Source organism: Schistocerca serialis, chromosome 2 (genome assembly GCF_023864345.2).
Source record: "Schistocerca serialis cubense isolate TAMUIC-IGC-003099 chromosome 2, iqSchSeri2.2, whole genome shotgun sequence".
In the NCBI taxonomy this organism is placed as follows: domain Eukaryota; kingdom Metazoa; phylum Arthropoda; class Insecta; order Orthoptera; family Acrididae; genus Schistocerca; species Schistocerca serialis.
Genome location: NC_064639.1, coordinates 1036297778 through 1036874493, shown reverse-complemented (window position 1 = coordinate 1036874493; position 576716 = coordinate 1036297778). Strand labels below are relative to the sequence as shown.

General features: G+C 42.9%; 1 protein-coding gene across 1 annotated transcript; it reads left to right on the top strand.

The window, feature by feature from the left end:
• The first annotated feature begins 115973 nt into the window (after window positions 1-115973).
• Window positions 115974-515872, top strand: LOC126458457 (mannose-P-dolichol utilization defect 1 protein homolog). Its single transcript, XM_050095527.1, has 5 exons — window positions 115974-116133; window positions 116374-116439; window positions 239629-239761; window positions 373785-373989; window positions 511177-515872. The coding sequence occupies exons 1-5, from the start codon at window positions 116046-116048 to the stop codon at window positions 511465-511467; spliced, it is 783 nt and encodes a 260-aa protein (XP_049951484.1). The 5' UTR covers window positions 115974-116045; the 3' UTR covers window positions 511468-515872.
• Window positions 515873-576716: the final 60844 nt, after the last annotated feature.

Below are 576716 nucleotides of genomic sequence, written 5' to 3'. Positions count from 1 at the left end.
GGAAAGTATGTGAGTGGAGCAGTGAAGACTGGGGAATCATTCTAGCAGTGATACTACACACTGCAAGTGTGGAGTAGCAGTCAGGGTTGTTGACCAATGTGTAATCACTTGAGGATAGCAGGATAATGACATTGCTGTCAGGATATTTAGTATGGGTGACTTCAGGGAATGGATAATGCAGGGTCCATGATGAGGATGAAACGAGGGAATGGCTCCCAGAAGATAAACAGCTTTTATTTGCAGCTCATTCTATACAGCAAAGTCAGCCAGTGGCCATAGTCAAGAACCACTGAGGTGGCAGAAGGCAATGTCTGCAATGATGGCAACAGTTGCCTGGGGTGGCCTTTCTAAGGCAGTATTGGCAAAGTCCCATGAAAGGGAAGCAACCAGAAGCAAGTGTTGTTGGTAGCCCAGGAGGCAGTAAGCCAGACTCAGTGCGACCTGGGTCAAACCCAGGATCTCCAGAGAGGATGGAGTGCTAGTCGCTGATGTGCACTGAATGGCCCCACTGGAGTTTACCCAGTACACTGCCTGAGAGCATCAGGATAGCTGGCACTATCAGGCTCATGACTATGTCTAGTAGTTAATGTGGACTGAAGAGGCACCCAGCTGGTGCTGAGGCTGTGTTGGTGCTGAGCCTGGAGTCATAATCAGAACCAAAGTTGAAGTGCAGCACAGTGCCAGTGATGGTTACATCAGATGCTCAGGCTGACTTGAGGACAGGTCAGCTCTTGTGTCAGGTGACTAGAGATAAGTCACGAGTACAAGTGATCTATGGGTGGGCTGGGAGTCCAGATAGACTCATCCAGCCAATGTTCTTGTGACAGAAAGCTCTACACATTGTGTGCCTCAAAAGCACAGCCCCAGGCACTGGTATGAAACAACGTGGCCCACTGTAGGACAGTTTTCAGGGTGCAGGATGCTGATGTGGCAGTCTTATGGTGCCTGCCGCTGGGATTTTTTAACTGGTGGACCACTTGTCTACCTGTTGTGACCCAGTCAAGCTGATGCCACAATTATTCCTCTCCCCACCCCCTTGTAATGAATTCAGGGTTCTGAATTGTGGTCTGATGTTGAATCAGTGAACTTATTATAATTAATTGATTTTATTGTACTTACGTTTCTGTTCCTCTACTTTCCCCCACCTATCATGTACAGCTGATCCTCTAAATTTCTTATTCACAGTCATCATTTATGTTGTAGTGTCTCTGTCTGCCCATTTGGCAGCAGTGTCAACCATTTTATGAGGATAAGAGTCTGGGGCTCGAGGAAGCACCCTATCCATTACGAAACATTTTATCCCCTCAGGCTGATACCCTATCCTCCTTGACTCTTATACTTAACCTTAAAAAAGTTCCATTTATGTTTTTTAACCTAGTTACCCTGTCCTTCACACTTCACCAAATGATCAACATGCTGCCAGAGTAAATTAATCAAGCTGAATTTCCACTATACACATTACAACGCTACAAATTCTTTGTACATAGACATTTCATCTATAAGTTCCAGATGTAGTACCCCATTATGTTAGCTAATTGCAGCAAAATGTTTCCTTAATACAATTATGTACGTCTTGTAGAAAAGCAACTCCTTCTAAGATTTGAATATCAGCATTCATAAATGCATTCAATCATTGCATAAAAAATGCACACACACATTCAAAAGGAAGAGCTAAACCTGAACCCTGGTATCGGGCCAGGCAGAAGATGACTGCCTGCTAGAACAAATAGATCTCGATGGCTGATAGAGGGCAGTCTCGCCACAGCGCTACACTCACCTAGCGAGGCCAACCATCCCACCACATGAATACACCAGCCAATAGCGTCCTTCATGGCTGACATAAATACTGCCACATCTCGACCACTCAGTCAGTGGTGTACTTCATCTGATAGTGTTCACTTTCTATCTCCCGCACACTACTAACTACTCACTGATGACTTTGCTTTGAGTTTGGTTTTTCTCTCTGAACTCATTTTGGACTGCGGTTGTACTATATCTGTTGACAGTATTGTGTCGAAGGTCCGTCACACTTCGTGGTATCCTAGATTGTCTTGTTCTTGTTGTGTTGGGTCCACCATTCATTTGCCCTGTCACTTGACACTGGCATGGGTTTGAGTCCTGACTGCAGGCAGTCTGCCTGCCCTGCATCATCATGATTACTCCCCTATTCACTGATGGTGCACCAGTATTCGGTGACTCTCAGATATAGCAATTGGCAATGAGGAAAAAGTAAGTTGTTTTCTATCATGGAAGGTAAATTGATTAGCCTGCTCCAGAAACAGCAGCAGATGATGCACCAGCAGTAGATACAGATGGACTTGTTACAAAAATTGCTTCAGCTCTTGGTGGACAAGCTCCGTGTGCAGGAGACAGCTGCGCTCCAGAGACCAACGCCCACTGCACTCAACACCACATTCCATCCTCTGTCGTATCATCCTTTCAGTGATGTTATGGAGGACTGGGACACATATTTGCTTCGACTGAAGCAACATTTCATGTCATTTCAAGCCACACATGAGTGATTGCAGCAGTTGTTCCTTCTGTCTTGGTAGTCGCAGGACATGTTTTTTCTCCTCTGGCTCAACTGTGTGACCCTGTTGCCCTCTCGTTTCAAGAGATCTGCACTCTGCTGGCTAATTATTATTCACAATGGTACAATGTTGTTGCCTCCAGGCTAGAATTTCATTAATACCATAAACAGCCAGGACATTCATACTGCTCATGGGCCACTGACTTGCAAGGACTTAGCCGAATATGTGATTTTACTTGCACTAATCAAGATTGTAAGACTTACTACACTGATTCCTTGATCTGTGATGTGGTGGTTCAACTGGCACCTGACCCAGAGGTTCACACAGCAGCACTGAAACTGGATAATCTGTCGTTAGAGGACATCATGAGCACCACTCATGCATCCAAAATTGCACAGGTAGCTGATGAACAACTCATAGCAAGACCTCAAGCAGCGGCTGGTCATGCTCCATCATGTGTGTCACCCCAGCATTATCATCATAAGATGACTGCCAGGTTGCAGCAACATTGTGATTTACCTTTGCCAGATATCGCTATGACTTCTGAGCCTCCAGTTGCCCTCAATGACAGTTACGAGGGCTACTCCCTTCATACCCATAGTGTTTTTCCTCTCACTCCTGGACAGACTGTCCAGATCACTGGCAAAGGGGGACACCTCTGCTCAGTATTCTGTAGTCACATGACCCAGCCCCACCTGGTGCTATGACCACACCAGGATGCAGTATACACGCTGCAGACAGTAGTCCCCCAGGGTGGCCTCTTCATATAGAAATTGTTGCTCATGCTTTATATGTCTCACCAGGACATCCATTTTCAGGTGGACTATGGGGCCACTGTCTCTTTGATCAATCAGATGACTTATGTACGACTGAGTTTACCTGACTTGTCACCACCTTCACACAAATTGGTGGCAATTCCTCTTCACAGGCAATTCATGACTGCAGCAACTTACAAATATGTTACCCTGCTTTTCATGCTCTTTGCCATCAACCACACATCAGCTACCAACATTTTTGGTCTCAACGCCTTCACTGCATCTAGATTTTCTATCTGGGATGAAGTCAAGGTGGCTTCCACTGCAGCCCCTTTCCAGGAACAGGTCGACCCCTGAACGGAGTTTTCATCTCTTTTTCAACCAGATTTCAGGTGTTCTTGAGACTTTTAGGTGCAGATAACCTTTCAGCCGCATGCCATGCCTCATTTTTACTGCATTAGACCAATTCTAGTGGCCATGAAGGCTGCTGTGAAGCAGGAACTTGATCATCTGCAGACAGCTAGGGTTCTCAAACTTGTCATATCTAGTGCATGGCCACACCCATGCTTATCCTATTCCCTGGCTAGATGATCTCCTCACCAAACTAGCTGGGAGGGAATATTTTTCCAAGACCAACCGTGTTGATGCACACTTCCAGCTGCCCTTAGGTGAGGCATCTCAGAACATTGCCATCCTTAACAAGCCATCTGGGTTGTACAAGTACAAGTGGGAGTATAAGCAACTCCCCTTTTGCGTTTCCTCAGCCTCTGCAATATTCCAGCAATTTCTGGAACAATTGATACAACATATTCTGGCTTGTGTCAATTACTTGTATGCCTTATTGTCACAGGACCCTCCCGCCAACAACACTTGGAAACCCTCCATAGCATTTTCATGACCCTGTGGGATGCAGACCGCCAATGTCACTTGGAGAAGTGCAGATTTTTTCAGCCAGGAGTGGGGTACTTTGGGCACTGGCTCTCCAGAGAGCATCCAGCTTACCAATTGGAACATTGCCACCATCACTTCTTTACCCTGCCTGACAAACTCCATTGAACCACAAGCGTTTTTGAGCAAGCTCAACTATTATGCTAAATATTATGGTATATTGATAATTTTTACTTATGGACCATCTGACAGCAACTGAATAAAACACAGTTTTAGTGCCATATGCGTTTCGCCTTTATTTTCTGCAAGGCATCATCAGTGGCCTGGAATATGTACATATGTTAGCTATTTTATTTACATTTTTTGTCACTGTGCCTATAGGATATAAACAGTTCTGGTGGTTGGTATTTCCTATTAAGTAGTAATGTTTTGAACTGTACTTACAGGTTGCGTGGACAATTTATTACATATTACGCTCCTGTTGCCTTTTTGGTGTTGTTCTTCTTCTTATGAACGCCAATTTGCGGTTTTTTCCACATTCCACAGCACTATGCACTGAACGCTTGTTTTAATGCAATGTTGTGGTTTCTGTTGCCGACTGTCAAATGTTTTTGCCAAAGATCGAATGTTATTGCATTTGTATAAGATGTTTGTCATGGTTGCTTATTCTCATTATTTTCATTTCTTGTTCCATGTTTGTAGGATGATGGTTGTAGTGTTTTAAATGCTCTGCAAATGTGGAATGGTTTGTTTCATACTTCCAACATCTGATATGTTCTTTGTATCTTGTTTCAAAATTCCTGCATGTCATGCCTATGTATACTGCATCACAACTTTGACACTCAAGTTTATATATTCCTGATTGTTGGAATTTGTCCCTCTTGGTAGCTGGCTGGCTTAGGTGTGATTGAAGGGTTTGCCCAGGCTTATACGCTATTTTGAAGTCCTGTCTCTTTAGGATGTTTGCAACTCTGTGTGTTAGTTTATGTGTGTAGGTCGTGGTGTACCATCTGGTTCTTTTCCGTGTGGTGTTGTCATTGTGTGTGTTTGTTGAGTGTGTTTGTAAGTTTTCAGCTTGTGAGCTCTTTTATATTGTGGAAATGCTGTGTTTGTTTTTTAATTGTGTTTTTATTTTTTGATTGAGCCTGTGTACCACATGTGTGTCATACTCGTTGTTCCTAGCTATATGTATGATTGTACTCATTTCTTGTTCATAGTTTCTCTTGCTGAGTGGGATACTGTTTAATCTATGTAACATGTGTCGTAGTGCTGTAAGTTTCTGGCTGTGGGGGTGGTTAGATGTGGAATGTATTATTGTGTCTGTGGCTGTTGGTTTTCTAAAGATGTTAAATGTATGTTTACCATTTTCTTTTTTAATTGTAATGTCAACAAATTAAAACAAGCGTTCAGTGCATAGTGCTGTGGAATGTGGAAAAAACCGCAAATTGGCATTCATAAGAAGAAGAACAACACCAAAAATGTAACAGGAGCATAATATGTAATAAATTGTCCACGCAACCTGCCACTGATGATGCCTTGCAGAAAATAAAGGCGAAACGCATATGGCACTAAAATTGTGTTTTATTCAGTTGCTGTCAGACGGTCCATAAGTAAAAATTATCAGTATACCGTAATATTTAACGCAACTGAGGAAGACAGAACTACAAAAGTTGAAGATGTCAATCCAGCTGTGTCAAGCATTCCCTGTCAACGTATACAACAGGTTCAAGAAAAACTCCATAAGACGATACAGCACATAAAATTCAACAAAACATGCAAAAAGAACAATTTAATTCCAAGTTACATTAATGTAAAGGTTAAAAACAGTTCTACAGTGGCACAAAAGTCGAAATCATTTGCAGAACGATATTGGTTACTACATGAAATCAAGATGCTCTATTCGAAAAAACAGCACCCAAACATGACGCTCTATGAGACTCATCTAGAATTGGCAAGAAATGTAGGAAATGCCGCAGTTTTCATTGCACTAGTAGAAAAAACTGAACACAACACATACACAGCAATGAAACATTTACAAAACAAACATAAACAGAAGATAATGAAACTAATAGTAAAAAAGATGCAAAAATACATTTACATTTTAAATGTGAAACCACATGAACACCAACACACATTCCATCCACGCTTAGTTAACCTAACAGAGACAGAACTACACGAAAATGAAAAAATGCTCTTGGAAAAAGGTTTGAAACACTGCACCAATAGCAAAGTGAACAATCAATACATAGAAAATCTCATAGTAGAAACCAAACACATCCTTACACGTGAAGAACAACAAAATAATTGTGAAATAAACATAGGACTGACAAGAGAACTAGTAAAAGAAGAAATAAAAGGCATAATAAAACAAACACAGCAGACACACAATAAGAACAACCAAACAGAAGCAGCTACTATGAAAAGGTTAAAACAAAAGTTAACAAACAATAACATATTAATAACAAGAGCAGACAAGTGAAATGTAACAGTACTGATGGATAAAGAGCAATACATCACAAAAAAACAAGGAATACATAAACACCAACGCCATACAAAAACTGAAGTCAGATCCAACTACACGATTCCAGGCAAATGTGAAACGAACACTGAAAAACATTGAACACACACACACAAACAGAAATACTACTTAACACAGAAAAACCCACAAGCACCAACACTCCGCAGTCAACCGAAAGCACATAAAGACGGAATGCCAATGAAAGATGTTATCAACTTCAAGAAAGCCCCAACATACCGCATTGCCAAACACCTCCAAAAATTAGTTACAAAACACTATAAAGTAGAAAACAACAGAACAGTGATAAACACAGGAAACCTAATAGAAAACATACAGAACATACAGGTACCACACACAGCATCACTGATTTCATTCAATATAGAAAATATGTATACCTCCATCCCTATCACAGAAACAATAGAAATCATAGAACAAAACCTCTCATCCCACAGCAACCTCACCACAGACGCAATAAAAGAAATAACAGATATGCTCAGACTGACAACTGAACAAAACTACTTTCAATTTGAGAAAGAATATTATCTACAAACTGATGGACTGCCCATGGGATCCCCAATATCAGGAACACTAACAAACATTTTCGTCAGTCACCTAGAAAATCAGATATTTGATAAGACAACCACAAATGAAAGTTTCAAAATCATATATTGGTACAGATACTTGGATGACATTATTTGTCTGGTAGATGAACCAAGTGAAAAAATAGATGAACTCCATTCAGAAATAAACAAAACTCATCAGAACATAAAATTCACACTTGAAAAAGAAAAAGAAAATCAAATAAATTTTCTTGACATTACAATTAAAAAAGGAAATGGTAAACATACATTTAACATCTTTAGAAAACCAACAGCCACAGACACAATAATACATTCCACATCTAACCACCCCCACAGCCAGAAACTTACAGCACTACAACACACGTTACATAGATTAAACAGAATCCCACTCAGCAAGAGAAACTATGAACAAGAAATGAGTACAATCATACAAATAGCTAGGAACAACGGGTATGACACACATGTGGTACACAGGCTCAATCAAAAAATAAAAACACAATTAAAAAACAAACACAACATTTCCACAATATAAAAGAGCTCACAAGCTGAAAACTTACAAACACACTCAACAAACACACACAATGACAACACCACACGGAAAAGAACTAGATGGTACACCATGACCTACACACATAAACTAACACACAGAGTTGCAAACATCCTAAAGAGACAGGGCTTCAAAATAGCGTATAAGCCTGGGCAAACTCTTCAATCACACCTAAGCCAGCCAGCTACCAAGAGGGACAAATTCCAACAATCAGGAATATATAAACTTGAGTGTCAGAGTTGTGATGCAGTATACATAGGCATGACATGCAGGAATTTTGAAACAAGATACAAAGAACATATCAGATGTTGGAAGTATGAAACAAACCATTCCACATTTGCAGAGCATTTAAAACACTACAACCATCATCCTACAAACATGGAACAAGAAATGAAAATAATGAGAATAAGCAACCATGACAAACATCTTATACAAATGCAAGAAAACTTCCACATCCAGAAAGCCATAGCAGAAAACAAACATGTGATAAATGAACAAACACACATCAGCACAGGCTCCCTACTACACTTAATAAAGGAAATGATTACATAAAACAAAAAAAAAAAAGATTCTTCCCCACACCATCTGGACACACACACACACACACACACACACACACACACACACACACACACACACACAAATGCATACACGAACAGACCACAGATACTTCAATAGTTACACTCATAAGTTTGGCAATAGCATTTGATCTTTGGCAAAAACATTTGAAGTCAGCAACAGAAACCAAAACATTGCATTAAAACAAGCGTTCAGTGCATAGTGCTGTGGAATGTGGAGAAAACTGCAAATTGGCGTTCATAAGAAGAAGAACAACACCAAAAATGCAACAGGAGCGTAATATGTAATAAATTGTCCATGCAACCTGTAAGTACAGTTCAAAACATTACTACTTAATAGGAAATACCAACCACCAGAACTGTTTATATCCTATAGGCACAGTGACAAAAAATGTAAATAAAATAGCTAACATATGTACATATTCCAGGCCACTGATGATGCCACGCAGAAAATAAAGGCGAAACGCGTATGGCACTAAAATTGTGTTTTATTCAGTTGCTGTCAGACGGTCCATAAGTAAAAATTATCAATATACCATAATATTAAATGCAACTGAGGAAGACAGGACTACAAAAGTTGAAGATTATGCTAAATTCTTACCCCAGGTGGCCCACATTGTGCAACCTCTAAATCATCTGCATAAAAAGAGGGTCCTTATACATGGACCCCTGCCTGCAATGAGGCTTTTGTCAAATTGAAAGCTATGCTGACACCTGCACCCTGCCTCATTCCCTTTTCTCCTGATTATCCATTGGTTATGGCCACTGATGCATCTGCCTATGGTATTGGAGCAGTCTTGGTATACAGGAACAGGAATGGTTCTGAACAGTCTATTGCATATGCATCCAAGACCCAGACCTCAGCACAGTGCAGCTCTTCACAGTCGAATAGGAGACCTTGGCAATAGTGTTTGCAGTCAAGAAATTTGTTTTGGGACACAGTTCTCTCTAATTACAGAGCACAAGCCATTGGTGGCATTATTCAAGCTGCATTCCAATATCCAATATCAAACAGCATAACACCTCCAGTGCTGACATTTGTTCCTCAGTGCCTACAGTTATATTACATAGTACAAGCCAACAGTCCAACTTCTAATGCTGATGGATTGCCTTTTCTACTGGCTAGCGTGGACCCAGTTTTTGGTCAACAGGAGGTTCTCTGCTTCCATGTTGATGCTGAATGTCAACATACGTTGGTTGGTATGGTCAAGTGTGTTGATGCTGCAACATGCTGAGACCCCACCCTGCGACAGGTCCTTCGCTATGTAGCCCATGGGAGGCCCCATTATGTCACTTGTTGTTTGATGATGGAGCTTTCTCACTGCCTCTCAGTTGTGTATGGCATCATCCTTTTGGATACTGAGGCAGATGCACATTGAGTGGCTATTCCAACAGAATTGCATCATCGGATACTGAGTTTGCTTCACCAGGGTTTTTAGGGCATGACCCACATGAAGATGCTGGCACACGGCCATGTGTACTGGCCTGCAATCAACAGCAACATGGAAAAGATAGTCCATAGTTGCTCAGCATGCACTTGCTACCAGGTGGCACCCCCCAGTCCTTTGCCTCCTGGCCTACTCCTCACCTCCCTTGGGACAGCATCCATCTCGATTATACAAGCCCATTCTCAGGTTCTATGTGGTTGCTCATTGTGGATGCTTATTTGAAGTAACCCTGTGTCATACGCATGGCATCCACAATAACCAAGACCATTCTTACTGCCTTAGCCCAACTTTTGGCCACAGAAGGGTTGCCTCACACATTGGTCTCTGATAATGGCACACAATTCATGCCCTACATCTTCGAGAACTTCTGTGCCACCAATGGCATCAGATACATCTATAGCTCTCCATTCCACCTTCCTCTAATGGTGAAGCTGAAAATCTGGCCTGGACTTTTAAGCAGTAGATGAAGAAGGCTATTGAATCCTCTCCCAGTTAGGCGGCCCTTTCTTTGTTTTTGACCACTTATAGCACCACACCAATTAACAACCATAGCCTTGTGGAGTTCCTCCATGGTCACCTCAGACCTTGCTTCATCTGCTGTCACTGTCACTGTTGGAGCCTCGCTCAATTCCCTCGAGATGTTACACCCTTGGTGCAGTGGTGGGGGCATGCTCCAATTTGAGTGCTGAGGCTTGGACACCAGCAAAAGTAGTGCCACCCATGTCGAGTTACATCAGTCCAAACACAGAAGGGGCTTGAGTGCCGTCACCATAACCAGCTTAGGTCATGGAAACAAACATTCCCTCTACTCTCTCTTCCAGAACCTTTGCTTTCAACAGCAGCATCCGGGGCAAATCCACCCATATGCACAAGTTTAGGGGAGAGGGATCTGCCTCGATGACCAATTGAGGCAGTGTCACTGCAGTGCTGCACTCACCTAGCAAGTGTGCCACTGTCTCCCCACATGAATACACCAGCCAATAGTGTCCATCGTGGTTGGCACAAATACCGCCACATCTCGATCACTCAGTCGTGCACTTCATCTGATAGCATTTACTTTCTATTTCCACCGCACTACTGACTCCTTGCTGATGACTTCACTTTGATTTTGATTTTTCTCTCCAGTCTCATTTTGGATTGTGACTGTACTTGATCTGTTGATGGCACTGTGTCAAAGGACCATTGCACTTTGTGGTACCCATGATTGCCTTGCTCTTGTTGTGCTGAGCCTGCTGTTCATCTGCCCTGTTGCTCAACTCTAGCATGGGGTTGAGTCCAGAGCACAGGCATTCTTCCTGCCTAGCATTGTCAGTGTTTCTCACCTGTTCACTGGCATTTGCACCAATTATCCTACAACTCAAGAATATAGTATGAACTATTCCCAAACAGGAAAGTAATCCACTGTAAAACCAGTACAGTTGTGTTATAATGCCCATAAAAACCAGAGAATTATCAATTAAATCCTAAGCTTTATCTCTCATCCAGAGAGACCTACCCAGTGTTTCATGCTTCTTGAGGCCTGTGATCCCATGAACATATTTACCCCATGTGCTTTCCCAACTACAACTTGTATCCCTTAATACCACTCAACAAAGTCAATAATTCTTTTTTTCGTAGCTCCCTAATATATGCTCTGCATTGATTTGGTAATTTCTGCTATGTGAATTATCTGCTACCATGTCCAATGTACTCAGGCATCTGGAATGGAATAACAGCAACACACTAATAGCCATCTTGCCTCTGTACAATCCAGACACTTTGCTACACTGCTTTGAGTCAGTGTGACAGGATGCAAATACAAAAAATCCACATCATGTGATACTGTTGTGACACTGATCTATATTTTTCATCAGGAGTGCTGTACTGCAGTTTGCAACTACCTACTAGAAAACAGGTAGCAAGAGGGGGGTGCAGAAACAGAAAAAGGAAAGAAAAGCTCCATGCACAACTCTGGTGCTCTGTGTATGTCAAACCACATATCTACTAACATAGACCCTTGAAGAACTCATAAATTCCTAATTAACATATCAACACTATCCACAACAAACAGGACAATGGGACAAGGACAAATCCAAGGAACAACAGATACAAGCATGATGCAAGTGGTTATAAAACACACATGCTCCAAAAGTCACCTACTATGTACACTGACTTGTACCTCCTGGGGCCCACAGCCTACTCTAGCTCATCCATGCACTGCCTGAGAAATCCCCTGTCCTTCAGCATACCCAAAAAACCACACTGTGTGATTCAATGTGTGAGGCTACATGACAGGTTATATTGTGCACACACAACCAGTGTCATTCTCACATCCCTTGGGCTCTTCCATGGAACCAAAACTGGAACTATGCCAGACATAATGAGAAACAGGACAGTGGATCAGAGACAAAGCCAAAATGCACATGCTGCTAATCACTTGCATTGCTGGTGATGTAGCAGCTCTGGCAATCCCACTTCTTACTATAGAAGTAGCAGGTTGCTGGTCATTACATCTGGAGATGGGTAATGTAGCATCTAATGCACAGTTAAGTCAAAGAATACTCTCAGAAGATAAATAGCTTTGATTGTCAGCTCATTCTGCACATCAGTCAACCAGTGCCTGTAGTCAGGAACCTTTGAGTGGCTGAATGCAACATTTGCACTGCAGAGAAGTGGACAGAAGTAGTGCTGTTGGCAGCCTGGGAAGTGGCAAGCCAAACTTTCATAGTCCCTGTTGAACTCAGGTACTACAGAAATTATGGACTGCTAGGTGTTGATGTGCACTGAACAGACCTGCTGGAATGGACACAGTGTGATACCCAAGAGCATCAGACTAGCTGTGCTAGCAGGGCTGTGACTGAATCTGGTTGTCAGTGCAGACTGAGGATGCAGCCAGCTAATGCTGAATCTGCATTGGTGCTGAAACTGGTGTCAAAGTCAGGCCCAAAGTTGAAGTGTAGCACAGTGCTGCTGGTGGTCATATTAGAGGCCCAATCTGATGTCAGGACAGAACAGGTCTAACTTCAGGTGACAGGAGACAAATCCTCAATACAAATGATCTTTAGCTAGTCTGTATTTGTCAATTCAGTGTTGTTGTGACAAAAAAACCTGGTTATTGTCATATATGCTGGAAAAGTGCTGCCCAGGTGTCGGTGTGAAGCAACCCAATCAATTGCAGAACTGCTTCTGGTGCGCAGCTTGCTGAGGTAGCAATATTATGGTGCCTGCTACTGGAATTTTGTCACCAGTTTGAGATGATGTTGCAACAGGGGAAATCACTTTTAAAAAAGGCAGATTATTATGGTTTGGCACCTGTGAAAGATTATCTTGGAATGGCAAATATGGTCAGCTGCTTGCATGTTACTGTCATGAGTATCTATGGAGAGCACTTGGAGGATGGTGAGACTACAAGTAGGTGAGAAGGTGTTGGACTTTCACACCTAGTCCCTGAATGTGGAAGTTGAAGGCTTGCCCACAGGATAGGTAGCAATCTATGGCACATTTGATTTAGGGTACAATGCCAGTGCAGACAGTGGGACTATACCAGGCACGGCCTACATCTCAACAGGAAAGGGAAGGGGAAACTGGCTGGGGTAATAGCAGGAAATTTAAGGGGGGGAGGCACTGCCATGAATGGTAAAATACCAGTGGTTACAGGTGTTGGAGCAGAACCTTTTTTAGGATAGGTAAGACAGAAAGATGTCAAGTTCTACGAGAGGTCAGGATTGAAACAAATCTTCAGTTTAGGAAAGAAATTAAACAGCACAATTCTAGCACATCTGATCACCAATCACAGCTATCAATTATAAATTTTCACCAATCACCAGAAATTTTATCTGCACCAAGTTGTATCTCAGTCCTAGGTAATTGCATTGATGAATTAAAGTCACCCAACCCAGTTGACATAATCTGCCTCTCTGAACACCATGTGACCACTGGTATAGGAACTAGGCCTAAGCACAATGAGAAACTCAGACAGGAGAGTACTGCAAATGTTAGAATAAGGAAAGGTTCTCATAAAAGCATAATTAAAAATAATGTAAGTATATTTCATCAAAATATTGGGAGTTTAAAGAATAAAGTAGATGAGCTTCTGGTTTGTTTAGAAGATTTAGAAGCTGAGAATGAAATAGATATACTATGCCTGTCTGAGCATCACATTGTTACTGATATGGATAAGGTAAATGTAAGTGGATATAAGCTCTCTGCACATGTAATGAGAGAAAATATGGAGAAAGGAGGAGTTGCCATATATGTCAAAAGTTATCATTGTGCAAAAAGTATAGAAACAAAAAAGTTTTGTGTAGAGAAACATATAGAAGCATGTGCCTGTGAGCTTAAATTAAATAAAGGCACATTTACAATTGTAACTGTATATAGGTCCCCATCAGGAAATTTTCATCTATTTCTGAAAAATTTGGACTCCTTGTTGTGCTATCTGTCAGACAGGGGGAAGCAAATTATTATTTGTGGGGACTTCAATGTAGATTCTCTGAAAGAGGGTAATAGGAAAAATGACCTTGAAGTATTACTCGGTTCTTTCAATTTGACACCCATTATTGATTTTCCTACTCGGGTGGTAAAGGATAGCAGCTCACTGATAGATAACTTCTTTATAGACCAAGATAAGTTTAACCAGATAAATGCTCAGCCTGTTGAGAATGGTCTTTCTGATCATGGTGCACAGCTAGTTACAATATATGACATAGCTCCATTCAGCAATTTTAAACAGTCCTCCAAAGCAGTACGTTCAGTCAACGATTTAACAATTGCAAATTTCAGGGAAAGCCTACAGCAGTTAGACTGGGATGAGGTGTACCGTGAACCTGATGCCAATTTAAAATATAATTTATTTCATGACATTTTTGTAAATGCATTTGAAAACTGCTTCCCCAAGAAAATAGTTAAATATACTCGTAAGAAACCTTGTAACAAACCATGGCTTACTAAGGGTATAAAAATATCTTGTGACCGGAAAAGGGAAATGTATCTGACAGCAAGAAAGAGTAGTGACCCAGAAACTATCAAAAATTATAAAAACTACTGTGTTATATTAAGAAAAGTTATTAAAAAATCCAGGAGTATGTGTATCATGTCTGAAATCAGCAACTCTGACAATAAAATTAAAACAATTTGGAATATTATTAAAAGAGAAACAGGTCAACCAAGAGCAGAGGAAGACAGTATTATCATCGAATTGAATGAAAACTTTACGAACAAAAAGTCAGAAGTTGAAAATATTTTTAATAATCATTTTCTAAATGTTGTGGATATAGTAGGATCCAGGTGTTCATTAGAAGATGCTAGGCTGTTAATGGAAGAGGCCATACCTATGCAATTTGATACAATTGAAATCTCACCCACTTCTCCCTCTGAAATTAGGAAAATAATAAACTTGCTTAAAAGCAAAAACTCACATGGAATTGATGGCATTTCCAGCAAAATACTGAAAGCTTGTTCTCAACAGATAAGTAAGATTCTCAGCCACCTGTGTAATAGCTCTCTGGAACAGGGCATTTTCCCTGATAGACTGAAATATGCTATTGTTATACCTTTGCATAAAAAGGGGGATAGATCTGATGTCAACAAATACCGTCCAATCTCCCTTCTAACAGCTTTATCCAAAATTTTTGAGAAAGTAATGTATTCAAGAGTAGTTTCACATATCTGTAAAAATGAAGTACTAACAAAATGTCAGTTTGGTTTTGTAGGGAAGCAGCCTACTCACGCTGTAGTAAATTCACATCAGTTTCCATTGTGTGCCAGCCAGTCTGCTGTAACTAGCTCCGACGTCATAAATGTTGCGCAATACCTTAAAAATCAAGCAAATGACCTAAAACTTTTCTAGCATGTCAGGAATAATACTAAATTAATGTGTGTTAAATATCAGTTTGATAACTTCAGCCATTTTCGAAATTTGGACGTTTTTCTAAAAAAATCATTGGCGCAACAGAAAAGAGCTAGAGACTTCAAAATTTATATTTAGATTCATCTTTCATAATGATTTAATAAAAACAGTACTTTGGATTTCACAAATTAAGACTTTAGTGGAAATTCATGATTTTCTGGTTTTCGTCTCAAAACTGACGGAAGCAAGATAGATTAAATAGGATAATAAATAAGGCTAGGATGTTTAGATTTAAATAGGTTGGAGGTCCGCTATGACTATGAAGATGTGAAAAGTTTCTTTTGAATACCTATAAAATTATAGCGATAGCGGATCTCAAAAGGACCAGTTCAGAGGTCATCTACTGGTGCAGTGTAATTAAATTAATTCTCTCACCCAAAATATTTAACTTAGCCACGTCAAAATTTTATTATCAATACTTACCTACGTGCTGAATGCACGTTTAAATTAAGAGCTTCATCGGCCATCAGCAAAAGAAGCTATAAATTATTATGTAACTTGAAGTGGTGCGTTACTAGCCCAGCGGCTAGTCGGGAGAGCCGATTTGATCAGGCGTTCCCTTAGCCGTCCGCACCGCGGCTTTATATATAAGAACGCTGCGCGAGGAAGCAAGGCCCCAGTTCTCTCCAGACGCTGAATAACACGCCATCTGTGTCGGGAGTCGTGTCGCATCGGTATCACTGCTACAAACAGCCTCGGGTGCCGTATTAAGTTACTAGAGATACGCAGAACCATGAAATCATTTCAAGTGAAGGGTTAATTCTGGGATGATTTTCATTATCTAGCTTCAGTTTGCGTATTGTCGTATTTTCACGTGCCATCGCGGGACAGACATTCTACCAATTATTTAGCGTGGCGTTTGATGAAATACTCTCATCAAATTATGGCGAGCATTCACTTCAACATTTAATTCGGACATTTATAGTTGCATCAGCGCATTAGACTCTGAACTGCTCTGTTAGTTAGGTTGTATGGATACTTGTGTTTTTCATCAGTGACTTTCAGAATATACTCAACTATTTTGGAAAATCGTTTTTGATTAGAAATCCCGGACAATCTCCTAATTCCTCAGAGCTATATGCTGCAGCTATAATGGTATTCTCAGATGAAGTGGGCACTAGGAACTCTAATTACAGGCCTCACGTTTTGTTAAATCACTTTCTGGGTGCTAAAAAGTAAATAGAGAGCCAGTGTTGAGAACGGCGAAAGACAGCATTAACAACATTCTAAAAGCCAGAAACTGATTCAACATGCAAGCATTTATACAGCAATTTATTTTTACAAACTTATTCGCCGCCCCACAGTTTCCAGAAAGGTTTTTCAACAGAAAATGCCATATATGCTTTCACCAGTCAAATTTTGAATGATCTGAATAACCGAACACCACCCATTGGGATTTTTTGTGATCTCTCAAAGGCTTCTGATTGTGTAAATCATGAAATTCTGCTAGACAAGCTCAAGTATTGTGGCATGAGTGGGACAGTGCACAAATGGTTTAATTCGTACCTAACTGGAAGAGTGCAGAAAGTTGAAATAAGTAGTTCTCGTAACATGCAAAGATCAGCACATTCCTCAAACTGGGGAACTATCAAGAATGGGCTTCCACAAGGGTCAGTCTTGGGTCCTTTGTTGTTCTTATTATATATTAATGACTTACCATTCTATATTCATGAAGAGGCAAAGTTAGTTCTCTTTGCTGATGATACAAGTATAGTAATCACACCTGACAAACAAGAATTAACTGATGAAATTGTCAATACTGTCTTTCAGAAAATTACTAAGTGGTTCCTTGTACACGGACTCTCACTGAATTTTGATAAGACACAGTACATACAGTTCCGTACAGGGAACTGTATGATGCCATTAATAAATATAGACCTTAATCAGAAGCATATAGCTAAGGTAGAATATTCCAAATTTTTAGTTGTGTCCATTGATGAGAGATTAAATTGGAAGAAACACATTGATGATCTGCTGAAACGTTTGAGTTCAGCTACTTATGCAATAAGGGTCATTGCAAATTTTGGTGATAAACATCTTAGTAAATTAGCTTACTACGCTTATTTTCACTCATTGCTTTCATATGGCATCATATTTTGGGGGAATTCATCACTGAGGAATAAAGTATTTATTGCACAAAAGCGTGTAATAAGAATAATAGCTGGAGTCCACCCAAGATCATCCTGCAGACATTTATTTAAGGATCTAGGGATATTCACAGTAGCTTCTCAGTATATATACTCTCTTATGAAATTTGTTATTAACAACCAAACCCAATTCAAAAGTAATAGCAGTGTGCATAACTACAATACTAGGAGAAAGGATGATCTTCACTCTTCAAGATTAAATCTAACTTTGGCACAGAAAGGGGTGAATTATACTGGCACTAAAGTCTTTGGTCACTTACCAAATAGTATCAAAAGTCTGACAGATAACCAACAAGTATTTAATAAGAAATTAAAAGAATTTCTGAATGACAACTCCTTCTACTCCATAGAGGAATTTTTAGATATAAATTAAGAAAAAAAAAGAAAAAAAATATTCAAAAAATAAAAATAAAAAATAAAGAAAAACAAAAAACACAAAAAAATAAAGTTGTTATATGAACTTAAGTATGTTGTTAAATTAACCTAATTATGTCATGTATTAGAAAATTCGACTCATTCCACATCATTACGAAATATCGTATTCATGATCCATGGAACTAGTATTAATCTAATCTAATCTAATCTAAGACAACTATTTTGGAGCACACTGTTCAACATGTGTTGTTGAACATGGGGCTCAGCAGCAGACAACCCACACATTCCCCCTTCGATCCAGTGACATTGTCAGTTATGATTGTAGTGGTCACAGGATTATGGAGATTGGACTGTAGATCAAACAAAGGCACATGTTACCTGGTCAGATGAATAATGTTTCTTGTTGCACCAGGTTGGCATTGCATTTTGATATGCCATGATTCAACTGAAGGTTGCTCAAAACAAGCACCATGCCACAGACACAGACCTGTAATATGCTATGGAGGACATACACCTGTGTTTCATTGGGACCTCTCACAGTAATCAAAGGCATGATGACAACTATGGACTATGTAAAAATTAATGCAGACAACATGCATCCTTTTATACTTGATGTCTGTGAAGATGATGGTATCTTCCAGCAGGAAAACTGTCAGTGTCACAAGAACAGAATTGTGCTACAGTGGTTTGAAGAGCATGATAGTGAACTTATGTTGATGTCTTGGGCTCAAAATTCTTCTGATATGAATCCAATGGAATACACAATGATGCTGTCAAGTGCCAAGGTATTTAAACCAGGACATTGTCACAAAGTCTGGTGACCAGGAATTTTACACCAACACCTCTTCTCCCCATGCCATCCAAACACTGACATATGGACCAGTGCTGGGGGCATGCTCTGATAGCCAGAGTGTTAAGACAACCGCTCATCACAAGCGGCACAAATTTTGATTTGTTACAAGTAGAGGGCACTAATATGCATTCACAATATGTGAATCCATTTCATAAAAACAATAGTAAATGATTTATCATATCATGACAAACAAATTTTAAAACTTAATAAGTAATTCAATTTTGATTATAACAGAAAAACACTTTGTTACTCTTAAAAAGAGACTTATACATTGCGTCCAGAGAAAAATTATAGCAATAACATGAGCAGAAAGATATAAAGCAAACAGCATAGCTGTGTCCAGTTATGCTCTTGCTTTGAGCTTCATCAAAGAAAACATTATCAGTTATGGTACTACTGTCTTTATCCAGCCATGTTGGAAAATTAATTACTGAGATCTACATCTACATCTATACTCTGAAACCCACTGTGAGTTGTGTGACAGAGGGTACATTCCATTGTAACAGTTATTAGGGTTTCTTCCTGTTCCATTCACATAGGGAGCACGGGAAGAATGATTGGTTGAGTGCTTCTGTGTGTGCAGTAATTATTCTGATCTTATCCTCACAATCCATTTGTGAATGATATATAGGGGGTTTTTAAAACTTTGTTAATAGACTTTCTCAGGACAGTTTACAATTCCTTCAGGAGTCTTCCAGTTCAGTTTCTTCAGTATCTCTATGACACTCCCCCACAGATGACCATTCATGCTGCCCTTCTGTTATATGTTCAATATCCCCTGCTAGTCCTATCTGGTATGGGTCCACACACTTGAGCAATATTCTAGACCGGTCACACGAGTGATCTGTGAGCAATCTCCTTTGTAGAGTGATTGCATTTCCTTAGTATTCCACCAATGAATGACAGACTGCTGTCTGCTTTACCTACAGATAAGCCTGTGTGATCGTTTCATTTCTCATCTCTACAAATTGTATTGTATTGTATTGTATTGTATTGTATTTTTTATTGGTCCTGTGGTCTACATAGCAGCTTATGCATAAGACATTGGACAAGTCAAGTTATAAGTATACAGGCTGAAAGTCATTTCAAGGCATACATATTTAAGGTTACAATAATACACTTTACACATAAGTATTTATATAACACATTTCATAAATTTAAATATTCTTTAATTGAGTAAAAGCAGTGATGCTGTAAATATGACTTTAGAGAGTTTCCAAATGTATTGACCTCAGTGATAGCTTTTATGTTATCAGGAAGTTTGTTATAAAGCTTAACTCCCATGTGAAAATTACCTTTTTGGCACAGTGCTGTACTGATTTGAGTCATATGTAAATTTCTGTTTTGTCTGGTAAAGTGATCATGTATATCATAGTTTTTTTGCAGTCTCCAGTCCTTGCCTATTACACTTAATTTAAAGAACAAAAGGGTTTCCATAATGTATACACATGGTAATGGAGGAATACCAGATTTCTTAAACAGGGGTTCACAAGAGTCTCTAGGCTTGCACCCAAACAAGAGTCTAATGGCCCTTTTTTGTAGTTTAAAAGTGCTGTTAGCTGTTTTAGAGTTTCCCCAGAAGGTGACCCCATATCTAAGACAAGTATGAAAGTATGCATGATATGCATTCAATACTGTTTTCTCACTACAGCATGATTTTAATGAACAAGGAAGGTTACATGTTTTGCTCAGTTCTGCATTGAAATATTCAATATGCTTATTCCATCTGCTGTTACTCTGCAGACAAAGTCCTAAGAATTTGGTTTCAGTATTGTTACCAACTGGTTCATCATTGATAGAGACTGATGGGATAAACATGTCCTTGTTAGGAACATTGTGGAAGTTTAGAGCAATGGTTTTCTTACTGCTTATTACAAGCTGATTACTCTGTGCCCAGCTGCTAAGTTGTTTCGTGACCATGTTTACTGTCTGCTGTAACTGTTCATTGTCGTCACCTTTTAGTAGAATTGTGGTGTCATCTGCAAATATGATTGTTTTGTGTGCATCAACATTTAAGCTTAGATCATTTATATACAGAAGAAACAGAAGGGGTCCCATTACTGATCCTTGGGGTACACCACATTTAATTTGTTTATAGTCAGATAAGTGATTAGATACAGTTTTTAGTTCAATATTTGTGTGCTTGATGCACACTGTCTGCTTACGATTAGTCAGGAAGGAACTGATCCACTTGTTGAACAGACCTCGAATACCATATCTTTCAAGCTTTGATAGCAGAATTTTATGGTTCACCATGTCAAAAGCTTTTGACAAGTCAATAAATACTCCTATTGTTTCCTGTTTTTTGTCCATCAGGTTTAGGATGGAATTGATGCATTCATAGACAGCAGTTGTCGTTGACCTCTTATTTCTGAATCCATGTTGTTCGTTACATAGGATGCTGTTTTTATTTATAAATTTCATAAGTTTCTCACACATAACTTTTTCCAGTACTTTAGAGATGCAGGAGGAAATTGTGATGGGTCTGTAGTTATTTACATTGTCTTTGTCCCCTTTTTTATATACAGGAATAACTTTTGATGTTTTCAACACATCATGGAAAGTGCCTGTTTGAAGTGAGCAGTCACATAAGTGTGTGAGTACTTCAATTAGGTTTGATGCACTCTTCTTTAACATTGTTGCAGGTATACCATCAATACCTGCTGATTTGGAATTTTTTACTCCTTTTATTGCTTTAGCTACTTCATCTTGTGAAACAGAGCTGATGCACATTGATCCTCTACATGCACTTATTTTATATTCATTTGCCTGGGTGCTCTTAAAGTTTGATTGTAACATATTATCAGCAACACCTGTGAAAAAGTTGTTAAATGTGTTGGCTACTTCTAAGGGGTTTGTTACTTTTTTATTTTTATGTGATAGTGTTATATTTTTGCAAGATTGTCTGTATTCTCCACATTCTTTTTTTATAACACTCCACATAGCCTTTGATTTATTAGCTGAACTATAAATGATTTTATCATTATGCATTATTTTTACTGATTTTATTACTTTTCTTAATATTTTGGAGTATTTTTTATAGTATGCGCGTACTACAGGTGAGGAATTTTTTGAGTTACATATTTCATGAAGTAGTCTTTTCTTTTGGCATGAAACCCTTATTCCCTTTGTGATCCAGCTGTTTGTTCTAGAGTTCCCCTGTATGGTTAATGTTTTCAGTGGGAATGCAAGTTCAAAGAAATGGGTTAATGTATCAATGAAAGTGTTGAATTTTTCGTTTATGTTGTTCATTTTGTACACTCCTGACCATTTTTCTTTCTGTAATATGTTGAAGTAGTTTACATTATGCTGATTATAACTTCGATATGCTGTTCTGAAAGTCATGTTGTTAATAACACTGCCTTGTACTTTTATGCTTAATATTTGAGCAAGATGGTCACTAAAACCTGCATTGAAAATTTTTAGTGAGGTGCTGTGTAAACTCTAAACACCTAAGTACCATTTTTGTATGAGTTGGCTGATTCCAACAGTGACTCACTGATATTATAGTCATAGGATACTACATTTTTTTCATTCAGTGAACATTTAAAGGAAGTGGCTAATCTCTGCACCACTTTGAAATCTTATCAAGATCTGATTGAATATTTATTCATATAATAGAGGGAAACATTCCACATAGGAAAAATATATCTAAAAACAAAGATGATGTGACTTACCAAACGAAAGTGCTGGCAGGTCGATAGACACACAAACAAACACAAACACACACACAAAATTCAAGCTTTCGCAACAAACTGTTGCCTCATCAGGAAAGAGGGAAGGAGAGGCAAAGACAAAAGGATGTGGGTTTTAGGGAGAGGGTAAGGAGTCATTCCAATCCTGGGAGTGGATTGGATATGTGTGTGTGTGTGCGAGTGTATACCCGTCCTTTTTTCCCCCTAAGGTAAGTCTTTCCGCTCCCGGGATTGGAATGACTCCAAAAACCCACATCCTTTCGTCTTTCCCTTTCCTTCCCTCTTTCCTGATGAGGCAACAGTTTGTTGTGAAAGCTTGAATTTTGTGTGTATGTTTGTGTTTGTTTGTGTGTCTATCGACCTGCCAGCGCTTTCGTTTGGTAAGTCACATCATCTTTGAATATTTATTCAGCTTCTTTCAGACATTACTTCATTATAGATAACTGCATCATCTGCAAAAAGTCTGATTTTGTTATTAATATTGTCTGCAAGGTCATTAATATGCAATATGAACAGCAAGGGTCCCAGCAAACTTCCCTGGGGCACTCTCAACATTACGTCTACATCTGACAATGACTCTCAATCCAAGATAACATGCTGCATCCACCCTACCAAAATATCTTCAGTCGAGTCACAAATTTCACTTGATACCCCATATAATCATGGTTTTGACACTAAACATAGGTGTGTTACTGAGTCAAATGCTTTTCACAAATCAAGAAATACAGCATCTAGCTGATTGCCTTATAAAAAACTTTTAGTATATCATGTGAGAAAAGTGTGAGTTGGGTTTCACATGTTTTATGTTATCAAAATCTGTGCTGGTTGTCACTGAGGAGGTCATTCTCTTCAAGATACATCATTATGTTTGAGCCTAGAATATGTTCTAAGATTCTACAACAAATTGATGTCAAAGATACTGGATGGTTCTTTTGTGGATCACTTCTACTAACCTTTTTGCAGACGGGAGTGACCTGTGCTTTGTTTCAACTACTAGGCATGGTTTTTTGTTTGAGGGATCTATGATAGATTACAGTTAGAAGAGGGACTAACTCAGACACAAATTCAGTATAGAATTATAGTTATAGTTATAGTCTTAGGTGGGGATTTCAATTTACCAGATATAGACTGGGACACTCAGATGTTTAGGATGGGTGGTAGGGACAGAGCGTCGAGTGACATTATACTGAGTGCATTATCCGAAAATTACCTCGAGCAATTAAATAGAGAACTGACTCATGGAGATAACATCTTGGACCTATTGATAACAAACAGACGCGAACTTTTCGACTCTGTAAGTGCAGAACAGGGAATCAGTGATCATAAGGCCATTGCAGCATCCCTGAATATGGAAGTTAATAGGAATATAAAAAAAGGGAGGAAGGTTTATCTGTTTAGCAAGAGTAATAGAAGGCAGATTTCAGACTACCTAACAGATCAAAACGAAAATTTCTGTTCCGACACTGACAATGTTGAGTGTTTATGGAAAAAGTTCAAGGCAATCGTAAAATGCGTTTTAGACAGATACGTGCCAAGTAAAACTGTGAGGGATGGGAAAAACCCACCGTGGTTCAACAACAAAATTAGGAAACTACTGCAAAAGCAAAGAGAGCTTCACTCCAAGTTTAAAAGCAGCCAAAACCTCTCAGACAAACAGAAGCTAAACGATGTCAAAGTTAGCGTAAGGAGGGCTATGCATGAAGCGTTCAGTGAATTCAAAAGTAAAATTCTATGTACCGACTTGACAGAAAAACCGAGGAAGTTCTGGTCTTACGTTAAATCAGTAAGTGGATCAAAACAGCATATCCAGACACTCCAGGATGATGATGGCATTGAAACAGAGGATGACACTCGTAAAGCTGAAATACTAAACACCTTTTTCCAAAGCTGTTTCACAGAGGAAGACCGCACTGCAGTTCCTTCTCTAAATCCTCGCACAAACGAAAAAATGGCTGACAACAAAATAAGTGTCCAAGGAATAGAAAAGCAACTGGAATCACTCAACAGAGGAACGTCCACTGGACCTGACGGGATACCAATTCGATTCTACACAGAGTACGCGAAAGAACTTGCCCCCCTTCTAACAGCTGTGTACCGCAAGTCTCTAGAGAAACGGAAGGTTCCAAATGATTGGAAAAGAGCACAGGTAGTCCCAGTCTTCAAGAAGGGTCGTTGAGCAGATGCGCAAAACTATAGACCTATATCTCTTACGTCGATCTGTTGTAGAATTTTAGAACATGTTTTTTGCTCATGTATCATGTCATTTTTGGAAACCCAGAACCTACTCTGTAGGAATCAACGTGGATTCTGGAAACAATGATCATGTGAGACCCAACTCGCCTTATTTGTTCATGAGACCCAGAAAATATTAGATACAGGCACCCAGGTAGATGCTATTTTCCTTGACTTCCGGAGGACGTTCAATACAGTTCCGCACTGTCGCCTGATAAACAAAGTAACAGCCTACAGAACGTCAGACCAGCTGTGTGGCAGGATTGAAGAGTTTTTAGCAAACAGAACACAGCATGTTGTTATCAATGGAGAGACGTCTACAGATGTTAAAGTAACCTCTGGCGTGCCACAGGGGAGTGTTATGGGACCATTGCTTTTCACAATATGTATAAATGACCTAGTAGATAGTGTCGGAAGTTCCATGCGGCTTTTCACGGATGATGCTGTAGTATACAGAGAAGTTGCAGCATTATAAAATTGTAGTGAAATGCAGGAAGATCTACAGCAGATAGGCACTTGGTGCAGGGAGTGGCAACTGACCCTTAACACAGACAAATGTAATGTATTGCGAATACATAGAAAGAAGGATCCTTTATTGTATGATTATATGATAGCGGAACAAACACTGGTAGCAGTTACGTTTGTAAAATATCTGGGAGTATGCATGCGGAACGATTTGAAGTGGAATGATCATCTAAAATTAATTGTTGGTAAGGCGGGTACCAGGTTGAGATTCATTGGGAGAGTCCTTAGAAAATGTAGTCCATCAACAAAGGAGGTGGCTTACAAAACACTCATTCGACCTATACTTGAGTATTGCTCATCAGTGTGGGATCCGTACCAGATTGGGTTGACGGAGGAGTTAGAGAAGATCCAAAGAAGAGTGGCACGTTTCGTCACAGGGTTATTTGGTAACCGTGATAGTGCTACGGAGATGTTTAGAAAAGTAAAGTGGCAGACTCTGCAAGAGAGGCGCTCTGCATCGCGGTGTAGCTTGCTGTCCAGGTTTCGAGAGGGTGCGTTTCTGGGTGAGGTATTGAATATATTGCTTCCCCCTACTTATACCTCCCGAGAGATTCGACCGTGCACGGAGGCTTTCAGACATTCGTTCTTCCCCCGAACCATACGCGACTGGAACAGAAAAGGGAGGTAATGACAGTGGCATGTAAAGTGCCCTCCGCCACACACCGTTGGGTGGCTTGCAGAGTAGAAATGTAGATGTAGATGTAGATAGAATCTGATGGGTAATCCATCAGGCCCTGGAGCTCTGTTTAATTTTAACAATTTCATCTGTTTCACTGACACAAATACTTATTTCAGTCACCTTTGCAGTGATACAAGGATTAAATTGGGGAAATTCTCATGGGTTTTCCTTTGTAAAGCAACATTTGAAAGCAGATTTAAGCATTTCAAGCTTTTGCTTTGGTACCCTCAATTTCAGTTCTTGTTTCATTCACTAGGGACTGCACACTAACTTTGGTGTCACTAATAGCCTTTACATATAACCATAATTTCTTTGGGTTCTGTGAAAGATCACTTGACAATATTCTGCTATGGTAGTCATTGAAGGTATCACACATTGCTCTCCTGACAGCCAAACATGTTTCATTTAGCATCTCTCTATCTATAGCCCTACACTTTGTTTTACACCTATTATGCAGTAATCTCTGTTTCTTTAGATGTTTCTTTACAGTTGCTGTTTACCATGGAGGTTCCCTCCCATTATGAACCATTCTACTGGGTACATTTCTATCCAGTACATGGTCAACCATTCTTTTAAACTTGAGCCAGAGTTCCTCGACATGCTCCTGTCCTGTGCCGAAAGTTTCAAGTTCCTCATTGGGATATGACACTACTGAGTTTTCATGTAGTTTACTGGAGATATATATCTTTCTGCTGGTTGTAGTTGTCCTTTGTACTTTGGTAATTATTGTTACTACAACTATGTCATGGTCACTGATGCCAGTTTCAATGTGGTCATTCTCAAATAGGTCAGATCTGTTTCTTGCCATTACATCCAAATTATTTCCATCATGAGTGGGGTTCCTAACTACCCATTGTAGGTAGTTTTCAGAGAAGGGACCAAATTGCAGGATCCAAATAAGGCTCCCAGATCATTTTCCCTATCACAGTACTTCAGAAAATTTACACTGAATTTGCCACAGACTACTAACTGCTTGCTGCAGTCTGACAGATAGCACAATAAAGAATCCTTATGCCTCACAACCAGTTCAAAATTTCCAAGTGGGGATCCATGTACAGTTAGAATTAAAAATGAACTATTTTTCAGTATTAATTCACAAGTGCACACTTTGTGTGCTGATCAGCACAAAATCTACTTGTTTCAGTGTTTTTGAAGTAGTGTTCTGTGTTAATGTATGTTACAGTTGCTCCCTTTCCCATGTTAGTTGTACTTGGGTAAGGTGCTGAAGCGTAATATTTTACACTTAACTTCTCTAACTTTGTGGTTCTCAGAATGGCATAGGATGTCTGTCTTTTCAGAGAGCCATAAATTTACCAAACAGACAAGAAGCTCATCTGTCTTATCACTCACTTCTCTAATATTCTGATGAAAGAAGCTAACCTCACTTCTCTGTGCATTCTCAGGCATTTTAAGAGGCTCTTCTCCTATTTTAACTTATTTCACAACAGGGTGCATGAATTCTGATTCTAACCTAAAAATGGTCCCTCTCTGACAACAGTAACCATAGGGATCTTGGTTTGTGTGACAGTGGCCCCCCCATACATTTTTTAAAAGGAACTCAGCCAACTTGTCTTTCACTCTCTCATTAAGATGTAGGTCACACATAGTATATACACATCCCCCAATTATAGCAACAGAACTGTAGCAACAGGCAGTGAAATCACATGAGTTTTGATATCTATCAGCAACAGTGTGCTCAGCTACATGTTCACACAACTCACAGCAGTGTTAACCCAGGGCTGCTCATGGCACTGTATGACCTCCACAAAACCCACACTTGTGTGTGGAGTTGCTGCTCCTGTTTCATCCAGGTCACCCCTAATCCTGTAATTTCTGTCTTTAGCCAGGCTGTTACCTGCTCTACTTGACACTCTTCATCAAATTCTTTACATAATTTCCCTATGTCATCTGGCTAAGTCTAGCTTCAAACACTTGTCATCTGTTACCCTGTTCCTAATTTGTGAGGTCATTAAAATTGACAAGGGCCAGGACAGCAGTGTGATGACCCCCCCCCCCCCCCTTCCACCCCCCACCCCATTACCACATCCAATGAGACTACTGGTAGAGAATGATGTGGCATTTCATGTCGTCTTTACCGTATGGACTCATGGTGAGGCTGACTTGCTAAAATTCCTGGAATCTCTGAATACCTTCTCCCAATTAAATTTCACATGGTCCTATTCTGAATCCCATGCCAATCTGTGTGATGTTTATCTTGTCCTCACCGAAGGCCAGCAACACACTTCTGTCCACATTAAACCTACCAACAAACAACAGTACTTACATTTTGACAGTTGCCATCCTCTCCATGTCAAACATTCTCTCCCACACAGCATTGGCATCTGAGGCAAACATATTTGTTTCCATGCAGACTCTTTACAGCTGTATGCCACCATTCTCACTTCAGCCTTCACTGCATGTAATTACCCCACCAGCCTAGTTAAGAAGCAGATTTCCTAGCCCATCTCATCCAATCCTGGTACTGCTGATCCCTCCAAAAAACAACTTCGGAGCACACCATTAGTGACTCAGTATTATCCTTGTCTGGAATGTGTTAGTCAGCTACGTCGACAGGGCCGTGACTTCTTAAAATCATCCACTAAAATGAGATCCATTCTGTCTGAAATTTTGCCCACTACACCTAGAATAGCTTTACGTCAACCTCCCAATCTTCGCAATATTCTTGTCACACCCTATGGTCCTTCTGCACCGATCTCCTTACCCTATGGCTCCTATCCCTTTGACCAACACTGCTGCTAAACTTTGCCCTATGCACCATCCTACCACCATCCTGTAACTGGCAAAACATATACTATCAAAGGGAGAGCCACCTGTGAAATGACACATGTAATATACCAGCTGTTATGTAAACACTGTTCAGCCTTCTACATTGGCATGGCTACCACCAAATTATCAATTAGGATGAATGGGCATAGGCAGAGGGTGTATACTGACAACTCCCAATATCCTGTTGCAGATTGTGCTCTACAACATGACAATCATGACCTCAGCACCTCCTTCACCACATGCCCCATATTGATTCTTCCCCCAGACACCAGTTTCTCAGAACTCTGCAGATGGAAACTAGCACTACAACATGTCCTAGGTCCTCACCATCCACCTGGCCTTAATTTATGTTAATTTCTTCCATCTGAGGATTTCTTCACTGTAACTACTCTTTGTTTCACTCCATTTTAGTTTTCTACATCTCTCATTGTCTTACCCATATATTTTACACCGCCTCCCTCCCAGCTCTGTTATGTTCAACGCACTTAGCTTTTCACTCTTATTAACTCACGTATGATCCCCTTTAAGCAGTAATCTCTGTCTGCATATTATCCTGTCTTCCATGTTTAAACTCTCAGGTTTTCAAACCTTGTCCAATGCTGTCCCCAACAATCAGTCTTTCCTTCTCATCCCATATGGTAAGTCTCCCCAGACCTGCAGTTCTGGGTGACTTATCCCTACCCCTTTTCCTAGACCTTTCCAGTTCTTTTCCTTCACCCTTCTTCCTTCCCCTTCAACCCTTCTGCCATTGGCTTCAAGAGCTTGCTAATTACAACTGTCTTTTTTGTGTGTGTTCTGCCACTACTTGGTGATTAGATTTTTTTATCTATCCAGTTAAATAATTTTGTCAATAATTGATTGTTTTCATTGTTAATATATACATTGGTGTAACTAAACTGTTGCAGAAAAAGTGCATAACTTATGGTCTTGTGAATAGCTCAATGCTTTATGAACTGAGTACACAGTAGTTTCCTGTCCTAACAGATAATTCTTGCATATGAAAAAGGGGCACTGAATAGCAAATAGTTCCTCTTCTGTAACTATGTAATTTTTTTGTGTTTCTGTAAAGTTCTACTGGCAAAAGTGATTGAACAGTGCTCTACTTTCCCACTTACAAATTTTTCTTCAAATAAATGAGCCCCAATACCATTATCACCACTACCACACATTACACAAAAGTGTAGCGATAGATCAGGTCTGTGTAAGATTTAGCTATCACTAAGTTGTTTCTTTATCTGCTAAAGGCTTGTTGACAATTGTAATCCCAATTCCAAATACTGTTTTTTTTTTTTTAGAATATTATTAAAACAAGGTGCATTAAGGGGTAGTAGAAATTATTTAACCCAAAAAATGAATAACTCTTTTTTTATTTAAGTCTAGGAAATTTTGTTATGTCAAAGATTTCTCTTCATCAGGCAAAACTCTCTCGTGTATTATGCTGTGTCCTAGAACCTTCAGTTTAGTCACAGCAAAGTTACACTTTCCTAATTTGAAGGCCCTTCCCTCTTCCCTTAATTTCTGAGCCACTTTTATTAAAATATTCAAATTTTCTTTCCATCTTTTTCAGTTACAAGTGTGTCATCTACATATACAATTAGTTTATTTAACATTTCCTTCCCCAACACATAATCCAAAGCCTTAAAAAATTCGACCACAGGCACATTTAACCCAAAAGGTACCATACAATATTGGAAACATCTCCCACCATACAGGAAAAGCTGTGTATTTCCTAGATTCACGTTTAAGTGAAATTTGATCAAAACCAGAGGTAAGGTCAAGACTTGATATGAAAGAAATGTGTTCAAATTCATCTATATTCTCTGTATGGTTGTTTCTCTCTGCAAATATTTATTTAACTGACTAGAATCAAGTACAATCTTTACTCCCCCATCTCTTTTTTTCCACAGTTATGAATTGGTTATTGTACTCATTACAACCCCTTTCTATGACCCCCAGATCTTCATTTTTCATAGTTCCCTCTCAAAAACTCCTCTTTTTGAAATTAGAGTAGAGTAAGGTTTTATGAAATATTGCTCATGACATTCATCTTTAATTTACATTGATAGATCCTCACTTTTCCAAGTTTGTCACTAAACTTGTCTTGATTTCCAAATAAAAATTCTTTCAGTTTCTTTTTCTGTTCTTCATTAATCCTCATTAACTTTTGAATTTACCAATTCAAAATACCCATTCTCTTCTTGCTCATCATTACTACTGTATTCTTCATTGATTACATAGCCCCTGTCTTCATTACAAACAATCCATTTTATATGATTTGTTCCACCACTGCAATTTAACATTAATAATTTCATTTTCCCTGTAATATCACTCTTCGGCTCTATAAAATTGAGTTCCTCAGTTCCACAACTAAAACATACCGTTGCTTTAACAGTCCAATCAGTTTCCACAATTAAGTCCTCATTAAGCTCAGGAATGATAAGACGACTATTTATAAAGGGAACACCATCAATTTAAAATTCTAGTCTTACTTGAAACTTAATTATTTTACTATGCCCTCCAGTAGCTCCCTTAATCCTGACACCCATAACAAGCAATTCAGTAAAGTTCTCACTGTATTTAATTCTGTCCCCCAGTTTCTAAGAAATTCCATAGACTGGACTGCCAGTGTCTACCAAACAGTTCCCTTCACTCTGTTATTAAAGTTTATCTGTCTTGAGCTGACTGCAATTTAATTAAAAAGAATTCTTTTTAATTAGACTGGAGTCAGCTCAAGACAGATAATCTATAATAACAGATGTTAACAGCTGCTATGAAAGATGGCCATGCAAACAAGCATATTAGTTCCCTTCCCAGTTGGCAGTTTTAACAAAGATGTAAATACTACCCTATATCTCCCCATAATCTCTACCTTCCTCTTCAAATGCTAAATTATTTTCTGATTCTTCATAGCTAATACCACCCTCACATTGTTTATTATCAGAACTTGGTTGCATAGCTCCTATAGGCGTTTTAGGTTTCCATAAATTACCCTCACTTTTCTATTTACACCAGACTGGATGTAATTCATTGCAAATCCCCTTTATTCTACCAGCAACATTAACATTGTTATCCATATTACTGTAATTATCCTAGGCAACTTTTAAAATCTTGTCATCAATGCAAGCTAATCGTTCTTCCTGTTTACTACTGGTACTCCCCACTTTTCTGACACCTGCCCTCAAAATCTTATTCTCTTGTGATGCCCTATCATATGCTTCACCCCACGGTGAATCACTGTCCCCAATTACATCATTATCTCCCTTCAGAACATCATCTTTACTCTCCACACAAATCATCTTATTTAACTTATTCTTACAGATAATTTCATTTCTCAATTCATCATCAAAGCCATCTACAACATAATCACTAACAACCTCTCAAAATCTCTCAGTATTACTTTGACAAATCTTAGAAACATCATCAGACTTCCTAGCTCCACAAGTCATAAAATCATTATCAACCTCCTCAGCCTCAGCATTACAATTAACACTTTCTGTTTCCCCCTCTGGTACAAGATCAACAGACCCACTAGTTTCAACATCAGAACAAACAGCTTCACTACTTCCCATACCTTCACTACTCATCAGATTATTTATATCGTAAAGATCATTATTAACACTATCACCTCCACATTCTTACTATTCCCTTGTCTGTGTGGATTATGCAAAACATCTGTATCCATTCTAAATTCATATCTTTCTCTAGTTTCTAAATCTCTTCTCTTGTATTCATCAAGCTTCATTACTCTCCAAAAACTTGTATCAAAATGTAATCTGCCCTCCTGGTGAGTCCCCTTGTTATTGAATCTGTGGAATGCCACTCTGTCTTCTCTTGTCCTATACTACTTAGCCTGATTCTAATGATTTTCTCTCATCCTAAACTGACAGGAACCTGTTGAAGGGGCTATCACTTTTCCCGATCATTGCTCCTGTTGTCTTGTCTCCAGTTATGGCATTCCTAACTTTCTCTCTCCCATGACCTATTCCTGTTATCTATTTCTCTGTTCCTATTTCTATCTCTGGCATTCTGTTGATTATCCCTTCTTTTTCCACCACATGATAATCATCCCTCCTCTCATAGTTATTCTGATTATTACGTTGATTCCATCCATTTGGTTGATATCTGTTATCCCTATTAAAATTAATGTCTTAATTACCATTTTATTTCAAAGCTCTATTGAATCTGTTCACATATTTTAGGAATTGCTCTACAGGTGCATCTGGCTCATACACAAGTCCCCACTGCACTCCACTCAGAAGTTTCCTTTTCAAGGCATCAATCTCAGTGAATTGATCAAATGGTTTGTTTAAATGTTGTTTAAATTGAATTAGTCTCCCAATTGATTTTTGCAAAATGCTTTCATGGTTTCCAGTCCCTCTCTATAAACTAGCTGATTCAATGATTCAGTCTTTATTCTCACTTGCTCTGTTTCAGACCAAAATTTATTAAAAAAAACACCTCTCAAATTCATCATAAGGCATTTCAGAATTAGTATTTCGATTTTCCCATGAAAGTGCCTCCCCCTCCATAAACTTCTTTACAAATTTGATTTTTAGTTCATGTTTAAATTCTAAATCTGATTTATTATTATCTATTATGTTTTCCAATGCAATACAATTTTCTTCTACATCTTTCTGAACGATTATGAAATTGTGTTCAGTGTGAGCACTTTCCGTATTGAGTTCTATTTCGAGAGTAACAACTTTGATTTTACAGACTGAACTCGAGCATCGACCTGTTTCTGATCTGTTTCTACCTCATTCTGAAGCTTTGTTCTCTCCTCTTCATTTTTAATTATTTTTGGATTACTATTAGCAATTTGGTCACCTAAGATATTAGTTAAAGTATTATCTGTTTCTATAATTTTTCCACTTCAAATTTCAGTTATATACTTGGTTTCAGAAAATATCTTAGACAATAATTCTATTGTTTGATCCTGCAGCTTCAGTTTCACCAAAACCAAGGAATGGTGAACAAGCACACACATTAACATTCCATACTGCTTCATTGTCATGAATCTGGTTCTGTGCTACCTCAGTTTCATTACCATTAATGCTGCTGTTTAAACTCACAACACTGTCTACTACCTGTTCCTGATTTCTACAAGTACACTGTTTTGATTACTATCACTCAACACATTGATAAATGAACATAGTTTTAAATAATCTGAATGCAAATTTCAGCCTTCACACTGAAGTTCTAGTTTTCACACAAAATTTAAACCACACAGAAAAAAGAACAAACAATCAAAGTAAATATCTCAATTATCAATGAGGGCAAATTTCCATGCCAATTTTGTTTATATTGTGTCATATATGTTCCATTTCAGACTTCCATGCCAGGATTTTCTCATAAATTTTCCATTATATAAGTGTCCATTACTGCATAAATCAACCTGCCATGTCCAGTTCTTTGTGAGCCTAGCTTGTGTTTCCGTGAATAAATGAACTACTGCTAAATGGGGGTTGTTTGGTGTAACTAACCCGAACATCTCCCTCACTGGTGACCCTGAGTTGTAATGTCTTCCATTTTCACTGTTTTAATGTGTCCATGAGCTCTGTGTCTGTTATTTTCACGTGTATTACATCGACACAGCATTCGAACAATGCCTTCGGCCCAACGCCGGATTTTGCGATCGACATGCATCATGTTGCGGGCAATGTACACTCATCAGGACTGCAACACAATGCCTCTCACTCGACGATTATGCCGATTTTGCTGGACGTTTTCGAGCCTGCAACAATAAGTGAGGTTAGGAGTGTGCATGACTCCAGCTATCAAACACCTTTGTTCCCACCACATGTGCCCTCCCTCATCGACTGTGCAGTTACTTATTACGGATCTCCGTGCAGTGCGGGACCAATGCCGATTTCTGCAGATGATTCATTGGACAACCTACCACTGCCAGGACAACGATTTGCCATGCCGCATTCCGTGCAGTACCACACGGATACCTGCCACGTGGCCGGAACTGCTTTGTTCACAGGTCAACCTACTCAGCATCCGACCACACCCGCACCTGCCTCGGTTCAGTATCAGCACTTGCCTTCCTACTTCGATACCTCAGCCTGCAACAAGAAGAATAACTTGTTATCTGTGCCCGACCTCCATCTCCATCCCACTGCTACGTCTCAGTGTTTTGTGCCACGACATTCACCTTATCCGCACACCGTTTTGAGGGGAGTGACTATGAACAGTGAACTTTCAGACATTCCATCCCACGTTCGACATCATTTCCCACATTGTGCTTCTGGACAGCCTGCACCTCCACAGCCTTCCTGCAACACAGGTGGCCCCGGCTCTGATCCTACGTCGAGCTTTCCGTGGACTAACATGCGTTCCCAAACTTTGAACTTTTTCTCACCTGTTGCCTATGCGCCGGCTCCAGTCGAGTTTCTGCTACTGTTCTCGGCACATTTCGGTGCCTCATCCACATCAGTCTTCCGTGATGCATCAATTCAAACACACCCTCAACGTTTTGAGCTTCTGCAACCACAATCGACACATTATGGTGTCTCACCCGTGTCGGTCTTCCGCGTCGCGACGGATCGCTCTCAACCACAACGTGTCACCTTCACGCTGCCTCCCAAAATGCCATCATTGCCACATCCCCTGGAGGCACACTCTCCCGGAATACTACAGCAACAACAGCTCATTTCAGGCAGTGACCCGACAAACTCAACTCAACCTGTTCTTCGGAACATTCTACAATGCTTACCGACGCTGCCGTCGTTTAATCCCAACAATGCTACAACCTGGTTCAAAATTGCAGATGAAGTGTTAGACCATTACATACTTGACGAGTCAACCAGGTTTCTGTGTCTCATCACCCACCTCTACGATCAGGAGGACTTGATTGCTGACCTGGTCGACGCCCCGGACTCATCTAACCGGTACACTCTAGCCAAAGAGACAGTTCTACATTGGCTTGCATGCTCAACTGAGGCAGCAATATGGCAAGTGCTCCATGTTGAGCAACCAGGCAGTGACAAAACCTTCCCAGCTCTGGAGACGGCTACGTGCCCTTGTCAGCGCCGATCTATTCTCTGACACAGCTCTCCTTGCCATCTAGTCAGATAAACTATCTCCTCACATCCACTTTTCTCTGGCTCAAAGGCCTCCTGAACCTGTCGAGCAAAGAATGACGATTGCTGGCAAGCTACACGATCCATCACTGCTCCACTTCACCAGCCACTGCCTACCTGACAAGTCTCAGGTTCAGGCTCATCGCCCTGCAGCTGGACGTGTCCGGGGACGTACTGCGCCGACCATTCCACTCGTTCTGGGAAGCAGTAAACAAGCAACTGGGATGTCACTGGCTCTTCCCACGGTCACACCCCCTCCTGCAACCGAGCCTGCTGTGGCCACCGAACCTCGGCCACCACCACTGGCAGCGAACTTTACGCAGGGAATGCAACCGCACTACCCGTACTGTTACTGTCACACACGGTTTGTTGAGGCGGCACGAAACTGCAGACCACCCTGCTACTTCCCAAACGCCAATCGCAGGTAGGTTCTGGTGCCACCTCCTGTGCACATGACAGGCGCCCCCCAGTGCTCCATTCTGTTCGGGAACGACCGGATAATTGTGGATGACTTTACATTAAAGACATTTCATCGGGATACCTTTTCCTAGTGGACACAAGCGCCGATGTTTCATTGCTGCCCACGTCCTTAGCGTCGTCGAACATCTGCCCTCATCACACTTCACTGCAAGCCGTGAATTCAACTAAACTACAATGCTTGGGTTCAACTTCATACATCGTTTCTCTTTCTGCAAACTGCAAACTCAAGTGGACTCTTTTAGTGTGCGAAATTGACGAACCTATACTAGGCATTGACTTCTTGCAACACCACAAACTTTCACCGGACCTACTGCAAAACACTGTGTTTCACCATCCATCCAAGACTCACTTCCCTTGTGCTCCGTCAAGAAACCCCCCCCCCCCCGTGACACATTGGTCCATGCTCATCTCATCCGTACATGCTTGTCTCTGTCGACGACATTACAAGAAACCACACATAAGTGGCTTGTCGAGTTCAAACACGTCGCTTGCCTATGCAAGGAAAACTTTGAGCTCTCCCTCCGGCTCCACCGAACACAGTTCCAGGTCTCCGATGCACCAAGGTCAAAGCCAGGTCAGTAAGTGCGCCAAATCTGCTTGCAATGCCAGCAATCGAGCTTCCATGTGTTTACTTCCCGATACCCCTCGTAACTGTGCTATCAAGACTACCATAATGTGTACTGACAGTTCCGCATGGCCACACCCTAATAACATGGCAGCGTTTGACATCGGCCAGACACAAGTGTGCATACGTGACGAGCGTCATGTGTTCCCGAAGTGACTGCTCCTACCCCACCCCTCGCAAACAGCACCTTAAACAATGCAACTTCGGCTCCTGCACGTCGCCGTGCGACTGCCACTGACAAGCGTTTCGCCCGCGACCGTGCTGCCACAGGCCGCGCCCTCGGACAGTGGACTCACTAATGCTTCACTAGCTCTACCAAGCTCACCCGACCATGGTGCCACTGCTTCGGGCAGGCGGCCATCTTGTCACGTTGACTCCTGGGACACTTCACCGCCTCGGCTCCCGTCAGATCCACCGAGTGGCTCCGAACGCCACGACCACGCCTCGCCTGCCCCGCCCGCCACACATTGTAAACAAACCGCCTCCCGTGCCACCAGCAACATTTCTGTCGTCACTAACGGCATGGTTCACAAGCTTCACCTCACGCCAGGCCCCCTGATCTCCAGTAAACCACGTCGGCTTTGTCCCGAGTGCCTCTCCGACCTTAAAAAACAGATTTCTGAACTACTAAGCTCAGGCGTCATTGAACCCTGTGCCAGTAGCTGGTCTACGCCCATACATATGACACCCAAGAAAGACGGGTCCTGGCGCATGTGCGGAGACTACCGTCGACTAAACGCACGAACAATTATGGACACCTACCCCATACCCAACATTGCCGACTTTACCAGCTCCATTGCAGGTGCGACCATGTTCTCTGTCATCGATTGCAAACGGGCCTACCACCAGATCCCCATGGCACCTGAAGACATCGAGAAGACAGCAATCACCACCCAAATCGGGTTATTTCAATTTCGATTCATGCCCTTTGGTCTGAAAAACACAATCCAGACCTGGCAATGCTTCATCAACGAAATGCTATTCGAACTAAAATTCTGCTTTGCATATCTTGATGACATTCTTGTGTTCAGCTCCGCCATCGAGGACAACATTCGACATGTGCAAACTGTTATGAACACTCTCACGGCAGCAGGCATCGAGACCAACCAGGACAAATTGCAGCTACATCAACCCGCTGTCACTTTTCTCGGTTTTCGGCTCTCTGCCGACAGCATTTCACCGCCCCCTGAAAAAGTACAAACAATACTGAACCTACCCAGACCTGAGTCATTCAAAGAGCTCCGCCGCTTTCTCGGGATGGTTAATTATTATCGCCGTCATCTACCTCGGGCTGCAGAGATTCAGGCTCCATTGACGGACGCCTTGGCAGGCACCCACGCTTCTGGATGTCGGCCCGTTCCATGGACCCCTGCTATGACTGACTCTTCTAGCCGAGGCCTGCACCATCGCGCATCCTCATCCCAATGCGCAGCTTTTCATCACCACAGACACGAGCAATACTGCCATCGGCGCTATCCTTAGCCAGACAATCGGTGGCCAGACTTCGCCTCTGCAGTTCTTCTCGCGCAAGCTCACCAATACACAACGGAAATATTCCGCGTTTGACAGGGAGTTGCTCGCGATCTACGAAGTGATCAAGCATTTTAAGACTGATGTTGAGGGACACCATTTCTATGTTTTAACGGACCACAAACGCCTGGCTGCGGCCATTACAAACCCACCAGCTGACCCGCCTCCTCGCCGCTTCAGATAAATGGACTTCATATCTCAGTTCACCACCAATGTCAGACACATAAAGAGTGCTGACAATATAGTTGCTGATTTCCTTTCATGGGTCGACGCCGTTCATTTGCTGTTAGACCTCTCCAAACTGCCTGACCTCCAACCCGCTGACGAGGACACACAAAACCTGATTTCAGACTCTACCTCTTCACTATACTTCGTCCGCACCACCTTCCCTGGCATTTCTGGTGAGATCTGGTGCGACGACAGTACGGCCAAGTTACGCCCCCTCATCCCAACCACGCTCCATCGAGCTATCTTCAACGCATTGCATAATTTAGCCCACCCCAGTGTTCGTGCATCCGCCCGCCTCGTAGCGGAATGCTTTGTTTGGAGAAATGTCAACAAGGAGTGCCAGCAATGGGCACGCTCCTGCATCGTGTGCCAACGATGCAAAGTACACAAGCACACTTCAACCCCCACCCCCCCCCCCCACCCCCTCGGTGCCTTTTCGATCCGTCCTGGGCGTTTCAAGCATATTCATATTGACATTGTCGGTCCTCTGCCTCCCTCTAACGGCTTTTGTTATGTTCTCTCGTCTATCGACCGAACAACTCACTGGGGTGAGGCTGTCCCCTTCCTCAATATTACAGCAGAAACTGTTGCTTGAGCTTTCGTCGAGTCATGGGTATCACGTTTCGGATGACCAGCTATCATCACGACTGACCAGGCCAGACAATTTGAGTCGGCCCTGTTCAACGAGATTTGTAACATTTGTGGCATCCGGCGCATCCATACCACAGCATATCACCCACAAAGTAATGGGCTAGTTGAGCACTGGCACCACACTTTCAAGGCAGCTCTTCGATGCCACGACTCTCTATGGACGGAGGCCCTTCCCCTTGTGCTACTCGGCATTCGTGCGATCTATAGGGAAGACCTCAAAGGAACAATAGCTGAGTTCATATATGGCCAGAACATTGTTCTCCCCGGCGAACTTGTGAGCCCTTCTGCTTCTCTCCCTGTCTGACTTACCTTCCTTCATGGACTGTGTCAGACGCCACTTCATCAACCTCAACATCCCTTCGTCTGCCAGCTATTCCCGCACTAAGGTTCACGTCCCGATATCTCTGTACAATTGCGAGTACGTCATGCTATGAGATGACACTGTCCTTGCTCCCCTCCAACCTCCATATACTGGCCCGTACTGAGTTATCCAGCGCTCAGCCAACACCTATGACATCCAGGTGAAAGATTCAGCTGTCACAGTCTCTATCAACAGACTTAAGCCTGCTCATGTCGAGCCTTCTTCTACACCCCTTCAGGCCACGACCACACCACTCACTGGTTGGACTTCCACACTCAATCGAGTGACTTCCAACTCCAATGGTCAAGCTCTCCTCCGACCTCGCCCCATACTCCAGTCTCACACACTCCATCGAGTGACCCAATGCTCCCCACGTCGAGCTTACCTACAATCAAGCCCTCACTGCCGGGCACTTCACCAGTCCCTTCGACCTCTCCCCTGTCACCTGCCTCACCCTGTCGAGGTTTCTCACGCCCCCCCATCTTGAACGTGCCCTCGCTCGAGATGTTTGTGCCTGTTCCCCCAGACATAATCCACGACATCTCTATAATACACACTGTTCTTTGTGTGTTTCCCTTCATCTGGTGCTCATGACACAACCTCCGCCATTCCCTGCCACCTAGTGAAATGTGTTCCCCTCTCGCCCAACGTCAACCTGGACATGCTTCATGTGTTCGCCATGCCCACCGAAGACATCGTCGTCGTCGTCACTCCGTGGGGGGGAGGGTATGTGGCACCGATGAGGTCGACACCAGCGCAGTGATCTGAGTATCATCTTTGAACTAAGCTAAACATTATCTTTGCGCAGTTCCGCCATGTCAGTTCTGCGTAAGCCTTTGATGTGTTCAGGTCAGTAAATGAATTACTGCAAAATGGGAGTGTTGTTTGGTGTAACCGATCCTGATTAATCTCCAGTTAATACGCTGTTTTTCTGGCTGTAAAAGTTAGTAGAAAATACTTACCTTTGGTTTGTGTCTGTAAAAGAATTGACCTCCACTAAATTTGTTGCAACTTCCCAAGCTCTTCATAGCATAGCTAATGATTCAGTATGCCAAGGGATATTTTAAGCAATCAGGTTGATATGAAATTTTGCTTTTAGAATTACATATTTATTGCTTCAACTGGTACAGATTTCATGCACAAAAACTGTTACAAAACTCTCATGACTGATTTGCCACTGCTTGTATATCATTTCAGTAATTACAGGTGCAATCGTCTATTATTACAGACAGAAAATCTGAGGATTACATTCAAAATCGTGTTGGCATTCACAAAGCAATAGCAGAGTATTACACAGTAATTTCTTCTTCTTAAGCTGGAGTAAAAAGTATCACTTGGTTCTTAGTTTTTTAGTACCAAGAGTTACAAAGTACGTTCACAAACAATACATTTTACAAAATCACTTATATCATCAAATTTGTTGGCTGGAAAATGTTTGTAACATTTACTCAAATGCAAATGAAAAGTTAGTTTCACTTCTTGTGAAAAGTATTCTACTACTATAAAACAAGAATTGTTTATGATTAATGTTTAAACATCAATTAGTAGCAGTCAAACCGAAACAGTGATGTGTTTGTATTCAATAAAACTGAAACTAAATTACTGACAAAATACGAAGCAGCATAATAAAATGAGTTTTAAGATGACCAGATAAATGAAATAAGAATGTTGCGAAGTTTATGTAAGTGTGTAAATGTGGCAGCTTGACTCCTTAGGTCTATACTTTGTGGGAATGGAGTACCATCTGCTTGATAGCAGAATAGTGATACAGCTTAGAGATATGATTCCCACACTATTTATTAGTAAGCACTTATGCATAAAATGAGTAAGTCAGAGCATACTAACTCCTCCTGCATGATGGGGCAAATGTCCTCATTTACAGAGACAGAGATGTTATGGCACCACAGAGTGTCCCCCCCCCCCACCCCCACCCACCTCAGTAGTGCAGAGCATGTGAGGAGAGGTTGCAGTGTGGTGTCATCTGTCTGAAGCAATGTGGGCAGTTGTGTGATGGTGGATGTGACAGGAGACACATTGTAGTGAGCAATGTGTGCTAAGGGGAGGGGGGGGGGGGGGGGGGGGAAGGCACAGGGCATAGCCAAAGCATGATGTCAGCTATGCAACTAATGGGTTGCCACGAGTAGCATTAGGAGATAAGGAAGTAGTCTCGGCGGTTTCTTTCACTATTGCTGGCTCAGCAGTGGCATTTGAAGAGAGAGGCATGTGAAGGCATTTCCTTGCATTGTTGAACCCACAGGAAGCATTGCTAGGCCAAGGATGGTGTAAGCCAGGGCAGTGATGGTGAGTGGTGAGTGTACCGTCTGTTGCAAAATGGGTGGTGAGTGCTGCCATGTCACATTCTGGTTGGGCAGGGAGTGTCTGCTGTGGTAGGTCTGTTAAATTCCACACCAGTTAAAGCCGTTTCACCAACACTGTTGTTTGCTTTTCAGCAATTATGATATCAAAAGTGTCTGTACCATGTTTCAACACGCATCATGGTCCTGTAAATGGAAATTGTAGGGTAGTAGGGTAGGTTTCACTGTGTCGGTACATAGCATTACTTGAGAATATGTGGGAAGGTATTTATGAATAAAAATTGATTGTGTCATGGGATGGGAGGGGATTGGCACACAAATGTTTTATATATGTGTGTGCACACGTGTGATTAAGTCTTGTGAATCCTGGTCTATGGGGATCATTTCTTGTACTACGAATTCAGTGGGTAGAGTGATGGAGTTACCAATCAGTACCTTGGTGAGAAATGCATAAAGGTCATACTTATGTGCTGTGTGAATGCCCAGGAGAACCCATGGAGGGGCCTCCATGCAGGATTCTGAGTGGCTCATTATCTGATGCCAGCATTCCATGAGACCATTGGATTGGGTGGGGTAGGTGGTTGTATGGAACCAGTGGCATCCACATAAGTGGCACAAGTCATTGAACAGTTGGATTCAAACTCCCAACTGTGGTCCATCTTTAAATCCAAATCCAGCAATCCAACTGTTGACAAACGTTTTTGCTACTGTCTCTGCTGATATGTCAGAAATGGGCATGGCCTCCAACCATCATGTCATGCGATCTATCAGTCCTGCTTCACTGTGGTGTGCAAAGACATTTTGTTAATGAAGAGCAGCCTAGTGTGCCTATGTCAGGTAGCCATAATAGTTTGGGCAGGTGCAGAGTTGTCTGACACAATGTGTGTTCTGCCTAAATCCTGTATGAAAACACCAGTAGCACTGTTGTGTGATGGTGTGGAAGCAGGAAATGCACTTTGTCAGTGTGGAGTTTGTTTATACACAGAGTTGGGGTGCAGCTAGCTGGAAGGGTGACCACCTCAGCTGTTGTGGGACCCAGTTAGGATCAATCTGGCTGTTGTTGGGTGGTCTGTGACCACACGGAATGTTGAGAGAGCTCAACTGGGATCATGCAAAATCATTTTCAGTGCAGGTGGACTGGGTGTCAGTTGCAGTGTAGTGCTGTTGGTTGTTGATTAGAATGCAGCATTGTGATAGTGCCTGCATTCTGTCAGTGAGACGAAGATTAAACTCCATCAGTGCCTCCCCATGTGCTAGCATCACTTTTTGGGAGTTCTTCAGCAGTTTTAGGAGACAAAGTGTCCATAGTGCATGATCAGGCAGGAGCGTTGGGTCAATCATAGCTTGCAGTCAGCACTAGAGTGAAGATGGCATACTGTTGCCCAATGAGTCTCATTCATGACGAGATGCAGCTGCTACTCAAGCATGTGCATTAGTCATTTTAGCAACAGTGTCTTGGCAGTTTTGTATTTGTGAGAAGCTGGCACTTCCAAAAGCAAGTCCCTCATAAGGTCCACACTGTCTCCAAGGTTGTTAAAACAAACACTCACTGAGGGCAAACCACATCACAGGAGAATCCCCACAACAATTGGAAGGTGATAAATGATATGACAGTGATCAGCAAACTGATTACAGGGCAATATTGTGAGGTGGGCATGGAACAGCAATGGAGATATGGGAGGCACGGGAGCATCGGTATTTGAGATGGGTATAAAATGCGTCTCAGCGTAGGGTGGCATGTGATGAGGCGGGTCATGTCACGACATGGGCGGCATTAGCATCATGGGCTGTTTGTAGAATGGCAATGCATGAGAGTGAAGTTCCAGGTCTGGTGCAGTATGTATGACTTTCCCAGTGTCAGTTGTGTGAGATGGCAAAAAATGCATGTGAGAATGTACATGAGGTCCTGGCACTGTAAGGTGGGAAGGTGTAGTCAACTTATTATCCAGCAACACTGTGTGCTTCTCTTAGAGTTTGTGCAGATGTGCAGTAGTTCGTGGCATGGCTGATGAGTGTGTGACATCACTCAAGCAAGGAAGCACTGGTATCTGACCTTCCTGAGGCAATGTCGTGAAAACTGCGTTCTCAGAGTCCATTGTTGGTTTTAGTGCTGGGTGTGGGTGATGCAGATGTGAAGCACGATGCTGGACTGAAAGTGAATCGGTTGTAATGCCCAGCACGGCTGAGATATGAGTGATGTTACAGTCTTATTCATGGAACTTACCATAGTGTTTAGTTACAACTGTCAGAATAGGATTTGGAAAATCAGAATGCACAGATACTGGAAGCTGATGTAAGCCTTGATCCCATGGTCTGTTAGCAGATGGATGATGAAATGGAATGAAAGAGTGGTACCTTTTGATAATTTAACTTGTGTGAAAACTAACATTAAGGAACCATTTAAAAATACAATTGATAAGCTATATTGTTTAAAAATATTTCATCAGAATATAAGAAGTCTTTTGAATAAAAAAGAAGAGCTGATGCTTTCAATGCAAGAAACAGCTGACACAGACGGAATTATTCGTGATGTGCTCTGCCTAACTGAACGTCACTTGGAAGCCACAGAAATTAATCAGCTACATTTAAATAGTTATAAAATTGATTCTTCCTACTGTCGGAGCAATTTAAGACAAGGCGGTGTGGCAATTTACACACACAATACTATTAGGTCACAAGTTATAGATGTATCTAAATATTGTATTGAACAGCACTTTGAATGTTGTGCAGTCAAATTAGAGCTTAAAACACAGTTCCTGATCATAGTAACAGTTTACAGGTCATCTATGGGAGACATTCAAAAATTTCTCTTTAAGTTAGAAACAGTTCTTACTAAACTTTATAGAAACAATAGTAATGTCATTGTATGTGGTAATGGTAACATAAACTTACTCACAAAAAATAATAACTAAAAATAACAACCAGAACATAAACTTACTCACAAAAAATAACAACCAGAAACTATAAGAATCACTACTGTTAACCTTCAATCTGCTTCCCATGATCTCATTCCCAACAAGAGTATATGGGCACTGCGAGACCCTGATTGATAATCTGTTCCTATATCCCACAAATTACAATGAAGTGATGACACGGGCAGTAACAAATGGTCTGTCTGATCACGACGGTCAAATGACAACCCTAAAACTTGCCAGCAGAAAAACAACACATGGCCATTGTAACCAAGTTAAACATGTTAGATCAATAAATGCTGAATCTACTTGCTTGTTCAGAAATAGTTTATGCCATGAACAATGGGAGGAAGTATACCAGGCTGACACAGTGAATGAGAAGTTCAACTCATTCCTGAACTTATTCCTTAAACATTTTGAAGCTTCTTTCCCCCAAAGACAGATTACAATCAAACCAACCTGTAGTAAAAGGAAAGAGTGGCTAACTACAGGCATAACAATATCATGTAACAAAAAGAGAGATCTGTATGTACAATAGAGGACTAGTACAGACCCAGCAGTAAAGTTACATTACAAGAAATACTGTAAAATTCTAACAAGTGTAATCAAGAAGGCCAAACAGTTGCACTATGCACAAAAAATTAGCAATTCAAACAATAAAATAAAAACCATATGGCACATCATAAAAAGTGAGACAAATAGGAACATAAAACCTGACAATAATAAACACAAAGCTGCAGCCTCAGATTTCGACAATTTTTTTCTCTCTGTAGCTGAAAAAACAGTGGACCATAATAAACAGGCTCCCACAGAAACTATTGAACTACTTAACCACACGCAAATAACATTTAAAGTAGCACTTCATTTCAGAAGTACAACCCCTAAAGAAATTGAAAAAACCAAAAAAATTACTCAAAAACTCAGTTTCCTGTGGATACGATGGCATATCAAGTAGGATTCTAAAATCATGCGCAGACTTAATCAGTTATATATTGTGCTATTTGTGTAACCAATCTATGGAAACTGGTGTGTTCCCAGATAGATTAAAACATGCAGTAGTGATGCCAATCCACAAAAGTGGAGCAAGGGATGAAATATCCAACTATCAGCCCATCTCCCTGCTGCCAGTATTCTCAGAGATATTTGAGAGAATAGTGTATGATAGGATTTATAGTCACACTACACAAAATGGCTTACTGGCTCCTACACAGTTCGGCTTTCATAAGGGCTCCTCCAAAGACAGAGCTATGTTTAACCTAACACATGAAATTTTGGGTGAACTAAATTACAAAAGGTATCCAGTGGGGATATTTTGTGACCTTGCCAAGGCATTTGATTGTGTAGATCACAACACACTCTTAAAAAAAGCTTCCACATTATGGCATTAAAGACAAATCTTTGACTTGGTTAGAATCATACTTACAGAACAGGAATTAAAGGGTTGTCTTAAGGGGGACAGGCACAGCATTAACATCAGACTGGGGAAATATAAAGTGCGGAGTCCCACAGGGCTCAATTCTTGGGCCATTAATTTTCCTGATCTCCATTAATGATCTACCAATCACAATTAACAACAGAGCAAAAATAGTAATGTTTGCCGATGATACAAGTATCCTCGTAAAAGGACCCAACTCAACAATGCAGGATACAGCCATGACAGTCTCTACTCAAGTACACAAATGGTTCACTGGCGAATAGCCTAACCTTAAATATTTCAAAAACCAATATGATACAGTTTATGACAAAAAATAAAAAAATTAAAGCTCCTGAAATACATGTTAACAATCACAAAATTAATGAAACCACACATACAAAATTCCTAGGTATCCAGATAGACAGCCACCTAAGATGGAAAGAACAAATTGATCAGCTGGTCAAGAAACTTAGCTCATCGTGCTTTACACTAAGAGCTCTCCATAAGTTAGTAGACAGAGAAATAATGTTGTTGTCACACTTTGCATATTTCCATTCTGTTCTGTCCTATGGCATAATCTTCTGGGGAAATACTGCAGGTGTTGAAAAAGTCTTCAGAATACAAAAATGAGCAGTGAGGCTAATATGTGGAGTCCCTAATGGGACATCTTGCAGAGGTCTCTTCAAATCTCTCAGGATACTTACCATCACAGGTCAGTATATATACTCACTGATGTTATTTGTAGCCAACAACAGGGAACTGTTTCAGAAAAATTGTGACATCCACAACCATGACACAAGACAGGTGAAAAATTTTCATCAAGGCTCTGCATCTCTCACTAAAATACATAGGGGAGTTACTAAGTCAGGTATAAAGGTCTTCAATAAGCTCCCCATCAATATAAAAAAGGAAATAAATAATGTACAGGTTTTCAAAAGGAAACTAAAATTATTTCTCATCGAACAAACTTTTTATAAAATGAATGAATACTTAGAGCTATGATGTACAAGAGTGGGGGAAACTGCTTAAGAAAAGCACTCGCTTAGAGATAAAGTGTGATGCTGTTACTTGTAGTTTAACTGAAATTGTGGTGATAAAATGTAAATTTATCTGTTTCATTTTGAGAAAATGTGAACTCCCATGTATCCCACTCTCTTGAGCATTCACTTAAACCTCTTCTTAAGGAATTCAGTTAAAACTTGTATTCATTCAAACCATGACCATGAAGAAAATTTACTTCCTTATATATGTCAGTAGCATAAAAATATGCACTGTCACTTATTCTACTATTTTAAACAATCACTTAAACTGTTTTTGGCATAATGCAGGCTTTAATACTGCATGCAAGTAATTGTTCTTGTAAAATAAACCAATGTCTGTGCAATGTGATATATAAATGTTAATGTACTACTGTAATTGCATCATTTGACTTGTCCTATATTACTTGTACACTAGCTGTATAATATGTAATCAACAGGACCAAATAAATAAATAAAATGGCATGGGCTATTGTTGTTCAACCATAATGGGGGAGGCATCCATATGATTCAGGTCATTAGTATGAGTGTCATAATGTTCATAATCACTAGCACTGGAACAATTGTTATATTGTACTGTGCAAAAGTTGAAGGCACATGGATTAATGTTTTTATGAAGGTGGGTGGTCATTGTTTATTGTAACTCTCTACAGCACTTCTGTTTGAAATACTAGGAACAGATTCACTCAGTGTCAAATCTGGAATGTTTATTGTGGAGTCACTTTGTAAATTTAACAGTCATTGTGGCACCGTTTGGTGCTTGGCATTGGTGGCAATGTGAGGTTCCTCTGAAGATGTAGCGAACAATGAAGGCATTGTTGGTAAGTTATTCAGCACTTTAGTATTTTTCAAGCCTTGGTTGATGTCTAGCAAATTTGCTCTTGGGATGTTCATGGCATTCACAAGTACTGGTTGAGAGATGTTGTTTGTTGATCATATTAGGACAGCAACCAGCCACAAATTTACTTTGAGTTCCTTTATTCAAAGGAAACCGTTACCGGTTTCGAATCGTTGCGATTCATCATCAGACGGTTTACACGCTTTCTTTCTACATTTGGTGTGTTTTTTACAGATTAATTGTCGTGAAACATTGGTTTCGAGTGATTGTTTCTATAACATTCATCCAATCGATGTAAATGCATTCCCACTGCATCCTCGTTGTTGCACACGTAATAGTTCTCACTGTACACTTTAGATTTGTCACTGAGTTCATTCCAACCACGCACCACATGTTTTGGTACATACAAAGAGCTTACAAACATACGGGTGTCGGTTTCCTTTGAATAAAGGAACTCAAAGTAAATTTGTGGCTGGTTGCTGTCCTAATATGATCAACATTTGTCTTCAAAAACAACCACGGTCTCCAACATGTCATCATATGACAAAGTTGTTAACATTGCCAAAGAAATGGTGAGGTTGTACCATTTATAATGGCAGCATTCTTGATGGCATAACTGGCACAGCAGATTTCTGACTTAACAGCAAAATTGTGGTGTGATGCAGAAATCTGGGGTCACCACTGTGAGATTGGAGTGCTGGTACTGTGACAGCAGAATAGTAACATAGCTTAGACGTACAATTTCCACACTATTTATTAGTAAGCACATATACATAACACATGTAAGCTTTGGATACAGAGTACACTAATTCCTACTGCCTTGTGGGGCAGTGATCCTCACTTACAGAGTCAAAGCTGTAACAATACCACAACTTCATGTCATACTTATCCTAATGATCATACACTGAAGAGTCAAATAAACTGGTACACCTGCCTAATATCATGTAGGGCCCTGCGAGCACACAGAAGTGCTGCAACATGACATGGCCTGAATTCAACTAATTTCTGAAATAGTGCTAGAGAGAACTGACACCATGAATCCTGCAGGGCTATCCATAAATCCATAAGAATACGAGGGGGCGGAGATCTCTTCTGAACATCATGTTGCAAGGCACCCCAGGTATGATCAATAATGTTCATGTCTGGGGGGTTTGGTGGCCAGTGGAAGTGTTTCAACTCAGAATAGTGTTCCTGGAACCACTCTGTAGCAATTCTGGATGTTTGGGGTGTCACATTGTCCTGTTCGAATTTCCCAAGTCTGTCAGAATGCACAATGGTCATGAATGGATGCAGGTGATCAGACAGTATGCTCACATACATGTCACCTTCAGAGCCGTATCTAGACATATCAGGGGTCCGACATCACTCCAAATGCACACACCTCCACCAGCTTGAACAGTCCCCTGCTGATATGAAAAGTCCATGGATTCATGAGGTTGTCTCCCATTCTCAAAAACATCCATCCGCTTGATACAATTTGAAACGAGACTCGTCCGAGCAAGCAACATTATTTCCAGCCATCAACAGGCCAATGTCAGTTTTGATGGGTGCAGGTGAGGCATAAAGCTTTGTGTCTTGCAGTCATCAAGGCTACAGGAGTGGACCTTTGGCTCTGAAAGCTCATATTTATGATGTTTTGTTGAATGGTTTGCAAGCTGACCCTTTCTGATGGCCCAGCACTGAAATCAGCAGCAATCAGCTGAAGGGTTGCACTTCTGTTACATCTTCAGTTGTCATTGGTCCTGTTCTTGCAGGATCCTTTCCTGGCTGCAGCGATGTCAGAGAGTTGATGTTTTATCACATTCCTGATATTCATGGTACACTTGTGAAATGGTCATAAGGGAAAATCCCCACTTCTTCACTACCTCAGAGATGCTGTGTCCCATTGCTCATGCACCGACTATAACAACATGTTCAAACTAACTTAATTCTTGATAACCGGGCATGGTAGCAGCAGTGACTGATCTAACAACTGTGACAGACACTTGTCTTATGTAGGCCTTGCTGAATGCAGTGCCATATTTCGCCTGTTTTCATATCTCTGTATTTGAATACGCATGCCTATACCAGTTTCCTTGGTGCTTCAGTGTACATTGGTACACTTCCAATATAAAAATTTGTTAAAAACATTATTGATATAAAAACTAACAAAGAGATAGAGGGGCTGGCCAGTACTTACCTCAGCTCAGTACAGCCAATAGATACACAAAACAGAACAGAAAATTTTTATCCTAGCTTTTGGAACTTTGTTCCTTTGTCAGGGAGGAGAGAGGGGAAAAAAGGGGAAGAAGGGAAAGTGGATTCTCCCTTCCCCTTTCCCCTCTCTCCTCCCTGATGAAGGAACAAAGTTCCGAAAGCTAGGATAAAAATTTTCTGTTATGTTTTGTGTATCTATCGGCTGTACTGAGCTGAGGTAAGTACTGGCCAGCCCCTCTATCTCTTTGTTAGTATTTGTTCACATCTTTATATGAGATTTTCCATTAATCATACTGATATAAATAATTTATCTAACTTCTCATGTTTCTTTTGTGCAATGTATAAGAGTGTAAGTGGAAGAGATTGCATATGTATTTCTGTAATTCAGCATGAAAAGAATTTCGGTGAATTCGTACAGCCTTATTTATCACACTACTAAAGATGGTTTTGTAATAATGAAATGATACACAAAATTTTGTTGTAAATTTATAAAAATGCTGTGGCAGAAGTCATGTTAGTTCAGCAGCTAGCATGCTTTTGTGACATGAAATATCATTCACATGTAAACATTTCAACTTTTTTTAATATATACGAAAATTTTCTGTCAAAATTACTGTGTTATGATGCATTACTGTAGCTCAAGTGTAAAAAAAAAAAAAAAAATCGAAATTCATGAGAAACCACAGACAGAGTTATTTAAAAATATGAATTTATTCAACAAAGTACAAAAAAATAGATTACTACTTACTGTAAAGATGACATATTACATTGCAGACAGGCACAATTAAAAGACACTTACATATAAGCTTCTGGCCACAGCCTTCATCGGAAAAAGAAACAGAAAAACACACCATCCATTCACAGAAGCAAGCACACCTCACTCACATGACCATCAACTCCAGCAGCTTGGACTAGAATGCAACATCACATGGAATGGGAGCAGAAATTTGGAGGGGGTGGGGAAGGGGAAAGGATAGTAGTGTATGGGTGGGGGAGAGAGGACCACTGTTTGGTGAAGTGTGTAGGGACCAGACTGCCAACAGGTGCAGTGTCAGGAGATTGTGGTGCGGATAGGTGGGGAAAATGGAGCAAAAAAAAAAAAAGAGAGGAGGCAGGGAAAGATGGAGGGTGGGTGTGTTGGCACACAGCAGCAAAAAAGGAGGGTGGGAGACAAGACTGGGGAGGAGGTGATAGGACAGAGTGGGTGGAAGCTGTTTGGTGGAGGATATAGGGACAATATGTTACTGCAAATTGAGGCTAGGATAATTGTGGATATAGAAAATGAGTTGTAAGAATAATGTCCAGCTGTGCAGTTCAGAAAAGCTGCTAGTAGAGGGGAGGATCCAGATGGCTTGGGTAGAGTATCAGCCATTGAAATCAAGAATGTTATGTTCAGCTGCATGTTGTGCCACAGGGTAATCTACTTTGCTCTTGGCCACAATTCACTAGTGGCTGTTTATCCTGGTGGACAGCTGGTTGATAGTCACACCAATATAAAAAGTGTTTTTTGGCATATTAGTGTTTCCATGAGGTGCTTGGACATATTTGTCAAAAATTATTTATTTGAAGTACTTTGACTTCTCGATTATGACTCTCATCAGAGGTCTGATCTAAGAATTCTTCCCTATCACTGGTCCCTATATCCAATACATCACGTGCTGTCACATTGTGGCCTGACACTGGAGAGATCTTTATTTTAATGAGTAATTCTTTCCCTCATCATGTCTTAAAGCTTATTGGGGCTGATTGTATTCTGGCTCTGGTTTGATCCTTCCTTCAAACACTGTATTACTATTTCTGTCCCCATTGAAATTCTGGTTTCCTCATAAAGGTCCCCTTCAGGATAATAATTCCTGTGGTTATAGGAATCCTTTCTGATAAGTCTTGTGCTAGTTGAGGCACAATGAGAACTGAGCCAGGAGAAAGTTAATCACCACAATAGTTTGTGATAGTTCATGATTATCATTGAATTTGCACACGCCTGAACTTAGCCTGAAGCCCTTAATAATGAAACAGGCAATGTCTGATATACATTTGAAAAGTAGAATAAAATAATGTGGTTAAGTTTGATGGCACATTCCAAGTACATGATTGTTTCTGATGCAAAGACAAAGTCCTCGCGATGGTGCAGGTAGGCACTGAGAGTCCCCTTGGTCTGTGGTGGCTGGTGTGATGTTGTGTCATATGTAGCTAAGGTACCAATCAAGAGATTGATTGAAAAACTGAGAGCAGTGAGCACATGGTCCAGAGCTCAACAGAAGAATGCCTCAGAGCAGCTTTGCACTGCACTAAACACATAGGTCAAATAGAAAAACTAGTGGAACTATATGAATTCACATGACCCATGGAGACAAACAGGTCCATGGGGCCAGGGACCTTTGGCAGTGCTCACATTATCACCAGCTGACCTAGGCAGTGTGCATGATTGAAGATCTGTCATCTGATTAGGTGACTCCTTCAAGGATAGGCAACTGGTAAGCCACTGCTGTGAGAAGGGATATATCACTTAGGGCATACAGCCCTTACACAACATCCCTCCCCATTCATAGGATGAAAGTGTGTGCCACATCTCAATAGTCAAAGGACCTAGCATCTCTCCTTCAGTTGCTCAAGGGCTGGGTGGGCTGTCCTTGCCAGGACGTGGAGATTGTGGATCCAGTGGCTGCTGCAAATGAGCTGTGTTCTCCAAGATCTCAGGAGATTGGAACAAAAGATCATGACAGTCCACTGCTGGGAGGCGTCACTGTTTTCCATGGGTGCACATGGCTGACATACACTATGAGATCAAAAGTATCTGAACACCACCAAAAACATATGTTCCTCATATTAGATGCATTGTGCTGGCACCTACTGCCAGGTACTCCATATCAGTGATCTCAGCAGTCATTAGACATCGTGAGAGAACAGAATGGGGCGCTCCGTGGAACTCACAGACTTCAAAAGTGATCAGGTGATTGGGTGTCACTTGTGTCATATGTCTGTACATGAGATTTCCACACTCTTAAACATCCCTAGGTCCACGGTTTCCAATGTGATAGTGATGTGGAAACGTGAAGGGGCATGTACAGCACAAAAGCATACAGGCTGACCTCGTCTGTTGACTGACAGAGTGCCAACAGTTGAAGAGAGTCGTGATGTATAATAGGCAGACATCTATCCAGACCATCACACAGGAATTACAAACTGCATAAGGATCCACTGCAAGTACTATGACAGTTGGGCGGGAGGTGAGAAAACTCTGATTTCATTGTTGAGCGGCTGCTTGTAAGCCACACATCACGCCAATAAATGCTAAACGGTGCCTCGCATGGTGTAAGGAGCGTAAACATTGTATGACTGAACAGTTGAAAAACATTGTGTGGAGTGACAAATCACAGTACACAATGTGGTGATCTGATGGCAGGTGTGGGTACAGTGAATGCCTGGTGAATGTTATCTACCACAGTGTGTGGTGCCAACAGTAAAAGTCAGAGGCGGTGGTGTTATGGTGTGGTCATGTTTTTCATGGAGGGGGCTTGCACCCGTTGTTGTTTTGCATGGCACTATCACTTCATAGGCCTACATTGATGTTTTAAGCACCTTCTTGCTTCCCACTGTTGAAGAAAAATTCGGGGATGCAATTGCATCTTTCAACATGATCGAGCACCTGTTCATAATGCATGGCCTGTGGCAGAGTGGTTACCTGACAATAACATCCCTGTAATGGACTGATCTGCTCTGAGTCCTGACCTGAGTCCTATAGAACACCTTTGGAATGTTTTGGAATGCCGACTTCATGCCAAGCCTCATCAAGTGACATCGATGTCTCCTCAGAGTAGCACTCCGTGAAGAATGGGCTGCCATTCCCCAAGAAACCTTCCAGCACCTGATTGGATGTATGCCTATGAGAGTGGAAGCTGTCATCAAGGCTGAGGGTGGACCAACACCATACTGAATTCCAGCAATACCGATGAAGGGTGCGATGAACTTTTAAGTCATTTTCAGCCAGGTGTCCAGATACTTTTGATCACATAGTATACTTACAACAAATGGTGCCATCACATAGTTGTAGATCCTCCACGGCTTGTCCCAATACATGGGTGACCATTGCCAGAGCCCAATGATGATTTTTGGGCACGAGCAATGCCCAAACATAATCTATGATGGAACAACAGTGGTGTCGAGGCCACTGATGGGGAGATAGAGTCCTTTAGGGTGGAAGATGGTGAATTTTGATCAATGCTGCTGTTCATGGAGCTTTGTGGTGGGGCCGACACCTTCCTGAACAGCGGAAGGAGAAGAGTCCAAAAACAGAGTGAAGGTGTCATCTAAATCATGATGACAGTGTAACTTTGCTATTTGTGACTTGAACATCTGAAAAAAAAAATTCTGCAAATCCGCTGGATGTGGGATGAGAAGGCATGTTGTGTACTTGGCTCACACCACTGAAAAATCAAAAAGTGGTAAATTCAAATAAATTCAGAAGCTGTGAACTGAGGCCCATTATCAGTAACCATGGTTTCCAAATACTATGGAGAAGACGCGTGCCCAAGCCTTGATAGTCTATGTTGAGGATGTTGAAAACCTCAAAGAACCATAGGTGAACCCTGGTAATTCTTTGACCATGATAAAACTTTAGTACCCAAGAAAGAGGCACGCAAAGTCTAAGTGGAGTCACAACCAGGCTGCTGAAGCTTCTGGTCCAGGGAAATATCTGCAAGCAGGTGCTGCCTGCTTACTTTGGCAGATCTTGCATGCTACCACCATGTTGGCAATATCTGCATCTGTCCCTCATCAATACACATGTTGTTGAGCCAGCCTTTTTGTGGCCACAACTCCTCAGTGGCTCTGATGGAGGAGGGACAAAATGTGCAGCAACAAGATGGATGGTATCAAGCTGTAGGGTGACTATTTTCATCTTACAACAAGAGGATGCCATTGAAGGTGGAGAATTTATAGCAACTGTGCCACAATGCTTAGATTTCTGGATGATCTGACTGTTTCCAACCTGTCAGCTACCCTCAGTGAACCAAATGGAATAGTTCCTAGATAAATGGGTCCTCTGAGGAGTGACATATGATGAGCTTTGCATGGCTACAACTTCTTCCACTTCTGTGTCCATGTGGCAGCAGACCCCTGGTGCCAAACAAAATTATGTATCCTGTCCCTTTGGTAACTGGGAGCAGACGTTGGCATTGGCATGTTGAGCAATATCTAACATTGTATGAATAGCTAGATGAAAACAATGCCCACCTCTGAAATTGCACAATGTGGTCACAATATGGAAATCTGCCATGAATAGTCAGAGGCTCTTTTTCTATTTGGCTGTAGTTGCATTGTGCCGGGTCAGCATTTTTGATATGAATGTCACAGGACATTTCACAGCAGCTGCTTCATGGGATAAAACGTCACCCAAGCCATAAGCAGAGGCAGCACCTGCTATAATTAAATGTGTCAACAGATCATAGGACATAAGGTATGTCAGCCAGGGCAGGCCTTGCTTCAGATCTTGGACAGCCTTATCGCAAGTGGAGGTCCAATGCCACTTCTTATTTTTTCATAGCAGCTGATGAAGTGGTTCTGCTATAGCCACGTATGTGGGATGAATTAATGATAATAATTAAGTACAGGCTGGAGGTGTTTCATGTCCTTTGGGACTAGAAGTTGCTGAATCACCTGAATATATTATAGGGTTGGTCATATACCTGAAGCACTAACGGCATGGACAAGATATTACACCTGCAAGACAAAAAACAGCAATTGACTATGTTACCCTTGAGACTCGCTTGCTGCAGAACAGCAAAAAAGAGAATCAACATATTTGTCTGCTTGTGTCTGTATGTGTGGATGGATATGTGCGTGTGTGCGAGTGTATACCTGTCCTTTTTTCCCCCTAAGGTAAGTCTTTCCGCTCCCGGGATTGGAATGACTCCTTACCCTCTCCCATAAAACCCACTTCCTTTCGTCTTCCCCTCTCCTTCCCTCTTTCCTGATGAGGCAACAGTTTGTTGCGAAAGCTTGAATTTTGTGTGTATGTTTGTGTTTGTTTGTGTGTCTATCGACCTGCCAGCGCTTTTGTTCGGTAAGTCACCTCATCTTTGTTTTTTTTATATATATATACAAATCAGTTGGTTCTACTGAGAAATTCATCAATGGAGTAGAAGGAATTGGCCACCAATAAATCCTTTAAGCTTCTCTTAAATTGAATTTCATTGGTTGTAAGCTTTTTATGGCTGCTGGCAAGTTATTGAAAATGTGTGTTTCTGAATAATGCACACCTTTTTGTACAAGATTAAGTGACTTTAATTCCTTGTGAAGATTATTCTTATTTCTAATACTGATTCCATGAATTGAGCTGTTGGTTTGAAAAATTGATATATTTTTAATGACAAATTTCATTAAAGAATAAATATATTGGGAAGCAGTAGTTAGTATCCCTAGTTTCCTAAACAGGCTCCTGCAGGATATTCTTGAGTTCACACCACGTATAACTCTTACTGCACATTTTTGTGCCCGGAAAACTTTAGCTTGGCTTGATGAATTACCCCAAAAAATAATCCCATATGACATTATGGAATGAAAGTAAGCATAGTATGCCAGCTTTTTCATTTTTATATCCCCTATGTCTGACACAATTCGCATTGCAAATAGAGATTTGTTAAGATGCTTCAACAGTTCTGTGGTGTGCTTTTCCCAGCTGAATTTATTATCAAGCTGTAATCCCAAGAATTTAACACTGTCCACTTCTTCTATCTGCTTATCATACGTTAGGCATATACTCATGGGACACCCCTTACAAGTTCTGAATTGCATGTAGCATGTTTTTTCAAAGTTTAGTGACAAGGAATTGGCTAGGAACCAGTGATTAAAGTCCACAAATATTTTATTATCTGATCTTTCTAAGACTACACTTGATTTGCTATTTATTGCAATGTTTGAATCATCGGCAAACAAAACAAACTTGACATCTGGTAATGTTACTGATGAAAGGTCATTATATACACAAGAAAAAGTAAGGGCCCTAAAATGGAACCTTGTGGGACCCCACATGTAATTAGTTCCCAGTTGGATGATGCCTGATAGCTTGATACATACCTCTTTCCTAATAACCCCTTTGTTTCCTGCCAGAGCTATAAGATTTGAACCATTTTGCAGCATTTCCTGTTACACTATAATATTCTAATTTACTTAAAAGGATATTGTGATTTACACAGTCAAATGCCTTCAACAGATCACAAAATGTACCAGTTGCCTACAATTTTTTATCTAATGTATTAAGCATATTTTCACTGTAAGTGTAGATAGCCTTCTCAATATCAGAACCCTTTAGAAATCCAAACTGTGACTTTGACTGTATGTTATTTGAGATAAGATGGTTATAAAGCCTACTGTACATTACTTTTTCTAGAATTTTTGAGAATGCTGGCAAAAGTGAAATTGGACGGAAATTTGATGCTATTTCTTTATCTCCCTTCTTAAACAGTGGCTTAACTTCAGCATATTTTAACCATTCAGAAAATATTCCACTCATAAACAACTGGTTACACAGATAGCTTAATATGTTACTTAACTCAGAATCACATTCTTTAATTAGCTTTGTTGATATTTCGTCATACTCACTAGATGTTTTTGATTTTAAAGATTTTATGATGGACATTATTTCTGCTCGGGTAGTGAGGGTCAAATTCATATTATGGAAGTTACTTGAAATGTCTGGTCTAGGTATCATCTACAGAACCTGACAACTCCATCTTTTCAGTAACAGTTATTTAATGTTTGTTAAAAAGTTCTGCAACAGTATACACATCTGTCACCAATGTATCCTTTACTCTTAATGCTATTTGTCTCTCTTCATGTCTAATTCTGCCGGTCTCCTCCTTCACTATGTCCCATATTGTCTTTATTTCGTTATCTGATACGACTATCTTTTCCTTGTAATATATTTGCTATGATGCCCGTATTACAGTCATTAATATTTTGCAGTATTTCTTGTAATGTGCTATAGGATCAACATCAGAACTGTTTCAGATTGACAGATACAGTTTTCTTTTTGTTTTACAAGATACCCCTATTCCTTGAGTAATCCATGGCTTCTTTGTAGACTTTGCTCTATCCTTGGTAAGTTTTTGGGGAAAACAGTGTTCAAATAAGGTAAGCACTTTATTAGCAAAAGTGTTATATTTTTCATTCATGCCGTGAGCACTGTAAACATCAGTCCAGTGAATGTCTCTGAGGAGTGTCCTAAAATAATCAATTTTTGGTTTATTGATTGACCTCTTGAGCTCAGATTTAACAGATTTTATATCCTGTTCAGTATTAACATTTAACAGGAGGAACTGCATGTCATGATCTGAGAGGCCATTGACTACAGGTTTTGTAATATAATTTTGTTCATTGGACTTTTCTATAAAGATATTATCAATGGCTGTTTGTGAGCAATTGGCTGCCCCAGTGAGGAACTTTACAGTGGGAATTAAGTTGAATTATAGTGTTACTAACTCAAATAAGTTCTTATTGGGAGCGTCTTTAAGGAAATCTACACTGAAATCACCAGTAACCACAATTTTTTTTTTTTTTTTTTTTTTTTTTTGTTGTTAAATGGGCCAGTATAGCTTCAAAGTGGTTTACGGACAGATTAAAATTACCTGTAGGTGCTGGATATACACTTGATATTATGAAGGATTTTTTGTGAAATTCTACTTCTGTTGCACATGCTTCCATGTGCTGTTCCAGGCAAAATTTATGAATGTCAATGTTCTTAAATTTATGACAGTTCCTGATGAATGTGTCAACTCCTCCTTTCTCCATTTCTGATCTACAAAAGTGAGATGCCAACCTAAACCCTGTAACACTTAAAAGTTCTATACCAGTGGAGCTTACCTCAGAGAGTAAAACGAACATTCCAAGCTTCAAAGAAGTGAAGATTGGCCTTTGGAAGGAGGGTGATGTTAGCCTCAAAATCAGGGATGTCGGTGGTAGGACAAGAAAACTCTGATTTGTACTTGGAGTATAGGTCATTCAAGTAGGAGTTATCCCATGATAGCTCAATGCTATTGGTGGGTTCATATACTTCCAAGTGTAAAACATTAAAAAGGTCGAAAACCAGGATGTTTGCAGCTCCTTCAGTGTTAATTAGCAAGATATTTGCCATGAAGACAGTATAATGATACTGAATGTGAGTTGTGAATTGTCCTTTTACTTCAATAGTACCATTGCTTTAACTATGCAGTCATCTCGAGAATTTGCATAGTGGAGGTAAGCCCAGATGGTGGTAAGTTTTCCAAATCATTATAGTTATGGAAAAACCTGTATCAACCTGGAATTCCACCAGGCTGTGTTGGCTTCTACTGTGAGCATTAATAGTTTATCAGAGATGGCAAGCACAGCATGGACACTGAACACATCCAGAGCATAGGCTTCAGGCAATTCATCAGATCCTGGGGAAGGGAGTTCTATGCAGGCATAATCTATGTTCACGTTGAGAGATGATTGGAAAATTTCTAAATTCTGTCCCATCTTGCTGCAGAAAGAACATTTATCCCAGTGATAATGACACTGTTGTAATGGGTGAGTGATAAAACAATTGCTGCATGAGGGTAGCTGTTGCAGGACACACCCACTGGTCAAGGTTTTACCACTGCAGGCAAATCAACAAGATTTGGCTGAGGTTGTGGCTGTCAGCTCTAGTGGATAACAAACACTTGTGAAGGGTGTTGAAATACCACAGAGAACTGTAAAGACTGTTCAGATGCCCTAATGATGGGCAAGCAAGTCTCTAACATGGGATCCTTATGTTTGAGGAAATCATTACGGAGTGCATTATCCAATTAATGCATGAGAATCATGTATCTCATGGGGAAAGTTTCACATGACTGTTTATGTTGAGGCTCTGCACACTGGAATCAACAGTCATGGGAGAAACCTCAGAAATGGCTATCCACACTCTGTAAGACTGTCCACCAAGCTTGTGGAAGCTAAAAAAGTTATTGCAAGCATTACAGTGTGCACTTTACAGTCAAAATATACTAGTAAACAAGCCCTTAAGCAATCATTTGGGAGGGTTTGAGTTGCAACAGTAAATGGTAAATTTCTGAGCCTGCATAGGCCAGGAAGATCACACACTTGAAGGTCTTAATAATGAAACAATCAGTGTCTGATATTCACTTGTGAATTAGAAAAAAATAATGTAGTAAAGTTTGATGGCTATATCAAATTCCTGGTCATCTCTGATGCAGAGATCAAATCTTGGTGACAGTGAAAACAGGCACTGGCAGCTCCTTTTGTCTGTGGTGGTTGAGGTAGCACAGCATCATACATAACAAAGGTTCCAATCGATGCTCTTTTTGAAGAACTGTGAGAGGAGCCAGTGTCTGGAGTAGAGCTTGGTGGAAGAATGCCTCAGAGTGGCTTTGCATTGCCCTAATACCCAAGCTGCATAGAGATACCGGTGGAACTATTTGCATCCACAAGGCCAGCAGAGAAGCAAACAGGTCCATGATCTAATGCTATCCTGCCCTGCTTATAATTTAAATATTGTTGAATGGTTTGCATAATAAAAGAACTATATGTACATCTTTTCAGAGGTGGTTGTGGGACTTGACTGTTCAGTATAGAATGTCAAATCAAACACCTTTCAGCCATTTGGTCAGCAGATGATGTTTGAAGTGATTGCTGTAACAAGCAGAAATCTACAGATACTAGTCTTTTAATGTTTGCCCCTATTTTGACCAAAACTGAGGTTATAATCTTCCTACACACTGGTCAGGGGCCCTGAAGATGGCATAATAAATTGCCAAGATTGGTAGCCCATTAAAATAACGTCAGGAATTAGACGGCTACTACTACTACTACTACTACTACTACTAGTAGTAGTAGTAGTAGTAGTCATTGTTGTTGTTTTTTTTTTTTGCTGCTCATTGTTCTGAAAATAAATGCGGTGTGATTTCACTGAGAGGGTTCATAGATCTTGTTGTTGTTGTTGTGGTCTTCAGTCCTGAGACTGGTTTGATGCAGCTCTCCCTGCTACTCTATCCTGTGCAAGCCTCTTCATCTCCCGGTACCTAATACAGCCCACATCCTTTTGAACCTGCTTAGTGTATTCATCTCTTGGTCTCCCTCTACGATTTTTACCCTCCACGCTCCCCTCCAGTACTAAATTGGTGATCCCTTGATGCCTCAAAACATGTCCTAGCAACCGGTCCCTGCTTCTAGTCAAGTTGTGCCACAAACTCCTCTTCTCCCCAATTCTATTCAATACCTCCTCATTAGTTACGTGATCTACCCATCTAATCTTCAGCATTCTTCTGTAGCATCACATTTCGAAAGCTTCTATTCTCTTCTTGTCTAAACTATTTATCATCCATGTTTCACTTCCATACATGGCTACACTCCATTCAAATACTTTCAGGAACGACTTCCTAACACTTAAATCAATACTGGACGTTAACAAATTTCTCTTCTTCAGAAACACTTTCCTTGCCGTTGCCAGTCTACATTTTATATCCTCTCTACTTCGACCATCATCAGTTATTTTGCTCCCCAAATAGCAAAACTCCTTTACTACTTTAAGTGTCTCATTTCCTAATCTAATTCCCTCAGCATCACCCGACTTAATTCGACTACATTCCATTATCCTCGTTTTGCTTTTGTTGATGTTCATCTTATACCCTCCTTTTAAGACACTGTCCATTCCATTCAACTGCTCTTCCAAGTCCTTTGCTGTCTCTGACAAAATTGCAATGTCATCGGCGAACCTCTAAGTTTTTATTTCTTCCCCATGGATTTTAATACGTAATCCAAACTTTTCTTTCATTTCCTTTACTGCTTGCTCAATGTACAGATTGAATAGCAATGGGGAGAGGTTACAACCCTGTCTCACTCCCTTCTCAACCACTGCTTCCCTTTCATGTCCCTCAACTCTTATAACTGCCATCTGCTTTCTGTACAAATTGTAAATAGCCTTTCGCTCCCTGTATTTTACCCCTGCCACCTTTAGAATTTGAAAGAGAGTATTCTAGTCAACACTGTAAAAAGCTTTCTCTAAGTCTACAAATGCTAGAAATGTAGGTTTGCCTTTCCTTAATCTTTCTTCTAAGATAAGTCGTAGGGTCAGTATTGCCTCACGTGTTCCAACATTTCTATGGAATTCAAACTGATCTTCCCCAAGGTCGGCTTCTACCAGTTTTTTCATTCGTCTGTAAAGAATTTGCGTTAGTATTTTGCATCTGTGGCTTATTAAACTGATAGTTTGGTAATTTTCACATCTGTCAACACCTGCTTTCTTTGGGATTGGAATTATTATATTCTTCTTGAAGTCTGAGGGAATTTTGCCCGTCTCATACATCTTGCTCACCAGATGGTAGAGTTTTGTCAGGACTGGCTCTCCCAAGGCTGTCAGTAGTTCTAATGGAATGTTGTCTACTCCCGGGGCCTTGTTTCGACTTAGGTCTTTCAGTGCTCTGTCAAACTCTTCACGCAGTACCATATCTCCCATTTCATCTTCATCTACCACCTCTTCCATTTCCTAGATCTTGGAAGTGTTTAAAAACAATTTGTTAATCTTCCTCTCAGTATTGTGGTGTAATTCCTTCATCCAACAAAATCATCAATAACACAGGTCAATCATGTTCTCAAAATCATGTAATCAGGTATAAATTTAACAACTTTAAGATGAAACACCAGTTGGATCATTAACATGTTCAGTCCAATTAACATGATTTTTTTTCTACAATAATTTCAGCAAAGCCTGCCTATTTCTCTTATACACCTTTCAGCTGGATTACTTGAGAAGTGATGAACAGAAATGAAAAATGTTCTTTATTTTTGCATCTTCCATAAATATTTCCCATTATTTAGAAGTAGACTGTTATCAGTTGTCAGATAGGATAGCTTATGGTATACCAACATTGGTGAAATAATCCCTAGTAATTTTGAAAATGCAATGTTTACTTGTTGCTTGCTTCAATGTATACAATTTCATAACTTTGGAAAAATTGTTAACCATAACAAAGATGTAACCTGAGCACTTCCTTAGTTTTTGGAAATGACCCATAAATGTTGACAGCAGTGAGGTAAAAATTTCTGTTTGGTAAAATATTCAGCATCAGTCCTCCCAAAATTTGGTTACTTACTTTCATTCTCTGGTTACATCACAAGAAGACAGTTCCTTTTTTGACCTTCTGCCAGTATTACAAAAATAAATGTTTTCCTGTATTTTCTACATAAACTTTGTTAACCCACAGTGTCCAAAGCCTTAGTGTATTTAATTTATTAATGTGTCAAAGAATTGATCAGGCTAGCATAATTTCCAACTATCACAGTCAGATCTTGGACTCTTAAATAAAATTCCTTTGTGTACATTGTAGAACTGATCAACCCTTTCGCCCCATTTCTTCCTAAACAACTCTTGACTAGCTTCCAATTTTCGTCAAGGTTTTGATGCCTACAAATATCATTACAAATTTTCATTTATTTTTCTGTCATCTTTTATACCTTTAAGGACATAATTTTGAATTCTTTCCCCTCTTCCCCAGAAGCATTTCCAGAATCTGTTCCAACTGGTAGTCTATAAACTGTGCTAGCTATCACATTGTTTTTTCACTGAATGTACCAGATTTCACAAACAAGCTGCTGCAGAAACAGTACTGGCATCCATCTAGTTATTCAGTGGTAGTATAATCTGCATTCCTGAATGTCGGTTAGTGCTTTGTGGTCTAAGTACACTATTACTTTATGTCCTAAAAAACAATTTTTAAATTTATTGTATGCCAAGTGGACAGCAAGAAGTTCTTTTTCAGTTACTGTACAAGATTTTTCACACTTCTGTACTATACAACTTACAAAAGCAACTGAATCATGTTTTACTTTGACCCCCAATTTCTTTTTCTTGGAATAAATGTTCACCTAAACCTATGTCACTACAGTCATTATGCTAAAGGGTAAAGACATGTCTCATTGGTACAAATGTTAACTTTGGCTAAGTTGCTTCTTTATTTCATCAAATGCTCTCTGGTACTCCTGTGTCCAATCCCAAACTGAATTCTATTTTAAAAAATCACAAACAAATCAGCATTCAAGGCTTGAGTACAAATATATTTTCTAAGGATTCCTGTGAGGTAACAAAATGAGTTTACTTATTTCTTAGCTTTAGCAGGATGAAAATTTGCTATGGCATCAATTTTGTCTTTGCCAGAAAAAATTCCTTCTTCAGAAATGATGTGCCCCAGAAATTTCGATTCTGTAACCTCAAAATGGCACTTTCCCAATTTTACAGCCATTCCCCCGCCCTTAATTTTGAACAACCTTCCCTTAATAAGCCAAAATGGTCTTCCCACATTCTACCAGTAATCATCCACATAGACTATTAGTTTGGAAGAAACATTTTTACCCAGTACAAAGTCCAGTGCTCTAATGAATTCTGCCACAGAGACATTGAGCCCAAAAGGAACAACACAGTACTAGTAACTTTTACCCCCATATAAAAATGCAGTAGACCTTTTAGACACAAGTTCTAGAGGAATTTTACGAAAGCCAGAAGTTCAGTCCATAAACAACAAAGCTGATCCATATTTTCAGTGTGCTCTTTTTCTTTTAGTAAACATTTTTTACATTTCTGGAATCAAGTACAAGTCTAACGCCTCCTTTTTTTGATACAACAATGTATTAGGCATTCCTTTCTATTAATCTTTCTATTAGTCTTTCTAGTAACCCATTTTCCATACCTCTCTCTCCACTTCTTTTCTTTTAGGAAAAGGAATATCAAACAGTTTTAAAAGTTATGGTTTATGAGCTTAGGAGATAAAATTTATACTGATAGTGCTTAACTTTGCCAGGTTTTTCACTAAACAAATCTTGGAATTCTTGTATCATTTCTCTAAGTTGGTTCTTTTGATTGACATTTTGATATATTGCTTCAATTGCCCTTCAACTTACTAATTTCTCAAAATCTTTTTCATCTGAGGAACTGAAAGACATATCCTCAACTACTTTTGCTATGACTACAATTATTCCCGCAATTCAAATTACACATAGTTTTCAAAGTAATGTTTCTCCTAGGTTCAGTAATTAACTGGCATCAACTTTTACCACCCAGTCTAGGCAAAGAATAAAATTTTCTTCCAATTTTGGTATCAACAGACATCCCTTGCCCAAAGGTTAAGTCTTCAATTTTGAAAGTTAATGGCACTTGATTCTTTACTAATTTGCTTCACTTCCCAAGGGCTCCCCTAGTTTTCACTCCCATTATGTGCATTTCCACAAAGTCTTTCCCATTTTTTATTTTATTCCTAAATTTTTCTGAAATTCCACACTATGACTCCCTGTACCAATTAAGCAATTACCTTCCCCCTGATCTACTTTGATTCTAATGTAATGTCAACCTAATTCATTTTTATCTTCCTTCTCTTCAGAAACTGCATACAACTAATCAATTTGAACATCTTTAAAATTTCCTACAGTTCCATCCCTTTCAGTTTTCAATAAATTTACAGAAGCATCAAAATTTACATTACTAGTATTAAATCTAGACATAGGTTGAACACAAAATAAATCACTATTAGTGTAGTAACTCCCACATTACTTCACCTCCACCACCATTGCTGCAACTCATTCGAGTAAGGCGCAATTCAGCAGCTCCAAGCATTTCCACTGGAGACTGACAACCATAGACGGCGCCACAGTCACCTATGGCAGGAAGCCAGTAGTCCTTGATGGGTGAATATACTTTATATTGTCTTGGACCGGCTCCGGCCAGCCTCCCTTGTACAAGTTACTAAACAGTTATGTTCTGTCTTTGTTATACTGTCATGCTATGACTCAAATACAGGTTAGTGGTTTCTTAAAACCACATTTTTATTGTGTCTGGAGTTAGAACAATTAGTTACACATTCTTAATTCAGTTCCTTTCCTACAGCATTCCAACAGTCTGGGTACAGAGTTCTACTGATTTTTGCTAATTGGTTCCAAAATAGTTCTCTTTCAATATTATTCTCAAATTGATCCTGTCAAATCTTACGATATTGCACTCATTATTTCTATTTTCAGCACAAGATACTTCAATGACTATGGATTGGTCAGTATGGGAATGCAACAACTGGTTTTCAGATGTAATTTCACAATCACTACAATTTTCTTTCTTTCACTGACAAAAATATTATCACTTAATTTTAACATTTCAGCATCATTTTTTTTAGTAAATATTCTGTACTCACCTTTAGTCTCCCTAATACATCTCTCCTACACAACAGTATTTTTAACATCTTTGCCTTCACAAAAGTTATCATCAACATCATTACTTTCACTTTGTTCCCCCCTCCCCTTTGCATCATCATTACAGCTTCTTGTGGCCCATTACTAACAGTCACCAAGTCATTATCATCCCCTGTTCCACAACCCTGTCCCCTCCCCCTCCCCAAATTTAGAAGCAATTCAATTGTCACTCTCTGCATAATCACTTTGAACCAAATTTTCAGCCCATTTTAAAAGTTATTTATGACCTCTACACCTAAATATGGATTCTCTACTTGTTTCTCAGTACTCTTACTTTTTGTCCCAAAACATTTTATGGAAACTAATATGGCTCACCTGATGTTCACTGAGCCTCTGTCTCTGTTTTACATAATTATTCTGCCTAACCGGTTTCTGGTAAAAGTTAGAGGCCAGGTTATGATTTAGTCTGTTTGCCCCAACATTGCAGGTCAGCACTGAGATGTTCTGGAGACTTCTGAATAATTCCCTCTGTTATCTTGTCTTCAGTTAGTTTGCATTCTGTTTTTTCCCCCATCCCACTTTCCATTTCTGATTTCACCATGCCTTTACCTTCTTTCATATCTTCCATTACCATTATATTTTCTTACCCTATTAAGCTGCTTTTGATGCCTGAAGTTTCCATTATCCCTTCATCCAGAATTCTCCCCATGATAGCCAGAATTTCAAGCCCCATTATGGTGATTCTCATCACCAAAGTTACGTGAAATATTTCTTTCCATAGCTCTACCTAATTTGTTCATATGAAGGGTGGCACATGATAAATCATCCAATTGAATTTTGTTACTACAAGTATACTAGTGGGACAATAGCTTTTAAATTGTGCACTCAACTTCATGCAGTTCATGGAAATTATACCAGATGTCGTCGTGAGTTCATCGCTTCCGTTGTGAGTCCGCCATTTCAGTTTGCCGCTATGGCAGACAAAGGATGGCTGACCGTCGCACAAAAAACAAAGATTGTGTTACTGTTCGCATGGACGAGCAGTGTTACATTGACACAGAGAAGGTTTCGTGCTCATTTTGGCACACGGTGTGTTCCCAGCCCACAGACAATATGCAGATTACATCAAAAATTTGAAGATACTGGATTTGTTTTGGAGTGTCAGTGGCCACATGCACATACTGTATGTTTGCCGCAAAACATTGAAGCAGTTTACTTGTAGTCCGAGTAAATCAACAAGAAGAGTCACTGCCAAGTTGGGAATTTCATGCTGATCCGTACAAAGAATTATTCAATCCAACCATCACATCTATCCATACAAGATGACTGTAGCATATAAGCTTATTGCGAGAGATAAGGAGTGGAGACTGCAGTTTGAAAATGGACAATTGAACAAGACCAAGAGACAGTGCTATACAACACATGGATTTCTGATGAAGCTTATTTTTATTTGAATGGTATTGTGAACAAACAGAACATTTGATTCTGGGCATGTGAACCTCTGTGAATAATCCACACAAAAGACACCTACAGAGAGAAAGTGTGCGTGTGGGTCATGATGTCAAGCCATGGAATCATTGGTCCATTCTTCTTCGATGCTACAGTAACTGGTGAATGCTACTTACACATGCTGTGAAACCAGTTCTTTCCTCAACTTATGGCCTCATGTCCTCCATTGCAGACACAATGGTTCATGCAGGGAGGGGCATGCCCCCATACTGCCAACAATCTGCTTCATTTCCTACACAAAAGACTTGGCCTTAGGGTATTGTCAAACAGATCTCGAGAACATTATGCAGGAGGAGGAATTTGCCTGCCTCACAGCCCGGACATTAATCCATGTGACTTCTTCCTTTGGGTATTCCTTACTTTGCAAAGTGGGCAATTGGGCAAGAACAAGAGGCAGTGCTACACAAAACATGGTTTTCTGACAAAGCTTATTTTTATGTGAATGGTATTGTGAACAAACAGAACATTTGATTCTGGGCATGTGAACCTCCATGAATAATCCACACAAAAGACACCTACAGTGAGAAAGCGTGCATGTGGGTCATAATGTCAAGCCATGGAATTATTGGTCCATTCTTCTTCGATGCTACAGTAACTGGTGAATACTATTTACACATGCTGCGAAACCAGTTCTTTCCTCAACTTATGGCCTCATGTCTTCCATTGCAGACACAGTGGTTCATGCAGGATGGAGCATGCCCTCATACTGCCAACATTGTGCTTCATTTCCTACACAAAAGACTTGGCCTTAAGGTATTGTCAAACAGATCTCCAGAATGTTATGCAGGAGGAGGAATGTGGCCACCCCACAGCGCGAACATTAACCCATGTGACTTCTTCCTTTGGGGATTCCTTAAGGAGAAGGTGTACCACAGAAAACCTGAAAATGCAGCGCAACTTAGGGCCATCTTTGTGGAACTAAGCCGTGCAATTCCAGAAGATTTGTGTCAGAGAGTCATCACAAATGCACCTGTGCGACTTGAAGAAGTTGTAAACCAAGACAATAGTTATATTGAACAAGTGATTCATTAGGTTGTATTCCCAAGCTGTATTCTTTACTTCTACATCAATAAATTACAAGTCTTGTCAACAAAAAATTCATGAAAGAAATCAGGTGACTTATTGAGCACCACCCTGTATTTTAGAAACTGATCAATTGCGTCATCTCACCCATGAACTAAATCTCACTGTAATCTTTCTGGCAACCTTCTTTTAAGACCATATATAAGTATCATCTCATCAAAGGGTCCATCCAAGTGTACTAATTTTTTCAATTCATTTCTACAGAAGTCTTGCACTGTTCCATTCCTACCTCTGAAAATAGGCCCATTTAAGAATTCACTCTGATTCTACCCTGTTGAGACTCAGACCAAAACTTATTCATAACCTTTTTTAAAAAAATCATCAAAGGTTTACCACCAATGAAAGTGTTGATTAACCCATGAAAGTGCCTTTCCTTCAAGTAGCTTCTTTACAAATTAATTTTTTAAGTCATCTGACATATTGGGTGCAAAACCATCATTGCAATGTTGCAAGAAATCAACAGGGTGCAAATTTTCACAAGCAAAAATTTTCACAGGTACACCAGAATGGTAGTGCCACTGTTCATGCACATATTTCTAGCTATCAGGCTTTATTGCACTTCATTAACTTTCTTGTCTAAGATGTTTACATTATTTGTTACAGTTTCAGATAATTTATTTATTTTTGAAAATAACTTAATTATTTTTCCTTCTGTATCAGAACTTACAGCACTAATTTTCTCTCCTACTTATTTTTGAACTGCCTTTAATCCTTCAGAGTTCTTCCCTTGATTTGAAACTACTTTAAATAACTCATTTTCTAGAGTTATGTCTCTATTTTGTCTACACTGGATTTCACACCTTTCATACCTTCTACAAGTCAGTCTTTCAAGTCTCGTATTTCAGTTTTCAACTGATTGTTGTTAGATTTTATGGTATAGAGAATAGGTGTTCTATTTTTAATGAATCATTGTTTTTATAGCTGAGTCCATGCTGCCTAACAGTTCTGATTTTAATGCTTCGTAATCTGAATTCATGCTTCATTCTAGCTTTCTGAGTCTTACCTCCATATTTGGAATTAACCTGCTCACCAATGATTTTCATTACACTTAACGATTCACTGTTGGCCTTTATTTCACTTCATGAAATGTCATTGTTGGTTTTCATTAATGATTTCATCTCTCCCATTTTAGCAAAAAGTATTCAAGTATGTTCTGCTGTTCTGGTTTCTTGTCTGTTTGAATCATCTAAGTTTTCACTTACATCAAATTGGGTCAATGTGAATGTAATCATAATCTGAAACAGAAAGAAAAGAGAAATAGTAATATAAATTTAATTTTTGTACTTCCCTTGATTCTCGTTTTGATATGTTGTTTTGCAGTCCATTGTCCATTTTATTTGTCTTTTGTTGGATTGTTAATTTCTTGAAGATACTATTATATTTAAAGTCTAGATCTAGTAATTTCACCTTTCTTTGCTGCAGTATTTAATACACCCACAATGGAAAATCATAAATGAAACTGATATATTGTTCACGACAAAGGATCCTGGACTGAGCCCACAGGTTTAATGCTATAATTATTGAAAAACTGTTGAATAACTGACTTAATAAAAGAACAGACCCAAGATTAGGAAATGAGGCACTTAAAGTAGTAAAGGAGTTTTGCTATTTGGGGAGCAAAATACAGGGAGCGAAAGGCTATTTACAATTTGTACAGAAACCAGATGGCAGTTATAAGAGTCGAGGGACATGAAAGGGAAGCAGTGGTTGGGAAGGGAGTATGACAGGGTTGTAGCCTCTCCCCGATGTTGTTCAATCTGTATATTGAGCAAGCAGTAAAGGAAACAAAAGAAAAATTCGGAGTAGGTATTAAAATTCATGGAGAAGAAATAAAAACTTTGAGGTTCGCAGATGACATTGTAATTCTGTCAGAGACAGCAAAGGACTTGGAAGAGCAGTTGAATGGAATGGACAGTGTCTTGAAAGGAGGATATAAGATGAACATCAACAAAAGCAAAACAAGGATAATGGAATGTAGTCTAATTAAGTCGGGTGATGCTGAGGGAATTAGATTAGGAAATGAGGCACTTAAAGTAGTAAAGGAGTTTTGCTATTTGGGGAGCAAAATAACTGATGATGGTCGAAGTAGAGAGGATATAAAATGTAGGCTGGCAATGGCAAGGAAAGCGTTTCTGAAGAAGAGAAATTTGTTAACATCCAGTATAGATTTAAGTGTCAGGAAGTCATTTCTGAAAGTATTCGTATGGAGTGTAGCCATGTATGGAAGTGAAACATGGACGATAAATAGTTTGGACAAGAAGAGAATAGAAGCTTTTGAAATGTGGTGCTACAGAAGAATGCTGAAGATTAGATGGGTAGATCACATAACTAATGAGGAAGTATTGAATAGGATTGGGGAGAAGAGAAGTTTGTGGCACAACTTGACCAGAAGAAGGGATCGGTTGGTAGGACATGTTCTGAGGCAGCAAGGGATCACCAATTTAGTATTGGAGGGCAGCGTGGAGGGTAAAAATCGTAGAGGGAGACCAAGAGCTGAATACACTAAGCAGATTCAGAAGGATGTAAGTTGCAGTAGGTACTGGGAGATGAAAAAGCTTGCACAGGATAGAGTAGCATGGAGAGCTGCATCAAACCAGTCTCAGGACTGAAGACCACAACAACAACAACCCAATTCTGTCAGTGAGCACCAGACACAGAATTAATTATGATAAATTACAGTGCATGTATGCAAGACCTAATTAGTTAACACTGAATGTTTTGAAAAGTCAGTGGTTGAAAATAGTACTTGTCTTTTGATTTTCACTGTAGCAGTAGCAAAAACATTAATAATGCAGATCAGTCATGTTCTCAAAATTATGTAAACAAGTATAAATGTAACTCCTTGAAAATGAAACAACAGTTGAAGTCAATGTGCTGTAACAAATGTGTATGAAAAGACAACACACAGAATCATAGTTTAAGCTGGGGCATTGGTGCTTGGTTCTTATTTGAGCTAAGAAAATAGGATAAAAACTTTTTGGTTCAACCCAGACAAGTTGTTACTTCTATAGACATTTGAACATCTTACTGTAGCTATATTACATTGCAAAAACAGTCACCCTTAAACAACTCTGGACTAGAGTGAGACTGATGATCCAGATTTAGTCCACAGTGTATTGGATCCTGGTCTAAAATAAGTTTTAACAGTTTGAAAAAATCTTGCTTCATTTGGATTTGAAGTGAAAAACATATGTTTTACTCAGAGGTTTTTGGAGTGCCCCATCACAATACTTTACAAGTGTACAAAGTGGTTTGAACTTTGCCTTAGATGGATAAATGGATGAAGTTAAGTCAAAACTTTTTATCCAATAATCTTTATCCAGTAATCTTTATCCTTTGTTGAGAAACAATGTTTCAAATTCAAACTAAATGTAGCACATAAAATTCGTTCTTATTTCAACTGAATGCACGCAAATGGTTTAAAGTGAATCAAATAAATAGAAATGATAACATGGAAGACTAGTTTTCAAAAATCCATCTCCATTCAGATTTTACATGCAAAATGCATGTTTTGTGATGATTTTTTTATGCTTGCCGCTTCTGTGTTACAGACTTGTGTGAATCAGTTCAAATTTTGTAAGAAGGCAGACAAATACATCTACATCTACATTTATACTACACAAGCCACCCAACGGTGTGTGGCGAAGGGCACTTTACATGCCACTGTCATTACCTCCCTTTTCTGTTCCAGTCGCGTATGGTTCGCGGGAAGAACGACTGTCAGAAAGCCTCCGTGCGTGGTCGAATCTCTCTAACTTTGCATTCGTGATCTCCTCAGGAGGTATAAGTAGGGGGAAGCAATATATTCGGTACCTCATCCAGAAACGCACCCTCTTGAAACCTGGCGAGCAAGCTACACCGCGATGCAGAGCGCCTCTCTTGCAGAGTCTGCCACTTTACTTTTCTAAACATCTCCGTAACGCTATCACGGTTACCAAATAACCTTGTGACAAAATGTGCCACTCTTCTTTGGATCTTCTCTATCTCCTCCGTCAACCCGATCTGGTACGGATCCCACACTGATGAGCAATACTCAAGTATAGGTCGAATGAGTGTTTTGTAAGCCACCTCCTTTGTTGATGGACTACATTTTCTAAGGACTCTCCCAATGAATCTCAACCTGGTACCCGCCTTACCAACAATTAATTTTATATGATCATTCCACTTCAAATCGTTCCGTATGCATACTCCCAGATATTTACAGAAGTAACTGCTACCTATGTTTGTTCTGCTATCATATAATCATACAATAAAGGATCCTTCTTTCTATGTATTCGCAATACATTACATTTGTCTATGTTAAGGGTCAGTTGCCACTCCCTGCACCAAGTGCCTATCTGCTGCAGTTCTTCCTGCATTTCGCTACAATTTTCTAATGCTGCAACTTCTCTGTATACTACAGCATCATCCGTGAAAAGCCGCATGGAACTTCCAACACTATCTACTAGGTCATTTATATATATCGTGAAAAGCAATGGTCCCATAACACTCCCCTGTGGCACGCCAGAGGTTACTTTAACATCTGTAGTTGTCTCTCCATTGATAACAACATGCTGTGTTCTGTTTGCTAGAAACTCTTCAATCCAGCCACACAGCTGGTATGATATTTCGTAGGCTCTTACTTTGTTTATCAGGTGACAGTGCGGAACTGTATCGAACGCCTTCCGGAAGTCAAGGAAAATAGCATCTACCTGGGAGCCTGTATCTAATATTTTCTAGGTCTCATGAACAAATAAAGCGAGTTGGGTCTCACATGATCACTGTTTCCGGAATCCATGTTGACTCATACAGAGTAGATTCTGGGTTTCCAAAAACGACATGATACGTGAGCAAAATCATGTTCTAAAATTCTACAACAGATCGACGTCAGAGATACAGGTCTATAGTTTTGCGCATCTGCTCGATGACCCTTCTTGAAGACTGGGACTACCTGTGCTCTTTTCCAATCATTTGGAACCTTCTGTTCCTCTAGAGACTTGCGGTACACGAATGTTAGAAGGGGGGGGGGGGGGGGCAAGTTCTTTCACGTACTCTGTGTAGAATCGAATTGGTATCCTGTCAGGTCCAGTGGACTTTCCTCTGTTGAGTGATTCCATTTGCTTTTCTATTCCTTGGACACTTATTTCGATGTCAGCCATTTTTTCGTTTGTGCGAGGATTTAGAGAAGGAACTGCAGTGCGGTCTTCCTCTGTGAAATAGCTTTGGAAAAAGGTATTTAGTATTTCAGCTTTACACATGTCATCCTCTGTTTCAATGCCATCATCATCCCGGAGTGTCTGGATATGCTGTTTCGAGCCACTTACTGATTTAACGTAAGACCAGAACTTCCTAGGATTTCCTGTCAAGTCGGTACATAGAATTTTACTTTCGAATTCACTGAATGCTTCACACATAGCCCTCCTTATGCTAACTTTGTCATCGTTTAGCTTCTATTTGTCTGAGAGGTTTTGGCTGCATTTAAACTTGGAGTGAAGCTCTCTTTGCTTTCGCAGTAGTTTCCTAACTTTGTTGTTGAACCACAGTGGGCTTTTCCTGTCCCTCACAGTTTTACTCGGCACGTACCTGTCTAAAACGCATTTTACGATTGCCTTGAACTTTTTCCATAAACACTCAACATTGTCAGTGTCAGAACAGAAATTTTCGTTTTGATCTGTTAGGTAGTCTGAAATCTGCCTTCTATTACTCTCACTAAACAGATACAACTTCCTCCCTTTTTTTATATTCTTATTTACTTCCATATTCAGGGATGCTGCAACGGCCTTATGATCACTGATTCCCTGTTCTGCAGTTACAGAGTCGAAAAGTTTGGGTTTGTTTGTTATCAGTAGGTCCAAGATGTTATCTCCACGAGTCAGTTCTCTGTTTAATTGCTCGAGATAATTTTTGGATAGTGCACTCAGTATAATGTCACTCGATGCTCTGTCCCTACCACCCGTCCTAAACATCTGAGTGTCCCAGTCTATATCTGGTAAATTGAAATCTCCACCTAAGACTGTAACATGCTGAGAAATTTTATGTGAAATGTATTCCAAATTTTCTCTCAGTTGTTCTGCCACTAATGCTGCTGAATTGGGAGGTCGGTAAAAGGAGCCAATTATTAACCTAGCTCAGTTGTTGAGTGTAACCTCCACCCATAATAATTCACAGGAACTATCCACTTCTACTTCACTACACGATAAACTACTACTAACAGTGACAAACACGCCACCACCGGTTGCATGCAATCTATCCTTTCTAAACACCGTCTGTGCCTTTGTAAAAATTTCCGCAGAATTTATCTCTGGCTTCAGCCAGCTTTCTGTACCTATAACGATTTCAGCTTCGGTGCTTTCTATCAGCACTTGAAGTTCTGGTACTTTACCAATGCAGCTTCGACAGTTTACAGTTACAATATCGATTGCTGCTTGGTCCCCGCATGTCCTGACTTTGCCCCGCACCCTTTGAGGCTGTTGCCCTTTCTGTACTTGCCCGAGGCCATCTAACCTAAAAAACCGCCCAGTCCATACCACACAACCCCTGCTACCCGTGTAGCCGCTTGCTGCATGTAGTGGACTCCTGACCTATCCAGCAGAACCCAAAACCCCACCACCCTATGGTGCAAGTCGAGGAATCTGCAGCCCACACGGTCGCAGAACCGTCTCAGCCTCTGATTCAGACCCTCCACTCGGCTCTGTACCAAAGGTCCGCAGTCAGTCCTGTCGACGATGCTGCAGATGGTGAGCTCTGCTTTCATCCTGCTAGTGAGACTGGCAGTCTTCACCAAATCAGATAGCCACCGGACGCCAGAGAGGATTTCCTCCGATCCATAGCGACACACATCATTGGTGCCGACATGAGCGACCACCTGCAGATGGGTGCACCCTGTACCCTTCATGGCATCCGGAAGGACCCTTTCCACATCTGAAATGACTCCCCCCGGTATGCACATGGAGTGCACATTGGTTTCCTTCCTCTCTCTTGCTGCCATATCCCTAAGGGGCCACATTACGCGCCTGATGTTGGAGCTTCCAACTACCAGTAAGCCCACCCTCTGCGACTGCCCGGATCTTGCAGACTGAGGGGCAACCTCTGGAACAGGACAAGCAGCCATGTCCGGCCGAAGATCAGTATCACCCTGAGACAGAGCCTGAAATCGGTTCGTCAGACAAACTGGAGAGGCCTTCCGTTCAGCCCTCCGGAATGTCTTTCGCCCCCTGCCACACCTCGAGACAACCTCCCACTCTACCACAGGAGAGGGGTCAGCCTCACCTCAATGTGGGCAGTATCCCGGGCAGCCACAGTCGTAGTCCGATCAGGGGATGTGTGGGACGAGCTGGCTCTCCCTGACAAACCCCCATCCGGACCCCCACAGTGATGCCCATTGGCAACAGCCTCAAGCTGTGTGACCGAAGCCAACACTGCCTGAAGGTGGGAGCGAAGGGATGCCAACTCAGCCTGCATCCGAACACAGCAGTTGCAGTCCCTATCCATGCTAAAAACTGAGGTGCAAAGAATGTCTGAACTAATCTACAGAGAGCACAAACAATTCGACACAAAAGTTAAACGGTTATTAAAATACAAAATTGCCTAGTAAATGCAGTAATGCTGTTACTTGCGCACTGCTGACACACTGCTCGGTGGCGGAAGGAGACTACGTGATTTTACACTATTCAGATACTAAAACGCGATGCTACAACTCTCAAATACTATAATACTCCCGAAATTTATGAATTAAACAATGCAAGTACCAAAAACATGCAAAGAAATTAAGAATTAAACTATGTAACAAATAAGTGAGCTAAGAGTATACAACTTGCTGCAGCAGCTGCTTATCCAACGGGGCAGGGAGCACACTGGCTGTGACCAACCGACACTGGCCGTTCAAAACAAAAACAGAAGACAGACGACTACGCGAATTTACACTATTCAGGTACTAAAACGCATGCTACAACTCTCAAATACTATAATACGCCTGAAATTTATGAATTAAACAATGCAAGTACCAAAAACACGCAAAGAAATTAAGAATTAAACTATGTAACAAATAAGTGAGCTAAGAGTATACGACTTGCTGCGGCAGCTGCTTATCCAACGGCGTAACTGTTTTGTGAAAACTTAATATAGTGGTCTGAAGTTGTACAAAAAATTCAAGTAAAATCCAGTTTTACACTAATTGCTAGTGCTGAGACTGTTTAAAGTGACACAGATGATAATAAAAAAATACATTCTTATGGTATGATAGGAAGCATTTGCAAAAATTTTTCATCGTTTGGTTTTGACATGAAAAAAACCACATTTGCACATAAAACTGTGCTTCATAGACATTCACTGCATTTTAAGTGCTGCATGTGGATATAATTAACAACAAAAAAACTGGTTAGAATAGAATAGAAACTTTATTGTCACGCAACATGTCATATACAATCAGATGATTGGAACATAGGTGACTCGTCAGTTTAAGGTTACTTTCTAATTATAAGTATACAGAATAATTACAGGTATTTTGTAATTTTAAGCACCACAAAATGATTTAAGATAATCATGTTGAAAATAAAGTAAAATTAAGAATAAATATTAACTTAAAGTACTTTTTAGCATGACAGAATAAAATGTAACATCAGACACAGACAGTCATAAATATTCTACACTGTAATAACATTTACTTTCTAGGTATTTTTTTAAATGATGTCCAAATTCTTCTGGTTTATAGTTTTTAAATTTTTCACAGACTCCAGCCTCATACCCATATAGTAAGGTGTCTTCTTCAGCAGTTTTGACCTATGAGTTGGTAGCTTATACTGAGATTTGTTTCTTGTTTCATAACCATGCTTAAACAGGTTATCCTCAAAAAGTTGTGGGTTTTTTTAGAAAACTTAATTGTCTCATAGATATAGAGGCCAGGAACAGTCATAAGATCAAGGGCCTTGAACAGAGGTTTGCACGATTGTCTTTTTTCTGCACCTGCCATGGCTCTAATGATTTTTTTCTGTAGCCTAAAAACTCTCTGTAAGATTGTTTTCTCTGATCTCCAAAAATTACACCATATTAAATCACAGATACAAAATATGCATGATATAAGACTTTTTGACTGGTGTTTCTATTATACTGCTTATAACATTCATTGCAAATATTAGACTATTTAGACAGTGACACATGGCATCTACATGGTCTGTCCATGATAAATTCTTGTTCAGCATTACACCTAGAAATTTGGTGCAGTTTGTGCTGGCAAGGTGATTGTCCTCATATGGCATTTCTAGTATATCATGTACAGCTTGTTTCATGGTAAAGTGAATGAGTTGTGACTTTATTAGATTTAATTTCAGACCATTATTTCTCACCCAGGCCTCAATTTCAGCCAGATACTGCTGAAGATGACTGATTAAATTTTCACTTTTCTTGCAACAGACTAGTGCTGTGGAGTCATCTGCACTAAGAATTGTGTCTGAATTTATGTTAGTCAGCAGGTCATTTATATAACACAAGAACACTATTTGCCCAAGGATAGATCTACATCTACATCTACATCTACATCCAAACTCCACAAGCCACCTGAAGGTCTGTGGCGGAGGATACCTTGAGTACCTCTATCAGTTCTCCCTTCTATTCCAGTCTCGTATTGTTCATGGAAAGAAAGATTGTCGGTATGCCTCTGTGTGGGCTCTGATCTCTCTGATTTTATCCTCATGGTCTCTTTGCGAGATATATGAGTCAGTAATCAATATACTGCTTGACTCCACAGTGACGGTATGTTCTCGAAACTTCAACAAAAGCCCGTACTGAGCTACTGAGCATCTCTCCTGCAGAGTCTTCCACTGGGGTTTATCTATCATCTCCGTAATGCTTTCACGATTACTAAATGATCCTGTAACAAAGCATGCTGCTCTCCGGTGGATCTTCTCTATCTCTTCTATCAACCCTATCTGGTACGGATCCCACACTGGTGAGCAGTATTCAAGCAGTGGGCGAACAAGTGTACTAAAACCTATTTCCTTTGTTTTCAGCTTGCATTTCCTTAGGATTCTTCCAATGAATCTCAGTCTGGCATCTGCTTTACCAACGATCAACTTTACATGATCATTCCATTTTAAATCACTCCTAATGCCTACTCCCAGATAATTCATGGAATTATCTGCTTCCAGTTACTGACCTGCTATATTGTAGCTAAATGATAAGGGGTCTCTCTTTCTATGTATTTGCAGCACATTACACTTGTCTACATTGAGATTCAATTGCCATTCCCTGCACCATGCGACAATTCGCTGCAGATCCTCCTGCATTTCAGTACAATTTTCCATTGTTACAACATCTCGATATACTACAGCATCATCCAAAAAAAGCCTCAGTGAACTTCCGATGTCATCCACAAGGTCATTTATGTATATTGTGAATAGCAATGGTCCCACTACACTCCCCTGCAGCACACCTGAAATCACTCTTACTTCGGAAGACTTTTCTCCATTCCATTGAGAGATCCTTGTTGCACACATTGTTCTGTCTTTTTCCAACTTGAGAAGAATCTCATACCATTTTCTTCAATTACTATTCTTTGTTTCCTGATTAATAGATAAGATGACACCCATCTCAGCAAATTTTCACTGAAACCATATGCTTGTAGCTTGTGAAGTAGTAGTTTGTGATCTACTGCATCAAAGGCTTTACTTAGGTTACAAATGATGCCCAATACATTCATATTTTTATCTAGACCACTGCTAGTTATTGTAGTAAGTTCATTAATGGCTTGCACAGTGAAGTGTCCTGTTTGGAAACCATGTTGAATATACTGGATAATATTATGCAGATTATTATAGTTAACTATCTGGTTACATGCAGCTCTTTCAAATATTTTCAAAAATATTGATAACAATGAGATTGGTCGATAATTACTCACATCATCGTGTCTGCCTTTTTTGTAAATGGTTCCTATTTCAGTATACTTCAGTCTATTGGGAAAACACCCTTTCTTGAAAGATTGATTCACTATAAAGAACAGAGGATGTGCAATACTATGGGTGACTGCTTTTATTATTTTTGTAGGAATTTCATCCCAGCCTACAGAATTTAAATTCTTCAAGGACTTTATGATATCAGCTACTTCAGATTTGGATATATGGGTGAATGTAAATTTAGTGGGGTTACATAAACTGGAAACAGGGTACATGTTAGGTGGTGAAAGTTCATCAGTTTTACATGGATTTATGAAGTGGCTGTTAAATGCTTCACAGATTTGTGTAGGGTCCCGAATAGTCTCACCTTCAACCGCCAGTTCAAGTTTCCATTGTCTTCCCTTTTTGATAGCTATTTCATTATTTACAATGGTCCATATTGCTTTAGACTTATTTTTAGCATTTGAAATGTAATTATTATTCGCCAATTTTTTGGCTTGTCTGACAACTTCATCAAAGACTTTCTTATATTGCCTTACATAATTTAAGAATTCTGGGTCTCGATTGGCTTTCGCATCCATATGAAGTTCTCTTTTCCTCATGCCTAAAACCTGAATACCCCTTGTTATCCATGAACCCTTCTTAGGTGTGTCAGTTTTTATAGTTATAAAAGGAAAGCATTCACTGAACACCATCAAGAAGACCTCCAGAAAGTTATTGAAATTTTCATTTACTGAGGACTTAGCAGTAAATGGCCATGAGATGCGGCTGATTTTATTGACGAACATTTCTATATTTTATTGTCTAAAATTTCTGATTTTCTTAGTTGTGTGCTTTGGGCTAACACAGGATAATGGCATTAATAGAGCACTGTGGTCCGAGATCCCTAAGCTTACTATACATTTTTCTGTTGCTCTGTAGTTTAAGCTACTAGAAATATTATTTATGCAGGATGCCAATGAAGCAGTTACCCTTGTCATTTCTACAAAATTTAGAATAAAACCATGTGCAGACATCAGCTCCTTTGTCTTAAAGGCAAATTTGACATTTTTTCTCACATCTATATTAAAATCAGCACAAACAACAATTTTTTTACATACCTTTTCAGTTTTGAATTAGTGAAGTAAATTTTCAAGTTTTACCAGAAAACTGCAGGAGACTGAGTAACCAGGGGTACAGTATATGCTGAATATCAGCATGTTATAACCTTAAGTTCTATGCAGCAACTCTCAAATCTGTGTTCTTCATTTAAATGATTGAAATTTTGCTTAATTTGGTATTTTACTGATGAATTAACCAGAATACATGAATCACCATACACATTGTCTCTACAGAATCTAGCTGCTACTTCACAATCTGTAAGTTTGTTCGCCGGCCGAAGTGGCCATGCGGTTAAAGGCGCTGCAGTCTGGAACCGCAAGACCGCTTCGGTCGCAGGTTCGACTCCTGCCTCGGGCATGGATGTTTGTGATGTCCTTAGGTTAGTTAGGTTTAACTAGTTCTAAGTTCTAGGGGACTAATGACCTCAGCAGTTGAGTCCCATAGTGCTCAGAGCCATTTGAACCATTTGTAAGTTTGTTCAATAAATTTATATCTTCTTCTCTAAGCCAATGCTCACTTAAACAAATAACCTTTACAGACCAGTTTGTTCTCTCTAGAAATATTTCTAAGTCTTAAAGCTTACTGGTGAGATTATTTGGCAAACCTCCAATATTCAAATGCATAATAAGATTATTATTTGTTATTCCAGATCAGTTTGAATTCTGTAGAAATGTTGGAACACGTGAGGCAATACTGACCCTACGACTTATCTTAGAAAATAGATTAAGGAAAGGCAAACCTACATATCTAGCATTTGTAGACTTAGAGAAAGCTTTTCACAATGTTGACTGGAATACTCTCTTTCAAATTCTGAAGGTGGCAGGGGTAAAATACAGGGAGCAAAAGGCTATTTACAATTTGTACAGAAACCAGATGGCAGTTATAAGAGTCGAGGGACATGAGAGGGAAGCACTGGTTGGGAAGGGAGTGAGACAGGGTTGTAGCCTCTCCCCGTTGCTATTCAATCTGTATATTGAGCAAGCAGTAAAGGAAACAAAAGAAAAATTTGGAGTAGGAATTAAAATCCATGGAGAAGAAATAAAAACTTTGAGGTTCGCTGATGACATTGTAATTCTGTCAGAGACAGCAAAGGACCTGGAAGAGCAGCTGAACAGAATAGACATGGTCTTGAAAGGAGGATATAAAATGAACATCAACAAAAGCAAAACGAGAATAATGGAATGCAGTTGAATTAAATCGGGCGATGCTGCGGGAATTAGATTAGGAAATGAGATGCTTAAAGTAGTAAATGAGTACTGCTATTTGGGGAGCAAAATAACTGATGATGGTCAAAATAGAGAGGATATAAATGTAGACTGGCAATGGCAAGGAAAGCATTTCTGAAGAAGAGAAATTTGTTAACATCGAGTATAGATTTAAGTGTCAGAAAGTCGTTTCTGAAATTATTTGTATGGAGTCAAACATGGACGATAAATAGTTTAGACAAGAAGAGAATAGAAGCTTTTGAAATGTGGTGCTACAGAAGAATTCTGAAGATTAGATGGGTAGATCACATAACTAATGAGGAGGTATTGAATAAAATTGGAGTGAAGAGAAATTTGTGGCACAACTTGATTAGAAGAAAGGATCGGTTGGTAGGGCATATTCTGAGGCATCAAGGGATCCCCAATTTAGTACTGGAGGGCAGCGTGGAGGGTAAAAATCGCAGAGGGAGCCCAAGAGATGAATAAACTAAACAGATTCAGAAGGATGTAGGTTGCAGTAGGTACTGGGAGATGAAGAACCTTGCACAGGATAGAGTAGCATGGAGAGCTGCATCAAACCAGTCTCAGGACTGAAGACCACCACAACAACAACAATTCCAGATGTGATGTCACCAAAATTATCTACCCTAAACTGGCCAGACACGACTTTTTGTAGATTATTTATCTTAATGTCATTACAGTTGATTATAATTTTGTTGTTTATACATTGTGAATTTTATTCACCAGTCACTTAAACACATCAAAGGATCTTTGGACTTGCAAAACAATGCATGCACAAGTACCAAACCAGAATTATGCCCAGCCCTGTACAAAATCATATACTGTTTGAGTGAATATTTCAAACTTTATCATTGTCCATTCAGAAACTTAAACTAACCTGAAAATTGCTATAAAAATAATTGTCAAAAAAAGAGGTCACCTTATTTCCAGCCAGCAGAAATGTTTTACTGCATTTTCTTCAAAACTATTGTGCTACCTTGTAGAAAATTTATCTTCAGACAAAACAAGCTTATGTTTATCAGTTTTCATACAGGATGTAAGAGCTGATAGTATTTTGTCATGCCTACATTGCTGTGCAGTTCTTCTGCTTATTTCACCCAATCATACTCACCCTTAATTTGAACCAGATGTTGCAACATTTCACGTCAAAGTATTCATGTGATTTTTTCTAGCAGCAGTTTCTTAATTTTCAGTTACTTATTATTATCATTATTATTTCAAGAATTGCTCAATGGAGTCTTCAAGTCCATACATCAAATCTCACTGTATGGTTTCAGGCAGCCTTCTCTTTACTGTGTCAGTCTTTGTCAGCTCATCAAAGGACTGATTCAAGTGAACTTGTCATTTCAACTGAGCCTCCCAAAACTCCAACATGTCACCATTCTGCTCTCTGTTGTATGACCTATTCAGAAACTCACTCTTTCTCCTGGCCTGTTCTGATAATGACTAAAACTTTTCCAAAACTCCTCTTCAGATTCTACAAATGTCAAATGCATAAAGTTGATTTGTTAGGCCCAAGATAACGGTTCCCCCTTAAGAAATATTTTTGCCAATTTAGTTTTAACCTCATTACCCATCTCACGAAGAATGTTACCCTTTCAATGTTGCATGAAACTCACTGGATGTGATTTTCTGACCCCAGGAAAATTTTTCACGTGCATGTTTGAGCATGTATTATACCTAGCACTAAATAAACTTTTTGAGCAAGTCTCCTCTTGTAAGTACTGTACTTTCTTTTGAGCATTTATTACATTCTCTTGCAAGATAAACACACTACCTTTGCACTGGTCATCATTACCAGTTTCAATTTTCTCTACCTTTCAGTATTTTTCTTTTTAGTATTAACATGGATGTTACTCTGACTGTAGACCTGAATTTTAATTTGACCCTTGAACTTAGAATATCTAGTAGAAATCTCATCTCTGAGCCTAGAATCCACCTCAGTCACTTTCAATTCCATTGTTTGCATTCTGGATTCTGTGGAAGTTACCCTATCATCTACCTTATTCATCCTTTCTTCAAACTGTCTACTTTTTCACTTGTAACAACTACTTAGCCAGCCAGCTGACTTCTGACCCCAGCAATCTGAGCACTGTGATGTAATCAAGCCTGATACAAATTTCGAACCTTCTGATACAGATTGGTATTGATATTTTCATTTATAAGTAGAAAAGTTTCTATAAAGCTAGGTTTGAGATGTGGCAGAAGGCAGAGATGTTTGGAATTTGTAGCTCAAAGGAGCAAATGGATGTTAAGTTGTGTTAGCCTGGTACTTGCATAGTTCAAAATTCAGAGAGTTGACAGTATAGACATTTTATTTCATTTCATAGTTAGTGATTCATCAGACACTCCTGAGCCTAGAATCAGCATATTTTCTTCATACAAGCAGGACCAGGGGACATTATCATAACCCGAAAGAGACAGTTGGCTAATTGTCAAGCTGTAACTTAGTTAATGTGCAACATTCTGCTTACCTATTTCTTAGTTTCACTCTGTTTTGAATAATCTTGAGGTCTCATATCTTGTCGAACAGAAATAATACACTGAGAACTGCTGTGAGGTAGCAGAGATTCAAATCATATAAAATGGACAAAAAATGCATTTTAAAAAATGGTTCACCATAATAATATTTTCGTTATATTGTAGTTGATGGTCAGTTACAGTTCCACAACTCACAGACTATACCGGTAAACAAAGGTGCATCTCTTCCTTTTAATCTCATAAAGATGGAACATCACCCTACTACTAAACAGTTTCACAGATTTAGTTACAGTTCACTGAGGCAGAATTGAAGGGCTTATTTCAATAGTGGTACAAGACCATTTTTGTTCATTCTGAGATACAGAGTCCTAAAGTTAAATGAGCACTGAAAAATCTGCAGTTGAGATACCAGAAATATTCAAGTATATATACTTGAGTATTTGAGATACCAGGAATATTCATGTATATATACTCGAATATTTTTGGTATCTCAACTGCAGATTTTTCAGCGCTCATTTAACTTTAGGACTCTGTATCTCAGAATGAACAAAAATGGACTTGTACCGCTATTGAAATAAATCCTTCAATCATGACAACAGATTGTCTGTTCTACCAGTGCTCCTGAAAGTATTTACAGTATTGTTGCCAGCATACAAAATGCAGACCAATAAATGTTTTGCAGACCATTAGCTCTTTTGCGGTTAATATTTATTAGTTCCTCAGTGATTTAAAAACACAAAGATATTTTAAAGTTTCATGTTCTTCACAGAGATTGTTGTTGTTCACATTGTATCAAGGTGCAGAATTTCACCTGACACAGGATGGTGAGCCTTATGCAGGTCTAATGCAATCTGACAGAGAGATATTTGTCATATACTACTTGGATGTGAACTCAAGTAATCCAGCATAAAGTTGTCTGTGTGCTAGCTGATCACAGACTGAGATTTTTGGAGGGGACTGGCTATATAAATATAAGCGTAATAACGTGATGTGAATTCTGAAATTACAAAGTGCTTTCAAATATGGTTATCTTAGATTTCACTACTGTAATGGAACACCAGTTCCATTGGATTGGATCAGTTTGGATTCCGTAGAAACACTGGAACACGTGAGGCAATACTCACCTTACGACTAATCTTAGAACAAAGATTAAGGAAAGGCAAACCTACGTTTCTAGCATTTGTAGACTTAGAGAAAGCTTTTGACAATGTTGACTGGAATACTCTCTTTCAAATTCTAAAGGTGGCAGGGGTAAAATACAGGGAGCGAAAGGCTATTTACAATTTGTACAGAAACCAGATGGCAGTTATAAGAGTCGAGGGACATGAAAAGGAAGCAGTGGTTGGGAAGAGAGTAAGACAGGGTTGTAGCCTCTCCCCGATGTTGTTCAATCTGTATATTGAGCAAGCAGTAAAGGAAACAAAAGAAAAATTTGGAGTAGGTATTAAAATTCATGGAGAAGAAATAAAAACTTTGAGGTTCGCCGATGTCATTGTAATTCTGTCAGAGACAGCAAAGGACTTGGAAGAGCAGTTGAATGGAATGGACAGTGTCTTGAAAGGAGGATATAAGATGAACATCAACAAAAGCAAAACAAGGATAATGGAATGTAATTTAATTAAGTCGGGTGATGCTGAGGGAATTAGATTAGGAAATGAGACACTTAAAGTAGTAAAGGAGTTTTGCTATTTGGGGAGCAAAATAACTGATGATGGTCGAAGTAGAGAGGATATAAAATGTAGACTGGCAATGGCAAGGAAAGCGTTTCTGAAGAAGAGAAATTTGTTAACATTGAGTATAGATTTAAGTGTCAGGAAGTCATTTCTGAAAGTATTTGTATGGAGTGTAGGCATGTATGGAAGTGAAACATGGATGATAAATAGTTTGGACAAGAAGAGAATAGAAGCTTTTGAAATGTGGTGCTACAGAAGAATGCTGAAGATTAGATGGGTAGATCACATAACTAATGAGGAAGTATTGAATAGGATTGGGGAGAAGAGAAGTTTGTGGCGCAACTTGACCAGAAGAAGGGATCGGTTGGTAGGACATGTTCTGAGGCATCAAGGGATCACCAATTTAGTATTGGAGGGCAGCGTGGAGGGTAAAAATCGTAAAGGGAGACCAAGAGATGAATACACTAAGCAGATTCAGAAGGATGTAGGTTGCAGTAGGTACTGGGAGATGAAAAAGCTTGCACAGGATAGAGTAGCATGGAGAGCTGCATCAAACCAGTCTCAGGACTGAAGACCACAACAAAAACAACAATGGAACACCATCCTCTAGCATTACTTTTCTTTTTATAGAAGTAGCCGATACCATGATTAATCTCGAATCTCATATAGGTGAACATTATCTCCGCTGTTTCACTAAAAGAATTTAATATGATTTTGTATATGGTGTATTATACTTCAGGCTAAAATGTATAAAGAGAAATAAATTTGTTACACTCTGTATGTATGGTTAAAAATATTTTTCTTTTGGAAACATTTGAAACTACAAAATTTCTGGCATACTTAAAACTCATATTATTAATTGCAGAATCTAACGTGAATTGTTAAATCTATTTCTGGTTTCACTAACAAAATAATAATATATCTTGGTGATGATATTGCTTTTTTATCAAGAAAGTTTGTTAATGCTTTTGCTTTGTAAACTCTTTGGAACATTGTGGGTACTGCAGAATTTTAGGAGTAGTGAGCATGCCTCTGATGGAATCGGACATGTTTTTGATTGTGTCATCAATAATGTGACTTATGGTGTGGTAGAAATTTGTGTATCAAACATATGAGTAAATCTATTATTTTAAGAACCCAATTAGGAAAGCAAAGAGGTATGCCAAAAGTTACATAAGATTCACGTACTATATAAAATGTATCCTATCATCCAACAAGCTTCATATAAACTTCAGGCATTAGATTTTTTTGGCCAAGTACCCAAAGGAAGAGGAGGCGCGTCTGTCAAATTTTTATTTCTAAACAACTAAAGATGCCTATCAGATTTTGAATGTATCAAGGCAAGTGTAATACAGATAATTAACAAACCATAACACAGTCTAGTGACATTTGTCATACTGATCTTATGAAAAACAAACATATTATATACAGCAAAACATTAAAAATGATTTATTTCACTGCTGTAATCTGTGCACACTAAATGTTTGAAAATGTTGTATTTCATGTTTTGTTAACAACATTGTATCTTCTAATATATGTAACCATTTGAGAATCAATGAAAAGTTCAAAACTAGTCACTAATAAAAATATTATTTACGACTCTGATGGAAACCAAAATTACAGATACAGGATGATTGTGTAAGACATATTTTTCTGATACACACTTATCTTGTGTTCAAATGATTCCGAAGTTCCAGGTGAGCTTAAATGAACTACCACATATGTCTACAGGGTTAGCTCCTGCTGAAGTTATAAATAAAAATTCTATACAGGAACCTCTATTACAATTATTCAAGTTACCATCTTTAGAAAAGGTAGAATCAGAAGAATTATATAAGATATTAGACGAAACTCTGCATAGGCAAGCACAATTACAAGTTCAGAAATATAATTCTGGAACTTTGCCCACAAAATTTTTCTACATTTGCCTTTTACTTATTGCAAATGGTCTCCATTGAAATACTCTCCTCCACAATTGATACACCATCCACAATGCTGTTTCCACTTTTGGAAGAGGTCTTGGTACACCTCTTGCTGGATCGCATGGAATTTTCTGGCACGGGCCAAGTCTCAAGAGTATGGAGGATGCAGCAGCCAGGGATTTCACTTTTTATGGAATAATTATACACCAACAGTAAGGTAGGCACGGGTGCATTATCATGATGCAAGAGCCATGAATTGCCTCACCACATTTCAGGCCATTTCCTTCCCTCATTTTCTCACAGGTGTCACAACACACCCCAATAGTAGCATTGATTAACAGTTTGTCTGTGTGCCACAAATTCATGATGAACTAATCATTCAAAGTCAAAGAAAACTATCAGCATGGCTTTGAAATTTGACCTGACCCAGTGAGCTTATTGTGAAGACTGAACCTTAGTCTCAACATCATAACTGTAAACCCACATGTTATCACCAATTATGATTCCCTTAAGGAACATCTCATTCTCATTTGCATGCCCCAGAAGTTCTTCATAGATAGCGAGGCAAAGGTCTTTCTGGTGTTGACTCATGAGCTGAGGGATGAACTTGGCACCAACACAATGCATTCCAAGATGCTGTGTCAGGATTTCGTGACATGATCCAACTGAAATGTTACATTCTTCTGCAATCTCTCAGGCAGTCCATCTTCCGTTGGCGTGCACAATTTCATTGATGTTCCTGACATGAGCATCGTTGGTAGACGTCAAAGGGCGTCCAGAGCAAGGATCACCTTTAACTACTGTCTGGCAATTTTTGAACTGTGTAAACCATTTATGACATTAAGTACAGCTTAAGTACTCATCACTGTAGGGTTCCTGCATCATTTTGTGTGTCTCTGTAAAGGTTTTCTTGAGCTTCACACAAAATTTAATACAGACATGTTGCTCCTCTAACTCTGTCATCTTGTAATTCACAAACAGTGTGACACAACATTCTAGTCAATACAGCACTGAATAATAACTAACAGACATACGACAATGAAAATTCTGGCACTTACACATTAAACACAGGTGTGTGCAGGGATGTCAACCACATTTCAGTCCAATACACCATTGGCACAAAATTACTAATGTTCCAGAACTTTTTGAACAGACCTTGATACTTTTGTTTAATAGAGATGAATTAGTACTAGTGAAAGAATTTCATCAGAGTTCTGACATAAAGAAAAAGATGAGCAACTTTTTTCAAGATATTGTGGACCTTTTAAAACAGTGAATATAGCACATCCCAAAGAAGTGTTTCTGGTAGAACCCTAAGCAGTGCGAGAAAGAGAACTCTATAACATTCATACAATAAAGAAATTCAGGTTCTCAGGAGTATATGCCCTCTTTGCAGACTAGGTGGCGTGATAACCACCATGTTCTGAGTTAATTGCTTTGTTACTTCCACTTGAGTTTTCCATGAGGCAGTTTCTTCTCTTCGACTATTCTGTTTTCTTCAGCTAAAAACAGCTCTTACTACCCAATGTTAGACTAAGTTTAAAAAAAAATTATAAATTACATTTTCATACAGAGATTTCAATTATTCTCTCACAATAATAACAGCAGAATTATATAGTCTTCTGAGAAATAAAACTATTTATTCATTATTTATTTATTATTTTATAACATGCTATAGCAACATAAGACTTTCCTCAAGAGTAAAGATTTATGGTGTGGATCAAAGTGACGTACTCAAGGATGCAAAAACATGACACATAGACTAATGTATATAACTTTTATTTATTTATAAATAAGAGATTTTGTATGTTTCATACGTGGGACTTTTTTATTCTTTTTCCTCTCAAATAACAAAAGGTTGGGTACATATTTTATATGTGAGGTTAGGTAATAAAGTGAGTACTATACATCATTAAGTCCAGAAGTACTTATGATATGTATGGAATATGTTGCGTAATCATGTACATACATATTTTTTACATGATATCATGTGGTTGACATGGACATTTAGAATTACAACTATAATTGAATGAAGTATGACATGTGGTAGCTAAATCTCTATTGGCTATCCCCTAGTGGTGTGTTAGGATCAGTTTTTGAGGCCAGTATGAGTGAAGCCATGGCAATTCCATTCTGTAGGGTACATTAACACACTTCATCCTCTGGTTTCACATTTAAGTGCTCATCAGGGAAGGTATAGTCAAGTGGGAGATGGAATTCTATCTTTGGGGTCTGTCATCTTTATTTCTTTGGTCCTGACATGCTTGTTCTTTTATTTCCTTTCATTCTTGCCCAATAGGAGTACTGGTTCTATCTTTCCTCTTTCCAAACTCAGATATTTCTATTGTTGAAACCCGGATTTTATCCATGCAACATTGTGGTAATTACAACTTGTTTTTACTGGTAATGACAAGATATGATCAGAGTACCACACAAAAGATATACTAACATAGACATTTTTTTTGGTGTGTGCATAAGAATGAATCAAAACTGTTATGTTGAGACACCCATGTTAGTAACATCAAGTGAACAGGGCGTAGAGGAAGGAGAATAGTATTAGTTCCCAAAGCATAATGTGATGTTCTAACTTACATAAAAAATAAAATAATTGTGATGTAAACACAGAAACATCAAAATGTTACACTCTAGTAGCAGAAAACAGGTTTTAATGAACAGTTCTTAAACACAATTACGTACAAGAGAAGGTCAGTATGGAATATTTCATAATGTATAAGGAATGACATAGTGAGAAATAAAAAAAGGGGAATGATATAAAAGAAAGAAGTGGAAACTGGTGTTTTGTATAGCTTGGTAAAGTCACTATGCTATAGAGAAAACTTCAAAGTTAGCAGTTGCAAAGGTGAAAGGTCAGAAAATGGGCATATGATTATAAGTTTTAAGATGGAGTGTGTCCAGATTTACATAGAGTTATGAGATAAAGGATGGGCAAACCCATATAAGGGATAGTCTTGGCTAGGTGAATCCAAAGACGGAATGACCTGAACTATTTTCATAGAGAAATAAAAATGAAGGAATATTTACATCATGAATATAATATGTTCACAGTATTTGTCCAGAGTATTAGTTGAAAGCGCAGCTAGTACAGATATATGAAACTGTGAAGTGAAGATACGTTAAATTAAGGTAGTGTTCTCCAAAATAGTTTAAAGCAAATGGACTTGCTGTTTATTATTTTGTATTTCTGTTTTACATGCAAGCTGAATGAATGTAAATCTAAGATTAGAAAAAGGGAAACTGAGAAAACTATATTGTTACAAAATAATCACATGTTCAAGAGTAATATAATCAGGACAGAGTCTAATGGAAATATAGACATTAACACTTATCCTTGATGATCTAAGTGGTTATTAATTCAGAATGACTGATTTAAGGTAGTGAACATACATACATTGTTGTGGAGGGAAATGAAGTAAACTTCGGCCCCATGCGACCAAGATGAGAAATAATAATAATTTATCAGGTCAAAGCTATCAGATATGGTAATTTGTTATGTAAGTTATTTTGCACTACATCTTTTATCTTAGTGGAAGGATCTGTAGTGGTGCATGTTGTTACTCAATTCAGCAATATATCTGACTTCTTCCTGCTGTACCAATGAAAGATGTTTGTGAAGAAAAACAATTTTAACTAGTAATGTATGAAGAGTGACCTACTGTCCACACATTTTTTGGACTTATGTGAAGTGTGAAATGTGAGCACAGTGTATTTACAAAATGTGATGACAGAGTGTGTATCTTTACTTGTGATGGAGAAGTTATTTACACATTGCAGTCATACTTTGGCAAGCAGGGTGCACTCAGCCCTTGTGAGGCAAACTGAGGAGCTATGGCTGGGAGAGAAGTGTGCTGACCACATGCCCCTCCATATCCGCATCCAGTGATGCCTGTGGGCTGAGGATGACATGGTGACTGGTCGATACCATTTGGCCTTCCGAGGCCTCTTCAGACGGAGTTTAGTTTTTAGTCACACTTTGGGTATGCAGTGGACTCCAAAGAAGAAGGGGCCTAACGACTATGATCCAACTCCAGAACAAATGGAGCTGTATTCTGTAATCTCTTACTTACTTACTGTCTGTCATTCAATGACTTATCATGTCTAGACTGGCTAGGAGCATATTGTAAGTGAGAGATCCATTCACTCAATATTGTTACTGTTTATGAGGAATGTTAGTTAGTTAGTTACATGTTTCATAGGTCATTTGAATGATTCTTTTATCAGGATGACATGGAATGAATCAGTTTACAGGATACGAGGTGTAACAATAAAGTAATGAAACTGATTTTCTCTGCAAGATGTGGCAACCCTGCACACTTGCATACGCACAATATCTTTGACCTTGTTCTATAAGCTGCTTCTAGTCCAAGCAGCACATTGATGCAACTGCTCAAGTTAACATGTGTTTGTATCTCTCGTCACGGAAATGGAACTGCATAATATTGCACAACGGTATGCCATTTCTTTTTGGGTTAAATTGGGTGAAAACATGGAGACAACTTATGGTAAGCTTCAGAAGGCTTTTGGAGAGGAGGTTATGTCAAGAGCTAAAGTGTTTAGTTGGCATAAAATGTTTAGTGAAGCAGAACAAATATTGAAGATAAAGGCCACAGTGGATGACCATCAAGCTCACAGATGGATATCAACTTGGCCAGGGTGCATGAACTCGTACGACCTGATCAAAGATTATCCATGAAAATGATTGCAGAAGAACTGAACATCAATCAAGAAATGGTTCATCTAATAATAACTGAAGATCTTGGTATTCAAAAGATTTGTGCAAAAATCCCCAAAAATCTCACACCACAACAGTGAGAAACACAAAAAAATGTGACAGCCTATCTGTTAGAGCAAACAGAAATCAATCAGAATTGTTGAGCCGTGTTATCACTGGTGATGAAAGTTGATTTTTTCAGTACGATTCAGAGACAAAATGCCAAAGTTTGCAATGGTGCTCAAAGGGATCACCCAGACCAGAAAAAGCTCACATGTCAAAGTCAAACATGAAATGCATGCTTGTGTGCTTCTATGATTCCAAGGGAATTTACAATTTTAGAAAGACTTCATAAAAGAGTTCTTCATGTCTGTGCCAACATTGCTGATAATTGGATTCTGCATCATGATAATGCACCATCCCATACTGCTCTGTCAGTACAGCAATTTTTATTCTCATAAGAAATCTCAGTACTACCACAGCCACCTTATTCATCAGATATCGCTCCATGTGACTTTTTTCTGTTTCCAAGGGTCAAAACGGTGGTCAAGGGACTCCATTTTCAAACAATACAAGATGTTCAAAAAGCTGTGATGAGGGTCTTGGAGGATATTACAGAAGCTGAGTTCCAGAAATGTTACCATCAATGGCAGAAATGCTGGAAAAAGTGTGTGCAATCAGAAGGGAACTACTTTGAAGGAGACAACACTAAACTTGACTAAAACGGTAAGTAATTTTTTTTTTTTTTTCACATCAGTCTCATTACTTTACTGTCGCACCTCGTATGTATACATGATTAGTGTTAACATTAATGAATATATCATCATTTTTTTCTACTCACGCAAGTACACTAAAAAGAAGGGTTTTCTCTCTCTCTCTCTTTTTTTTTTTTTTTTTTTTTTTTTAAATTTAGAAGACTTCTTTAAAAAGTGGTTACATGATTTTGTAAGCTAGTCGCTAGAGAATACAGGTTCTCTCTTGCAGTCCTTGACCTACTGCAGTTGAATATGGAATCCCACAGAGCAATTAGCAAAAAGGTGGTGAATTGGCAAAAAGGCAACCATAAAAAGATATTCAAGGTAAACAATATTACAGACAGCATCAGGGTGCCAGATCACTTCACGAAGTGGGTACCCTCAGTAAGGCAAACATAAACCTGAGTGAATCATACCAGTGCACACCACAACTCAAACACTTTGATTTTGTCTGTTTCAGGTTTCCCACTATCCAAGACGTATTACCAAACAGTGCTGTGCTACAAACGTATATTCTCAGAAATTTCTTCCTCACATTAAGGTCGATGCTCGATACCAGTTAACTTCTCTCGTCTATGAATGCCAGCTTTGCGCTTGCTATTTGCCCTTTGTGACCTCATTGCTTTTTCCATCATTGGTTAGTTTGCCTCCAAGGTAACAGTATCCCTTAACTTTGTGATCATCAATTTTGATGTTAAGCTTTTCAATATTCTCATTTCTACTACTTCTCACTAGCTTTGTCTTTTTCCAGTTTATTCTCACTCTTTATACTATACTCATTAGAGATATACATCTATGTCTACATCTACACTCTGCAAACCACCATGAGTTTGTACCAGTTATTGGGGTTTCTTCCTGTTCCATTCACATATGGAGCGCAGGATGAATGATTGCTTGAAAGCACCTGTGCATGCAGTAATTATTCTAATCTTATCCTCGCGATCCCTATGTGAGCGATACATAGGGAGCTGTAGTCTATTACTAGAGTAATCATTTAAAGATGGTTCTTGGAACTTTGTTAATAGACTTTTTCAGTATAGTTTACATCCATCTCCAAGAGTTTGCCACTCCAGTATTTCTGTGACACTCTCCCATGGATTAAACAAACCTGTGACCATTTGTGCTGCCATTCTCTGCATACATTCAATATTCCCTGTTAATAATATCTCATATGAGTCCCACACACTTGATCAATGTTCCATAACCAGTCTCGCAAGTGATTTGTAAGCAATCTCCTTTGTAGATTGATTGCACTTCCACAGTACTGTACCAATAAACCAAAGTCTAACACCTACTTTACCCATGACTGAAGCTATCTGATTATTCCATTTCATATCTCTACAAAGTGTTACACCCAGATATTTGTTTGAGTTAGCCAATTTCAATTGTGACTCATTGAAACTACCTTTTTTAGTTTTTTGAAGTGCAAAATTTTACATTTCTGGAAAAGAAAGTTGCCAATCTCTGGACCACTTTGAAATCTTACCAAGATTGACTGAATATTTATACAACTTCTCACAGATAGTACTACATTACAGACAACTGCATCACCTGCAAAAAGCCTGATTTTAATATTAATGTTGTCTGTGAAGTCATCAATATACAACATGAACAGCAAGGGTCCCAACACACTTCCCTGGGGCTCACCTGAAGTTACTCCTACATCTGATGAAGACTCTCCATCTAAGGTAACATGCTGTGTACTCCCTACTGAAAAGTCCTCAATACAGTCACAAATTTCACATGATAACCCATATGATCATACTTTTGACAATAATTTTAGGTATGGTACTGAGTGTAATGCTTTTCAGAAATCATGAAACACTGCATCTACCTGTTCATTCCATTCAACAGATCCTGCAATTCTTCTTCATGTTCACTGAGGAAAGGAATGTCATGATCTACCTTATCACTGATATCCTTGCATCCTGCATTTTAATCCCACTCTTTAACCTTTCTTTTATTTCTGTCATTGCTTCTTCAGTGCATAGACTGAACAGCAGGTTGAAAGACTGCATCCCTGTCTGACGCCATTTTTAATCTGAGCACTTTGTTCTTGGTCTTCCAATCTTATCATTCCCGTTTGGCCTGTGATCATACTGTATATTACTGATATTTTCCTGTAACTTACTCCTTCTTTTCTCAGAATTTCAAATATCCTGCACCATTTTACATTGTTGAACATTTTTGCTAGGTCAACATATCCAATGAACGTGTCTTTAGTTTTCTTCAGTCCTGCTTCCATTATCAAATGCAATGTCAGAACTGCCTCTCTGGTGCCTTTACCTTTCCCAAAGCCAAACTGACAATCATATAACAGATCTAGAGTTTCCTTTCCATTTCTTCCATATAATATCCTTGTCAGTAGCTTGTACGCATGACCTGTTAAGCTGATTGTACAACAGTCCTTGCACTTATCTCCCTTTGCTATCTTTGGAATTGTGTGGATAATATTTTTCCAAAAGTCTGACAGTATGTTACAGTCTCATAGATTCTACACACCAACTTGAATAGGTGTTTGGTTGCCACTTCCCCAGTGGTTTTGGAAATTGTGATGGAATGTTGTCTACCTCTTTTGCTTTATTTGATCTCAAGTTTCCCAACATCCTTTTAAATTCTGACTCTAATACTGGATCTCCTCTCTCTCCCATATCGACTACAATTTCTTCTTCTCTCACACCACCAGAAAAATATTCCTCATAGATACCTTCAATGTACTCTTTCCACATATCTGCTTCTTCTTCTACATTTAACAGTAGAATTGCCACTGCATTCTCAATGCTACCAGCATTGTTTTTAATTTCACTGAAGACTGTTTTTACTTTTCTATATTCTGAGTCTGTCCTTCCGACAATTATTTCTGTTTCAATTTCTTCCCGTTTTTCCTACAACCATTTCACCCTGCACTTCCTATTTATTTCATTCTTAACTGATTTATATTGCTGCATTCCTGTCTTTCCCTGAACATTTTTGTACTTCCTCTTTTCATTAATCAACTGAGGTACTACTTCTGTTACCCATGGTTTCTTTGCACTTACCTTCCTTGTACTAATGTTTGTCCCTTCAACATCTGTGATTGTCCTTTTTAGAGTTTTACACTCCTATTCAACTGAAGTGCCTAATCTGGTATTCCTTACTGCAGCATCTACATGCTTAGTGAACTTCAGTTGTGTCTCGTCATTCCTCCTTCCTCACTGATTCTTCCAGATAATTATCGTAAACTTCAGTCTACTCTTCACCATTAATGAATTGTGATCTGTCTGTAATTGCTCCTGTATGTCTTACAATCCAACATCTAATTTCAGAATCTACACCAGCCCAAGATGTAATCCAGCTGCAATCCTCCTGTGTCTCCAGATCTTTTCCTAGTTTACCTCCTCTAGTAATTCTTGAACAGAGTATTCACTATTACCATCCAAAAGTTACTAGTTAGTCCTTCTCTTCTCTTTCCTAGTGCCAAGCCCACATCCTTCCATAACCTTTTCTTCTAATCCTTTCCCTACAGCCACATTCCAATCACCCATCACTATTAGATTTTCATCTTCCTTTACACACTGAATCATTCATTCAGTATCCTAATATACTCTCTATCTTCTGCTTGTGATGTTGGCATGTATATCAGAAATACAATTAATCAAAATATCCACGGGTGTACTGCCGGTCTACAGTGTCCAACGGGCACAATATGTAACAGGCACAATTTCGTATTTCGGCAATCATACATGTCGCTATCATCAGGTGAACTGACGGACTGAGCTCCTGTGAACATGCCGGTACGGAGATCCGTACGCTGTGGCTGTTCAGGGGGAACTGGCTTCGGTTGCGGCGGTGGCCGACTTAAATACCCTCCACCTGCGGCGCACTCCCTCCGCCGTCCATGCCACGGTCGCTTGGTGGAACAGATTGCGACGGCAGCTGAGATGACGTCGGTGTGATGGCCCTGTCCGCCTAGGTCGTCACAACTATACGTTTGCTCGATTTACTCTTGATTAACCCAATCGCTGGTTCCCAAGCCTTGCTAAGATTACAGCCACAGTCACAGTTTATGAGGTCGTCATTGGTGTGAATTTCGATGGCCTCTCTAACAACGCTGTCCCAGTATCTCGACGTCTGTACCAGAATCTTCATGCGTTCATACTCCATAGCGTGATTTTCCGACAAACAATGTTCAGCGACCGCCGACTTACTTGGATACATCAGTCGAGTGTGCCTCTGGTGTTCATGGCATCGAGCTTGGAAAAATACTGGCCTACAGATAATTTTGACGCTAGTTCTGCTGGCTGGAAAATGAGATGGACATTGATGTATGAGTGTGTATTTACAGTTACTCTGAAATAACTACAAATGCAAAGCATTTGGCTTATTTTAAACTACCAAGGCCATTGATTAGACGTGATAGGAGTGGTGATACCTTGTTTAATTACCAGAATTAGGTAACTGGGACTGATCAGGCTCAGAAAAAATGAGATACTGCAGAAGATTTTGTCTGAATGTGACACACATAATATTGGCAACCCATAAATACAGAGAAAAGTGATCAGAAAAATCAGTGGATAATGATTCTAGATAACTGCATAGTACCATCGGAAATATGATGTTAATGTTGCTTGTTATATGAAACCAAAAAACTGTGGAAGTTTCCATTCCAAATGTTTTGTGCCTTCAGTGATGATATAATTAAAACCTTAAGTGAATGGCTGATTCTTCTGTATGCTGTTAAACGTACACCTACTGTGCAATAAGATGGGATGTTGGCAACAGAATTTTTGTTTCTCTGATGTAAGCAGGAGTTGCAGAGATCCAATCTGGACATAGGCTTCCTCACTTCTACATCTGCACTCTGCAAACCATTGTGAGGTGCATGGCAGAGGATATGTCCCATTGTACCAGTTGTTAGGGCTTCTTCCTGTTCCATTCTCTTGTTGAGTGCAGGAAGAATGATTGCTTGAATGCATCTGAGCATGCAGTAATTATTCTAATCTTACCCTCATGATCCCTATGCGAGCAATATGTAGGGAGCTGTTATATATTTCTAGAGCAATAATTTAAAGCCATTCCTTGGAACTTTGTTTATAGACTTTATCGGGATAGTTTGCATCTGTCTTAGAGAATCATCCAGTTCAGTTCCTTGAGTATCTCTGTGATACTCTCCCACAGAATAAACAAACCTGTGACCATTCGTGCTGCCCTTCTCTGTATATATTCAATATCCCCCATCAGTCCTATTTGGTAAGGGTCCCACACACTTGATCACTATTCTAGAACCAGTTGCATGAGTGATTTGTAAGCAATCTCCTTTGCAGATTGATTGCACTTCCCCAGTATTCTACCAGTAAACCAAAGTCTACCACCTGCTTTACCCATGACTGAACATATGTGATCATTCAATTTTGTATCCCTACAAAGTGTTACACCCAGATATTTGTATGAGCTGGCTGATTCCTACAGTGACATTATAGTCATAGGATACTAAATTTTTTCATTTTGTAAAGTGCAAAAGTATACATTTCTGAACCTTTAAAGCATGTTGCCAATCTCTGAACCACTTTGAAATCTTATCAAGAACTGACTGAATATTTATGAAACTCCTCTCAGATAGTACTTCATTATAGACAACTGCATCATCTGCAAAAGCCTGATTTTACTATTAATATTGTCTGCAAGGTCATTAATATCCAACATGAACACCATTGATCCCAACACACTTTCCTGGGACACACATGAAGTTACTTCTACTTTTTGGTAGGGAGGACGAGCTTATTATCTTGAATAGAGAGTCATCTGATGATGACTCTCCATTCAAGATAATAAGCTGTATCCCCCCTACCAAAAAGTCCTCAATCCAGTCACAAATTTCACTTGATTGTACTTTTGACAATTAGGATAGGTGTGATACTGAGTCAAATGTTTTTCAGAAACCAAGAAATACAGCATCTACCTGACTGCCTTGATCCAGTACTTTCAGTATGTCATGTGAGAAAAGTGTGAGTTGGGTTTCACATGATCGATGTTTTCAGAATCCTTGCTCGTTGGTATTTAGGAGGTCATTCTGGTCAAGGTGCCTCATTACGTTTGAGCTCAGAATAAGTTCTAAGATTCTACAACAAATTGCTGTGAAGGATATTGGATGGCAGTTTTGTGGAGTACTTCTACTACCCTTCTTGTAGATGGGTGTGACCTGTGCCTTTTCCAAGAACTGGACATGATGCTTTATTTGAGAGACCTATGACAGGTTATAGTTAGAAGAGGGGTTAACTCAGTCACCAATTCAGTGAAGAATTTGACAGGTATTCCATCAGACCCTGGAGCTTTTAATTTTAATTATTTCAGCTGTTTCTCAACATCACTGACGCTAATACTTATTTCATTCATCTTTTCAGTGGTACAAGGATTAAATTGGGGCAATTCTCCTGGTTTTTTTCTTCGTAAAAGAACATTTGAAAACAGAGTTATGCATTTCAGCTTTTGCTTTGCTAGCCTCAATTTCACTTCCTGTGTCATTCAGTAGGGATTGGATATTACATTTGTGCCACTAACAGCCTTTTATGTATGACCAGAATTTCTTTTGGTTCTGTAAAAGATCACTTGACAATTTTCTGCTATGGAAGTCACCGAAGGCCTCACACATTGCTCTCTTGACAGCTAAATGTGTTTCGTTTCAGCATCTCTCTATCTATAGCCCTACACTTTGTTTTACACCTATTACACTTAATTTCTGTATCTTTAGAAGTTTCTTTACAGTGGGTGTATACCATGGAGGCTCCCACCCATTATGAACTGTTCTACTACTACTACTACTACTACTACTACTACTGGGCACATATGTATCCAGTGATGCGTGTCTGGCAAGAAAATTTATTAACTAACTGTAAATTACCACACACCTGTTGTGGACTATTTATTATTTGGATAGTTAGGACCTGACTATGGAATCCAAGAAAAAGATGAATTCTGTGTGTGATATGAGTACTGTGGAGTGAGTAGGAATGCACTTTATGGAAAGTATGTCAGATTGATCAAAAAATTATTGTACAACAGCTAACATTTTGAATATTTTTGCAATTGCTGATACTTTCTCTACAGCGGGATTTGCTATGTTAAGTGTTTTTGCACAAACTTGCTTATTGGGTGTCTACCTGACTGTTACACCTCATAGTACATAATCAGCACAGGAATGATTACAAGCCATTCTTCACACCTGAACTGATACTTGTGCAGCAGACCTTGGAATCAGCTGCTCGTGCAGTGTAGGACTGATTCAATTTCTCATAGCAACAAAACAAAGTGTACTTGGTTAGTACAGCATGAGTCTATTGTTCATAGCACAAAGAGGGCTTACTGTGTTTTCTGATAACTTTATACACTCAGGATTAGTGTGAGGATGCAATTTCTTCTGAAGTCACACTAATTGAAAAATATTAACTGACAAAAAAGTGTGCTACTGAGCAACCCAGAAATGTTGTTGTGGGCATCTGTAATACAAGTCCCAGTCTTCATGACTTAGCTGAAGGTTTAAGTCTGGAAAACTCCTGGACTGTTACTCTATTTAGGGAGATTTTATAGTTCAGTCTGTGGATAAAGCCCCAGCATTATTGCTGCAAATTTTAGCTTACAGCTGGCTAATTCTTCCTGTGAAACTGCCACATCAGCTCTAAAGATCAAGATTAAATACCCTTTTTCTAATATTTTGTAGCAGTAGTGTGATCACAAAATTTCCAACAATGACAAGCATCACACTTTATGTCTCTCATGAAAATGTGAATGTTTCTCAGTTAGAAACGTTATCTGTTTTAACAGTAAAACTGCATGAATGATTCAATTAAAGATAATTGTATTTCTGAATATGATGAGTACACCGTAAGAATAAGTTATGATTTACAATTTTTATTATTTATTACTTTGTTTTTATAGATCCCTAATTTGCTGCTTAAGACCTACGTGCCAAAATCTCAACTCCACCCTCATATTGTGGTTGTGTAAATCACAGTTCAGCTGAAACTGAGTTTTGTTACAAACAAGAAACATCATTAAGGAGAAAATGTAATTGGAAGCAACTATAAGTGTTTCTAGATTTTTAAAAGGTTTCTGCAAGGAGTACATTAATCTATTTTCTATTCAGTTTCCCAGAATAAATCCTTCACTTCCTTTGGCTGCACTGCAACATCAGCAAATGTGCACACCATTTCCTGATGTTTACTTTTGTTTTACTAAGCAATGCTTCTACTTCATTTATTTATCATCTGAATTTGAGCCTCATCTTTTTCCTTCCCTACTATGCTTTTGCTTCTCTACACAAAAAACTGGAGCTGCAAATTTGTACATAAATTTTATTTACAGTCCCCTTAAGTATCCCATTTGAAAAATTTCTGCAAACGATTCCCCATGTATCTCTAAACTGATACAGCTTTCCACCATTATCATACAAAATGCCAAATCCCAAATAGATAATTTGAGGAGTTTATAAGGTTACTAACCTGGCAGTTTCACTGTAAGTCCTTGGTGGAGCATGAAGAATTGGTCTCATATGGTGAAATTGTTTCAGTTGGTGGTCTCTCAGTTCAATGACAGATGGAACAGCATTTTGATATTCTTCCACATTTATTGATATTAAATTAAATTTGAGTGAAGATCAGTTATTACCACACTTTTTCATATAAGCAGCAGTTTGTTAACAAGAATTTCATTAATAATCATCAGATCAGTCAATTTTCCATCCAGATAATAACAACAATTTGCCAAGTTGGTGACTGAATATAATGGATATTAGACAGTCGCAGAAAGACTCATCAATAACAAGTTAAACACTTGTGACTTTGTCTTCCTCCTATTTACACAGATCACTGGCTGACTCCAAGGAAGCCCATACAAAAGCATTTACACAGGTTTACACTGAAGTGTGAATCAGCTGACTGCCAGTAGAAGACCTTGTTACTGATACACTGATGAAATGACTGCTGCTTGGTGATAAGCTAAGTTGCATAGAGATATTAGCCAGGTATTAGCTGAGTGTAGACTGTGATCCAAGGTGTGATGGAAATGAATGTTACTTGCTGACTCTGTGTTACCGATAGTAATCACATGGATCGATATTGAATGGTTAACTGCGTGATAGCTCGAATCTGACTGTTTGCACATAAGAGAGAACACTATGTTAACCAACTGAATTCTGGCTGCTGACTCGTTGTCTAATGGGAGTATATAAAGACAGGCGTATGAATAACCCTGGCCAACAATGCTTTTCGAACTCTCAGTTCCATGAGAGTTTTCTACTGATTCTTAATATTTTTTATCTGCTGCCTTCAGATATGAAATTGGTTTTGCTCTCCATGCAATTTGAGCTTTCCACTCCAGCCATTTGTTGTTGTTAAATTATTTACTTAGATGTTTTTATGTTATTTACAGGGTTGTAATGTTGTACCTTTTTTCTTTCAGATCTGATGTCATTTCATCAAGGCTATGAAGAGACATCAATGTAATAATCATCCAGACAGTTTGCGTGGGTACTATACCCTTATTCATCAAAGAAGCAATGCAACATCCTCTGTGAGGCAAGCTCATAAAACATACTTTGGACTTACTCTTGGCAACCACGACAGAACCAGCACACACACATATTGTATGTAACAACTTTGGGGAAATGCTGCACGATAAGATGAAAGAAAAGCATTAGGGTTTACCTTCCAGAATCCCCATGTGCTGGTGAGAACATGTGGATCACAAAAGTGACTACTATTTTTATATAGTTAATACAAAGGGAACTGGTACAAAAGCAGACAAAACATATCATGTCCTAATATCTTCTCAGCAATCAGACCCACTATGCATGTTGATGAGTAACCACAGCCAGTTTTTACATGACTTACTCCATATGCAGATGGCAAACACGACTCAGAGACAGATGACGAAAGTGACTTTGATGTGTATTCCTTAATTCCTCACAATCCTAAACTTGACATCAGTTTAGCCAGCATGAACTGAATGACCTTGTGCCTGATTTGGGTCTCTCCACACTTGCAGCTGAAGTGTTAGTCCCTAGATTGTAAGAAAAATGTGTACTGAGTGGTACTGTAAAAGTGTCATATTACAAAAAGCAGGCAGAGGCCTTTATTTCATATTTTATAGAGCAAAATAACTTTCTTTATCGTCATAATGTTTCACATGTTCCCCAGGAATCAGGGACTGCATTGTATAATCCAGATGAGTGGTGTTCATTTGTAGACTACTCAAAACCCTGTCTGAAGTGTGTTATATCACATAATGGAAATGTCTTCACACCTTTTCCAGTTGGTCATACTGTGTATTTTGAAAGTAGCATAATGACATGAAGACTGTGATTAACCAACTCAAATACTAAGAGCACAACTGGACAATATGCACAGAACTCAAAATGGTTAATTTGCTACTAGGCCAGCAAAGGGGATTTACAAAATAGCCCAGCTTTCTTTGTGTGTGGGACACACAAGCACAAAGGCACTGGAATCAGAAGGACTGATCCATACTTGAGACTCTGCAAGTCAGTAGGCCAAATGTCAATGATCCAATTTTCAGTTGAGAAAAAGTAATTTTTGCTCCACTCCATATCACTGTTTTTGATTCAACAGTTTGTTAAAGCTTTAGATAGAAATAGTGTATTCCTGTGCTCTTCCTGCTTTACCCCTTGAGATGACCAAGGCAAGAGTGTTTAATGGACCCAAGATTTGGACACTTGCACGTGACAAAGAATTAGTCACAAAGATGAACATCAAGGAAAGGGTTGCGCGGGTGTCATTCAAAGTGGTAATCAACTGTGAAACAGTCATCTTAATTAATTCCTTGACAACTTAGGAGATGTCGGCTATGAGTGAGGCAACAGGTTCCATCAAACGAAAATTTCTGCCTCATTAGACTGTGTTAGCTATCAGTAAGTTTTATCTAGCTGGGACTTTTTTCAATGGTGGCATGTCTCTCAGTTTGTACCACTGAAAACATTTAGACTGAGTTTCTATTTAATTTAATTTGCATTACCCACTTAAGTTCAAGCAACTTAAATATTCATCCTACATTACGATTTAATGATTAATATGTGAAACACCGACATTTGACAATCGCAAAAATCTGACTTCAATGTGTCTTTTGTTGCAACACGCACTGAGCCTAGTTCTAATCTGGCTCTGCCATACATAGCATGAGCTGACAACAGCTGCAAGCCATGGTGTAGCAGGGCATATGATGCCCAGACATTTATATTGCAAATTCATGTGCTCTGAAGGCTTGTGTCAAGTGTTGTGTCATGCATGATTGCGGACACTGCTTCTTCCACCAAGCAGAATGCCGATACTGTCACAAGTCAGGATACATAAGGCAAGTGCATCTGCAAAAGAAGTGAAAAGCAAACTCCTTTCCACCTCAATCTAGAGTTGACCAAATGGAAATCAATACGGCCTCACATTCTGAATCTTTACCCTCTCCTCCTGGCAATACTCACAGGAACCGTAGACACAAGTGCACGATTTGTGAAGCAACACACAAATTGTCAAACTTGGCTGAATCAAATCAGCTCCCCTCACATGGGCAAACACGAAAAGGTTATTTCTCTCAAAAAACATATAAAAGCATTCTTCTGAAAGTCAGAACTGACACTCATGTTTAGAGAACAAACTACAAACTGTTATATACATAACACCTGCACGTCACATCCTACAATGGCAAAAGTATCTCTTTCTTGGAATGCGTACTTTTCAAGCAAAGTATCCAAATGCAGTTGATTCAGTGCCATTCATAATACTTGTCATGCTCGAGTCTCAATTTTTTTGCATGTTTGGAACAGATAATCATCAACTGTGTGAAAAATATGGACATTTGTTTGAAGGAACATTGGGACATGCAAAGAGTTTTCAAGCACATGTAACACTGAAAAACAATGCTCAACCAGTGTTCTACCATGCACATCCGGAGCCTCAAGTTGCTTCTGAACTCAGCAGATTAGAACAAATTTGCATCCTGGAACCAAGTTCTGCTAATCAATGGGCAGCTTCTTTAGTTACCACAACAAAATTGAAGGGAAAATCAGGCCCTGTGCTGACTGTTAATACTCAGAAGGTTTTTAATCCTTTCCCACTTCCACCTAGCAGGTGGACAATTCTTTTCTGAAATTTATTACCTGATGCTCACCATCACCTTGTGCTTGGTGAGGAAACGAAGAAAACTGACGGTGGTCAATATACACATCAGCTTGTATTAATACCAGCACCTTCCCTTCGGAAGCACATCTGATTCTGTCTTATTTCAGTGCTTTCTTTAAGTGCCATCAAACAGTTTACCATGTTCAAATTATGTGGATGGCATCACTGTGTCCAGACAACATAGGAATAGTATCTCAAAAATTAGGAATCTCTTAATTTCAGGTTTTGACCAATACAGGGCTTCTGTGTAATTTAGAGAAGTCTTTGTTTTTCAATTCTGAAACTGAATATTTGGGGCATCTCATTGATGTCCACAGTGCTATTCCATTGACTAAGGGTCATTTGGTGATTGCCTTCTCCTAAAAACGTACAAAAACTATAGGCAGTTCTAGGCAAACTAACCTACTATATCACATCTATTCTGAACGTAGCACAAATCACTGTTCGTTTGCATTACCTCCAGTGTAAAAATGTTCCTTTCCAATGGACTGGAGAATGCTAACAATCATTTCAAAAGCTGAAAAATGCATTGCTTAGCTGCCCATGCCTAATTCATTTTTATCCACAAAAACCAATAGTGCTTGCAGATGATGCCTCAACACACAGAATGTGGGAAGTCTTATCTCACAAGGTCAGAGATACTGAATATCCCACAGCTTTGGCATCTGAGTTGCTGAACAAGGCTCATGTCAACTACAGTCAGCTGGGAAAGGAAGTCGTAGCCATCATGAAATTTCATCAATGTCTGGATGTTAGAAATTTTTTATATGATGAATCGTAAGCCACTGACTGCTTGTTTTCTTCTAATGGAAAGATGTTCTTGATTGTACATCAAAGAAGCTCCAACATTGGTCACTACTACATTCGCTAGGTCCCTATGGTACAGCATGCAAACGCAGGCACACTTTCTCCCTTACCTATGGGAAAAGATCTGGAATTCAATGCATCAGAAGCTTCTTGTTTTCGAACTGATCAATCTGATGCACAAGTACTGAAAGCTTTTCCCATTGATTGTTGGCAGATTGTGCAGGCTATTGAGCAGGACAACCACTGTGATTGCATTAACATTACTTTCAGACCTCATAATCTGAAATCAATTTCACACAATAGCCTCTCTCTTCAGAGTGCTGTAATTTTATGGCACACTCCTAATGAAAAAACACAGGTCATGATTCCCACATCACTGCAGCAATAGGATTGAAAGTATTACATAGATGATATTAGGAAATCATTAGAATTAACCAGACAGTGCACCAGCATTATACTTGGCTCAGTCTCGACAAGCACACAGGCAGAAAACAGCCCACCGTCATGCATGTGTGGATAACCAGGCAGCACCATGGCAGGAATTTTTACATTGGCCTCAACCTGACTGTCCTTGACAATACATCCACATTGATTTAGCTGGTCCTTTCTGAACACAGTGTGGCTGATTATTGTTGATGCATACAGTAGATAACCATTTGTCATTCCAATGAATTCAACACCTAGCATTACCACTATAAAAAACATTTGCTTTTGTCTTTTGTTTTGCTGGTCTGCTACAAATAATTGTTTGAGACAATGATCTGCAGTTTTCTTTGTTGAAATTTCAGCAATTCTGCCAACAAAAAGGGATTCGTCATATACAAACAGCACTGTTCTTTCCTCAATCGAACAATGGAGCTGAACATTACATTAGCGGTATTGAGGCTCAGCTGTCTAGGGATTGTGCTTTGCACTTGAGGAAAAATGCCTTGTTACTGTTTCTCACCACCTGTCACATTCTGTATTTCACCAACACAATTATTATGTGGTCATTATCACAGCATTCTGCTTTATCTAGAGTACCTTCAATAGCCTGCTTCAGACGCCAACTTTGCAATGATGAACAAAGTTTTCTATCATGCCTTTAACAAGCCTCATAACCGGGAATCAGCCAATGCCACCCAGATGACTGGCTGAGCTCATTTTGTCATTTGCGGCAAAACAGGCACACACCAATAGCACCAAAACCAAGTACTTTTTGAGATTACTGTGATCCTGCCACAGATTTACATCTTTCGGAAACATTGTCTGTATCCCAGACTGCTGCCCCTGAGCAGCCCTTGCAGGTATCTGATATACGGGCACTTGGGTTATCAGACGAATCTGCCATAGATGTCAACCTCTGGTCACCTATTCCACCATCTCCACAGCATCCGTCACAGTTCACAGCAGCATCACCCATGGTCATCAAGCCTGCACGAGACCATACAGCCTTCGGTGTTCATGCTACACCAACCTTTACCATTGGATGGACCTTCTACCCTCAAGTTTTTGGCAAATGTTGCCAGTGGTTTGCAAGACAAATGTCAGGACCCAGTCTGGTTGACACCATCTGCCATCGCGCCACAGCCAACTCCATAATCAAAGCCACAGCACAGAACTCCTCCACACTGTCGCACGCACTCACATAAGCAATGACTGTGCCCTATTTCTGGGGGGAGGAATGTGGTACCAATGGTGCCTTCAACAACAATAGGTGGCACATCGCGTGTTACTCTCATATTCACAGAAGAAACTGTGAAAATGGCTGTTATGAGCTGCTAAATATAGAGGGCGTCACCATACACCTCCAGGTGGCATTACACACACCACCACAGAATACTGAATTCACATCACCTCACTGCCTGCAATTGTGTTTGGTACATGTGTCTTTTTTAAGCTGCTGCATTCAGAACCTTGTCAGACTACTAACAGATCACAATGAGTTGCAGACAAAAGTGCAGTGATATCTTATGAACCCACTATGACACCAGTGAGGCTTCACAAACCTAGCTTGAAATTACTGATACTCCAACTGCTTGTGAATATTGATAACCAGTACTAATGGAACAGAGAGAGACACAAGGATACAAAGTTATGTGTGCTTAATTACGTATTATTGTTAAAAACTACATAAAAATCATTCTAAAGTGTTAATTGTGTTCTAGAGTGTTCATTTACCTCATTACACCAACAGACACAACAGCTGTTTTATTAATTCATGGATTATTTTTACATTGATATTGGGGATGTCATTGTATGGTTGAAAAGAAGAAAAAGTAAATTCAAATATATGTGCATTTACAGACTTACTTTTCTAGTCAGATAAGAAAGAGCACGCTGTGGCTTTACAGTAGAAACCATCATTGGCATTTACCTGAAGTAATTTAGGGAAAGTATGGAAAACCTAAACCAAGCTGACCACACAGGGATTTCACTGAGGTGACAAAAATCATGAGATAGCAATATGCACACATACACAGATGGCAGTAGTATCGCATACCCACAGCATAAAAGGTCAGTGCAATGACAGCTGTCATTCGTGACTTGGTGATTCCTGTGAACAGGTTACCGATGTCATTACGGCTGCAAGAAGGGAACTGACAGACTTTGAACACCAAATGGTTGTTGGAACTAGATGCAGTACATTTTATTTCAGAAATAAATAGAGAATGAAATAGTTTGAAATCCACAGAGTCAAGAGTGCGCCGAGAATACCACATTTCGCACATCACGTCTCACCACAGATAATGCAGTGACCGATGGCCTTCACTTAACAAATGAGAGCAGTGGCGTTTGTGTCTAGTTGTCAGCTGTAACAGATAAGCAATACTGCTTGAAATAACTGTACAAATCAATGTGGGACATATGACGAACATATCTGTTAGAACAGTGTGATGAAATATGGTGTTAATGGGCTATGGCAACAAAAGACCGATGCAAGGGCCCTTGCTAACAGCATATCACTTGCAGAGCCTCTCCTGGGCTCATGATCATATTGGCCGGACCACAGACTGGAAAACTATGGCCTGATCAGACAAATCCCGATTTCAGTTGGTAAAAGCTGATAGTAGGTTTCAAGTGTGGCAGAGAGCCCATGAAGCCATGGACCCAACTTGTCAACAAGGCACTATGCAAGCTGGTGGTGGGTTCATAACAGTGTGGGCTGTTTTTACATGGAATGGGCTGCATCCTTTGGTCCATCTGAACTGATCACTGACTAGAAATAGTTACGTTTGGTTACTTGGAGACCATTTACAGCCCTCCATGTTCCCAAACAATGATGGAATTTTTTGGGTGACAATGCACCATCTCAACAGGCCACAATTGTTCACGATTAGTTTGAAGAACATCGTGGACAATTCAAGTGAATGATTTGGCCAACCAGATTGCCCAAAATGAAACCCATCACATATTTTTGGGACATAATCGAGAGATCAGTTCATGCACAAAATTCGGCAAAACACTTCTGCAATTGCGGATAGCTATAGAGGCAGCCTGGCTTAATATTTCTGTAGGGCATTTCCAGTGACTTTTCATGTCCATGCCATGTTGAGCTGCTGCACTACTTCAGGTATAAGGTGTTCCAACATGGTAATTAGGAGGTATCCCATGATTTTTCTCACTTCAATGTATGTTGCATTACATTAAAAATGTGGAGTACTATTTATGTAAAGATGACAAGTTCAACAAACCTGGAGGTTCCATTGTCTGATTTTACATTATGTTAAGTCATGTTTCATGGATCCCTGGAGAGGGGCCTCCACGATGTAGAAATAAGTCACAGGTGGACATTTAATCCCAAGTGCAGAACAGTGAAAAGACTTTAAAATACAAAAGGCTATTATAAAGGCTATTGATTATAAAATAAGGCTAAACATTAAACTTAAGAGTTTCTGTGAACATATTCTTCAATTGAATAGTAGTAGTTTCTCAATATAACGTTGTTTAATCCAGTCTAAAATTCTGCCATTGTATCGACAAGACATTAATATAGACTGCCAGGTTGTTGAGTACTTATATATCCACATTTCTGATATATTTCTGTACTAATGTTAACCCCATTAATCCCTGTAGAGATTACTTCTGCTCCTACAGTTGTATACTTGCCTTCCATAATTTTTTGAGAAAACAGAAATATACCAGGTGATAATACTAAAATATGTGTGTGTATTGTGAAAATACTGTCACTGGTTACGTTGAATTTACCCCAAAAATGATCCCATACCTCATTATCAGATGGAAACATTTAACGTTAACTAGTTTATTCAGTTTTAAACTTTTCATAACAGTAACCACCCATACGGCAAATGTAGCTGATCTAAGGTGCTCCATCAATTCTAGGCAGTGGATTTTCCAATCAAGGTTGTGTTCTATCTGTACTCCTGATAACTCAACTCTTCATACTTCTTGTATTTCATGTTTTGAGAAAACTATTTTTGTAGCTTGTGTAGTTCTATATGAAGTACTAAAATGTATGTTGCAAGTCCTGTCAAAATTCGGTGATGATCTAATCAATTTGTTTTGAACAATCTCTCGATGTTTTTGAACATGTCATTAGCTGCCTTTTCACTAAGAGAACTGGTACTACTTTTTACTCCTATACTTGCAGTCTCTGAAAAACAAGCATGGTTGCCATGCTACTACTAAACAGACAAACCATTTTAGTATTGATAATACAATCAGTAGTGGAAGCTCACTTTACAGTTCTTACTGGACTAATGTTTAGTGTGTAACTGTGCATTCTTCTCCCACCAGTTACTGAATCAACTATTTCCAAGAGGGATGCCACTGAAGAACAACCTCAGCTGGAGAGCGATATGTTATGTCCAACATACAGTCATGGACGAGACACCTGATTGGCCACATTCTTATTGGATTACTGTGTACTGTACAACTGAGAAAAACCAAATAGTGTAAGAACACCTGATCCAGAAGAAAGAATACATCGCATTGAGAACTATACTGGCAGCAGTACCAGAGAAATAGCAAAAACTAAGAATATGAGTTTACCATTTTCAGAGAGTGTAAGGTCCTAAAGAAATAAATTTTCAATCCAGAAAAGCTTTTTGCACTTGGCTACTGGTTAGGAGGGCTCATGACTGATACTTTCTGTCTACCATACTATTCACTGATGAAGAAAGGTTTACAAGTATTGGCGTGCACAATTTTCATGACACTTATATGAATGGATGAGAATTCTGTTGCAGTTTTGGAAACAGAACATCAACAACAGTTTAGCATTAATGTAAAGGCTAGCATGACTGGAGACAAATTAATCAGACTTTCTGGGCACAAACTGGAGCGCTATACAATGAATTTTTAATGCAACATTTAAATGTTCTGCTGGTGGATGTTCCCCTACACTTATGTCAGAACATGTGGTTCACGCACGATGGACACCACTTAATTTTGCTCTGCAACCAATACCAATTTTAAGGCAGCGTTTCTCAATTATTGTATAGGTTGTGGGGCAACAACATCTTGGCCTGCTCGATCTTCTGATCTCAATCCACCGGATTTTTATTTTTGGGGGCATTTAAAGTACACAGTGTATATAAGACCTATGGCAAACATTGACTTTCTTCAGCAACATGTTCAAAAATGGTTTCAGCAGACAAAGCAGACACCTAGAATATGTAAGCGAGTACAAAAATCCATTAGATAGCATTTAGAATCTCATATTGGAGCTAATGGTAGACATTTTGAGGATTTAATTTAGCCACCAGAAGACCAACATTTGAAGAGAAAAAGTAATTGTAGAACCAAGCTCAAAGAGAGCGAGAGAGAGAGAGAGAGAGAGAGAGAGAGAGAGAGAGAGAGAGAGAGAGAGAAGAAGTGGGCATATAACAAAAATGTGTCTGCAGCGAAGAAGAAAATAATAATAATAATAATAAAATCAACCATATGTATATATGATTTTTTTTTACTTCTTTTTGAATCCTCTATCCATTCTCCTCAGGTTGCCCACATATTAGTTAACATATGTAAGGAAAAACAGTTGACCTAAAATACAACCTTACGACACACCATCTATAATGCTTCAAATTCTGAGTATCTGTTGTTATGTGATTATAGTTTCCATCCTTGTGACACATGCTCTCGAGGTGTGTCATGATGATTGGTTTTATCAGTTAAATCCTAACTGGGAACATTGTAATTCATTTAGACATTAGACCATATCCATATGCATCTAGAAGAAAAACAACATCCAAAATGAGAACTTGCAATTACATGAGATGAAGAGAATATCTACTTATGTTTTGAACTCAGTGATGCTTTCATCCAGCAAAAGAAAGAGGATTTAAGATGTGACTTATTCAGGAATTGATCAAGATGGTATTCAGACATACTACCTGGGCTGCCCAGACAAACACTAGTAGACTCTGAAACAATACATGATAAGCAATCTGTGATCTCTGATAATCTTGACCACTGAGTTTTGATAACACAAACGGAATGAGAGCATTGCTGAAGTACTTAATATTGCAACTCGTCAGCAATGACTACCCAAAAAAACTGCACACAATACAAATTCTAAATAACAAATGTTGCAATGTTGACAGAAAAACTACAAGAATTTTGTCTTCAGGTCTTATTTACTTCTAGCTTTTTTCCCTAAAAAAAAATAGGTTTCCATATCATCAGTATTTGCCATTTCTACAGCTGTGTAACAAGTAACACACAAACAAGTGTATTTTTATTACAACTTGTCCTCCATATTGGTTTTGTTGTTTCAATCAATAACAAGTGACAAAAAGATAATGTGCACATCAATAATGTCTCTTTACAGTAATAAGAATAAGCACTTCATCCAGTATCTAGTACTTTGGAAAAATATCACAGAATATTACTACAGTCTATGTAATTCTATGCTTAGGATCTGATAGGTTCATAACTCTCACCTATAACAATCTTTTGGTTTTTAAACTTTAAGTTACTTATCAGACTTTTTTATCATTGTGTAGCATTTACTGCTGAGTAATTTTTTTTCAGCGCCCTATAATTCCTATTATTGTCATTTTAGCCTTAGTACTGGAGTTTACTAAGGCAATGAAGGTTACTGTCCCCATTAACATTTGGCAAAAAGAGAATTGGGCCAACGTAATCACATATCAAACCTCAAAACAAATAGCAGAATTCCGAACAGAATAATTCATGTCCGATTTCAGTATGTGATCCAAGTTCTGATGCTACGCCACCGTGAAATAAAATCAGGTGTTAGTTATATATTCTGAGGCAACAGTACATAAGCTGTACGCAAACTTAATTAATTGTAACAAATGTGCATATTTTTTACTTTATACTTTGTCTGTGTGTGTATGTAGATATTTAAAACATAAAATTCTTAGTTACAGATCAGTTATTCTCGAAACTGTCATTCAAAAGAATGTAACAGATGAACACACCCTTGCTACTCTTATGTCAACTTTTATTACTGCTGTACAGAAGGGATGCAGTCCACAACGTAAATATACTATACACTGGCAGACAAGTGAAAACAAGAAAGCTACCATGCCCTTAACTGTGAATTGCAGAGTAGTCACATAGATGTCCCTATTTCTTGTGTTCCTTGCATGTGGAACAAGAAGCAGTTGTGCATGTCACTGTTGCTTTTCATATGTGGCTGTAACTGTGGTATGATAAACTGTAGTTACAGGCGTTTTGCAATTATCTCTAGTTCTTTTACATTAATATCATCAAAACAGTAACATAACTTTATTGTGGCTGTAGGGTAACTTATATGGTCCCACTTTGGAACCCTTTTGTAAACTGCTTATCCCTACGTCTATGTGTAAAGTTCCATTTTAGGCATAGAAATTCACTTGTGTGTCTGGTTTACTTTTCAAATAAACTTGACGTTGGAAAATCTGCCTTGAACTATTTTTCCACACACACACACACACACACACACACACACACACACACACACACACTTTTCACTGACATTTCAAAATCAGCAGTGAGTTTCTTTATTTTTTTAGTAGTACGTTATTGTTATCGTAGCTGTCTTTCGTCTGCTGGACAGTTAATATTTTGTTATAGTTGTTATTTGTATATAATATGTTATAGAATGGAGCAGTCGAGTGTTACGAAAGCCTTTTACGTGATGTCAGGGTAGAAACCACAGAATTTGCAATATAAACATGTGCTATTAACAAAATTAAAGGAACCCACTGACGATGGCGAAACTTCACTTAAAAGGCAGAATGCTTTTACAATAACATATCCACATGCAATGTGACCACTATGAGCAACCAAATTATTGAGGTTCTTAAGCGTTTCTGAAACACTGCGGAGCACATAACTACATGCACGTTTTTATGTTATTACAATCTGTATGCAAAATAGGGTCGTTGGCTTTTCATCTTTTCTTCATCGCATTCTGTAACTACTTCCAGTGTGCCGCTGTCACAGAATAAGCAAAGAATTCTGCAGCTCAAAATATTAGAATGAAATGACAGGATATATTTCCAGTATCTGGGATCACAAACTGTGGTTCATGAATGATGACGAACTAATGTTTACGACACAAGTGATGGTTTGTCAACAAATATCCCCCCGCTACATGACACACGTGTTCTATTCTTAAACAGAAGTCATATAAAGGTTGCCATCTCTAACAGGTTTCTAAAGAGATAACGACCAGTTGCATGATAATAATTGTACTCGCACTTTTGTGTTACACGTGCGCTATTCCTCCGTTTACGACCACGTCATTCTCAATACGCAAAGTTAACAAGCGCGTGTCAGTACGTAGTTCAGGTTTGTGACAAGTCAGCGCTGGAGATCTAATCAAAGTATATATGAACTGCTTGCCGCGCAGATAGTCCAGTTGAATTTTGTTTCTGCTTGCAGCTGAGCGTCAGCATGGAAGGCTTAATTAAGAAAATTATTTTCCTTTTCCTGACGCCAGAATGTTTCGACGAGTATTTTGTAAATTTCAATTTTTTTCATGGTAGGTATCATTTTGTTAACATGAAAAGTCCTACAAGACATTTGCATTAATTGTTACTGGACATTGTATAAACTTAAAGGTTTCTGTACGATTGTATGAAGTGTACGTTGAGATGTGAACCTTAAGTTGTCGTTGCTTACAGATGGTCATATTAGAATCACTTTTTTCGGTATTATGGTTTTGTCAATTTTGTTGTTGTTTTATGATGTGTTATACTGAGTGCATTATTATTGTTTTCAGTACCATGCTTGAAGGCAACAATAAGCAAAGCCCTCGGGTTGGTCATAATCGCCGGATCAGTTATGGGTATGATTATTTTTCTTCATACTTATCGTGTTGTGCTGTTGTTGAATAGTCAGCCGCTTGCCTGGAAGAAGTTGTGATACCGGTATCTGGAAACCGTACACTTTACCGTTTGAGCACTGTGGGATTAGGCCTACATATTCTTACCGTGTTTTATGTATTACACTGTAATTAACGTGTTTTGTTGGAGCTCCTTACGGCTTTGCCACGTATGTGGGACGTGCGAAATACAGATTTCTTGTCATGAAAGTGCCCGTGAAGACCCTCAGTATTACTTGACTGAGAAGTTCATTTTAATATCTACAATCCCATGTATTCTGTGTTTTCTCACATTACAGATGCTTTGTGCATGCAAAGCTGTGCTTATGTTGTTACACTCTGTCATGGTTTGACACTGTTCATACAGTGATGACACCCCATTAGTTCTTTACTGCCAAGCACATAAAATTTTGAAGAAAAGATTTAAACTAGATGTAATCCTGTCAGTGACTGCTTTGAAAGTTTCACAAGATTCACTGCCTTATACAGTTGCCAGTCGATTGCCGAGTTCAAATTAAATATGAAACTTTGTACAGTGGTCATGTTCACTGCAAGTGGTATCATTTTCATAACACGTGTGCTGTGTTAATTTTGGGTGAGGTATGTGCCAAGACATTGACTGTATTCGCTTACAAACGGAAAGTTTTATTTTCCAGCAATGGAGATCAGATTGATAGCCTACATGAAATTATTGAGAGTTTTGGAGTCGAAAATACTCTAAACAGTTCATGGCGAAACAGGATATGCGACCAGGGCAATGTATCATGCACTAAATGTATAGAATTTAGTCGACAGATTTTTCTCATCAGGTTACCTTCCATTACGAATGTAGGTGCACTCGGTGACTATAATCTAATTTATAAATGATAGAGCACAGCAATCAGTGTCCTTTTTTTTTTTTTTTTTTTTTTTTTTTTTTTTTTTTTTTTTTTTTTTTTTCAGATTTTATTTGGCAAATCCAGATTTCAGCTAGTGCCTAGCTATTAACAGTGCACTATTTTCTAGTCTCCATGCATATCAGTTCCCTGTTGTTCGGGTGTCGTCACAGTTCTTTGAATACTAATGTGACTGTCTGACAGTAGTATTCGAAGAATTGTGACTGACACCCAAACAACAGGGAACTGACATGCATTGAGAATAGACAATAGTGCATTGATAATAGCTAGGCACTAGCTGAAATCTGGATTTGCCAAATGAAACCAGCAAAAAAGGACACTGGTTGCTGTGCTCTTATCATTTATGGAAGAATTTTTCTCTTTTATTATTTAATTAGGGCCTACTTGAAGCAGCAAGGTTCTACAATATGGTCTGTACTTTTACCACAAATCTCTTCTCTAATGGTCACTTATATTCTGTGTGAAAGGTAATTTGCTCTTCAGTTAATCCTCATAAAGAAAATGTATTTTTTATGGTCGTAAAATTGTTGATGCATTAGACCCCATCAAAATCTTGGTTGTGGTTAGGCTTGAGCTATAATGCAGCCTGAGGTCTAGTTTAGATTGGAAGGTGACAATTTGGTTGTGAGCTGGCAAAGCCAGCAAATGTAAAAGCAGAAAATCTGGGTTGTGGTAACCTACTGACTGCTAGCGAAGCCTAATGTTAACATCTGTGCCAAATTGAAAAATGCAAGGGGGATCCAATATGTAACTTTTACCGTCCTTATAGTGAGGTATCAGGTGGCGATGTGTAAATGTATGAATGGCAGAGAACCTTGGTCATTCACTTTTTTTTCTGGTTTAAACTGACTTGCATATTGCATAGAACACACATCCACTGCAATGAGTGCTTTTCTGTTGTAATAACTTAGTAAGTGTTCTCATTCCAACCGTGGCTAGTACTGAGGATAACAGCTTACATACACATCAGTATATATAGGCTACTCTGCAAGCAACTATAAAGTGTGTAGTAGAGGATAGGCCTGTTTTACTTTGTACCAATATTAGCTACTTCCTTTCAGCTTCCAATGACACGTGGAGAATGACAGTAGTAAAGTAATCCAAGAAAGACTGCAAATGTGCTCCTGTCAATGCCATTATTTCTCTGCCTCATTATCTGCGTTGCCTTTCTCTTCTGAATCCCACCATCACATTATTGAGTGAGGTCCATGTGATATATTTCCAGAATGCTGAAGTAGTGATTTACAATTGGTTCCAGTGTATTAGTAGATGGTATTTAGTTCCCTTAACTAGTGTCATGCATTTTCTCCGAATCCCTGCAACTAATCTAACTGTTCCCTTTACCTTACCGTCTTGTTACACATTTGTTTAATTTTATATCACTCTGGAATATTATTAGTAGGTATTTAGGAAATACGGAAGCTTCCGATCCCGCCCGTCTGTTTTGACCCATGACGTTACAAATATGGCGGAAACGACCATAAACCACGATTCCAATATGGCGCATATAAAGTTGTTACGTACACATTATGAGGATGGGAATACATCGAAAAACAAACACACACACACACACACACACACACACACACACACGTTCCACAAAAAGCCTAATGACACTAACGGGACAAGCGCAGGGAATAGGGGGTTTTTGGGTGGGGACAAACTATTTAGTTTATATTTATAAACAAATTTAGACACCCACCCCCATACAAAACCACGCAAAATGACAAAAGAAATCAACATCACAAAACTCCCCAAATACCACTAAACACATCATCTGGAATCGGGCACTTCCCTTGACCTATATAGCTCAACAGCAGCTCCCGATCCCATAAATTAGGACTTACTTCCCTTGACCTATATAGCTCAAAAACATTTCCCGATACCAACATTCACAGCCGCGCATTGGGATCGAACACTTCCCTTGACCTGTTATCCTTACGACATCTCCACATATACCCATCCCTGGTCCGAGACGCCGGAACTTTAAGTAAGCCTCATTTCTTCATGACATACTGAACACTACACGACTTCATCCAAAAATCCGAATAGTTGACGAAATTTTTTAGAGACAACGTACTGTCCCCCATCATAGCCGACAACCGAAAACTGTTGACCCTGTCAGTCATATCCATACCTACCAAAGACATAAAAAAAGCAATTTACCAAAATTCACACACGATGCCACACTCGCAAACGAAACCAAAAACATCACCTAACACACCACCAGAGAGCACCACCGATCGCATCAAAACGACACCTACAAACACGCCACTCTCACAAACTAAATTCCGCGCCGTCGTGACGTCACACACCACAACAGCCTTACGTCAAGAGTCAAAGCCGACGGGTGGGATCGGACGCTTCGGTCGACCCAGTATTTAAAATGATACTTTGGTCTCTACATATGAGCAGGCTTTATATATTTTTATCAAGCCGAAAATTCAGTTGATGACAATGTTAAAGATGCGAAGAGGCAAATGTGTTTGAATAAGCCTATTTCTCACAGAAAATGAGGTCTTAAAATGTTGTGGATACATTTTTGTGAAACATCAGGAATTTCTTATAGAGGATTTGCGAATTGTTGAGCACCTCTGTAAAACTCTGCTCTACATTGAACAAACCTGTAGCCTCTCCTTACCGTACTGTTTCACTGAGGAGCTCTGGTTTTATGTAATTCAACAAATGAAGTTATTGTATCACAGGTTTTAAAAATGGTTGAAATTATTTGATAATTATTTTCGCATATCTGTAAGTGACTCCTCCAAGATGTATGTAGTGATTGAATGATTAAAGATGTCTTACTAAACAAAGAAAGCTCTATTTTTATGTTTAATGTAGTGTAGAACATCACCTTACCCTGCCTCATAGAGAGGACAGTCTGTCAGATCAGATACTCCTGCAATTTTCCTCTGGTCCTTCCAGATAGGTCATGCTTCATGTGCCCTTTTTTTAAAAGGGGGGGTGGGGGATCACATTGTAGTTCAGCAATAAATATATGACTTGCCATATCACAAACTTCAGTGGATGGTACCAATTAAGGACATCTCCCTGCATAATGCTGACATACATAGAATGCGTCTTGTAAAAATGTCAAGTATAAACATCTGTTTATTCTGCGTACTTTGTGATCCAATGATTGGGGTCAGTGCCACGTATGGGCTCTTTAAAAATGACTGAATGGCACAGAAACCCAAAAAACTCTTAACTTACATACCACAGTATGTTTGCATATAGTTACTGTTCAAAGTAAATTACTTCACATAATATTTTACCAGGTTTTGCAATCTTTTGCCAGACAACTCACTAGTTTATTGGTACTAGAGTGTTAGGTATTAAACCAGTCATTTATATTTGCAAGGGAAACATATCCACTGGTGTCAAGTGAAGTAGGCTAATTTAGTTTGTTGAAAAGTGGTGACGGTGTTGCTCTTTAGAATTCATTACACCACATTAAGATTATCTTGAGCACAAAAAGGGGTGCACAATGCTGTAACCAAAATTTTTGAACACTTAGACTGTGGTATAAAATGTGTGCCAGAAAGCAAAGTGAAATCTGAGAACACTTGCAAATCATCAAGAATTATTTACAAAATAATTTGTGATGTAAATATAAAATGACTAATTGCACATCATTAAGATTTATTGTGTAAATGATCCATGGAACATGAAACTAACGAAGGAAGAAAAAACACATGCCATATACTTGTCAAGATAAATGTTGGCACTGTGTTTTTTTTATTCAGACACTGCTAGTACTCAATCTCTTTGAACTCAGTTTAAAAAATATGTAATGAGTTTGTTGCCGAACAGTCTATTTAGATTGTAGTTCTTAATGAAGTGAAGTGGTAAAAGTACAGTTACTGTATGTACTGCTGTCTACCACATCATCCAGGATCTGAAATATCTTCCCTTCCACACACTCCACCAGGCTATTTTTTTTTTTATAAACCCTTCCTTCTTTCTTAATATATGTTCAGTCTAGTTTCTTTTCCTTCTTTTTATTACATTCATTATGTATCTTTACCCTCTCACTTTTCTCAGTACTCCCCATTTTGCATTTTATTCATCCAACCTGTTTTTTCCTTCCTCAATGTTCTTGTTTCAGCACCACGCAGGAAGACATACTATAAAACATTTTATTAGTCTTTTCTTCAAATCCTTGACTGTATTGCTGCAGATAATTCTTCTGTTCTTAAAATTTGCCATTTTTGTTGTTGCCTTCCTGAATTTAATTTCTGTGCTGCTCTTCCAGTCAGTTTCTGTCCTGTTTCCTAAGTACCTAAAGCTTTGCACATGTTCTAATATTTTTCCATTCAGCATCATTTCTACCATTTTGCCCCTCTCCTAGAGCCATTACGGTACTTTTGTTTTCATTGTATTGATTTTCATTCCATATATCTTTCCTTTAGCATCAGTCGTATCCCCTACACTGTGTAACTGTGTTTTTCATCTGTTGCTAGAAGGAGCCTCTCATCTGCTAACATCAACCACCATATTCTTCATCCTCCCCTCTTATCACCTAGTGGCAGTAGTCAATCATATTTTCTAAGTGTAGCAGCCTTCTGCAACCACATGACTAGTTTGTAGCTTACAATTGAGTTCCTGCCAGAGAGTTCATCTACCACTTTCAAGCTCGTTCTGTAACACTCCACTCACGAACAATATGTGAGAAAAACTAACATTTAAATCTTTCTGTGTGGTCTCTGATTTATTTTATTACAGTGATCATTTCTCTCAATGTAGGTGGCCACCAGCAAAATGTTTTTGAATTTGGAGGAGAAAGTTGGTGATTGAAATTTCATGAAAAGATCCTGCCACAATAAAAAATGCCTTTGTTTTAATGATTGCTACCCCAGTTTGTATATCATATGTCTGACACTCTCTCCCCTATTTCGCGCTAATACAAAACGAGGTGCTCTTCTTGAACATTTTTCAGTGTCATTCATTAATCCTATCTGATGCGGATCCCATACTGCACAGCTGTACTGTAGATGAGAACAGAGAAGTGTAGTGTAAGCAGTCTGTTTAGTAGACTGTTTACATCTTGTAAGTGTTTTGCCAATAAAACACTTTGCTTTCCTCACATTATCCATGTGATTGTTCCAGTCCTCCCCTTATTTCTTTTCCAAATTCTATCCTGGTTGTATTTTTCTCCTTGCACTTTCATGCACACTTTTTGATTTAAATTTAATGAGTTTAGAAGTTGTCAGATTTTTCAGCCACTCTTCATTTCCTAAGGTATGATTGCAATCCACATGTTTTCTGGGCCTGTAAAACAAATATATAGGTATCTTATCTTTTCAATGCACTTCAGAAATTTTGCAGAAGTCTTACTGCATCTCTTGTGCCTGTATTCCATCTAAAACCAAATTGATTTTCAGCCAGATTCTCCTCCATTACCTTTGCCAGTCGTTTGTTAATGATTCTTTACATAACTTGGGCTGCATGTGAAGTGAAGCCGATTGTCCTGAGCCCACTGCATTTCTTGGTTCCTTGTGTCTTTGGTATTGGATTAATTATTGTTGTCAGGAAGTCCTCTGACCATTGACTATTGTCGTATATTTTGTTACATAACCTGAATATTTCTCATGCTCTGTCTTTGTTCAAACATTTAAATAATTCATCTTGTATTGTATCTGTACATACTGCTTTCCTATTTTTCATTGCAGCTATTGCACTCTTTACTTCTTTAATTATGATTATCAGTTCTTTCTCATCATCATCATCATCCACTTTGCTCAAGAATACAAATTCCAGGGTTGTTAGCTTTGGTCTGTGTCATACAGATCTTTTAAATAATGTTACCATTCAAGGGGAGCACCCTCATGATATTTGTACACTGCATTTTCATCTTCAATGAAAGTTTCCACAATAGCATTTTCTGCTCAGTTTTGAGCCCATGTTGTAATCTTTACTCTTTTGTACAGTAAATCATATCTTCCCTTCCCCTCCAGTTCATCAGTTATGTGACACTCCTCTTTTTGTCTTTTTTTTCCTAGCCTCCCGAGTTTGTTATTCAGCCTTCAGTAAATCTTTCTTGTCCTGTGTCTTCATTGTTCTTGTTGATGAATTTCCTTCTCTTCTCCATCTTTGAAATCATTTTCTTTGTAACCTGTGATTTTTTTTTACCATATACATATTGTACTACCTTTGTACCCCGTTTTTATGATTCCTTCTTTCAGAATATTCCAATACTGATTGCATTGTCAGCTGGAAGTGACTTGCATTAAATATTATACCAGAGAGGTACAAGTAATCAAATAGTGGGCAAGTAATGTTATAAATTAAATGCTTAGTTGCCACCGCATTACGCCAATGGCCTAACTTCCTTGGTAACACCAGTTCCCGTCAATTCACCAGAGTTAAGCGCCATCAAGCTTGGCTAGCACTAGGATGCGTGACCGTCCGGTGTGTCAAATCTTGTTGGCAGATGGGGTGCACTCAGCCTTTGTGAGGCAAATTGAGGAGCTACTTGATTGAGAATTAGCAGCTCTGGTCATGGAAACTGATAACGGCCAGCAGAGTGGTGTGCTGACCTCTTGCCCCTCCAAATCCACTTCCAGTGATACCTTATAGGCTGAGAATGACACCGTGGTCGGTTGGTATCATTGGGTCTTTCGAGACCTGTTCAGACGAAGTTTAGTTCAAGTAGGCACCACATTACAAGAACTTCAGGAAAAAAAGTGCTCTTTTTAGCGAGTGTTACTTAAACGCTATTACAGGTGGCCCTTTTGAGAAGTGAGAGTTCAGAATTGCCAGAATATTGAGGAATAATTTTTTAGTGAAAATTCATCAATGGTTATGCCAAGAACCATATACTCATGAAAGCTAAATTTGCAGATCCCCCAAAGAAATTAATAGTTTTCCAAATGCAAAAATGTCTGTGACAGTTACTTAGGCAATAATTAGACTTGAATTTTGAACATTTCTTCTTATAATTAAATTTCTTTATGATGTAAGTGTCCCTGTGGTATTACCTGTATCAACTTTCTTAAAACTGGCATACTTTACACAGTTAAATTTATTGGGTATATAGCTTAACAATGCAACGAAAGACATCACCACAACAATACATCCTCATTGCAGATTTGATAACCTTGACTGAAGGGGATCCTGAACGATTGCATATTGAGGGCAAAGAGTTTGTGGAATTATCTGTAACTTGTGTAGGCACATACATATGGAGTCTGAAGTGACAAGGTGAGGACAACCAGACCACTTGGTGTGGAGTAACCCACTAAGTGACTTGGGCTACTATGCAAAACTTAAAATCAATGTGGCAGCACTGGGTATGGAATACAGTTCTAGTGTGTGTATTCATGGGAACATTATTTCTGTTTTGTGATGATTGCGTAGCTGCTACATCATTACCATAGGAAAGAAGATTGTAGTACGTATTACTGTAAAAGGAGGTTGTAGCAGTTGATCTCGTGCAAGAGAACTCATTGTGCAACCATATATTATCAGAATTGTGTAAACATTTTGCTTAAAATGTGTGTGCAAATTATTTTAGATTAATCCAACAGATTTTAATGAAAATGGGCCAGTTATGAAATATGAAGTATTTTTGTCCAGAGACTTAAAGAATGCTTGAGATTCCTCCAAGAATATGTTATAAGAGTACTGTCACTGTTATAGTTATTACTGTATTTTCAGTTGTGTTGAGTTACAAACCAGCAAATTGCATCAGACAGATGCTAGAGGGATTAATTACTTGTCATTAGGTGATAAAATTACTAAATAAGTTAACAAGTCTACCTCCTGTTCTGCAAAAGCTGTCTGTGTCCAATAGAAGAGATTTGTGTAATTTTCCCTTCTCTATGACTACAATCATATAATGCATTTTCTTTGATTGAACCTAAGCTTCAGTTTTTCATTGTTTCCTTGTAATACCTTTCGGTAAAGCAGAGAGTTACTAATGGTATTCTATCAATGAAAAGTAGATGTATGATAGGATACATTTACATAACCACTCCACAAACAGATGTACAGTGTGTGGTGGAGAGTACATTGTACCATTGTTATTGATCTTCTTTCCTGTTCCATTCATATATTGAGTGAGAGGAAAATGACTGTGTGTCATAATTTCTCTTATATTACATGATGGCATTGGTGTAATGCTAGCACAGGTTTGTTCAAATAAAGTTTTTTTTTGCTCATACCTCTGATTAGTTGGATGTGGCCCACCATGAATTCCTATCCTGCGCCAGCCCCAGCTCACAGCAGCACCTGCACCCATTGTGCTCAATTATGTGTTGTATGTGTTCAGCTGCCCACCTTCCTACAGTTTTTACCCTCTACAGCTCCCCTAGCATCACAGGCATAGTTCCCAGATGTCTTATACGTCCTAGCTTCCTGACTCTTTTTTGTGTCAATACGTTCTGTTCTTTCCTTCCTTTTTCAGTTATGTGGAGAACCTTCTCATTCCTTATCTTATAAGTGCACATAATTTTCAACATCTTTGTATAGCACCAAATCTCAGATGCTTGGATTCTCTTATTTTCTTGTTTTTCCACAGCCCATGATTCACAATCATACAATGCTGTGGTTGAAATGGACATTCTTAGTGATTCTTGAGTTTCTCCCGGCGTATTTGATAATCAAAATATCCACGGGTATGCTGCCGGTCTATAGTGTCCAACGGGCATTCTTAGTAATTACTTCCTCAAATTGAGGCTGGTGTTTGATGCCAGTAGGCTTCTTTTGGTCTGGAATGTCCTCTTTACCTGTGCTGGCCTGCTTATGATGTCCTCCTTGCTTCGTCTATCATGTTTTTTTTTTTTTTTTTTTTTTTTCCTTCTTCCAAGATAGCAGAATTCCTTCACTTTGTCTACTTTCTGGTCCCTAATTTTGGTATTAAGTTTACTGCAAGTAACTTTTTTGCTGCTTCTGCTTGTCTTTTTCTTTCTTTGGTGTACACTCAATTCATGTTCTGTATGCAGCAAACTATTCATTTCGTTCAACGGGTCCTGTAATTCTTCTTCACTTTGATTAAGGATTGCAGTGTCATGGGCAGATCTTATCATTGACATCCTTTCAACCCAGATTTTAACTCCACTTCTAGGATTTTTTTTTTCTGTCATTGCTTCATTGTTGTATACATTGAACAACAGTGGTGAAAGACTTCACCCCATCTTATACCTATGTTAATCCGATCACTTTGTTCTTGGTGTTACAATCTTATTTGCTACATTCTACATTTGCTCAACAGGATTTCGCAAGAACTACATAGTCTTTCTTCCAAGGATTCCCATAAAAGTTCCCCAAGCATTTCTGGTGCTCTTCTGTATAAGTGCTAAACCAACCTTTCATGAGCCTAGTGGTGCCCTCTGAATTCGTTTAGTGTCAGTTGTCATGTCTACTTGTAACTAAAATGATCATTGTATTAATAAGGTACATGACAATAGAAAGATGATTAGAATTGCTGTACTGCAAGTACTTTTTTGTCTTTGAGAAATTATTGTGTTGTGATAATCCTGCATGTTGCAATCAGTACCTCTAAATGTTGTGACAGGGAACCAAAAACCTCCCTGATGTATTGGTTGATCTTCAGATTGCTATGAGTAGAGCTTACCCACGTATTCCAGTGTGGCACTGCAGACTGTCACACTTTGTACTTTTTTGCAGCGATGGTCAACAAAACTGATTGCCAGATAGAAATTTTCAACCTGCTCCCTCATATGTATGCAAAAACCATTGTAGGTAATTTTTTTAATGGGACTCACCCAGAAAAGTTGAACGTACAACTTGGCTGGTCAGTAAAGGTGTACCTGCCCATTGTGGTGTTTGTGAGCAAAGGAAATACAGTGCCAGATGTGCTGGTAGGCCAATTTGCAGTAAATGGCACTGAACAATTGACACATGTCAATTGACTATGTCCCTTGCACGTCCCAAGCATTGAGCTAACATTGTAGATACAGCTGTGTGGTATGATACAGCCATGTGGAAAACATTGCTGTCATCCATTGCTGTGATTGAAATGCGTGGTCCAGTACCCTCTAATTGTTGAATACGGCCCTCTTCTATCCATTGGTTCTGCACAGACATCACTCATATCAGATTTCACTCTGTGAGCTGAAATAATATTGTATGATAAACCTACTTACCAGAAAGTGATCATTTTGTCTGAAAAGGAAAGTTTATAATCAGTGTGTTATGCAAAAACCATTCAAAAAATGAAGATTGATAAGTGAGCAACAGATATATGCATTTCAAGAATTACTAGGAGTGGCAGGAAAATAAACAAATGGGCCAGGAAACACATTAGAGTGGAAGACTTTACATATCTGTAATAGAAATGAAATGGAAGGTCATTGAATGGAGGGGGTGGGGCATGCATCTAGACAAGTGAATGGTTGCTGGACCAGAATAGTTCTTCATCGGTGTTGTGACATTGTGCAGGTTCCACAAGCGAAGCTCCCAGGTAGACATAAAACAAGAGCCACTTACTTTTAACAAACATAAAAGCTTTGATTCACATAACATCCACTGAACCAGTTAATTGCCTGATAACTTAGCAAAAAGAATCTGAATTCTGAGGAATTCTCTTGCATTTACGATAAAATGACAAGTTTGAAAGTAATGTGTCAGGTTCGAACCACAACTATTGTTGAGTGTGAATAGAACAGTTCTAAGTACAGATGGACCGTAAGAGGCTGGATGTCCGTAATCAAAATCACCAAAATCAGTAATCTGGTGGGTACCAAATTCTTGCACCATAGTCCACAGAGGCCACTGTTGTTCATACTGAGGCTTGTTGCTGACGGTTGGCTGCCCATTTTGGCTGTGAAGGCATTTGATGTCCACACTGGTGAGGCTGCTGGAACTGGCTTTGTGAGGTAGTGTGGTGGCATTAAATATTGCTTGGGTGGATGGATAGGGCGTGGCCTACTTACTGACATGTGGCGCAACAGAAGCAAGTAGTACCATGTTTATCACAATTCCTAGTGGTGATATGGGCACCACGTGTAGATGAATTTTATGTCTTTATGTGTACCTCCCCAGAAAACGTGTTTGTGGGCCATACTTTGTGTCAGTATTGCACCCCAAAGGACCTGATGAAGCATGTCCAAAACATAGTACTGAAGAACTTTTAGAATGATTGCTCTGGCCTTCCCATTGTTGTGTTTGAGGAGGTGGATCTCTTTAAACATTGAAAGTTCATAGAAACGGTGCCAGTAAGCAACCACATTATTGGCCACACTTGGTGAACATATTGCATCACATTTTGTTGGAGGATATCCTCTTGTAGCAGCTGGGTTACTGAGTTGGCATGGATTGGCAACTGTGTGACAACTGCTGCAGATTCACTGTCCATATGGAAGCGAACTTCAGGCTCATTGTCAAAGCCCATGTCTTGTCCAACTGGTGTTCAGGAGAATGCATTTGAATTGGCATGCTGTGATTTGGAGTGATACTGAATGTCATAAATATAAAGATAAAATCATAGACCAACGTTGGAGGTACATTGGTATTTTTGGATGTATGCCTGTGTTAGTGTTGAACAGGAACAACAGTGGCTTGTGATCGTTTAATAGGACAAATCACTGACCATAATGAAACATTTTAAGGTGAAAAATAATGGCTATGACCTCTTTTTCAATATACTATAATTTCGCTGTGTTGGTGACAGGACTTGATGCAACAATGATTGAGCATTTCATTCCATGTACTTTATGAAAGGTAGCCAAGCGATGCATCCCTTGCCACAATAAGCAGTTTGTTAGGGTCATAAGCTATCAGGTATGTCGGTTGGGGAAGAGCCCACGTAAGATGTAAGAATGCCTTTTTTTACAAATGTTGGACCAATTCCATTTGATGTTCTTCTGCAATAAGTTGTGCGGAGATCCACATGGGGGACGAACTTTGGTAGTAATTAAGTTCCCCAAGAACTGGTGTTAACTGTTCAGCAGCCTATGGCGCCAGAAACTTTTGGATAGTTTTCAGATGTGGTGTGGGACAGATCCCGGAAGTGCAAAAAAATATGGCCGAAGTATTCGACTTAGTGAATAAGTCCTTGTTGCATGTTAGACTGGTTGTTTTCAAGTCTCGTAAAAGGGCTTCCAGATATTAGGAAAGATCCCTGGCGTTTTTTCTCTTGACGTTGTCATCCAAGCAATTTCGGAATCTGGGGAACTCCCGAGTCAGTCAAATACTATTAGAATACAGCAGGATGTCCTGAACGGCAGATAATTTTACTGAAACCGTTCAAATGGCATCTAGACTCCTCGTCCAACGGGAGTTGTAGTTATGCCTCCTGGAGGTCAATCTTTACAAAGATTGTAATGCCCAACAGTATGGACATAATCTCCTCCACCTTTGCAGGAAGGTATGTGTCATCTACGGTGTATGCTTTCACGGTAGACTTGAAATCCTGCCTGATTTTTCCGCCAAACAGTTGTGGTAGCCCACAAACTGCTTGCAACTGGTGTGAGAACTCCCTCATTCTGTGACCATTGCAGCTACATTCTCGGCCTAGCTCGTAAAGCAAATGTACATTCCGTGCTTGGCAGAATTTGAAAACTGCCAAAGACCTCCGTGTGAGGTGAACCTCACGGGTTACCTAAAAACTTATAGCCTCCTTTATAAATATCAATTTGGCTTCTGAAGATGAATGCGACTGACGACATCAAACATGCCAAGGACAGATGTGAAGCGACCATTGTAACTCTGCGTGGTTTCAAGGAGGTATTTGACGGGTTGATTTTGACATGTATTGAAATGAAGCAGCTGAATTTCTCAAGCAGTGCAGTACTGTAATTCTGACAGCTACCTCAAAAATAGATGTCAGCGAGTCATCTATGGGTCGGAGAAGTGATCATGGAAAAATGAGCTCTCTGACGTCCCTCAGGCTCCGCGCGGGATTAGCCGAGAGGTCTGAGGCGCTGCAGTCATGGACTATGCGGCTGGTGCGGCGGAGGTTCGAGTCCTCCCTCGGGCATGGGTGTGTGTGTTTGTCCTTAGGATAATTTAGGTTCAGTAGTGTGTAATCTTAGGGACTGATGACCTTAGCAGTTAAGTCCCATAAAAATAAAAAATAAAATGTCCCTTAGGGCTCTACCTGAGGTCCAATGCTTTCTCATATATCAGTGATGTTTCATCTGCACTTCACTCATGCAACTGTCACTTACATACTGACGGCATCTAGACATATAAGTGCCAACCCTAAGAGCATTGCTGCTGCCATATCAGGTATGAATGATGATCTTCGTTCAGTATCACAATTGGCACAAAACCTGAGTCTTAAACTAAACCCTAAGAAGGCACAAGTCATCCTTATATTTCATCAAAAGTCGATCAGTGGACACTTTTGTGAAGCAATCTTTCAAGTGCTTCTCAGTGGCATCCAATTTTCATTAAAAAATAAATAAAAATAAAAAATAAAAAAACATTAAAAGACCAACACGGCGCAAGTAGTGAAAAACTCCAGACCACTAGAGCTAGCGTTGAATGCTTGGATAAGATTTGGCTGTTTGATCTTATCAGTTGTTCCTGTGCTCAGTTAGGTTGGATTCAGCCGGATAGGTTGCATGGTTTTCACATGCTCTGCGTACTTGGACGGTTGTTTAGTCACTGGTGTCCTCAGTACTTTTCCCCACATATGAACTACTTATAATCATTCCACAGCCATGTCCAACTCCGTAGCTGAGTGGCCAGTGCGGCTGACTGCCATGCAGGAGGCTTGGGTTTGATAACTGGTATTGCCAAGAATTTACACTGGTACGAGAGCAGTCAGCCACGTCAAGCTAACTGAAGAGCATTCGACCGATTAGTAGCGGTTCCAAGGTTAAGCAACACGACAACGAGCTGGAGAGCGGTGTGCTGACCACGTATCCCTCCATACCGCATCCGATGGTGCCGTTAAGAGGGATGACACCAATGTTGCCAACTCATATTCGACCATGTCCTTACACGAAATGTGAAAAGTCCCTACGTTCGCCTTGAGAGTCCCTACAAGCGCAAAAAATTGTAGACTGTTGACAAGAAGCTAGTGACGTATTCGGTAGTAACATTACCCCTTTATTAACAATTTTGTACACTGAACGGTCACTGTTTTCAAACAAAATATTCACAAAGCTATTTGGGGAGCTTGCTGCTGTTAGTGCTTACGGAAGTTCTAGAACCGGCGAAAATTCTGTCGCCAATTTGGTGTCCTCTTCCCAGTTGTGGTGCTTGTAGTATGTTGATGCACCCACGATGAAAGCGCAGATGGTTAATTAAACTGCGACTTTCGACTTTTGTGCGAATCGCGTTTTGTGTGTTTCAAAAATTCGCTTCTTCCAGCATACAAACTAATTCTTTTTCGGTGCTGAAGTTATAATAAAAAAAATATTAATACGACAGCCTTACGCCCTAAAAACGAAATTGGCTAAACAAGTGAGCTGATGTAAGCGAGCTGTTTATCCTTTATTTTCAAAGTGTGAACACACAACAAAAAGAAAAACACGGTCGCCGCCTCGGGAGCTATGGATGTAACTTTGGAAATAAAAAAAGATACAGAGATACCAGTAGGTGCGGTGAAAGTTGCCTGATGGGGCCCCTGGTTTCGGTCGTCGCATGTCGGCCCCAGTCGGAGCAGATTAGATTAGATTAGATTAGATTTACTTTCATTCCAATTGATCCGTAGTGAGGAGGTCCTCCAGGATGTGGAACATGTCAGAAAAACAACAATACATGACAAATATTTAAACTAAAACAAATAAGCTAATGTACCATTCCACAGGTCCCAAGTGGAATGATCGTCATTTTTTAATGAACAGTAAGAGTCACTTTACAAATACTATTGCACTGAATTTAAAATAAAAAAGTTTTTTATTTATTTATAAGGTAAGAAACATGTAATACAACTACTGTAATACTTATTTACAATGAACACATTACTGCACTGAAATGGTGCAGAAGTTAGATTATACTTACACACACACACACACACACACACACACACACACACACACACACACACACACACACAAATTTTCAGTGAACACATTACTGCACTGAAATTGTGCAGAAGATATGTTGTACTTATATACAAATCAGTTGGTTTTCCTCAGAAATTCATCAATGGAGTAGAAGGAGTTGGCCACCAATAAATCCTTTAGGCTTCTCTTAAACTGAATTTCATTGGTTGTTAAGCTTTTTATGGCTGCTGGCAAATTATTGAAAATGTGTGTTCCTGAATAATGCACACCTTTTTGTACAAGACTAAGTGACTTTAAATCCTTGTGAAGATTATTCTTATTTCTAGTATTGATTCCATGAATTGAGCTATTGGTTTGAAAAAGTGATATATTTTTAATGACAAATTTCATTAAGGAATAAATATATTGGGAAGCTGTAGTTAGTATCCCTAGTTCCCTAAACAGGCTTCTGCAGGATGTTCTTGAGTTCACACCACATATAATTCTTACTGCACGTTTTTGTGCCCGGAAAACTTTAGCTTGGCTTGATGAATTACCCCAGAAAATAATCCCATATGACATTATGGAATGAAAGTAAGCATAGTATGCCAGCTTTTTCATTTTTATATCCCCTATGTCTGACAAAATTCGCATTGCAAACAGAGATTTGTTAAGACGCTTCAGCAGTTCTGTGGTGTGCTCCTCCCAGTTGAATTTATTATCAAGCTGTAATCCCAAGAATTTAACACCGTCCACTTCTTCTATCTTCTTGTCATCATATGTTAGACATATACTCTTGGGACACCCCTTACAAGTTCTGAACTGCATGTAGTGTGTTTTTTCAAAGTTTAGTGACAAAGAATTGGCTAGGAACCAGTGATTAATGTCTACAAATATTTTATTGGCTGATCTTTCTAAGACTACACTTGATTTGCTATTTATTGCAATGTTTGTATCATCAGCAAACAAAACAAACTTGGCATCTAGTAATGTTACTGATGAAAGGTCATTGATATACACAAGAAAAAGTAAGGGCCCCAAAATGGAACCTTGTGGGACCCCACATGTAATTAGTTCCCAGTTGGATGATGCCTGATAGCTTGATACATGTCTCTTTTCTAATAACACCCTTTGTTTCCTGCCAGAGATATAAGATTTGAACCATTTTGCAGCATTTCCTGTTACACTATAATATTCTAGTTTACTTAAAAGGATATTGTGATTTACACAGTCAAATGCCTTTGACAGATCACAAAATATACCAGTTGCCTGCAATTTTTTGTCTAATGAATTAAGTACATTTTCACTGTAAGTGTAGATAGCCTTCTCAATATCAGAACCTTTTAGAAATCCAAACTGTGACTTTGACAGTATGTTATTTGAGATAAGATGGTTATAAAGACGACTGTACATTACTTTTTCGAAAATTTTTGAGAATGCTGGCAACAGTGAAATTGGACGGAAATTTGATGCTATTTCTTTATCTCCCTTCTTAAACAGTGGCTTAACTTCAGCATATTTCAGCCATTCGGGAAATATTCCACTGATAAACGACTGGTTACACAGATAGCTTAATATGTTACTTAGCTCAGAATCACATTCTTTAATTAACTTTGTTGATATTTCATCATACCCACTAGATGTTTTTGATTTTAAAGATTTTATGATGGACATTATTTCTGTTGGGGTAGTGAGGGTCAAATTCATATTATGGAAGTTACTTGAAATGTCTGGTCTAAGGTAATCCATAGCAGCATCTACCGAACCTGACAACCCCATCTTTTCAGTAACAGTTATAAAATGTTTGTTAAAAAGTTCTGCAACACTATACACATCTGTCACCAATGCATCATTTACTCTTAATGCTATTTGTTCCTCTTCATGTCTGGTTCTACCGGTCTCCTCCTTCACTATATCCCATATTGTCTTTATTTTGTTATCTGATATGACTATCTTTTCCTTGTAATATATTTGCTTTGACATCCGTATTACAGTCTTTAATATTTTGCAGTATTTCTTATAATGTGCTATAGCATCAACATTGGAAATGTTTCGGATCGACAGATACAGTTTTCTTTTTGTTTTACAAGATACCCCTATTCCTCGAGTAATCCATGGCTTCTTTGTAGACTTTGCTCTAACCTTGGTAAGTTTTGGGGGAAAGCAGTGTTCAAATAAGGTAAGCACTTTATTAGCAAAAATGTTATATTTTTCATTCATGCCATGAGCACTGTAAACATCAGTCCAGTGAATGTCTCTGAGGAGTGTCCTAAAATAATCAATTTTTGGCTTACTGATTACCCTCTTGAGCTCAGATTTAACAGATTTTATATCTTGTTCAGTATTAACATTTAACAGAAGGAACTGCATGTCATGGTCTGAGAGGCCATTGACTATTGGTTTTGTAATATAATTTTGTTCATTTGACTTTTCTATAAAGATATTATCAATGGCTGTTTGTGAGCAAGTGGTTATCCTAGTGGGGAACTTTACTGTGGGAATTAAGTTGAATGATAGTGTTACTAACTCAAATAGGTTCTTATTGGGAGAGTCTTTAAGGAAATCTACATTGAAATCACCAGCAACCACTATTTCTTTGTTTTTGGTTGTTAAATGGGCCAGTACAGCTTCAAGGTGGTTTACAAACAGATTAAAGTTACCTGCAGGTGCTCGATATACACTTAATATTATGAAAGATTTTTTGTGAAATTCTAATTCTGTTGCACATGCTTCCATATGCTGTTCTAGGCAAAATTTATGAATGTCTATGTTCTTAAATTTATGACAGTTCCTGATGAATGTGGCAACTCCTCCTTTCTCCATTTCTGATCTACAATAGTGAGATGCTAACCTAAACCCTGTAACACTTAAAAGTTCTATACCAGTGGTCACATGATGTTCAGAGAGGCAGATTATGTCAGCTGGGTTTGAAGACTCTAATTCATCTATGCAGATAGTTAATTCATTAATTTTATTTCTCAGTTCTCGAATATTTTGATGCAATAAAGATAGCTGACACTTCACATTGACTGACTTAAAATTGGATGGAGTTAAAATATCTGCTGACTGTTGAAAATTCTTAACCAATGGCTGTTTATGTTGATGTAATAAGCTGGAATTATGTTTTTTGATTTCTTTCTCAAATTGAAGGTTTGTCTCAGTTCTAACCTCTCTTAAAATTTGTTTTCTTTCTGTCCTCCCTACCCTAAAAAAGGGTCTTTTCTGAATCCTATAACCACTGGTATTTTACCACTCATGACAGTGCCTCCCCCCTTTAACTTTCCTGCTATTTCCCCAGCCAATTTACCCTTCCCCTTCCTGTTGAGGTGAAGGCCATGCCTAGTATAATCCCACCTACTGACAGAATCAACATGAACCACACCAATGTGTGACCCCGCACCCGACATGAGCAGCCGTTCCAGCTCCAAATTAACTCTCTTGACAGAAGAGTTCAAATGAGGTCGGTCATGGCGCCCAAGAACAGATACAAACTCAACACTGGTATGCCTCGATGCTGATGCAATCTTCGCCAGGTCACACTCTATGCTGTACCCAGGATCTCTGTCAATACTGTTACCTGCCCCACCCACTATAACCACGGTGTCTTCCTTAGTGAAATCTTTGCAAAGTGATCCTAAATCCTCTGTCACCTGCTCCAGACCAGCACTAGGTTTAAAAAAATTGGTGACCTGGTATTCTGATCCTAGTTCATCCTGCAAGAGTTGGCCAACACCTCTTCCATGGGAACTACCTAACAACAACACTTTCTTTCTCTTTACTGATTTCCCTACATTCTTACTTTTCAATTTGCTGCTGAAAGTTTGTTGTGCCCTGTCTACACCTGTAACTGCTTGAGGCTCACCAGCTTCTAACTGAAGCAACAGGTCAAATCTATTTTCCACATTCACCATAAAGCTGTCAGACAAAGTTCTAGGCCTGTTCCTCCTGTTGCACTTCATTGTTGTCTTCTATTAACGTTTGTTGCTAGTGTCAGGATTTTCTTTTTCCTCTGATCACTGCGTTGTATTGCAATAGCTTTAGTGTAATTTGCGTTCCTTGCTACAAATAAGTGCCACATTTGAAAGTGGTTGTCTCGTAATACCCATTCCATAATCTACTTTACATCCGTGCGGAGTTTGTACCTAAGGAGGCCGCAGCTTATCAGCGTGAGGAGCGCTTAGCAACAAACACGTCAGTATTTCCCCCCTCTTAGGTAACCTCTTCAGGCAGTAACTAAAATACTTTCCTTCTGTACCTCGTTTCGTCCCTGACCTTATTGGCCAACTTTACGTACGCAGAGGCGACAGACGTGTACAATGCTTAAAATTTATTCAATTTGGCAACTTTCTCTTTTTTAAATTCTTATTTTGCAATTTTTCTAAAATCTCTAGTTCTACAGAGGAATCAGAAACCCGTCCCTACGTCCCTGGATCTTGGAAAAGGAGCCAGAAGTCCCTATTCATAAGGACCTATCCCTGTGATTGCTAACTATGGATGATGCGGCGCTCCGTTGTCGGGCTCCATTGCCCTGTCTAGGGCCACAAAGTAGAACTTTACTTCATTCGGCAAATACCTTTGCGCAACACTAAATCTCTCTCCTCTCCTTCTCCATTTGAATCATACGATCATGGAGGCAGTGATAGACAATAAACAATTTTTTCAGCCTTCAGTTGCAAGGTAATTTTTACTCGTTTACCTAGGTTTCGACTCCAGTAATGGAATCTTCTTCAGAACAAAAAAAAATTAAATTATTTTGAGAGCCAAACACTGGCCATGTCACAGATTAAAACCATTAAAGCGAACGTAGACGGAGCTACGCCGGTCAGAAATAATTTAATTTTTTTTGTTCTGAATAAGATTCAATTACTGGAGTCGAAACCTAGGTAAACGAGTAAAAATTACCTTGCAACTGAAGGCTGAAAAAATTGTTTATTGTCTATACATATACGGTTGCTGACGTGCTGCATGATGTTAAAGATTTGTAAAAAAATGGAGGCAGTGACCCTGAAACCACTCCGCATTGAAGGCTAGAGTAAACCTTTATCTTTTTTCATCGGCTTAGCTCCTCTTTTTGATTTTTCTTATCCCTATCTATTTCTGTTTTCGTCTTGGCACCTCATCTGCTAATCACACAACATTATTTCTCACTCTTTCTCTGACCAGTCAACTTCTCCACATTCATTCCTTCTGTACGCTTGTCGTGCATTTCTCTTGATGTGGCTGCTCACATTCGACAAGGACATAGTGAGGAAATTGGTTGAATTTTTAATAAGACTGACATTTCTTAAATTACACATGGTCATTATTATTATTGTTATTATTATTGTTTGCGAGTGAACTAGTCACATAGTCACAAAGGAAACAAATAACCATCTGTAAGTACTTTGTTTTTTTATGCTCTTCCTGTGGACTCCATTTCTCCCTTCAGTCTATGCCGTTCTGCTCTTCTTTTTTGGTTTTGCCTCTTGCTCATCTTGCCATTTGTGTATTGTGGGCCTGAAGATTTTGCGGTTTTGGACATCATCTGGTGTAATTCCTGCCAACTTCAGATCAGTTTTGATGTCACCAGTCCATTTAATCATGTACGTTTTGGTTTTACTCCAGTTGTCAAAGAATTCGACTCTTTGTTTTATTATTATTGTTGTTATATTGTTATATATCCCGCAAATTGTAATGTTTACTCACTGAGAATGTCTAGATGCAAGAGACGACCTCGGGTGATCAGAAGAAAAAGGAAATCCTGGCGCTAGCAACAATCGTTAATCTTCATGGGCAAATTAACACGTAAATAAATGAATAAATATAATTACTCCAGTGTGTGGGACTCATAGGACTAATGGCGGATGTTGAATATATACAAAGAAAGATAGCAATAATTTTCATAAGTTTGACTCACGAAAATGTTGAAAAAACCTGCATTAGTCGATTCTTGATGATAGACGCAAGTTCTCCCGCGAAAGCCTGCTAAAAAAGACTAGAGATTTTGCATCTGTTGCTCCCACAGGAAGGGTGAAAAGAGAATTAGGCTAATTACAGCGCGTGCAGAGGCATTTAAACATACTCCATGGAATTTTCGGAGTACCCCAGGGAAGTATGATAGGGCCGTTACTGTTTACATTATATGTAAATGATCTAGTAGAAACCGTCGGAAGTTCCTTAAGACTGTTCGCAGATGATGCACTTGCCTATAAGAACGTAGCAAAGCCAGAAGATAGAATCTATTTGCAGATTAACCAGCCTCTGAATGGTGCATGTTCTGGTAGTCGACCGAGAATGTAAACAAATGTAACATATTGCTCACACAAAGGAAAAGAAATCCACTGCTGTACAAGGACACTATTGATGACAAATTGCTGCAGACATTATCTACTTTAACGTATCTAGGAGTAATTATCCAGTGCGACCTTTAGTGGAACGACCATATACAACAAGTATTAGGAAAAGCAGATGCCAGACTGGCATTCGTTGGATGGAAATGTAACTGATCCACGAAGGAAGTCGGTTGCAAGGCGCTTGTTCGACCGACTTCGAGTTTTGTTCATCCATCTGGGAGCCTTACAAGGTACGATTGATAGAAGAGTTAGAGAAGACCCAACGAAAAACGGAGCGTTTCGTCACTAGATCGTTTAGTCTGCACGGGAGCGTTACATAGATGTTCAACAAACTCCAATTACAGACGCTACAAGAGAAGCACTGTGTATCACGGAGACTGAAATTTCGAGAGACCACTTTCCGGGAAGAGTCGAACGACATATTACTTTCTCTGACATACATCTCGCGAAATGACCACGCAAGAAAATTCGAGAAATTAGAGCTAATACAGAGGCTTACTGACAATCATTCTTCCCCCGCGCCATTGTCGAGTGGAACAAGGAAGGGGGGATCAGTTAGTGGTACCAGAAGTACCCTACGCCACACACCGTTAGGTGGCTTGAGTACGATGTAGATGTAGATACCTGACTGGAACGGGAAGAAACCTAATGTGCGGTACAACTTTAAATACCCTCTCACATGCACTTCACAGTGGTTTGTAGGTATGTAGTTGCAGAACTTCGTACATATTGCATCTTCGCAGTGATATTTCAGTCACGATGTTATGACTGTTGAAATTGGCTAGAGTGCTCGGCGTTCAGTATTGACCTCGATACGCTGCAGCGACTGTCACGGTGCTATAGTTGCGCATGACCTTGGTCCCAGAAATCGGTCTTCTACCCACTGGTGCCCGCCGTTCAGGAACGGTGCCACGAATCAGCTGTGTGTGGGGGAGGGGAAGAAAGGGGGGGGGGGGGTAGGAGCATATGTGAAATTTCGAATAAGTAAATTGGCAAGACAATTGACACTATATAAGTTACAGTGGTTCAAAAGAAAACTCCTTCTGCATGCTGCACAGTGAGTTTTTTCATTTATCTTATGCACCTAGAAGCGTTTTCCCTTTAATAACAAGGTATCTTCAGCGGGTGTCATATAAGCGTCTAATTCATTATTTCTAAGCCAAACGTCTTTCTTTCTGGTGGCAGACTGGTTGGAAGTTAGCACTTTTCCTTTTTGTCACTGTTTCCAACGTATAACAATTTAACTACGATTTTTGTGTGGCAGAATGCTGCAAATACCCTGGTGTAAGCATCTCATTTCCGGAGCTTCCAGTCTTATTTTTGACGCACTAACGTAGCTTTTTTCCACTGAACTGTAACATATTTATTCTAACTACCAATTTGTTTGTGATAATTACAGGATTCAGTCGCTCAGTTATCATATTAGAACTATCAGACTTACAACTGCAGCAAATTGTTGGTTGCCGCTTATTTGATGTACCCATGACAGCCCCAAGCCTACGGGCGCTATATAGCGCTAAAATTACTATTCGTAGAATCATGACAGAACAGAGTGCACTTCGCACCTTCGTCTATCAACTAATTAGCAAAATTGCAACGAAAGTGGCTGCTGCAGTGTATAATGTTAAAAAAAAACATTTTTGTGCTGTACAAATGTATTTACCTGTTTTGGCACTAGATGTCACCTTCACAGCAGATAATAATGCATATAAGTTAGTCAAAAATACATCCCTTATAGTTACGGTAACATCAAATACAACGTGTGACGAATTGTCAGTATAATTGTTTAACTGAATTTCCAGTTGAGTAGGTTTATATAATCGAAATGTGGTAGCATGTCCAAACTTGATCTTAACATCAAATAACCATCATAAGCCGAGTCGTATGTTCTATAAGAGAACACTTTTTCGTTAACATACAGTACACGGGCCATAATACAGTCCAAAAATAAAATTACGATATTAACGTAACTTCGATGTGGCCGTATTTGACAGAGATGTATTTTTGACCAGTTGAGGTACATTATTATCTGCTGTGCAGATGGTAACCAATACCTAAACTGGTAGAGAATATACAAAATTGTACAGCTGTTGGCACAAAAAATTATTTTTTTCAGACAGAGTGTTATTACATGCAAAAGAAGGCCACAGTCACAGGATTAGTAGATGAGCTTTGCATGCGTCTAAAGAACACAATGCCGAAGAAAACAGTTCGACGGGAAGTGCGCGACAGAACATTCGTCATATTGGTAAACTTCTTGTAGACCAAAGAAGAGGCTTCAGTGGTTTTTGGTCCGGCAGCATCGCTTTTATAGTGTTCTCCACCACAAGGCGCCCTTCAGCGTCCAGAACGCGTGGTAAATTCTTAGTACTGCAGTGACCGAGGTGGCTGCCTGTTATGATGGGTGATGGAGCTAGGTGGAGCAAGGTCAAAATGTCGGCAGTCCACCTTTCCTGGGCAGTGTAGCAGTAGAGCGCCCGGTAGATCTCCGACGCGACGTTATAGAAGCAGTATTGCAAAACTATTGATTTATTACCCAATATTACAATAGTCGTGTCGTCACTCTGTGGGCGTCAGCAATAAACTCCCAACGACGAAGGCGTCGCGGTCAGCAGTCGGTCCGCAGCCTCGGGCAGGCGGCGGTGTCGTGCCGACACAAACGATACTGCTAGGCCGCTGATCCAACTAGAAGAGCACACAGCGTGAGCCGAGCTGGCTGCAAGCAGTGAAACAGCCCCAGGTCGACTCATACTCTGGCGTGAAGGATTCCGTCATGGACTCCGTGTAGAAAGACAGCTTACAACAGCATATCTGCCCAGAGCGGAGGCGTGTAGCAAGGAATTTTTCTGGCGGTTGAACGGCTGCATGTCCCCGGGTGAGAGCCACAGACCTCTAGGGTGGAAAGCCGGAAGCAGCTGAAGTAGGCTCCCCAAGTGGCCCGCTAGTTAAGAGGGCGGTTAGTACACACCATCAGACTTGACACCAGTGGCAGGGCTGCAGCTAGCAGCGTGAGTCTATAGAGGATGGGATGACTGCAGACTCGTGGACCGAAGTAGGTCCCTCCTCGGGACTAGTGGCCTACAGATTTCCGTACATATGACTTAAATGATGAGTACTTATACGGTCTTGGACGTCCTTGCCACAAGACATCCGTGGCTCGGATGTGAAGTAACCAGGCCATCTAGACCATAGTGTCTTTATCATTCTAATGCGTTGATGGTATTTACGCTTCTGGTCCATCAGTTTGCGGACAACATGAGGTAACCAGCTCGAAGCGTCGGCCGCAGTATTCTCTGCATCAGCAGGCAGCCCTGGCGTAACTCTGCCCATCCGTCTGACGTGACATGCTTCCCTTGTTTCTTATGTTAACCGAGGAAGGCGTGTTAAAATACTTAGTTGTGCCAAATAATTTATTTTCTGCGCCACAGTTCTGTCCGTCCTTCCAACTATGGAACATCTTAACTTCTCCAAACTGTAATGCTGTCGGATATCATATCGTTATTTTCTGTCCTGTGATCACGCAGAAAGAAAAAGTTACTCTTAACGGTTTATGACAAGTGGCCATATTCATTGACAGGTCGTCTCCAGCAGGGCATTTCTTCTTTCAAGATGCTAATGACCGAGCTAGGTGGCGCAATGGGTACCACACTGGCCTCGCATTCGGGAGGACGCCGGTTCAAACCCGCGTCCGACCATCCTGATTTAGGTTTTCCGTGATTTCCCTAAATCGCTTCGGGCAAATGCCGGGATGGTTCCTTTGACAGGGCACGGCCGACTTCCTTCCCCATCCTTCACTAATCCGATGGGACCGATGACCTTGCTGCTTGGTGCCCTCCCCCGAATTAAGGGGCTCCGGAACGCCCTATACTTGCAATGTTAAAATAACGCTTGGAATATGGGCTACAACTTAACACAGGGATTTTACAAAATTTTAGTTCAGTTATTAAAGATGATTTTTTTTCAATTGTAATGAAAATTCACAACATTTTTTTGCAATTTTGTATTTATATATTCAAAAATATACAGTTTTTTGGAAAAAGGCTGTGTTAAATTATGCAGAAGGTACTGTGTAACATTTACTGAAAGTTTGAAACAAATATGTTTGGAAGATCCTTAGAAAACATGTAATTAGTATGAGAAAATAAAAGTTTTGGGAATCGAGCGACAAAGATTGGATTAACTTTTTAGTGCATTCCAGGTCCATAGGATGGATTATCTTCATCCTCTGCAAACTCCTCCTCCAGCTTCCTCTTGTTCCTCCTCCTGTTTACTCTTGCTTGTATTTCTAGACTCTTTACAGCCCTGTCTGCAGCCCGAAGGCGTTCCTTGTCTAAAGCAAGCATCGCTCGTTGTTGTGTTCGTAGATTTTGCTACCATTTTCTTCAGTTGCAGTTACTGCAACACTGTTCCAAAAGATGGTCATGTATGAACACTTATCACATTTCAGTTGTATTTCACTAGCAAGTCCTACGTGCTTTATTATGGAGAGTTCCAGACCAACTTCACTACAATGAATACATCTTACACAGTTTGAAAAAATTCCTTTGAGAACAACATATCAAATATTTCATTCACATCCGATTCGCCCATAAAACATTCATAGTTTTCACTCATTGAACCAAGCTTCTTCTGTGAAGTATTTTCTTTCCCACTTTGACTGCTAAGGGCAGGTGTACTTGAGAGGTTAGGTTCACTCACTTGGTTATCGTCTTTATTGTTTACAGTAATAACACATACCTTTGGCTTTCCAACATTTCTCCTTTTCTTAAAAGCCTTCAGAGGATTTCTAATAACTTTACTTTTGCTCATTATTATACTTCAACAAAACAGAGACTCAAGAAACAGAATTAATTACGAATATTTTCGAGATAACGACAGAGTAAATAAACATGAAACAATCGACAATCACACCAGCGATATATATTGAACCATCACAGGTTAGCCACAACACATACTTTATCTCACATCACTAAAATGTACCTGATGAACACGGACGTTAATAATAACACCATTTGACAGCAGTTTAACAGCGCCACAGTGGGTCACGCCCATGTAGAACACATTTCAAAAAAAATTTAAAAATAATTGTAGTCTTCGGAATTGAATAAATTATATATCTATTAAAAGGTAATAGTCTGCAGATTCAGAAAACGCAAAAAAGTAAAAATTGAACTTTCATGATTTTGAGCCTTTCCGGAGCCCCTTAACAAACCAACCAAGATGCTAATGACCTCACCTAAAAAGTTGGAAACGTCAGATATTGGTTTGAAAATTATGTATTAGCGCCCCCCATGGTCTCAACAATAGCTCGATTCTTGCTATGAAGCCGCTGTGGTCTGTATTTGATGAACTGTCAAAATACTGGTAACCAACTCCAGCATATCTTAAGCAATCAAAACAGGAATTATATACTTTGATCTCGAGGAAGGTTCAAACTGTTTTAGATGACGTCGGTAGCTCTACACAATATTAAGTGGATGTTCAGATTATTTTGTGAGGCCGTAAGTTAAATAAGATCATTAGCAACAACTGCTTACAGCGGTATTCGGCGCTCATTACCAGCACAACACTTCTAACTTATTTTGCACAAAATTCTGCGCTACAAAGAGCCGGTGGCCATCTCTTTACACCCATCTCTGTTATAGTCGTGCCAATAGACGTTTCGCTCTTATATCTTGGTTGTAGATACACTATAACGGGTAACTAGTCTCAACTGGCTGTTTCTCATTCGCACACGTTCGAATGCTTTTTGTGTCGCGTATTATGGCACCTTACATTTACGCAACATATCACAGGTCATTAAATTACTTGGGTTTTGTATTTGTGAAATTACCTTGTATCACATTAACAGATTATGCGTACGAAAATTTTCCGAGAAACTTTTTGTAATCGCGGGTATTTGAACTAGGGAGTGAAAGCTTTGTCAACCTGTTAAATAGTATCATAGGGTTTATAAGAAAATAGTGGTAAATGTCATAGACTGCTAGAAAACTTTCCAGTCGCTAAATGATTTCTTTCTTTTACTTACGCGCTTCTGTTCGGGTACTTTGGTAAAGTGATATTTTTGGGTAAGCTATGCGTGTTATTACGAATCCTAGAATATTCCACGGTGCAAGCATTAGCAGTTTGTACACGTACACAGTCATTTCTTTCGTCTTCCTGTGATGTAGCCGAATATCCATGCTACAGTTATATTAAAGAACAGGTATCTCTGAAGGTATAAACGAAGTCTCGTTTGGTACAGTATAGTTACACCCTTTTGTATTCATAAGATGTTCTGCAGAGGCTTCCAGTTCGGATTATACTATATTTTAATTTGCGTTTTAATCTGTGTTGCGTATTCTTAGTCAGATCATTAATCTTATCTCCCTACTTAACAATTTTCCAAATAGTGATGTAATATCGAGAAAATAGCGTTCTGTCTGTTTGAGATAACGAAATGAAATCTCACTGCAAATCTGGGTAATCCCTAGTAATTATGTTGTAGATCAAATTGTAGCTAAAAGAGGATCGTGACAAACACATATCAGCTTCTGTGTGAGTGGCTCGCCGGCCGCGGTGGTCTAGCGGTTCTAGGCGCTCAGTCCGGAACCGCGCGACCGCTACGGTCGCAGGTTCGAATCCTGCCTCGGGCATGGATGTGTGTGATGTCCTTAGGTTAGTTAGGTTTAAGTAGTTCTAAGTTCTAGGGGACTTATGACCACAGATGTTGAGTCCCATAGTGCTCAGAGCCATTTGAACCATTTTTTTGTGAGTGGCTCAATCAGCTTCGCGATGAAATGAAATAAACCATTCATATGGAAATACCGTGCTGTGGCACTCTGAGATAAGAGAATAAAATATCACTGTTGAACTGGATGAAATGCTTTAGTCACGAAATGATAATTTTTTTACGTTGATGACAAGCAGCGTGTGATACGCGTTCCATATCAGCTTTAATATGACTGATTTTTCATATAGTGACTTGACATGGGTAATTGTACGGAAGGAACATAGCTCAGGTTCCCAGCAAGAGGTGACGCATCATTGTGGAACGATATTTTTAGTAATTAAATAAATATGCTCTTTGAATTCCGTATTTTTCCAAACAATAGTCGCAAATTTTAATTGCTGGCTTTTTCTCAATAAAATTGTTCCGGTGTGTGACCGTGACATGATGTGATGAAGTGCCGACGTTTCGGCTACCATTGTAGGAAACCATCAGAATGACAGTCATCGTGATGAAGACTGCATGCAGTAGCAATCTAAACGCGGTAGCTTATCAAATCATGAGACAATCACATACCAGAAGAATTCCACTGAATCAGCTTGGTCCGCGAAAACATACATTCTTATACACATACGGGAGTGTGAGCAAAAAAATGCGCAAATTTGTGTGAAATCTTATGGGACTTCACTGCTAAGGTCATCAGTCCCTAAGCTTACACACTACTTAACCTAAATTATCATAACGACAAACACACACACCCATGCCCGAGGGAGGACTCGAACCTCCGCCGGGACCAGCCGCGGAGTGTAAGTGCCCCACCACGAAACATCAGTCCGATATTTATGAAACTTCTTAGAGATGTTCTTCACATAACGGTTGATTATGATATCATACCATTCTGAGCTGATGTCCATTATCGACATCAATATAACCGCCCTTGTATGCGATGTGACATGAAAGCAGTCTCCGAATGTCGTTTTTATAAATTTCTTGCCATATCTGAAACACAAGATGTGTCACTTCATATAGATTACCGGCTGTAGGCTGGTATGAAAGTCTTCCCATCGCATTCCAGACGTGTTCCATGCGTGACTAATCAGGTAACTAGGTAGGCCAGTCAAGGATCCATACATCCCTCAAGGAGTCTGTGGGGATTTTCCATTATCCTGCTGGAATATGTCAACTGCTATCCTTGTCATTAGGGTATGACAAATGGTTTCTACTCTTGCCTCATAATAGCGAGCATTAGCAATTCTACGGCCAAATCCAATAGTAACCCCACATCGTAATTCCAGAGGCTCCACAACGTGCAAGTGGCGTGGTATGAAATGAAGTAAACGACGACGGGAACTCGATATCTGAATCCAACTTTCAGTAATCCGTCCACAGCGGATTGTCGTTTCTGCCTGTAACCTCTGTCCACATTTCAGCTGTTGTCATCCGTTTGTTCGTCACAGCCAGTCGAACTGTCCTACGATATCCTCGTGGTACAACCGTTCTGGAAAAGTCCCTACCTACTCTTCTCACCACACTGTTCTCGTGAGTCCACATCGTCATCCCTCGTTCTTCAGACATTGAACTTCGGCCAACTGTGTGTGCGATGTGTGGGTATGATGCTTCCATGTCCTTCATGCCAATGATTCGATCTTTCTCAAAGTCCGAAAGATGCCGATAAGCTGCAAGTACACGTCCTTTGAACCCGCTGTGTTGCGATCACCGTCAGAAAGTTTGAGGGGGTTATGGGTCGCTACATAGTAAAATAAGACTTGAAACATCATCATCATCAGTTATCTGCTATATTAGCAGGTCCTTTGCCTCTCCATTTTCTGCGATCCATTGCTTCCTTCTTAAGGCTGCTGTATGTTGTACCGTCCATCATGTCATCCAGTATCTGGAATCTCTTCCTTCCTCGCTTCCTTTTCCCTTCTACATAACCTTCTAAAACTGTTTTTATCAGTCCGTCATTCTTTCTTAATATATGCCCAATCCAATTTCTTTTTCTTCTCTTTATTACATCACTTGAAACATACCTAGTTACATATCGATCGACAGTTACACTTTTTTGTAGTTGCAATAACTTGCAACCGTTTTAAACAGCTATGTTGATTTACTAGATTAACGTGTACAATATGTTGTCAGTGTGTTGATATGAATAACACTAAAACAAACTACCAACTTCTCATTTGATCTATACATTTTTGAATACACGTTCATCCTAGGTGATTCTCGACGTTACTTAATCCGAGGAACACTTTCCGCGCTCCGTGCGTTGGAAGCTCCATAGTTAAATGACGTAAAGAAGTTTAATGCCGAACTCCAACCGCCGCACCCCGCCCGTGGAGTACCTCAAACAAATAAAAGTTCAACATAAATATTCGTACTAACAAGTATAATGCCATATGCTACGACGGCCGTGGTGGTCTAGCGGTTCTAGGCGCGCAGTCCGGAACCGCGTGACTGCTACGGTCGCAGGTTCGAATCCTGCCTCGGGCGTGGATGTTTGTGATGTCCTTAGGTTGGTTAGGTTTAAGTAGTTCTAAGTTCTAGGGGACTGATGACCACAGATGTTAAGTCCCAAAGTGCTCAGAGCCATTTTGAACCATATGCTAAAGTGCGAATCTTTGACCATTTGAAACATAACATTAATAATCAACACGATTACCCATTTATATATGACGACGAAGGTACAAAAACCTTCGCACCTCTTACTCTTAAGGCGAAAATCCAGAAATTAACTACGCAAAAATTGTTTACCGTCAGTATTTCCCGTAACGTTAAGGCACGTTCAGTAGCCATCGTGTAATTATTCGCACTAATCATAAGTAGAAATAGCTCTTTTCTGCACTGAAAATAAGCTCACTTACGGATGAAATTTCAGTCAACATATCCCAAGGATGGAAATCCTGGAGTAGCAATTTTCTAGTGTTGGGTCAAGGTGTTCATGATGTAGAACTTTCCATTTCCGTCAGTGTTTCGTTTTGATTTTCTGGGGCGGCAAAAAAAAAAAAGTTACCCGTAAATCACATTTTACACAGTACGGTTGCCTATGAAATAAGAGAAAGAAATATATAGTACAGAAGTGGATTCTGAGAGTGACTTTAGTTCCTCGTCTGCGTTTCCACTCGGGCTGAATTATCGTTGCGCTCTGTGAGGAAAAACTGCCGTCTCCTGCACGGAGTTCTCACTCGCTTGCAGCTTGACAGCACTACCAGAGATCTCAGAAAATGCAGTACATTGCTGTATAGGCAGCGTCCAAAAAAAAAAAAAAAAAAAAAAAAAAAAAAAAAAAAAAAAACTTTTACAAACTGGCATGGCACATCGGGCGTACAACAAGGATCAGTAATCACATAGGAACAAGTGAGGGCCATATCTGCAGGCAACCTTTACCGGCCGGTAGTTTCGTCGCGGTGGGCCAGTCGCACGGCCACGATTACCCGATCTGTCACCAAACGATTTTTTCCTGTGGGTACCTGAACGGCATTGGTATGGAACACCTGTGACATCGCCGAAGGACCTAGTGCGCATGATTGTTGCGGCAGCCGGATGTCTTCGAGATACACGAGCTTTCTCTGAGAGGGCGTGCCTTTCAATACAGCGTCGATGTAGACGTTTCTCGATGCATCTAGATAAAACTTTGAGCATCTCGTATAGTTTGTCCATTTGTAGCATGTGACTAAATAACTGTAAAGCCATTTAGTTCCCCAGGAAGGCCTTTGCGAGCACCGATTCCAGTGTGATTGCTGATCCTTGTTGTATGTCCATGTCAGTTTGTAAACTTTTTTTGAATCATCCTGTAGATGTACGTTTCCCGTGGACTATATAAATCGCTACAGGAGAATATTCCTTTGTATGGTCCACGACTGATTTTCCTACTTATCTCTTTAGACTCGACTGGTGTACGTAATGAAATGCATAGAAAGATACATGCCAAGAATGATATTGTTTTTTGCGATGACTACACGACAGTAATTCAAGCACTGCTACCACAGTAGTAACAATTTAGCGTCATGTATCTCTCTCTGTCGTCTGCATTATAAATAATCAGTATTTCAGAATCATCTGAAGAATACATCGTGACTCGTAACCGGATATCAGTTTAGATTATCCAGTAGGTCTCAAAAATGTCCCAAGGTTATCTAGTAGGTCTCAGAAATGTCCCGCTTGTAATGGTGTACAAAATGGGTCAAATGGCTCTGAGCACTATGGGACTTAACTTCTGAGGTCATCAGTCCCCTAGAACTTAGAACTACTTAAACCTAACTAACCTAAGGACATCACACACATCCATGCCCGAGGCAGGATTCGAACCTGCGACCGGTGTACAAAAGCAACAGTCTTTGAGCAGTAGGGCGAGCCACTGTCCAGTAACACTAATATACACTGAAAAATGATTCGGTACAGCATAGTTGCGCCTGAAGTGTAGAGTGAGGTTTGCGTTCTTTTAAGGCAGTCCTTATGCCATTGGATCAATCCTAGTGATTCTTCTGTTGCTGCAGATGCCCCACGGAGCACCACATGCGGCTTCTGTTCATGTTGGGTCATATTAATTCCTATCTTCTTCCCCCCTGTGTATGTTATGACAACGTGCCGATTTAGTTCCCAATCCTTCATTGATCCGATCTTGTGCTACATATCTAATCTGTACACGCGCAGCAGCATACGCGATACTGTGTTCCAAAACGCCACGTATAAAATTGAGATTCTTCTGAGGCTCATACATAAGGTCCTATCGGTGATAGAAAGGTAAGGTCAGTTTCCTTTGGATAACCTTTGACCTAGGGAACATTGGTATATCCAACAGAAGGATCGCCTTAGTGGAGCTGTCCAATAGTACAGGGTCATAGTGTGAATCTTACACACCTCCTCTTGCGTAGGCAAATAGACAATAGGTTGATTTCTTTTGCATTTGATGTGGTGTGCGCTGGGCCTTCAGGAGCGTATGGAGGCACCATTAGTTTATGGACGGTTCCTTGGAACCCCTCCCCCGCCCCCCCCCTCCAAAAAAAGAAAGGTTTCTCGTACCAAAACCGAGCTGCGGGTTCCAAGGCGACTGTGCACAGCAAACTGCTAAAATTTTTACGCTATATTCCTAAGACCCGATCTCGAACAACCTTGAAAGTTTTCGTGATATCTTCTCCGTTTCCGAGGTACAGAGGTTCAGAGGTTTTGGCGTTATTTTAGTTTCACTTAAGTAAAATATCAAAATTTAACTAACCGATAGAGTTCTTTTCGAATGAGTGACATGCCATGTTGTACCAAGGAAAAGAAGAACCAGCGGAAAAAATGCTACTATCAGACCTCAAAAAGGACGAATATGCTCCTGTTGAAGTGACTGACTGAAGATTCGCCTCATTCTACATTCCTCAGCACCTATAAAATTTTTTGGCATGCGAATATATTCGTACTTTTTTGCTGAAAAACAAGCAGACAGTGGCAGTGGGAAAGAGACGAGAAAGTAATGAATACCGGAAGATGGTAGACAGTGGTTGTGGCAGAGAAAGAGCGAAGGGGACAATGACAGTGCGAGAGAAAGAGAGGGACGCAGTGGCAGTGGAACACAGTAGGCAGTGAGAGAACTGTGCTTGGAAGTGGGAGAGGAATAAAGAGAAGGAGAAAATGGAGATGGTTGAGGACCAGTGATAATGATCGACAGAGTCGATGACAATGACTATAGGAAAACAGATGGAGTGATGATGATAAGAGACTGCAGCAGTTGGAAGGAATGAATGAGATAATAACAGAGAGAGCAAGAGGGAGACAACGACAGTGAAAGGAGACAGTAGTAGTAGTAGTAGGGCAGAACGAGGAAGGCTGTGGCTGGCTGAGAGACCGGAGACTGACAGAGTGACACAATAAGTTATTGACGATGAGTTGGGCTGAATGAGTGAGTGAGAATGGGCAAGTGGGATTGGATGGGTGTGAGCGCAAGGGGCTAGTGAGTGTGAGTGAGTTACAGTTAGAGGAGCTTGTGGGAGCGAGAAGTGAGTCGCATGTTAAAAAGAGCGCCAATATGTTGGCATGCCAAAATTTTTGGAAAACTTTTAAAGGTGCTGAGGAAGGTAGAACGAGATAGCTGGCACCCCTCTTTTAAACAGTAGCTAATCGCCATTTGTTTTCTAGTAGGAGCATTTTTCCCGCTAGTGGCCTCTTAGTCGACAGAAAGTTAAATTCTAATTTGTTTCCTTTATCCCTCACCGCCATGCCAACGCCCGTCAAGTGCTATCTCGAAACTTAAACAGCCGTTGTCTCTTTTAAGTCTTGTATCCACATTCGTTCTGACAGCCGAAAGCATTTTTCTAAAATGAAATTTCATATTCGAGATGTATAGGCTCCTCACTAGGCAGTGTCATTCAAAAACTGACACTGAAATCTGGATTCGAACTCGATACCAAATCTTTCGCTGGCGGTGGATTTTTTTTCGTTCGTCCACGCGTCATGGAATGACTTGAAAGTACACAAGCTTCGGTCGTTCTCAAGTGGCAGAAATTGAAGAGCAGTCACCACTCACGAAAGGCAAACAAAAAGGCTCCGAATCTTCGGCAAGACATGCATCTGCTACCTGTCTTGAACGTTCGGTCCAGATAATACACCGCTGTTGTGTAAGATATTTTCTTCCGCGTCCGCACTTATCAGTCGTTTACTTTCAGGGTCGTATCATAGAAGCCCAGTCGTGAATGATGTCTATCAAGATAAAACTGTCTGGCGCTCTGTGTATGTATAGGTTCCACGTGTACGAGAATTTTATATATGAATCTGGTAGAAACGTGACAGCTCTCTCAAATAACTTCGTGGCTATTGAGGATCTGCTACTGATCCTCCAGAAAATTTGCCAGTTTGTGTATTTCTGAAGATTGAGAGAGGTTAATGTATAGGAAGAACCAGGTCAGACCCCTAGCCCCAGCTTCGTCGTGATTTCTGTTAGACCTCACTGCATAGATACCAAGACGATTCCTTCTGAGATATAATAACTCATGATTTTAGGTTTCCTTGTCTAGGTGAACTAGTAGTCCATTTGTTGCGGAGCCCTGCTGGCAAGGATGAAGTTTTTAAGAAAATAAATTGCCAACGTGATAGGTATCTGACGAGAGCCGACTGTTTTCGACCTGTCCTTAGTCAGTGCACCACTGAGATAACTGTAGAATTGCTGACCGAACTCAGAACATTGTTAGTTATCTATTAAATTCTTATCAGATTGCACAGTGTCTCAATGACACATTGTAGTACTATATATTAAACACACTACTTACTGAAATAAAAAAATACAAGATGATAGTAAATGGGACAAAGAAACAAGAGGAAAACAACATCGAGAACACCGATGATGATTATAATAAAACCACAAAATAAGGATTTTGTTAGGAATCTTAATAGAAGGCGAGAAAAGTAGAGGCTGTCGGACGTGTCCTGTTAACGGAAGTCATCTCAAAATTCGCCAGAATTTATTTTGGAAAACCATAGGAAACAGATCAGCATGGATACATCAGCTAAAGTACTTTGTATTTTTACAAGAGTGGCATTTGTATTTCCCTATATACACTCCTGGAAATGGAAAAAAGAACACATTGACACCGGTGTGTCAGACCCACCATACTTGCTCCGGACACTGCGAGAGGGCTGTACAAGCAATGATCACACGCACGGCACAGCGGACACACCAGGAACCGCGGTGTTGGCCGTCAAATGACGCTAGCTGCGCAGCATTTGTGCACCGCCGCCGTCAGTGTCAGCCAGTTTGCCGTGGCATACGGAGCTCCATCGCAGTCTTTAACACTGGTAGCAAGCCGCGACAGCGTGGACGTGAACCGTATGTGCAGTTGACGGACTTTGAGCGAGGGCGTATAGTGGGCATGCGGGAGGCCGGGTGGACGTACCGCCGAATTGCTCAACACGTGGGGCGTGAGGTCTCCTCAGTACATCGATGTTGTCGCCAGTGGTCGGCGGAAGGTGCACGTGCCCGTCGACCTGGGACCGGACCGCAGCGACGCACGGATGCATGCTAAGACCGTAGGATCCTACGCAGTGCCGTAGGGGACCGCACCGCCACTTCCCAGCAAATTAGGGACACTGTTGCTCCTGGGGTATCGGCGAGGACCATTCGCAACCGTCTCCATGAAGCTGGGCTACGGTCCCGCACACACCCCCCCCAGGGGATCCACAACTCTTTTGTGGATACGTGCGTAGCGAGCACGGGGCCCCGAGCTAATGTGGCCTTCCTTCCTTTCCGGGCTGCATACCTTCCCTTTCCGCATCCTTCCCCATCCCCTGTCTTCACCCCCCCCCCCCTCACCTCTGGCTGTTTCCTTCACTTTCTCCCCCTCTGGGAGTATGGTTTGCGCCTACGTCCGGAGACGGACGCTTGTAAATGTACCGCATTCTTCTTCTTCCTTGCTTGTATGTCTTCTTCCTTCCTTTGTCCTTCTCCTTTCCTTACCTCTTCTCTTTACCCTTTTCTCCGCTGCGGCGTTTGAGACCCCCCTCTTCTTTCCTTTCCCTTTCTCTTTCTTCCTCCCTGTGCGTGTCTGAAGGCCGACCCACGCACTTCCATGCGTAGCCGGTGACGGGGTAACGCGTAATTCCCCGCCCCGGGTAGACAGGTAGGACACGTACGTACCCCCTGGTAAAGGCCAGGCCCAGGGAGGGGTGATTACCCGAGCTGATACCTTCCGAAAGTGCCGATTGGTCCCTCCGTCCGTTTGTCGGGAGGTGTGACCTGAGGTGTGAACAATCACCTAAGGCGGGTGTGCCCTCGGTGAGGGCCCCCACAAGGGAGGAGCGCGCCATCGGAGACGCCGGTAATCATGGGGGATTCTTCCGCAATGGTTTCCTCACCTTCCACTATGTCTGCTCACAAACGTAAGTTCACTGAGTCTCAGCCACAGACGGTTCTTCCATCGTTGCCACAGTTCCTTGTTGTTTCTCGGTCTGACGAAGGTCACGACTTTTCCACGGTCAACCCTTTCATTATTCAGAAAGGTGTCGACGCAATTGCGGGTCCTGTAAAGTCTTGTTCCAGACTACGGAATGGCACCCTGTTGTTGGAAACACACAGTGCCCTCCAGGCTCAAAAATTGCTGCGTACTTCTCTGCTCCACACCTTCCCTGTCCGGGTGGAACCGCACCGTACCTTAAATTCCTCGCGTGGAGTCGTTTATACACGCTCCCTCGATGGATTGTCTGACGAAGAAATTCAGCACTACCTGTCTGACCAGGGCGTCACCGCTGTTCATCGGGTTATGAAAAGGGTTGACTCGAACATCATTCCAACCCGCACTGTCTTCTTGACATTTGACAAAGTTCAACTCCCATCAAAAATCAAAGCAGGCTATGAGATAATTTCCGTTCGCCCTTATGTCCCGAACCCTACGCGTTGCTATCGATGTCAGCGGTTCAATCACACCAGCCAGTCCTGTTCCAATCCGGCCAAATGTGTTACGTGTGGCAGGGATGCCCATGAGGGTGCTTGTCCACCTCCATCCCCTCGCTGCATCAACTGTATGGGTGACCACGCTGCTTCCTCTCGAGATTGCCCTGTTTTTAAGGACGAAAAGCTGATCCAGGAAATAAGAGTGAAGGAAAAGGTGTCGACCTTTGCTGCTCGAAAGTTACTCGCCAGTCGACAGCCCACCGTGCCTCAGAAAGGAAAATACAGCGCTGTCCTTGCTTCTCCTCGGCCAACAAAGGAGGCGGCCACGCAGACTTGCGATCTCACATTTAGTACCACGGTCGTCAGATCGGCCAGCGCAAAGATCGCCCGTTCAACCTCACCTCTTTCGCCTGCCCACTCTATGGCTCACCCTTCGTCGGGTTCTGCTAAATCTCGAGCCCAAAAGTCAGACGCCAAGTCTTCCAAAAAAGAGCATTCTCGTGAAGAGTTTTTACGTACTGCAACTTCACAACCATCGGTTCCTCCTTCATCTAAACATACCTCCAAGAAGGCTACGAAGAAACACAGTTCCTCTCCTTCTCCGCCAAGGCGTGTCCCATCTACAGCACCACCTGGCGGAAATCGCCCTCGGCCATCTTCTGTGTCGCCGAGGCGCACTGTTGGTGGCCGGTCAACTGGCCGATCGTTGGTGGCAGGAGCTGCTCCTGACCAACCTATGGATCAGGATCTTCTGCCTTCGACTGAATGCCATTCCATGCTGTCGGTCGCAAGCTCTGAGCAGTCGTTGAGTTGACAGCACCCTTGGTCACGTTCCTCCATTTTCTGTTCACCCTATGTCCATTATCCACTGGAATATCCGCGGCATTCGCGCCAATCGGGAGGAATTGTCGATCCTCTTACGATCCTACTCGCCGGTCATCTTCTGTCTTCAGGAAACAAAGCTGCGTCCCCATGACCGCTTTGTTCTCCCTCATTTTCAGTCCGTCCGATATGACCTCCCCTCTGTTGAAGGCACTCCAGCCCATGGAGGACTCATGATTCTGCTCCATGATACTCTCCATTATCACCCAATCCCCTTAAACACTTCCTTCCAAGCTGTCGCCGTCCGTCTTTCCCTTTCTGGATACACGTTCTCTCTTTGTACGGTATACATTCCATCGTCTACACCAATGGCACGAGCTGATCTCCTTCATCTTCTTAATCAGCTTCCACCCCCCTATTTGCTGGTTGGGGACTTCAATGCCCACCACCCGCTTTGGGGATCTCCACATCCTTGTCCACGTGGCTCACTATTGCTAGACGTCTTCCACCAAGCGGATCTAGTCTGCCTCAACACTGGGGTCCCCACATTTTTGTCTGCCTCCACGGCAAATTTATCCCATTTGGACCTTGCGGTCGGTACTGTTCCGCTAGCTCGGCGCTTCGAATGGTTCGCCCTTGATGATACACACTCGAGTGACCACTTTCCATGTGTTCTTCGACTGCAGCCTCAACTGCCATATATGCGCTCGCGACGCTGGAAGTTTGCCCAAGCCGATTGGACACTTTTTTCGTCTCTAGCGACATTCGATGACCGTCGCTTTCCCAGCGTCGACGATGAGGTCACACATTTTACCGACGTTATTCTCACAGCTGCGGAACGTTCAATACCACGCACCTCCGAATTGCCCCGGCGCCCTCCAGTCCCTTGGTGGAACGAGGCATGCCGTGACGCAATACGTGAGCGGCGACGTGCTCTTCGCATTTTCCGTCACCATCCAACTTTGTCCAACTGTATCCGATATAAGCAGCTCCGTGCGCGATGCCGTCGCGTCATCCGCGATAGCAAGAAGGCAAGCTGGAAATTCTTTACTAGCTCATTTAACAACTTCACTCCCTCCTCGGAAGTTTGGAGTCGGCTTCGACGGTTCTCAGGCGCGCCTAGTTTCTCCCCGGTCTCTGGGCTCACTGTCGCGCATGATACCTTAGTGGACCCCGTCGCAATTTCTAACTCATTGGGTCAGCACTTTGCTGAGATTTCGAGCTCTTCAAATTACCCGCCGGCGTTTCTCCCGAAGAAACGTGCAGTGGAAGTGCGACATCTTGCTTTCTCCTCTCAAAATCGCGAAAGCTACAATACTGTTTTCTCCATGCGCGAACTCCAACATGCACTCTCTTCTTCTCGCTCCTCCGCCCCAGGACCGGATGGTATCCATGTCCAAATGTTGCTGCATTTATCAACCCATAGCCTGCGTTACCTCCTTCGCCTTTATAATCGAATTTGGACCGACAGTACCTTTCCCAGGCGATGGCGGGAAGCTATTGTCGTTCCCGTTCCGAAACCTGGAAAGGACAAACATCTCCCCTCTAGCTATCGCCCCATTTCTCTCACGAGTAGTGTCTGTAAGGTTTTGGAGCGTATGGTGAATTACCGTTTAGCTTGGTGGCTGGAGTCCCGCAGTCTTTTAACACCAGCCCAATGCGGATTCCGAAAGCATCGTTCTGCTGTTGACCATCTTGTTGCTCTCTCCACCTATATCATGAACAATTTTCTCCGGAAACGCCAAACGGTAGCAATATTTTTTGATCTGGAGAGAGCGTACGATACCTGTTGGAGGACAGGCATCCTCCGCACACTGTTCTCTTGGGGCTTTCGAGGCCGGCTGCCCATTTTTCTTCGCGAATTTATGGCAGAGCGCACATTTAGGGTGCGGGTGAACACTACTCTCTCCCGTACTTTCTCCCAAGAAAACGGGGTACCCCAGGGCTCCGTGCTGAGTGTTGTACTGTTTGCCATCGCCATTAATCCAATTATGGATTGTCTCCTTCCTGATGTCTCGGGCTCCCTCTTTGTGGACGATTTTGCGATGTACTACAGCTCTCAACGGACCAGCCTTCTTGAAAGACGTCTTCAAGGATGTCTCGATCGCCTCCACTCGTGGAGCATCGAAACCGGCTTCCGTTTCTCACCCAGTAAGACCGTCTGTGTTAATTTTTGGCGACGTAAGGAGTTTCTTCCGCCCTCCTTACATCTAGGCCCTGTCAACCTTCCGTTTTCCGACGTCGCAAAATTCTTGGGTCTTATGTTTGACAGAAAACTGTGCTGGTCCTCCCACGTTTCCTATCTTTCGGCTCGCTGTCTGCGTTCCCTTAACACCCTCCGTGTCCTGAATGGTACCTCTTGGGGAGCGGACCGAGTGGTCCTTCTCCGCCTCTATCGCGCCTTAGTGCGCTCGAAATTGGATTATGGAAGCATAGTCTACTCCTCTGCTCGGCCGTCTATTCTTCGGCGACTCGACTCTATCCACCACCGTGGATTACGTTTAGTGTCTGGAGCTTTTTACACCAGCCCTGTGGAAAGCCTTTATGCTGAGACTGCTGAACCTCCGCTGTCCAATCGGCGGGCAATCCTTCTGAGTCGTTATGCTAGCCATCTGTCTTCCATGCCTGCTAATCCGGCCCATAACCTTTTTTTCGACGCCTCCTTTGATGTCTGGTATTCAGGCCGCTCCTCCTCCCTACTACCCCCGGGAGTCCGCTTCCGTCAACTGCTCCATTCTCTTTCCTTCCGCTTTCCTAAAACCTTCTTGACAACTTGGGGTACAGCACCGCCTTGGCTCCGTCCCCGGATCGACTTGCTCAGAGACCTATGTCAATTTCCCAAGGATGGTACCCCTACACTTGTTTACCGTCGGGCATTTGCTGCTCTATGTGCACAAATGACGGAAGCCACATTTATTTACACCGATGGCTCGAAAACATCGTTAGGTGTAGGGAGTGCCTATATTGTTGGCGACACCCCAAATCACTTTCGGCTTCCCGACCAGTGTTCGGTCTATACTGCGGAGCTTTACGCTGTTCTCCAGGCTGTCCACTACATCCGCCGCCATCAGCGGATACAGTACGTAATCTGCTCCGATTCTCTCAGCTCTCTCCTAAGTCTCCAAGCTCTTTACCCTGTGCACCCTCTGGTCCACCGGATTCAGGACTGTCTGCGCTTGCTCCACCTGGGGGGCGTCTCAGTGGCGTTCCTCTGGCTCCCGGGACACGCTGGTATCTGTGGAAATGAGGCGGCCGATATAGCGGCCAAGGCTGCAGTCTCTCTTCCTCGGCCAGCTCTTCAGTCTGTTCCGTTTACCGATCTACGGAGCGGTTTATGTCGCCAAGTCACTCATTTATGGCATGCGCATTGGTCAACACTTCCCCACAATAAATTGCGGGAAGTGAAAGCCCTTCCTTGCGCTTGGACCTCTTCCTCCCGAACGCGTCGTCGGGAGGAGGTAATTTTAGCTCGACTCCGGATAGGGCACTGTCTTTTTAGTCATCGACATCTTTTAAGCGGTGATCCTCCCCCACTCTGTCCCCACTGCTCTCAGCTGTGGACGGTCAGACACCTTTTAATTGAATGCCCCTATTTTAATCCGTTACGCTCCCGTCTACAGCTATCGCCTGATCTATCGTCGATTTTAGCAGATGACACGCGCTCAGCTGACCGCGTTCTACAGTTTATTAGTGACAGTGAAATGACGTCAGTCATTTGAAGCTTTTTTTTGGGGACAACCAACCCCTTTCTATAGTGGACTTTTAAGCATTCCTTCTGCCTTTAGTTTCTCAAATTTTCTGACTTCGTTTCCATTGCTGCTGCTTTTAAATTTCGTTTTTTTCCTGTTTTCTACGTCACGGGCTGGGCGCTAATGACCATAGAAGTTTTGCGCCCTAAAACCACAAACAAAAAAAAAAAAAAAAAAAAAAAAAAAAGGTCCCGCACACCGTTAGGCCGTCTTCCGCTCACGCCCCAACATCGTGCAGCCCGCCTCCAGTGGTGTCGCGACAGGCGTGAATGGAGGGACGAATGGAGACGTGTCGTCTTCAGCGATGAGAGTCGCTTCTGCCTTGGTGGCAATGATGGTCGTATGCGTGTTTGGCGCCGTGCAGGTGAGCGCCACAATCAGGACTGCATACGACCGAGGCACACAGGGCCAACACCCGGCATCATGGTGTGGGGAGCGATCTCCTACACTGGCCGTACACCACTGGTGATCGTCGAGGGGACACTGAATAGTGCACGGTACATCCAAACCGTCATCGAACCCATCGTTCTACCATTCCTAGACCGGCAAGGGAACTTGCTGTTCCAACAGGACAATGCGCGTCCGCATGTATCCCGTGCCACCCAACGTGCTCTAGAAGGTGTAAGTCAACTACCCTGGCCAGCAAGATCTCCGGATCTGTCCCCCATTGAGCATGTTTGGGACTGGATGAAGCGTCGTCTCACGCGGTCTGCACGTCCAGCACGAACGCTGGTCCAACTGAGGCGCCAGGTGGAAATGGCATGGAAAGCCGTTCCACAGGACTACATCCAGCATCTCTACGATCGTCTCCATTGGAGAATAGCAGCCTGCATTGCTGCGAAAGGTGGATATACACTGTACTAGTGCCGACATTGTGCATGCTCTGTTGCCTGTGTCTATGTACCTGTGGTTCTGTCAGTGTGATCATGTGATGTATCTGACCCCAGGAATGTGTCAATAAAGTTTCCCCTTCCTGGGGGCAATGAATTCACGGTGTTCTTATTTCAATTTCCAGGAGTGTATTTCAACGATTGTAATTATAAAAACAGAGTCAGGTAGACGTAAGGATCAATATATATATATATATATATATATATATATATATATATATGCAAACTAATTATCTATTCCATTCATTTTAGTGAGCTACAACCCCGTAAAAAGCTGAGTGTTCCTGCAAGAAGTGTAAGGAGTTTGTCAAGAGAAGGTCTTCAGTTTGGCTTGGAAATCCCGTCGTTTGTAAAAACTGCCATGGAGGCTGGAAGGTTGTTCAGATAACTAATGAAGAGGTACTGCATCGATTTCAGGAGATAAATTCAGAGCACAGCTTGACTAAAATAAGAGCTTTGTTGACAGGTCACATCCTGAGGCATCAAGAAGTCTTCAGTGTGATAATGGGGAGAAGTGAGGGGAATAAAAATTGTGGAGGGAGACCAAGGCTTGAATACAGTAAGCAGATTCAAATGGATGGAGTTGTGTGAGACATGAAGAGGCGTGGACAAGATAAACGAGCGTGGAGAGCTGCATCAAATCAGTCTTCAAGCTGAAAACAACAACAACAAACTCCTGTGATAACTTCTTAAAATGTTTAGTGCCAGGTGTTGCCCACATTCTTGAACAGTATTCAAGGTTATCCTCTTGTGTTCATCAATTAGATACTACTGTTCCCTTATACAAGTTTCAGTTTACAAGTCTCTCAAGCCGGGACAGTTTTGTCTCATGACAGTGTTAAGAGTAGAAGGTGTATCAGAAAACCAGCTATGGGCAGCGGGTGGCTCTTTGTTTTTGTGCAGTTTTCCTCTGCCAGTGGCATACATATTACGTTAGTAGTGTGTAATAATCTCATATGCTAATTCAGGATGCGCAAAGGCTTCCCACTCTTCCATTGCTTAACAGAAGCTCTCTTGAAGACGATGATGGTCCACCCTAGATTTGTGTCTGTATGTACCCTTCCACCAGTGTGTATTGTCTAGCATCATCATTTGTTAGATGGAACCTAGGTCTAGACGCATCGCAGAAACATGCGCACTTACCATTACAGAATTTCACTATAGATTACAGGTGAGATGGCCCTGGGAAACATACGTAGTTGCCTTTGTGCTTCTAATGTGATGCAGTCCCTGACGAGATGGCTGGTTCGTTACCTCACTGTTGACGGAACGTTACACTCAAATCTTTCTTTCTTTTGCATGTGTGCTTCTGATTCGGACTTTGACATGCGCTCAAAATTCGATCGTAAATTCCTTGCTTAGAATTATGTGAGCAGTGTTTATTTATAATATGCGTATGGTTCTACATTTCGGCAAAGTTACTTCACATGCGACACACAGTCTAGTGAATTGTTGGTATCTGTGCAGTTTTTCCTTGATTTATAAGAACTATTGTAGTTTTCCAAAATCCCAAATAAGCCTGTCAAAAAAAGGCTAAACTCGAAAAATGAATTAAGTGTAAAGTTATAACCCTGGGTTCGGTGTGGGGCGGCGGAGGGGTGAAGCGGACTGCGGTAGTCTTCGTGGGGTTGTGGACCACTGCGGCTCCGACGGGGACGGAGCCTCTCCGTCGTTTCTAGGTCCCCGGTTAACATACAATACAATACAAATGTAAAGTTTCTTTCACAATTTGCCCTACGAAAATGAGATATATTGGAAGTGCCGTGTCTATGTTGTACCTACCGATCTTTCCTCTTTTTGTAAACATTCTGAATTCTTACGAATTTTGTGGCGCTCTAGTTTTCCATGCGTGCTGTACGTACAGCTGTTGCCGCTACTGATGCGGACACACATCGTCAGCGAGTCTGGGTAACACGTACGCCGTAACCAGTGCGCGTCTGGTGAGTCACTGCCCTGTATAAGCAATTATAAAAGGAGCGTGCTTAACCATTGTGTGCAGGCTTCCGTGCTTCCTGAATGCCGCTGCCTCTTCGCAGCTTATGTTGTCTGTGATGTTGTCATGGCATGGATTAAAGTACTGTTAGTCTCATTACCTCTCCATCAAAAACCAATATCGTTCCCTGATCACGTTGAATGCCATTGACGAGGATTTGAGGATTGTTACCCTATTACTGTCTTCAGGATACTGAAAACTTAGCTATTTTGTACGTTGCTCTAAATACAAATCTTAAGGCAGTTAATTTGTTGTCTTCGTCGGTAAGGTGGCCCTTGAATTGACTACATGAATTGAATCTCTGAACCTAATGATGTTGTTGTCGGTGGAAACGTAATCGTTAATGGGAACGCCTGTGCGTTTTTTAGTGTGGTGGCGAGCGCTTACTGTATAACTAAAGTGATTTCAATCACGCAGTTTTATTATTCACGAGGTCAGGTAAAATAGGAGATTATTAAATACTAGAAAAAATATCTTACCTCATATCTCAGTTATAATTCTTCACAAAGCGTTTGAAGGATAACATCATCATCTTCTTCAGATGATCCCGTGTACTACCGATGACAAGATCATGTAGAAATTGGTAGCATGTTACTAAAAGGTTATTGTTGTCATATTCTTTCTGAACTTACGAGAACAAAACAATGCTTTTCTGTGCGTCTGGTGGAGAAATTGAAAACTGTATTAGCTGCCAGCTTACATTTGGTATCCAAAACACGCCTTTTCATTTAGTGCAGCGCTAAATGCTCAGAAAGCTTGGGTCATTCACACTACGCTAACTTGAAACGGTACCGAAAACGTAAGCACCTATTGGGTGAACTCAAATTGCACCGACAAAATTTCAGAGGTTGTTATGTGATATTTCCTGAGTATTTCGGTGGTCGCCAGTGATTCGTTACTGCATTTCGTTTGATTTCCTACCTTCTCCCCTCCTACCCCCTCCCATTTATTTTTATTCCTGTGTTACTCTGAAAATGTAGTATCCTCGTCGCCACTGTAGAGTCTTGTAACGAAGCAAGAAAGGGAGGGAGAGGATGTTGTTAAGGGTGGCCGGTATATTTTTATTTTTTCTACAACACCAATGCACACGTGGATTATACGGTTCTTTATTTACATGCTTGCGGTTCTAGGCGCTGCAGTCCGGAACCGCGGGACTACTACGGTCGCAGGTTCGAATCCTGCCTCGGGCATGGATGTTTGTGATGTCCTTAAGTTAGTTAGGTTTAACTAGTTCTAAGTTCTAGGGGACTAATGACCTCAGCAGTTGAGTCCCATAGTGCTCAGAGCCATTTTCATTTATTTACATGAAGCTGCTACTTAACTTGAATAGAGTCCATATTCATGGTACAAGCTCGTCAGTAATAGTCCTCTTGCAGACAATATCGGTAATCAGGCTATTACGAACTTTAGTCCCGCTGCTGATCCTGCTATGGGCACTAATCTGGTCGCTATGTACTGTCATAATCTGTTTGAGTCAGTGAGGCCCTCCGGTCGGTGGCAGCGGTCTAAACGCTTGCTGTCGAGAGGGCGTTGGCTGCATGTTGCTTGTCGGTGTGTCTCTGACCTCTCTCGTGATATGCGCGCTTGATCCAGTGCCTACTTGTCTGTCTTCGCACAACATCTTTGCCGACAGGTGTGCTGGCGACGGCTTATGGCAGCACAGAAAATATGTTCACTACAGTTCATGTGTCAAAGGTACTCTGTGTATCTTGTTTGGAAACAAACCTGGTCTTTGCTGTTTTCAACACCTTACTATTCGCCCATGATTCATTCAGCATTGCTCGTCTCTGCCAGAGATTTGTTTCTCTAACAGTGTTAGTTGTACATTAACAGTGATAAACAGCTGTGTCGGCAGGTTAACTGGTGAAGATTTGACCAGTATTCCCCTGATGTATTAGTTCACTGAATGCAGTGGTGGAGCGATACGATGACGCTTTGCTGAGCTGTTTCAGCAACGGCGTGAACACATCAAAGTACTTCTGCACCCTTGCGCCTACGAGTAACCGAAACATTATGTTTACAATCGTTGCATGTTACAAGCTATTTCACTGCTGTGAAGTTACTTCCGGAGGATTAAAGGTGGTTGTGGATAACAAAACTAATAAATCACCATTACATAGTTAGTCTGTAACGAACTACCGGGGACCACGTGTATCTTACACCAAAATACTCAGAAAGTGTTACTAAACAACGTCAGAAGTTTTTTCAGTATTGTTAAAAGTCTACCCTATAGATTGCCACAACTCAAGGTTAGTCGTATACTGAAAAGGTATTGTCATTGTAGGATATGTGAGAGGCATCATTGCCGCACTGGACAACTCTACACTGGAGATAGTTCGCTGTCGCCCTCCTCCGTGAATCACTTGGAAATACAAGGGACTTGGAAATACAAGGGACTTAACACCGAAGTACGGTGACATGGTCTTCAGCATTCGAAGTAAGCTGCGTTTTTATCACGACCGCAACACTTCAACTATGCAAAAGACGTCGCCAGATAAGCCGTGGAGTGCTGTCGTAAGACTGGAGCTAGATAAACCTGAAGTGGTGACGCAAGGTCTTCAAATGAGAGAGGATTATCTTGAGTGATGATTCCCGTGCTTATCACAGACAAATCGGGTGAAACCAGATGCAATAACTGTCTGCAGTCTGCCGGCCGTTGTGGCCGTGCGGTTCTAGGCACTTCAGTCTGGAACCGCGTGACCGCTACGGTTGCAGGTTCGAATCCTGCCTCGGGAATGGATGTGTGTGATGTCCTTAGGTTAGTTAGGTTTAAGTAGTTCTAGATTCTAGGGGACTGATGACCACAGATGTTAAGTCCCATAGTGCTCAGAGCCATTTGAACCTTTTTTTTTTTTGTCTGCAGTCTGCTGTATATCGGCAGATAAAAGATAAGGAATACAGGCTGAAGTGATGTAGAGAACGCCTCCTGCACCAAACCACTGAAACGATCCTCCTCGAACGTCGTCTCGGAGCTTCCGTAGCGTCTGGTGAAATCCTGTCGCAAGACATGGTTAAAACAGTCCCTTCCTTTATAACACTATACACTGCCATGAAACCATTGGGCTACCTTTAGAAGTTCCCAAGTCCGATTACTAACGCAATCAATCACTACCCATCGTCACCAACAGGTTTCTCCCATCTCTTCTTCCTTCAGGAAAGGCAGTAGAAGTAATCCACTAAATTACAGGCCCATATCATTAACGTCGATATACAGCAGGGGTTTGGAGCATATGTTGTGTTCGAACATCATGAAATACTTCGAAGAAAACAGCCTATTGACACACAGTCGACATGGATTTAGAAAACAGCGATCTTGTGAAACACAAGTAGCTCTGCTCACATGAAGTGTTGAGTGCTATGGACTGGGATTTCAAGTTGATTCCGTGCTTCTAGGTTTCCAGAAGGCTTTTGACACCGTACCTCACAAACGGCATGTAGTCAAATTGCCTGTTTATGGAACATTGTCTCAGTTATGTGTCTTGATTCGTGAATTTCTGTCAGAGGTCACAGTTTTTAGTAATTTACGGTAAGTTACCGAGTAAAACAGTAGTGATTTCTGGCGTTCTCCAAGGTAGTTTTATAGGTCCTCCGTTGTTCCGTATCTATATAAACGATTCTGGAGACAATCTGATTAGCCGTCTTACGATGTTTGCAGATGATGCTATCGATTATCGTCCAGTAAAGTCATTATAAGATCAAAATAAATTGCAAAACGATTTAGAAAAGGTATCTCTATGGTGCGAAAATCGGCAATTGAACCTAAATAATGAAACGTGTGAGGTCATCCTCGTGAGTGCTAGAAGGAATCCGTTAAACTTCGGTTACACGATAAATCAGTCAAACCTAAAGGACGTAAATTCAGCTATAGTCCGATCCACGAACGATAGCGGTTCGCGCATAACGAGGCACGTACGAGGATAGCATTGTTGCTGATTCCAAGCCACAGTTGCGGTACGCGCATGCGCCTGCTTTCTGCTTGAGGAAAGCATATACACTGCAGAATATGTATGTCGCTTGCTTATGCAGAATTTATCATTTACCACTACAATCAGTGATGACAACTCTCAACAAATGGAGTCGAAATTCACTAAACAACTCGCTACAATCACGTTTAATGCTCGTAGTAGCAACGGCATTCACAGCAGAGCGGGCAGAACACTACTGAACGCTCATTGGCTGTCGGAGAATATGTGACGTAGATGCGCAGAACAATCTTAAACTCGACCGCCATCGTTCGTGACTCCCAACTAAAATACCTAAGAATTACAATTACGAATAACTTAAATGGAAAAGAACACATGGAAAATGTTGTGGGGAAGCCGAACCAAGGACTGTGTTTTATTGGCAGAACAATTACAAGATGCAACAAATCTACTAAAGAGAATACTACCCTACACTACGCTTGCCCGTTCTCTTTTGGAGTACTGCTGCGCGGTGTGGAATCCTTACCAGATGGGATTAACGGAGTACATCGAGAAAGTTTAAAGAATGGCAGCAAGTTTTGTATCATCAAGAAAAAGGGGAGAGAGTGAATTGACGTGATACAGGATTTGAGGTGGGCATCATTAAAACAAAGGCGTTTTTCGTTGCGGCAGAATCTTGTCAGGAAATTTCAATCACCAACTTTCTCTTCTAAATGCGAAACTATTTTGTTGACGGCGACCAACATAAGAGGAAGCGATCATCATAATAAAATAAGGGAAATCAGAGCTCGCACGGAAGGATTCGTTTTTTTCCGCTCGCTGTTACGAGATTGGAATTATAGGGTATTATTGTGAAGGTGGTTCGATGAAACCTTTGCCAGACACATAAGTGTGATTTGCTTAGTATCGATGGTGATGTAAAAAAATTAATTAAAAATTAAAAAAAAAACGCGGGAACACAGTCTAAAATGAAAGAGAGTAAGTACACACACGAGAACTCTCCACTTCAAATTTCTATCGCAGAAAAACTCAATTTATACATCATCTAATAACCCTCGCGAAGTCGGCTTCGTTTGTTACACAACGCCTCCAATTAGCTAGTTGCTCAAAAATCTTTTAGGCAGCCTGTTCCTTAACACTCCGTGTATGCTTAACACCTAGAAAACAGGCAATAGACGAAGACATTTGACACGCGCACACAAAGGAACGCACTTACTAATACTTTCTGAACCTTCCATGCACGAAAACAACCTCGCTGGCCCCCCGATTACCAACTTCCAAAATACTCGTCCATATCACCTCCTCCTCAGAGGGCTCAGCTCTCCGCTTGTACCCTATCACTGCCGCCGACCGACTCCTAGAATTCGCAGGCTCCAGGGTATTATTTTCACATGTCGACATTTCGGTCAATCTGCCTCCAGATCAAAGAGCAGGCAATGTCCTGCCAACGTTCATCGCACTATCGTTAAGTGCTGCTGCCTTCCGGCTCTTTCAGAAGTTTATTCTCCAGAGGGTACTAGAAAACGCCAGCCATTCTGTGGATAACATACTCTCCTTCGGAGACTACCCACTCGGGCGAGGCCACCACACACTAGTTGGATTAGTATAACCCAACCCTTTTATGGAGAGTATCCACAGTTCCGCAGTCACTCGGAAACCGGCGCTGTCTCTCACAATAGCGCCGAGCACTCGCCGACGGTCACAGCCCGTAAATGATACGTTACACGGAGAAAGAGTTATGATTTAATGTCAAGTCGACAAGAAGGCCATTACTGAAAGCGTATTGTTGACATCTACTTGTCACCTCGGTTGTATTCTAAAATCACAATGTGTTGCTAGTTCCGTTCGTTGTGCAGTTGTTGCTTGTCTGCAGTGCGTGTCTCGCCTGAAATAAACCTTACAGAAAAAATTTTCATCATAACGTGTAGACTTGAAAAATACTATTGCTGTCCAACGACAAAATAACAATACACGTGTACGAAGGACGAACTGCACTCAGTATGACATTTAATAAGGAACTGACAAGTAGAGGACTCTTTGAGGAGTGTATAATTGCAGAGTTTGCAGTGCCAACCCTTTATATTTTTCATAGCATCCACGGTATGATCCATCCACGAACTTGACTGCCATACTTTGTAATGTTCAGCAGTTATCTCATCTGAAGACAGTCCTTTCACGGTTGTTTGACGAATATTTACAGGTTTTATCCTCTCACCAAATCGAAATACCGGGTGATCAAAAAGTCAGTATAAATTTGAAAACTGAATAATTCACAGAATAACGTAGATAGAGAGGTACAAATTGACACACATGCTTGGAATGACATGGGGTTTTATTAGAAAAAAAAATACAAAAGTTCAAAAAATGCCCGACAGATGGCTCTTCATCTGATCAGAATGTCAATAATTAGCATAACAAAGTAAGACAAAGCAAAGATGATGTTCTTTACAGGAAATGCTCAATATGTCCACCATCATTCCTCAACAATAGCTGTAGTCGAGGAATAATGTTGTGAACAGCACTGTAAAGCATGTCCGGAGTTATGGTGAGGCATTAGTGTCGGATGTTGTCTTTCAGCATCCCTAGAGATGTCGGTCGATCACGATACACTTGCGACTTCAGGTAACCCCAAAGCGAATAATCGCACGGACTGAGGTCTGGGGACCTGGGAGGCCAAGCATGACAAAAGTGGCGGCTGAGCACACGATCACCACCAAACGACGCGCGCAAGAGATCTTTCACGCGTCTAGCAATATGGGGTGGAGCGCCATCCTGCATAAACATCGTACGTTCCAGCAGGTAATTATCAACCAGGCTAGGGATGATGCGATTCTGTAACATATCGGCGTAACTCTCACCCGTCATGGTAGCAGTTTTGCTGTCCAGCGCCATCTGTCGGACATTTTGTGAACTTTGTTTTTTTTTTTTTTTTTTTTTTTTGTTCTAATAAAACCCCATGTCATTCCAAGCATGTGTGCCAAATTTTACTCTCTCTCTCTCTCTCTCTCTCTCTCTCTCTCTCTCTCTCTCTCTCTCTCTCTCTCTCTCCATTATTCCGTGGTTTATTACGTTTTCAAATTTATACTGACTTTTTCATCACCCGGTAAATCTGGTGTCACTTTCCCAGCCAAACCTGCTCTTGTCCATAGTACGAATGGCCCTCTGTTGCTACACAGTCGCCGGCCGGTGTGGCCGAGCGGTTCTAGGCGCTACAGTCTGGAACCGCGCGGCCGCTCCGGTCGCAGGTTCGAATCCTGCCTCGGGCATGAATGTGTGTGATGTCCTTAGGTTAGTTAGGTTTAAGTAGTTCTAAGTTCTAGGGGACTGATGACCTCAGCAGTAAAGTCCCATAGTGCTCAGAGCCATTTTAACCATTTTTGCTATACAGTCCAGCGTACAAGTTGGAGTGACCACTGCAAGCGCGGATTCCCTGACAATCGGGGTGACGCTCGTCGCCTCGCTGTGTGTGAACTTAGGACACCATGACTGATGCTGATGTAACCCTTCCGGCGACCACTATTGGGGATATGTTAGATGATGATTAATTTGGATTTAGGAAAGGTAAAGGCACCAGAGAGGAAGTTCTTGTGTAGTGATTAGTAATGGATGCAAGATCTAAGAAGAATCAAGACACATAGGATTTGTCGATTTATAGAAAGAGTTCGACAACATGTTCGAAATTCTCAGCAAAATCATTGTCAGCTATGGAACAACAGGAATGGAAGACCAAGGGGTACACGGGCGGGCAAAAATACGTAAACACCAAATCACAACACATTATTATGCCTAGAACGGTGTAGGAAAACTGTTGACATTCAAAACATCTTCCAGTTGTTTCGAAATGGATAAATGCAGATCCTGTATGGTTCTCAAGGTCAATAATATTGAGATGATGTGACTGGTGGCCAGGAGAGTTGCGACAATTCATCCTCGTGTTCGCAAAACTAGTCCTGTCGTGTCGGAAAACACATCACCATTGTTCCATGGGATGGAAAATGGTCACATAATCCTCGGCAGTAATGTTACCTTGCAGAGTAAAAAAATGGCTCTGAGCACTATGGGACTTAAGATCTGAGGTCATCAGTCCCCTAGAACTTAGTACTACTTAAACCTAACTAACCTAAGGACATCACACACATCCATGCCCGAGGCAGGATTCGAACCTGCGACCGTAGCAGCCGCGCGGTTCCGGAATCGCCTAGAATCGCTTGGCCACCGCGGCCGGCCACCTTGCAGAGTAACCGTGGGGCCCATTGAATACTACGATGTGACTGCCCAAATCAGTTGGAAACGGTGTGAAAGTAGGCTCATCCAACCAAATGATTTTCTTACAATGCTCCATACTCCAGGTTTTGTGGCTTCGGCACCATGTTTTCCGGTTACGGGCATTTGAATCAGTGTTGTGTGATTTTTGAATTCCAGCTCTCCCGACAAATTCCAGGTAATGGGGCTCTTTCGTGTTGTTTTTGAGCTGACACGGCTCGTCCGACATCCAGTTTTCATTACAAAACTGGATTTTGCAGCTGTCGCCTCTTGTTTTTCGTAAGAATCCTCGTCATTGACCGTCCATCACGATCACTCAACACGCAATTTTGCCGGCGTTGTGACTTTGCGGATGATGTTTTTCCACTTTCCCTGTGTGCCACCAAATACTTCTGTGCCTTGGTCACAGAAGCGCCCACTATAAACACCAGCAATTTGCCTACGTTCAGATCCTCTTAGCTCCAACATAATGCGCCCACAACTAAACAGAACACAGCCCCGTCCATGACTGACATTGCAACATATTGGGGGCACTGCAAAGGTGCCGTTCTGGTCAAATACGAGGCAACAAGGATGTAAGAAGCAGACACAAAGGCAAAAAGATCTTTCCTCGCTAAAGGAAGTCTACTACGCTGAAACACAGGCCACAATTAGAGGGAGATATTTCTGATAATGTACATCTGGAGCATAGAATTGTATGGGAGTGAATCATGGACTATTGGAGAAACGGGAAGGAGCAAGGCTGAAGCTTCAAGTATGCTGTTGCGGAGGTCTGCTGAAAATTAAGTAGACTGATAAAATACGAAGTGAGGTGGTGCTCTGCAGAATCGGCGAGGGAAGAAATAAATGAAAACATGGGCACCGGAAAACACAATATTGTGTGTGTTCTACGGGGTTAATTTATTGAGTTAACCAGTGTTCGGTTTACAGGGCATCATCAGGCAAACAATCTTCGTCAAAGAAGTTACAATGTCTGTAGACAATGTTGGAAAAGATGTTCCTCATCTAGAGTGATGCACGAACGCAGAGCAAATGTAATCATCGACAGTGGCGGGTAATGCTGTTAAAAAGTTGAAAGTTGAACGGTACATAAATACATAGAGACCAAACCAGGAAAAAATATTAACACTGAACACGAAATTGTTAATTTAACTCATATTATTATAAAGAGTCTACTACAGTGAATGGCATAAATGCAAACAGTTGAAAGTACATGACACTAGAAGCAAAACAGCCCTCTGAACATGGGATCTGAATAGCTATGGGTACTTCATCTTCGCTACTGTGAAACACATCTCTTCTACTGAACAAGTGCGTATAGCTCTTAACGCATGCATTTTAGGTCTCATGTTTACTAGACAATTTTTCTTGTTTTGATCCATACTGCCTAAAATACGGAAAACAAAGAGCTTGCAGTAGAAGAGATTTGTTTCAAAGAGGAAGAAGTGACCATATATCTTCGGGTATGCATTTTGGAGCTCCAGTTTATGAAACTTCCTTGTTTGTAGTATCTTGTAATTACAACTTATGTACAGGGTGATCAAAAAGTCACTATAAACTTGAAAACTTAATAAACCACGGAATAATGTTGATAGAGAGGTAAAAATTGACACACATGCGTGGAATGACAGGGGGGATTATTAGAACGAAAAAACAAAACAAAGTATTGAAAAGACTGAAATATCTCTTGCGCGCGTCGTTTGGTGATGATCGTGTGCTCAGCCGCCACTTTCGTCATGCTTGGGCTCCCAGATCCCCAGACCTCAGTCCGTGCGATTATTGGCTTTCGGATTACCTGAAGTCGCAAGTGTATCGTGATCGACCGACATCTCTAGGGATGCTGAAAGACAACATGCGACGCCAATGCCTCACCATAACTCCGGACATGCTTTACAGTGCTGTTCACGACGTTATTCCTCGACTACAGCTATTGTTGAGGAATGATGGTGGACATATTGAGCATTTCCTGTAAAGAACATCATCTTTGCTTTGTCTTATTTTGTTATGCTAATTATAGCTATTCTGATCAGATGAAGCGCCATCTGTCGAACTTTTTTGAACTTTTGTATTTTTTTTCTAATAAAACCCCATGTCATTCCAAGCATGTGTGTCAATTTGTACCTCTCTATCTACATTATTCCGTGGTTTATTCAGTTTTCAAATTTATACTGACCTTTTGATCATCCGGTATGTGCGCCATTAATTGTGATACACGTGTAAAGGCACCATTTTTCGTGTTTGGCATTAATATTTTCCCTGGTTTGCTCCCTTTATATTTATTCACTGTTCAATTATTAACTTTACAATTGCATTACTACTCCATTGTCAAAGATGAAATTTGCTCTGTGTTTGTGCTCACTCTAGATAAGTAACATATTTTCCAATATTATTTACAAATACTGTAATTTCTTTGATGACGATAGTCAGTTAAAATCTGATGATGGCCTTGTAAGCCGAAAACTGCTTAACTCAATAAATTAATCCTTTGGAAGATACGCAATACTGTATTCGTCATTTATAACTTGCAAAACCTTGACTGAACCTTCCGTATGCCGAAATAGCGGTTAAAACTTGTTGAAGAAGATAGTCAATGTGTAAGTTAATGTACACGGTTGTGTAAGGTTGACTTAAACTTAGTGTGCCGATGACCCTCCTTCGCAGTGGATTCCTGACCTCCGAAAGTATTTCGGCCGAGCTGGCTGACCCAATCAAGTATCTTTCTGATAGCACTAACTCTTGTCCTATCCTCTAAACCATGCAGTTGTTTTCTACATCGGATGCAAGTGAGTTGCAGTCTCGTCGAATGGCATGTGATAGTTTATTCCAGCAATTCTGCGCTGTCAACATAACTTTTTAGTGCGTTTTTCCCCCTTGCTGTAGTCTCATTTCTTGACGGACAAGCTCTGCCTTGAAATTGCTGACAGCTGACTCTAGAGGGAAGTAACCCAGCAGACAGGCCGCCAGTCTTGGCGACCAGGGCAAGCAGTCAGCAAGTGGAACGGTGAGCGGCGGCTGTTCCATGTGCCGGAACTTGAGCGGTGGCCTTGTCCGCAAACTGCCTGGGCACATGCGGCAGCTACACAGACACTGGGAAGGCCGTCTTTCTCACTGGACTCGATGAACCAAGCATCATTGGTGTGGTACCCTAGTTTTCTCACAGCCACCCCCATCCCCACTCCAGTTTCTCACGTCACACAAACAAGGCATACGCGCTGTATAGGAATGTCCACTGCAGGGTGGTCCGAAAAGAACTGGGATTTCTGAGATGCGTGGTAGCAGCCGTACGTAGTTTTTTATGGCTGTGTAACAGGGCTGTCGGTTACAAACAAGCAGGAACAGTGGAATAGGCGACACAGGTCTTCTCCCTTAAAATGCATACAAAAACAGTGATTGGTGGGAAGTCGCTCAGAGCGTGCGGCATTTTCCTTGTTGAGGCGTCGTGATCGCGTTCCCCCTAGAACCACCAGATTAAAACTGTGGTTTATGAACTGTAGCGAACCTGTTTTCTTCGAAAAGTAAACTTACAGGACGACCGAGAAGTACGCGTACTCCAGTTTCATTCTTATGAAGCGCATAACCAGACAGCTATTGCCAGATTTTCCGGGAGAGATTGTTCGTTACTGTATTCTACATACTACAGACATGTAAAATTTGAAGAACAATCACCAGAGCAGTTAGCATTCAGATAACAAATGAAGACAGACAAAACGAGGATAGTGAATTCTTGGAAGACCCGCCCATTGACGAGTTGTATTTTAATCCCACGGGCAACATAAATAAGCAGAACTATTGTTTCTACTTGAACAGAGCCGCAATGCTGTCCACGAAAGACCTCTGCATAGCTGCAAGGTGACGGTTTGGTGTACGTATCGCCTTAGAATGTCCTTTTTCTAAAACGAAGTTCCACCAACGATAACTGTGACCTCGGATCGATATAATGCAAAGCTGCAGTCTTTTCTTTCATGTGCAGTTTCCTATAACTCGAGGACACCTGGTTTCTACAGGTAATGTGCCGTTGCAGACTGCGAAGTTAATGTTAGTGCCATCTCCAGATCTGATGTCGTTCCTAGGCCTTCAAAAAAATGGCTCTGTGCACTATGGGACTTAACATCTATGGTCATCAGTCCCCTAGAACTTAGAACTACTTAAACCTAACTAACCTAAGGACATCACACAACACCCAGTCATCACGAGGCAGAGAAAATCCCTGACCCCGCCGGGAATCGAACCCGGGAACCCGGGCTTGGGAAGCGAGAGGCCTTCAAGATCACCAGATTTAGCCGGCCGGTGCGGCAGAGTCGCAGGTTCGAATCCTGCCTCGGGCATGAATGTGTGTGATGTCCTTAGGTTAGTTAAGTTTAAGTAGTTCTAAGGTCTAGGGGACTGATGACCTCAGATGTTAAGTCCCATAGTGCTCAGAGCCATTTCAACCATTTGAACCATCACCAGATTTGTTCACTTCTCTCTATTTTTAACACGGAGCTATCTTAGGAGTCGGATCCATACGCGCGCACCCCTCCCCCCCCCCAGTTCGAAGAATTTTGACCGTAACTTTACGAAGATATTCTTGTTATATCAACTGAGATGTGGGAGCGAATAATAGTTAACATCAACGGCAGGGTGGTGACATTCGTCGGGGAGCTTCGGTGACAGCTTTCTGTAAATGCACAAAAATGTAAGTTGATGCAGATGAGTAGGAAAAAAATCGTGTAATGCTCCATTACAGCAGTATTGGTGTGCTGCTTGATATAGCCGGTGATACGCCGGTTCACACTCTAAGCGTAACGTTGCAAATCGATATGAAATGGAACGAGCATGTAAGGACGGTAGTAGGGAAGGCGAATGGTTGACTCAAATTTATTGGGAAAGTGTGATTCATCTGTGAATGAGTTCGCGTAAAGAACAGTAGTACTACCCATTCTTGAATACTGACGTAGTGTTTGCGGTCTCCTCCTGGTCGGATTGAAGGAAGACACCGAAGCAATTCAAAGGCTGTACTGCTAGATTTGTTAGCAGTAAGTTCGACCATCACGTGAGTGGTACAGAGAGGCTTTGTCAATTCAAGTGGGAATACCGGGATGGAAGACGACGTTCTTTTGCAGAACGAGTCGACTGCCGCTGTCGTAAATTTCACTGAAGGACCACGAAGGTCTTCTTTACATAATTTTAACATCTCAGTTTTATTTTAAGAGTAGGTCCTTCTTGTTCACTTTCAGAAGCATAGGATAAAGAACGAGGGCACAGAGTTGTTACTTCAGTTGTAGTCAGTTATCTAGCCGTAAACGAGTCCGCCTCAGTAGGATAAAGAAGTGGCGGCCGCTTGTGTATATTTTGCATGTCACACTTCAACAAATACCAACTGCAGGTTTGTTGATCATAGATACCATGCTCATTTAAATACGAGTAAATGTCTTTTCACATTACGAAAAAAATACATAACCTGCATTATTAACGAAGTAGCTAAAGATATATCTAGAAGCAATAAACATTTAAGCGGATATAGCCAAATCACTTAAGCCTCTTTATTCCTGGATAAAAATTAACAAAAGTCACCATCGTTCTTTGCAACTACTAAATTATTTATTCTACTATGTCTCGTTGTATTCACTTAAAACACCATCAGCAATCTAGAATCAAACATGTTTACAATTTCAGTTTTCGTTCTAGTTCTAAAAACAGTTCGCTTTTTAAACTGTTGATTTCTTCACTTACCGCATTTTCTTCTAATTTACCTATAACCGTTTGCACGCGCATTTAAACAAAGCAGAGAAAAAAGGGAGTGACTAAACACTTCAATAGCGTAAAAAAAAGTTGTAGATTTAGAACCAAAACCAAAGTTGTAAATATGTTTGATTCCAATCCGCTGGTGATGTTTTAAATGAGTATAAACGAAATGCGTGTAATAGAATAAATACGTATTTTTAGTAGTGGCAGAGGCGCATTTTTAAATAACTTAGAGTAACTGTACGGCCACTAGGGACCATGACCACACAAATGAGGAACCAGTTAACTGCTTTAGCCAAATCCTAACATTTAATTTAGATAGAGGAAAGTGCCCAAAACCAGACTCCGATTTTTTTGTTTAAAAAAAATAGAAAATATTAATAGATTAGTTATAAAATCATTCAATATTTACTTTGTGATGTGATGCGCTATTTACATTATACTCTTAGAAAATATAATTAAAAGTGACAATGAAAAAATATGTTCATAAACATTGCACTCAGAAGTTTCAAAAATAGTTGTCAAAATGGGATTCCTTCTAAACAAAATTGGAAGAAGATATTACGTCGGAGGAAACATGACCTAGTTTCAGAGTAGTTATAATATCCCCCAGGAGGAATATAATTTGTGTTTTAATTTGTGTTTTCTTTCTTGAACGAAAGAGCCCTGCTGCAGGCTCTTTCTGACAATTTGGTTTTGCGACGTTTAAGAAAAATTCTAGACCACTTCTGCCCAGCAGTTTCGCCCTTGAATCATTGTTCAGCTTTATTTGTGTTTTCCAACTGTGCGACCAGTCTTCACAAGTCATTACGAGTAAGACCAAAGAAACAAGCTTCCAAGCAGTACAGCACTAAACCAGCTCTTCTTCAAGCTCTTTAACCAAAGTTGTAGGTATGCATTTTGTTTTTGCTGCTTCGTCCTAAGTACCGTACTTAATGTTGTGTAACCTCATAAGTGTTGTTTTAGGAACATTAAACTGTTCACAGGCCTCCTTCCTGTTCATCTTCTTTTCCTGAACTGTGTTAGTCATTTTGCACAGACTGCAAGCTTCCCTGTTTCCTTCCTTGAATCTGCTATAGAATTCCAAACGATAAGTGTGTGTACTAGAACAGGCAGATTTTAAACATCAAAAAGTAAGGGATACTTTTAACCAGCTGCAGGAGGCCCAGTTTACGAAACTATAGCTTATATTTTGTTAGTCAAAACATTTTTAACCAAACATCTAAATGAAACGGTTTGATCACCTTCAACTGTGCTAATCAAGAACAGATTGAAACTATTACCTGCCAATATCTAGGAGAGATGACGACAAATGTAGCAAATTGTAACACATTTTTCATTGTCAAAACACGTGGTGGCGAACTGATAAGTAACAAGTGAAGCGAGCGAGTTGTTCGTCCCGCTAAATAGTAGTGGAAGCCTAATCTACTGTGTGCTCGAGTTCATGAGAATGCAGAGCCAAGAGACCAAAAGTCCGCTTTAGAGTGGCTGGTGGTGGTGGGAGAGTCCAGTTTAGAGCACTTTCTTCTAATATATCTGCAGAAAGAGGAGATATTTAGAAAGCCAAGTGGGGATCGGAGAGTAGTATTGGAGGGTATATGATCGGACAGTACGTAGCCTCGAGAAGATGGTACGCAATCTTAGACACGATGTATTACAGAGCCGTGGATGAACATGTCGGTTCGAAACCGTTAACGGCGCCATTTAAATAAATAAGTAGCATTGTAAAAAATGGGTGGTTGCTGTTACCTTAGATGTAAGATTCAACATATATAAACACGCAGGATTCTAGTGTGACTGTGATGTACTGCTGCCGTTTTGTTTGCGATCTTCGCCACGTCAAGATAGTTGTCGTGCACGGAATTGAGAAGTGTGCTGTTGAATTATATGGAACTACTATTGGTATCGCCGGGGAACTTGCGGACAGACGGAAAAAGACGATATTGTTCTCACTGGAGGCTTTTGATTAAGTTTAGAGAATGTGCATTTGGGACAGACTGTAAAACTGTTCTATTATACACATTTTAATTTTCTTTAAGGGGCGATACAGACAAGAGAGGATTGAGAAGGTCGCCATTCAAGTCGCACAGATAGCCTTTTCCCTCGCTATTTTCGCGAGTGGAATGGAAGAAGCGTGCTTAATGGCAAATTAGTTTTAGCCATGTATTGCCTCTGTCCTCGTGGAATATGCTACGGAGATATAGATCTTGACGTTGTTTTCAATATGGCTATAACTTATTGTCGTTGCTAGATTTGATAAGGTATTTACTCCGTTCCTTATCTGTTAAAGAGCGGCTTGTATTTGATAACGATGCAGTTGAATAGGGAAGGAAGAGATTGTTAAGACAATAAGTTCCCAGAAGTCTGAATACTGCACACAAGTGGCCATTGCATTAGAGAACAGTAGTGGGAAAGATGATACCGTTCTAGTCAACGTTTTCTTGTTAGGTGTTAGGAGATTCAAGATTTCAGAGAGAAGATTGATACACATGCAAACCTTCAGACTCAAAATCACACTGACGGTACAGGATTCCAAACCAATTATTTTGAGATGATGAACCAGGAACCAGTGGACGCAAATGGAATATTTCAGGCGGGTCGATGTCTTGATTGAGCGATGCATGAGAGACTAGTGTCAGTTAACTGTTTATATTTCTGCTTCGAGCGCGGTTGTTACCTTAATAAACGATGTTCAATTATCTATGGTGTGTTCAGGGTGGATTTTTATCTTAGGTTGCTTCACTATGTCGTTGGCGTATGAAGCCCCAGTAGAAATTGAACTGCTTATTAGGATTGTAGGTGAATGTCTCATTGCACGGCTGGGTGTTTTGGGAGTGTACCCACACACCCCTTTGTAAGTGATCAGGAAAAGCTCGATACATAAGTATGTATCTGTGAAAATTAAAGTGTGTGTGTGGGTGGGGTGGGGGGTGCTGCGTGCGTGCGTTCGTTCGTTCGTCACCACCAATGACTGGTTTTAATATCTGATGCTAACCTTGGTTCCCCCGTTTGACATCTTTTGTCCTTTTCGCGTCAATGTTTTTTTCAAGGGAAAAAATTCAAGATTGTCCTTTAATATTCTCGAGCTTTATGAATATTCTCGAATGTTGAAGACTATTTTCGAATGTTCTAGAACACAATTTGAAAATGGCACATTCTACATTGATCCGCAATCGTCCTAACAAATGAGTTGTGCAACATAGTAAAGACGCTTGAAAAAGTGTATGGGGAGAAACCACATAAACAAAGAATAGTTTTGTGAGCGCACAATTTTAGCAACAAAGGTGACGTAGTTCAACAAACAAATCAGCGAATACAGTGTTTGATGCCAGGTGAAGAAAAAATATTTAATTCCATTGTAAATATGGTGAACGAAGACGGAAGGGGGAAACTTCCCAACAGTACCTAAATTCACTGAATTTCCCAGTATGCCCTCTCAAAAAATCTTCTAAACATCATTTTGCAGTCTCCACTACCCTCTAAGGTCGTGAATGCTTCGCTGAGAGAACGATTATTGATTCACATCTGCATAAGCACAAATTCCTCATAATTTTAGTCATGGTCATCAAGTGAAATGTATTTGGAGGAGGAATAAAATGTTTTACTCGTACTGGTAATTAGCAGCTTGGAAATTTGAGAATAAGACTCTGCATTACCCACAACTGCCCATTGGGTGTCACTTAATTGACCTTGTTGAGCATTTTTTTTTGTACAGGTCTTCTTTAAAAATACCATACGAAGGTTTTACAATCAGTGATCTTTGTGAGTAAATTACACTTACTAGGAAGGAAGACAAGGTCACGATATACTAACACACTTTTTTGAGATTCTTCAGTTAGCCTCACAGGCACGTCTATTTTCGTCTTAGTTGCTGAACAAGTGAATGAAACCAAGCAGATGTTTCGACCTTGTAAGGAGGGAAGAAATCACTGTGGTGATGTCACCGCCTAAGCTAGAGCGACTTGCATGCTTGGCGGCCCTATCAGGCAGCTTGTATCGTGTGATTTCCACCCACTGTGAAGTCCTCGCTGCCTGACCTTGCTTTCATTGTTATCCTTGTGCAGGTCTGAGACATTTACTGTACTGCCGTTCAAGGACTTGGTGACGTAAGTGTTTACTTCTTGAGGGAATGAATGAAGAAAAATGTCTTATTGTACAGCAGGGAGCGCTCTCTTACTTAACAGCAGGGAATTGTATGGCGAAAGTAGCGTGTGATTGAAACTCAGTTGTAACCTTTTAATTTCTATACGCTATGTTGATAACATAAGAACATTGTTTCCATCAAGGTGTGCAGGAGAATATCTATTTGTAGAGAGCGGAAGCGAAAATGCAAGGGCGGGCGTGAGTCGTGCCTGGACAGCAGTATTACTTGTTCACTTTCATGGAATACAAAAGACATTCTACTTTTAGGATAACATATATCCTGCGACAGTTGTTGCAGTTCTGCTGTTTAATTTCTCTAACTTAAATTTGAAACCATTTCAAACAAGATATGAACGTAGCGTAACGAAAATGTTCCGAAAGAAGTAATTTGTTTTGTGTTGTTTGTTAAAAAAATGCATTCTTGCGGATACGGACTGGTATTACCACCTTTCTTTAAAATTCGTCACTTAATATAAATAATTTGAAGAATGAGTTGATAATGGTTATGGGAGCCTTTATATTTTATGAAGTAACAGCTTTTTCATGAGACGAGAAAACATTTTATTTTCCAAGCACAGATCAAAAACTAACAAGAATAAACAACTCGTAACCAAGCCGACTACGGCAAAGATAAATATCTATCAGCTGCAGCTTTCACCCGCTGTTTTTGGCGCAGTGGATAAATGACGTCGCCACATCAGCCCCCCTCCTTTTGAAACCGGGTGCACCAGGTATGTGGGGAAACTTGCACTTGATTTTTCTACCAGCTCTCGTGAAAACATCTGGTGCAGGCACTGGCTGCTCCTGTTCTGCACTTGCTGCTTCGTTATCCTCTTCTGAAACCGAGGGCTCGGCGAGACTATCGGCTGTTTCTTTGGCTTCCACGTTTGAGGGTGATTTTGCAGACCGAGGAAGGAGTGTACCCTCTTCGGTGTAAGCAGGTTTAAGCCGCTCAATTGAGACTGTCTCTTCTAAATTTAGATGTGAAACCACTATATTAAATTTGTCAATGTTGTTAGACACCCCACGCTGCCGAAATATGCATTCAGCCTGCGTAAACCAAAGCTGGGGGCGCGTCGGCCAGAACGCGGAAAGCTTAACTTTTCCGTGTCGCGCGTAGGTACTCCCATCTTTTGCGTTAACATCAGTCGTTCCGTTTTGTGGCGAATCAAAGGGCGTGGACCGCGATCCTTGGTCGAACAGACTGTAGTCTTCAATCTTGATTCCACTGCCCCATGCTTTTGTCTCTGAATTCATTATTATCGTCGGTATATATATTTTCTTTATGCTTCTGCTACGATTTTTCGGGGTCACCACTATGGGAGCCTTTATATTTTATGAAGTAACAGCTTTTTCATGAGATGAGAAAACATTTTATTTTCCAAGCACAGATCAAAAACTAACAAGAATAAACAACTCGTAACCAAGCCGACTACGGCAAAGATAAATATCTATCAGCTGCAGCTTTCACCCGCTTTTTTTTGGCGCAGTGGATAAATGACGTCGCCACATGGTTAACCTTTGCAATATCGTTGTATTGTTTTTAAAAAAATGGCGGAGAGGCCTTCTTTGATAGATATTTATATACACGCACACACCCTCAGACCGTAAGAGAATAGACCGAAACAGGCAAAGTTCCAGGTTCGAATCCATGTTACACAGTTTTAATCTACAAGGTAATTTCGTAAGAAAGTTTTGTTGACAATACCTATTACCATAGAGTTTAATAACCCATCCTACATGTATTTCGTTGACTTGTCGAAAGCCTTTCGTAGAATAGAAAAAGGGATGTAATTCAGACCTAAATCGACAAAAGAGTGCCACTGGGTTAAGTAAAAACATCATAGAAGATCTATAGGTATACAGATAATAAAACGAAAATTAAAACGCAAGTAGAACAACAGATAAAGGAATAAGACAAGGAGACTCATTAAGCCCACTCCTTTCCAACTTTGTAATGGACCATATCACTGATGTAAGGAAAAAATCAGGATATAAAATGGAAAGTATTAAAAATTATGCTGAAGATAGAATAGTGACAGCAGATAAAGAGGGTAATTTACAAAGCTTACTTCTCAGATTCAGCAAAACAGCTAAGCAGTATAACATGGAAATCACATCAAAAAAATTTAAGGGTTTGGTTAGATCAAAACCATCTGTAAGATGTAATTTAGAAATAGATGGTGCGTGAGTTGAACAAGTGATGAGCTTTAATTATGTATGGACTTAACCATGGAAGTGAAAAAACCAAGTAACAAAGGCAGTAAGGATAGCCGTATGCCTGCGAAACACTGTATGGAGAAACAAATTTATGACAACCTCCAATAAAATTCTTCAGGGTATCAGACCGCATCGTCATAATTTTAAATTGCGCCAACGTTTCGGCCAGCGTTGCAGCTAGCCTTCATCAGGGCCTTACGTTAACTGCTAAATGAACACACTTGGATTCCTTAAATAGCTGCACGAGAAAACCGTGTCGTTACTTGATTGGCTGTACTAGGAGGAGGAGGAGGAGGGGTGAAAGGTATGCTTTATTGGTGTTTCCTTTATTATCTGTTATTGGCTGAAATAGCTGTTTTCTATTGGTCTTTATATTAATCCACCCCATTGGAGGAGACGGACGAATAGCGAACAGGTGATGGCTGTGACGTCACACTGTTTCCATGCTGTCCAGAAGCCGGCTGCGGCGTGCCATTGCTTTGTGTGCTCGCGACCACTACTGTGGCTCTCCGCGTGTCCGCATGGGCCGCCACGGCACTGCCGCCGCTCCGTAGCCCTGCTATTGCAGGCAGCCAAGACCTCGGAAGCTTGTACCCGTCCTCTCTATTCATGTTGGCGGGTCTTTTGGCTATTTCTATCGCCTCTCTAATCTTTCTTTTGAAAGTGAGAGGCTGTTTCGCCAGGACGCGGGCTTCTTGAAAAAATATTGGTTTCCCGCACTCGTCCCGGTGTTCCGCCACTGCTGACTTAGTGTGTTGTTTCAGGCGGATATATCTTTCATGTTCCGAGAGCCTAGTGCTGATCGGACGTCCCGTCTCACCTATGTAAACTAATCCACACGCACAACCAATTTCATACACGCCAGCTGTGTGTAGTTTGTCAACTGCATCCTTGGTAGAACCGAGCATGTCTGATATTTAAGGCCCATAGTAAACAGTATAAATTCGCCGACCTACTACCTAGCGAAAGAACTGGCACCTAGGCTCCGACACCTAGTGCATCAAACTGAGTCCTACGTTAAGGATTCCACTCACTTCGTGTCTCTCCTAAAGGAAATGCGTGTTACGGACCAAGATCTGATGGTTAGCTTCGACGTCAAATCCCTATTCACGAATGTCCCAGTGTCAGATACTGTGAACATCCTAGAAGAACGCGTGGCACCTGATGTATGTGAGCTTGTGCGCCACTGTCTGACGACCACCTATTTCAGGTGGAGAGGTCAATTTTATGAACAAACTGACGGTGTAGCTATGGGCTCACCCCTATCGCCTATCGCAGCAGAAATTTTCATGGAGGCATTTGAGGAAACAGCCCTCCAGTCCGCACCATTACGTCCAAATTGTTGGCTTCGCCATGTCGATGATACTTTCGTCATCTGGCCCCACGGAGAAGAGGAGTTACAGAACTTCCACAAGCACCTTAACCAACAGCATAGAAAAATCCAGTTTACAATGGAAACAGAGAAGAATGGGGTGCTGCCTTTTCTCGACGTGGAAGTTTATCGAAAACCTGATGGTAAACTTGGCCACAAAGTGTACAGGAAACCAACCAATACGGACAGGTACCTTCACGCCTCCTCCCACCATCACCCCACGCAGAAGAAGTCCGCCCTGCACACGCTAACGAAGAGAGCGTACAGGATAAGCGACGAAGAACATCTGAAGACAGAACTTGAACACCTCAGGTCCATCTTCGGAACTAATGGCTATGGGAAGCAGATGATAGACAGCACCATGTCGACAAGGGAGAAGACTAATAGGGAAGAGGAGAAGGAGGCACAGAGCATTGCTGTGTTACCATATGTACAAGGGGTCACCGAACGTATTGGCAAAATTCTACGAAAAGCCGACATCAAACCAATTTTCCGAAGCAGAAACAAAATATCAGACATGCTCGGTTCTACCAAGGATGCAGTTGACAAACTACACACAGCTGGCGTGTATGAAATTGGTTGTGCGTGTGGATTAGTTTACATAGGTGAGACGGGACGTCCGATCAGCACTAGGCTCTCGGAACATGAAAGATATATCCGCCTGAAACAACACACTAAGTCAGCAGTGGCGGAACACCGGGACGAGTGCGGGAAACCAATATTTTTTCAAGAAGCCCGCGTCCTAGCGAAACAGCCTCTCACTTTCAAAAGAAAGATTAGAGAGGCGATAGAAATAGCCAAAAGACCCGCCAACATGAATAGAGAGGACGGGTACAAGCTTCCGAGGTCTTGGCTGCCTGCAATAGCAGGGCTACGGAGCGGCGGCAGTGCCGTGGCGGCCCATGCGGACACGCGGAGAGCCACAGTAGTGGTCGCGAGCACACAAAGCAATGGCACGCCGCAGCCGGCTTCTGGACAGCATGGAAACAGTGTGACGTCACAGCCATCACCTGTTCGCTATTCGTCCGTCTCCTCCAATGGGGTGGATTAATATAAAGACCAATAGAAAACAGCTATTTCAGCCAATAACAGATAATAAAGGAAACACCAATAAAGCATACCTTTCACCCCTCCTCCTCCTCCTAGTACAGCCAATCAAGTAACGACACGGTTTTCTCGTGCAGCTATTTAAGGAATCCAAGTGTGTTCATTTAGCAGTTAACGTAAGGCCCTGATGAAGGCTAGCTGCAACGCTGGCCGAAACGTTGGCGCAATTTAAAATTATGACGATGCGGTCTGATACCCTGAAGAATTTTATTGAAGAAGACAACGGCCGCGGAAGCCTACGCTTACAAATTTATGACAACTAAGAGGAAAGTAAAAATGCGTCATGTTACGACATGCAGCAGAAACTAGAGCGGAAACGAAAAAGGTAAACAAATGTTACAGCCAGTGGAAATAAAAGCACTAACGAGGGGACCTTCCGTTCTCGGAAATTTAGTTCGGGATGAGACTTCGAAGGTTGATAGTATATCTTAGTGGTGTCCACTCATGGAAGTCTTAAACCGCACTATCTAGAAAATTCAGAGAAAAAGGGTTCTTGAAGTTTTAAGCGTAGCTCATATGTGGCTTATATACGGTCAGAAATACCAATCCAATTTACCGGTCAGTCAGTAGCGTGTTAAAATGTCATACAGCTGATCTGGGTTCGATCCTACCTCCAGGCTTGCTTTTATTTTGTTTTCTTAATTGTTTTAAAAATTATAACAACTTTATTTAAAAGTTAATGACCTTAAATATTAACAGTTAAATCGTAAATAATTTATTTTTTATAAAATGGCTGTTACAGGCTACTTAAAATGTGAATTACACTCGTCAGTTCTCTCTTTTTTTTAAAATTGAGTTACTTCAAATGAATCTTTAATGGAGGTAAATTAAAGCATTGATTACTGTCATTACAGTGTTAATACAAAATTGGGCGATATTATAAGCTGTGGAAAGGTTATAAATATTCGATGAACCGGTGTCTTCGTGGAAAAGCAGAGCATAGATGCCTTGTTGTATATACAGACAGCGGACGGTCAGGAAGTGTCAAGGCCCGCACGGAAGTAATCGAGCAATGGGCCTTAACCCGCTACAGTGCCAGGTCTTTCCTGACTTTCGCAGAGACAGGAGCGTTCTGTACTGTGAAATATTATTGGAATTTTTACAATATTGTGAATTAAAATTCTCTGCCGGTGAAGACATTGCGAAAGTATCAGAAGCTGCAGATTCATCATACAGTGAAGCGTCTAAGGTCATGTTAAAAGATGCGGTTGTTTATTACGAAAGCTTGCATCAGAAGAAACGAAGGCAAGAGAAGCAGACCGTCTTTCTTTGGATTACAAAGTTAACATTGTTAATACCTCAAAGGCTCACCCCACACGGAAACTACAAACATTAAAAAAAAAAAAAGATGCAGCCGGTTAAGGAAGAAAGAGTATTTATCCCAATTGGAAGAAGAAATAAAAAAAAGGAAGCAATCAATTTGGTATGTACGCAGCAATCGTTCCGTGATATATAATCGTTTTGTTGAAGTCCGAGAGAATTATCAGTAAGTGACTACACAGAGTTTACAACAGTGGGTTTTAGCAACAGCAGTTTACAGATTTTGAATTTAAAGCTTCTGACGGTTGGGTTCATAGATTCAAAAATAATCTCGGAATTCGTCAGCGAAAAGTGACAAGATTTGTTTCAGAAAAAAAACAGCGACAATCGAAGAAATCTTGGCTGCTACAGTCACTTTTCGAATCCAGACGTTAAAACTAATAACGAATTTCAACTAAGATTTTCTTATCAGCACTAATCAGACGGGTATTTATTGCAGAGTATTTAAAAATTCATTTTGCTCTCTATTTTTACGATTCTGTGACAAAATACTTCAAATTTTGGTTGTTTATTCTTTCCAGGATGTTAGTATCTGTCCGTGCACAAAAGGACTCTGGCCGTCAAAAGAAGCAAAACTAATTTCGTCAAAAGACACATCAGTAAAGCTAAGCATACATAATACCGCTCAGTATGCTCTCTGTCTGAAAACATCCTACCTCAAGTGTTTGTTTACAAGAGGCAACCGGTAATTTTCGTCCCAGAGTTTAAAAAACAGTAAAAGAATGAGCAAAATTATAAAAAAAAGCTTTGTAGTAACGTTTTCCATATTTGGGAAGCCAACGGCAGAACTGTATACTGACCCTCTCAGTCGGTGTTTGAAATCTTATGTGGGTGAAGAACGGCTTCTGTTATTATTGACTCTTGAGATGGACAAACAAAGCCTGAATTATACGACGAAGTCTTTCAGGATGACGAAAAATCACCAACATTTACAATTAAAGTGATTCCCCCGAAATGTAATCCACTTGTCCAACCATGTGACGTCTGTAGTTATAGACAAGTAAAAAATTTGATCAAACCTCTGCAAAATTGTGCTTATCTTATTGAAAATTAAAGAAAAATAAATTCTCGTGAAGACAGTATAAAAAAAACAATCAATAGACCAACATCAGATGTCATCGCCAACTTTTAAGGAAATGATCCGACATGCCTGGTAAGCTTCCAGGCTTTCTGATGAAAGAGACTTTTTCAGGAATGTCAACGAAGTGCGTTTTTCAACAGATCTTTTAAAACAACGGTTTCCCTGTAGACAGTCGTTCTTCATTAATTACGCAAGATGGCAAAATATTTTTTGTTTTCGACTGATGACCATAGATGTTAAGTCCCATAGTGCTCAGAGCCATTTTTTGTTTTCAATGTTTTTATGACATTTATCATTCTGGTGTTTGCATATAAAATACAAAACTGACAAATGAACATGATATTGTAAAAATTGTTATGTAATTGGAACTCAACCCAGAGTTGTGTGACAGTGGTGATTAATTTACGTCAATTAAAATGCATTTGAAATTACTCAACTTTTTAAAAAGAAAATATTGGTGTGTGTAATTCACATTTTAAGTAGCTGCGACATCCATTACATGAACAAAATAAAATTGTTTATGTTTGGATTGATAGTACTTTAGTTCATTAACTTTATTTAACAGTTGTTATAATTTTTAAAACAATTAAAGAACGAAATGAAACCGTACCGGCTGGTAAAATCGGACCCAGATCGGCCACATGACAGTCTAGCATACTACTCACTGAACAACTTCACTTATCTCTGCCCTACTACTTACGGTCCATATATGAGATACGTATGAGCTACATTTAAAACTTTAGAGCCCTTTCTCTCGGAATTTTCTGGATAGTGCTTTTTAAAACTTCTGTGAGTGGACGCCTTCGAGGCGAAGTCTCATCCCGAACTGAATTTCCGAGATCGGAAGGTCCCCTTGTAAGACAGATCCAAGGAGTAACCATGTGGGACAAGAGAACAAATGTATCGATAAGGGAACAGTGTAGAATACAAGATACAAATAAATGGATGAAGACAAGGAAAAGAAATTCGAAGAACCATATGGAAAGGATGGACCCCAAAAGACTCATTAAAATTTGAAACATGGATGACTGCAAGGGAAACGGCTGCTTAGACCATCCAAGACTTGGAACAACAGTTCCAGTTCCACGAAATGTTAGCGGAAGAAGAAGAACTTCTTCATCGGCAGGATCACAATACAACTTGTTGCCGTGTCGAAATGTAATGATACATCTAGCGTTGCCTGCAGTAGGCGGTGAAGGCACTTACTGCTGGCCCCTTTGCATCTCGATCATGACACAGCGGTCTCAGAGTAACTAATGTGGTATGTACGACGGCGTGCTGAAAAGTAATGCCTCCGAATTTATGAGAAAACTCGTAAAGATTTTAAATAAAACCTGGTTTATTAACACTTCACGTATTTATTCTTCATATCTACACATTCAGTTCTCAACATACTCACCCTGGCTTCGAACACACTTCACCCAACTAGAGATCGGTTTGCTGATACCGTCACAGTAGACTTCGACTTTGTTGATGAAGAAAGTCTCACCGCTGCTTGCACTGCTTTCACCAACACAGTAAAGCCCTCAAAGGTGTTGTTTGGAAAAAGATGAAAATCGGATGGCGCAAAGTCAGGGCTGTATGGAAGATGATCCATGACTGTAAACCCAAGGCATCGGATTGCTGCAGATTTGTATATCCAAAAATATGACTAACATTATAATAAAATAAAAAAAAATATGTAACTTTCGCAGCTGGTCAGAAGATGGCAGTCTAGCAGAAATGGATCGTGCACAATAAATCATCATTAAACTACTGTAGCAGCAATCTGGATTTTATTACGTAATGTTTTTAGTTTATGAAGAAAATTTAGGCTTTACTTACACGCGTGGTGGTAAGAAAACATACAACCTAAAGTAACACGAGTCAGAACACAGAATGTAGCGGTAAATAAACGAGTAACAAGTGGCTCATACCTTCGCGATACTTCATCTACATGGATACTCTGCAAATCACATTTAAGTGCCTGGCAGAGGGTTCATCGAACCACCTTCACAGTTCTCTATTATTCCATTCTCGTATAGCGCGCGGAAAGAATGAACACCTATATCTTTCCGTACGAGCTCTGATTTCCCTTATTTTATCGTGGTGGTCGTTCCTCCCTATGTAGGTCGGTGTCAACAAAATATTTTCGCATTCGGAGGAGAAAGTTGGTGATTAGAATTTCGTGAGAAGATTCCGTCGCAACGAAAAACGCCTTTCTTTTAACGATTTCCAGCCCAAATCCTGTATCATTTCTGTGACACTCTCTCCAATATTTCGCGATAATACAAAACGTGCTGCCTTTCTTTGAACTTTTTCGATGTACTCCGTCAGTCCTATCTGGTAAGGATCTCACACCGCGCAGCAGTATTCTGAAAGACGGACAAGTGTAGTGTAGGCAGTCTCCTTAGTAGGTCTGTCACATTTTCTAAGTGTCCTGCCAATATAACGCAGTCTTTGGTTAGCCTTCCCCACATTTTCTCTGTGTCCATTCCAATTTAAGTTATTCGTAATTGTAATACCTAGGTATTTAGTTGAATTTACGGCTTTTAGATTAGACTGATTTATTGTGTAACCGAACCTTTTAGCACTCATATGAATGACCTCACACTTTTCGTTATTCAGGGTCAACTGCCACTTTTCGCACCATTCAGATATTTTTTTTCTAAATCATTTTGCTCTTTGTTTTGATCTTCTGATGACTTTATTAGTCGATAGACGACAGCGTCATCTGCAAACAACCGAAGACGGCTTCTCAGATTATCTCCCAAATCGTTTATATAGATAAGGAACAGCAAAGAGCCTATAACACTACCTTGGGGAACGCCAGAAATCACTTCTGTTTTACTCCGTGACTTTTCGTCAGTTACTTCTCAGAAACATTATTACACAAAGAGAAACCTAGAACAATGCACCATCACTAACTACGTATTGTCGAGAACATCGCCTGCTAACGGACAGGCGCGCGTCTCTCGTCGCGGCTGTTAGATGAAACTCCACTTTCTGTGTCACTGGGAGGATAACGGTCATGAAGCGTCTGGTGGAAACACTAGACCTGTGCGATAAAATGTTAGTCACGAACATAAAATACCATGCTACTTCCTGACAAAAAATGTTGAAAAAAAGGAAAATAGAGAAGATTCGAAGTGGAGCTGACGGTTTGGTAATGAGTTCATTTAGTCAGTACATGAGCTTTATGGACATAACCGATACCGTAGCCCTAGCTACGGGGTAGTGTTGGAAAGTAATGCCTGCGATTTTTTTCTGTGATAACTCTTGAAGCTTTTAAATAAAACAAACGTTATTAACATTCTACATCTTTATTATTCATGCCTGGATATTTGCATCCCCCTGCCGCTAGAGGGCTCCGAATTGTAGCGTGTAACACTGCAGTGTGTAACTTAACTATCGAGTTTCGAATTCGAAGAGTTCGTCCTCACATGGAACACCTTCTCCATCAGTGCCTCAGAGTGCCACATCACACACGAGCGCTGCGACATCTGCAGCAATCCGATACCTTGCGTTCACAGTCATAGATCATACACTATGCAGACCCGACTTGGCCACATCCAATTTTCATCTGTTTCCAGAACTTAAAGAACACTTTCGAGGACTCCGCTTTGATGAAGCGGTGCGAGCAGAAGTGAGGTTGCGGCTTCGTCATCGAAGTCAGACATTTTACAATGAAGGTATCAGCAAATTGATCTCTCGTTGGGAGAAATGTGTTAGTCGCACGAGTACTATGTTGAGAAATAAGTATGTAAACATGAAGAATGAAGATTTAGAATGTTAATAACGTTTGTTTTAATTAAAAAGCTTCAAGAGTTTTCACATACAAAATTGTGAGGATTACTTTTCAACACGTCCTCGTAAAGCAACGCGGTATGCATCACTAAGAGGCTCGTTTCTTAAAAAAAAAATTTTTTTTAATTCTGGCAGCATACGTCCGAAGAATACTCAAATAATAAATTACGCCCTCCTGGAGTATATTTCACGAAGAGACCACGACTGTAAAATCATAGAAAATAGAGGCTGATCGGTAGTCTAGTTTCTCTTCCCATGCACTATAGTAAAAAAGAAAGTGGGATGATGGTGGTACACATTGTATTCTCAATAACGCAACGTAATGCGACCTACGTATAAATGTACTTGTGTCCACCACATTAAGTAAAATAGAAAACATTGAAATCGAAACCGCACCGTTTTGCACAAAATACAATTATCTACCTTAAATCCCATAAGTCAGCCATAGAAGCTGCGTTTTATAAAAGCAGCCCACGAAAATAATGATGTCATTTTTAAGTCAATAGAACCATAAAGCTGTTTCTGTTCCGAACCAACGAAGTGCAATTGAGAGTGGAGGCATAGAAGACAAAATGAGGAAGCAACGCCGAAGTAGCAAGAGACCAACAGACGGGCTACCGTTATCGTACGTTGCACTTCAATGGAAAAATGGCGACGACAAGCATTTTTAAACATTCTAGTCCCTAGAATAATAGAAATAAATTCTTAATTCTCGTTTGTTGGCAGCTGACTTCGCTGTGAAACCATTTTGGAATCAGTGCTGTTTGCTGTCTTATGTATGCGCAGCAGGAGCTTAACGAGGAATTGAGGTCTAACTAGCAGTTCCAGTATTTGGTAAGTGTGTCAGTGCATCGGTTCACGTACGAAAAGACGATGGTTATTAAGTATTTTTCCGATGTGCTAAGTAATGAGTTTCACGTATCAAACACGGGAACTGCACGTGCCGAAAACTTCAAGGACACTCGTTTTCATTCTGTACGTCGGTGTCTGATAACGAATGGCGCATAGAGTTAGTGTAAGCCTTTTTCTTAAACTAAAGTTTTGGTAGAATTATGCCTTGACCACTATGAAGCCTCGTGTAACACATAGTTCTGTACGGAAGATTACCGCTGCTCTTGAAATAGAATACTGCGAAATCAGTTAAGGAATAAATTGTGAAGATTATGTGAACTTTGTCCGTTTCACAATGTCATGGTATTAAACTGTACAGCTAAAACTGATGGACTGCGCTAGTAGATACGGTTTGCTTCGTGATACCGCAATATTGACAGCCAGCGTGGTCCCTGGTGAAAGGACAGCAATTGATTCGAGGCCTTCTGGAATTAGGTTAGGGCGAAAGGAGGCTAGTACCAAAAAATATGAACGATATTTCTTCTACAGAGTGCATGTTGCAGAATCAGTAAGGAATTTATATGTTTCAAAATCTGTTACTAGAGTATGTTAAAATTAAGTAAGATGGTTTGTATTCCTACTTCATCAAATGTAACGTTAATAATGTTTCCCCTTTGTATTCACTAGGTCATTATACGTAAGTGGCGCTGAAGGTTTGTTGAACTTCATATGCTGAAACTCTTCGACGTATTGAAGAATCCATAAATGGTCATACGCATTCACTTACTAATCCACTGTACTGAAAATTTTGTTTCATCTTCTCAGAAAGTACGTCAGTCTTAAGACGTGGCTTTATACAGGTAGGCCAGGCCGAAACGCCTCTAGAAAACCACCAAACATTTCGTAAGTAACTTCCTCTCTTCCGGACGCGAACAGCTTTAAATCAGTACTGACATACTGCTGCGCGGAGATTGCAGTGAAGCTTAGGATGGAGCTACTTTACATACATGCCTGTTCCACCGAGGACTGCGTGGAGTAACGCAACTAGAAAGAATTCTGCACTGCATGTACATGGAACATCATCATCCTCTGTGCGCATATTATTTCTAACACATTGCGTTAGTAGTAGTATTAATAGCAGCAGCAGCAGCTTAGTATGACGAAGAGGAAGTAGAGAAGGAAACGGCTTTTTCGTCCATAGCAGTTCTTATTTTTCGTATCATCATTGGATAATCTTCAATGGGAACATAAAGAATATACCAGATGATCAAAAAGTCAGTATAAATTTGAACACTTAATAAACCACGGAACAATGTAGATAGAGAGGTAAAAATTGACACACGTGTTTGGAATGACATGGGGTTTTATTAGAACCAAAGAAAAAAAAACAAAGTTCACAAAATGTCCGACAGGTGGCGCAGGACAGCAAAACTGCCACCGTGACGGGTGAGAGGTACGCCGATACGTTACAGAATTGCGTCATCCCCAGCCTGGCTGATAAAAACCTGCTGGAATGTACGATGTTTATGCATGACGGCGCTCCACCCCATATTGCTAGACGCGTTAAAGATCTCTTGCAGGCCGAGCGGTTCTAGGCGCTACAATCGCAGGTTCGAATCCTGTCTCGGGCATGGATGTGTGTGATGTCCTTAGGTTAGTTAGGTTTAAGTAGTTCTGAGTTCTAGGGGACTGATGACCTCAGATGTTAAGTCCCATAGTCCTCAGAGCCATTTGAACCATTTTTTTTATCTCTTGCACGCGTCGTTTGTTGATGATCGTGTGCTCAGCCGCCACTTTCGTCATGCTTGGCGTCCCAGGTCCCCAGACCTCAATCCGTGCGATTATTGGCTTTGGGGTTACCTGAAGTCGCATGTGTATCGTGATCGACCGACATCTCAAGTGATGCTGAAAAACAACATCCGACGCCAATGCCTCACCATAACTCCAGACATGCTTTACATTGCTGTTCACAACATTATTCCTCGATTACAGCTATTGTTGAGGAATTATGGTGGACATATTGAGCATTTCCTGTACAGAACATCATCTTTGCTTTGTCTTACTTTGTTATGCCAATTATTGATATTCTGATCAGATGAAGCGCCATCTGTCGGACATTTTTGAACTTTTGTAATTTTTTTTTGTTCTAATAAAACCCCATGTCATTCCAAGCATGTGTGTCAATTTGTACCTTTCTATCTACATTATTCCGTGATTTATTCAGTTTTCAAATTTATACTGACTTTTTGATCACACTGTACTTAAAAAAAAAAACCTAAGTGCATTCAAATCCTAATTCGTCGAGGCCACAGGTCGTGGAGAGCAGACAGAATCCGTATATCCGTATGCAGCAGTTCTCAATTTTTATGAGCGCTCAGACGGCACGCGTAGTGAAAGTTCAGCGAGACCTCAAACCTCCTGAAACGTCGTGCATCACGAGCGTATAAGGTTGGGTACTGGACTTTTAAAAGCAGTCGTGCACTAGGCCTCTGTGCTGAATCTGAACGAATGTAATTTGCTATCATTTAGCTGTACTCTGCCCCACACCACCAATATTCCGTAGTTTTCAGGCTACATACGAAGAAAATTTTCATGACTCTTCTGCGCGCCACTAGACCACATTGGATTTGCACGAAACGATTTAGTGGCACTAGGCATGGATCAGACAAACGGTCCTTACCGATGGGAAAAACATAGCCGGCCATTAAAATTGCAGCACCGTGAAGGCAACATGCAACGAATGTCAAAATAACATGAAGTACATTCTTGGATGTACCCACGTCCGTAGCCGAGATGCCGGGACGGTAGATCCGTGTATTCTGTCAGAGGGCTGGCTGCACATATTCTAGTGCGGTGGCGCTCGCCTCGGAGTTAAACTGGTTCGAATCCTGGTGGTGGTTGAAATTTTCACTGCCAGCATTTGCGCCAATGTCCTGCTCTTTGCATTTTGCACATGGTTGGAATACAAATGATTAGCATTTCAGAGCAAACACACAAAGAATATAACGAATAATGTCATGTACGTTCCGCGTATAAGCAAAGATTAGGCAGTAGGTTTATCATTCAGAAATCGCATTTGAATGATATTTGTTTGTGAAAAGATCGTATTACGCCTCGTGTAAGAGGGAAAGACATTTACCGGTACGTGTCGGGATTCCACAGCAGCGAGATCGTAGTCTGTGTAGACTATGCGGGATAGCCGAGCGCGTTAACGCACCGCTTCCGGGATTTGGGAGGTGAGCCTGTCTCGGATCGAATCCGCCTTGCCGATTAACGCCAAGTGCTGGTGAGCTGGCCAGCCTGGACACGGTTTTGCGAGTCACGTCGCGTTGATTATTGTGGACCGAGACCTGTTCGACATAATCAACAACACGCGTGCGACATGGTGATTTATCATGTCGCAGTAAACAACTCGTCTCAGCAAGGTCCTTGTGCCAAGAGTAAATTGTAGGCCTCCTTGGAGGTTCTTCAGCGTATTCGGTGCGAAATTTTCGCCGAACAGTTGTTGCAGAGTTGGTTTCATGAAACCAAAACTGCAAGCGAGTAGTCGAATAACGGAAAGGGGATACTGATGCACTAAGTGAATCAAACTATTCTGTTTGTTTGCTACAAAATCACTATGTTTACATGGACTCCCAAAATGATTAAAATGGCTCTAAGCACTATGGGACTAAACATCGGAGGTCATCAGTCCCCTAGACATAGAACTACTTAAACCTAACTAACCTAAGGACATCACACACATCCATGCCCGAGGCAGGGCTCGAACCTGCGACCGTAGCAGCAGCACGGTTCCGTACAGAAGCGCCTAGAACCGCTCGGCCACATCGGCCTTCCATGGACTCCTAAAACCGGATTTTGTAAACCGATTTCCCAATACCGCTTTTGGTTAGTCATGTAAGCACTGCAAAATCGATTCTGGAAATCTACTTCAACAATCGATTTTCGCAACTGTGTAAACGCACAACCATTTTTGCAACGTTATTGGGCTGTCAGGTTACGACTTCTTTTAAAAAAATTCGGCTAATAAATACGGAGTGTCTTTATGCACGGCGAAGGAGAAGTAGAATTATTACAGGGTGCTTGAAGCTCTCTGCTTCTAATATTTAACTGAAGAGAAATGCCGATTGGCCCGACCAAATCAGAAACTGGAACAGCTGATTTCCAGACGCCATATTTGACTGGACTAGCAAATTCGATTTAGTCCTTAACAGCGAAGAACGGTTTCCGAAATTTGGTTTTGATCTTTCGGGGATGTGTTGCATGTAAACGTAGTAAATGAAATATCTACCTATTCTGTTAGGTATCTCAAAAAATCTATATATCATTACAAAGCTGTAAAGTCCTTTCTGACCTACTCTGTATAACAATGCCTGTAGACCTCGTCGAGAAGCGGGAAAAAACAAAGAAGAAGAAGAAGAAGAAGAAGAAGAAGAAGAAGAAGAAGAGGGTGGTTCTACGAACTCTGGCATGGAATTCAAGCAGCATGGAATTTAGGTATGGCGATGATAACTGAGACAACTGTGTTTCGGTTGTACCGAATGTTTCGTCTCCAGTTTGACGTGACTGTTAAAAACGCTCAGAATAACCAATTTTGGAATTTTTTATTGCTATTATTTCTAGCAATAGACATAGACATAGACTTCGACAAAGATTGAAAAATTCGAATGAGGGCGAAGGATAGGTACGAGGTTGAGCCCGTGGCAGAAATCGGTCTCCTATCTCCAGTAAAGATGACGACGATGAAGGAGACGGGGGTGGCAGTGGCTGCAGCGAAAGCTGATAAATTGATGACTGCTTCTCATTGTCGCTTTTTGACGGTATCAGTTTTCGACACTGAAGTAACAAAAAAAATCAAGAATTCTGTTATGACTCCCAGTTTTTATAGCAAGTCAGTAAAATTATAGATATCGATCAGATTTACCTTCTCTTGCAATGGATGTTGTGGATGTATCCTTATGAGGTGTCGCAAGTCGGTTTTGCCTCCTCCCGTTTTTAATCTTTTTGAGCAGGGATTCCCAGACGGTGGAAACTGGAACAGCTGGTGGTACACAAAGTGGTACGCAAGGACACACGTACTCTTTCTTTTACATTAATTATTTTTAAAGTAAAATTATAGTGAGAAAATTGATTACAGTGAAATATCGGCTTCTAAGAATATGCTCGAATCTCTTCCTGTAGGGTTGATAGACGCTGTAAACGTTATAAAGTTCATAAAGGTAAGTGCTCTAAACTCACGGCTACTGTGGTAAGTTAAGGAAAGCAAATGTAAAAGTTGGCTTCTTCGTGCTGAAATAAGATAGCTCCCTCGCGGCTAGATTTTAAACCGAACTGCAGTCCGAGGTTTGTTTCTCAGTGGCAAAAACAATTGCATGAAAAAATCTGTTCGCTGGTGGTCAGTGATTATCAAGATTGTCATTTTTACCTGACATCTTTGATAGGGTTCAGATTTTGAATATGGGCCTAAACAGATGAGGCCCAACAGCTTTCTTGTCAGGATAACTAAATATCATCCTTCGAAATAAAGTTGACTGTTTTTAGTTCACAAGTGCTGATGAGAAACATTTTCGCATGTCCTACTCATAACATCTTTTTTCGGAGACAAGAACTAGCTCCCATGGAAGATTTAGTTAGAGACATTCAAAAATGGTTCAAATGGCTCTGAGCACTATGCGACTTAGCTTCTGAGGTCATCAGTCGCCTAGAACTTAGAACTAATTAAACCTAACTAACCTAAGGACATCACACACATCCATGCCCGAGGCAGGATTCGAACTTGCGACCGTAGCGGTCGCTCGATTCCAGTCTGTAGCGCCTAGAACCGCACGGCCACTCCGGCCGGCAGTTAGAGACATTATTACCAATTTAGAGGTCCATCAAAAGTTTTGAAAGTACTTTCCCGAAAATTACACTAATATAACCGGATAAGAAATCACGAAAGGAGCTTTCATCTGCATGACTAACGACAGTGTAGTGGAATGTGCTTTTTTTAAAAAAAACCTTTTTTTGGAGCCGTTTGTTACTACTTACAAGTGTGAAAGTGTTCTTCTAGTTGTTGGGCATTAAGAATAAATACATAAACAGACTGTGTGTTGAGGACTTGAGTCAAGTTGAGCTCAGTCGAGATAGATTTTGAAGTTCTGATTACAGATAAATCGCAAAATGCTTCCAACTAAAATATGTAGAGATTCTTTCATCAAAATCTAAATTTGAAAACTGACTAATTACTGGTTCTGATTTTTTGGGCTCTAAAATTACTATACTGCAGGCTTAGTTTATTACTCTCTTGCACAATTAGTTTACGTTATTTGTGCTGTGAAAGTTTAATAAATATTGTAAATGTCGTTCCCTATTACGAAATATTTGTATCCGAATCGGCTTCATTTAATTTCATATCATTTGCCACAAGTAAACACTACATGAGAACAACTCTGTAGAAAGGGGTTCCACGAAGCCTTACGGAGGTTCGAGTCCTCCCTCGGGCATGGGTGCGTGTGTTGCCCTTAGCGTAAGTTAGTTTAAGTTAGATTAAGTAGTGTGTAAGCTTAGGGCTCGATGACCTCAGCCGTTTGGTCCCATAGAACTTACCACAAATTTCCACGAAACCGTATTACTTGTGTGTGGCACATTTCTAACATACATAGTAGTTGATCGACACGACGCAAAAACCGTATGCTTGTTGTCAGCACTGACCGAATTGGCAAAATCATTTCCCCCGTACCTTTCTGTGTGTGACATCGTCCCTCAAACTGCCACGCCCCGCACCCCTCCCCCCCCCCCCCACCCCCACCCTGTAGTTTGTTAAAAAAAAGTGAACAGGCTGTAGTAATACGTACAAATTTCCGAAACTGTCGCATGGTACTCAGTGGCAAAAAAATCTGGAAACCCCTTTAGCGCAAATAGAGGATTGTACTTCATTGTTACCACACTTAGAAAATACTTCCAACCTAGCGATGGTACGATTCTACAACACAACTGATGTCCTAGGACGATAGTGAGAAACTAGCGCATTGACGATGTGGAGATAAACATTTGCACATAAACGCGTACGTGTGATAGACCACGCCACACGGCAACAGGTACGTTATTGTCTCAGCAATACTATACCGCTTCTTATATGCTTCTGGCGAGTTTCTAACCGTTGGCGTTGTTACCAAAATAGCATTGATTGCTTTTTCTCATTTTCTGTAATAAGCCAATATTTCAAAGCAGTGGAAATTTTACGAATACGAATACACATTACTCGTTCGTAAACAAAAAGTTTGATTTAAAAACAAAACATTTTAGCACTGATGCTATGCCAAATTGATTTGACAATTTTTTTATCTGCTTATCATATCAGTAAAAAATTTAAAAAACCCTCTTATAACCAGGACCAGAAAATACCGGAAAATAATGGTGAATCGGAACTAAAATACCAGTGTCTGGTTTAACCGGTCGGTTTTTACCAGTCCTAAATCGGAATGACGTAACCATGTCTGTAATCCAAACTTCTGGAGTTACTGATCACCGGAGTTTAGGGCCATTCTTGCTGCCGGAGGTGGGAGCACTGTGTATGAAACTTCATATCCTGTATACCCCCGAATCACTTTAAAATTTATTCATGCATTCTAGCAACTATACTCTACGCGAGTAAGTAAAATTCCGGTATTTAATTTCCTTCTCGGCGTCCTCGGCCTTGTTAATAACGAGGTTCAGAAGAATTTTGAATTCACCTCTGTGCAAGTACAACTTTACTACAGGATACGATGGATCCTTCTATAAAGTCATTGGCGATTCCTTCAGTCATCTTACTTCATGTAAGCTAGTGCTCCATCCAGTCACCTTACTGTCGACGCAAAGCTCAGTTACGATATTCCTTATTGTTACATAGGTGATGTTGATTAAGCAGATTTCAGCGTAGCACTTTTATTGAAGCAGCGACAAATAGTTCCAGGTTTGCTGCTTTGTAAGAGCGGCAGTCTTCAGTGACGCTGTTGGAGGTGCATTATGTACAGTATGAGAGATAAAATGTGATTGTAGAGCACGTCGGCGTCCACTGAGTGACGGAAAAAAATAACACATGAAGAACAACCCCTTCCTTTTTGATTGTTTCACTTACTTGGTCTGTGAAGCAGTACCTTTGTTTTACATAAAAGATTTCGTGTAGGCAGTGTCCACGATATTACAGCAATTGCTTATTCTCTGAGCACATTTGATGCTCATCCAGTGGGTGAAAGTACATTTCAGCATATTGTAAGTTCCTGCATTTATGATCTTCTGATAAGTCTCGAAATGCATTTGCGTAAGTGTTTGACACGGCTTCGGTTATTAATCAAACCAGAACCTGCTGCGCATGCTACATCTACATCAACACTCATTTCGCGCTAAATCCGTATTAATACACCAAGAGAGTTGACATTGATCTTTTAGTCTGGATAAACTTCGTTCACGTCTCCTCCCTGTCATCCAACTCTAGGTTTTCTTTAGTTTCCCTAAATCACGTAAGACTTTCTATAAGAATGCCATATCCAATTTCCTGTCCTAAACTTTCCAAATCCGAACTTTTACCCCATCTCCACAGAAATCGTCATTGATGGAACTTCAAACCCCAATCTTTCTAAGATACATCCTTCCATTGTTTTGGAATGCGTAATGGTCATTGGCTTCGCCTGCTCTTCTGCAGCGTCTCTCTTTCTGCTCCACAACTTTAAAAACAGTTGCAAAATTTTAATTTGTTTCCTGTCGTCTTACAGAAGTCTCTTTTTAATAAAAAGGAATTTTAGTATGTAAAATTTGGTGGAATTCTGTTGTGTCTCTTGTTGTCTACATTATTAGTCCGCGTCATAACGGTCAGCGTTAACACATGCAGGCCCCTCGCTACATTATTCAATACCATAATCATTTTTTTTCTTAATGAGCGATCAGGAACGTGGTCCCCTTAGCATCGTGAGGGATGAGGAATTAATTGCAGGAGAAGTAGCATCTGACGTCTCGGAAGATAAGTAGCCTATGGCATGAGAGTGGAGAACTGTCCACTTGTTACCTCCAGTAATAATAACACTTTTATGCTTCGCAGTGGCGTTTATACTGCGATGTGCGTTGTGTGACAACCGAAATTTTATTTTCCGAGCAGCAACTAGAACACGGACCACTGTCTTTCGCCGGCAGTGAACTGCGAGTTCTGCTTTCAGAGCACGCATCACAGACTGAGTTAAGGCTCAAACATTTCACTTGTTTCCTTTCATATCCCAAGCTCCACACAGGCCTCTCTGCTAGGCTGTAGCAATAGCACATATGGGGGAAAGGTTACATCGAATGGTTCGATTTAACAACAGTATCAATCACTTGTTGCACAATGTTCATTGCTGCATGCACGCTGCTAAAGAGTAGACATACGTTAGTAATATTTCTGAGGCAGTGGTCGAACCCTCGGCCGTATCCTTTGTCTCCTGGAAACCTCTTGGGAGGAGTGGAGGATAGCAAGCGTCGAGTTAAAACGTTTGGGTCGGTCCGTTGTTGATGTGCTTGGTAGTGCGATCCGGGTCGGAGTCCAGCAGAGGCACGCGATTTTAAATTTCCGCCGATTGTCGACTTCCAGCTCTGAGTCAGTTACGTGTTCCATAGATCATCTGAAAGAGTGTTTTATTGAAGCGATGTGGAACGTGTCAGTTGACAGGATATGTATACATGATAAGTGTTAATATTCATGAACACAGCGTCATTTTCTTACTACTCATGAAAGTACACTTAAAAACTGTTTTTTTTTTTAATTTGGTGCCAGTTTTTAAGAAGAAATTCGTGAATGAAATAGGAGTTGTCCAGGAGAAATGATTTTACCTCAAATTGATTTATTATTTATGACAAATTTCGTTAGCGAAAATATGTGTTGTGACGGCGGAGTTAAAATGCCTAGCGCTTTGTAGAGGTATCTACATGACGTCCACTGGCGAACACCCCATCTTAACGATCGCTTTTGTGCAATCAGTTCTTTCGAAGTGATGAGTTACTCCAGAAAATTATTCCGTACGACATTATTGAGTGGAAATATGCAAAATATGTCAGGACGTTGACAAGATTAGCAGCTGTGCGAAAGCAAAAGTAGCAGAACTTGTATGTTTGAGAAGCTCTGTAAGCTGGTTCTTCCTGTTCAAAACGCATTAGGATGCCGATGAAAAACTGGTTCAAATGGCTCAGAGCACTGTGGGGCTTAACATCTCAGGTCATCAGTCCCCTAGAACTTAGAACTACGTAAACCTAGCTAACCTAAGGACATCACACACATCCATGCCCGAGGCAGGATTCGAACCTGCGACCGTAGCGGTCGCGCGGTTCCAGACTGAAGCTCCTAGAACCGCTCGGCCACACCGGCCGGCACGGATGCCGATGAAACAGCGGCTAGTCACCTGGCTAGTCTCCTGAAGAAATATTCCGCCATTCGTTTATTTTACGTAATGAGAACGATGAGAATAGCATGTAGTCGTATTATATACTACACTTATTTATTTAGAGGTGACGGAATTATATTTCGTGCTCTTACTTTTGTTGATATATGTGCAACTGTATTGTGCCCAGATTCGTCACATCGTTGAATAAAATTATTTTTGAGTGAATAACCCTGTCTCCCTCCTGCAAACAAACTAACCTAAAAAAGCAAACCACTGTGAACGCTAGCAAACACGTAATCAGTGATCGGTGCGATGCAACTAGGAAAACTGTCTTTCTAGAGAATCGGTATACACGTATGTGATTCAACTTCTCTTAAAAACTCCGAGTATTTAGGGCGGGGAAGGGCCTGCAGTAGCTTCAAGACACTACAACGAGTTCCGGGTATGGCGAAGCACATAACGAGCCATGTGTTATCCGCGAATGGGCATCCCTCCAAAATAACTGACCTTTCATTTTCAAATCACAGAACTTCAGCTTAAAAAATTATCTTACGTGGCACTGTGAGGCAGAGCCGCCATTTTATCTTATCTGCGTTTGACAAGAGAATACCTGGAGTACCATATCGTGAGATAATCCTAATTACCATCAGACACGCGACCATTTTATCTCGTACTTTTTGATTAATATTATCTAATGTAAGTGTACACACACACGATATATATATATATATATATATATATATATATATATATATATATATATATGGCCCCTCCCCCAAAACACACACACACACACACACACACACACACACACACACACACACACACACACACACACTGTCTGTCTGTGTCGTACCTTGATATATCTTTGTATGAAACAGTGAAGGTCGCTTATGTATTACAAACATGTTGGTCTCGTCTTTGTAAACAGGTAGGTGGCGTTGTGGTTAAAACGCTTGATTCGTATTGCGAAGGGTGGCAGTGCAAATACCCACCAGACCATCCTATTTTAGGTTTTCCGTGGGTTCCGCAGAGTACTTTCAGCATTTAAGAACGGTTCCTTAAAAAAGGACATGGCTTATTTCCTTCGTTATCCTTCCTCAGTCCGAGCCTGTGGTCCGTCTGATGAATTCATTGGCGCCGGGACGATAAACTCTGACGTGCCTAACTTTTTTCGTCTTCCTATGTAAACTTCGTTAGAAGGGATGAGACATAGTCCCTCCTTCGTCCTGCAGAACTGAGGGGGGGGGGGGGGGGGGGGAACAATTTTCGTTCCATACTCCTAAATAGGCTGTGGGAACGATGATACGATGATCCTGCACTTTTATCGTAGGCAAAGGCTGTAGGCTGTAGAGGCGATTGTTCGCTCTCCTAGTAACTGCTGTGAAGCGTCAAATACGAAAGAAGACTGATGTGCTTGTGCAGTATATTGTTTTTCTTGTTGTAGTTGATGAGAGAATGAAAGGGACGAAGCGAGAGGGTAAAACCAGATGCTAGCACGCAACACAGGCATGTGTCCACCGAGCTTAACTCATAGCGTCCCAAGTAAGGACTTCGTGTTATGGATTCAGCAGCCAGGTCCTCGTCTACTATTCGCGTTGCAGACCCTCACTTTGAAGGTACTATTTTAAAATGGTCGCAGGACAATTTAGAAAAAGATGTTGGGTCAGTAGGGACAACGAAATTGAAAGTAAATATAATTCAGAGCCGCAACAGTGTGAAAGTGAAGACAACTTTGTTTTGCCCCTGGTGAATTTCTTGAATGAAGCAAGTGATAAAAGTAATGAAGACAGAAGCGTAGAGATTGAATCTTCAGCTAAAGGTTCTGTTCGAAACAAATACTGTTGTCGACGAAGCCTCTTCTCAAGTGATCTTATGTTCTGGAGCATACCATCATTTGTTTTCCGGCAGTGCGACCACTTGCTCGAGTATGTAATAATACAGAACCTCTTACTATTTGGAATTCGCTTCAGACTGAAGATATTTTAGTTATCACATTGAAATGGACAAATGTAAAATGAAAGAATGAAAAGGCAGAAAATGATCCACATGTTTGGTATGAAGCTGGTTTAAGCGAACAAAAAGCATTTCTCGGTTTAAGTTTTATTCGTCTATTTTCAAATCCAGCAGAGAAGATTACAAATTATTTTGTGCCACAGCTGGTACTGGACGTGATATATTTAGATGCGCTATATCCAAAATCCAGTTTGGTTTACTTCTAGCACGCTTGAGGTTCGATGACTCTGCAACCCTTCTTGAATGCAAGTAAAACTATCCTTTGGCTCCAGTATCACTAAGCTTTACAAAATTAGTGACAGCTGTCAACTTTGTACAGTACTGGAGAATATGCATGTAACGATGGAATTCTGGTATCATTTCATGGTAAATGCAGATAAAAAATGTTCATTCGTTACAAACCATGCAAGTATGGGTTAAAGCCATGTTCCTTAGCAATGCTCGCACTCGTTATCTATATAATGCACATATTTACACAGGAAGGGACTCACATGGACAAAATATTAGTTCATTAGGAAAAAGGTTCCAAAAACAACGGAGGCTGTGATTAGACTAGCTAAAGCAGCTAAACAGACCAACCACAGTTTTACTGCAGACAACTGATTTCACTCAATCGTGTTAGCAACAGGTCTCAAATCAAGAGGACTAACGTACTTGAAAACAGGAAGTTGGTTCTGGTTATGCATTCTTGCATGATGTAAGTCTAGTTTCTTTCGTGCCAGAAAGAGCAGGATAGTGATATAATTTCGTCTACGCGCCGTGATTAATATAAAGATGATGATATAAGTTAACCAGAAATAACTGCATGCAGGAATAACACTAAAAGGGGCGTTGATGTCCTAGATGAGAAATGTGCCAAGTATTCAACTCACGATGTGCCCAAAGATAGCCGGTGGCATTCTTTTTCCTCACACTGCACGTAAGTGGGGTGAATGCGTTTGTCCTTCACAGCTCCTACAAAGTCAGTATTCAAGTCAGGCGCTCTAATTTTGTGAAGAAGCTTGCAGACTCTTTGGCGACACCACAGATGGAACAGAGAGTCAACAACTCTCTCGCATGTCCCTTGAATTTCGTGCATCCATTCGCCGTATTTTGGGTGTAGCAGAACCAGAGCAGAAGTCGATGTAAATCGAAGAAGCCAGTCTGCCTTGAATGCTGTATAAAAATTTGCAGCGAGTGCAAAGAACTTCCGAAAAGGAATCTAAAAAGTACTAGTGCTTTTTTTATTTTTTGAATGTTTTATAGGAGTTTGCTTTTATTATTACACTTATAATAAACATATAAATATAGCAAAAAGTAAAATTTAGAGTGCAGAGTATTTGAATTTTTGTAACACTAACATTATCATGTATAGTTACGTTAATTTTGTGCATTTTTCTCTTTAATGCATTTAAAAAAAATAAACTGTGAAATTTATTTTAATATATTTTTTGTGTGGTATTTATGTAACCAATTACATAAAAATTTGAATTGTGTGACTACAATTGCTGAATGCAGTTTTTATGGCTACTTAAATACAGTGTCTGTCAGAGCGCACCGGAAAGAGTGTGGCAAAATACGACCCGGGAGCCTAAGGGTTAAGATGATTGACGGACCACCATCAAGTATCATATACCCCCACTACTTTAATGCACTGGAAAGATCTTTGGTACCGATGTCAAAACATTACGGCACAGTCTGGTGATCAGGTTAGGTCTTATACGTCAGTAACAATTCTGCTCTTTGTGACTCAGTTGTTGTGACGGGAAAGTACATGCTCCACCCCAAGTCGAACAAGCTACTCAGCAAGCAAACCGAAAGATACAATTTGGGCATTGCTAGGAGATACAGGGAAATAAATAAATGAATCAGGGAACAGACTGGAGTGGAGGATGTAATTGTGACTGCAATGAAAATGAAGTGGAGGTAGGCGGTACATCAGGCCAGGTGAATTGATGGCAAATGGACCAAGGAAGTTCTTCGCCGCATTCCAAGACGTAGGAAAAGAACGAAACAGTGGCCGAATGGAAAGGTGAGTACATAACGTTAAAAACGTGCTGGCTCAACATATATGTTTGTAGCTGATGGCCACAATAAATTTATAGCCTGCAACCCATATCCGGCCTTTATCCAGTAGTGGATGATAAATAGATGCATGGAGAGCAAATCCACATTGAGGGTGCAAGCCTTCGAATCGCGTGATAGGTAACAGATGCAGGTTTTCATTACTGGCATGAATTTTCACTCTGCCGCGGAGTGTGCGCCGATTTGAAACTTCCCGGCGGACTAGAACTATGCGCCGGATTGGACTTAAACCTTGTCCTCCGCATATAAGTGCTTTACCGACTGAGCTATCCAAGCATGATTCATGACTCGCGCCCACAACTCTACGTCCGCCAGGCATCTCCTACCTTCCAGACTTCAAAATTGTTCTCCTACAGACCTTACGGCACAAACCCATCAGTACAGCCGGAGCATTGTTAACAGAACGAATTTTCACTCTGAAGCGGAGTGCTCACTTGCCTGCAAAAGGCAGGTTCGAGTCCCGCTCCAGCACACAGTTTTAATCTCCCACGAAGTCTCATCTCCTGTTTCAGTTTACATGTTACGGTTTTCCGTTCTTAAGAATTATTGTAGGATAAATCGAATACGCAAACTCCTTCATATATCAACAGCAGTTTCCGATATACAATATTATACTGAACACATCTTTATCCATGATAGAATCATGATAGAATCTGTATATTTTCTCATTTAATAACACTGTTAAATTTTTGTACGATATGAGTGTTTTGCAGTCCGTGGAGCAGTTAAACTTTTGACCAGTTACTGTTACATTTCTACTTCCAGTATTCGCTTTGACGATTTACAGTTCTGCGTTAGCTTTAGATACTAGGCCACTAGAGAATATGTCCCCCTAATGTTTCGTTTACATTTACATTGCGTTAACGAGTGTTGTGAAGGAGATTGTTTCTTATCAAAATAGTAACTACAAGTTTCAAAGGTAAAGGGTGAGCGATGAGCTTGCTGTTTCTTTTTCTTTCTGCAGTTCCAGATACAATAGCCACAGAGTATAAGTTCTCGTGAAAGTATCAGATTTGCGAACGTTGTAGAAAGGCATTACGCCTCAGCTTCAACATCTTCTGAGCAACCTTTATCAAAAATTATTCTGCACGCATGACTAATATTATTTCGTCGGTTTCAGACCAAAAGAACCTAAGGCCATAATGTATATTCTTCTCATTATAACGTGTGTGATGTTACTTCAAAATCAATGCTCCGCAAAGCAGTAAAGAAGTTTCTTTCCAGCATCTTTTATTATCGAAAATAAATACGCATCTGGTGCTGTTATTTGATTCGTGGTAACTATTTGACAGTTTTGAGGAACGCGCTTCGAGATGACCTCGTTACCTTGTCTGGTGCTGTTGGCTGGAGGTTCACGTAGTTCTGGAAGGACCTGGCGGATGGCGCTGTAGTCCGCGGCGTGCCGTGCTGCCATCTGGGGGCCATCGGCCAAACAAGAAGTGGGAAGCACAGTTGATAAATGCTACAGTGATCTGTTGAGAACGAAATACATATTTCCAAACCTATGGAAAATAATGCCATAGATACGTTACTTTCGATTATTACGAACAAAATTCGCTTTCGTAACAGCTGTTTATGAAAAGCTGTTTTTTGCTCTATACCTTTATAAGAAATGGTGTTTCATGTTGCGGTTTGCATCGCTTCAGACAAAATTTTGAAGTGGTGGTGGCACTCATTACTTAGATTCTGTAGAAGGCTCTCAGCTATTTGTTGACGAGTATTTCGTTATTCTGGATTTATTTGTTTATTGGGTTTGTTGATGGATGTATTGGCGTCATTTTTTCTTTAGTGACGTTGTTTTTACTTAATGAAGACATAGGCTTCGGAATTCTGCAAAATATTGATTTGGCCGATAACGACAGAAATCAGTGTGTATACTTCGTGACTCCAGAAAGATACGCTCAAGTACTGTCGCTGTTTGTCGAATTTGGTCTTCAGGAAATGATTTTTTTGCGGTTTTCGGTGCCCCCGTATAGGGAAGCCTACACTTTTTCATCTATAAAGCCAATTTCTTCTGTACTGACACTACCTTGAATTATTTCTTCGTTAATGAGTATTAGGTTTGTATTTATAGGAAGAATGTCATTTTACACTAAGAATCCTACAGTTACATCCGTGTATTGTGTGCTGACGCCAACATTACTAGTAATGATTTTTCAGCAGTTCGAATTCGACTCCCCATCCCGTCACCTTCTTAAAACTCACTCTTTCTTCCTATATGAGCCCTGCTCCTCTTCAGGTTTACTGGTTGTTTGTATTACTTCCTGCTTTCATATTGCGGCTATTGTATATAGTGTACATCAACATAACTCAGGTTTACATTTTCGAACAGTATGAACGTCATGTCACCTGTTGGGTTTCCTTCTTCCTGTCTTAATATTGACTCGGGGGTGCTTTTTTTCGTCGTTTAATTTTTTTTTGGGGATATCCCGGCCAACAAATGCCATACGATCATTTCATTTCTTCTGACAATGAGTAGAGATATGTCTTATCATGAAAATATCTCACCTGTGTTTCATTATCAAGTGATGCACTAGCACTACCGCACAAAATAGTTTACTTATTAAAATTAATGCGCTTGCTGTAGCAGGGAAGCCCATATAAAACCAACAAAAATATCTGCAAACAGAATGATGGAATTTCGTAATCGCTCTGTGCATTACCGTGCCATCTCTTCCGCAGCGCATTTGTCATAGCATTTACCATTTTAATGTGAGAAAGCTGGCGCAACGATAATTATCGGCTGATTTCTTTCACCATTAATTGTACGGGCTATTACTCTTCGATTTACTATTAAAGTAATCAACGAGCGAAGTAGCCCAATTTGAAGATAAGTGAAGACACATAATGTTGCCCGAAGCCACAAGCTGTCGAAAAAATTGGGGGGGGGGGGGGGGGGAATAACAATTGGCAGCAAAATGTAAAATGTTAAGATTATAATGTTGCGGATGGCCACTATGGCAGTCCGGTAAATGTAAAGGTGGTACAACTTAGAAATGTGGAGATGTGTTTGATACCACAGTTCTTTGTTAAGCATTACGCGTTTCAGAATTACATCATCAGATATAAGCCGCGGGATAAAGTGTACAAAGAAATTAACGATAGCAAATATATACATACTAACGTAAGTATGCATAGTAGTGAATCATACACAGAATTTACAATTTTTACTATTAATATCATACATTTAAATCAAACTTTAGTGAAAGACCAGCTAAAGTGAGTGCGCAGACTGAATATAGTGCAGATCTCATCTCACATAGGAATAGCCGACAGTGCCGTTGTCTATTCCAAGAGATTCAGTGCTTCCACTGTCTATGGTCAATGCTAGCGCCCCCTACAGCCTTTGTTTGCTTCTCAGACAGTTTACGCATTCACCACAGTCAGTTTGACACTGTTAGATATTCCTATATGAGATTAGATCTGTATTGTATTCAGTATTATGTGCTCACTTTCGCAAGCCTTTTACTAAAGTTTGATTTAAATGTAAATGTGATAGTAATTTCAACAATTGTAAATTCTGCATATGGATCACTACTATGCACAGTTGCGTTAGTATGTATGTAATAGCAATCGTTAATTTCTTTGTACACTTTATCCCACAGCTGCTGTCCGATGATGAAATTTTGAAACGCGCAACGCTTAATAAAGAATTGTGCGTTTAAGACTTTTCCATATTTCATGTTGTGCCAAATCTGAATGGTTGCCTGCCTCTAGCGTGGATGTATTCCTCCGCCAAGTAGTGGAAAATGTAGAGTTGTCATTATCACGAAGGTTGGTTTGAACACTACAGTGCATGGCCCTATTAAAAGTGGTATATCCTTGCATTCCACCGACTTTACAAGTGAACCACGGTGCATCCCGGCATTTATCACTTATTCAAACATAAACGTGAAAGAAGTGGTAAGGACATATGCGGTAGGACTGACCAGGGATAGAATGAAAGACGTTTGGGTCTGTACTCTGACAGTTTACTCGTTTTTACAAAATTTTATTCAAAAATGAAACAGTACCAGGAATAAACTGATTTCAGAAATTTTGTTCATTGTAAAGCATTGACATTTCGGTATAAACGTATTATAAAAACTAAGATCTCTTTTGAGTGAACCCTTTGGTGACTGATCTGTAGGCAACGTCTTGAAATGTACTTACACGATTTCGGCGTCTGGTACGTAGACGAAATTATAATTCCAGTTCAGAACAGGAGGTAGTTTATTCTTTAAATTCTTCATTTATGTGGCCATATTGCCCATAGTTGCTTTACAAATCTTGAGGGCAATTTCGATCTACCATTGCAACTACAAAAAATGCGCGTTATTTTTCACCAGACGCGTTTCGCTTTATTGAGGTAAAGCATCATCAGTGGTCTGTAATTAAATTATTTAGAGTAGATCGGGGGAAGATGCCATACTTAAGATTTGGAGGATCACAAGGCGAGTTAAAATTGGAGAATTAGGATCAGCACTGAAATATTGTTAACTGATGAGATTTTTCTATGTAAAGGCCAGTTGGCGTTACGAAACCATTAGTAATAATATGCTTATTTAATTTTTTTATGAACAGTGTCTTTTAGGCATCGGGGTGAGGTGACAGTTATATTGCAAGGAGATTTCAGCACTAGTTTTGTGCATTTATGATACAACATAGCTACATAAGTAATGCAGAAAGCAAATTTATTACGCTTATAAGGAATAGAATACAAAACAAATATATAAATACGTTTAAGAATAAGCAAATGGCAAGAACGCATCCAAATGAAATCAGAATTCATTTGCTCAGTTATTGCACATGTTTTCTTCCTCTGTACAGGTTTCATGCAACCATTTATTGCAAATGACACACTGAATCCAATCCACCTGTAGTCCATTTTTTATCATAGTAATTCTTGGCACACTCAGCACAATAATCACTGTCATTTGCTGAGTTACTTGGTTTGCGAAACTTAGACCGACCTGGAGTTGATTTTTTTCTTTTTTTTGCTTTCAATTCGCTGTGACCTAGCTGTTGCTGCTTCTTTTCAACTACCTTCTGTGAGAACTTCAGCGGTTTTCTTTCTGCCTTCGATGTTAATGGATCCAAGATAGGCATAGGAGTAATTTCTTCGAACGAGGTTCCTGGCAACGGCTCATTATCGACCTGTGCTTCAATTCTTCTATGGCCTTTCTGTGGGAGAACAACCTGAGCACATCCTCTACAGTCGGTGTTATATCCTTCATTCTTGTCTGCCACACCAGTAGCAACCAAATCAGAAATTTGAAATACCTCCTCTGGAATTATTTCCGGGTTGTATGGGTAAAAACCACAAGCTTCAAAACCAAATTGAGCATTGGATGGAACTGCAGCTTTCTTCCAGGCTTCGCTGAGGAAGAGTGGGAACTGTGCTCTTGAGACTTTACGTCCAGGATGACACAATGTCCAGTTTCGCATTGTCCTGCAAAAAGCTTGTTTCAGTTATGTGAACACACATCTGTTAAGAGGCTGAAGGTAGTATGTTGAAAGCGGAGGTAAACAAATAATGATCACATCATTTTCAGTTGCAAGATCAAGCATATCTGGATCAGTAGAATGTGAGGTGTGCCCATCGAGAAGCAGAACTACTTTTCCTTTTCTTCTGGGAATAAAGTGGTCTTTCATCCAACTCATGAACTCATGAGTTGACATACCCAGATCTCTCATTCATAAATACAATCGAACCATTTGGAAGTCCATCCTCCCATTCAGACTTCTTTCTTTTACTTTTTAAAATGCACGCTGGAGGAATGAAGTTGCCTTCAGCATTGCAGAAAGTGATTACCGTTATGGTTTCCCCTTTCTCTTGGAAAGTTACTTGATACATAAGGAGAACCTTTTTCTGTTATCACTTTGTCTGGCCTAGGATTCATCTGAAACCCAGTTTCGTCCATGTTGTACAGGCGGCCAGGCTTAACCAGTAAATAATTCATTGAAGAAACTGCAAAAAGGTGGGAATTTAAGGAGATGGGACCTGGATAAACTGACTAAACCAGAGGGTGTACAGAGTTTCAGGGAGAGCATATGGGAGCAATTGACAGGAATGGGGGAAAGAAATACAGTAGAAGAAGAATGGGTAGCTTTGAGGGATGAAGTAGTGAAGGCAGCAGAGGATCAAGTAGGTAAAAATACGAGGGCTAGTAGAAATCCTTGGATGACAGAAGAAATACTGAATTTAATTGATGAAAGGAGAAAATATAAAAATTCAGTAAATCAAGCAGGCAAAAAGGAATACAAACGTCTCAAAAATGAGATCGACAGGAAGTGCAAAATGGCTAAGCAGGCATGGCTAGAGGACAAATGTAAGGATGTAGAGGCTTATCTCACTAGGGGTAAGATAGATACAGCCTACAGGAAAATTAAAGAGGCCTTTGGAGAAAAGAGAGCCACTTGTATGAATATCAAAAGCTCAGATGGAAACCCAGTTCTAAGCAAAGAAGGGAAAGCAGAAAGGTGGAAGTAATATATAGAGGGTCTATACAAGGGCGATGTACTTGAGGACAATATTCTGGAAATGGAAGAGGATGTAGATGAAGATGAAATGGGAGATATAATACTGTGTGAAGAGTTTGACAGAGCACTGAAAGACCTGAGTCGAAACAAGGCCCCGGGAGTTGACAGCATTCCATTAGAACTACTGATGGCCTTGGGAGAGCCAGTCCTGACAAAACTCTACATCTGGTGAGCAAGATGTATGAAACAGGCGAAATACCCTCAGACTTCAAGAAGAATATAATAATTCCAATCCCAAAGAAAGCATATGTTGACAAATGTGAAAATTACCGAACTATCAGTTTAATAAGTCACGGCTGCAAAATACTAACGCGGAAACGAATGGAAAAACTAGTAGAAGCCGACCTCGGGGAAGATCAGTTTGGATTCCGTAGAAATATTGGAACACGTGAGGCAATACTGCCACTACGACTTAGAAGCTAGATTAAGAAAAGGCAAACCTACGTTTCTAGCATTTGTAGGCTTGGAGAAAGCTTTTGACAATGTTGACTGGAATACGCTCTTTCAAATTCTGAAGGTGGCAGGGTTAAAATACAGGGAGCGAAAGGCTATTTACAATTTGTACAGAAACCAGATGGCAGTTATAAGAGCCGAGGGACATGAAAGGGAAGCAGTGGTTGGGAAGGGAGTGAGACAGGGTTGTAGTCTCTCCCCGATGTTATTCAATCTGTATGTTGAGCGAGCAGTGAAGGAAACAAAAGAAAAATTTGGAGTAGGTATTAAAATCCATGGAGAAGAAATAAAAAACTTTGAGGTTCGCCGATGACATTGTAATTCTGTCAGAGACAGCAAAGGACGTGGAAGAGCAGTTCAATGGAATGAATAGTGTCTTGAAAGGAGGGTATAAGATGAACATCAACAAAAGCAAAACGAGGATAATGGAATGTAGTCGAATTAAGTCGGGTGATGCTGAGGGAATTAGATTAGGAAACGAGACACTTAAAGTAGTAACGGAATTTTCCTATTTGGGGAGCAAAATAACTGATGATGGTCGAAGTAGAGAGGATATAAAATGTAGACTGGCAATGGCAAGGAAAGCGTTTCTGAAGAAGAGAAATTTGTTAACATCGAGTATAGATTTAAGTGTCAGGAAGCCGTTTCTGAAAGTATTTGTATGGAATGTAGCCATGTATGGAAGTGAAGCATGGACGATAACTAGTTTGGACAAGAAGAGAACAGAAGCTTTCGAAATGTGGTGCTACAGAAGAATGCTGAAGATTAGATGGGTAGATCACATAACTAATGGGGAAGTATTGAATAGGATTGGGGAGAAGAGAAGTTTGTGGCACAACTTGACTAGAAGAAGGGATCGGTTGGTAGGACATGTGTTGAGGCATCAAGGGATCACCAATTTAGTATTGGAGGGCAGTGTGGAGGGTAAAAATCGTAGAGGGAGACCAAGAGATGAATACACTAAGCAAATTCAGAAGGATGTAGTTTGCAGTAGGTACTGGGAGATGAAGAAGCTTGCACAGGATGGAGTAGCATGGAGAGCTGCATCAAACCAGTCTCAGGACTGAAGACCACAACAACAGCAACAATTTGCTGTTAAGACTTTCGGAACTAAAGAGAAGGATGCTGCAATAGATTCTTTATTCGTTCCCGTAGCCCTATCAATAGAGAGACCTTGTAGCTTCTTCATAGGTAGCTGTGGGTTACGTTTCAGAAAGGACTGTAACCAGTCCCAACCTGCCATTTGGTTTTCCTCAGAAAATCTATGAGGAATTCCATTTCTTTCCGCAAACTAGAATACCAACCTACGAAGAGTTTCTCCATTTGGTGGAAATCCACACATTTGCAACTGTCTTATGTAAGTGAGCAATTGTTTCTCATTCTCTTCAGCAAGGCTACCTATAAATCTTAACAACAATTATAATGTGATAGTCATTCCTCACTGAGAAAAGTTTGAAGAATTAAAAAAGTGTAATTCAATCATTCATTTTTATGTGAATTAATATTTCAGTTAGAAATTATTCTCATTTTGCTCCATAATCAAAGAAAACAAAATACTGCTTACTTTGTGGGCCCATGCCATGCTTCCTTTCATCTTTCTTTAACAGACGTCGTTTCAGAGTTCTATATGGGATCCCATATTCTTGGGACACTCAAAACAATTCATTCCATCAGTCCTTACATGTTCCATAGCCATTTGTAGGGATTCTTCAGACCACTGACCCATGTTTGATGTTCTAACATATGTTTGAGGCATTTCCTACGAAAAGAAAGTGTGTGTACCCGCGGGATACGATTCGGCACCTTACCCCCAGAAAACAGTGGCGTCTCTCTCGAGGATCGGGGTGAGATGCCACTTACCATGACTGGCACAACATGGCCGTTGTGTGACAACGCCGGATGACAACTTAAACTACAAAGAATCTTCTGCGCTCAACATGTGCAGCATTTGGCTCTACTACATTATTCAGACGGTCGTACGCTCTTAAAAAAAAGCTGTGCACTGTTAAGAAGGCGCCAGTTTTAGCTCTTACCTTGTATTTGTTGCTTCCAAATCAGAGAAACAATTACCACAGCGATACACGGAGCTGCCCTCGCCCCATACTACAGCTAGCAGGTTGGTGTCGCGACCTGTTGAGAGCCGGCGGAAATGCCAGCTTTAGGCATCTCACCCCGATAGGCATCACCCCCCGATCTACTCAACATTTTGATTTGTTTTTAAGATCGAAAAACAGTTCGTTAACAATATGCTGGTTTTTGCTTACTGTGATTTCCACTTAATTTCTCGCCTACATCGGGAAATGCTGTCTGCTAGCTCATCGTTGATGTTTTTCCTTTTTAGATACTGATAGTCGTGGTCAAGTTTTTAGTGTCTCTGCAGCACTATGCATTTTTTATGTTTTACGTTGCACACTTTTTCGGACACCACTGTTTCCTGTTTGTTTTCATACTTCTATGTATTGTGGTTTGTGTTTTGTAGTGTTTCCAGCATAACATTGCCACCATCAGTTGTGCGAGTGCAGTGATGGTATCGATTGTGTTGAGGGCTGCCCATAGTGCAGCTGCTCTTTCCCTAGGCAGGTAGGGTTGAAAGTTCAGCGCTGTTCTGTCGACGAGGTGCGGCTCTGTTGACCATGTAATACCCTCTATGTCTTGGCATTACTCCTCACACACGTGGGTGAAGGACGTGTGTCGTATTTAGGCAGGCGCCACTGAGTAAAATAGCCACCGGTTCTGTAGGTTGTGTGCAAATATTTGATTTTCAATTAAAATTGTGTATCTGAAAGAAAGTTACAATTGACGAAATTTCAATCGAGCGAAATACAGTGCTCGAAACTGGACTCTTATTCGGTACAAGCTTGATTTGAATCACAGTCCTGCCACCGTTATTTATATTTTTAATTTTTCCTGTGGATCACTCGAAATGAATACGGCAACGATTATCTGTAAATGGTTTCGGACGAGTTACTTCCTCGTCATTGTCCAATATCGTTTCTTGATGACATAATTATCATTTGTCCTTGAAAGAAATTGATAGGCTCCCTATCCGCACAAATATTCTTAAGGGGTAACACCACAGTAACGGCCTAAACAAGAGTTTTCTTGACATTTTTGTGGAAGGAAAGGTGATGGAAATATAATGTTTGGGGTACTTATTGAGAATATTTTTAAGTACATTGCAAAAACATTTTGGCGGAAAATATTAAAAAGTGGCAACATGGCAGCAGCCTACCAAGGCATGTCGAATTTGAGGCGATCTGCGGCACGTACTATAACTAATATTTGAATTAGGAAAAAAGAAAGAAGTCAGTGTAATCTACATGAGTGTAGCTAGTGAACCACGTACGGGAATTTTAGAAGTGGTGGTTTTTGCGTAATAGCACGGTGTTTGAATGAAGTCCTCAATTTTCACCAAAAGAAAAGACAGTCATAAATTAATAAATGTTGTTTAAATTAACTAATCGAAAATCCTCTGCGTGGCTAACTTTGAAATGTTGCTTCAAAGTTGGGGCCAAAATTTCAAATAAAAAAAAATAGTTTCACTATCGATAGCTCTGACTTTGGCCATCTTTGGTGGCACTAGTGTTCAGTGTGTGTGTGTGTGTGTGTGTGTGTGTGTGTGTGTGTGTGTGTGTGTTATCTTTCCTGCTTGGGTCCGAGAACCGAGGTATTAAATTTGCATGTACGCCGCATGTCCGTTGCAGTTTGCCTTGAAAATGGCGGAGTGTTCTCCCGCCGAAATATCGGCGGTCGCTGAAAGTGTTACCTGGCTGAATTCCCGGACATTATTTGAAAGTTGTATACGCCAGGAGAAACTCAGGTCTCAAACTGTCAACAGTCAGTGCTGCACACGAAAATCATTATTAGAAGTGAAAGAATTGTCTTTTTCGTACACGTACTGACGCTTGCTGATGCCAAGCAAAAGTATTTCTGTTTTGAAATGCTTCCAACTATACCCAGATACAGGGGTATTGAGTTGGCGCAGGTAGGTCGTTTCGGGTCATCCGAGACGCTAGAGAAGCAGCTCGCAATTCCATAGAACAATTTTTTTTCATGGGTTAGACTTTTTGCCTCCTATTTCAGAAGTTTCATTTGAATCATCTTTTAAGCCAATAAAAAAAGGATTTATTGAAAATTCTGCAGTGGTGTTGCCCCTTAATATGTAAGTAACAGCGAGCAGCCAGTTTGAAATACGAAAGTCAAATTTTTTTTATCCTTAGACAGATGTTTAATTTACGTTATTTGTTAACTTATTCTCGGTACTCAAAATACGTGCTGTTTGGGCAAATAATGTCTTATAAAAAGAAAAACAGATACCTTACAAACAAATTAATGGAGTTGCTTCAGATGTGGCACCTGTTGACATCGATCCGCGATGTGTGTTCTATTAGCTATGCAGTACCTCACCGCCCATTTACATGAGCTGAAGGGGCAGTTTTATTGCCTAGAGAGTACAGTTTAGTATCACACCCGAAAATCTACAAGTTTACACTTAAAGAGATCGTGGCACGCGGTAAAGGGAAAAGAAAGAAAGAAAATATTTGAAGAAAATAAATACCAGCAGCCGTAATTTTATTATCACCATCCTCAGCAACCTGAATGTAAAGCGATCAAATCAAGCTTACGATAGACGACAAATCTGATATGCAACATCAGTTGTCATCATTTAAAATAAATTAACCATACATATGCTTAAGGAAAAAAGTATAAGAAGAGAGCTCAACGATATCAAGATGATATGCATGAAATGCAAGCATTGGTCACAGAATTTTCATGTACCCCTTAACCATACTAATAAAAACCGTTTAAAATACAATGATAACATAGGATCAGGAAATAAAGTAAAAGTTTTCGTATTGTAGTAACTAGAAGAGCCTTCAAAAAATGGTTCAAATGGCTCTGAGCACTATGGGACTCAACATCTTAGGTCATAAGTCCCCTAGAACTTAGAACTACTTAAACCTAACTAACCTAAGGACATCACACACACCCATGCCCGAGGCAGGATTCGAACCTGCGACCGTAGCAGTCCCGCGGTTCCGGACTGCAGCGCCAGAACCGCTAGACCACCGCGGCCGGCGAAGAGCCTTCACTGAAAGAAAACATTAAGTCACGTCGTACAATTAATGGTATCACAAGCTGTGGTCATTCTGTTGTCTGCGGTAAGTTTGATTTTGCCGATTTATAAGGGGCCTGAAGATGGCCCCAATGAGTCACTAAAACTGGTAGTCATAATAATTAATAAAATTACGGTTGTCGTTATTGATTTCTTTCAAGTCTTGGCTAGCCGCAGTCCCATTCCATTTACACAAGATGGAACTAAGAAAATATTAGTGTGCAGACCATCGCAGTATCGTGGTGGTAGCTTAACGGTTCAACATGGCGGTGGTCGGAACCTCCACGTCAGAAATTTTCCGTAGACTGCCCTGAAGCATACAGACACAAAGAAATTACGTTGTTCGTATGCATCTGTCATTCTTGAGTTCGTTCGTATTGCAACAAAGCCTGTACCCTCCACGACTTTTGTAGAAATCATTCTTTCCGGGTAATACCAAAATGCCCCTTCCGAACATACTACTAAACTTTCTGAAAGTTGCCACACAAATGCGAAATAAAAGTAGGATCACTATTGACCTTTCGAAGTGACCATACATCGTATTGGAGAGGGGAGGAACGGGGAGATAGTAATTTAAGTTGCTTCGCTTGCTTCTGAGATATTTTGCTTGTTTGTGCAAACTGCGGTTTCATGTTTCGGTTGATGGATACACACGTAAATAGATAATCCGTTAAGTATCTTATGTTATACCGTATCGCAAAGTGTGTAGTATGTGGTATCGGAGTGAATCTAAAGGTTGTTTGTGAACATTTTCCGACATTTCGTGTGATTCCCAAATAATTTCGAACATTGCTTACAGCATTTACTAGCCATACCTTCCATACTTAGCATTCTTAGTAGCTACTATGTTTTAAACCGTTGGTCCATCAGAGTAATTAAACAGATGCAAAGGGAACTGGTGGGAACCGCGAGAAAAGCGCCTAAGCCAGCAAGTGCAAAGATGAAAGGAAATGCCGTCACGCCACTCAAATAAGCTGCTAACTTTCCAGATTCGGAAGTTACTGCGAGCGTCAGTGCAAAATCGTGTGACGAAAGTCTCCCAGCTTGTTGGAAGTATGCAAACGATACTCTTTTTTTAAAAGACACCTATTATACTGAATTGCCTGCAATGCTGAGGTAAGTATTACGTGGCATATTAATGCGCGAGTGGTGGTCGACTTTCTCATACCCTGTGACAAAATACATCAGAATGCCGTCAGCTCAGTTGCAATGAGCGAGCAAATTAGTAGAGGCGTGTTCTTGAGCTGCGCCGGGACATCAAACTGCCGAATATCGTGGGCAGTCTCACAGGAAACTTGCGTGCATACCGTCCCCATTTTATCTCATAATCTCATAGACGTAGTGTATAACGTATGCTTAAAATGGCGGCCCTTTTCAGTAACTCGTGCACGATCTCGTGCTACCGTGTTCGAAACCACTTTGTGGAGCACGTTGACACTATCTCGATTCTTAAGTTAACCGTCCTGCTGTAGTCTCCATTTGGGGATCACGTAGTTTAATCTAGAGAGGCTATAACAGAGAGAAATTAGCCAGTGCTCCTTACAAAACTAATAATCAGCTCAGGTGGCCACCATTTCTTTGCCGAATTTGCGCGGTAAATTCTGTCGTTTGTTGAGTGTCACAAGTCATGGATTTGACACATTACAGCTGTCATTCCAGCTTGTTATTTTGTATATGAGTAGTATAATTTAATATGGAGTCAATTAAAGTGTGGTGTAATACAGTATATTAAGCCTTTTATACAAAGTATCGAAAGAAATAGGAATCGACCAGGAAAAAAAGTTTCATTTGTATCATTTTTGAAGCGATTTCAGTGTTTCCTTCTAGGATATTCATTGTTTAAGTTAAAAGCCTCCAAGCTTTGCATATTTTTTTTTCCTTCCCAGCTGATATAGGCATTTTAAATGAGATCATTGTGGATTTAGAAACTACGTCTTAGATCGGAAAAATAAAAAAAACTTCAGCAAATATGTTTAGAAACGCTAAAAAAAGGGAAGAATAGTAAGTAAAACAGTTTCGCAGTAGCTGACTTTCGTAAATGGCACTTCTAATATGATCGCTACTCGCGTTTCCATGTGATTAGTAAGTAAGTTCAATTCGATAAATGCAATTCAGATAAAGTTATTTTGTGACAGTGAGAATCGAACAGCCGACAGCACGATTTTTAATACTGGGTGCTATTCACTGAGCTACACGGGACATTACGACAAACAGGCGAAATGTTTTGTACATACATAATAGTGCCCGGAAATTTTCGAGTCAATTTTTTGCTTCAAAAGAGAAGAACTCTGTACACATGGCGTGCCATAGACTGGAACAGTTTTCAGAAGTCTTCAAAACAATAATCTAGCTCCAGATTATGCAAACATACGAATGGAGAGAGACCCATGGCAAAAAAATGAAGTCGCATCTGATCAGCCAATCGCGTGCGATTTCACCCCCACCCCCCACAACCATCATCTCTCTCTCTCTCTCTCTCTCTCTCTCTCTCTCTTTCTCTCTCTCTCTCTCTCTCTGTGTGTGTGTGTGTGTGTGTGTGTGTGTGTGTGTGTGTGTGTGTGTGTGTGTGTAATGGCTCTCCATTTTAAGCTGCCCGTGTGTGAGAAAATTACAACGTTCACTTCTTCCACAGAATGCCAACGTGTAGCAACGAACGTAAAGTGCACGTGCGTGCTTTGCTCTGAGTACACTAGCTCATTTTCCCGCTCCATGCATCTCTTCTTAACACAAATGTGAAACGTGAATTTTGAAGACAGATCTGGCATTGGAGACATTGGCGTATTTTGCTCGTCGTGATTAAGTGTTGATTACGGTATAAAATGTTTTTCACGTCAGGGTAATTTACATTGGTACAGTGGACACACATACATAAAGCCTCTTTGGGAATCACATCTGATGCTAACTAGAATTTCAGCAAATATTTTTTAAATTGCAGTTTACAAGAAATGGCTTGACAAAAGATTCTTTGGAAGATCTTGAAGATACCGTTAATCCCTCGAACTTAAGAATCCCCTGTGGTGGACATGGGTGTACCATAGACAAGTACAAGTAGAGGGGATGCAGCCCTAAAATCTCCCAGAAAGAGAAAAAATGAAAGAAAAAACAAAGTAATCATTCGAAAGTGTATGCTAATTCGGATTCTGTGCAGCCAAGGAGGAATGATCTCCTCAGCGATCTCCAAGGGAAAAGCCCGTTAAGAGTATTATAAGAAACTATTCGATGATACAGCTGTCTCAAATATTGTTCGGCGGCTATGAAACACGTCGCACAGAACGTCTGAACGCTGTCAGATGACTGCATCGAGTTACTGGAGTTCTAGTTTTGCTGGTTGTCATTATCTTCCTCAGGATGATTTCTGTTGGTGTGAAGATGATGAAATGGATATCAATTGCTTGAGGAAGTGTTCGAGTCGACGCAGGTGTCTCTTACAATTTGAGCGTTGATGAACAGGTAGTTCGATATTACGGACATCACTGTTTCAAGCAGTTTATACGTGGTAAACCCTTCAGGTTTGGGTTCAAACGACGGGCGATATACTGCTCAGAAATAGGTTATTGTTACCAGATGCAAGTGTACAAGCCTCTCCGGACTGGTGTCAACTGTTGTTCGGAAATATTTAATTAGTAATTACATGCCATAATTTATTTAATATAATGGTGTTTTGAATTATGTATGCATAAAAAAAGTCATTTCCGTTTTAGATATATCAATGATTCTCAAACTCTGTTTTGACAATTAATTGATTTGATTTTCTCTGATGAAACATTTGTAAGATATTGATGTCAGAAGAACAGGAACTGTTCGATTCAACAGAATGAACCAGTGCTCCATTTCGACAGACAAGTAGATGAAGGTAAAAGAATGTGGAACTCTTGACAACAGACTGATTCGCAAAATCAAATTTTTACTGTCACTTGGAATGACAACAGCTATGTGGGGCTACTGTGCAGCCTTGAAACCATTGATTGAGCCTCTCTCGCTAGTGGAACGATGGAGTAGGTATGAAAAGAAAGAATTAAGCGTCCCTGAACTTAAACTGATGAGAGTGTAAAATAGCATAAGTGAGGAGAGGAAAAGATGTTTTGGAACGTACAATAACACAAAATCAAAATAAGGGCTAAGAAGTGGTACTTCCCTCTGGTCACCAGCGCCATTGACATAGTACTGGTGAAAACTCACGTACTGTTTCGCTTCGTAAACTTTAACATTTCCCTGCTGGACTGCATAATGATGGTTGCCAGGTCATATCTTCTCTGACTTCACCAGTATCTGATCCAAAAAAGGCTTGTCGGAAAAATTTCGCTAAATCCTCAAACATCGTGTTCCCGTTGAGAGGAAACAGAGGCAATGTGCAGTATGTAAGAAAAATGCAAGAAAACAATGCTATAAATGTAATTTGTGATTATGCAGGGAATAATTTGAACATGGGCACCAAACATAGATGGTGTGCATCACGATCCACGTTCTGGATCAGCCAAAAATTTGAACTATTTCAAAAAATGTTGCTGCAGTACTAGAAAATAGATGTTTTTCCTACCATTTGGATGTAAGTGAATAGTAATAAAGGAAAAAAAACTTTAAAAAATCTGGTTGTTAATGGGTTAATCTGCAGTTACTTCAGTGTATGCTGTCTGATTTTATAGACCCTGCTTTTGAGTTAGCCCCACAGAAAGAAATCTGGAGACGTAAAATTGGGAGGATATGGGGCATTGAATTTTTGAATCGCGTAAGAAATGAAATTGTGTCATTAGATACGTGGCAAGTGATATTGTTCTGCTGCAGCCAGCTATAACATTTACCTGCCACAAGATGCGAAATGAACTGCGTAACAATGTCTTGGTACACAACACACTTCACTATAGTTTAATAAAAAATATATCACACTACTCACATATCCATTAAGATGGAACGATGCCTCATCAATGAAGGAAAACGGCCCAGTCGTGCGATTCCATGGATGTCAGCAAATTACCGAAACCATGTACAGAACACTGGACGCTTTTCTTTGTCCGGAACCTTCAATTTTTGCACACTGCGAACATGATAACCACGAAATTTTATCTTCTGACCCGCTTTCTGTGCGCTGCTATACAGAATCTGAGATTGGACAAATAGCCTCCTCAAACTTTGTGAAGGCGAACGCAGCATAACATTTTTCGCCATAGCCATTTTAGCGTCTGTCATAATGACCGGTTTCTTGGTTCATTTCCGTCTGTAGCTCATCCACGTTCCCGTAATATTTTCCACGAAATGCGCCTACAACGCGTGCGTAGAAATGACTGGCAAAATACTGTTAAACAATGAGAAGTCGTTGCTGCTGGGAAAACGAAATGTTAACCAAGCAGTGACTTGATTAGTGCTGCAGACGTCATGTGACTCGTACCTGTTAAATTAGTGTCTTTGATTGTTGGTAATACCTGTGGCGCTTTCCTGCGGTGGCTGATAAAACTAATGCAATGCAGCTCCTGTTTAGAGACATTTTCATTTTCATGCGCGCGGCCGGCCGTTGTGGCCGAGCGGTTCTAGGCACTTCAGTCCGGAACCGCGCTGTTGCTACGGTTGCAAGTTCGAATCCTGTCTCGGGCATGGATGTGTGTGATGTCCTTAGGTTAATTAGGTTTAAATAATTCTGAGTCTAGGGGAGTGATAACCTCAGATGTTAGGTCCCATAGTGCTCAGAGCCATTTGAACCATTTCTCATGCGTGCGGCTTTTCGGTAGCATTGTATTTTGAGCAGAATAAGTAAACGATTGTGGACTCAAGTGGGTCCTACTTTGAAGGCAACACTAACTAATCAAAGGTATCTGGACGTTCCTGTGTAATGCGCAGTTAACCACTAGATGTCACGAGAGGCGGATTCGCCATTATAAAAGGAGGCGAGGAGTGTTGTGTGGTCAATGGGGAAACAGTGACAGCAGAGTGGGTCTGCCAAGAGAGCTCCGTGGATGCCACCTGAGTAATAAACCAATCAGAGACTTTAATGAAATTTTCACTGTGCAGCGGAATGTGCGCTCATATGAAACTTCTGACGAATTAAAACTATGTGCCGGACCGAGTCTGCCCTTCTCGGGCAAGTACTGTACCGACTGAGCTACCCAAAAACGGCTAACAACAGAAACTCTCCTCTTGTGCAGGAGAGTTTCTGTGAAGTTTCGAAGGTACGAGACGAGGTACTGGCGGCAGTAAAGCTGTGGGGACTGGTCGTGGGTCAGAGTCGGGTATCTCAGTCGGTAGGGTACTTGCCCGCGAGAGGCAAAGATCCAGAGTTCCTTGTCGCGGTCTGGCACACACATTTGTAATCCTCTAGGAAGTTTCAGAGTCCTTTCAACTATTATAAAGCTGTAAAAGTCGACTGCAGCTGATGTCACTGTGAAGTGGAAACGATAAGGCAGACGTCATGGCCGGCGCGTGTGGCCGATCGGTTCTAGGCGCTACAGTCTGGAACCGCGCGACCGGTACGGTCGCAGGTTCGAATCCTGCCTCGGGCATGGATGTGTGTGATGTCCTTAAGTTAGTTAGGTTTAAGTAGTTCTAAGTCTAGGGGACTGATGACCTCAGAAGTAAAGTCCCATAGTGCTCAGAGCCATTTGAACCATTTTGAACCAGACGTCGTGTACCGACGGGCAGGGACCGTCGAGCATTGTGGAGGGCGGTTGCAAAACATCTCATGAAATCAGCCGAAGAAATCATTCGTGATTCCCAAAGTTCTACCAGTAATACATCTAGCACAATACCTGTGCGTAGGGAGTTGAGTCGAGCAGTTCCTCATAAGACATACATTTCTGGAGTCATTGCTAACCGACAGTTGAGTGGACAATATAAGACTGGAAACGAGTGATTTGGAGTGATAAATCTCACTACACCCTGTGCCAACCTGAGGAAGGGGTCTGGGTGTAGATTTAGCCAATACTTGGAGAACACTACCTGTCGTCATGTGTAGTGCCGACAGTGAAGTGCGGAGGAGGTGGTGTTATGGTATGAGTGTTTTTCGTGTTTAGTGTGGTTCCATTATTTTTGCTTAAGAAAATGCTTAATGTGGGACGCCATGAGTAAATTTTGCGGCACTGTGCATCACATACAGCAGAGGAGCAGTTTGGAGACTGTTTGCACTAGCGTGACAATGCACCCTGTCAAGAAGCAGCATCTACGAGGCTATGATTTGTGCTGCCATTCCTCTACAGACATTCAGACACCGCATTGAAAATCTCCCCAGCAGAGTTCCAGTCCTCATAAAGGACGAGGATGGACGTACTCCACACTGATGTCCACTAATAGGTGTCTGGATGTGTTTAATCGGATGTGTACACGACTGCAATAAAATGCTTGTCCGCTACCTCTGAGTTGATGGCTTTGGACGAGACTCCCATCAGACTGATTCAAAAAGATTCATCCTGTTTCTCGCGGCTGTATCTTCAACTCGAATGAAAATGAAAATATAGGGCGAATTTTAGCTTACGTTTCTAAACTAAAAGCTAACCTCTGCGCCAGGTATACGTGTCTCGCTGGTGCAGCTTACTCTCTGGTTCTATCGATCATTAACACAGTGTGCGTCGAGTCGAGATGGCGATAACACACCAACAAAAAACTATTTGCGTTCAGTTTCAGCAGGTGCAATTCGGTTACAACCGCGAGGCGTGATTTTCGTCGGCAATACGGCAATGCATTTTCTACATGGTAAGATTTTAGGGAATGGGGTTGCACCATTTGCCTCCAAGGACGCCTGATCAGAGCAAAATCTACGGACTACAAAACCTGGATACGTGTTCCTTAAGGAAAGCATAAGACGTTTAAAGACAGTTTTGTACGATAAATAAAATTTTTATACCAAAATTGTATGAACAAGGACAATAGTCCTTGGAAATTAACTACCTAAAATGTAAATGTCATATTTAGCAAGTTTTTCCAAAATTACCTGTTATCTAATCCTTTTAAAGTAGCAAAACATGACCAGTACTGATCTAAGACAACTCCACCGTTTTAGATACGGACTGTAAACGTCTTACTATAGATTAATAGGCCAATTTTCCTTAAGCGCTATTACGTAAGTAACAACAATAAAGATAATTTCAATTTCAGATGAGCAACCATTTTGAGCAACTCGTCAACTGTTGGTTCTCTTACAATTTAACACTTACATTGGTAATTTTAGTTTTTGTCATTAAAGAGAATCCACTGTTTGTTCCTTTTAAAATTTTACTTCGTAAGTTCGAGCTTTACGTATTTGGCACCCACGAAAATAACCAACAACTTTACTCTTGGTAATGATGAAACAAAAGTACGTGATCACTTACAGTACCTTGAGCCGACAACCATCTTTTCAGCACTTCAACATACGGCATCTCTGCATTGGTCAGTTAGCGACGACACCACGCTTTCATCCTCAACATAGTTGTGAAAATATCCTGTGGTTCAATGTGCTTTCATGCGAAGGATATAGCCTTCTAATATCGGATGTTTCATTTTTAAAATAACTATTATGTAGTCCTATGCAGTCAATTGAAATCAGGCGATGCCGAGAGAATTAGATTAGGAAATGAAACATTAAAATTAGCAGATGAGTTTTACTATGTGGGCATCTAAATAACTGATCACAGCTTAAGTAGAGACTAGCTATAACAAGAAAAGCATTTCTGAAAAAGAGGATTTTTTTTTTTACATCTGATAAATCAATATAAGTATAGGAAGTCCTTTCTGGAGTTGCGAACATTTGTCTGCAGTGTTGTCTTCTCCGGTAGGGAAACGTGAATGACAATAAGGGAATAGAAGTCAGAGAAAAATGCTGAATGCGTGTTTAGTTCGCATAACTAATGAGAAGATACTGAATCGGAGAGGGGAGAAAAGAAATTTATGTCACAACCTGACTTAAAGAAGGACTTGGTTGATAGAATGCGTCCTGAGGCATCAAGGAATCGTAAATCTGGTGATGGAGGGGCCGCGACCTTAGCAGTTAAGTCCCATAGGATTTCACACACATTTGATTTTTTTTTTGTGATGGAGGAGAGTGTGAAGAATAAGAATTGTAGAGGCAGTCCAAGGAATGAATACAGTAAGCATGTTCAAGTGGATGCAGGTTGAGGTAGTTTTTCGGAGACGGAGATGCTTGCACAGCGTACACAAGCGTTGACAGCTGCGTCAAATCAGTCGACAGACGACAACAACAACAACATGCATGAGTTCTTTATTCGTAAGAAAAACGTAGGTTTGTGAAATCGGATGAATTACTGTTATCCACTGTATTGGCAGCACTGTTACTCAAAACACATCCAACAACGTTTTGCTTCATAGTAATTTCGTCGTCTTCTTTTCAAAGCTCCCCTTTCACTTCTGTAAAATTTTCATATGGACTGGCCCCGGGTGGTTACAAGAATGTAACAAAGTCTTTCAATTACTTCCACCTTATTTCACAAGTACCCACAATATACAAGAAGTATGTATGAACAGGATGCAATAGTCTTTGATACTAGTCTCGTTTTTTGTCACACTGTAGTATCCTTACTCGAACAAACCGAATTTCCTATCCTCCTTTCTTATAAAGAGTTTCCGTGTTCTTTCCACTTCATATCGCTTCATGACGTTGCTCATACAACAGCGTAGAGGTTAGTCATTCATACTGTACTCGTATAGTTGCGTATTTTTACTCCTAGTTGATTGCCTTATATTGCACTATTGTCCATGAAGTGAGGAACCATTAATTACACCAAATTGAAAATGTTAAAATGTATGTGAATTCCTAAGGGACCAAACTGCTGAGGTCATCGGTCCCTAGACTTACACACTACTTAAACTAACTTATACTAAACACACACACACACACACACACACACACACACACACTCACTCACTCACTCACTCACTCACTCACTAACCCGTGCCCAAGGGAGGACTCTAACCTCCGACGGGAGAGGCCGCGCAATCTGTGACATGGCGCCTCAGACCGCGCGGCTCCAAATTGAAATCTCACGGAAATCCTTATGGGTTTCTTATAGTCATCTAGTAATGATGCATTTCCATAGACGTCATCATTTTTAGCTAACAATAGACCAATATCGAATATTCTATCTGGATGGATCGCATATGAGGCCCTTAGAATAGCAGAGGCGTATGTATGCCCCAAAGTATGCCTCCGCCCCCTCCCCCTTGCAACATGTTGTATGAAGTATGCTATTTTATGCCTGCTAAGTGTGAATGGACGATACGCCGTGGATATGAACGACCTCGCCGTTTGACTACATCGTGACCGGCGGGTCTCCAGTTGAATCGCGAGAATAGCAAAGGCGTATCTGCCGGGTCTCTTTCGAGTTCATCTGGCCCGTGTCAAGACCGTTGTAACATGCAGTCTGGTGGCGTATCGCACTCGGCTTAAGATTTATTGAGTGCGTGTAATGTTGTGTTTTGAAAGTAGTGTTGTGTAGTGATGATACCATTCGACAAACCTTTAGTGCATTTAGCGTAATGATGTACGTTTATTTAGCACAATGAGTGGTACAAACGGTGATTCTACGTCTCATCGCGTAAGTCATCCTGGAAAACGCTGCGTGCAGCAGCATCAGTGGAAAATGAACGTGGCCAAGAAGAATAGAAATACAGGTAAAGAATACGTAAGTGTGAAAACAAACAACATTGTAAAGGCCAAAGAAATAGGGTCTGCCTGCCGGCGTGATTGTTTTGAGAAACTGGGCCAAGATAAATTGGATGAAATGTTTCAATTATTTTGTGGCATGGGGGATTACAGCCTACAGAATTGTTATTTAAATAAACTAATGACAAATGTGGACGTAAAAAGATAGCGTGCAAAAGACAGGCTGTCTCGTAGATAACGCACAGTAGATTAGAAAGTGATTCAAGGAAATACGAGCTGCAACGTTTGCGCAGTTGCTTTTCGAAACACACATGGTTTGAGTGAAAAGCGACTACGTACTGCTCGTGACAAGGTTAAAAGGGCCCTGAGCACTATGGGACTTAACATCTGAGGTCATCAATTCCCCAGAACTTAGAACTACTTAAACCTAACTAACCTAAGGACATCACACACATCCCTGCCCGAGGCAGGATTCGAACCTGCGACCATAGCGGTCGCACGGTTCCAGACTGAAACGCCTAGAACCGCTCGGCCACACCGGCCGGCGTGGCAAGGTTACAAGAAATGGAACCACTGATATACATCATCGTGGGCATCAGGAAAAGACACCTAATTCAGATAAAGACAAAGTAAAGGCAGTTTCCCTGCGTTATCCAGCCACTACAGCAAAACTAAAAGTCTGCAAAGAAGATAATTAGCCTCTGATTTAAATATATCCTAAAGGGACCAGTCTTATTGTGACTGAATTGTTAAAAACCATGCTGAAGATCGTTCAGTTTCTGAGTCATTTTGCCGTCACATGGTTTACACAGAATTTAATCTTGGGTTTACTCCTCCTGAGTCTGACACCTGCAAATGTTGTAACAAAACAAAGCAACAACTGGAGACAATGAGACAAGACATCGATTCCGACCAAATAACAGAATAAAAAGAGAAAAGAGCTTGCATGAACGCGGAGCTGTGATGGCACAAATACTTTTAAAACAAATGGCAGATAATAAGGATCTAACAGGTGCTGCTGTTGCCACAGATATGTAACACGCGCTTCCCACAACCAAAATAAATTCTGGAATCCAATTTTGCAAGAGGAAATTGTGGACTTATAATTGTGATATCCACAACGTAAAGGACAGATCAACTTCAATGTTTCTTTGGGATTAAAGTACTGGAAAATAAAGTTCTGCTGACATTGCAAGTTGTCTCATGCACTATATTGAAAGTAAAATACCACCAGAAGTGAAGACATTATCTGTTTTCAGCGATAATTGTAATGGGCAGAATAGGAACATGAAAATTCGTCTGACCTGTCTCGGATACATCCATGTAGACCGTTTCTTAATAATGAAACACGTTTTCATGACTCCGGCCACTCTTACCTTCCGTATGATCGTGATTTTGGCAATATAGAATTGTATCTTAGGAGAAAAGAAGTGTTTACTGGGAATCAGTATGGTCAGCAAATAAGAATTGGCAGTAGGAAGAAAACCCTTGTGATCTCGTTATGGTAACGAGAAACCAAATTAGAGATGGAGGAATTTTGCAATAGCACATAACGAAGAGGCAAGATCTGGACGTCAAGTTTTCAGAGGGAAAGGTTTTTGTTTCCTCAAATGGTTCAAATGGCTCTGAGCACCATGGGACTTAACTTCTGAGGTCATCAGTCGCCTAGAACTTAGGACATCACACACATCCATGCCCGAGGCAGGATTCGAACCTGCGACCGTAACGGTCGCTCGGCTCCAGACTGTAGCGCCTAGAACCGCACGGCCACTCCGGCTGGCTTTGTTTTCTCCAGCAACTACAAAATGAAATATGACATTAAAACTACGTGCAGCGGAGAATCTTAACATCATCTGCGTGAGCTACGATCATCATTTCAATCTTTCGACAGACAGTCTACCGAATAAGTTATTTTACCAGAAAAACTTGCAGATTTTCGCTCACTTCTTCCGTGCATTCCCGCGAATCATTATCCATATTTTACAAGTATATTTAATGATCAAGAAAACATGTATCACACGCCAGAGGGAGAGGAAGAGGCAGCAGTTGATGATGACACTTTACATTCGTGACATACCCTTGGTTCCTCACAGTACAATTAGTTGTTTCCGGTGTACTGCAGGTTCTACTTTATTATTAAGTGTTTCTTTATATTCATTAGTTCATTCATTCAATTTTATTGTGTGTACCTTATTATTTGTATTAATGATTAATATTAGATCAATTCTTGAAAAATGTTTACGTTGCAGGAAAACAGTTTCGGCTATCACACTCATAATTTGATATCTTATGTAAATAACATTGTCTATAAAATTAGCGTTCAGAAACTCTGAATATCTGCCAGAGAGCATTTTACATTCATACTTTATATATTCGCATCTGAACACTTCTTAATGTCTTTATCGAAGTCTGTTAATAAAGCGCAGTCAACATTTAACAGCGTGGTTCTCCAAAACTAGACTGAGTGATACATTAATCACATTTCTCTCAAAACTAGATACTATTCCAAGGGCCTTATATGTATACTGACAAGGGAACCTCCCCATCGCACCCCCCTCAGATTTAGTTATAAGTTGACACAGTGGATAGGCCTTGATAAACTGAACACAGATCAATTGAGAAAACAGGAAGAAGTTGTTTGGAACTGTGAAAAAATAAGCAAAATATACAAACTGAGTAGTCCATGGGCCACATAGGCAACATCATGCACAATGTGATCTCAGGAGCGCCGTGGTCCCGTGGTAGCGTGAGCAGCTGCAGAACGAGAGGTCCTTGGTTCAAGTCTTCCCTGGAGTGAAAATTTTACTTTATTTATTTTTGCATAGTTATTATCTGTCCGTTCGTTCATTGACGTCTCTGTTCACTGTAATAAGTTTAGTGTCTGTGTTTTGCGACCGCATCGCAAAACCGTGCGATTAGTAGACGAAAGGACGTGCCTCTCCAATCGGAACCGAAAACATTTGATCGCAAGGTCATAGGTCAACCGATTCCTCCACAGGAAAACACATCTGATATATTCTATACGACACTGGTGACTGCATGTGCACCACATGACAGGAATATGTTGTCGACCCACCTAACTTGTACACTTGGCGATTCTTCTACCTTGCCCGATTTAGGTTTTCTTGTGGATGTGATAATCACTCCCAAAACAGTGATGAAAACATAAGAGTTTGTCACACAAACTGAAAATAAAAAATAAAAATTTTCACTCAATGGAAGATTTGAACCAAGGACCTTTCGTTCCGCAGCTGCTCACGTTACCACGAGACCATGGCGCTCCTGCGATACTATTGTCCTTGATGTTGCATATGTTCCCACGAACTACTCAGTTTGTATATTTCGCTTATTTTTTCACAGTTCCACACAACTTCTTCCTGTTTTCTCAATTGATCGGTGTTCAGTTTTTCAAGGCCTATCCACTGTGCCAACTTGTAACTAAATCTGAGGGGGGTGCGATGGGGAGGTTCCCTTGTGAGAACACGAGCGATTGCAAGCGTCGCCGTCCCTGATCGAACCCCCCCCCCCCCCCCCCCACCCCCCGCCCCGGTCCCCTCCAACCTTCAAACGGCCAGTGGCATCAGGCCATGAGGCCCTGAGCCACACGGCTAAAACACATCCCTGAAAAGTTGGTTCTTGATAGGCTGCACTACTACGGCTGCTATGACCTCTTTCTTAGATTCAAAACGTTTCTCAGCCACAAATTTCCTTAGATATGGGAACGGTTGTAACGGAAACAATTTGGGATTTGGTGATTAGGGTAAATGTTTCTAAACTTAGTAATTAAGTTACAATTACGTGTACATCCATTATGGGCCATGTTGTGAGGACTGAGACTGCTAATTAAAATGAAGAAGAAAATTTATAATTATGCGCTTGTCACGAACTCTTTACTTCATCCATAACGCAATTCGAAGGTTACACCATCATGAAGTTCAAGGGATCTTTTATGTAACTGTTCTTAGTGAGAAGCATCGCCCAGTGGTTTTTTTTTTTTTTTTTTTTTTTTTTTTCAGCGGCATGTCATATGTTCCGGAGGCTAGGTTCGCAACCTAAGTTTTTGTGCATCTCACATGCTGTTACAAGAAATCACTCATGCTTCCAATTTTAAAAAAATTATGTAACAGATGCCTACTATCTGAAAATGATGGTGTAACATTTGAAATACACAATGGATCCGGCCTCCACCAATTACCTAGATTACTGGGATAAAGTGATGATACACCTCTCGCTAAAAATAAAAATAAAACCAGCGCCCAAAATCTGTAAAACTGTCTCAACTTGGAGGAGATAATGGATTCTGCATTTGCCTCTGTTCAGCATTCAGCACACTTCGTTGTGATGTGCCGAAGGCGTGAGCTGTTTCATAGACCAGTTGTCGCCGGACCTTGAATATCATATCGTGCACTACTTCGTTATTATGTTTAAGTTTGTTACGACCTTCAAATGTGTCATCGTCGTGGAAAGTGGGGTAAGTTTGAATTTCAACACGTACCACCAAAATAGAAACAAAATTTAATTGATATCAACAGTATATGTGAGTCAGATGGAGATATCTGCATCTACACTGGTAGAACGCAGGTAAATGAAAGTGTGGCACTATGGACGGTCTGTGAAGTGGGGACGGCGATACAGGCCATCTGCTACAGCGAGGTTCACAGCAGGTGGCGTGACGCAGCCCGTGTTGGCGTTGGTGGCAATGCGAGTGGATGCGACAGTCTGCAGACGACTCACCACGGCTTGCTGGAAAAACGCCTTCAGCACTGCACGCTCGTGACTTACCACTTGGCTGTTTTACATCGCCGTCTGCTTCGGCACTCGAAAACTAATCGATACTGCCACTACCGCCTGCTGATTTTTCGAGGAATTAGCAACTGGCCATTGGTGATGGTTGTTCGTCACAGTGCGCTGTCATTTGTGCAGTTGGATTACATTATAGTTCACGTGATAGATAACCGGGCTAGTCCATGAAAATTTTAGGTAGTTACACGTGCACAACGTAGATCCTGGATATTTGCTTTCGGAACCAAATCTACCAAGCGTATCATCGGTGCACAGCTTATAGTCGAATTCATAGCTCCGCTGTACCTTTCTCCTACTTTTCTGAACTGTACTGTAGATCTGCTGCATACACCGATGGATGCAGTTGTAGTCACAGGAAGCCTTACAGCGATTAAAAACCTGTGCTCGTATTATTACCTAGTGGGATTGAAACCCATTTTCATTCAGCTTGATTTGGACTCCTCATATCTACTTTATACGATTGCGAAGAGCGTACCCAGTGTCAGAGGTAGGATAGCGACGTGGTGAGGGGGATGGACGGACCTCATTTTCAGAGAGACGAAATGCACTCCCGGAAAAAATTGTGCGTCCTCTTAGAGGTTTCCAACTCACTCAGGATTTATTGTTGCAACATTGTATGTGATTACATTTACATATCAATTGCACAAGCAATTTTGAGGAACCAGATATCGAGCCATGCTGAAACACCGATATTAGTATGTGATGTAGCCTCCACTGGTGACAGTGCAAGCGCAAACTCTGGCACACAGTCATCGCAATGTTGGCGAATACGTCCTGGAATACGTTATGCCACGCCTGCTCGAACTTTCACGTAGCTCTGTCAGAGTAGTGGGATAATGAGGCGCACGAGTCACTTCGCGTTAAATCGTATCCCATATGTGCTCAATTGGCGAGGGGAAGTCCAGAGATCGTGCTGGTCAGGGAAGTTGTTGCATGTCTCGGAGAGTACATTGAGTTTCGCGGGCAGTGTGTGGGCGGGCATTGTCCTCTTGGAACAAATCACCTCCTCGCTGCAAAAACGGCAAGAGAGCGGGTGTAACAACATTCTGCACGCGCCGAGCGCTGGTTAGCGTCCCCGCTCCCCCACTCCTAGAAACACCAAAACCGATCGAGAGTTGTAGTTCATCGCACCCCAGACCACAAGGTCTGGGCTGGGTCCGTGTGTCTTGGACGAATACACTCCACGAGACAGCAGCGCTCACCGGGTCTGTGTCGTACGCACAAACTACCAATCTGCTTTCATCGGTGAAGACCACGGCGCGCCATTCCAGCATCCGAGTGATCCTTTGACGACATCAATTGAACTATGCACGTCGACACTGTGGGATGAATGGAAGACGGGCTAGAGCTGTGCATGCCCGTAGTCCCACTGTTGATAATCGGTTTGCAAAAGTTTGTTTGTGTTGACACGTCTGGGCTCATAAGCCCTCTTATCTGTGCTGAGGTAGCTATACGATCTGCCACTGTAGCCTTTTACAATACGACTATCCTGGCGGGCGTCTGTGCTGCGTGGACGTCCAGAACCTTCTTTGGTGGGAGAACATTAAGGTAACCACTGATGCCAGCATCGATGCACAAGTGGCGTAGCACGTCCAAATTATGTGACAGTTGTCCAAAAGACCATCCCGCCACTCGGAAGGCCACAATTTGGCCTCTTCCAAACTCGCTCAGTTGGCTGCATGAAGCCTCCGTGGCATAGTTGCCTGCTTGCTTCACACGTTTGTACCGCACTGATCCTTGTGGCTATAAGCGTTCCCTATTAAAGGGTAGAGACAACTAGCGCTGTGGTAGCTATATCTCTACGCTGTCTGTTGGCGGACTACGCTGAAACCAGTATCAGTACATCTATTACACCCAGGTGGCATATGCCGTCATCGGATCAAAATCGACATAGTCTTTCCAAGTGCACTAATTTTTTCCGGCAGTTGAATTGTGAGATTTTTCGACGAATGGGTCTGGATGCAACCAGTCAGTATCCGTGATAAGTTCTGGCTTTCTTCAAATTGATACTGAAACGATCCGTTTGACTGTGGCGGGGCAGGATTTGAGTTTGCGAAGATTTGTGTTTCAAGGAGAGAAGGAATGAAACGCAGAAGCGCTTCCCTGCCACTAACTCGATTCGGCATTAGGGTATTGCCACGATAATTCCGTTAACAGTGACACGGTCACTTTCTTCCTCAGCGACATGTAATTGAGCTAATTCTTTGTGGCGTTAGCTCGAAAGCTTTCTTTCTTCAGGAAGGCTTTATCGGCGTCTAGGGATTGGTTCCACAATAAAATTTTGCTTCTTAGATCAGTATTGAGTCTATTGTACGAATAAGACAAGCTCATTGAACAATTATTTAGCTTTCTTAACCTTTGTTTACGCTGGTATAACAGGGCAACAGGAGAAGGTTGACTTGATAGGCAGGTGAAGAATATCAATTGAAAACTGGATAGCATTTACCGAACGTCCGCTAGCTGCTTTAAAACAATTTTTGGGAGAATTAATCAGTGCGCGATATTCACAAATTAATGACTATTTCATGGCGATAAAATAACAGAGGTAAAACTTCTGTTCATCAGGAGAGGCATTTCTCGATACGATACCAATGTATTAATGCCACAAAAGTAGAATTTTGGCTTTTTAAATTGAAAATTCGCTGAAGGCCGTTTCTCAGTAATGTTCCAGTACTGGATCTTTTCCCGATCAACAGGTGCTTGCAGTGATTGAAGAGCACTAGTTGACTGGCGATATGACTAGCAAATATAACAGCCTGATGGCTGCAATTATATTTCTTTAATGAACGATTCGATTTAACTTGTATTTGCTGCATAATATCTGTTTTCCTTTGCACTAGTTTTTGCATAAAATCACAAACTTCAGACGCTGTTCCATATTTTCTTCAGGGGAGTCATGTAATGTCTAAAGGCACACTTCATATGCTTTTGCGAATTATTACCGGACTCGCGGAGTAAAGAACGCGTTTATATCCGTTGTATTTTGGTAAGGACTTGAGTGTACTAGTGCTCATTTTGGTCGTCGTTGATGACCCATAATCGAACTTATTTGAAGGTGAACATCTCTCGGTTTCCGCTATCGCACTGTCTCTCACTTCGCTGAAATAGTAACCATCTAATGCGATGATCTTTAAATGTAAATCGTAGTGAGATATCAAATCTGTTTCTGCCTTGTTGTTGTATTTATTTATTTTTTAATTGACAGACCTAGCTGCTTTCTGAAGCCGGCCGTGGTGGCCAAGCGGTTCTAGGCGCTACAGTCTGGAACCGCGCAACTGTTGCTGTCGCAGGTTCGAATCCTGCCTCGGGCATGGATGTGTGTGACGTCGTTAGGTTAGTTAGGTTTAAGTAGTTCTAAGTTCTAGGGGACTGATGACCTCAGATGTTAAGTCCCATAGTGCTCACAGCCATTTGAACCATTTTTTGCTTTCTGAATCGTCCTTGGTTCAAAATTTGCCTCCTGGCACGTAGTTTGATCGTGGAATAACGATGCATAATATGTAACGTGAATACCATCATGGCTTAACTCGATTTGACGATGCTTGAAAAATGCCCTACATACGTAATGCCCTACATACGTATTGGGAGATGAAGATGCTTGCACAGGATAGAGTAGCATGGAGAGCTGCATCAAACCAGTCTCAGGACTGAAGACCACAACAACAACATGAAGTGATGCACCAGTTTTCATCGAAGTTAGCAAATGCTGAATTTACAACACAGTTCCGAACATAAAATATTTGCAAACATAGTCAACATTAAAACCTTCTATGTACATATCCGAACTCTACTATTCATGTCTGACATCAATAGCCAATTTGGGACTGTGTGCATATGCAAGTGGTTTTAATTTACATTTACTATAGTGAAGTTGGCCACACACTGACCGAAATCTAGATATGCAATACACATCATTTGCAACTGATTGCTGTACCCTTTACTACTGCAATGAATGCAGTCACTGGGTACAACTGTTTTCCTGAGGATTCAAACTTGATATATGTACTGGAGTTCAAAAGTGGAGGACTCGTATCGTAACAGTGCACGCATTAGCTCTTTATGGAACAAATGTAAACGAAGGAAACAGTTACAATTTTTCCGCGTATGTATTGCTTGTAACCACACCGTTTTTTTGTCCCAACACATGACAACAATTTGTGGAATGATTGCTTGTCCACTCTAAACTTTGTGGGGCGGGCAGATGAAGGAACGTTTGAAACAGAAGGAGGTCTTAAATGTTTTTAAATGCCTTTACGAGATGTTTGTGCTTTTATGTTTGAGCAATGCCACGTGGTGTCCGAGTTAGACCTCACAAAGGAGAGAGAGAGAGAGAGACATCCATTTGTTTCGACTACCTTCCAACCACATAAAACGTTTTCTGAAATCTTAAGCTGTGATAATGCTGCAATTTTTCTTTGTTCTACTCGTATTTCGGTCGGCGCAACAGCGACTTCTCAACTCGTTCTTCGTTCACAGTAGTAAGGAAAAGGTCAGCTGGTACTGGTTCTGATGAATAGGGAGCTAGCAACTACTTTTTTATGTTTTGGCTGAAACGTGTTGATAACGAAGAGCAGTGTTGGTCGGGGCATTAGCAGACTTTCACCATACACCTAAAAGTTGTACGTAATCTGATGAAAACTCTCAGATAAAAGGCATGCGCTCTGCAATACTCAGAAATATCGTCAGTCGTCTAGCAGGCTCTTCCTAGATAGTATTTATAAACGAAACATCATTGCCAGTTCGTGATGTCAAAGGGTGGCTAGGTCGAGATTGGCCTTACAATACAGTCCCCTCCCCTCTCCCCCCATACTTTTTTTTGAAATGTGAAAATCAGTCGAATAACATAGATGATATTGCTTAGCGCATTTTTTAAAATGGTTCTTCCGGAATTGCTGCGTCCTGAGCTTCAAATTTTCCTGAAAGGCAACAAAAATTGACGCACTATCCTTTAAGAAAGTGTAGGCGTACCACAGCTTGAAACACGAGCTAAGGCAGTGCCGCACATTATAGGCTTTCTATCGCTCACTACCTCGCCGAAGTCATTAACGCAGGCAGACCCACTCCCTGCCCTTAAGTGGGTCTCGGCTCGGAGATAAGCCGGTTCGAAGTCTGGTGGTGTTGGCGTAAAGTCCCTGATCATCAGTCTTTGCGCCAATGTCCTAGACTGAACTCCACACGTTTCCGCAGTGTCTCATGAAGTGAACGCATGTGGTAATGATCTGGCCGTCGGACAGAGGCGTTAACGTTGCGGCACCCGTGGTGCTATGCGAGAGGAGAAGGCTACGTGCCGGCACCGGATATCTCCCTTCTCTCATCATCATCATCATTATCATCATCATCACCATCACCATCATACATCACAAACATGACATCACACTTCACCCTCATCCATTACACTCTACTTCACTCCCCATATACACATAAGACACAACTCCCTCATATCCACAAGGAAATCCAGTGTGCGTGGCGGCTGAACCTATCCCTTGGTGTGTCCCAGGCAACAATGCCATACGATTTTGCTGCACTTTACAGAAAATATTGACAGCTTTGAGTAAAATTCTATAACCAGGAAATGTTTGTGTGCCTTGGCGTTAATACGCACAAATATAAGTAACATTCATGCGGAAGGATAAAAAGTCTCCTGATTTAATTGTGCTGTTACCTTCTGGCCAAAGATGAGCTACATTTCCTTTCAGTATTGCTTCAGCGAAACAATTTGTCAACTCATATTTTTAGTTGCACAGTACACTATAGGAAAGTAAAGTACCTAGATGTACCGCTGATGTGTTTCGTTTCTTTTTGCAGTGAAAGTTCCGCAGATCACGAAGATCCTGAATGCTAAGAGCGCGGAGGGAATCAGCTTTGCGAGTGTTTTGCTGGAACTATCCGCCATCACTTCCAGCGCCTCCTACAGCTTCACCCGGGGATTTCCATTCAGGTGAGTACCAAATCATGACAGACGGCTGGCCAGTCTGGACACACTGACCAGTTCTGATGAGGTTGCACGGTGCAGAACTTCATGATTGATCTACCTAATGGGCAAAAAGAGGCGGAGGTATATGACATATATAAAAGGCAATGTCCTGACTGGCTTTCTCATCATCGCACAGCTCAAACTACTAAGAACAGAAGCTTGAAATTGGAAGAGGGTATTGTTCTTATTCTGTAAGCGTCGTTTAAGAAGGAATTTTTCGAAATTCCACCCCTAAGGATGTGAAACAGGGGATGAGAGGTTTTTTTGAAAATATGTTGCTATTAAGGCAATTTTGAAGCTAGACCTACGAAAAGTAGTGCTTGGTTTCTCAATCAGTAGTAAAAAATATACATGTTTCAACATTTTTGAAAAGTTTAACCCCTAAGGGGTGAAATAGGGGATGGAAACTTTTGAGAAAATATTTCGATACATTAAAAAAATGTTAAAGCTAAATCGATGAAAACTGGTGCATCACTTCATGTTGTTGTTGTGGTCTTCAGTCCTGAGACTGGTTTGATGCAGCTCTCCATGCTACTCTATCCTGTGCAAGCATCTTCATCTCCCAATACGTACTGCAGCCTACATCCTTCTGAATCTGTTTATTGTATTCATCTCTTGGTCTCCCTCTACAATTTTTACCCTCCACGCTGCACTCCAATTCTAAATTGGTGATCCCTTGATGCCTCAGAACATGTCCTACCAACCGATCCCTTCTTCCTGTCAAGTTGTGCCACAAACTCCTCTTCTCCCCAATCCTATTCAATACTTCCTCATTAGTTACGTGATCTACCCATCTAATCTTCAGCATTCTTCTGTAGCACCACATTTCAAAGGCTTCTATTCTCTTCTTGTCCAAACTATTTATCGTCCATGTTTCACTTCCATACATGGCTACACTCCATACAAATACTTTCAGAAACGACTTCCTGACATTTAAATCTATACTCGATGTTAACAAATTTCTCTTCTTCAGAAACGCTTTCCTTGCCATTGCCAGTCTACATTCTATATCCTCTCCACTTCGACCATCATCAGTTACTTTGCTCCCCAAATAGCAAAACTCATTTACTACTTTAAGTGTCTCATTTCTTAATCTAATTCCCTCAGCATCGCCCGACGTAATTCGACCACATTCCATTATCCTTAGTTAGATATAAAGAAATATATATTAATGGATGAAATTTTCTATTGAAATATCAACGCAAAAGGTTTAATTAACAAAAATCATGGACTCTAGGTACCAGAATCGCTTTTTTGACGGATGTAAACGCCACAGAAAAACGAACTACTATCTCTTGTCATACATCATTCTTTGTTCCTCGGCTACTACTGTTCAATAGTAGTAATAGTGTGCGGCGATGGTGCTGAACACATCTGTTGTGAGCAGTGCGAATCATCTGGTCAGGACAAGTTTTCCCACAATGGCAAGGGATTTTGTAAACACTGGAACACCTTAGTTCTAGATAATGTTCAACCGACCAATCGAAAGCTCTGATCTTGGTTGGCGAACGAAACACAATTTTGGTATATCGTTTCTAAATCCTTTCTACCTTTAAAGACACTGGTACGCTCTGAGCATGTCTAGCAGCCGCGTCGGAGGTAGCGTAAGCCTCCCGACAGAGGTACTCCGTAGGACTAATCGTTTCTGTCAGCTGCCACCCTTGTGGCGCTGTACCTTCACGTAATGTTCGAGGGGAACAGCGACAGCTTCTGGAGCAAGCGTATAAAATAGCCACCATTCATGGTAGGGATCAGTTTCCGGCGACATTTAGCAAACAGCATTCTCACCTGAAGATGGAGGTTACGTGGACGCCTGAAGTACTGTGTCAAGATGATTGTATGTACCGGGTGATTAAAAAAGTAAGATCAGGTTTCACTTGTGTTACATACAAACTATAAAAGATACAAATACATTGCGCATGTCACTGCATAGAGGAAGGTTCAAAGTTACGACACAGCTGCGCTGTTGTTTGTTTGTGACAACATGGCGACTACACCACAAAAGAAATAATTTTTTGTGTTGGAATTTGCGCGAAGTCAATTCATTCTTCAAGTGCAACTTGCATTCTGCAGTCGATTCAGCAAGAAGCCACCTGTGTATAAACAGATTTATGACTGGATACGAAATTATTGTAAGTTGGTTGCATATGCAGAGGGAAGAGCACAGGTCGGTCACGCACGTCTGTTGAAAATGTCGAGCGTATACGAGATGCGGTCATACGGAGATCTCGGAACTCCACAAGACGGGCAGGTCATGAACTGAAACTTTCTCGACCAACGGTGTGGCCTGTTCTAAAACGACGCCTGCGTATGAAGCCTTACAAGCAGCAATTACTGCAGCAGTTGCGTCCCGGCAACCACAATAGAAGGTACGAATTTTCCATTTCGATTATCCAGCATACAGCAGAGGACATTGTTTTCCCGAACGACTCACCTTTTCGGACGAATCGACGTTTCATCTATCAAGTGAAGTAAACGGCCATAACGTAAGAATCCGAGAGTCACAAAATGCTGTCTTCGTCGTCGAACATGAAAGACACTCACCGAAACTGAATGTGTTTTGTACCGTTTCTGTTCACAAAGTAATGGATCTTTCTTTTTGACGAGGAAAGTAACTGGAATGTTACATCTCGACATGCTGCAAAATTGGCTGTTTCCTCAACTTCACGAAGATTCCAGTTACTTCTACTTCGACATCTACATCTACATCCATACTCCGCAAGCCACCTGGCGGTGTGTGGCGGAGGGTACGTTGAGTGCCTCTATCGGTTCTCCCTTCTATTCCAGTCTCGTATTGTTCGCGGAAAGGAGGATTGTCGGTATGCCTCTGTGTGGGCTCTAATCTCTCTGATTTTATCCTCATGGTCTCTTCGCGAGATATACGTAGGAGGGAGCAATATACTGCATGACTCTTCGGTGAAGGTATGTTCTTGAAACTTCAACAAAAGCCTGTACCGAGCTACTGAGAGTCTCTCCTGCAGATTCTTCCACTGGAGTTTATCTATCAACTCCGTAACGCTTTCGTGATTACTAAATGATCCTGTAACGAAGCGCGCTGCTCTCCGTTGGATCTTCTCTCTCTCCTCTATCAACCCTATCTGGTACGGATCCCACACTGCTGAGCAGTATTCAAGCAGCGGGCGAACAAGCGTACTGTAACCTACTTCCTTTGTTTTCGGATTGCATTTCCTTGGGATTCTTCCAATGAATCTCAGTCTGGCATCTGCTTTACCGACGATCAACTTTATATCATCATTCCATTTTAAAGCACTCCTAATGCGTACTCGCAAATGATTTATGGCATTAACTGCTCCCAGTTGCTGACCTGCTATATTGTAGCTAAATGATAAGGGATCTTTCTTTCTATGTATTCGCAGAACATTACACTTGTCTACATTGAGATTCAATTGCCATTCCCTGCACCATGCGTCAATTCACTGCAGATCCTCCTGCATTCGTTACAATTTTCCATTGTTACAACCTCTCGATATACCACAGCATCATGCGCAAAAAGCCTCAGTGAACTTCCGATTTCATCCACAAGGTCATTTATGTATATTGTGAATAGCAACGGTCCCACGACACTCCTCTGCGGCACACCTGAAATCACTCTTACTTCAGAAGACTTCTCTCCTTTGAGAATGACATGCTGTTATCTAGGAACTCTTAAATCCAATCACACAATTGTTCTGATAGTCCATATGCTCTTACTTTGTTTATTAAACGACTGTGAGGAACTGTATCGAACGCCTTGCGGAAGTCAAGAAACGCGGTATCTACCTGTCAATCTGTGTCTATGGCCCTCTGAGTCTCGTGGACGAATAGAGCGAGCTGGGTTTCACACGACCCTCTTTTTCGTAACCCATGCTGATTTCCTAGAGAGTAGATCTTTAGTCTCCAGGAAAGTCATTATACTCGAACATAATACGTGTTCCAAAATTCTACAACTGATCGACGTTAGGGTTATAGTTCTGCACATCTCTTCGACGTCCCTTCTTGAAAACGGTAATGACCTGTGCCCCTTTCCAATCCTTTGGAACGCTACGCTCTTCTAGAGACCTACGGCACACCGCTGCAAGAAGGGGGGCAAGTTCCTTCGCGTTCTCTGTGTAAAATCGAACTGGTATCCCATCAGGTCCAGCGGCCTTTCCTCTTTTGAGCGATTTTAATTGTTTCTCTATCCCTCTGTCGTCTATTTCGATATCTACCATTTTTTTATCTGTGCGACAGTCTAGAGAAGGAACTACAGTGCAGTCTTCCTCTGTGAAACAGCTTTGGAAAAAGACATTTAGTATTTCGGCGTGTAGTCTGTCACCCTCTGTTTCAGTACCATTTTGGTCAGAGAGTGTCTGGACATTTTGTTTTGATCCACCTACCGCTTTGACACAAGACCAAAATTTCTTAGGATTTTCTATCAAGTCAGTACATATAACTTTACTTTCGAATTCATTGAACGCCTCTCGCATAGCCCTCCTCACACTACATTTCGCTTCGCGTAATTTTTGTTTGTCTTCAAGGCTTTGGCTATGTTTATGTTTGCTGTGAAGTTCCCTTTGCTTCCGCAGCAGTTTTCTAACTCGGTTGTTGTACCACGGTGGCTCTTTTCCACCTCTTACGATCTTGCTTGGCACATACTCATCTAACGCAAATTGTACGATGGTTTTGAACTTGGTCCACTGATCCTCAACACTATCTGTACTTGAGACAAAACTTTTGTGTTGGGCCGTCAGGTACTCTGTAATCTGCTTTTTGTCACTTTTGCTAAACAGAAAAATCTTCCTACCTTTTTTAATATTTCTATTTACGGCTGAAATCATCGATGCAGTAACCGCTTTGTGATTGCTGATTCCCTGTTCTGCGTAAACTGTTTCAAATAGTTCGGGTCTGTTTGTCACCAGAAGGTCTAATATGTTATCGCCACGAGTCGGTTCTCTGTTTAACTGCTCAAGGTAGTTTTCAGATAAACCACTTAAAAAAATTTCACTGGATTCTTTGTCCCTGCCACCCCTTGTAAACGTTTGAGTCTCCCAGTCTATATCCGGCAAATTAAAATCTCCACCCAGAACTATAACATGGTGGGGAAATCTACTCGAAATATTTTCCAAATTATCCTTCAGGTGCTCAGCCACAACAGCTGCTGAGCCCGGGGGCCTATAGAGACATCCAGTTACCATGGTTGAGCCTGCTTTAACAGTGACCTTCACCCAAATTATTTCACATTTCGGATCTCCGTCAATTTCCTTCGATACTATTGCACTTTTTATCGCTATAAACACGCCTCCCCCTTCACTGTCCAGCCTGTCCCTGCGGTATACATTCCAATCTGAGTTTAGGATTTCATTACTGTTTACGTCTAGTTTCAGCCAATTTTCTGTCCCTAGTACTATGTGGGCATTGTGACCGTTTATTAATGAGAGCAGTTCAGTGACCTTTCTATAGACGCTCCTGCAGTTTACTATTAGCACATTAATATTGTTATTCCCTGTTGCATTTTGCCTACTCCTACTTTGCCGCGTCTCAGGTGGCGTCTTGTCGGGCCTAGGGAGGAAATTATCTAACCTAAAGACCCATGTGCACTCCACACGTACTCCGCTACCCTTGTAGCCGCTTCCTGCGGGTAGTGCATTTTTATGCATGACGGCGCCCCTCCTCACTTAAGATGCGGCGTTATCTTAACAAAACCATCTCATAACGTTGCATTGGAAGAGGTGGACAACCAAGTTTTTGTCCATTGGTTTTGCCCTCCCAGGTCACCAGACCTCGCACCTTGCGAATTTTTCTGTGGGGGTACATGAAAGATATTCTTTTTCACCTATGGCAGCTACTCTTAAAGATTTGACAAATCGAATTATTCAAGTTGTCGATTCAGTAAACAGGAACCATTTGATCAGTGTGTGGTTTGACATGGATACCGTTTAGATTTTCTCGAGCAATGCATAGTGTGTGCTATAGTCTGTGCGAGCGTAAGACTTCGAACTTCCCTCTATCCGGTGACACGCGCAATGTGTTTCTATCTTGCACAGTTTGTTTGTAATAAACAACTAAAATCTATTCTTGCTTGTTGAGTCACCCTTGATTTAATCCCGAGTAAAAATATATGCGGTCAGTACCGCGGTTCGATCGCGTCCACATTGTTACTTTATGCCATGAAGGGCTCTCAACAAGGACAGTGTCCAGGCGTCTCAGAGTGAACCAAAGCGATGTGTTCGGACATGGAGGAGATACAGAGAGAGAGACAGGAACTGTCAATGACATATCTCGCTCAGGCCGCCGAAGGGCAACTACTGCAGTGGATGACCGCTACCTACAGATTAGGGCTCGGAGGAACCCTGACAGCAACGCCACCATGTTGAATAATGCTTTTGGTGCAGCCATAGGACGTCATGTTACAGCTCAAGTGTGCGCAATAGGCTGCATGATGCGTAACTTCACTCCCGACGTCAATGGCGAGGTCCATGTTTGCAATCACGACACCATGCAGCACGGTGCAGACGGGCCCAACAACATGCCGAATGGACCGCTCAGGATTGACATCGCGTTCTCTTCACGGATGAGTGTCGCATATGCCTTCAACCAGACAGTCGTCGGAGACGTGTTTGGAGGCAACCGGGTCAGGCTGAACACCTTAGACACACTTTCCAGCGAGTGCAGCAAGGTGGAGATTCCCTGATGATGTTTTGGAGTGGCATTATGTGGGGCCGACATACGGCGCTGGTGGTCATGGAAGGCGCCGTAACGGCTGTACAATACTTGAAAGCCATCCTCCGACCGATAGTGCAACCATATCGGCAGCATATTGGCGAGACATTCGTCTTCATGGACGACAATTCGCGCCCCCATCGTGCACATCTTGTGAATGACTTCCTTCAGGATAACGACATCGCTCGACATCTTGTGAATGACTTCCTTCAGGATAACGACATCGCTCGACTAGAGTAGCCAGCATGTTCTCCAGACATGAACCTTACCGAACATGCCTGGGATAGATTGAAAAGGGCTGTTTATGGACGACGTGACCCACCAACCACTCTGAGGGATCTACGCCGAATCGCCGTTGGCGAGTAGGACAATCTGGACCAACAGTGCCTTGATGAACTTATGGATAGTATGCCACGACGACTATAGTCATGCATCAATGCAAGAGGACGCACTGCTGGGTGTTACAGGTACCGGTGTGTACAGCAATCTGGAGCACCACCTCTGAAGGTCTCGCTGAATGGTAGTAAAACCTGCAGTGTGTGGTTTTCATGAGCAATAAAAAGGGTGGAAATGATGTTTATGTTGATTTCTATTCCAATTTTCTGTACAGGTTCCGGAACTCTCGGAACCGAGGTGATGCAAAACTTTCTTTGATGTATGTAGTTCAGAGAACATGATGTACGTCGAAGCAAGGGAGTTTGAGGCTAGTTAGCTGGGGAGTTAATTGAAAACTGCATTTTTTACTAACTAGGACAATATTTTAGCCAGAAGTCAGCGACCGACATGCTATACATCCGAAGTATGTTGCAAAGATCTCGTTTGCGGGCCCATGTTTACTGGATCTTCTTGCATCTGTTATCATATAGGTTCAACCCTGTCGGTCTTCATTATTAGTTATGATATACCAGTTATAAGAAAAGATAACGCAGCGAGTTTCTCGTGTAGAAATCGCATTTATTTGTCGGGTCTTCGTGAGAATATAATTTTATGTGTTGTATAAGGAAGAGAAACATCTAGCAGCACATGGTGGAATTCGACAGCAGCAGGGTCGTGGCAGATGGAGACTGCGGTTGTTGCTCTGGGGTATTATTGTTTTCGTTGTCCGCTTCCGTAGCTGTGTGGTCACTGCGGCTGACTGCCGTGCGGGGCGTCCAGGTTCGATTCCCGGCCGGGTCGAAGACTTTATCGGCTCGGGGACTGGGTATTGTGTTTTTCTCATCATTATTTCATTATCATCGACGCCCAAGTCGCTTAAGAGTCGCCAAATAAAAGAGACTTACACTAGACGGCGAACAACTCCAGATGGGGCCCACTGGCCGTACGCATCGCCATGCATGATCGTAACGGCCCCATGCGACTAGTGCCAGCAAGGGCAGACATTATTCTCTCTGCTATTGAATTCGTTATATAGGATCAGCAGCTGAGAATATCAGCACTTGCTTTGTGTGTTTCTGCAGCAGACTATGCAGCGCCAGTATGGGAAGCATCTGCACATGCTAAACAGGTTGATGTAAGTGTAAATGAGACAATGCGAATTGTTACAGGCTGTCTCAGACCCACACCAACGGGTACTTTGTACCTACTTGCTGGAATTGCCCCATCCAAGATCAGAAGGCAGGTGGCAGCAGACGCTGAGAGAACAAAGAAAGAAACAGATTCTCGACACCCACTGAATGGGCACGTCACTCAGGCTCGGAGGCTTAAGTCTAGAAATAGCTTTATTGCAAGAACCAAGATCCTCGACGGTTCACAGGAAGATAATAGAGTCCGTAAATGGGAGAATGAGCAAACCGCACTGCAGATAATACCAAAAGAGCAAATGGCACCTGGAAACAAACTTCCTTATACAGTGTGGAGAACACTAAATAGGCTGAGGGCTGGTGTACCCAGATGCAAAACTAATCTGTGCAAGTGGGGACTGCTGACTAACGATGATGTTTTTTTGCGGATGCGGAGAGGTACAAGACGAGGCACATTTGCTCATGTGCCGACTACTGCCGGAGCCCTGCAGTTTTAGTGACCTGCTACAAGCCAACGACAAAGCCGTAGAGGTGGCTAACTATTGGAAAAAAAAATTTGATCTGGACGCGGAAAAGTAAAAGTAAGCAGCTGGCGTGATGGCATGCAGTGACATTGGGTACACAATACCATCGTCTCTGGTTCTCATTGTCGGTCATTTGGACAACGGACGCTACATTTCTACATATTAAGAACGGCGGCTGTGCCTTATCTCCGAGGTCAGCGTATCGTTATGTGTCAACAAGATTATGCAAGGCCCCATAGTGCCCGTTCTGTCCTTGGTTACCTCCATAAAGAGAGTGTTCGACTGTTTTCCGGGACACCACAATTTCCATAGCTCTCACCATTGAAAACATCTGCTCCGTGTTCCCCCCCAAAGTGACTTACAAATTAAACCACGTAATCTTTCCACTATACTGTTAACGCTCAATATGTACGACGGTCTTATTTGCTAACCTTCCTGGTGTTGCATTTTTAGGGGCCAGTAGTGTAGACTCGCCAGCCTCGTGTGACGAAGTTGGCGAGAGCGGAATTTTTTTTTCGCAGTGGGAGTATTTCGTGTCGAATAGAGTTTTAAGTCTGATCACTAGTTTCTCCAGGAATAATGAATTCTGGAGCACCTTCTGTATGATGTTAATCTTTAAAGGAAACTGTGGGGAAAAAGAAATTGGTACACCTGGAAGGACAACGTCATTCCTGATCCGATCATGGCGTATGCCATCTGGGTGATAGTAGACATACTGATAATGGTTTATACGTCGTCTGCTAACAGATAGCCATCTAACGGAGCGCCATCTTTGTCCACCCTTTAATTGGGAGTGCTCACAGCCAGAAGGCTCAGTCTGGTGCAGACGTGTGAAGCGAGCAGGCAACCATGCCTCGGAGACCCACTCGTGCTTCATACAGCCAACTGAACGGGTTGGAAAAGGGTCAAATTGTGCCCTGCTGAGTGTCGGGATGGCCTTTCCAGAGAATTGCTACACAAGTGGGACATGTTCCGTCAGTTGTGCATCGATGCGGGTATCAGTGGTCAAGTGAACATCCTCATATCCGCAGATGATGTTCTGGACGCCCACGCAGAACAGAAGTCCGCCAGGATCATCTTATTGTAAAGGCAACATTGGCAGACGGTACAGCTACCACAGCTGAGATTAGAGGGCTTTTGTGCCCAGACGTGTAACACGAACTGTTGCGAACTGATTGTTACAGTGAGACTGTGGGCACGCACGCCTCTAGCCCGTCTTCCACTCATACCATAGCATCGACGTTCACGGCTTGATTGGTGCCGCCAGATGAACACTTGGTAGATGGAATGGCGCGCTGCGGTCTTCAGCAGTGACAACAGACTGTACGCAAGCTATGATGATTTGCGTGTACAATGTAGACTCGGTGAACGCTGTCTCGAATAGTGCATTCGTCCAAGACACTCTGGCCCCACCACAGGCCTTATGGTCAGGGGTGAGATAAGTTATAACTCCCGATCACCTTTGGTGTTTCTGGAGGGACGCTTACCAGCGCTCGGTACGTGCAGAATGTTGTTAGACCCGTTCTTTTGCCGTTCTTGCAACAGGAAGGTGATGTGTTGTTCCAGCAGGACAATGCCCGTCCACCCGTGAAACACAACGTGCTCTGCAAGACGTACAGCAACTTCCCTGGCTAGCACACCCTCCGGACTTGTCTTCACTGGAGCATGTGTGGGATGTGATGCTACGAGAAGGGACTCATTCAACTTGTCGACCAACAAGTTTTGGAGAACTACGTGAGCAGATCGAGCAGCCGTGGCGTAACGTATCCCAGGACAGTATTTGCCATCTGTACAATCGACTGGATACTAGAGTCAGTGCCTGCATTGCCGACTGTGGGGGTTACACCACGTACTAATATGGGTCGGTTGATTCGGGGGAGGGGATCAAACGGAGAGGTCATAGGTCCTATCGGATTACGGAAGGATGAGGAAGGAAGTCGGCCGGCGCCGGCCGGGGTGGCCAAGCGGTTAAAGGCGCTACAGTCTGGAACCGCGCGACCGCTACGGTCGCAGGTTCGAATCCTGCCTCGGGCATGGATGTGTGTGATGTCCTTAGGTTAGTTAGGTTTAAGTAGTTCTAAGTTCTAGGGGACTGATGACCTTAGAAGTTAAGTCCCATAGTGCTCAGAGCCATTTTTGAAGTCAGCCGTGCTCTTTAAGGAACCATCCCAGCATTTGCCTGAAGCGGCTTAGGGAAATCACGGAAAACCTAAATCCTGATGGCCGGACGCGGGTTTGAATCGTCGACCACCTGAATGCGAGGCCACTGTGCCAACCACTGCGCCACCTCGCTCGATACTAGCAAGGGTGTTTCAGCATGGATTGATAGCTGGTACCTCAGAACCACTTATGCTGTTGACCTGTAAATGTAATCATTCGGCGGTGTGAAGTTCCATGAATGTAGATATGGACTGTGTATGGAGCATTAACCACATCTCTGCTTGGGTGGATTTAGGCCGAAACTGCACAGCAGAAGCAGAGTTACCGAATGGGGACTCAACAATGCAGACACCAGCCGATCGAGCACAACCTCATCCTTGTGGCAGTGTTTTGGCGTGAAACGCTTGCAGCCTTGCGATCGTTAGCCTAATTTCGCAGCCGTGCGTTTTTCACCGGCCCGCCATTAGGTAGTCGCGGTCGCGGCAGCAGCGCGGCGGCGAGCAGCGGCAGCCGGCACAAAGCTCCTATACGAAATTGTGGGATCCCCGTCAAGCATATCGGATGGTGTGGTAAATTAATTTGAAATTGGTGCGGTGTTGAGATTATCTCGGCGGGGTGGCGGCGATTCATCACAGTTTGGCGGCCGCCCCGCGGGGGGCCCTCCGGCCCTCGCTGGGACTTGCGCGTCTCGCCTGGTCTTCAGAGGCCGCCGGCCGAGGCGCTCTGCACGGTAATTACCACGCCGCCTAGCTGCCCGCTGCCGCCCGCCGCCTGCGTCCACTCCAGCGCTGCCCGCCGTCGCCCGTAATTTTTCGCTTAATTTGCTGATAGAGGCCGCTGCTGAGACGCCCGCTGTTGCGCCGGGCATGCTGCCGCCTCTAGCGACTGTTGTTGTTCTTGTAGTATGTCTACGTCTATTAGTCGAGCCTAGTATTATTGCACCTGGCAGTGAGAGTGCTTCAGTCGGCTTATCGCGAGTAAGCGCGTAATCGGGGTTGATAGTATATGCCTAACTGATCTGAAAGCAGTGACAGTGCGGTGCGCTTTCGCTAGTCTCAAGTCACCACGTTTTTCCGACAATGTCCAAGTGCAGTAATATCATGGTTGTTTAGGCCGGTATTACACTATCAAATTTCTTTGTCAAAGATTTGATCAAAGATGTGATCAAATATTCCGTCAAATATATTTGACAAAGATCTTTGACGTAGCGCTAGAAGGGGTATTACACTGTCATATTTTTCGTCAAAGTTCAAGATGGCTGACAACAACAACTTGTTATAAACCGCAGCAGTTGCACGTACCACAATTGCGCTGTGTGCACCTGCGGAAGAGAAGCGGGGAAAAAAAAAAGTAAACATACCTGGGTGAAGCCGTGGGTTTTACGACGACACGATAAAAGCATTCAACAAAACTTGTTACGTGAGCTTATAGTGGAGGATGTCAAGTCGTACATCAATTACTTAAGAATGGATGAACATACATTTCTGTATGTGCTCAATGAAGTGTATCCTCATATCACAAAGCACAACATTCACTTAAGGACTGCTACATCTGCAGATGACAGGCTCACTGTAACACTCAGATTCCTTGCTGCAGGAGAGTGTTAGGTTAGGTGAGGTCAGGTCAAGTCTCCAATCTTCTTAATCTATTTTTGTATTCAGCGTGCCTCACGTTGTAAAGCGCCTCATCAGCTTCATACATCTCTGTTAATTTTGTAGTTGTCGGCACACACCAATTGTATTTACCGGCAATGTTTATTAAAACACTACAGACGACAGAATGCTGCAGTGATGCTAGCGCTCCGTGTGGTAACATGTCACATTGCAGTGAACAGAAGACAAGCGACTTCATTGATCAAATCTACAACGAGGCCCTAAATTTGATCAAATATTGGACGACATTTGACCAAGTTCCCTATTACACCATCAAATATCTTTGACAAAGATATTGGACAAAGATATTTGACAAAGAAATTTGATAGTGTAATACCGGCCTTAGCTCGTAAATACTCAGTAAGCAACTGTACTGTGCATGGCGGAGGGTACATCTTACCAGTATCATCCATTTTCTTTCGTATTCCATTCGCGTATTGAGTGAGGGAAATGTAACTCTGTATGCCTCTGTAAAGCGCTCTGATCTCTCTTACGTTGTTCTCGTACAATCCTACGCGACGTAAGTTTGGCGGCTATGTCGTACTGTCGTTTTCGAAGACCTCCGGGGTTTCGCGATAACTGCGTCTTCTTTCTTCCAAGAAGTCGCGTTCACATTCACCAGGCATTTCTGTTTCACTTTCATATGTGTGATGAAGACTTCTTACGATCCTTTCTAGCCGTCTGCGGTGGCCGTGCGGTTCTAGGCGCTCCAGTCCGGAGCCGCGCTGTTGCTACGGTCGCAGGTTCGAATCTTGCCTCGGGCATGGGTGTATGTGTTGTCCTTAGGTTAGTTAGGTTTAAGTAGTTCCAAGTTCTGGGGGACTGATGACCACAGCAGTTGAGTCCCATAGTGCTCAGAGCCATTTGAACCATTCGATCCTTTCGATCTCGTCAAATTGCACAGCCCCTAAATGCTTATAATGTATGACGTGCTGAGGATGCTCACTATTCATTTTGTAATTAGGTACCACTCGGTTCTTTGCTTTTATTGTAGCTGTTATCTTACATTTATCCACATTCCAAGAGAGCTGTTATTCTTTACACCATTTCTGCAGTTCCTCACGGTAGTCCAACGACGATACTTTCCTCTACACAACTGCATCGTCAGTGAACTCTCCTATAGTGCTGCTGATCCTATCCGATGCATTGATGTATATGGTATATTAAAAAAATTGGAGGTAAAACAAAGAAGTGCAAGCGAATCATCTCCACCCCAAACTGTACGGTTACGGTGTTCTGGGCCCTAAAAACAGTTTTGTTGGTGGAATTAATGGAACTTGGCGCGACCATCACTGCAGCCTCATGCAGTGCGACTCTTCAACGTCTACGTAGGTCAGTTTAGAACAACCGACAAGGAATGTTGTCATCAGACTCATCCTTCGTGACAGCATACCGTTGCACACTGCAGTTATAATAAAGACGCTCTTGCACCGTTTTCGATGGGAAGTGTTTGACCACCAAAGGACGTGAATCCATTTGATTTTCACCTCTTTGCTCACATTAAAAGCTGGCTGGGAGGACAGTATTGCGGTACAGACAACGAGTTTCAGACCAGTGTAGAGAATAGGCTTTAAGCACAGGCAGTTGCCTTCTATGAAGAGCGCATTGGAAAGTTGATACCTCGTTATGACAAAGGTCTATTAGAGACGTAGCTGGAAGGTATAGCAAAATGATGCGAATACATTTTTAATTTTCTTTGTTGTTTCCGTTTCGCGTCTGATCGGACATTGGGGCGGGGTGGGGGAGGGAAGAAGAGCCCTTGTACTTTTATTTCTGTGGAACATCCGCTGTCCAGCATAATGTACTGGGTTTTAATAGACGTATATTCATCGGGCCAGTCATATATACCTGCGAAAATATTCCGTGTGATCGTAGCTTGGCTCGTAGACGACGATGTGATTGGTGGTCATCATCGTCGTTTCTGTAGTATCGGTATACAGGAAGTTTCGAATAACTCAGATGCGAATTATTCGTGGATAGTTCAGCGATTTTCGAAACAATGTAAACGAAGACTGAAATATTCCGTTATAATCATAGTTCCGTTTAAACCACAAATTTCTGGTTATGGAGACGAAGATGACGAAAATGTACGCGAGTGGTTAAATACCAATAGTAGCAATGTCTACGAACCGGGATTTGGGCAGCTAAGGGACGCGGACATAGCGAACCCCTGCGTGGTTATCATGCACATCGAAGCCCTCAAATGCGTTGATCTGATGTTAAAGCATTCAGGGCGAAACTCGTTTCACTGTACCCATGCTTTGACTCTACGGATAATGAGAACTGTTGTGTGTGAATGAGTGAATGAAAAACAGAAGCAGAAAAAAATGAATGGTGAATGGCCGAAAGTAAGTGGAAGCAAGTGACACGAAGTGTAATTCTGTAAATAAGTTGGCAGTTTCCAGCGAGTAATGCAGTGGGCTTTCGAATGCAACATGCAGCTTGCTTTGTGATTATAGTTAGTAACAATTTCCGGTGAAAAATGTTGATTTTCCATTATTTGTATTATTCGGTTATTCGTGCGCTCTCGGTGGTGGTGGTGGTGGTGGTGGTGGTGGTGGTGATTGGTTTCTGGAGCGCTCAAAGACGCGGTTGTCAGCGCCCGTATAAATTTCCAATCTTTTCACAGCCCACTCTCGCCACTTTCCCGAATGATGATGAAATGACGAGGACAACACAAACGCCCAGTCCCTGGGCGGAAAAAAAAACCTTAGCCGGCCGGGAATCAACCGCGGGACCCGTGATTCAGAGGCTAACGCTAATGACTAGACCATGAGCTGCGGACTGCCCTCTAGGATCTGCATTAATCCTGTTAATCGGGAGATTGCTGTAGTTATTTATAGTGGTGGTGGTGGTGGTGGTGGAGGGAGGGGGGGGGAGGGTTCATAGTGATTATGGAAGTGATTATTTTCGTGGTGTGATGAAAAGGATCATTTTCATTGTGGTATTGGTTAGTGTCGACTTAGTAGTAGTGGCCATTTATGTGCTATTAATATACAGCGGAAAAAGTGTAACGTGAAATAGAGCGTGGCGAAATAGTTTATCATATTGAACGATACGGGGGAAAAACTATTATTTCGATGTCTCGAATTTTTATACAGAACGATAATTATATTTTCTTCTAGAATTTACTGCTGTAGACGTACAATATATTATTGTTTATCAGGAATTAGTTTGTGTAGTCAATTTTTTCAGCATCAGATTTCGGCAAATTGTTTTTACCGAGTATCCTTATATTCAAATGCGCATCTAAATAACTGTACGTACTTTTCATAATATCCCACGTTTCTCGTGTAGTGGGGGCAGAAATTGAAATCTGTATTTCGTTGTCAAATTCGTTGATGTCGTTACTTCGATTCTATCTTTCGAACTGTGAACGATTTCCAAACTGTCATCGACTGTCATAAGCGACGCTGTACGCGCATCATTGTCGACAGCAACAAATTCAGCAAATGATTATACAGGACAATCTGATAACGTGAAAATTTCTAATTCCACCGTCTTTGCACAAACAATTGCAGTGTGTACATTAAAAACGAAACGAAATGATTTCACAAAAAACTGGCTTATTTCGACATACAATTCACGAACGTCGACACACTCGTCAGCGAATTTGAAAACTGACTGAAGTGTTTTGACGATTGCATTTCGGGCAAAATAAACCTAACGTAGGAACAGGGGAAATTATTGTTTACTTCGTTCGCTCTAACAAAAATAAATAAACCAATAAATCTGGACGACTTAGTGAGTTGTAATTCTGAGAGCGAAGCCTTTCCGTGCTAAATTATTTTTGTTTCGCGTTAGGCAAACGGTTTCCCGTTGGCACCTTCGTACAGGTGCAGAAGTACTGTCACGTGGTTGCCGTCGATACAGGAACAACTCAGCATAACGTCTTTGTGGTGCTCTTTCATTGCTTTCAGTTAACCCATAAGCGAAGTGCTTGTGGACTAATTCCTCAGCGGTAAACTTATCCATACTGCCGTGTATCACTGTTAAAGTAAAACTAACGGAAGGTAAAGTGGGCAGTACTGTTCTGAACAACGTGAGCGAATGGAACAGATGCTAAAAGACGTAGGCATAAGAAATCAAAGAAATAAATATCTCTGTAAAGAATCACCGGAGACAACTCCCAGAACAACACCCGAAATTTTGTCAGTGGAGTCCACATTTACACTGTATTTGATCTTTATAATTAGTGTAATTGCTATACCCAAACTTTTAAGGTCAAAATTACACAATACGTAGACAACCATCAAATAAGTGTTAAGGAAAAAATGGTTCGAAATGAATATTTTGGGCTATTCGAAACCATAAGTCAGCAGTGCATTTGGGCGTACACACGATAGAGATAACAACTTACAGTTTTTGACTGGACGTTATTCAGTAGATGAACTTCCAAAATTGTGGTTAATTTGCGGTGCAGTGCCCAGAAAGCCGAATAAATGTACAGAGACGAGTTTCACAACACGCAAATAATTGGAGGGACGTGAACTGGGTCATTCAGGCACGCAGACCTTTCCAGGGTTCCTGACAAAAAATTGCCCTCATAGTAAAATTTGTGGGATAGATGTTAGATTGAGGGAGATAACATCCATCAACCTGTAAACGCTGCCCCGCTCCTTCCACCCTGGTTCTTTAAAGAATCGAACTCCTATGTATAAAACAGCTTTAAACTTCTGATCACTTCACGCTTAATGAATAGATTATGACAGCATTTCAAATTTTAAAATTCGGGCAATAATCGTATGATACGCTGAAATTCAAATTTTTGTTGCCCCTCGAAGCTGTTAGATCGGCAATTTGGAATTGGGCTCGGGTGAACGTTTTTGGCGTTTGTTAATATAGACAAGCACCCGTCAGCTTACCCGAGAAATGCCTACCTCGAAGAACATAAGAGGGCGCTATTGGAGCAGCAGGTCCACACTTCATAATAAAAATGAAATTATTGTATGACGTTATTAGCCGGAGGATCCCATCTGAAGTTGTTCGGCTGCCACATCGGCGATTCGTGCGTCGATGATGATGATGATGATGATGGTGATGATTATGAGGTGAACACAACACTCAGTCCCCAAGCGGATAAAATCTCAGAACCGCTCGGGAATGGAACCCGACCCCCAAGGCGCAGTCAGCCGCGCTGACCACTCAGCTACGGAGGCAAACTCTTTATAACGATATATAGCATTTGCAAGCAGTGCGACCAAACATCTTTGAAGCGATAGTTCAGTTCTGTCAGTAGGTTAACCAGCGCCAGTACTGCCGAAGAATCCTACAATTTGTATTCTTCTCGAATGAGGTCTGTTTCAACATTAATGATGTATTCAGCCGCCGACTGGAATTATGAAAATCCATACGCCACGAGCCTGTTAGATGACCAGCAACGAGTCTCTATCACTGGACTGGAATTTTACGAGATAACTAATGAGACCATTTTTGTTGCAAACCGTTTGAATGGTTCACGTTGCATGTTGTTCATTCGTGACGTGCATTAACAGTTGTTCGAAATCGTGCCTCTTGTTTCCCACGGGAATATGCGATTTCAACATGAGTGTTGTATAACATATCATTTCCTGACCGCTCCTGTGTGATCTTCTTGTGGCTGTCGGCTCTGCCAGGGTCGGTATCTGGCGGAAGGGAGTGTATGCAGCCTGGTTACTGAGTCTGATTGCCCGAGAGGCGCTATACTCAAACAAATTTGTATAACTGTGTGCTGCTCGCTAAATCGAGGAATCGACCAACAGTCCTTGCAGGAGCACAGGAGCAGGTGGTGTAGTGCCCTCGGGGCAGGGTGGGGGGGGGGGGGGGGAGGGTGGGGGGGAATGTTCCAAAGAGTGTTACTGAAGTCGGTAATTGCGGTAATTGGTGATCCTGGGTATTTTTCCAGTAGAGATTATTTCCAAGAATGGAAAGTGCGTTCCTGTGAATCAGCGTGGAATTACGTTTAGACTTTATCCGATTTTCTATTCGAGTGTTGCTTTTAAGTTGGGGGCAGCGTTTCTACGATTGCGGAGCCAGTACCTAGCTGGACGGTGATGATGTTTCACTAACGACTTGTCGTAAGTTTGAGAGTGACGTTTTGTGTGACATTTTTCCCTTATTGAAGTTGCATTGTTATTGTTTTGCTGTTTTGGAAATGGTGAGTGAAAGTTTCTTGGAGCCATTTGGAGTCGGTGTGGGAACTGTAAGCGGTGTGCATATTGTAGTCCTGTGGTCGGATCTTGGAATCTTTTTGAAATAAGTTGGATTGCTACAGGGCTCTGATTATTGACATTGGAGAAGTGGGAAATTTAATCCCCCTCTTGCGGGTCAAAGCGTGGTTAGCGACCCTAATTTAGATTGAGTTGATAGTATAGCACAGCAGAGAACTAATTTTAGTCCGCCAATAAACGCTTCCAATTAAGTCTGCGGGGCAGGACGCTGCGTAATTTGTCTCGCGTTGCAGAGAGCATACGAATCAGTTCTTGTCTCGAATTCGGCTTTGCGCCGTGCCACAGAACCACCGAGAGACGACGGAAGGAACTTTTCGCTATACACTCCACTTCACTATTACTGTCCGTGAGCTATTGTGCCCCTTATCCTTGGATTGGAGAGGATGTCATGTTCCACGGCCAGCGCGATCGCCTGGTTTCACATCCGAACAGTTTTTATCTGGGATCACATAAATTCGTTTACTCGTAGGAAGTACATAACTTCTCCTTACTTGTGTCAGACTTCTGTTTCCTTTCCTATCGGCCTCCCTTGGCCAACTCTTACTTTTTCGATCCCAACGGTATCGACCCCAATGGTATTAGGTTTCGAGGCCCGAAGGTGTCTTTCATTTTTCTTTTCTATCTCCAACGAAGAGAGCAAGGTAGACCCAAGAGACGTTGTGTAGCCCGCTTTCCTAAGGAATAAACTCTGAAAAGAAATCCGCCGGTCGGAGTGGCCGAGCGGTTCTAGGCGCTACAGTCTGGAGCCGCGCGACCGCTGCGGTCGCAGGTTCGAATCCTGCCTCGGGCATGGATGTGTGTGATGTCCTTAGGTTAGTTAGGTTTAATTAGTTCTAAGTTCTAGGGGACTGATGACCTCAGAAGTTAAGTTCTATAGTGCTCAGAGCCATTTTTTTGAAAAGAAATCCTGCCAGCTGAGGGCAGAACAGAGGCAGCCCCACTACTGGGCTAACCGAGCACAGCGCCTGTAACGCTGTCAGGGGGGACATTTTACCCCAAAAATCCTCACAAATTTGCCTTGGAATAGGATGGACCTTTACCAGCTAGTAGTTTGTGACAACTGGATCCAAAGTGCACAAGATTGCCATCAATGGAGAAGCATTGTAAGGTCGGCGCAGCATCTACAGGGTCCTCGGTCGCCGATTTGATGATGATGATGATGATGATGACTCGTAGGAAGTGAAGACGAAAGGGTTGGTAGCATCCTGTCTCACTATAGGAAAAACAACAACGCTGTTTGAGAGAGTTTGGCAAAGCTTAATTCTTCGTTGTAACGCATGTCATAGCGATATTGCCAATGGTCGCTTTGAACAGTTGCTTTGAGCGTAGGACGTTGTTGTTAAGCATAACTTGTTGATGTCGATATTCATTTCTAACCATTTATTCTTTATCTCAAAGGACTCCAGTTGTATAATTTTTGTTCTAAATGATGGTATACCCAGTGTTGTTCGTATGTACGTGTAATCTGACATCTCGATCGCGAAAACTGTGGTAAAATAACACGTATGTATGTATTAGTCAGAAACTTAATTCGAAGTATGCGAACAGTATAACATTATCAGTCATTTGTTTTTATATGGTGTCTGTCATGTGGTACGACTCTTGGTTCAGTATTTTTACGTTGTGTAGGGCGTATCACTCCGTGCACCAGTGCGTTCTTGGAACTGCGACCACCAACACCCGAATGTGGGCGCTCGAAACGGAAAACGATAGACCGTTTGACAGGTCCAGTATCACTGCCTAAATATTGCATCTCGAGGTGGTCCGCGTACGGTGGGCTCACAAGATATGTTTGACTGAAATGTGTGTTTAGCGCGCAGTAACTCGGCGAGCATTATTACGTTACGGGAGCAGCGGCGGAAAATGTTAGTGGCGTGGCGGCCACTTAACGTGGAGTAGGATTACCCGTCGGCTACCGCGGGCCAGCCGGGCCCGGCTGTAAGACGAGCAGGTATCGAATTATGGCTTCGGGCATTTGCATAATAAAAGCGGCGCAGCGGCACCAGGTATCGCCCGGCGTGTGTCGGTGCTAATGGCGACCACGCGCATACGTATTGATCATAAGGAGCCGGCGTGGCGAATGCGGCCAGCTGCTGGTCGTGAGTTAGGGCGCCTGTGGCTGCGAGGCGTGTTCCACTTGCTAGCACACACATATTCTAAGGCAGGGGCGTGTTAAAGATTGTTTCTCCTATTGAGTGATCGTGACTACAGATGCGCAGACTCGTTCATCTTTGAGAACTAGTTCACTGGTGACAGCTCATTTTTAGGACCTGTTTAACTAATTATATACACCGAAGAGCCAACGAACTGGTACATGTGGCTAATATCGTGTAGGGCCTCCGCGAGTGCGCAGGAGTGTCGCAACACGATATGGTATGGAGTCAACTAATGTCTGCCGTAGTGCTGGAGGGAATTGACACCATGAATCCTGCAGGGCTGTCCACAAATCCGTAAGAGTACAAGGGGTTGGAGATCTCTTCTGAACAGCACGTTGCAAGGCATCCGTGATGTGCTTAATAATGTTCGTGTCTGGGGAGTTTGGTGGCCAGCGTAAGCGTTTAAACTCGGAAGGGTGTTCCTGGAGCCAGTCTGTAGCAATTCTGGACGTGTGGGGTGTCGCACTGTCCTGCTGGAATTGCCCCAGTTCCGTCGGAATGCACAGTGGACATGAAGAGATGCAGGTGATCAGAAGGATGCTTACGCACGTGTCACCTGTCAGAGTCGTATCTAGACGTATCAGGGGTTCCCACATAACTCCAACTGCACACGCCCCACACCGTTATAGAGCCTCCACCAGCTTCAACAGTCCCCTGCTGACATGAAGGGTCCATGGATTCATAAGGTTGTCTCCATACCCATACACGTCCATCGTGAGTCGGCCGGTGTGGCCGCGTGGTTCTAGGCGCTTCAGTTTGGAACCGCGCGATGGCTACGGTCGCAGGTTCGAATCTTGCCTCGGGCATGGATGTGTGTGATGTCCTTCGGTTAGTTAGGTTTCAGTAGTTCTAAGTTCTAGGGGACTGATGACCTCAGATGTTGAGTCCCATAGCGCTCAGAGCCATTTGAACCATTTTGAACGTCCATCCGTTCGATACAATTTGAAACGAGACTCGTCCGACCAGGCAACATGTTTCCAGTCATCAACAGTCCAGTGTCGGTGTTGACGGGCCCAGGCGAGGCGTGAAGCTTTCTGTCGTGCAGTCATCAAGGGTACACGAGTGGGCCTTTGATTCCGAAAGCCCAAATCGACGATGTTTCGTTGAATGGTTCACCGCCCTGACACCTGTTTATGGCCCAGCATTGAAATCTGCAGCAATTTCCGGAAGGTTTGCACTCTGTCACGTTGAACGATTCTCTCCAGTCGTCGTTCTTGCAGGATCTTTTTGCGGCCGCAGCGATGTCGGGGATGTAATGTTTTACCGGATTCCTGATATTCATAGAACATTTGTGAAATGTTCGTACGGGAAGATCCCTACTTCATCGCTATCTCGGAGATGCTGTGTCCCATCGCCGACTATAACACCACTTTCAAACTCATTCAAATCTTGATAACCTGCCATTGTAGCAGCAGTAACCGATCTAACAACTACGCCAGGCATTTGTTGTTTTAGATAGGCGTTGCCAACCGCTGCGTCATATTCTGCCTTTTTATATATCTCTGTACCTGAATACGCATGCCTATACCAGTTTCCTTGGCGCTTCAATGTATGTATAATTTTAATTTACACTCGTCTGCAAAACTTAAGGATGAAATAAACTGTCCCTGCCAATTAACATGTTGTTGTTGTTGTGGTCTTCAGTCCTGAGACTGGTTTGATGCAGCTCTCCATGCTACCCTATCCTGTGCAAGCTTTTTCATCTCCCAGTACCTACTGCAACCTACATCCTTCTGAATCTGCTTACTGTATTCATCTCTTGGTCTCCCTCTACGATTTTTACCCTCCACGCTGCCCTCCAACACTAAATTGGTGATCCCTTGATGCCTTAGAACATGTCCTACCAACCGATCCCTTCTTCTGGTCAAGTTGTGCCACAAACTTCTCTTCTCCCCAATCCTATTCAATACTTCCTCATTAGTTACGTGATCTACCCATCTAATCTTCAGCATTCTTCTGTAGCACCACATTTCGAAAGCTTCTATTCTCTTCTTGTCCAAACTATTTATCGTCCATGTTTCACTTCCATACATGGCTACACTCCATACAAATACTTTCAGAAATGACTTCCTGACACTTAAATCTATACTCGATGTTAACAAATTTCTCTTCTTCAGAAACGCTTTCCTTGCCATTGCTAGTCTACATTTTATATCCTCTCTACTTCGACCATCATCAGTTATTTTGCTCCCCAAATAGCAAAACTTCTTTACTACTTTAAGTGTCTCATTTCCTAATGTAATTCCCTCAGCGTCACCCGACTTAATTAGACTACATTCCATTATCCTTGTTTTGCTTTTGTTGATGTTCATCTTATATCCTCCTTTCAAGACACTGTCCATTCCATTCAATTGCTCTTCCAAGTCCTTTGCTGTCTCTGACAGAATTACAATGTCATCGGCGAACCTCAATGTTTTTATTTCTTCTCCATGAATTTTAATACCTACTCCGAATTTTTCTTTTGTTTCCTTTACTGCTTGCTCAATATACAGATTGAACAACATCGGGGAGAGGCTACAACCCTGTCTCACTCCTTTCCCAACCACTGCTTCCCTTTCATGCCCCTCGACTCTTATAACTGCCATCTGGTTTCTGTACAAATTGTAAATAGCCTTTCGCTCCCTGTATTTTACCCCTGCCACCTTTAGAATTTGAAAGAGAGTATTCCAGTCGACATTGTCAAAAGCTTTTTCTAAGTCTACAAATGCTAGAAACGTAGGTTTGCGTTTCCTTAATCTTTCTTCTAAGATAAGTCGTAAGGTCAGTAATGCCTCACGTGTTCCAGTGTTTCTACGGAATCCAAACTGATCTTCCCCGAGGTCGGCTTCTACTAGTTTTTCCATTCGTCTGTAAAGAATTCGTGTTAGTATTTTACAGCTGTGACTTATTAAACTGATAGTTCGGTAATTTTCACATCTGTCAACACTTGCTTTTTTTGGGATTGGAATTATTATATTCTTCTTGAAGTCTGAGGGTATCTCGCCCGTTTCATACATCTTGCTCACCAGATGGTAGAGTTTTGTCAGGACTGGCTCTCCCAGGGCCGTCAGTAGTTCCAATGGAATGTTGTCTACTCCGGGGGCCTTGTTTCGACTCAGGTCTTTCAGTGCTCTGTCAAACTCTTCACGCAGTATCGTATCTCCCATTTCATCTTCATCTACGTCCTCTTCCATTTCCATAATATTGTCCTCAAGTACATGGCCCATGTATAGACCCTCTATATACTCCTTCCACCTTTCTGCTTTCCCTTCTTTGCTTAGAACTGGGTTTCCATCTGAGCTCTTGATATTCATACAAGTGGCTCTCTTTTCTCCAAAGGTCTCTTTAATTTTCCTGTAGGCAGTATCTATCGTACCCCTAGTGAGATAGGCCTCTACATCCTTACATTTGTCCTCTAGCCATCCCTGCTTAGCCATTTTGCACTTCCTGTCGATCTCATTTTTGAGACGTTTGTATTCCTTTTTGCCTGCTTCATTTACTGCATTTTTATATTTTCTCCTTTCATCAATTAAATTCAATATTTCTTCTGTTACCCAAGGATTTCTACTAGCCCTCGTCTTTTTACCTACTTGATCCTCTGCTGCCTTCGCTAGTTCATCCCTCAAAGATACCCATTCTTCTTCTACTGTATTTCTTTCCCCCATTCCTGTCAATTGTTCCCTTATGCTCTCCCTGAAACTCTGTACAACCTCTGGTTCTTTCAGTTTATCCAGGTCCCATCTCCTTAAATTCCCACCTTTTTGCAGTTTCTTCAGTTTTAATCTACAGGTCATAACCAATAGATTGTGTTCAGAGTCCACATCTGCCCCTGGAAATGTCTTACAATTTAAAACCTGGTTCCTAAATCTCTGTCTTACCATTATATAATCTATCTGATACCTTTTAGTATCTCCAGGGTTCTTCCATGTATACAACCTTCTTTCATGATTCTTAAACGAAGTGTTAGCTATGATTATGTTGTGCTCTGTGCAAAATTCTACCAGGCGTCTTCCTCTTTCATTTCTTAGCCCCAATCCATATTCACCTACTATGTTTCCTTCTCTCCCTTTTCCTACACTCGAATTCCAGTCACCCATGACTATTAAATTTTCGTCTCCCATCACAATCTGAATAATTTCTTTTATTTCGTCATACATTTCTTCAATTTCTTCATCATCTGCAGAGCTAGTTGGCATATAAACTTGTAATACTGTAGTAGGTGTGGGCTTCGTATCTATCTTGGCCACAATAATGCGTTCACTATGCTGTTTGTAGTAGCTTACCCGCATTCCTATTTTCCTATTCATTATTAAACCTACTCCTGCATTACCCCTATTTGATTTTGTGTTTATAACCCTGTAGTCACCTGGCCAGAAGTCTTGTTCCTCCTGCCACCGAACTTCACTAATTCCCACTATATCTAACTTCAACCTATCCATTTCCCTTTTTAAATTTTCTAACCTACCTGCCTGATTAAGGGATCTGACATTCCACGCTCCGATCCGTAGAACGCCAGTTTTCATTCTGCTGATAACGACATCCTCTTGAGTAGTCCCCGCCCGGAGATTCGAATGGGGGACTATTTTACCTCCGGAATATTTTACCCAAGAGGACGCCATCATCATTTAATCATACAGTAAAGCTGCATGCCCTCGTGAAAAATTAACGTAGTGCGACAAAACTTGTACCATACACCGAATGAAGTGCTGCAGTATAGTACAGAAGTACGCGATTAGAGAAACAAATGACACTTTTATGCAGAGACAGTAAATACACAAAAGTCACTGCAATTTATTGTGGTTCCCTGGACACTCCAGAAGGCAGGCCTGATTCTTAATAGGGTGTGTGATTACCATAGACAGCAGTGCACTCTCTGCAACGTGCTCCCGTGCTGGCCACAAGGTTGGTAAGTAGTTCTTATGGTAGGGCGTACCATGAAGCGCCCTCTGTTGCCACAATATAGAATAGCTGGCGGCAGCTGCTCAGCCCACTTGTGCTTGGGGCCACTACACTGTGACACCTTCGATTGTGTCTCATCCTTATAGACACTGTGATAGCTGGACTCTATTTCTTGTTGCATCACTTGTAACGAGTCTTCATAAGATTGAAGAAATACAAGTTAAGTGTTCAGTTTGTTGTGTTAAATTGTTCGCTAATCATTTCTGCTCCTTGGCACAATACCTACGGCGACGGTTGCTGCACTGCTCTGTAGCCCACCACTCCTTACCACTGCGTATAAAGTCGTACACAGCACATACACCAAATATACTCTTGTTCCAAGAGCTCTTCCACTTGCGCAGTTTGCTGCAGTCGCGCATCGTCACCCACAAAAATGAAATCAGGGATGGATGCCGTCTTCAACCCCCCCCCCTTCCCCCCTGTCCCCCTAGAAAGTTCGCACATGGGGAAGGAACACAGTGTCACAGTAACGTTGATCGATGAGTACACTGTGTTCAAGGATTTGGAGGTCAGTACGCCCATGTAACATTATTCCTGTCATAACATAACTTCTGGACACCCAAAACGATCATGTTCGACAATGTTCCTGGTTGCATTAGCATCCCCACCCCCTCGCCATATGGGGGTACGTCAACAGTCTACTGGAACGAGTCTTCATTCATACCTCCGGCAACAGGAGGTAGCTGCTCTTCTGGAGCACATTTTATTAATGTAAATGGAGAGTAACACAGGTCTTTATCTTCTTATCTCTCATTAAAATCTGTTTTATGAAATACATACATTTTTGTTACAGCTGGTGGAAAAAACTGAAGACTTGCTCATATATGTTAACTCGCAGCGCGCTAGCTAGCTTGCGAGAGAGGGAAGTTATCCACGCCCGTATTGAATCCTCGCGGCGGATAATGACAAATGGTGTGGTACCCGGCCAGTACGAGTGTGGTTTTGGACGGTTTTCCATGCTCGTTTATGCAATTACTGGGCTGGTCCCAAATTTCCCTGTCATAAAAGGTGATACACAAACACTTAAAATTAGAAAAAACACAGTACAAAGTTGACTTACCACTGTGGCAACAGACAGTGCATCCAGTCAAAAACTGAAAATAGAAACAATGTATCAAATCGTGTAAAACACTGGACTGCGTACGGCAGCATAAATGACAGGAAAGAGAGAGGTGCAACCCTACAAAACTGTATTCAGGATTATGTTCCTGGATGGTTACTTTATCAGCATAGCGTCCGTATTTAACATGTTTCTTTTTCTCACTTTTTCCGTGTCTGTGTGACAGTGTTTTAACTTACTACAGTGACACTTGCTTTCGTCTGTGCCTCGGAGCTTCCATAACGTAGCGCGAAATCGCATTCGTGGCCGCGCTCAGAATCCACACACCATTGGCGATGTGAGCGCGCGAGGCAAATTACGCGACCTACTGCTCCACAGAATAATTGTCTGTACTGCCACTCATGTTGAAGGAGTCTGATAAAGGTCGCCACCATAGCTTTGACTGGCAAGACGGGGATAAAATTATGACTACTCCAGTTAAAAGTCCTGTAGCAATCCAGTCACCTCTAGAAATATTTCGAGATCCGACCACTGGACTGGAGTATGTTCATCACTGACAGTTAAATACACTGTCTCCCGTCGGCTACTAGCAACTTCCGTCGGCCATCTCCGTAACAAATAGCAGTACATTTAAGTCAATAGCGAAAAAGTCACTCAAAAAACGCCATACTCGGCGTCAATAAACTCTAGCCAAGTCCGCCATTATTATCCAACACCACCTCTGGCTGGGTAATGACACCACACTCTGCACTCATGTCTCCTTCTACCGAACAAGTCCACGCGTCTTAATCTGCAACGCTAGCCAAGAAGAGCAGGAAAGTTTATAAGCAGAATTCAATGCCCGCCTACGGGAACGTACTTGTGAATGCTTTGTAAACTTTCCGCACAGGAAAAGTAATCTCGTTGATCTCGAAGGATCACTAGTTCCAGTAGAGGGTGTACGACATGCCACCTCCACCCTACGAGGAGGCTGCCGGCGGACTCCACAATTTTGAAAGCTTCAGCCCGGTGCATAAAATTATTTACCGTTTGGTGTTCCAGCGATTGGGACGCCGGAGGGGAATTTAGGCATTTTCATTGCTGCTTTCTGCCAGGACTTCCGTAAATTTCTCAGGAACGGGTGTCGGAAAAGACCAGACGTCATGGAAAAATTTCTCGCCCTTGGAATGAACCTAGATCCGACCACTACCCACTTCCAGTTTCCGCTGCGTTTGGAAAGTGGTCCTCCGATCACGACAGGGTACAATACAAGCACAGAGGCTTGTATTGGTAAAGATATGTGTCATTGTGAACTGCTTCCGAGGACGTTCTCGAAAGTTGGCTTGCCAGCGTTGCGGAAATTCCTCTCGTCGTGTCTGTGCGTGGGAAGAGGAGCAAACGACGCCTTACCTGGCTTGTGGGAACTCGCCGCGGTGGCAGACACGTAATTCCGAGGGTGGTGCTAGGAAGGTGGACTGGGGGAAAACAGATGAGGGATACCGCGCAGGCAATCCGAGACGCGGTCGCGACCGCTGCCCCGACTGCGGAGCGCGCGGAATGTGCCAGGAATGTGGGCCGGGAAAGTGCCCTAAACGACAGGACCTCCTGCGCTTCTCGGGCTCTGACTGCGCTCCGCACCTACGTCACACTGCTGCGCCGTGGTCTCCGTCGCACGACGGCTGTCTGCAACGCCTCGAGACATCTCATTTGTATTTACATCAGCTGAAAGAAGGCGCGCATCTAAACTTGAGTCTTAAATGTTCCTTTCGTCCGTTCCCGAACCTTTCTACGCGTAGCGTCGCCTCGCGTTTAGTCACACTTGTGATTGCAGCCTGCTCACTCTCACTTGTGTAGGGCACGCGAGACAAGTAGCACGGCGTATTGATCTGCAGATTTAATGGGAGAGGTGTATTGGCGGACCTGGATTAATTCTCTGCCCTGCCACACTGTCCAATCAGTGTAAACATGGGGCGCCAGCCTCAGTCTCATCCACGAGACAGCATTAAATTTCTCACTACTACGATGTCAATAATCAGAACCCTGTGTGAACCCAACTTTAAGAAATGTTTCGAGTACCGATCACTGGACTGGAATATGTTCACCGCTTACAGCTCCTACACAGCTTCCATCCAGCTCATAGGAACTCATATAGATAATCTCAACGACGACAACGAAACAAGAATACACTTGAGTCACTAAGGGAAAGAGTCACACAAAAACACCAGTCTCGAATTTTCAGGGAAACAAACATAATTTATTGGCTTCTATTAATCATCGCCAACTCCGTCTCGTTCACCAAAAGAGCATAATTTCCACCTTCATTTGGGAGGTCAGTTTTTTTCTCGTCATGCTGTTGGTTGTCTTTTCTACTTGTGCACTTGGGAACCGAGTCGGATTCGTGGTTGGCAGTAGGTACGATCAGTCGGTGAATGGGTGTCTTCGCCTGCATGGATTGTTCTCTGCGGCCGACCAGGCTGCAAGCGTGAGCAGGCCCTTATTCAAGCAACTGAAAATTTCCTGTTTGTAATTTCTAGGCGTTACAGTCCGGAGCTGCGCGACCGCTACGGTCGCAAGTTCGAATCCTGCCTCGGGCATGGATGTGTGCGACGTCATTAGTTTAGTTAGGTTTAAGTAGACCTCAGAAGTTAAGTCCCATAGTGCTCAGAGCCATTTGAACCATTTTTGTAATTTCTAGAATTCCTAGCCATTTTCGTAGTATTCATGGTGCTTTATTCTCAGAAAGCAAGCAGAGATATTTGCAAATTTATGTAAGTAAAAGTGGTAAACGCTTTTCTTAAAATGTGTTTTGGAGAGGGGAGTCATAGCCCCTATGAAATTCCTCTTCGCGCGTTGCATCCGCGCCTGGTGTTATTACATTTGAAGACGTGCCGTTTGTGACATCCGAATGTTGGGTCTAGATGCGGCGTATGGTGCGTGTGTAGCCACAATTGCTCAGAAATCTTTTACAGTCAGGTGTACGAAAATGACGGCACTTTGCGAGTACGCTGACCATAACGTAGGATGACAGTCGATGCAATATGCATAGGTCTGAGCATGTCCGAGGTCAACAGTGTCTGGGGTGGAGCTTCAGTATCACAGAGACAATGTTTCCACACGTGTAAACCGCTGCACAGGGCGACCACAAGTGCTTGATGTCCCTTCACCACCGTAGAACCGTATGTGGCGACCCAACGGTCTACAGGGAGCCAGAACGCCGTCGATTTGAATGTGGATTTAAGGAACCCGTTACTACCAGGTCTGTACGCTGACATTCTTTCCATAAGCGCAGCTGCAAACCACCACTATCACAAGCACTACCTTACAGCGACTGTTGACCACTCGCTAGGGAGTGGAAGGGAGGGGTGCCAGGGGTGGAATCGACTGTTTGAAGCTATGATGCTGTAGGTTAGGGTCCCATGTCTCCCACCCTGCAGCCATTTACTCTGGCGGGCCCTAGCTTGCAAGCAGAAGGAATTTTCGTAGTCGTCTAGAGTCTTGCAAATAACATTAATCTTCAAAACGGCACCACAGCGTTGCGGTTAAGTTATTTAGCTGGTACGCTGAAGGTTGTGGGTTCGAGTCATGATGTCGGGTTCCGTTTAGTTTTTACATCTTTATCGAAAAGCGTGTGATAATTATTTTTATTCCGTACATGGTTTAAATGTAATTTTTATTTCCAATCCTTTGCCAGTTTGCCATTTTCAAGCTTCAGTAAGCATAAAGTGTGTCGTAGATGAGCTAAAGTGTGAAGCTGGGGTCAATAATAATAGTGTAAGTCGTACGTACACATATCGAATGTCGTGATGCACATTGACAATATTACTAGTGGACTGAATCGGGCAGATCTCAATTCATGGCGTCCAAGATGACAATTGTAACAATGAGTACAAATATAACTGCTCTTCTACACCGCAAACAAGAGCAAGTGACGTCACTCAGAAATATAAGATGCAGATTCAGGGTGATACAAAAAGAGGGACACAATTGCAGTTAACTATATTTCCTGCACTATACATTTTACTTGAATTGTGTCAAGTCAGTTTGATCTAAAGTTTCGAATACTACCGCTAGAGCGCTCCAGCACCGCACGCTTCTAGCGTATACTGCCGCGTCAATTGTAAATGAGATGTATACTACGCAATACAATATTTTTTGCATTCGTGAGTTCAGTAAAAGCGATAGCGGTGCAGCGTGCATTTCGGTGTAAGTTTAACGTTGAAACTCCAACGACGAAGAGCACTGATCGTTTGAATAAACAATTTGACGGAACTGGCTTTCTGTGTAAAGGTAAAAGCTGAGGTTGGCCGGGCGTGTCGGTGGAGTATTTGGAGTGCGCTCGGGTGAGCTTTAAATGTAATTTGTTACTCAAATGAATGAAAATTCAGGAGGTTAGATTTTCCAGCAGGACGGAGCCCCATCCCATTGGTATATGAATGCTTGACTTTCCTGAATGAATGTCTACCTCACTGACGGATAACGCATGGGGAGTGAATACTTATCACTTCACTTTTGATGTCCAAGTGCTCATAATACCACACCCTACGATTTTTTCGTGCGGGGCTTCGTTCAAATGGTTCAAATGGCTCTGAGCAGTATGGGACTCAACTGCTGTGGTCATAAGTCCCCTAGAACTTAGAACTACTGAAACCTAACTAACCTAAGGACATCACACACATCCATGCCCGAGGCATGATTCGAACCTGCGACCGTAGCGGTCGTGCGGTTCCAGACTGTAGCGCCTTTAACCGCTCGGCCACTCCGGCCGGGCGGGGCTTCGTGAAAGATGCAGTTTACTTATCACCTCTTCCCACAGATATGAATTACCTAATAAAACGTATCAATGCCAGGGTTGGCAGGTATTAGATTTTTTACTCAACTGTTCGGTATTTCAGGTACTGAAGTATAAGTGGTTCGTTAGTTTTTTAGAGTTCCATTCATATTGCTAAATTATCATGAGGATAGTGGCGGTTCCACGTAGAGAAATGCCTATGTGGAAAGAGTATTTAGTCACATGTACCATTTATGTTCTGCTGCTAGAAATACAGTGCCGATTTGGGAAAAGGAGAATTATGCATTCGTTGTAATTTGAAGTTTGCAACATACAACGACTTTAACCAAAAAATTGTAGGTGACAAATATTTGTTGAAAGCTGTAATTACCAATAATAAATATAATTTAAATGTTTACTATGTGTTTTACTGTGTTAAACCACAGCTCAGCAAATCCTTTCGCCAGGCAATGTTCGGAAACTTTGCCAGTTTAATCTGGAAACCATTACAGCTGTGGCGAACTCAGCGACGCAAGACGTATGTCACCGAGTGTGGGATGAATTCAGCTACCAGATATTATCCGTGCAGGGGGGGGGGGGGGGGGGAGAGAAGGGTGTATTGAGGTATTGAGTATCTCTAAACTTCCATGTATGCATGCGTGTATAACCAAGTGTAATTTACTGAATTAAATTCAACATATAGTTCAGGAAATATAACCAACTGAAATTGGTAAGTTTTTTTAATCACCCTGTAATAATAGAAACAACTATTATTGAGGAAAGAAAGAAAATGACCTCTGAAATATCCCACTTCGAGTTGGTTCATTTGGTGGTTAGATTTCGGTAAAGGTGATTTCTCATGGCACTACTAGTACATATACCGTAGTGCATCCGTCATTTTCTTGTAAGTTTTTCACTCACGTGTATTTTAACCTGGTAGTACCACTGAAATTTCGTTACAAGGACAGCGCATTAAGTGCCGTACTATGTTATTAAGTTTTCTGAATTGCAAGGTAGTAGCCCTACGCTCTTTGGATCTACATGTAACACACGGCTTACAACGGTCGCATTGTATGCAAATACCAAACGAAGCAACAAAAGTGACGAATTTCAGAGGTCATAATTTTTTCTCTCGTCCTAAATAGTTCTCTCTGTAATTACCTTTTTGTCATGTTTTTTTACGCCGCTTGTTCTCGTTAGCGGTTAAGAAAAAAACTATACTTTAACTCGCGTTGCTATCTTCTTGGCGCCATGATAGGGGAATATGATCGAATTTGTTCGCTGGTGATACTGCTTAAGTGTGCCACGACGTTCGGTATGTATAAGAATTAATCATTCTTTATTTCTTGTTCACTTTTTTTTTTTCAAATTTATGACGCCTCTTGCTTTAACTTTGTGTGACAATGAGATGCTTTAAAATTACATACCATGGAACAACAGTTGCAGCTAATAAATATATTACTAACAGTAAGTGGTATCTATGTGTGTGTGAATTCCTAAGGGACCAAACTGCTGAGTTCATCGGTCGCTAGACTTACACACTACTTAAACTAACTTGACGCTAAGGACTACACTCACACCTATGCCCGAGTGAGGACTCGAACCTCCGGCGGGAGGGACCGCACGATTAGTGACATGGCGCCTCTAACCCCGCGGCCACTCCGCGCGGCTTGGTATCTATCATGTCCTGACATTGTTAGGAGCCTAGCCCAGTTTTGTCCCGCGCCAGGATAAGTGTGAACAAGGAAAACGGTAGTTCTGTCCGGCGCCCGGATAACTGAACAGGAGAGACGGTCAGCAGTCTGAAAGTTGGTCTGAATTATATGTAAACTGAAGGTGACGGGGGCGGAGAAAGGAAAGGAAAGCAAAGGAAAGGTAAGGTAAGTAACTGTTGATATTAGCTGCATCGGGACTTAACGCGGAATCAGCGGCGACCAGTGAAAATGTGTGCTGGACCGGCATTCGAATTCGGAATCGCCTTCTTACTAGTCAGTTGCGTTATCCATTGCTCTACCCGGGCACAGTGTTTATCGAAACGCCGCAAATTATCTCGGCACGCCTCACAGCGGATCCACACTCCAGCCGAACGCCACCTCTCTGCAGTCTGCCATGCTCGTTACTGAGATTCCCGCTGGAGGTCAGACGTAATGGTGCATCCGCACTGAAGAAGGTGGACACTTTACCCATCGAGGCGAATCATTTATATGAACGCATTCATATAGTCCGTCTGAACGCCACAGTACGTTACATGGTACATTTTGAGTTGCCTACCTATCTCACCTGTGTACCGCGTAGAATTTATAGATTAGCGAAGAGTCCGAACCGCGGTGCACGTTGCTGAGATGTAAATCAAATTTAAAAAATACAGATTTACCCACACAGGCAGCGATTCGGTAGAATAGGACAAATGATGCGTTGCAGTGCTCACAAAAAGCCGTCGGGAGTTCGAAGGCGAACGCTTTCACGCCATTAGCTATTACGTCTTCATTGTTGTAATTATGCTGCCACGCTTTTCTTTACTCTTGTTTCGCAAACTTTAAACTGGTTCATTAAGCGTTGGCTGAAGCACAGAGAGTTTATACGCAGTTGCCAGAAGTACCGGTGTATGACACATTGCTTCATCCTGCGAGTAGATGCCATCGTACTAAGGAAAATCAAACTGCATGTAGGGATGGACAGAGACTCCAACCACAGATGAGTATTTCTGATTGTTGCGGGGTGTTAGCTTTCAGGCGCTTCACTTCGTAAATTCCAATGACCATCTGTCCGACGGAGCATAAAACGTGATTTATGTGAAAAGTCCACCTGTCACCAGTTAGTGGACGTCCAGTTGCGCTGTTGGCGTGCAAATTCCAGCCTTGGTGGCCGATGACCAGCAGTCTTCATGGGTGCACGCACCAGCCGCCTGCGGCGGAGGTTCATACGTTGTAACGTTCGCTGAACGGTCTTTGAGGAGTCACTGTGGTGGCCCCTTGGTTCAGCTAGGTATCAGTTGCTCGACAGTTGCACGTCTATTCGCCCACACAAATCTACGTAGCCGTCGTTCACCCCTGTCATCTATGGCTCTGCCTCGGCACCAACGTCCATGCACGGTATACTTTCACCACGGCGGCACGTGAAAAGTTTACAATCTTAGCCGCTTCGGAAATGCTTTCGTCCTTGGCACGAAAGCCAATTATCGTGCCTTTCTGGGCGTCAGATAAATCGCTCCATTTGCGCGTTACGACGACTCCACTGTTTACGCCTCCCTCTGGCAAACTTTATATACCCTCCTCTGTTAGTGCTTCCATCTGACGTCTGTAAGTGGTTATTGCAGAGTGATGATGGTCACGTTAATGTTACTGGATCATGTATCATCTCGACGAAATGACAAGAGACTACTGCCGAAAAAACACGTTCGTGCAGCCAAAACCCAACACGAGCCTTAAAAATGGAAGGAAAAAAGATCCAGTCCAGTGTCCAGTGTAATGTAAAGGCATATCCCGTAAAGGACTCTTGTGAACCTACCAAATTGCTTTGAGACAGGTACAAAGGGAATTTAAACTTTGATCTCTAACACTGTGTAGGGATTAAAAAGGCTAGAGAGACTATGTCAGCATTTCGGAATAGGTGTCTGATTTAATTTTTATTCAAATGTTTTTAATGTAGTGCCGAACAATAACAACGAAACTAATAAGAATTTCTTCATTGCGTATTTCCTGTCGATAGGAACCATCCTGGAATTCTCCTACATTTCTTCCAGATGGCGTGGTACATTAATTTTTGAACCATCCTCTTACAGCACACAAGACAGTTGTACATCATATTCCGAATGCTGGCGGATTTGTGCCGACAGTATTTATTCAGGGTGATTTTGGTGAACATTTGTAAACTGCAGGAAACGATTGCTGGGAGGATAAGGAGCAAAATGATCTTGTGGCCACATGGTAGGAAATGCGTCCCAAGGGAGGAACATCCATTTGAAGGTGGAGATAAAGCTCTTTGACATTGTTGGTTTCAATAATTGGAAGCACACATAGGAATACACCAGGCAAATAGGAATGTTCTGTCTACACTAGGGTCTTACCTCCACAGTCAAGAGGGTAGCCACCAAAGCAGATCTTCCAGCAGGAGAGACGGAGTTACCTGCAAAAGTGCAGCTATACCTCGCCTGTGAGGCGTTGTGGAAGTTATAACTGGACCCACGAGGCAGTCGTCGGTAATCTTCGCCCACACCTTGAGGTTTAACTGGTGCTGAAGGTTCGCTGTCACCATACCCAGGAGATCCTCCATAGGCCACTGATAGGTGTGCAGCTTGACGATTCCGCCCCTGGTAAAGGTGGCCTCATCTGTGAACGGTGAACGGCATGAACGACAGAAATTCCAGCAGCGTGCTGGCTTCAGCGACGAACTAGCGACAAAACCGTCGCTGCGGAGGCCAGACCACACTCGTATGTGGTACGCATAGCGACAGCTGTGGAAAATGTACCAAACGGTCGTCTGACTTAGCGCATGCTGCGGGTTGCCTGCCTGGTGTTGATAATGGGGACACTGTCAGAAATCTTTCATCTTCACCCTTGGAACTCATGTGCGGTCATATGTCTAGATGACATTTTTTGTTCCTTATCTTTTCGGGGATAGTTTCTTGCAGTTTGTACCCATTTACAAAACTCACCCTCTATTACTGTGTTAACACGACATCCCACGAGGTACATTGAAATTATAGGACCACGGTTCAAAAATTTGTCAACACACATACTTTTCGGTTTTTATTAAACTTTAAGTTATTATTTTGGTAGAACGAAATATTTAATTATAGAATGAAGCAAAATGGCCACTTTAACCTAAAGTTTGGGAGATCTTGACCCGTGATTATAGGTGTCAGACAAAATGGGGAAAAATAAAAAAAAAACCACTAAAACTTAAGAAAATGAAGGTTTGCAAAAGAGACAAGAAACTGTAGTCACCTAGTTAAGATATAAAATCTGTATAGATCATACAAAGTGATTATGAACAGTTTTCACATGTAAAATTGTTTTCATCACCATTTTCAGGACGCGTCTCATGGAACTGGCCAACACACTTGACCCATTTTTGTCCAGCAGTATCATCATAATAAAAACCACCGCATTCACCATGGTAGTTATCTTAGTCCTTGAGATTCGCAGACGGGCATGCTACATTCTTCCACGTCGCTTTCGTTGGTGTGTGGATGCTTTCTCCCGAAGTTGTCTTCGGTGATTTTCGAATGTAAGAACGGCAGATTCTTTTTTTCAAGACATCTTTCTTCCAGAAACCATACTTTGTACAGATTCTTGTTTTCGAGACACCGTTCTTCCAGACCCTACTTCGTGCAACTGGCATTGGTGATATCCTCAAATGACGACTGAGTAGATGATGGTCCGACGGAGTCGTTCTCCACAGCGATGCCTCCTCCTACTCTAACTTGAGCAGTATGCTGTGGTGTAGTGACCAATCCACATTCAAAGATACCGTCAGCCAATACGTCTGTCACATCCAAAGATACCGTCAGCCAATACGTCTGGAGTATATGGCTAGATTCCACATTTTGTAAAGCCACTCGTTAGATTGTCTGTGGTTATTACTTGTCACAGGGTTGTTTGAAAGTGTCGCCGAAATCTTCCTTTGTGATGCCTTTTCCGGTATGATGGCAGACGGAATTTCAGCATGCATCGTAGTAGAGTGTTTCAGGCGTTTGAAATAAACGTCAGGAGGCTGACGTTAATGTGCGCTGTGCGGAGGAAGACACAGAATTTCAGTCCATAACTGTGATGCTTTATCCAACACGATGGTATTTTTACAGTGTTGGGCGTCACTGTCCAAAACAAGTAAAATGTCCACCTCAGGTTTGTATTTGTTCATGTGGTCCAGGAGGGAAGAAAATGATTCGGACATGTGACTCGATGATCTATTTGGCAACTCATTTTCAAAAGAGAGTTTCTATCTAACGCTCTTCAAGATTACAAAAGGTGTAATTGGGTTCACTGTCGCGCAGCTGCAAATCATTACGGTCACTGTAGAAACCTTTTCTCCTGTAGCAGCATGACAAACGCCCTTCTTTCCTCTCGGAGGAATGACCTTTCCCGTTTTGAAAATGAGCTGAAGTCCGGTTTCGTATGCATTGAAAATTCCTCCTGGAACTCCCCATAATAGCCGGCCGGAGTGGCCGTGCGGTTCTAGGCGCTACAGTCTGGAACCGAGCGACCGCTACGGTCGCAGGTTCGAATCCTGCCTCGGGCATGGATGTGCGTGATGTCCTTAGGTTAGTTAGGTTTAATTAGTTCTAAGTTCTAGGGGACTGATGACCTCAGAAGTTAAGTCGCATAGTGCTCAGAGCCATTTTTGAACTCTCCATAATAGAAGCTTATAGCACATTGCTATAAGCTTCTATTATGCTGAAGAGGGGCAGCAGCCTTTTCAGTAGTTGCAAGGGCAACAGTCTGGATGATTGACTGATCTGGCCTTGTAACAATAACCAAAACGGCCTTGCTGTGCTGGTACTGCGAACGGCTGAAAGCAAGGGGAAACTACAGCCGTAATTTTTCCCGAGGGCATGCAGCTTTACTGTATGATTACATGATGATGGCGTCCTCTTGGGTAAAATATTCCGGAGGTAAAATAGTCCCCCATTCGGATCTCCGGGCGGGGACTACTCAAGAGGATGTCGTTATCAGGAGAAAGAAAACTGGCGTTCTACGGATCGGAGCGTGGAATGTCAGATCCCTTAATCGGGCAGGTAGGTTAGAAAATTTAAAAAGGGAAATGGATAGGTTGAAGTTAGATATAGTGGGAATTAGTGAAGTTCGGTGGCAGGAGGAACAAGACTTCTGGTCAGGTGACTACAGGGCTATAAACACAAAATCAAATAGGGGTAATGCAGGAGTAGGTTTAATAATGAATAGGAAAATAGGAATGCGGGTAAGCTACTACAAACAGCATAGTGAACGCATTATTGTGGCCAAGATAGATACGAAGCCCACACCTACTACAGTAGTACAAGTTTATATGCCAACTAGCTCTGCAGATGACGAAGAAATTGAAGAAATGTATGATGAAATAAAAGAAATTATTCAGATTGTGAAGGGAGACGAAAATTTAATAGTCATGGGTGACTGGAATTCGAGTGTAGGAAAAGGGAGAGAAGGAAACATAGTAGGTGAATATGGATTGGGGGACAGAAATGAAAGAGGAAGCCGCCTGGTAGAATTTTGCACAGAGCACAACATAATCATAACTAACACTTGGTTTAAGAATCATGAAAGAAGGTTGTATACATGGAAGAACCCTGGAGATACTAAAAGGTATCAGATAGATTATATAATGGTAAGACAGAGATTTAGGAACCAGGTTTTAAATTGTAAGACATTTCCAGGGGCAGATGTGGACTCTGACCACAATCTATTGGTTATGACCTGTAGATTAAAACTGAAGAAACTGCAAAAAGGTGGGAATTTAAGGAGATGGGACCTGGATAAACTGAAAGAACCCGAGGTTGTACAGAGATTCAGGGAGAGCATAAGGGAGCAATTGACAGGAATAGGGGAAATAAATACAGTAGAAGAAGAATGGGTAGCTTTGAGGGATGAAGTAGTGAAGGCAGCAGAGGATCAAGTAGGTAAAAAGACGAGGGCTAGTAGAAATCCTTGGGTAACAGAAGAAATATTGAATTTAATTGATGAAAGGAGAAAATATAAAAATGCGGTAAGTGAAACAGGCAAAAAGGAATACAAACGTCTCAAAAACGAGATCGACAGGAAGTGCAAAATGGCTAAACAGGGATGGCTAGAGGACAAATGTAAGGATGTAGAGGCCTATCTCACTAGGGGTAAGATAGATACCGCCTACAGGAAAATTAAAGAGACCTTTGGAGATAAGAGAACGACTTGTATGAATATCAAGAGCTCAGATGGAAACCCAGTTCTAAGCAAAGAAGGGAAAGCAGAAAGGTGGAAGGAGTATGTAGAGGGTCTATACAAGGGCGATGTACTTGAGGACAATATTATGGAAATGGAAGAGGATGTAGATGAAGATGAAATGGGAGATACGATACTGCGTGAAGAGTTTGACAGAGCACTGAAAGACCTGAGTCGAAACAAGGCCCCCGGAGTAGACAATATTCCATTGGAACTACTGACGGCCGTGGGAGAGCCAGTCCTGACAAAACTCTACCATCTGGTGAGCAAGATGTATGAAACAGGCGAAATACCCTCAGACTTCAAGAAGAATATAATAATTCCAATCCCAAAGAAAGCAGGTGTTGACAGATGTGAAAATTACCGAACAATCAGTTTAATAAGCCACAGCTGCAAAATACTAACACGAATTCTTTACAGACGAATGGAAAAACTAGTAGAAGCCAACCTCGGGGAAGATCAGTTTGGATTCCGTAGAAACGCTGGAACACGTGAGGCAATACTGACCTTACGACTTATCTTAGAAGAAAGATTAAGGAAAGGCAAACCTACGTTTCTAGCATTTGTAGACTTAGAGAAAGCTTTTGACAATGTTGACTGGAATACTCTCTTTCAAATTCTGAAGGTGGCAGGGGTAAAATACAGGGAGCGAAAGGCTATTTACAATTTGTACAGAAACCAGATGGCAGTTATAAGAGTCGAGGGACATGAAAGGGAAGCAGTGGTTGGGAAGGGAGTAAGACAGGGTTGTAGCCTCTCCCCGATGTTGTTCAATCTGTATATTGAGCAAGCAGTAAAGGAAACAAAAGAAAAATTCGGGGTAGGTATTAAAATTCATGGAGAAGAAATAAAAACTTTGAGGTTCGCCGATGACATTGTAATTCTGTCAGAGACAGCAAAGGACTTCGAAGAGCAGTTGAATGGAATGGACAGTGTCTTGAAAGGAGGATATAAGATGAACATCAACAAAAGCAAAACAAGGATAGTGGAATGTAGTCTAATTAAGTCGGGTGATGCTGAGGGAATTAGATTAGGAAATGAGGCACTTAAAGTAGTAAAGGAGTTTTGCTATTTGGGGAGCAAAATAACTGATGATGGTCGAAGTAGAGAGGATGTAAAGTGTAGGCTGGCAATGGCAAGGAAGGCGTTTCTGAAGAAGAGAAATTTGTTAACATCCAGTATTGATTTAAGTGTCAGGAAGTCATTTCTGAAAGTATTTGTATGGAGTGTAGCCATGTATGGAAGTGAAACATGGACGATAAATAGTTTGGACAAGAAGAGAATAGAAGCTTTCGAAATGTGGTGCTACAGAAGAATGCTGAAGATTAGATGGGTAGATCACATAACTAATGAGGAAGTATTGAATAGGATTGGGGAGAAGAGAAGTTTGTGGCACAACTTGACCAGAAGAAGGGATCGGTTGGTAGGACATGTTCTGAGGCATCAAGGGATCACCAATTTAGTATTGGAGGGCAGCGTGGAGGGTAAAAATCGTAGAGGGAGACCAAGAGATGAATACACTAAGCAGATTCAGAAGGATGTAGGTTGCAATAGGTACTGGGAGATGAAAAAGCTTGCACAGGATAGAGTAGCATGGAGAGCTGCATCAAACCAGTCTCAGGACTGAAGACCACAACAACAACAGCACATTGCTCTGAGATTAGTAAAGAAATATCCCCACTACTGCTTTGTTGAGTCCCAATGAGCGAGCATAAGATAGTCCCCAAGCTTTCTGCACACTTAAATTTGGATATCTTTCTAGGAAAGAATAAATTCAATCATATCCTGCCATTTATTTCGAACAATTAAATTATGACTAATGTTGTTTCTTTCTACAAATCTGAAAGCGAGTTCTCTAACATCAGCCACAGTTAACCCAGGTTCTTTGGCATCCAGCAGTAACAAATGTCTCAAGAGTTCGTCCTCTACAGCAGCTGTTAGGGTGGTTCCTTTTCCAATTTGTCGGTTAGACACGTTGCCATTCAGGACTCTTGAACGCGGCGTGTTTGAAGGTACCGAGAAGAATCGTTTGTTGGCATTTTGCTGTCTCTCACTTCTTGAAAAGCGGCTCCCATACCCTCCGACCTCCATTGATAGAACTTTTCTTTATTGTTATTATTACGATGTTGTATGGACATGTGCAAAATAAGTAAATAGTTTTACACGTTATTTCAAACCAGGAAATCCGAAATTTTGGGAGAAGTTGACATCCCATGCGAGAGTATCGAAATCTGACCGAGATAATAAGAGATGGCACTCTAGTCAGCCAATGAATCAGAGAACTTTCCCTCCAAAGATGGCGAAGATAACAGCGTGCTTTCAACAACGCAGCTGTTAGAAACCATTCATCTACCGATACACCGCTACTTTCATTGCTAATCTTATAAATGAAGTGTTGTAGCATATGATGGACTTACCGGTTTATCTTCTGCGGCTTCTTTTCGTTGTTTAAAACTCGCGGTGAACACGGCATTACACACGTTAAAACAAGATGTCCCATTACTCAGAAGTGTACTTCCAATCTGCTCCGCTAAAGTGCATTACCTCCTACATCAGCGTGTTGTTAGAAGTACCGAGATCTCCCACGTGTCGAAATATCCGTAAATTATCTTATATGGTGACTGGGGGTTGATCTATGGCCAGTTGGCAATTAAAACACAACGTGTTGCAGAAAAACGGGCCGATTTGGATATAGTGTAACAGGCAGAGGATAAATTGTAAAAAAATTTCAATTACCACGCCGAATCCCTGTGTATTGCCATTTCACGCAATGTTCATGTTTCGAAAATTATGTCTTTTAGGTGGCCAACTTTGTTACATTGGCACTCATACAATCTGAGATGTACTCGTTCAGAGCACATTCAAGCATCTGTACAGGAATGTTTCTAATTTTTGCACGAATGATATCTTTCAGTTCCACGATTATGTGTAGATGTCACTGGTTTACAAAATTAAACTTTGTAAAATTTTCGAGCACCAAAAAAAAGGTTATCCTATGTATATCGACCTGAACACGAATCTGGCATTGGTTTTTCCACAGCATGCACAGTTTTTGTGTAAATTTTTCTAGTCACCAACTAATTGTATTCGGTTTTTGTGTTGTTTAAACAATATGATTTCTGTAAATGCTAATGTATCAACACAAAGAGCATGAAATGCTAATGAAATATGTTTTCATACGTATCTAACTTATTGTTGAACGTTTGCTGCGCCTCTTATGTATGACACTACTATCCTGCAGTAGTGTCCAACGCAAGGTCAGGCAGCTATGAACTCACGCTGAAGTTTTGTGGACTGTCTTTTTAGTATTAAGTGATGTCAGTATGGCCTAAGAAGCCGAAAGCCGGTTCATGACGAACTGTTAAATAAATGTTATTGTGGAACATAATACTGTCTATTCAAGTTTTAATATGCGTGTGTGTTCCTCCTAGAACCGACGGAATATTTCGTAAACATTGACATACATTCAGTATTGCCAGTAATATCATTCCACTTTTAGAGACTAATTAAAACAGCCCTATTTTCTGCCACTACTTGTGGAAGCTGCCACGTGCTTACAAACCACAATGTCGCCCGTACTGCGGCAGGTGAGTACCCGGCATTACGCTACGAAAACAAAGATGTAACTTCTGCACATCCCATCTGAATAGGAGCCTGAAAAAGACTTGGAAACGGGTTTATGGGAATAAGCCACAAGTTTCTGTATTTATATTCAATACTCAATCAGTGATTCTAGGTATCCACATTGGATAAGTTTAACCCCTGTCATCTCTTTACTCTATAACCCATGTGACTCCACCGATACGATAACAAGTACTCTTACAAGTATTTGCAAAAGTACGTGCTGCTTATAGTATTGTCAGATGGTGGTCTCTCTATTTCACGCATTGTAGACGAAAGAGGCACCAGTCCAGAAAATGTCTCTCTCACCGATGCTCTTTAGGTTGTCGGAAGACTCGCAGGGAGTCGGAACCGCCTTGCAGCCATCGGAAGGTATTCTTTCGCCGGCAGGCCGGCCGACAGGAGGAATTAAGACGAGCGCGCGGCGCTTTTATGCCTGTCCTCCTCCCGCCCTAGCCAGATTGCTGTCTCTCGGGGTGACGCGCGTGGGACAGGCCATCCCATCCCATCTAGACCGGCCGGTGGGAACCGGCTCCCGGCAGGCAGCCGGGCTGCCCGCGAATTCCAGTAGCCGTTCTCCTAATTTCCCTCGCCGGCGCGGCCAACAGCCTGTTTGGTTTTTTGTGCCCTCCGTGATCTCTTCTCGCGCGCGGTGTCGGCGGCGATGGTTCTGGAAGGGGGCCGGGGACACAGCTGAATGGGATGTTCCTTGGGCGGTCCCCCGCACCGGCGGGGCGACACACACACACACACACACACACACACGCACACGCACACACGAGCGGTAGCCCGGAGCGGCGCTATCAGATACAAGTGTCACGTCGGCCGGAATACAGTTCCTCCTCCTTCCTCCCTGCAGCCAGGAGGGGCTGGCTCGCCCGGACCGCGGTGCCACACTGTCTCCGGCGGCGGCCGCATTCCAGCCGCGGCATTCCTCGACGTGCCGGCCACCCTCTGCTCACCTGCGCATACCGTACCGTCCCATTCCATCCAATCCCGCCCCCGGCCGCTGATTCACCAGCCACCACCGCCTGCTGCAGCCGACTCGGCAGGAATGCCGGCAAACGTATCCAGGGCTGCCGACGAGAAGTTACTGCCACATTTGTCACGGCAATTTAGGACATAGGTGTGCATTTTATTCGGAAACCTTGTCTTAATCAAGGTACCTCATCAACAATTGCGGTGACAGATGATACATTAGAATCAGTGATAAGAAATTATTACCATTAGGAGTAATTTGTTACTTGGCTAAGAGCCGGCCGCGGTGGCCGAGCGGTTCTAGATACTTCAGTCCGGTACCGCGTGACTGCTACGGTCGCAGATTCGAATCCTGCCTCGGGCATGGTTGTGTGTGATGTCCTTAGGTTAGTTAGGTTTAAGTAGTTTTAAGTTCTAGGGGACTGATGATCTCAGATGTTAAGTCCCATAGTGCTCACAAGGGAACCTCCCCATCGCACAACCCCCTTCAGATTTAGTTATAAGTTGGCACAGTGGATAGGCCTTGAAAAACTGAACACAGATCAATTGAGAAAACAGGAAGAAGTTGTGTGGAACTATGGAAAAAAAAAGCAAAATATAGAAACTGAGTAGTCCATGCGCAAGACATACAACATCAAGGATAGTGTGAGCTCAGGAGCGCCGTGGTCCCGTGGTTAGCGTGAGCAGCTGCGGAACGAGAGGTCCTTGGTTCAAGTCTTCCTTCGAGTGAAAAGTTTAATTTTTTATTTTCAGACAATTATTATCTGTCCGTCCGTCCGTCCGGTGCGAGGTAACTGCGCCGTAGTATGGGGACGCTACACCGAAACAAACATCAAAACACTCGAAGTCAGTCGACTACAGCGCACGGAAGACAGAGTATTCCTGCTAACGAGGCTCCCTGGCTGGCAGTTGACTGTTCGCTACTTTGGACGAGAGTGTTTTCATCACTTTTTTGGGAGTGATTATCACATCCACAAGAAAACCTAAATCGGGCAAGGCAGAAGAATCTTTTTACCCAATCGCCAAGCGTACAAGTTAGTTGGGTCGACAACATATTCCTGTCATGTGACGCACATGCTGTCACCAGTGTCGTATAGAATATATCAGACGTGTTTTCCTCTGGAGGAATCGATTGACCTATGACCTTGTGATCAAATGTTTTCGGTTCCCATTGGAGAGGCACGTCCTTTCGTCTACTAATGCACGGTTTTGCGGTGCGGTCGCAAAACACAGACACTAAACTTATTACAGTGAACAGAGACGTCAATGAACGAACGGACAGATCATAACTTTGCGAAAATAAAGTAAACTTTTCACTCGAGGGAAGACTTAACCAAGGACCTCTCGTTCCGCAGCTGCTCACGCTAACCACGGGACCACGGCGCTCCTCAACTCACAGTATCCTTGATGTTGCCTATCTTGCACATGGACTACTCAGTTTATATATTTTGCTTTTTTTTTCATAGTTCCACACAACTTCTTCCTGTTTTCTCGATTGATCTGTGTTCAGTTTTTCAAGGCCTATCCGCTGTGCCAACTTATAACTAAACCTGACGGGGGTGCGATGGGGAGGTTCCCTTGTCAGAGCCATTTGAACCGTTTGAACTTGGCTAAGGCCATTGAATGTTCATCCATGATATGCTCATGCAACAGTTAAAAAACAGGATTTTCCAAAAATATTCGTTCGATTTTACAGTACTGTGTCTTCTGCACGAATGAAGACAGATCCTTGGGATAACTTTTAATGTACTTATTTGTTATCATGTTCCATGCGACCTTAACGTGCAATTAAAAAGTTTGCTTTCGATTGATGTACACTTCAGAATCTGTATGCCCGTCAGGCAAAATCGCTGTGAGCATTGAGGCAATTATACCACCGATGCACGAGTTTGGTAAAACACCGTGTCCTGCTGTGTGAAGAAGTCCGTAATCGCCTGGTGCACATTCTCGTCCGCCAGAATCGTCGACCCTTCAAGAGCTTTTTTTTTAAAGACCGAAACCGTGATAATCGCATGGGGAGAGGTCAAGACTGTAAGGTCACCCCAGGGGGTCCACAACTCTTTTGTGGATACGTGCGTAGCGAGCACGGGACCCCGAGCTAATGTGGCCCTCCTTCCTTTCCGGGCTGCATACCTTCCTTTTCCGCATCCTTCCCTATCCCCCATCTTTCCCTATCCCCCATCTTTGCCCCCCCCCCCTCCCCTCACCTTTGGCTCTTTCCTTCCCTTTCTCCCCCTCTGGGAGTATGGTTTGGGCCTACGTCCGGAAACGGACGCTCGTAAATTTAAAGCATTCTTCGCCTTCTCTGCTTGTATGTCTTCATCCTTCCTTTATCCTTCTCTTTTCTTTACCTCTTCTCTTTACCCTTTTCTCCGCTGCGGCGTTTGAGACCTCTCTTCTTTCCTTTCCCTTTCTTTGTTTTTCCCTTTCTCTTTCTTCCTCCCTGTGCATGTCTGAAGGCCGACCCACGCATTTTCGTGCATAGCCGGTGAATGGGTAACGCGTAATTCCCCGCCCTGGGTAGACAGGTAGGACACGTACATACCCCCTGGTAACGGCCAGGCCCAGGGAGGGGTGATTACCCGAGCTGATACCTTCCGAAAGTGCCGATTGGTCCCTCTGTCCGTTTGTCGGGAAGTGTGACCTGAGGTGTGAACAATCACCTAAGGCAGGAGTGCCCTCAGAGAGGGCCCCCACAAGGGAGGAGCGCGCCATCGGAGACGCCGGTAATCATGGGGGATTCTTCCGCAATGGTTTCCTCACCTTCCACTATGTCTGCTCACAAGCGTAAGTTCACTGAGTCTCAGCCACAGACAGTTCTTCCATCGTTGCCACAGCTCCTTGTTGTTTCTCGGTCTGACGGTCACGACTTCTCCACGGTCACACCTTTCATTATTCAGAACGGTGTCGACGCAATTGCAGGTCCTGTAAAGTCTTGTTCCAGATTACGGAATGGCACCTTGTTGTTAGAAACAGTCAGTGCCCTCCAGGCACTAAAATTGCTGCGTACTTCACTGCTCCACACCTTCCCTGTCCGGGTTGAAGTGCACCGTACTTTAAATTCCTCGCGGGGAGTCGTTTATACACGCTCCCTCGATGGATTGTCTGACGACGAAATTCAGCACTACCTGTCTGACCACGGCGTAACGGCTGTACATAGTTATGAAAAGGGTTGACACGAACATCATTCCAACCCACACTGTCTTCTTGACATTTGACAAAGTTCAACTCCCATCCAAAATCAAAGCAGGCTATGAGAGAATTTCCGTTCGCCCTTATGTCCCAAACCCTACGCGTTGCTATCGGTGTCAGCGGTTCAATCACACCAGCCAGTCCTGTTCCAATCCGGCCAAATATGTTACGTGTGGCAAGGATGCCCATGAGGGTGCTTGTCCACCTCCATCCCCTCGCTGCATCAACTGTATGGGTGACCACGCTGCTTCCTCTCGAGATTGCCCCATTTTTAAAGACGAAAAGCTTATCCAGGAAATCAGAGTGAAGGAAAAGGTGTCGACCTTTGCTGCTCGAAAATTATTCGCCAGTCGACAGCCCACCGTGCCTCAGACAGGAAAATACAGCACTGTCCTTGCTTCTCCTCGGCCAACAAAGGAGGCGGCCACGCAGACTTGCGACCTCACCTTTAGTACCACGGTCGTCAGATCGGCCAGCGCAAAGATCGCCCGTTCAACCTCACCACTTTCGCCTGCCCACTCTACGGCTCACCCTTCATCGGGTTCTGCTAAATCTCGAGCCCAAAAGTCAGACACCAAGACTTCGAAAAAAGAGCATATTCGTGAAGATTTTTTACGTACACTAACTTCACAACCATCGGTTCCTCCTTCATCTAAACATCATATTTCCAAGAAGGCTAATAAGAAACCCAGTTCATCTCCTTCTCCGCCAGATGAATTGTCGATCCTCTTACGATCCTACTCGCCGGTCATCTTCTGTCTTCAGGAAACAAAGCTGCGTCCCCATGACCGCTTTCTTCTCCCCCATTTTCAGTCCGTCCGATTTGATCTCCCCTCTGTTGAAGGCACTCCAGCCCATGGAGAACTCATGATTCTTCTCCATGATACTCTCCATTATCACCCAATCCCCTTAAACACTTCCTTCCAAGCAGTCGCTGTCCGTCTTTCCCTTTCTGGATATACCTTTTCTCTTTGTACTGTATACATTACATCGTCTACACCAATGGCACGAGCTGATCTTCATCTTCTTGGCCAGCTTCCACCCCCCTATTTGCTGGTTGGGGACTTAAATGCCCACCACCCGCTTTGGGGATCTCCACATCCTTGTCCACGTGGCTCACTATTGCTAGACGTCTTCCACCAAGCGGATCTAGTTTGCCTCAACACTGGGGTCCCTACGTTTTTGTCTGCCTCCACGACAAATTTCTGTCATTTGGACCTTTCGGTCGGTACTGTTCCGCTAGCTCGGCGCTTCGAATGGTTCGCCCTTGATGATACACACACGAGTGATCACTTTCCATGTGTCCTTAGACTGCAGCCTCAACTGCCCTATATGCGCCCGCGACGCTGGAAGTTTGCCCAAGCTGATTGGACACTTTTTTCGTCTCTAGCGACATTCGATGACCGTCACTTTCCTAGCGTCGACGATGATGTCACACATATTACCGACGTTATTTTTGCAGCTGCGGAACGTTCAATACCACGCACCTCCGAATTGCCCCATCGCCCCGCAGTTCCTTGGTGGAACGAGGCATGCCGTGACGCACTACGTGAGCGGCGACGTGCTCTTTGCGTTTTGCGCCACCATCCTACTTTGGCCAACTGTATCCGCTATAAGCAGTTCCGTGCGCGATGCCGTCGCGTCATCCGCGATAGCAAGAAGGCAAGCTGGAAATTCTTTATTAGCTCATTTAACACCTTCACTCCCTCCTCGAAAGTTTGGAGTCGGATTCGACGGTTATCAGCCGCGCCTAGTTTCTCCCCGGTCTCTGGGCTCACTGTCGCGCGTGATACGTTAGTGGACCCCGTCGCAATTTCTAACTCCTTGGGTAAATACTTTGCTGAGATTTCGAGCTCTTCAAATTACCCGCCAGCGTTTCTCCCGAAGAAACGTGCAGCGGAAGTGGAACCTCTTGCTTTCTTCTCTCAAAATCGCGAAAGCTATAATACTGTTTTCTCCATGCGGGAACTCCAACATGCACTCTATTTTTCTCGCCCCTCCGCCCCAGGACCGGATGGTATCCACATCCGAATGTTGCTGCATTTATTAACCCATAGTCTGCGTTACCTCCTTCGCATTTATAATCGAATTTGGACCGACAGTACTTTTCCCAGACGATGGCGGGAAGCTATCGTCGTTCCTGTTCCGAAACCTGGAAAGGACAAACATCTCCCCTCCAGCTATCGCCCCATTTCTCTCACGAGTAGTGTATGTAAGGTTTTGGAGCGTATGGTGAATTGCCGTTTAGCTTGGTGGCTGGAGTCCCGCAGTCTTTTAACACCAGCCCAATGCGGTTTCCGAAAGCATCGTTCTGCAGTTGACCATCTTGTTTCTCTCTCCACTTATATCATGAACAATTTTCTCCGGAAACGCCAAACAGTAGCAATATTTTTTGATCTGGAGAGAGCATACGATACCTGTTGGAGGACAGGCATCCTCCGCACACTGTTCTCTTGGGGCTTTCAAGGTCGGCTGCCCCTTTTTCTTCGCGAATTTATGGCAGAGCGTCCATTTAGAGTGCGGGTGAACACTGCTCTCTTCCGTACTTTCTCCCAAGGAGACGGGGTACCCCAGGGCTCCGTGCTAAGTGTTGTACTGTTAGCTGTTGCCATAAATCCAATTATGGATTGTCTCCTTCCTGATGTCTCGGGCTCCCTCTTTGTGGACGATTTTGCGATCTACTACAGCTCTCAACGGACCAGCCTTCTTGAACGACGTCTTCAAGGATGTCTCGATCGCCTCTACTCTTGGAGCACCGAAACCGGCTTCCGTTTTTCTCACAGTAAGACCGTTTGTGTTAATTTTTGGCGACGTAAGGAGTTTCTTCCACCCTCCTTACATCTAGGACCTGTCAACCTTCCGTTTTCGGACGTCGCTAAATTCTTGGGTCTTATGTTTGACAGAAAACTGTGCTGGTCCTCCCACGTTTCCTATCTTTCGGCTCGCTGTCCGCGATCGCTCAACACCCTCCGCGTCCTGAATGGTACCTCCTGGGGAGGGGACCGAGTGGTCCTTCTCCGCCTCTATCGCGCCTTAGTGCGCTCGAAATTGGACTATGGAAGCATAGTTTACTCCTCTGCTCGGCCGTCTATTCTTTGTCGTCTCGACTCTATCCACCACCGTGGATTACGTTTAGTGTCTGGAGCTTTTTACACCAGCCCTGTGGAAAGCCTTTATGCTGAGACTGCTGAACCTCCGCTGTCCAATCGGCGAGCAGTCCTTCCATGCCTGCTAATCCAGCCCATGACATTTCTTTCGACGCCTCCTTTGATGTAGGGTATACAGGCCGCCCCTCCTCCCTACTACCACCGGAAGTCCGCTTCCGTCAACTGCTCAATTCTCTTCTCTTCCGCTTTCCAAAAACCTTCTTGACAACTTGGGGTACGGCACCGCCTTGGCTCCGTCCCCGGATCTGCCTGCTCCGTGACCTTTGTCAATTTCCCAAGGATGGTACCCCTTCACTTGTTTATCGTCGGGCATTTGCTGCTCTATGTGCGCAAATGAAGGAAGCCACATTTATTTACACTGATGGCTCGAAAACATCGTTAGGTGTAGGGAGTGCCTATATTGTTGGCGACACCCCAAATCAATTTCGGCTTCCCGACCAATGTTCGGTTTATACTGCGAAGCTTTACGCTGTTCTCCAGGCTGTCCACTACATCCGCCGTCATCAGCGGGTACAGTATGTTATCTGCTCAGATTCTCTCAGCTCTCTCCTCAGTCTCCAAGCTCTTTATCCTGTGCACCCTCTGGTCCACCGGATGTAGGACTGTCTGCGCTTGCTCCACCTGGGGGGCGTCTCGGTGGCGTTCCTCTGGCTCCCGGGACACGTTGGAAATGAGGCGGCCGATATAGCGGCCAAGGCTGCAGTCTCTCTTCTTCGGCCAGCTATTCAATCGATTCCCTTCGCCGATCTACGGAGCGTTTTATGTCGTCGTGTTGTTCTTTTATGGCACGCACATTGGTCGACACTTCCCCATAATAAATTGCTGGACGTGAAAACTGTTCCTTGTGCTTGGACCTCTTCCTCCCGAACGCGTCGTCGGGAGGAGGTAATTTTAACTAGACTCCGGATAGGGCACTGCCTTTTTAGCTATCGACATCTTTTAAGCGGCGATCCTCCCCCATTCTGTCCCCACTGCTCTCAGTTGTGGACGGTAAGACACCTTTTAATTGAATGCCCCTATTTTACTCCGTTACGCGCCCGTGTACAGCTGTCGCCTGATATGTCGTCAATTTTAGCAGATGACACGCGCTCGGCCGATCGCGTTCTGGATTTTTTTGGTGCCAGCGAAATAACGTCAGTCATTTGAAGCCTTTTTTTTGGGGGGGGGACAACCAACCCTTTTCTGTAGTGGATTTTTAAGCCTTCCTTCTGCTTTTAGTTTCTCCAATTTTTTGAGTTTCGTTCCCATTGCTGCTGGTTTCCATTTTCGGTTTTTACTGTTTCCTAAGTCACGGACCGGGCGCTAATGACCATAGCAGTTTTGCGCCCTAAAACCAAAACAAAAAAAAAGACTATAAGGTGGGTGCTAGAGTGTCCCCCACTCGTCCGTAATGGGTGAAGTTGGGCTCCCAGATAGACCCGTGTCTTGTGTCGAATCGCAAAAATGGTTCAGATGGCTCTGAGCACTATGGGACTTAACATCCATGGTCATCAGTCCCCTAGAACTTACAACTACTTAAACCTAACTAACCTAAGGACATCACACAACACCCAGTCATCACGAGGCAGAGAAAATCCCTGACCCCGCCGGGAATCGAACGCGGGCGTGGGAAGCGAGAACACTACCGCATGACCACGAGCTGCGGACGTCGAATCGCAACCAGCACATAACGCTACTGCGACACATTCTTGAGCACTACTCGAGTGTTTGGACTGCGCATCAAGTCGCATTAAAGGAAGACATCTAAGCAGCTCGGAAACGACTGATAGATTTGCTGCCGGTAGATTCGAATAACAGATAAGTACGAGGCGTGTTTTTTAAGTAAGTACCGTTTTGAAATTTAAAAAAGTCGTGCTAAGATATCTCAATAATTTTGTTTTTACATGAAAGCCTGTACCTCAATCTACGCACTGACGCCATTACAGTCTGATTCTTCCCTGTTTACGTTGTGTACTGAGTGTTTATGATGCCTCCGATAACCGTGAGTCCTGCCGTCTGTGAAGTACGGGCTGTTATAAGATTTCTTAGTGCTAAAGGCCTAAAAGCGATCGATGTTCATTGTGAGATCTGTGCAGTTTATGGAGAAAACATAATGAGTGATGGAATGCTAAGAAAGTGGGTGAGAGCATTTAAAGATGGCCGCACAGATGTGCATGACGAACAACGGAGTGCCGGCCGCGGTGGTCTAGCGGTTCAGGCGCTCAGTCCGGAACCGTGCGACTACTACGGTCGCAGGTTCGAATCCTGCCTCGGGCATGGATGTGTGTGATGTCCTTAGGTTAGTTAGGTTTAAGTAGTTCTAAGTTCTAGGGGACTGATGACCACAGATGTTAAGTCCCATAGTGCTCAGAGCCATTTGAACCATTTGAACAACGGAGTGGGCGTCTTTCGGTTGTTAAAGAAAGTTTGGTGCAGGAAGTGGACAAGACGCTTTATGATTTCCTCCTTGCTGGATGACTTTCCTAATGTTTCTCGTAGTGTTTTGTGTGACATTGTGACCGATCACATGAATTACCGAAAATTGTGCGCACGTTGAGTACCGAAAAAGTTGACGAATGTGCACAAAACCAAACGTTTAGACAGTGCATTGATTTTCCTTGAGCCGTACCACAACGACGGTGATGATTTCTTAAGCCAAATTGTTACGGGTGATGAAACATGGGTGGCTTACGTCACACCAGAATGAAAGCAATAGTCCATGGAAGTTGAGCAAGGGCATCGTTTTGCTGCAAGACAATGCCCATCCGTATGTGGCGAATCAGACCAAAGATCTCATCGCATCTTTTCGATGGGAAACTCTAGATGATCCTCCGTACAGCCCCGATCTTGTGCCCAGTGACTACCATTTGTTCCTGCACTTGAAGAAACACCTAGGCGGTCAGCGTCTTCAAGACGATGACGAAGTCAAAACAGTGGTGATGGCAGTGGTTAACAAGTCAGGCGGTAGACTTCTGGGAGGATTGTATTCAAAAACTGGTACAACGTTATGAAAAGTGCCTAAATATTGACGGAAATTATGTAGAAAAGTAGATTAAGGTGCAGGCTTTCATGTAAAAATAAAATTATTGAGATATCTTACCACGTCTTTTTTTTTAAATTTATTTTTTAATTTTAAAACGGTAGTTAGTTAAAAAACACGTTTCGTATTACATAGATGCTTTGGCAACTCCAACTTCCCTGGAGGGAAGGCGGCGTTCTTCTCGAGGAACTCTATTGAGAAAATATAGAGAACCGGCGTTTGAAGCTGACAGCAGAACGATTCTACTGCAGAAAACACACATTCGGCGTAAGTACCATGAAGCATGAAGGTAAGCTACGAGAAATCAGGACTCGCACTATTTGCGAGTGTAACAGGAAAGGAAATGACTGGTAGTGGTAGCTCCACGCACGAAGCTAGCGGACCATGTATGCAGCTGGAGGTCGAGAACTTGACACACTATTGCACAACGGTGGTTTCGACAGACATGCTGCCACATACACATGCTTCATTCTCCGATCGATGTCTACCGGTGTTTGTCGTTCAGCAGCCAAGAAAATTATGACAGCATGTCGATCCTGTTAGCACGCATTAGGTCATAACGTGGCAATAGTTAACACTTACACATTTACGTCAGACACGTCGGAAAGACAAGAGTGCCACACTAATCCCATGCTTACATGCCAACATAACCCGAGACGCGTATTTACTTCGGCGTAGCTCCGTGCCTAAGTGCGCGACTTGGGCGCGTTGGAGCCCAGGGATTGAGTCTTGCATCTGGCAAGCAGTGTTTTTTTTCCATTGCGTTAGACTGTTACATGTTTATGTTGAGGTACCATTCGTTGTTTTATTTAGCAGTCTCTGCGTTTCCGCTGGTCAACTGTAAAGTACAGTACAACAAAAACCTACCGCATTGCGTTGCAGTAAATAAGTATAAGCTTCCGATTGCATCTCTGCCAGTAAATGACCTAAGTGTTCTTTACTAAATAAAGCCTGTGAACAAAAAAGAAGTGACAGAAGGAAAGAAACACAAAATAATAACAGCTTTTGCTTAGCTACATCGAAGACAACGATTTTGTAACGTACACGCTTACAACAGATCACGTTTACAAAAGCTGTTTGAAAACAGAGCAGCGTAATGGAGTGATGTGTACACTGCCTCCTACCGGCAATGATAGGATCCACAAGCCCAATCGCTGCACGTGCAGCTGGGTACGTCATCTGATGATGTCACACGTGCAACATTTGTCGGCCACTTTTGGGGTATTTCCCGAGACATTTGCTTGTCGTCAGCGGACACACTTTCCAGTAGTTTTGCATTAAATTCTTAATTTATTAGGCCATGGTATCTGTAAATACTTGCATTCAGCAACTGTCCAAGAAACTTCCAAAATGCGGTTTTTTCTGCGCTACGCGTTTCGTTACTTCAGTTAGAATGTAATGATACATGGCTGGGATTAAAAAGAAGCTGTTCCAGAATAAAGTAATTTTAAATCCTGATGATTCTTACTGAAGGTACTAACAGCAAAACCGCTCTTCTCTTATTTTTTATTTATACTCAGCGTGTATACGTCCCACGACAGCCGGGAAGTCTGGGGAAAACCCGGGAATTTTTTCATCTGGGAGAAAACCGGGAAAACCCCGGAATTTTTCAGAATTCCGGGAATTTCTCATTGTTTTAGTTTTCAGTTCAATTTTTGTAATTTTGGCTGGTAAGAACTGATATTCTGACAAAGAATATTACTGTATCCCGCCGCTGCAGAACAAGACTGCACCCATAAAACAAAAACGAGACAAAAAAATCAAAATAAGGAAATACGCCATTTACAACAACGAAAAACAGTGCACACACAAACGTCTGCCAACACAAAATGTGCCGAAGGCTTTAGCACGAAGACTATACAATTCTTCATAACAATAAACTGCTTCCGTTGAGGGTGACGTCACAACTGTTCACAACAGGCTCGTTTGAACAGTTGCCAGCTGGCTCGTGCGCAAGCGCAGTTGAGTCGCGTATGAGCGAGCAGCGCTTGCTCCCGCTTCTGGCTACTTGAAGTGTAGCTATTAGCTGTATCAACAGTAGCGACAAACAGCCACATGCTACCCGGAAAAATTTTTCTGTCGCGCCCAAGCTGCCAGATTCGTACATGCGCAGAACAGTCTAAGTTATAGCGGCGAGGGGGAGTAGTTTCCACGTGGCCAGTTTTCGCTTTTAGTGATTTTACTGTTTCCTCTTCGTTTAGAGCTCTCACGTCAAACGAAAACAAAATACAGTTCTGTGGCCGGGAGCTATCAAGTGAACTAAAATACATTCACATAATTACGAAAGGCTGAAATATGTTATTAGTTTCAGTTTTGTGATTTTTACGTTTTTGGCAAGAGCATTAATCGCCTTTCAGAACAATGAAGTTATTTTTGTCGATTTTCTAAAGAAATTAGCCTTGTATTAATCTTTTCCGCAGGCACAGTTAATTTATTTGAAACGAAGTGTTTCAACTGTTCCTTCAATTTCAAGTGCACGTTTTCATCTTCCGGCACGTATGGTATTATGCCATAATGAAGAACCAAACATGAGATATTACAGTACTGGTACTCCAAGAAAATTTGCATCCCGAAAGGCACTGTGGATAGCTTAATAATATCAGGTTGGAGCCTACATGTTTGTGAATCTGGACATACGAATGTGCGCTTTAAGCCGAATTATGTATTTTAGTATGATTTACGAAATTCCGATGTTATCGGTGTACCATCTGATGTCCTGTTTCGTTTATGACGCAATGTAAGATCGCTTGATGCTCTGTAAGATCTCTTGATGCTATATATGTGCGAATATACAGGATTCCTACGTAATAGTAGTTGCGCACCTGCAGTAACACCTGTTTTCTGGTGCTGTGTGACAATTGCTGGAACGAATTCTAACAGGTCGCGAGAAAACAATGTGAATGGTGGTTTTAATAGCGTTAATTTCAAAGTACATTTCATTTTACGCAAGATGAATTATGTTACGTGCGAGAATGTCCTTTGAGTTTCTTAAATCACAGAGCGTTTGACTTTCATTTAAAGCTTAACAATTTGAAGACCAGCCACTTGGAAGAATGTCGAGCCTAGATGACCGGACATTTAATTCAGTATTTAAAATTTTACTGACACATTTGAGTGACGTATCTTGAAGTCTAACAAACGAAAAAAAGACCAATATAATATGTGAAAGCTTAGCTTTCCTGTAGCTACACTGTGTATATTAATTTGAACCATTAACTTTTCCTATTTGTATGTTCGCACTTCTTAACAGTGATGTTGCTATTGGCTGGCTACATCAAGTGTCCTATGCTCTGAAGATCTATAATCGGTTGGCGATATCACGTGACATGAGCTGTGATTGGCTTACAAAAGCGCGTAGCAATATCGATTTCAGTGCTTAGGAAACTAACGTGCTGTGTTCGGTGGAACTCGAATATATACTTACGTTATGCGAAAATATGCTGCGTACATGTTGCTGCACATCGAATATCTTTCCAAAACGCGTCTTATTTTCTCGGAGGGAGGGGGTGTTCGTTTTCTAAAGTGCCTGGAAGTTCAACGCAGGTGTATAAAACCTTAACCATTGTGAGGATTAATAAGTTTTACAGTTCTAGGGAAAGATTATTGTCACTTAAACACGGAAAAAAGTTTATTTTCACCCGGGAAAAAGTATTTTTAACTGGGAAATCCGGAAACTGTTTTTCCTTGTCCGCATATACACCCTATGCTTGGTGATGCTTTAAGCAAAAGAACTATATATTAGGAAAAAAACTATCTTCAGAGACTAAATTACGAACCAGATCAGCATAAGCAGCATTACAAGTGGATATAAGAACTGTTTAATGGTGACTACTTCGAAAATCCTATGTCGTTTTTGCACTACGAATATCTTCTGTTGGAAAGTTTCCTATTGCGCGGGACAGTAATGTAGGATGGTCACTTTCCCGTTTCTGAAGATACATTACCAATAGAAAGAAACCCACAAACACCTTATTACTGCTGTTTTATGGGCGCTTTTGTACGTAGATGTCAACTGATAAAGACAAAACACTGTGATAGAATTATGTGTTAGTTAAACATGATGGAAACATTGTCGGATCGAAACCGGAAAGGAATATTTTTAAAAATGCCGCTTCTATTTTTAATAAAACTCCCCCTGCATAAGTGGCACTGTAAACTTTTGTGGACTTACTTCATGTGTCGTACTAGAGATGCCCATCTTTACTCTAAACCATCAGCTCTGAGAACACTGGTGAAAATTCTGCCTCTCTTGTTGGTGACTGTGAAGTTCGGTCATCGCCTGTTAAATGGCACGTCTGCGAAGCGATAATTTAGTGCGTCCCTTATGACTAACGGCTCTGATTTATTGCATGGAACGCACCGATGAAACCGAATTCAGTCCCTGTCGTAAAAGGCCCGTCTCTTGTTTCCTTCGTGGTTTTGACAGCTAAGTTGGAATGTGACTCATGTGCTCTTAAACCTACTGCGGTTTAAATACCAGAAAGCGTTAAGTATAGTGCGAGCTTTATACCCTTGGCAAAACTCAGCATCTGGCGAGACAGTTTTACACTTGCTAGCTATTAATCACGACGCGCAGCCTTGACGAAGAAATTGCTTCATCATTTCCCATCACTTAAACGTATTCTGAGTCTTATAAGGATATTCTTGAGGGTATTTTTGTTCTGTCGTTGCAACTAAAATAATGTGTTTTTTTCACTAGAAGCCTTTCGTTTTAGTGAGTTAAAGCATCATCAGTGGTCTGTAATTAAGTTATTTACATTTAGATTTGACCACTGATGATGCTTTAACTCAAAGCTAAACACATCTGGTGAAAAAAAACACGCGTTTTTGTACTTGCAACGACAGAACAAAAATACCCTCAAGAATTGTAAAGCAACTACGGACAACGTGGTCACACAAATAAAGAACTCATACGGTTATGTATACGTGTAAATTTCGAAATCGATAAGCGTTGAGTCGTAAGTGTAGCTGCAAAAGTCACCATTATAAATGTCCACAGATTCTATCTGTCCATGATCTTGGGTAGCATTTTCAGATTTTATATTCAGCAGTGAATGAGTGGAGAAACAGGAAGAATATATTACATTACGTCAATCGTAGTCCACGCTTCACGCGGAGTTAGGCCATAGGAACATGGAAGGATGTGAGAACGTACATTTAAAGGCAGTACAATGAAATGATGTAATATTATGAAACGGTATAGTATTGCAGTTGTAATATTAATTATATTATAGTCTATTACAGAAATTTTAGTCTAAGAGTTTATGTGAAGATTCTTCAAAAGAATAGGAGGTGCCCAACAAAAATGTATTTAATAAGGGATAATAAATTAGGACAGAGTTATAGACCACTCAGGTAACATCAGAGGAAAAGAAATTTAACTGAAAGACGAAGCATGGATTCAGAAAAAACTCAGGAAAACGCAGTTTTTTTTTAAACTCACTCTATGCAAGAGAAATAGTAGATGAAGTAGGTTCTGGCCTGGACTTCCGAAAAGAGTTTGACACTCCACCATATTGCAGAATCATAAAGAATATACTATGATACAGAGTGTTTAAACAAATATGTGATTGGTTAGAGGAGTTCATTACTCTTAAAATCCATTACGTTATACTGGACGGCCAGTCATCAGGGATGAATTTAACATAAGGTACAATAATCTACATCTGCACCCCCAAGGGTGTGGTGGAGGGTACCTTTGGCGCATTATCTTCCCCCCCCCCCCCCCCCCCCCCTCTTCATCACTGTTCCATTCACGAATCGCATGCCTTGGAAGAATGGTTGTCGGCAACACTTAAAACGAGATTTAATTTGTGTGCGTTGATTTTTTGTCGTCGACATTTCGCGAGACGCACGCTCTCGAAATTCCAACAGCAAATTTCTGCGTGATGCACTACCTCTCTCTCATAGCGCCTCCCGTCAGAGTTCGTTAAGCATCTCCGTAATGCTATCTGGCGAGTAAACGATGCCGTAAAGAACCGCTCCGCGGTTCTTGGATCGTCTCCTCCGTGGGTCCAGTACGAATCCTCCTTGGGTCAGTACGAATCCCTGCAGCAAGCGTCGATCCTTTCCAACAACTTCTGCATTTTGCAACAGTTTTGTAGAGTTGCGACTTTACTGCCATACCGAAAAGCGTCATCCGCGAACAGCTTCATGCAGCTGTCGACGTAAATCCCGGCCGGCCGTTGTGACCGAGCGGTTCTAGGCACTTCAGTCCGGAAACGCGCTGCTGCTACGGTCGCAGGTTTGAATCCTGCTTCGGGCATGGATGTGTGTGATGTCCTTAGGTTAGTTAGGTTTAAGTAGTTCTAAGTTCTAGGGGACTGATGACCTCAAATGTTAAGTCCCATAGTGGACAGAGCCATTTGAATCATTTTTGACGTTATCCCTCGTAAGAGTCGTCGGGAGCATTTAGTCTGGTGTTTCGGCAGATATTTGCAACTTCATTTTCGCGTTGTGTAGATGGAGTCAGCCCTTAATATTGTTCATGACGTCTTTCACGCGACATCCATTGTCGTCGGAAAGCATCGTATTATTTCCCGTTACAAATAAAATAATTTTTAGAGCGGAATTTTACATGGCCATTCAATAAAGCGGTCCAAAAATTAGTATAATGCGATATTCGTTTTGTCGATATGTGTTACAAGGTATAGTAAAACCCGAAGAAGAACCAGTGTTCTAGCGCTGCTCTGTCTCTTGTGGAGTACATGTTACGAAAGAGGGAGAAGCGACATTGGTACACGAAGTACGCTCACCAACACGCCGTAGGGTGGCTTGCGCAGTGTAGATGCAGAGGTGAAAGAAATCGCCGGCCGCGGTGGACGTGCGGTTCTAGGCGCTTCAGTCCGGAACCGCGTGGCTGCTACGGTCGCAGGTTCGAATCCTGCCTCGGGCACGGATGTGTGTGATGTCCTTAGGTTAGTTAGGTTTGAGTAGTTCTAAGTTCTAGGGGACTGCTGACCTAAGATGTTAAGTCCCATAGTGCTCAGAGCCATTTGAACCATTTTTTTGAAAGAAATCAGAGAAGTTAATGAGACACGCACTCGTATTCCTGAAGTGCACTAACCTTGTGTAAGACGGTATTTCATATTAATTAATCCTTCTAAACACGGAATAAAACGAACTACAATATCTTACGGATGACTCATTTTCTGTCGAGTTACTATATGGAAGCAGCTGTTGGGAAGCGTTTCGTCGAAAATATCGCCATATTTTCCGTCCCCCCCCCCCCCCTCCCCCCCCCGAGGTCTTCTGCAAGGTGTTGTTGCTGGCATTTCCCGCAGTGACAGCTGTCTGCATTTCGCAGCCCGGCGGGCCCGCAGCATTTATTCTCGCCTGGCGGCTATTTTTTAAGCCCCTTCCGTGCTGATTTACGCTGTGCGCGGCGAGAAATCGAGCGGATCGCGCGGCGCCTCCTCCGGCCAGCGCGGGGCGGGCTAGGCCAGACGAGAGCGTCGCGTAGCCCCTGCTCTGGGCCCACCTCGGAGCGCGCTAAGTTACGAGGGGCCATCAGTGCCCCCTGCACCCGCGGCTGTAAACTTGCGGCCAGGCCGAATGGGCCGCGCCGCCCGCCCGCCGCCCATAAAACAGCTGCGCTGCGCCCTGGCCGCCGCCGCCCCGCCACCCGCCGCTCGCTGTCTCGCACGTCACTGCCACGTCGGGCTCGAATCCCGCTCACGCCACATGCGACAAATTAGTAGCACGCCGGACACAAAAATCACTCTCTCCCGAGAGATAGGTGTGCAGAATGAAGAGCGAGCAGGCGAGTGCCCACTCCGTCTACCGAGATATTTCGCAAGAAGGAGCTACAGCCTCTTTCACAAGTTACACCCACCCTTCCGCAGCGTCTGACTTGGAACAGTGACGACGCAGTGTGCTGACTCGCATAGAGAGTGTTTATATTTCACTAAAAACGGTAACGCAGTACGCAATTCAGAAATTAGTAACTAATACAGTAAAGTGCCAAAGAAACTGGTATAGGCATGCGTATTCAAATACAGAGATACTTAAACAGGCAGAATACGGCGCTGAGGTCGCAAACGTCTATATAAGGCAACAACTGTCTGCCGCAGTTGTTAGATCGGTTACTGCTGCAAGACTTAGGTGAGTTTGAACGTGTTATAGTCGGCGCACGAGCGATGGGACACAGCATCTCCGAGGTAGCGATGAAGTGGGAATTTTCCCGTACGACCCTTTCACGGGTGTACCGCGAATACCAGGTATTAACGACGACTGAAGAGAATCGTTCAACGTGGCAGCAGTGAAACCCTTCCGCAAACTGCTGTAGATTTCAGTGCTGGGTTATCAACAATTGTCAGTGTGCGAACCGTTCAACGAAACATCATCGATATGGGCTTTCGGAGCCGAAGGCCCACTCGTGCACCCTTGATGACTGCACGACACAAAGCTTTACGCCTCGCCTGGGCCCATCAACACCGACATTGGATTGTTGATGACTGGAAACATGTTGCCTGGTCGGCCAAGTCTCGTCTCACATTGTATCGAGCGGGTGGACATGTGCGGGTATGGAGACAACCTGAGGAATCCATGGACCCTGCGTGTCAGCAGGGGATTGTTTAAGCTGGTGGAGGCTCTGTAATGGTGTGGGGCGTGTGCAGTTGGAGTGATACCTGACTCCTGGTACTTCTAGATACGACTCTGCACAGGTGACACGTGTGGAAGCATCCTGTCTGTTCGCGTCCATCTATTCATGTCCATTGTGCATTCCGATGGACCTCGGCAATTCCAGCAGGACAATGCGATATCCCACACGTCCAGAATGGCTACAAAGTGGTTCCAGGATCACTGTTCTGCGTTTAAACAATTCCGGTGGCCACCAAACTCCGCAGACATGAACATTATTGAGCATATCTGGAATGCATTACAACGTGTTGTTCAGAAGAGATCCCCACCCCCTCGTACTCTTACGGGCTTATGGACAACCCTGCAGGATTCATGGTGTCAGTTGCCTCCAGTACTACTTCAGACATTAGTCGAATCCGTGCTACGTCGCGCTGCGGCACTTCTGCGTGCTCGCGGAGGCCCTATACAATATTAGTCAGGTGTACCAGTTTCCTTGGCTCTTCAATCTATAACTACGAAAAAACGCACACAGACAGAATCTGCGGTAATCACAGAACGCTGCACTGCACTGCTAAACGGGAAAGTTTTGCTTAGTAATTCTGTAGGACAGTTGTAGCGTTTTTCCGGGAAAGGCCGTTTGCTCCTCCACAAGCACTGCTCGCTCTTCGTTTACTGGCAGATTATATTCGGTTGGTGCACAAGTTGGTGGCGTTTTTTCGTAAGTTTAATAAATACAACCGATACACATAACAGAGACTTTAGTCATCAGTAATATATTCCCTTTTACAACAGTCTGCAACGCTGAGGTAATTTTTCGATTCTGTGACATTAGAAATCACGTGGTTTTGAGGCGAAGAACTTGTCATGTTCGGAGCGCATTTTCATCCGGAAAGAAGTTCCTTCAAGATTATTCGATAGACAGTGGGAACGGTGATCATCCGAGGGTGCAAAATCGGGTGAATCAGGACGGTGCGGAGTGACTTGTCAACCCATATCGTGGAGTAGAATCATTTAACGCAGTACTCCTGGTCGTATTCCTGGTCGTTGTTCTTGGACTGCGCCTGCAAGACGTCTCAGTTGTTGACCATAAATGTCAGAAGTGATGGTTAAACCTCGGAGAGACAATCCGTAGTACACCACAGCACCGCTGTTCCATCAGACGCATAACATGATATTTTGTGCATGCGCGCAGGTCCTTGAACGGCGAGTTGCTGCTTTGTTTGGGCTCAGCCTTTCCTTTTATTTTACTTATTTTAGGATAAAGACTCCATGGCGTCACCAGTAACATTACGGGATAGAAATAGTCGGTGTTGTTCATGAGCTAATTGATAACGAGCAAGCAGGCTTGGACGTATGGTCACTCGCTGATTTTTGTGACTTTGGCGTAAAGCATGCGTAACCATACACCCGATTTTTTTTACCTCCCCCATTGCATGTAAATGTCGCATGGTTGAATGATCATAGTGTATCACATGTGCCAGTTCTCGAGTACAGGGACTTGGGTCATTGTGGTTTAATGCGTTTAAACGGTCTTCATCAAACCCAGGAGGTCTTCCTGAACGTGAAGAGTCACAAATTTCAAAACGATCCTCCTTAAAACGAGAAAACCATTTTCTTGCCGTGCTCTGTCCAGTGGCATTGTCCCCATACACGGCGCAAGTGTTTCTGGCTGCCTTCGCTGCTGTCACCCCTCTGTTGAATTCAGACAGAAGAATATGTCGGAAGTGTTCCGATTTCTGCACTTGGCACTCCATTTTCCAACGTCCACGGCTCCACTCACTATGTCCAAATGAGAGAATGGGGATATGTAAACTGAAATAGTAACGGTCAGCGGGTCAGTTGAAGTCCAACATGCTACCCGAGTGTTCATCTACGAGAATAGTATATGTGCAGCCTTGTACACTCGACTATTGTTATCTTGGGAGAAAGGGGTTACACAGCGTATTTACGATGACGATATACCTGAACGGACAATACTTGCTCACCGAGAAGGTCGAAATAAACATCCTGATTCAAGTCCGAGGTAACCTGGACCAATGAACTCAGCTCATGTTATGAAACACTTCCCCTTAAGATCACAGAACTACCTCCGGCGTGTACTACACCCTACAACACTGTGACTTAAACGCGTCATTGGACCATCGGTGCCCTCAACGCCTTGCGTTATTTGATAGGAGGCAAAATTGCAACTCGTCGGACCATTCTACGCGGCTCCAGTCAGCTACTGTCCAGTTTGTGCGTTGTTTGGCTTTTTGAAGACAGCTTGTGTGCCGCTGTGAGCCATGGCCTTTTGCGAGGTATCAGACTTCAAATGTCCATTGCATGCAGTTACCACCGGAGTGTTCGCTCGGAAACTAATTGCAATAGATCTGAAAGCAGCAATTCCTGTCTGATTGAAAAGTGACACTTCTGTCCCCGTCAGCTAGGATCTTGTAGACACGTTGCACAGTACACATTGGTACACCAATAGACATATCAACTTAATTTATGGTGTGGTAATAAGCACGCCCAAACTCGATAGCTCATTTCTTTCATTCTGTTACGACTTCACTTCGACCCATCTTACAGCCCTGTTACCATACAACTGTTTGGTACGTACTCACCACTTCTCTTCCATGAGCGTGCCGCGCTGGATTAGCCGAGCGGTCTGGGGCGCTGCAGTCACTGTCGGCTGATCCCGGCGGAGGTTCTAGTCCTCCCTCGGGCATGGGTGTGTGTGTTTGTCCTTAGGATAATTTAGGTTAAGTAGTGTGTGAGCTTAGGGACTGATGACCTTATCAGTTAAGTCCCATAAGATTTCACACACATATCCATACATACTTCCATGATTGTCAAAGATTCACATGACTGCCTACTACCAGTTCTACGCCATGTACAGCGCCCCAAAGCAATCTTTCTGCTCTTTTTCTTAGTTACTTTCTCTGGTGAGCTTATAGAAACACAAGTACGATCTGCAGTGTCACAGTGGTTATTATCACACTGAACTCTTTTTCGAAAGGGGATGCCACATTTAGAATGATTGTTACTGTCTGCAGTTGAGTGGACTGCAAGCAAAGTTCCTTCGGTACTGCACTGTGTGCTAGTCGGAGTCCCGAACGCTGACTCTTGCCTTTCGAGAGCAATGCGTGCCGTATGAGTATCTTAATTTTTCCGGGATATTTCATTATACTTAACTGCGGAGTGGCAAATTCATTCTGGAAGCGTAATTCGGGCTGTGGTTAAGCTGTTCTCTGAGAAGACTCACAGGAGACTCTTTCTGCACTTAGGCATGTCTAAAATGAAGTGGCGGTTGGTGCTTTGACTCCGACCGTGAGTTATCCTCGAAAATGCTGGCTTGTAAAACCATCGTCTACAAATACAAAGCTCTGAGCTCGAGTACTGGTCAGGAAACCAGTCTAAAAGAAAACTGAGCAAGTGTCGTGTATATTAGGTATTCGCCGATTCTGCAAATTACTATATGGTATTCCGTGATTTGACAATGACACGGTGGTCGGTCGACTATCGCGTGGTCTTGGGGGTCTGATCACGGGGTTTACTTTTCCTTATTCCTTGATTGATTGCTCCAGAAGGCCTTTAGCTATTTCTTTTCTCATCTTTGTCCGTAACAAATAATGCTCTGTCTGTAATTTTCGTACATTGAACGGATGTTGAATACGACCATTCCATCCGTTTCCTGTCACAGTTAACATTTAAAAGTGGAATAACTGTGATTAGTTTTGAATCAGTGTTTCGCCCTACAGCGGAATGTGGGTTGTTTTGAAACTTCCTGCCAGATCGAGACTCGAACCCTGAATCTTGCCGCCTTTCGCGGCATATCCATGCATGAATCACGACACGCACACACAGCTTTACTTACGCAAGTATCTTCTTCCTACTTTCCAAACTTCTCAGAAGTTCTAGTGCACGCCTTGACTGACTCACTCCCCTGGAAGAAAGGCTTTTGTGGAAAAGTAGCTTAATCAAAACCCAGGCAATATCTTTTCTCCCAGGAGTGGTAGTCGTGCAACATGTGCGGGAGAGCTGCAGAGACGTTTGCAAAATAGGAGAGCGATACTGGCGGAAGTAAGATAGTAGTTATGCTTGGATGGCTTAGTCTGGAGAGTATTGTCCGCAGAAGGCAAGGTTCCGGGTTCGAGTCCCGGTCTGGCAAATCTGCTAGGAAGTTTAAACGCTTAATTTTTTTTGTCCACTTCATGGTTCATAACATTGGTGGCTAATATAGTGTTCCGTAATGAATTTTTGTCACCATATTTTATTGCTTTTTCAGGGCATTGAAGTGTTTTTAGTGACCAATTGCGAAAAGGAAATACGTGGAGAGGTTTAAAACTGACAGCGTGGAATTCCCGCTTCGCAAATTGCACCAAGGAGGACACCATCTCAACGTCACCATCCCGTAGATGGGATACAGGGTTTTAACTGCGCCGAGTCATCAAGATTGAGGTTTCAGTGACTTTCCAAACCACTTCTGTGGCTTCTCATACAGTTTATGTTACAAGTCCACGGGTGATTGCTTCTCCATGTAAGATGGTTCTCCATCTCCACTAATGTTACTTTCGATAGACTTTGAACTCCACCTCATATTCTTTGCATTCTACTAGTCTGATTAAATCGCGTCTCATATTTTCACTAATACTTCTGTTCCCTAAAATATCATATTTCTCTTAGCTTAACAACGCCACCGTTATCTTTGGATTTTGTGACAACCCATGTAACGAGACGTATTTGTCTACGGGGAAAATCGTCATGTGCTTGCAATTCGCCCTATAGCCTTTTCTTTGCGATATATGGAGTAGCTGACTATCATTCATAACTTCCAATGATGTCAAACATGTTATGAAAATTAAAAATGTTTCGTCACAGGAAGACATGTATAGTCAATATAAAAAAAATCAAAATACACAACATTTACCGCATTTCCGGTTCAAAAATGGTTCAAATGGCTCTGAGCACTATGGGACTTAACTTCTGTGGTCATCAGTCCCCTAGAACTTAGAACTATTTAAACCTAACTAACCTAATGACATCACACACATCCATGCCCGAGGCAGGATTTTTTTTTTCCGGTCTCGAACCTGCGACCGTAGCAGTCGCGCGATTCCGGACTAGAACCGCTAGACCACCGCGGCCGGCGCATTTCCGGTGCCTAGAAGATTGGGACGTTTATAGTAATGCAATATTGGTTTAATTAGTCATTCCTCGTATGGTGTAGCCGCCTCTTGACTCGGTACATTCTTTCGTATCTTCTGAAAAGCTCTCATCATCCGTCAACCAACTGTCAACAGTTTGTTCCTTTATCGTCGGGAAGGGAAAAAAAGTTAGAATGTTCCTGGTCTGGACTGTACCTCTTCAGGTTACTTAAGACTTGCTGGTACACCGTCTTTGATTCTGCGTGGTGATTGTTAACAGTATCAGATTGTCGGTAGCAGTCTGGGGTCTTCCATTTTTTCAACACGTTAAAGCCATTTCCTCTTAATTCATAAACATTGGTATTTGCGCGTTTTACTTGCGTTTCGCGTCTTATTTCTTCATACCAGTTCCTAAAAACTTCCATTGCAGCCCAATGAGAAATATCACATCTGCGCAATGAAGTACTGTGCACATCTTCTTTAACTGAGGGTTTGTTGTCCGTCAAAATAGACTTCATCTCCATTCCAGTCCCACAGTTCATTTGTCCAGATTCAACAGGGCGGTTCTTCAGTTGTGACTATTGTACCACACGCTATTTAACAACAGATTCGCGACTGCTTGATTTTCAAAGTAAGCTAAATACTTTACTACATTCTCGCAGCTGCTTTTCGATTAGGAGAACATGAGATACTCTCGTACGAAAAGGGATACTACCAGGCAAAGTTCTGTAGTATGAATTGTTGCAACAGTACCGATACATATCTGGGTGGAAGAACCAAATAGAAGGAAATGTAACTTGCTCAAGGCGGTGACTCCGAGCGCAACGCGTTGCGCATAAATACGCTGGAAAGACACTTTATTGTAAGATTACACGATTCCAGAACAATTACCGGAAGCAGGCCATTGCTGAATGTCTGCGAGTATACGTATGCAGCGATTTAAAGTGAGACGACCACATAATCATAATAGCAAGTAAGGCAGACGTCAGACTGGGATTAATGGGAAGAATCCTCAGGAAGTGTAATCCACCCGCAAAGGAGGTAGTTTATAAACCCGTTGTTCGACCAGTACTTGAATATTGCTCGTCAGTGCGGGTCGGTACCAGATTGTATTGATAGAGGAAATAGAGAAATTCCAAAGAAGAGCAACACTTTCCGTCACAGCTTCATTTAATAAGCACGAAAGCGTCGCAGAGATGCTCAGCCATCTGCAGCGGTGGGCGCTGCAAGAGAATAATTATTCAGTCTGCATCACGGTGTGGTTTACTGTTAAAATTCTGAGTATGTACGTTCGTAGAAGAGTCGACTAATATGTTGCTAACTTCCCACATAAATCTCGCGAAAAGACCTCTAACGTAAAATTAGGAGGATGAGAGCTCACACGGAGACCAACCAACACTCACTCGTACTTCCCTGGAACCATTCACGACTAGAACAGAGAAGCGGGGGAGGGGGTGGGAGGTGAGACACAGTGGTACACAAAATACCTTCCGCCAACACCCCGGACTATAGATGAAGATACTGCTGAGCGAAAGCAAATATAAAGTAACGAACTGCAAAAAGACCGTTCAAATATGTTTACGTGATTGTTGTACGGATCAGCGACATTATAAAGATAACATTATATTGTAAAAGAACGCCTTCAGCAACTCGAAGTCTTGGTGTCAGCGTTGCAGACTCTCGATCTCGGGACCTCGAGTGCGATTCCCGGCCTGGTCAGGGATTTTTTTTCCGTTCGGGACTGGTTGTGTGTTGTCCTCACCATCATTTCTTCATTATCATCATCGAAGCGCAAGTCGCCAAATGGCGTCAAATAGGAAGACTTGCATCAAGTAGCCGAACTTCCCAGAAGTGGACTCCTTGCCAAATATACCATACGCACATTTCATTTATAAAATAACATAATGCAAGTTCCCTTATATTAATTTGCATACTGAGTGTTGTGTGTGGCCATATACATATTTAACATACCATGTATTCCCACGTTGAACAGTTGCTTCCTCTAGTTTCTCTGAATTACAATTTTTAGAACTTACTGCCGATATTAGAAAGTTTGTGTAAATTATTGTCCGCCATTTGCTGTTTTCGACGGGCCATTCCCCCAAAATGGTAGTCACATATATACATGTACTTCTTGGGATACCCGCTTTGTTGATTGCGAGTTTTGAGTTATTTTGAAAGTGTGTACAGGACGGTATAATTAATGGTGCGGGTAGCGACCTGTTCAGACGTTCTGGGTGGATTATAGTGTCTCTCTCTCTCTCTCTCTCTCTCTCTCTCTCTCTCTCTCTCTCACACACACGCACACACACACACACACACACACACACACACACACACACACACACCCGCTCGGCCACTTATACATGCACAAGGTGGAGATGGAGAGAATCGTAGCTCAAATGCCGTCGTCACGGCAGCATGGGAAAACACGAGTACAGAGATTTGAGTAATAAATAGCGGCTCGTAGCACGTTATCCCATTAGGAAATTAGGAGTGTTCTGGGGATTGGCCATGCTGAGGCCTGGAGGAAGTGATAACATTTGAACCGTACGTCGCGATTAGAGGATGCGCTGTGATTTACGCACTGTGGAGCCCGGTCGGATGCACAGCGTGTAATTAAGTGCGGCTTCGGGGAACATCCTGAAATATTGGTTTGTTTACATCGTTCGTTGCGCGAGAGGCTGCCTGCGGCCGACGGGACCACACTCGCAAGGAACGCCGATGTCAGGTCGCCGCGTTGGCGGTGTTGAGCATCGTCCATCACCTGACACCCGATCAGCCACCTGCTCTGTGATGCAAAGGCCCAAATAATTGCGATGAATTCTGTTGTATGTTTGTGAGATCTGCATGTATTTAGTTGTTGGCGTAAAGTCGAGCCCACATCCAGCAGTTTACGGCAGCCACAATTTCCGTGAATATACTGAACTTTTTTTGAAGTTCTTTTTCCACGGTTGCAGGCACACGGTTTCAGTTTCTTATGAGGTTCTTTGAATAATTCCAGTGACAAACGGAACCTCCGTTTAATGTTAGTTTATTATTGTTCATTGACTTGCTCCGCTTCAATATGACCATGGTCAGTGTTGCCGCCAATCGGACACGTGAAGTTCCATATCAAGTAGTCAAACCAACGCCTGTTACCATGCTACTGAAGCACTCCGTGGGAGTGGACAGTCTGTTATATGTGCAAGTTACATTCTCCACGACGATTTAGCAAGTTGTTCCATTTTCGCCAGCCGCGGTGGTCTAGCGGTTCTAGGCGCTCAGTCCGGAACCGCGCGACTGCTATGGTCGCAGGTTCGAATCCTGCCTTGGGCATGGATGTGTGTGATGTCCTTAGGTTAGTTAGGTTTAAGTAGTTCTAAGTTCTAGGGGACTGATGACCTCGGTAGTTAAGTCCCATAGTGCTCAGAGACATTTGAACCATTTTGTTCCATTTTCCGGAGAAATGTGATATTATTAGCAAAATAGTATTCCAGGTTGCTTAGTCCCATGCTGCAAAAATGTAATTACCGATCGCGATACCACTTACACGAAAAATATGTGGGACTTAAATCACTTCTGATATATCGCATGAACAAGTTAAGGAGTCTCGAACCCAATCCTGTGAAGGTGACAGGGGAAGTTTGTGTGGCATATGCGCGTCCTTATCATTGACGTTATGTGTTTGCTGCTTTTCCAAACCGTAAACGAACTGTAGACGTCATATATTCCCGGTCGGGTCGGAAGTCCCCTTCGCTCGGGAACTGATTATCAAAAGAATGGTTAAAATGGCTCTGAGCACTATAGCACTTAACATCGGTCATCAGTCCCCTAGAACTTAGAACTACTTAAATCTAACTAACCTAAGGACATCACACACATCCATGCCCGAGGCAGGATTCGAACCTGCGACCGTAGCAGTCGCGCGGTTCCGGACTGAAGCGCCTAGAACCGCTCTGCCACCGCAGCCGGCAAGTGGTTTGCGACCGTAGCAGTCGCGCGGTTCCGGACTGAAGCGCCTAGAACCGCTCGGCCACCGCAGCCGGCAAGTGGTTATCTGTGCTATCCTAATCATTTTGCCTCATCATTTCATTTCAATCCATATACCACGACCTTCTTTGGAGAGCAGGTTGGTTGCAGATGGTAGTCCTGCCGGCCTCCGTGCCGTGTTCGTAAAGTGGCTCTGTTTGCATCCTGATTTATTTAACAATGTCACATTGCAGCAGATTAGTAGATTTCACATTTAGCCAATTCTTGGCGTTCGTCTGGTCATCAATGGCAGTAATGTCTGCACAATTTCTGTATTCCCAAAGCTGCCGGTAGTACACTTACGATACGCTTTCATGACTGAGCGACGTAAGCACTTCACAGAACTCGCCATTTATTACTACCTGCTGTGGCGTCGTCCTCAGAAAGAGGTCTCAAGCAAAATTTGATACCTCACAACGGCACCACAAATAAAGACAGTTGTTGCCAGACGCATCACTGAACTGGACACGCCCCCCCCCCCCCCCCCGCCCGCCCCCCCCCCCCCCCCCCCCCAGGTGTTCCCTTACGTAGATTGGTTTCATGCAATAGAACAGTTGTTCAGGACTTTATATCCAATTATAGACAATTGTAATCTGATCTGAAACGGTCATTCTGCTATGAACGAAATGCTAAGCGTTTCATTTGTCAGCGACAGTATAAAATACATGTCATATGTGAGGATAGTAATTGTGCCCAAATTTAAATATTTGCCATACTCAAGTTTTAGTGAATTATTAAAAATGTGTATGTGTTTTAGTAGCTGCTCGATCTCCTACTGAAGTAATCTAGACTTTCTACAATATACCACACCTTCCTTGGACGGAAAGCTGACTGTCTTCTCTCATTACAACACGCATGAATTCTTTTCCTTACGAATTATGTCACAAGCCAGGTAGTCACAGTGATTTTCGCAAAATGTATTTTTACACTTCACGCAGGTGATGCTGTGAGCAGTAGTGGACGATCCCTGTGTCACACATTCACTTTTCTTCCAGGGTGGGCAGCATATAAAACGAAGATACACCCGTATTTCTACGAAAGTAGAAGTGTACACGAAGCTAACGATTGTTAATCTCAGAAATGTAACGTTGTTGCTGCAAATTGCAAAAGACTCCCTTTCAGTGAGACTCGAACAGCATTGTTTGCTAACTAAAATTGGCACGACGGAGAAACCAGGCAATATTCCCTGAATTGTACCGATTCTTCCGCTCTCGGCAGCTCTGGCCGAAGTGTCACGTTATATTGCGCATGTAATACATGCCTACTTCACACATACGTCAAGTGACCCTTGGCATTTTACTTTAATTTGCGTTTCGACTACGGAGCTTTTTGCCAGATCAACGTTGTTCGTACAAGGCCCCCCCCCCCCCCCACACACACACACACACATACACACACACCTGTAGACTTATTATCAACCACTAGTACCTTCATGCTTTATTATACGCTTCATGTTTCAGTAACAACTGTTCTATACGGACACTGATTCCGGAGAAACTGATGAAAGATGGAGCATGCTGTGCTTCGATCTTCATCTGAAAACGGTAGACATACCCGGTAGCCATCGTACTGAACAGCATTCTTCGCATGTAGCAATGTTTTTTTTTCTGTACTGAAAATAAGTTCGCATAAGGATAAAACTTTAATCAGTATATCGCACAAGCATGGAAATACTGGACTATCAGTTTGATAGCTTTCGGTCGGTGTTCGTGGAGTATCACTTTCCATTTCGTCACTGTACGTTATAAGTCTCCCTATTCTGTCTGTTACTCGCCATATTGGTTACGTACTATGGATACATGTAAAATGGAAAATGCATACTCGCCGTTGGAACTGCAATCCCTGACCTTTACCGTGAGAGGGACCGAGACTAGGGAGGCTACACTGTGGACTTGTCACCTAGCAGGTAATATTATTGTGTTCGACAGTGTATTCGTCCTCGCATTGGGCACGCGTTGCAAGGAAGTATGAACGGCCAAAGAAGGGGAATAGTGAGAAGAAGAAAAAAACTGCGACGGTCTGACTGAACTGTTGAGCGGCGCGGCTCGCGCCCGGAATACAGACAGCTCAGAGTAGCGCAGTTTCCGCGCCGCAGCCATTAATATTCGCCGCAGGTTCAACTGCGAGAAATTAGTTTGGTCGGAGGCAAGTGGCAGCCGGCCGGCGGACTTCCTGCTAATGAACACCATTCACTCAGCAGCCCCCTAGCCGCCACCGCCACCGCGGCTCATATCCATTGGGGATTTCGGTCGCGTTTCGCCGGCCACAGGCAAAGCTTCCCTTTTTAATTAAAAAATCCTCCCGGGGCGAGGGCGCCGCCGGAATGTCACCAGCCTCACATCCGGCCGGTAATAGGGACCCGGTTTGGAGGGGGGGGGGGGGGTTTGGAGAGGGATAGCCGCTACGCGCTACCGGCGGCCGGCGTCGCGGGCGAAAATGACTGCGTCCGTTTGATATAATGCGGCCCGATACACAGCTAATCAGCACGCAGCGCCCGCGCCGTGATTAACTTTTTTAATTGGGTAATTCCGCGACTGGCCGCGGGGCCGCGCTATCAGCGACCGCGGACGCTGCCTGGGTAGCCTCGCCCGGCGCGGCGCGGCGTGGCTAGCGATGCGCGCTGCGCCGTAACTCACGTTCCCCCGTAAATCTGACGGCGCAGGCCTTCACGATGAAAAAGGAAGGAGCACAAGTGCGTTAGGCGCCTCGCCGATCCTTTTATGTGGACAGCGGTATTTTTTAACGTTTCCAGCCGTAAACATATGGTTCTGGTGCCCTCCTCGTACGAGTTTTAAATCTACAGAATTCCCGAAATGAAAATATTTTGCCGCTGTGGTTTTTTTTTTGCGTTTGTGTGTGTTTGTGTGTATGTGGAAAGAGTGCGCACGTTGCTCGCGCGTCGGACGTGTACAGTTGCGGACAGAAGACTGCGTCGCCGAACGTCACAGGAAAAAGAGAACAGTGAAAGCACACTCATGTCAAGTCTAGTCTTCCATACACGTGGAATTTCATCAGCTGCTGTTGCGATACGCTACAGAGCTCTCCTGTTCAGTAACGCCACTATCAGCGACATTTCGCAGCAGCAATTACCGCCAAGGGATAATGTCATAAGGCAGTCACGGTATATTTTCGGGCTCAACAACGCAAAGTTAGGAACATAGAGAGGGACCCCAGTTAACCTTTTCTAGAATTTTGTAATGTGGTTTTTTATCACTTAAGCAATTTTATGGGCATACGGCTAGTGCGGTGCCATTGCTAAAGCTAGGTTTCACTCGTCATCTTGTGTAGCTTGACACAAACAAATGTCGGACCATTTCGCTCGTAATTTTATGAGTGTGACTGCAATATATAATCTGTACCCTTGCCAGACCCGCGACGTCCGCTTTACTGCAAAGCGAAGCTCTCTCAGAGTTTGAGCTGGCGTAATGTGTGTCACAGTTGTCGCATCTGTTGCCTCTTTTTGACATCTAAGAATGTATTATGCGCGGTGTGGGCAGCAATCAAAGCAGGACTACTTGCAGTGGAAAGTAATCTGCTTGATTTGGTCTTCGAAAGATTTCTGTAGGGTCGAAAATTTTTGTGTTATCGTTTATCAACTGTCTCTGGAATATCCCCATAACTATGGGTTCTTCCTTTTACCGGCGTACAAAAACGTTCGAAGCTCTGAACGAGCAGGCCTATGTATCCGCGAGTACGTCTTCATAGTATGATCCACAATTACGGGTTGTTGTCCAAACGGGAAACGGAAAAAGAATTAGAACTGTATTGTGGCAAGACAGCAAGAAACGTATTTTATATTGTTATTTTTCAAAATGTGCATTATACTTACACATTGCATTTACGTAAGTACTCCGCAATCCACTGTCACATACAAATGGCGGAGATGGTATCGTACCAACGTTACGGATTTTCTTTCCTATTCCATTCGCGTATTTAGCGAGGGGAACGATTGTGTGCATGCCCTTTGTACATGCCCTAATCTCTGTTATCTTATTGACGTTATCCCTACGGCAGATAGAAGTTGCTGGCAGCATGCTGTTCGCAGTGTCAGTTTCGAATACAGCTCCTGTAAATTTAGCCAACTGCTGCTTCCCGAGAACTAAGTCATCTTTTTTCGGACATTCTCTCTTAAGATCCCCGAGCAACATCATAATGGCCATGTTACAATCCTAGTAGCGCGTCTCTGAATTCATTCGACTTCTTCGTCTAGCCTACTTGATAAGATATCCAAACGCTGGAACAATACCTCCAGAGGTGTTTGCACTAACATCTTGTGTAACATTTCCTGTTCAGGTTGTGCATTTGCCTTTCATAAAACTAATTTTACGCCGTAGTCCCATTTCATATCGCTTTTTAGTATTGCCCTTAAATACTTGCACAATCTGATGTGCTATAATTGTTCACAACTAAACCTGTAATCAGGTACTATACCGTTCTTTCTCGTTTTTATAGGCATTATCTTCAAGTGTTAGTACGATTCTCGACGATCGTCCAACAACGATACTTACTGTAGACAACAGCATCGTCAGCGAACAATCTAATAGTGCGTCTGATCTGGTCTGATAGATGGTTTTGAAAGCATTTGAGATGCTTGGGACACACCCGATGTTACTTTGGTTTCTGCAGGACACTAGCTGCCCAGTATAACTTGTTGGGTTGTATTAGCAAATATTAACGGAGACAATCAATATTCGCAAATCTGCTCCGCATGATCGTGTCTTGATTAGTTGTCGGCGATATGGTACGGTGCCAAACGGCTTTCGGAAATATAGGAAGACTGATTTCATCTATTTATTTGCGTCAACCACAATAAATTCAGCTGGAGAAAACAATAATTCATGTCGGGATACCTCCTAATATCGTATCGAACCTCCTTTTATCCGGCGTAGTGCAGCATCTCGACGTGGCATGGACTGAACAAGTCGTTGGGAGTCTCCTGCAGAAATACTGAGCCATGTTGCGTCTGTAGATGTCCATAATTGCGGAAGAATTGCCGGTGCAGGATTTTGTTCACGAAATGACCTGTCGGTTATGTCCTATAAATGTTCGATGGGATTCATGCCGGCCTATCTGGGTGGACAAATCATTCGCTGGTATTGTCTAGAATATTCTTGAATCCAATCGCGAACTGTTGTGGCCCGATGACATGGCACATTCTCATCCATAAAAATTCCATCGTTGTTTGGGAACGTGAAGTCCATGAATGGCTGCAAATGGTCTCCAGGTAGCCGAACGTAACCATTTTTAATCAATGATCTGTTCGGTTGGAGCAGAAAACTCAGTTTGTTCTACGTAAACACAGCCCACACCATTGTGGAGCCACCAGAAGCTTGCGCAGTGCCTTGTCGACAACTTGGGCGCCTTGCTTCGTGGTGTCTGCGCCACACTCGAACCCTACCATAAGCTATTACCAACTGAAAACGGGACTCTTTTGACGAGGCCACGGTTTACCAGTCCTCTAGGGTCCGACCGATATGGTCACGAGCCCAGGAGGAGCTCTGCAGGCGATGTCGTGTAGTCAAAGGCAGTCGCGTCGGTCGTCTGCTGCAGTAGCCCTTTAACGGCAAATTCCCTCTCGGTGTCCTAACGGATACATACGTTGTACGTGTCACATTCATTCCTGTTATTTCACGCAATGTTGCTAGTCCGTTAACACTCACAGAGAACTCCGGGCAAACGCCGCTGCTCTCGGTCGTTAAGTGAAGGCCGTCGGCCACTGCAATGTCCGTGGTAAGAGGTAATGCCTGATGTTTGGTATTATCGGCATATTATTGACGCTGCGGATCTCGGAATATTGAATTGCCTAATGATTTCCGGAAGGGAATGTCCTGTGCGTCTAGCTTCAACTACCATTCCACTTTCAAACTCTGTTAGTCCCCGTCGTGCGGCCACAGTCACGTCTGAAACCTTTTGTGTGAATCGCCTGAGTACAAATGATAGCTCCGCCAGTTCAAAATGGTTCAAATGGCTCGGAGCACTATGGGACTTAGCTTCTGAGGTCTTCAGTCCCCTAGAACTTATAACTACTTAAACCTAACTAACCTAAGGACATCACACACATCCATGCCCGAGGCAGGATTCGAACCTGCGACCGTAGCAGTCGCGCGGTTCCGGACTGGGCGCCTAGAAACGCTCGGCCACCGCGGCCGGCGCTCCGCCAGTCCACTGACCTTCTATACCTTATTATGCGATAGCATCGCCATCTGTGTATGTGCATATCTCTGTCCCATGACTTTTGTCACCTCAGTGGATAGGGCTATTGATCGGTGCCGTACTGCTGCTGTTGGTGGAATGTGCACGGGTTTCGTTACAACAGTTCGTGTGGTCTCAAACACCGCGTTCTAATGCTCCCACAGTGCACACCTAGCCGTAGACCGTAGAAGGTGACGCCTAGGTGTAAGGGCGCGGTGTTGGCGTCCGGGCTAGGCGTAAGGCGTGCTGGTGGCCACGGCCCGGCCACCGCTTGAGGCGGGCGGAGGACGCGCAATTAGCGGCGACGCGCCGCTACACGTGTTGCTGCCAGGCGCGTTATTAATGGCCGGTCCCGGCCCCCGCAGCGGCGCCTAATAACTCCCGATGTAATCACGCTGTCGCGCCCTCGGCCCGTCCCCAAAACTGGACCGGCCGCCACTGGGACTCCGCCGCTTCTTCGCTTTTGGCAACTGTGCCCGTTCATACCGTGCCCGGACAAAGTGGTCTCACGATTTGGGCGCTGTACACCAGGACTCCGCAGTAAAGGTGCTCCGCGAGTAGACCGTGAGCGCAGGCCTGCGAGCAGCGGCTGCTGTATTCCCTCCATCTCAGGGAACAGAGTGGAGACTTGTCTAAACGATGAAATAGATCCTGAAGGAAATGCTGGTAGGAGTTACACCGTCTTTATGTTTCATGTCGTATAACAGGTCAATTACTTAAAGTTGCAGATTAGTGCGATTTGTGTACTGAAAACTTTTTGTTTTCATGCCCAGTTCCGCTACGAACCCAGATTTTTTCCCCCTCCAACACAACTGGCGCTCCATTTGTAGACACATAAAAAAATTCCACGACGAATCTCCCTTTTCTACACTTTCTTCAACGATTCTAAAAATACCACATCCAGTTGTGTGCATGCGATATGTGCACTTCTGTACGGTGCTGAAAACTATGCAACAAACTCTTTACAAAAATTTTGCAAGCTCGCTCTGAACGACGTGTGCCAAGAACTGTGTGGGGCCGCGTGGGATTAGCCGAGCGGTCTCAGGCGTTGCAGTCATGGACTGTGCGGCTGATCCCGGCGGAGGTCCGAGTTCTCCCTCGGGCATGGGTGTGTGTGTTTGTCCTTAGGATAATTTAGGTTAAGTAGTATGTAAGCTTAAGGACTGATGACCTTAGCAGTTTAGTCCCATAAGATTTCACACACATATATATGGGACGTAATTATTCAGCTACAGTTACCAAATACGCTTTTATGTAATCATTGCCCGTGAAAGCACTTTGCTAAAAGTAAGATAATGTGTAGTTCAATCGAACAGCACACCACACTGATTTTTCTTCCACTTCTTTTTCCTCTTCAGAGACCTATCTTTTAAGTTTTAAAACCTCTGATACACTCTCAGGTTCCTTCACAGTTTCCGTGTGCTTATTCTTTAAAATGTTGGAGACATAGTGCTTGTGTAAGCTGACATTCGGAAAGTACACTACATATTTTATGAACCAATCTTTTTGCGTGGAAATATAACATTCCTCGATCTAGGGACTGACATGTGAAGACATTGTCGGCGTTAGACAATGCCCCCTGGGGCGGCCGGGGTGGTCCCGCGGTTCTAGGCGCTCAGTCCGGAGCCGCGCGACTGCTACGGTCGCAGGTTCGAATCCTGCCTCGAGCATGGATGTGTGTGATGTCCTTAGGTTAGTTAGGTTTAAGTAGTTCTAAGTTCTAGGGGACTGATGACCACAGCTGTAAAGTCCCATAGTGCTCAGAGCCATTTGAACCATTTAGCCAATGCCCCCTGGCCATGCTGTTAGATTGCATCGCTGTCCAAACTGACCCACGCGTCTTTCCTTGTGGCCGCTTCCCTCGTGTTGTCGCGACCACGCGATGCGGCGCGTTGCTGTCACTCCCCACCACCACGCCGCAACTGCCCTGCTAACAAGCAAGAGCGTGAGCGCGAATGCTTGCGCTCCAAATCAGCGACTTGTTAAGCGCACCTATAGACATTCTTGTAACGCCAGTCAAACGTAGCGAGCTGACATGCTGTGGATTTTCGAAATATCTACTGTGCTCTAGTCTTCAGTCCGAAGACTGGTGTGATGCAGCTCCCCATGAGAATCGTCTAGTGCAAGCCTATTAATTTCTTCATAACTGCTGTAACATGCATCCATAACTACCTGTCACTGTAGACAAGCCTCGGTCTCCGTCTACAGTTTGTAAGGGAAAAAGCCCTAATATCGGGCACCGTTTTTAAATTTTAAATTATCACTTCATTATCAGTCTTTAAATTACGGAGAATGTGCTATACTACAGTGAAGGAAAAAAGTCGCAACAAAGTAATTTAGAGTAATGAAATTTGGGGAAAACGTTTCTCTAGGTAACACATTTAAGTGATTAACATTGGAAGATTACAGCTTAATATAAGCGCAAGATTATCCATTGCAAATGTTGAATGCAAGCTTGCAAACGCGCGTGCGTTGTGTTGTACACGTGTGGGATGTTAGTTTGTGGGATGAAGTTCCAGTCCTCTTACAGTTGGTCGGTCAGCACAGGGACGGTTAATGCTGTTTGCGGATGACGCTGGAATTGTCATCCGATGATGTCGCTTATGTCCTCGATTGGAGACAAGATATGGTGATCGAACATGCGAAGGCAACATATCGGCGCTGTAGAACGTGTTGCGTCACAAAGGCAGTATGTAGGCGTGTGTTATCCTATTGGAATGCTGTTGTTATCCTGTTGGAATGCTGTGAGACCTGAGTTTCACCTGGCGTATACAACTCTCAAATAACTTCCGGGAATTCAACCAGGTAACACTTTCAGCGACCGCCGATATTTCGGCGGGAGGACACCCCGCCATTTTCAAGGTAAACTGCAACGGACAGGCGGCGTTCATGCAAATTTAATACCTCGGTTCTCCGACAGAAGCAGGAAAGATAACACACACACACTGAACACTAGTGCCACCAAAGATGACCAAAGTCAGAGCTATCGATAGTGAGACTATGAATTCGCAGGTGAGGCAGCATTGACTCTGTTCCTCTGTTTTTTGACAAGGGAGAGAGCCGGATTCCAAACAGAGTTTAAACAGAAACCTCCATCCCTGTTACGAGGTTGCTCGCTAATTTAATCTCAACTGCCTCCCTAATGACACTGTCCCAATAGCTGGACGTGCATGCCAATATCTCGGTGTTATTATATAACATGGGGTGACCAGTATCCAAGCAATGTTCGGCAATAGCAGATCTACTTGGCTGCTGTAATCGTGTGTGCCGTTTATGCTCAGTACATCTGTCCTCCACGGTCCTGATAGTTTGACCAATATATGCCATTGCTTGGATACTGGTCACCCCATGTTATATAATAACACCGAGATATTGGCATGCACGTCCAGCTATTAGGACAGTGTCATTAGGGAGGCAGTTGAGATTAAATTCGCGAGCAACCTCGTTAACAGGGATGGAGGTTTCTGTTAAAACTCTGTTTGGAATCCGGCTCTCTCCCTTGTTTTGCTGCCTCACCTGCGAATTCATAGTCTCACTATCCATAGCTCTGACTTTGGTCATCTTTGGTGGCACTAGTGTTCAGTGTGTGTGTGTGTGTGTGTGTGTGTGTGTGTGTGTTATCTTTCCTGCTTCTGTCGGAGAACCGAGGTATTAAATTTGCATCTACATCTACATCTACATCTATACTCCGCGAGCCACCTTACGGTGTGTGGCGGAGGGTACTTATTGTACCACTATCTGATCCCCCCTTCCCTGTTCCATTCACGAATTGTGCGTGGGAAGAACGACTGCTTGTAAGTCTCCGTATTTGCTCTAATTTCTCGGATCTTTTCGTTGTGATCATTACGCGAGATATATGTGGGCGGTAGTAATATGTTGCCCATCTCTTCCCGGAATGTGCTCCCTCGTAATTTCGATAATAAACCTCTCCGTATTGCGTAACGCCTTTCTTGAAGTGTCCGCCACTGGAGCTTGTTCAGCATCTCCGTAACGCTCTCGCGCTGACTAAATGTCCCCATGACGAATCGCGCTGCTTTTCGCTGGATCATGTCTATCTCTTCTATTAATCCAACCTGGTAAGGGTCCCATACTGATGAGCAATACTCAAGAATCGGACGAACAAGCGTTTTGTAAGCTACTTCTTTCGTCGATGAGTCACATTTTCTTAGAATTCTTCCTATGAATCTCAACCTGGCGCCTGCTTTTCCCACTATTTGTTTTATGTGATCATTCCACTTCAGATCGCTCCGGATAGTAACTCCTAAGTATTTTACGGTCGTTACCGCTTCCAATGATTTACCACCTATGGCATAATCGTACTGGAATGGATTTCTGCCCCTATGTATGCGCATTATATTACATTTATCTACGTTTAGGGAAAGCTGCCAGCTGTCGCACCATGCATTAATCCTCTGCAGGTCCTCCTGGAGTACGTACGAGTCTTCTGATGTTGCTACTTTCTTGTAGACTACCGTGTCATCTGCAAATAGCCTCACGGAGCTACCGATGTTGTCAACTAAGTCATTTATGTATATTGTAAACAATAAAGGTCCTATCACGCTTCCCTGCGGTACTCCCGAATTTACCTCTACATCTGCAGATTTTGAGCCGTTAAGAATGACATGTTGTGTTCTTTCTTCTAGGAAATCCTGAATCCAATCACAAACCTGGTCCGATATTCCGTAAGCTCGTATTTTTTTCACTAAACGTAAGTGCGGAACCGTATCAAATGCCTTCCTGAAGTCCAGGAATACGGCATCAATCTGCTCGCCAGTGTCTACGGCACTGTGAATTTCTTGGGCAAATAGGCCGCCTATCCGTTGCAGTTTACCTTGAAAATGGCGGGGTGTCCTCCCGCCGAAGTATCGGCGGTCGCTGAAAGTGTTACCTGGCTGAATTCCCGGAAGTTATTTGAGTGCTGGAACGCTGTTAATGAGTGGCAGCTCCGTAGGTCGAATCACCAAATTGACGTATAAATTTGCACTCAGGGTGCTTGGGATAATCACGAAAGTGCTCCTGCTGTCGTACGAAATCGCACCCCATACCATAATTCAAGGTGTAGGTCCACTGTGTCTGACACATAGACTGGTTGATTTGCAGGTCTCACCTGGCCGCCTCCTAACCAACACAGGGTCGTCACTGGCACCGAGGCAGAACCAGCTTTCATCAGATAACACAACAGACCTCCACTTCGCGCTCCAATGAGCTCTCACGTGACACCACGGAAGTTGAAAAATTGTTCAAATGGTTCAAATGGCTCTAAGCACTGTGGGACTTAACATCTGAGGTCATTAGTCCCCTAGACTTAGAACTAATTAAACCTAAATAACCTAAGGACACCACACACATCCATGCCCGAGGCAGGATTCGAACCTGCGACCGTAGCAGCAGCGCCCACATGTTTGTTTCAAAAGTAAAGGGTACAGCATAACTGTCGGTTATAGCCTTATTCGCGCCAAATGTTTGTTTCAAAAGTATAGGGTACATCATGACTGTCGATTACTCTGCAGACTTTTCAGCCATAGCAAAACAGTACCCGGCTTTGTGCTTTCTGATACAGAAGTCACGTTTAAAAACTTTCCAGATATCATCGTCAACAGCTTCACACAGCTTGTAACACCTCTTTAGAGGTATCGGCTGACCTGAGTAGGTCGCAGTAATTGCACTCCTCGCCCTCTTCATATTCAAATGATGAGTCTTTCAACACGGTTTCGTCAAAGCTTGAATCGTAGTCTTTCTCACCATGATCCTGCTGCTTCCTGACGGTCTGGTTCTTCCATATGAAGAGCTTCCTTTTCGTAGCCCCAGATGATGGTCCCTCAGATGCATCAAATGGAGCACCTGGATTAGGTTTTGTCCTTGTCTCTCAAATTCGGGAAAAGTGGCATCTGTAATAAAATTCGCAACTTCTGTTTCTATAAACCAACGCCAAATGTCGGGTACGCGAAATAGTGCAGCCTATTACCACCAGCTAGTAGGGACCATCCCTACTTCTCTCTAGCCACAATCTAACCCGTAAGTGAACTGTGAACGACGTGTTTTATCAACTAGGTAAGAAAGAGCATGCTTCAAACTGCTGACTCATATGAAATTCTTTGAAAGTACGTCTTACCTGGCTTGAGAAAAAGACTTTCAACTGCGCACTGGAGAATATGTTTATCGTGACCAAATTGCAGAAATAGCTGTGGAGAATGAAACGCTAGCAGCAGCGGCATCAATTTAACAGTGGCATTCAGATTGACCTTCGCTACTGGTTCTCAGAGTGAGCTACGGAGTGCAGCACAAAGCGAGGGAGATGTGCAGCTACTCGAAATTAGGCAACCACTCGAAATATGGGACTTCACCCTACCCCCAATACTTAAACTTCCTCCCATTAACGAGTTGACGTTTCCTTGATGCCGCAGAATCTGTCATATTAGTGGGTCTTGCCTTTTAGTCAAGCTGTGCCGCAAATTTCTTTCCTAGCCAGTTCCATTCAGTACTTCATCATTAGTTATTCGATCTACCCGTCTAATGTTCAACTTTCTTTTGTAGTATCACATTTCAAAACTTTGGACTGTTTTTTTGTGTCAACTGTATTTGATCCACGTTTGATTTCTGTACAGGCTCACACTTAAGACATCATCAGAGACTTCCTAACACTTAAATGCATTACAAAATTGTTGAAGCTTTCGTGGCCATCTGCCGACGTATTGCCTGCTGATTTTCGTCTCGGGATCTTAGGCCGACTTTGTTTAATGATTCTTCTGATGTTTCGCCAGCAGGAGTGGCTAGTGGCTGGCATTGTCATTGTCTAAAAATCGTTCAAATGGCTCTGAGCACTATGGACTTAACATATGTGGTCATCAGTCCCCTAGAACTTAGAACTACTTAAACCTAACTAACCTAAGGACATCACATATATCCATGCCCAAGGCAGGATTCGAACCTGCGACCGTAGCGGTCACGCGGTTCCAGATTGAAGCGCCTAGAACCTCACGGCCACTACGGCCGGCTGTCATTGTCTAAGATCCACGTCGCATTGCTGAGGGCGGAAGCCACAATGCCAGCCACTCGTCCTTTTGAGACTTCAGAAAAACTATTAAACAAAGTAAGTCTAAGATTCCGAAACGAAAACCATCAGGCAATATGTCACTTAAGTGTGTATTCTATGATACAGATTCTTACAGAATACAGTATAAATGTGTATTTTTATTTGTTTGGCATGAAACAAAAGTTATTTAACAGTAAAAGACTTCGGTTCGCGGACGGACAAAACACTTGCTTTTAGCAGTTGAGTCGCCACCCTTATTTATTGGTTCATTTTCTTCATTAGAGTAACAAAGTAAGCTCCTATTTTACCGCTTGTGTTCGACTACTGTCTTTGTCCAAATAATGAAATCAAATACTAAAATAACGTTTCGAATTCGGTGATTGGCGTGTCGAAATAAGTGAAATGTATATCGGAATCAGTGAATTTTGTGTCTAAATCTTTTCGTGTCTTTTGTTTTTAAAGATAACTAGCGTAAATGTATTTTTGAAGCACGATGACAGAGTAATCGGGACGAAAACAAACCACTATTTCGCTTAAAATGAAGATGGAGGTGCTTAAAGTAGCTGATAGAAACCGAGGATCGAAAATCGAAATCAGTAAATAATATGTCGTTGCTAACCATATACTTTATTCTTCAGTTTGTTCTCCCTTTATCCCATACCTGTACGGAGTCGGCAGGTTAGTATCAGATTTGGCATTGTTAAAGTTAGACGGTAGGCCCATGCCCTTCCTGTCGCCACATCTTTATCCCCGGGACGGAAATAGTGTACATCAGCTCGTTGCGCGCAGTGTTACCAACGTGAAATGTGTGCGAACGTTTTGCAAATGTTTGCAAATCGTGTAACTGAGGTTGGGTGTGGTCACCAGATCGGTATTCACCAACTCGGATGTGGGAAACCGCCTAAAAAACACATCCAGACTGGCCAGCACACTGGCCCTCGTCGTTAATATGCCGGGTGTATTCGATCCGGGGATGGTGCGCCTGCCTGAATCGCGAAAGCGGGCGGGTATTGTTCACTCGAGCAAAAGAGAAAAGTGTGAGAACGGCTAACACGAAGATGCAGAGACTACGTTACTTTTTTGATTCAAACAAGCTAGGTCGCGGAGTGTTCCCTTATCAGTAGCGTTATTGCTGGAAGGAACTGAAGAGAAAAACAAATAGATAGTGAATTTTCTGCAAATCCAGGGTGATTGGTCATTTCAAGAAAAGGATCGTCCCAGCGTAAAAAGTGTGTACGGGAAGCTAATCAGGTTTTATCCACTGTGACTATCGACAGGCTGCGGTGTCTGTTGATTTTGATTCTTGAACAAGAAGCGAAAAGTGTCTTCAACGCCAATGAAACACAGTTATTTGCCGCTGATTACTCGATAAAAACTTACTGTTTAATGGGCATTCGTGTTAAGGGAGAACATTTTCAAGAACGGAATTGCGGTATTGATCTGAAGCAGTTGCGAATGTGCATGAATAATTAAGCTTATTTTATCATTGGAAAATTTTTAAAAACGCGATGTCTTAAAACCGTTGCCAGTCGAACGGCAAACGGAAAAAAAATCATGGGCAGCAACCGCTATGTTCATCGATTGGATTCTCAGTTTGGACGCCGAATCGCCGTTGAGGGGTGGGACAGTCTGGACAAACAGTGCCTTGATGAACTTGTGGATAGTATGCCACGACGTATACAGGCATGTATCAATGCAAGAGGACGTGCTACTGGGTGTTAGAGGTACTGGTGTGTACAGCAGCCATGGACTGTGCGGCTGGTCCCGGCGGAGGTTCAAGTCCTCCCTCGGGCATGGGTGTGTGTGTTTGTCTTTAGGATAATTTAGGTTAAGTAGTGTGTAATCTTAGGGACTGATAACCTTAGTAGTTAAGTCCCATAAGATTTCACACACATTTGAACACATTTGAACTGCTAGTTTAATGTTGGTAGAATGTTTTATGTTAACATAACATTTTTTTTCTCTTCGTATAGAAAATCACGTATTTCATTGCTCTTAATTTATTTTCATTGCTTTCCACATGCAAATCAACAATATTTTAGTTACTTTAAGCGTTTTCATACATTTATAACAGGTTCATCCCCTTAGAAAACAAAAGCTACTAAACATAAAGGAAGTTTTACACATAATTTATTATTATGAATTTGGACTTTTTATTTCCATACATTCAAAAGACAGCAGTAGCAAGATTTTTAACAAATGTTTTCTTCTTCTTTTTATTCCTAGTTCCCCTGAAACAAATACGAATACGATAAATTTTGAAAATTTTTGTATCTATGTATCAAAAACTTCTGGCGAAATGCGAAATCAGTCAGCTTGCGCCACACCTTATTTGGACTTCCAGCGCTTGCTATTCAACCGGAGCACTTCATGGCCTCCGAAACAGCGCGAAACTTCGGCTTAAAGCATTCGCTCCGTTGCCAGTGCTACTTGTGGTGTGTCTAACAGGATGTCCGGCTGCAGTCGCCAAACCGAAAGGAAGTGATACAATTTATTATGTGGCCATTCGTAAGTCAACTACAGTTTATTATGTGGCCCTCCCTAATTCAACTGCATATCAGAGTTTGTGTGCTCTTGTGTGCGTTTGTGCTCTTGTGTACGTTGTAGTTGCGATGGAACAGGTGCCAACATGGTTTACAGTCTGAGTCTATAATCCGCAAGCCACCTTACGTTGAATGGCGGGCAGTACGTCTCGTACTAACGATTTCCTCCCTTTCATGTTCTTTGTGCGTAGTTCGTGCGAGGAACGAATATCGCTAAGCCTCTCGTCGTCGTAGTCGCCATCATTTCGCGAGAGGTATGTGGGAGGAGGCCTGGCGTCGAGGCTCGATCTCTCGTGCTGTCGTATTCGACAGTAAATGCTACAGCAGTGGTGAGGGATCTTCGACCGACCCTGACGATTTTTCTCCCTCTTTCCTACGATTTTCTTGGGCAGTACAGTCAACCCTCAGCAGACCCACAGGGTACCTAAAATTATTACACTATTCAGGAGTTCTTTAAGGCCACTCGCTTTCTGCAAACTGAACACCGATACGGACAGCTAAAAGAGTAGTTCTACCACCAGCCGAGCGCAGATTACTTATGCAGGCTTTTCATCAAGTATGGGGCTCCATTCTCTTTGGCACCGTAAGTTTTTACCTAAATATAGTACGAGCAACAATGTCATGGTCTTTTCTCACAAGAAAAAAGTTGTGCATCTCCTCGATCATATGAATACTATCCACTCCAACATTAAATTCTGAATGTAAGTGAGGAAGACACTCATTCGGTATTTTTATGCTATTACGTTACGCCTTCCTCTGTGGTTTCACTCACACGCTGACAACAAGGACCATAGCCAAATTGTTTTCGACTTAGTTTTCTTACCCACAACTGGGATAGCGATAATCATTGACAAGTTTAATTTGAGGCGGCTGGATTAATGGATGTATTCTCTTCATACACGTTCTCGCGAAAGAGTTCGTGGCCGTGTGAAAAGATCTATTCCTTGGATAGAACAACTGAGTGTTTCTTACGGAAAGTCGAATCTTCAAGATGGCTCGCAAAACTGGCACCGGTGTTCCCGGCTGGCTGGCTGCTCTGTTTAGATCAGAGCCGGCCGTCGGCTATCATTACGGCGGCGAGCCGGCGCAGGCGCATAACTAGGGAATTGTTAAGTGGTGTGGAGGGGGACGGCAAAAGCAGCAGCGATGACGACAATTACAGCGGACCATGTTTCATAAAAGCATGATCACCTCCTAAATCCTGCTTAAGCAATACAAATTTCCAGATATTTTCAATTTACGAACTTTACATTCAGTCTAAAAGTAAAACAGTTGTTTCGAACAGACTATCAGTGAAAAACTGAGCGGACCGAAATATTTTTTCCTGTTAAAGAATTTAGTCTTAAATAACACACCTGGAAAAATTACTTTCGAGCTTGTCAAACTATGCTGCAGTACAGAAATTCGATTTCCTTCCAAAATTTACCTTAATAAAGTACTTTTTGCAAATATGGGTTTAGTATATTAGTGTTTTTGGGTAAAAAAATATTTTCTTTTCTGTCCAAACTGAGAATCTAATCGATGGATATAGCGGTTGCTGCCCATGTTTATTTTATTTTTTTTTTTTTTTTTTTTTGGACTGGCAACGTTTTTAAAACATCGCGGTTTTAAAAAATTTCCAATGATAAATAAGTGATGACTGGGTGTTGTGTGCTGTCATTAGGTTAGTTAGGTTTAAGTAGTTCTAATTTCTAGGGGACTGATGACCATAGATGTTAAGTCCCATAGTGCTCAGAGCCATTTGAACCATTTGAACCAAAATGTTCTCTCTTAACACGAATGTCCATTAAACAGTAAATTTTTACCGAGTAATCAGCGGAAAATAACTGTTTCACTGGCTTTGAAGACACCTTTCGCGTCGCATTGGTCAAGAATCAAAGTCAGTAGACACCGCAACCAGTGGATAAAATTTGATTAACTTTCCGTACACACTTTTTACGCTGGGACGGTACTTTTGTTAAAATGTTCCTATCACCTTGGGTTTGCAGAAAGTTCTTTCCAGCAATAACGTTACTGAAAAGAGAACACTCCGAGACCTAGCTTGTTTGTACAAATATCTTGAATAGTTTTTGAGAAAAGGACACATCTACTATTTTTTGAAAAATTTTAAATTCCATAAAAAGTTAAATATATATAATCCAGGAAAATTAACAGTAAATGTGATAATTTCATCTAAAGCACGGAATAAAATTTCACTGACGTAGCTTCCAAATTGTGGGTCTGCTGACATGAACCCTATCGAGCATTCCTGGAATAGACTGAAAAGGGTTGTTTATGGACGACGTGACCGACCAAACACACTGAGGGCAGAGTGGGTGGTGGGTCTCGTATCGTACAGCCGTTACGGCGCCTTCCAAGAGCACCAGCGGCGTACTTCGTCCCCACATAATGCCACCCCAAAACAGCAGGGAACCTCCATCTTGCTGCACTCGCTGGCCAGTGTGTCTAAGGCGTTCAGCCTGACCGGGTTGCCTCCAAACACTTCTCCGACGATTGTCTAGTTGAAGGCATATGTGACACTCATCGGTGAAGAGAACGTGATGCCAATCTTCAGCGGTCCATTCGGCATGGTTTTGAGCCCATCTGTACCCCGCAGCATGGTGTCGGGGTTGCAAAGATGGACCTCGCCATGGAAGTCGGAAGTGAAGTTGCGCATCATGCAGCCTATTGCACACAGTTGGAGTCGTAACACGACGTCCTGTGGGTGCACGAAAAGCATTATTCAGCATGGTGGCGGCGTTGCTGTCAGGGTTCCTCCGATCCATAATCCGTAGGTAGCGGTCATCCACTACAGTAGTAGCCCTTGAGCGCCTGAGCGAGGCATGTCATCGACAGTTCCTGTCTCTCTGTATCTTCTCCATGTCCGAACAACATCGCTTTGGTGCACTCAGAGACGCCTGGACACTTCCCTTGTTGAGAGCCCTTCCTGGCACAAAGTAACAATGCGGACGCGATCGAACCGTGGTATTGACCGTCTAGGCATGGTTGAACCACAGACAACACTAGCCGTATACCTCCTTCCTGGTGGAATGACTGGAACTGATCAGCTGTCAGACCCCCTCTCTCTAATAGGCGCTGCTCATGCATGGTTGTTTACATCTTTGGGCGGGTTTCGTGACATATCTGAACACTCAAAGGTACTGTGTCCGTGATACAATATCCACAGTCAACGTCTATCTTCAGGAGCGTTGGGAACTGGGGTGATGCAAAACTTTTTTTGATGTGTATATGTAGAGAAAATGTGTCTGAATATCGCAGATGAAGTGTACTGCGACACACGGTGTGGATAGTCTGTTCGCTCGTTTTCGTCAAACATGGGCAGTCTTTTTATTTATTGGTACCCTTTCGCATCCCCTTGGTTGGTAACGCCGCATCCACTTAGCAGCTCTGTTCGTCGCTAGTGATCGCCTGCTCCGTTTTTTTCCGGTCAGCTTGCAACTTTCTCATTGCATTCCTGGGTAGTACCGGATATAACCAAAGGGAGTGCATACCTTAGAAATTGCGAATGACTCGCTGGTTAATCGGATCCATTGGTCAGCTCCCAAGACACCGAAAGCGTCTGGGATTCATCCATGTCCCCGACATTACCGTGGCTCCGTTTCATCCGTTCTTACATAAGAACCCCTACACCACCTGCCTGAAAGGTTCTCCGTTTACCATCGATGTATTTACGTACTCGTGCCCTGCTGTCGGCCTGTGTGGAGTGGGGACGTTCATTAAAAACACACACTATTTAAAATATGCACCAGATCCACAATTTGAAAGCCACGGAAGCGAAATTTTGTGCCGCACTTTGGATGAAATTATCACATTTACTGTTGAGTTTCTTGTATTCTATATATTTATCTTTTTATGAAATTTAAAAATTTTATTTTCAAAAAGTAATAGATGTGCCCTTTTCTCAGAAACTATTCAAGACATTTGTACAAAATTTAGTCTGTTTCATCTCATTGCATATAGTAAGCTCTTCTAATGAGATTTTTTTAAATATATAGAAGAGGAGAATTTTAATATTTGTTAATATCATAATTCTGTAAATATAATATAAAATTCATACAAAATTCCAAGTACTTTGCCCCAAATCTCAGCTTGCACTCAGAATTTCAAAATTTACTGTTGCGGTAACATTTATTGGGTTTATAGAAATAAGTGTACAGAATTTCATAGCTGTAGCTTTCATACGTTCTGAGAAAAAGGTACATTACAGAAAAAGATACATTAACTTTAAAAAACGTAATTGTCAGGAAATACAATTTAAAATTCGACCTAACGTTTTTTTCTTATGACACCTCATCAGAAGGCCCCAGATAAGTACTCAGAGTACTCTTTCCGTTCAAGGCTTCTCTTTTGGTTTCTTGTTTTCTGCTTTCTTTCCTTTACCAGGTTTTCAGCTGACGTATCAGCTGCAGAGACACGCTGTAAATCTGTTTCTCTCAAGATGTCTCGAGTGGAATATCCTATCTTAAAGCGCGTACTCTCTAATGCGTTCATCCTCCCAACGTTCCCACCATTAAATACAGGGACAGCATCATCAGTTGCAATTGTGACAACTGTAGCAGGGGGAAGGCGTCGTGGAAGGCGTCGTATTAGGGAATCGTTTCCATTCGAGGGAATTCAGACACTCATTTGGATTGTGGCTTTTGCTATTGAACACACTTTCTTAGATGTTCAGCCTTCTAGATGTATCCCGTGCGAGTTTGCTTGAAGGTAATCCACGGAATCGTTTTCACCGAGAGCTAGTATTGAAGTGTTGTTTCGAAAGGTGGGGGTGGCAGGAAGATCGTGTTACATATTTAATTTTTTTTTTTTTTTTGGCACTTCGAATCCGATTTCATCATTGAAACTTTGGGAATCAATTGCCCATGAGTTCTTCTAATAAATAAAAAATAAATAGAAAATTTACGTTTTCGGCCAGTTTGATGCGAACGACCTCTCGTACCATGTACCGCCAGTCATCAATACCGGCGACCTTTTCCCATGCTTGGAGCGTCCACCACCGCGACGTGCAGTGACCGGAGGTACACTTACGGAACGGTGGCTTCTGTAACCTGTAGCGAGGAGATGGTTGAACACCATATAAAACAGAATGAGAGTCCGAAGTCATTGGGGGGAGAGTCTAGTGTCGGTGGAAAAGCGTGGAGGGCGGGGGAAACGGAGGGGAGGGGGAATGAGCTCTTAATCTCTGGCCTTGTAATCATTAGTTTGACTGAACTTAGTTACAATAAGCACAGGAAGTATAAAGATGTGGGTTGGAACACACCAAATAAGAGCGGTATCTCTCTCGATACTTGCGTAACATTTACGATATTATGATTAAAGCTCCATTGTTTTACCTGGAATTACGTGGATATCTTGTTCTTAACTTTTCTTCTCGTTTGGAATTCTTACGGCGTGAGGTCATCTACAGCGGCCGGACCGATAACTTGTTAGAGTGTCTTTATAACTGCACCAGCTGCAACAATGATGTCATCAGTGATTTCATCCTTCCCAAAAAGGAAAAAGCTACTACGAAAATTTACAGCTGGCCTTTTAGCGGTTGTGCCTAGTCTTATTATACACTGACATTCAAAATTAAAGCAACAAACAGAAATTTTGCAAGGTTTCATTTATTTCGCCACAAAACACTGTAAACAGGTGATAGTAAAGTAGAAGCAATGTAGTAAAGGAGAAGCAGTGTAAAGAAAAACAGCAATATACATAAAGGCAGATAAAAATGTTGTTGGTTTTTTCCAATTTATCTGATTCGCACAAACATTCCGACAACTGCTTAACGTGCGCAGTATGTGATGTGACCACCTCCGGCAGCAATACACAGCAGATAACGAAGGGGCATGCTTTGAATGCTGTCATCAATCTCACGTTGAGCTCGCGGTCTCAGGCGCCTTGCCACGGTTCGCGCGGCTTTCCCCGTCGGAGGTTCGAGTCCTCCCTCGGGCATGTGTGTGTGTGTGTGTGTGTGTGTGTGTGTGTATGTTGTCCGTAACGTAAGTTAGTTTAAGATGGATTAAGTAGTGCGTAAACCTAGGGACCGATGACCTCAGAAATTTGGTCCATACCACAAATTTCCAAATTTCTCATGTTGACGCAATAACTCTCATTCTTCCTGCAGAACTGCTGGCAAATCTTGGAGATTGGCTGGTGGATGCTGACGTGATGCAACCGGTCTCCCTAGTGCATCCCAGACATGCTCTATGGGATTCATATCGGGAGAGCGAGCAGGTCATGCCACAAGTTTCCAAAAAAACATGAACCTCTATGGGGTCGACTATTATTGTTCATCAATACAAAGTCTGAGCCCACAGCACCTCGCAACAACGGCACATGATGTCCCAAGATCTCGTCACGTTACCTGACAGCAGTTCACCGGTACAATTCCGTCAAGAGGTATTCGAGTGGTCAACAAAATCCCTGCCCACACTATTAGGAATCCTCCTCGACGTCGGTCTATTTCCACAGTGTTTGGGTCCCGAAATCATGTTCCACGTTCCCTCCAGATGGTAATCCGTCGAGTATCACTCATCTGTGAAAAGAACGTTGTCCCACTATTTGGCCGTCCAGGTGGCATGTTGACGACTCCAATCTAGACATTCGCTTCTGTGAAGCCTCGTCAGACAGTCTCCGACAGTGAAGGCCACTCAGCCGAATCTTTCTGTATGCCGTTTGCCTCGATACAACACGTCCAGTGGGTGCAGCGAGGTCCGATGACAGTTGCTGTGCAGTACTAAGGCAGTACCGTCGTGCCCTTACAGCCAAATATCGATGCCCTCTTTCTGATGTCACACGTCGTCGGCCCTGCCTTGGGCTGCGGGATACAGTTTCGGTCTGCATGACCTATCGCCACATCCGAGAAACAACAGAACGATTCACTTTAAAGCCATCGGGCCACATCAGTTTTCGACTGCCCTGCTTTCATTCTTCATATCGCCTTCCACCGCAGAGTGTGTAGTAGGCGTCTCCTCTGTGCGAGTCGCCTACTGTCTGGTACACTTCACGTGACATCTGGTGGTTAATTCCGAATTACAGAGGGGTGACCGGTTACTTTTGATCGGATAGTGTAATCATACCGTGTGCACTATCGACAAGAGACACTTAATTTTCCTTCCTTTTCTGCGGAGCGAAGAAATTTTCTCGTGACTCGATGGTGCATGATGATCACAGCTAATCCCTGTTGTAGCGGATTTGGTTAGTAAATGCGAATGATTTCAACGGGCAGTATACTAATATCAAAGACTGTCACACACTCTGCACTTGTTGGAACAGACTAGTTTGCAGTACTTTCAACCACCAAGAAAACTATGGTACGCGATTGTATAAAATTTTTGTTTCCAAACCATTGGGTCCCATTTAGCAGTGACTAGGAGAAAAATCCCCCCCGCGAAGCAATACGAAAACAATGAAACTTCTACACGTTCTTTGCCAACAGTGTAACGTTCCGAAAGTTTTTTCTTCCCAGACGATTTTTAGTAGTGTAAGACTTACTTTATATTTCTTTGCCGTTTGCGATGGCTATATGGTTTATTACAGCTTCTATAAACATGTAACAGTTAAAATTTAAAGATCGTTGCTGCACTACCTCAGATCTTTAAACCTCTCTTAGCCTGTTATTGGAGCTGTATGGGGATGAATATTTCGTAGTCAGCGATGTGTCATAGGTACTGAACCTCTCACTTGTACTAGACGAACCTTGTTGTGCTGTTTAAATGAAGCAACATAAAAAGTTGTGCTTAATGCATTTAGTAATTGTATTTTGGTTAACATATGTTTTTTGTAAGGAAAGGACCAGAAGTTATGCAAAGTGCACCCGAACTCCACCGTTATAATTTAGGAGATTTGCAAGGATATTTTCTGAGTATTTTCGTGCGCAGGACTTTCTGTGGTGGATCATTACAAACAATGTAATCGTTAATTGCTCGATTTGTTACACCAATGGTCTTTGTTCCTATGAAATTTTTTTCGCAGTAGTGAAAGCCCACTAATATGTAACCACTGAAATACACAATGCAACACACAGAGTAATACATCAACCCTTAGACGGATCAAAAGTACTGTACTGTGCTGTGGTTGCCATAGCTGCGGGAAGAGTTGATCATAGCGCTGTTTTGTCGCTCTTCAATCAGTGAACCCATACACCAGTGGCATATCGGCCAACTCTTCATTAGTAAACGAATCAACACTGCTGAGTACCACTATTAACATACAACTAGCACTTCCGGAAAACAAACTCGAATCAGAGCCGAGCAGGTACTGAAGTTTGAGGCAAAAGAGTAAGCAAGCATTGTTGTTGTAAGCGCAAGTACCACGAACCGACTGAATAGCTTAGCTTCTAAAGAAGAGACACAGCGCATGTAGTCGTCATTTGCACTCTTTTGCAGATATTTTCAGTGAAAGACAGATACGGAAATTAAGGGGGGGAGGGGGGAGGTTAATCAAACAAGATGCAGTTGCTCTGTTGCGAGCCATTGGAGATCACGTATCGCTTGCACTAAAAGACTCAGAAAATAATTGATTATAACCTCAGAAATTTTGTTGGAGGAGATCGGGTTGACCCAATACAATTTACGCAGCAAATGTGTATTTACATTCCAAATATTAAACAATGGGTAGCGTTGTCCGCTGCTGGGAAATGTGGCACGAATGCTTCGATAACTAGTTTATGAAGTGAAGTGTTTAGTCGGAACTCTTTCAGTTACATAGGCTTTAATCCCAGAATTATTGTTAGAGCTGGATGTGTAACAAGTCTTCACACTATTCAGGAGCTACAGAAGACAGAGAGAAACTAGATTCAAATCATAAACAGAAGATTCAATTTAAAATGGAGAAAATACGAGTAATTACGGCCACGTCAGTGTTTGATCCGAGACGTGATAAAATAAGCACGGTATTTACTTTAATGAAAAAGCGTGGTAGAAAGGAACTGTAAGAGGTGAAACATTACGTTACCGACATTAAAAGTCTTTGCGCAAATTATGTTGAAATGGAGGAATGTAGTCGATATAGCCTTATGCGAACAGACCGGTGTGAATATACCTAATAGAGCCCGCGTTAGCTTTGTTTCGTACGTTGCTTAAGAGGGAAAATGTGATTCATGTCACGCATAACAGAGGACAAATGTGTGAAGAGAGAGGACGTTAGAGCCAGAAACTTTTGACAGAAAAGTTTGTTTTCCCCTCCGCATGTGTCCAGGACTGAAGACAAATCAGAATCATTTGTTTATTATGGTTTTGTGTGGCTGTTTTTATTGCTGAAACATGTCTATAGTATATTTAATTGTCTAGCTTAGAAAGGAGTTAGTCTTATCCGCAGTGTAAATCGTACAGGAGCTTCTGGTCTCTGTAATCAAAATGTTCCGCGTCGGCAACTTTCTGTTCTTGCACCCATTTGCCTCAGCGCCTTCTGCTCGTCCCAGCAAGAGGAAAAAGAAAGTTTGGCTGCATTCCAACCCCCTGCTGCAGTTCATAAACAGTTTTCCCCCACTCTGCCTCTCCCTCGCGCGCGTCTGGAATTGTTTTATTATCCTAATAGCCTCGTAGCTAATTTTCTGATGCATTAAATGACTGTGATTGGTTTCGTATTTTTACACCTATTGCCATTAATCATCGTATGACGCAGCATGTTGCGGGGAGTTCCATATTTTGGGCGGGCCATTAGCGCGCCGCCGTTCCGACCGGATTATGAAGCGGGCGCAGCTAAAAAAAGAAAAAAAAGGACGCGAAAAATAAGGTATGAGCTGTTCCAGAACTGCCGTTAGTCACGCTTGCCTTTCGATTCTGCAAAACCATAAGAGAAAGCAAAAAGTCTACTGCTGATGTAGGATCGTCGGGTGAACCTCGGCGCAACGAATTGGCATCCGATGTTGATGGCTTGGACATTACGCATTTCACACGAGGTGTGAAATTTGACATGTGAACAGTCTGTTTTCTCAGTATGTGAAAGTGCTTTAACTCTGTAAGATTTCTTCTTAAAGAGATAAGTTCAAACAGATTTGAGCACAATCTATATAAACAATTGCTGGGTCATTCTACATGGCGCGTTACGCACCGAAGATGAGTTCGCCACCGCATAACTGCAACCTAAAAAGTAAATTACAGTTTTTAATGCGTGACATACTTGTTACTAAGGAGTAATTCGCGATTTTTATTTATAGAAAATCGCCTGTTTTAGATGGAGCTGGTAAACTCGGGGCCTTTAAAGTTGGCTATCTACAACCCATGCATCTCTGTCCACAGCATTCGGAATGGGCCAGTAGCCAGTAGGAATGAGACCAGAGGATCTCGGCGCTCGCCCGAGTCTCTCATGTCGTTATTTCGTTCATCTTCTCTTCTGATACATGCTACAACGATGGCGCTGTGCATCATCTTCCCAAGTATAGGCTCTTCACTGGAACTGGAATCATTCATCTCTGATGGCGAATGTCAGATGTATCAGTGGCCTCATTTTCCATCCTATCTAAATATGCAACTGTCGTTGCTTTGACCTGTGTGCCCTTTTAAGCACACAGATTAATCGCATTTAATATGTTTCATACCGTAGCCAAGTATCATTATTTACCGCAGTATGGCTCATTCACTCTGACCCTAAAACAGGATGCACCGATATGTGGCCGTAGCAAACTTGGGTTCCCAGAACGTGTAGTTCACATTGCAACAAATATATGGATGTAACAAACGAAGTCCCATGTAATGATGAGCTTGGACATTATAGAAGCATTGCCGAGAAATGTACAGATATTGATCAAATAGAGAATGCTGTATCCCGTAGTGAGCTGCGGTATTATCTATTCAGATGTGAGCGCCGGACGCTTGGAGTGCAATATGTGGAAGTCAGAGAAGTGACAGAACAAACTGGGGAAACTGATAACGCCTGTGACATGGAGGTTGCAAGAATCCCTTGGGGCATCAATAGTTTGGATGAGAATGTCGACGTCGACCGCCAGAAACACTGGAAGAAGTACTGCAAGAACAATTTTATCATTTACTGTAAATTACTAAATTTCGATATCAGAAATATGAAACATAACCTTTATTTTTCTAGATTACATGTTAATATGGTGATACGATTGGTTTCGATTGAAACGGATTCAGTACTTGACTGCAGAAAAATTGACGTGATTACACTCAGTAATTTTGTGATCTGTAGATGATTGCTAGCACTATGAAACCAGTCATATCATTTTATAAACTGACAATGTAGATAAATATAAATAATGGTTATATTGAAAATTATGATAGCTTTTCCACGTTCTTGACCATGTCAAACCTTATAAAAGAGCCGGCCGGGGTGGCCGAGCAGTTCTAGGCGCTACAGTCTGGATCCGCGCGACCGCTACGGTTGCAGGTTCGAATCCTGCCTCGGACATGGATGTGTGTGATGTTCTTAAGTTAGTTACGTTTATGTAGTTCTAAGTTCTAGGGGACTGGTGACCTCAGAAAATAAGTACCATAGTGCTCAGAGCCATTTGAACCTTATAAAAGACACATCGTCGCTGGTCATCGAGGCTCGGTTCGAAGCGTGGCTCTTCACTGAAGAAAGTTCTGTTCGAGCCAATGAGATTCCAAGCAGAAGATATGTCTGGAGTCGGCAATGGTGGAATACCAACCTGATTCGTTCCCGCCATATGGCCCAATAACCAGGAGTGATGGTTTGGGGTGCCATTTCATTTCATGGCAGGACCCCTTTGGTTGTCATCCGCGGTAGCTCTGTCCGTTGTCCTCTGTATCGCCATGCCTTTGATGATTGCTGATACACCATTCTGTAGGGGTGGTTTTCCATCTAAAGGGCGAGATCGTGCCCTGAACCTCCATCCGCCCTCTTCGACAAGGCGGTTCGTAGAATGAGGGTGACCCCTTAGGGCTTGTACGGGAAGTCTTCTGTCGCCATTTTTTTATCAAAGTGTAAGCAGTGATAGAGCGGGGCCCGTGATACCACTCGAAATACTGATGGAAAAGTGTCGCAAATAAGACTTCAGTCAGTGTTTGAGCAGTATCCCGATACAGGCAAGTCCGGAAATAATGTAGCTGCCTATGTGCAACGACCAGGATGCTGATGCTGACGGAATTAAACAGCGAGCCAGTTAACGAATGCAGGAGATGCGTGGCCGCGCGTCGCAAGCTGCCTTTTTGTCCCGCGCAGTTCCAGCGCCGGGAGCGCTCAATTAACGACTCATTTGGTGAATTCTGCCGGGAAATGGAAATTGCCATCAGAGAAATTAAACTTTTTTCCCTGCCGTGGCGCTCAGTTCGATCACCCCCACCAAATAGCTTGCCGGTCGAGTGCATTTTTGTCCGGTGCAGCGAGGGCTGGCATGTTTTTTAAGCTCACGCTGGGGGGATTTAGGTGGTGGAGGGGGGGGGGGGGGAGAGGGAGAGAATCCATTTTTATACAAAAAAGAGGAATTAATCAGCGTCCGCTCGGCGGAGTAATGAGAGTCGGCGCCCCGGTGACGCTGGCGGGCCGAGCATAGGAGGAAGTGGCGCCGGTGGTCGCCGAAGGTGTGGGAGCCGACACGTGCACGCGTGGGGGCGGGCCGGCCGCGGCAAATTGATGGCCGATCGGCCGCGGCCGCGGCGTGTGGGAACCTGGCGCTGGGCGGCGAGTGGGCGGCGCGGCTGCGCGCTCCGCGGGGGGCGCACCTCCCGGTGGCGCTAGTAATTAAAATTTGTGCCTTCTCATCTCGCGCTCCGCCCGCCTCGCCGCCCATTGTTTCGGCGCCGACTTTTGTGGAAACCGTGCCGACACCGCCGTCTCCTCGGTGCGCCGGCCTGTGCATCTGCTGCCGCCGCTGCGGAAGGTGCAGCAGATCCGTGTGTGTATATTTGCGCGTTCCTTTAGTGCACAAGTGTCCGCTGAGTTGCGCAGACTGCCTAATCTTGCTTCCCCGACCTTGGTGCTGCCCAGTGCACGAAGCCGAAGGGAAGCCTATTATAAGGATAAACATTAATAAAACCGACAAGCTGCAGGGATGGATTCCTGACTGGAAATGGAGGAAAAAAGGTCGCTTGAGCATGTGTAGGGAAATGCATCGTTGCCACGGTAGATGGCGATGACGAACGAAAAGTTCCACTGACCACGTGCCATGTCTTCCTCGTGTGTTACAGGCTGTGTGATTGACGCAGCGTACTGTAAACGGCAGAATGGTCCGTTATTTATGTCGGCAACAAGCCGAGATGGTGTGATGGAAACGGTCGAGAGGCAGCACGGCTATACCAAAAGAATACCCTCACAGGCATCAACCACACCACACAACATCAGAAGCCATTTTGAGCGTTTTTGTGATCATGGGCCCTTTGAGACAAAAGAACGTGCGGGGCAGGCGGCGGACTATGCGTACACCAGATCTGGAGGACAGGATCCTGCAGGATATTGAGACGAATACTAGTACAAGCTCCAGGCTAGTGGTCCGCCAACGTGGTGTAAGCCAAAGTACTATTCAGTGAGCCGGCCGCTGTGGCCGAGCGGTTCTAGGCGCTTCAGTCTGGAACCGCGCGACCGCTACGGTCGCAGGTTCGAATCCTGCCTCGGGCATGGATGTGTGTGATGTCCTTAGGTTAGTTAGGTTTTGAGTACACTACTGCCCATTAAAATCGCGACACCACCGACAGGAAGAAGATACTGTGATATGCAAATGATTAGCTTTTCAGAACATTCACACAAGGTTGGCGCCTGTGGCGACACCTACAACGTGCTGACATGAGGAAAGCCTCCAACCGATTTCTCATCCACAAACAGCAGTTGACCGGCGTTGCCTGGTGAAACGTTGTTGTGATGCCTCGTGTAAGGAGGGGAAATGCGTACCATCACGTTTCCGACTTTGATAAAGGTCGCATTGTAGCCTCTCGCGACTGCGGTTTATCGTATCGCGACAATGCTGCTCGCGTTGGTCGAGATCCAATGACTGTTAGCAGAATATGGAATCGATGGGTTCAGGAGGGTAATACGGAACGCCGTGCTGGATCCCAACGGCCTCGTATCACTAGCAGTCGAGATGACAAGCATCCGCATGGCTGTAACGGATCGTGCAGCCACGTCTCGATCCCTGAGTCAACAGATGGGGACGTTTCCAAGACAACAACCATCTGCACGAACAGTTCGACGACGTTTCCAGCAGCATGGACTATCCAGCTCGGAGACCATGGCTGCGGTTACCCTTGAAGCTGCATCACAGACAGGAGCGTTTGGGATAGTGTACTCACCGACGAACCTGGGTGCACGAATGGCAAAACACCATTTTTTCGGATGAATCCAGGTTATGTTACAGCATCATGGTGGTCGCATTCGTGTTTGGCGACATTGCGGTGAACACACATTGGAAGCGTGTATTAGTCATCGCCATACTGGCGTATCACCCGGCGTGATGGTATGGGGTGCCATTGGTTACACGTCTCGGTCACCTCTTGTTCATATTGACGGCACTTTGAACAGTGGACGTTACATTTCAGATGTGTTACGACCCGTGGCTCTACCCTTCATTCGAGCCCTGCGAAACCCTACATTTCAGCAGGATAATGCATGACCGCCTGTTGTAGGTCCTGTACGGGCCTTTCTGGATACAGAAAATGTTCGACTGCTGCCCTGGCCAGCACATTCTCCAGATCTCTCACCAATTGAAAACGTCTGGTCAATGGTGGCCTAGCAACTAGCTCGTCACAATACGCCAGTCACTACTCTTGATGAACTGTGGAATCGTGTTGAAGCTGCATGGGCAGCTGTACCTGTACACGCCATCCAAGCTCTGTTTGAGTCAATTTCCAGGTGTATCAAGGCCGTTATTACGGTCAGAGGTGGTTGTTCTGGGTACCGATTTCTCAGTATCCATGCACCCAAATTGCGTGAAAATGTAATCACATGTCGGTTGTGGTATAATATATTTGTCCAATGAATACCCGTTTATCATGTGCATTTCTTCTTGGTGTAGCAATTTTAATGGCCAGTAGTGTAGTTCTAAGTTATAGCGGACTGATGACTTCAGATGTTAAGTCCCATAGCGCTCAGAGCCATTTGAACTATTCCGTGTGTCCTGCGCGACAACTGCTACTATCCCTATACCTGTAAAAAGTGCACGGATTATCAGCAGCGGATTTCCCTTTATGTGAAGGATTTTGTCGATCAGTTTTGCTCTATACCGTCCCTGTTATGGGATTTGTTACACCATTCCTCTTTACCGACGAAACAGCCTTTACCAGAACTGGCATCATCATTTGCATAATCATCATCTGTGGACTACGCGTCGTATTCACAGAGCATGGACGCTCGCGGGTACACTGCGTTCTTCGAACATTCAGTGCTGCGATCGCACGTTGCCTGCGCTGATTGTTGTCTCGCAGTCTCAAACACATCGCCCGGAGTTCGACCCAACGTTCCTGCCGGGCGTTCCTCGTCATCTACACCGATAGTTACAGACACGTTGACCGCACCTTATCCGTACATAACCACTGCCTATGTGGTTTTGCTGTCACTTTCACAGAGGTTTTGTGCACACGTCTTTAACACACAGCTTGGTTTTACGGGACAACAGGCGTACATCGACGCGTCGCCGACGGTTAACGAGATACACGGAAGCAGAATGGTCCATTACATGCAGGAGACCGTTCTTTCTCCTCAGTGACTTAGGCGAATGTGTGCGCTTCTGCAAGATACTAGAGTTTATTAAAATGCAAGTTAGCCAGGAATTACACGCTGCCAACAATTGCAAACTGTCCGATGTCCTTTGCATACCGGCACACCATTTCTGACCTGCAAAGTCTTATGTCAGAGAAAACTGGCTCACATAAAGCTGGTTGTTCACCATCGTTAACACGCTGGCTGTCAGTCTCATGACGAGAGATTACATTAACTGAACACAGGATTGTTTTCTCCGGAGAGCCGATCCGCCCCTATGCAAAGCCAGCCAGTTAGTTTCAAGCGCGGCATACCGAACGATGGCTCATTGCCTTAGGCAAGGAAGGATCGTGTTTCAAATTCCCGTCCGAGAATCCAGCTTTAGATTTTCGCTGAATTTCATAAATCAATGATGATGAATTCTGGGATGATTCCTTTCAAAAATACCCTGCCAATAGACTATTTTCAAAAAATGGTTCAAATGGCTCTGAGCACTGTGGGACTTAACATCTTAGGTCATCAGCCCGTAGAACTGAGAACTACTTAAACCTAACTAACCTAAGGACATCACACACATCCATGCCCGAGGCAGGATTCGAACCTGCGACCGTAGCAGTCGCGCGGTTCCGGACTGCGCGCCTAGAACCGCTAGACCACCGCGGCCGGCGGTAAGTTCCTATGGAACCAAACTGCTGAGGTCATCGGTACCTAGGTTTACACACTACTTAATCTAATTTGAACTTACGCTAAGGACAACACACACACCCATGCCCGACGGACGACTCAAACATCAGACTGGGGAGCCGCCCGAACCTTGGTAAGGCGCCCTCAGACCGTGCAACTACCCCACGCGGCTCAAGTTTGAAAGTAATAGGATAATTATTTTGGATGTTACATGTACCTAAGCACTGAAGTTAGAGTTTTGTGGAAAATGGATGTTAAAGTTTATGCTTGTATTCGGCATTCCTTTAGAACTGTCCAGCATCATAAGCAGGTTCTTTTTCATTTTGTAAATCAGTTTTCTTCCTGTTCACATACCTATGATGAACTCTTCTTGATTTTATCACCTCCAAAACTGATTTACCTGCTTTCATCACACGCTCTCTGTTTATCGCATACAAAGCTTTGATGCAGTTCACTCCGGGCTTAATTCCCATTTTCTCTAAAACATATTTCCTGCTTTGCACACCATCATTAAAACACGAAACTTCATCATAAACACTAATAGCAGTTGCATTTCTTCCCACAAAAATGGTTTTTGGCAATCTTTCCCATACACATTGATTAAAACTTTCATTTGGGTTTTGGGTACCGCCATGAAGACATTTCTTCAAAAGTTCTCATTTGCAAGGTCTCTGAATATAGGTTTGGTGGCTTCCATTACAGCAGTTGGTAGAGAATTCCTGTGATGATATTCTTCACCAGCAGCAATTGACCTTTGGTTGCCGCATCCTGATTCACTTCCTTTCGGGCGGCACAAGTTGTGGATAGGGTTATAGTCTGTGGTCATTTTGTGGAAGTATAAGGCTCAAACTGCTTGCTTCATATTTTTCAAGTCCCCTGTGTTCCTTCGTTTTGGCAAGCCATAATATGTCTGTAGCTTGTTAATTTCTGCATCCATCAGTCGCCCTCTCCCTTTTATTCCCTTCCTATCAGATAATTTTTTCGCTGACAAATCTTGTCTCAGCCTACTAAGTCTAGTGCCAAATCTTTTCTGTACGTGTTCCACACGTTGTCAAGTTCCGCACAATAGTCTCATCTCCATTTGGAGCACATTTTTGAACCTCAAGGAAAGCTTTGCTATCACCATCACCAGCATCTTGGTACACTTACGACCAAATAACGTGTTTCATAATCTCTCAAGTATATCTGTTTTATACATCAAACTATTCAGAAAGATGTGCGCTACAAAACTGGCAAATTTCTGAAAAATCCAATTTTTTAAATTTTTGTAACACATTTTCTGAAACGTAAATTCGAAAAAAGACATTACTGTGAATTAGCATTATGACAGTAGGATCAGCGTCCGCCCCTGTTAGCTGAGTGGTCAGAGCGACGAAATGTCATGCCTAACGGCTCGGGTTCAATTCCCGGCTGGGCCGGAGATTTTCTCCACTCAGGGACTGGGTGTTGTGTTGTCATCACCATTATCATTTCATCTCCATCGACACGCAAGTCGCCAAAGTGGCATCAACTCAAAAGACTTGCTTGCACCAGGCGAACGGTCTACCCGCCGGGAGGCCCTAGCCACACGGCATTTCCATTTCCAGTAGGAGCAGCGAGCTAGCCAGTGACGTCACACCCATCACATGACTCAAATGTAGCGTTTTAGTGGGCTTTCAAATTAATAATTTAAGGTAATTTCTACAAAACACTCAAACACAGTGCCTTATTCCCTTCTCTGTCCTTGTCCTGTTCGACCTTTTGTTCAGTCTGTAATAAAAGACGTTAAACGTGTATATTTTGCATTCGTTGTCGCAAAAATGGTTCAAATGGCTCTAAGCACTATAAGACTTAACATCCGTGGTCATCAGTCCCCTAGACTTAGAACTACTTAAACCTAACTAACCTAAGGACGTCACACACACCCATGCCCGAGGCAGGATTCGAACGTTCGACCGTAGCAGCAGCGCGGTTCCGGACTGAAGCGCCTGGAACCGCTCGGTCACAGCGGCCGGCCGTTGTCGCACATGTGTACTCTGCGTGTCTCCTGCGAAACCTAGAGATAGTTTCCAAGTATATGGTTGACGACGTAACCGTGGGCGAGTGGAAATAAAATTTGATAAAAGTGTTACGGCTTTCGTGGCCACTTGTTGACGTATTGCCTGTTGGCTTTCGTCGTGGGAGCTTCGGTCGACGTTGGTTCAATTATTTTTCTGACTTTTCGTTAGGTCTATTGGCAGACTTTGTTAAAGATTCAACCACTAGCGATTGAGTGTGAATCTTTCACACTGTCAGCAACTCAAGCTCGCGGAAACGACGAAAAAATCATTGCAGAAACATCGGCCGAAGATCCCGAGACGAAAGCCAAGAATCAGTACGTCAGAATTTGATAATTTCTAATCTGGCAAGAAACAGCTGACCCCATTTCTTGAATGTACTTATTACGCAGTACTTGTTTCATTTTGGTCTTCTCCAATTCCTATTACTTTTTTGAAACTCAACTTGCCCCTGTTTTTATGAAATTTTAACTATTACCCTGCCTGAGACTTGTAGTCCATGTGTCTATACATGAATGCAGGCATTACTTGAAGAAGCGACCCGGCCGCAGTGGGAAATAACCTGATCACGTGGCTAGGTACATCCACGCTCCGATGGCTTTGCGGGTTGCCGCTATGGCTGGCTATTAACGTCGTTAAATTAATTGATGAGAAGCAGAAAGTAGTAACAGTGCTGAAAGAAAACTTGAGGGAACATCCGAACGTAGAAGTGTTGAAGTATCTACACCAAAGAAGAAGAAGAGACAAAAATGCACATAATAAGACTTCAAGGCCATCAAGGGGACTGGAAAAATTCGTTCAGCGTATGGGGTTTGGTCTGAAAAGGTGCCTGAACGAACGAGCAGACGAGACGACATAGTTTCGAAATCAGCATACCTCGTCAGATTTTTGTGAAAAAGAGGAGCTTGAGAATTAAAACGGCCAGTTACTCAGAGAAATGTGGGTTCACACACTTTACACTTTAAAGAAGTATTGTCGCAATTATATTGTACGAGAAGTACAACCATTAGCCAGCAGAAAGTCCTGTTCAGTGTTTAATTGTTGTGCTGTGCAGGGCACTAGCTTATAGATTTGTAGCGTGTGGTAGCGTTCTATTTACAAGACTACCGGAATATTCGCTCTTACTACCTCCCCTACAACTTCCTCGGGCATAAACACGACGATGCTGTGTCTCTGGCCATGTCTTCAGGTCGCTTGGCCGGATAATACGTATATACTTCTACCAAATGATCTCTCACAAAGTACTGGACTACAGTTTTCTCTGATATTTAGGTGTAAGAGCCCCCGGAAACATTAATCCGCTTACTCATCTTGCTCTCCAGGTTTACAGCATCGCATCTTCACTGTGATTGGTGGGTGGAGTGGGGTGGGAGGTCAGTCGCACTGTTTAGACGACTCTGGCACGCCTCCTGCAGCAGGTCCTGGGAAACCGGAGCGGCCTGCTCGCCCTTGAAAGAAGCGCGGTGGGAACAATTAGCGCTCGTTGTTTTCTGCCTCTGCGGGGTTCTTCTCGCGGTCCTTTACCGCCGCCACCGGTTGGGACTCCCCGCCGGCGCCGATTTCGCGGAAACGGTCCTGTGGGGCCCCCCTGCGTGGTGTATTCGGCGATTCTCCTTGCCCCCACTGCGGCGGCGAGTACTTTGGCCGGCGGCGAGATGTAGCTGCCCATTGCCCGCGTAACGCTGCTTTCCATCGGCGTTGTTTTTCTCAGACAGACCGTGTCCGTAGAGGATGTGGCTTGCAGAGGCAGCACCAGAGCTGCACTTGCTCTCAGTGTCAGAAGGGAAATCTCCTGGAATGTGTGTCTGATATACTTTATCATCCAATCATCGGTGAGCAGTGTGCTGTTTTTTGTACTTTTGTTTCTAACGTCTCATTTCTTCATACCTCGTCGTAGTATTACCCTGTTATTTTATTTATTTATTTTTCGTGCAAGAACAAAATCCACACTTCGTGTTGTCAAACGGGTAACAGCTAATAACCGTGTTTGCAAGGGAAACGCAATTGAACAACTCTACGTCCCGCACAGCGTTACAGTTAACAAATACTTTGAACAGTTTTTTGCCGTAAGTTAAAAATATGGAACTAACGGAGCTGCATATGCGGTCAGAAATGCAAAAGATGTAATAACGCACATCAATAAACCCGTCTCAGAAATCGCAGAGTACGTCCACTGCAACTACTGCAAATGTCAAAATTTACTTACCCCGATGTTTCTTACAATTTAGGCCTAATTTTTCAATAGAGATCTTGTCTGAGCACACATGTGTTTCATACGAGCTCATGCGTTTATAGAAAGGGCCCATCCGATTTCACAAGACTGTATCCTCTACGTGAATGGAGTTGAATTTTAACTTACACATAGGGTGACGGAGATTTTATTTTGAAAATAACCATTCTATATTACGAGGGTATATCTTTTACAAGATACACATACAGCCTTTAGGACACTTTTTACAATCAAGCTTAAGACCAAGGTTTTCAGTTGCCTTTCTCAAATTTTCGTTGTGTCGTCCATCGGCCAGAGAACAAACGTCCAGATGATAGTCAAACTCTTTTCATAATTTTAGTCAAACTCTTTTCATAATTTTGCGAACAATTATGGAGATAATGCATTCAGTGTTGTTGCTATGTAGCATCGCAGTTCCCCTAAAATTGCTGGAAGGCCAAGCACATACTCGGAATCTTATAAAGAAAAGTCACATGCCCTGAGATGCGACTCCTTGAAGTCCAGTTGTGCAGTGCGAAATCCGCATGCCAGTAACGGTCGATATATCGTTGGAGCAGCTTATTGTTAAATAAATGCTCGCACGAAGTCTGTTCAAAAAAATTGCGGAATTTTCGTAATTTCGCGCCAATGGTGCGTTGGAGCGAAATGTGGTTGGCAGCCCTGCACACGCCTGTGTCTAATGTGTAACTGCTGGAAGTTTCATTCTTGTATGTCTATTAGTTATTGTTCGGTGCAGTATTGAGTACTGCGTTGTGTTGCACAGTTAGCGAATTTCGAGATGGCAGAATCAGAGGAGCAACTTGTCTGCTTTAAATTTTGCGCGAAACTCATAAAAAACTTTACTGAGGCACACAAAATGACACAGGAAACTTACGATGATGAGTGCTCAAGATGTACTCAGTGTTAAGAGTGGTACACAAGGTTTAAAAACGGCCGGACGGAAGTTAAAGATGACCATCGTTCAGGACGCCTACCGACGACGTTCATGTCAGGAACGTCTACGAAATTATGCGTGTCAATCGAAGACTGAAGATTGCAGAAGAATGTAACATTTCACTTGGATCATGTAATGAAATCCTGACATAGCATCTTGGAATGGATCGTGGTGCCGCCAAGTCCGTCCCACAGCTCATGAGTCAAGACCAGAAAAATCGTCGCCTCGCAATCTGTGAAGAGCTTCTGGAGCGCGCAAATGAGAGTGAGATGTTCCTTAAGAGAATCGTCACTCGTGATGAGACGTGGATCTATGGTTATGATGTTGAGACCAACGTCCAGTCTTCACAGTGGATCAACAGAAGGTTCTCAAAGACAAAAAAAAAAAAAAAAGAACTCGTCAGGTCGGGCAAATGTCAAAGCCATGCTGATAGTGTTCTTTGACATTGAAGGATTAGTTTATGGTGAATTCCTTCTACAGGAACACACTGTTAATCGATGGTAGTATCGGGACGTATTGCGACACCTGCGAGAAAATGTGAGAAGGAAACGGCCTGAAATGTGGCGAGACAATTGATGGTTCGTGTATCACGATAATACACCCGCACGTTCATCGCTGTTGGTGCGTGACTTGCACAAAAAACGAAATCACTGTGCTGCCGCATCCTCCGTACTCTCCAAACGTGGCCCCTGTTAACCTTTTTTTTATTTCCAAAGTTTAAAACCCCGTTGAAAGGGCGAAGATTTGGAACGATAGACGAGATAAAGGAAAATTCGTAGACGACGCTTAACGCGATCCACCTAGGAGGGTACCAAGACTGGTTCCGGAAGTGGAAACTGCGTTGGGAGCGCTGTACCAATTGTGGAGGAGAGTATTTCGAAGGAAACGATGCACAGTTAGTAAAAGGTAAGCATAGAAAAATTTTGTGGACAAAGTTCCGGGGTTTTGTGAACACACCTCGTACATGCAGGTCCATGAGCGATTTGGCTCGTCGTATTGAAAAATGAAATATTCGTCATGGTCTGGTATTGTGGAAACAGCCACATTTCCAACATTCCAGGTACGTGAATCTTGTAACCGCCTTTTTCGGAAAAGGGGCCTTGAACAGTTTCTCGGGATACGGAGCAAATCATATGAAGCTTTTAAGGGTGTCTCTCGTGTTCGGCAATAGTACATGACTGCGTTGTTCATCATATTGTTACGTTGTGGCGGTTCAATTTTTCACTTTCTCATCACTGAATACTAAACGTGATGGGAATGTGTTATAGTACAGCCCCACACCCAGAATGAATTCACAAACACTTCATGTTGTTGTTTATCACAATCATGAATGACCTGTAGCAATTTAATCTTTTATGTCTGAAACGCAAACATCGCTGCAAAACACGGCAGACAGGCACAAGAGGAACAGTTAGCCCTCGGCTTGCATGATGAGCAGGCTTCTGTGCACTACGTGCAAAACTCATTTGAACACACTCTACGCCTTGAACATATATGTTCAATTTTGTCATATTCTGCTGCTAGCTGTCGGGCTTCTCTCAGATCTTTTTACTGTTTGGATTGAGTTGTCACTAAATGTCAAAAACGCTTTTCGGTACTATTTTATTGTGGCCACCTTGTGTCAGCGGTAAACTCATTCTCCACGACTATTGTAATGTATTGTAACCGCACAGCACTATGGCGACGGCTCATATTCTAGAATTTTGTAAGGGAGAAAGTTATTTTATTGCTAAGGAAATGAAACGTCACTATGTAGGAAATACTCCTATAGGACAATCGACAAAGTTTGTTGTCATGTAGCATTTAATGATCTTCTCTAACGACGTGTAATGGGACCTCGGTGCCCGTTTTAGTGCGATGTTTAGGATTTGTAAGTGGTCACAGTTAAAATAAAGCTACGAAAATGAACCGCTTTGTATCAATAGTGTGTTCCCCAGTTCCGTGAAAAGACCCATCTGACAGTAAATTGAAGATGTAACATATAGAATATTTTACGGAGGAAATCTGAAAGCATATCTATCGCACAACTCATCTCCTTTTTTTGCCTATATTTGCAGATGATTTACTGGGAGCATTGGACTCTCAACTTTAATCTCCGGTCTTAAACGCGGGAATTATATCGTCAAATTCGTGAGTGGTATGAAGTAGCACTAATTTTATTTCCAGGGTGTTTTCAGCTACTTTTCATAATAGTGCTGCCCACTGATAGCGACACACAGGTCTTTTTAATTGATTCTGTCAACTGTTTCCAGGAAACGGAAATATATTTTTACAGTTTCTATCTATGAAGTTCGGTGTACATTTTTCAGATGTTTCACGTATTACCAAACACTGCTGGTAACCACGTAAAAATTTCTTGTAGCGAATTGTAGCAGTGCCGAATTCTTCTTTAAGAGACGGTTCTGTCAAGCGACTGGTGAAACGGTGTGTGAGTAGCAGATCTTTTGTAAATGGTTGTTCTACTTATAAAATACTAGACTGTGACATCGCATCAAATCAAATAGATCGAGACGACAACATAGCATTTAAATTTTTATGAATCTAAATTCGTAAATGATTGGCATCCCTGAATTCCAGTGTGATATCTTCACCCCTCATTGTTTCGTTCTTTCATGGGAGATCCATTCTGTTATAAAATGATTCTCAGAAAAATTATTGGTCATCATTCAATCGAGGGAGAACTCATTACTGACAGAGCGTTAACTTGGATTGAACAAGAGCACAGATTTACTTAATTTCTCCGGTAATCAAGATATGAGATTGCTGCAGTTAACAACAACAACTACAGCCCACCCACCTCTTTATTTGCGCGGCTAATAGCTGTGTTAACCCAGAATTCGTCAGGACTGCTACGTCTGTTCCAGCCAGGTAATCGGTAATTCTGCTGTCAGGATGCTGGCTCGCGTATTCGGTTTGATGGTGACTATAGAGTCATGTGTCCGACTGCTGCCGTGGGAATAGGTGTTCGTTTATATTTGCCTTTACTTCGTGTGTATGACATGTGGTGTTATTTCCTCGTGGCGTCTGTGCCCGAGGCTAAAGCCGTCGCCTTCGCGCGATTTGCTGCTACCTCCTAATTTTTTTCGTATTTCATGATTGGGTGTTCAAATATACGACTTCGATGGATGGATTGTGATGGACATGGGTGCTCTTAAAAACTAAGTATGCCATTATTCGTAAGAAGACGCGCTTAGGCGTTAGTTACCAGAGAGTTGTAATGTAATTCTAGGGTGAACGGTGGAAAAATGTATGAGAATCTGGCACTGAAACTAAAACGAATTTGAAAAAAAAAATCTATTACAGTTTCTACATCTACATCGATACTCTACAAACCACACTGAAGTGCCTGGCAGAGGGTTCATCGAACAACCTTCACACCTTCACAATTCTCTATTATTCCGTACGAGCTCTGATTTCCCCTATTTTATTGTGGTGATCGTTCCTCCCTAAGTAGGTCGGTGTCAACAAAATATTTTCGCATTCGGAGCAGAAAGTTGGTGATTGGAATTTCGTGAGAAGATTCCGTCGCAAGGAAAAACGCCTTTCTTTTAATGATATCCAGTCCAAATCCTGTATCATTTCTGTGACACTCTCTCTCATATTTCACGATAATACAAAACGTGCTGCCTTTCTTTGAACTTTTTCGATGTACTCCGTCAGTCCTATCTGATAAGGATCCCACACCTCGCAGCAGTATTCTAAAAGAGTATACAAAGTACTATTCTAAATATATACTTATATGAATATTGAGATTACTGTTTCCAGTTTCATGGTACTATGGCACGCGATTTCATTAGATAGATAATGCAATGCACCATTCGTCATTTTAGGTGTCAAACAAACGTGATAGTACCTGGGAATGAATAAGTTCCACGATAACAAATAAATGTGACGTGCTTATCAGATTTGAATCACTGCAAGATCACACACTGAAGTGGTTCCCTGCATTTCTCAGTCGACAGGTGATAACAAATGTTGGGGGTCAAAATGCGAATCAGTATTTTTGCACTTTCTGCAATAGCTTCTCTGAATAAGTGTGGCATTTAATACGAGTCCTATGCGTGACAATCAATGGTCTAATTTTATTTACTCTAGCCAACTGAGAACCTTTCGTTGCTTTAAAACTTGAAAAGGGAACATTTTACTTCTCCGATTTCTCGTTGTACGTAGTTTGCAACCAAATTTTTGCTTTGTCGGCTGACCCGACTCGAGACTACTCGGTATACTTCCAACCTTTCGCTGCGTTTTGTAGTGTTGACATTCTGGTTATGCCTGCAAAATAAGAGGGACACCGTCTATACCAGGTGGGCGGTTGGAGAGTAAGCTTAAAGAGTTGGGAGGGAGAGAAGGTGGAATGTTGGTGGTGGAAGACAGGACAGATAGAGCAGCCAGTGGCGCTCCAGTCTCTGCTCCTCTCTGCTGTGCCGTGCTCTTCTTCTCCTTCTCCTCCACTTCTTATCTTCCTTTCTGCACACCCCCCTCCCCCTCCCCCCAGCAGTAGCTGCCGCGCGCCGGCCCGCGTTATGTATGTGCCGGGATTATTAATGCCGGTAGCGTGCTGTTTGTGAGTTTGGAGATACTTTGCGCTCGCTTTTTGTTTCCCGTATAAACACGTCGACAAATGAGAGGGAAGTCGTTAACCCAGTAATTAAGCACCGTCTTGGCTGCCTGTGGGGGCGAGGCGAGCGCAACCGAGGGGGAAGGCGAGAGGGGGTCGCGGCGGCAGCACGGGTCGGCGAGGGAAACTTAGACCGGCAAGTTGGCGGCACTGCCGGCTGTGCGCGGGAGCGTGTGTCTTCATTACTCACGTACTAATGCCCTGGCGGGCCATGTTTATTGTGCGTGCCGCCGCTAATGTTAAAACCTCCGTCCGCCGTCCCCGACGCCGCGATTTGAATTGCTGCGCTCCTGAATGAGCAGCTTCCGCTAGGAGTCCGCGCCGGGCGTACAACGAACGCGTCTTCTGCCTCTCCCGCTGAGCAATCACCCGCCGTACTTTCTAATCACCTGGCGCCAGCCCGCCACCGGAGGGGCGCTTTTCTTCTGGTGGCACGCTCTTTCCTTAGGCGCACAGCAGTATGAAAAGAACACGGAACGCCTTGTGTGGTTTACGATGTGCAGTAAAGTGAGGCGTCAGCAGCAGCATTTGTAAGGCGCGAGTCATCTATACGTGAAATATCTATCTAAAAGAAGCCTCATCGTGATTTGGGAAAAAAAGAACCTCTCACTGATACAAATATGTAATTTCCTTAAAAGTCCGTATTTTACGAACCCGTACGTTCAGAATTCGCACAGATTTGCGTACATCTGCAGCTAAGCCTTATGCTGTATGACGGAACTACAGGGTGTCCAGCCGCGCGGAGTGGCCGCGTGGTTTGAGGCGCCATGTCACGGATTGCGCTGCCCCTCCCACCAGAGTTTCGATTTCTTCCTCGGGCATGGGTGTGTGTGTTGTTCTTAGCATAAGTCAGTTTAAGTAGTGTGTAAGTCTAGGGTCGGATGACCTCAGCAGTTTGGACCCTTAGGAATTCACACACATTTGAACAGGGTGTCCATAAATTATCTCTAAAACTTAAGATTTTTAATACCTTTAAAACTATACTAGATATTAACGAATGGTTTTCAACAAGCAATAACTAATAAAGTTTTGTTTCCCCATTCATACACATCAGTGTGTGCACCCTATGTGGCACGGATAATGTGTAGTCAAAATTCCATCACTCTCCACATGATTCAAGGTCTGCAAGGTGACATGTTGAAATGCATTGGGAATGCGTGCCTTCAAGTCCTATAGGTCTCTAACCTTGGTTTGGTAAAACACAGCGTTTACAAAAACCCCACAGGAAGTGTAGTGGTGTGAGGTCAGGGGGGTCGTGGCAACCATCGCATTGGACCGTATCGTCCACTCCACCTATCCAGAAACCTTTTGTCTAGAAATTGACGGACATTTAGGGGCTCGTGGATGATACCCCATTAGTTTGCAGGTGTTCCAATTGTGGCTCGGGAAACTCATGTAACATGTCGAGGTAAAAACGTATAAACCACTGTTGACGCCAGTCTCGATGAAAAAGAATGGACCAGTCATTCAATTGTGCATCAGCATGACCAGACACTGACCGTGCGACTGTCTCTTTCCATTTCACGTGCAGCATAAGGATGCTGTGAACTCCCGTATAAGAACGTTATGACGATTCAGTTTGCCGGATACATGAGACGTTGCCTCATCGGAGAAGCGCAACTAAACCCAAAAAGTCATTGTTTGTGTCAGTCTTGCCTAGCATATCCACTGCAAACCGTTTGTGCTGAGTTTTGTCCTTAGGCTTCAGTGCCGGAAGCAGCTGCACCTTGTAGGAATTTAGCCGTAACCTTTCATGCAAGACAATGTGCTCTGTTCATCGTCTCATTTCCAACTCTCTGGCCTCAGTGCACACAGATTTTGTCGGACTTCTTGTAAACGCCTGTCGTAACTGGTCCACGTTAGCGTCTGGAGCAGATGGGCGACCGGCCCCCTTTTCATGAGGAACACTACCTGTTTCCGTAAAGGACGTATGCCAAGTCCAGTTGGTCGGGAAAGTTATCAGATGTAGAAAACAATTTGTTAGTATCTAGTATAGTTGTAAAGTTATTAAAGTCTTAAGTTGTAAGGATAAATTATGGACACCCTGTACTTCGTGTACCTCTGGGACTTCCTCCTCTTTCATGTTCCAGTAGCGAATGCTACTGGGGAAGAACTGTTGCTAAACCTCCGTAACACTATATTGGTAGCTATGCTAGGAACGTATGCTCACCGAGCCATTACATAAATCACACAGGAATGCCCAAGGCCTCTCTTCTAGTATCTGGCACAGGAATTGCATGTATATCTCCGTAATTTTTTCGCGGTTGTCAAACGAACGCTTGGCAAAACGAGATGCTCTTCTTTGGATCTTCTCAAGTTCCTATATCAGTCCTATCTGGTAAGGGTCGGAGACCGACAAGCAGTAGTCAAGTAGCGATCGACTTAAATCGTGCAGTACTAATATTTCATATATTTATGAATATTACTGTTCCACAGTCATGTAGTAACAGCTGTTTTCTGTGTATTAAATTGCTGTACGTTATATTTGTTTGTGTTAATGGTTAACTGCAAATCCATTTATCAAGCGTTGATCTTCTGCATGTGTCCCTCCATTTTCCTACAATTTTCTAGCATTACGACTTCTCTGCTCACAAAAACATCATCCGAGAAAGACTCATGGAGCTTCCGACATTATCCATAGGGTCATTTATACAGGTAACTGTGAACAGTAACGGTTCTGTAACACCCTCTGGGGGTAAACATGAAGTTACTGTTACACCTGAAGATTTCTCTCCATTAAGAGTGACATGCAGTATTTTGTATTCCGCGAACCCATCATTCCAGTCATAAGGCATATTCCGTACTCTTGCATTTTGTTCATCAAGCTACCTTCTCGTGGCCGTCGAATGCGAGTTCTTGTAGGATAAGCTTCATCCTCAGGAAACTGTCAGGAAAGTAGGAAGCCTGGCTAACATACGAAAACATACGATTAAGTTTGCTGCAGGAGTTTCAGCATTATCATATCTGCGACGATAATTCGGCCGACAAGGAGACAGCCATCTTCAGGTTGTCAGCCGATAATATCGTGGCAAGAAGTCGATGTCATGCGGCTGCAATCCCTAAAACTAACTAATGAAATATTCCTTATAGCACGAAGAGCTAAAAAATGTAAAACCGTATAAATGTAAGTAACTTTCCTTACAGTCGTAATTTTTATTATGAACAATGAACAATATACCTAAAATAAGTCCGTCTTCGTAGCCAGCGCAGATGGCTGCCATGCGGAGGACCCGGATTTGATTTCCGATGCTGCCAAATACATACATAGATATTCCTTAAGCCACCGTAAGGGCGTGACTGAGGGTACCCTGTACAACTACTAGTCATTTTCTTTCCTGTTCCATTCACAAATAGAGCGAGAGAAAAACGCCCATCGCGGGCGGCTTCAGCAGGGGGGAAGGTAATGGGCGAGATTAGCTATAGATGCCAGTTTTGCGGGGATGTTGCGTGGCGGTGAAACCTCAGGAACCAAAGGAGCTGAGCTGTGCTCGTACGAAGTTAAAGGAAGAGAGTGTGGGACCCAGTACAGCATTCCCTTACCCATAAGGTAGTTTCTTGATTAGGTGTCACAGCACCCCTCTGCTGCTGGGAAGTGACGTGGTGCTACACAGGCCTTCAGAGCTGCAGCCACCGTCTCTAGTGGGAAATGAGTTACTATTTGAAACTTCGTAGCTGCGCACTTATATAGGTTCACATTCTCGGTAACACGTGAATAGTTAAGGACTTTATGATACCTTTGCATTGACATACGGATTCCCGCCTCGTCTCGGACAAAGCCGTGCGTTCGCCATGCATGTCGGGCAAGGCAGCTAGTTTGAAGTCGCGAGTTCGTGGCGGGGCCGGATTTCCCATGGGCTCCTGGATGGCCGACGTGTAACCTGCATAGAATCAAAGGAATGTGCGGCTTCGTCCACGGTGTTAGTGCAACTATGGACTACTGCAATTAGTAAGGACCTTTCTCCTGCATGTTTCGATGCTGGACTGGTTACACTCTTACATTGCTTCGGCTTTCGCTGTTGACAACCCGCAAACACAGTGCAAATGACACTTGTACTTTAGATTTGACGAGCTAAGTGAAAAATACGTTATTTTCGGACAAGTCAAGCTTCAATCTGCTCTGTAGTAATAGCCGCACTCGTTGAAGATACTACCCTGATGACCACAGCCTGGCAGCCTGAATTGTTGAGTGGTATAGCGAACAATAGGAATCTTTGATGGTTTGTGGCGTCATTGGATTCAACACATACTCTCTAGTAGTATAAGAGAATGGTAGTCATAATGTTTCAGTTATCACTTCGGAAGATTTAATCACATAACTTTATTTTTTCGAACTGATAATCAAAACGTTTTGGCTACCCCTCAGCAAATGACGACCTGAAGAGCTACCGCTGTAACAGAGGCCTGTTTAATGCATCTCGCAGAAGCAGCTCCTTATGCCATTTTCCAGCAGGGTCATGCCCAGCCGCAGGTGGAGAGTAGCGTGGTAGTCGTCTTCTTATGGTACCACATTTTCACAGACATGCACGTTTCCCAAAAGTTCTTCCAGTTAACACTATTACTGCTCCATAGATTCTTCGTTACGGTCTTCTAGCAACCACTCTTAATTCTTTACAGAGTAGCATAGAAATCAGGTGTAAGGTGATGTCCGAGAACATTTCCAGGCGCTCTTTGATAACATACCACAATATTTAGTCACTTATTACTGCAATTTCGGCCTTTTACAATCGAAGTCAGAGATGATGTACAGTTCTATAATGCTATACATTTGTGTATTAGTCTTGCACCTAAGTTGTAGTGTAACATTCTTTTCAGGTACTTGGATTTTCGTAGTGTTGAAATTTGTGACAAATGTTAGTGTATACAGAGTGAGTCTTATTAACGTTTAAGACCCCTCGAAGGGATGTAGATGTCGCTGAGACATGTAATTCAGTATGACACACATGGAGCAGCAAATCTCGGGAGGTACCACAGAAGTAGAGGACAGTTGTTCAACATGCGACGTCACCAGATGACGTACTTCGCCTCACGTGCAGCGGTGGAGTCCGTCAGTCTATGGCATCTGATCATCCCAACTCGAATTCATGTATTCAGCGTGGCACCGGGCCTGCGTGCGTGACTTCTGCGCGTGGGGCTCGAGGTTCGAGCCTAGCGTATGGCAGGTAGTGTTTCTTTTGCATTGCGTTAGACAGTTACATGTTTACATTAAAGTACTATTTACTGTTTTATTTACCGGCCTCACGGTCTCCTCTGGTTAGCTGGGAAGTACAGTACAAGAAAAACCCACCACACTGCGTCAAAAGTAAATAAGTATAGGCTTTCGAATTGCATCGCTATCAGGAAATGATCTACATGTTCTTCACTAAATAAAGTCGGTAGACAAAAACGAAGGGGACAAAAGAAAGAAACACAAAATGAGAACAGCTTTTGCTTTGTTACAGTGAGGACAATAATTTTGTAAGTTAGTTTACGGCAAATCAAACTTACAAAAGGTGTTCGAAAACGGAGTAGCCTAACGGGGCGATGTGTATCGTTGCCCCTTACTGGTGAGGGTACGATCGACAAGCTCAATCGCTATACGTGCGGCGAAGCACGTCGCATATCCAACACTTGTCATTCTCTTTTGGGGTATTTTCCGACATTTACGGCCCCATTGGTCTTGTATTAAATTACTTGTCTCAGCGTCATGTACTTCGCTTTGGGTGTTTTGAAACGTTAATAAGAATCACTCTGTATAATTTTGGCAAGGAAAGCCAGCCACTCAGGGGTAGTGAAGGATGTACGAGGCTGGTTGTGGTGGGTGCTGGTGAGAACACGGTGAGGTCGCGGAGCGGTGCGGCCAATGTAGGAGGTGCCACGGCGGTGAGTGGTGAGTGGCGGGTCCCACCCAGAGCCTGGGGTGTGGCCGGCGGCCGTGTCGCCGCCTGATTTGCGAGCGGCTGCTCGTGATGGCCGCTGCCGCCCTGATTTACGCCGTCTCTCTAATGTGTCACCGCGCCGTCCCGACCCTCGTGTCGACATACGAATCTGTCGCCGCTAATTGTTCCAGTGCTGATGAATTAACTTCACCGTTTGTGGTCACGTTTTCCTCAATGAAGAACGAACGCCTTTTGCACCAGAAACCAATTACTCTGACACGTAGTCGAATACAGTTGCTACGAATGCAACTATATACCACGACGGTGACTTCTGTGTGTAGGCATTACTACATGTCTTACGACCAAATTGTCAGCACCACACTGTATTTGTTTTGCGAAGAAGCATATCTTCGTAGGCTTTAATCTGGGTGTTGTGTGTTCATCATCATCATTGACTCCTAAGTCGCCTAAGTGGCGTCAACTAAAAAGGACTTGCAATACGGCGGCCGAACTTCCCCGCATGGGGCCTCCCGGCCAACAGTGCCATACGATCATTTCTTTTTTTAATTTGGAATTTCCCCATTTACTCCAGCTCATTTTCCCATTTGAGGTTGTTATTCCAGTTTCATAATCGACTAAAAGAAAGTAAACCTCCGTTTCAACATTCATTATAATTATGGAAATATTTCTGATTGTAAATAATACTAGAAAATTTAGTAAGCTCTTCCCTACCCCTCCTCACCATTCCACTCTATGCGTCCCACCCTTACACATTCGCCAGTTTTAAGCGTGACGAAGTTTTGGAAAGACTCTGTAGTCTGGCAGTGTCAGCTGTGAAATAAAAGCCTTTAATTCTGCTACTACTACCATCCGTTTTATCAGCCTTTCAGTTCACTACTGCCTCTGCTATACTCGTACGTTTACTTATGAAAACTCTAGAATGCCCTCAATAGCCGATGAAGTCAACATGTTGTCACGGAGGTAATGGTGCCACGTGCAAATCGTTGGATCTGATGAAGGACCACGTTCCTCCATCCCCTACACAGTAACAACAACAACCCGATCTAGATTAAAAGTATTACGTTACACATTAGGAACGATCAGAAATAACTACAAAAAGAAAATAAATTCATATGACACAGTATAAACAAATAAAAAAGTTGTTAATATAAAATTTCGCTTTTTAAGTAATGCAAAGTCGTCGTCTTTTTTTTATGCCTGTGTTCCGCCTTGGCGCAGGTCGGCGCGGCTATTAAAGGACTTGGCATGTTTAATTCAAGTGCTGTCATATGCCCTTCCTGTCGGCAGCATTCAGCCTCCATACGCAGAATCATTTAAGTTGTCTACATAGTACACCATAACGATCTTGGCACTTTGTGTTTTGCACGTGACGGTGACAGCAAGATCGAGGACTTCGCACATATTGACACGATAAAGCCCCAGAAAAAAGGAAGCTCCTAAAGTTTATAAAAAAAAGTTAGGTTAAGAGATAGTACTTGCATGTTGACAAGATAAGATTTAGATCCGGTCCTAGACTGTAAACCGATTCCCAGTCTTCAAAATGTTGACGAATATTTCGGCTGCATTCATTCTGGACGAACGTTTACAATTGTAATATGACCCCCTTAAAACGAGCGGTCTGGTAGTGAAATTCTTTCGTTTGAGATCAATTATGCACTTGTCTTCAACGGAACCCTCTGTTAGGCCAAAGCACTTTGTCCACTGTGATTAGAGCGTATAGACTGCAATCGGAAGTTCAGAAAATACCAACCTACTACTGTCATAGCACCTTAATTGACAACTAAACGTTTTTAGCAACATATTTAATTAGATGTGGAAGTCAGTGGGAGGCATGCCAGGTAAATACAGTGGACGTGTCAACAGTTCATTTACAAATAACTGCATTTATCCCAGTATCAGCTTATGGTTTGTGGGCAAGTGGCTTCTCCTGAATTTTGTGTTTTGCGGTCAAAAAATCTTCTCACACATTTTTCCAATTACCCAATTGGTGCAGAAAACAGTAATACTTACAGTAACAGTTATTGTTTGAATCTTTACGAGGTGACGTATAAGAATATTCTCTGTTTGAATACTGGCTATAATCTTATCGGCAGACGAAATCGACGTCGCCTGCTTTGGTGGAAAGTTACTGGCGTCTACTCACTGTTTCGATTTGCTAATTCTTCTCCCCGTGGACCCACGTTTCATACACAGCTATAGATCGGCGCCCAAAAACACCTTTATTCTTTTTTAAGTGCTCCTGAGAATTTCGTTCTCGTGTTTGATCGTGGTTAGCATTCGACAAATGCGCCACCCATCTACCTCAAAACTTTTTCATAGTTGATATATCGTCTTAATACGCCGTACTATTTCTTCTGATTTGCCTGTGGCGTCAGCTATTTCTTATGTTTTCAGTCAGCAATTGTCGAAAAACTTATCCTGCAATTCCACGATGTTTTCGTCTGTGGTTTTGGTTTAGTAACACCCTTCACAATATAAATCAACTTCGAGAAAAGTGTGAACAAATTTGAATTCAGTCACAAAAGAAGGTGCATCCTGTTCTTAACCTTTAACAGCTTTGGCTGAATTCTTCTTTACAATAAACCATACAAAACAAAGAATTATACGACGACACAGGGTATTCTAGTTTATCCACCCGATAGAAACACAAGCGATACTCCTTTAAAGAGGCTTACAAAGAAAACTATTCCGGAGATCAAATTGACACTAGGGTTTCGGCTTTGCGCAAAGTGTACGAGCAGAATAAAGAGCAAAATCTCATTGATGATGTCAAAGCCATAACTGTGATAGACGAGAACTGTATCGTTGTATGTTCTTCAATGTCATTCTCTGATCCAGGTGTCAGCTATTAGGTTGGTGCATAAGTTCACAGTGTTTTTCCATAAGTTTAATAACAACAACAGATACGCGTAACACAGACTTCAGTCATCAGTAATATAGTCTCCTTCACTATGTACAACTGTCTGCCAACGATGGGGTAAGTTTTGGATCCGGCGACTGTAGAAATCACGTAGTTTTTAGGCGAAGAGCTCGTTGAGCATGTTCGGAACGTATTTTTATTCGGAAAGGAAGTTCCTTGAAGGTTGTTCGATGGAGCGCGGAAAAGCGGAAAATCTGAAGGCGCAGGATCAGGTGAATAAGGCAAGTGCGGAATCACTTCCCAACCCCTGTACGGGGTTCTCTGTCAGCCTAGCAGAATGCGGGCGGGCGTTATCGTGGAATGGCGTCACTTTGCGGATTTTTTGTCTTAGTTCTTGGATTGCGTCTGCAAGACGGGTCAGTTGTTGACGGTAAGTTTCAATAGTGACGGTTACACCTCGAGGAAGCAATTCGTAGTACACTACAACGTCGCTGTTTCACCAGATGCGTAACATTATCTGTTGAGAATGCGCGCAGATCTTTGTACGGGGAGTTGCTGGTTTTTTTTGAGCTCAGCCATTCATTTCTTTCTCTTATGTTAGCTTAAAGATTTATTTTTCGTCACCATTTATCGTCACCAGGAACGATGCATGATAGGAATGGTCGGTGTTTTTCAAGAGCCAGTTGATGAAACGAGCAAGCAGGGATGCTGATTTTTTTAAATTTTGGCTTAGAACATGCGGTACCCATACACTCAATTTTTGAACCTTGCTCATGCATGCAAATGTCGCACGCTGGTGGAATAATTGACGCTTGACCAGCGCAAGACCGTCCGTTTTGAAGCGGTGCTGGAAGTAAGAAAATATGATGGAGGTACAAAGGCAATGGCATAATGTGTACAGAATTCAGCCACCAACTCAGAAAACAATTTGTCGTGTTCGGGATACATTTGAAGCCGACGGTACTGTGCAGGCTGTGCATAAGGGAAGGTTTGCCCGACCAAATTCTCAAGTCCAGCTTCCAGCGCTGCTGTGTTGCAAAATTTTTCTCGGTCACCTCATAATCTGTGAAGTGGAATGCACCTGAAAGCGGGGTAAGCCGATCAAGCATACTACGAATTCTGAAGGCTGCAAAATGGAAAGCGTACATCCCAAGATCGCAGCCCCCTGTGAACGAGGACTACCTGGATCGAAGGATGGAGTATTGCGAGTGGTTTGAAGACAGGCTTCGCGAGGGTGAACGGTCTGCAGGGGTGGTTTTCTGGTCTGACGAGGCGCAATTCAAACGGAACGGTACTGTAGAACGTCAAATCTGCGTGTAGTCGCCTCCTGAAAATCCTCAAGTTCACATGGAAAAACTTGTTGATATACCGGGTGTTAATGTGTTGTGTGGTCTGTCTTGGCGCTGTTTGATTAGCCCGTTCTCCTTTGAATGTATCATAACTGGTGAGGGATATCTTCATACGCAGCAAACATCGATTTTACCTGCCATTCGAGAGTTGTTTGGAAATGAAACATCTTACCAGCAACGGGATGGCACTCCTCCTCGCTGCCACAGAGATGTCAGAGCCTACTTGCATGAAAATCTACCCGGACGATGGTCAAAGAGGAACTGTTGGGTCCCCATCAACGTCTCCAGACATTAGACCACTTCACTTCTGCCTAAGGGGGACCTTGAAAAATGAAGTTTTCAACAGAAGCCAGCTACATGGAACGAGCTAAGAGAAACCATCGAGGCGTCCTGTGCGACTATCACACTAGCAGCACTGACAGCGGTAGTTTGGTCATTGGGGTCGCTTCGGACGCATAAAAAAGCCTACTCCCCTGTGCAAGAATTGTAACGGTATGTCATTTTGTTCCATTAACACTATCAAAGAGGGTCTACGTTTTTCTGGACCGCTCTGTTTTTCGGAAATGTTCCAATTTCTCCACTTGGCACTCCATTTTGTATCGTCCACAGCCCCACTATCTCAAAATGACAATATGTAGATTCAAATAGCAACAGGGAAATACAAATAAAAACAACAGTCGATAAATAAACCCATAGCAAGCGTAATGCTAACATGCAACACAAAAACGTTACGATCTTATGCAACAGCCTAATAGTTACGGAGATGATTTTATCCGTTTGGCTGATTGCTTGTTGAACAAACCTCGGGACTTGCTTGCTGGTGCAGAGCGGTAACGCGAGCCAGGTGGTGATTGTTTGGTTGGGAGTGGGGGGGGGGGGGGGGGGGGGGCGAGGTGACTGGATACAGGTGTAAATGGACTGCGGGCACGACTGGACGGCAAGTTAATCCGCCGGTGTCAGCCCTGCGATGCTATCTGCGGCGCGGCTTGTCCCGAAGACACGGCGGCTCTTGTGATCACGGGGTCACGGGTTACCGACACGCCGCTAATATCGCCCTCTGCGAATAGCCCGCTTCCCCTCTGCCACCTGATCGGTATCTTCTCATTTGGAAATGCAAGCGTTGCTCTGTACCTGAAACAGCTCTGAGCTTTGTTGTTCCCAGGAATTTGATGGAAGATTTTGCGTACCGTCTGTGCCCGTTTGCAGTTGGTACATCACGGCCACTCGAGAAATACTACAAACGTAAAACCCTGTCGTGTTAATGCACTTGCGTAGTGTGTCCGTTGCTGCGGCGCTAATGCATTATCTTCTGTCCTTCCTTCTGAAACGTTGTTGTTGCTGTTGTTGTTGTTGTTGTTGTTGTTGTCTTCAGTCGAGAGTCTGGTTTGATGCAGCTCTCCATGCTACTCTATCCTGTGCAAGCTTCTTCGTCACCCAGTACCTACTGCAACCTACATCCTTCTGAATTTGCTTAGTGTATTCATCTCTTGGTCTCCCTCTACGATTTTTACCCTCTGCGCTGACCTCTAGTACTAAATTGGTGATCCCTTGATGCCTCAGAACATGCCCTACCAACCGATCCCTTCTTCTAGTCAAGTTGTGCCACAAACTCGTCTTCTCCCCAATTCTATTCAATACCTCCTCATTAGTTATGTCATCTACCCATCTAATCTTCAGCATTCTTCTGTAGCACCACATCTCGAGAGCTTCTATTCTCTTCTTGTCCAAACTATTTATCGTCCATGTTTCACTTCTATAGATGGCTACAATCCACACAAATACTTTCAGAAAGGACTTCCTGAAACTTAAATCTATACTCGATGTTAACAAATTTCTCTTCTTCAGAAACGCTTTCCTTGCCATTACCAGCCTACTTTTTATATCCTCTCTACTTCGACCATCATCAGTTATTTTGCTCCCCAAATAGCAAAACTGCTTTACTACTTTAAGTGTCTCATTTCCTAATCTAATTCCCTCAGCATCGCCCGACTTAATTCGACTATATTCCATTATCCTCGTTTTGCTTTTGTTGATTTTTATCTTATATCCTCCTTTCAAGGCACTGTCCATTCCGTTCAACTGCTCTTCCAAGTCCTTTGCCGTTTCTGACAGAATTACAATGTCATCGGTGAATCTCAAAAGTTTTTCTTTCTTCTCCGTGGCTAAAGATTGAATAACATTGGGGAGAGGCTGCAACCCTGTCTCACTCCCTTCCCCACCACTGCTTCCCTTTCATGTCCCTCGACTCATGTCACTGTCATCTGGTTTCTGTACAAATTGTAAATAGTGTTTCGCTCCCTGTATTTTACTCCTGCCACCTTCAGAATTTGAAAGAGAGTATTCCAGTCAACATTGTCAAAAGCTTTCTCTAAGTCTACAAATGCTAGAAACTTAGGTTTGCCTTTTCTTAATCTATCTTCTAAAATAAGTCGTAGGGTCAGTATTGCCTCACGTGTTCCAACATTTCTACGGAATCCAAACTAATCTTCTCCGTGGTCGGCTTCCACCAGTTTTTCCATTCGTCTGTAAAGAATTCGCGGTAGTATTTTGCAGCCATGACATATTAAACTGATAGTTCTGTAATTTTCACATCTGTCAACACCTGCTTTCTTTGGGATTGGATTATTACATTGTTCTTGAAGTCTGAGGGTATTTCGCGTGTCTGATACATCTTGCTCACCAGATGATAGAGGTTTTTCAGGGCTGGCTGTCCCAAGGCCATCAGTAGTTCTAATGGAATGTTGTCTACTCCCGGGGCCTTGTTTCGACTTCGGCCTTTCAGTGCTCTGTCCAACTCTTCACGCAGTATCGTATCTCCCATTTCATCATCTACATCCTCTTCCATTTCCATAATATTGTCTTCAAGTACATCGCACTTGTATAGACCCTCTATATACTACTTTCACCTTTCTGCTTTCCCTTCTTTAGAAATGGATTTCCATCTGAGCTTTTGATATTCACACAAGTGGTTCTGTTTTCTCCAAAGGTCTCTTTATTTTCCTGTAGACAGTATCTATCTGACCCGTCGTGAGATATGCCTCTACATCCTTACATTTGTCCTCTATCCATCCCTGCTTTGCCATTTTGCAATTCGTGTCGATCTCATTTTTGAGACATTTGTTTTTCTTTTTGCCTGCTTCATTTACTGCATTTTTATATTTTCTCCTTTCATGAGTTAAATTCAATATATCTTCTGGCATCCAACGATTTCTATTAGCCCTCGTCTTTTTAACTACTTGATCCTCTGCTGCCTTCACTATAACATCCCTCAGAACTACCCATTCTTCTTCAGTTGTATTTCCCCCATTCCTGTCAATCGTTCCATAATGTTGTCCCTGGAACTCTTTACAACCTCTGGTTGTGTCCGTTTATCCAGGTCCCATCTCCTTAAATTCCCACCTTTTTGCAGTTTCTTCAGTTTTAATCTACAGTTCATAACCAATATATTGTGGTCTGAGTCCACATCTGTCCCTGGAAATGTCTTACAGTTTAAAACGTGGTTCCTAAATCTTTGTCTTACCATTACATAATCTGTCTGAAACCTTCCAGTATCTATAGGCCTCTTCCATGTGTACAACCATCTTTCATGATTCGTGAACCACGTGTTAGCTATGATTGAGTTATGCTCTGTGCAAAATTGTACCAGGCGACTTCCTGTTTCATTACTTACGCCCATTCCACATTCACCTTCTACATCTCCTTCTCTTCTTTTTCCTACTATCGAATTCCAGTCACCCATGACCATTAAATTTTCGTCTCCCTTCCTATCTGAATAATTTCTTTTATCTCATCCTACATTTCATCAACTCTTCGTCATCTGCGGAGCTAATTGACATATAAACTTGTACTTTTGTGCTAGGCGTGGGCTTCGTGTCTATCTTGGCCACAATAATACGTTCACTATGCTGTTTGTAGTAGCTTACCCGCACTCCTATTTTTTTATTCGTTACTAAACATACCCCTGCATTACCCCTATTTGATTTTGTATTTGTAACCCTGTATTCACCTGACCAGCACTCTTGTTCCTCCTGCCACCGAACTTCACTAATTACCACTATATCTAACTTTAACCTATCCATTTCCATTTTTAAATTTTCTAATTTACATGCTCATAAAGGAATCTGACATTCCACGCTCCGATCCGCAGAACGCCAGTTTTCTTTCTCCTGATAACGACGTCCTCCTGAGTAGTCCCCGCCCGGAGATCCAACAGGACGCCATCATTTAACCATAACAGTAAATCTGCATGCCCTCGGGAAAAATTACGGCTGTAGTTTCCCCTTGCTTTCAGCCGTTTGCAGTACCAGCATAGCAAGGCCGTTTTGATTAGTCTTACAAGGCCAGATCAGTTAATCATCCAGACTGTTGCCCCTGCAACTACTGAAAAGGCTGCTGCCCCTCCTCAGGAACCACACGTTTGTCTGGCCTCTCAACGAATACCCCTCCGTTGTGGTTGCACCTACGGTACGGCTACCTGTATCGCTGAGACACGCAAGCCTCCCCACCAACGGCAAGGTCCATGGTTCATGGGGGGAGGTTCTGAAACATAAAAACGAGTAATGAGCCTCGGCAGCGAAAAATCTCTCGTGTCAGTGACATGACTAGATACCTAAAATGTTAATACAACATAAATATCACATTGGAAAAGCCAAATTTGGGAAGGCTCTGAGGACTTAAAACTGCTTTACTCAAGAAGTAGCTTGCAGGTGTATCTGCATGGCTACCCTTGAGTATTCTCTGGACTCCATATTAAGTAAAACTGGCTGAATCCGTTTAGAAATTTAAAGAAGAAGTACACGAATAATGAAAATTTATTTCGCAAGTATGTAAGAAAACGCCCGTGATAGCTTGCGAGCTATTAAGTAAACGTTATTCTGATATGAAATCTCCTGTTTTGGTTAGGGTCAGTAGTCTACTTTTCTGGGAGTGCACCTCTGCCGATATTTATAATCCTGTAGCAAAATACGTAACTGATAGCTGCTGCAAAATATTGGAAATTTTGTGTTTCAACTGGAAGCAGAAATAAAACATACATCAGAGCGTCGACGAAGCCGAGATGTATAAATTGAATTATAGTGAAAATACAATATTTGAGAATTGACTAGCGAAAGGAGCGACATGATGCAGAAAATTTGAAGATACAGCTGATGTGCAGAATTGGCTTCTAGAAAAATTTTTGTTTTAATAATAGAAGGAAACTTATTAATTAACGTTCCGTAAATGTTTTATTGTCTGTGGATTGCTGTAGTAGTATTGTCCAAGTAATATAGCAAGTTTTCCTAACCTTGCCGCATTAAAATGTCCATTGTTTAGAGGATACGTTACTAGGAAAGAGTGAAAATACCATTGCAGGAAAATCGCACCTTGTGATATGTAAAGAACGGCGTAAGAAGCCCAGAAATAAATCTATACCGGCCTAACTTGCTCATATGGCGTAATATCTTTGCGCCGATCCGTGATTATTACTAACGCATTCAGAACTGGAATCCCAACTTCACCTGTCATTAAATGTTAACTGTAGCACAGCAAATTTTGTTCAAACAGATTCGTTTGGATTTAGTCCACTCTGAGCAATCGCGACACCCGCTGTGCTAACAGCAGCATTTTCCCAAATATTCGTGTAGGGTATTAAATTCTCGTTTCCTTCAATCGTTTGCAATTTTCGCCACCACGTGGTTTACTACTTGCTAGTCTTCGAGGAATTCGCTAAAGATCTTTTCTTCGTTACGCCTTTCAATTGACTTCGCGGGCATCGGGCACCACACGTGCTCTTACATCCACCAATTTGTGGATACCAAGCGACGTTGTAGACTCACCTCTCATCTACCCCCCATTTTTTTTATCACGCTAGTACTATTTTTCCGTTAAAACTTGTAGCATTTCATGAGCAAACACACATTTGAATGATTTAAATCTAGAACTATTTCAACAGAGTTCTAAAATGTTTCCAGTACTAGGTCGCACTTTGTTGATAGGTAGACTCATTAAATATAAATTGTTCTCACTTCTGTACCATACAAGTTGACACGATGTGAGCCGGCCGCGGTGGTCTAGCGGTTCTAGGCGCGCAGTCCGGAACCGCGCGACTGCTACGGTCGCAGGTTCGAATCCTGCCTCGGGCATGGATGTGTGTGATCTCCTTAGGTTAGTTAGGTTTAAGTAGTTCTAAGTTCTAGGGGACTGATGCCCACAGTAGTTAAGTCCCATAGTGCTCAGAGCCATTTGAACCATTTGACACGATGTGAGCTGTATGTTCATATGTTGCGTGTGATTATTTTGGCATGTGACACGGCAAGCGAAGATACTAATTACCGTAGTATAATGTTACTTGTTGACAGTTTAACTTCAAAATGGTTCAAATGGCTCTGAGCACTATGGGACTTAACATCTGTGGTCATCAGTCCCCTAGAACTTAGAACTACTTAAACCTAACTAACCTAAGGACATCACACAACACCCAGTCATCACGAGGCAGAGGAAATCCCTGACCCCGCCGGGAATCGAACCCGGGAACCCGGGCGTGGGAAGCGAGAACGCTATCGCACGACCACGAGCTGCGGACAATACGGTAATTACTGTTTTGTATTAATAGTAGCTCAGACTTTGGAATTAAACTCGGAACTACATGAAATGTATTCACAGTAGCAGATGTGGACGGCCATCAATGTATAATGGAAAGACAACAAAATTTGTGCCGGTCCGAGACTCGAACCCGGATTTCCCGCTTATCGCTAGTGGTCGCCTTACCATTAACCTATCCGAGCACTACTCATGGCCAGAACCAGACTTCCATATACCCCCGTCCGGTAGCAATTTTCGTTGTCGTCTTTGCCTTATACACCTGATGGTTGTCCATATTCGCAACTGCGAATACATTTCATGTGTTTCATAACGCCTGTAGTCGCCGCAGTGCCTGTTCCGTCGGACATGCATGCATGTCAGAATGAACATTGCATCGTATTTCTGAACAACAGTGGCACTGCAGTATCGTAAACTCGGAAGTAATGACGAGAAAGACTGGTCTGGTATTTCTGAGCAAACGCTAGTGTGGTATGAAATGCACTTCATGCGTGGATATGCAAATGATCAGCGTATCAGCGCAACCGCACAAAGTAGGTAAGTGTAACACCACCTACATTTTGTTTGCAAAAAAATATAATGCAGCGAGTTTCTCGTTCAGAAATAGCATTTGACTCTTTCGTGTTTGCGAGAAGATCGTGTTATGCCTCGTTTATAAAGGATAAACGTGTACTAACAAGTGTCGGGATTCGACAACGACAGGTTCACAGCCTATCTGGTTTCCATTCTGCGATACTGTCGTTCGCGTAGGGCAGGAAGTCATGCGAATATGTGATCGACGGTTTCAGGACGAACATACCCAGCCCCAAGCAGAATATCAGCCCCGAGCTCTCAGTACCTGAGGGGATAGGCGAAATATCCTTTTGGCCGTGCAGCATCCTGCAACCACGCCACGTACCTTCAGTTAGGAAATGGATTTGTTTATAGCAAGGAAAGTATGCACATAGACAATGCATCGACGGATGGAGCACCGCAGTGTATCAGCACGGTGAGCATAGTACCTTCTTCCCTTTATATAACGCGGCACCAGGAATAAGGGCTCAACCACAACACTGCACGCAGGAGTGCCACCACGTCCTCTTTTCAGACGAGTCCGGGTTCTGCTTACGGAACTACGATTGACGTATCTATGTGTGAATGCTCTGAACATTGCTAGACTGCATTTGCCATCGTCATGTTGGCCCAGTACCTGCCGTGATGGCGTGGCGTGCCATTGGGTACACAGCATGATTACTTCTGGTTTGAATCTGAATAGCGGCCGTTACGTTTCTGAAGTGTTCACGCCGAACGGTGCATCCTAAATTCAGAGTTTCCATGACTATGTCTTTCAACAAAATAACGGAAGGCGGTCTGTTGCCGGTGCTCTCCTACCTACTTGATATAAAGAGCTGTTCGATTGTTTCCCTCGTCAGCACTTTGTCAACGTCTCTCACCCACTGAAAGCATTTGGTGCTGGCCGCGGTGGCCGAGCTGTTCTAGGCACTTCAGTCCGGAACCGCGCGACTGCTACGATGTCCTTCGATTAGTTAGGCTTAAGTAGTTCTAAGTTCTACGGGACTGATGACCTCAGATATTAAGTCCCATAGTGCTCAGAGACTCTTTTTTTTTAAGCATCTGGTCATGAGTTGGCGAAATTCAGGCAAGCCGCGCCGCCGCTCACCACCTACCACCACTGATGAGTTCTGGCATTGAGCTGAAGCACCATGAGTGGCATTTATCTTACAAAACTCGAATTGACTCAATACATACACGGTTCGGGGTACTTGTTGCTGCCAGAGGTAGGAGATGTGTGTACTTTACTATGCACCCTTCGTACCCCCAAATCACTTATAAATTTTATCTTGTAGTCTTCGTACTATATTTTATACTCACCATAAGTAAAACTTTAATATTTTCTGTCCTTCCTTGTGTTGGAATTCTATTTTCAGCTATATTGAGCGGTACCTAAAAAAAACTGAACTTATTTTTTTAACTTATTTATTCTCATTTTGAGCACAAACCTGCAATCCCCTTCAAAGTGCTCTCCACTTACACTAATACGCTCTTCTAATCTTTTATTACAGTTTTGAAAACATTATATAAATTCATCTTTTATGCTCCTTGACAGCGCCCCTGCCGCTTTTTTTTTCTCTTCATCTCTGCAACACAAGTAGAACGCTTTCTTATCATTGTAGAAAACAAAAACAAGCCGCACAGGGCAAGGTCAGATGAGTACGGGTGGGGGGGGGGGGTGACCTTGTGGCCAAGAACAATTCTCTTACAGGCAGGGCTGTGTGAGCAGGAGCATTGTTATGACGGAAAAAAGTCATCCGACTGCCACAAATGAGGCCACATTCGCCACACGCTGCTGCGCAGTCTTTCCAAAACTTCGAAGTAGAAAGCCTGGTTAACTGTGTGGCTCTGCGGAAAAGACTAAACGGATGAGTCCTCTCGCATCGAAAAAACAAATCAGTTTTGTTATAATGTTTGATTTCACCTGACGAGCTTTCTTTGGGCGAGGCGAACTTTGAAGTATTCCAGAGGCGTGATCGTTGCTTTGATTCAGGATCGTCAGCATAGCAACAAGTATCGTCATCTGTGATTATTTTTGAAGCAGAAGAAGAAGAAGGAAAAAAAGGTTCGATCTTTTCAGGAATTTTCTTTCAAAGCACAGCATGCTTCCACGCAACCTTGTTTTTATTCAACAGTCCGCAGTCGTCGCATGAATTTGGCTGACACCCTTTTCATTCCCAAATGTTCTGTCATAATTCCCTCCACGGAACTCTGTCACTCCCGACAGTTCCACAATTTCTTCAATGGCCCGCCGTCGATCGATGATTACATGAATGGTTTCAACATTTTCATGTGTTTGGGCCGTTGACCAGAACGAGGTTTTAATCAGTTGACGTTTCACCATTTTTGAAACGGTAAAACCACTTAAACACTCGTGTTTTCCCCATAGCATCGTCGTTGTACGCTGTTTTTCACATTCAAGGACTTTCTGTCCCACTTTTTCCAAGCAAAAAGCAGACTTTCACCGCCGCACGTTGTTCACGAAAATCAGCCATTGCAAAAACGACAATTAGACAAAACAGTTGTCACTATAAACTCTGTTGAAATTAGCCCTGACGTCCTTCAGTGATTGCATTCTACTTACAAGGGAACCTCCCCATCGCACCCCCCAGAGATTTAGTTATAAGTTGGCACAGTGGATAGGCCTTGAAAAACTGAACACAGATCAATCGAGAAAACAGGAAGAAGTTGTGTGGAACTATGAAAAAAAAAAAAAGCAAAATATACAAACTGAATAGTCCATGCGCAAGATAGGCAACATGAAGGACAATGTGAGCTCAGGAGCGCTGTGGTCCCGTGGTTAGCGTGATGAGCTGCGGAACGAGAGGTTCTTGGTTCAAGTCTTCCCTCGAGTGAAAAGTTAAATTTTTTTATTTTCAGACAATTATTATCTGTCCGTCCGTCCGATGCGAGGTAACTGCGCCGTAGTATGGGGACGCTACACCTAAACAACATATTCCTGACATGTGACGCACATGCCGTCACCAGTGTCGTATAGAATATATCAGACGTGTTTTCCTCTGGAGGAATCGGTTGACCTATGACCTTCCAATTAAATGTTTTCGGTTCCCATTGGAGAGGCACGTCCTTTCGTCTACTAATCGCACCGTTTTGCGGTGCGGTCGCAAAACACAGACACTAAATTTATTACAGTGAACAGAGACGTCAATAAACGAACGGACAGATCATAACTTTGCGAAAATAAGCTGCTCACGCTAACCACGGGACCACGACGCTCCTGAGTGATGTTGCGTATCTAGCGCATGGACTACTCAATTTGTATATTTTGCTTATTTTCTTCATAGTTCCACACAACTTCTTCCTGTTTTCTCGATTGATCTGTGTTCAGTTTTTCAAGGCCTATCCACTGTGCCAACTTATAACTAAATCTGAGGGGGGTGCGATGGGGAGGTTCCCTTGTTAGTGACTCTGGAATGTTCGCTCTATGTGCTCTTAGCGGCAAAAGGTGGGTACTACAAAGCTGTGCCCACCAAAAAATTAAATCGTGTTTTTTTTTAACTCGTATTTCAAGCCCTTAGCACTACTGCAAGTAGACTTAGATTTTGGTATCACACTGTAATGGCACCCGGCTGACAGTCGTAGGTAACAAAGTGTTTGGTTGTGTCGCTCAGCTCGTGGGGCGAGGGCCTGTTCCTGGCGTTGCAGACGGCGGCCATCGCGGCGCTGGTGCTGCATTTCGGGCGCTCTGCCGCGCACGGCGCCGCCTTCGCAGCGCTCTACTCCGTCTTCGTCTACAGTCTCACCTCCGGCATCGTGCCGCCGGACTTCCTGTGGAACCTGCAGGCGCTCAACGTGCCTATCATCATCACCGGAAAGGTAACGACCGTTGTTAATTTTCATACACTGCGAACGAGGCGCTCTTTTTTAACGTAATCACAAGCATCTACAAGACACCAGTTGGTACTAATAAAAGTTTGAATAGCGCAAGAAAACTGGCAAAATAGGTAGTTCTTGACAACGAACGTGAGGCAATGGAAGGCACACAAATATTTGACACTTCGGGCACATTGATGATTCATATATGCGATAAACTGGTGTGCAAAACTCGAAGCAACTTTCGCAGGATGTGCCACTGCAAAGTAAAATACCTCGATGAAACCTGGACCATACATAGAACTAACTGATGCAGTATAGTACACAAAATAACTGACAAAAATCCGCAATGAGGAGAACGGAGATAAGACTTTCATTCAAAGGCGATAATTACACTACTGGCCATTAAAATTGCTACACCAAGAAGAAATGCAGATGATAAACGGGTATTCATTGGACGAATATATTATACTAGAGCTGACATTTTCACGCAATTTGGATGCATACATCCTGAGAAATCAGTACCCAGAACAATCACCTCTGGCCGTGATAAAGGCCTTGATACGCCTCGGCATTGAGTCAAACAGAGCTTGGATGGCGTGTGCAGGTACAGCTGTCCATGCAGCTTCAACACGATACCACAGTTCATCAAGAGTCGTGACTGGCGTATTGTGACGAGCCAGTTGCTCAGCTACCATCGACCACACGTTTTCAATTGGTGAGAGATCTGGAGCTGGCCAGGGCAGCAGTCGAACATTTTCTGTATCCAGAAAGGCCCGTACAGGACCTGCAACATGCGGTCGCGCATTATCCTGCTGAAATGTAGGGTTTCGGAGGGATCGAATGAAGGGTAGAGCTACAGGTCGTAACACATCTGAAATGTAACGTCCACTGTTCAAAGTGCCGTCATTGCAAACAAGAGGTGACCGAGATTTGTAACCAATGGCACCCCATACCATCCATCACGCCGGGTGATACGCCAGTATGGCGATGACGAATGCACGCTTCCAATGTGCGTTCACCACGATGTCGCCAAACACGGGTGCGACCATCATGATGCTGTAAACAGAACCTGGATTCGTCCGAAAAAGTGACGTTATGCCATTCGTGCACCCAGGTTCGTCGTTGAGTACACCATCACAGTCGCTCCTATCTGTGATGCAGCGTCAAGGGTAACCACAGCCGTGGTCTCCGAGCTGATAGTCCATGCTGCTGCAAACGTCGTCTAACTGTTCGTGCAGATGGTTGTCTTGCAAACGTCCCCATCTATTGACTAAGGAATCGAGACGTGGCTGCACGATCCGTTACAGCCGTGCGGATATGATGCCTGTCATCTCGACTGCTAGTGATACGAGGCCGTTGGGATCCAGCACCGGTGTTCCGTATTGCCCTCCTGAACCCAACGATTCCATATTCTGCTAACAGTCGTTGGATCTCGACCAACGCGAGCAGCAATGTCAAGATACGATAAACCGCAATCGCGATAGGCTACAATCCGACCTTTATCAAAGTCGGAAACGTGATGGTACGCATTTCTCCTCCTTACACGAGACATCACAACAATGTTTCACCAGGCAACGCCGGTCAACTGCTGTTTATGTATGAGAAATCGTTTGGAAACTTTCCTCATGTCAGCACGTGGTAGGTGTCGCCACCGGCGCCAACCTTGTGTGAATGCTCTGAAAAGCTAATCATTTGCATATCACAGCATCTTCTTCCTGTCGGTTGAATTTCGCGTCTGTAGCACGTCATCTTCGTGCTGTAGCAATTTTAATGGCCATTAGTGTATACTGAAGTATGCGCGATTTATAATAGTCCCCAGGACATTAAAAAAAGACGAAACTTTTTTCTTAATAGGGTGTGTGGTCACCGTGGACGACAATGCATGCTCTGCAACGTGCTGCCATGCTGGCCGCAAGGTTGGTAAGGAGTTCTTGTGGCCGGGTGTTCCATTCCTCCACCATCGCGCCTGCAACTGCTGCATGGTCGTTGTGCATGAGAACGTACTGCAGTAAGTCTCCCCAACGCATTCCACACGTGCTCGATGGGGGGAACGGGCAGGCCAGGGCGTTCACCGAATATCTCCTCGTTCCGAGAGCTCCTTCACCTGCGCTGTCTGATGCGGTCGCGCATTGTCATCCATAACAATGCAGTCAAGGCCGATTACACCGCTGAAAAAGTGCGCATAGGGAAAACACTACAGTTCCACAATGTACGCCGGTCAGTGTATCGTGTTCAAAGATTTTGAAGTCAGTACGCCCATACAACATTATGCCTCCCCATTCCAGAACACCTGGACCACCAAAACGGTCATGTTCGATAATGTTCTTGGATGCATTACGTTCAAAAATATTCAGATGTGTGTGAATTCCTAAGGGACCAAACTGCGGAGGTCATCGGTCCCTAGACTTACTCACTACTTAAACTAACGCTGAGAACAACACACACACACACACACACACACACACACACACACACACACACACACACACATATGCCCGAGGGAGGACTCGAACCTTCGGCGGGAGGGGTCACGCAATCCCTGACATGGTGCATTACAAGTTTCCACCTCTTCACATACGAGGGAACGTCTAAACAGGCACTGTGTCATTTTATCTTGCTTAAACACCTTCTTTTTTCTATTAGAATTATTGTAGTGTTTATAAATCGGTGTGGCCTCAGTGTACAAGCGCCCATGATAATGAGTTCAGTTGCATTCGCTAAACGTTAATCCTACTGAGTTATATACGAGGGTGGTACTTAAATAGTGGCACCTATTTATTCACAACCGATGCAAAAGAGTTACATGTTTGCACCTGTCACTGTCCTTCAAAGTAGTCACCGGCTTTGTGTTGAGCCTGTTGTCAGCGATGTGGAAGGCGTAGTATACCGTTAGCAGAGCCTGTTCTGTTGATGGTGCGAATGGAGCGGTCTGCTGCCTGTCGGATCTCTGGAACAGTCCTGAAGCAAATGCCACAAAGTGGTTCCTTCATCTTCGGAGTCAAATCAAAGTCACAAGGACTTAAGTCCTGGGAGTACGGTGGATGGTACAGTACTTTGCAGTCCCATCGACCGAACAGAGCAGCCACAGCTTGCGCTGTATGCGCCCTCGCATTGTGTGCAAAATTATGAGTGGGTTGCGCAGAAAGTGTTGCCGCTTCTTTTGCAAAGCTGGTCGCAGGTGATGCTCCAAAAGCGAACAGTAGTACTGTGCACTGACGGTCTGCCGTGGAGGAACGTAATGCGTTAGGATAACACCATCACAGTCGTACACGAGAGCCGCGCGGGATTAGCCGAGCGGTCTTAGGCGCTGCAGTCATAGACTGTGCGGCTGGTCCCGGCGGAGGCTCGAGTCCTCCCCCGAGCATGGGTGTGTGTATTTGTCCTTAGGATAATTTAGGTTAAGTAGTGTGTAAGCTTAGGGACTGATGACCTTAGCAGTTAAGTCCCATAGGATTTCCCACACTTTTTTTTCTTTTCTTTTCTTTCTTCCGTACACGAGAGTCACCATAACTTTCACCATACTGGCGCTCTGACGCGCTTTCGACTTTTGCGGCGACCCATAATGATGACATCCGTTGAATTGGGGGTTTCAGTTTTGGCTCGTACGATGTGGCCCATGTTTCATCCTGTGTTAAGATACGGCGTAAGAAAGCCTCTCCTTCGCGCTCATAGCGCTCCAAGTGCGTCTGAGGAGCGTCGTAACGCACCCATTTCTGCATTTCCGTCAAGTCATGCGGAACCAATCGTGATGCAATTTTTTCGCATGCCCAGGCGCTACTTCAGGATGCGAAACACAGTCGTATGCGCTAATCCGGTTTCGTGGGCGAGCTCTCGAATCGTATGGCGTCGATCACTGTCCACTAAGGCGGCAACAACATGCAGTTCTTCAGAGACGCTAGGACGACCTGCCGGATGCATGTCTGCACAGTTTGCCGACCTTCGTTGAAGGCTTTAACCCAACGTGCCTCCGTTCTGTACGGCAATGCCGATTCCCCGCACGCCTCTTGAAGACCTTGATGACACTGCCGTGCAATACGACCTTTGGCACATTCAATCTTAATCCAACTCCGTTGTTCCTGTTTCTAAAACATAGTGACACCATTACGTTAGACCGCTCGCTCACAAGTGACCGTGTTCCCCTTGATTGTGCGCACGCCGGTAACGTGAGACGGGCGAGTCCATTTGCTCGGAAGTAAGGTAGGTATGTCAACAACTGGTGCTATCAGCGACAATAGTAGATTCCATTGCATAGTGTCTTCACAGCGGTGTTGCCACTATTTAAGTTCCAACCTACTTGTATGAATCCAAGTCCACTTGTTCAAATGAATATCTTTATTGCGATAGCCCCATTTCGGCAGTTGCTAATGTCAAGCTGTCTGCAAATAATGCTTAGACTTAATGGTACTATTCTATATACTATTTGCAGATAGCTTGACAGTGGCTGTCGCAATAAAGAAATTAAATTGTAGTAGCGGACTTGGATTGGCTTGACAGTGGCAATTGCAACCGAAATAGGGATATCGCAATAAAGAAATTCAATTGCAGCAGTGGACTTCGATTCATAATGTCATTACTATAATTATATCATGCTGCGGGCCCAGAAGAAAATAAGTGACTGAATTTTATTTCGTGGTGTCATGTCGGAAAACATTTTCTGCTACGGCCGATTTGTCGATAAATACCAGCCGGCAGTTCCTTTTGTTTACGGCTAAGCTGATGTTGACACTTCTTTTTGTGATAACGATGTCGCAATGTCTGCTTGCCCACAGCCACAAGGAATTTTATTTAATCTAGGTGTCTAGGCTTCTTTTTGTGATAACGATGTCACGATGTCTGCTTGCCCACAGCCACAAGGAATTTTATTTAATCTAGGTGTCGCCATGGATGCAGTTCATCTTTCGCCGTTCTTAAACGTTCTTTATTTTCTTGGTGAGTCTATAGATAGTTTCAGGCTGATGTTTGGTCAACATATTCCTGCTGCGATCCATGATCTTGTTAATTATAAAAGGGAGAAAATCTTTCCCGGTTGGCGGCCGTTGTTAGTCACTACTTTTGTCTCTCTCTCTCTCTCTCTCTCTCTCTCTCTCTCTCTCTCTCTCTCTCTCTCTCTCCCCCCCCCCCCTATACCCCCCCCCCCCTCGCCTTCCCCTCTCCGCCGCCGCGAGGTCTAGGCCGCCTAGTCACGGTTCGGGCGGCATGGGTGTGTGTGTGTTGTCGTTAACGTCTAAGTTACTTTTAAGTAGTGCCTAGGGTCCGGTGACCTCAGCAGCTAGGCCCCATAGAACCTTACCACAAATTTCCAAAAAATTTTCTCTCTCCCCTTGGATGGATGTGCTCGATCCAGTTCCTTCCTGGAGGAACGATTTTTCTTCAAAACCTACTGTAAGTGATACACTTAATCCTGTAAATAAACCGGGTCGCAGCTTTTATTAGCTCTGCCCACCAAGGCTTTAATGACATCTGTTGTTTAGTCTTAAGTGATGGGCGGATTCCTTATGCAGGTATCAATCAATGTGTGTGCTGCGTGTGTGTAACTTTGCTGAACAACTAATGGCCCAGAGTGCCGTTCGCCCGTTTGATCACTGAGATATGTTCATAAAATTAAGTTGTTCAGTGCTCTCTTTCTTCGTTGTGAATTCAGTTTTCGGATTTATTGTATTGAGATGTACGAAGAAAACATCCCTCTCTCCACCGCGTGTCCATATTACGAAGATTATCACCCACATAGCGGTACCAGTTCGCTGATTTTTTATTGGCTGTCTGCAGCACGCGTTATACAAAAATCTCAAGAAGCAAATCGGCAACAGCTGGTGAAGAGGCCTGAGCATGGTCACCACCTCACTTGACTCGTTAAATTCGTTGCTCTGCTGGAAACACATTATAGTGAGACAACATTCAAATGAAACTGGAACACCAGCAGAAAGATACAGATGTCGACTTCGTGCCAATAGAATGACGATCGAATAGTTTTAAACGATAACTATGGTGCCATTCAGAGATAATGGGGCAGTCGTTATCATGTGAGAAATGATGCTGTCCTCTGTCAAATCGGTGGTTGCACGAGCCCTTGATGCAGTTGCCCTTTTACCTCATATGATGTCTCCCGCAGTCGGAAGACAAAACGTCAGGGAATAATTGTACTTATTGACCACGGCCTCTCACCCTGGAAGCTGTAACTGAGATAGATAAAGACATAAGTTCCCATAACCGAGTTGCAAGCAAGGTTTTCGTAATGTTACTCTTGCTTCTAAGGCTAAAACCGGAACCGGAAGACCCTTCACGGATATTCCCAATTTATTCTCCAGGCAACTTCAAGAATCACATAGGACTCAGTGGTTCTCAGTCTTTTGTTTTGTGATATCGCAGTATCACATGCGTTTTCTTCTGTAGGAAGAAAGTACTGGATACCCTTTTTGTTAGTGTCTGGTGTACCGCCTCATCTTCGGTGGTGAACACATCGAGACTTGCGCCGCACTTTTTCTCTCATCGTAGATCGCCTATCCTCATAACGGTGTAGCTCATTCTCTCATTTCTGTTTGAAGCTTGTGTTCAGTGCTAAATACACAATCACCAGTTCTATGTCATCATGAGCTGGTTAAAGAAGGAAACGTGAGAGTTTCATGTTCGTTTGAACAGGCAGTGATTTTTAAACTGCACGAAGTTAATGTGAATTATTCCTATTTTACTGATTTACTGACTAAAGAATATTTAACGTTTCAAATTCTGTAAACAGTCACATACCGAAAAATTTCCAAGTTCCGAACAGGATTGTGCGTATTGTTAGCTAAAGGCATTTGACACCCGTAGGATGACTCAAGGCGCGGTTGGCTCATTGTGTACGTTATTATGTAGAATACGGCTGGAAAAAATAGCCGTCGTCTCTTACTTCGCATTCTGCTATGCCGTAATGTACTAATGCTCACCTGTCAACTTCACGAACGTAATACGATACCTGAATTTGTGATGGGAGAACTTTCACTTCCACTTTACTGCTGTCACTATTGACGTTGAACGCCTTCCGAGGTACTCTCAAGTCCTGTGGTACGCTTTGGTGCGATTTTAGTAATGGTAATTGACCAAAAAGAAGTAGCCTAGCAGGCGACATAACACGTAGGCGTACTGCGATGTTCCCAGTTCGAAGGCTGTTGGCTGCGTCATCCTCCTCTACTGCCGTGGTTTGTGTGGGGTATGTCAGGCCTGCAGCCCACAGGCTGTCACTGTTCCAACAGTGAAACTGCTCAACGGTCGTGTAGGTTGCCTCACTGCACAAACAGCTTAGGCACACTGGTGGCTGTAGCAGGACAGTGGACATCGTCTGGCATACTCGTCACTGTTGTTTCTCGCATTCTCAGCCAGTGATAAACGTGGATGTTGACACTATAATCAGATTAAATTCCAGTTTGTAAGAACACAATGCCGATGATAAGGAATAATAAGCACTGTTTCTATTTTCAAAGCTCAGTCCTCGAATTATAGTTGGACCCTAAATTTGTATCACCGTCTCGTGTACAGTTTGTTTCTTTTTTCGCCGGGCAAATGGCTCGTCAGTTCCTTTACAATATCAACTTTCTTTGCCTCTCATCAGTGTTCAGTCCAGGTACTTCTGCAAAGCACTAGAGCAGCTAGCAACATTCGTAGTATGGGATGCGCAAGTGGCACCTTTCAAAAAATACTAGAACGAACGAGCCATCAGCGCGGGGACTCAGTTAATCCTTATATGGAAATACCAATTCGGGACTACTATCTTTGCCACAGGTTCATTCAGTAAGAGAGAGTAAATGAGACACCCGACATCTACATCCATATTATGCATAACACTGTGAGGAGCATGGGAGACGATATTTACCGTTGTACTACATATATTGAGTTCTACCCCGTTCCATTTCCGTATGGAGCGTGGGAGGCAATGGCTGGTTAAATGGTGCTATGCTCACGGTGATTAGTCTATAATCTTGTTTCACGGTGCCTGCTGGAGCGATACGTAGGAGGCAGTAGTATATTCATAGAATCTTCACTCAATAGTGAAATTTAAAAATTTTAAAATAAACTTAAGCGAGATAGTTCGCGTCTCCCTTCAAGCGTCTGCTAGTTCATGTGTCTCAGCGTCTCCGTCACACACTCCCGTGGATCAAACAAAGTAGTGACGATACGTATACGATCTACAACTACCCTCCGCAAGCGCCCTTAGGTGTATAGCGGAGGGTACTTTATGTACCACTGTCACTTTCCAGTCTCAGTCGCGAATGGTCCAAGAGAAGAACGTTTGCTGGTAAGTTTCCGTGGGAACTCGAATCTTTCTAATTTTATCACCGTGGCCTTTCCGCGATACATAAATAGTAGGAAGCAATGTGATGACTGACTCTTATAGGTATGTACGCTCTCGGAATTTTAGCAGTAAAACATAATGTGATGCAGAACGCACCTAGCCGGCCGAAGTGGCCGTGCGGTTAAAGGCGCTGCAGTCTGGAACCGCAAGACCGCTACGGTCGCAGGTTCGAATCCTGCCTCGGGCATGGATGTTTGTGATGTCCTTAGGTTAGTTAGGTTTAACTAGTTCTAAGTTCTAGGGGACTAATGACCTCAGCAGTTGAGTCCCATAGTGCTCAGAGCCATTTGCACCATTTGAACCAGAACGCACCTGTTCCAGCGTTTGCCAGTGGAGTTGTGATGAACGTCTGTTACGCTTTCTCGCTTGTTCGACGTCCCCTGTTACCCACCCACACTTGAACAGTGTTCTAGGATGGGTCGCAGGAGTGTTTTAGAAGGAATTTCCTGTGTAGCCTGACTGCATTTGCTCAGTATCTTACCGATGAACCGAAGTCTGCGCCCTGTTTCTCCTGCCACTAAACCTATCTGACCATTCCGTTTCATACTTCAAAAAATGTTACACTGAATTATTATTTTTCTCAAAAATGTCGATACGCTAAACGACAAAAATGTAGATACGCTAAACTCGTCATTAACCAACCACCCATTGTGGGAACAGTAAGATGACTGTATTAAGGATGTTCATAAGGACGTTTTTCCAGGCTGTTAGCGGCTTTTAATACAAAGTAAGTGAAACGTTGAGTTCATCAGTAACGTATCACACGTTTGTGTCGTCATAGGAAGAAAACTGCCAATATGTATTCCTGGGAGAAGAGACAGCGTTTATAGCACGCCACCACCACCACCACCACCACCACCACCACCACCACCACCACCAGTTCCCTTTGCTGTGTGTCTAAGTGTTAACAGTGGCGATAAAAAAATGCTTCAAATGGCTCTAAGCACTATGGGACTTAACATCTGAAGTCATCAGTCCCCTAGACTTATAACTACTTAAACCTAACTAACCTAAGGACATCACGCATATCCATGCTCGAGGCAGGATTCGAACCTGCGACCGTACCATTTTCTTTACTTCTTCCACATTGTCGTCAGGAATTGACGATGTAGTAGGGGGACGGAGGGGGGAGGGGGGGGGGAGGTTAGTGGTCATCAACGTCTTCTTAACGCTCTTTGCAACGTTTACACCCCTCGTAAATTTTTGTCTTACTTAATAGATTCGCCAAAAGCCACAGTCAACATTTGGAATGCGGTGCTGCACTTTTATTATTTTTTTCGAGCAAGATTTGCCACGCGTGATTAGCCGAGCGGTCCAAGGCGCTGCAGTCATGGACTGTGTGGCTGATCCCGGCGGAGGTTCGAGTCCTCCCTCGGGCATTGGTGTGTGTATCTTTGTCCTTAAGATAATTTAGGTTAAGTAGTGTGTAAGCTTAGGGACTGATGACCTAAGAAGTTAAGTTCAAAAAATGTTCAAATGTGTGTGAAATCTTATGGGACTTGACTGCTAAGGTCATCAGTACCTAAGCTTACACACTACTTAACCTAAATTATCCTAAGGACAAACATACACGCCCATGCCCGAGGGAGGACTCGAATCTCCGCTAGGACCAGCCGCACAGTCCATGACTGCAGCGCCTTAGACCGCTCGGCTAATCTTCCGCGGCAGCAGTTAAGTCCCATAAGATTTCACACACATTTGAACATTTGATTTTTCGAGCAAGATTTAATGCAAATTCTAAACGGGTCGCGCACTCGAAACACGTAAACAATAAACTAAATTCGTGGAGGTATGTTCGTTCTTTGCAACTAAATGAAAGGCATTTTGTTTTTTGCCATACACGTTTCGCTTCTTTAATTTACGAAGCATCTTCAGTAGCCTTTAATACGTATTTGTTTTTTATGTATAATAAATTTATTATAAAATGGTTAACAAATGCGATACCATGTTACCATTTGCTCATGCTTTTCAGATTAGAAACAACTTCTGTAGCACAAGTTTTCTAAAGCGCTGCAGTCAAGGGCTGTGCGGCTTGTCCCTCGGGCATGAGTGTGTGTGTGTATGTCCATAGGATAATTTAGGTTAAGTAGTGTGTAAGCTTAGGGACCGATGACCTTAGCAGTTAAGTCCCATAAGATTTCACACACATTTGAACATTTTTTTAGCACAAGTTTCGTGAGGTTAAATTATCGTAACATACGTGTAACCACTACATAATACAGACCACTGAAGATGGTTCATAAATAAAAGAGGCGAATCGCGTATGGCAAAAAACAAACTGCCTTTTGCCTTTCATTTAGTTGTAAATACGGAACATACCTCCATGAATTGAGGAGCTACTAACGAACGACAGAAACTGAAAATACGACAATAAACTAAAGGTTAAAAATTAGAAAATTCCAGTTACTTTTTGATCACACATCGTACTACCACTACTCTACTATTACTGCAAGTGTTTAAGTGGTAGATGTCGACCTAAAGTTCATTAAAGCACAACCTTCCCGTGAGAACAGTAACGTGGAGCGCTCGCCGCTCGGGAAAGGGATCAGCGGCCGCCCGTTGAGCGCCGCGTGATGGACCGTGTCGCAGCGCGGTCCCGCTGGCTCGCTTTGTGAGCCCCGAGTCCCGGCGGAGCGGCGATTCGACGCGCGCGTTAAAACAGCGGCGCGGCCGCGAGTCGCCGCTTTGCCGGAGCCGCGCCTCGGTACGTGGCGTGGCGCTGTGCCATGTGGCTGGACGGCCGCACAGTGTTTTCTCACGGCGCTGGCGGCGGCGGCGGCGTCTGCGTCTGCGGTCGCGCGGCGCAGCTGGCGGGCGGGCGGACGGACGGACGGACGGCCGCAGCGCGCATCACGCGAGCCCCGGGCCCGTACACATGGCGCGCCCGCCCCCGCTAATTGCCACCGCCGCGACGCCGGCCTAATTATTCCCCGCTGGCTGCGCCAAATTGCTGTCCCTGGCCATCGGGCAGGATAAATAAGGCACCGCCGCGGCGGTAGCGCCGCTCGCTTTGTCCGTCGCGCTGCGCCGCGCGAGATGTAAACACTCCTTTGTGCTCCTCTCCGAGGGTCACAGTTCTTTGTTTCTGTGACGTCGACACAGTCGTCCGCAATGTCATCGTGTGCTTGATGAGTACCAACCAGCCTTATCTGTGCGTTGCTCTGTCGTATTCTTCGCCTCTGTAGCTCAGCGCGCCGGCCAAAGTGGCCGAGCGGTTCTAGGCGCTACAGTCTAGAACCGCGCGACCGCTACGGTCGCGGGTTCGAATCCTGCCTCGGGCATGGATGTGTGTGATGTCCTTAGGTTAGTTAGGTTTAAGTAGTTCTAAGTTCTAGGGGACTGATGACCTCTGAAGTTAAGTCCCATAGTGCTCAGAGCCATTTTTTGTAGCTCAGCGATCCATCACAGGGACGAGTGTATTTCTGTCCGTGATATGTCCTACCTCTGGGTAAATAAAACTTTATAATTCTATTTGGGGCTTGTTAATGTCCCTTTCAGTTATAAAAAAATAATATATATACGGAGTCTTTGTCAGCGATGTATATGAGTAGATGAATGTGTAAGAGTCGCGTCAATGATGCAGTACAGTTAAGAGTTTTAATTTCTGTGGGCCGGAGCAGACTCTGGCAACTTTTATAGTGTCAGTGGTCAGTAAAGATCGTGCCCGAGTTACCTGTACGTTGGAAACGTTGCATACCTTTCAGGTGTTACCTCATAACTTCGCTTTCTTTACGTGTGCGATCAGGGTCTACTATATTGTCCTAAAATTTAAAGGCGGTGAACCGCCTAGAAACTGAGAGCGGCTGTACTAAAGGGCGGGCAACCTACAGAACCAGAATGAGATTTTCACTCTGCAGTGGAGTGTGCGCTAATATGACACTTCCTGGCAGATTAAAACTGTGTGCCGGACCGAGACTCGAACTCAGGACCTCTGCCTTTCGCTGGCAAGTGCTCTGCCAACTGAGCTACCCTAGCACGACTCACGCCCCGTCCTCACAGCTTTACTTCCGCCAGTACCTCGTCTCCTACCTTCCAAACTTTACAGAAGCTGTCCTGCGAACCTTGCAGGACTAGCACTTCTGAAAGAAAGGATATTGCGGAGACATGGCTTAGCCACAGCCCGCGAAAGGCAAAGGTCCCGAGTTCGAGTCTCGGTCCGGCACACAGTTTTAATCTGCCAGGAAGTTTCAACCTACAGAACATTTATGTTCTACATAGTTATTCTCCTGTGTGTTACATGCGAATTAACAGTATTTATAGCGAAACTGAAACTGTCAGCGTTTAATTCAGGTTTCATTCGAGAGTTGATTTGTATCGAGGAAAAGATGGATGTTCTAGTGAAAACAAACAAAACAATGCAGATTCATTATATACCGCTGGAAAACGGAATTTCCTCAACAAAAAGTAAATAAAATAAACCGCTAAGCAAACATTTATCAGACAGCGCATCAGTAATTCGTCGAACTTATATAAAACATGTTTCTGTTATTGCTAAACGACTTTCGCACTTAATAGGTGTAATAGGAAACTCTTGCCTTTGATCATGATGAAGAAGGTCCTGTTGAGTAGAAAATAACAACAATAATTGTATATATTCTATTATGTTTGTGCATATAGACTGTAGTTGCATCAAGAGTAATCGCTTTAGTGACATAAAAGCGCGGAAGTCACGCGATGAACTTATTTTTTATTACTTATAAAATACTTTTTATAATCTGTAAGGACGTAAAGTATACAATGGACTAACAGTATATGATGTGAGATATAAATATGTGCAAAACACACAAACAAAAAAAACAGAGATTAGTCGTCGGCTCCCATTTTCTCTCTAACACATTCATTTATGTTTCTTTCAGTATCAACACTATTGGTAATCATAATATCTACTCCGTCATTTATGTAGTGTATCAAAACAGTCGAACTGTAGTTTTAACAGAACGCAATTCTCGTTACAGTTAAGTATCTTTTCTGGTATATGTGTCCTGCAAATCGATCCCTTCTTCTAGCCAGCTTGTACCACAAATTCGTCTTCTCCCCAATTCTATTCAATACCTCCTCATTAGTTACGAGATCTACCCATCTAATATTCAGCATTCTTCTCTAGCACCACACCTCAAAAGCTTCTGCTCTCTTCTTGTCCAAACTGTTATCGTCCATGTCTCACTTCCACACATGACTACACTCCATGCAAATACAATCAGAAGGGACTTCCTGAAGCTTAACTCTATACTCGATGTTAACAAATATCTCTTCTTCAGAAACACTTTTCTTGCCACTGCCAGTCTACGGTTTATGTCTTCCGTACTTCGACCATCATCAGTTATTTTCCTTCCCAAATGGCAAATCTCATCTACTACTTCAAGTGTACATTTCCGAGTCTAATTCCTTCAGCATCGCGTGATTTAATTCGGCTACGTTCCATTATCCTGGTTTTGCTTTTGTTGATGTTCATCTTACATTCTCCTTTCAAGACACTGTCCATTCCGTTCAGCTGCTCTTCTGAGTCTTTTGCTGTCTCTGACAGAATTACAGTGTCGTCAGGAAACCTCATTTTTTAAATTTGTTCTCCGTGGACTTTAATTCCTACTTCAACTGCTTCTTTTGTTTCCTTTACTGCTTGTTCAGTGTACAGATTGAATAACGTTGGAAATAGGCTTCAGCTCTTTCTCACTCCCTTCTCAACCACTGCTTCCGTTTCGCGCCCCCTCGACTCTTACAACTGCCATCTGGTTTGTGTACAAATTGTAAATATCCTTTCGCTTCTTGGGTTTTACCGCTGTCACCTTCAGAATTTGAAAGAATGTATTCCAGTCAACTTTGTCAAAAGCTTTCTCTAAAAGTCTAAAAATGCTATAAACATAGGTTTATCGTTCCTTAACTTATCTTCTATGAGAAGTCGTAGGTTTAGTATTGCCTTGGCGTGTTCCTACATTTCTCCGAAATCCAAACTGATCTTCCTGGAGGTCGTGTTGTATCAGATTTTCCGTTCTTCTGTAAAGGATTCATTGTAGTATTTTGCAACGGTGACTTATTAAACTGATAGTTCGGTAATTTTCACACCTGTCAGCGCCTGCTTTCTTTGGAATTGGAATTATTATACTGTTCTTGAAGTCTGCGGGTATTTCACCTGTCTCATACATCTTGCTCACCAGATGGTAGAGTTTCTCTGCGGGTATTTCACCTGTCTCATACATCTTGCTCACCAGATGGTAGAGTTTCTTTATGGCTGGCTCTCCCAAGACTATCAGTAGCTCTAACGGAATGTTGTCTACTTCAGGGACCTTGTTTCGACTTACGTCTTTCAGTGCTTTGTTAGATTCTTCACGCAGTATCATATCTCCCTCCTCATCTTCATCTACGTCCTCTTCCATTTTCATAATATACCCCTCAAGTATAGACCTTGTATAGACCTCTATATACTCCTTCCACCTTTCTGCTTTCCCTTCTTTGCTTTGGTCTGGTTTTCCACCTGAGCTGTTCATAGTCATACAGGTTGTTCTCTTTTTTCTAAAGATCTCTTAAATTTTCCTGTATGCAGCATCCATCTTACCACTAGTGAGATACGCTTTTACATTCTAATATTTGTCACCTGTCGATTCCATTTTTTAGACGTTTGGATTCCCTTTCATCTGCCTCATTTATTGCATTTTTATATTTCCTCTTTTCATCGATTAAATTCAATATCTCTTGTGTTACCCAAGCCCACTAGCCCTCGTCGTTTTAAGTACTGGGTTCTCTGCTGCCTTCACTATCTCTTCTCTCAAAGCTACTCATTCTTCTTCTACTATATTCCTTTCCCCTGTTCATGACAGTCGTTACCTAACGCTCCCTCTAAAACTTTCTGCAGCCTCTGGTTCTTTCAATTTTTCCATGTTCCATCTCCGTAATTCCCACCTTTTTGCAGTTTCTTCAGTTTTAATCTTTTTTTCATAACCAATAAATTATGGTCAGAGTTCACGTCTGCCAGTGTAAATGTCTTACAATTTTAAATCTGGTTCCGAAATCTCTGTCTAACTATTATATAATCAATCTATAACCTTCCGGTGTCTCCAGGTCTCTTCCAAGTATACAACCTTCTTTCATGATTCTTAAACCGAGTGTTAGCTGTGCTCTGTGCGAAGTTCGACCAGTCGGCTTTCTCTTTCATTGCTTTTCGCCAATCCATATTCACGTACTCCTTTTCCTCTCTTCCTTTTCCTCTCTTCCTTTTCCTCTCTTCCTTTTCCTACTGTGGAATTCCAGTCCCCCATGACTATTAAATCATCGAACACTTCCTCAATCTCCTCCTCATATGCGGAGGTAGTTGACATGTAAACTTGTACTACTGTGGGGGCTGTGGGCTTCGTGTCTATCTTGGCTACAATAATGCTTTCACTATGCTGTTCATAGCAGCTTACCCTTCTTCCTATTTCGTTAATCATTATTAAACCTACACCTGCTTGAGCCCTATTTGATTTTGTATTTATAATTCTATATTCACCTGACCAGAAGTCCTGATCCTCCTGTCATCGAACTTCACTTATTCCTGATATATCTAACTTTAACTTACACATTTCCCTTTTTAAATTTTCTAACCTACCTGCCCGATTAAGGGATCTGATATTCCACCCTCCGACCCGTAGAACGCCAATTTTGTTTCTCCTGATAACAACATCCTCCTGAGTAGTCCCCGCCCGGAGATCCGAATGGGGGACTATTTTACCTCCGGAATATTTTACCAAAGAGGATGCCATCATCATTTAACCATACAGTAGAGCTGCATGCCCTCGGTAAAAATTGCGGCTGTAGTTTCCCCTCGCTTTCAGCCGTTCGCAGTGTCAGCAGAGTAAGGCCGTTTTGGTTCATGTTACAAGGCCAGATCAGTCAATCATCCAGACTGTTGCACCTGCAACTACTGAAAAGGCTGCTGCCCCTCTTCAGGAACCACGCGCTTGTCTGGCCTCTCAACAGATACCCCTCCGTTGTGGTTGCACCTATGGTACGGCTATATGTATCGCTGAGACACGCAAGCCTCCCCCACCAGCAGCATGGTCCATTGTTCATGAAGGGAGGGGGAGGTTTAAGTGAGACAACCTGAATCTCTTCAGGCTTGATGTCTTCTCGGACGCGATGTCTTCTTTCAGTAGGATAAGTGTCCGTGTCTCAAGGCCAGAGTCATGCTACAGTTCTTTGAGTAGCATCGTCGTGAACACACGTTGATATCTCAGCCGCCAAATTCATCTGATCTGAACGTGACGTGGAACGCTATCAGGCACCAGCTCCGCGCATAATTTACTGGAATTGCATGACCTGTGCGGAGACATCTGGTGTCACGGACCTCTGGAAATATAACCAAGAAATTGTTGAATCGGTGCCACGCAGAATCGCTACTGTTTTGCGTTTCGAAGCTGTACCAGAACACTATTAAGGAGGTGGTCTTAATATTAGGGTTCATCACTGCGTGTATCTTTAATCAGCAAATAAGTGAAATAGGCGCTATAAAACGTTTTGAAATTTAGCGTAATGCATACTTTTCTTCTTGAGTCTTATGTGGGCAAGTCTGCGATTTTAGAAACTCCTCACATTTCATTTAGTTAGTTCGGACAAACAAGCTACAAGAGTAAACACTTTTTTCCCTCCCGTTCTCGTATTCGAGTGGATCTTCATTTCCAACTGTCAAGAAATGGGGACAGTCTTCCTCCATACAGCGCGCACAGGTGTTTGTCAGATGTGTGGTAATTTTTAGCGGTCTTCAGTTGTATTGTAAGACGATTTTTGCGTTGTAAATATGAGATCGTATTTGAGTTTTGTTTTTACATTTCACTCTACGGCCTTTCGGGTCCATGTGACAGAAATTTTGTTGTTGTTTGAGAAGTAGAATCGACTAAACACATTTTTCTCAGTGACAGTGGACGGGGGTTGCTTGCCTTAATGAAAAAGTCTGCGACGTAGTTTATACTGGGAGAAAGGCGTATAAACTGGCTGCATTATGAATTCTGTTCTCCTCCAGAGGGTTAGCGGCTAGGCGGACGAGTGAGCCACGCAACTTGTGGTCAGGTTAGCAGTCGCCTGGAGGTAGAGGCTCTGACGGACACAACAGGTGTTGCTCGATGTGTGGTTTCCGGTGGACCACTGACGTCTCAAAATCCTGTTGTCGAGGCGATCTTCTCTGTCGGCTGATGGACCACTCGGACACACAAAATAAGCTGTTTCATAGCGTGCGTGCGAACATTCGTGCTATTATTGTTCCCGTCCTCCTCACCCGTCTGTGTTTTCTAGCCATACTGACAGTACTGATATCCGTAAAGTATCAGTACAGCAGAGATTTTACGTAGGTATCCAGGAATTCATCTTTTTTGCTGCTAATGTTAGTTACGGCATTAAACTACATTACACTTTAAGAGAACATTTTGATGTTGCGGCAGTGAGCTGACGCATGTTATTTCGAAAGTTAAGCACCGCGGAATATGCACGGAATTCTGTACTTTTTGTGTTAGTCGTTACTCTATTTCCTTCAGCTGCGGTTTTCTAGTCTGCTCATACAGTATACCGGTTTCGTTTCTCTGTCGACGTCAGATCATAAAGATAACATGGCTGACGGGCATAACGTACCACCAAGAGTATTCTGATACAAATACCAACGTCAGATACTTTGTACACGTTGAACATAAAAATGAACAAGTGCAAGCTGTGACCAGAGAGGGATCTGTACTTAGGCAAACACGAGCTGTAGCCGATTAGGTTTTTCTGTCGAGTTCGCCTAGAGCCAGTTGAATCTGTTAGTATTACTTCACGGTTGTTATAATTTTGTTTTAACAAATATAATGATGGCAGACGTCCGAAACCGTGAATTATATAACAAAGTGCAGTCAAGACGGACAATCATTACTAATGCACCAAATACGATCTCTAACTCGAGTATAGAATTTGTCTTCAGTTCACAAGTTTCCTTTAATGTGCTTATAGCTAACTGTGTGCGTTAAGCTGCGTTCATAAAATAACTTAAGTGACTTGTTTCAGAGATATTCCAAATAATTATTATTAGTCCCGAAACTACTTATCTGCTTTGCTGTTTAATACAGGCAGACTATCGGTGTATGAACGCACATTGACGAAGGCTATCGTTCGTTTTACGAAACCTAAATTTGTGCAAAGGGAAGAATGCGCAGGGAAAGGGTAGGTGACTGAAGTTTCACTATCGGCAGAATTTACGCTATGTTGTCGTCAGCATATTTGGCATATTATTTTTTACCTCTTTTCTCAGGCTCTTACTATATCGTAGACCGTAAAACTGACGTGTTTGGGCCGCTAAATTATGTCGTACTTATCTTCTAGTACTTTCCTACATATTGTAAAACCACGCTGTCATTGCCAACTAGTTTTCCAACGATATACGTGCGCTGTTGTGATTTCCTGATAGTACACTCGTAACATTTATTTTCTATGATTTACTGACCTTACTACTGTTCAGTATTACAAAAGTGTTTTTAATATCTTCTGTAACCCAGTATTACATAGTATTTTATGTATTTTCATGTTGAGATTAAGACAGCGTACAATGGAGCACGTAAAGTCTTTCGAATATCCAAATTAATGTGTCAGCTTGCCCCATGATGCCGTGATGGAGTAGTATTAAGCAGAATAATATAATTTCTGTTGAAGGTAGATGTCGAACGATATCTTAGTTGGGCATATAACCTAAATCCATAGTCTAAGGTAAAATATTTGAGATATGTCTGAGAGTACTGTGCTGAAGGTCGTGCTAACACTAATGCGTCTCCCTTGGAATGCTTGAAATAGTCATCCGGTAAATTTAAACGTAGTAGCTGGGCTCTTACATGTGTTGTGAATCATATAGCGAGTATGGCTACACACTGATATTTGTCGTAGCTTGCACGTCACGTCACATGCTAGTTGTATCGAAACACATGGGACATATGCGGAAAAAAATTCTAGGTCTGCAGCGTAAGGCGTATATCAAAAGTATCTACTTTAAAGCGGCCTTTTTACCATGTACGGTACAGTTAACAGCCACATTCGACGTCACTTAAATGGCTACGCAGCTATTCAACCAGAAACATGCATAACCACTTTTCTCATTGTTTCAGTATAAATGAGAGTAGAACCAAAACTAGTGCTAGTTGCGGGGCTCGAAAAGCAACCTCCGACTTGCGAAGCAGCGAATCTACACTGTTGTCATAGATGCCGGCCACCTTATCTCCTTAATAACTATCTGAAAGAATGGTCCGAGAAGAAAGAAAAATGATGCTGTGTTCGTGGGAAATGGCAGCAGAAGGTAGTTAACTGTGATCTTACTTAAAATGCCTCGGCCTAACAGGACAGTGATTTATTTTTACAATGTCTATTCCTTCAGACAGGCACACATGGAAATTTGCGCCGGATCGGAACTCGAACCCGTCATTTCCCGCTTATCGCCAGCGGTCGCCTTAACCACTCCATCTATCTGTGCGTGCTTCCCGGTTGATCCAACCCTCCATGGGCCGCAAGCAACGTCTACATACCCTAATTCTCGTACATTACGTGATTTGAGGCAGTAAGATCATGTTATTATCGTTGTTCTTGCCCGTCCTGGCTTTACTGATTTATTTTTACAATTTCTTTGTTCCTGAAGGAACAGGTATTGTAAAAAGAAACCAGTGAAGCCTCGGCAGATAGAAACGGTGATGATAACATTGACCTTAATGTCATGTAGTCACATTTTCCGACTTGTGGAAATCACATAATGTGCGAAAATTAGGGTATGTAGACGTTGTGTGTGGCATATGGAGATTTGGATCGACTGGAAAGTTCACACGGCGAGTCCTTGCCCGACACAAATTTTCATCTGTCACGAGTAAGTAGTATGTGCATAGTTGATACAGATGGCGTCAAAAATTTCGTAATAGGAAATCTGTTGCCCGTATGTTCGAATTAATTGCATCTTTAAATAACGGAAAATAAATCTTGCCTCTTCCGAAGAATCAAGATATCCGTTGATTCGAGTTGATGGTGCTGGAGGAGTGGCATAGCGATGGCGTCATGGACTCTTAGTTGCCACCGAATCACTGTTGTATATCTTTGGTGCCTGACGTAGAAACAGTTCCGTTGCGTGCGCGCGCGTGAATACAGTATACGCAAAATAAATGACCGAGCAGCTACAGTGCCATTGCGGCTGGCAGCCGTTGAAAACATATCATAGTTACGATTACTATCGACTTGTGCCGACATGTATCGAGTAGAACTAGGGAGCAAAGTGTCACTGCTGGGGAGACGCGCGGTAGCACCTGTTATTTGTATTAAATTTTCTGGTTTCATTGTTGTGATTGTAAGAATTTATGTTTTAAAAACATGACTTTCAGAACAGTATTTTGGAAGCAATGATTACCCATTGTAGTGGCCTTGCGGTTCTAGACGCTACAGTCTGGAACCGAGCGACCGCTACGGTCGCAGGTTCGAATCCTGCCTCGGGCATGGATGTGTGTCATGTCCTTAGGTTATTTAGGTTTAATTAGTTCTAAGTGACTGATGACCTCAGAAGTTAAGTCGCATAGTGCTCAGAGCCATTTGATTACCCATTGTAAGTTTTATCAGAAGTTTTCAAAAATCGAAACATAATTTTTATGGCTGTGGCGGAGGGGTTGGGTGGGGTGGGGTAGGGGGTGGATGGGGGGGGGGGGAAGAGGCAGAGGTTGTGTTCATTAATTAAAATTCCGGGCTGAATTGCAGTGGTCCATATATAAAACTTCTTCTCCATCCTGACGTTTCGTTGCCGGCTGCGGGCAACATCTTCTGAGGTGAGTCGGCGACTGGCTACTAGGCGCTGGTGGTCCCACTTATATAGAGCGCTTAGATGGCGCCACCACTCGTCACGTGCTTTCGATTAGAGGTTGTGTTCTTAAAGTGGGTTGGAGTTTGGTTGATTTGGGGGAAAGGCCAAACAGCGAGCTCATTGGTCTCATCGGATTAGGGAAGGAAGTCGGCCGTGCCCTGTCAAAGGAACCATCCCGGCATTTGCCTGAAGTGATTTAGGGAAATCACGGGAATCCCAAATCAGGATGGCCGGACGCGGGATTGAACCGTCGGCCCCCAGAATGCGAGTCCAGTGTGCTAACCTGTGGTTGAAGCGGTACGATCCGGCAAATAAATTTTACAAACGAAGCGCTGTCCACACCTGACGCACTGTCTCGGCGCGCATGAAAGGGTGCAAATTTCAGTGACGGGGTAGAGTTGCTGCATTGATGTTGGCTTCAGACAGCCCGTTGCGACTCGTTCTCTGCGGCGTCTACCTTCTTCCGCGTGAACTGGTGCGCTTCACACAGGAGCAGTGTAAACGACAACAAATTACGTAGGTGACATCTTTAACAATCGTGGGTTTGGGAGCTCATTTGTTGCTCGTCAGTGACATGACAAACGTTGCTCCTGGCTCAGACCTTGGTTTTGGTGTTGACGCAGTGCTGTTAAAACGTCAGGTGTGAACCCTGGTCACCCCTAAGTATTTCCTCTGTTGTTGTGTGTCTGTTTGTCACCGACAAAGGTGGGAAGCGGCAGTCCGTGAAATTCACAGCGTGCGCGCCTTTGGATATTTGAACTTGACTGTGTTCCTTCCCCAGCCAGCCCAGAGAGGCGTCCACATCCCTTTTGTGGCGGGCGTAATTCCTACTTGGCGGCAGCAGTAACTGTTTATTAGGAGGTCGGAGTACGGGCCACAGACCGCAGCACGCCACATCGTTACGTTGCGACGAAAAGCCCTGTCCCTACCGTCTGCTGCCAGCGTTTTCCAAACTTGTAATTAAGTCCCGCAGATGTTACCCAGGGGCGCCTGTCGCAGCGTGTCTGCACTTGGGAAGATGCTGTTCGAGTGGCGATGATCATCTCAGAAAGCCTCCCACCGCACTTCGGAAAGATCGTCTCGAAACGTACAGTCACGTGTGGCATTTAATAGCAGGGTCAGGAAATAGCGTAATTTTCTTTACTTAAGATTCCGCTATACGTTTCGGAGTGTTATATTTCCATCAACAAAAATATTCATTTAATATTATTAGTTATAAAAGTTAATTTAATGCGTGTTTTTGTGGCCATATTGTTAAATTATCTGGAATTAGAAATGGAAGCAATATCACTACAGAATTTGAATCTAGCACTGATGTGCTTGCTTTGGATAGCTAAGTAAGATTGTAAATACACTCCAGGAAATGGAAAAAAGAACACATTGACACCGGTGTGTCAGACCCACCATACTTGCTCCGGACACCGCGAGAGGGCTGTACAAGCAATGATCACACGCACGGCACAGCGGACACACCAGGAACTGCGGTGTTGGCCGTCGAATGGCGCTAGCTGCGCAGCATTTGTGCACCGCCGCCGTCAGTGTCAGCCAGTTTGCCGTGGCATACGGAGCTCCATCGCCGTCTTTAACACTGGTAGCATGCCACGACAGCGTGGACGTGAACCGTATGTGCAGCTGACGGACTTTGAGCGAGGGCGTATAGTGGGCATGCGGGAGGCCGGGTGGACGTACCGCCGAATTGCTCAACACGTGGGGCGTGAGGTCTCCACAGTACATCGATGTTGTCGCCAGTGGTCGGCGGAAGGTGCACGTGCCCGTCGACCTGGGACCGGACCGCAGCGACGCACGGATGCACGCCAAGACCGTAGGATCCTACGCAGTGCCGTAGGGGACCGCACCGCCACTTCCCAGCAAATTAGGGACACTGTTGCTCCTGGGGTATCGGCGAGGACCATTCGCAACCGTCTCCATGAAGCTGGGCTACGGTCCCGCACACCGTTAGGCCGTCTTCCGCTCACGCCCCAACATCGTGCAGCCCGCCTCCAGTGGTGTCGCGACAGGCGTGAATGGAGGGACGAATGGAGACGTGTCGTCTTCAGCGATGAGAGTCGCTTCTGCCTTGGTGCCAATGATGGTCGTATGAGTGTTTGGCGCCGTGCAGGTGAGCGCCACAATCAGGACTGCATACGGCCGAGGCACACAGGGCCAACACCCGGCATCATGGTGTGGGGAGCGATCTCCTACACTGGCCGTACACCACTGGTGATCGTCGAGGGGACACTGAATAGTGCACGGTACATCCAAACCGTCATCGAACCCATCGTTCTACCATTCCTAGACCGGCAAGGGAACTTGCTGTTCCAACAGGACAATGCACGTCCGCATGTATCCCGTGCCACCCAACGTGCTCTAGAAGGTGTAAGTCAACTACCCTGCCCAGCAAGATCTCCGGATCTGTCCCCCATTGAGCATGTTTGGGACTGGATGAAGCGTCGTCTCACGCGGTCTGCACGTCCAGCACGAACGCTGGTCCAACTGAGGCGCCAGATGGAAATGGCATGGCAAGCCGTTCCACAGGACTACATCCAGCATCTCTACGATCGTCTCCATGGGAGAATAGCAGCCTGCATTGCTGCGAAAGGTGGATATACACTGTACTAGTGCCGACATTGTGCATGCTCTGTTGCCTGTGTCTATGTGCCTGTGGTTCTGTCAGTGTGATCATGTGATGTATCTGACCCCAGGAATGTGTCAATAAAGTTTCCCCTTCCTGGGACAATGAATTCACGGTGTTCTTATTTTAATTTCCAGGAGTGTAGTAAATATTTGTCGTCCACTCAGCCTCGTAATGCTTATTGACGAGCTGCTTGAGTGAAAAGTAGCGGCTCAAAGGTCTACAACGCCGGTAACAAGCAGGAGAGCGGTGCGCTAACCCCATGCTCCCCCATACCGCATACAAATGACGCCATTGGCTGAGGATGATTCGGCGGTCGACCGGTCCCGATTGGCCCGTCTGTAACCAGGGCGCCGGGGCTTACTTTGTCGTTTCTCTGTCTTGTATTAAACGCTTACAATCACCGGGGATGAAGACTATAACTAGTTGGACCTTGAGCCTTAGCAGTTTTTGGATATTCGAATGAGAAGTGTGATATGAATGTGGCTACGAAAGTCGTTTTTCATGACTATTTGGCTCTAACCACTATGGCACTTAACATCTGAGGTCATCAGTCCCCTAGACTTAGAACTACTCAAACATAACCAACCTAAGGCCATCACACACATCCATACCCGAGGCAGGATTCGATCCTGCGACCGTAGCAGCAGTTCGGTTGCGGACTGAAGCGCCTAGAACCGCTCGGCCGCAGCGGCCGGCTGACTGTTTGGAATTCTGAAGATGATACGTTGTTTGTTGGCGTTCGTTTCGAGATATTCAGTGACGGTGCTTTAGTGAGTTTGCTGTTGTTTAACTAGCACGAGTGGTTACCATGGCCGGATGTTTTATGCACTTATCCGCTCCAGCGTTTGAAGACCTTTCCCTTATCACGACTCAGTGGAGGGTTTATCATTGACTCGTGCTAGTGAAACGTCCGAAAAGCCTATAAACGGCCTAGACCAATATCTCAATATGAGCTTTAACAAGCAACACAAAAATTATCTGCGGAAGCCTCAGCAGTTTTACTTTAGTACATATTTACGACGAACAGATTCGCTTATGAGAACCGACGTGTTGAAATAAATAATCCCACGAATGGCAACTATAATTGACGCTCTTGAGCTTTCATTCTTTAAAGTGACATACGAACGCCGGTAGGTTGTTTTTTGTAGCCTTTTTCCATTCTTAATCTGTCCGAAGGGATTTGGTTGTAGCCGGTCAGAAGTTTTGTTGACAAATATTTGATTTTAATTTAATTCGTAAACGATTCAAGATTTCGTATAGATGTGATGATTACTTTATTCCGATTTGGCAGCTTCAAACGGAACATATATTGTTTTCAAGGGAAAGTTAGTTTCTGAAGTACAGACGATATTGTTACGAATTGGTATGTACGAAGGCTGTTCGGAAAAGTAAGGCCCCATCGCTCGCGAAGTGTAAACCATAGTGAAAGTCAAAAATGTTTCATTCGCAACGCTTCCCTATACCTTCCCTATACTTCTCTGCATAGTCGCCGCTCCGACTTACACATTTGTCGTTGCGGTGTACCAGCTTTCCAGTAACTTCGTCATAGAAGGCGGCCGCCTGTGCTTCCCGCCCTTTCTCTACGCTGGTCTGCAGTTTGTTGTCTGTGGCAAAATGTTGTCTTCATAGCCAACGGTTCATGTGAGCAAAGATGAACGTCAGAGGGAGCCACTCTGGACTGTATGGTAGGTGATCAAACATTTCCCATCAAAAACGTTGCAGGGACGTCCTCATTACCCCTGCAGTGTGCGGCCGAGAATTGTTCAGAAGAAGGAAAGGCATGACAGGTACATTATGTGGGGTTACATGAAATCACGTGAAACCTCTCAGAGGACACACATACTTTTCGGGAGACACTGTTGATCTTAGACATGCTCACCGTGTGCTCAGAACTACGGACTTTCCCGAACACATCTGTGCAAAGCTTCATCGTATTTTCACTGTCGTTTCCATATCGCGACCTATCGGACTTTACTTTCCAAATAGCCCTCGTACTCTACACTATTCCGATCTGGAGAAACTGTTCCGTTTGTGGACACATTTCGTTTCTTGTAAGAGATTTTGCGTATCATCAGATTAATTTGTTCATCGACATTCAGTTTTTGTGTGACTAAGGCTCTGCTGTTGCTACGGCGACTTTAAAGTGAACTGCTTGTGACGTTGTTGCGTTTGATCGGTTGCAAAAACACAGACAAGAAATAGCTCTCTGGTGAATCATGGAAAGAAAGAAAAAAAAAGAGAGAATTAAACGCCGGATTTTAGCATTCCGTTTGAGCGCTACACCGCGACTCGCTTCTGCCGGGCACACGCAATAATTTTTCCCCATTTCGTAAAACGCGTTCTGCACAACCCACCACCGTTGTTTGCATCAAGAAGGGATCGGAATGTGTTATGCTGCGCCCTTTATGTTGGAACTGACGTGAATTTCGAAATACATGCACTACCGCTCTAACTGCTCGCAATCTACGTGGCCTGTAGCTTTGAAGTGTTAGTCCTTTTAGTACGCGCCGCTTTTGTTGATTCTAATAGCATTCCTTCGTGCTGTTCCCGCTACAAGAGGCTTGGTATGCGTCAGTAGTAGCTGTTTGTTATAAAAAATTGCGATTCCAATCGACGGCCCCTGTTCTGTTCCTGAACGTGCTCGAGCTTTTCGTGAAGAAACAAAGCACCAATTCCAGTCGATGTTTTGCCTCTACTGGAGAGAATTTTCGTGGTAGCCTCATTATTTTCCCCGTTGTTTTTGCACGTCATGACAAGAGTTCTTCAAACTATTACTTGGCCAAATAAGCTACAGCTGAATAGAAATAAAGGTGACAAGGGGCTGAACGTTAAGAGATTTGACTCCAGATGAAATAAATGTACTCTAGAAGAAGATCTTAGAAAATAACAAACGTTGGATCAGTTTCATCATGGTATAGGTAGTCGTAGGAAAATGTTTTGAAATATTATTTGAACGAAGAATTTTAATTTTTCAGGAGAGTTGATACGAAAACTGACTGATTTACAGCAAAACTAAAATAGGAAAGAGGAAAACGACGAAAATTAGTTACATGAACAAGTTATAATATAATGGTACGTAGTGACTGGACTTTCCCATGAGGAAAACTGACTTTGTTAGTTATTTCAATTCTAAGTTTCTGAAAATGAAAGGAGGTGATTGATGACTATAGTTGGACGCAGGAGTAGATTATTCAAAAACATCCTCTTACTATCACTACGAGTGCCTGCCGACAGATGTTGTTGAGTAGCACAATGCAAATATTGAAAGCAGAATTCACTCCTGTTCCAAAGTGGATGATTCATTTTCATTCTGAAGTCTGTAGTTACAATTTTCGAATTTTAGAGAAACAAGAACAGTAAGCATACTAGCAAAATATCGATGTGCACAGGTCAGTGGAAGTCAGTTGTCTCAAATACCCTTCGGTAAGTTCTTTAGTCTAAGCACCGGCTCATCAGTGGAAATAATAGAAAAAAATAGAAAAGCATTTATTATTAAGTCGTTTAGACACACAAAGTTTCATGCACATGGGGCTGTTTACAAAATCTTTGAAAAACTTTTATGCGACATTTGGTTTGCAAGTCGAATTCTACATCTTCGTAGGAACAATGACCCGCGTTTTGACATTTACGTGTGATCATCTGCTCGTAGAAGTAATTCGGAGTCCTTGAAAGTAAACGTATTATACGGAAGAGCACAGTACAGACAGTCGCATAGATGTGGTTTTCAGAAGTGGTTGCTGTAACAGCAGAATGATTTGGATGGTTTCTTGAGTGTACAAGTACAACACTTTCTTCATTGTTACTTCAGGACTCTTTTCATTTAATGTTAGTACAAAGGATGATGAAGGGAATGAGTCTCGCGATATTCAGAATGCAAGTACTAAATAACGTATCTACGTCTTTATACGTGAGAGAAAGGAATAATTTAAAGTGTAGTCTAGTCAGTTACGTCTCATACTGGGCAACTTCATGTTATGTTACATTTATTAGTATTTTGGGCAGTTAAATGAGCCAGGCCGACGCAGAATTGGCACGTGGATTATCTGGTGTTGGTTTGATTCACCAAGCACCCTCAGATGCTTCCTCATATCCCTTCGCGCTAATATTGTGCTGCTTCTTACATCTCTGCTACATAAATAAACTCATAATCAGATGAAATCAATACACCGAATAAAAAAGTGCACTATTCGCAGACAGACGGCGTACACGACATTCGTCACCACCTTGGGTGTAGGGAGGAAATGGAGACGGAAAGAGAATCCTCCCATAGAAACTGAATTCAGCAGAATCTTAGCATCTCTTTCACTTCCGTCTTTCTTCCTCTTCAACAGAGAACCGGAAATAGACATTACTATACCTACGAAAACTCACTCATCGCAAATTCTGTGCATTGTGCATTGTCGTATCTGAACAATCGGTAGCGCAGTGGCAGCACATTACTCACACTCGGGAGGACCGATGTTTAGACCCCCATCTAGCCATGCAGATTAAGGCTGCCAACGGTTTCCGTAGCCCGCTTAAAGCAGACGATGCTAGGCCGATCGTCAGGGAAGGACACGGCCGATTTCCTGCCGTAACCGTTGTCTATCCGCGCTGTCGCTAGGTTCCTAATGACCGGGTCGTCGACGGGACGTTAACCCCTAAACCTTTCTTTTAAATAGTCATAGTAGATTTTTGTTTTATTATCGTTATTTAAATTTTCTACATAGACAGTTCGGCTGTACAGCCTGCGCATTAGTATTGGAATCATAAAAATTCGGTCAAAAATATTGTGTTGTGTTTGCGTGTCATAATTGTCATAAATCATCTAACGAATTTCGAGACACGCTGCTAGAATCATAACTTACAAATATAGCCAGTATGGAAAGTGTAGCGGAAACGCTAGCGAAACCCTGTTGAGTAAATTTAGAGAACCTATATTCTAAGGAGACTGTGGCCATTATTCTCTCACCATCGTACATTTTGCGTAGGTGTTACGACACTAAGATAAGAGAGATTAGGGCATTTGGAGAGGCGCATAACACACATTTTTCTTTCGCACAGTATGCGAATTGAATAAGAAGAGGAGCGTTGTATTGGTACGAAATGCACTCCGTCGTGACTGTACAGTGATTTATGATGTATGTATAAGTGGATTGAAGGATCTAGCTTTAAAGATGAAGTAGGGAAATCAGCAGGGAATCACAAAGGTGAAAAGACAAGACAATGCATGACACAGGAAATACTAAATAAAACTGACGAAAGGGGAAAATGAGATTAGCAGAAAGTACAAAGTGGCTAAGTAGCAGTCGCTAGACTACAAATGCAAGAAGCATGGATAACAAGGATAAATATAGATGCTGCCTACAGAAAAGTGAAAAGAGACCTTTGGAAAAAAAAAAGAGCTCAGCCACTTCTGTGCAGTGAAGGGAAAGTTGGAAAGAGGAAGGAAGAAGGAGTTTATTCAGGATCTATATGAGGGAAACAAGCTTGAGGACAGAATTATAGAAATGGAAGAAGAAGTAGATGAAGATGAGATGGCAGGTACGATACTGTGAGAAGAATGTGACATAGAACTGAAACACATAAATGGAAACAAGGCCTATGAGTAGGCGAAATTCCATCAGAATTACTAGGATGCGTGGGAGAGCCAGCCACAACGAAATAATTCCACCTTGTGTGCAACATATACGAGACAGGCCAAATATCGTCAGACTTCAGGTATAATGCACTAATTCCAAAGAAGGTAGGTGTGAATATTAACGAGCTCTGGAAAGTACTGACTGGGGCGTGGAGCCATGCCGACTCCAGTGTCGTGGGCAGCTAGATTTCTGGGTTTGGTTTGGGGGGGGGGGGGATCCATGGCGCGCACAGACCAGTCGAGTTGGTCCCAAAGGTTCTCGATGCTCTGTGTCATGTCACGAAAACATTCCTCAGACCATAACGCTCCCTCCTCTGGGCTGGACCCTCCAGACGATTTTTGTGTGGTGTTTGCTTTCAGACGTTTCACGCCGTACACGCCGAAGGCCATCTGTCCGATGGAGCATAAAACGTTATTCATTTGAAAAGGCCGGCTGTCGCCACTCAGTGAATGTCCAGTTGCCGTATTGGCAAGCAAATTCCAGCCTTTGTAGCCGACGAAAATAGTCAGCATGGGTGCGAGAACCAGGTATCTACTGTAGAGGTCCAAAGGCTGAAACGTTCGCTGGACGTTCATTGAGGAGACTCTGTTGGTAGCCACTTGGTTCATTTGGGCGGTCAGTTGCTCCACATTTGCACACCTTTTCGCCCGTATTCGTCTCGCAGCCGTCAGTTACCCCTGTGATGTAAGGGCTGTGGTACACCACAGATGCCTTGGCGCTGGTTTTGGATAGCGCCATTTCGCCATGCACGGTATGCTTCAACCACGGCGGCAAGCGAGTGGTTTACAAACTTAAGCATTTCGAAAATGCTCCACCCTTGGGCCGAGAACCAATGATTATACCCTTTTGGGCGTCAGCTAAATCGCCTCGTTTTCGCATCACGATAACGTGTAGAGTGTTTTCCACAGCCCCCCCATCACGCGTTATTTACCCTCCACTGCTAGCGCTGCCACCTGCCATTTGGTGTTGGAGCGAGTGCCACATTTTGTTCTGGTGAACAGGTGTCACAAAAACTTTTATCCTTGGTGTAGCACAAGTGTACTTCTGAAAGACGTGGAATGTAATACGAATGATGTAGTTAATAGCGTAGTCATTAAACTCCCAGCGCGCGTCTATCATAGACCAGATTAACGATTAACTGTAACAAAATGCAATGCATAACGTATCTGACGTGTAATTCTTGTAAAAGCGAAATTTTACTATCCGAATGTGATCAAACAATCAGTAGAGTCGAACATTTTTTATTCTTAGGACTTATGGTAGGTGGAAGGCTTGGCCAGAAACCGAATGCTTCTGTCTTCACTATAAGATTGATCTGCACTGTATCTGACACTAAAACACGCAGGCTTGTTTACTCTGCTTACTTGCAATCTGTTATCTCGTATGGTGTTATATTCTGAGTCAACTATGTGCGCTCACCAAGAATATTCTTAGTTTAGAAACAGGCTGTTACACTGATCTGCGGTGACATAACGAACTTCGTGAAGGCCGTTGTTCAAGTTTATTGGAATTCTAGTTCCATCATGGCATTTTTTTTGCAATACTCATTTAGTGAACACTAGACGGAAAATCGATGCGCATTTGAACAACGCTTCCTTAATCATTGTACACTAGTGTGTATACTATTCAGCAGGTTTCATTTGCAATAGGCTTCCAACAGAATTAGAAAAAAAAAAAAGAGTGATAAACCCCAGGTATCAAATCCAAGTTGAAAAGATTTCCTTATGGCACACTACTTCTATTCTGTACAGGTATTCGTCGCAGTGTAGGGAGCTTTCCCCTGTAACCTGATATTCATTAATATACTCTGTTGCTTCCTGTTTTATTTAATTTTTTGTTTATTAATTGTGTAATCAGCATTCTGTAAACAGTTTACTAACTCGTTCCATGAGCTAGTAGCATCGGCTCGCGTGGTCCGACGGAACCAAGTAAATAAAACATAAACTATAACTATGAGGACCAAAGCAAAATGGAGCAGCCTATTAATTAAGTGGAGTATATAATGCGGCTCGTCGTTTTCGCCAACAGCGGAAATTTTGCAGCTATGTCATGCCAAAGACAGCTAAAGAAGTCATCTGTCTTTCCGCTGCTGCCGATCACGAATTACCGCACGATACTCCACTTTATCAGTGGGCTGCGCCCTTTTGTTCTGGCGCTAGTAGTATACGAAGACTGCAGACATGAATTACAAACAAACAAATAAAAATAGTTGCAAAACCTGTATTTACCGTGGTTGTAATCTCTCCTTCCTTCCTTCTTCCATCTATCGTCCACATTAAACAATGCTCAGTCCAAGTAATTAATAAGCAAAATCTTTTATGAAGATTTGAGAGGAGCGAAGATTACAATAAACTTTCAAGTTTACTTAGTTTGTCATGTTGAGATGGCCCCTGTTCTTCTTGTCTAGGGGTCTGATTCTCGAAGCTGAAAATCTAACATCAGGTCCTCATAGTTTGTTTGAACTAAATAAATTGGAAGAGTGTTGTTGCAGAATTTTATACGTAAATATATTTTCCACTGATTTTCTCAGATTTTAGTATATCATACGGTATTTTGACTTTTCACATTAACAAAGCCGAAATTACATTGTTCGCATGTATTATACAAAAATACTTCCGATCACATCAGAGGCAAGCTTACGACTCTCACACCCTGCGGAGATACAGTATTCCAGAGGGTTTACAATTTTCCTTAACAAATGAATTCCTACTAGTTTTCGTTACATTATTAATTTCGATTATTATTTCATAAATGAATCCAGAAATAAACATAGTAAACAGTACAGGACTGCGTAATTAATAAAAGAAATTTTAAGTGTGCAAATAATTCGTAATTTCAAATGTTTCTAAAAAAAAAAAAAAAATTTCAGGACTAGTACTTATCGATTATAACATCGAAACAAAAATATTTTATAAAGTAATTCCTTTTCATAAATACTGTGTCTAAAATTATATGAAAGTTTTCTGAAAAGCAACTGAGATAATATTGACCTGTCCAAAATTCGAAAAATAATACTGGTATCGACAACTGCTATTGAGGAAAAGTAATGCTAGGAGAGGATGCCCCGTTACAAAGTGATAACTAAAATTTCACTAGCTCTCGTACATATTTGGACTGCAGACCGTTGACCATAGCGGAATTTGAAATTAGAACCGCTTCACGAAACAGCGATGCTATTTCAAGAACGCGGTGGCGGGCGACAACATATTTAATAGTGCTAGCAGTTCTGGAGCCCGTCAATACATTCGAGAGGCCGTAGATGGCGAGGTGACTAGAGAAGTGTTGCGCAAGTAGTGTACAACAACTGGAAAAGGCATTGTGGGGAGGGGAGTAAGTACGCAGATGCCTCCAGCTACAGGTACTGACTGTAGAAACCTGTTCGGGCGAGTGCTCAAATGACAGGTGTCTCTTTCGATAACTGGGCGCTACGCTAAGGGACGAGCGAAATTCTTAAAATTACGTCCAATTCTTTGAAACACAGGCGGAGAGAAGCGTCCGTCTCCTCAAAGGGGCTAGCTGCTGTTGCCGAGCGGCAAAAAGAAGCGGAAGAGTGGCAGGAGGTGAGGTAGACGGGATCACTTAATCGGCACCTGTTAGGACCGGTGAAATTGAATTAAATAGCGGAGCGGAGCCCTGTAATCGGCGGCGCAGCCGGCCCCTGACCTGCGGCTAGTCCGCCGCACGCCATCAGCTCTGGCTGCTGGAGTGGGTCGCGCCGCACGCACAGCGGAGCGGGTGAGCCACACGCCACTGCGGCCGCCCCTCATACCGCCAGAGCTGTCTAACTTCAGCGCGGTCAAGTCAACATGACTCCGGCTGTTGTGAGCGTGATCTGGCGGATAAATCAGCTCCGTGAGCTAGCGCTTAACGTCGCTGGCTACAGACGCTGAGGTCACGGGTTCGATTCATCGAGCTTGGTGGCGCAGTGGTACCGACATCGACATACTCCGCATGTCACTATACGCTGCATGCGAAAGGATATTATGTACTGTGTGGTTATAATTAAAGTGCAGCTACCCAACGGTGATCCAGTGTGGGCTATAATTATCGTATGGCAGCAAAACTCGGTAGATGCGCTAATGCGTTAATACGGAACCGATACACGCTAGCAAAAAATCATTTCCAGTTTTGGCACCAGTGGCAAATCTGGTGGCACTGTACATTGTTTCTGTGACTGTATGACACCCACGTTGTCATTTGACAAGCCGTAGCGGTTCATACTAAAATCAACATTATACCTTTCTCACATGTTTCATCTATTCTGCCCAAGTCCCGTTCCTAATCAATTACATACCGGAACATTTCTGTATGTATTTCTTGCTTTCACAGCGCCAGATTTGCATCTTTTAGCCAAAATCGGTTGCGCATTAACGCATTAGCATATCTGCTAACTTTCACAGCCGTACGATAATTACAGCTCACGCTGAACCTCTGTGAGTAACGGCGGTTTAATTATAACCACCCGGTGCCACCGTTAGTTGGTCACTACCTCTTCCATTCGCAAATGGGACGAGGGAAAAACGACTGTCTATATACTTCCGTACGAGCCTCGTTTTTTGGTGGTCGCGGTCCGTGCCCGAGATGTTTATTGGTGTCGGTACTAGGGTTATTCTGCAGCCTGTCGCAGGTGCCGTATAGTGCTTTGCGAAAATAACGTCTTCTTCCCTCCAGGGATTCCCTTGTGAGTCAACGAAGCGTTTCCGTAATACTAGCTCCTTGATCGAACGTAACGGGAACAAATCTAGAAGCACGACTCGGAATATACACAATCTCCTTTGTAGATGAATTAAACGTTTCTGGGATTCTCCTAATAAACCCAAAAAAAAAGAAAGAAACGCAAATGTGTGTAGCAGCACTGCACGAATGCTGTATTCGAATACTACAGGATTGTTTTTACTACTCCTCTTCATTTACTTATAATTCCCTACATTTGTAGCAAGCTGTCATTCATCGCACCAAACAGAAATATTCCACAACTGATCGTGAATATTCCTACAGCCATTCAAAGACGACTCTTTCTCGTACTCTACAGCACCGTCAACAAACAGTCGCTGATTGCCGCCTGCCCTATCTGTCAGATCGATAATGTATATAGAGAACACTAGCGCTCCTATTACATTTCCCTTATAGTGATCTTCATGTTCCAGAATGTGTCATCAACGTTGCGTACGACGATTTAGCCTTTTGAGTCGTGATATCGGCCCTGTCGTGATATCTGTTCTGTGTGAGAATTTGTTACGAAGACTATGAGAAGTGTCACCTGATGATAATCATTGAACGAAACTGGTCGTGACAAAATAAATATGCCTTAGTATAGCTGTGATGGTTCTTATTAACATTATCGTGAACCTGCTTTGGAGCAGAAGATGGTCAATTTTATTTCCTCAAGGTATTCGTGTCGAATGTACGCTTGTTCGGGAGTGAGACGTAGACGATAAACAGTTCAGAGTAGAAGGCAATAGAAAGTTTTGAAATGTGGCGGTACAGAAGAAAGCTGAAGATTAGATTGGTACTTTTAATAACTAATGAAGAGATACTGTACCGAACTGGGAAAGAAGATGTCACAACCTGACTAAAAGGAGGGAACGGCTGACAGGACACATGCTGTGGCATCGAGCAGTAGTCTATTCGGTACTGGAAGGAACTGGAGAAGGGGCCGGTAAAAATTGTAGCAGGAGATGATGGCTTTGAGAACAGCAAGCAGGTTCAAATGGATGCGGGTTGGAGTAGCAGTGCAGAATTAGAGGCTTGCACAGGCTAAGCTAGCGTGGAGATCTGTATCAAACCATTCTTCGGACTGCTGAGAACAAAAACAGCAACAACAACAACAACAAAAAACAAAAACAACAAGGTACGACAAGGATGGAAGATCGAACTTTAACGTCCCGTCGACGAAGAGATCATTAGAGACAGAGCACAAGCTCGATTACAAAAGAAAACTGACCGCATTCTTTTCAAACGAGCCAACCAGGCTTCTGCCATAAACTATTTAGAGAAACAATTGAAAACCTAAGTTTGAATAACCAGACAGGGATTTGAGCCAGCGTTCGCCTGGACCGAGTCCATTGCCTACACCACAACGCCGCCACGCTCGCTACCTGTGACGAGACGTCCGAAACACTTTGTCTACCATTCTGTTTCATACAGCTCTGCTTTTTAACACATGAAATTTAGAGACCAGTGTGTTCGGATCCCATGTCGAAAAGGGGCGCGTTTTTATGCCTGTACCGGTAACAAGACTTTAAACACAGTGCGTCGAGTAGTGTGATAAATGAGAAGGGCCCTTGCGTAGCATATGGCAAGTGGACAAAGTAGCTGTTGCCGTTGCGTTTGTTTTGGTAATTCAATTAAAAAGTCTTCAGTGTGGCAGATGACAGTGGCGGCACGACACAGACTGTCATCAGCGGACCGCCTCCTCGGCTCGTTACCTCGGGTAATTTGGCCGCAGCTCGCTCTGCCCGTGACCCCGGAGCCCACAGGAAACGCCACTCCTACTGTCGGGGCTCCCCCGTTTCTGATGACTCCAAATGAAACTCACTTTTCTCTTTAAGCAATACAGGGTGACCTTAAATGTTTACCCTGATAACAAAACAATGTAACTCTATTGGATACAATAAATGAAACAAGCACTATACCACATATGCTTGGCTTAGTTAAGTTTTGAACCTCATATAAACATTTAATACAGGTAACACACTTCAACATTTAAATCCATTTAACATGTGCACGCTAGTAACACCCAAAATATAAAGCCGGTTTCAATCTCTTGCCACACATTCTGCAACATCTCTGGTATGATTGTGCCAATGGCATCTCTGATGGGTTGATGCAATGTCATAATATCAGGAACTGCTGTTTTGTACACAGTATCTTTCACGTGCTCCCCCCCCCCCCCGCCCGCCTCCCCCCCCCCCCCCCCCCAAGAAAGAAATCTAATGGGGTAATGCCAGGTGACCTCGGGGGACAAGAAACTGGTGCCATCTCTGCCAATCCACTTGTTGAGAAGATCTCATTAAAAATCGTGTACTTGTAGAGCCCATTGAGGGGCAGCGAGTGTCTTGCATATCTGTAGATGGGGAACGGCATAACTCACCAACATTTCTAGGCAACCATACTCTCTTACATTTCTGTCAAGGAAGACAAATGGACCAATCATTCGATCCCACATTACACACGCCACACATTAATCTTTGGACTGTCCCGTACGACATGAGGACTTTGATTCCTAGATCCGGACATTCTAGCGGTTAACTGATTCACAAACATGAAATGTAGCCTCATCGGAACAACACACACAAGTCTCAGGAAAACATTGTCCTCATCCAAATGGTTCTTTGCGAATTTTTCATGTTTTGGGCGAACATCTGGTTATAATTCTGAACAATTTGGACCTTGTACGCGTACAATTTAAGACGTCTGCGAATTACTTTATGCCCAATACTCTTCGGCACTTGAAGCTTCCGCGAAGGTTATCAAATCGATTTCTGTGGCGACGTGAATGCTGTTTTAACTGCCTGCACAGTCTCCTCCGAAACAGATGGGCTGCCGCTGTTTGACCGTTCCTGAACCGACCCCGTTGTTAAAAATGTTCCCATATACGTTCTGATTAACTTGACATCAGATACTTTTCCTCCGTAACGGGACACAAGCTTTAGCTGCACAGTTATCGGTAATTTGGTTTCTACTAAGTTACTCAACAAATTGAGCTTTCCCCTGGGGAAGCCATTTTTACAATATAGCTGACACAGCGCTCCTTGCGCTGAAAGTGTTGAATGAGCCACAGCTGTATAGAAATATAATTAATATTTAATCTTGAAATCACGGTAAACGTTTATGGACACCCTGTAGAACCCAGTACTTTGTCCTGGACGGCGAGTGTCCATCGGAGACAAAGGTTTCATCAACAGCGCCCCAGAGAAATGTTATAAGACCGTCTTGTGTCTATATACATGATCGATCTAACGGATAGGGTGAACAGCAATCTGCGACTGTTTGCGAATGACGCTGTTGTGTACGGAACAGTGTTGTCTTTAAGTGATGGTATGATAATACATGATGACATTGACAAAATTTCTCTGCTGTAATGATTGGCAGCTTGGTCTAAATATGGAAAAATGTAAAATAACGCAGGTAAATAGGAAATACAATCCTGTAACGTTAGAATGCTCTATTAGTTGTGTGCTGCTTGACAGTCACACCGATTAAATATCTAGAAGTAATGTTTGCAAAACGAAAATGCCAGTTCTGTACACTTTCTCAATAGTTTTCGCGAAAAGAACGTCGTCTTTTCTCCAGGTATTTCCATTCGACTTCACAGAGCGTTTCAGTAATTCTGGTGTGTACATCAAACCTACTGGTAACAAATCTAGCAGCACGCTTCTGAACTGCCACTATGCCTTCCTTGAATCCCACCTGATGGAGATCCCAAATATTCTAGCAGTACCGGAACTCAGGAATGAACGAGCACGTAAAATCGGCCATAGGGAATTCGGTTTATCGAGAGAATCCTAGGAAATTGTAGCTTGTCTATAAAGGAGACCGCGTACAGCATATCTGCGCGACCCATTCTTGAGTTGCGGTACTGCTAGAATATTTGGGATCTCCACCAGGTGGGATTCAAGGAAGGCATAGTGGCAGTTCAGAAGCGTGCTGCTAGATTTGTTACCAGTAGGTTCGACGCACACACCAGAATTACTGAAACGCTCCGTGAAGTCGAATGGAAATCCCTGGAGAGAAGATGACGTTCTTTTCGCGAAAACTATTGAGAAACTTTACTGAACTGGCATTTTCGATAGACTACAGAACGATTGTACTGTCACCAACATGCACACATTTCGTGTAAGAACCGCTAACACAAGACGTGAGAAATCAACGTTCGTACGGAAGTACTTCAAATTATTATCGAAAAATGCATAGTAGAGCTCGACGAATACAGGTTATCTCCTAGTAAGAGACAGGAAAGAGAGGACTGCCCGACAAGCGTGCACATCTCAAATTGCTTTGATTGCTATCTTCAAGTTAGCATTCATGCGCTCTGTTGCAGCAACAAGCACCGTTATGAGATGACAGATGACTGGCGACTACTGCACACCGACTGTTACAACGCCTGCCCATAGAAAGCACCAGCTTCGCCACAGACCATGGTCCATGCAGTTGTGAGAACGGCGGTCGACTGTACTGTTGTCTTCGTGGCGTCTACCAAAATGTCCGTGTGTGGGGACATCGTGGCCAGTGCCATTCTGTACCATTTGTTCTCACGTCTATACAGTCTGGTATCATGTATAAGGTCTGCGACGGAGTGCCCCACCCGTTTAAAGTTGATATTCATCTTGCACACTTTGACTGCTAACGGTATGTTAGTGAGTTCCTACAGCAGTTAGGCCATCCAGCCGCGAACCTCCATGCTAGTGCAAGGAAAATGTGACAAATGAACATTTATACGAGACCAGAACTCGAAGAAGCAGCTCTTGCTTATTGTGAGCAGTTGTCTAAACCATTATGCTGTTTAGCACACCTCCAGTCCAGACTTCCATTATCATTCGTGTTTCCACCTATGATTTACCAACACTACTATCAGAGGTTGTAGCACAGGAAATGTGGACGTAGCCCTACTGAAGGATCAGAGTTGCTGGACAATCATGCGTTAAACTACCAAAATATATATGTATAAAATATTCGCCATATTTCACGATATCCTGTGCGAAGCAGGTTGCAATTCTTATGCGGATGCATCTTAAGAGAGACAAGAACCAACAAGTATATATGTTACGCAAAATTAACAAATTTTGTTGTTTATGCTCATAGATATATTGGGAAAGAAGAGAAGAAATCTGATTTGGTAAAACATCGAACTGCAACATAACATTAATTATTCAGGAGTCAAATGTGTTGTGCAGCATATGAGAAATTTTTTTACCGATCCACGAACGACTAAATTTAGTACGTGACGTCTATTTGGCAATGAAAACGTGGCATTTTTTGCTGTCCTGTTAGCAACATACAAATTATGCATTGCAACTCTTACTAACTCCTTTGCAAAACAGTACTAAATGTCGTTGGTTAAACATTATCAATGCTACATCGAAGAAAAGTCATAATTCGTACAGAAGTGAATGCTTCTTTGGTCGGGTCAACGAGGACGTTTAAGATTCCTATGTGGCAGGTCAACTGCCGCTGTCCACCATTTTCGTCTTTCTTTATTTCTTGTCCAGCAACGGCATCATAAAGCCAACTTCACTTCTATTTATACGATGAGCAGTGGAACAATCTGACACTCTCGATTATCCTGTATGCCATGTTAGGTAGACCAGTATCTCACGTCCAAATACGACGAGGGCGTGATGAAAAGTAATGCCTTCGAATTGTTGTTGTAAAAACTCTTAAAACTTTTTAAATAAAACAAACGTCATTAACATTGTACATCAGTATTCTTTGTATCTGCATTTCTCAACATAGTCATAAGGGCGACGAACAAATTTCTCCCAATGAGAGACCAATTTGTTGATACCATCGCTATGGAATGTTTGACTTCGTTGACAGTGTCACAACCTCACCTCTGGTTGCACCGCTTCATCACTATCAAAGTGGAGTTCTCGAATGTGTTCTCTAAGTTTTGGAAACAGATGAAAATCGCATGGAGCCAAGTCGGGACTGTATGGAGCATGATTGACGACAATGAACGAGAGGAGTCGGATTGTTGCAGACATCACTGCGCTCGTGTGTGGTCTGCCATTGTTATGCTGAAGGAGGTGGCGCCCCATGTGTGGACGAACCCTTCACATTCATGCTTCTCACGCACCGACACAACTTCCTTACACGCCGGCATGTTACATGCTACAATTAGGAGCCCTCAAGTGGCAGCGGGCTGCTAATATGTAAAAGTGAGGAATAAAGTTGTAAAATGTTAATAACGGTTATTTTATTTAAAAAGCTTTAAGACATTTTACACGAAAAGTTTGGAGAAATTACCTTTCACCTCGCCCTAGTAAAAAAGTGCTACGTGTACCTCATTCGGAAGCTGTCCTCGAAGACCTGCTTTACAACATAGAACTGTCTATAGATTTTTATTTACGTATAAAAATCGTGCAAAATGCCAAGCTGCAGCGAGACCTATCGCCTACAGAAAACTATAATTCAGTATTCTGAACATGAAAAAGTCTGTAAGATGCGCTGCACAAGCTGAAATAAACACAAGTCGGCGAAAAATGGTATCCCGTGCTCTCGGCTAGTCAAGGACTATATATCTTCGTTGGCCAGTCTATACGGTCTCAGTAAGAGGCGCCATAAAGTCTGCTGCACACTCGTTATAGTGCCAGTAACATACTTGAAGCAATAGACCACTGTTCTAGAAAGCCAAATGCACTGATGGAAATGGTGTTACACGGTGAAGCACCCGTCCGACATACATAACATTCTGTGGAGATGTCGGTGAAGCACCAGTCCGACATTTATCAAATTCTGTGGAGATGTTCATCAAATAACGGGCGTTATAAGATTAAACTTTCATTCCAGTGGTAACTGTCAACATCAGTGACCGCCCCCCCCCCTCCAAACGCGCGAATACAGCATTGTATTCGTTGTGGCATGGAATTAACCAGCTTGCAAATGTCATCTTGAGGAGTATCTTTCCATGATTGAAACACGTGCTGTATCAGTTTATGAAGACTGCTGACTGGAGGCTGGTGTGAAAGTAAATATCTTCCCATTGCATTGCACACTTGTTCTACAGGTGACAAATCAGGGGGCCAGGCAGGCCAGTCAGTGATCCGTATTTTTCTCAAAGTATTGATGGTTTGAATTTCGATATGGTGTCTTCTGTTATTCTGCTCGAATAGGCCAGTTGGTACTCAGGTCATAAAGGGTGCTGACAGCGGGGTTTACCATTCTTTACATATATTGACGAGCATCAGCCCCCTACAAAATTACCATATGCGTCTTTACGTAGAACCTGTCAAACAATCTTACTATGTTTTTGCCCTTCTAGAAGGACCCAAGTCACACTTGCGAGTTCACCTCGTCAGCATTAGGTCTGCAGTCATTGCACTACAGCCAACTCACTGGAGATCTATCAGTACGTTGCTCCCCCATTTCCCCCATGACAATGAATCGGCCTTCCTCAAAGTCCGAAAGATGGCGATAAGTTGCGCGTGCACATCTTCTGGGCTTGCTGTGTTGCAGTCTCCAACTGAAAAGCTGCATTCACGGTGAAGATGACCAGTAGCCAACATGCGCTCACACCGTTCTTCATCAGTGAAGATGACTTTTTCTGTACTTAAAGTAAGCCCAAATATGGACGAAATTTTAATAGGTATATCTTCTAGGCAAGACCGGTTCGAGAACATTTTTGTACAGAAGCTTCATAACATTTGACAGCCTTCACGTCTGCTTCTGGCATGGAACACCACCACCACTTGCTTGCCACGGGTAGGGTGTTTACTGCAGAACTGATGACCCTGTATCAGGCTCTCTATTTCATTGAGTGGTCCTCACTCACCCAAGTTTTGTTATGTATGGACTCAATAAGGGGCCTTCAGGCTAACGCTTGGAGTTTTTGCTGCCACCCCTAGATCTCTGCCATCCATGACCTTCTCGCAGATCTTACTGATGCTGCTTGTTCGGCAGATTTATTTTGTGTTCCTGACCACATAGGTATGATTCCAGTTAATGAACTTGCTGATTGTCTGGCGGGGTAGCCACACCCCTTCTGTTCTCCGTGATCCTTCCAGGAGCGGATTTGCAGCTTTACATAATATCCATTTTTGCTCAATCGAGGGCCAACACTTGAGAGGCTATCCTCTGTCTAATAAATTTCATACAATCAAGAAGACTCCCACTGTGGTATCGATAGGTACTATACCACGGCGTAGGTAAAAGTTCATAGGTTGGCACTACGACACCGACGACAGCGCCCTCTAGCCGGCGCTGTGCAGCTCTACGAGCGCCGCTTGAGATTCTACCCATTTGATTCCGAGTAGACGACCAAGCAACATTGTATCTATTTCAAAGTGGGCGAGCCACTACAGATTTTGCCTGTGTAACTTCTTGTGATGTTTGAAACATCCGGCTTCGCACCTACGTGCTCCTCAGTGCAAAGTTATGTATTCATACTCTTTCTATAGTAAAGGTGATCTAAATTTACATGCAGTACCGAAGCATTTCACCTTTTCCTGCTCCTACTCACTTCCTACATTCGGCCTACCCTTCAGTTTACAGGAGCAGACCCATGTACCACCTTCCAGGCGGAATACAAAACTCACAATGTGGCAGTCTTTCCCCCACCTCTCCTGGTGGGAATGTACCATCCTCTGCTGTCTTCGTATGTGCCATACTAGGTTGGACCATGGTTTTTTACTCTGCTGTGAGCCCACTTCCCCTTTGTAGTTGGGGGCTCCCCTCAAGGAGATCCATATTTTGCTGGACTACCCTCGCCTTTTGGCCCTTTGCACTAAATATGCCCTGCCATCTTCCTTGTCCCAGGTGTTAGTGGACGACCCTCGCATGGTTACATCTGTCCTTGGTTTTCTTTGCGAAAGTGGTTTGTCGCTTCAAGTTTATGTCCTTGAATTTTCCTCTAGAATTTAAAGCCCTCAGTTGGCGTAGGCTTTGGTTATGGAGGCCTTGGTCTTGCCTTGACACGAGCCTGGTTCTCCCCACCTTTTTGTCTAGTCTGGTGTTCAGTTTTGTTTCCCCTTTTCGTGTGTCATCTTCCTCTGGTGTTGTCCCCATTGTGTCATGATAATGGTATGGTGTGGGTGTCGGGACAGGTTGGCGGTGGTGCTAGTGTCCCATTGTGCATTGTGTTTTTGGGGCATCCCTGCTCTCCCCTTTTCCACCCCATCCCCCCCCCCTCTTCTGTTCTTTCCTCTTCCTGCTGCCGTGATGCTCCTTTTCCCCTATGTGTTTGTCCATTATCCCTCCCCCTTGACTGGACTGTGCTGATTGTGTTGTCCCCCCCTCCCTCTTGATTTCTGCCATCGTAAATCATGGGACCGATGACATTGCTGTTTGGTTCCCTCCCCCACCCCCCATCCCCATCCGCCAATCAACCAACCAACCAACCAACCAATGAACTTACCCTCACCCCCCATCCCTCATATATTTTCACCATTTTCAGTTTTCGCTACTGATTATGATAGACTCTGTATACAAATTTTGCGTGTATTACTTGGCTGTTAAACCGGCCCTGCCCACGGCTGTGGAAATACTGGCGTGTCAATTAGGTAGCGTTGTTTCAAAGTGTTCGTGGTGTAACACTTTACATTTCCGTCAGTGTTCAGTTTTCATGGGCTGCGCGCTTTCATGCTCCGTTCCTGGTTCCTGTCCTACCTCAGCACGATGCCTAGAATCGCTGATATTTTGCTGCCCTAGCCGCGCCCAATGAAACTTCTTCCTCGTCTGATCTGTGGAGATGTTCATGTTTGACAAGTCTATTGTTTTAGGCAATGAATAATTTAACATATTGGCACCAGTTTACCACATTGATCGTCATAAACATTCGCACTAGTGGGGCTCGAATTCCTGCACAGCAACTGCCAGGCCGTGTTATGTGTGTCGAATGTGCCGTGATGGACACCAGTATCCCGATGGCGCCGGCGTGAGGTTTTATTTTCCCAGCTGGAGTGTCGGGAGGCACCCCTGGGCCATATGGAGGACACCATTGTCTGCACTGCCCGAGGCGGAAGGACACGAGCGCGACCGCAGAGACTAGTGCCGAAGTTAGACGCCAGTTGTCAGATGTTGATACCTCTGACTGCATATGGCCGCGTGGCCACTAGCAGCGCTCCTTTCGAGGAACATTTGAGACAGCCCTGATATTAGGATAATTATTTTTATTACATATTGTTTCTGGCGTCTAATTGTGCGTAGAATGGTGCGCAAGTTCGTAGCGTTTTTCCGTAAGTTTAATACACACAGCAGATAGGCATAGCAGAGACTTTAGTCATCAATAACATATTCTCCTTCACTATTTACAACTGTCTGCCAACTCTGGGGTAACTTTTCGATTGCTCGATTATAGAAATCACGTAGTTTTGAAGCGTTGAGCCACATTCGGAGCGCATTCATCCGGAAAAGAAGGTCCCTGAAGGTTGCTCCATAAAGAGCACAGGAGGTCAAAATCTGAGGACGCAAGATCAGCTGAAAAAGATGGATGCGGAATGACTTCGCAACCCAAACTCCTATACAGTCAAGAAGGCTGCTGGCGGGCGTTGCCGTGAAGTAGCATCACTTCACACAGTCTTCCTGGGCGTTGTTCTTGGATTGCGTCTGCAGGACGTCTCAGACGTTGACAATAACAGTCAGCAGTGACGGTGAAACCTCGGGGAAGCAATTAGTAGTACACCACACCGTCGCTGTTACATCAGATGTATAACGTTGTGTTTCGTGGATGCGCGCAGGTCTTCGCACGGAACGTTACTGCTTTTTTTGGGCTCAAACATCCCTTTCGTTTCCTTGTGTTAGGATAAAGACACCATTACTCGTCACCACAAACAGTACATGATAGGAATGGTCAGTGTTGTTCCCGACCCAATTGATGACGAGTAAGCAGAGACGCATGTTCGGCAGCCCGCTGATGTTTGTGATTTTAGCTTACAACATGCCCATACACTCAGTTTTTCAACTTTCCCCATTACATGCAAATGTCGCACAATGGTGGAATGATCACAGTTCATCACATGTGCCTAGTCCGCTTGCTTAGCTGGGTGGTAACGTGCTCGCCTCCCATGGAAGCGGGCCCGGGTTTGATTCCCGGCTGGGTAGGAGATTTTCTCCGCTCAGGGACTGGGTGTTGTGTTGTCCTCATCATCATTTCATCATCATCATCATCATCATCATTGGCGCATAAGTCGCCCAATGTGGCGTCGAATGAAATAAGACATGCACTTGGCGGCCGAACTTCCTGGAATAGGGGCCTCCAGGCCAACGATGCCATACGCTAATTTCATTTCATTTCATCTCATCACATCACATTTTCCAATTCTCGAGTACACTGCCGTGGATCATAGTGGATTAATGCGTTTAAACGATCTTCAGCAATCGCCGAAGGTCTTCCCGAACGCGGATAGTTACTAATGTCAAAGTGATACTCCTTAGCCGGCCAGTGTGGCCGAGCGGTTCTAGGCGCTTCAGTCTGGAACCGCGCAACTGCTACGGTCGCAGGTTCGAATCCTGCCTCGGGCATGGATGTATGTGCTGTCCTTAGGTTAGTTAGGGTTAAGTAGTTCTAAGTTCTAGGGGACTGACGACGTCAGAAGTTAAGTCCCATAGTGCTCAGAGCCATTTGAACCATTTTGACTCTCCTTAAAATTAAAAAAAACTGTTCAGTGGCATTATCCCCATGCATGGCGCAAATGTTTCTGGCTGCCTCCGCTGCCGTCACGTCTGTGTTGAACTCAAAGGGAAGAAAATGTCGGAAATGTGTCGATTTTTCCACTAGGCACTCCATTTTCTAGCGTCCACAGCTCCACTCACTGCCACCAAATGACAAAACGACAATATGTAAACTGAAAAAGCAAAAGTGAATTACAAATCATAAATGACAATCTATAGATAAACCCATGGGAACCGGTGTACCAACAGACAAAAGCTCTACTGACTTACGCACCAACCTAATATTTTGATTAATAAATATAGTGGAACGTAATCAACCTGCTCCTATCGCCACGCCATCTGGAGGTGGTTGGGTCTTCCGCGCTGCCGCCGTAAAGTAGCGACAGCGCTGCTCGGCCTCCACGTGCAGCCAGGCTGGGTCCGGCACCTGCTCGGCGTCGCGCATTTGTAACCGCGCCCGGGACATCCATTACGCGCCGGCGGGCAATTAGCTACCGTGGGCAGCGCGCAGCGCCACGGCCCGGCCAGCCACGCCGATCCGTCACGGTCGCGGCCGACGAAATCCGAGACGCGGCCGCCGCCTGCCGCCTCCCGCGGGCCCGCGCCGCTCCTTGTTTTACTATTAATCGCGTCCCCCTTTACACGCGGGCCACGGCTGGCGCGTCCTGCTCGCCCGCTGGCTCGCTTATCTAAGTCGTGACAGCCAACAACGGCCCCTGACAGAGCTGTGGACTGTTCTCCCTCGGTGCTCCTCTGGAAGAGGACGTAGTCCCTGAGGGAGACACTGGGATTAAAGCGTAAACAGAAGCGTCGTTAATGAGATACTGGGCGCGGCAACGCTGCGCTCAGTATGGAAGGCGCTGGCGGGGACGAAAGTCGGAGGAACACACGTACCGGGTGATCAAAAAGTCAGTATAAATTTGAAAACTTAATAAACCACGGAATAATGTAGATAGAGAGGTACAAATTGACACACATTCTTGGAATATAATTCGTATGGCTAATAGAATACAGCAGTAAGTAAGTAGTAACACAAACAACGTATAAAAACAATGAATGGTCAATGTTACAGGCAACAAACAATTATTAGATCTAAAAAAGGAAGTAAAACACAAAGTACACAAAAATACATAGAAATTATAGTAATAGTATCTAGTAATAGGTTTTTCAGAAGGAGAAGAGTAGACCAGACTCATGGTTGCATGTCCAAGTCCCTCAGCCAGCCAGAAGCATCTCCCTCCAGGAGGTGCAGCTCCTGCATTGTGCCAGGGAATCTCCTCGTCGGGCAGTCCATTGCGATATGATGTAGAGTTTGTGGATTCCCACAGTCGCAGTTGGGTGAGTCAGTCTGTCCCCATTTGTGCTTCCAGTAATTACATCTACCATAGCCTGTTCGGAGACGATTTAAAGTTGTCCAAGATTTTCTGGGAAGACCGAAGCCCTCGGGCCGTACGGTTGGGTCCGAGACTAAGTTAAGGTGATCAGGGTTAGACATATCCCATTCCCGACGCCAGGCTTCGTCGATATCATAATTGTCCTCGATCAGCTGTTGCCCTAATCTCCATGATGGCTTACGGGACTTGAGCCTGTGGCTGGGATTCTTGCAGTCTTCGTGTAAGGGTAGGTCACGGTTGTTAGCGCACTTTTGCCATTCCCTTTTCAGTGCAGATCTTCGCCTTAGATGAGGTGGGGCTATGTTAGCCAGTACCGGGAGCCATTGGTGGGGCGTCGGTTTAATAGTGCCTGAGATGAGCATCATGGTGTCGTTTAGCTGGGTGTCCACCGTTGCTGAATGAGTGCTGTTTAGCCAGAGCGGAGCGCAGTATTCAGCCACCGAATATACTAGTGCAAGAGCAGATGTTCTGAGAACTGTGGCGCTTGCTCCCCAGCTACTTCCAGTGAGTTTGTGCGGGACATTATTTCTGGTTTTGATTTTTGCTGCGCATTTGTATAAGTGCTCCTTGTACGTCAGAGATCGGTCCAATGTAATTCCCAGATACTTTGGGAGGGGATTGCAGCTAAGCAGCTGGCCTCTGAACTCTACGTGGGGTGCATAGTTTGCCTGTCTGTTGATGAGGTGGAAACAGGAGACTTGGGTTTTAGAAGTATTAGGTCTGAGCCTCCATGTTTCGAAATATTCATCCATTTTGATAAGGTCTTCCTCAATGATTCTTTCGGAATTGTGGAAGTCTTGATGTTGATATATGAGAGCAATATCGTCTGCATAGATAAACTTCTTAGAAGATGTCTCTGGTAGGTCTGATGTATATATATTAAAAAGTAATGGAGCTAGCACGGATCCTTGGGGCAGGCTATCATTTAACCTATATTTCTTGCTTATCTCTCCATCTAGGTGTACTTCAAAAAATCTATTTGAAAGCATATTGTTGATTAGGGTAGCCGTTTTCTTGCAAAGAATAATGCGTTGGAGTTTAAGAATCATTGCCTCCCTCCACACTGTGTCATATGCTGACGATAGATCTATGAACACGGCGACTGTCTTTTTCTTCCTTTGAAATCCACTCTCAGTATGTGTGGTAAGAGATAATACTTGATCACAGCAGCTCCGACCGGGTCTAAATCCGGCTTGTTCAATAGGAATGAAATTCTCAGCAATGGGTTTTATTCTGTTGAGAATAAGTCTCTCCAATAGCTTGTAGCATACACTTAGAAGAGCTATAGGTCTATAGTCCTCTGGGAGCTTTCCATCTTTGCCAGGCTTAAGAATGGCGACGATCTTTAAATAGTGGTGTAGTGTTTCCGATCGTTGGATGTCATTGTAAAATTGAGTTAGTCACAGTAGAGCTCGAGGTCCTAGGTGCCGTAAGAACTCGGGGTAGACCTCATCTAAACCAGCCGCTTTACCCATTTTCATTTCTTTCAGTGCTTCTGTGACCTCTAGGATGGTAAAGGTTTTTGAGAAATTGTTGTCGGGTGTGGATTGTCGGAGCTTGGTTCTCAGTTCTTTCTTTACTTTCATAGTCTTATCCTTGTTGCTGCGTGGTGTTTTTCTCGTAAGGTTAACTATTCTGTTTGCTACCTCTTTGGGGTGTATGTTGCCACCCATACAGGTTTTAATGGAGCTTTCACCTAGGTTTTTAAGAAGGCACAGGCTTTCTTGCTGGAGTGCTTGAAGTCCATATTTTTCATGAGAGTGTGCCACTTTTCTCGTCTTGCTGAGTCCAGGCATTGGAGAAGCTCGTTCGCAATTTCAGGATCGTTGTTTTGCGAATATGCATTATATAGGTCTATGCATTCTTGGCTCCAGCCGGGAATATAAGTTTTCCTGTAGCCTCTGGGAATGTGTTTTTTGGCAATGGCTAGGAGTAATCCCACAAAGCGGTTGTAGTTCTTCGATGCGGGTGGGATCCATTGGATGTTGTGGTCCATTTCGGAGGTAAAGGCTTCCCAGTTGGCTTTGCGCCGACGAAAAGCAGTTGAAAAATAGATGCAAACTTCCAGGCTATTCCCTTGCTGCAGCAACTTACCACGCTAACTATGGCACTGCCACCTACTTTAAAAACAACACTGACCAGGCCCACGATATAAAAACACACACTGACCCAAGCGCCTACGTCATAAGAACAAAAATTGCTGATATTGAAGTCATCAACCTCTACAAACCCCCAACTCAGTCATGGAATGACTATGCTATTTCCAACATACAACATCCTACAGTGATAATGGGCGATTTCAACAGCCACAGTACCCAGTGGGGATATAACAACACCAATGAGGATGGGGAGGGAGTAATGAAATGGGCGGACATAGAAGACGCCTTCTTGATCCATGATCTAAAGGATAAAGGGACTTTCCACTCGGCTAGATGGAAAAAAGACTACAACCCCGATCTGTGCTTTGTTTCCAGAGACGCCAAAAAGCTACCATTACGCTGCAATAAACAGATTCTTGGAATGACATGGGGTTTTATTAGAACCAAGAAAAAAACAAAGTATTGCTAGACGCGAGAAAGATCTCTTGCGCGTCGTTTGGTGATGATCGTGTGCTCAGCCACCACTTTCGTCATGCTTGGCCTCCCAGGTCCCCAGACCTCTGCCCGTGCGATTATTGGCTTTGGGGTTACCTGAAGTTGCAAGTGTATCGTGATCGACCGACGTCTCTAGGGATGCTGAAAGACAACATCCGACGCCAATGCCTCACCATAACTCCGGACATGCTTTACAGTGCTGTTCACAACATTATAACTCGACTACAGCTATTGTTGAGGAATGATGGTGGACATATTGAGCATTCCCTGTAAAGAACATCCTCTTTGCTTTGTCTTACTTTGTTATGCTAGTTATTGTTATTCTGATCATATGAAGCGCCATCTGTCGGACATTTTTTGAACTTTGTATTTTTTTGGTTCTAATGAAACCCCATGTCTTTCCAAGCATGTGTGTCAGTTTGTACCTATCTACATTATTCCGTGATTTATTCAGTTTTCAAATTTATGCTGACTTTTTGATCACCCGGTACTTTGCTGTGCAGGAGAGATACCAAGGCGGTATTAGCGTGGTATGTGCGTAGTATCGAGAACTGTAGCAAGCGGCATGCGTTAGGGAGGATTCCTGCTTATTCTGTGACGTTGTTGTTCAATGTACTGGGGGGTTATAATTAAAGTGTAGCTACTCACAGTGTGGGCTGTAAGTATTTTATGGCAGCGAAACTTGTGAGATTTGCTCATGCGTTAATGTGGAACCTATTTACGATGGAGAAACATTAGCTTCAATTTCGGCCGCCAGGTTCAAATCTGGCGCTGCACACCATCTCATCGACGTCTCCGGTGTTCATGTTGAACAAACTGTGTAAGTGTCGGTTAATAATCAACACCAAGCCTTTCTCACTTGTTTGATATTTTCTGCCCATGTCCCATTCCTAATCCATTACATGTGGAGACATTTCGATACGTCTTTCTTGCATACACAGCGCTAGATTTGCACTTGGTGGCCAAAATCGGAATTAATTTTTTCCGTATTAACACGTCAGCATATCTACCAAGTTTCTCTGCCACACGATTATTACAGGCCACCTTGGACCATTGTGAGTACCTGCACTTTAATTATAACCACACGGTATAAACTGGTAAGAGTGGTGGAGCAACAGAAATGTAAAGGAATGAATCTGAGGGCAGTTACACCTGTCTCTTTCTGTTGCCTTAAAATAAATATATTTTAATTAAGTTAAATAGATTCTTCTGTCGCTCCGTGTTCGATCCATTTCATACTTAAGGCTGAAAAGTACAAAAAGTCCGACTGTTTTATTAATATTGGTTTCGTGCCTTCACGATGCCTTAATAAGCCGAAAACCGGTTTGTGAAGAACTAAATATTAATAGGTCAATTACAGTGAAATTTTCATTCTCTTGCCGGCCGGGTTAGCCGAGCGGTTCTAGGCGCTACAGTCTGGAGCCGCGCGGCCGCTACGGGCGCCGGTTCGATTCCTGCCTCGGGCATGGATGTGTGTGATGTCATTAGGTTAGTTAGGTTTAAGTAGTTCTAAGTTCTAGGGGACTGATGACCTCAGAAGTTAAGTCCCATAGTGCTCAGAACCATTTGAACCATTTTTTTCATTCTCTTACTTGCTGAATGAAACTTGCTTCTACTACTGGGTCAGGCCTGTAGCTTACATACATTTACAGTTCTTCTTATAATACTAAAATCATAGTCCTGAAATGAATCATAGTTAATAAGCTACGGTATTCCTCTGTGTACATGTCACGAATTCTCACGGTCTCATGAAGCGACAGACTTACCTTTCAGGCTGAAAGACCCTAGCAGGTGAGTAAAATGGTCTATACCAGTAGTTATAAATATGGAAATCTCGAGAATGGGAGAAGGTAGCCGTGGGACTACGGGATTATGAATTGGGTGTGCGTAATCAATAACCTCAGTTTCAAATTAATCTATATTGAGATGAACAAGCGCAGTGGGACTTAACACTCACAAGGCTGAAAGTTAAAGGCACACATGCGTTACCACTTGTTAGCAGAATGAAGATCACGTGAAATCTTACCATAATTGTAACTACGAAAAAGCATTGAAAAATACATTGGGAATGAGTGTCAGGTATAAACAACGAACGACGAAAGGGAGAACGGGTCACAAAACGTTTCGAAGTACAGATCGATCGTTAAGCACGCTAAGATTCGCGAAAACCAACTAATCAGATTTCTGCTGTTTTAATATTCCCAGAACATGGCTTCAATATTAACTCAATTAACTCAGGCAACCTTAATGATCCAAAGTCGTACTCTAAACATGTATAACAGTGATGGAGCTTCTTTTCCCCACACATCACAACGCAGTTCATCAGGAGTAGGTCTTCTCGCACTCGTTGCCACTCGGAGGTTTGTTTATTCATCCAAAGTTATAGCTTTGTCTCCGCGTCACTGGAACTCCTTGTTACATTATCTCTGACCAATCTAACAAAGACACACAAGTTTCTGGTGCCCAAAGAGTTTCCTGCTTCAGGAATATCGATACTGAAATTGTATTTTTACTTCAGCAGATACTTCCGTTTGCTGAAGGTGGAGAAAGCACTGAAAGAGAAATGAAAGTTAGTATGGTTAATGTTTGTTGTTATTCGTGCAAGCGACTTAGTCAACTTTCAACAGTTTGTGTTCTTATCGTTCTTAAACAGTTATATTTTCTGTAATTATGTTCCCACAGACACAAGGCCGAATGAGGTGACCTTCATAATTTCAATTAATATTCTAGTCGATATTGTCGAAAGCGTTTTCTAAATCTACAAGTGCTATAAACGTAAATTTACCTTCATTAATTCTGTTTTCTAAGATAAGTCTTAGGAGGAGCATATCATAACAGAACAGTCACGTTATTAGATAAATTGAAAGAAAAAAGGGAATTTTTAATTGGGGGTGGGGGGGGGGGGGGAGAAGGAGGAGTGCGGCACCTTATAAAGCGCTTGATATTACCCGTCACTTCGAAGCACGCCGAGTAGTTCTCGAAAATTTGATAGTCTATTTCTTGAATAAACGTCAGAAATTCCGAAATTGCCGGTATTTATTTACTCCGTAACTCTGTTGGGGAAGTTGCATTAACAATTGATATAAGTAGACAGTAAACGTGTTTGACAAAAGTAATAAATGTGCGCGCCACTGTTACTGACCTGACCCGAGAGACAAGGGAGGCACTTAAACGGTGCCTGGTTATCCTGGGATGAGCCAGGCGAAACTCAATACTTCCCGTCCCGTCCGTACGCGATTGTCCAATAACGGGTCCCTAATGATGAAACAAGAGACTCGTAGACACTTGGCGCACGAGAAATTACCCTGCCCTGCGTTAGCCTCTCATATCCGGTTACGTCATCTTCTTAATAGTTGGCTCTCCTCGGAATCTCGGTTATCGTGTGCGCTCTTTTGCGATCAGATGAAACAAATGCTATTGTATCATAGCCTTTGCTACTTATCGTATGTCAGTTGAAAGCACTGATGGGATAGTTGTTCTCTTATAAAATGTTGGCGCAGTTGGTCCGATGATTTTGTGAACGGTTGCAATTCGTTATCTGTTGTAATGCCGCTTTGGACTAGTACTGTACGACATTAGAGTTTTGCAGCTCATGCTAGCGGTTTCCTATGACACTCAGTGTTCTTAATAAACAGTGATCAATTCTGTGATCAGTAATCAATGAAAATAGTAGCTGGCAGGCAACAGTATTGTCCATATTGCAGCGACTTCCAGCATCTAGGAGCACCGTACAAATATTTCGCCGCTCATCTGAAAATGAACCTGGAAGGAGTAGGAAACTACTGGTCGCAGATACCTGTGTTTATATCCAAATAATATTTATTTTACGAAGCTTTTCTGTTGTTGACAACAGTTTATCAAGACAGCACATAATGCACGGTTTTCCATGCAATGGATAGGCCTACATAGTTTCCCTTATTTACAAGACATGTTCTCCTGTGTCCGACCTCTTACAAATGAAAGGACATTCGTTAGTGGTTTGAGAGGAAGACAAGAATCGAGAAATAGTGCAATCTGGAGAGTGCCATCGAAATAAAAAATGTTAAACAGAGTTCCCAAGGATGCGTGGACTGCGAGGTTTTCGAGCTGCGTTTCTCTCAAATACGATTTCATATTGAACGTCGGGTGTACTCGAATGTGGGTGTCTAAACCTGCTGACTCAGTTGTGAAGAATGAATATCTGTGACAGGGACTCTCCTGCTTATCTCGAGCAGTCGCCTCGCCTTAGCCATTTGGCTATCTGTGCCGTCTTCCAGGACATACCAATGCCTTCATTGTAACTAAAGTTTCCTCCTACGCTTCTGAACACTACAACCAGAGTTTCTCTCACAGAACGCGCGAAAACAGCACCATTTGGGGGGGAGGTGACTGTAAATTGTCACATCCCCATTACATTCTAGTTAATTGCTTTTCAGAACGGATGTCGTTTTCCGTCCTTGCATCTTTATCGCTTTTATCCAACTGCTGATTTGGAATAGTGCAAGTAGCGTTCAGCATGCACTTTCTTATCCTTTACAACTTAGTATTTACATAAATGCTCTGCAAACCACTGTCAGGTGTACGGCGAAGGGTACCTTGTACAAACATTATCAGTTTTCATTCCTATTCCGTGTACGTATTCAACGAGGAAAAAAAGTGTAGTGATGGTCTGTCTGCCCTAACCTTTCGTGTCTTGCTCATGTTATCCGTACTCGAGGTATAACGGGTGGCTATAGTTAAATTACAGCTACTCAAAGAGGTCCAATGTGGGCTGTAATTGCCGCATGGCGGCGAAACTTGGTAGATATTGTAATTCATTAATGCGGAACCGATTTTAAACTTATTTCTAGTTTTGGCCACCAGGTGCAAATCTGGCGCTGCGAATGTAAGAAAGACATAAAGAATATTGTTCCATATGTAGTGCGTTAGGAACGGGACGTTGGCGGGTTAGGTCGAACTAGTGAGGAAGACGTAATGTTGATTTTATTGTTAACCGCTGGTTACACGATTTGTCCAATATGAGCACCGGAGACGTCGACGAGATAATTTACAGCGCCGTATTTGCACCTGGTGGCAAAAATCAGAACCAATTGTTTTCCAGCATAAATTGGTTCCGCATTAACATACCAACCACGTTTCGCTGCCATACGGTAATTACAGCCCACTCTGTGTCTTCGTGAGTAGCTGCACTGTAATTATAACCATCCGGTAAATGGTGACAGAATAATGGTCGCACAGTCATCTGCGAACACAAATTCTCTAAATTTACCCAACAGGATTTCGCGAAACACTAAGTCGTCTTTCTTCGAAGGGCTCCCATTTAAGTTCTCTGGTATTTATGTTACATTTTAATGTGGACTAAACCGACCTGTTGCGATCATAGCAGTGCGTCTCGGAATTCGTGAACCGCGCGACAGCTACGGTCGCAGGTTCGAATCCTGGTTCGGGCATGTATGTGTGTGACGTCCTTAGGTTAGTTAGGTTTAAGTAGTTCTAAGTTCTAGGGGACTGATGACCTCAGAAGTTAAGTCCCATAGTGCTCCGAGCCATTTGAAACATTTTTTTTCTTTTTTTTTCGGAATTCGTTATATGTCAAAACACTGGAACAATATTCTACATTCGATCGCACTAGCCTCTTGTACGGTATTTCGTTTATAGAGGCACTTTATCACAATCCTTCCAATAATCTTTTTTTCTATTTGTCTTCCCTAATACTGATTTTATGTCGGTTCGTAGACATATAGATAGGGACTTTATGCGTTCAACCGTAGTGAAATGATGCCAAAAATTTGACAAACGCCGCGCAGACGTGGGTGATCCAGTTCGGGAAGTTACGATCTTGCGCCATGCGGTTTCCGTCTCTTCGGCAAGCTGGAAGATTTTCCAATGAAGAGGACGTTCACACAGTGTTTCTCGAATAGCGCCGTGACCGAGGAGTCCCCACGTACTAACACGGTATGGTTTCTAAGATAATATACGGTTCTTTCTCTTACTTACTGACATTCGTTTAAAGAGAGCTGCCATTCGTTACGCTTAGCGGAAATTTGTACATGTTGCGTTTCCTTACGATCGTCAGCGTCGACGACAGCATCGACAGCGTGCGATCTCATAATACTGCTGATCCTATCTGATAAATAGTTAATGTTTTATGAGAAGGATAGGAGAAAACATTGGAAAGGAATCCAAGCAGTCATTTGGCCTTCATAGATGTTGATAAAACGTATGAGACACTGTCACTAAAGCTATTGTTCGAGGTGCTGTGGTAAGCGGAATTGCCAAAAATTTATGTGAAAAGTATCAAAAACCTCTATAAGTCGGCAGAATGTGTCATTAAAGCAGGGAAAGAAAATTTTAGAGAGGCTTTCAGAATAACGAAAGGACTGAAACAAAGCTGGTTTCTGTCTCCTGCAATCTTTTTAGACTTACATCCAGAAGGAGTTTTATCTATAGTGTAGAAAGTATAGAAAGGGGACTGAGGTAGGCAACCAGTGGTATCTACATAGATTTCTACGGTGGTGATCAAGTCGTTTTAGCGGACGATGAGGAGGACGTATCTTACATGCTTAGGAAGTTGTCGTAAGATTATAGAAAGCGGGGTTTGGAAAATTAATTTTGAGAAGAGAAATATCTATTTTGCGGAGAGGAGGGAAGTAACTCGAACATTGTGGACATCATATATTAATGTGTGTATAGAGTTCAAGTATCTGACTAGTTTCCTATCACGTGGTGGAAGATGTGACAAAGATATCCAACAAGGCATCAGGCTACCCAAAAATTAGATTGGTCCTCAAAATGCGTTCGTACAAATACATCGTGGAACCAGTAACAATCTATGCGAGTGAGTGCTGGGATCTCACAGAATGAAATAAAACGAGGCGTACAGATTTAGAAATGGATCGCTTGGGAAGTGCATGTAGAATTTGAATTTCCCGAGGAAATAGGAGAAAGGGCGCAGACGCATTGTAGTGTTGTGGGTAGAACAGAAGCAAGCTAGGATGCCAGAATGAGATTTTCGTTGTGCACTTGCCCGCGAAAGGCAAAAGTCCCGAGTTCGAGTTTCGGTCCGACACACAGTTTTAAACTGCCAGGAAGTTTCAGCTAGGATGGTTAGGGTATGTCAAAAAAAAAAAAAAAAAAAGAAAAGGGAGACTGATAGCCCAAGTGAATACTTTCATGGCAACCACCTAAGAGGAGGAGGAGGAGGAGAAGAAGAAGAAGAAGAAGAAGAAGAAGAAGAAGAAGTTCACAAAAGGGGTGGCTAAGGCATATGGAAGAAGCGATGGAGAGAAGAGGATGAACAATTATGGCGAGTTATGGGCGTTTGGCGACAGACGTAAGGGATGCGGCCCCCCTCGTTGGTTATCGGGGCTCGGGCTCAGTTCGAAGCGGGACTTACCACTGAAGACAAGTCTACTCCAGTCAAAGAGATTCTGTACCGAAGACGTGTCTGGAGGGGCCCCGGGCAGCGGTGGGATACCAACGTGATTGTCGCACGCCATATGGTCCGATAACCAAGAGTGTTGGCCTGGGGTGTCATTTCTTTTCATAGCAGTACCCCCTTTGGTTGTAATCCGCGGCGCCCTTATAGCACCGCCGTACGTAGACGATATTCCACGCCCCGTTTTGTTGCTCTTCTTGGCAAGCCGTGCTTGACAGATTTCAGCAAGACGTTGCCTACCCGCACACGGCGAAAGTTTCTACTGGTTATCATCATGCTTGCCAAATCTAACCTTGGCCAGCAAGGTCGCCGGATCTCTCCCCTGCTGAGAACATTAGGACCCTCCAACTAGCTCGGGATTTTGACGATCTGACACTCCAATTGGACAGAATTTGGCACTATATCCAACAGGACAGCCAACAACTCTGTCAATCAATGTCAAACCGACCGACGTGTTATTGACTTATTGCCTTTTTTTTAAATTTCTGTATGCAACCCGCCATGAAATCCTCTCCTGTTCCATCCTTTTCTTCTCAGAGAAGCAATTGCTCAGTTTGTAAAGATCTTTCTCTTGGATAAATCATCGAGTTTTTCTAAAATTTGTTTGTCTGTTCATGTACTTCACATCTATCGATTTCCGACCCAATCGGATGATTCCTTCGTGGTGCGTCTCTTTTTTTTCCCGTGACGAGTGTATAAAGCCACAAGAAATTCATGAAGGTTTTATCCAAGATCGTCGCCGCGTCGCAGATTACTTTTCTTGATTGCGAGGAACCAGTTAGAAGTTTAGTTAACACTTGTTGAATGAAGTTGAAACGAAGTTGTACATCAGCGTCAGCAACTTAAACGTGTAACGCGAGGTGCCTTAGTTAATACAGGCTTCCTCATCATGGTGGACTGTGTGGAAGGTCCCTTCCAGCAAATCGCCTTTTGCCGACGCAGGACGTGCTTTGTACGTACACTGCGGAGAAACACGGCTGACGTGCGCCGGCTGACATGTGAAACAAGCGCTTTTGACGGACTCGTGATTTGAATCTTTCCGGCGGCAGGAAGTCCTGCTTAAAGGACTGACCCGTGGGTTAATGATTCGTCATTACAACAGGGGGGCCGGGCAAGCGTTTAAAACAAATGCTGAGAGCAAAAACGAGTCGTGGGAATGTCGGCCAGCGCTTGCACGCACCGCGACCGAACCATTAATTTGCCGCAGTTTGGTTCTCTTTCCACCGCTTAGGATTGTTATTAAAGTAACAAAAATGCAAGGGATGCACGATAGCCCGCTTTAGAGTTACAGGTCAGCATAAATCAGGCAGGCTGATGCGCCAAAGGAAACGTAAATTGCTAAACTGTTTCATATTCTGTTTAGCGCGTCTGCGGTCCCATACTTTTGCTTGTTTCCTAATTTGCTATCAGTCATTCTAACTATGACATTTAGTGCTTCTTTGCTTGCGCCGCCCCGCTAGTTTGTGTCCCCCTCCCCCTCCTACGGTTTTGATGTAACCGTCAGAATTGCAAATACGAAATGGCGGCAGTTGTGTTTCTTGCTGTAGTTAAGTTTCATTTCTGGTTAGTACAGAACATCTGTAGGGAAAGACAACGACGTACATTTTGCCGATACGCGAAACATTTGTAATTATTCATTAATATCCGACCTAAGTGTACATGATCTATACATAATTCTTGTGAACTGTAGCACGTTCTTAAATATGAGCCGTATTACAGGTACGAGTAAAAGTCATATAGGAGTGACATGCATTGTTCCGAAATGTTTATTTATTTACACCCGTGCCTGCATTAGGTTTAAGTTGGCATTTTATCTTCAAACAAATTTCATTATGTTGCTTATAAATGATTCGTTTCCAATGAACTCACTGTCAACTGGAAATTGCCGTCTCTTATGATCTGTGTGTGTGTCCCACGAGTGCCGTGCATAAGAATCTATCTGCTATACCCAACGGTCGGTTATGGCATTCCTGGCCAATAATGTTAACACAGTATATCCTTCATGCTTAGGCGTAGGCGTCTCATACATCCGAAATGTATCAGAGTGAAAATAAACAAAACTGAGACATTCCTGCGCATTGTCTGACAGTCTAGTTGCCGATGGTCGCATATGTGGATATTAGCACTTCTTAAGTACCTGCATAGGGCAGTTCATCAGTTTTGGTGGACTGACGTTGGGGTGACTATGAAGAACACCTGAAGCATCAAAACTAACACCTTAATTTTTCAAATTTTTTGTTAATCCTGGCTCCAAACTTTTTGGACTTTGTATATCACTTCAAATGATATAAAACAACAATGGCTTTATGTCTAAGACGGTAACATCTGTGTGGTACGTTCCATGTACGGTAGCGGGGCGCGGATGATGAGGACACTACACAGGTGGGGGATGGGCGATATTTACCGTAACTATTAAGACGTCGCTGCTACTGGATCGTATTTACTAAGGAAATAATACCTTGTCAGCCAAAAAAGTTTCGAGCCTGGACTAACAAAAAACTGAGAAAAGTTAAGATGGTGGTTTTAATCTTGTAGATGTCATCAGTATTGTTTCCATGATAGCGTTAAGATAATAAGTAATGGCTTAGAAAAATACTAGTAGCGTTTTATACTTGTGAATATGCTTATTAGCAGCTTGCAATTCTGGCAGCGAAGGATTGTGCTTACAGTTGCAGTAAGATTATTTAACAGTGACGGCTGCTGACCACATGCTAATGTGCCACAGCACACTGTAAATATTGCACTAAAATTATGCCATTTCTCATAGAATGCGAATCGGAAATTACGCTAAAATCACGCCACTTCTCTTCGAATGTGTGCTGGTGTGCGAATGAAATGGACAGAAACATGTTTTGTCTTCCCACCATAACTAGAGACGTGTCGAGTGCTGAAATGATGGTCAGTTGCACTATAATCAACTGAGAAAAGGGACGCAGCTGTCAGTTTCGACTGCGCATGCTCTGATGTGAAGCCATCCATACAGCCACTAAGGATACTATATTGCTCTCAACAACAGGTCAGAATGTTTTTGTGTGTGTGTGTGTGTGTGTGTGTGTGCGCGCGTGTAAAGTAGTGTGCAAGTAACACAGCGAATTCTGGAGACAATCTGCTGAAGAGGGACTTCCCTGGAGACGATTTCCTAAAGAAATCCTTTTCCAGTAGATCTTTGGGGGACAAAGTGAGATTTAGACGTACTCCAAATTTAAATCTAGCAAGGGGAGGGCGCTGGACGGGGCTCACCGATACGGCTTAAACTTCGTGAGTAGAAACCGGTAGATGTCCTTCCATGTTGTTAGAACGTTTCGCTTGAGTGGGGTGTAGGAAATGGTAAAATGCTCTCTAAAGCTTTACGAGTAGAGTATGAAGGATTTTTGAGCGATAATTACAGTTACCAATGTGTCGATCCTGTGGCGCAGTGATCAAGTGCACCGACTGGAAATTCTTCGGTTCAGGTTCAGTTCTCACTGTTATCATCTTTTTTAAATTTTTTCCGTCCCCTGGCACGAGAGCTTCTGTGAAGTTGGAAGGTAGGAGACGAGGTAGTGGCGGAAGTAAAGCTGGGAGGACGGGGCCTGAGTCGTACTTGGGTAGCTCAGATGGTAGAGCACTTGCCCACGAAAGGCAATGGTCCCGAATTCGAGTCTCGATCCGGCACACAGTTTTAATCTACCAGGAAGTTTTATTAATTGTAATATTTAAACATATTTGTAAAGTTCATTAGACGTATGTGAAATTAATATATTCAATTTATTTATGATTACCACCCTCGTAAAAGGGTATATGTGGTGGTAAAAAAGGCAAGTGTATGAAGAAATTTTGTATGAGAATGTTTGAAAAGAATTGCATCTGTGGATGTGATGTTCGCAATGCACTTTTTTGCATTCCATGTTTGTTATTCAGGAACACTGATGTGTGAGGTACAAGGGGAGAGAAAGGTCTAGGACGTATTAACACAACAAGAAAAAAAAATGCACATAGCGGTAATCATAAACAAAAACAGCACTCTTGACCTTAGTGCATTAGGTAAAGCTGATATCGAAACAATATTAAGTCGCGCCTATCACGACGACATAATGAAACACAATTTATTTTTCTAATATTGTAGCACACTGGTAAAGTTTTGCACGTGCCACCACTGTTATTAAATTTATATATATGCTTGGCATCGTTGTATCGTTAAGGTCAGGAAGCGTTTCTTCGCCACTACCGGGGCGCTATTCAACACTGCTGAAATTGACTGCAGCTCGTGCAATATGGCGCACTGTGTCTATCGAGTGCGTGAAGCTGCTTATCGGCGCGCTCCGGACGGCACCAATGGAGCTCATTTTGCGCCACTCGATTCTGCCCTCGCTAAGCCCAGAGGCGCCCGTCCGCCGGAACACGGCCCTTCCAAAAACGATATTCTTTGTGTGCTAAACTGTAAACTGTTTGGCGTGTCCCGGATTTTGACGAAGGACGCAATTAATAAGCGCCACTCTAAAGGGGGATTCGCAACAAGCCTGCAGTGGAACGGGGCCGGCCGGTCAATAATTTCTCTCGATGAAGTTGCCTGCTCCACCGTTATATATAGCATTCTTTGGTAGCCGTAGAGAATTATTAATTGCCAACCATTGCATCTTCGTGATGATATTGCAATTGATAGATAATTTGACATTCACCTTTTCAGCTGAAGAAATAAGAAACCTTTATTATTAAACAGATGAACGTGGGAATGCAATTTCTTTCGGAAAAATAAAAGCCCTTTTCCCGATCAGTCGAGGCTGCCTGTGTGTGAGTAACGCGTAGGGACGCATTACTTCAGAAGCCGCCCATGAAAGATGAGGGGTGGACGTTGAATGATGCATTATTAAGGCCAAGTAAACCTCTGCAATGAAGTGACATCGAAGTTTTTCGCGGTGTATAAAATCTTCTCGGTGTTCTGTCCTCGCCAAATTTGCTGTAAAACTGGGGCTTTCGAAGATAATCATCACATTTCTCGTCAGCAGATAACTGTCTGCGAAGAGCAAAGGTTGCCTTCTTTCTGGTGGCGTTTAAGCTTCTCATTGGTCGGGCGTCGTTGCTTGGTATTACAACTTCTGTTGGCGGAGCAATGTTGGCTGAGGGCGGGATTCACATATGCAAATGTGGGAAATCGGCGATGGGGCATTTATCCCCGCGTCCCCCTCCAGACCGCGACTGAGGGGTTCAAGGGAAACTGAGATCACCTCCAGCTTGAGCAACCTCCTCAAGAATTAAGCGTTTTGGTTTTGTTTCTTTCAAGATGCTCCGTCTCTAGTGCTCGTCCCCAGGCACCGGCTGACATTGTGACTTCTGTCTCTGTTAAATTTGTTGGTGCACTGCAGGTCCACTCGCAAGTGGCGCGTGGAAGAATGATTGTCGGTAAGCCTTTGTATTAGCTCTAATTTCTCGAATTTTTTCATCTTGGTCATTTCGCAAGACGTATGTAGCAGGAAATAATATGTTGTTCGCTTCTTCCCGGAAAGTACGTTCTCGAAATTTCAATAGTAAGCCTTACCGTAATGCACGACGTCTCTCTTGTTGCGTCTGGCGTTGGAGTTCGTTGACCATCTCTGTATCGCTCTCGCGCCGACGAAGCGATTCCGTCACGAAAAGCGCCGCTGTTCGTAGGAGCTTGTGTATCTCTTCTGTCAGTCCTATGTCGTAAGGGTCCTAGAATGATGAACAGTAACAAGCGCCTCCTAAGCCACTTCTTCCGTAGATGACATGCATTTCCTTACGGTTCATCCTATCAGTCTCAGTGTGGCGTCTGCTTTCCCTACTGTATGTCTTATGTGTTCATTCCACTTAAGTTCGCTCTGGCTAGTTGCTCGTAGATATTTTACAGTAGATAATGTTTCCAGCAATTTGTCATCAATAGTGTAGTTGTCCATTAGTGGATTTCTTTTCCTAAGTATGCGGAAGTCCTACATTTACTTACGTTCAGGGTCAACTATCGGAGACTGCTTCATTCATCAATTTTCTATATGTCATTTTGCAAATGCATACTGTCCTCTGGCATTGTTACTTTCTTACAGACAACCGCGTCATTTGCGAACAGTTTTAAAGAGCTTCCGACGCTTTCTATTATAATCCACGGTTCTCAAACGGACCTCCTGTTCATTCGGAAAGTGATCTGCGGACCCCCTTACAACGCTAACTGAAATTTCACATCCTACAAAAAAAATGTACTAATTAGAATTATCAATGACAAGAAAAAAAATGAAGAAACGTAATGCAATAAGTAATTTATTCTAAAGATACATGACTGTTGCATAGTGATCGAAATTTCAATTGAAAATACAATAACTTACACTAGTGCAATTACAGTACAATCTAGTACAGTAAGTACAGTAACTGAAAATCAAAATCGTTTCTTCGAAGGAAATCCATTTGATCACTTAATAAACAATGTTCTCAAACATTGGATCACTAACGTGAGGAATGAAACCATTTGGTTTTTCCATAATTGCATTGAAATCTGAAATAAGTTTTGTCCCCACGTTCTTAGGTGTGATACCATATTAAGATGATTTCACATTAAGGTTTTAATACTGCAAAGAGCAAGCAGAAAAGGTCTGCTCTCTTAAGTAAGTGGTAGGGAAAGGCGTCAAATGTTACAATGCGTTTTTAGACAACTCTTCATACTCACAGCGCACACTCAACCAAAAGCTACGAAGTTAATTTTTTTGTAAACGTTTTTCCATGAAGTATCGGAGGATAGTTCCAGTAGCTGTTCTTGTTCTGTGCCAGAGAGATTCATACCATGTATGTCCTGGATTTCTACATTAGTGAAAGGATTTTCAATCCAACAAGTACCTTGTTGTGGGACAGGGAAATATTCTCGAAAACTTGGAGCTAGTGCTCTGAAGTGTTCTACAAGTGTTTTGCGCACTTCAGCAGAGAATGTGTCACCTGAAGAATTAGTGAAGTCCTTGATCACTGGAAATGATGGACAGCAATTGGTTTGTACTCGTACTGCCATAGCTGCAGTTTCTTAATTGTAGCTGTAACTTTACTCTCAACTTGGAAGATAGTAACTTTTTTCCTTGCAGGCCTAAGTTGAGTTCGTTGAGAAAGGCGGAAATATCCACCAAATAGGCCAATTCACACAACCAATCAAAATCACACAATTTCTCTCTTGAAAAAGAATGTTGCTTGCCTAAAAGAAACGAGCGCACTTCATCATGTAGCTAAAAAGAGAGAGAGAGAGAGAGAGAGAGAACTTTCCTCTCTTGACAACCAACGCACTTCAGTACGTAAGAGAAGTTGAGTCCGTCTGTTGCCAATTTTTTTACATAAAACTGTTAAAAGAGGCGAACGTGATTTAATGAAATTATTAAGTTTTGTAACTTCATCCAGAACACATTTTTAAAATCCCAAGGCATTTTTCGTGCAGCTAAAACTTCTCTGTGTGTGAAGCAAGGCGTACACTACTTCTGGTTCTAAAGGTTTCAATCAAGCCGTTAAGCCTGTCATCAAAGCTGTAAAACCACGTACTCTGTCGGTAGAAGATGCTACACATTTATCCCACCTCATATCGTTGTTTACTTTTGAACTCATTAAGTGCACAGAACACATTTTCTACCGTTGTTCGAAGAATCTCCTTACATTACAAAAGCTCCCCACAAATTATCAGGTTACATTCAAAACGGATGAAACTAACAGATTTGCTTTTCCGTGTATGCTTTACTGTCATGAGGTTGTAAAGAATAAGGTGAGCTGCCATGAACTGTTGAAATTAATTGTTCTTTCGCAGTGAAAGACATATGCCAATTGTATTGTTGAAAACGGGAACTGAGTTTATTTCCTTAGCAGTTGCATCACTTACCATAATTTCACGCGTAACTTTCGCAACTGGTAGGATTAAATTTTCTGCAGTTGTGTGGCGTTTCCTAGATTTAGTAAGTGGCAATGACACATGATATGACGCTAAAGTAGCTTTCGCATTTGTATTAGCAGCAACTGCAGTCTTTGACATTATTCTTTTATTACCTTTCATCTCCCACAGTTTTTTTTCTTTTTAAAGAAAAAGAAAACATTATCGACTTACCAACGTTACCCTCATGTTTCTTCTCCAAATGTCTTCGAAGATTAACAGGTTTCATGCTGTCGTTGTTCAGTGCTTCGTAACATAACACACGCTGAGCCTGCTGGCTGTCATCACTGCATCTGTATACAAATCCATAGCGAAGGCAGTCATCACAGTACCTGCGTAGTTTTCTTTCCTCCCCTTCACGTTCACTTGTAGTAGCTTGCGAACATGAGGGCTCACTTTCAGAAGCTTTTTCCGACTTAACGTCACCAGTAGCCTCTTGTTTCATTGCAGACGAGTGCAACCCTTGATTTTTTGCGAATTTTACAAATATCACCACACACAAGAACGTTGAGCAGCTCAGGAAACGAATGATTGATGACAAATCATTGTATTTACATCTGCTGTTTATCCCTCTCCACTCACGTGGCACGTGTTATGCCACGAACACGTGACATCTCTGAGTGTGTTTAATACTGTTTTCCACAGTAAAACTTTTTCTCTCCTCTGTTGTTTGACGGAATGTTGAAGGTGAGGAACGCGACTGACGCCGTTCGTTGAAACTGGAGGTGTGGGTGTGGTGACGTCATACTTAAATTTCAGTCGAGCTAAATTGACAAAGAAAATACGAGTGATAACCTTATTATCGTATCTAGCTTCGAGAACAGCAGGGGTTAAAAGTCAAAGTGGCGATAAAAACTTTAAAAGGTGAGATTCAGTTAAACCGTGTTTTTCTTATCTAACCACATGATCTTGTTGCTGAAAAAGAAATCGAGTGTTGTTTCTGAAACTTTGTTGCTTAAGAACACGACAGGTTTCAAGTTTTATAGTTTCTTAAATTATTGTAATTGATCACCCTGGGAAAATTAAAGAAGCAGAAAATTTTTGCTTCAAGAATAATAAGACTGCGGTGCAGTATTATTGTTTCAGAGTTGTTCATACCTTTGCTGAAAAGCAACCGGTGAAACACCAATGTTGTGTGTATACCTCGTTTTGATATTTTTAATCTTTTCACAAATTGATTGAATCAAATCAACGTTCTTATTTCTCTGTTTCGATGTATTTTCCAAGACAATTTGACGCTGACCGCACCGCATTTGAATCGAGAGTTACTCACAGTGGCAGACCTAGGAACGTATTTTGGGAGATGTTTCTCATGGGTTTCCTTGGAAACCCCAGAATTGGGAGGGGGGGGGAGGCTTGATGTCTACAAGCGTAGAACGACTGACTTTTTAAAAAGGCTAGAATTGGTGTAATGTAGAGAGCTTTCCGCCACATGAAGATGAAAGCATGAAATTCCGAGATAGAAGAAATTTCTAGCAGTTGGAAGTAGCCGTATGTAACGGTTGATTGGCTTCAGGGCAGAAATTCACTACAGTAGAAAAAAATTAAGTTTACAACCGTAGGTATAATTCCTATTTGCTTTCTTTTTAGTGACTGAAAGAAATATTTCTTGCACAACAACTGTGAGTTCCTTTCTATTACAACACAATTCAGTATTTAGGCGTCGCGGACGCTGTAGCTAGGACCCGCGAACCCCCTAAGGGTCGGTGGTCACATTGAGAAACACTACGCTAGATCGGTTGTAGGCATTGCAAACAGTTACTGTCTTATCGTATTTCCTTGGGGTTCTCCGAAATTACCGTTACATCTTTCTAGCGATTATCTCAATATCTGCCATTTCGACGTTTGTGGTATGATCGAGCGGAGGGACTGTGTTAACGATCTTCCATAGTGAAACAATATCGGAAGAGCGAATTCAGTATTTTGACCATCACTCTTATCTTCCGTTTCGGTGTCACTGTGATTAGACTTACGGAATTAGAGAGATGGTTACAGAATACCACAGGCAAATTTATACACTGGCTGCGCAAGTCTACAGAGAATGAGACATCATTGTGGTGCAACTAACTTTACAAATTGATTGTAAGAGACTAAGCGAAAAAAAATCTAGAATATGGTGTGCAACGCTCGACTCGTCGGATATCGATCTTGTTTGTCAGTTTTATATGTGTGTGTCTTCCTGTTAACACATCGTTGTCGATTTCTAGTAAATGTCGTGTGACTAAGGCCTCCCGTCGGGTAGACCGGTCGCCGGGTGCAAGTCTTTTTAGTTGACGCCACTTCGGCAACTTGTGCGTCGATGGGGATCAATTGATAATGATTAGGGAAACATACCACCCAGTCCCTGAGCGGAGAAAATCTCCGACCCAGCCGGGAATCTAACCCGGGCCCTTAGGATCGACATTCTGTCGTTCTGACCACTCAGCTACGGGGGGGGGGGGGGGGGGGCGGACTGGTTTCCAGTAGAGGCTGGCAACAGAAAGACGCTAAGGTATGGCGTGCAGATACGTGTCGGAACTATCCTGTGTACTCTTACTTACGAAGACTGGAATTGGAGATCTAGTGTGAAGACGTAGTCAGTCACATGACAGGGACTAAATGCATTCCTCGAAACAGTGTCAAGAGGTAGTGTTGTGGTGAAGGTGTTGGCCTTTTATTTGGAACAGGAATACCGACACTCTAATCTTACGTCCTTCAAACAGGAGACAATCTTGCAACACACGATGGTCAGCGGTAGAACTCTTGCTTCATGAGCTAAACTCAACAGACAGCTAAAATTCTGTTGTCCACATTTCGTTGCATTAGCTTTGTTTCCCAGTTACGTAGGAAAGATCTTTGTTTGCTTTAATTCTGGGCCAAGCATCGAGTAAAACGAGATAGCTACTAACTTGACGAGAATGACATCACTATCAAAGCCGAACTTGAAGAAATTCCTTAACCACTTACTGTAAAGTAAGATAACACTAAAATTGATATTTTCATGGTGTACTGCAGAGCTTAAGTGCCTTCTAACAATCTGCTGTTTCTAATGACATGTACTGCATAGTTGTACTTAAAGTGCAGCTACTCACGAAAGTCCAATGTGGGCTGTAATTATCGTCTGAGCGCGCAATCTGGTAGGAATGCTAGTCCGTTAATGCAGAACCGATTTACGCTGAAGAAAAAAAAAAAAAAAAGAAAAAAGTACCAATTTTGCCCACCAGGTGGAAAAACGCGCTCCACACCAATTCGTCTACTTCACCGTTGCTCATATTGAACAAACTGTGTAAGCGGTGGTTAATAATAAAATCAACATTATTCCTTTCTCAGTTGTTTGAGTTTTTCTGCCCACATCCCGTTCCTAATCCATTATATATGGGTTCATTTACATGCGTTTTTCTTCCATTCACAGCCCCGATTTACACCTGGTGGCCAAAATTGGAACTAATTTTGTATCCATTGTCAACTCCGCAGTAACGAACGATAATATCTGCCAAATTTCGCTGCCATAATGGTATGACATTTCCAGGGGAGATGTGGACTCTGACCACAATTTAGTGGTTATGAGCCGTAGAGTAAAAACCAACCAACTGCAAAAAGGTAGGAATTTAAGGAGATGGGACCTGGATAAAGTGAAAAAACCAGAGAGTGTAGAGAGTTTCAAGGGGAGCATTAGGGAATGATGGACAAGAAAAGGGGAAAGGAATACAGTAGAAGAAGAATGGGTATCTTTCAGAAATGAAATAGTGAAGACAAGAGAGGATCAATTAGGCAAGAAGACGAGGGCTAGTAGAAGTCCTTGGGTAACACAAGAGATATTGAATGTAACTGAGGAAAGAAAAAAAAAATAGAAATGTGGTAAATGAAGCAGGCGAAAGAGAATACAAACGTCTAAAAGTGAGACTGACAGGAAGTGCAAATGGCTAACCAGGAATGGTAAGACAAGTGTAAACATTTAGAAGCATATGTCACTAGGAGAAAGATAGATCCTGCATACAGGAAAAATAAAAACACCTGTGGAAAAAAGAGAAGCAGCTGTATGAATATCAACAGGTTAAATGGAAAACCAGTCGTAAGCAAAGAAGGTATAGCAGAAACATTGAAGAAATATATAAAGGGTCGATACAAGGGATATGTACTTCCGGGCAATATTATGGAAGAGGACATAAATGAAGATGAGATGGGAGATACGATACTCCGTGAAGAATTTGGCAGAGCACTGAAAGACCTAATTCAACTCAAGGTCCCAGGAGTAGACAACGTTCTGTTTGAACTACTGATAGCCTTCGGAGAGCCAGCCATGATAAAACTATTCCATCTGATGAACAAGATGTGTGAAACAGGCGAAATACCCTCGGATTTCAAGAAGAATATAATAATTGGAATTCCAAAGAAAATAGGTGTGGGAATTACTGAACTATGAGTTCAATAAGTCACGGCTGGAAGATACCAACAGGAATTCTCTGCAAGAATGGAATAACTGCTAGAAGCCGACCACGGGGAAGATTCTTTTAGATTCTGGAGAAATGTAGGAGCACGCTTGGCAGTACTCACCCTACGATTTCTCATAGAAGATAGGTTAATGAAAGGCAAACATACGTTTATGGCATTTGTAGATTTACAGAAGCTTTTGACGATGTTGATTGGAATACTCTCTTTCAAATTCTAAAGGCGGCAGGGATAAACTACAGGGAGCGAAAGACTATTTACAGAAACCAAATGGCAGTCATAAGAGTAGATGGACACGAAAGGGAAGCAGTGGTTCAGAAGAGCGTGAGACAGGGTTGCAGCCCATCCTCGATGTTAGTCAAGCGCTATAGGAAAAAAAAGAAAAATGTGGAGTAGGAAGTTAAGAGTCCAAGAAGAAGCAACGAAAACTTTTAAGGTTTGCCGATGACATTATAATTCTATCAAAGACAGCAAAGGATTTGGATGAGCAGTTGAACGGAATGGACAGTGTCTTGAAAGCAGGATATAAGATGAACATGAACAAAAGCAAAACGAGGATAATGGAGTAGTGGAAGTAAATCAGGTGAAGCTGAGGGAATTATTAAGTCTTTTCTCAAAGTATTTATTTGAGTATAGCCATGTATGGAAGTGAATCGTGGACGACAAACAGTTTAGACAAGAAGCAATTGAAGCTTTTGAAATGCGTTGCTACAGAAGAATGCTGAATATTAAATGATTCGATCACGTAATTAATGAGGAAGTACCGAACGCAATTGGGGAGACAAAAAATTTGACATAACTTGACCAAAAGAAAGGATCTGTTGATAAGACACATTCTGAGACATGAAGGGATCACCGATTTACTTTTGGAGGGAGGGTTCGGGAGGAGGAGGGAGGGTAAAACTCCTAGAGGGAGACAAAGGTACGAATACATTAAAGACTCAGAAAGGTGTAGGTTGTAATAGTTATTCGAAGATGAAGAGGCTCGCACAGAATAGAGTAGCTTGGAGAGCTGCATCACACCAGTCTTCGGACTGAAGACCACAACAACGACGGCAACGTAAGAGTTAGTATCATGGTACACCGACACAGGCAAAAAAAAGGTCAGTTAATAATGTTGTTGAGCGCTAATATGCTCCAGTGTACTAGGTTAGCATTTCTCCCCAATGTAAGTTCGCGAGGGATGACGTTAGGATCGGGGCCTCCGTTGGTAGAGACCGTTGGCTGTCTCCAGATTTCCTTTTCTCCTTTCCCCACGGTCGATAATGGTCCGTAACAACACATCACAGCGCTGACCTCCAGCGATAGAGGTACGAACTTTGCATTTCATGAAAGCTTCGAGGAAGAGAACAGCGAACCTCGCGCAATAGCAACTTAAAAAACCGGTGCGGAATTCCCACAAGGCCCTCATCGCTCAGTGGCAAATTTGGGATTGATTTCGCCTTTGACAAGTGTCAACTTTGGTAATGAGATTCCAGATTCAGTGGTGAGCTCATGTGCTGAATTATTTTCATTATTAACTCGTGTAGGAAGTGTAGAGAAATGCACAGTTGATAGCTGCTGTGAGTGTGATCGGGTTTAGATCAACGAGTTATCTGTGATTGGCCCATGTACCTCCTTCTCCCGTCGCCACGGCCACCGCGCTATCATCACAGTTGTCAAGTGCCGATACAGATGCTGCCACCTGTGTCCCGATGATACAGCGCCACTGGCAGTGCAACAACAAGGGGGAAACTCCCGGTCGCCTCGCAACTTTAAATCAATTTGGAGTGATTTAGCGTGGCGTGCAGGTTGCTGGAGCCAGAGGGCAGGGAGGCGAGGTAATTGAGCCGTTGTTTTTGTGCGTGTACACACGGGCCCTCCCTTCCAGGGAAGCGTCGTCGCTGCCGTCCGTTACCTGTTGCGTGCCCTCAAAGGTGCCGCCGCCGGTAGCCGCGTGTGCTGCTACCCTCCCTGGCCGCCGGCGCTCGCTGTAATTGATGGCGCTATTTGCATGTTAATATCGCGCTAATTGGTAGCGCGACCTAAATCAGCCGCGTCACTCTTCTGGCCAAGTTCGCTCGCCTCTTTCTTTTTGTCGCCGCTCCGCTCTGCTCCACTAAATTAACATTTTTTGTTTGTTACCCACGTCGCCTTTCGTTGTTGTCGTCCTGGGGAGTACACCCTATCTTGAAAAATTTTCACACATACTGCCTGACGCCTTTCATGCCATTACGTAAGTGGAGATCTACACGGGGAACACCTCATTACTTTACAGACTAATCACTTTCCCACTTTTTAACTAACTGACTCTTCTCTTGGCTTGTGTTCTTCAAAATAAATATCGTGGTATCATTTTGTATGTATGTCCTTTCGGTTTCTGTAACGTTATACAGTAAACAGTCTTCCTACGAACGTACTGTACGCCTCGTCACGTAGTATTAAGTTGCAAGATGGTGCACAGACTCATATCACTGTGCTCTAATGTTGTTGACTAAGGTCCGTTCATATGCATTTTCATTTCTTTACGGTGTTATAGTTACAGAGTATTCCGTAAACTGCCTAAGTAGGAAATTTTTAGCGGCACTACAGGGACACTGTGGTACATATCGAGCAAGTCATACACTTTAGTATGACACACGGATAATATATGTAAAGTCAGTTGACAGGCCTTATCCTGAGGAGTCGTCAGTTCGGTAATACTGGGAAGTGGGGGGAGGGGGATAAAATTGTAGACGAAGACAGAGAGTTGGCGTCAACAAGCAAATTCAAAATAATATAGTTTGTTGTAGTTGCGCAGAGATGAATAGGCTCACACAGGATAGACCAAGGTCTTCGAATGAAGACCACAACTACATTGGTGTGCAAAGTAACTGTGTGGAAGTAACTTTGGCGTGATGTATCATTGACAAGTAACATATCTCGATGAAACTTCAGGAGTTACTGAAAGAAAAACGGAATGAGACGAATAGAAATGACACTAATTGCACTGAAGTCACTGCGATTTATGATGGTCCCTTGGACGTTACAATAGGCGGCGGTGCATGGTTTTTACTGGCTTGTGTGACCACGCTCGTATGGCGAGAGTTGGGAACACGTAATGCACGCACGAACATTATCGATGATGATCGTTTTGGTGGCCCAGGTGTTATCTCCTGGAGAGGCATAAAGTTGCACGGGCGTGCCGACGTCCAGATCTTTGAACACGATACGCTCAGCGGTCAACGTAATTGTGACACTGTAGTCCTTCGCCGTGTGCGTCTTTTCTGGAGGGGCAGACAAGCAGTCCTGTTTTAATTTTTATTGATGAGAATGCGCATCGTACAGTGTAATTGGAGGAGCTCTTGGAACGAGAGGATATCCTGTGAATGGGCTGGCCTGCACGTTCCCCCTAGTTAAATATCATCGAGCACGTCGGGGATGCGTTTGGCAGAGGCACTACAGCACGTTCACATGCACCAATGACAATGCAGCAGCTGTCAACCGCGATGGTGGAGGAATGGAAGGCCTTATCACAAGAACTCATTACCAACCATGTGGCCAGCATGGGAGCACATTGCAGAGCATGCATTGCCGTCTGTGGTGATCACACACCTTATCAAGAGCCATGTTCCACCCTTTGTAATGTCGAGGGCGCATTGTAAATCACGATGCCTTCAATGTAATTATTATCTTTGAATAAAAGCATCATATTTGTTCGTCTAATTACGTATTTTTTTCCTGTTACCTTCGGTACTATCCAGTAGCAGTTCTTTGTCTTTATGGTCCAAGTTTCGTCGAGCTATGTTACTTGGTAGTGACGCGTCAAGCGAAAGTTACTTTCGTCCTTAAGTTTTAAGCACTAGTTTATAATTTTTCTTCGTCAAATATAGAACCATGAATCCCTTCCAGATTTTTACAACTGGCGACCCAACGTGTTTCGTGTTTAGTTCACTATGGCTCGCCAGGAAATAGGAGGTGTGGCCCATCCTCCCACCCCTCTCATTCGTTATTAACGAGTGGAGGGAAGAAAATGTATTCTCTGCTGATGTATCAGCATGTCTGATTATGATGCGGCCGATTTAGTTATTTGGAGAAAAGAGTAGTGACTGGTGTTTCAAAGCGAGCGTTTACACTCAGGAGAGTGGGGAACTTACTACATGCCTCCCTTTCTGCAAGGGCGTTATTTTGTCACCATAGGCAGTGGGGAGGATATTGCAGCGTTGGGTTTGATACCCTGTGACCTCTAATACTACGTAGTTGAGTGCTTCCTGCGGACATTTTTTAGTAAAATTACGCAGAAATGCCGACGGGACTCTTACTTCAGGACTATTAGCCAAGGTGGAAAATTCTAGCAGGTCGGTCACTGATGCCAGTAACAGCCAGTTGTGAAAATAATAATCACGAGACTAACGTGATCGTTGATTGAGGTAATGCAGTAGCCTGCGAGAATTCATGTTCTGAATTAGGTTATAACTGTTGGAACCTCACAGCTCAAATATACACTCCTGGAAATGGAAAAAAGAACACATTGACACCGGTGTGTCAGACCCACCATACTTGCTCCGGACACTGCGAGAGGGCTGTACAAGCAATGATCACACGCACGGCACAGCGGACACACCAGAAACCGCGGTGTTGGCCGTCGAATGTCGCTAGCTGCGCAGCATTTATGCACCGCCGCCGTCAGTGTCAGCCAGTTTGCCGTGGCATACGGAGCTCCATCGCAGTCTTTAACACTGGTAGCATGCTGCGACAGCGTGGACGCGAACCGTATGTGCAGTTGACGGACTTTGAGCGAGGGCGTATAGTGGGCATGCGGGAGGCCGGGTGGACGTACCGCCGAATTGCTCAACACGTGGGGCGTGAGGTCTCCACAGTACATCGATGTTGTCGCCAGTGGTCGGCGGAAGGTGCACGTGCCCGTCGACCTGGGACCGGACCGCAGCGACGCACGGATGCACGCCAAGACCGTAGGATCCTACGCAGTGCCGTAGGGGACCGCACCGCCACTTCCCAGCAAATTAGGGACACTGTTGCTCCTGGGGGTATCAGCGAGGACCATTCGCAACCGTCTCCATGAAGCTGGGCTACGGTCCCGCACACCGTTAGGCCGTCTTCCGCTCACGCCCCAACATCGTGCAGCCCGCCTCCAGTGGTGTCGCGACAGGCTTGAATGGAGGGACGAATGGAGACGTGTCGTCTTCAGCGATGAGAGTCGCTTCTGCCTTGGTGCCAATGATGGTCGTATGCGTGTTTGGCGCCGTGCAGGTGAGCGCCACAATCAGGACTGCATACGACCGAGGCACACAGGGCCAACACCCGGCATCATGGTGTGGGGAGCGATCTCCTACACTGGCCGTACACAACTGGTGATCGTCGAGGGGACACTGAATAGTGCACGGTACATCCAAACCGTCATCGAACCCATCGTTCTACCATTCCTAGACCGGCAAGGGAACCTGCTGTTCCAACAGGACAATGCACGTCCGCATGTATCCTGTGCCACCCAACGTGCTCTAGAAGGTGTAAGTCAACCACCCTGGCCAGCAAGATCTCCGGATCTGTCCCCCATTGAGCATGTTTGGGACTGGATGAAGCGTCGTCTCACGCGGTCTGCACGTCCAGCACGAACGCTGGTCCAACTGAGGCGCCAGGTGGAAATGGCATGGCAAGCCGTTCCACAGGACTACATCCAGCATCTCTACGATCGTCTCCATGGGAGAATAGCAGCCTGCATTGCTGCGAAAGGTGGATATACACTGTACTAGTGCCGACATTGTGCATGCTCTGTTGCCTGTGTCTATGTGCCTGTGGTTCTGTCAGTGTGATCATGTGATGTATCTGACCCCAGGAATGTGTCAATAAAGTTTCCCCTTCCTGGGACAATGAATTCACGGTGTTCTTATTTCAATTTCCAGGAGTGTAGATGGGGGAGGGGGGGGGGGGCGCATGGAGCAAGTTGTGCACAATGCGTTGCAGATCTGGTAGCAACTGTCGAATGTGCACTTTATATAGTCGACTCCTGGTGATGCATATTAGCACTACAAGCACACTGTGTAATTTTGAAACATATATAATTCTATTTTTTTTTTCATGTACTGTAACCGATGTTTCTTTTCCCATCCATTCTTTGCATGGACGATTGGAGCTGATCGTAGTTTTGATATTAATAGTATAGTTTCCGAATTTTCTGTGTGGCTTCCGCGAGGTACTCTGCATAGTTTGTCTTGGGGCTATCACCGAGTGAGGTGGCGGATTGGTAAAAATGTGGACTCGTATTCCGGAGGACTGCGGTTCAAATCCCCTTCCAGCTATCCTGAATATTATTTTCCTTGGTTTCCCGATATCACTTAATGCAAATACCAGATTGGTTGCTTTCTTTCCAGGGGCTGTCTGCTCAGCTATTTGGTATAACAATAACATTCCTTGCGGCCGATCTATATCCTGTCTAGTAATGGAGCGATGGACTGGAACAGTATTGGAGGTAGGACAGTGTCACGTAGGCGGAAATTCCTCGACATTCGGAAGAACCGAGGGGACACTTAAGACATAACGTGAAGCCGAGGGGTGACCATTACAGACGGAGTACTCGTCGTGTAAGGGAAGGAAATTGACCGTTCTCGTACAGAGGTACCACTCCGCTGCTAGGCCGCTTTATATTCCTCTTCAAACGACAGACGATCAACTCGGATTTTATTATTGATGCAGCAGCCACGAAAACCTCCAGACTTCAATGATTTTGTGTAGTGCGTAGACAAAGCCAGACTTGTGGTTACGGCAATTGATTATTTGCATCCACAGTTGAAGTCACACAACTTTCAGCTTTCTCAGGTGGGAGGGGGGGGGGGGTTGCAAGTTCAATACAAATACTGTGGCGACGATTTGATATTCTTGAGTTATATTTGCATGTTAACGATACATGGGATGTGGCAGGAAGTGCATTGCATACTATTATTATTTGTCAGATTATCGTTTGTGCCGTGTTGCAGGCCATACAGAGACAAAGGCTCTGTGCGGCATCTGCGCGAAGTGGTGTCATTACAACAGTTTGCTCAGAACCAGCAATTGTTGAAAGGTAACCATTAGAAATTTAGACTGCAACATACCAAGCAAACGGGTAACTACGAAAGTATGTAATTATTTATAAGGGGTTTCAGCTGTCTCCTGTCCACTGAAGTAGGTCAGGTTTAATATTTAAAGCGTAGCAGTGATCTGTAAAGTGGTTTACTTCGAGGTAATTTTCCGCACTTCTTGGGAGGAGTGCACGGTGACAAAAGAGAGAAAGTGGTTTTGTAAATCATGTACGTACAGTGGATAACTTTTCAGTTCTTTCGTCAGCGAATGCTAGTACCAAGGCTCGTAAAAAGCTGTAGCCTTCAAAATAAAAGTGCCTTCCAATTTGCCCTCGTTTATCAGCGTGGCAGATTTTATTTTTTTTCTCCCAAGAGGTGAAATTTCAGTACAGAGAACCACTCTTGTAGAAAACGAGACAGCTGTCTGTGGCCCGGTTTTCTGTTACCGCTCTCGACACTCCCACTTTTCATTAGCTGGTCGGTCCTCGCGCCAAATTGCGTGTTATGTGTGTCGTTAAGCGGCGGCCGTCTGCGGACTGCAGCTAATACGCGGCTTGGCTTCGCGTGCTGCGTGGCCAGTGTTTAATTTCGGCGCGCGGTCACGCCAGCTCGCTCGCTGCGCCGGTGCACGGTAGCTCAAACAAAGCCGGTGCAGCTAGTTAGACTCTCGGCGGGGCCCCGCATCCATTATTCCCTCGGCCTGATGCACTGCCGGCAAATGGGAGCGGCGAGCCGGCGCGTTTCATGGCGCGTTTACCCGACGGCCTCCCGCCGGAAGCCTTCTGGAAGCGACCGACGGGGCGTCTCCCACGCCGGAGCCGAGATGAACTCGGCATAGCTACTGCAGGAGACGCTCTATGCCGACGCGTCGTTTCAGATGTGTTGTCGAAGACATTTAGCAAACAGTGACCAAATGAATTTAATGATTGCTTGTACCTAATGTTATCGACATGCACCGCTGACCATTAAAATCGCAACACAGCGGGTATCAGTTCTTTTTATTGTACGTATACGGTACAGAGTGAAGAATATATGATTAAACCTGTACATAATTTGAGTGTATATAGGCAGAGAAATGTAGTACATCGAGCTGTCATCACTGGCAGCACCAACGGTCTAACATCTCACACTTAGGTGCCTGACAGAAATATGATGAATTAACAAGAACAAGTCACCCGTTGCCTTTGTACACATAGAGACTATGAAACATGTGAGAAAACCTCAACAAAACTTGTAGGTCATGAATACCACTTTAACAATTGAATCTCAGAACCAGATGTGATTGGTCCATTTTCGACAAGAACTTCTATCGATCCAAGAATGATATCGCAGATACTGCACATTGGAACAATAGAAGGCGACATGGTAGAAGATCAAACTAGCAACACAATCATGACAGTGGCACTAATCGCAATCCAGGAAGCTTTTCTTTTTATTTAGTTAACTACCGAAAGAAACAACAGTAGCAACAACGGTGAAGTTGGAGCCGCGACTAGGCAGTGGCTGCGTGGCGTCCCGTCGCGAGGTGGCTCCAAGCGCGAGTGGGCTGTCACTACGCCGGCCATCCTGTATTGTGGCGGCTGGGGGCGCTCGTGGTATCCAGCCGCTAGAGGCGTGGCTCAGCGGGCGTGCTCCATTGGATCCGCCGGATCCCGCACGACCGCTATCGGCGTCTCACGGAAACTTAAAAAAACTTACAATTCCGTTGCTATGACGTCCTTGAGGTGGTACGATACGTGTCACCACAGATTCCAAATCATCCCTTTCCTTGCTAAAGAACAACGCCCGAAAAAATGAATAACCCCATTGCACACAGAAATGGAGACGTATTGAGAGAAATCCAAAATAGTTAATCAAGTAAAAATGTGTTCGAACGGAGATCACTGGAGAGGGGGGGGGGGGGGGGGGGAGAGGAAAAGAATTTATACTAGTCTGGCCAAACGAGATACATACAGTATAAAGGGGCGTTCAAAAAGAAACGAGCCGGTGGCATAATTACAGAAACCAGTACCTGTATGTTAGAAGTGTTGACCCTCGCTGTTGAGACACTTGTCCCACTGTGACGCAAGGCGGTGAATGGCTATCTCATAAAATTCCCAGGGCTGCGATGTTAATAAGTTCCACACGGACAGCTGGACGTCGTTGTCCGAGGTGAATCGTTTTCCCCTATGCTGACGTTCTTCTTTGACCAAGATGACCCCCTTCTGATTCACTTCCTGCAGCACGGGCCAACAGTGAATGCGCAGCGTTACTCGCAAACCGTGACCACCCTTCGCCAAGCTATTCAAGTCAAAACGACCAGACAATCTCACTCGTGGGGTCATTCTGCTCCATGACAATGTAAAGCCTCATACGGCCAACACAGTCGCGGCACTACTGCAGAAATTCAAATTGCAGGTTCTCGGCCACCCTCCATACAGTCCAGACCTCTCCCCCTGTGATTACGCCATTTTTGGTCCCCTTAAAAAGGCTTTGAGGCGCAAACGATTCACCTCGGACAACGACGTCCAGCTGTACGTGCGGAACTTATTAACATCGCAGCCCTGAGAATTTTATGAGACGGCCATTCACCGCCTTGTGTCACAGTGGGACAAGTGTCTCAACAGCGAGGGTCAACACTTCGAACATACAGGTACTGGTTTCTGTAATTATGCCACCGGCTCGTTTCTTTTTGAACGCCCCTTTATACTGTATGTATCTCGTTTGGCCAGACTAGTATAAATTCTTTTCCTCTCCCCCCCCCCCCCCCCCACCCCCCCTCTCCAGTGATCTCCGTTCGAACACATTTTTACTTGATTAACTATTTTGGATTTCTCTCAATACGTCTCCATGTCTGTGTGCAATGGGGTTATTCATTTTTTCGGGCGTTTTCCTACACACTGTAGGAAAACTCACGTGACAGCATCGAGCAAGACTGAATGCAAACTTTCGATAGGGATCCGAAACTTAAACACGTTGTACATTTGTGTTTTCCAATGATATAAAGCCGCGAGACCATTAACTGTTCAGTCTACATGTGCTGTCTGGGAAAATGTGTTCAGAGAGTGTTTTTACTTTAACTAAAGTGCTTGTACAGTATTGATGTATCACGTGGGAGAACAGAAAAGGAAAGCCTTGGGTTTGCTGATGTCTACCGGTGTACATATAATGGACGACGAAAAATAGGATTATTCGCTCCAAACTTAAATTGAACGCAGAGAAACAGCCAACAAAATGTTTCTGACGATTCTCCTCGGCACTAAAACCCGCTTCCTGCATCTAGCACACTTTACTGCCACTTTACCTGACTTGCAGCAATTGTTTCATTAGAACGTAGCGTACAAAGCATTGGACTCGTCCAGAACAGATGGCTTCCCAGGACTGAAGCAAAGTACGCATTGCGTTCTGTCGGAAAACACCCTCGCTGTTTGGCACTGCCGAGGTGGTGACGCACTACGCCGAGCACATTACGTACTACGCTTCTAGAAAACCCAGCTTTAAAGTGGTCGCTACTTTTGCCAACATCAAATGCCGTAACTCAATAGAACAAGTTTGTTCCCAAACGACACACACACACACACACACACACACACACAGCTCATACCATAGATATTTTCACTGTTGTGCATTTGAGTGTAACACAAGCTAATTTCAGAAGAAACCAAACGAAATCTAGTAACTCTGTAACGAGCTGTCGGTCCCTTATAAGATAATACTGAAAAGGTATCCCTGAACAACCTCTGAAAGCTTGACGGTGGAGTTAGGTTCTCCCTGTATATTGGTAGTACTTCTGTCAATAATATAAAACAGTTATCTAATTATATTGTGTGTACCCTACTTTACGGTTTTATCTCTATTTTGCTCTCTTTTGATTAACTGACCAAACCCTTTATCACGTAATGTATAATTCTGATCTTTCATTCTAACTAGTTACATCTCTCCATGTACTTCATTAAAAAGTTTTTATCCAGCCTACCGAAACCAGCTAAAAGACATGGCTAAGAAATAGTAGGAATTAATTAGTAAAAGTTGTATGTAGGTGGTTGTACTTGTAGAGACTTGTTTCTCCTGTGGTTGTCAGACACATAGTCTCTGATTTTTCTGGAGATATTTTCAACTTCTTTTTCAAAACGTGTAGTTGGTGTCAGCCCAAAGAAATCTAGTTCATCAGGTCTTTCATACGACCCCCATCGCCGATGGAATGATTTTCAAATCGAAATTTTACTTGCCTATTCGGTTAAGTGCTACGAGATTAGTCCAGTGCGGTATGTGGAAGAATAATGAGTACTCCAGCAAGGACTGAGTAGCGCGTGTCTGCATGGCTGTAGCAGTAAGCGCGGGCCAGGGTGGTACCGTCGCTGCTGGAGCGCTCGTGTTTTACTGTCCCTGTTAAAACAGTTACGTAAAACAAAAATCTCGCTAGACTAATTTAGGACCGCCCTGTCGAATGGCTACATAAAATTTCACTTTAAAAATCATTTTGTTTGCAACGGGAAACAAACATCGACACTGGACGTCACATGCAAGACGGGACGAGCACCATTTATTTGGGCTGGCTCCCGTTATGGGTTGCAAAAGCAAAATTGCAAATATTTGCTGAAACACCAGAGAAAATGGGCTTGACAATTGTTAGGAGAGAGACCCTGAAGAAACTGCCCACTGTCGAGCCTCTTCCCGTACCGTATTCCAATCAGGTCATCGTTATTTAGTTTTTCTCCACCAAATATTTGTATCGTTACAGCGAATTGTGTTCATTAGGACAGGAACAATACAGTAATAATAATAATAATAATAATAATAATAATAATAATAATAATAATAATAGTAACGATAATCATTGTGGTACATCAGTGGCGAAATGTAATTGACGTATAATAAGGAATCGTGATGAAATTACCATATATGTATCGATACATCCATGCGCGTAATGCAAATACAGTGTACATTATTCAAAGCAGGTCTAGCTTGGTATGACTTCTTTGCGATATGTGCATGAATGTATCGATAAGTAAACAATCACTTCATATTTCTTCGCAAATCCCAATCGTACCTCTATTATATCTCGCCACGAATGTACCACAGTGATTATCATTATTATTGATCGTACCGAAGAAACATAATTTTGTCTGGCGACGCAAGCATTGGCGAAAGATTAAAGAAAGAGGGAAAAAGAGTGACGACACTCCAACCAATACGGTCAGTCTCCTAGTTCGATTCCGCTGTCATTGCTAAATAGCTGGCGTTCTCGTACGGCACTGACCAGGATCGTAAAACTTTGAACTTACATATCTCGAGAACGTTTGCGAAGTGCATCGTACTAGAGCAGTATTCGGTGCATCAAACGAGGAACCCCTTGAATCCGAGGTTGCAGAAGCACAATGATGTTTCGGCATTCGACGCCCGATGTATTGTCTACCATTCAACCACAATATTGGCTGCTGATGGCAACCAGGGGGTGAAAGTGGAGGGATCCTGTGGTGAGCACAGCATGAGACTACGGAGCATAATTGAAACGCTTAGTCGACGAGTAACTCGAAACAGTGCTGCTGTGCTAATGGCGTTGATACAAAGCAGAGCACTGACTACAATAAACAAAGCAAACATTGCATTATATCTACAACAACAGTTGCAGCAGTTTACATTTCATCAGATAGGAACCCAAGGAATTTCGCAGAGTGAGAAAGAAGTGGCAAATTAAATATTAGCGTTTCTGCAAGATGAGTCTGTGAAATGTAATGTATGTGCTCGACTGCGGAGACCATGTACGTGAGGGGTACAACGATGACGGTACGTGCTTAACAGGTGTAAGTGATAGTGGAACAGTTATCGAGCCTTGTAGTTCATCATCCTTGTCGGACAGGGGACCACAAATCCCGTCTCCATTGAAACGGAGTAAAGGACAATTGTTGTCCAAGCTGTGGGTACTAAATGTAATTAAGTGCGTGGAACATCATTCGCAGCATCATTAAAAAAATTATGAGGAGATTTCGTATAAGTCCGCAATAATGTGGCCATGTAATGCATAAGAGAAACTGTGGATACTCAAGGGAGGACAAGGCGCACTTGTTACAAAAACTGGTGTTTGCACGTTTCAAGAATACTCGTTACAATGTGCATGATAGTAACCTACTACGTTATGCACATCAAACTGCACGCGACTTAGATTACAGTGATTTCAAGGGAAGCAGTGAATGGTTGCATAACTTCAAACATTGCTACAGAATTGCAAGCCGTAAGATAACGAAATTACAAACAAAGCACCAACTTGACGATTCACAGCAAACTGCGGAATGGGCCCGAAAATTTTTAGATGAGATAAACAATCTTGTACCATCGTCCAGTAAAGGAATTTCTTTTCGGCTCCGACTAATCGGGATTTAAAGAGGACATGCATATGAAAGGAACCCTGGAAATTAGACGTACGAGAGAGTTATACCAAGGTCAGCTAACATCAGTGCCTCAACACATTCGTATACAGTTATTCCGACTGTGAATCTGGATGGTAAATTGGCTGGAAAGTTATTTATTGTGCTGTAAGAAGTTGGAGGTGGTGTGCCCCCTACGATTCTTTCTCTGTGTGTGATCTTGGAGTTCAGTACGGAATATTTACGTTATAGCAAGCAAGAGTGGGGAAAAATGGGCGTAAGAGAACTGCAATTATGGTTATGACAACTGCTTTACCAATAGCTGCTCAAAACAAATAGCCTATGCTTCATTCCTGGTTTGCGTTTAAAAATCCTACCCCCATTAGAACAAACTCTCTCTCCTGAGAAGTATGTGACATTGCAGCTCATACTACCTAGAACCACTGTACAAATTCTTCCTGTGGATGTTTGTTTATCCGTGCCTATAAAACATATCGCACTATATGCAGCTATGCCTTAATAGATAGCCGTTGCACGATAATCTTCACCCAAGCGGTTCTAGGCGCTTCAGTCCGGAAACGCGCGACCGCTACGGTCGCAGGTTCGAATCCTGCCCCGGGCATGGATGTGTGTGATGTCCTTAGGTTAGTTAGGTTTAAGTAGTTCTAAGTTCTAGGGGACTGATGACCTCAGATGTTAAATCCCATAGTGCTCAGAGCCATTTGAACCATTTGATTTTTGATAATCTTCACGACGGACTCTTTCCCATTCGATTACATGCTAACTTATTCCATCAGTTCTCATCGGTCCGTTACACCAATATGACTCTGTATGCGTTCTTTAAGAGTACGTACCCAGCTGAACATTGTGCACAGTTTGTAACTACCAAGGAATTCGCCATCGATATTGATGGAGCAAACCATTGTTGTCACTGTGGCAAGCCATTTTTCATTCGCTGTTCATGATGCAAGTAAAAGGTTTGTTTTGAACATTTCTTTAATGTCGACGATGTCAATTTTGTGCAGTGTAATACATTCGTAGAGGGTCGATCTCAGCACCTCCCGGGCACTCGTTTTCTGTCGCCAACCCTAAGCACTTGGTGAATCATTAGCAGCTAGTATTTTTCCCGTCATAATTGTTAACACTACACTTTCTCATGAACCTTACTGTGAAGAATGAACTTGCGACCTCTCACTTACGGGGTTCCTTGTAAGTATGAGCTGCAACGGTGCGAAAGAGGAGCATAGTTAGTGAGTCGTTGGGTGTGTGCTTCTCTTGCAAGCCGTGAGTCACGGGGAGTAAGGAAAACTCGACTAAAATGAAAATCTACGCCGCCCCAGTACGCTGCAAAAGGACAGTGTCGCTGAGAACATTATTCTGGAGGTAAACGGATTGTGTGCTGGGGGAGGGGGCAGGACTCGCCGGAGCTCTGACTGCTGGTGGCGTCGAGTCGCGGCCGCTGTGCCGTGGCTGGCTGCCACTTTGTCGCGGCCCGGCGCGCCCTGCAGCCAGCCATGAAGCAGTAATGGCTGTTGTTTCGCGCCGCCCCGCCACCCCTCTCCCCCCCCTGTTTGACCCTCGACTCCGGATTTCTACCTCCTTTTTCCGTTCTCTCCTTTTTTTGTGTCGCCCTTCTCCCTGCTCATCGCGCCCTCCCATTTCCTGCTGGAGACCTTCCAGAACTCGAGATGCGTGTTTTAAAGTAATATACAGGTCATCCTCCCCTCCTGGTTTCCCGGTCTCCTGATTTAATGCGCTTTTTACTCCCCTTTCTTGCCGCGTATTTTAGCTTTATTGCATCTGTTCCATGCGATGTAGCTGCTCGCAGCGAACCCCTTTCTGTCGGGCACAGTTGTCCTACCTTGTCTTCTCATGAGTGTAGCAGATTCTCATCTTAACATTAGCCCGCAAACATCGCTCACTATTGTTGTTCATGATCACGTCTCAATAGTTTGCACGTAGAACGTTTCCATTACCAGTGATTCAGTATCCTGACGACAAATCTGAAAAATTATTGCTATTAAAGACAGTGAGGTTTTCTGTTTTCCGCCCATTTCAGAAAGAAAATATCTACACTACTAGCCATTAAAATTGCTACACTACGAACGTGCTACAGACGCGAAATTTAACCGACAGGAAGAAGACGCTGTGAAATGCAAATGATAAGCTTTTCAGAGCATTCACACAAGGTTGGCGCCGGTGGCGACACCTACAATGTGCTGACATGAGGAAAGTTTCCACCCGATTTTGCCCGCCCTGGTGGTCTAGCGGTTCAGGCGCTCAGTCCGCAACCGCGCTACTACTACGGTCGCAGGTTCGAATCCTGCCTCGGGCATGGATGTGTGTGATGTCCTTAGGTTAGTTAGGTTTAAGTAGTTCTAAGTTCAATGGGACAGATGACCACAGATGTTAAGTCCCATAGTGCTCAGAGCCATCCAACCGATTTCTCATACACAAACAGCAGTTGACCGGCGTTGCCAGGTGAAACGTTGTCGTGATGACTCGTGTGAGGAGGAGAAATGCTTACCATCACGTTTCAGACTTTGATAAAGGTCGGATTGTAGCCTATCGCGATTGCGGTTTATCGTATCGCGAAATTACTGCTCGCGTTGGTCTAGATCCAATGACAGTTAGCAGAATATGGAATCGGTCGGTTCAGGAGGGTAATACGGAATGCCGTGCTGGATCCCAACGGCCTCGTATCACTAGCAGTCGACCATAGATGTTAAGTCCCATAGTGCTCAGAGCCACTAGCAGTCAAGATGACAGGCATCTTATCCGCATGGCTGTAACGGATGGTGCAGCCACGTCTCGATCCCTGAGTCAACAGATTGGGACGTTTGCAAGACAACAACCATCTGCACGAACAGTTCGACGACGTTTGCAGCAGCATGGACTATCAGCTCGAAGACCATGGCTGCGGTTACCCTTGACGCTGCATCACAGACAGGAGCGCCTGCGATGGTGTACTCAACGACGAACCTGGGTGCATTTTTTCGGATGAATCCAGGTTCTGTTTACATCATGATGGTAGCTTCCGTGTTTGGCGACATCGCGGTGAACGCACATTGAAAGCGTGTATTCGTCATCGCCATACTGGCGTATTACCCCGCGTGATGGTATAGGGTGCTATTAGTTACACGTCTCGGTCACCTCTTGTTCGCATTGACGGCACTTTCAACAGTGGACGTTACATTTCAGATGTGTGACGATCCGTGGCTCTACCCTTCATTCGATCCCTGCGAAACCCTACATTTCAGCAGGATGGTGCACGACCGCATGTTGCAGGTCCTGTACGGGCCTTTCTGGATACAAAAAATATTAGACTGCTGCCCTGGCCAGCACATTCTCCAGATCTCTCACCAACTGAAAATGTCTGGTCAATGGTGGCCGAGCAACTGGCTCGTCACAATACGCCAGTCACTACTCTTGATGAACTGTAGTATCGTGTTGAAGCTGCATGGGCAACTGTACCTGTAACGCCATCCTAGCTCTGTTTGACTCAATGCCCAGGCGTATCAAGGCCATTATTAAGGCCAGAGGTGGTTGTTCTGGGTACTGATTTCTCAGGATCTGTGCACCCAAATTCGTGAAAATGTAATCACATGTCAGTTCTAGTACAATATATTTGTCCAATGAATACCTGTTTGTCGTCTGCATTTCTTCTTGGTGTAGCAACTTTAATGGCCAGTAGTGTATGTTACGTTTGTGTTATTTAACATGATAAACCATCGTTACGAGGGCTATGCAAAAAATAACATGTTTTGGTCCAATACGGCGGTGGGCGTGGCCACAACGTTCGCACACACAGTACGCGTCCAGTGGTGGTAGCGAGTGGTCAGTGTCTCTACTGCTTTACTTTCTGTGACGTGCTAAAATGTGCGCTGGAATAAGAAATCCCGTCACTAGTGAGCTGCGCTCTAAAATTAGCTTTTTGTGGGCAAAAAACTGCAAACCAATTGAAATTTGTCAGACATAGACAGAGTTAATCCGGGCGATACAGAAAAATCGTCTGGGAAAACGTAGCGCAAAAGCTTTTTTATGACAATGCACGCCCGCAGACACCAGTGGTATCCGAGACCTCCTATTAGTTTTACAATGGAATATGTTTGCGCAGCCACCATACAGCCCGGATTTGGCGCTGAGCGACTATCAGCAATGAAGACACGGCTCGTTACACAACACTTCGATACTGACGCCGAAATGCATGCCGGTATAAACCAGTGGTCGCAATCGCAGGCAGAAGATTTTTGGAGACGGTATTGAAAATTTGTATCACGGTATGATAAGTCCCCGAATTCGAACGGCGATTGTGTAGAAAAATAGTTTTTAAATGTATATAATAAATTTCGCTTTTCCCATATTATTAATTTTTTTATTTCAAAATGTTTGTTACTTTCATGATAGCTCTTGTATTAGGTTTTGTGCCGGAAATGATAAGAAAACAGGAAAAATAGAAAATGTCTGTTGTTCGCAGATGACAAAGCTGTAGAATGCATGGTAGATATAAAACAATAGTTTAAATAAGTAATAGCGCCATGTGAGATATATAAAGGACTGTGTACCTGCCTTAGTTCAAGGATTGTATCATAGGCCTTATTTTCAGCATAGCGGAAATATACAACAGGTAAAGCCTTACTCTGTGACATGTGTTACTAGCTGTACGTGAAAAATGTAACTCCTAACTACTGGTTACTCGGCCGGCCGGAGTGGCCGTGCGGTTCTAGGCGCTACAGTCTGGAACTGCGTGACCGCTACGGTCGCAGGTTCGAATCCTGCCTCGGGCATGGATGTATGTGCTGCCCTTAGGTTAGTTAGGTTTAAGTAGTTCTAAGTTCTAGGGGACTGATGACCTTAGAAGTTAAGTCCCATAGTGCTCAGAGCCATTTGAACCATTTGAACATTAAATATGTTAGATGAAACAGAACTAATAAAATAATGTCTAGCGGAAGGCGGAATTTGTCTTCAGTTGATCACTTACAATTTGATCACTTGTAATATCGAAATGAAGCGATTTATAATACACCAGATAAGAAACCAGGCAACTCCCCAACGATACTGCGAATGCGGAACACAGCTGCTTTCATTGAAGCTGCATAAGCAATACAGTGTACGTTATTGGAAGTGGGTACAGTCCAGTGTAACGTTACTGCGATACGAACGTAAATGTATTCATAAAGAAATGTTCATTTTATCCCTATCCCATATTAACCTTGATTATACCTCATTACAAATATATCACAATTATTATTATTATTGAATAAAAAAGTTCTCGGGTTTTCAACCGCGTCAACTAATTACACTTGCACGAGCTTTCGGCCAAGTACTGCTTGACCACTGCGGCATGCAGTCACACCACTTGACAATGGCCAAGGAGTGCTTGGCCTAAAACTCGTGCAATTATAATTACTTGACGCGGTTGAAAACCAGAGATCTTTGTATTGAATGTTACCGCCGCGGACTCTGCATTCTTCTTCTTCTTCTTCTTCTTCTTCTTATTATTATTATTATTATTATATCTTACTGGAGAAACATGATTGTTTGCGGCGATACAGGTGTTCAGTGAAAGATTAGAATAAAGGAAAAAATACATAATCGCTATACTCGAAGGCAGTATGATAAGCCTTGCAGTCTGTCGTCTTCGTCGGCTGCGTCAACGCCGCTACCTAATGGTTGACGCTCCCGTTGGTATTCGGCAGGCTCGTATAACATTGAATCTCAATTTTTCGAAAACGCTTGAAAAAGTGTTTCGCACTAGAGCAACATTTGTTATATTTTAGTGTGTGATTTAGAGTCTGCGGTAAACAGTAGGTGTCTCCCCTCCGCCTGTTACTCAAAGGTCAGTGGAAGGCAGGGGGCATATCACCTCCAATAGGACTATGCCTACTACTGTGTACTACAATCGTGCAAAAGATGAGCAAATCCTATTACCTATCGGGCGTGTGCTTCCGTTATAAGTACAGTAAGTGCAACGTGAAAGAAAGGTAACAAATGAAAAGTGGAAGTATGAGCGTTTCAAGTACCAATTCTAACATTTGTCAGGAGAATTAAAAAAAAAAAAAAACTTATTTGTATCCAAATAGTTGAGACTATGCTTCTCACATAATCACTGCAAAGAACAATGAGACGAATTAGAAAATAAATAATTTATGAAGAACGTTCTAAGTGCTGTGCCAGAGAACTGACTGGTTCGAAGTGCCGGTAAAGTAGCTTTTGTTCAAATGCCATTACTGCTGAGGCACTACATTTTATTTGCGGTAATACAGCAGTAATATTTTATCTTATAGTGCTGCTGCCAACAAAAACTATTTTTACGAGAGAATAACAAAATTAAAAAGAAGGAAAAAATCATTCAGTATTGAGTTCTGTTTCTTACACATCTCCGTTCTCGGGACGATAAGATGCGAAGTTTGCTGCAAGGCTCCCAGAGCTGTTGAGGAAGGGGTGGAACATGGTCAAGAGGCATTTCTGTTTTGCAACTGATAAACATGGATGGTCTTTCAGACGAAGTTCGGCATGGCATACGTCAACCATGGTGTTGCCTCTTTTGAAGAAACTGCCATTTTTCCATTCTTATGTTTCTAAGTAAGCATTTTTATTAACTACTAGCTGAGTACGACCCTCTCTCTCTGTCCATTTGCTTCTTCTCCCTCTGTCTATCTGCCCCTATCCCCCTCTAATCATATCCCTTCTCTCTGTCCATCTGCTGTTCTCCCCCCCCCCAGCCCCTGTTCATATTCTCCCTCTATTCATCTTCTCCAGCCCCCTCTAATCACATCTCTTCCTCCCCTTCTCTTTGTTCAGCTCCTCCTCTTATCTCTCTCTCTCTCTCTCTCTCTCTCTCTCTCTCTCTCTCTCTCTCTCTCTCTCTCTCTCTCCATCTTCTCACCTCTTATATCGGTCAGTCTCCTCATTCCGCTCCCCCCCCCTGTCGATCGCCTCCTCTGCCCGCTCACTGTTAATCTCCTCCTTCCTCGTCTCTCTCTGTCCATCTCCTTCTCTTCCCTGTCTGTAGTTCCACCTCCCCCTCTCTGACCATTTCCTCCTCTCTCTTCTTTTTACCCATCTCTTCCTCCTTCCTTTATCTGAGCATCACCTTCTCTTTCCTTACTGCGTCCATCTCCTCCTCTGCTCTCTTTCTGTTTATGTGCTCTTTCCCGTCCCTCTGTCCATCTGCTCCTCCCCCTTCTTGTATCCATCTCTTCCTACCCCCTTTTCTCTCCACATTATCCCCTCCACCCCAATAGGAGGCTGATGGTTCTTACCCCCACAGTATTTATTTCTAGATCATAACTAATATATGCACCAAATTTGGTTTAAATCTTTCCAGGGGTTTAGGATGAGCTTTTTACTCTTGGCTTTGCACTCATACACACATGTCAAAAATGTTTCACATATATTTAACACATTTCACATATATTTTTACACATGTTTCGCCGTGCAGTTTCATTTTCACGAAGCTCAATGTTTAAGACGTTGTGTCTACTGAAATTTGTGTTATACAAAGTCAAAGCTTTGGACATACGTCCAGTATTATATGTCGCTACTGTGTCTACGAAATGTGTTGTGAATAGAGCTTGTAGTGAAAAAGTAATAAATTAAAACGTCATGCATGATGTGGTTGTTTTTCACGTAGATCAGTACTTTACGTTATACTTCGTGAACTACATGTCGAACAATGATATATTTTTGTGGGTACATTCAGCAGCATGTGTCGATACCGTCTACGAAGTATGTTGCGAATAGAATGAATCGCAAAGTCGAATTAAATTTCAACGTCATGCGTGATGCGGCAGTTTTCACGTATCTCAGTGTTGATGATGCAGTATCTCCTGCACTGTGTGTCGAACAATGTTATAATTTTGCTGATACGCTCCGTGGCGTATGTAATGCTGCCTGCAAAATGTATCTCGAATACCGTTAGTAGTAAGGATGCAAAAGATTAAAATTTTGATGCTTCATGCGGCAGTTTTACTGCATCAGCAGCGACAATGTGGTAAGCGATAAGCTTTTTTCATTTCATCGTTTTGTGTGGGTTTTCAGTGAGAAAAAGTTTCGTAAAGGTTTGAAATTATGTATAAAGTTTGTTGTAAGTCACTAAGTACTCTTACTCTCAAGTTCTGGATGGATAAAATATGGATTTTCGCGCGTCATGAGCTATAGCACTTTTTCACGCCACTTTACCCTTTTGGTAGATATGTGGTTCTTATCCCCACTGCAGTTCTTTCCAGACAGTAAGTAATGTGTACCATGTTTGGTTGAAATCGGTCCAGCGGTTTACGATACGTGGTACATAAATAAATACATACATACATAAATACACACATAAAAAAGTTTTGCATCACCCCAGTTCCCAAAACTCTTGAAGATAGACGTTGACCGTGGATATCGTATCACAGACACAATCCCTTTGACTGTTCAGAGATATCACTAAACCCGCCCAAAGATGTAAACAACCATGCAGGAGCAGCGCCTATTAGACGGAGGGGGTCAGACAGCCGATCAGTTCCAGTCATTCCACCAGGAAGGAGGTTCAAAAATGTTAAAATGTGTGTGAAATCTGATGGGACTTAACTGCTAAGGTAATCAGTCCCTATGCTTACACATTACTTAACCTAAATTATCCTAAGGACAAAAACACACACTCAAGCCCGAGGGAGGACTCGAACCTCCGCCGGGACCAGGGAAGGACGTACACGGCTCGTGTTGTCTGTGGTTCAACCATGCCTAGACGGTCAGTACCGCGGTTCAATCGCGTCCGCATTGTTACAAAGGAAGGACTCTCAACAAGGGAAGTGTCCGGTCGTCTCGGAGTGAACCAAAGCGATGTTGTTTGGAAATGAAGGAGATACAGAGAGACAGGAACTGTCGATGCTATGACTCGCTCAGGCCGTCCAAGGGCTACTACTGCGGTGGATGACCGCTACCTACGGATTACAGCCCAGAGGAACTCTTGACAGCAACACCACCGTGTTGAATAACGCTTTTCTTACAGTCACAGAACGTCGTGTTACGACTCAAACTGTGCGCAATAGGCTGCATGACGCGCAACTTCACTCCCGACGTCCATGGCGAGGTCCATTATTGTAACCCCGACACCATGCAGCGCGGTACAGATGGGCCCAACAACATGCCGAATGGACCGCTGAGGATTGGCATCACGTTCTCTTCACCGATGAGTGTCACATATGCCTTCGACCAGACAATCATTGGAGACGTGTTTGGAGGCAACCTGGTCAGATTGAACGCCTTAGACACATTGTCGAATGAGTGCAGCAAGGTGGACGTTCCCTGCTGTTTTGCGGTGGCATTATGTGTGGCAGACGTACGCCGCTGGTGGTCATGGAAGGCGCAGTAACGGCTGTACGATACGTGAATGTCATCTTCCTACCGATAGTGCAACCATATCGGCAGCATATTGGCGAGGCATTCGTCTTCATAGACGACAATTCGCCCCCCCCCCCCACCCCCCAATCGTGCACATCCTGTTAATGACTTTCTTCACGATAACGACATCGCTCGGCTAGAGTGGCCAGCATGTTCTCCAGAAATAAACCCTGTGGAACATGCCTGGGATAGGTTGAAAAGGGCTGTTTATGGACGACGTGACCCACCAACCTCTCTGAGGGATCCACGCCGAATCGCGTTGAGGAGTGAGACAAAATGGCTCTGAGCACTATGGGACTCAACTTCTGAGGTCATCAGTCCCCTAGAACTTAGGACTACTTAATCGTAACTAACCTAAGGACATCACACACATCCATGCCCGAGGCAGGATTCGAACCTGCGACAGTAGTGGTCGCCCGGTTCCTGACTGTAGCGCCTAGAACCGCTCGGCCACTCCGGCCGGCGGAGTGGGACAACCTTGACCAACAGTGTCTTGATGAACTTGTAGATAGTATGCCACGACGAATACAGGGATGCATCAGTGCAAAAGGGCGTGCTAGTGGGTATTAGAGGTACCGGTGTGTACAGCAATCTGGACCACCACCTCTGAAGGTGTCGCTGTATGATGGTACAACATGCAATGTGTGGTTTTCATGAGCAATAAAATATGCGGAAATGATTATGTTGAACGCTATTCCAATTCTCTATACATGTTCCGGAATCTTGGACGCGACATGATGCAATTTTTTTTTTTATGTGTATGCATAGGTACATCTATTTTTCGATCGATGAGTTTGGGCACTTCCATCATACGGCATGTGGACATCTTGCATGCTGGCATTGACAGCACTGTATCAGCAGCAACATTAAAATGAAAGAAGTCAGTTCTATTCATTGAAATTACTTGGAATGGGTTAGTAGCATCAGCGTACACAACGTTCGCCATGCTTATCTTTCTTCTACCATGATCCATCTAGTAATAAATGTTTGAAAGTTTCCTCCGTGAAGTGGCGCTTGATACATGTCTACGGAGATGCAACAGAGTGCCGAGAACACGTCCGCAGCTCTTGGTCAAGTGGTTAGCGTCGCTACCGCTAAATGGCGGGGTACCGGGTTCGATTCCAGGCCGGGTCGGTGATGTACTTTGTTCGCGCATTTGATATTTGCGTTGTAATCATTTCACATCGACGCGCAAGTCACGAAATAGCGTCAAATGACAAGAATTGTACCAGGCGGCCGTTCGGCCATTAACGCTATACGATCATTTCAGCAGCACTGAAAATGCTTTTAGTCAAAAAAAGGCACTTTGAACTTTCGACATTTCCACACTTCAGATGCTTTCACGATGTGGCTGATCTAGGAGCTCGGTTTGTGGTGCCTGTGGACAGGCAGGGCCACTAGAACCTTGGAGAGAGAGGTAGAGGCAGTGGCCCCGGGGGCTCGGGCAGGGTGGTGACAGCGCAGCTCGTCAGCGCAAGACGGATGGCTGCGAGCCGTCCTCCGCGACCCGCCGCCGCCGCCGGCCCTTAAGACAAAGGAATTACACGGCGGCCGTAATGCGCGCCCCGCCACTCGTAAATCCGCCGCCTAATTTAATTTTTCCCCCACCCCACCCCGGCTAGCAGCGCTCCGCCTGTGCCCGTTGTTTATTGCGGCCGTCGGGCCCGGCCGCAGCCGTAGCCGTGGCCGCGCACTCCGTCTACCTGCGCCCACGGAGTAATTGTTGAGGTAGTAATCTTGTTTGTTTATCTCGTTAAAATGCTGGAAATCGATACCGGGTGTTGCGCCGCTCGTTGTTAGCCGTCTGGCGCCACGCCCCTCTGCCGCCTGAGTAATGGCTAAGGAGTGGAGGGCTGGCATCCGCCTTGTGGCCGCTACGTGTTTATTTACGCCCGTGCGTTACGACGTCGCTGTAGCCCGCTCTTCTGAAATGCGAACACCGCGATACCAGTAACATGTAAGTCCATCTCGTATGAAGAAAGCGATTTGGAGACCCGTGGCTTTGCTCAGGTTTCAAACTCAAATATTTTATCATTGCACGCAGACGAGAGAGAGAGATCGTGGCATATTTTTACTCATATTCTTCCGGTACAGGTTCTCTTATATTGTCACGTATTAAATAAGAGAAGTTCGTTAATAACAACACATTCGTTTACTTTTTGATTTCCTCAGGGTGAGAGGTTTTCGACACCATTAATCAGATACGATGCTGCGTAAGATACCACCACCACTCATATGATAGCCTGTGGATATCAGATATCGGCAGCTGTATGCAGTTCTATCTGGAGAGTGGGCACTGCCTGTTTGATGTTGCAGAAATGTATCAGACTGCACAGAAATATCCCGTAAACAGAAGTACTCAGGACACTTGCAGAAACCACGAATAAAGCATACCGGATTTAAAATAACACAAATCTCCAAGATTGCGAACGTTTTAATGATGCTCTTTACCTGGTATGGACTTGAGTGCAAAATGATTTTAATATTTTGTACAGCGAAGCTCTGTACCGAAATTTGGCAGAAAATCGAAATAAATTCTGGGCGTACTTGAAGTATACCAGTGGCGAAGAGACATGTTCACTGTGTGATAGCAATGGTAATTTCACTGACGACAGCGCCACTAAAGTGGAGTTATAAACACAGTTTCCTAAATTCTTTCACCATATAAGAAGTAGTAAATGTTCCAGATTTCGAATTAAGAACAGCTAAAAATACGAATAATTTTGAAGTAGACACCCTCGTTATAGCGAAGCAACTTAATAAAGGCAAGTCTGCCGACCAGGGTGGCCGAGCGGTTCTAGGCGCTACAGTCTGGAACCGCGCGACCGCTACGGTCGCAGGCTCGCATCCTGCCTCGGACATGGTTGTGTGTGATGTCCTTAGGTTAGTCACATTTAAGTAGTTCCAAGTTCTAGGGGACTGATGACCACAGCAGTTAAATCACATAGTGCTCAAAGCCATTTGAACAAATTTGAAAGTCAAGTCTCACCAGCTAACTTTCGTCAGAGTACGCTGATGAAAAAGCTCCACTTTTAGCAGTCGTATACAACCACTCTCTCGACGAAAGATCAGTGCCAGAAAACTGAAAAATTGCACAGTTCACACCAGCACCCGAGAAAGGAGACAGAAGTACTCCGCTGAATTGTAGATCCGTATCATTGAGATACTGTTGTAATAGGATTTTGGAACGTATGAAATGCATCGAAGAAAGTTTTCGACTGTCACATAACCAGCACGGATACAAAAATAATTCTTCTCGTGAAACTCAAGATTGAACGATGGATAAATAGTCTGACAGAGGATATATGAAACTTCTGCCAAACAAGTCAGTGTGAATTGCAGAATAGTATTGAAATGTGAATAATTGCGAAATACAAAGCTGTAACAGAGACAATACACGTCTACAAGACACTGGACGCAATGCTATAAAGTGCTGCATTCTTATGGTCGTCAGACGCCATCCACGAAGTTCAGTGATCAGATGACTACATCTTACCATCACACCACTTGTCATAGTCGCGATTTACTTTAATGAAAGTATAAGAGGAAATGACTGGAAAATGTGAGTCGTTTATTGATCTCAGACACGATCTGATGGTGATAAAAATATTGGAACCGTGTACTTGACGGTCCACGTATAAATGCATTCCGACCATCTTGTGTTAGGTATTGGTCAGTTTCGTCTAGTCACTTCGATCAGTATTGGGGTAGTTACTTAAACAAATCGGCAACCAGTTTGTTGCTTTATCTCTGCTATTCGCAACTGCTGTTTCACGTCTGATGACACTTTCCGTCATTCACAAAAGAAATAAGGAAAAACGTGGGCAGGGTGTGGTTCGATCATGCAATGTGTTTCATATATCTCTTGGACTCATCACATACTTCTTCAAATAACGTATATTTTGTACGAGGCCATTTTCCTTTCTATATTAACACAACGATGAATTTCATCGAAGAGATTTTCTACGATAACCTCCAGTAATTCCTATTGCACATTTCGCGTTCCAAACCAAGCTGCGCAGAATGCATCTATAGAAATTTGCAGTTTTGTGTGTTTGAACATTAACTAAAATTTAGTTATTGATGCAATTCTGCACGCAGGTCTGCCCTGTGTAGTCCTCTCCATCTCTCCATTAACTGTACAACTTGCATTCTTTTTAAACTTATTGCTATAGTGAAGCTGTCATCTCCCTGTACAGTTTTTATCCCACTAGCTTCCCTCCACATTAACTGTTCCGTCATCGCTCCGGACACTTTCCATGAAACAATCCGTTATTAAATTCAAGTTTTGCTACAGATGTCTTTTCTCTCCGATTTGATTTAGTGCCTGTTTACTAGTTAGCCGATTGTCGGTGTTGACGGACCGAGGCGATGCATAAAGCTTTGTGCCGTGCAGTAATCAAGCGTACACGAGTGGGCTTTCTGTTCCGAAAGCTCATATCGATGATGTCTCATTGAATGATTTTCACGATGACGCTTGTTGATGGGTCAGCATTGAAATCTGCAGTAATTTACTGAAGGGTTGCACTTCTGTGATGTTGAGCGATTCTCTTCTGTCGTCGTTTGTCCTGTTTTTGCAGGATCTTTTTCCGGCCACATCGATGTCGGAGATTTGATGTTTTACCGGATTCCTGATATTTACGGTACACCCTTGACACGGTCGTACCGGAAAATCCACACTTCATCTCTATCTCGGAGGTGCTGTGTTCCATCTCCCGTGCGTCGACTGTAACATCACGATCAGACTCACTTAAATCTTGATAACCTGCCATCGTAGCAGCAGTAATCGATCTAACAATTGCGCCATACACTTCTTGTTTTATATAGACGCTGCCGATCGCAGCGCCCTATTCTGCCTGTTTACATATCTCTATATTTGAATACATATGCATATACCAGTTTCTTTATCGCTTCAGTGTATAACTGTTTTTTTTAATTATATTAGGCTGTCGTCAGCTATGTTGTTATTTTGATGCTCAAACATCAGAACTCCTGTACTGTTTGTAGTGTCTCACTTTCCGATATTTCATCGGAATTATTTGACGTAATTGCCTAAACTCCATGACCCTTTTTTAAAATTTTGTTGATATTCATCTTATAGCCTTTCCAAAATATTATCCATTCCGTTCAACTGCTATTGCAAGAAGTCATGTCTGTCAGAATTACAATGTCATCGACAAATCTCAAAGTTTTTAATCACACTGAACTTAATAATTTCCTTTCCAAATGTTACTTTGGTTTTACTGGTTGCTCCCTGTAGAGATAGAGTAACAAGGGGCTCTCACTCCCTTCTCAGTTGTTCCTTCCTTTCATGTTCTTAGTTTTTTATGAATGTAGCCTGGTATCTGCGTAAGTTCTAGATAATTTTTCGATTCCTATATTTTAATCCTGCTATCTTGATTTTTTTCAGCCTGAAGTTTAATCAAGTGCTAAACTCGTTTTGTAGGTATTGATGATCTAATTTCGATAATGGGCAATGGTCTGAGAAAGTTTGGCAACCATTATTCTAAATCAGTTTATATCGGCAGTGGCCAAGAATTTGGCTCTCAAACAGTTACGGCGCTCAGCCTCGTTACACATTTCCTCCCACTGCCACGCCACGCTTTCTGAGCGCGAAGAGGGGCCAAGTGCGAACGCGCCGCATCGAAATGCCAATACAGTCGCACTGCAGGGGCCCATGAATTGAAAACGTCTTTCAGGCACACATTATGTTCGCCGAAATATGGTAGCATTTCTGCAGTCTCATTATGGAGAAGGGGAAACGCTTCTTGACGAAAGCAATGTAGATGTCGTGGACAGTTTTAACGCCAAAGGGATTTATCTTTTAAAACGGGTATTACATTGTGTAATCAGTCTCTTACAACTAACTGCACGTGTGTAGGGGCACTTTCAGCGGAAACAGCAAACGGTCTCGAAAACAGATTGCCATTGCCCTCATAGGAAACTATCCTTATAATTCTTTCAAGGCCACATGGTGTTCTGCAAACCTGTAGTTGTCTTTCACACAAGTGAAGTCAGGGAACTGGACTGGTTTTGTCCGAATGTGTCTCTTCGACAGTGCGATTTTCTTCTTCTGGATCCCATCAAATGTGGAAGAAGTGGTTCTTCACCTTGTTATGTCATAGTGTGGGCAGTGTGCGGTCAAATCTGCATAAAATGCGAGCTCTGCAATCCATTCCGGACGTTCTAAATTTAGTTCCTGCACTCCTTTTTCCCTCATAAATTCAACAATAGCCAGCTGTAAACCGAAAAATCCTTTCCAGGCATGCCCCTTGACTTAACCAACGTGCTTTACAGTAGTGTATAAAGTCTCCATATTCTTCATTCAGCCCAATTGAAGACTCTTGCAACAGACAGTAGAATAACGCGTGCGACTTCATAAATTTTACTGTCTTACCACCAACTTCTTCTCGTATTCCAAGCCCGCAAATTTAACACAAAGTGCTTCTTGATGTGCAGAATATTGAATCCCGTCTGTCGATTGTTGTAATTTTTTGCTCTTTCATTGTCAACTAAATCTTCAAATCCTTTCTACATGGTATTGTAATGTCGTTTCGTAGCAGAGTTGCAGTACCCGTCTTTTATGCGACTGCATACTATACCGGGTGACCAAAAAGTCAGTATAAATTTGAAAACTGAATAAATCACGGAATAATGTACATAGAGAGGTACAAATTGACACACATGCTTGGAATGACGTGGGGTTTTATTAGAACAAAAAAAAAGAAACAAAATTCAAAAAATGTCCGACAGATGGTGCTTCATCTGATCAGAATAGCAATAATTAGCATAACAAAGTAAGACAAAGCAAAGATGAGGTTCTTTACAGGAAATGCTCAATATGTCCGCCATCATTCCTCAGCAATAGCTGCAGTCGAGGAATAATGTTGTGAACAGCACTGTAAAGCCTGTCCAGAGTTATGGTGAGGCACTGGCGTCAGATGTTGTCTTTCAGCATCCCTAGAGATGTCGGTCGATCACGATACACTTGCGACTTCAGGTAACCCCAAAGCCAATAATAGCACGGACTGAGGTCTGGGGACCTGGGAGGCCAAGCATGACGTAAGTGCCGGCTCAACACACGATCATTACCAAACGACACGCGCAAGAGACGTTTCACGCGTCTAGCAGTATGGGGTGGAGCGCCATTCTGCATAAACATCGTACGTTCCAGCAGGTGTTTATCAGCCACGCTGGGGATGATGCGATTCTGTAACATATCGGCGTACCTCTCACCCGTCACGGTAGCAGTTTTGCTGTCCAGCGCCATGTGTTGGACATTTTGTGAACGTTTTTTTTTTTTCCTAGTAAAACCACATGTCATTCCAAGCATGTGTGTCAATTTTTACCTCTCTATCTACGTTATTCCGTGGTTTATTAAGTTATCAAATTTATACTGACTTTTTGATCACCCAGTATATTGTTAAACGGGGTGGGGAAGGGGGGAGGCTGCGTCTTTTGTGCAAACAGCCACAGGACCTTCATATCACGTACAAATAACGAAGGGTAAACAGCGCTGACGTCACCATTCCGCCGAACTGAAGAGTGTTGTGCAACCGAATGTTGCTTCACCGCAATAGGTACAAAATGAATTGTCGTGTCGTTCCGGATACTTCCGAGGAGGACCGAGCAAAGACGAGTCAGGCCAGGCCTTGGCCCACAGGCGGCACAAATATCCTTCGCGGATGAAGCCTGACACACGGCGGCCGGCCCTGGTTTATACGGACGCCCAGATAATTTTGTAGATAAGGGTGTAGGATTCGCTACAGCATTTATGGTGTATTGTATATGTACATGTAACCTTGTCTAGTTCCTCTGTGCTCGGAAACTACTCGCAGTAAGTTTGGTAACTGTGCTTAATGGTCATTTTCGAAGGCTCTGGAGTTTGGCGTGTCACTCCACCTGTAGCAGTGGCGGGTATCCTCCGCGTGGAAGGCGATGCGACATCTGCGAGGCCTGCCAAGTGCCCGGTCCCCCGGCACGGCTGTCGCGTGTGGCGGCTGCTGCGGCCGGCGTATTTTTGCCCTCGGTAACCGAGAGCCGTAATTGAAGTCGCAGCCTGCAATTACCGGGCCGGGCGCCACCTGATGCCGTGATTGCCGTCTTCTGGGAAGTCTGCGGCTCGCCCGCCTGTGCGTGGCCGCCGCCCGACACGCATTACGTCGCATTAGGCGGACGCGCGTGTCGGGACGCAGTAATTGCCGGCTTCGGCGCAGCGCAACGACCATTAGCGTATTTTCGGTCCTGGCGCAATTGCCGTCTAGTTAACCTGCTCGGCTGCAAGGCGCTCCCTCCGCCCGTGCCGATAAACGGCTCGCGTCTCACCGCACTGCGCCCGCGGGGCGTCCCCCGTCTGGAGCCGCGGCCGCCGTATGCCGCGCGTACACTCTCGCCGTGCAGCCTCTAATTACAGTTATCTGCCGGCTGCGACCGGAATGCAAAAACCGGCGCGTGGCCCTCGGTCAACCCGTTTGCTCCTGTGCCGGAATGCACGCGGCCAGCGGGCTGCACTTGAGTGCACCTCGTGAACGTCTCATTACTGCATCGCATGTATTCGTGGTGCATACAGACGTTGTCTGGTAACGACTTTATTTCGAAGTGAACTTGTCGGCACTCCTGGAGTGCAGTTTCGTGTCATTTGCAGGGCTGCAACGCCACTGATTACATCCGTGTATTTAGTGGTCTGCTCAGACTGCAACTCAGAAACAACTTAATCGTACAGTGGCACGCCACTTGCTGGCGTTCTCTATTGAGCCGGTAGTTAAATGCATGTGTACTGGGCATTCCGGTTCTGGTTACAGTAGATTGGCGGACGCGAACTCCGCAATTGAAAAAAGGTCGACGAAAAGCCCAATAAACACGCTACCCGTCATCCAAAACTTGCCTTTAAGGTGCGGGGGACATTTCATAAGTAATGCGCGGGATGATATTACTGTGGATTGTTTGATGCAACAACAATGACCTTTAGGAAGAAGCACGTGTCTTTTTTTTTTTTTTTTTTTTTTTTTTTTCGCTGTGCAATCTAACATAAAACTGACGAGAGGTACAAATGAGCCCTGCAGGTGTCTCGGATACTGTGACCAGACCAGAGGTCGTTCATCAAGATTGTAACTATATGCACACACACAAAAAAAGAAAACCAGAAATACACAATGCGTTAAGGGAAGTTTGTTGTAAGTTAACGGTGGACCTTAGTACAGTTTCATATTGGGTCAACCGTCTTCTTGGTGGCTGTATGAGCACAAGACCAAGACCCGGAAGGCCAAAAACGTCAAAGGATGAAGGAAGTGCGAAACTTGTGGCAGATGCTCTTAAAGAAGATCGCAGTGCGACTTGTGAGAAATTCTCTGTAGCCACGGGGTTTTCCCCAACATCAGTATTCCGTATTCTGACAAATGATTTGAAAGACAGAAAAATTTCTACGAAATTGTAGTACCGAAATAATGCCAACAAGATAAGAATGAATCAATGACTTTCAAGAATGCTTCAGTCTTGCGCGACATTCTGTACTTTCGAATTACCGTTCAACATCCTTCGGACATGCGACCGTAAAATTCAGTACACTGCTCGGCTTTCTACCGAATTCTTCATCCGACCGAATGTTCGGGATGGACCACACTTGAAGAATCCACAAATTACTGCAACGCTGGCGCGCGCGCAAAGATAATCCATCGTAAAACTCATTGTTGAGCCCAGAGATCCTTTACCATATGCTGTCTCAACTCACAGAGGTTATAACCGTTCTGCTATCGAGCAATATCAAATAATTAAGTTGGCGTGGTCCGGCTATTACCGCCATAGCTAACCGTTATTCATTTATTTTATTGTATTATTCAGTCAAGGATAATACAAATAGTTTCACTGCCGGTTTGAACTGCTTAGTCATCATCAGATGATCTGAATTCCTTACTTAGTACCTCTTCTTCTGTCCTGTTCACTGTAGGAGCTATTAATTAACATGTGCAAATCATCTGATAATAACTTTTTAAGAAGTGTCGTATATAGGTAAATAGCCATATATTGTTAATGTATGCTATGTGGAATGTTAAAGGATATCATTTCTCTGTGTTCATGAAGTGTGTCAATTCTTGGCAGTATAAGGGAGCTAAAAGTAGCGCTTACTCGCGGCAGAAGCGGATTATTCAGTCAGAGATAACATGTAATGGCCAATATGTACTTAGCTATCGGCCATAGAACACAGAGCTTTGCTTACAGGATGGATGAAGCAGGAAATTTATAGGCATTTAACAACTCATTAGAAAGTTGACGTCAGAGGAAGATCCACGTCATCCGAGAGGTACAAAAGGACCTACTCTGAATTAGGCTAGAGAATGGGTTCAGTATTGTTTGTGGTGACAAGGATTGTTAGTCATCGGCAGTATGATCTTGGACAGTCCGGCTGATTTACGACCGGGAGAAGAGGTAGCGTAAGGCCTGTGGACTTAAATTATGGAGCTTGTGCAGATATCGACTATCCTGTGTTCACCCACAACAGATGCGAGAAACTTTCGTCCTCTGATGGACATCAGTAGAAGCGGCGAGACGTTGCCGTACGCTGGGTAGGTACTGGCCTAATTTTGCGCTGTGTGCTGTAGTGCTTTATGCTGAAAAAGTAAAATGATCTAATGGCATCAATCGCTGGGAGTCGCCATCAGGGTAAATTCAGCTACCGAGATGCAAGTTTTTTCAGCTGACGACACATTTGGCGTCTTGAATGTCGATGATTAGAAAGTGATGATGACAATGCAATACCCAGTCTCCGAGTGGAGAAATCTCCGTCCCGGCCGGGAATCGAACTCTGGTCTGCTGCGACTCGCTGACCACGCAGCTAAGGAGGCGTACTAGGCGGGAGGGGGGGGGGGTGTTTCATACTGCGATTAGTGAGTTCTGAATCTTTTTTCATATTGCCTTCCACAGCTCTCTCTGATTTTCTATTGTATAAAAAAAATCATGAATTGCACGTAAATAGATACATAATTAATACCCACTGAAAAAATCCCAGAATCCCGAGTAAATTCTCTTCTTTCTACCTACCGACTTCTTACTAATACTTTTGTCGTGACAAGAGGCAGTCACCCCTTCTACGTTCGTCTGATATCCGACAGCGTGTTAGGAACCCCCTGTCTTCCACCAAGTCCATGATGTTAATACCGAGGGGTATCGCCTACCGTTCGTCCATCAGACGGAGGACCAAAGCAGGTAAAAAGCTTCTGCGTCATCAGATGAGTAGAAGGATAATGCGTCTGAGATACGACAGAATTCGAGAACGGTAAAGAAACTGTTTGTGAGAACTGAGACCCATAATTACAATTAAAAAAAATCGTTACAAGACTGTTGCTAGACAGCATGCAGATAGTCTGTGTACGTTACAGGTCATATTTTTTTCGGGCTGCTGAATAAAGTAGGACCAATGAGTAAGACGATTATGACGTTGCAGGTGACAGGAGCGTCGCGGTAGTCGCCGCTATTGAGACGCCAGGGTAGGCTGGGCCCCACAGGTAGTGGCAGGGGTCCGTGGGCGCGAGGTTCCCTGGTGGTGGGCCGGGCGCGGCCCCCCGCGATAGCGTCTGCCCCGGGCCGCTCCTGCGCACCTTGGCCATTGTCATACAAACAGGACGGCCGCCTTATCTGTGGCGTCGCGGCCGTCTCTATTAGTGGCGTCGGGCGGCGGGCGCCTCACCTCGCGCCCCATTCATATCCGCCTGCTGGAACTGCTTAATTAACATTCCCCTCATTGCGTCGTGGACAGGCGCCAGCTGCCGCGCCATCTGCCAGGAACTCGGCTCCGCCTCTAGATTGATTGACGCCTCCCACGTAGTTTGACTTGGCTCTGAGGAGAGGCACCGGATCGTTTACTTCTGTCATTCGTCTGCACACGGTTGCTGTGAATATCACGGCCAGAAAGAAAGTACACCCTCCGAAAGGTTTCCAATTCACTCAAGAGTTTTTGTTTGCAACAGTCCATACGGAATACATGAAATGATTACATTTACAGGTCAATAGAATAAGCGATTGTGAGGTACCAGGCATCGACACGTGCTGAAACACCTATATCAGTATGTGCTGTAGCCTCGACAGGCGGCAACGCAGGCGCTGACTGGCATCCAATCGATCGTACAGGTGGCGAATACTGCCCTGGGATACGTTATTCCACGTCTGCTCAATCTGTTCACGTAATTCTGTAAGATTTGTTGGTTGACAGTCACACATCTCGTCCCGTCACATCCCACGCATGCTCGATTGGAGACATGTCCGGAGATCGTGCTGGCCAGGGAAGTCTTGGAGAGAACGTTTGAATTTAGGGACAGCGTGTGGGCGAACATTATCTTGTCGGAATAACATATCACTTTCCTGCTGCAAGAACAGCAAAACAACGGGTCTACTAGCAACAGTCTGCTCGTACCGAGCGCTAGTTTGCGTCCTGTCCAGGAATACCAAAGGTGAACGAGAGTTATAGGGTATCCTACCCCAGACCATAAAGCCTAAGGTAAGGCCGAGGTGTCTTGGTCGAATGTACTCTACGAGACAGCGCTCACTGGGTCTACGCCGTACGCGCACGTGACCATCGCTTGTTTGCAGGCAGAATCTGCTTTCATAGCTAAAGACCACGGCGTGCCATTTCATCTTCCAAGTGATCCTCTGTCGGCAGCAGGTGAGCAGTACACGTCGACGTTGTGGCGTGAATGGAAGGCGAGGCAGAAAAGTGCGTGATCATAGCCCCGCTGTTAATAAACAGCTCACAACAGTTCGTGTTGACTTGTCTGGGCTCACAAGCCCTCTTATCTGTGCTCTGGTAGTTGTATTATACGACCTGCCACTGCTGCTCTTACAATATGACGATCCTGACGGGCGTCTGTGCTGCGTGGACGTCCAGAACCTTGAGTACGAGTTTGAGAACGTTCACGTGACTACACCGTTGCACAACTGACGCAGCATGTCCAGTCTGTGTGGCAATTCTCCGGAAGGACGATCTCGCCACTCAGAAGGCCACAGTTTGACCCCTTTCAGACTCGCTCAGATGGCTGTAGAAAGCACGAGTGCGTCTTTGTGGCATGGGTTCCTGCCTGGTCCACACGTTTGCACCACACTTAGCTTTCTGGCTGTGAGCGTTCCCTTTGAAATGGTAAACACAGATGGCGCTCTGGTAACTATTCCATTACATTAGGGCTATCTGTTGGCGGACAACGTTGAAACCATTATCAGTACGTCTAATATTCCCCACATGGCATATGTCGTAAACAGATCAAAATCTACGTCATCTTTCCAGGTGAACTAGTTTTTTTTTCCGGCGGTGTGGGAGCGAAAGGCGCATTGAAAATTTAAGCTTTCTGTCTTTCGAAGAAATAATCTGAGCTATTGAGATAGCAACGCATCTGACAGCCCCCACTGAACTCTTTTTCTTCTTTGACAGTTAGCTCTTCATAAATTATTAGGAAATAAAAAAATGTATTCTACATTCATTTATCCTTGAACTGTAAAAGTACTGTCACAAGTGAGATAACGGTGTCACAAGTGATGGAAACGGAACAGCGGGAAACGAAAGTCAGTCCTCCCGTTGTGGTTGGAAGATGGAGGAAATGGCTGCGATGCACGTTTCACCACCATCATAATGTTACACAGAGATGAAGAAACTCATGGGATACCTCCTAATATCCTGTCGGACCTCCTTTGGCCAAGCATAGCGCTTTATCACGGACTCAACAAGTCGTTGGCAGTCCCCTAAAGAAATATTGAGCCATGCTAGCTAAAATGTTCCATGGTATTCATGTCGGGCGGTCTGGGTGGCCAGATCATTCGCCTGAATTGTCCAGAATGTTTTTCAAACCAATCACGAACAACTGTGGCTCAATGATATAGCGCATAGTCATCCTTGGAAGTTCCGTCGTTGTAGGGGAACATGAAGCCCATGAGAGGTTGCAAATGGTCTCCAAATAGGCAAACATAACTATTTCCAGTCAATGATCGGTTCAGTTGGACCGGAGAACGCAGTCCACACCGTTATGGAGCCATCACCAGCTTGCACTGTGTCTTGTTGACAACTCCCTGGGGGCATGGCTTTTTGCGCCAGACTCGAAACCTTCCATCCAGCTCTCATCAACTGAAACCGGGTCTTATCCGTCCAGGCCACGGTTTTACAGTCTTCCAGGGTCCAACCGACGCCGCGCTGTTATCAGAGGCACTCGCGTCGGTCGTCTGCTGCCATAGCCAATTTCGCGTCGATCATCTGTTGCCATAGCCCCTTAACGCCACATTTCGCCGCACTGCGCTAACGGATACTTTCGTCGTAAGTCCCACATTGATTGCTGCGTTTATGTCACGCAGTGTTGCTTGTCTTTTAACTCTCACAATTGTACGCAAACACCGCTGCTCTCGGTCGTTAAGCGAAGGCCGTCGGCAACTGCGTTGTCCGTGGTGACAGGTAATGCCTGAAACGTACTATTCTCGCCACACTCGTGACGCTGTGGGTCTCGGAATACTGAATTCCCCAACGAATCCCGAAATAGAATGTCCTATGCATCTAGCTGCAACTACCATTTCGCTTTCAAAGTCTGTTGATTCTCGTCGTGCGGCCATAGCCACGTCGGAAACTTTTTCACACGAGTCACCTGAGTACAAGCGACACCTCCGCGGATGCACTGCTCTTTTGTACCTTGTGCTCGCGACATTCTGCCATCTGTATTTTGCATATCGCCATCCCGTGACTTATGTCACTTCATTGTAAACAGGAATCCCTTTGCTGTGCAATATGGAAACAGGCTATGAGATAGCGGTTCAGTGCTACTTTACCACTGTCAGTTTGGTTTGCATTTATAATACGATGGTTGTTCAATGAAGCAAGAGCATAATTTTTTGATAATGTACGTTTACTCTTCCTCATAGTTTTGATGGCCCTTCTCAAAATAGCCTCCTTTAGAAGCGACGCATTTGTCCCAGTGTTTCTGCCAGTCTACGGAGCCGTGCTTCACGTTATGTAATAGAAAAGTCGCATGGGGCTCAATCCGGGCTATATGCAGGGTGAGGAATGCACTTCACATTGATTTGTGCAAGATATTCAATAGCAGCGTTTGCGATATGCGGTCGCGCATTATCGGTGCTGTAGCATCCAGCCTGTTTCCCGTGTATGTGGTCTTTTGCGCCTGATATGGACTTCCAAAGTTTTCACATCATCTCTATACTATTTTTCAGTTATTGGTGTGTGTGCCGGGAGAACATGCTGATCAATCATTTGATAAATCTCAAAAACTGAGATACCACAACTTTTCCTGCGGAACCAACCACTTTTGCTCTTTTGGAGATTGGTGAAAAAGGAGATTTCCACGCTGAGCTTTGCTGTTTGTTCTAAGGATCAAAATGATGCAGCCAAGTTTCATCAGCAGTGACTGCAGCTGAAAGAATCTCCGGATCTTCCTGTAACATGAACTTACACTGCATGCAGATTTTCGCTCGAATGTCCTTTTGTTCGGGAATCAATAGTCTTGGAACCCAGTGCTTACAAACACATCTTAAATGTAAATTGTCTGTCACCAACTTGTGAGTGGCACCCAGTGAAATTTTCAGTATTTCAGAAAGTGTTCGTTAGGTTATTCGTCGATTGTTTCTCACGATGACAGCAGCGGTGTTGATGTTTTCTTTCTTAAGAGCAGTGGTGGGTCCACTTTCCTGTGAAATTGATTGTCTCTCATCTTTAAACAATTTAAACCATCTTCGAGCTGTGCTGTAGGGAAGAGCAGACTCTCGTTTGGCCTCCTGTAACATTGCTTAGGCCTCTGGCGAAGATTTGTTGAGACGAAATCACAGTTCCTCCGCGCATGTTGTTCATCTTGCGTTACCTCCTTGATGTTGTGGGCGATACTGAACATGTCCCAGCTTGTCCATCTGTCACTGGCAGGAACCAGGATTGCCAACAGTGAAACTAGTAAGACGTGGTTTTTGCACATAAAAAATAATGATCCTTCTTTATTGAACAGCCGTCGTCTTACGGCAGAAATTCGTAATATCTTAATATTTTAAATATTTTATGAATTCTCGGAACTCGCGTGCAAAGCTAAATACATTGAGATACTCATTACAGTAGCGCATATAACTTCGCTCGTAACAGGATTCGTCTAATCAACTATAAGAGAAAGTTGCTATTGATATGACTGAACACTCGTTCGAAGTATACCGCCCACATATATATTGGGTTCCAGGCGGTTTGTGACGCTCCACTGCTGTACGGAATCAGCGCAATAAGATTGGTAGACAGGAAGACGTGATTGAATGGTAGAAATGAGATATCGTGTTTGAAAGAAGCCATGACCAAACATTAATGGAGTTGCCTGATTTGTTGGTGTATCGACAAGGAATGTCCATCGTGTCTACGTGGAACGTTCACTGTCATATAACAGAGCGAGACAACACTGGTCGGGGACTTCGCAATAGTAGTGAACAGAACGTCTCTTATTTCGCTTTCATTTGTCTCACATTGGATTCATTACTACTAAGAGGCTGTCTTAGGAGGTAACTTCGATGTTGTGCTATGTTAATTGCTGTTCGCCGTCGCCAGAGAGAACACGGACTTTCTGACCTGCCGTACATTTCGCGTCACGTCTCACAGGAGCAAAAGCTAATGCACCTAATGCACGTCGCGCCAGAGTGTTTCCAGGGAGCTGGAAGCTTCGTCGTCAGCCGCGGCGATTACTTACGCGAGAGAACAATGCGAAATCATTGCCAGGTGTCTGACGAAGAGTCCTGCAAGCCCGCGCCTAATGTGTTTGTGATTACGCTGCCTCTTAGCCGCCATTGTGCGTCGGCGCGCCGAGACAATGACCTCAGAAGTCGATGAGTCGTGCGTCGTCCGCAACAGCCAGACGCTCAATTGGACCACTCCGTTTCACTGCGGTGCGAGAGATAGACGTGCCCTTTCAAGATGCTGTACTTCCTCTAGTGTTTTGGGCACAGTTAGGAAGGTGCATCCACTGTTGCTGCCAACGGGGATCTTGAAACTGTAACATCGAGAGGGAAGTAGTGTCTGAAAGCTGGCCGGCCGGAGTGGCCGAGCGGTTAAAGGCGCTACAGTCTGGAACCGCACGACCGCTGCGGTCGCTGGTTCGAATCCTGCCTCGGGCATGGATGTGTGTGATGTCCCTAGGTTAGTTAGGTTTAAGTAGTTCTAAGTTCTAGGGGACTTATGACCCCAGCAGTTGAGTCCCATAGTGCTCAGAGCCATCTTCTGAAAGCTTTATTCGTTCTGAATTACCGTCTACCTTCGGGTAAATAAAACTTTACGAACGTTTTTTGAATAATATTAACGTGATATTCAATAAAAGTAAGTAATTTGTACGGAGACTTTGAAAGCGACATAGTTGTGTAAAAGACTGTGAACCAGTTCTGTCAGTTATAAATTGCATTATACATGCATTTTTAACTTCTCGCGGCGTAATGAATAATCCATTAAATTTCGGAAAAGCAGCCGTGCAAATGCCAGTGCGTCAACTGATATATCGGCCATTCTCAAGAGTGAGTCGCAAAACTGAGGACAAGGTGCCAAGCGCGGCCTTAACGATACATGCTCCACCGCGGCGGTACTGCGCATGCAGGTCACGGTTGCTGGTGGCGGCAAATAGGTACACTTGAATACGCGCCACCTGTGGCGAAAGCGTTCGATTCGCTTATCGACCTATTTGGCGGCGGTAACACCTTCAAGATTTCTCTGCAATTTAATTACACCAAGAGTCGTACTCCAGGCTTCATTCAAATTGAAAACGTATTTACATGCCAGTACCTGACGTCACCCTTAACATCTCGTAGGTGTCCTTAAGACATTATTGCACAGGATAGACTGTGTATCCGATAATAATAATTTGCAACCAGAGCTCACACACCCGAGAGCACTTTTAAAGCGGATAGATATTCCCAGCAACAAATTCGCAGAGCCTTCATTGTGAATCCTAGAATACAAGTACGTGATTCTGGAAGAAGAAAGTAATACCTTCAGATCTAGAGCGTTTTTGCCTTATATGTGTGCTCTTTCCTCGTCGATTAGCCATATTCTCGAGAAAGACCGTTTTAAGGTGATCTTTCTGTCCCCTACGAAGATTGCAGGCTTACTCGGTTCTGTGGAGGATAATTGATTGTTCCGTAATGCGGGTGTATCAGATTCCTTGCGGAAATTGTGATGAGTCATACATAGGTCAGACAAGACGCACCGTACTTTAGAGGTGTGTGGAACACCGAAGATGCACACCTTTACTGCAGCCAGACATGTCATCTGTGGCAGAGCGTAACGACGTGAAGATTTTTAACATCCAACTCTCCCTTCGTGGATTCTATTTTCAAGGAAGCCAGAGAAATTATACTAATCGATAATTTAATAAATAGAGCTAATGGTTTTAATTTGGAAACGGCATTGAATTCGGCTCTTGGTGTAAAGACATTGCAGAGAGGTCGCCAAGGTGTTACCACCGGGGAATATAATAGGATAAGCGAATCAAATATCTGAACGCTTTCGCCACAGTTTGTGCGTTTGCAGGTGTACTGGTACGAGGAGCGTTTGAGAAGCCCATGCAAAAATAAAAACTACTTACGTGTTTGGGGGAAACCTTTTTTATTTTTCGACATAGTCTCCTTTTAGACTGTCCAACGCTGTTCTAATTTGTTGATCCATTCCGAATAATAGGAATTGTCCAAGTCTGCAAAATAGTTATTAGTTGCTGCAATCACCTCCTCGTTTGAATAAAATCTTTGTCCCGCCAGCCATTCCTTCAAATTGGGGAACAAATAGTAGTCTGGGGGAGCCAAGCCTGGAGAATAGGGGGCATGTGAAACGAGTTGCAATCCTATTTCCAATAATTTTGCGACCACAACTGCTGAGGTGTGTGCTGGTGCATTGTCATGATTGAAAAGGACTTTTTTGCGGTCCAATCGCCGGCGTTTGTCTTGCAGCTCTGTTTTCAAACGGTGCAGTAACGATGAACAATATGCACCTATAACAGTTTTATCCTTTCCCAGATAGTCGATGAGGATTATCCCTTGCGAATCCCAAAAGACAGTCGCCATAACCTTTCCCGCCGAAGGAATGGTCTTCGCCGTTTTTGGTGCAGATTCTCCCTTGGTAACCCATTGTTTAGATTGTTGTTTGGTCTCAGGAGTATAGTAGTGTATCCATGTTTCATCCACAATAACGAAGCGACGGTTGAAGTCCTGCGGATTCTTCCTGAACAGATGCAAACCATCCTTGTAACACTTCACACGATTCCGTTTTTGGTCAAGCGTTAGCAATCGCGGAACCCATCTTGCGGTTAGCTTCCTCATGTCCAAATGTTTATGCAAAATATTATGTACCCGTTCATTCGAGATGCCCACAGCACTAGCAGTCTCACGTACCTTAGCTCTTTTGTCATCAATGAATTCGGGAGTTGTAACCTCCACAGGGCGTCCAGAACGTTCAGCATCACTTGTGCCCATATGGCCATTCCGAAAATTTTGACACCACTTATAAACTGTTCTAATCGAAGGTGCAGAGTCACCGTAATGTTCATAAAGCTTCTCTTTAGTCTCCTGAGGCGTTTTGCCTTTCATAAAGTATCACCACATGAAATTGTTTTTCGTCCATTTTTTGACAGTCACTCGACCTTCTTGATTCACACGAATGCAAAACACAGAGAAATAGACGAATATGGCTGAAACTTGGTGTGCTTTCTTTCCAAAGATGCTACTAACTAAACATGACCTCGATACGCGCCGGTGGTGCCATCTCTCGGACTTCGCACGGACTTTTCATACGCCCCTCGCATCTCCTCGCCGCCGACGAACATGTGTGTCCTCCATGCGCAGTACCACTGCGGTGGAGCACACAAGGCCGCATTTCGCAATTTGTCTTTTTAACTGTGCTGTCTGTCCACATTTCTATCGCTGTTTTTAAACAGTTCATCAATACAACATTATATTAATTTTCATTCTCGCATTAACTTCACGTTTTAAAATAATTTTGTTTTGTTTTTCTTTTACCATCTACGCTAGAGACATGATCATCTGGCTGAAGGGCGGGTTTTTTTGTACCGCTGCCAGCCCATCGCCCCTGCCCACATGGGGCGAGGGGGGATGAAATAATAATAATAATAAAGAGGAAAAAAAAGTCTGGCGACTCACTCTGAGATAGCCGAACGATACGTCGCCGAAATGTCAGCTAAGTACTACTATTTGCACGGCTGCATGCCCGAAATTTAATAGATTATACAGTTATAGATTGCCGGCATAATGAAGAAGTGCTGAATCGAACTAGTGAAAAAAGAAGCATGTGGCATAACTTGACTAAAAGAAGGTATCTGTTGATATGAAACATCCTGAGACGTCAAGGATTTGTCAGTTATCTTATTATGGAGGGAAGTGCGGGTGATAAAACTCGTTGAGGAATACCAAGGTTTGACTATACAGTACGCAAATTAAAATATTGGACTGTTACAATAGCCAGGCAGAGATAAAGAGGCTTGCACAAGAGAGAGAGAGAGAGAGAGAGAGAGAGAGAGAGAGAGAGAGTGAGGGGGGGGGGGGTACATCAGACAGATCTTCGGACTAAACACCATTACAACGTAAACTATTGCTACTGCTACTACTACTACAAAGAAAGGCCGCTTTCAGTGGATGACAGCATGACCGAGCGATCACGGAGAGGGCAGGAGTATCATTCACTGCAACGACAGTAGTACAATTTATTCTTGTTAGAAGACGGTGATATCACTCACGGTTTACACTGATGAACCAAAACATTATGAGCACTGTCCACAACGAGTCGCAGTGCCGCCTGATGGCGTTGCCGGCACGCGAGGTCTTAAGGAAACTACATTACCGAAGCACAGACTAATGGTATTGCGACAATACAGGATGCAAATGGGGAAACTACTCGAAAATAATAAATTATTTGTATAACTGCTTTTGGATGTTTCAACACGTCTTTGTTGAATTACGCAAGAGCTGTGGAGCACTGCTGCAGGAATTGTAGGGTGTTTCAAAAAGTTTCATCCGATTTTACAAGACTATATCTTCTAGTTGAATGAAAATGGAAATTTTGGCTTGCTTTTGCTTCCGCTCAGAACTACAAAGTCTTTATTTTCAAAAGGACCGGCTATTCGGCACGGAGAAGATCCTAGAAGTCCCTCCAACACACACCAGAGAGAATATTACAAAGAGTAATTATGCGCTCATGGAATAGTAATAGTACTGTACTACTTTGCGCATCGATTCTGCGAGTATATAGATGGTCAAGTAAGAAACGTAATTCACACATAGAATTGTGCATGGATTATTAGTAGAATATAAAGAGATATTACAGGTTTCTCTACTGCAGTGTTGTGGACAGAACACAGTACTGTGGAAGCATGGACGTCCACGGGAAATTTTTTTTAGAAAAAAGACATATCCATTGGCAGAGTCATGTTATTTTCACAAAATCTAATTGAATAAACTTGTTGAAATACATCGTCGCACATGAGAAATGCAATGAAAAGGAACAAAAAATATCCGCGCGCGGTCGCCATCGTGGAATGGGTGCAGGCAGAAGCTGCAGCCGACGCCATTGCTGACTCCGTCCGCCGTTTCCTTGCTGCTTCCTTCCTTCCTCCTTCCTTCCTTCCGCCAGGGCGCCGCCCCCTCAAGTTTCCAATTAATGAGTGTCTTCACCTAATTGCGTATGCCATTAGGAGTCGCGGGCCGGTGTTAATGACGCCCTCTGTCGCGCGCGGCTGTTCCAGCTCATTGCTGGCTGCCAGCTCCCCTGCCCCCCACCGCCCCCCCCCCCCCCATCCCTGTGCTCGCCACTTGTTCATGACTGCCCGCGGCCGACACTTGGCCTGATTTAGTGCTCGCCACTCCCACACAGCTCCCGGGCCTCCTTTAAAGCCGGCGCGATTGTTCGCAATTAAACTCGAAAACCACGCGGCGCACAACTTCTGCGAATTTTGCCGGCAGACGGGAGGGAGCGAATTCCTGTGGAGCTTAGAGCCTCCCGCAGATCTATTATTTATTGATAATAAGACTGTCCTCCGGAACTCTCGTTAAGGGAGGGAACGAATTAATCGTTTACGAGGCGTTGGTCAATTATATCTCATCTTTTCACAAATTTCGCCAGGAGGAGTTGCTACGTAGTAATTGGACGGCGTAGGTTTGCTTGAACTGTGCATTTCGACAATTGACATAATTAAGGAAAGTCTTAAATCCGGGGATTGTAATTGTCAGCAGCTTCAGGACCTCATTAAGCTCTTGCTAATCGCGATTCCTGTGCATAACCTGTCTTTGAGACTCTAGTGATGTAATGTGTTACCTAGTACTCTCGTAAAATAAGTGGACCTTAGGGCGGAGTGCAGTGTTTGAGTGTGTCCCATTATATCTACCCTTCACGAACACACCTCCCCAAAGCAATATGTTCGTCAGAAGGTCACAACATAATAAACGAAGGTCATTAAAAAACTGTTTGATTTTTAATCCTAAGATTGAAGGAGATCACAGTAAAATACAGTTAAACCCGCTACAGATTTCGTATTATTACAGATACATAAATTTAACAGCCATATAATTTAAACAGAATGTAGTAGATTTTCTTTAAATAAAAAATATCTTCAGGTCATGTTATACCAAGAAAGACGTAAAGAAAACCTAGCCCGAAGTAAAACTACTGTGTAATTCTACTAAACTAACAAAAAAGGAAGAAACTAGAGCAGGTTTAGGAGCGAGCTACGCTACACATTAGAGAATACTACCAGAAGTGCACAGGGACTTAACTTTTCCAGAATGAATATTTACTCGCAGGCGTAGTGTGTGCTGATTTGGAACTTCTTAACAGATTAAAACAGTGCTGGAGCGGTATCCCAAACTGAGACTTTTGCCTTTCGCAGGCAAATACTCTACCGACTGAGCTATACAAGGACGACTGCCCTCAGAGCTTTATTTACACGAGTACCTATTCTCCTAAATCTGGAAACATTCCCGGAAGCCGTGTGTAAGCCATTTCTCCGCTAAATCCTTTCTTCCAGGAGTGCTAGCCCCGCAAGGTAATGGGAGAACTTGTATGAAATCTGGAAGGTAGGAGATATAACGCATTAACGATGGTAAAGCTGTGGGTTGTTCTTGGGTAGTTCAGTCGGTAGAGCACTTGTTCGCGAAGATTCGAGTCCCGGTCCGACACGCATTTCTAATCTGCCGGAAGCTTCAGATCAGCACACAGGCCACTGCACAGTGAAAACGCATTCTGGGTACAAGATTCTATTCGTACGGTATTGACTATTTCCGCTAAATTCACTTCCACCTGTACTGTTAAGGTTGACACTGCGGGGTCTCACATGTTTGACAGATAGGACACTATAATAGAGTCATTAAATAACAAACAACTCTTCCACTAACCCTTTTTTCACTGTGTGATAATGTGATATACAGCACGTTGTGAAATATTATATAACTTAATGATATTCAAAATCCAGAACTTTAATTTTTTTGTATATCATAACGAAGATGTTCGTGGATTATTCATATATGAAGATAACGACAAATTGCCGGAACCGTAAATGTGAAACTGTAATTTTGGGCGATCTTGACGTAATAAACTGTTACACAGACATAACATTTATAAGTTCACATAATTCCATTGACGAAGTGTCAATTCTTAAAAAAAACCTCCCACTACCTTTATTTTTCTGATTTCTTTATTTCCCAAACATCTGACTCCGATATACTGTTTTGTATATAATCCTTTTAGTTTTGTTTGTTATATTTCCGAATACCTGGTTTCTCTTGTCCAATCTTATTTTTATAGCTTCTACATTCATTCCATTCGCAAATATAATTCACAAAAAAACACGACATAATTTTCAACATCTGAAACGTGCTTTTCATCAACACCCAGTATCATACATTCAGTCCCTATTGTGTTTATTTTTAAACTCAAGTTGTCATATTCTTCAAACAGCTTGCGGATTATATCCAGAGTTGTCAGTCTCTTCAGCAACTCATAGCTGCTGCGTACTAATGTTTGACAGTAACATGAAGCTGAAATGAAATAAGAGTTTCTTAATACCATATATTTTATTCCTAGGAACTCAATTTTCCTGAACGATCACGCTGTATCATGCTCTGCGGGTGATATCACGTTTCTGTTCGAAATTCTGATCCACTGTTGGAAATACAAAACAGCTAAAACCCACGACAGCCCTGTTTATATTTTCCGAGCTCATCTGTTGAGTGGTTGGTAGATTATTTCTAGTGTAGGAGTTCAACGGTATGCTCTGAGTGTCGACGCGAGAAGTTTCCCTTACAATATACTGTTTTTACCTTCAGTCCTCTATGACGTTACTTTTACCAAGATTTAGAATATAGGACAACAGTGGGGGAAAGCTATTTCCGTAAAATTAAGTTCTAAAAGCCTACTGTGAGTCAAACAGTCCGTATAAGTATCATTCGCCATTCGTTCTTCACAATCGGATATTGAACACCTGGTTGATGATTGACAGTGGTAAAATGTGCTAGCATGCTTGAACGGGTTAGTGCATTAGCACGTGATCGGAACTGAAGGTGATCTAGTTTCAGTGTAAACGAAGATAAACATTTTTTGAAAGCAGTCATTTCTGGTTGCTTGTTAAAGAGTACTTGTCTGTGGTGTTCTGGTTGATTGTCAGCGTAGGTGTAATAACACTAAGTTCATTACATTTGTTGTAACGCTACGATTTTCCGTGTGCGAATGGACGCTCTCGTAATGACATGATAACTCTCGGGCTTATAGGACAATGAGACAAGGGAATATTTTCACAAAGACAGCTTTTAGCATTACCTGGCAACCATCTTAAAGAGGGTAATTACCAAATATCGGCGTTATTCAGGGTGTCCATAAAGTTTCGCTATCATTTCAAAACATCATAACTTAGGAACTATTAGAGGCAGAGCATCGTGATTCATGTAAAGCGTTTAGCAGCTCTCGATGATATTTTTCTGTTACTCCAGAACTTCAACGTGTGTCCCACTTATCGCTCTTAGAAGAACATCTAGGCGATGTCTGAGTACTACCAATGTATTGTTTCAGCATCAACCGTTTCGATTGCTTCATTGCTAAGTGTGACTGACTAGTGTTGTGTACCTGCGATCCTTGGTGCAACCCCACAAGTAGAGATCCAAAGGTGGTCGGTTATATGTAATAGCATGCTTGAGAAGCACACATGCTCAAGCTAAGCTCGCTTACCCAAGCATGCTTGAGTGTGGAGGACAAACCTGTGCAACCATCACGACTGTGCAAGTAACTTGATACTTGATAGAATTTCGATTATACATGCTTGTGCAAGCATTCAAGCGTGTGCATGCTTGAGCGGTTGCGCCATAAACAGGGAGCCCTCTGCAAGCATTCATCAGCGATTTGATTTAGTTTTTACTTGGTTCTGTTAACTTGAATTTTATACATACTGTAATGTCAGACAAATAAAAGAATACAGTAATACATAGAGAAAAAGAAAACTAGCAATACTGTGATATAGTTTCTGAACGAGTGTACCGCGAATAATGAATAGGAAGGATATTTTCGTTTCTTTACCCCACACATATCACATCTACATACATACTCCGCAATCCACCATACGGTGCGTGGCGGAGGGTATCTCGTACCACAACTAGCATCTTCTCTCCCTGTTCCACTCCCATACAGAATGAGGGAAAAATGGCTGCCTATATGCCTCTGTACGAGCCCTAATCTCTCTTATCTTATCTTCGTGGACTTACCGTGATATATAAGTTGGTGGCAGTAGAATTCTACTGCAGTCAGCCTCAAATCCTGGTTCTCTAAATTTCCTCAGTAGCGTTTCACGAAAAGAACGCCTCCTTTCCTCCAGAGACTCCCACCCGAGTTCCTGAAGCATTTCCGTAACACTCGCGTGATGATCAAACCTACCAGTAACAAATCTAGCAGTCCGCCTCTGAATTGCTTCTATGTCCTCCCTCAATCCGACCTTATAGGGATCCCAAACGCTCGAGCAGTATTCAAGAATAGGTCGTATTAGTGTTTTATAAGCGGTCTCCTTTACAGATGAACCACATCTTCCCAAAATTCTACCAATGAACCGAAGACGACTATCCGCTTTCTCCACAACTGCCATTACATGCTTGTCCCACTTCATATCGCTCTGCAATGTTACGCCCAAATATTTAATCGACGTGACTGTGTCAAGCGCTACACTACTAATGGAGTATTCAACCATTACGGGATTCTTTTTCCTATTCATCTGCATTAATTTACATTTATCTATATTTAGAGTTAGCCGCCATTCTTTATACCAGTCACAAATCCTGTCCAAGTCACGTTCTCTCTCTCTATATCTATCTCTCTTTTAACACGAGCAAAAAGGTTGCCAAAGCCAGCGCATCGTGGTCTGAGCTCGACATTTTTCTGGTAGACAGCCGACGCTTATAGAAGCATGTTTGGGTCGTGTGAAGGCGCGTGGAATTTGTGCGTTTTTGGGCAAGCACGCTTGCGCATGTGTGCGTATCAGTTATGCAGTTACGTGTGTAGCCACCTAAATGACTTGACATGTGGAGAGCGTGGGACTACCCAACTAGCATTGACTGTGTTATTCAACACTTCTGCACGTTCAAACACTCAGTGTGGCGTTGCACTACCACGCTGGAACAAGATAGACAGCTGCAGTTCTCCGACTTGTGATAGCAGGAACTGCTCGAAAATATCCAGGTAAACATCCTGTTGTGGTTTTTTCTGTGGGGAAAAAAACTGGCCTGTTACCCAATCGCCCATTAAGCCACGCCAAATTTAAGCTTCGGGCTGTCCCGCAGTACCGTGTCGCAAATTTGGGATGTGCGTACCAGATGACAGATTACGTCTTCTCCTGATCTGTCGTCATTTTGACGCACTCAAAGTAAAAGCTGCAACATAGTAAAAGAAAAAAACCATTGTAAGCTGAAAAACGTTTTAAAAGAAACCACAATTGTCTGCCTCGAACACTTTCCAACATACTTTGAAACGATAGCGGAACTTCATGGACAGCCTATATACGTCTAGCGGGAAATAAGTACTTCATTGTTGTTGGGCGAAATGGCGGCTTCGCGTACCATCCTCTCTGATATCTTTTTGAACGCTCACGAAGTGGTAATGTAGCGTTTCAGTGAACATTATAAGGCAGTTAGAACACACTTCTCTAGGAAACTTTCTCCGAACATGATATTAATACTTCTGTTTGATCTTCTAGGACAAGGACAGACTGGGAGGGCAAGTTTAAGTGAGGGCAAGTTTAAGTCAACAAAGTGCCGTAATCTTTCTTACGATACTCACAGAAGTCAGTGGTAAGAGCCAAGCGATAATTTCAGTGTTTACCAACATCAGGAGTAAGGGAAGCCACAACGGAGTGATAATTAGGAGGTGGGTAATTGCGTTGGACGTAGAGCGAATAATATCTAGCATCATCCTGATCAACATAAACTCAACTGCAGATTTAAAAGGCACTTGGCAGTCAGCCCCGTTCTACTGTGCACAGTCGCTTTTACTGAAATCGTACCCTTTCATCGTATAGCGTGAACTACTGTTGCGAACGCTCCAAAACAATCCTTCTGTTGACATGCGAGTCGCTGCGCTGGAACTTTTGGTGCGCCACGTGCCCGACCTGGGCTGCCCCGGCTGGAGCCCGCCTTGTCGCAGGTCGCTCCGGAAACAAAAGGCGGCGCGCCGGGTGCGAACGACCCGCCTTATCTGAAATTAGTCCGGCTCGTGCCCTGGCGTGCCGCTGCGTAGCAGTTGGGTCGTCCTGCCGTCTTACCGAACTCGCTCACAACTAGCGTCGCTTCTCACCTGTTCTCTCTCTCTCTCTCTCTTTCTCTCTCTCTCTGGGTTCGCTTATCCAATACAGTTCTCTTGTACCACATGTTTTTGGCATGTGATCAAAACCTTAAGAACGTGATTCTAAAGGCTCCATAGAAGGTAAAGACATCTGACAGACTATTTTATTACGGGTTCTCCGTTGTCCGTATGCATTGAGGAAGAAATGGAGTGAGTCATAAGTTTCCTGTAAACGGAATGCATGGAAGCCTCGGAGATCATGTGCAGAATTCAGCTGCAATATGGTAATAGACGTCTCAGAAGCAAGAAAGGAAGATATGGTTTAACTTCTCGTCGATACGGAGGTCATTATAGACTAAGCGCAAGCTCGGGTTGACTCAAGGATGGTGAAAGAATTGGCCGTGCCCTTGCAATTAAAACATCCCAGCATTTGGATGGAGCTGTTTTAGTGAAATCGCGGCAAACCTAAATGTGGACGGCCGGACGCGGATTAGAACCGTCGTCCTCCCGAATGCATGTCCAGTGTGCTAACCACTGCGCCACGTCGCTCGGTAAATGATGTCTGACTGCTTCCAGCAGCCGCGCGGGATTAGCCGAGCGGTCTGAGGCACCACAGTCATGGACTGTGCGGCTGATCTCGGCGGAGATTCGAGTCCTTCCTGGGGTATGGGTTCAAATGGCTCTGAGCACTATGGGACTCAACTGCTGAGGTCATTAGTCCCCTAGAACTTAGAACTAGTTAAACCTAACTAACCTAAGGACATCACAAACATCCATGCCCGAGGCAGGATTCGAACCTGCGACCGTAGCGGTCTTGCGGTTCCAGACTGCAGCACCTTTAACCGCACGGCCACTTCGGCCGGCCTGGGGTATGGGTGTGTGTGTGTGTTTGTCCTTAGGATAATTTAGGTTAAGTAGTGTGTAAGCTTAGGGAATGATGACCTTAGCAGTTAAGTCCCATAAGATTTCACACACATTTGAACATTTTTTTTTTTTTTTTTTTTTTTTTTTTTTTTTTTTTTTTTTTTTTTTTTTTGCTTGCAGGACAGAATTAGGTGTCGCGATGAAAAGTTTCTTTAAAAACAATTGTATTTACTTTTTGACTTGGCCTCTTATTTGTTGAATATCAATTCAACAACAAAAACTACTCAGTACTTTTTCAAATTATTTTGTTCATGAGGCCCGTCTTAACATTTCTCTTTTTTTACTTGCTACGTCAATTAGACGTTCACAATAACGGGCAACGAGTCTTGGTAATCCTGTCTTTCATAGTACAAGAATGCTATTTGCTGTATGCGCGAGAGATTTGGAAATATATTGAGAAACATGCACGATTTGAAAAGTGCACTTCAATCGAGCTGCAAGGTTGTAAGATTTTCTGTAAAATCTTGCACATCGCAGAAATTCTTACAGTCAACTTATTTTACCCCCCTCCACTCCTTGAGAAATAATGCATGTAGCTACTTTTTCAGTTCCAAGAGCTTTTAGATGGAACAGAAGACGTAACCGCGTTTTCGATTTCATGTCCACCGCGTAGAATCTCAGTTGATGATTCCTCATAACCTGGTCCCAGACCTAGGTAAAGCGAGAGAAACGATCTTCAGAAGGAATCTTTTCCGCGAATCAGTTTCACTGTGGTTCCTGCAACGCCCGACGGGAATTAATTGTAATTCCTGAAGACGGGCTTTAGTACACAACATACCACAAAGGCTTCATTCATAGAAGTATCTCAGAGGTGTTTAATACGAATTCCGTCTACTTTTAGCATAACATCATTTACACAATTGAACATTGTTTCAGAACAAGAATCCGTTGTTCGCGAAGAGCTGCAGTATCGTTCACACAGGAGGAATTTACATTCCGAAACGCATCAGAAACGTTCATTTCGTTTTAAATAAGAATTCTGATCAAAGTGACACATGTACGGTGAAATGAAAGGAGCGTGTGGCTAGGGTCTCCCTTCAGATAGCCTGGTAGCCTGGTGCAAGTCTATGTCGTTGAAACCACATCGGCGACTTGCGTGTCGATGACAATGAAGTGATGAATGATGATGAAGGAAACACGACACCCAGTCCCCGAGCGGAGAAAATATCGAACCAGGCCGGGAATCGAACCCAGGCCCCTCGCATGGCTTTAGCTTGCCTTCTTCTTATCTTTCTGTGTTCGACAACCTTCATCGACGATGAGAATAGGATTTCCGATTTTTTAGCCCACCGCTTACTTTTGTTAACTAACGAAAATTTTGGCGAAGGGCATGTCAAAAATGACCGTGTAAGCGCGCACGCTTACTCGATGATCTGAACTAGTTTCGTCTCTTCCAGTTACACGAATAGGATCAAAATCTTCTGCCGAATAAGCATTAGCATTGTGTGCTCAGATTTCAGATGCCATCGCTGGATTCGCTACAGTTGCTGTTCGCCAGTAGTAATTTCTGAATAAACTTGCGTAGCGGTCAGTGTTCTTGCTCGAATGTTCACTAGTTGACAAACTTATCGTTGGATCCCACCACACGACAGATAGCTACTACCATGTGGACAAGAGGTCAGTACCATATACACTTGCCGGCCGGAGTGGCCGTGCGGTTATAGGCGCTACAGTCTGGAACCGCGTGACCGCTACGGTCGCAGGTTCGAATCCTGCCTCGGGCATGGATGTGTGTGACGTCCTTAGATTAGTTAGGTTTAAGTAGTTCTAAGTTCTAGGGGACTGATGACCACAGTAGTTAAGTCTCATAGTGCTCAGAGCCATTTGAACCATATACACTTAATGGCTAACGAAATAAATTACTGATTAAAACCGCTTAAATTACGTGGTGCCTGTGCCACTTTCAGTCCTAACAAATACGCTTTCTTACGTAAATACCAAGAAAGAATAAAGTAGCAGGTCTTCATTCCACTACGCACTGCTACAATTGCTAGACAATACAGTGTCCCACCAAGTGCAGTGAACAGTACTCTCAGACGATACACACTTTTGACCGAACTGCTCTTATCGGGAGGTGGGAGAAGTTGGTAGCTTAGTATACTCTCGCGAAATCCTACACGGTATGATAATATAAATTTGAAAAGCTTTTGCCTCAAGATGGGAATTAGGTTTTTGCACCCGAATACTTGCACAGCATTCGAATGGGTTTCGGCGACTGCGTTGTAGTCCGGCTCCTTGAAAGGAGCTGGCAGCGCGGCTTGTGAGGGGAACTCGATGAGACGGCAGCCTACCGAGATTACGGGCCCGATCCCCGTCTCGCAGCCAGCCCGGTGGCCCTGACAACCCCGCTTTGCTGGCAGTATTGTGTGTTAAAAGGATTATCCCTAACGAATGTGTTCGATGCTATCGCCGTAATTCTAGACAGGTGTGGCCCATGGCCGACCGCTTCGGTGGAGAATGAATCCATCAGCATGGCCAGCAATCTAACCTGAGCCAGCCAAACAGTACTTTTAGGGGAGCTTTCACGTTGTGGGGAGGACGGCCAGCTTGCGGACTTTCCTATGATTATTTGCATCAATGGGGCATTCTCTGCGATTTCTGCTGCATTACTGTTCGTTTCTTTTTTTTGCATTAGAAAAATTTGGGATCTTAGCACCGTACCAACAAACGTTTTCCTGCACAGCGGCAATGAATGACATGAAGAAGGAAGAAGAATAGTGTTTAATGGTCCGTCGATGGCGACTTCATTAGAGACGGAGCACATGGTCGGGTTGGGGAAGCTAGCCGTGTCGTACTCAAAGGGACCGTCCCAGCATTTGCTTTAAGCGATTTAGGTAAACTACTAAAAGTCTAACTCTGGATACCGGACGGGGATTTGAACCGCTGCACTCGTGAATATGAGCCCTGTTTGGTAACTGGAGCGTCATTTTGCTCGTTGCGAAGGGCTTAGGAGGATGATTTTACTGGTACATTACGTATTGTTCACGCCACATCTTTGGACACTTTCGGACTACAGGTACAGAAGTGTAAGTTTAGAGTTAGAATATTCAGCTCGGGGATCTTTTTCCGTGTTTTCATCTCAATTTCATTCCGACGACAAATATGAGGAGCGCTCAGTTTTCGTGAGTAGGTATACAAACATCAGCAAAACGACTCTTTCATCATGCAGCGTTGGCAGCTTTCGATAGAAACAAACATTGACCAAAGTCTGATAAGAATAACATAAATAATCAATTATCAGAGCTCAATATAAGCTATTACATACGTAAATAACGTTTCTCCATGCGTCTCTTATCACTGTTTTAATTTTTATTCAGTTTGCGGTGGGATAATCCCTATCGCAAATCCCGTGAGTAAGCCACCTCTCATTTTAATTATTTGCTTCGTGCTTTTAACTGTGCACCGTCTTCAGTTTGTTGCGGAGCTGCTACATTAGTTTCAGCAGCATGATTACTCGATTTATTTACCACGCAGCAGACCTTTTTGTGAAGATGTGATTGTTGTCAAATACGAAATATTCGTGTAGCTCTACTGCTGGCAAGAAACTCGTAAATCGCGAAAGGCAAAGGTCCCGAGTTCGAGTCTCGGTCGGGCACACAGTTTTAATCTGCCAGGAAGTTTCATATCAGCGCACACTCCGCTGCAGAGTGAAAATCTCATTGTGGAAACTCGTAAATAGTTATTAGCTCAATTACCTACCGGGCGTGCATATCAGAAGTTATTTAGAATTCTGGAAATATCTCGGAATGTTTGGGAATGACACATCATCAGCTGTTTTGTCCAGATCTTACAGACTCCTTGGCATGTGAAAAGGAGAGAAGAAGCAATACAATAGAATGAATAAAAGTTTTTAAATAGACTCAAAGAGAGAGAGAGAGAGAGAGAGAGAGAGAGAGAGAGAGAGAGAGAGAGAGACCGATGCACCACGAAGGACTTATCCGAATGAGACGAAAGTCCGTAGATGTGATGTACATACAAACAAATGATTACAATTTCAGAAAAAACTGGTTGATTTATTTAAGAGAGAGAGCGTTACAAATTGGGAAAGTCAATAACACGTCGATCTACCTCTGACCCTTGTACAAGCAGTTATTCAGCTTGTCATTCATTGATAGGATTTTTTGATGTCCTAAGGGATATCATGCCAAACTCCGTCTAACTGCCGCTTTAGATGGTGAAAATCGCCAGCTGGTTGAAGGGCCCTGCCCATAATCCTTACGTTCTCTGTTGGGAAGAGGTCCGTCGACCCTCCTGGCCAAGGTAGTGTCTGACAAGCAGGAAGACAAACGATGGGAATTCTCGCACTTTGTGAGCGGGCATGCTGAAACGTAACCCCAGGATGGTTTACCAAGAAGGGAACAGAACGGGGCGTAGAGTGTCGTCGACGTACCGCTGTGTTCTGAGGGTGCCGCGGCACACAACCAGAGGGGTCCTACTATGAAAGGAAATAAAACTTCAAACCACCCCTCCTTGTTGTCGGTCTTATGGCGGGCGACAGCCATGTTCGTATCCCACCACTGTCCGAGGCGTCTGCAGACACGTCTTCGGTCTGCAACCTCACTGACAGGAGTAGGATTGTCTTCAGTGATGAGTCCTGCTCCGAAGAAGTGTCTGCAGACGCCTCGGACAGTGGTGGGATACCGACTTGACTGTCGCCCGCCATATGGCCCGAAAACCATGAGTGATGGCTGGGGTGTCATGCCTCTCGACAGCAGGATCCCTTCGGTTGTCATCCGCGGGACCCTTATAGCTCTGCGTCACGCCAACGAAATTCTACGTGCCGTTCTTTTTGCCCTTCGTGACAAGCCAATTTGGGCTTCAATTTCAGCAAGGTAATGCCCGCTCACTCACGGCGTGCGTTTCTACTGCTTATCTTGGTGCTATCCAAGGCGAGCAAGGCCGCAGGATCTCACCCCAATTGAGAAAGTTTGGAGCACTATGGGCGGGGCCTGCAACCAGCTCGGGACTTCAAACGATCTAACTCGCCAACTGGACAGAATTTGCCACGATATCCCTCAGGTGGACATCCAGCAACTCAGTGAGTCAATACCGAGCCGCAAAACTGCTTAAATAAGACGTTATTGACTTACTGAGTTTGTGAAGCCCTTTTCTTGAACTTATCACCCAGTTTTTCTGAGTATCTAATCATTTGTTTATCCGTACATGTACATAACATCTACCGATTTGTGTCCCATTCGGATAATTTCTCGCGGTTCGTAGTTTTTTTATTTGTCTTAAAATGTGCGTACGGTATAAAAGCGGTAATACGAGTTGTTTATTACCAAAATGTAGCAAAAATTAGACCATTTCACATTATTTTGGAAAAATATTTTTTGTGGACGGAGGGATATTGATAACGAATAAGAACTGTAATAAGCATGTACATTATACACTACTGGCCATTAAAGTAGGTACACCAAGAAGAAATGCAGATGATAAACGGATATTCATTGGACAAATATATTATACTAGAACTGACATGTGATGACATTTGCACGCAATTTGGATGCATAGATCCTGAGAAATCAGTACCCAGAACAACCACCTCTAGCCGTAATAACGGCCTTGATTCGCCTGGGCAATGAGTCAAACAGAGCTTGGATGGCGTGTACAGGTACAGCTGCCCATGCAGCGTCAACACGATACCACAGTTCATCAAGAGTAGTGACTGGCGTTTTGTGACGAGCCAGTTGCTCGGCCACCATTGACCAGACGCTTTCAATTGGTGAGAGATCTGGAGAATGTGCTGGCCAGGGCAGCAGTCGAACATTTTCTGTATCCAGAAAGGCTCCTACAGGACCTGCAACATGCGGTCGTGCATTATCCTGCTGAAATGCAGGGTTTCGCAGGAATCGAATGAAGGGTAGAGCCACGGGTCGTAACACATCTGAAATGTAACGTCCACTGTTCAAAGTGCCGTCAGTGCGAACAAGAGGTGACCGAGACGTGTAACCAATGGCACCCCATACCATCACGCCAGTATCGCGATGACGAATACACGCTTGCAATGTGCGTCCACCGCGATGTCGCCAAACACGGATGCGACCATCATGATGCTGTAAACTGAACCTCGATTCATCCGAAAAAATGACGTTTTGCCATTCGTGCAACCAGGTTCGTCGTTGAGTACACCACCGCAGGCGCTCCTGTCTGTGATACAGCGTCAAGGGTAACCGCAGCCATGGTCTCCGAGCTGATAATCCATGCTGCTGCAAACGTCGTCGAACTGTTCGTGCAGATGGTTGTTGTCTTGCAAATGTCCCCATCTGCACGATCCGTTACAGCCAGGCGGATGAGATGCCTGTCATCTCGACTGCTAGTGATACGAGGCCGTTGGGATCCAGCACGGCGTTCCATATTACCCTCCTGAACCCACCGATTCCATATTCTGCTAACAGTCATTGGATCTCGACCGACGGGAGCAGCAATGTCGCGATAAGATAAACCGAATCGCGATAGGCTAGAATCCGGAAACGTGATGGTACGCATTTCTCCTCCTTACACGAGGCATCACAACGTTTCACCGGGCAACGTCGGTCAACTGTTGTTTGTTTATGAGAACTCGGTTGGAAACTTTCCTCAAGTCAGCACGTTGTAGGTGTCGCCACCGGCGCCAACCTTGTGTGAATGCTCTGAAAAGCTAATCGTTTGCATATCACAGCATCATCTTCTTGTTGGTTAAATTTCGCGTCTGTAGCACGTCATCTTCGTGGTGTAGCAATTTTAAAGGCCAGTAGTGTATTTCGAATCAGTTGTAGAAATCCCAAACTGTTTGACCACGTCTCTACGGAACTTTCTAAGATACCTACAGTCTGTAATTTGACAGCGGAGGCTTTTATGGCCAGTATTTGAAGCAAAGATATTTTTATTATATGGCAGTGAAACCGCGGTCTGTGACATATTGTGCCTATAAGTTCGTTTCATAACCTGTACTCGTCAGCAAATGCTATAAAGACTCAGATAATAGTTCCCAACTCAGCAAGCCGGGTCATACAAAATATTCGCCTTGCTGAGGTTCTTAGGTTTTGAAACTACAATCTGAGTCTTTGTTGCCACCGATGCTGCCTTCAGCATTGAGAGGCGAAACGCTAGGCGCAGAAACATTCCTTAGATCTCGACCTAATGCATGTGCATCTAAAGTCAGCAGGAATATACTTTTTGTGACCGTTTTATTTATTTTTTGAAAATATTATCTCTGTAAGTAGACTTCTCACAGATATGGTTTTGTATCTCATTAATGACTGAAAATGTGTCTGAAAACTTATTTTCTCATTTAAAAAATCTATATAGGTGTAAGGAAAGTTTATACGTTCCAAGGGTGAGTATTTTCGAAGTCGAATTGTAATATATTTGAAGTACCAAACGTGAATGCATCCACTTAATGGATTTTATTGACTGATTAGTTTATAGTTACAGATACTGGGGTTTTTGTTAAATGCATAGAATGCTCTAAACCAAATATTGTAAAAAGTTAATGACAGTCCCTTTACCGTGAACCACCTGCTTATTTTGCTTCGTCAGCGGAAGGTCAGTGCTCCTATGGAAGTGTTTGCCTTGATGGGCGGAAGCTTGCTGAAGGTTAGGGTATTGAACTTGGCCATATTACTTTACAAATTAGTTAATAGGGAGCAGTTCTGCAAATGATTTCTTCCTCTAGTACTCCGGATATCGTTGTGACATGTGTTTCAGAAAAGCTCTGTAAAAATGTAACATTATTATGCATAATGCATGAAAGAGAACGAATTGAGCGGAACAATTCGGCCTTTTCATACGTTCAAAAGAAACGGGCGTCGAAAAAAAGGAAGTATAGTCCGCATACGGGAAAATACCTTAAGGAACGCGGCATTGTGTACGCATTTTTCCGCTGCGTAATGGAGCGCCGGCCATTGCGGCACGTGCGGCAGCTGGGCGCAGCGTGTTGGCCCGAGCGGAGGCAGGTGCTCCGCCGGAAAGCGCCAGGGGGCGACGCAGGCGTCGTGGAACCCGGGTCTTGGCACAGTATGGTGGCCGAAGTCTTCTGGTATTGACTAAGAAACAATTTTTATTGGCTTGTAAGTCAGGGACCTCTCTTAAACGGACAGATACAATTTCACGTAAGGTACCTGCGAAGAATCTTGTGTAATACATTAAATACTTTAGTTGATTAAACTAAGAAGAAGATAAAAAAAATGAAACTTCCTGGCAGATTAAAACTGTGTGCCGGACCGAGACTCGATCTCGGGACCTTTGCCTTTTGCGGGCAAGTGCTCTACCAACCGAGATACCCAAGCACAACTCACGCCCCGTCCTCACAGCTTCACTTCTGCCAGTACCTCGTCTCCTACCTTCCAAACTTTACAGAAGCTCTTCTGCGAACCTTGCAGAACTAGCACTACTGAAAGAAAGGATATTGTGGAAACATGGCTTAGCCACTGGAGAGCTTCTGTAAAGATTAGAAGGTAGGAGACGATATACTGGCAGAAGTAAAGCTGTGAGGACGGGGCGTGAGTTGTGCTTGGGTAGCTCAGTTGATAGAGCACTTGCCCGCGAAAGGCAAAGGTCCCGAGTTCGAGTCTCGGTCCGGCACATACTTTTAATCTGCCAGGAAGTTTCATATCAGCGCACACTCCGCTGTAGAGTAAAAATTTCATTCTAGAAAGATAAAAAATGTTCTGGGACTGACAGGAATGTAGCAATGTAAGGGATGAAATAAACAGTAAGTGGAAGGAAGCTAACGCGAAATGGCTGCAGGAAAAATGCGAAGTAATGGAAAAAGAATTAGTCGTCGCAAGGTTCAAAAATGGTTCACATGGCTCTGAGCACTATGGGACTTAACATCTATGGTCATCAGTCCCCTAGAACATAGAACTACTTAAACCTAACTAACCTAAGGACGTCTCACAACACCCAGTCATCACGATCGTCGCAAGGACTGATTCAGAATACAGGGAAGTCAAAACAGCCTCCGGTGAAATTAAGAACAGGGGCAGCGACGTTAACCCTAGCAATACCAACAAATTCCCCATAACGCACATTAAGGGAAGGAGGGCGTATCTTATGCCCACCCTAAAATATTTTTAAAAAATCCTTGATTTATACACGCAACATTCTGAAAGTATTGACTATGACATTCACTGGGGAAAGTGACATCTACTTCTAAGTCTTATATTTTTTGGTTAAATTTAACTGAAAAATTTAAAACATTTATGAAATCTGGTAGAAGAATTGATTTACAATTTTTTTTAAATTTAAAAGAAACTGACGATTTTACAATATCTTCAAAACGTGGGCACAAAGAAGTACCCCTCCCTGGTACTGTGAGGGTTTAAGAGTGCACGAAGAATTCAACTGCAACACGCAGAGGAAAGAGCGGATACCTCGAAAGAGTACATTGAAGGCCTGTACCAAGGGGAGAATTTGTCTGATGAAGTGATAGAAGAAGAAATTGGTACCGATATGGAAGTCAAAGGTGATGCAGGATCAGAGTAGATTTTCAGGGAGATTTGGAAGACTTGCGGTCAAATAAGGCGGGTGAGGTAGCTAACATTCTTTCGGAATTTCTGAAATCGTTGGGGGAAGTGACAGCTAATCGATTACCTGGTTTGTTGAACCTTTAATCTCGGAAACATACCATCAGACTTCGGGGATAATATGGGAAAAAGATGCAGATGCTCCCAACTTAGGCAAGGGAGACAAATGTCAGAACTGTCTCTAAGTTAGCCTCCCATCTCATGTTGCTGATGAATGTAACACGCAGAAAAATCTAAAAGAAGACCCAGGATATGTTAGATAACTGTCAGTTTGACTTTAGGAAAGGTAAAGGTACCGGAGAGGCAATCCTGAGTCCGCGCTTGGTAACGGAGGCAAGGCTTAAGGAAACTCAAGACACTTTCAGGGATTGGCGACCTTTAAAAGCGTCCGACAGTGTAAAATGGTGAAAGACGTGCGAAATTCTGAGAAGAATATGTTCAAGCTACAAGGAAAGATGGGTAATACACAATATGTACAAGAAGTAAGAGAGAACAATAAGAATGGAAGACCAGAACGAAGTGCTGGGATTAGAAAGGATATAAGACAAGGACGTAGTCTTTCGCCCCTGCTGGTCAGTCCATATATCGAAGAAGCTAAACAAAAATGGAAAGAAGTCTCAATAATGGGATTGAACTTCAAGGTGAAATGATATCAGTGATAAGGTTCGCTGATGACGTTGCTTTCCTAAGTTTCACTGAGGAAGAATTGCAGAACCTGTTGATCGAATGAATACTTGAATAATTGAGTACTGAAAATGGATTGAGGGTAAACTGAAGAAAGGTGAGAGTAATAAGGAGTAACCAAAATTGGGAATCACGAAGTAGACGAAGCGAAATAACTTTGCTATCTTGGAAGCAAGCTAGTACATGATGGGTAAAGTAAGGAGACGACATAAAAAGCAGACTGTCACACGTGAAGAAGACATTCCTGGACTAAGGAAGGTACCAATGGTATCAGACTTAATTTGAGGAATAAATATCTGAGATTGCACGTTTGGAGCCTATCGTTGTATGGAAGTGAATCGTGGTCTGTGAAAAAAACCGGAAAAGAAGAGAATCGAAGCGTTTGAGGGATGGTGCTACCGGAGGATACTGAAAAGAAATGAGAAAGTTTCTCTGCAGAATCGGCTATGGGGGGAACAGATGAAAACACTGACAAGAAAAAAGGACAAACTGTTAGGACATGTGTTAAGACATAAGGGAAAGCTTCCAAGGTAGTTGAGGGTGAAAATTGTAGAGGATGGCAGGGGTTGGAATATATCCAGCAAATGACTGATGTTGGATGCGAATCCTACTCTGAGATGAAAATTGGGAACAGGAGAGGGTATCGTGGTGCCCAAAAAATAGGTAAAAAAAAATTAAGGCCTACCCATGGGCACAGTGGTCGAAATATGCGCATGGCAGTGTCATTGTCTGCTTGTGCGTTGAGGTGATTATTACAGGTGCTAAATAAAGTATAAACACCTACATAATACGGGGTAAGGTCACATTTGGTGTCCAGACCTGCTGAAGCCAGCATATAAATGTTTAATAATGATTAGTATCTTTCGAACCCTTACTGGAACAGAAGCTCTTTTTTTTCCCTTGAGGTATGGTAAAGTGAAATGATGAGAGCTTAATCATTCTTTAATTCTGTAGCCGCCTGATTAGGTACTGCATCATCTTACAAGGTGCAGTCCTAGACTAGGAATGATACCAACGTCAATATATCGTCAGCTGAAATGGCTCCATAGATCATACGAATTAAACTTCACTTCAGTGTGACCATAAGTCACCTTATACGGTATATGGCGGAGAGTACTTCTGTTAGCATTATATTTTCCTCCTTCCCTGTTCCATTCGTCAATGCTGCGTGAGAAGAACTACTATCTCTAAACCTCCATATAAGCTCTAATTTCTTGTCGTGGTCGTTTCCCTAGACGTATGGGACAGGAAGTAATATTTCCCAACTCTTCTTCGAACTCACGTTCCCAGTGAACCACACTTTAATCCACACTGTCTTATTGGAATGTTTGCCATGGTCTTGGCTGAGCATTTCGGTCACGCTTTTTCCCTTACTAAATGAATCTGTGTCTTTGCATCTTCTCTATTTATTTTACTCAATCCTGCATGGTATCGTTCTCAGACTGAGAAGAAATATCAATTATCGGTCTGACGATGTTTTTGTGAGTTACGTCCTTGGTGGATGAGTGAACTACACACATATTCTGAGCGTTTACCAGCATGCCCAAACATTTTGTGAGCCTTCATACGAGCCATTTTAATGCAGCGTTGTAGAAGTGCGCCGCCCGTTGTGGCCGTGCGGTTCTAGGCGCTTCAGTCTGGAACCGCGTGACTGCTACGGTCGCAGGTTCGAATCCTGCCTCGGGCATGGATGTGTGTGACGTCCTTAGGTTAGTTAGGTTTAAGTAGTACTAAGTTCTAGGGGACTGATGACCACAGATGTTAAGTCCCATAGTGCTCAGAGCCATTTGAACCATTTTTTTTTTGTAGAAGTGCTACGCCTACTCTATCACTTTGCCAGTGGTTCTACGTTGTCGCTAATTTTCAGTGCGTGGTAAGCTACCGAAATTTCGCTACACATCACAATTCAGTCCATTAAAAATCCCCTCCTTGTTCTTCAAAACGTGCGAGAAATTCTTAGCGTGGCTAGTCTATTTAGTAAGAGATTTCCGGTTCACAATTTCTGACACAGCGTGCTATGACTAGGACAACCTTATGTGACGGTTTCAGTAAGCATAACGGTCCATGGTTTTCAGCAATATGTCAACTACGTTGTCAAACGGTCCAAATGGCTCTGAGCACTATGGGACTCAACTGCTGAGGTCATTAGTCCCCTAGAACTTAGAACTAGTTAAACCTAACTAACCCAAAGACATCACAAACATCCATGCCCGAGGCAGGATTCGAACCTGCGACCGTAGCGGTCTTGCGGTTCCAGACTGCAGCGCCTTTAACCGCACGGCCACTTCGGCCGGCAACTACGTTGTCATTTTGGACACATGTTTTTAGCATATATGTTACGCAACTGAGTTGTGGCGCATTATTGACGCATCGGAGGAAAATGATTTTTTCGAGAATAGTGGAAAAATATTTCCTGTTTTATTCCTTGGAAGGAAAGCCCCGTCGACACCGACTTCATTAAAAGATAGAGCACTAATTGTCATTAGAAACAGAGAGCAAAATGAATTGCATTACGTGATATAAAGGAAACAAGGACAAGAGGCTGGTTCAGAAAGCTATTAAACAAAGAAAACTGTCTTAATTTTTGTTCAGTCATCAGGATGATTTTTTTTTAACTTGAAAATGAAAATGGAGATTCAAATCATCTGTCATTGTGATTCCTGCATAATACAGGATGTACATAAAGTCCGGGAACACTTTCAATTATTTATTGCACTAGAACTAAACATTGTACAGATGTCATACATATTGCATTCTGAAGAGAAACTCTGAAAGTTTTTTTTTCTTTTTTTTAATATATATACAAGCATTCGATGTGTGAACCATGAGCGACCCAGCAGAAGTCAATACGGTAATCGAATTCTTGCCATACCCGTCCCAGCATGGCATTGTCGACTGTGGCAGTTGTTCCCTTATTCTCTCCCGGAGCTCTGCTACATCACGTGATAGAAGCGGTACACACACCAGATCTTTAATGTGACCCACAGAAAAATATCACACGGAGTGAGATCTGGTGATCGGGGAGGCCATTTCATGAAACAGCTCGCTCCACAACTGAACTCGGCCATGTTTGCGACTAGCGCTGACTATCGGCAAATTACCGAACTACGCTGTGGTGGTATACATAAAAAAAAAACGTTTCAGGTTGTCTCTTCAAAATGACATATACATGATATCTGTACAATGTTTGGTTTTTGTGCAATAAATAATTGAAAATGTTCCCGGACGTTATGTACTGGGTGATCAAAAAGTCAGTAAAAATTTGAAAACTGAATAAATCACGGAATAATGTAGCTAGAGAGGTACAAATTGAGACACATGCTTGGGATGACATGAGGTTTTATTAGAACAAAAAAAAAAAAAAATACAAACGTTCAAAAAATGTCCGACAGATGGCGCTTCATCTGATCAGAATAGCAATAATTAGCATAACAAAGTAAGACAAAGCAAAGATGTTGTTCTTTACAGGAAATGCTCAATATGTCCACCATCATTCCTCAACAATAGCTGTAGTCGAGGAATAATGTTGTGTACAGCACTGTAAAGCATGTCCGGAGTTATGGTGAGCCATTGGCGTCGGATGTTGTCTTTCAGCATCCCTAGAGATGTCGGTCGATCACGATACACTTGCGACTTAAGGTAAACTCAAAGCCAAAAATCGTACGGACTGAGGTCTGGGGACCTGGAAGCCGAAGCATGACGAAAGTGGCGGCTGAGCGCACGATCATCACCAAACGACGCGCGCAAGAGATCTTTCACGCGTCTAGCGATATGGGGTGTTTTTTTTTAGTTCTAATAAAACCCCTTGTCATTCCAAGCATGTGAGTCAATTTTTACCTCTCTATGTACATTATTCCGTGGTTTAGTAAGTTTTCAAATTTATACTGACTTTTTGATCACCCGATACCCCCTGTATAAGAACGACGAACTCTGAGCCTTTCCGGACAACGAAGTAGTAGCATTAACGTCAATGTTCTTGACTCAGCCCTATTATGAATCTTAAAATCTTACTAAGATGAATATAAAATTTTGTTTCTGGATCAGTTTTGTTGCTAGAATAGCTTCTCTCCCCCCCCCCCCCCCCCTCCCCACCACCACCACCACCGCCACCAACGGAACGCAGTGAGTAAAGGAGGGCTTTTATATATACATTGATGAAGACCCAAAGTGTACGGCCAATCGCTTAATAAGGCGTTGTTCGACCTTTCTAACGCAAATAGCGACGACTGTACGTGACATGGACTTCACAAGTCCTTAGAAAATTACCGGAGTTCTGTCGCACCAGATGTCTACGCACGAGTGACACAGTTCCCATAAATTATTAACCGGTGATTATGAACGTGGAGCGGGCACCCAAAAGCGTTCCGGATGTTTCGTATCAGACGATCTGTGAACTCACATCTTTGTGAGCTCACTATCATGCTTCTGAAACCACTTCAGAATACTTATGGCCTTCTCACACGGACAGTTATGGTGCTGGAAGATACCATCGCCCTCGGGGCATGGAAAAATGCAGGTGCGCCGCAGTAATATTCGCGTGGTCCGCAGTTGTCTTGGTGCCTTCGAATATTGTCACAGGCCCCATCGAAGACAAAGTGAATGTCGCTCAGAGCATAATAAAGCACTCAACGGCCTGCGCCCTTGACGCAGCACATGTTTCGAGTAGTCGTTCGTCAGCGTGATGGCCTGTAACAAGAAACGTTATTCTTCCTACCAGGTGAAACATTTCTATTGATCTACGGTCCAGTCTTCTTGATATCGGGCCGTCTTTTATCGTATTTGGGCGAGTCGCTGGGTCAACAGGGAAACTGCAGGGTTCATCTGCTAAGGAGCTCTATATTCAACATTGTACTCCGAATGACTTCAGCCTGCAACAGCACTGAACTACGTCGCCAGATCTGTCACAGATCTCTGCCTGTCCTGCTTTACTGTGCGGGCAAACATCCGATCTCCTCGTTCTGTATCGAGGATTGGACGTCCAACATATTTTCACCTACTCGTACTCTCGAAAAGCCGACTAGCTTCACAGTTTCCCAGATGTTTGTTCCCAGGCGCCGGTTCGTAACAAACTGGCCTTTGTTAAAGACGTTTGTGGCAGTGGATTACCTAATTTGCGGCCGGTATTATCACTCGAATGTTTCTCCTTCCTCTCTGTTCCGTTTATACAGTGTGTTCGGAAATTCCCGTTACAAACTTCTAGGACTTGTAGACCAGAGTGAGTATATAATATTGTCAATAGGAACCCACGTTCGGGAAGTACCGTTTCCGTTCTACGACGGATTCCGTTCAGATGTTCAACTCGGCCACTTCTGCTTGAGGAATTGAACTGGGGTGTGACACAGTACAATTACTAGGTAACAAATCGAAAAGAAACATAACGAAACATAAATGGATGTTTCATTATGTTTAGATCATTTATTTGTATTAACACTTAAATATTATGTTCTGTACATACAGTATGCTGGGTTCTTTTTGTTTTGGAATAATGTAAGCACGTAATGTTTAAGAATTAATACAAACAAATGTGTTTCCTTTCGAATTTTTTCCTAATAATTGTACTGTGTCACGCATAATTCAATTCCTCGAGAATAAGTGGATGAGTTAAATATCGGAACTCAAACTGTCGCGCTACGGTCGCAGGTTCGAATCCTGCCTCGGGCATGGATGTGTGTGATGTCCTTAGGTTGGTTAGGTTTAAGTAGTTCTAAGCTCTAGGGGACTGATGACCTCTGCAGTTAAGTCCCATAGTGCTCAGAGCCATTTGAACCATTTTTTGAAACTGTCGTAGAACGGAAACTGTACGTTTCCGGACATGAATTCCTATTCAGAATATTATGTTCCCACTTCCCTCTACGTCCTAGAAGTTTGTAACGGAAATTTGCGAACACTCTGTACCCTTCCCTTAACTCGTCAGTTTGGCGCATCGTCACCACGCGGCATTCAGTGTCGCGGTGAGTAGTGGTTATGGTCTGTGTGTGTGTGTGTGTGTGTGTGTGTGTGTGTGTGTGTGTGTGTGTGTGTGTCAGAGATAGAGGAAGAGAAAGAGAAAAGACGCCCGTATTTATTTTATTCCCTCTTTGCTTGCAGATGCTGCAAGTGATAGCGAACTACCGCAACGGCGGCACGGGCCAACTGTCATTCGCCACCGGCTGCATGCTGTTCTTCGGCTCACTGGCGCGCATCTTCACCTCCATCCAGGAGACTGGCGACATCATCCTGGTGGTGACCTACATGAGCGCCTTCAGCGTCAACGCCATGATCTTCGGACAGCTGATCTATTACAACAGGAAATCCCCGAAATCCTCGCCGGCGAAGGGCAAGAAGGGCTCCGCCAAGGAGCAGCGCTCTTCTGGCAAACAGCGCGCCAAGAAGGAGTAAGCTGTCTCTCCCCAGGAGTACATCCGGTTGACTACAGTCCGCGCTCACTCGACACGTCTCTGCACTCTACTTGAAAGCAAACAGGCTCACTTACGTACGGGTTGCATTCCTTTTGTCCTACAATCCGTTAACAACCTGTCGCGGTGTATAGAAAGTTATTTTTAAAAGAACAGAAGAAATGTCACTAATTTTACAACGGTCCTGTACAAGGTTCCAGTACCCAAAAATTTTTCCTTTAGCAAATAATTAAAATTCCGTATCTCCACTACATACAAAGCATTTTCCCATCGTTCGGTTGGAACACAGTCCATGAAGTCACAGTCTCATGATATTGTACCCAGTATAACTATGTTCCAGTGCAAGTCTCCACTTTCCCTAAGTATATCTGAAGTCTTCCTTTAACATCGCCCATTTGTATAAGGACACTAAAAATTCCGACAGTTATAAACGTAGAACGTGTGTTGCAATTTTTTGGGTTGAAAACGAAGATTCAACGAGGAAATCGAAACCTTGGTCGAAGAGGTAGTTTTCTCTTGTTTTATCACGAATCAATTCTCATTCATTTAGCAGATCTCAACCGAACTCGTTACGTATTTATTACAATACGAGATTTTTGCAACTCTTTGCCAGAGGCATTAAAATCGTCAATAAGATGTTGAATTCTGATTCATGTTGCTCCTAAATTTATATTTTACCGAAAATTTTTCTTCTCGAACGAAGGTAGACGTTTTTATGACAGTCAAGCGGCCAATTAGTGAAATGGCAGAGACGACGGGTTACAGTACACGCGTTTTTACGCCTGTTGCTTATGCATCACGTTGGGCGCTGGCGCCTGACGTGTCACGTGCGTGCAAGGCACTGTCAGTTCGCAAGACTGGTTTCGTCGACAGACTGTACTTCAACACATTCACTGTACATCAGCAGTATCCTCCACTCTACACTGCATGTCATCATAAGTTCCCAGTATTCGAGGGATGTGGGTGGGTTGGTTCATTCAGATTTTATTTATCTATGAGCAACTTTCAAGAGTTTAAATTTTTTTAAATGCATACTTTTTATTGTGGTTATTATGGCATTTTGTTTGTTTAATTGCAGTTTGTGTAAACTGAATTCGTAGGCATTCCATGAGATACATAATGAATATCACTGTGTTCTGTCACATTGGAAGTAGAAAGCTGGTACAGACCAATAAATCAGTTCAAAGTTAAAGATCCATCTAATTTAGAATAAAACAATACATGTATAGACACAATAATAATAAATTATCTTGTTATCATCTGAACAGTACAACGAAACAAAAAAAGAAGAAACAGGAACTTATGTGGAGCTCGCCATGAGAACTGATAATTTAGTAGATGTTGACCCATTTCATATTACATTATTCCATATTGCTGCTTTTCAAACCTTTTTTTATCACCTTGGTTGAGTGTTGAGAAAAATTCTAATTTAGTAGATGTTGACCCATTTCATATTACATTATTCCATATTGCTGCTTTTCAAACCTTTTTTTATCACCTTGGTTGAGTGTTGAGAAAAATTCTGTACGTACTGTAGTACTGCCGGTTCCCATAGTGTATCATTTCTTCCCATTTTCCTTTTTGACATTTGGAAGACTAACAGTAGATATGCTGCTTAAGTTCGGCTAACTTGAAATTTTGATTGGTATCAGAACTGTTTCGCTTTTCTCTTACACGGAACTCCAGTCCTCAGCCTCAGCCACATGGATGTCTGCTTGAGAATAACTTTTCATTGCTTAGTTAGCAGAAAATACACTGACTAACCAGAAGTCATTTGATGGATCTGGGACACGAGTTGGTTGTTAAATGCCGGATCCCACACAGTCCATTCATCTCCATACAGCCCTGGTAAAAATGAGTTCCTGATAAATGTGGGTTCAAATCGATGATGATCTGACAAAGCAGACAGTCGATTGCCCACTGTCGCTCTGCAGTGGTGGCATAATATCTGTTCATCAGTGACTTGTGTTCGTCCTGTGTAGTGGTTTGTGTGTTGTCTCCGTAGTATTGAAGACATTTTGGACCTCAAAAACACAGATTTTTGTGTAATCTTAGATGTGATACGACCCACACATCTTGCATTGATTATCATCCCTTGTTCAAAATTGATGAACTCGCAACATGCTGTCTTCTACACTACACAACTGCTCAAGTAACATGTCTACACTCATGTCATACGCCTCAATCAGCTGCAGTTTGTGGATTTCGTATATGGCACATATTCAAATGGGTCAACCTTTCATGGTACTGTTATGTTAGTTGTATGTGGAAATATTCTCACTGATGAGTTACAGTCCACATGAAGTTTGGAGGGGAGGGGCGGACATTTCCTTTTGGTCACCTGGGCATAACCTAAACAAGGAAGAGAATGGAAATGTGTTATGTGAGTCATTTCATAACTATTATGGCTGTATGCAAGATGGGAAATGTAACTTGCACATTTGTTTATTGAAGATATTGCTCCTTTGCACTGAGACACACCTGCCTGATGTGAACTTCAGTTTGCCTTGCCCTTCTTTGTTCTGTCAGCCTCATAACTATAAATATTTTTCAGTTTATCTATGCTGTTTATCAAGAACAAATGTCAGAACACCTTCACACATTATACAGAGCAGACTTACAACCCAAGTGTTTTGGCATTGCCTGTGTCCGTCATCACTCCTTTACATAGTACCCAAACCATTGTGGGAAATGTGACCTTGTTTTGAAGAATCATTTAATTGTTTATTTTTGTCATTGTGTCTATGTGGGAAGCAGTAGTACCAGAATTCTCATAATGGTTGACCAGTTATAGAATTTTTTCTTCTGCAGTCTCAGCTGCACTGTAGGTTTTCCTTGGAATGATATGCATTCTGTTTGTACTAATTACTTGTATTTATAGGGGACTTCATTCTAGCATCTCTTTCCTCATGTTTAAAAGCTAAAGTACTATTGTGTTTTGTAATAGATACCCTGTAAGCTTGACAGTAAGTTTTCTAAAGCAATGAAAGCAATATTCTACATCCTATCATTTTGTAAAGTTGGCATACTTATAACAATCTGTATGGAAAATTTCTACCTGAATGTACTGTGTTAAGAGTAATAAATCAGTTCCTTTTGTACCTAGAAATTATATAATTTTTGAAGATTCAGTATTTTCATTTAGCACTTCAGTGGGAATTTCATTTGAATATTGTCAATAAGATATTTTAATTTTTCTATGCCTATTAGAGACTGCCACTGTATGCAAACTTTATGTGCTTTCTGTCAGGGACCAGCAGTTTATACAACATTCACATCATTGTGGGAAAGCTTTGCGCCATGGCAGCATTTAGTAATGTTGTTCTGTCATTACATTAATTTTCTCACAATAAGGGACATTGTTTTGATTCAGTTACTATTTAACTTTTATGGACAAATGAGAAAAATGAGGACAGTGATTATGTAATAATAGTAACTGTACTTAACTGAGTTTATAATCATAGAGCAACACTTCAATTTACTGTGGTGTTTAACCTTACTTCATTTTATAATAATTAGATCATTCCGTAAATATAGTCAAATATTTTGTATTTAGTTTTTCATGAAAAAAAAATGTGCACACACATGCAGCATTTTATTCTGAGGGAGTAGCAACAGTTCTTCAGACTAAAATGTTACTTAATTGATTTAAAAGTTCTTATAGAATAGCAATGAATTTTTTTATCTTTAATATTTCATTTTAACAGAGAGATGTAAAATAATTTAATTTGTGGCTTGGAAACTGTTTCTTTGTATGTAGTTCACTGTCATCACTCTTACAATCGGTTGGCTAAAAAGTTAACATAGTGTTTTCAAAATTGAAGGTTGTGATTCATTATATTCATCACTGCTCTGAACTGGTGATTCATATGAAGCCAGAATAATAATATCATTGGGCCCATATACAATTTTAGATGTCATCCATGCCATAAGCTGAGGATAGTGATAAATTCCATCTTATGTTTCTCAAGCTCCAAAACTGCCATTTTCATGTTGATTTAGTTTTAAGATCACTACTGTAGCACTTCATTAAATTTGTAGGCATTTCGACTTCAGAAATGGTATCAGTCATTTCAGTTGAGCTTAATTTTCATTTGTTGACAGTACATCACATTATATTTTCACGTTTTTGTCCATTTTTGTACTCTCAGAATCCACTGATCAATTATATTCTGTGTACTTTGATTTAAATGTATTTTACAGACAGTAGAAGATACAGAGAATGTGTTGCCTTTATTAGTGCTACTAACTGCCTATCAAATATTTTAAGAAAGATTCTAAATGCACATTCAAAAGCTAGAATATTTATTTTTCTTGTCATGGATTGTGATGAGTCATTTCGCTATAATGTGACTTAATCACAGGTAATAAAAGTTTATTTTGACTTACATTGTGAATGTTTCCCTTCCCTTCCCTGAACTTCCTACCGTGTCTCTCTTCTTAAATTTTGTCTTGTCTGCTAATGACAGATCTATTAATTTTAACTCCTGTGCACAGTACTTCAAATGATACATCATCAGTTTATGTTGCATTGTCAGACTATAAGTAATTGATTTACAATACCTTTGAACCTGAATGTGTAAAGAAAATACTAAAAAAAGCATCAACATCCAGCCTAATGAACACAACAGTGGTTATCATTGGCAATAACACATCATGCACCGGGGCCAGGGAGTAGTCACCGAATTCGATTCTCCAACACCAGTGTTCTATCAAGGTCCTTGTAATTACTATGGTAGCGTGTTCAGAGAGGCCATAGAAATAAAATAAAAACTACAAAAAGAACTGAAATAGAAAATAAGGAGTAAAGGTAGACAACTTGAGGGCCTTAGTGTTAAATAAAGCAAACACACCAACACTTCTGCTGAATATGTTCCACAGAGCACGCTACAACTTCGCTATCTTAGGTTAGCAGGTGGATTACGCCACAAGTCGACCATTGCATGATTACATGTAAACAGTTCAGCAATCTTGGCATGCTAAACAAGTCTGCATTTGAAAATTAACAAATTACCTCTTTATAGTCATTGATTATGTCTCCTGGCATTGGAGATGACAAATTGGGCACAGAAGCATGCCTTAGAACATGGCTCACTGCCTGTACATGTCACCAAGGATATAAGTAATTGGCTACTCTTAATATTCTGTGTTCATCTTAGAAAAAAATATGCTGTCACTCTCTCTTCCACTGTATCATATGAGAAATGATAATTGTGTTCACAAGTTTTATAGACATCACCTTATGGTAACAACTACACAGAACAGCATGAGAAGTAACTGAATAAAAATAATCATTGTTTGAAAATAAAGTATAACTAGGTAGATAAAAAAAATCTATTCATCAAGTGACAGTAGTAGAAAACATGTATAAAGGTTACGGAAATGTGCAATCTTTAGAACCAGTGACCCCTTCTTGTGGCAGAAAGGTAAACAGTAAAGGAAGAGGAATGAAGGAAAAAGATTAGCAAGGTATAGAAAATGGGGAGAGTTACGGAAAAGTTCAGAACTCTGGGTCAAAGGAGACGTAACAGGACAGGATGAGGACGACCTGAGGTTTTTGGCAACTTCTCCATAACTCTCCCCATTTCTTAAACCTCGCCACTCTTTTCGCTTCATCCCTCTTACTTTCCCTTCAGTCCTTTGGCCAGAAGAAGGAGCTTGTGGACTTTAATATCCTCTATATGTGTTTTCTCCTGCTGCCTCTTAGTGAGTAGATTTTTCATCTATCCAATTATATTTCAAGAAATAATTGATTATACCAGAGATGTATCATTTAGAGTGGCAGAGTTACTAATAGCTTGTCATATAGAACGTTAACATCTTTCAAAATTCAAAATAAATTTGCTAGGAAGAAGTATTATAAAACTAACCATTGAATATATTGAGAGGCAAAACCACTTCATAGTTCAAGAAGAATTGCTGAAATCAGAAGCTATTAAGTATTTACGTAAACCAAGAGACATGACACTACCGAAATTGCACAGAATCTGTTGAATGTAATTATTGTAAGCTTTAACGAATATTCTTTTTATATAATGAATACCACCAGGCACAGAGCCAGAGGAGTGTGTGTTTGCGGAGGGGGTGGGAGGTCAGAAAAACAAGTAGAAGCATTTCTGTTCTATATAGATTTATTTCCAAAATTGACAAATTCTGGACAGTAAAGTGTTAACAAAAACTAGAAATTACAAGATGCGATAGTACTTTACAGTTACTTGCATCAGAGTTGTCCACTTGGATAGGTTGGGAGCCTGACTTTCTGCAGACAACTTATGAGCCAGGTAAAGGCACACATTCACAGGGTAATTGTACCTGCTGCCAAGAACAACTCCGACACGGTTCTTGAGTCCACAGGTAGAACTGCCAAACCCTTTGGAAATTAAGTAAGGGAAAACAGAGAGGGCAAAGAGACATGTCATTGCAAAAAATATAAATACTGACTTCCCAGACATTAGGGAAATAACTGAAAGAAAATAAAAAGCATTTCCTTCATTTACACACTCACATATCCATACTCTGCAGATTACAATCATAGTGGTTAATAAAATACTGATAATGGTGAGGGCATACCTTGATCTTGTATTGTGCAAATTACGACATAATCAAAATTCTTAGTGTGTTACCATTATAGTCCCTAAATTAATTACATGATACATTTGCTTCTGAAATTATCGAATGAATACTTTTCAAGTGCCCTATTTCTTTAACCTGCTATTTTTTATGTTGCGCTAAAGCAATGTGCTAGGTAGTGATGTAAGTAAATTATTATTATTATTATTATTATTAAAGTCATTGGCATATGTGGCAAGTTTAAAGTGAGGATGAATGACATACATTTACTAGTGAGACAAATTAGCAACGAGAAGAAATGTAAAGTTGGATGAGTTCTGGGAAAATGCAGTGCATCTGTAAGGGCAATGGCATACATGTTGCTTAGTACAACTAGTTCTAGAGTACTTTCCCAGTGTCTGGAATCCTTACCAAATTGGAATGACAACATGAATAAAACAAATTCAGAATGCGGTACCAGGATCATAACAGGTCGACATAGCCCTTACGAAAGTGTAATAGGAAAGAAGCGTAAATGGGAATCCTTGGGAAGATGACGTAGTTCTCGCGAAAATTTTGTTAGGTAAATGTAGAGAACATGTATTCAAAGAATACTTCCGATATGCTGCCAGTATCGAGCATAAGATAAGAGATATGAGAATGCTTATGGAGGGATATACATACCCTACAAGCCACCTTACAGTATGTGGCGGAGGGTACTTTGTGTACCACTGTTATTTCCTTGATTTCCTGTTCCAGTAATGAATGGTGTGCGAGAAGAGTAGTTGTTGATACCTCCGTGTTAACTGGAATGTCTGTAATTGTAACTTCGTGGACCTCCCGCAAGATATATTGGCTGACTCTTCTACGAAAGTATGGCCCAGACATGTTCCCCTCTCTTGGTTCGGTAATGGAATAGGACAGAAAAGGCGTAATGTAGTCCCCAGCATGCACAGTACCGTGGCTTGCGGAATATGTACGTGGCGTAGAACAGTGCATATTGTGTTAAAACAATGAGCTACGTGTCTGGTCGCTTACTGTAAAGATACAGGAGAAAAATGTGGACTGGCTACAATACACGCTAGAATACGACGACCACCCCCTGCTATTTCATCGCCCCCCCCCCCTCCCAAAATTTCGGGTAGAAAAGTTCGAAGAATTATAGATCAGACTCGATTTTGATGGTAAACGATGATAGCCTTTATGCAGCAGTAATTCATCCTACACTGCTACTAGAATCTGTCATTCCACGCCACATGATTTAAGCCTGGCGCCTCCGGCTGTTGTGGTGGATCCGTATGTTTCCACAGCGGTCAAACTGCAGTTTTGGGCATTATTCATTTCTGTTCAGGCTAGCGAGGGCGCCGAATATCTCTCTCGCGTAATTGTGACTCCGCAGCTGCGGAATTGATGGGCGCTGGTGGCGGACCAGCCGATAGATATATCAGAGTTTTAAATCGGATTTACGGCGGCGCGCGGCATACGTCACGAGGCGAGGGCAGCGGATCCGGCCAGCCCTAATTGGCGCGCGCACTTCATTAGGGAGGCCCGACCACAACTCAGCCGCGCCGCTAATTGAATTGTGATTTCGCCGCGGACAGGTCTATTTATACTTGTTACGGGCGCGGGCGCGCAGTGCCTGCGTGACAAGCGAGCGCGCTCTCTCGCCCGATTGGCAGTCGCTCCGCTTCGGCTCGCCTCGCCCGCCGGACTTCCCCGACAGCCTCGTTTGCGCCCGAACCAATTTGTCCGGACACCTACGCGCCCCACCTAACTCTCCCGGTGTCTTCATCTGGCCGCCGCGCCGCACGCTCCATTTCGCCCCTGAGCTCGGAAGGCGTATATTAAAGGTAGATCTAACGAAGGAGGGTACTGAATATTAGGAGACAGGGCGTGGACAAAATAATGGGAACACCGTGCTACTGACAACTTACATACACTACTGGCCATTAAAATTGCTGCACCACGAAGATGACGTGCTACAGACGCGAAATTCAACCGACAGGAAGCAGATGCTGTGATATGAAAATGATTATCTTTTCAGAGCATTCACACAAGGTTGGCGCCAATGGCGACACCTACAACGTGCTGATATGAGGAACGTTTCCAACCGATTTCTCATACACAAAAAGCAGTTGACCGGCGTTGCCTGGTGAAACGTTGTTGTGATGCCTCGTGTAAGGAGGAGAAATGCGTACCATCACGTTTCCGACTTTAGTAAAGGTCGGATTGTAGCCTATCGCGTTTGCGGTTTATCGTATCGCGACATTTCTGCTCGCGTTGGTCGAGATCCAATGACTTTTAGCAGAATATGGAATCGGTGGGTTCAGGAGGGTAATACGGAACGCCGTGCTGAATCCCAACGGCCTCGTATCACTAGCAGTCGAGATGACAGGCATTTTATCCGCATGGCTGTAACAGATCGTGCAGCCAAGTCACGATCCCTGATTCAAAAGATGGGGACGTTTGCAAGACAACAACCATCTCCACGAACAGTTCGACGACGTTCGCAGCAGCATGGACTATCAGCTCGGAGACCATGGCTGCGGTTACCCTTGACGCTGCATCACAGACAGTAGCGCCTGCGATGGTGTACTCAACGACGAACATGGGTGCACGAATGGCAAAACGTCATTTTTTCGGATGAATCCAGGTTCTGTTTACAGCATCATGATGGTCCCATCCGTGTTTGGCTACATCGCGGTGAACGCACATTGGAAGCGTGTTTTCGTCATCGCCATACTGGCGTATCACCTGGCGTGATGGTATGGGGTGCCACCGGTTACACGTCTCGGTCACCTCTTGTTCGCATTGACGGCACTTTGAACAGTGGACGTTACATTTCAGATGAGTTACGACCTTCATTCAATCCCTGCGAAACCCTATATTTCAGCAGGATAATGCACGACCGCATGTGGCAGATGCTGTACGGGCCTTTTGGGATACAGAAAATATTCGACTGCTGCCCTGGCGAGCACATTCTCCAGATTTCTCACCAACTGAAAACGTGTGGCCAATGGTGGCCGAGCAAGTGGCTCGTCACAATACGCCAGTCACTACTCATCATGAACTGTGGTATTGTGTTGAAGCTGCGCCCGCAGCTGTACCCCTTACACGCCATCCAAGCTCTGTTTGACCCAATGCCCAGGCGAATCAAGGCCGTTATTACGGCCAGAGGTGGTTGTTCTGGGTACTGATTTCTCAGGATCTATGCACCCAAATTGAGTGAAAATGTAACCACATGTCAGTTCTAGTATAATATATTTGTCCACTGAATACCCGTTTACCGTCTGCATTTCTTCTTGGTGTAGCAATTTTAATGGCCAGTAGTGTATTTTTCCTTGTTGACTCAGCTGATCAACTGATCATTGGAATAATCATTTTTTAAAGATGTACACATATACTAGCACACTCATTTGAAAATCTAATAGTGATTCAGTGCAAGTTCCATATAGCCATAAGCTTGGAGCTTGTGTGGTGCGGTTCGTGCCTCGGACACATTATTGGGGACTACTGAATACTCACAGTGAAATACAGCTATTGTGCTTGCGAAAGGTATGCCAGATGGTTGCAATTCTCTGGGTAATCAGTGGAGACCTCATCATTTCTGGATAATATTCCAGCTCTTCTGATTTCAAATAGCACACACTACACTCTTCAAGAAACAAAATGTTATTGAACATGAGATAAAATTTGTTAATTTCGCGCCACTGAATTGAGAAATGGAATGGAAAAGATTAATGCTGAATGCTAGAAAAGTGGTGAAAGCTTCTTACATGTTAGACTCGTGCATCAGCTGAATGTACGCTGGAGACAACCAAGAATACTTAAAAATTGGCTGAAAGCGATCGTATTTATGAGAAGGGTGACAGGAGTGGATTTGAAAATTATAGGGGCATCAGTTTGTTGGACAGTTCCTATGGGATTACACTAGAATAAACATTAGTACGCTTAAGGACGTAGCAGACGCTATCATTAACGAAGAACGGATGATCTTAAGACGGGGCCACTCTTCAATATATGTCATTTCCATAGCGAAGCACGTGATTGAGAATAGAATTTGGAAACAGAGATGTGCTCTGGGAAATTTTTTTCAGGAAATGATTATCCAGATAATGTAGTAAAAGCGATGAGAAGTCTATAGCAAAATACTTATCTGTTTGCTGGCAGAGGGCAGCAACTAACAGCACAAGTAAAAACAAGTAAAGGAGTTGGACAAGGGTGCTGTCTCTCCCCAACTCCATGTGGACGAGGTTGTAGTAAAATGGGAACAAATTTCCAGATGTGGTATAAAGCTCTAACCAAAGTAATGATTAAGTAGTACTTCATTTGCAGACGACAGTGTTGTGCAATGTAATTTACAACAGAAAAGTAGCAGAAGAATATGGACTTGCAATATCTCCACATAAAACAAAAAATCCGTGGAAAAATGCGAGAAGATCCAAAGTTTGGATAAATGGCAAAATACTGGAGCTGGCATCCACCTTTAACTATCTTGAATGTGAAATATCCCCACAAGTAGACTGCGATATAGGAACAAAACTTAACAATTAAAAAGAAGTGTGGAACAATTCATAGAACTTAGAAACATAAAACTGGAAAGGAAACTAACCTGAAGCTTCATAAAACAGTGGCAATAACAGTAGTATTATATGGAAGTGAGACGTGGGTGTTCTCAAAGAAAGACAGAAGGAAAATTACATCAGATGAGATGAAATTTCTCTGGGCAGTCGAAGGACAAAAACCGAAACAAAGAAATGAGACGAGCTACAGATTTTCGATTAGGAAAGCGAAATTTTTATAAAATATAAAGTCTAGTGATGTGACTATTTAGAAAGAATGCCGCAATATCATCTGCCTAGAATCTCCATGAACTAATTACGATCCCACTGAACAGCGAAGTGTCTGACGTCCGAGGACTAGATGGATTTCAGAACAGGTTGTGCAGCCTGTTCCATGAAGTGATCGTGACAACGACCATGATGAAGAAGACGAATTGAAAATCCACCTCTTAATTTGAATATTAGCGTTATGTGCTGAATTGCAGCCATTACATGTGCACTGACGAACAATGAACGTGCAACACTGTAAAGCATCTGTCCAATATTTACCAAACTTCTTGGAGGTGTTCACCACTTAACGGATATTAAATGATTAAACTTTCTTCCCGTTCGTAACTGATATCCTTCATCAATATCAGTATGAAATGTGATCCAACGGCCACGAATACACTCTTACATTCGTCGTCTCATGAACACAGAGAGCCTCAGAGCGTCATCTCGAGGAATATCTTGCCATGTCTGAAACACATTTGTATCAGTTCTTGAAGATCGCTGACATGAGGCTTGTTTGAAAGTAGTTTCCCATCGTATCTCATACATGCTCTGTGGATGACAAGTGAGGAGCATGGACAGGCCAGTCACGGATTTATACACAACTGGCCACTAAAATTGCTACACCGCGAAGATGACGTGCTACAAACGCGAAATTTAACCGACAGGGAGCAGATGCTGTGATATGAAAATGATTAGCTTTTCAGAGCATTCACACAAGGTTGACGCCGGTGGCGACACCTACAACGTGCTGACATGAGGAAAGTTTCCAACCGATTTCTCATACACAAAAAGCAGTTGACCGGCGTTGCCTGGTGAAACGTTGTTGTGATGCCTCGTGTAAAGAGGAGAAATGCGTACCATCACGTTTCCGACATTAGTAAAGGTCGGATTGTAGCCTACCGCGTTTGCGGTTTATCGTATCGCGACATTTCTGCTCGCGTTGGTCGAGATCCAATGACTTTTAGCAGAATATGGAATCGGTGGGGTCAGAAGGGCAATACGGAACGCCGTGCTGAATCCCAACGGCCTCGTATCACTAGCAGTCGAGATGACAGGCATCTTATCCGCATGGCTGTAACAGATCGTGCAGCCGCGTGTCGATCCCTGAGTCAACAGATGGGGACGTTTGCAAGACAACAACCATCTCCACGAACAGTTCGACGACGTTTGCAGCAGCCTGGACTATCAGCTCGGAGACCATGGCTGTGATTACCCCTGACACTGCATGACAGACAGGAGCGCCTGCGATGGTGTACTCAACGGCGAACCTGGGTGCACGAATGGCAAAACGTCATTTTTTCGGATGAGTCCAGGTTCTGTTTAAAGCATCATGATGGTCGCATCCGTGTTTGGCGACATCGCGGTGGACGCACATTGCAAGCGTGTATTCGTCATCGCCATACTGACGTATCACCCTGCGTGATGGTATGGGGTGCCATTGGTTACACGTCTCGGTCACCTCTTGTTCGCATTGACGGCACTTTCAACAGTGGACGTTACATTTCAGATGTGTTACGACCCGTGGCTGTACCCTTCATTCTATCCCTGCAAAACCCTATATTTCAATAGGATGATGCACGACCGCATGTTGCAGGTTCTGTACGGGCCTTTCTGGGTACAGAAAATGTTCGACTGCTGCCCTGGCCAGCTCCAGATCTCTCACCAATTGAAAACGTGTGGTCGATGGTAGCCGAGCAACTGGCTTGTCACAATACGCGAGCCACTACTCTTGATGAACTGTGGTATCGTGTTGAAGTGCATGGGCAGCTGTACACGTACACGCCATCAAGCTCTGAATGACTCAATGCCCAGGCGTATCAAGTCCGTTATTACGGTCAGAGGTGGTGGTGCTGGGTACTGATTTCTCAGTATCTATGCACCCAAATCGCGTGAAAATGTAATCACATGTCAGTTCTGGTATAATATATTTGTCCAATGAATACCCGTTTTGTCATCTGCATTTCTTCTTGATGTAGCAATTTTAATGGCTATAGTGTACGCTCTTCAAGGCGTTTGTGATGTGAGCTGCAGTGTAGGGTCTTGCGTTATCCTGATAGAATATTACATTTGCTGCCCTGGTCCTAAAGGATATGTTTTACGACTCTTGTCACGTACTGGCGAGCACTCGATATTGATTTCACGATTATGAAATCCGTCGTATTGTCATATGCAGTGGCTCCTCAGACCTTGATTTCAGGAGATGGACAGATATGAATCTTGAGAATGGCAGCTTCTTGGGACTTTTCACCAGATGATCTACGGATACGTGGGCGTCGTACTGACCGTCACAAAGAGAACACAACAGATTTCCACTGAATTTGCCAGCTGACTCTGGCTGTGAACCACCGAAATCTGTTGTATGCTGCGGGTAACTGACGCTTTGAAACTCGATTTGTCAACCCAGCTTCCAGTAATCTGTACCCGACGGTTCGTGACAGCACTCTGCTTATAACCTCTGCCCAGACTTCTTCCGTCTATTCGTCAGAACGAGTCGAACAAGCCTACGTTCTTCTCTTGGTGTACTCCTGGAGATAACTGCACATGCTTGGCACACTGTTGTCCTGTGTCCATTTCGTCACCACGCGTCCTGCAGAAATTGCCTTATAGCCAGTCGTGCGTACAATCTGTGGATATGGTGCTCATATGTCGCTGATGCCAGTGATTTGACATTTTCTCATAGTCTTCAAGATGGTAATAAGCTGCACGAGCACATACCGTGGGTCTACCGTGCTAAAGCCTCCACCTGAAAAGATCTAATAACGTCACACACACACCCAATAGACGTCTTACTGCTGTAGAATGTTTTTTTCTGTACTGAAAATAAGCTCGTATAAGGATGAAATTTAGACAGTATGTCCGGCAGGAGCAGAAATACTAGGGCAGAGTTTGGACAAGGTGACCATAGTATAATATTTTTAATTTACGTCAGTGTAATTATACATATTTCACTAAATTCGGCCTCCACATTATAGTCGCTGTAGAGCTCTGAGCAAATCGTAATTTGCGTATATTCTGCAGGTGTTCGTTGTGAAATGAATGTAATTCTTGCTAGACAGAGGTCTTCAGTTCGCTGAAAATTTTTATACTAAAGTAGCTGTATTTTAACACTTCTCGACGCCCTTTCATCAGGAATTTTGTTCGATGTACTTCCAGTTGTCAGTCTACTAATAGTAGGAACAAACAAGGATGCCTCATAAATGTGTTAATAATGAAGACCCTATCTGCCGTATTTACGGTGAAGTGACACGTGATTCGAGGAAAAGTTTAGTTGTACCTTCTATATACAAAAAATGGCTAATTTCTTGGACTTTGGCTCTAAGTTATGTGTCCACGACAAGAAACGGGCACCACACGTTTTCTGTGCTACGTGCTCGTCCAACCTCAATGCGTGGATGGATGGAAAGGGACATCGTATGCCGCCTGGGCAGCCAATTATTTTGAGGAAGCCTTGAAACAACAGAACATACCTGTACGGTTCCCCCTTTAGTTTGTTAGTTACATGTTCCATAAATCATGTGAACCATTATTCTGTCAAAATGATGTGGAGTGAGTCAGTTTATAGGTATACACATGATTCATGTCTAGTGTTAACATTAACGAAGACATTATTTTTTTTATTCGTACACATGCCACTATACTTAAGAACTAATTCTTTCTTTTTACACTAGCACAAATTTTTAAATAGCACTTAGTCCATGGAAGTCCAGGAGAAGCGGTTTTGGGTTAGATTTAAAACTTGCTTTGCTACTTGTCAGACGTTTTATGATTTTTGGGCAAATGATTAGAAATTTTTATTGCTTTGTATTGAACTCCTTTGTGAGCCACTGGCAGCTTTAATACTGATAATAAAGGCAATTTTTTTATTCTAGCGATATAATTGTGGATATCGCTCTTCTTTTGTAACTGTGATACTCGTAGATTATTTAAGAATTTTATTACCGCTTATTTGGTACTGCGATGGTGCCGTTAAAATACCCAATTTGGTGGAGAGGATATGACATGACTAAGGTGTCACCATGAAGGAAAAAGAAACAAGAACTGAAGACCTTACTATAAGCTCTGCCACTCGCCCTGTACCTCGTGACAAAGAATTTGATCCTGAAACTCAGGAAAACGTTAGTGTGAGCTCTGATCAATCATCAGCTGAAGATAAAACTCCATCCAGTTCGAGAGATGCATACTTCTCTCCAAGCACATCCTCTTCGGTTCGCAGAATAACACAGCTGTAGCGATGATGCGAAATACTGGCTTAGCGAGAAAGTAACGATAGCATCCACACAGAACTGACAGTAGGCCTTCATTTCATACACTCCTGAAAGGAGAGGGGGCTGTTCGAGGTCTGACCCATTGTAAACTGGGTATTTTCACCCAGGTATCAGTCGAGCTGATAGTGGGACAGAGGGCATGCCCGTTGGGAATATTTTGGGAGAGTGTTTCCTGTTGCCTTTCAACAGAAACCTCCCAAGAGACTGGAGACGGTAACTAACGTAATCCTGGAACAATATTTTCCAGTCGAAAATAAAGGAGACACCTCCCGCAAATGAGGAGAGTTAGGCTCGTAAACTGACGTTTTCAATCAAGAACAACTTTATGAGGCAGACACAAATCGACTAATGTTTGAATGAGGTTATGTAGACCAAGGTCGAAGGTAACTGCCTGACGTCTGCGATCTGTTTCTTTCGACCGCTATTTACCGTTGTCGCCACCTATAGGCAAACGACGGAAGCAAAGTTGTACACCTTGTAGATAAAATCGTTTCTGTTCCACTTTCTCATACAGCTGCCGTTTCCAAATGTTTTTCGGTAGCAGGAATCCGACTTTGGAATAATTCTCCTAACAATATCAGAAAACTGAATCACATCTCTGTCTTCAAAAGACAGCTAACGATCATCTCGTTAAAAAAATAAAAAAATAAAGAAAAAGAATCTGACGTTGCTTCGTTCCCTATTTCACTTAAGTATCCATCTTTCTCTCTAGATTCATCCCATTTCTGAAAGTCACTTGCCGGAATAATCTACCTGAATTCTCTTTCTCAGAAGTGACTTTAGCATAATGCCTCAGTTTTGTAATCTTATTCAAGATTACTCGTGTCGCTAACTCTATTATTTGTTACATTTATTGATTTTCTTACTCGGCCATCTGCGGACTGCAAAATCTTGTATCCATTACGACACTTTTTCTCAGTTTTTCGATTTTCATTGAAGGTAGTTGTCATTTGACAATTCGGCACCCTGTCTCGAAAAAACCCCAAACGACATTACAGCTGTTGTAGATGGCGTAAATGCGTGTGTCTATTTGGAGTCAACGTTCTTATTATCTGACCATAAAACCATTTGAGTATTGAGCCCAAAATTTTTTCTGTCTTAGAATATATGAGTATTTGATTTTCGATGTTTTTTTATTGCAGATACTGTTTTCATAATTTGGATTATGTATGTTGTGTGAGACCCTTCTCTCTTTTGTTTGTAAAGATATCTCAGACAGGATAAGACAGTTGGATGCATATAGGCACACTAGTTTTATGACGGGGCTGTAACGACGGATTTTGGTATCACTATTATTATTCTTCTTCTTCTTTCGATTTCGGCCATCTTTGGACCACGTTCAACAATTCACTTGCCCGGCTTTTTGATCTTTTTTTCTCTCTTCCCAATATTTCCTCATCATTTTCGAGTGGTTCCTCCTCCGCTCTTCCGACCATTTCCTGTTATTATTCTTTAGTTTCGTTTCTTCTGGAAAACACTTAATTTCGTTCACTATTTGTCTAAACTTTTCCCTGTCCCTGATTGACTCACGGGTGACATTAAAATAGGCCAAATCCTTTTTCACCATCTGTATCCATTTATTGTTGGTTTTTTCGTTCCTGTTACTATGTTCAAACACTTTTCTTGTTAGTCTGTTTCCATCCATCCTCGACAGGTGACCATAAAACGTTAGTCTGCGTTTACGCATTGCCTCACTCACTTTCTCAATAGTTTTGTATATTTCCTTATTACTCTTTAGCTTGTACTCTTCTCCAATCTTTCTCGGTCCTAATATTTTTCTCAAAATTTTCCTTTCTTTCTTTTCCATGTTTTCTATTTCCCCCTTTTTGTTAAGAGTTAGGCACTCCGATGCATACAGGCATTCTGGTCTAATGACAGTTTTATAATGTCTTAATTTAGCTTGAATCGAAATGTTTTTTTTGTTATATATGTCTTTGGTTTTTTGAAAAGCAAATTCCATTTTCCTTGCTCTCGCCTGGTTTGCACTCTTGTCTAAACCATTCACTTGAATTATTTCACCTAAATACTTAAATTTTTCTACTCTCTTAATATTGCCGTATTTAGTAATAAGATTTTTCTTGTTATTTCTATGATTAGACATATACACGGTTTTTTCAAATGAAATCTGCAGTCCAGCTCTGGCCGAAACTTCTTGTAGTTTCTCCAGGTAGTTCTGAGCTATTTCTTCGTTTTCTGTAACTATTGCCAGATCGTCTGCAAAAGCTAAACAGTCCACTTCTATTTTTTCTTTTTTTGTTCCAATTCTGATGTCATTCTTGGTGTCTTTGAGTTCTTCTTTCCATATTCTCAATATCTTTTCCAGTACGCAGTTGAAGAGGATTGGGGATAAACCATCACCTTGTCTAACACCTGTTTTAATTTCGAACTTCCTTGAAATTTCACCCATAAATTTAACTTTGGCCTTACTGTTTGTTAGCGTCTGTTTGATAATTTGAATTGTTTTCTTATCGACCCCAAATTCTTCCAATACTTTCAGTAATGTTTCTCTATCTACCGAGTCGTATGCTTTTTTGAAATCTACAAATACTATTGCAAATCTCTGGCCTCTTGAGATTCTGTAACGAATTAGTGTTTTCAGGTTAAATATTTGTTCAACACAGGATCTACCTTGTCTAAAACCTGCTTGATATTCACCTATTTTTTTATCCAGAACTGGCTCCACGATTTGAAGTAATTTCCTTGACAAAATTTTGTATCCTACTGGTAGTAGCGAGATCCCTCTATAATTATTAACATTCATCTTATCCCCCTTTTTGTGTAGTGGGTGTATCAGGGCACACTGCCAGTCTTCAGGAATTCTTTCTTCGTCCCAGATCTTCTTAAACATATGTTCCAAAACTTGTGGGAGGTTGGTATCCATTATTTTTAGGATTTCTGGTACTAAGGAGTCTTCACCTGGGGCTTTATTGTTTTTTAGACTGTGTATTATGTGTTTTATTTCTTCAGCGTCTGGAGGTTTTGACTCGGTATTAGTATTTCGGTGGTTTTCAAAACTCATTTTATCTTTGGGTGGTTCACAATTTAGTAGATTCTCGAAATATTTTGCTAATATTTCACAATTAGTCTTGTTTGTCAAACCTAGCTTGTTCTCTTCATCTTTAAAACATAAATTTGGGGATTGGTATTTGGTTAGCTGTTTTCTAAAAGTTTTGTAGAAATCTCTAGAATTATTTCTTTTAAAGTCTTCCTCAATCTGTTCTAGGTTATCCTGAAATTGTCTTCTTTTTTTATTACGGAAAAGCTTGGCTGTTTCTCTTCTCTGGATTTTAAAATTGTCAAGATCTTGAGGATCTTTTGTGGAGTTCCATTTCTGCCACAATTTCTGTCTCTTCTCCAGGTTCTCATCACATTCATTGTCCCACCATGGATGTCTTCTTACTCTTTTCACGAGACAATTTTCTTTTGCTATTTCAACTATTTCGTTTTTGATCTCCTCCCATCCCGCTTCCTTATTTATTGTGGATATGCCATCGCTATCTTTGTGCAATGCTCTTTGAAACCGTTGTTTAATTTCTTCATTTTTTAAAGTTTCTGTGTTATATTTTGGAATTTTGTAAAAGGTTTTCTTCTCTTTTCGAAATGGGAGTGGTCTGAATTTAATCGTAGTCAAATAGTGGTCTGAATCAACATCAAGGCTTTTCAGCACTTTAGTGTTTTGAATTTCTTCTTGACAATGAAGTGAGATAGCCACATGGTCAATTTGGAATTCTCCGAGAAGTGGATTTGGTGATCTCCATGTTTTAGTTTTTCGGCTCAGCTTTTTGAAATGTGTTGTCATTATTTTCAAGTTGAAATGCCTACATACCTCTATAAGCCTTTCTCCATTTTTTGAAGTTCTTTTGTGACCTGGGAAGAGGCCTACTGTTCCATGGTATTTTTTCTCCCTTCCTATTTGTGCGTTAAAATCGCCTACTAACATTTTTATGTTCTTCTTTGAGCATCTATCCAGTTCCATTTCAAGTATCTCCCAAAATTCTTCAACTTTCTCCGGGTTATTTTTGTTGTCCTGGTTTATGGGTGCATGACAGTTGATTATAGAGTATCCTTTGTTTTTACATTTAATCTCAAGAATGGATAGTCTCTCAGAACTCGAGTAGAAGTTAGTAACTGAATCTAAAATTGAGTGATGTACCAGAAATGCTGTTCCCAGGTATGGCATTTGTTTCATTAAGATTTTACCTGGTTTTCCTTTAAATAAACGATAGTTTTCAAAATCTAAAGCAGTTTCATCTAAAAACCTTGTTTCTTGTAATGCACATATTAAAATTTCTTTCTGGTTCAGCTTTTCAATCAATAATTTCAATTTTCCTACTTTAATTAGAGAGTTTACATTTAGGGTTGCAAACATAGTTGCTTTCTTAAATTTCAGTGTTGAGGGCTGCATACATGTTGGTTGGGGTCCTCCAAAATCCTTTGACCCCTTTGCATTGTTTCTACGAACAACGGAGGATTTGCCATTCGGTCTACCTCTTGGAGTAGTGTCTATCTTTGACGACGTTCCCATCATGCTTTGCAGTAATTGTTGGATAATAAATTGGGGGATCGGGTTGCCCCGATTATTATTATATTATATTATTATATTATATTATTATATTATATTATTATATTATTATTATTATTGTGCCCGCCCGGTTGGCCGTGCGGTCTAACGCACGGCTTTCCGCGCGGGAAGGAGCGCCTGGTTCCCGCACGAATCCGCCCGGCGAACCGGCCAGTCTGTGGATGGTTTTTAGGCGGTTTTCCATCTGCCTCGGCGAATGCGGGCTGGTTCCCCTTATTCCACCTCAGTTACAACATGCCGGCGATTGCTGCGCAAACAAGTTCTCCACGTACGCGTATACCACCATTACTCTACTACGCCAACATTTGGGGTTACACTCGTCTGGTGTGAGACGTTCCCTGGGGGGACCACCGGGGGCCGAACCGCACAATAATCCTGGGTTCGGTGTGGGGAAGCGGAGGGGTGAAGTGGACTGCGGTAGTCGTCGTGGGGTTGTGGACCACTGCGGCTGCGGCGGGGACGGAGCCTCTCCGTCGTTGATCGGTCCCCGGTTTACATACAATACAATACAATTATTATTATTATTATTACTATTCTTACCACCAGATGTTACCGGCCACATGATGCTAAAAGAAGGAAGGAAGAGTGGGTTGAACATCCCGTCGACATCGAGGTCATTACAAACGAAGATGCCTCATGGTCTGAAGCGCCTTGTCACGGTCCGCGCGGCTGCCCCCGTCGGAGGCTCGAGTTCTCCCTCGAACACGGCTGTGTGTTGTCCTTAGCGTAAGTTAGATTAAGTTAAAGTAGTGTGTAAGCTTAGGAACCAATGACCTGAGCAGTTTGGACCCGTAAGATCTTACCAAAAATTTCCAAAAAACAGACGAAGCACAAGCTCGGATTGTGTGAAGGATGGAGAAGGAAATCGGCCGTGCCCTTTCAAAGGATCCATCCCGGCATTTGTCTGCAGCGATTTAGGGAAATCACGGAAAACCCAAATCTGGACGGCCGGACGCGAGTTTGAACCGTCGTCCTCACGAATGTGAGTCCAGTGTGCTAACTACTGCGACATCTCTCTCGGTCCAACGCGTTGTTGTGGCATAGCCTGGTTAAACGGAAAAGAAAGAAAAGAGAAAACACTCGTTTCTAATATGTATGGAATTGGATATACGTCCTGATCTTCTCCTGTTCTCTGACTGTTCATCTCCTCCCCCCCCCCCCCCCCTCTGTTGTCCATCATCTCCTTCTTCCCCCCTTCTTTGTCCCTCACCTCCTCCCCGTTCCTCTTTCCATTCTGCTCCCCTCTCTCTCCATCTCCTCCTCCTCCCTTTCTCTGCCCATCTTTTCCTCCCCCCTCTTTCTCCATATCATCCTGCCCCTTCCCTCTGTCCGTCTTCTCTCCTATCCGTTTCCTGTGTCCATTTCCTCACACTCCCCGTTCATCTCTTCTCCCCTCCCCCAACCCTCTCTGTCTGACCTTAAGCCTCGTTTATTGCTATACAAATACAGATGCTGTAGTCGTATTCTAATCGTAAGCCGGTAAGCCATAAATACAACTTTCCTGCTTGCTAACAGTATTTCACTTCTATATATTTTAAATATAAATGTTTATGTATTATATATGTTACAATATATAGCCGACATGTCTCCGAATGTTCATTAAAGTGAAGTGTAAAAATTTGAAGTAAATTCGTCAAGTAATTTTGAGATTTTTCCCTTTTATATTACATACACAGGGTGGCCCATTTTAATCCATAATGGGGAATAAATCGGGATAGAGATGAGATACAGCAAACTGTTTGAGATAAAAGTTTTAGGTGAAAAAGAGGGTTACACATTGCTATTAATAATCGTTACCTTCAACGTTATTTTCAAGGTGATTTGGAGGTTATAGTGATTTTTTTAAATGGGAAACCTAAAATTTGATTCAAGACTTGAAAAGAATGGCAAATTTTACTTATAGAATGGTACAATATTCAGGGTCATGGCAAGTTTCATTCAATGTCAAATAAGCAAGTACCGTATGTTTTTAGTTTTAGTGGGAATTGACTCGGAACAGAGGAGGGATACAGCAAAATTCAGTATTAGATACAGATTGGAAGGGGCATAAGGGATTACGTATCATTACCAATGACCATGATTTTAAGGTAATTAGTTATCGAAGATTGAGTTTGGTTCGTCGGAACCCCTATTTGAGACGTCGGATTAGGAAAGAGCAAACAGAGATTTGAACTTCAAGTTTTAATTAACGTGTTCATTGGAAAAAAGTACGTCACAGCGTATAAATGTTATTGTGGCATTTGCAAGACAGAAATAAAATGTAGATAATTGATTTACAAGTTGTTGAATGAGTCCCCTCACCTATCATTCCTCTGGATGCTCCTTACAATTTGTATCTAACATTGCATTTTGCTGTATCCTCTTCTGTTCTAAGTTAATGCCTACCAGCTCTAAAACCGGTTTGCTTATTTGACCTTCAATGAGCTTGCCATGACCTTGCACATTGTATCTTTTTATAAGTGGAATTTGACGTTCTTCTCTAATCTTGTATCAAATAATAGGGTTCCCATTTTAAAAACGTCACTTTAACCTCCAAATCACCTTGAAAATCACGCCAGGGCCATGGCCTTTACTAGTAACGCGTGACCCTCTTTACCACCTATAACTTTCACCTAAAATGATTACCTTTTCAGAGCATTCACACAAGGTTGACGCCGGTGGCGACACCTACAACGTGCTGACATGAGGAAAGTTTCCAACCGATTTCTCATACACAAACAGCAGTTGACCGGCGTTGCCTGTGAAACGTTGTTGTGATGCCTCGTGTAAGAAGGAGAAATGCGTACCATCACGTTTCCGACTTTAGTAAAGGTCGGATTGTAGCCTATCGCGTTTGCGGTTTATCGTCTCGCGACATTTCTGCTCGCGTTGGTCGAGATCCAATGACTTTCAGCAGAATATGGAATCGGTGGGTTCAGAAGGGCAATACGGCACGCCGTGCTGGATCCCAACGGCCTCGTATCACTAGCAGTCGTGATAACAGGCATCTTATCCGCATGGCTGTAACGGATCGTGCAGCCATGTTCAAATGGTTCAAATGACTCTGAGCACTATGGGACTCAACTGCTGAGGTCATTAGTCCCCTAGAACTTAGAACTAGTTAAACCTAACTAACCTAAGGACATCACAAACATCCATGCCCGAGGCAGGATTCGAACCTGCGACCGTAGTGGTCTTGCGATTCCAGACTGCAGCGCCTTTAACCGCACGGCCACTTCGGCCGGCGTGCAGCCATGTCTCGATCCCTGAGTCAACAGATGGGGACGTTTGCAAGACAACAACCATCTCCACGAACAGTTCGACGACGTTTGCAGCAGCCTGGACTATCAGCTCGGAGACCATGGCTGCGGTTACCCCTGACGCTGCAGCACAGACAGGAGCGCCTGCGATCGTGTACTCAACGACGAACCTGGTTGCACGAATGGCAGAACGTCATTTTTTCGGATGAATCCAGGTTCAGTTTACAGCATCATGATGGTCGCATCCGTGTTTGGCGACATCGCGGTGGACGCACATTGCAAGCGTGTATTCGTCATCGCGATACTGGCGTATCACCTGGCGTGATGGTAGGAGGTGCCATTGGTTACACGTCTCGGTCACCTCTTGTTCTCACTGACGGCACTTTGAACAGTGGATGTTACATTTCAGATGTGTTACGACCAGTGGTTCTACGCTTCATTCGATCCCTGCAAAACCCTACATTTCAGCAGGATAATGCCCGACTGCATGTTGCAGGTCCTGAAGGGGTCTTTATGGATACAGAAAATGTTCGACTGCTGCCCTGACCAGCAAATTCTCCAGATCTCTCACCAATTGAAAACGTCTGGTCAATGGAGGCCGAGCAACTGGCTCGTCACAATACGCCAGTCACTACTCTTGATGAACTGTGGTATCGTGTTGAAGGTGCATGGGTAGCTGTACCTGTACACGCCATCCAAGCTCTGTTTGACTCAATACCCAGGCGTATTAAGGCCGTTATTACGGCCAGATGTCGTTGTTCTCGGTAGTGATTTCTCAGGATCTATGTACCCAAATTGCGTGAAAATGTAATCGCATGTCAGTTCTAGTATAATATATTTGTTCAATGAATACCCGTTTATCGTCTGCATTTCTTCTTGGTGTAGCAATTTTAATGACCACTAGTGTATATTACATATATTGAAAAATAGGTTATAAAAACAAGCTCGTATTCCAACGCAATGTGGTGTCAAAATTTCAACGCAATCGCAGGAAATCCTCCGGACATTTTTAATACTGAACAAACAAACATTTACATTTTATTTACACACATCAAAAAATGTTCTGCATCAGCTCGGTTCCAAGAGTTCCGGAACCTAAACAGAAAATTTGAGTAGGGATTAACATAAACATCATTTCCGCCCTTTTCACTGCTCATGAAAACCACACATTGAATGTTGTACCACCATACAGTGAGACCTTCAGAGGTGGTGGTCCTGATTACTGTACACACCGATACCTCTAGTACCTACTAGCACGACCTCTTGCATTGATGCACGCCTATATTCGTCGTAGCATAGTATCCACAAGTTCATCAAGGCACTGTTGGCGCAGATTGTCCCACTCCTCAACGTCGATTCGGCGTAGATCTCTCAGAGTGGTTGGGGGGTCATGTCGACCATAAAGAGTTCTTTTCAATCTATCCCTGGCATGTTCAATAGGGTTCATGTCTGCAGAACATGCTGGCCACTCTAGTCGAGCGATGTCGGTAGCCAGAAGGAAGTCATTCACAAGATGTGCTCGAGGGGGGCGGGAATTGTGGTCCATGAAGTTCAGCCTGACCGAGTTGTCTCTAAACATTTCTCCGACGATTGTCTGGTTGAAGAAATATGCGACGCTCATCGGTGAAGAGAACGTGATGTCAATCCTGAGCGGTCCATTCGGCATGTTGTTGGGCACATCTGTATCGCGCTGGATGGTGTCGTGGTGCCAAAGATGGACCTCGCCATGGACGTCGGGAGTGAAGTTGCGCCTCACGCACGCATCTCGTGGTCGTGCGGTAGCGTTCTCGCTTCCCACGCCCGGGTTCCCGGGTTCGATTCCCGGCGGGGTCAGGGATTTTCTCTGCCTCGTGATGGCTGGGTGTTGTGTGCTGTCCTTAGGTTAGTTAGGTTTAAGTAGTTCTAAGTTCTAGGGGACTAATGACCACAGCAGTTGAGTCCCATAGTGCTCAGAGCCATTTTTTGCGCCTCACGCAGCCTATTGAGCACTGTTTGAGTCGTAACACGATGTCCTGTGGCTGCACGAAAAGTATTATTCAACATGATGGCGTTGCTCTCAGGGTTCCTCCGAGCCACAATCCGTAGGTAGCGGTCATCCACTGCAGCAGTAGCCTTTGGACAGCCTGAGCGAGGCATGTCATCGACAATTTCTCTCTCTCTCTGTCTCCTCCATGACCGAACAACATCGCTTTGGTTCACTCCGAGACGCCTGGACACTTCCCTTGTGAGAGCCCTTCCTGGCACACAGTAACAATGTGGACTCGATCGAACCGCGGTATTGACCGTCTAGGCATGGTTGAACTACAGACAACACGAGCCGTGTACCTGCTTCCTGGTGGAATGACTGGAACTGATCGGCTGTCGGACCACTCCGTTTAATAGGCGCTGCTCATGCATGGTTGTTTACATGTTTGGGCGGGTTAAGTGACATGTCTGAACAGCCAAATGGACTGTGTCTGTGATACAATATCCACAGTCAACGTCTATCTTCAGGAGTTCTGGAAACCGAGGTGATGCAAAACTTTTTTTGATGTGTATATATACTATTATTATTATTAGTAGTAGTAGTAGCAGTAGTAGTAGTAGTAGTAGTGGTACAGCTGTTAGTATTAATTCCTCACCAACTCCCAGTCTTACAAGGGGAGGCCGCCAATTGTGAAATTCAGATTCGATTCATACTGTGCATAATAAAAGCTCTTGGCCAGAGGTGTAATGTGGCAAAGCACCAAGACGCACTTCTCAGCCGCTGTCGAGAAAATCGACAGTTAAAAGAAACCGTTGCGGTGAAATACTCTCTACGCTTTACAATTTTCAACAGCCTCGTGGCGGAGCGGTAAGCGCTCGGGTTCGTAATCCGAAGGTCGCCGGATCGAATCTCGCGCCATGCAACTTTTTTTTTTATTATTTGTTTTTTTTTAAATTCAAATGTATACACACACACACACACACACACACACATACATACACACACACACACACACACACACACACACACATATATATATATATATATATATATATAATTTTATACTTGAAGTAAATCCAATCCATCGTCCACCACCAATTGTCTTCTCCGATTTTTGCCGATATGATACGATACGCGTGGTATGCATCAAACCTCACGAACGATAGAACAATTTTTCAGAATGTCAATCAGGTGTTTCCCAACAGATAATTTAAAAAACAATTGTTCTTGTAAAAACGCATCGTTTATCAGATGTGCCCGATGTCGTGCTGTTTTCTGCTTTCCATGTTTCTGTGATAACTATCACTCTGGTTCGTGCGATACTCCAGCTACTTCTGGTCACTAATTGTTAATTATGTGCGAGTGTATACCAAACTTTCCAATAAATTGTATCCACTTGAATATTATTTGTGATATTGTGTTTTATTTCAAGTTTTATTTTTCCACGACAAACGACTTTCAACAACTTATTATATGCATAATTGTTGCAACTGATTGCCGGGAGTTTTATATATATATATATATATATATATATATATATATATATATATATAATTTGAATTACAAAAAAAACAAATAATAAAAATTTTGCATGGCGCGGGATTCGATCCGGCGACCTTCGGATTACGAACCAGAGCACTTACCGCTGCACCAAGACGCTGTAGGAAGTTGTAAATCGTAGAGAGTATTTCATCGCAACGGTTTCTTTTAACTGTCGATTTTCTCGACAACGGCTGAGAAGTGCATCTTGGTGCTTTGCCACATTACACCTCTGGCCATGAGCTTTTATTATGCGCAGTATGAGTCGAATCTGAATTTCACAATTGGCGGCCTCCCCTTGTTAGATGCATGCAGATTATTTTCCTAGTATTTTTGACATTGTTGTTATTAATATTTACGGCGTTATCGTCAATTAATTAAACTGTTAGGCAAAAAGATTTTTATATGTAAAAATTTTGTCCATTGTAGGAGAGACCTTAATCTTATCTACGTAAGTAAATGAAGTAAATATTTTCACCCCAAACTCTGTTTATAACTCGTGAGCAGGAGAACAGCAGTGCGTAGAGAGCGTGTCGTGGAAATAAGCTACAGACTTAGGAGAGAAAAAATTACATCTTCGTTCGTTTAATTAGCACCAGTACTGCTTCGCCCATTCGAAATTCTCCGCAGAGGACAGTAAATTTGGAACGCTGGCGCTAACTGCCGTATTGTACACGTTTTGGTGAGCGAAGACACCGTCGAGCGGTTTCCGAGTCGTTTAGTCGCGGTCGCGGCCGCGGCGTCGCGGCAGCCGGGCTATGTCCGCACAGCTTGCCGAAGCTCGTTACCCGGCGGATATATAAGAGACAATATGGCGCCCACCGCGACGGCGACTTTGCGTTTTAATTGGATACTGCTCCTGGCGAGGTCCAGCGGTAGCCGTTAATACGTGGGCAGCCGAGATTGCGTGGCTGTCGCGCGCCATATGTACGGCGCCGTAGCTTCTGGGAGCGACTCGGTAATGACCACTGGACCGCGGGCCTGCTTGCCCCTCTCGCTCCCGTATTCACAAAGCAGCCTGCCACGTGCTTCCTAGCCGGACTCACGTTCCAACTTTCCTCCGCGAACAGTTGTGTTAGTTTTTATGTATCTTGAGCAATATGTCAGACAACACAGTTCTCAAATCAATTATGGGATCAGCTACGATGTCCTGATGCATACGGCAGAATGTACAGCTTGTTAATATACCAGAGTTACTGGATGACACAGGACCTAAAATTAGCAAGGGAGCAAAGCAAAAGCAGGAATGCTGCATCCTTTTTTCAAATGCTCCTTTACATAGGAAAATCCACGAGTATTGCCCCAATTTAATGTCCTAATTTCGTTGAAAAAAAAATCTTTATCACGATAGTATGAGGGGCGTTTAGTAAGTAATGCAACACTTTTTTTTCTCGGACAGTTTCGGTTGAAAAAGTGTGGATTTGTCGTGGGACATCGTTGAATATTCCCGCTTCAGCCCCTATAGTTTTATGAAGTTCCGATTCATGGCGGCGCTATACTTCGCCATCAAAATGGCATCTGTAGTGGAGGTGTGTTCCAAGCAGAGAGATGTCATTGAGTTTCTTTTGCCTTAAAATCAGAACATCGCAGACATTTATAGATGCTTGAAGAGTGTGTCCGGAGATCTGACACTGAAAAAAAGCGCGGTGAGTCGTTGGGCAAGGTTCAAATGGCTCTGAGCACTATGGGACTTAACATCTGAGGTCATCAGTCCCCTAGAACTTAGAACTACTTAAACCTAACTAACCTAATGACGTCACACGTATCCATGCCCGAGGCAGGATTCGAACCTGCGACGGTAGCAGTCGCGCGGTTCCGGACTGAAGCGTCTAGAACCGCTCGTCCACCGCGGCCGGCCGTTGGGCGAGGCATCTGTCATAATCATAGCGAGATCAGCAAACCTGTCCGATCTCCCTCATGCTGGCCAGCCGGACACAGCTATGATTCCTGCAATTCTGGAACGTGCGGACACTCTCATTCGAGGTGATCGATGGATCGCAATGAAACACCTCATTGCACAACTGGATGTCTTTGCAGCTAGTGCTGACACACGCGTATACTAGTTGCGGTACTCAAAGGCGTGTGCCCAGCGGGTTCCTCGCCGTCAAACAGATTACCAATGAAGGACCATGTGTGCGGAATTCCTTGCGTGTTACATGGCTGATCGTGACGATTTTTTGCCAAACATCGTCACAGACATGAGACATGGGTTCATCAGTTCGAATCAGAAACAAAAAGGCAATCCACTGGGTGGCACCATACCGCCTCTCCTGTGAAGAGGAAGTTCAAAGCTGCACCCTCAGCCACTAACGTAATGGCGACTGTGTTCTGGGAGTCTGAAGGGGTTATTCTATTTGATGTCCTCCCTCATGGTGCAACGATCACCTCTGAAGTGTATTGTAGTATCCTCAGGAAATTTAAGAAATGACTTGAATGTGCTAGTCGCCACAAAAATGCAAACGAACTTCTTCCACTCCACGATAACGCAAAATGCTAGGGTAAGCTGGCGCCAGCACCCCATGCAGCATAGAAGTTGCGCGAATATCGGCAGAGGCCAAACACAGACTCGCAGGAAATGCGCTGCCAACGCCCTCTCGGCTGCCAGTATTTAGGTAGCCGCCGCAGACCGGAGGGACAGTTAATTCAAGGTAGTCGAGTCCGCCACACTGAGTGAGTTGCAGTGTGTCATCGAGTCAGAGCCGCAGTCGCAACCTCTAGCTCAGAATCAGCATAAAAGTGTACGTAGCGGACTCTGTACTTCATCAGCAGTGAGACTAAAGTGGACTAGAACAGAGAGCTTGTACCACAGCACATCGAAGCTTAAGATAAATAGATCTTTGTTTTATGTTAATAAAGAACCCAGTTTTAAAAAATGGTTCAAATGGCTCTGAGCACTGTGGGACTTAACATCTGAGGTCATCAGTCCCCTAGAACTTGGAACTACTCAAACCTAACTAAACTAAGGACATCACACACATGCATGCATGAGGCAAGATTCGAACCTGCGATCGTAGCGGTCGCGCGGTTCCAGACTGAAGCGCCTAGAACCGTTTGGCCACAACGGCCGGCAACCCAGTCAAAAACTGCGTGCAGTTTGTGTTAATAGAAAGAGGATACTGGCCACCAAACAACATCCTCTGCTTGCTCCCATGGTACAGCTCTACAGAGACAACGAGACGACATAAAACGCAAGGCCTCACATGAGTCCGCGCACCCGAGAGGAGCTTGCAAAACCCCGTCGGACTGTTCTTTCTTATCCACCCTACAATCCTTCAGAATTCCATCTGTTTGACCCATTGAAGGTTACACTGGATGCAGCAAGACTTTGGCTCCGACGTCTACAAGTCAAGTGGTACCATGCGGGCATACAGGCCTCTCTAGTAACGTGGCGTAAGGCCGTCGTATTGAACGGAGGTTATGTTGAGAAATAGGATTTCATAGCCAAAAGAGTGGGGATAATATGGTGTATTGTAATTCTGAAAAAAAAGCAAACTCCTTTCAGAAAAAAATGTGTTACATCACTTATTGAACACCCCTCGTACATTAATTTACAATTTGTAGAGTACTAGTTTCGGTCGCTAGAGAACCATCTTCAGATCAGTCTTAGTAGAGACTCATTCTCTATGTACATGTACTCTACAACACAGTCGTAATTAAGGGTATCTCGGGACATGCCTGTAAAAATCCAGGCTGTAACTACATTTTTGGTTATAGCAACAGGGTAACTAAGTGCAATTCTGAACGATTCTTCAAAATGGTTCAAATGGCTCTGAGCACTATGGGACTCAACAACTTAGGTCATAAGTCCCCTAGAACTTAGAACTACTTAAACCTAACTAACCTAAGGACATCACACACACCCATGCCCGAGGCAGGATTCGAACCTGCGACCGTAGCAGTCCCGCGGTTCCGGACTGCAGCGCCAGAACCGCTAGACCACCGCGGCCGGCAACGATTCATCCAAAGAACTTTGTACTTGACTACAAAGTTGACGCTATCATCGTTACTTACACGTGGATGATTAAAAAAATTTAAATAGGATTTAATTCTCGCGTCATTGCAAAGATGAATGAAGTAGATGTTAGTGTCACCGGCGTTGAAAAACAGCTGAAATTGAATGAAGTTACCAGGGCCCGACGAAATCCCTGTCAGATTGTATTGCTCCTTTTAAGCATAATTTCCGTGATCACGAGAACAAGAAACCATGCCCAGTAGGTGGAAGAAATAACAGGTCGCACCAGTCTAGAAGTTATCTACAAAAGTACCATCCAGTATCCTTAACATCAAATTTATTATAGAATATTACGTCTGCTGAGCTCAGACATAAAGAGGTAGTTCAGACAGAATAACCTCCTCCATTCCAACCAGCATGGATTTCGAAAACATCGATCACGCGACACCCAATTTGCACTTTTCTCACATGACATCCTAAAAGCCATTGATCAAGGCACTCAGGTAGACACAGTATATCTTGACTTCCAAAAAGCATTTCAATACCACGACAACGATTATTATTGAAGGTACGATCGTATATGCTACCAAACGAAACATTTGATTGCACTGAAGATTCTTGGTAGAGAGGCGCAGCATATTGTTGCGGGGTTGTCGGCATGGTCGAACTCGGGACTCCAGATAGCTGAGCTGAAGCTGGGACCCACTGCTGTCTTTCGTTAGGAGGCCGAGCAAGTTCAAGAGCATCAAGGGGCAGTGCAGAGTGATTACAGCGGTATTTGGTGGCTCAAAAATGGCTCTGAGCATTATGGGACTCAACTGCTGAGGTCATTAGTCCCCTAGAACTTAGAACTAGTTAAACCTAACTAACCTAAGGACATCACAAACATCCATGCCCGAGGCAGGATTCGAACCTGCGACCGTAGCGGTCTTGCGGTTCCAGACTGCAGCGCCTTTAACCGCACGGCCACTTCGGCCGGCTATTTGGTGGCATTACTTTATTCTCATAATTTACAGTGCTTCGGAGAGTGCAGCGGAGTGTCAGTGTGCTGCCCGCGCTCTGTCCCGTGAGTCCAGCTGGCTCAGCAACTCCTGGTATGCTGACGCTATGCCGACGCCACTGCTGGTGTCAACAAGGCCGCTCACCGCTGTAAGTCGACCGCCGCTCTCCCGGTCGCGACCTGCCGAGGCGTAGCGGCTGGCGCCACGACGCTGCCCGCTATTTCGGAGACTGCTACAGTCCCCAGTCCTCACCACCCTCCACCCCATCTGGCCTGCTCTGTCCGACCATGGTACGAAGGTGGGCGTACTGGTCATCCGTGGCCCTCAGCTGCTGCTGCTCCCAGGACAGGACCAGACTCGAACCCGCGCCCTCCTGGATGCTGTGCAGCAACTTGCCATTAGTAGTACTTGCTGGTTGGCAACACCCTCCGCCGGTACTGCTCCAGCGCTGCTGCGCCTCCTACAGCGTACGCCTCGCCCGGACCCCGGTACACCATGTGGGAAGCGAATGTGGCCCGTCCTGGATCCACTGCAGACCGCTGTCACTGCCCTCCTTTAGGCAGACTGTGCAATCTCCAAGTACCCGGCTGCCATTCCGTCTCGCCCCAGTGTTGTGTCCCCATAGGCGGAATACAGCCCTAACAAGTACATAGAAATGAAGCTCAGATTTACATAGAATATTTACAACATCGGTGCCAAACTGGCCCCTATAAGCGTAGACCAGCACAGGTCCGTCCCGACGCTCGACTGACCTGGCACACTCTGTCCCAAGGTAAAAGTACCTCACTATTTAAACTGCCTTCCCCCTAGCTTCTGACGTAGTGTCAGAGAGAGACAGAAACTATGGCAGCAATAAATTCCCAAACGTCAGCCATCTACAACTCTTCACTTGGCTCTGGCCTAGTTCCTCGCCTCATAGCACAATAACTTCAAGCAACGCTGCGGTTTGCTGTCTCGTTGTTGCTTTACAGAAAGCAATTAGTGCGCGCAATAGCGCCGTCACAGCACCGCACTCGTGAATGCCGAGTTTGCTTTTCCTGGCCTACTAGCTGTCAACTGTTTCAACACTCTGCCAGTGGCCCTAGATTCCATCGTCGAACCGCGCGTTCATTGACTTTTGATAAAATTTCCTCTTTCCTACGTTTAAGACTAATACTAGCGCAGCAATATAATCTTGAATAGAGGGTCATCGATAGATGTAAAAGTGACTTCGGGTGCGCCCCAGGTAAGTGTTTTGGGACCCTGGCTGTTCATGTTGTATATTAATTATCTTTCAGACAATGTTAGTAGAAATCTCAGACTATTCACACATGATGGAGTTATCTGTAATGAAGTACAGTCTGAAAGAAGCTGTACAAATATTCAAATTTTCATAGGGTTTCAAAGACTGGCAACTTGCTTTAAGTTTCTGGAAATGGAAATTTGTGCACTTCACAAGACCAAAAAACTTACTGCGCTGTAGGCTGCAGTAGTTCGTAGGGACATCAAATAAAACGATCAAATAGACTCAGTCGTAAGTAAAGCGGGTGGCAGACTTCGGTTCGCTGATAGAACACTACTGAAATGCCATCCATCTCAAAAATACATCGACGAAAAAAAAATTAATATAGAGTAATGAAATTTCGGAAATACATTTATTAAGGTAACATATTTAAGTTACTGTCATTGTAAGATTACTGTTTAATGTAAGCATGAGATAAGTCATTGCATATGTGAAATGCTGGTACATTAATAACTGGTGTAAGCGCGAGATTGTTCAATGCAAGCATGCAAACGTGCATGTACTGTGTTGTACAGTTGCCGGATATTAGTTTGTGGGATGGAGTTCTCTGCCTGTTGCACTTGGTCGGTCAGTACAGGAGCGGTTAATGCTGTTTGTGGATGACTCTGAAGTTGTCGTCCGATCAGGTCCTTTATATGCTCGACTAGAGACAGATCTGGTGATCGAACAGGCCGAGGCAACATGTCGACATGTAGAGCATGTTTGGGTAGAACAGCGGCATGGGGACGAGCGTTATCTTGTTGGAAAAACACCCATTGCAACGCTGTACATGGATGGCAGGACAACTGGTCGAATCACAAGACTGACGTACAAATTTGCAGTCAGACAGAGTGGTATAACCATGAGAGTGTTCCTGTTTTCATACGAAATCGCCTTCGGGACCCTAACTGAAGCTGTAGGTCTAGTGTTCCTAGCACACACAGAGATTGGTTGGAGGCTTTCAACTGGCCTCCTACTAACAAACGCACGACGTAGAAACAGCATTCATCACGAAACACAACAGACCTCCACTTTGCCCCCCAATGATCTCTTACTTCACATCACCGAAGTCGCAAATGGCGGTAGTTTGGCGTCAGTGAAATGCACGCTACAGGGCTTCTGGTTCGGAGATGTCCTTGAAGTAACCGATTTGTAACAGTTCGTTGTGTTACTGTAATACCAACTGCTGACGTCGAATGCGTTGGTCTTCCCTGTCAGTAGTGCCAAATGGCCGTCCGGGTCCCGTCTTCGTGCGACCGTACATTCTCGTGACAGCCGCTGCCAGCATTCATGTACAATGGCTTGTATTCTTGCCAAGTCTTCCTGCAATAGCGCAGGAGGAACATGCAGCTCTTCGTAGCTCTATCACACGACGTCGTTCAGCGTCAGTGAGGTGTTGACAACAGCGTCTCCGTCGCCTTAAAAGCATTCCTGACTGACATCAACTCACCACTTCTATTCTCAAAGGTAACTAACGCTCACGACCGCTACAGCGTATATTTAAAGCAAACCTCATTTGCATCCTCATAGTGGCGCTACTGGCGCCATTCTTATGCGACTGGCGCGAAACTTGAATAGACATCATCTTTCAGATGTACAGTAGAAACACAACTACCAACTACCGTCTATGTCTCAAAACTCCTTTTTGCGGTTGAGATTTTACTTGCCGTCAGTGTAGACTGCTTACAGAACACTCGTGCAATCTTTAGTAGAATATTGTTCAAGAGGGTGGGGACCAGTACAATTGGCGCGGAAATGCATACGCATTGGCGGCCGTCGCAGTAGCTTCCTTTATCGAAATCCGCACCCTCCGCAAATACTGTTCCATCTGTGGCGCGCAGGTGCATGCGTAAAGGTGAAACTACATGTCCGCCCTCTGTCGGAATGCGCGCTCGCATCGATAAAAGCAAACGACATGTCGCCAGAGGCTTCATTATGAATAAAATGTTTTCTACCAGAAGAATTTAGAGATCGCCGGTTCCAGTTGAAAAGCCGCCGTTAAGATTTATTTCTACAGATTCTTTAATTACTAAATCCCAAAAGACTCTCGCCGGCTCCAACGTTTTTGTGGCAGAATAATCCATAGAGAATCCTGTGGTAATAGAATGCTCAGCTGTGAGCGACGTTTTAGGATGCGGAAGGCGAGTGTGGCGCTAATGTTCAACGTGCGTTTCATGTACTGTGCGTATCGCCTGGCCTATGTCAGCTTTGCCACACTGGCATTTAGTGTCTCTGAAGTTGCGAGGTAAGTCGAAGAGTTAGTTCCCTTCTCTTACAACCGTAACACTGCCCAGGACGTGTTCGCCTTTTTTGTGCTAAGAGACGAGGATTTTTCATTCTGGTTTCCAATTTTTACTACACCATAATTTTGACATTAGGTCGCCACAGCTTGGAAATCGATGTATATTTTTGTTGATTCGGGCGACGAATGACCCGGTATAGGTTTTTTTATTGTCTTTCGTACCGTGTTGTTTATATCGTAGCAACGTATGGAGCTTTCACAAAACAACAGGACGACCGTTAATTACGTGTATTTCTCTCCTGTCTTACAAAATTTGAAAAAATTCGCGCAAGTCTGAAACACAGAAGTGGAAAGCGTAAAAACACTCCCAAAAAGTGTTTTTTGTACATAAAAAAATGGTTCAAATGGCTCTGAGCACTATGAGACTCAACTGCTGAGGTCATTAGTCCCCTAGAACTTAGAACTAGTTAAACCTAACTAACCTAAGGACATCACGAACATCCATGCCCGAGCCAGGATTCGAACCTGCGACCGTAGCGGTCTTGCGGCTCCAGACTGCAGCGCCTTTAACCGCACGGCCACTTCGGCCGGCTTTTGTACATAAAATCCAAATGAAGCTAGAGTTTGAAAGTGAGTTTTCAATTATATCATAAGAATATTTTTTTTATATGATTTACTTTAAACCGTTCGTTCGCATTCAGCTCATGTAAGAAAGAGTCTTACGTCCTACATTCAGCTCGGCTTTAAACCATCATATGTCGACTACGAGTAAAGCTTACTGGATAAAACCATTCGTTTTTACTTTCTCCATTTATCTACCTTCGTGCGAAGTTTGAAATGACTCGAACAATTCTAAAGTGTTGAAGTAGTACGCTTCAAAGACCTTCCAGAAAGATGTATTTACACCTAGCATTCAAACGAAGCAAAATTTCTTAAAACAGTTAAAACTTATCTTAGACTGAGGTCCGATACACCAGTTCAATTACTTAAAACTGACTGTTTTTGCACGTAGAATCAGCACGGTGCGTATACAAATAGTGCCATTAGGTGAGAATTAATCTCAGCCGAATTAAAATCTTTTCCAAAAGGAATTAATCGATTCGCACAATTTTCCTGGGCACCATCTCCGGTTCGTCGTTCAAACTTGTTTAACATATTGTAATACAGCTACGGTAAGACAGATGTTCGAATGGCTATGCAAATGACCGCTGGTCCGGGCTAAACCAAAAACTTTTCACACCATGTCAGGCAGTATAACTCACGGGCTTGCAATGTATCCGGACTATATACACAAGTCTGTTGGGTGAATAAGCCGAAACTAATAAAACCAACGTAATTAGGGTCTTGCGCCTTCAGCCGTAAACTCATTTGTAAAGCAATCAAATGTTTCAAGGTGTTTTATACATGGGAGTTCGATTCATTAAAGAATCGAGAGTGCGGTTACTGATCGAGTTATAATAGGGAATCGTAACGTAATGTTGTTGTTGTGGTCTTCAGTCCTGAGACTGGTTTGATGCAGCTCTCCATGCTACTCAATCCTGTGCAAGCTTCTTCATCTCCCAGTACCTACTGCAACCTACATCCTTCTGAATATGCTTAGTGTATTGATCTCTTGGTCTCTCTCTACGATTTTTACCCTCCACGCTGCCCTCCAATGCTAAATTTGTGATCCCTTGATGCCTCAAAACATGTCCTACCAACCGATCCCTTCTTCTAGTCAAGTTGTGCCACAAACTTCTCTTCTCCCCAATCCTATTCAATACCTCCTCATTAGTTACGTGATCTACCCACCTTATCTTCAGCATTCTTCTGTAGCACCACATTTCGAAAGCTTCTATTCTCTTCTTGTCCAAACTGGTTATCGTCCATGTTTCACTTCCATACATGGCTACACTCCATACAAATACTTTCAGAAACGACTTCCTGACACTTATATCTATACTCGATGTTAAGAAATTTCTCTTCTTCAGAAACGATTTCCTTGCCATTGCCAGTCTACATTTTATATCCTCTCTACTTCGACCATCATCAGTTATTTTACTCCCTAAATAGCAAAACTCCTTTACTACTTTAAGTGTCTCATTTCCTAATCTAATCCCCTCAGCATCACCCGATTTAATTTGCCTACATTCCATTATCCTCGTTTTGCTTTTGTTGATGTTCATCTTATATCCTCCTTTCAAGACACTGTCCATTCCGTTCAACTGCTCTTCCAAGTCCTTTGCTGTCTCTGACAGAATTACAATGTCATCGGCAAACCTCAAAGTTTTTACTTCTTCTCCATGAATTTTAATACCTACTCCGAATTTTTCTTTTGTTTCCTTTACTGCTTGCTCAATATACAGATTGAATAACATCGGGGAGAGGCTACAACCCTGTGTCACTCTTTTCCCAACCACTGCTTCCCTTTCATGCCCCTCGACTCTTATAACTGCCATCTGGTTTCTGTACAAATTGTAAATAGCCTTTCGCTCCCTGTATTTTACTCCTGCCACCTTCAGAATTTGAAAGAGAGTATTCCAGTTAACGTTTTCAAAAGCTTTCTCTAAGTCTACAAATGCTAGAAACGTAGGTTTGCCTTTTCTTAATATTTCTTCTAAGATAAGTCGTAAGGTTAGTATTGCCTCACGTGTTCCAACCTGATCCTGCCCGAGGTCCGCTTCTACCAGTTTTTCCATTCGTCTGTAAAGAATTCGCGTTAGTATTTTGCAGCTGTGACTTATTAAACTGATAGTTCTGTAATTTTCACATCTGTCAACACCTGCTTTCTTTGGGATTGGAATTATTATATTCTTCTTGAAGTCTGTGGGTATTTCGCCTGTCTCATACATCTTGCTCACCAGATGGTAGAGTTTTGTCATGACTGGCTCTCCCAAGGCCATCAGTAGTTCTAATGGAATGTTGTCTACTCCCGGGGCCTTGTTTCGACTCAGGTCATTCAGTGCTCTGTCAAACTCTTCACGCAGTATGTTATCTCCCATTTCATCTTCATCTACATCCTCTTCCATTTCCATATTGTCCTGAAGTACATCGCCCTTGTATAAATCCTGTATATACTCCTTCCACCTTTCTGCCTTACTTTCTTTGCTTAGAACTGGGTTGCCATCTGAGCTCTTGATATTCATACAAGTGGTTCTCTTCTCTCCAAAGGCCTCTTTAATTTTCCTGTAGGCAGTATCTATCTTACCCTAGTGAGACAAGCCTCTACATCCTTACATTTGTACTCTAGCCATCCCTGCTTAGCCATTTTGCACTTCCTGTCAATCTCATTTTTGAGACGTTTGTATTCCTTTTTGCCTGCTTCATTTACTGAATTTTTATATTTTCTCCTTTCATCAATTAAATTCAATATTTCTTCTGTTACCCAAGGATTTCTATTAGCCCTCGTCTTTTTACCTACTTGATCCTCTGCTGCCTTCACTACTTCATCCCTCAGAGCTACCCATTCTTCTTCTACTGTATTTCTTTCCCCCATTCCTGTCAATTGTTCCCTTATGCTCTCCCTGAAACTCTCTACAACCTCTGGTTCTTTCCGTTTATCCAAGTCCCATCTCCTTAAATTCCCGCCTTTTTGCAGTTTCTTCAGTTTCAATCTGCAGTTCATAACCAATAGATTGTGGTCAGAATCCACATCTGCCCCTGGAAATGTCTTACAATTTCAAACCTGGTTCCTAAATCTCTGTCTTACCATTATGTAATCTATCTGATACCTTTTAGTATCTCCAGGATTCTTCCAGGTATACAACCTTCTTTCATGATTCTTGAACCAAGTGTTAGCTATGATTAAGTTATGCTCTGTGCAAAATTCTACAAGGCGGCTTCCTCTTTCATTTCTTCCCCCCAATCCATATTCACCTACTATGTTTTCATCTCTCCCTTTTCCTACTGACGAATTCCAGTCACCCATGACTATTAAATTTTCGTCTCCCTTCACTACCTGAATAATTTCTTTTATCTCGTCATACATTTGATCAATTTCTTCATCATCTGCAGAGCTAGTTGGCATATAAACTTGTACTACTGTAGTAGGCATGGGCTTTGTGTCTATCTTGGCCACAATAATGCGTTCACTATGCTGTTTGTAGTAGCTAACCCGCACTCCTATTTTTTTATTCATTATTAAACCTACTCCTGCATTACCCTTATTTGATTTTGTATTTATAACCCTGTAATCACCTGACCAAAAGTCTTGTTCCTCCTGCCACCGAACTTCACTAATTCCCACCATATCTAACTTTAACCTATCCATTTCCCTTTTTAAATTTTCTAACCTACCTGCCCGATTAAGGGATCTGACATTCCACGCTCCGATCCGTAGAATGCCAGTTTTCTTTCTCCTGATAACGACGTCCTCTTGAGTAGTCCCCACCCGGAGATCCGAATGGGGGACTATTTTACCTCCGGAATATTTTACCCAAGAGGACGCCATCATCATTTAATCATACAGTAAAGCTGCATGTCCTCGGGAAAAATTACGGCTGTAGTTTCCCCTTGCTTTCAGCCGTTCGCAGTACCAGCACAGCAAGGCCGTTTTGGTAAATGTTACAAGGCCAGATCAGTCAATCATCCAGACTGTTGCCCCTGCAACTACTGAAAAGGCTGCTGCCCCTCTTCAGGAACCACCTGTTTGTCTGGCCTCTCAACAGATACCACTCCGTTGTGGTTGCACCTACGGTACGGCCATCTGTATCGCTGAGGCACGCAAGCCTCCGCACCAACGGCAAGGTCCATGGTTCATGGGGGGGGGGGGGGGCAACGTAATGAACATTTTTATTTATAGGTATATCGTGCAAGTTCAAAAATGGTTGAAATGGCTCTGAGCACTATGGGACTTAACTTCTGAGGTCATCAGTCCCCTAGAACTTAGAACTACTTAAACCTAACTAACCTAAGGACATCACACACGTCTATGCCCGAGACAGGATTCGAGCCTGCGACCGTAGCGGTCTCGCGGTTCCAGACTGTAGCGCCTAGAACCGCTCGTGCAAGTATCCAAAAGTTACAGCACTGAAGTGATTACACTTAAGCCTACAACATTTCTTCGTTATCGGTAGGCCCATAACATTTGTGGTGGTATCTACCTTAAAAGCGTGAAAAGCATAATGGAAATGAAGTCCCATGCTTCTTTACAGAGCGTAGGGGAACGATGCGGGAGACCCGCATTGCAGTACTAGGCAAAGTCCTAGTGGAGGTGGTTTGCCGCTGTCTTCCTCCGACCGTAATGGGGATGAATGATGATGATGAAGATGACACAACAACACCCAGTCATCTCGAGGCAGGGAAAATCCCTGACCCCGCCGGGAATCGAAGCCGGGACCCCGCGCTCGGGAAGCAAGAACGCTACCGCGAGACCACGAGCAGCGGACGAAAAGAGTAATACTGACTCGCAATAAGTACATTTCGTCATTACTACTTTTGAAACTTCCCCTTTGTACGCAGAGAATGACAGTGCTGCAAAAACTCTTACGTTATTTGATTTTCAAACAGCTGAGCAAAACTGAGCGTACTCAGACAGTTCTCTCTTTACTTATTCTGATCATCACTAAACTGACACACAATATTTTTAGCGTAACGCAGCCTGACTTAATAATCCCTACAAAAGAATGGCCCTGACTAACAATAAACTATACCTTTCATGAATCACTTATCTCACAAAAATCTTCGTTACTCGAACCACTGCAATACGGCGAGCGCCAATACTGCCAGCTAAATAAAAAATTCTAACTCCTGAAGGCATTAACTGCTGATAGGCATAGTTAGCAAATGAAAGATTTTGGTAGAGAACAAACAGTGTATTCACCTTAATAGTGTTCAAAAGTCATCATATATATCAGTTCATGACATCCAGTCTTACAAATTTACGTTTTCTGACGGACACACGTCCAAATCGTCCGCTTATAGCAACCTCTCAAAACTCTGGCATCTCTCTCCCCACATCCCCCACTGCTGGCGGCTCACCTCCAACTGCCCATCGTTACGCGCTGTTCACAACCAACTGCCCAACACTACACTAGCGTGTATTCCAACAATGAGTCCAACCAGCCACAGACTGCACACAGCGCAGTCAGCGATTTTCATACAGAGCACTACGTGGCGTTACCAACATAAAAACCTAAACAGCTTACTTACACTTTGTGAGATGCACATTTGAATATTGGTAACTACAGCGGACAACGCAAGACATTAACATAAAAAAAATGCCAGTCCAGAAAGAAGTTGTAACATAAACCATTCCTACTTCGACTTAGGGAATATTAGGAGTGAAGGAAATGCAGTCTTTACGAGATGAAATTTCTGTGTTACCCTATAACAATGTACAAGCATTCTGTAGTCGCTTCAAGAAATTTTTGCCTCGTTGCTCTAAACCAGCTGCTCGACGTCTCCCGCTCTCGTGCAGCATCCAAAAGGCTCGTAATAATTTTAATCCAGATTTTTCGAAAGTGCTCGATAAACGCGTTGAATAAGAACAGAATTTTACACATCTAAGTATGTACTCCAGTAACGCGAAAGACTAGCAAAATCGGCAATCTGTAAGATATGTGCTTCTCTTGTTAGTGGCAGTCTCTCGCAACCATAGACGCCCACGTGTAGCAGCGAAGGGATCAGCAGGTGAGCAAGTCGCCATGGCGCGTGGTGCACACGTGAACGAGGAGCCAGCTGGAATCGCACTGAAGATTTATCTCGCAGGGAAAGTACATCCCACCATAATGAGCAACCACGACGCACCGTGATACATGGCGCGGTACTAACAAACAAGACGCGCTGACAAAAAATACTTTCGGAAACAATAAATCAGGAAAACGATATTCCGGAATTAGCTGTTCACGTCACGAGCAGTCGCAATTAATTGTTTCTGTGGCCTCCAGTGTTTTGGTTTAATGAGAGTGGAGGAGCAAGGGGTGGAGGAAGCAGTTACCAGTTACAGGACGCGGCAACGGCAAGTGTCGAGATTATATAGCGACCGTTCTCGTGCGATGACATTAGTTTGTAATCACACATTTGGTTATGGATGAAAGAATAAATAACTGTCGCGCCGTAAATTACAAAAATGACACTCGTCCTCGAATCAGTAACGAAAGCAGAGAGAGCCATTAAAAACTGAGGATGAGATTGTTTGTACCGATAGAGCGATCGGTACACTTCCCCCTCGTGGCTGGCGACGGCCGGGGGGAAACGCCAGGCGACGGTGCACGAGCGAGCGAAAGAGAGAGATAGAGAGAGAGGAACGGCCGATTGTCTGTGCACTCCCTAACGAGCTTATTACTTAGTTGCCTATTCATGAGATCCGCTTACCAGTTTAGCGAGTGAAATGTATCTGTTGGACGAGTGGAGAAATCACTCACACGGCAATAACCGCAGCCGACGTTTAGAGCCATTGGCCCAATTAGGCGAGCCGGGCCGCTATTTAGGTGCGCCCTCTTCTCGCCCGCGGCCACCACACGCTGCGCCCCCAGGCCCGGCAGCCGTCATCCCAGCTGAGCGAACTCAACCCCGCGCAGGTGAGCCAGCCAGCTCTGCGGCCGCCGGGGTGACGACTGCCGCAATCCGAGACGCCGCCGCCCCCAGCCACGTGTCGCCCACGTTCCCCTCCGCCATAGCCCGGGGCGAGGGCCCCGTGCGTTGCGCGGAGGATCAGTTCCGCCGTTCCGGGCCAGCCTCCCACTGTAGCGGCCGGTCTACGCCCTCTCTCATTTCTCCCTCACCCATCACATCTAAATCTACATCAATACTCCGCAAGCCACCTGACGGCGTGTGGCGGAGGGTACTTTGAGTACATCTGTCGGTTCTCCCTTCTATTTCACTCTCGTTCGTGGAAAGAAAGATTGTCGGTATGCCTCTGTGTGGGCTCTAATCTGATTTTATCCTCACGGTCTCTTCGCGGGAGATACGTAGGAGGGAGCAATACACCGCTTGACTCCTCGGTGAAGGTATGTTCTCGAAACTTTAACAAAAGCCCATACCGAGCTACTGAGCGTCTCTCTTCCAGAGTTTTCCACTGGAGTTTATCTATCATCACCGTAACGCTTTCGCGATTACTAAATGATCCTGTAACGAAGCGCGCTGCTCTCCGTTGGATCTTCTCTGTCTCTTCTATCAACCCCATCTGGTACGGATCCCACACTGCTGAGCAATATTCAAGCAGTGGGCGAACAAGTGTACTGTAACCTACTTCCTTTGTTTTAGGATTGCATTTCCTTAGGATTCTTCCACTGAATCTCAGTCTGGCATCTGCTTTACCGACGATCAACTTCATATGATCATTCCATTTTAAATCACTCCTAATGCGTACTCCCAGATAATTTATGGAATTAACTGCTTCCAATTGCTGACCTGCTATATTGTAGCTAAATGATAAAGGATATTTCTTTCTATGTATTCGCAGCACATCACAAAAATGGTTCAAATGGCTCTGAGCACTACGGGACTTAACTACTGAGGTCATCAGCCCCCTAGAACTTAGAACTACTTAAACCTAACTAACCTAAGGACATCACACACATCCATGCCCGAGGCAGGATTCGAACCTGCGACCGTAGCGGTCACGCGGTTCCAAACTGAAGCGCTTAGAACCGCACGGCGCAGCACATTATACTTGTCTACATTGAGATTAAATTGCCATTACCTGCACCATGCGTCAATTTGTTGCAGTTTCTCCTGCATTTCAGTACAATTTTCCATTGTTACATCCTCTCGATATACTACAGCATCATCCGCAAAAAGGCTCAGTGAACTTCCGATGTTATCCACAAGGTCGTTTATATGTATTGTGAATAGCAACGGCCCTACGACACACCCCTGCGGCACACCTGAAATCACTCTTACTTCGGAAGACTTCTCTCCATTGTGAATGACATGCTGCGTTCTGTTATCTAGTAACTCTGCAATCCAACCACACAATTGGTCTGATAGTCCATATGCTCTTACTTTGTTCGTTCAACGACTGTGGGGAACTGTATTAAACGCCTTGCGGAAGTCAAGAAACACGGCATCTAGCTGGGAACGCGTGTCTATGGCCCTCTGAGTCTCGTGGACGAATAGCGCGCGCTGGGTTTCACACGATCGTCTTTTTCGAAACCCATGCTGTTTCCTATAGAGTAGATTTGTAGTCTCCAGAAAAGTCATTATACTCGGACATAATACGTGTTCCAAAATTCTACAACTGATCGACGGTAGAGATATAGGTCTATAGTTCCGCACATCTGTTCGACGTCCCTTCTTGAAAACGGGGATGACCTATGCCCTTTTCGAATCCTTTGGAACGCTACGCTCTTCTAGACACCTACGGTACACCGCTGCAAGAAGGGGGGCAAGTTCCTTCGCGTACTCTGTGTAAAATCGAACTGGTATCCCATCAGGTCCAGCGGCCTTTCCTCACAGGGAGTTTCTAGCACAGATAAGCAGAGGCTTTTGATTACGTGACCCACGATATCCTCAAGCAAAAGTAAAAATTAGCACGCCGGACAAAAAATTAGTCGTCCCCAGGAAACATCACATTAAGATCGTGTAACGCCGCCTACAACCTTGTACTGACCTACGTTCGACGACGAATATACTGCACTAGTTTTTCAGCTCTGACACTTCACCTTAAGCCATTCACTGGCGATCAGGTGCTGCAGAATTCTGCACGCGGTAGAGCTCTTGCACACGTGCGAATCTCTGTCGCCCGAGTGCACACTTCCCCCATTACCATGCCACACTGTCTGAAAATTAACAGGAGAAAGAGAGGGCGAAACCACAATGCTTCACAAGGCAGTATAATCCCGCAAAGAACGTGAACGGATAGCATGTGGCTTCGTATCATATTTTATGTTTCTCAACAACTCAAATCACAAACAAAACGTTTTTTCATTATTATTTAATTGACTCTAACCCAAAGAAATGAGTCACTACGAGGGAGTCAGCAGATATGACGTACATCTACAGATAAAAAAATGATTAGAATTTCAGAAAAATTGGATTTCTTCAAGAGAAAGAGCCTCACAAACTGACCAAGTCAGTAACGTCTTGGTCTACCTCTAGCCCTTAAGCAAGCAGCTATTCGGGTTGGAATTGATTGAATGGGGTATTGGATGTTCCCCTGAGGGACATCATGCCAAATTCTGTCCAACTATCGCGTTACTCCGTCAAAATCCAGAGCTAGTTGGAGTGCCCTGCACATAATGCTCCAAATGTTGTCAGTTGGGGAGAAATCCGGAAAACTTGCTGGCCAAGGTAGGGTCTGCAATGCAAGAAGAGAAACAGTAGAAAGTCTCGTCGTGTTCGGGTGGGCATTATCTTGCTGAAATGTAAGCCCAGGATGGATCGCCATGAAGGGCAACAGAACGGGGCTTATAATACCGTCGACGTGCCGCTGTTTTGTGAGGGTGCAGCGGATAACAACCAAATGGGTCCTGCTGTGAAGGGAAAAAACATCCCGGACCATCACATGTGGTTATCCGGCCATATGGTTGACCACTGTCTGGTGTACTGTCTGGGGCGTGTCCAGACACAGCTTCGCTCCTCATCAGTCTCAATACGAAGTGGAACTCACCACTGAAGACAGTTATGCTTCTTTATTAGAATGCATGGAGTCTGTACCTTCAAAGAACAGACACCATCCAGAACCAGCAGCTGTGAAACATTGTATGTAAATTGAAGGAGGATCACTGCTATCAGCTGCAACGGGAAGTTAAGCGGAATCAGTAGCGACGAGAGAAAATGTGTACCGGACCGGGACCGGAATTCGGATAGATGGTGCTTGGTGGGGGTGTGGATCGGCCGTGAGGCATACTGAGATATTCGGTGCAGTTGCGATAACGCCGTGTCCCGGATGGCGCAATGGTTACAGCGCCTGCCCAGTGAGCAGGAGATCCCGGGTTCGGATCCTGGTCCGGTACACAATTTCGCTCGTCGCTCCTGATTCCTCTTAGTGTCCTGCTGCAGCTGATAGCACTGACCTCCCCTTCAATTTACATATAATTCTACTCCAACCAATGAGATTTCACACCGAAGACGCGTCTGGAGATATCCGTGATGAGAGGTAATGCCTGAAATTTGGTATTCTCGTCTCACTCTTGACGTCGCGGAATACTGAATCACCTAACGATTTCCGAAACGTAATATCCCATGCGCCTAGCTCCAACTCCCATACCGGCTTTCGAAGTCTATTAATTCCCATCGTGCGGCCATAATAATGACAGAAACCTATACAGATGAATTACCTCAGTACAAATGGCAACTCCGCCATTGCGCTGCCCTTTTATATCTCATGTACGCCTTACTACCGCCATCTGTTTGTGTGCATATCGCTATCCCATGACTTTTCTCACTTCAGTGTATACATCCTGGTTCATGTTCACGGCCGCGCGGAGTGGCCGCTCGGTTAGAGGCGCCATGTCACTAATAGTTCGGCCCCACCCGCCGGAGGTTCGAGTCCTTCGGGCATGGGTGTGAGTGTTGTCCTTAGCATTAAGTTAGTTTAAGTGGTGTGTAAGTCTAGGGACCCATGACCTCAGCAGTTTGGCCCATTAAGAATTCACACACATCTTGTTCACGATAACATGATTGGGTAGGCCCAAGTCTTGGTAAACAAAAAGCCCTGAAATATCATAGAACGACCTTTGGCCTTAATTACATCTTCCGCAGACTCCAGCTTAAACGCCTCATTGGGCTGCCGTGATCTCTGTGCTTTGTGTCATTTGAAGAGAGGCTACATGGTGTTTGTGCGGTCCGCACTACACACTTCCAGTCAGCTACTGTGCAGTTTCCGTGTTTCTCGGCTCACATAAGACGAGCCGCAGTATGTCTCGAAGTAAGCAGTGGCCTTCTGCGAGATACCAAACCTTTTCTTTTATTGTATTTCAGACCGTACCAATTAAGCCATCTCAGTAGTGGAATGTCAATAATGATGATAGGAATGTGAGGACAACACAACACCCAGTCCACGAGAGGAGAAAGTCTCTTATCCGGCGGGGAATCGAACCCGGGCCCCTTCGCTTGGCAATCCGCCGTGTTGACAACGCAGCTACCGAGGCGGACAGGTAATAGAAACTTGTTGGTGCGGATTTGCATTCACTAAAAGCAGCAATTCTTGTTTGGTTTGAAACTGATTGTCATTAAAGGCGTGACGGTCGTGCCTAGTCCCTGTTTGTTAGAATATTTCTTTACGACCTCTATTCTCGCGCCGTATTATATACCTGCAAATGGTACGTCAGTCCTTGTACACACAATGGACAGTCTGCAATGAAATACCAACACATCGGGCAACTTCACACACACACAGCGCGGCCTTTGGCATGACGAAACAGACACGGCTTCCTGCTATGTCACGTCTCCGCGTGTACCCATCTCAATCCGTTGATGCCTTACAACCGACTGACACGTGCGAAGCCGCCATGACTTACGTCATCACTGGAGGATCAAAGGAGCTCCTGGTACCAGCTCTACAGCATCTATAGTAGTATCAGTGGCCTGTTCTAAGTCAGCGATTAATATTTTGCCCATTGAGGTTATTATGGAATAATGAACACAGTAGGTCATAATTTTAATGTTATAGGAATGACAGAAAACGTAGTTTATCAGATCCACGTCGACTGTATTGCAATAGGCTTTAATAAATTGAAGCACTCAGAAATACCTCAAGTAACACGAAGGAATTATCAGAATTGGACATATACGGTGCGATCAAAAGTATCCGGACACCAGCAAAAACATACGTTTTTCATATTACGTGCATTATGCTGCCACCTACAGCCAGGTGCTCCATACCAGCGATCTAAGTAGTCATTAGACATCGTGAGAGAGCAAAATGGGAGGCTCCGCGTAGTTCACAGACTTCGAGCGTGGTCACGTGATTGGGGGTGTCACTTGTGTCATATGTCTGTACGCGATATTTCCCACTCCTAAACATCCCTAGGTCCACTGTTTCCGATGTGATAGTGAAGTGGAAACGTACAGCACAAAAGCGTACAGGCCGACCTCGTCTGTTGACAGACACAGACCGCTGACGGTTGAAGAGGGTCTTGATGTGTCATAGTCAGACGACTATATAGAGATCATCACACAGAAATTCCAATCTGCGTCAGGACTCACAGCAAGTACGATGACAGTTAGGTGGGAGGTGAGGAAACTTGGCCGGCCGAAGTGGCCGAGCGGTTCTAGGCGCTACAGTATGGAACCACGCGACTGCTACGGTCGCAGGTTCGAATCCTGCCTCGGGAATGGATGTGTGTGATGTTGTAACCCCCCGTGAGAATATTTGAATGTCAATGATTATAAAAAAATGTAAATGTGCCAAATGTTGTCTTCCCACAAAACGGAATAATAAAAATGAGCCATGAACTGAATGTAACATCTCAACACAAATAATTAAGCCTTATAAATCTTATAAGGGCAGCAACGCTGACCTTCGGCCCTGTGAAATAATTAAACCTGATAATTCTTACCTCAGTAAAACTGCATCTATATCTGCTCTTATTTTTCGGCACAGCTTCGTGCAATGCTGGCCTGATTCTTGGAGGGAGTGCATAGGAAATATTCTTTAAATTGAAATGAATCTTTTTCTTTAAATGAGTTACTTTATAAAAGGTTATTATTAGGGGGATCATTTTTTGAACAAATTAATTACAATTAACATACGTTATTAGCTGAGCGCAATGCTGCTTCATTTACCTTCTACTATAATACACATCGTCCACCACAATCCTGACCAGATTCGGAAGAACAGCACGCCGTCGACCCATGCCGACTCCCACAGACTAGCACCGGCTACTACACCAGACTGCTACTACTATCTCTGCCCACTCGCCACACACTACTGAACTCTCGCGCGGTCAAGCGCAGACTAGCAACGATAAATAACTCTCTGGTCAGAGATTCTGTCATGCCTCGCCATCGCTGGTAATGAATACATACGTGTTTCACCACCTCTGGTCGTAATAACGGCCTTGATACGCTACGCCTGCGCATTGAGTCAAAGAGAGCTTGGATGGCGTGTACAGGTACAGCTGCCCATGAAGCGTCAACACGATACCACAGTTGATCAAGAGTAGTGACTGGCGTATTGTGACGAGTCAGTTGCTCGGCCTCCATTGACCAGACGTTTTCAATTGGTGAGAGATCTGGAGAATGTGCTGGCCAGGGCAGCAGTCGAACATTTTCTGTGTCCAGAAAGGCCCGTACTGGACCTGCAACATGCGGTCGTGCATTATCCTGCTGAAATTTAGGGTTTCGTAGGGATCGAATGAAGGATAGAGCCACGGGTCGTAACAAATCTGAAATGTAACGTCCACTGTTCAAAGTGCCGTCAATGCGAACAAGAGGTGACCGAGACGTGTAACCAATGGCACCCCATAGCATCACGCCGGCTGATACGCTAGTATGGCGATGACGAATACACGCTTCCAATGTGCGTTCACCACGATGTCGCCAAACACGGATGCGACCATCATGATGCTGTAAACAGAACCTGGATTCATCCGAAAAAATGACGTTTTGCCATTCGTGCACCCAGTTCGTCGTTGAGTGCACAATCGCAGGCGCTCCTGTCTGTAATGCAGCGTCAAGGGTAACTGCAGCCATGGTCTCCGAGCTGATAGTCCAGGCTGCTGCAAACGTCGTCGAACTGTTCGTGCAGATGGTTGTTGTCTTGCAAACGTCCCCATCTGTTCACTCAGGGATCGAGACGTGGCTGCACGATCCGTTACAGCCATGCGGATAAGATGCCTGTCATCTCGACTGCTAGTGATACGAGGCCGTTGGGATCCAGCACGGCGTTCCGTATTACCCTCCTGAACCCAACGATTCCATATTCTGCTAACAGTCATTGGATCTCGACCAACGCGAGCAGCATTATCGCGATACGATAAACCGCAATCGCGATAGGCTACAATCCGACCTTTATCAAAGTCGGAAACGTGATGGTATGCATTTCTCCTCCTTACACGAGGCATCACAACAACGTTTCACCAGGCAACGCCGGTCAACTGCTGTTTGTGTATGAGAAATCGGTTGTAAACTTTCCTAATGTCAGCACGTTGTAGGTGTCGCCACCGGCGCCAACCTTGTGTGAATGCTCTGAAAAGCTAAACCTAACTAAAGCTAATCATTTGCATATCACAGCATCTTCTTCCTGTCGGTTAAAGTTCGCGTCTGTAGCACGTCATGTTCGTGGTGTAGCAATTTTAATGGCCAGTAGTGTATATTCTACGCCCCCGTTTTGTTGCTCTTCATGGTAAGCCATCCTGGGCTTGCATTTCAGCAAGACAATGCCTGCCGCACACGGCGAGAATATCTGCCGCTTGTCTTCGTGCTTGTCAAACCGTACCTTGGCCAGCAAGGTAGCCGGATCTTTCGCCAGTCGAGAACGTTCGGAGCGTCATGGGCAGCGCCTCCAAACCAGCTCAGGATTTTGACGATCTAACCTGCCAAATGGACAGAAAGTGGCATATATCTCTCATCACTACGTCCAACAACTCTGTCAATTAGTGTCAAGGTCAGTAACTGCTTGGAGAAAGGCCAGAGGTGGACCAAAGCATCACTAAGTTGCTCTATTTGTTTAGCTTTTTCTCTTGAATAAATCATCCACTGTTTCTAAAATTGTTTTCATTTGTTTGGCTGTACATGAACATCACATCTACCTATTTCCGTCCCGTGCGTCGTTTTTCTGTCTTAGAGAGTATTTTCAGTACTCTGTTTTTTTTTAGATACATAAATCATATTTCGTTTGCAGTTGACGAAGATGCTCAATTTGTCCTATTTACAGACAATACAAATGTTGGAAAGAAGTACACAGCTGGTCATAAAGTTACAGCACCAGGAAGGATACAAGTAATGGAATTTTACTTATTGCGTGTATACGGTATGGTAGGACGTACACGGTATTAAATTTCTAGGCTATTTGCCGGTACACAGGCTGCGCAATTTATTACATTAAACTGCGAACTGTGGCAGCAACAATGGCTCCAGCCTTGTTGGCCACGGAGGCGAAATGAGCTTCAGCTCTGTGCCACAGATCATCAATCGTAGTAGCTGGGTAGTGGTAGCATACCATTCTCTCGGCATCTCATGATCACATGTTTTCGGTCCGTGAGAAGTATGGAGGACGTGCTGGTCAGGGCAACAGTTGAAGACCCTCTCTATCCTGGTATGTCACGACAGCACTAACAAACACCATCTAGCATTATTTTGTTGAAAGATTACGCCACAGAGACATCTAAGATAGTAGAGCACAGCCACCTCCGTTTACACCTCTGGGATGAAAAGACCGCTGTCCAAATTACCGGCTACGCGCACCAGAAGCGATCGTCCTGGGTTCTCAATGGCATCCCGTACGATCATCTTCTTTTCAAACTACTTGTTTTTCATAGTCATTCCACTTAAGATGTCTCTGTATAGTTATTCCTAGATATTTTACGGCAAGTGCTATTTCCAGCAGTTTCTCATCAGTAGTGTGGTTGTACAGTAGTGGTTTCTTTCTCCTATGTGTGCGCAATATGTCACATTTATGATGTTTAGGCTCAACTGCCGGATCCTGCACCATTCATCAATCCTTTGCAGGTCATCTGCAAACTGATACTCTCTTCTGGCGTTGCTACTTTGTCACAGACAATCTCATCTTCTACAAAGTCTTCAAGAGCATCCGACGTAAATCGTTTATATACTTGTAAACAATAACGGTCCAATCACACTTCCTTGGGGTATTTCGCAAATTACCTTTACGGTGTCGATCGTTAGAGGTGCAGTGTTCAGATTTGTTGCGGCGTGAAGTCAAGCGCCGACACGTCAGTCGGAAATGATAGAGCAGAGATGGCTGTGAAGAAGACGTCAGCCAATTACACGCTCACCGACCACTCTCTAGGCTAGCACTTGGTGCGGGGAGTGGCAACTGACCTTTAACATAGACAAATGTAATGTATTGCGAATACATAGAAAGAAAATCCTTTATTATATGATAGCAGAACAAACACTGGTAGCAGATACTTCTGTAAAATATCTGGGAGTATGCGTACGGAACGATTTGAAGTGGAATGATCACATTAATTTAATTGTTGGTAAGGCGGATGCCAGGTTGAGATTCATTGGGAGAGACCTTACAAAATGTAGTCCATCGACAAAGGAGGTGGCTTACAAAACACTCGTTCGACCTATACTTGAGCATTGCTCATCAATGGGATGAGGAGTTCCGCCTTATGCAAGACACCTTTTTCCTTTCGTTTCACCCATACATGTTTCAGCACTTTTGTGCTATCATCAGTGGGTTCTATTTTTATTTTTAACTGTAAATTTGTTGTTAACATATTAACATTTTCGTCGTTTACAACATTATGTAAAAGTTGCATTTATAACTTAATTGGTGAAAAGTAACATACCTTACATTATTTTATTGTCCTCTTGTTTTGGTAGCTGTTATGCTACACAATATACAACATTTCATCTGCAAACAGCAAACGTAATTTATTTTCTATTTGTTATGTATTTACGAACGGAAATAAGACTGTATCACGTTTTCTTTCTGTAACTTACAGTTTTGAAGTTGTGGTACGTTTTCCTGTTTTGTTGGCGAAGTAAATGGGCTTACTTCTTTGCCTGTGTTCGTGTGGTATGCAGTTTTTCGATTGCTCAAAACGTAGGCGGAGTTTTCGCTGCCATTACGTGTTGTTGTGGCTGTGTGGCGTTCATTTGTTTCGTAGCGTGTTCTGCTGGCTGAGACGCGCGAGTTTGAATTGTATTTGGTGTTAGTTGTGTGTGGTTTATGTGGGTTTGCCTGTGTGTGATGAGTACTGGGGCAGAGAGAGAGTGAATGTGCGTGTATGTGTGTGTGTGTGTGTGTGTGTGAGAGAGAGAGAGAGAGAGAGAGAGAGAGAGACTGAAAGAAAAAAAATAAAGAAAGAAAAAAAGAGAGAGGATTTGTGTGTGTGTGTGTGTTTTAGTTGTATAGTTCTTCTATTGTGGCGAAGAGAGTTTTGTTGCACAGTGATGTGTATTCATTGAGTACTTTCTTTCCTTGGGCTATTGATTTTTGGATATGGTAGTTTTCTTCTATAGTTAATTTTTGGTATAGGCTGCTGCTAGTTTTTAGGATGTGAAGGTCAGTTTCAATGTTTGTTGGGTGGTGGTTGTGTGCTACCAGGTGGTCTGCAAATGTTGAGTGTGTGCTATTGCTTTTCAGTGCTCTGAGGTGTTCATTATATCTGGTTCTGAAGGTCCTGCATGTTTGGCCCACATATACAGATTGACAGCAGTTGCAAGTAAGTTGGTAGATGCCAGACTGGCTGTATTTGTGTGTTGGTGGTAATTCTTCCAAGTCTGCTCTGTATTGTGTTGTTGGTTCTGTATGCTATGTTGAGTCCTTATTTCTTTAGTATATTACCCACCCTGTGTGTGACTTTGTTGTTGTAAGTCATTATGTGCCATTTGTTGCTTACAGTCTGCCGATTTGTTGTGTGATGAGTTGTGTTTGTATGAGTGTGTGTTTCATGGTCATGTGCTGTTTGTTTTAGTATTTTGCGGTTTATTTTGTCTACTCTCTTTGCATCATATCCATTCTCCTGTGCAATTTGTTTTATTGTGTTCAGTTCTTGTGTGTAGTCATGCTTATTCATGGGTATTTTGTTCAGCCTGCGAAGTAAATATCTGAAGCTGGCTTCTTTGTGGGTTATGGGGTGATTGGATTGGTTATGAATAATGGTGCTGGTGAGTGTGGGTTTTCTGTAGATTGTGAATTCATGTTTGTTGTTTCTCTTGTGTAGAGTGAGATCTAAGAAATTAAGTTTTTCATCCGTTTGTGTTTCTATGGTGAATTGTATTTGTGGGTGGATGGAGTTTATGTTATCATGAAGTTCTTTTATGCGGGACAGTGGTTCATCTATTGAGCAAATTATGTCATCTATGTATCTGTACCAATATATTATTTTGTACTGCTTTGGTATTACTACTTTGTCAGATATTTGTTTTTCTATCTGGTTGAGGAAAATGTCAGCTAGGAGGCCACTGATTGGGGATCCCATGGGTAGTCCATCTTGTTGAGAGTAAAATCTGTTGTTGAATGTGAAGTAGTTCTGTTCTGTGACGAGCCTGAGTATGGCTAATATTTCTTGTATGTTTGTTGTGGGTGTGTTTCCTTGCAGTTGGAGGTTTCTTTCTATTATGTTGATTGTTTCTTCTGTTGGGATGTGTGTGTACATTGAAATTATATCAAATGAAACCAATGTTGCTGTGTTTGGTATGTTTTCATTTTTTATTTTTTCTATTAAGTCACTTGAGTTCTTTAGACTTCTGTTGTCAGTGTATTTGTATATTGTCTGTAGCAGAGTGTGTGTGTGTTTGGCTAAGTGGTATGTTGGTGCTTTGGTGAAGTTAATTAATGGACGTATGGGTATTCCAGGTTTGTGAACTTTAGGCAATGATTTTAGGGTGGGGGCCTTGGGATTTTTCTGTATCATTTTTTTTAATCTGTGTTTCTGTGAAAATTGTATCTATGTTTCTCAGGGTTTTCTGTAACTTACTTTGGTATCGGTTTGTTGGGTCACTTGTTAATTCTGTGATGTTGTTGCTTTGGATGAATTCTAATGTTTTGTGAATGTATTCCTGTTTGTTTATGACTACTATTGAATTACCTTTTCAGATTTTGTGATGATGGCATTTTCTTGTGTTAATTTATTTTGTAGTTTTATGTAGGTTTTTTCTTCAGGAGTCCTAGTGTTTTCTTTTATGGTGGTTTTGTTCTCTTTGATTATATTTCTTATTTCCTCAGCAACTAGTTCTCTTGTTAGGTTTGCATTAAATTCAGGTGTGTTTAGTGTTTCTTGTTGCTTTATGATGTTTTCAGTTTCTGTTATGATATTTTCTACTGTCCTATGTGACACCATTGTGTTAATGTTATGTTTGGGACCCTTTTCAAGTAGGCTGCTTTCTTGTTCAGATAATTTTATGTATGTTAGATTAATCACTCTTTTGTGAAAGGTGTGTTGGTTGTATTGGTGGTGGGATTGGTGGGTGTTTGTGTGATTTAACATTTTTGTGAGTTTCTTTTGTTGAATTGTCTGTTTTCTGCCTATTATGGTCTCAGTGTATGTTCTAACCCTGTGTGCGAGCTGTGTTTCGCAGGATATCTGTTTGCAGAACCTATGCTGATTTTTGTAGAAGAGATTTTCGTTCTCCAAAAACATCATAATTTTCGAGCATAAAACATTTTCCATAATTCTTCAATAGACTGACGTCAACAGTATAGGTCTAAAACAGTGTTCATGCGAAACTTCCTGGCAAAGGTCCTGAGTTCGAGTCTCATTATGGCACACAGTTTTAATCTGCCAGGAAGTTTCGTATCAGCGCACATTCCGCTGCAGAGTGAAATTCTCATTCTGGAAACATTCCCTAGGCTGTGGCTAAGCCATGTCTCTGCAATATACTTTCTCTCAGGAGTACTAGTTCTGCAAGGTTCGCAGGAGAGCGTCTGTAAAGTTTGGAAGGTAGGAGACGAGGTGCAAGCAGAAGTAAAGCTGTGAGAACGGGGCGTGAGTCGTGCTTGGGTAGCTCATATGGTAGAACACTTGCCCGCGAAAGGCAAAGGTCCCGAGTTCGAGTCTCGGTCCGGCACACAGTTTTAATCTGCCAGGAAGTTTCATAACAGCGCACACTCCGCTGCAGAGTGGAAATCTCAATCAGTGTTCACGTGTCTTGTGGCCCCTTATGAAAGCAGGAATAACCTGCTCTATTTTCCAGTCGCTAGGTACCGTTCGTTGCTCTACGAGAAACTACTGATAGAAGGAGAGCAAGTTCTTTCGCGTAACCTTTGCATAATCTCACAGATACGTCATCTGTTCCTCATACATATTGAACAATGCTTTTGAATTTTTCCCATTTAAGATCGCCTTCTTCATTCTCAGTACCGAATATTTGAGGCTGACTGCTCAGATACTCTGCAATTTGTATGCTGTCACTGGTGCTAAGCTAAAATCTTTTCCTACTTTTTTTAACATTCCTTGTAAAAGTCGTGGTCATAGTTGCTGTCACTGCATTATGATCACTGATACCTTCCTCTATGTTAACTGAGTCGACACGTGCAGGTCTGTATGCTGACAGGAGGTCTAAGACGTTATCTTCACGAGATGGTTGTCTAATTACCTGTTCAAATGAATTTTTCAAACAAAACATTCAAAATAATGTCACAAGAATACGTGTCTCCGGCATCATTTTGGATAGTATGACTCTCCCAGTCTGTAACTGGAATTTGAAGTCACCTGTCATATTAGAACGGCATGGTCAGGAAAATACACGTTTAATTCCTGAGGTACGCATAAAATATCATCCGAAATTGCGCAAAACGCATTCTCTGAAAATTATTTCGAGTAGTTAGTTCATGAGGCCACGCGAATAGTAAATGGTTGTGAAAACACACTTGACCTCATAGCAACAAATAATCCTGAGTTGATAAAGAGCATCAAAACCGATACAGGGATTAGTGAACATAGGGTTGTCGTAGCGATACTGAATATTGTAATCCCCAAATCCTCCAAAAATAAGCGAAAAATATACCAATTAAAAAAAGCAGATAAAAATTCTCTTGACGCCTTCCTGAGAGACAATCTCCACTCATCCCAAATTAATAATATAAGTGTAGACCAGATGTGGCTTATATTCAAAGAAATAGTATCGGCAGCAATTGAAACATTTATACCAAATGAATTAACAAACGACAGAGCTGATCCTCCTTGGTACACAAAACGGGTTAGAACATTGTTCGGCTGCTCCTGGCGGGGAGGTTCGAATACTCCCTCGGGCGTGGGTGTGTGTATTTGTCCTCAGATAATTTAGGTTAAGTAGTGTGTAAGCTTAGGAACTGATGACCTTAGCAGTTAAGTCCCATAAGATTTCACACAAATTTGAACATTTTTTTGAACAATGTTGCAGAAACAACGAAACAAACATGTCAAATTTAAACGGACGCAAAATCCCCAAGATTGGCGATCTTTTACAGAAGCTCGAAATTTAGCGCAGACTTCAATGCGAGATCTAACAACAGTTTCGACAACGCAACTTCGTCTCGAAACCTGGCAGATAATCCAAAGAGATTCTGGTCGTATGTGAAGTATGTTAGCGGCAAGAAACAATGAATGCCTTCTCCGTGCGATAGCAATGGAGATACTATCGAAGACAGTGCTGCAAAAGCAGAGTTACTAAACACAGCCTTCCGAAATGCCTTCACAAAAGAAGACGAAGTAAATATTCCAGAATTCGAATCGAGAACAGCTGCCAGCATGAGTAACGTAGAAGTAAATATCCTCGGAGTAGTGAAGCAACTTAAATCACTTAATAAAAGCAAGTCTTCTGGTCCGGACTGTATACCAATTAGGTTCCTTACGGAGTACGCTGATGCATTAGCTCCATACTTAACAATCATATACAACCGTTTGGTAGACGAAAAATCCGTACCCAAAGACTGGAAAGTGGCACAGGTCACACCAATATTCAAAGTGTAATCCACTAAATTACAGATGCATATCTTAACGTCGATATGCAGTAGAATTTTGGAACATATATTGTGTTCAGACATTATGAATTATCTCGAAGAAAACTATCTATTGACACACTATCAACGTGGGTTTAAAAAACATCATTCCTGTGAAACACAACAAGCTCTTTATTCACATGAACTGTTGGGTGCTATTGACAAGGGATTTTAGATCGATTCCGTATTTCTGGATTCCTGGAAGGCTATTGACACTGTACTACACAAGTGGCTTGTAGCAAAATTGCGTGCTTGTGGGATATAGTCTCAATTATGTGACTGGATTTGTGATTTCCTATCAGAGAGGTCACAGTATGTAGTAATTGACGAGAAGTCATCGAGTAATACAGAAGTGATTTCTGGCGTTCCTCAAGGTAGTGTTATAAGCCCTTTGCTGTTCCTGATCTATATAAACGATTTGGGAGACAATCTGAGCAGCCGTCTTCGGTTATTTGCAGATGACGCTATCGTTTATCGACTAATAAAGTCATCAGAAGATCAAAACAAACTGCAAAACGATTTAGAAAAAAATATCTGAAAGGTGCGAAAAGTGACAGTTGACCCTAAGTAACGAAAAGTGTGAGGTCATCCACATGAATGCTAAAAGGAACTCGTTAAACTTCGGTTAAACGATAAATAAGTCTAATCTAAAAACCGTAAATTCAATTAAATACCTGGGTATTACAATTACGAACAATTTAAATTGGAAAGAACACTTAGAAAATGTTGTGGGGATGGCTAACCGAAGGCTGCGTTTTATTGGCAGGACACTTAGAAAATGTAACAGACCTACTAAAGAGACTGCCTACACTACACTTGTCCGTCCTCTTTTCGAATACTGCTGCACGGTGTGGGATCCTTACTAGATAGGACTGACGGAGTACATCGAAAAAGTTCAAGGAAGGGTAGCACGTTTTGTATTATCGCGAAATATGGGAGAGAGTGTCACAAAAAAGATACAGGATTTGGGCTGGACATCATTAAAGGAAAGGCGTTTTTCGTTGCGACGGAATCTTCTCACGAAATTCCAATAACAAATTTTCTCCTTAGAATGCGAAAATATTTTGTTGACACCGACCTACATAGGGAGAAACGATCACTACGATAAAATAAGGGAAATCCGAGCTCGTACGGAAAGGTATAGGTATTCATTCTTTCCGCACGCTATACTAGATTGGAATAATAGAGAGTTTTGAAGGTGGTTCGATGAACCCTCTGCCAGGCACTTAAATGTGATTTGCAGAGTATGCATGTAGATGCAGATGTAGATGTAGGCTTCTCGGGTGTTAGAGAAGTGCTGTGGTGTGTGTCTTCAGTACGTGGCGAAACCAAGGTGAAACGACGTCCAGACGTTGTGGGGTTGGGCAGCCACCCCTCATTACAGATGTCGGATGTTGTAGGCTGGGCAGACTAGTAAAACAGGATAGGCCCCGAACTGTGGTGGAACTAACATCAAACGCTAATGCTGGGCAGGGTACAAGTGTCTGAACACACGGTGCACCGAACACTCCTAACGCTGAGCCTCCGCAGCCGACGACCCATGCATGTGCCAAAGTTAACACCACGACATCGGCAACTGCGACTGAAATGGGCAGGTGATCATCGGCACTGGATGTTGGCGCAGTGGTAGAGTATTGCATGGTCTTAAGAATCCCGATACCCTCTGCGTCATGCCGATGGGAGGACGCGAATCCGTCATCTTCCAGGGGAACAGCTCCTTGACACCTGTACTGCGGGACGGAGACAAGCTGATAGCGGCTTCATTATGCTCTGGGGATCATTCACATGGGCATCAATGGGTCAAGTGGAGCTCGTGCAAAGCACCATGACGGCCAATTAGCATCGTGCACTGGTTGGAGATCACGTACATCGCTTCATGACGATCTTGTTTCCCAACAGCAATGGCATTTTTCAGCAATCTAATGCGCCATGTCACTAGGCCCATAGTGGGATGGAGTGGTTCGAGGAACACAGTGGCGATTTGCTTGTTAATTAATCTGTCTCCTTTCACGCTTACTTATTTTATATTTATCAGAAAATAATAATTTATTCTATTGTTATTAATATTCCCTTTCTATTAGAAATAAAATAACATTTCAAAGGGTCCAGTAGCCACCTTTCACTAGTCCGGTAGCCCATTTTCACTAGCATTTCTCTTTCTTTCCCTTGTTTCTCTTTTCTTATAACTCGCATAGTGGTGTGATTGAATGAATGCCGTTGTCTGTCACGTTGCTAGACGGTGGCGTAGTCTGCTGCAGAAAGTCTGCGATAGTCATACAGATTCAGCAGCAGTTGTACAGAATAGTCAACTCTCGTAGTGGTGAAGTAGGCAAAGAGGTTTGCGCTACGTGTAAGAAATCCACCTGCGTTAGGTTGGTGGCGGAAATGGCATCTTTGGGTTTCCGGGCTACGAGGAGTGTGGAAGAGGCTGGAGAAGAAAGCGGGAGGCAGTCTGCCGCCGGTACGGGAAGCGTCCACAGCTGTGCTCCAGTCGAAGAAGGGTGACTTAGACTGACCGCGTGGCTCGTTGTTACTTGGTGAGAGGAGAGCTGTTAGCTTTTGGTCTCAACTCTGAAAGATTGCTTTGCCTTGTCGCAGCAAGGAATGCAAAACTTTGGCAGATTTTTCTTTTAGTAAATTTCTATAGCAGACGTGAATCCGCCGGAAGAGGGCCACACAAAGGTGTCGATAAGAAGTGAGCGCTTGCTTCTGTATGAATGTCTGTTTGCCTTCAATTGTGCCTGTATAAGCTTTTATTTTCCTAAATATCAATAGCTTTGCCTTCTTGTAAATTTTCCTTGCTTTATGTATCTTTCGTCCGTGTGGAGCCAACCACGTGGTTGAACATTAGAGTTTGTTGGGCTACCGTCATCACTAACTGTCCGATCTCATTTTTGTTTTAAAGAATGTTAACTGTTCATGATTGTGTGATGTGATATTGTTGCAACTTGGCCACGATACCTAGAAATTGCGTCTCCACAAACCACGTGGTCACGCGGGTGTACTGCGAAACGTGTACCGTTTTCACGAGTTGTTGCGATCAGTTATGAGGCAACAGCAGTTGTATGAATGATTCACACAAATTATTTTAGGTGTGGATTATAACGGTGAATGTATCGATACTTTTCTTTAATGTTTTAGGAATTAATATTATTAGGAATTGTGTACATGCATCACATCCATGTCTGAGGAATAAATGATTTTATCTACAATTTTCCCTTGTATTCCGAGGATACGATTTTGCACCTAAGCCACTCACCTCGTAGCTTTCCCGTTTGCACATCCAACGCGTTTCCTTACGCACAGGTCCAGTGATTAGTTTCCCTTTTTATTTTAAAACAAATGCTTTAGATTAAGTCTTATTTTCAGGTGTGTTCCTGGGAGCTGATCTTCTGCACAGTGTTCATGCATTTTCTATTTTATTTTAAATGTTTGATTCTCGTGAACAGTCCACGGGCAATACTATTAATTACATCGCATCCTCTATGAGCGATATCACAACGTATACATTTTTATAAGTTTTTGGTCTGTGATCAAATTAACTTATTTTCCGATTCGGCCAAACCTTTGATTAGTTGTATGGTTAGAATCGTTGGCGACCCTAATCTTCTGACGTTAATTTCACAATCAATAAGCATTTCCATTCCCAATAATATAATTCTGTCTTGTTTGGTAATTTATTGCATGGTGTTATCAGTATTCCTTTTGGTATGTGTTTGCATCAAATGCTATTGTTTCTCGTATTCTGAATGTGCGTTATGTATCAGCTGTTTAGCCTTAGCGCCTCTCCGTGCGTATTGAGAAGTAACACATGACGATGTTTATTTATGATTTAGCAGTTTCGTGTTGTTTTATCGGTTGTGTTACTTTGCATCACTTTGCATTATACTTTTTACGTAAATATTTTTACACTTTATTCTTGGTCACTTGGTTTAAACGCCGCCTGGTGATGGCTAATATAACAGTGTTTTTTACTTTTATCACTTGTTAGTACGTCATCTGGCGTGTGCAGCTGTTAATCTTTGGAGGCAGTATTTTCTCTGACTCTGTACGGACGTTGTTTTTGTTCACCTGGCGCGAGTAGCCTACAATTGTGACTTTATACCTGTCACAGTGACTGTGTTTAAAATTATTTCACCAACTTTGTTACTTGCTTCTTACCATTTCTACTACCTACATGGTATTGTGTTACATTTCTGTATCACGTCTTGATCCGGATTACGAAGTGCTTATGGTTATTTTGTAAAACATTTGTTGACAAGATCGCTGATGTTAGGCTACAACCAAAACGCGTAATGTAATAAAGAAGTTAACCAACACATATTGACTGTTATTAGCGATCTTACAGCATTGGTTACAATTTTCGCAAACTACATTTATAAGAATCGAAGGACGTAGGAGGGAGGCAGTAGTTGTGAAGCTAGTGAGAAAGGCTTATAGCAAATCCTGATGCTATTCAATCTGCAAACTGAGCAATCTGTGAAGAAATCTCAGGAAGAATTTGGAAGTGGAATTAAACTTCAGGAGAAACAAATTAAGAGTTTTGAGGTACGTCAGTGACATTGTAATACTTCAGAGACGGCGACGGATCTTCAACAGAAGTTAGACAGAACTTACAGAGTCTTGAGGCTGCTTATTATAGCAACACCAGAAGAAGTAAAACAAGTGTAGCGGAATGTAGTTGAACTAAAACTTGCGATGCTAAAGGGGTTAGAATAGGAAATGAGAAATTAAAAGTAACAGATGAATTTTGCTGCTTGGGCAGCAACTGTTAACGTCGAATACAAATTTAAATGGAATTGAGTCTTTAAGAAGGTACGGAAATGAAACACGGATGGTAGCCAATTTAGACGCCAAGAGAATAGAAGCTTTTGGAACTGTGGTGTTACAGAAAATGATGAAGTTTAGATGGGTAGGTCGAATAACTAATAAAGAGGTACTGAATGGAACTGGGCAGGAAAGAAATCTATGACAAAACTTGATTGAAGGAAGGGATCAATTGTTAGGACACTTCCAGAGGCATCAAAGAACAGTCAGTTTGGTAAAGGGGGAAGGTTTGGGGCAGAAAAATAGCAGAGGGAGACCTAGGTGTGAATAAAGTAGGTTACAGTAGTTGCACGAAGGTGAAAAGGATAGCACGGGACAGGCTAGTGCTGAGAGCTGCATCGGACTATTTTGCGGACTTGGAAACCACAAGAACAAGCTACACGAATGGAGCATCTAATGACGTTAATAAGTGGTCTTGCAACGTTATGAGATGTGTGAAAAACTAGCGTTTCCTAAAGCGGAGTGCAAATTACCCAGAATATACCCCTCCAGTGTTCGAGACCCACTTGCAACAACCTTTAAACATACTGTTTTATACCTGGGATTTGATTCTTTTTTTGGTGCAGTCTTTCATTGGTAGAGACATTCTCCATACCTGAGTGGTCAACGAGGCTAACTGCGATGCGGAGGGCCCGGGTTCGACCCTCCCCAGTACTGCTAGGATTTTTCCTTAGTGGATGAACTGTGCAAGGCGCCACTGGGGTGAGGCTCTAGTCATTCTGTTATGCCACTGACATGCTCTGTGTATCCCCTCTGAAGGTGCAAATCCTCCACTATGGTCCAGACGTGTTTAAAGGAATTGTGTGCACAGAAACGGAAGGAAAGGTTGGTTGATCCTAACATGTGGACTGTTGTATGCCATGATTAAATATTAATATTTACTAAGAAGTGAGGGGGACATCCAGCTACTGAATGAACAAGGGTAAAAAATTGCGTACATTTATTATTATAACTTCATTGATAGCTCAGAACAAACAAGGGTCAAATGCTCGTGATGGCAGAATGAGTGCATATACGTATGTGAGCTTGTGATAATTATTCGTTAAATGAGATCCTCTACAATCATCATCCACTCCCAATCTGAATACTGCTGTTTTGCACGTACACTGAAGACCCAAAGAAACTAGTATAAGCATGCGTATTCAAATACAGATATGTGTAAACAGGCAGAATACGGCGCTGCGGTCGGCAACGCCTATATAAGACAACTGTCTGGCGCAATTGTTAGACCGTTTACTGCTGCTACAATGGCGGGTTATAAAAATTTGTGAGTTTGAACGTGGTGGTATAGTCTGCGCACGAGAGATCGATCACAGCATCTCCGAGGCAGCAATGAAATGGGGGATTTTGGTTCAAATGGCTCTGAGCACTATGGGACTCAACTGCTGAGGTCATTAGTCCCCTAGAACCTAGAACTAGTTACACCTAACTAACCTAAGGACATCACAAACATCCATGCCCGAGGCAGGATTCGAACCTGCGACCGTAGCGGTCTTGCGGTTCCAGACTGCAGCGCCTTTAACCGCACGGCCACTTCGGCCGGCTGGGGGATTTTCCCGTACGACCATTTCACGAGTGGCCCGTGAGTATCAGGAAATCGGTAAAACATCAACTCTCCATCATCGCTGCGGCCGGAAAAAGCTCGTGCAAAAACGGGACCAACGACGACTGAAGAGAATCGTTCAACGTGACAAAAGTGCAAACCTTCCGCAAGTTGCTGCAGATGTCAGTGTTGGGCCATCAAAAAGTGTGAGATTGCGAACCATTCAAGGAAACATCATCGATATGGGCTTTCGGAAGCGAAGGCCAAATCCTGTACCCTTGATGACTGCACGACACAAAGCTTTACGTCTCGCCTGGGCCCATCAACACCGTCATTGGACTGTTAATGACAGAGAATATGTTACCTGATCGGACGAGTCTCGTTTCAAATTGTATCGAGCGGATGGACGTGTACGGGTATTGAGACAGTCTCATGAATCCATGGAGCCTACGTGTCAGCAGAGGACTGATGAAGGCGGTGGAAGCTCTGTAATGGTGTGGAGCGTGTGCTGTTGACGTGGTATGGGGCCCCTGATACGTCGAGATACGACTCTGACAGGCGACACGTACGTAAGCATCCTGTCTGATCACCTGCATGTATTCATGTCTATCGTGGATTCCAACGGGCAACGGACTTAGGCAATTCCAGCAGGACAATGCGACACCCTACACGTCCAGGATTGCTATAGAGTGACTCCAGGAACACTCTTCTGAGTTTAAACACTTCCGCTGGTCTCGAAACCCCCCAGAAATTAACATTATTCAGTGTAACTGGGACGCCTTGCAGCGTGCTGTTCAGTAGACATCTTCACCCCGTCGTACACTTATGGATTTATGGACAGCCCTGCAGGATTTATGGTGTCAATTCCTTCCAGCACTACTTTAGACGTAACTCGAGTCCATGCCACGTCGTATTTCACCACTTCTCTATGCTTGCTTTAGTCTT

Coding starts and splice junctions, on each gene's coding strand:
- LOC126458457 (XM_050095527.1), top strand. CDS start 116,046: ATGGAAGGCTTAATTAAGAAAATTATTTTCCTTTTCCTGACGCCAGAA. Junction 116,134..116,373: donor AAATTTCAATTTTTTTCATG/GTAGGTATCATT, acceptor TATTGTTTTCAG/TACCATGCTTGAAGGCAACA. Junction 373,990..511,176: donor CTATCATCATCACCGGAAAG/GTAACGACCGTT, acceptor CTTTGCTTGCAG/ATGCTGCAAGTGATAGCGAA.